The sequence below is a fragment of the Anthonomus grandis genome, chromosome 10 (assembly GCF_022605725.1).
Source record: "Anthonomus grandis grandis chromosome 10, icAntGran1.3, whole genome shotgun sequence".
Taxonomy (NCBI): domain Eukaryota; kingdom Metazoa; phylum Arthropoda; class Insecta; order Coleoptera; family Curculionidae; genus Anthonomus; species Anthonomus grandis.
This window is the reverse complement of record NC_065555.1, coordinates 28,140,113-28,716,828: the sequence shown is the minus strand read 5'-3', so window position 1 is coordinate 28,716,828 and position 576,716 is coordinate 28,140,113. Positions and strand designations below refer to the sequence as shown.

Sequence of the window (576,716 nt, the reverse complement as noted above, 5' to 3'; positions counted from 1 at the left end):
TTTGGGTTTTTTCATTTTTCGGGTATACCCCCCCGTATCGAATTTTTTCACCAAAAATTGATTTTTTTCGAAATCAAACTAAGTATACCAGCGTGTTATTTGGGTCACCTAGATTACGAAAACTCCGGGTTATAACAGGATTTGAGCAGAACTAAGGGAATGAGAGCACTTTGAAAATCCTGAAAAAGTCGTTTTCGACGTCCGTTTTTGAGGCCAAAAATGGGCATCAAAAATGCCATATCTCGGCTATCGTAAGAGCTACGACCTTGCGGATAGTCTCGTTGGATTCAGAATGACGAAAGTAAGACAAAACCGTTGGAATATGCTCGATATCTCCCATAGAAGCCGAGATATCGACCTTCAAAGTTTGGGTTTTTTCATTTTTCGGGTATACCCCCCCGTATCGAATTTTTTCACCAAAAATTGATTTTTTTTTAAATCAAACTAAGTATACCAGCGTGTTATTTAGGTCACCTAGATTACGAAAACACCGGGTTATAACAGGATCCGAGCAGAACTAAGGGAATGAGAGCACTTTGAAAATCCTGAAAAAGTCGTTTTCGACGTCCGTTTTTGAGGCCAAAAATGGGCATCAAAAATGCCATATCTCGGCTATCGTAAGAGCTACGACCTTGCGGATGGTCTCGTTGGATTCAGAATGACGAAAGTAAGACAAAACCGTTGGAATTTTCCCGATAGCTCCTATAGAAGCCGAGATATCGACCTTCAAAGTTTGGGTTTTTTCATTTTTCGGGTATACCCCCCCGTATCGAATTTTTTCACCAAAAATTGATTTTTTTCGAAATCAAACTAAGTATACCAGCGTGTTATTTGGGTCACCTAGATTACGAAAACACCGGGTTATAACAGGATCCGAGCAGAACTAAGGGAATGAGAGCACTTTAAAAAATCCTGAAAAAGCCGTTTTCGATGTCCGTTTTTGAGGCCAAAAATGGGCATCAAAAATGCCATATCTCGGCTATCGTAAGAGCTACGACCTTGCGGATGGTCTCGTTGGATTCAGAATGACGAAACTAAGACAAAACCGTTGGAATATGCTCGATAGCCCCATAGAAGCCGAGATATCGACCTTCAAAGTTTGGGTTTTTTCATTTTTCGGGTATACCCCCCCGTATCGAATTTTTTCACCAAAAATTGATTTTTTTTTAAATCAAACTAAGTATACCAGCGTGTTATTTGGGTCACCTAGATTACGAAAACACCGGGTTATAACAGGATCCGAGCAGAACTAAGGGAATGAGAGCACTTTGAAAATCCTGAAAAAGTCGTTTTCGACGTCCGTTTTTGAGGCCAAAAATGGGCATCAAAAATGCCATATCTCGGCTATCGTAAGAGCTACGACCTTGCGGATGGTCTCGTTGGATTCAGAATGACGAAACTAAGACAAAACCGTTGGAATATGCTCGATAGCTCCCATAGAAGCCGAGATATCGACCTTCAAAGTTTGGGTTTTTTCATTTTTCGGGTATACCCCCCCGTATCGAATTTTTTCACCAAAAATTGATTTTTTTCGAAATCAAACTAAGTATACCAGCGTGTTATTTGGGTCACCTAGATTACGAAAACACCGGGTTATAACAGGATCCGAGCAGAACTAAGGGAATGAGAGCACTTTAAAAAATCCTGAAAAAGCCGTTTTCGATGTCCGTTTTTGAGGCCAAAAATGGGCATCAAAAATGCCATATCTCGGCTATCGTAAGAGCTACGACCTTGCGGATGGTCTCGTTGGATTCAGAATGACGAAACTAAGACAAAACCGTTGGAATATGCTCGATAGCTCCCATAGAAGCCGAGATATCGACCTTCAAAGTTTGGGTTTTTTCATTTTTCGGGTATACCCCCCCGTATCGAATTTTTTCACCAAAAATTGATTTTTTTTTAAATCAAACTAAGTATACCAGCGTGTTATTTGGGTCACCTAGATTACGAAAACACCGGGTTATAACAGGATCCGAGCAGAACTAAGGGAATGAGAGCACTTTGAAAATCCTGAAAAAGTCGTTTTCGACGTCCGTTTTTGAGGCCAAAAATGGGCATCAAAAATGCCATATCTCGGCTATCGTAAGAGCTACGACCTTGCGGATGGTCTCGTTGGATTCAGAATGACGAAACTAAGACAAAACCGTTGGAATATGCTCGATATCTCCCATAGAAGCCGAGATATCGACCTTCAAAGTTTGGGTTTTTTCATTTTTCGGGTATACCCCCCCGTATCGAATTTTTTCACCAAAAATTGATTTTTTTTTAAATCAAACTAAGTATACCAGCGTGTTATTTAGGTCACCTAGATTACGAAAACACCGGGTTATAACAGGATCCGAGCAGAACTAAGGGAATGAGAGCACTTTGAAAATCCTGAAAAAGTCGTTTTCGACGTCCGTTTTTGAGGCCAAAAATGGGCATCAAAAATGCCATATCTCGGCTATCGTAAGAGCTACGACCTTGCGGATGGTCTCGTTGGATTCAGAATGACCAAAGTAAGACAAAACCGCTGGAATTTTCCCGATAGCTCCCATAGAAGCCGAGATATCGACCTTCAAAGTTTGGGTTTTTTTATTTTTCGGGTATACCCCCCCGTATCGAATTTTTTCACCAAAAATTGATTTTTTTCGAAATCAAACTAAGTATACCAGCGTGTTATATGGGTCACCTAGATTACGAAAACACCGGGTTATAACAGGATCCGAGCAGAACTAAGGGAATGAGAGCACTTTGAAAATCCTGAAAAAGTCGTTTTCGACGTCCGTTTTTGAGGCCAAAAATGGGCATCAAAAATGCCATATCTCGGCTATCGTAAGAGCTACGACCTTGCGGATGGTCTCGTTGGATTCAGAATGACGAAAGTAAGACAAAACCGTTGGAATTTTCCCGATAGCTCCTATAGAAGCCGAGATATCGACCTTCAAAGTTTGGGTTTTTTCATTTTTCGATACGGGGGGGATCGAATTTTTTCACCAAAAATTGATTTTTTTCGAAATCAAACTAAGTATACCAGCGTGTTATTTGGGTCACCTAGATTACGAAAACTCCGGGTTATAACAGGATTTGAGCAGAACTAAGGGAATGAGAGCACTTTGAAAATCCTGAAAAAGTCGTTTTCGACGTCCGTTTTTGAGGCCAAAAATGGGCATCAAAAATGCCATATCTCGGCTATCGTAAGAGCTACGACCTTGCGGATAGTCTCGTTGGATTCAGAATGACGAAAGTAAGACAAAACCGTTGGAATATGCTCGATATCTCCCATAGAAGCCGAGATATCGACCTTCAAAGTTTGGGTTTTTTCATTTTTCGGGTATACCCCCCCGTATCGAATTTTTTCACCAAAAATTGATTTTTTTTTAAATCAAACTAAGTATACCAGCGTGTTATTTGGGTCACCTAGATTACGAAAACACCGGGTTATAACAGGATCCGAGCAGAACTAAGGGAATGAGAGCACTTTGAAAATCCTGAAAAAGTCGTTTTCGACGTCCGTTTTTGAGGCCAAAAATGGGCATCAAAAATGCCATATCTCGGCTATCGTAAGAGCTACGACCTTGCGGATGGTCTCGTTGGATTCAGAATGACGAAACTAAGACAAAACCGTTGGAATATGCTCAATAGCTCCCATAGAAGCCGAGATATCGATCTTCAAAGTTTGGGTTTTTTCATTTTTCGGGTATACCCCCCCGTATCGAATTTTTTCACCAAAAATTGATTTTTTTCGAAATCAAACTAAGTATACCAGCGTGTTATTTGGGTCACCTAGATTACGAAAACACCGGGTTATAACAGGATCCGAGCAGAACTAAGGGAATGAGAGCACTTTGAAAATCCTGAAAAAGTCGTTTTCGACGTCCGTTTTTGAGGCCAAAAATGGGCATCAAAAATGCCATATCTCGGCTATCGTAAGAGCTACGACCTTGCGGATGGTCTCGTTGGATTCAGAATGACGAAAGTAAGACAAAACCGCTGGAATTTTCCCGATAGCTCCCATAGAAGCCGAGATATCGACCTTCAAAGTTTGGGTTTTTTTATTTTTCGGGTATACCCCCCCGTATCGAATTTTTTCACCAAAAATTGATTTTTTTCGAAATCAAACTAAGTATACCAGCGTGTTATTTGGGTCACCTAGATTACGAAAACTCCGGGTTATAACAGGATTTGAGCAGAACTAAGGGAATGAGAGCACTTTGAAAATCCTGAAAAAGTCGTTTTCGACGTCCGTTTTTGAGGCCAAAAATGGGCATCAAAAATGCCATATCTCGGCTATCGTAAGAGCTACGACCTTGCGGATGGTCTCGTTGGATTCAGAATGACGAAACTAAGACAAAACCGTTGGAATATGCTCGATAGCTCCCATAGAAGCCGAGATATCGACCTTCAAAGTTTGGGTTTTTTCATTTTTCGGGTATACCCCCCCGTATCGAATTTTTTCACCAAAAATTGATTTTTTTTTAAATCAAACTAAGTATACCAGCGTGTTATTTGGGTCACCTAGATTACGAAAACACCGGGTTATAACAGGATCCGAGCAGAACTAAGGGAATGAGAGCACTTTGAAAATCCTGAAAAAGTCGTTTTCGACGTCCGTTTTTGAGGCCAAAAATGGGCATCAAAAATGCCATATCTCGGCTATCGTAAGAGCTACGACCTTGCGGATGGTCTCGTTGGATTCAGAATGACGAAAGTAAGACAAAACCGTTGGAATATGCTCGATATCTCCCATAGAAGCCGAGATATCGACCTTCAAAGTTTGGGTTTTTTCATTTTTCGGGTATACCCCCCCGTATCGAATTTTTTCACCAAAAATTGATTTTTTTTTAAATCAAACTAAGTATACCAGCGTGTTATTTGGGTCACCTAGATTACGAAAACACCGGGTTATAACAGGATCCGAGCAGAACTAAGGGAATGAGAGCACTTTGAAAATCCTGAAAAAGTCGTTTTCGACGTCCGTTTTTGAGGCCAAAAATGGGCATCAAAAATGCCATATCTCGGCTATCGTAAGAGCTACGACCTTGCGGATGGTCTCGTTGGATTCAGAATGACGAAAGTAAGACAAAACCGTTGGAATTTTCCCGATAGCTCCTATAGAAGCCGAGATATCGACCTTCAAAGTTTGGGTTTTTTCATTTTTCGGGTATACCCCCCCGTATCGAATTTTTTCACCAAAAATTGATTTTTTTCGAAATCAAACTAAGTATACCAGCGTGTTATTTGGGTCACCTAGATTACGAAAACACCGGGTTATAACAGGATCCGAGCAGAACTAAGGGAATGAGAGCACTTTGAAAATCCTGAAAAAGTCGTTTTCGACGTCCGTTTTTGAGGCCAAAAATGGGCATCAAAAATGCCATATCTCGGCTATCGTAAGAGCTACGACCTTGCGGATGGTCTCGTTGGATTCAGAATGACGAAAGTAAGACAAAACCGTTGGAATTTTCCCGATAGCTCCCATAGAAGCCGAGATATCGACCTTCAAAGTTTGGGTTTTTTCATTTTTCGGGTATACCCCCCCGTATCGAATTTTTTCACCAAAAATTGATTTTTTTCAAAATCAAACTAAGTATACCAGCGTGTTATTTGGGTCACCTAGATTACGAAAACACCGGGTTATAACAGGATTTGAGCAGAACTAAGGGAATGAGAGCACTTTGAAAATCCTGAAAAAGTCGTTTTCGACGTCCGTTTTTGAGGCCAAAAATGGGCATCAAAAATGCCATATCTCGGCTATCGTAAGAGCTACGACCTTGCGGATGGTCTCGTTGGATTCAGAATGACGAAAGTAAGACAAAACCGTTGGAATATGCTCGATATCTCCCATAGAAGCCGAGATATCGACCTTCAAAGTTTGGGTTTTTTCATTTTTCGGGTATACCCCCCCGTATCGAATTTTTTCACCAAAAATTGATTTTTTTTTAAATCAAACTAAGTATACCAGCGTGTTATTTGGGTCACCTAGATTACGAAAACACCGGGTTATAACAGGATCCGAGCAGAACTAAGGAAATGAGAGCACTTTGAAAATCCTGAAAAAGTCGTTTTCGACGTCCGTTTTTGAGGCCAAAAATGGGCATCAAAAATGCCATATCTCGGCTATCGTAAGAGCTACGACCTTGCGGATGGTCTCGTTGGATTCAGAATGACGAAACTAAGACAAAACCGTTGGAATATGCTCGATAGCTCCCATAGAAGCCGAGATATCGACCTTCAAAATTTGGGTTTTTTCATTTTTCAGGTATACCCCCCCGTATCGAATTTTTTCACCAAAAATTGATTTTTTTCGAAATCAAACTAAGTATACCAGCGTGTTATTTGGGTCACCTAAATTACGAAAACTCCGGGTTATAACAGGATTTGAGCAGAACTAAGGGAATGAGAGCACTTTGAAAATCCTGAAAAAGTCGTTTTCGACGTCCGTTTTTGAGGCCAAAAATGGGCATCAAAAATGCCATATCTCGGCTATCGTAAGAGCTACGACCTTGCGGATGGTCTCGTTGGATTCAGAATGACGAAAGTAAGACAAAACCGTTGGAATATGCTCGATATCTCCCATAGAAGCCGAGATATCGACCTTCAAAGTTTGGGTTTTTTCATTTTTCGGGTATACCCCCCCGTATCGAATTTTTTCACCAAAAATTGATTTTTTTCGAAATCAAAATAAGTATACCAGCGTGTTATTTGGGTCACCTAAATTACGAAAACTCCGGGTTATAACAGGATTTGAGCAGAACTAAGGGAATGAGAGCACTTTGAAAATCCTGAAAAAGTCGTTTTCGACGTCCGTTTTTGAGGCCAAAAATGGGCATCAAAAATGCCATATCTCGGCTATCGTAAGAGCTACGACCTTGCGGATGGTCTCGTTGGATTCAGAATGACGAAAGTAAGACAAAACCGTTGGAATATGCTCGATATCTCCCATAGAAGCCGAGATATCGACCTTCAAAGTTTGGGTTTTTTCATTTTTCGGGTATACCCCCCCGTATCGAATTTTTTCACCAAAAATTGATTTTTTTCGAAATCAAACTAAGTATACCAGCGTGTTATTTGGGTCACCTAGATTACGAAAACACCGGGTTATAACAGGATCCGAGCAGAACTAAGGGAATGAGAGCACTTTGAAAATCCTGAAAAAGTCGTTTTCGACGTCCGTTTTTGAGGCCAAAAATGGGCATCAAAAATGCCATATCTCGGCTATCGTAAGAGCTACGACCTTGCGGATGGTCTCGTTGGATTCAGAATGACGAAACTAAGACAAAACCGTTGGAATATGCTCGATAGCTCCCATAGAAGCCGAGATATCGACCTTCAAAGTTTGGGTTTATTCATTTTTCGGGTATACCCCCCCGTATCGAATTTTTTCACCAAAAATTGATTTTTTTTTAAATCAAACTAAGTATACCAGCGTGTTATTTGGGTCACCTAGATTACGAAAACACCGGGTTATAACAGGATCCGAGCAGAACTAAGGGAATGAGAGCACTTTGAAAATCCTGAAAAAGTCGTTTTCGACGTCCGTTTTTGAGGCCAAAAATGGGCATCAAAGATGCCATATCTCGGCTATCGTAAGAGCTACGACCTTGCGGATGGTCTCGTTGGATTCAGAATGATGAAACTAAGACAACACCGTTGGAATATGCTCGATAGCTCCCATAGAAGCCGAGATATCGACCTTTAAAGTTTGGGTTTTTTCATTTTTCGGGTATACCCCCCCGTATCGAATTTTTTCACCAAAAATTGATTTTTTTCGAAATCAAACTAAGTATACCAGCGTGTTATTTGGGTCACCTAGATTACGAAAACACCGGGTTATAACAGGATTTGAGCAGAACTAAGGGAATGAGAGCACTTTGAAAATCCTGAAAAAGTCGTTTTCGACGTCCGTTTTTGAGGCCAAAAATGGGCATCAAAAATGCCACATCTCGGCTATCGTAAGAGCTACGACCTTGCGGATGGTCTCGTTGGATTCAGAATGACGAAAGTAAGACAAAACCGTTGGAATTTTCCCGATAGCTCCCATAGAAGCCGAGATATCGACCTTCAAAGTTTGGGTTTTTTTTTTATTTTTCGGGTATACCCCCCCGTATCGAATTTTTTCACCAAAAATTGATTTTTTTCGAAATCAAACTAAGTATACCAGCGTGTTATTTGGGTCACCTAGATTACGAAAACACCGGGTTATAACAGGATTTGAGCAGAACTAAGGGAATGAGAGCACTTTGAAAATCCTGAAAAAGTCGTTTTCGACGTCCGTTTTTGAGGCCAAAAATGGGCATCAAAAATGCCACATCTCGGCTATCGTAAGAGCTACGACCTTGCGGATGGTCTCGTTGGATTCAGAATGACGAAACTAAGACAAAACCGTTGGAATATGCTCGATAGCTCCCATAGAAGCCGAGATATCGACCTTCAAAGTTTGGGTTTTTTCATTTTTCGGGTATACCCCCCCGTATCGAATTTTTTCACTAAAAATTGATTTTTTTCGAAATCAAACTAAGTATACCAGCGTGTTATTTGGGTCACCTAGATTACGAAAACACCGGGTTATAACAGGATCCGAGCAGAACTAAGGGAATGAGAGCACTTTGAAAATCCTGAAAAAGTCGTTTTCGACGTCCGTTTTTGAGGCCAAAAATGGGCATCAAAAATGCCATATCTCGGCTATCGTAAGAGCTACGACCTTGCGGATGGTCTCGTTGGATTCAGAATGACGAAACTAAGACAAAACCGTTGGAATATGCTCGATAGCTCCCATAGAAGCCGAGATATCGACCTTCAAAGTTTGGGTTTTTTCATTTTTCGGGTATACCCCCCGTATCGAATTTTTTCACCAAAAATTGATTTTTTTTGAAATCAAACTAAGTATACCAGCGTGTTATTTGGGTCACCTAGATTACGAAAACACCGGGTTATAACAGGATTTGAGCAGAACTAAGGGAATGAGAGCACTTTGAAAATCCTGAAAAAGTCGTTTTCGACGTCCGTTTTTGAGGCCAAAAATGGGCATCAAAAATGCCATATCTCGGCTATCGTAAGAGCTACGACCTTGCGGATGGTCTCGTTGGATTCAGAATGACGAAACTAAGACAAAACCGTTGGAATATGCTCGATAGCTCCCATAGAAGCCGAGATATCGACCTTCAAAGTTTGGGTTTTTTCATTTTTCGGGTATACCCCCCCGTATCGAATTTTTTCACCAAAAATTGATTTTTTTCGAAATCAAACTAAGTATACCGGCGTGTTATTTGGGTCACCTAGATTACGAAAACACCTGGTTATAACAGGATCCGAGCAGAACTAAGGGAATGAGAGCACTTTGAAAATCCTGAAAAAGTCGTTTTCGACGTCCGTTTTTGAGGCCAAACATGGGCATCAAAAATGCCATATCTCGGCTATCGTAAAAGCTACAATTTTGCGGATGGTCTCGTTGGATTCAGAACGACGAAACTAAGACAAAATCGTGGGAATTTTCCTGATAGCTCCCATAGAAGCCGCGATATCGAACTTCAAAATTTGGAATTTTTCATTTTTCGGGTATACCCCCGTATCGAATTTTTTCACCAAAAATTGATTTTTTTCGAAATCAAACTAAGTATACCAGCGTCTTATTTGGGTCACCTAGATTACGAAAACACCGGGTTATAACAGGATCCGAGCAGAACTAAGGGAATGAGAGCACTTTGAATATCGTGAAAAAGTCGTTTTCGACGTCCGTTAGGCCAAAAATGAGCATCGAAAATGCCATATCTCGGCTATCGTAAAAGCTACGACTTTGCGGATGGTCTCGTTAGATTCAGAACAACGAAACTAAGACAAAACCGTCGGAATTTTCCCGATAGCTCCCATGGAAGCCGAGATATCGACCTTCAAAGTTTGGAATTTTTCATTTTTCGGGTATACCCCCCCGTATCGAATTTTTTCACCAAAAATTGATTTTTTTCGAAATCAAACTAAGTATACCAGCTGAATAAATTTGAATTCTTCAAATAGAACTCCTTAGTACCCAAGTGTACTTTCTCCTTGTAGACCTAGTAGTGGACTGTATATTTTTTTAACCGTTACCAAACACCGTGAAATAAAACACTCCCGGTGAATTGTTCAACACAGTTTATTAACCCTTAAAACTCGTATTAAACAATCACAACTGCGAACAGGAACTTACGAAACTAGAAATTTAACATTAACAAAAACATTTAGAATTAGCCACACGCAATTTTTATTAGAGCCCGAGCGCTATTACATGTACTTAATATCGGCGAGTCAACAGACAGACTGACTATTTTTTAATAATACATCTTTTTATTTTGGCGGTCTGCGGGCGGGATGGCGCACGGATGAAGATGAGATACGGATCGGCAAGCTTCAAACGACGCGGCTTTTTTAATACGAACTACGCAGTGAGTAAACATGCCAACTTTGTTGATTCGAAGAACGCTCAATTCAAAAAAAAATGAAATAGGTAAAATTAATGGGCGCTCTAACATTCTCCCCCCCGTTGAAGCCCCTGGTTCAACCATATTTATTATTACTTATCAAATGGCAAAGGACATAACTTTGTTATGGGACGTATGAACTCTCCCTCTTTGGTTCTTATTTTTACAATTCGAACCTTACTATCGGAACCTGGAACCGCTTCACTCACCCGTGCCAATATCCATTGCAAATGAGGTAAGTTTTCATCTTTTACGAGAACAACCATATCCCTATCTAAATTTCTTCTTGACACATACCATTTCGGTCGATTCTGAAGTCTAGTCAAGCACTCAACTGACCATCGAGTCCAGAAATTTGGACGAATTTTTGAACATAGTCGCTATAAATTTTACAAGGACAACCACGTCTAGCTATAAATCTTTTCGACGTATATATAAAACATTCAGTGCTGAAATTAGTGACTAATTCAATATGAATCGCCTTCGTTTGCATACACACAAATAACGCAATATATGCCTTTGTAGTCGTATAACTTCTAAGTCTTGACTGTTTGAGATATATCGGCCCTCCAAAGTCAAGTCAGGTATTTAAAAATGGACGTCCAATTGAAATTCTATCCAAAGGAAGAGAACGCATAAGCTGTGCAGAAGTTTGCGCTTTAAGCCTATAACATTTGACACATTTCCCAATTACAGACTTTACTTCGCTAAGACCATGGATTGGCCAATACCTTAACCTTAAGTTTGCCCACACAAAGCCTGTGGTCCAGCGTAAAATAATTTCAAATGTTCTGCCCAAATAATTAACTTTACCACGTGATGCCTCGATGGCAATACGATTGGAAATTTTTGATTGTAGTCAATATCCGCCTTGGATAATCGACCATTAACCCTCATTATACCATTAGTGTCTAAAAATGGATTTAAACACTTTAAAGAACTAGTCTTAAAAATTTCAGAATTATTGTCACCATCATGACAATTTAAATACTTAATTTCTTTTGAAAATGTCTCAGCCGGTACGAGTTTTAAAATTGTATTTAATGAACGTTTAATTTCGTCAACTGTCAGTGGCCCAGATTCCCTTTTATCAAAAAATCGAAAACAATACGCAACAGCCCTTTACAACCTATTAAAATTCGAAAACCTTAACCAATCGACGACCCTTTGATTTAACTCTACCTGAGTTAAAGCTATTTTTCGTTGCTCTGGCAGACCTTCAGTAATTGAACATTTCTCAGGTAAAAAATCAATTTGTGAATCATAAAGAAATTCAGGGCCCTTCCACTAAATTTTGTGTTTTAAAAGTTGCCCCGACATTAAACCCCTTGACAGGCAGTCTGCCAGGTTGTCCTGAGACGAAATATGTTTCCACTGACAATTTAAAGTCAATTCCTGCACTTCAGAAACCCCATTGGCCACAAAGGTGGTCCATCTAATTGCAGTGGCGAAGCGTGAACTTTTTTTTCGGGTAGACAAACAATAAAAATCGTTAATTAGAAAAAAATGTGTATTCAATATTATTCACTTTAATGAAATAAAGAATGAAAGCGCATAAAATATTAACTCAACGAGAAAAATTATGTAGTGATATAAAAAAAAATAAATAATTACTACTAGCATAAAAAGATAGATAGATAAAAATAAGTACTACTTACAAAAAAACAATTGCCAATTTCGAACAGTCATTCATAAATAACCACTAAAAAAACCTTTTCTATACACCCAAAAATAAAAATACTAATTATTAAATTACTAAAGCACGCGCCCCCACCAAATGCCATTCATCAAAACAAAACAAAACTGAAGATGTATTGCGGCCGACCAGATCAAGCGTGTCCATAAACAATAACCCTCAACAGCATAATAAAATAGCTGGTCGACTTCGATAGACAAAAGCTCGAATGTCTTCCCCGCGAGTAAATTTTGCATACGTAATAGGCTGAAAGCTGATGCGGCCGGACCTCTGTAGCCTGCTTGATGCGTATTTGGTTCGATTAGATGCTCCAAATTTCGGAAGACAAATATCAATGTGTCTTCCTGGGGCTCGTATACATTAATTGGGTGTCAGCCCTGTATTTTTATCTTAATCGGTGCGGCAGGCGGGGCGCGCCTTCGGATTAATCATGTTTAGATACTATATAATAATAGTAAGGATAGCGACTACGTTCTGTGTTATTTTTTTTTTAATTTTAATTCAAAAATTACATGAAATAATTACGTGATAAATTAATGACAAATAACTGGATAATTTTGGGTAGACAGTATCTACCTTGTCTACTCGTACGCTTCGCCACTGTCTAATTGGTGACCTATTTAACCAAGCTAGTACAACGTTGGAATCCGTCCATAAAACAACCTTAGATATTTTAGGATTTAAAATTCCCAAAATTTTAGAAGTAAGGCGAGATACTAGAAGTGCTCCACAAAGTTTAAGCCGTGGCAATGACACTGTTTTTAAGGGAGCTATTCGTGATTTCGAGCAGAGTAAATTACAGGAAACATTTTTGTTTTTATAAATAGCCCTTACATATAAACAGGCCCCGTATGCTTTCGTGGAAGCATCCGCAAATCCATGTATCTGAATTTCAGCAATATCCGAATTATTAAACAGACAACGAGAAATTTGTAATTCAACTAAACATTTAATATCTGCCGAAAACGATTTCCACTTATCTAAACTTGTTGATAAGAGTTCCTCATCCCAATCAACTTTACTTGCCCAGATTTCTTGCATTAAAATCTTCGCAACAACAATCACAGGCCCCAACAAACCCAACGGATAGTACATCTGTGCGATTTTTGATAACACCAATCTTTTTGTTATCTTGATTTCAGTTTTATCTATTTCATCTGGAGCAGATATTTTAAAATAATCCTGAGTTGGAAACCATAACACTCCTAAGACCTTATTTCAAAACTCATTATCCAAAGAAATGCATTCACCATCCTTGTCACTACCAACGTTCTTTAATAAAGACAAATCATTAGCACACCATTTGTGCAAATTAAAACCTCCAGAGTTTAACAAACCAATCAATTGCTCCTGTCGTTCTAAAATTTCCTTTTTAGAATTTGCGCCGCAAAGAACATCATCCACGTAACATTGTTGTAAAATTGCCCTTGAAGTCGCCGGAAAATTACACATCTCATCTGTTGCCAATTTATTTAAGCAACGAGTTGCCAAAAAGGGAGCCGAGTTGGTACCGTATGTCACGGTTTGCAACTTTATATTTTTAACTGGTTCATCTGGCTTTTCCCTCCATAGAATATTCTGGAATTTTCTATGATCCGGGTTTACCTTAATCATACGATACATTTTTTGGATATCAGTCACTAAAACATATAAAAACGTTCTGAACCTACAAAGTATATCAAAAAGTTCCGGCTGAATGGAAAACCCTTTTAACATAACGTCATTTAGTGAATATCCTGTTGTCGTCTTACTTGACGCATCAAAGACAACTCTGAGTTTAGTTGACACAGCATCCTCTCTTATGACACAGTGATGCGCCAAGAATACCCTTTCTTGTTCTCCGAATGAATCAGAATTTACTGAGTCCTCTTTTATGTATTTTCCATGCCCTAAAGTTACATATTCATTTATGAACTCCTTATACTCAAAAAATAACTTTAAGTGCGTATGTAACCTTTTTTCCAAGTTTTGAAACCTTTTCAATGCTAAATCATACGAATTACTTAACTTTAAATATCCATTTTGTTCCCTAAATGGTAAGTCCACCTGAAAAGAACCATCATCCAATCTCTTACAGGATTTAATAAATTTTTCCTCACACAATTTTTCTTCTGAGGATAAAAACCGTTGACCTGATATCTCTTCCATTTGCCAAAATTTTGGAATTAACTCATTAATGTCCTGGCCCTTAGAATGACTAAACAAATTTACACTTAAATTATTGTTTGTGCTATTTTTAGTACTATTTTTCTGAACTGACTTTACCGGCGCATTTCCACAAATTAACCATCCCAATTGAGAGTTTTGTAGAACTGGCAGACCTGACCCTAACCTAATTAAATCAGGCAGCACTAAATCAAAGTAAAACTCTGCTGAAATTAAAATATCTATATCCGATGGCTTGAAGTAATAAGGATCAGCCAATAAAATACCTGGTGGAATTTTCACCATATTTGTTTCTATAGAAACATGAGGCAACTTACAGGTAATCTGATTTAAAACTGCAAATGACACATCTACCTTATAGTTAGTAACCTGAGACTCGAGAACCAAATTAACAACCTCATTAATTTCTGTGACCTTATTTCCTATACCACATATTTTAAATTCAGTTAACTTACAATTAACATTTGTTAATTTATTAAACAAGTTCCTTGTTATGAAACAGCTCTGGGACCCAGAGTCCAACAGTGCCCTAGCCTCCAATTTATTGCCATCCGGACAAATCAAATTTACAATTGCTGTGGCCAGTATAACTTGAACATTAGAATGAGCCACAGCAGCCTGTTGTATTACAGGCTCCTCTAGAATACCCATATCAACCCCATGACTCACTCCAACAAACTCTTTCCCAAAGTAATCCTCATCTGAACCAAACTCCAACTCTGATTCTTGAATTTTATTCAAATTCCCAAAAACCCCTAACAAGGCATTTGAATTAATTTTATTTTTAACATCAGGTTCATCTCTTTTTACTTCTTCACCTTGACCTTGACCTCCATTTTGTTTACTATTAAAACCTTCCCTATTACCATCCCAAGAATAATCATGCAATAGTAAATTGTGTCTTTTTTTACACACTTGACAAGGTTGTTTGGTACAGCGTGAAACTGAATGTGAATTATCTAAACAAAGGTAACATAAATTATTATTTTGAACTATCAACCTTTTTTCCTTTAATGACAAGTCAGCAAATTTAAAACATTTAATAAGTGTATGCCCAACACGATTACAAAATATACACTTATTTTGAACATCATCCCTATGACTTTGTCCTTGAGATAGCAGTGTATGTCTTGTCAGTTGCTTAGAGTATTTATCCCCCTTTGAATGTCCAATACTATTCACTTTATAAATTTCCCGAGAACTTTCTCCTTCAATAGTTTCTAAGGCAACACAACGCCTTTCCAGGAAATTAATAAATTCTTCACATGTTGGCAACACTGAATTTGAAAAAGAGGCATTTCTTTCTAACTCATATGCCTTATGAGTTTGGTAGTCTAATTTTTGAGTAAAAAGAAAAACAAGCAGTACATCCCACTCCTTAACAGGCAAACCCAAAGCTGTCAAAGAATTCATATGTTGTCGAACATGAGTTAAAAAGTTTCTTATTTGTTTACCTGAACCCTTTGCAAGATTAGGTGTATCCAACATACCCCTTAGGTGAGCATTAATAACCACCAGTTTATTTTCATACCTACTCTTAAGCAAATTTAAAGCATGTTTATAATTGTCATTTGTAAACGTGAGGTCATTTATTAGTTTTAATGCTTCTCTAGATAAAGCACCCTTTAAATATAAAAATTTTTGAACCTCATCTACATCAGCTGTATCAATAATTGCATTAAAAAGATCAATAAATGATTGCCACTCTTCAATCTTGAGCATCTCCCTATAAGTTCCTTGCCTCTCTGTCGAAAAAAGATATAATAAAGTCAATTCAATGTTCCCGTACGAAAGCAACGGGCTTAGTAACTGAGAAATTAGGACCATTTGCTCAAATGTTTCTTAATAATATTTTAAAACAATCTTTCTTTAGCATCATTAACGATGACACCACGGATGTTTAAAAAAATGCTTAGTAATTATTGTTAGGTATTTTTATGAAAAAGAAAAAATAGTAGTAAATTATTTTTTTGGTTTAATAGAATTAGAGCAAGCTAATGCCGAAGCAATATTTAATGCAGTAATTTTAAATATTACAAAACATGAAATTCCAATAAAAACTATAATCGGATTTGCTTCAGTCATGATGGGCCACCTTAATGGAGTAAAAGCAAAATTTCTTGAAATAATACCAAATATTTTTGTTATGGGTTGTTTATTACATTCATCACATTTATGTGTTTCCAAGGCCTGCGCATTGTTACCAAATCATGTAGAGGATTTTGCCAGAAGAGTTTATAATTATTTTGCACACAGTGCTAAAAGGCAACATGACTTCAAGGAATTTCAGCGGTTTGTACAGGCAGAGCCACATAAATTATTGCGCCCTGCTCAAACGAGGTGGTTATTCTTAGAAGCAGCTGTGAAGCGTATTTTGGAGCAATGTGATGCTTTAATTTTATATTTTTATTGTGAATTACTTGAAGATATATACGGAGCAAACTAAATTTTAACCGCACTAAACAATAAAGAAATTAAACTATATTTTTATTTTTTATCACATATACTAAAAATTGTATGTAAAACGAATTTGAAATTCCAAAGTGAACGTCCTAGAATTAATGCATTGATCCCTACAATAATTGCTAATTATAAGATGATTTTGAAATTTTACATGAAGGACGAATAGTATTAATATATCCCGTATAAGTCCAAAAAACCCAGATTATTTTAAAAATATTGAACATATTTACTGGTGCAGGATTTGAACTTACCTTGGAAGAAAGCACAAATTAATCTATTAAAAATTGAAATACATCAAATTCGTCTTAACTGTCTTAATTTTTATATTAACTTGTGTTTTGAAATAAGAATTACAAGGGTAGATTTTTTTAACAAAATTCTTGACCAAATATCAAACGTTTTAAATATAATTTATATTGATTTATGAGTTTCCCAACATAATTAAAGAAGAATCCCTTGAAGACCTAAACCTAGAATGGAGGCTTTTAAATGAATATAAAATTAATGAGGAAATTGATAATATTGAGGAGGTCATTTTGCATATAGAAAAATTTAAAAATTACTCGGAGGAATTCGTATTTCCTAACTTAATAGTTTTGTTCAAAGCAATTGTCAGCTTACCCCATGAAAGCGCTACTGCTGAAAGAGTGTTTTCAATGTTAAGTATAATTAAAATTGAATATAGAAACAAACTAAAAACAAAAACTGTAGAGGCGCTATTATTTAGCAAATAATCTTTAAAGGGAAATACTTGTTTTTCATGGGAACCCGACAAAGCGTTAATTGACTTTAAGGTGCATAAGTACTTGTAGTTAGGCTAATTAAGATAAGGATAAAATCTGCAGTACTATTTAGGATAATAATTCCTTTATGTTAGAATAATATTTGTATTAAATTTTTGTTAAAAATAAATGTGTCTTTTTTTATTCTCTTAGTTTTATAGCATTTTTAACAGATTATTTAACCATATTTTTATTATATTTTTCCTGAATTCAGTACATTTAAAAAAAAATCAGTACATTTTAAAATTTCGCTGCGACAACACTGTTCGTTTTCCAGTACGTCGTAAGTACTCTGTGCGACTCATTTTAATATATTTTTAAAAAAAATTTTGACTATAATATTTGCAAACAAGAAAAACAACCACGGTCTCTTTACACAATTGTGTTAAAATATGATGCGTATTTTGCTCTAATAGAGCGAAACACGTGTTGTCGATAATAAATGTTTGTGAGACCGTGACTCGGTTGTTTTTCTTCGTTTGTTTATGTTGTACCTGGTCTCTTTGAAAAAATGGATGAGGCCTTTTTGTTGTATTATTTGCAATAAAAGTTCAGGCATTTTTAAAATATTTTTCTGATACGTACATCAGTGTATAACCCATAGAGAAAGTAGAAGGAAAAAAAGAAAAAAAAAGACTTTCTACTATGGTACAACCTATATGGAATCGTAATCCTAAAATGTTTATGTCAGAATAGATTTAATTCAGCAGTAATAATTGCTCCATCTATTAGCTCGTAATAAGTATCTTAAGATATATTATATAACCATAGATGACGGTACTGATAGCAAAGCTGTATAATTTTTAGGGTTTTTCTTATTGGGACTATGTTACCAGTTTCAGTGACTTTTTAGTTTCATGTTTTTTTTCCTTGTACTTTGAGTCGATGATATTTGTTTGTTAAAGCGGTTTAAAACCGGATCGTCCACTTATTTAAATCAATTTAACCTAAACCGGCTTACGATCGCTAACGCGATTTACGGGTGTTTATACATGAGAATTATGTTAATATTATTATTTTTTTCTTTTTTTTTGTGGTAAACACAAGCACAAGAGGAAAGTCCTATGTCACTCTTGGAGTGGTGCTTGCGCGAAGATATTTGTGGGCATTTATCTTGAATTGCTGTAGGTTGTATGCGTCGGGAAATATGTGAGGTGGAAGCCCGTTCCACAAAGAAGATGTTCTCCAGATGAATGAGTCCCGATACAGCGACGTCCTTGGGGTAGGCAGGTGGACTCGATGTTGATGAGCCGCAACTGCTAGACGCGTCCTTCTTGTCGGAACAGCCCTGGGTGGAATCAGGCCTGCCAGCTCAAAGGAGCACTTACCGTGATAATAACGGTAGAATAAACAGAGATCAGCCACCTTTCTCCTGTGCTCCAGACTATCCAGACTCTTTGTCAGTTCTGGTTTGTCGATAAGACGAATAGCTCTCTTCTGTATAGAATCCAGCAGGTTTAAACTATGCTTGGGTGCAGAGCTCCAGACATGCGAGCAATACTCGAGGGAAGGGCGTATTTGAGCCTTATAAAAAATCAGCAGCTGTTCTGGTTTATACAGTTTTTTCGTTTTGAAAAGCACTCAGAGTTTTTTGGAAGCCGCCCTGGCAACCTCGCCAACGTGGTCATGCCAGAACACACTGTTGGTGACTTCGACTCCTAGAAGATGTAAAGATGATTTCATTGGCAATGTTTTCCCTGCCATAACCAGCTTCGGGCCACCAAGGTTAGTCTTCATCGTAAATACTGCAGCCTGCTTTTTTTTAGTGTTAAAATTTACCAGATTGTTACCGCCCCACTCCAAGATTGCTCTAATATCGTTGTTGGTTGAAGCTACTTGTTGCTGCCTAAGATTCTGAGAACTTGCGGCTGTCGTTGGTTTGGCGGACTTAAATGTGGAAATAAGTGTGGTATTGTCCGCAAAGCTATAGATTGGATTGACAGTGGTTCCTAGCAAATCGTTGATATATATCAAGAAATGGGTGGGGGATAGAATGCAGCCTTGAGGGACTCCAGCGTTAATGTTAAATTTGTCGGAGAGGTATCCATCGACGGCTACTTGGATTGTTGAAGAAAACTTTTGATCCAATTCAATAATGAGTTTTGTATGCCGATTGAGGAAAGCTTGGTTAGTAGTCTCTCATGCCACACTCTGTCAAATGCCTTGGAAATATCAAGAGCGACTGAGCGGGACTCGCCGTGCTTCTCCATGGCCTCCGTCCACAAGTGTGTAACGTAAGCCAGAAGATCGCCGGTGGATCTAAGCTTTCGGAAGCCGTATTGATGATCGCTGATGAGTCCAGATAATTCCAGATATCCTAACAGTTGTTGGTTGACTGCTTTCTCCTTATCTTCGATATTACTGGAACTAGTAGAATCGGGCGGTAATTGGAGGGCATCGTCTTCTTACCCTTTTTGGGTACAGCTTGCACTCGAGCAGTTTTCCAACTTGTTGGAAATTGGCCCTGCTTATACGATGCCGTGAACAGTCTACATAAGGGACGAGTCAATTCGTCTACACAACGCTTTAGTATTAGGGCTGGAATTCCATCGGGTCCAGACGCTTTGTTGGTGTCTACGCTTTTACGAATTTTATTTATAATTCGTTGGGGAAACGAAATTTCTCCCATCGATGAATTCACCCTTGGCAAATATGGCGGTGTTTTGCCTTGCGAGTGCAGAGTAGAATTGGACGCGAAGAGTTTACCCAGTAAGTTGGCTTTTTCCCTTACGCTGTTACCGCGATAGAACCATCATCTGCTGTTAGGGGTGGCAAGGCCGACTTAGCAAATCCATGACTAACGGCTTTCGATACCGACCAGAAAGATCTTGTTCCAGTTGGGCAGTTTAGCAGTTTGTTTTTGATCCTGTTGTTGTGACTCTCTTTGCATCCATCAATAATTCGCTTGCAGCTATTTCTGGAGGCTAAAAAGTTCCTCCGATTTTCGATGGAAGGATGTTGACGCCATTGCTGCGTTTTTAGTGTTTACTGCCTTTTTGCAATTCAGGTTGAACCATTGCTTGTTGTTTGATCCGCATTTAGAAGAAAAAGGGATATAAGCTTCCATTCCTGCCAAGATCGTTTCTGTAATTTGGTTTGCACATTCTGAGATGTTATTGGTTCTAAAGCAGACTTCTTTTCAAGGGAATGAGCGTTAAAATTCCCGAAGATGGTTCCATTCTGCTGATTTATAGTGCCATACCTTCCGCGGCATCGGAGGATCCTGCGTTTTAACCTCCAACTGGCAAGAGACTGTTATCAATTTGTGGTCCGATGTTCCTAGGGGGGCATGTACTGATACAGTGTACGAGTCAGGGTCTGAAGCCAAGACCAGATCTAGGAGACTCGCGAACTCGCCGTCTCGATCGGGGATTCTGGTAGGTTCCTCCACAAGCTGCGTAAGCCCGCATATGGTGGCAAATAGCTCAGCTTCTCGTCCTTCGTCGTCGTTATTGTTGCAGAAGCGCAGCCAGTTGATATTTTGAACGTTAAAATCACCCATGACGATGATTTCTGCGCTTGGGTAGTCAATTTGTTATATATGTTGTACGTTATATTATTGTTATGTTATAATTATGCGATTTCCACTAAATCACTTTAAGGTGCTCGTATAAACTTGGTATAAGGAACAAAGCTGGTCTACGTACTGGTAAGATAAGTAAATATCAATTTAACATACGTTTCGTACAAAATGCCATACTGTGCATATACTGTGTATATGAAATGTTTCTAGGAAAAAGTCTTATTTTGACTCTAATATTACGCTCTGAAAATATGTGCACCGAATTTTGTATAATAACCATAACATATGTTAGATCAAAAAAGCGTATCTGTCAAAAGCATGATTTTTCTACTCTGTAGTGTACTACCTTTTGTAAGATAAAAACAAATTCCATTTTAATAGTATTCGTTGAATAAATTGTATCTTGTTTTTACAAAACCAAGGTGGCTTGGAAAAAACAAAAAAAAATCATTCTTTCTCGGGTTTAAGAATCAAGCAGTACAGCCATTAGAATTACCAGGGCAGTATAAATAAAAAGGAATACCAATAAAAAAGACAAAAATCAGATCATTTTTCTAACCTTTAATGAAAATACTTAAAATAACAATAAAAACTTCTAAATGATGCAAAAGCAGGTTTCTTCACAATCACATAATAAAAAAATATATACACGATTGGCCAATGTCCTTCTTGGGTGCCAAAATACCTAAGTGTAAACGGTAGTGCTTCACCGATTACTTAAAGTGGCCACAGACTGACGAATATGGCTGTCATACATGTATGACATACACGCTCGTGCTCGCTAGTGTGTGGGCAAACTGTAACATGCATGTGCGTCGCAGAAGTTTTCTGTTTTTAGTTGAATTCATCGACGCGCATGAATCAATGAAATCTACTGACGCGTATATGGTATTACGATTTACTTTGTTTCGCAAAGATCAAGAAGTTCCTCGAACATCAGTCAACAATATTAATGATTGGGAAAGTGAACAGAAAAGTGACCAAGGAAACGAGGATGAAGGAGAGGTAAGTAAAAGTTAAATTCATCTTCTAGTTTATTACATTTAAACATATTTCTAAATAGTCCTATGGTTGGAACCTTTGGTGTGATCCTAAAATTACGAGACAGTTTTACCACTAACAACGTTAGCATCTTCGAGAGAAGATTAAAACTGTTTTAATCTTATAAAATTTGTTTTAATACAATAATTTTTAATCAATCCACCATTGCAGAGCGAAGTCATACTATTATAGATCATGTTTTGTCAGAGGGCAGCTCGAATTTAATCGAAAACCTAAATGTTAGTTCTTGTTCTTTTTCTGATCATAAGAAATTGTTATTTTATATAAATTATGCCACCAAAGAATATAAACCAAAGATAAAATATATGATTAGCAGCATTGATTATAAAAAATTTGTGTATAAATTTAAACAAAATATTCAAAATGTAAGCATATCATCATTTCAGGAACTGACCGATTTGATCCAGAAATCAAAAAATGAAGCTCAACGCATTAAATCACTTAGGATAAGAGAAAATAATACATGGATCAATGAGGAGGTGCTAGAAATGATGAAAAAACGCGACTTTATATACAAACGAAAAATAAAAAACCCTGGTAGTGCGTTATATGATCAAGAATTTCGTACAATTAAAAACAAAATAACAAATAAAATAAAAGCATTAAAAAATCAGTATTTTCGCAAAGAATGGGAACATGCAGGCGGCAGTCAAAAAAAACAGTGGCAATTTATAAACAAGTTTTTTAAAAATAAATCAAACACTACTCAAATAAATTCTCTTACCTTAAATGGAACAATTATAAAAGAAAAAAAAGATATTGTTAATTGTTTAAACAAACATTTTTCCCAAGTCGGAGAGAGTATTGTTAATAAACTTGTAAACCAGACTCAACATATTGATGACGAAAATATATTTGATGAAGTTAACTGTGATAGTATGTTGAATGTTTCACCAACAAATTGTGATGAGGTTTGTGAAATCATCATGGGATTAAGGCGGAATTGTTCTCCAGGCGAGGATGGCATAACAGTGTTGGACATAATTAATTTAAAAGATTATGTTATAAATATATTAGCGAAACTAATAAATAATGTCTTTAACACTGGTGTGTATCCCAATGAATTAAAAAAAAATAAAATTACTCCCATATTTAAATCTGGCGATAAGGATCAAATGAATAACTATAGACCCATTACTGTTGTTAATACTTTATCAAAAATAATAGAAAAAATTATTAAAAAAAGAGTAATGTCTTTTGTACATAAAAAAAAAAACATTGCTGGATAGTCATCAGTATGGTTTTATTCAAAATAGCAGTACTCTTTCGGCAACATTTGACTTTATTAGTTGTATTTCAAAGTCCCTAGATAGCAAAAAAATTGTAGTTGTGGTATTCATTGATTTACAGAAAGCCTTTGATGTAGTAAGTTTTGATATTTTATTAAAAAAGCTTAGGCTAATGGGATTTGGAAAACTCTTTTTGAAACTGATTCAAACCTACTTACAAGATAGAAGTCAATATGTTTACTGGGAGGGAGTAGCTAGTGAATTGTTTTCGAATAAATATGGAGTGCCTCAAGGCTCTGTATTGGGACCCTTATTATATCTTTTATACGTATTAAGTCTAAAATTTGCCAGGTTACGTGCTCGATATTTTACTTTTGCAGATGATACGGCCCTTGTATATGAAGGTGAAAATGAAGAGGAGTTAGCGCAATTTATCAATGCTGATCTGAGCTTGTACTTTAAATGGCTAGTTTACAACAGGTTAAAAATAAATGTCGACAAAACCAAATATATGCTGTTTAAACAAAAAAACAAACAAGTAAATAATATTCAACTAAACATAAATGGAATTAGCCTAGAGAAAGTTGCCTCCATTAAATATCTTGGTTTAAATATTGATCAAGCATTGACTTGGCAAACTCACATAAACAAAATTACATCCAAAATAAATTCTATGATACCCTGTATATATAAAAGCCGAAGCTACCTAACAAATAATACAAAAATGAATATCTATAATGCTTTCTTTTTGTCCCACTTTAGATATTTGATGCCTATATGGGGAACATGTTCTAAAACAAAATTTGACAATATCCAAATTTTACAAAATAAGGTCCTTAAAATATTGTTTCAATATAATATACTTACAAATACAGATTTTCTATATAGGGAGCTTAAAGTTTTTAAATTGAATCAGTTAATGGAGTTCGAAAAATGTAAACTCATATATAAAATTATAAACAAAAAAATTAAATGCAATATAAATTTTACATTCTCAAACGACGTTCATAGACGCAATACCAGAGGTCAATTAAATTTATATATTAGTTACAATAGAACAATGATTGGAATGAATAGCCCAATGTATTCTGCATCTAAAGCATTTAATAGGCTACCTAATGATTTAAGAAATATTCAAATATTTAAAACATTTGTTACAAAACTCAACGAATATTTTTCTATTTAATCAGTCAAGTTGTAAAATTAGTATAAATTAGTTATGTAATGAGATACCTTATTTATAATTTACTTTAAATTATAATTAATTAATATAACCTACCTATGATTATTGTGTACACTAGTTTCATATGTGAATTTTTGTATTAATCTCGAGGCCAGAGCTACAAGCACTGTTTAGAGACTTATTATAAATAGAATAATATGTATATTATTGAGTAATATAAAATTGTTTTCAAAAAAAAATTTGTTGTTTACATTCTAGGGCACCTTCATTATTAAAGTAATTCATAAACAGCTCCCTTACATTTTTTGCTTCATTGTATGGACATCGGTTATGGCCCTGTCGTAAATCATTCATATGAGTTGATTGTATGTCCAATTCAATAGACCTATAGTCAATATTTTCTTTGTACAAATTACATTCTGGCGAATATACCGTAGCATATCACCGCCTTAAAAAATTGTACAGTACAAATGTATTGTACAGGTTGCCATAACTATTTTGTCAATTGCATCTAAGTTAACAGAAATCTTTGTGTGAAAAATTCTAAATCGATCTGATAAAATTCCAAAAGCATTTTCCACCTTACATCTTGCTCGCGATAGTCGATAGTTAAAATTGTTTTTTTCGTTATTTACTTCTTTTTGACTGAATGGTTTTTAAAAGTCCGAGCGAAGTGTAAACGCTTTATCCGCAATAAAAACAAAAGGCAGCAATGTATTACTATTTCGTGGTTTCGTTGGTGGCGGTAAACGCAACTGGCCATTTTTAAGTTTGTTATAGAAACGGTTGTATTCAATAACTCCTTTATCAGATATGAGACCATTTATTTCCGAATTTATTATCACACATAATAAATTCCAAATTAGCATTGACTACTGCCAGTAATACTAAGCTATGCGCCCCCTTATAGTTATAAAAATATGACCCACTTCCAGCAGGCGGAATAATATTCACGTGTTTTCCATCAACTACTCCTGTACAACTAACAAGATTACATTTTTTTTCAAAGTCACTTGCAATTTGTAACCATTCATGCCCTGTCGAAGGAAACTGAAAAAAAACAACCACTATTATTACGATTGCAGGAAACTCAAGACGATGATGAGTCAAATCAAACTTCATCTCCAAGGCCAATATCGCATGCATCTACAACTTCTCGCACAACAATACATGATAGAGACTTTACACCTACATCAACTGCCAGTAAAAGTTCACGTAAACAATAAAAAGGGAAAAGTGATCAGAAAGAGGATGTCGTAATAACTATGGTTGGAAATAGGCTACGTACTAGTGCAACTAATATGGATAATCCATGTAATATTTTTGGAAAAAATGTTGGAGCAAAATTAAGAACGTTATCAAAAGAAACTAGGCTTTATACAGAAAAGCTTATAAACGATTTATTGTTTAAAGCTGAAATGGACAATATTGATAAATATACCAGGATTATTAAATCGGCAACTGATGGCTCAAGAAATCAAATTTATTCCCAGTTAGCTACCACAAGTAACAGGAATTCCGTTATTAATCAATCCAATCAATGCCATACTTACGTGCAAGATAAATACCAGTTACCACATTCCATAACTTATTCATTATGGACCTTCACTGCGTGAAATGCAACCTAGTTTAAATATTTGACAATCAAATAACAATACAACTTCAGCACAAGTTTTATCTCAGCCCCATTTAGAAAATATAATTAAATCATTTTTTGGAAATTATCAACCAAATAAAGAGGACTAATCAGTCATGTAGAAGGTTCTTTATATTGACAATCTGTTTGTGACCATACTCATCTATAATATAATAGGCAGGAAAATACTTTATTGATTTATTTTGTTTTTTCTTCACGGAATATACTCAAATTACGAGACAGTTTTACCACTAACCAAAACTCTTTATTTAAATCTCGACACGTGTTTCGCTAACGATGTTAGCATCTTCGGGAGAAGATTAAAACTAAACTAAAACTACTTACAAATCTCCTTATATACTAATGATGTAACTAATAGAGTGGAATCTTAAAACACTAACTAAACTATATAATTGACTATAAGGGATTGGACCTTTATCCCTGCTAAGAATGTTTTTTTATTTTTAATATTGCTAAACTTTCGTATGCATCTAGTTTTCTATTGTTATTAACTGGTTTAAGTAATTTTAAGTTGTCTATTCCTACAAAGTGACCAGTGTTCAAAACATGTTCAGCCACACTTCACTTTTCAACTCCGTCATATTTCACATAAGCTACATGTTCTTTAAATCTAACATTGATTGATCTTCTGGTTTGTCCTATATACTTTTTATTACAATCAATTTATACAGTCTTTACTTTATCTTTTGGGTTTTCTAAAAGATTTCGTAACTTTGATAGACCATTCTTAGACCTAAGTCTTTGAAAACCCTATCAAAGCCTCTCGTCAAGATAGGATCATATGGTATTGCAACAAAAGTTTGCTTATTTTCATCTTTTTGAAATTTGGTATAGTTTTTAAGATTTAAAAAGAACTTTAAGATGTCTTCTAATCAGCTTATCAATAATCTTATCGTAATAACCATTGACCCTAGAAATGATTTTAATTTTTGCTTTTTCTTTATCAAATCTGCTATTACTTAAAGGAAATGAGACCAAACGATGTACCAAGAAATGCATGCTAGCCATTTTATGTTGAAAACAATGGTTAGAGTCACTAGTTATGTATCTAAAAGTATTTGTTTCTTTTCTACAAATATCAAATTCTAACTTATTATTATTTTTGATGACATGAGTATCTAAGAATGGAAGTTGGTTATTTGTTTCTTGTTCGAAGGTAAATTTAATAGATGGAAAACAGTTATTTATGTTGTTCTACAAAATGATCAATGTTGCATTTGCTTTTGTCGAACACAGCAAACACATCATCAACATATCTTAACCAAACTTGTGGGAAGCAATGGAATGTATTTTTTGCATTTAACTCAAAATGGTCCATTAAAATCTTTGCTAGGAAGGGAGAGAAGCAATTACCCATAGCTGTACCTTCCACTTATTTATTGTATGAGTTGTTATATTGAAAAATATTTTGTGACATACAAAGTTTTGTTAATTTAATTATTTCTTGGATATTACCGAAACCATTACTTTCCAGACGTTCAATCAGATATTCCAAAGTTTCTGGTATAGGAGTGCCTGGGAACAAAGAAGATACATCGAAAGAAACAAGAATTTTATTTTCATTTAGAATTCAATTATTGACTTTTGAAATAAACTGTTGGCTGTTTTTGACTGAAAAACATTAATAAGGTAATTTTAATATCTCAAACTGCTTTACTAAAAACTTTAAAAAGTTGGAGATCCTATAGTGGAGACAATTGGTCTCGTTTTATTGCCAGGTTTATGAATCTTTGGTAAACAATATAATTTTAGAATTGTTGGGTTCGAAAGTTGTAACTTGCATTTTTCTGAAGAGAAAACAAGGTTTTTGCAGTCAGTTAACGCTGTCTTAACCTGCGAAATCATTTTTGATAAAGGGCTTTTTAGAAATTTTTTTATATGGGCCATATTCAATAAGATCATCAACTCATTAAAAATATTTTGGTTTGTTTAAAATAACAACTTTGTTTCCCTTGTCAGCTTTTAAATAGAAACAATCTTTTTCTCTTAGTCGTTAAACAATATTAGAACCCGATGTGTTTTTTTGATTTGGTAAGATTCTTTGTAATTTGGTTGCGAATCGTTTTTCTAGCAAAACCTTTCGAAGGTTCTGGCAAGTACTGAATTGATGATTCAACACTTACTACAATCTCCTTTAGGTTGTTTTTGCAATTTCAAACTGGTGCAAAATGTAAACCCTTATTGAGAACATCAAGTTCTTTCTCATTAACCCGTTTTTTCTCAGAGTTCCGATATTGGAAATGTCATTATTGTCCCGGTGTTCCAAAATCGGAATGACCACGTTGTCCCCCTCTCTTTTCTGAGAAGCGTGCTCTTAACTATCTTTCCGTCGCGCGGTCGTGTTAGTGTCGTTCTGGCTAGCATAAGAGAAGGTTTGATGTGCGTTTTTGAAAATTTTCCGCATTTAGTGTGTTAATTACTGATTTTTTTTTATGTTTACAATATTGCGTTAAAAAAGTAAGTATAATTTTTATAGTTTTGATAATTAAATTGTTCTACTGCAAAGAATTTATTATAAGTGATGTAATTCAAGATATTTTATATACCCAATACGAATATTATTGAAAGTTACTAAATGATTTGATCATTTTAGGTTGTTCCTATATTGGAACACTGGGAACAAACGGAGACATAATTTTTTATTTTTATTGTAGGTATTACACGACCCAAGAACTAATTGATTTAGTTGAAGATGAGCAGTTTTGGGCTGCAGATGTTTTTATCACAACTCCAAACGATGGAAGGGATTCTGAAGAGGATTCTGATGATGATGAAGTTCCTTCAGCTAATGTAAATCACCTTAGTGGTCGTCAAATGCAGTCAGAAGCTTGTGCTAAAATAAAGAACATTAATGGAGTAGTTTACATTGGAAATAATGATCAGGATAAAAAAATATTGAGGAAATCTTCGCAATCGATTCGCAACTAGGAACCTCAGGCCATTCTATCCTAAACGATAACTCCTGAATTATCTGATGATAATGCAAGCGACGATAGTGATAATATACCTTTAGCTCGCTTGGTAACCCAAGCTAATATAAACAGAACAAATTTAGAAAGAAGCTGAAAAAAAGTGAAATTGAATAACTCCTTCCCACAATTTGTTTCTCCGAAAGAGCCTGGCGCAAATGTCGACATATTTCCACATGCTTTGCGTGCTTTGAATCATTTTTTGATATGGAAATATGTAATTATTCAGTAGAAATGTTTAATTTGTTCTCTTAGACAAAAAGGCAATCATAATTTTAGTACTGATGAAGGAGAACTAAAATGCTTTATTGGTATTTTATATTTATCCGGGCATTTACAAGTTCCAAGATGGCGTATGCTTTGGGAGGTGGATACTGATACATACAATCCATTAGTAGCAAACGCAATGCAAAAAAATCGGTTTGAATTGTTAAAAAAATTTGCGCATTGTGCTGATAATAATGATTTAGAACAAGACAATAAATTTGCGAAGTTGCAACCACTTTTCAACATGATGAATGAGCGATTTTTGTCTTATGCTCCGCTTAACGAAAAACTGTCTATTGATGAAAGTATGGTACCATATTTCGGAAGGCATGGAGCGAAGCAGTACATAAAAGGTAAACCTATTAGATACGGCTATAAAATATGGTCCTTGTGTGAAAAATCTGGGTACCTAATACAATTTAATCCCTATCAAGGTAAACAAGCAAATAGGCGCTACATGGACCTAGGATTAGGAGGATCTGTAGTGATGACCCTTTTGGAGAATCTCCCAAAAAATGTCCCATTTAAAATTTATGGCGACAGATATTTTTCCTCCCTAAAATTAGTCAATTCGCTCCAGAAGATCGGAGTAGGATATTCAGGTACAGTCAACGGGAATAGATTAGAGAATTGTCCTTTGCGCAATAAAATGCAAGAAAAAAAGGGTACAAGAGGCAGCTTTGATTATTCTACAGACGCTAATTCTCAAATAACAGTTACCTTATGGAATGATAACCGTCCTGTTCTAATTGTAAGTAGTTGCGATGCGGTGAATCCTGTTGGTCACGTTAGTCGGTGGATTTCCAGTGAGAAAAAAATGCCTGGTTCCTCAGCCTTTTGTAGTCGGGCAATACAATAAATATATGGGTGGAGTGGACCGGATGTAATGGATCAAAATATACACAACTATAGAATTGGGGTTCGTTCCAAGAAATCCTGGTGGAGTCTTTTCGCATTTCGCTTGGACTCGTGCCCGGCGCCCTAAAACATCAAAGCCGTTAGAGGCTCGAAACCATAATGAAATTAGGTACGATGGTTTGAATCATTGGATTATTCCAGCCACAAAACAGAATAGGTGCGCACTATGTCACAAAAACTCGACTAAGATGTGTGAGAAATGTAACCACAATTTACATGAGGTTTGTTTTAAAGACTATCATGTGTCCACTTAATAATTATTTTATGATTTTTTAAATTAAACTTGACTTTTGTTCTTAAAGATTAAAGTTGGTTTTAATGCACCCATGTGTTCCCAGTTTTCCAAAAATGGAACATCAATTTAAGAAAAAAAAAGTATTTAGAAACAAAAAAACAAATTTCCACAGAAAAATATAATTAGTTAATTTGATTTTTTTCTAAAAATATAATTTTCAAAAGTTTTTTGCAAAACTCGGGCATAACAGGTAATTTTAATTTATTTAAACTTGGGAAAAAACGGGTTAAATGACTGAGAGGATTGATTTTCAACGATATTAATGAGTTTTTCCTTTTGTGGTTTATCCTTCGCACTGACTAACTTTTTTAGTTTTTTGTTTAGTGAAGAAAATTTGCTAATAAATTTGTGGTTAATAACCTCAAACATATTTCTTTGAAAATTGCCCCATGCTTGATACTCTAAATCAGTTTGTCTAAAAGTAAATTTTTTAAAAAGTACTCGTATGTATGCTTCTATGTTTACTATATAAATGTTTGATTTCTGAATCTAGCCATTTTTGCTTAGCAAAAACTTCAGCCTTTTTGGCAAATTGAGATTTACTTGCCAAAGATACATCAATAAACTTTAGAAAAACTGAAAGACGTTTGCAAGATTTTAGAAACCAAACATCTGCATTAATTAATCCAATTTAAGTACTTATCTTAAAATACGAGTTCTGTTCCGTTGACCGTGATGACACGACTAAAGGAATATTCTATTTAATTTTGTAAAACATAAATTTAAATTATATTTATTTTCTTACCTTCATATAGTCATATAGTTTCTTAAAACTTGAAATATGGCATAGCAGGCCGCTGGAATTATTTTGCCTAACGACTCAGGAGAAACTATTGTTGAAAACTTTAAATCTTCGAAATTCCTCCTAGTAGCTAGATAGCAGAGTGTGGCAGTTAATCGTTCATGAGGTAATATAGCAGACCTCAGCATTGTGTCCTCCTTCTCAATCAGCAGCGTTACTAAGTAACGCTTACTTAATAACTTACTTAAGCAACATCACGTAGCTAGCTTCATCCATCTTCAGATAGTTTCTCCAAACATCAGGTTGTAGGCGTAATTCTTCCAGTAAATTTATATGTATAAAATCTTGTCGCTTTAAAAGCCATTGCTTCGCCCACTTGGTACGTGCTTGATGCTGTTTTTTAACTGATAAAAACATGAACTCGTCTTCATCACTCATCGTTTACAATGAAACTACTTGTTTACTACACCCAAGTAACATTGTCTAGGGACAACAGTGCAACGCCGTACATATATGACATACCGTCAAAGTGGGTGACTTATAATCAGAGGGTGAAGTGAAAAAATTTACGCGGTCGGACGGATATTTAAGTTATTACCTAAATGCACATAAGAACTGCCGCGCATTTGACCTTGGTACCGCATTTGACCGCGCATTTGACCTTTGTTTACTTTTAGGCTAAAACTTGTCGCGCCATTCTGAATTAGTGTGCCGAGCCGTAGGTCAAAGTATCTAATTAAAATTGTTGATTTTGTAAACTTCTAGAACTTTTACTTCTGAGCCATAGTTGGAATTCAGACAAAGGTATGAATTTTTAATATTAGATGGAAAAAATAGTTTTTTTTGAAGTGGTCATCACAGTTTTGCTTTAAAAAATTGTTTCACTTTTTTTTTAAATTTGTTTAACTTTTGGTTATATGTTTAGGGTGACTTGAAAAATCATGCCACAGAAATATAAGAACAAAATTGGCGGACGGCGATATGTGAATTATACAATTGACAACCTAGAAAGTGCTCTAGCCGCAATTAGAGATGGGATGTCCTATTCCGAGGCTTCTCAAATATATAACATTCCTTTGGTGACCCTATGGAGGAAGATTAAGAATAAAGAAAGAAAAAGTTTGGAGGACAACCTGTTTTAAGTAAAAGAGAAGAAAATGCCATTGTAGCAGCTGTTGTTACGGCGGCAGTATGGGACTATCCATATAAGAAGGAGGATATAAAATTATTAGTTAAAAACTACTTGGATCGAGCCGGCAAACAGGTGACCAAGTTTTCTAATAACATACCTGGAAAAGATTGGTGCACGGACTTTCTTACAAGGCATAAAGATGTATTAAAGGTGCGTTTGGCTGAAAATATAAAAAGATCTAGGGCAGGTGTCTCAGGAAAAGTTTTATATGAATATTTTGATAAATTGGGAGTTTCTCTCAAAGACGTACCACCAGAGAATTTAATAAACTATGACGAAACAAATTTTGTTGATGATCCCGGAAGGCCTAAAGTTGTTATACGAAGAACCATGAAGCACGCAGAGAAAGTTTGTGATTCCACCAAGTCTGCCCACTCAGTCATGTTCTCTGTAACAGCGGCTGGACTTTTGTTAACTCAATACGTTGTCTACAAATCTGAAAATTTGTGGTCCACTTGGACTCAAAGTGGTCCTGAAGGTTGTATTTACAACCGCAGCAAGTCTGGGTGGTTCGATCAAAGTTTGTTTGAGGATTGGTTCTTCAAGATCATTGTTCCTTATTATAGACGTCTAGATTGCCCAAAAGCTATCATTGGGGACAATCTAGCAAGTCATTTGTCAGAGGCTGTAATAAAAAAATGCAAGGAAGAAAATATTAGATTCATTTTCTTACCAGCAAACAGTACCCATTTGACACAACCCCTTGACGTGTCCTGTTTCAGACCAAACAAGATGCCTGGCGAGAGCAGCTAAAAAAATGGAAAATGTCAAATCCAGGTGTGCTACAGAAAGATCATTTTCCCCGAGTTCTGAACAGGACAATCAAATCGATTGCTCTCACAGTTGGTAAAAAATATCAAATCTGGATTTGAGGCTACAGGTTTATATCCGCTTAACCGAGAAAAGGTCCTTGTTAAAGTCCCAGACGACAATGAGACTGACGCCAATAATGGTGTTACATCATTAGTTGCAGAGTCAGTTACATCTCTTTTTAAGGAATCCAGATTTAAAGAACCGCGAGTCAAACAAATCAACCGTAAGAAATTGGTAGTGGCGCCCGGAGAAAGCGTTACAGATCAAAAGATTTCAAGTTCTTCGGAATCGGAAAAAGAAACTATAATCGAGCCAGAAGAAGATATATTGTCAAATAAAGGATCAGAGGAACTTGAAGATATTGAGCTGCCCTGCTTTGTAAACCCAGTGCAAGAAAAAAATTACATTAACTCGGAAAACTTACAAAAAGTCGAGAAAGCGCAAATCGCTCTAGACAACTTGGTAGAAGGGGACTTCATCTTGGTAGAGTTTACTATACATTAAAGAAAAAGCAACAAAGATATCTGGCAAAAGTAATGGAAGTAGACCAAAGATTTATACATTGCTCATTTCTTAGGCCTTCTGAAAAAAATCAAAGATGCCTTTGTTTTTCCCCTTAAGCCAGATATTAGTGACATTACTATGGAGCATGTGATCAGGAAGTTTGAGCGTCCTAAAGAGTTAAGCACTAAATTTTTTTTTTTTAAACAATGTTAAATTAGAATAGTGTTTAAGCTATATTTAGTTTATATTTTTTATATAAAATAATGTTTTATAATTGGTACAACCAAAGAAATTAATTTTAATTAACTAATTTTGTTTCGATACACCCTTTAGAGCGGGTGACTTTCATTTTAAACAACTTTAAATCCCATTTTTCAAGACACCCGTATTGCGGGTGACTTAAAATTTTCGGTTTATTATTATTTTTTTTTTTTTAAACTAAACGAAATTTAAAAGTTTTTTTCCGATGTATATATTCCCCAAACTTATGTGCAAGTTTTCCATATTTTTTTGCAAACCAATAATTTTTTATTCTGTCTCGTAGAGGGATGAACATGTCAAAATTGTTATCAAGTCACCCGCATTGACGGTACATGTATTAACATTCGTGTATGACACATATATACACCAGTCTGTGGCCACCTTTACGCGGCCTGATGAAAGGAAAAATGTATTTTTGACAAAACTCGCACAAAATACTTTTAATTGGGGTCAAACTTTAGTTATTAGAAAGAAAGTAGGGCAAACACTATCGTCCTCATTTAAACTTGGACTTGTTCTTACAAGTTAATACATTAATTTCCGCACCCAAGACCTGAATTGACCAGACAGACCCTTATAACTTACTAATACTCTAAAAATCTCTCCTTAATTAATATTTTAGTATGATTATTAAAGCTTAATTCATACAAATAAAGTTCAAACACCTCACACAGTTTCGTTAAATAGTCAAATCCAGCTGCTTGATCGAGCTGGCTGGGGTAAAAGAAAGCGTGAGCTAAATCAGGAATGCTCTCTGTGGTAAAATGCGGCCAAAGCTTGTCAATAAGCCTTGCATCTATCCGATGTTTAAAAAAAGCTGTAAAAGCTTCCTGGATTTTTGAGTAAGGTATAAATATATAAATTTTATAATTTGTTTTATGATTTATGTTCCTCTCCAATATTTCTTTGGCTGTAATTATAGTTTTTAATTCTTCAACCACAGGGTCAAACTCTTGAAATCCCATTTCATACAGAAAAACTCTCTTCTTTACCGCATATTTTACTTTATTGTTAGAAAACACTTTGTCCGGAGACTTTTGCAACAAAAATGAATGTGGCATCGAGTACATATAACTAGTTAGTATATGAAATTCGGTATTTCTTGATGCGAATTTCATATCTTTATGTAAGTAGTTTAGCGCTTCGTATACGCCGCCTTGATGCAGGAACCCGAGAACGCCCAATAATATAAAGTTGAAAAACAAATACATCTTAAACGCTTTAGAAGTTTTTTTAACAACGGTATGTTTGCGCTTTTCCTCGATTGATCCTCTAGGCACCTGCACCAAGATATTGTCTGGCTCCGGTAAAATACTTTCACTATGTAAGTAAACCAAAGGAAGTAAAATCGGGATCAAAAATCTCGATTCTTGATGCGGAAATATTGATAGTATGAAAACTGGGACTATAAAAGATGTTGTCATAAGAAGTTTTATGCTTCGTATTGATGGCAGCATTTGAAATTTTTTTTGACAGATCCTAAAAAAATATTTAAACATTAATATTGACATGGATTTTACATCAAAATTTTTTCAAGAAATTTCTGGTATCGAGCCGATTAGGACTTAGACTTTTTACTGATATTTTGCTATTGTACTTTATTCAGTAATGGCATTAGCATTATTTACATTATTGGCATTAGCATTACTATCAACGTAGATAGCGCTTGGCAGCTAGACACATTTGTGTTGCTCTGGCCTCAATTTTAGTTTGTTTTTACGTGTAAAGCTTTATATTTGTAGCTCTACTTGTGATACAACTATGAGCATAAAAATCCTTAAGTTTAGTGTATTAAGTATCTTGTGCACAATTCTCATTCGAAACATGGTGCTGAGCCGTTCGAATCTCGAAGCTATTCGATAGATTTTTGCCGAGGAAGCAAGCAGCGGTGAATTCTATGAAAGGTTGGTTGATGGTGTTTTTAAGAAAATAGAGGAAAAGTTTGCTAAAAAGCTAACCATTATGGAAAACGAACTTTCTTCAGCCAAGGGGGAGATATCAGATCTGCGCAACAAAAACAAAGACTTGCTGCGCATGATGGATGCCCAGGAACAGCACTCTAGGCGCCTGAACATTTTTGGCATTTTTGGCCTACAATGTCCCAGAGATGAAAACGATTCTAAATTACAGCATTCGGTATCAAATTTTCTGCGATCCAAAATGCAAGTTATAGGTACTTAAAAGGGGATTATGGTAAAAGAGGGCTTGACTAAAATGATACAAACGGTGTTTAAAACTGCATTGGGTCGGTTTTCTAAACAAAATGTGTGGATTTAATATGGCAATGTTTATATAAAAAATCGGGGTGTACAAAATGAGGACGATTTGAATTCTATTTAAAGGTACTTTAACATCCTCACTAATTTTAAGTTCTTTGCATTTGGGATTATTGCTAGCTTTCAAAAGAATCTATTCGTAAGTCGGGCGATAAAACCAGTGCTACCAACTATCGTCCTGTTACTATACTCAGTGCAGTTCCCAAAGTTTTTGAAAGCTTATTATGTGACATCATCACCCCCTTCTTGAACCTCTACTAACTGATCAGCAGTTTGGATTTAGACCACGCAAATCCACGCATCTTCTTACTCAGGTGGACTTTTTGTTGGATGCCTCGAAGAAGTGATATCAAGTGGATACAATATACACAGATTTCTTAAAGGCATTTGACAAGGTACCTCACAATATTTTGTTGCATAAACTAAAAATGATTGGTATTGATGAACCTTTATTATAATGGTTCAAGAGCTATTTATCTGATCGTAGACTGATTGTTAAAATATGCAATTTTCTTTCTAAAACTATTCAGGTTCCATCTGGAGTGCCTTAAGGTTCTCATCTCAGGCCACTTCTTTTTAATATTGTAACGAAATTCGGGAACACACTTTTATTGTCAACGTCAAAAACACTAACCTAACTGGCCTTGACTGTCGTTTAATTGTCTCCAAGGTAAAAACTGATTAAACAATTAAAACTGAATGAAATGTCACGAAGCGCGTCCTTTTTAAAACCCGATGGAACAGTTTCGAAATATTTAGAATTATCTTTATTGTTTTTGCCGAAAGAGACCAATAATTTTAGGAGAATACTGACAGGTAAAGCAAGCAAGTATACAAATTCTAGAAAATTAAAACTACGAGGATTTACAATAATATAACCTAAATTGGGGCCAAAATAGGGCTCTCGAACAAGATGAACTACTTAAAAACTAAACGCTATAGATAAAAATAATAAACCAAACGTAAGTAAAACCCTAAATAAATCCTACGAATCAACTTTAACTACAGAATACTAATAAAATAGTACAAAAACTAGGAGAATAGTTAACGTATTTACATTTTCATAATAATATTTTTAATCAACGATATAGATGAATGTTGCACTAGCTGCCTATTTTTGTTGTTTGCCGATGATCTGAAATCGATTTTTATAATCAAGTCCCCTGATGATGCAACAAATGACAATATGATCTAAATAATTTGGTAGTTTAGTGTGAAGGAAATGGCATCGAACTTAATCCAGCTAAATGTAAAATAATGACCCTTTGTCGTTCTAGAAATACTATTAATTTCGACTACAAGATCGGTCGCTATACCCTTGAAAGAGCTCTTCTTTTTAAGGATTTGGGTGTCACTTTCGATATAAGCTTAGAATTTTCTCATCACTTAGATAGTGTTATCAACTTTTCGGATGCTTGGTTTTGTTAGGAGATGTACTCAAAACTTTACAAATATTGCCGCTTTGAAAATACTCTACTGTGCCCTGGTCCGTTCTAATCTGGAGTATGCCTCCTGTGAGTGGTCTCCTTTCTATGGGGTACATATTGATGCTCTTTAACTAGTTGAACACAAATTTTTAAAACAAATTGCGTATAAATTGAATATCTTGGATAATTACAATGATGCAGATATAGTTGATATGCTACATATGGCTCCCATCACTATCCGCCATAAGAGGAGGGATCTTATTACTTTTTACTAAATTCTACATGAGAAATCTGGAGCTTCAGAGCTACCTCAAAAAATCAATATTCATGCTCCACTAAGAACAGCTAGGGCCACTGATAGCTTTAATTACCCAATCCACCGTACTAACTATTGGGGCTGGCAAAAACCCGCCAAAATCGAAACCGGTAAACCGGTTTTTAAAAAAAAACGGTTGTCGCAGTACCTGGTTAAAAAAACCGGTTTATTAGAAAACTTCGTTTTAAAACCGAAAAAACAAATACGGTTTTTAAAAACCGAGAACGGTTATTCGAAACCAGAAACGGTTTTTCAAAACCGAAAAACCGAAACCGTTTTTAAAACCGAAAACGTTTTTTAAAGTCGAAAAACCAAAAAAAAACTCATCAGCCTAAAAATAAAAATGTATAGTTAATTATTCGGAAAAGATATTATGGATTAATCGGTTTTTGATTGCTATCAATTTGACAACGGATTTTACTACGAGTGAGGTGTGAAATGTGTTTTACACATGGTGAACTAGAAAAACTACAGTTAAGAGAATAACATTTTCTTTATAAGTCTTTAATTAAATAAAACTACTTTCGGGAACTGTGACGTAACCCCAAGTGAGGGCTAAACAATGTACATATATTACACATTACACAACAAAACACCAAGATAAAAATAAATATATATATATCAAACTGTTTTTTCCTATGTACCTATTTCTTTCATCAAAAAAATTAAAATTAAAATTCCACCCGCAATATTTATAGCATAGTATATTAGCGTTAGCGACATCTGTTGAGTGTGTATACACATTCCAGTTATGAAATAAAACCCAAATACGGAGTTCTGTATAATATAATTTGTTTGGTAATTCCCAAACGCGACTTCGACTTCCCTCTGTTTCTCTGCTCAACGCAAATAAAATAAAAAATATATGTATTAATTTAATAAATTTACGGAGTTTTATTTAAGTTATCTAAAGTCAATTTCCAATAAATATTCTAGAATCCTGCAACCCAAACTGCTCACTGCTTACCAAAATTCGACTTAACAAAGCTGTTTTTTCTTTTTGATTTGATTGGTTTACCTTTAAAATCACGGTCATAGTCAACTAACAATCCATTAACCACCTAATCAGTTTTTGGTTTTGGTCAAAAGTTCAAAAACGTCGGTTAACCGAAAATTGATTATTCGGTATTAAATTTACTCGAAAACCGATTTGCTTTATATTCGGTTTTAATTAACCAAAACCGTGGTTAACCGAAAACCGGTTAATCGGTTAACCGAAAAATCGATTTCGGTTGCCAGCACTACTAACTATGGTCTTAAGAACTTCCTCACTAAAACAATGAGATTAGCAAACCAACATCATGATATTGACCTTTTTGAAACTTATTACACGTATAATTCCTACGTCAAGTTTTAGTGAGCTTAGGTTAGATATTATTAATTGTTATTACTTAATGATTTACTTAATGATCTTCAGAATTGTAATTGGGCTTTGCCTGTTTATAAATAAAAATAAAATAAAAAAATAAATAAAAATAAAAGCTCTATTTGTTTCTGTTGTATTGTTTTCATGTACCTTACACTGTACTTTAACCACACTTGCGGGATTAGTCATGCGTACTAGCAAAATGTCAGTACAAAGTTTCACTATATTTTAGCACGGTAGAAGATATTTCTTGAAATCTCGCTGTCAAAAACATGGATGTACAAACAATTATACTTACCAATATATGTATTTTAATAAAGTAAACAGTGCAATAACTCCTATGATATTAAAAAGCAAAGGAATATTTACCAATAAATGTAAAAACCTTGGATGTAGCCCATGTCTTGCCAAATTTGATGTTTGTGAATTATATCTTATAAAATTAAGGGGGGTGACCACAAAATTGTCCATTGAAACTTCAAGCATGCCGATTTCACCCCACGTTAAGTACCCATAAAAAAAGGAATCTATAATTATATTAAAAATTATAGAAGGAATGCTGCAAATCGCTAGAAATAGAATTCTAGTGTGAAATTGTATTACAGATACTCTTTTGTGGGCTGTCCCACGATATATCCAAAAGAAAACTGGCATTACCGCATATATTAAAAAAGTTGGTCTATTAAATGCTCCAAATATGGTTATATTTGCAATTATTACGCAGTTTCTATAATTATCTGGTACTAGGTACAATTTAAGTTTATGGAATTTCGCTTTCTCTACAATAGAATTACTTTTATCATATCTATACTTAATATATTCTTCTTTACGAAGTAGTTCATTTGAAAACGTTTGACTCTCACAAACAAAATATAATAAGACAGAAAATAAGATCAGCTCAGTGGTATTTGAAAAGGTTCTCGTACCATACAAAAGCATAATATAGGACGTTCCCAAGATTATTAAACGAGATTCGAATTTTTCATTGTTATTTATGCAGATTTTCATTAAACAGTAATCAACGATAAATGAAAACACTGTTACAAGCAGTCTGGGCACAACCAACAGAAAATAGGGAGTAACTACATTTACAGATAAATATTCTAATGCTAGATTTCTTATGTCCCTGAGAAAGATGTAGCTCAGTCCTGTGGTGAAATAGGGTATTGTTATGCCCCGAATGGGCTGAGTAGTGTTAAATTCCCACGGAGGACTGTATTCGACATCAAACACTTTTCCTAAAAAAAAAAGAAAATCAAATTATTGATTTTTATTTGAATTGAATAAAATTAAATCGATTTCATTGCTTTGAATGTGATAATTAACGTCAATTTGAAAAAAGCTATAGTAATTATTTTTTATATTATCTATTTTTTCCTTTTTATATCCAAATATTTCCTAAAAATTGTTTCCATTTCTTTTACACAAAAATTCACATAATCTCTTAATACTTTTTATGAATATGTTTTGTGAGAAGAAGAAAGGATTGTTAGGTAGTCTTATAATGCATCAATTAAAAGTTGGTCACTTAAATGTGCGTTCTCTTTCGACGGGCTGCAATGAATTACGAAATATGGTTAGCGGAAATAAATTCGATATTTTTGCAGTGACGGAAACTTGGCTAAATGGAAATATTCCCACTGCAATGGTTTCTTTACCCAATTATAAATTTTATAAGCTGGATCGTGAGGGAAGGGGTGATGGTGCGGGTGTATATCGTCGCATGGATTTACAGGTAAAGGTGGTTCTTAGCGATTATCCCAGCATCAAGGAGGTCGAATTGATTTTTCTGGAATTACAGGTGGGTAGGCTAAAACTTTGTTGTGGTTGTTTTTATAGGGTGCCTTCGGGAAACCTGCAGGTGTTTGTGGAATACTGAGATAGTCTATTGTCATATGTAACTACTCTATGTGGTCCAGTAGTTTTTCTTGGCGATAGCAATATAGACCACAATGTAACAAATATTTTTTATGACTGTTTTATATCTTACGATTTTAGAAAGTTTAATGGTGATCCTTTTTCTGAGGATCTGGGAAGAGTGTGTTGGGATCGGATATTCTATATGCCTGATATCGAACAAAAAATTATTTAAACTATCAAATATTGCAATTATTTGATCGGCACGCTCCCCTTAGGACCTCAAGAATTACAAAAAAGAGTTGTCCTTGGTTAACGGATACAATAAAGGCAGTTATGAAATATAGAGACAAATTTCTAAAAAAATATAAAAAGGATAAAAATCTAATTGACTTTAACACGTACAAACAACTGCGTAATGCAGTTGTATCGCTATTAAGGCGTGAAAAAAATGCATTTTTGGAATATTGTGAGACTAACAAAGATATAAAACAGCTTTGCAAAACTCTTAAAAGTATGGATATTCAAATTAAAGATAAAAATGAAATTCCTATCAATTAAAAAAAACCTAATGATATAAATCAATATCTCTCCTCGGTCTTTAATAACTCACTAACTGTACAGAGCATGCCTCGTTTTTTAGGACTAATAAATTAAATGAAAATTGTACTTTTCACTTTCAACTTACGTCGTTTGACGAAATTGTTAAAATAGTTAGCAATCTTAAAAGTAACGCTGTTGATTGTGTCAACATAAACGCAAAAATGCTTAAATACTGTCTTCCTGCTATATATAAGTGTGTGTGAATGGTGGAAAATCTCGCATATAACTCCTTTACCTAAGATCAATAATCCCGAAGCATATTCGGATTTAAGACCCATTAATATACTTCCTACAATTTCCAAAATACTAGAAAGGGTAGTATACATTCAGCTTTATGAATATGCCTTCAAAAATATTCTAAGTCCTCTGCAGTCTGGCTTTCGAAAAGGACATAGTACAACGTTCGTATTATTAAATGTAATGGACGATATTTATAGGTCTCGCGATGTAAACAAAGCTACAGTCTTAATTCTTTTGGATTTTTCGAAGGCTTTCGACACTCTGGATTATGATTTGCTTTGTGCCAAGCTCGAATACTATGGCTTTGATTTTTTTGGCTATCCGACTTCCATCAAGTTTTTTATTAATTATTTGAGCGACCGGTATCAGAGAGTCGTGATTGGGGATATGGTGTCGGATTTGGTGCGCATTACTTCGGGAGTGCCACAAGGATCCATACTTGGACCGCTATTATTTTTGGTATACACTTCAGACATTTTTGGTTGATTATACAGGGTGAGTTTTTTAAAGTGTTACAATGCGATATGTCAAAAACGGCTGCAAATTTTTTTTTTGACATTTTGGTGACATTTCAAGTATACCGGGGGGCACTTTTTGTGATATTTTTGACATTTGTCCCTTCACCCCCCTAAGAGGGGGGGAGGGTCACTTCCTTATTTTAAATGGAATGACGTGTTTTTTATTCTTAAATACGAATCAACATAAAATATGAAGTCTGTTTACAAAAAATTTTTAAAATTGCTCTGCTGGTTACGGAATTATGATCAAAAATGTTTTGTCTAAATTTAAAAATAATTCGAATATTCTACTACAATAAAAACAAATTATTTCCTACTTTTTAACTATTTATCGTCTATGTATTATGCCTAAGGAGCTGTTCGAAGTGACCGCCTTCGACTTCCAAACACTTTCTTATCCTTTCTTGACATGAGTTTCGTACTCGCTGTAACATTGCTTCATGTCCTCTGGAGTTGTAGGTGCACTAGCCATTACTTTGTCTTTTATAAATCCCCATAAAAAAAAGTCAAGGGGGGTCAAATCTGGCAAACGAGCAGGCCAGTTGACAGGACCATCTCGACCAATCCACCTGTTTACAAAAATCTCATTTATTCTCAGTACGGGCCTGTATGGCATAATGGGGTGGAGCTCCGTCCTGCTGAAACCATACGTTAGGATTTAAATTTTGGTTTAGTAGGCGAGGTAACTGATTTCTTAAAAAATCTGTGTAGACCTGTCCATTTAAATGACCTTGGAAAAACTCTATCCTCGGAAATACCACACCATACGTTCACAGACCAGGGATGTTGATTTGGTACAGTTCTCATCCAGTGAGGATTATTTGCTGCCCAGTAATGCATGTTGTGCCTGTTTACCTTTTAGAAAAACAAACAACCAAAACTTGAATATGTTCTAATTTAAATAAGTTAAATCTTACCTGCCCGCAATTATTAAAAGAAGCCTCATCAGAAAAAATAACGTTTCTCAAAAAATGGTTATTTTCAGGCATTTTTTTTGAAATCCAAGTGCAAAAATTAATGCGATTCTCAAAATCATGTCCGTAAAGCTCTTGATGAAGTGTAATGTGGTAAGGATGAAACTTGTACCGGTGCAGAATTGTTATAATTGATGATTGACTAATTCCAGCATCTAAAGCAAGCCGCCTGGTACTGATATGAGGATCAATAGCTACTGCTCCTAATACAGCAACTGCCTTATTTTCATCTGTTTGCGTTATAATCCGATTTCGTCGTTTACTTTTTAGACTACCAGTCATACGACTTCTGGTCTCCAGTCTCTTAAAGGCCATATGAGATTTTAGAATATCCGGAAACCTCTCGGCCCACACTACTGCAGCCTCCCTATAATTTTTTCTGCACTCCCCCAAAATTAACAACATATTTACTTCTACACTGAAATTCGCTTCCATTTTTTTCTTTTTAAACACAATTTACTTGTTAATAACACGTCAAAATTTTTATGTGACACTGCTTGTTATGTTGCCATGGAAATCCTACTGTTACTATGATTTTCATTTCCATCCATACTAGTAAAATAAACAGTAGGATTTCCATGGCAACCGGCTGTTATTATGGTAAAATATTCGAATTATTTTTATTCTAATTATTTTCAGCAGAGCAATTTTAAAAATTTGTTGTAAACAGACTTCATATTTTATGTAGATTCGTATTTAAGAATAAAAAACACGTCATTCCATTTAAAATAAGGAAGTGACTCTCCCCCCCTCTTAGGGGGGTGAAGGGACAAATGTCAAAAATATCACAAAAAGTGCCCCCCGGTATACTTGAAATGTCACCAAAATATCAAAAAAAAATTTGCAGCATTTTTTCAGCAAATTTGCAGTTTTTGACATATCGCATTGTAACAGTTTAAAAAACTCACCCTGTATATTGCAGTATGTATTGTTTTGCTGATGATACCCAAATGCGATATTCATTCGACCTTTCATCCATTGCCGAGGCTTTTTATAGAATAGATAAAGATCTTGAACAAATATATCAATATTCAAAGAGAAATAACCTTGTGCTTAATGCAAAAAAATGCTAAGCTTTTTGTCATTCAAATCACCGAGAAATGATAGAGAGCATTACTAATCTAAACATAAATTCTGAAAAGCTTCCATATGTGAGCAGTGCTAGAAATCTTGGGCTTATGGTTGATAATAACCTAGATTTCCGTGAACATGTCTCTTTTGTTACTAAAAGATGCTATGCCATTTTAAGACCACTATATAGTAACATTCACATAATTAATCATAAGTTAAGAGAAAAGCTCTGCGAAAGTCTCTCCCCTCATCATTGATTACTGCTATTCAGTATATTATGCCTCTTATATTATTATTATTATTATGCCTAGATTTACTTACTAAAAACAGATTGCAGAAAATTAAAAATACTTGTTGTAGATTCATTTGCGGAATAAGAAAGTACGATCATGTTTCTGAAAAAGTGGTTGAGTTAGAATGGCTTAAAGTTGATAAATTGCATATATATGCCTATTCAATTTTTATATACTGACTAATTCTTTCCACATCACCCCAATAACTCCATGATAAACTTGAATATCGCTATAATGCCCACAACGTTGCCTTAAGATACAGTCATAGATTTAGTATACCTAGTTTTCGTCACGCATTTTTTAAGAATAGTTTCTCATACATCGCTCCGTCTACCTATAACTCGCTAAATGACAACTTTAAGAATATGAGCCTAGTGAAGCTCAAGAAATCGATTAAATCCTTTCTTCTATCTAGTGAATAGTTACTACCTGCTATGTGTGTTGTGTTTCTTATAATTGGTTGTTTTAGATATGTGGCTCACGAATATCGGTCACGTTTAGCTAAAAATATTTTTTACCTGCTTAATAAAGTTTTATTTTATAAGTATTGTTGCATGTTAGATTTAATTTAATTTTAATCTTTAGCTTTTTTTATCATGTTTCTCTATGTTAGACTTAGTTAATGGTTAAGTAGAGTAGCTATGTAAAGCTAAACTTCGCCTTTTTTTGTCAACCATATATGTTTACAAGAATAAAGACATTTATTATTATTATTATTCATTTTTGCGGAAACGATTCCTCTAAAAATGGTAGATTAATATTAAAATTATGCCTTGATGCACTTGATATACTTTGATGCTTTTGATGCACTGAATCTTATTGAAAATATATATTGTTTAAATTTGCCAAAGGAACATTTTCTAAAAACTCATGAATGATTTCTTGTAGTATGTTTAATTGCCGGTCCACTGTTAGCACCCCTTCAAACTTATTCGCTACTTATTTGCTAGATTGAAGGATCCTTCCATTTTGAAATCTCTCAGGTTCTTCCTTTCCTCCATGACTAACCTTCAAGTACATGTTTTAAAGGCCACACGAACACCAGCATGAAATTAATGTTAGCATCAGGAACTTACTAGCAACCTGGACTCATTGCGAAAATTATACTATCGCTTCCATAATGCCTATGGTATTGGTTCCGGTGAAGTTGAAGCAGATCTCTCTGCCTTCAGGTCATTCTTTACATGAAAGACTCATACAAGTCCAGAAAATTAGGGAAAGTCAAAGTAGCTACTTTTCAAGTAGTTCACTAACAAAAACCAAAAATTTTTAGATTATTTGACGCGATCAGAGGGTCAAGCACCCTCTGAAAAATCTGACGTTAGCAAGCTTAGTGTATTTCTCTTAAATGTCCAGTCCTTAAGACATAAAACAAATTAATTATTTATCTTATTAGAAGAGCTAAATTTTCCAGAAATTGTCACTATAACTGAACATAGGCTAAATATAAATGAGCCCGTGTGTGTTCAAAATTATAGTATAATAACTAGTTTTAATAGAAGTAATTTATCTCATGGGGGTACTATGAAACTGTCTACCAACAAGGACTTCTCGGCGATAACCATTTCTGATGACTCATTGTCAAAATTGAAAAAATATTTGATTTTTGTATTGTCTACTATAAGTATTATTACCTTTATATTGTTTATATTTACAGAACACCTGATGCTGATGTACCTGAATTCTATCAAAAATTCCTGAGCTGGCTAAAATCTCTTCAGTGTATTTTTTTTTCCTCTCTGATGATGTTGAACTAAGTCATTGTCTAGCCTTATTTTTCACTCCTTTCCTCTTCGGCCTTTCAAAATCAAACATCATAAGCCCTGGTCCTACATTTCTAATCATTACATTTTTCCACAAAAGGACACAATGCGATAAAATAGACAGGGTTTATTGATGAATCTTTTTATAGTGGGTTAGGAAGGGTGGCAAGACTTTTCTCCACAAATGAAAATGCCAATCTTTTAATCAAGAGTAATGCATTTCAATGACTTTAAAATTTAAACAAAGCCTTCAGCGACTGACAATGTTATCTCTTTTTCTTCTAACCATCCTTTTAACCAAAAACTGTTAGCAATTTAATTAACTATATTTCAACTTTTTAAAAACAAAGATATCCTGACAATGTCATTAATAAAATGTATTTTGAACACCTCAATAAATCAGTAAACTTTTTGCATTGTAAAAAATGTGTAATACTAGGGGCATTAATGTTGTGTACAGGTTCTAGACAAGATTCTATAATCCTCTAGTGTATACTTTTGTAATACCCAAAAAAAAAAAGAAATAAATATTCTATTCCGTCCTGATATTAGGGATGGGGGATCAATAAATTTCTCAAAGATACCAATTAATCAAAATAGTATCTTTATGGAACCCGTTACAAAAAATGAAGTCATTAGAATAATAAAATCTCTAAAAAATTAAAAATCAGTTGGATATGATAACATTCCTGTGTCTATTCTGAGGGAGGTGGCAGACATAATAAGCCATAATAAGCCGCTAACCCATATATTGAATTTAATGCTTGAAAAAGGGGTATTTCCAGACTTACTGAAAAAAGCTCTTATTAAGCCAATTAAAATGTGAGGGTGATAAGTTTGACGTCCTGTATCACTCCTTTCGAATATAAGTAAAATCTTTGAAAGAGTAATATGTTCAAGGATGATTGGATTTTTTGATCATTACAATATAATCTCTAATAAACAAAATGGTTTTCGGAAAAAGAAATCAACTGTTCGGGCTATTTATCAGGCTTTGGAGCAAATGCTAGTGTCTTTAAATAATGGCAAGGAGACTACAGCCATGCTTCTAGATCTGTCCAAGGCTTTGACAGTGTGGACCATGGCGTACTTTGCTCAAAACTTGAACAAAGTGGTATCAGGGGGGTGGCATTGGACTTGATTGTGTCATACCTCCGGGGACGGGAGCAATGGGTCATGGAAACAAATAGCGCTGGGGTGACATTTGCATCAGAAATGAAGTGTTTAAGAGGGGTGTTCCTCACGGGTCTATCCTGGGACCACTCCTTTTTTTAATATATACAAATGATCTTGTGTGCGCCACTGATGTCGATGTGGTGCAGTATGCTGATGAGACCTCCTTGAACTTCAGTGAGAACAATCGGGAAGCATGTATTGCTAGAATGAAAGAGGCCTTGGATGGACTGGGAGGTTTGGAGGCTGGTTTATTGAAAATAACCTTATTTTAAATGCTGCAAAGGCACAGATTGTTCATTTTTCACAACAGGAAACAGACTTTGCACTCGCATGCAGGAACATAGTGATAAGAGCGGCTGAAAGTATGTCTTTTCTCAGGGTAGTTTTAGAGCAAAAGCTGAACTGGAAAGCTCATGTGCAGAAGGTCACAATGGGGGTCAGTAAATACAGCTATGCTCTCCCGGTAATACATGGCAATGTAGGTTGGCAAGCGGCACTTACAGTGTACCATGCCTATGTCCAGTCACAAATTGCATATGGAATAATATTCTGGGGCAACTCTGTGGATTCGAACAGAATTTTTATTTTGCAAAAGAGGTGCATCCATATTGTGTTTGGTATGGACTATCGTAATAGCTATAGAGGAGTATTTAAAGATACTGGAATTCTTACAGTATTTATATTCTGGAATCTATTAAGTTTCTAATTAATAACATTTCATTTTTTTCTGATAGAAAAAGACAACATCAATATAAAACCAGGTTTAAGGACAATCTAATAATTGAGAAACCAAACTTTACATTTGTACAAAAAAACATTGTCTTTAAGATTCTAAAGATCTGGAATGTACTCCCTCTTTCCTTTAGGCAGTTACCTCCCAGTAAGCTTGTTTGTAGGCTCAAGGCATTTTTGGGGGACAGGGCATACTATGGTATTGATGAGTTCTTTCAGGATGGTGACATGCATGAAGCACCAAGTAAAGATCTAAAATAGGCTTACTTTAGATTCAGTTTCAGTTTTTATTCTGTTCTGTTTTTGGTTGTATTGCTGTCAATGATGTTTTGAAATTGTAATTGTCATTATCTATTTTATTTATTTAAATGTATTTTTTTTTGCAAAGTTTTAAATTTTTCTAAGCTATTATAGCTAATATTTTGGGACACGGTCCATATCCCATCTGGGGTCTTGTAATATTATGATTATTGTATGTAACATTGTAATATTATGTTTTTGGGCTGAATAAAGAATAATTATAAAAAAATTATTTCTAATTATTATTCTATTTCTCATGGTAATTTTAAAAAATACATCTATAATGGCACTTTCTACATTTATAGGACAAGATTTGTATTGTTTTGTAATAAAGATTATTTAATTTATAAAAAAAAAATTATAAATTAAAATTAAAAATTATAACTTCATGATTTAAGTACTGCAAAAATTGTATAATGTAGACATATTTATGTAAAAATTACTAATATTAATATTTTTAATGGATGAAGATTCAGGTATAGCATAGTTTTTGGTTGAATAAACCATTTTAAAGTAATCATTAAAGAGATCAGGTAGGTCAGGACTAAGAAGGCAATTTAAAATTTATTCATTATAGAAAGCTTCTGAAGGTAAATAATTTCATATTCTTCTAGAGAGAGTCTTATTATAGATAGATAGAGATGTATCTGCATATCTATTGCTTTCTTGGCTTTATTTTAAAATGGCAAGCTGCTACACAGCACCATTGATAATCCATATTTGTTTTAAATAGCAAAGGTAATATTTTAGGTACCTTTTCCTATAAAAACAATAAAATGTTTTATCAGATGCTTACCTGCTAAAACTTCTAAGGATTGGAAGTACTCATCAGGATGCACATAGCCAGTCTGTGGCACCAAAACCAAAAAAATTCTTAATAATCCTAAACCGTAAATCCATTTACTTATTGACTTTTGTTCTTTTTGAAGATTTTTGTGCTTGGCCATTTTTATTAGTATTTAGGGGTTCCTGAATGTGAAAAATAATAGGGTTAACAGTTCTACATTTATTAAACTCAGACTGACTGAAAATTATCATATATGTGATAAAGATAACATCGTATATGGATTAGGAAGTAAATAAAATTTACTTCTTACGAGTCGATCAATTTAATTTTCATCACTGTAAACACCAAAAACATTAAAGAAAACAAACAAATTGATTTAAATTTTGACATTACGTCAAACGAGTTTTGTAAGGTTATCTCACACTTCCTCAATCAACCAGTGAAACTTATAGCGAAATCTATTGGGCAAAAATGTAGCACGAGTGCGGAACCGCGGCAAAATGTATAAGCCATTGAAATAATTAATGAATGCATAATAATGTTTGTGTAATCCATTGGGGCACCAAGGTGGCACTTTTTAAACGCCTATTATTATGATATACCTAATATCTTGCTCAAGGGCATTCGTAGTAACATTGATCCCTTACACTATCTTCAACAAGTGTCGGTTCAGCATTCATTTTTCTTTCATCCTGTCGATCTTACCGAAGTAAAAAATGAAATCAAACGCCTAAAAAACCATAAATCATCTGGAGCTGATGGGATATCTTCGAGGTTGTTACTCTTTTTGCCTGATTCTTTGGCATTTTTCCTTCATGTTTAAAAGAGGCAGTGGTTATCCCTCTTCATAAGGGTGGAGATTTGGATCAGCCTTGCAATTTCCGTCCCATTTCTATTTTGTATACCTTCTCTAAGATAGTTGAAAAACTTGCAAAAAGCAGAATTTTGTCCTTTTTACATCATAATGGCATTTTGTCTGCAAATCAGTTTGGATTTCAAGCCGGTAAAGGGACTCATGATGCTGTTTTTATCTTTTTGGAGAGCGTCTATGTGTCCTTGAATTCTGGAAAGTCATCGGCGGCAGTGTTTTGTGATCTATCCAAAGCATTTGACTGTGTGGATCATGGAATACTGTTATCTGGTTTTAGGGGCGTAGCGTTGCGATGGCTTGAGTCCTATCTATCAGCTTCTAGATCCCTAAAATACGGCATTCCCCAGGGTTCAGTGTTGGGACCACTGTTATTTTTACTGTATGTGGATGACTTGAGTTAATTGAAACTGCAGGGCAAGGTGGTTCAGTTTGCTGATGATACCACCATACTATGGAGCCATAAATATTCTGATTATATTAAGACTTGTATCCTTGAAGACCTTCAGATTTTGTCAAGGTGGTGTGCTTCCAACAGGCTCCTGTTTAATGTAAGAAAGTCGTCTATTATGGGGTTTAAGTGCGATGTTCAGGGTCTGATGTTTGACGAAAATTCCCTCTTGCAGAATAAAGAGTGCTGCAAGTTCCTAGGAATTACCATTGATGGTCGCCTTCGGTTTGAAGATCATATTTTACATTTAATTGGGAAATTATCTTTTGGATGTTTTGCAGTAAGAATGGCAAAACAAGAGCTGGGAGGGGTGGTTGCACGTTCAGTGTACTTTTCACTTATTGAATCTCATATTCGGTATGGCTTGCCTTTTTGGGGTTTAACCAACAAGGAGCTACTTAACATTGTCTTTGTTATTCAAAAAAAAGCAGTTAGATACCTGTGTTCTGCTAAGTTAAGAGATTCTTGCAAACCCCTCTTTATTTCTGAAAAAATCCTAACTCTTTTTTCACTCTTTGTCTTAGAAACAGCTGCTCTTATTCACAAAATTCCCAAACTACCCTCTGACACTGGCCATTTGACTAGTCGTGTAAATGATGTTCCACTACCTATTCCTACGTCTTCCCTTACCAAAAACTCATTAATTTACATAAGTAAAAAAATTTAAAATCATGTTCCTCTATGTGTTAGACATATATCGGATGTTAAGAAATTTAAAAGAGAATTAAAAACGTTTTTATTGGCTAAGGCATATTATAACCTGGATGACTTTTTTAATGATAGGTTTTAACCTTGGACATGTTGGAAAGTTTTTTTTCCTTTTTTCTTCTCTAGTTTTGTCAACAAGTTTACCTTTATTTAGTAATTGATTGTTTTATTTAGTTATCTTTAATTCAAGTATGTTCAAAAAGTTTTGTCTTCTTGTGTTTAATTTTGTTTATTGTTTTGTCAATTTTTGAAATTGTATTTTTGTTTTGTTTTTTTTTTAGCTTGTAGGATGCTTGTACACAAGATTATTCTTACGTAATATAACACATTTTCTTTCTTTCTTTCTTTTTGCCCTGAGTGCACCCTGTTTAGCACGAGCTATAGAAGGTCGCGCAGCTCTAGTTCCTATACCGTAAGTAGAAAACATGGCGGTTATTATTTAGGGAATTTGATAAATAATTGCATATAAGCAAAACAAAATTTTAAGGGAAGGTAACGTAAAACATAACCTCAACTAACAACAGTCAATTTTTTAATTTTCCCTTTAAGGCTAAATCCAAAAACCATTGGCAATAGCCGGCCACACACATGCAGAGTTCTCTGCATACTTTATCTGGAACGGTCAAAGTCTCGAGACAAATACGTAGGTTAGTGTGCGAGCGCCGCGCCGATCTTGATCCTGCACAGACTTGTCTGCAGACTTTGCAAAACATAAATTTATTTCAGAACCACAAACGTACATAGTTTTCTTAACGACTTACACTGGTATTCATAATCCATCTCCGAGAGAGCCGCTGAGATATCTCTCGCCGGCAAATATTTCGGCGGGCGAATAGGTGGCGAATCACTCGGTACTGCATCCGTTTTTCGAGGACTTGTTCCCGTGTCGCAGGTAGAAGCGCACGTAAAAGGCCAGTTTTTTATTTCCGAAATTTGTGAAGCAGGAAGTGGCCAATATGGTTTATAATTTATAGTCCTTAATCTTGTTCCTTTAGGGAACTGTTTATTTCGTAATTCTGGTGCAGGATGCCCGAGATTTTGATGGATGGATAATGAAACTTAGCAAGGTGAGTGTGTCACATTTTGAACGCCATTCATTTTTATCGACAGTGAATACAATGGCAACCGTTGTTTTAGGGTTTTACTTTTCCGTTTTCCTCTTTATTCTTCTTCAATTGTTGATGGCTACAGGCTGTTGATTTCCCCGGGAAATTGCTGAAAGCGGTGGAGTTGGAGCCAGAACTAGAGCTAGTATTAGATATTCCCAGTCCGGATAGCTAAGCTACAAATGGCATACATTCACAGCCTCGATTTTGAAGGCCAGCCGTTCATTTCTTGGAGGAATATACAGGCCAGTTTATTCCATTTATTTAAATATTACTAACCATAGATTTGTCTCATTTATTTAAATTTTTATTTAATATACCTTTTATTTCAATTTAACCTTACAAATATTTAATTAATGTCATAATTTAATATGTCAATTTCCTATCTATAATTTTAGTTATTTTTTGTTCAGTATTTTTCAGTACCTTTTTTGGTAGTTAAGTAGATATAACTCGGTTAAGGCTGATATGCCTTAGGTAAAAAGGTTCATGAACTTTCCCCTGCGTAATACAAATATATACTAAAAACTTTGATAATTGCAATTTATTTTTCAAGTGCTGAAATCTACCTAGTAGTGAAATCATAATTTAAATGTTACTTTTGTCAAACTTATTTTAATCACATCAACATTATTCATATTTTAATTTATAATAAATTATTAACATTTAACAGATTAGAACATGAGGTGTTGTTCTGTTCTTGTAGTCATCTCAATTTCACTTTATTGATTAGTTTAATACTTAGTTTGATTTAGTTTAGTTCTATAAGTTATATTCTTAAGTGCATTCAAAGTATCGCTTCTTGCTGCTAATATTTTTTTTGTTTTACATAATGAATGTCGAGATTTGCCTTGTTTCCTCGCCTCTCCCTATAATATTTCCTTACTTGCTATTCTTTACTTTTACTACAAACCTGGTACATACCCAAATAATACGTCACACGCAAGTACCGAAAAGACTAACGCGGGGAATCGAGGTGAAAACACTCGGTACTAGATCGTCTTACTGTTAATAACCATTTTACGACCAGTATTCGCGCGGCCTTCCGCAAAAACCTCTTGTGTTATCCTGATCCTGACTGACCCCTAGGTAAGTCTTTTTACTGTTAATTTAATTCAATCACTTTTATATTTTTCGTGCTAAGTCAGCAGGCTGTGGTATAAAACCGTCCAAAGGTACATGAACCATCGCAACCTATAAATTTTACAGTCTATAGGGCCTCAATTGATTAGAAACCTTTTCTAATCAATGGCACCCTTCTAAACATGGTCCTTCGAGCCGGATAGTGCCCCTTTCTAAATTGCTTGTATTAATTTCAAAAAAAAAAAAAAACTTTGGACGATTTTCTGTACTTCAGTTTGCTCACCATATATACTTTGAGTGCTACTTCATGAATACGATTTAGTTTTACTATTAATTTGCATAATTTGAAATACGATTTTGCCTAAAACTTTTGAAAGTTATACGATAAAATTATTATAACCTTTATTTTTACATTTTTACATAATTGCTACTACTGTTATTAGAATACTGTTTCCACTAATCGGGAAATCTATATTTGCTTTTATTTGGTTGCATAACCAGTCCAGCTCTACTCTACTATACTTATACTGTACTATACTGTATACAAATATAATATATATATAAAGTACTTCTTTCGGCCGCTCCGAGATCAGTTAAATTTAGTTGGGTTTTGTTGCATTCCGTTGCTAAGATAACGTTTGCATTGTATACGCCAAGGCCGGTTTTTTTTTCTTTTGGTGATGAATTTTATTATTTGTGTTTCTTTACCGGGGATTTTCGGAAAGTGATACTTTTAAGTGATCTGTTTTTTTTGCTCTTCGTTAAGGTGGAGCCTCTTTTTTATTTTCCATTTATTTCATTCTACGCGTATAGCACAGGGATTCATAAAAGGGGTAACATTTTTACTCTGAGATTTTTGGATTTGGAGTGATTTTGGGGTTTACAAAAATAAAAAAAACCTTACCATGACTTCTTCAGCAAATGATAAGATTTTAAAATCAAAAGCCTTAAGGCAAAGTGCAATATCCCAACTCTTTTTGGTGAAAGAGGCTGCGGCATTAGCTCTTGTTGATTCATCGGAATTACTTTCATTTAAAATATCTTACAGAAGCTTGACAAAAATTAAGAAGGATTTCGAGAAACACCATAATTCCATACTCACTTTACTTGTGGCTTCTCCAGACGAGATTAAGGTTGAGGAAAAAACAGGTTTAGATTTTGTTAAACGTTGCCATGAAATTGATACAATTTTTTATCAACTTTTTGAATTGCCGCTGGAGGAAAATGGTGTCCTGGATACTTCTATCCGCCCTGTTGGTCCTACTTTACAATACTCTCACGAGATTGATCATTTGCCTCGGCTCGATATACCTACTTTTAATGGAGATATAACTACATTTCCCACATTTCATCAAAGCTTTGCTATTATGGTCCATTCCAAACGCAATTTAAGTAATATCGCGAAGTTTAATTTTTTATTAGGTGCCCTAAAGGGACAACCTCGTGATCTCATTGCTGATATTTTAATCACTAATGAAAATTATCCTATTGCATACAACACCATAATAGAAAGATACAGTAATAGACGCCTTCAGGCCTTTACTTATTGGAAATTAATTGAAGAATGCCCGCGCATGTCTTCTGATAGTGCATTTTCTTTAAGAAATTTATTAGATACTTTTAACAAAAATTTATGTGCTCTTAAAAATTTAAAATTTGAAATTGATCAATGGGATTTTGTTCTTGTTTATATGCTGCTTAATAGATTAGATCCTTTAACAAGAAAAGCCTTTGAACAGTTTCACGCGTCTAATGACGTACCGAAATATGAGGCAGTCAAGCATTTTTTGCAAAAGCAATGCATTGCACTTGAGTCAATTTTATACGAATCTAACTCTCAAGAAAATTCTAAACCCTCGATTTCTAGACAAAATTTCTCAAATAATAATGTTCGTAATTCACAAAACTCCTTTAATGTAAATAAACCAAAATACCGTTCTGCTTTATTCACAAACAGCCAGAAATCAAATTTTAATTCTATATGTTTTCTTTGCAAAGGCTCTCACATAATTTATAGATGCCCGTCATTCCTTTCTAAAACAACAAGGGATCGATTTGATTTCATAAAAACCCAAAAAGCTTGTGTAAATTGTCTTGCAAGTGCTCACACTGTAAGTCGGTGCACATCTGAAAAACGGTGTCGCAATTGCAATCAAGAGCATCATACCTTACTGTGTTTTAAATCAAACAATGAAAAGTTTAACATTAATAAGAATTCAAATTCAAATTTGCCGGTCGAGGCAACTAGGAATCTTGAAAGTCCAATGCCATCTACTTCTAAAGCTTCTACTGTGGGTGTACTAATAAATGATCAGGAAGTTTTGCTTGCTACTGTGTTAGTAAAAATTAAAGATGCCTTTGATCAATGGCATACCTTTAGAGCCGTTCTTGACGGTGGAGCTCAGTCCAGTTTTATTTCTAAAAATTGTGCTAATAAATTACATTTATCCAAATTTAATATATCTATGTCCCTGCATGGTCTTAATTCTATGTATGCTACTGCCAAAAGGGGCGTGCATTGTATAATTTCATCAATTTACAATTCAAGTCATACCCTTTCACTTGATGCCGTTATTTTGGATAAAATATGCGACGATTTACCTTCTGTTTCCTTTTCAAAAGAAAACTTTACTTTTCCTTCGGATTTGCAATTGGCGGACCCTTACTTTTATAAAAAATCTCAAATCGATCTTTTGCTTGGAAATGATATTTTTCCATATATTTTACAAGATGGTAAAATTGATGACGGTCCAGATAAACCAGTATGCATTAAAACTTACTTTGGGTGGACTATAACTGGCAAAACTTCCTATGAAAAACCAAATAAAACGATAAATACGTTTTTTACCACATGTAGTACTAATAATTTAAATCAAACACTACAAAATTTTTGGCAAATTGAAGAAGTACCAGAGATTCATGCCCAATCTAAGGATGATGAATATTGTGAAAACTACTTTTTAAACACAACTTACAGAACCGAATCGGGACGTTACGTAGTTTCTTTGCCTTTTAAAATAACAGCCCCTGATTTTGGTGATACTTACAGTGTGGCTTTACGTAGATTTTTATCTCTTGAAAAACGGTTCTTACAAGACAAAGACTTTCATGCTTCTTACTCAGACGTAATTAAAGATTATTTAGATAATAATCATTTACAAGAAGTTACTAAACCCTTTTGTTCCGAAATTTCTAATTATTTTTATATAAGTCACCATGCAGTTTTTAAAAAGGATTCGACAAGTACACCCCTGCGTGTAGTTTTCGACGCTAGCAGTTGTGCCAGCAATAAATTATCTTTGAATAAAGCTTTGCATACGGGACCAAAATTGCAACAAGATTTACTTAGTCTTTTGCTTAATTTTAGATTGCATAGATATACCTTTACTTGTGATTTAAAACAAATGTTCAGAAACATTTTACTGAATCCGAAGGATCGTAATTACCAGAGAATTCTTTGGCGTTTTTCTCCCAATGAGCCTATTTTACACTACCAATTGGATACTGTTACTTTTGGAGTAGTTTGCAGCCCATTTTTAGCCATCCGCACCCTTCTTATGTTAGCAGATGATTATAAAGATCTTCCTTTAGCGTCAGACATTCTTAAGTCATCAAGTTACGTGGATGATTTAAACGGGGGTGGAAGTAGCCCTGAGGAATTAATTGCTATAAAAAATCAATTGGTTGAACTTTTGTCTAGGGGTGGGTTCGAGGCACGAAAATGGGCCAGTAACTGTCCTTTGCTACTCAAAACTTTACCTAAAACACATGTTGCCCAAGACATTTCGTTCGATCAGGAAGAAAATATAACTTTAAAAATTTTGGGTCTAAAATGGAATCCTATTCGAGATTCATTTTTCTATAAAGTCATTATTGATGATACGGGATGTACAAAACGTACTCTACTCAGTCACTGTGCTAGGGTGTTTGACCCTTGTGGCTATCTTACCCCTATTACAATTTCTATTAAATTACTAATAAAATCTCTTTGGATTGCTGGTATTGATTGGGACGAAAGACCACCCTCTGACATTATTACTAAATGGAATAAGTTTAAGACGGAATTAAATAATTTGCATTTGATTGAAATTCCACGTCAAGTAGATGTTACTGAGTCTAAATCACACGAATTGTTTGGTTTTTGCGATGCGTCAGAACGTGCTTATTGTGCTGTCGTATATATTCGTGTATTTTTCTCCCGAGAATTTCTTTATAAAACCTACCTTGTCTGTGCCAAATCTAAAGTAAGCCCTCTAAAGGTAGTAACTTTAGCGCGACTTGAGTTACTTGGCGCTGTTTTGCTTAGCAAATTAATGCATTATGTTTTGAATATTTTCTCACATAAAATTAAATTTACCAACATATTTTCATTTACTGATAGTTCCGTTGCCTTAACATGGATTAAAAGTTCGCCTCACCATTGGCAAACGTTTGTAAGCAACCGCGTTTCTTATATTCAAGAAAAATTGCCACCCGAATGTTGGCACCATGTTCCCTCTGAACTGAATCCAGCCGACTGTGGAAGTAGAGGTTTATGTGTCTCTGAGCTCGCAGATTTTTCTCTTTGGTGGAACGGGCCCAGTTTTTTATTACAAAACAGAGAGGAATGGTCATTTACAAAATTTGAAATTCCTAGTATCGATTCTTTTAATTTTGAGAAGAGAAAGACTGTTTTAAATACTTTAATAACACAGCAATCTCCTCATTTTATTGAATCTTTAATTGATAAATATAATTCCTTGCCAAAGATTAAAAGAATTGTAGCTTATATTTTGCGGGGTTCTAAGAATTTCCAGTCCTTTAAAATTAAAGCGACAGTTTTAAATACTTCTTATCTTACTTTATCAGAATTAAATAATGCTCTTTACTTACTTATAAAATTCATCCAAAATCTCTATTTTGCTGAAGAGATTACATTGGTTAGACATAATAAACGTATTTCGAAAAGTCTTCAGAAATTAAGACCTTTTTTAGATAAAGAGGGCTACTTGAGGGTTGGTGGTAGACTCCATAACTCCGATTTGTCGTACGATAAAAGATTTCCCTTGCTTTTACCAGGTAATTGTAAATTTACGTCCTTACTTATAAATGAATTACATCTTAATTACTTACATTGTGGTATACAAACCACATTAAATTTGCTATTTCAAAACTACTGGATAATCTCAGCAAAGAGAATAGTTCGTAAAGTAATCCATAAATGTCATATTTGTTGGAAGGTTAACCCGAAACCATATCAACCCCCTATGGGTAATTTACCTAAGTTCAGGGTATCCGCAAATTCCAAAGCTTTTATTAACTGCGGCCTGGACTTGTGTGGACCGTTTCCAATTACTATTGGCCGATTAAGGGGTGCTAAAGTGCATAAAGCATACGTATGCTTATTTATTTGCACTAGTACAAAAGGTGTTCATTTGGAGTTGCTATCGGACCTTAGTGCAGAGGCTTTTTTGGCGGGACTTCGCAGATTTGTTGCACGGCGCGGAAAAGTACTTAACTTATATTCAGATTGCGGTACAAATTTTATTGCTAGTGAAAAATACTTACGTCAAATATTTTTAAAATCTGCCGAAGTTGAACCAATTACGTGGCATTTTAATCCCCCCTCTGCCCCCCATATGGGTGGTATATGGGAAGCAAATATTAAGTCCATTAAAACTCACTTAGTACGGGTAGTAGGAACTCAGATACTCACATATGAAGAGTTTAATACGGTAATTATACAAATCGAAGCGGTACTTAATTCAAGACCACTTTCCCCTATAAGTTCAGACCCATCAGACTTATTGCCACTTACTCCTGGACATTTTTTGACCCTACAACCCTTAACTGTTCTTCCCGATCCGGACTTTACTAACACAAATATTAATCGCCTTACGCGTTGGCAGCTTTTACTTAGACTGCATCGTGATTTTTGGAGGCGGTGGCATTGTGAATATCTACATACTTTGCAACAAAGAGCCAAATGGCATAATGCGATAGGTAGAGTAGAGCCGGGTACTATGGTAGCTATTAAAGATGATAATTCGGCGCCTTTACACTGGATTCTTGGTCGAATCGCGGAAGTTACTTTGGGCAAGGACGGGGTTCCTAGAGTGGCAACAGTACGGACAGCCAAAGGTATACTTAAAAGACCTTTGGTAAAATTGTGCCCACTTCCAAACCAATAATTTATTTATTGTTTCATGAAAACCCCTTGGTTTTCATGGGCGCGGGAATGTTCTGTTCTTGTAGTCATCTCAATTTCACTTTATTGATTAGTTTAATACTTAGTTTGATTTAGTTTAGTTCTATAAGTTATATTCTTAAGTGCATTCAAAGTATCGCTTCTTGCTGCTAATATTTTTTTTGTTTTACATAATGAATGTCGAGATTTGCCTTGTTTCCTCGCCTCTCCCTATAATATTTCCTTACTTGCTATTCTTTACTTTTACTACAAACCTGGTACATACCCAAATAATACGTCACACGCAAGTACCGAAAAGACTAACGCGGGGAATCGAGGTGAAAACACTCGGTACTAGATCGTCTTACTGTTAATAACCATTTTACGACCAGTATTCGCGCGGCCTTCCGCAAAAACCTCTTGTGTTATCCTGATCCTGACTGACCCCTAGGTAAGTCTTTTTACTGTTAATTTAATTCAATCACTTTTATATTTTTCGTGCTAAGTCAGCAGGCTGTGGTATAAAACCGTCCAAAGGTACATGAACCATCGCAACCTATAAATTTTACAATTGATTAGAAAGCCTCAATTGATTAGAAACCTTTTCTAATCAATGGCACCCTTCTAAACAGGTGTAGTATACATATCTTTGATGTAAATATAATTTGGTTGTATTGTTAAGATATTTTTTTTTGCCTCTTTAAATCTACTTTATCCAGGGTCATTTAATTGTTAATTGAAACCTATATACCAAATCTTTTTTCTTAGTTTTCTTTCATTCATAAAAAAAAAACTAAGTGGCGCCCTCTTATTTTATAGTTATAATCAAGTATAGATTCTTTAATAGCCAGTCATAAGTGAACCTTCGAACAATCCCAAGCCTCCAATAATTCTGAGCTACCGTCTGCAAACTCTTGGCAAAATAGTAACACTGTAAAGTTAACGCCACACTATATTTCTAGTTCTCATTTGTCTGGTGTTATATCGGTTTTCAGCATCATTTTGTGGATGTAATAATGGAGTCTTAAGATAAGGTAAACAGGGATATCCCCTATCACCTAATAGATATCCATGTAAGTGACCAGCTTCAAATCTGGCTTTTAAAACACTATTATTAAATATCATACTATCGTGTTCTCGACCTGGCCATCTAGCCACAAGGTCCATAATTTTTAAATTTGGGCCTGCAACCGCTTGTACATTTATGCTGAATGTACGTTTTCTGTTCCGATATATTTCAGCAAATGGTCCTCCGGGATTTTTTATAGGAATATACGTGCAATCAATGCATCCAATAACTTCAGGAAAGCGAGAGATTCGGTAAAATGCCTAATAAGTTCGCTGTTCCTCTGCAGGTGTGATAGGCATATTAATTTGATTTCGAGCTTGGTGAGCTATAACTACGAAAACTTTTTTTATTATTCTGGACACTGTCGGCTGCGACAAACCTCTTAAATCACCACAAGTTAACTAAAAAGTAAAAATTATTTCAGTTAATTTTTGAAGATTGTATAGGTTAATAATAGTAAATAACGAGATATTTTAAAATGTAGAATTACATACCTGGAAACTTCCTGTTGCGTAGAATCTTAAAGCACATAATAAAGCAATTAGAGGAGGCACCGGTAAACCACGCATATTCACTTTCTGCAAATGCGGTTGTATTATCGCTGTCAAATGATGAAGAACTACATTTTTACTAAATCTATATCGCCTCCTAAACTGCAAATCATTATAAAAATCAAGTGGATTGTCAAGGTCCCTTATATATCTTCGACGAAGTACAGGCCCATGTAATATATTATTTATGTCATTGATTTCATCTTCTTCTGCATTTAATCTCACAATATCGTAGGCGTCTTCCATTATTATCGTTTACCAACGTGTTTACTTTTTGGTCCGTCGCGGAAGTACCTATCTACAAAATCCGATCGCCACGCTGAAATCTGGAGCAATATTCAAATTGCGAAAGTATTAACCCGGCGGGAGATGTCTGTGAAACACTGCTCCCGAGTTTTATCAAATCGCCCGCCGGCGAAAGATCACCTTGTTTTCAGTTGATATTACACATGCGACATTCGGCGGGCGATCGACTATGAAACGAATTTGACAAAATCTCCGAAAATTTCTTCTGGCGAGCAGCTGGAGACGGACTATGAATACCAGTGTTAGTCTCTTGCAATTTAATAAAATACAAACATGAGTGAAAATATTGATACACGGTTTATGGGAAAAGAATTTCTGTCAGGATTTATCGAAATATATAAAAGTCATCCGGCATTATGGATAACAAAATCTAACGAATACTCAAACAAAAATTTAAAGAACAGAGGTTATGAAAATTTGGTGGAATATTTGAAAAAAGTCTATCCTAAGGCAGATCGTGATTTTGTTTACAAAAAAATTCAAAATTTGCGTGGATGCTTTCGAAAGGAACTGAAAAAAGTATTCAATTCACAAAGGACAGGGGCAGCAAGCGATGATATTTACGAGCCCCGTTTTTGCCGTACTTTGATCTTCTGCTCTTCACAAGTGATCACGAAGTACCGGTACAAAGCACTGAAAGTGAAGATTTGGAGATACAGAGTCAGTCACAAGAAAGTGAAATTGAAACAGAGCATTCAGAAATAACTGAAGATGACGAAAATACACATAACTCAGTGGAGGTAAGTAAATCTGTTTCAAATAATAAAATACATAGAGAATAATTGTTCACAACATTTATTTCATATTATCAATTAAATATCTATTTTGTAACTAACAAGAAGAAAATATTTACTATGCTTTACCAGCTTCGATCATTTTATCTTGCCAATCAAGTTTTCCTTTATTATTAAAATATTCGCAGTATTTATCTCTATTATTCTTAGCTTCTATGGATGGTTTAACATGTTTCCTTTTTGAGAGGGAAACCAGTTCCACATCTTTTGACCGCCATTCCCCTTTTTCAGTTATATGTGTAGTAAGATTTTCTTTGTCGGCAGCTGTTGCATAAGACGGACTACTTCTTATTAAAAAATTATGTAAAGTGCAAGCTGCTAGGACTATTTTAATTATGTTTTTTTGATCCATTGCCAAACTGGTGTGGAAAATCCGAAAACGGGCGGCAAGTAAACCAAACGCATTTTCTACCACATTTCGTGCCCTAGACAATCTATAATTGAATATATTTCTTTCATAGGTTAAATCTTTATCTGGAGAAGGTTTTAATAAATTATTTTGTAGAGGGAATGCCGAATCACCAATAATAACAAAGTTTAGATTTTCTTTAGTTTCACTGTTGTCTGGAAAACCTAAATTGCCTGTAAGCAGTTTTTTATAAAATGAAGTCCATTCGAAAGCGGCACTGTCTGACATTCTGCCTTGCTTTCCAACAAGTCCACATAAACAACGTCCACATAAATAAACTCGCAATTCGCTTTCACTAACGCCATCAGAATAACGCTATAAAATTTTTTATAGTTATAATACAGAGCACCTGTTCTTGGTGGTGGTACTATTCGGATGTGCTTTCCGTCTAGGGCTCCTGCACAGTTAGGAAAATTCCATCGGGATTCAAAACCGGATGCGATACTTTTCCAGTCTTCTTTGCATGTTGGAAACTGAAAACAAAAGTTTATTTAAGAATATAATAAAAATTTTCTAATCTACCTCTAGTTATTTCAAATTGAAGTCAAATACATTTTTTTTTGTTTCAGATATCTTTCCGCAAACCGTCGTGTCACAAAAAAAAGTCAGTAATAGAGAAACCGCTGGTAATTAAAAAAAAGAAACTATCATTTCAAGAAAGTCAAGTGGACTTCATGAGAACATGTACTCAAGTTTTGAAACAAAATACTGATACGCCGCCGCCGAATGAATTTGAAGCTATCAGAATTAATGTCACATCTAAGTAAAAAAAATAGACTCCATGCAACAAATTTTAGCAGAAACACTAATCAATAAAATACTAACAAAAGGATTGTTAAAAGAACTATCTCGGTCAGTAGATATAGTAGATACTTCCATCATAAACAATACTTGGCCGACAAATGAAATTTCAAGCAACTTAGGATATTCATACCATTCCAGTACTCCTGTAACTACACCATCTCCTCAACCAAGCCCTCAGTCATCTATTATTAGCAACGATTTAGCTGCATATTACGCTGAGAGTGCTCGAAGTATCTCAAGTCCCCAAGATATTTAGATAATAATTTGAATATTTTGTTTGTATTAATGAACAGATTAGAATGTTGTATATTATTATATTTTTAGATTTTCTAATATGTAATGAAAGTAAATTTCTATATTTCGATACATACAGAGGATTAAACATATTTTTTTTGTTTATTGAATTCTAATAATAAAATTACTTACCTTTAAATATTCTTGCTTTAATTCCTCAAAAATTACAGTACATGTTTCCGGTATAAGGTATCCTAATGCTTGTGCGGATATTCCTACAGAATATTTTAGATCTTCATAAGATCTCCCTGTTGCTAGAAATCGAAGTGTGGCTGTAAGACGTTGTTCTGGAGAAATTGGCTCTCTCATAGCAGTGTGCTGTTTTGTTAATCCATTTTTTACCATGGACAATAATTTACTAAAAGTTGCACTATCCATTCTTAAATAATTTTTGAAATCCATAGGTTCGTTTTGTTTTATTTCTCTTAATAATGGTACGTGGCTTAGAGACTCTCTTTCCAACAACCATTTTTTGACCCATTTGCTACGTTTTCTAATAGTACGATGTTTAGTTGCCATAAGAATCATACCAGACCTAGCTAAACACAGTGCAATCTTTTTCTTATTGCTAGGCATCTTCCCTGTTCACACATACCTATAAACACAAAAATTAGTAGCCTAATTTACGATCGCGTTCTCTGAAAACTTTTGCCGAGGCCACAAACTTATTTTCAGGCATAGTCTGCAGATAATTGTACAGATTATATCCACTAACATACGGTTTTGTCTACAACATATTAAGTCTGTCAGATTTGTTCATAAATATGTCTTTACGTTAGTGGTAATTTTTTACGGTGGTTAATTTTTAAAGTTTTACCTCTGACATACCAAGTCCGCCAAAAACATACGACTTGAACCGCGACGGATTAAATCTCGAGAGAAGTCTCTGCGTGTGTGGCCGGTTAATGCAACAGTGCGGTTTTTGCGGTTAACTGAACCGAACCAGTGTCGGTGCCGCCCTAGTGTCACAATTTTTTCTCCAATGGATTTCGGTATTAGACCAAATTACGATTCCTTAAAATTACCACTAGCAGGACTTAGTGCCGTTTGTGTGAATTACAGTGGTTTGCACCAACTTATTCTTATGAGATCCTTAAACTAATTGTCTCTTAAAGCACCGTCATGTACCGAATGGACATTTATGTATCTCTTAAAGCGCTTTTAGTTAAATTGCCAAATTTGGTCACTGAAAGTTTTCTTAACGGTCTTTTAAGATTTTGTTAACCATTTTGGAATAAGTAAAAAGTTGAAATTGAAAAAAAAATACTAACCATCTATTTAGGATAAAAAATAGTGAACATAATTTAAAGAAATTTGTTATATTTGCTTTATTTTTTTTTAATATCAATGTACTGTGCATTTACGATAAAAGGAACAAGTTAATTTAAAATTTAACTATATTTTTCTTCTTTTATGTTTCGGACTCGTCGATTAGCATCATCACTTTCACCTTTTTTGCAATAAAAATTTTCTATACAGGGTACCTTAAGTAGAAACTATGGCGTCAACATTAATTTTTTAAATTGGAACACCCTGTATATCATGACATTTTACAATTCTATGATATATTCTAAATACTTTTTGTATACTATACCATATGTTTAAAGTCAGCGGTTTGTCAAATTGATGTAATAGAATAATGAAACATACGACATTAGAAAATAACAATTTATACAATATTTATTGCTATAACTGATGTTCAATACACTTCAATTAATTTTTGAAGTCGGTAAAAACGTTCAATTGCACATTTTCAATCACTTGCAAATCGATTAGTCTAATTTCTTTAACATTATTTGGTATATTTACATACACTTGGAAATAGCCCCGCAAAAAAACATCTAATGAAAATATTCCACTCTTAATTGGTGGACAATTCCTCTTCGTCCAATTCATCTGTTAGTAAATGTTGCATTATCTTAAAAGATTTATTTCGAACGGCGAAGGTAAAGTGAAGCGATTCCTTATCTTGTTGAAACCAGTGGCGAAGCGTATGAGTAGACAAGGTAGACACTGTCTACCCAAAATTATCCAGTTATTTGTCATTAATTTATCACGTAATTATTTCATGTAATTGAGTAATTGTTGAATTAAAATTTTAAAAAAATAACACAGAACGTAGTCGCTATCCTTACTATTATTAGTATAGTATCTAAACATAATTAATCCGAAGGCGCGCCCCGCTTGCCGCACCGATTAAGGAAAAATACAGGGCTGACACCCAATTAATGTATACGAGCCCCAGGAAGACACATTGATATTTGTCTTCCGAAATTTGGAGCATATCGAACCAAATACGCATCAAGCAGGCTACAGAGGTCCGGCCGCATTCAGCCTATTAACTCGCGGGGAAGACATTCGAGCTTTTGTCTATCGAAGTCGACCAGCTATTTTATTATGCTGTTGAGGGTTATTGTTTATGGACACGCTTGATCTGGTCGGCCGCAATACATCTTCAGTTTTGTCTGCATTTGGTGGGGGCGCGTGCTATAGTAATTTAATAATTAGTATTTTTATTTTTGGGTGTATAGAAAAGGTTTTTTAGTGGTTATTTATGAACGACTGTTCGATATTGGCAATTGTATTTTAGTTGTGTTTTTTTGTAAGTAGTATTTATTTTTATCTATCTATCTTTTTATGCTAGTAGTAATTATTTATTTCTTTTTTATATCACTACATAATTTTTCTTTTTGAGTTAATATTTCATGCGCTTTCATTCTGTATTTCATTAAAGTGAATAATATTGAATACACATTTTTTTCCAATTAATGATTTTTATTGTTTGTCTACCCGAAAAAAAAGTCACGCTTCGCCACTGGTTGAAACCATATCACCCTACTTTATGTCAGCCTCTAGTGATGCGAAGAGTCCGGATTAATCGTCCGTTCAATCCGAATATCAAATTATTCCGAATCAATCCGGATATCTAAATCGTCCGGATACACGCCTCCCGTCCTCCGTTAGCCCGACGATGAAATAATTGTATGAGCTTACAAGAGGCTCACGAAGTTCCACGTTCCACCGGCTAAGAGAATCCGAATTAAATCGTCCGGACAAATAACCCGGCAACAAAGCATTTTCGTATTGATATTTTGCATCGTTTAAAATACACTTGATTTATTACATACATAATTAGCTATTTTAGTTTTAACATCATGTAGAAATCCGTAAAAATGAAATGTCTAATGGGTTGCATAATGCATACCTTATATTCGAAAAACAGGTATAAAAAACGTTTATCGGACGGTCGAGCATCGAGCCCGAAACATAGCATAATTTGCCGAACGGGCAAGGCATCGAGCGGATGAATTAATCCGGATGAAAAAAACGAATTTTCAATTCATCCGAATCAGTACTGTCCGGATATTGAATTAATTCGGATTTTTACAACACTATCAGCCTCTAGTGAATCAGGGAATAATAGCTATTTATGTATCAAGGGTATTGTAAGGACGATAATGCCCGGAAGGTGGAAATAGTAGGTTTCCGCCTGATTGGCATTAGAGTCTAACAATGCCCGTGGTACATACAATGCTTTATGTTTTACCTAAAAATTGATTTTTACAAACAAAAATAATTTTAATATTAATTAAAAAATAGGGTCTACCTGTACAGGTATACGTACACACCTACCTACAGAAATTTATCAAGTGACTTGCAGTGATTATTTAAGTTTGACTTTGATGTTTCTGTCAGTTAGTCAGTTGGCATTTTTTGTTTAAATATTTGCTTAAAATGGAAGAAATTCCACAAAATATAAGAGAAAAGGCCATAAAAGCGACCGAAAATCTTTTGCCAGTTAAATCAAGGCAACAGTATGATCGGGAGTATGGCATATTTGGTATTTGGAAAGATGCCAACGCAATTGTTCAAATAACCGAAACCGGGGTCCGTTAAAGTTAAAGGGACGTCTAAAAAACGATTTTTTTTTGAAAATTTTTACATAGAATGTTGAGTTTGAACATTTTATTGATAAAAAAGTGAGGATGAAATAAAAAAATGCAAAATTTTAAAAATTATAAAGGATTTTCTACTTACGTATGATTCACAATTACACCCGGCTTAACTACACTCTATTTGCGACTAGGCATCACGTTGACCATTATATATGCTATTAATTTAAATTTAAAGCCTTAAGTAACAAAGAAGATTATAGAAGGATTTACATCACTTCTTTAGGTGATAAACACAAATTTCCACACGCAAATCAGGAATATCAAATATGCAAATACGGATTTATTCATAAATAAAAAAACTGTCAAAATGTCACATATTTATTGGGAGTGGCTACTGTACTAGTACAATTATCGTAATTTTCTGTCCTGTCTCATTATAGGTAGGTATTTGACATTTGTTTATTTATATAATCATAAAATATGCACACGGGGCGGTAGCCCCGTGTGCGCATACAAGGCGGGCGCACATGGGGCGGCAGCCCCGTGTGCACACATGGGACTGTGTGGTTGGCGCACATGTGGAGTTGGCATTGCAAAAAGGGATTGGAACCTTGGGTTGGCGCTAAATAGTGGGTTGGGTAGTCGTTTGAGCCCTACTTAGGGAATGGGATAATAGTTAGAAAATGGGAATTATAGGCACAAACACGCGGGGCGGGAGCCCCGCGTGTTTGTGCCTATAATTCCTATGCCTTATGCCTATAATGAATTTAAAGATATTTATTGTTTTGACTATAAGTTAATGTACATTAAACCTCATCGTTATTATTTACTTATTAATAATTAAATATCTTAAATTATGTTTTTTTTTTCAAAATGTTTATTTATTATATATAAAATTACATAAAATATCAAATAATTTAAATAAATAATACCTATTTCTTAACACCTGATAAATGTATTTTGTTCATGTAATGTAAAATCTAACTAGGTATATTATGCCTTTGTTATCTAAAATTGAGTCCACAGCCAACCCATCCAACTAAAAAGTGTTCCAGGCAAAACCAAAAAATGCTACTGGGGACGTAGTGAAGCCACTCCCATTTTCGTCAATAAGGTTATTGTTTTATATTTCGTGTGTGTAAATTACAAAATATGTAATTATAGTGGTACAAAGTGATAAAGAATTCTATAAATTTACAATTTTAGCACCCAAAAAGTTCCAAAATTGCCCCAATATATATATTTTTCAATTATAGCAAAATCAAGAGCTAAAAAACCTTGTGCAAGCCGGCAATAGTTACGTATTTAACGTATGTAAAAAAACCTTCATAATTTCCAAAATTTTGTATTTTTTCCAATCATCCTCACTTTTTTATCAATATTTTGACCACACTCAACATTCTATGTAAAAATTTTCAAAAAAAAATCGGTTTTTAGACGTCCCTTTAACTTTACCGGACCCTAATGGTCTATAAAAATGTAGACATCTCGCAATACCATCGTCTCATATCTTTTTTAAAAGTTATGTCGAAAGGATATGTCCCGAAGAAGTCTAAAGTTTTGGAAGGAGAATAAATAATAAAATTTATTAAGAAGGCTCCTGATGATATCTACTTTGTACACAAAGTCATATTGGTAATGGGTGTTTTTGGAGGTTTAAGACGAGATGAGTTGGTCAAAATGACCATTGATGATATTGAAGATAGAGGAACGGTTATGAAGGTACCAGAAACTAAAACTTCAACTTCAAAAAGTTTTACTATCATTGAAGAAGATTTAGGCGCTTTAAATTTAATAAAAAAGTACGCAGCATTAAGACCAGCTGGAATAAAGGAGCGAATATTCTTTCTTACCTATAGAAAGAGTCGCTGTACAGTACAACCTGTTGGAAAAAATATCATAGGAAGCGTCCCAACATTGATCGCAAAATTTTTAAAACTGGATAATGCAGAAGCTTATACCGGCCACTGTTTGCGTCGCATATCGTCAACTTTACTTGTTGAGGCAGGTGCTTCACGTTTGAAATACTAAAACAACATGGGAAATGGAAAAGCTCTTCAGTAGCTGAAGGATATATAGAAGAAAGTATTTTATCCAAAAATAAAGTAGCCAAAATGATTGCCAATACAGTTAATTCCGAGGTTAATTCCGTATCGACTATTGAAAATTCTTTAATGGACAATTTACAAACTATACAAAATAGCGTTAGTGCTGCCACCTCTACCATCACAAAAAACACCGACCATTCTATAGTGGCATCAGCTACATTTTCCGGGATATTTCAAAATTGTAATTTTTATTTTGGAAATAAAGTGTAATTTTTAGTATTTAAAGAAACATTATTTTTTGTATAAAATGGATGTTTATTCTTTATTATGAGAGAAATAAAATTGGATAAGCAATAAAATTTCCGGGCATTATCATAATGCCCGCTTATAATGTCCTAGGTGTGATAGCAGGTATTATTGCTACCATAACATTCCGTTTCTAAGGTATTATAAATCAATAATAGATAGGTAAATCATAAAACAATTAAAACAGGGTTATCCTTGCTTACGAACTTATGTTTAAACTGTAGAAAGTCCAAGTTGCGCTCTCAGTCAAATGTATTTTCGAAACAAAATGTTTATTATTATTAATTGTTAGCCTCAAGAATCTGCACACAAAACTGCAATCGGAGGTCAAAATCGTCTTCTAACAATTCATGTATCAGTTGTACTTTATACGGATGATAATAATTTACTACTGGATGAAAATACTTTTACTCGAAGTATTTTCGCCTACTGATAAATTCCAATTTCTGGAAATTGTACTAATCGCGACATGGGGATTATTCTCCGTTTTTAATACACTCAGCATATCATCCTCAGATACTTTTGGAGATTTTTCTTTAGATAAATTTCTTATATGGCCATGTTTCCTAAATTTTGCTAACGGTAGATCTAGTGATTACAGCACGATCAGAATGACTTGCATTAAATAAATTACAGACTTCTTGTTGTGTATGCAACCGGTCTCCAAAACCAATCAGCATAAATATTTTAATTCGTTCTTTTTCAGATAAATGTATTTTAATAAAAATGATGCGTGTGTAGGTTATAGTTTATTTAGTTCGGAGAATTAAAGGGTCTCTTGCTTGTTATGCACTGTATTTCTTCCGAGCTAGCAACATATGGCTCTTGCCGGTCTTTGGAGGTCGTACTGTCGAGATTTGGCGCCATCTTTTTATAATTTTGGGTCGCATCTAGGTGCTTGGATTTTTGACTGCTCGGAACATAGGAATCGACTGAACGGGATAAGGTTTCGGTTTGGTTGCTTGTATTTATAAGGTCTGGGTGTTATTGAACGCGAGCCTATGGAGCAGGCCACGCTCCCTCAGTATGCGGAACTTTCGGTCTTTTAGGTTGTTTTTAGAATTTGTTTTTGGTTATTTGGCGTGTGATTTGGGTTTTATGTGGGATTTGTATTTGGAGTAGTTAGTAAGGATTATGACTATAGGATTTGGGTTTGGAACACACTAAGAAAGAAGAAGAAATGGACCCTGATAATGATCGCCCTTGCAGTTGTGCGCCCCCGGCAACGCGGCTTTGCGTTGCAATTGCTCATGACGTGTCCATACTCTTGGCATCGATGGCACTGCCCAATTTCCGTCATATTATCAATAGGATCCTTAAACGTTCGACACGGACCCTAATGTTCAAAAGGTTTTCTATCATGAATACAGCCCCTTGATCTTTCGGGACGAGGAACCTGATGAGGTCCGTAGGCCTTCTGCGGCCTGAGCCGATTTTAAACCAACCCATTTCCTCAGGCCCGAACCCCATCATTCTAAGCTCCTTCTCAACTTCTTCCAATTTAAAGTTTTGGTCAAGTCCTCTCAGGATCACATTTAATTTTCTGTCCTCTTCAAGGAGGAAGGAATGGAATTCCATTCCCTCTTCCTTGACGAGTCTTGTGAGCTCTCGATGGTCTTTGGATGTTTTGGGGAAAAGCGCTAATCTATCCCAATCTATCCTTCTTTACTTTTGAAATGTTTTTTTATTTTCGCAAAATAATTTAAATTTTGTAGCGCAGTTTGACGTGTCTCTTAGCACTACCTTTGGGACTTTAGATATATTGGGATGAACGCTTTTTTTCTTTCCCGCTAAGGCGAGATTATTTAGGGGCGTGTATAATGGGTTTTTCGGATTTTGGATGGGATTTACAGTTGGGTTTGGGTCTGAATCTGACGATGTTAAGGGGGCAGGCTCCCTGTTTGCTGTTTTTACAGGGTGAACCAGTTCAAATGCCAGCTCGCCTCCATCCTGTGAAGAAGGAGACAGGCTCGCATCGTCCCTGGTTCTTTTCCTCTTTTGTTCTTGAGAATTAATCATGTCTTTCGCCTGACTCCCCAGCATCGTCAGATGCCTTTCGAGTTTGGCATTTTTATTAATTAGGGCGTTGTTGTAGTTCAACACCTCCTTGAGTTTTTTATTCAAGTCAGAGATCTGCGTCTTGAAAGAATGGTTTTCAGAGGTCATCGAGTTTATCTTGTACTCTAGGAGTTTGATTTTCTCGTGAGTTGAGAATTTTTGGACTTGATCTCGTAGATCTCTATGTCTCTTCTCTCAATTCGCAGATCTCTTTCCTGAATTTCTTCCTCGAATTTCCTTTTACGTTCCTCACTGAGCCTCAGATCCGCACTCTGAGGTAGCGTTTTGCCAGGTTTGGAAGGCTTTTTAGCCCTTTGGAAAGTCTAGGATCGAGATGGGATTGTGATGAGGGTTTTTTGAATTTTGAGAAGTCATCCGAAGTTTTACCCCTCTCTCTCTTGTCTGCTTTTTCATCTGTTGCTATCTTCACTTTTCGTTGACCTATCGGTTAGATAGCCGTCAGATAGGTCCATTTTTTTGTCTTTCCTCGAACTTCTTGCGGCGTTGGTTAAGCCCCCCACTGATAATGGGGGGCGAGTCGACGCTTTTCTCCGCCGTTTGTTTTGGTGTCTTGGCTGGTTGACGAAATAGATGTGATTCACGCTGTGGATACTGCTGTGCTGCAAACTGCTCACAATTGTCCAACTGCTAACTGCAAACTGAATAGTGAGTGAAATAATTAAAAGGCCGTTACACTTTACTGATTAATTTGATTGTCGTCTATGGCACTGGAGAGAGGGAAACGGGCGAAAGATGTTACAATTAAAAACGCGCGAAGGCTGTTCCTATACACTACTAACCCATTTATCTAATAATACCGGTTAGATAGAGACAACGCTAAAACATAAAAGCCATGTAGATATTTTGTCACCTGATTGGTGGAGAGGCATATTTTAATAAAGAAGAACTTATACTAGATAGTTTTGGTGTGTTTTAGGTTTTAAAGAAGAAAAACTGATTAGCATACAATAAAGATGTTTGACCTTGTCCTATAAAATCGATAGAAAATAAATGTGTATATTAATATTATGGTTTTTGGTATACAGTTATGTGTACGACGATACATAACTGTATTGAAAGAAGTCGTCCATACTCTCAAAGAGACCCTGATATAAATAAATCAAAGGAGAACAACACAAAGTCTCAATCTCAAAAATTCTTTAATTTGTTAGAATGGTGACACGTGTTTCGCTCCTAAAAGCATCATCAGACCTAAAAAATAATGTAAACAAAACCAAATAATATTACAAAAAGACCTTAAAGTAAAACAAAAAAGTATACCTCAAGAAGGTTAAAAACATTTAATCTTATAAAACATATAATCTATTTTGATTTCCCTGGACGCAAAAAATCTCTTTCCCAGCATACCCGCCTCAGAATGTGTAACGTTAGTTGAAGAATTGCTTAACTCCACCAACCTCCCTAAGTTAGTTATAGACAACCTCGTATATCTCTTATCGCTGGTTTTGGAACAAAACTTTTTTAAATTTAATGGAAAATTTTTTAAGCAATCAGCAGGACTCGCTATGGGCTCATGCCTTTCACCTTTCTTAAGCGAAGTATTTATGAGCCATTAAGAAAATCAAATTATGTTTAGTAAGTTTTTAAAATTTATAATTACATACAAAAGGTATGTCGATGACATTTTTCTAAAGTCGAAATTATACCCATTTGTAATGACGTCATTTTTTTTTATCTTTGTTTAGCATATTCCAAACAGCGGCGATAACAAACTTTTGAAAAATATTGGTGTCTGATAATTATTCATCTTTTATATACTAGGTTATGTGAAATATCCGTCACTGCCAATCAAAAATATTGGTTTGTCAACTTGTTCTTGAAAGTTATTTCGAAAAGTGTTAGATAATGCCTAAAAAAAGATATAATAGGTATAATGAACAATCGCAGCTGATGATTTTAAATATATTGGCTTTATCTCAACTGGAAAAGGAACAAGTCCGAAACGGAATTGCACTTCAAATTGAGAATGTGATACAGCGAGCCGCAAATGCAACAAAATTGAGCACAACAACGATCGCAAAGATAGAGAAGAATGGGACAAAATCAGATCAGGATTACGCAGCCCGTATATCTTCCAAGCAAAAGACAGCAAAAACCAAAATTACAACATATTTGAAACATAGAATTCGGGACACAATTTATTATATGTACGCCAGAAAAGAATATGTAATATTGGCAACAATAAGAGAAAAGTTCAGGGAAGAAATTGAATATTTTGAGTTTTCCATTGACTCAAGTGGAAAAGTATAGGCTTCAAGTGGAAAAAATCAAATAACAGAAAATATTTGATGGACTTACCAAATATTGTTCATAAAAGAATCAATTTTTTTAGGGAGTATATCAAAAATAGAAATGTAGATCCGAAGGTTTTACTCTAGTTTTCATTGATGAGACGTGGATTTTTAGCAAGGGATCATTTCGTAGTAGCTGGCAAGATGACACTAAGCACACGGATTCAAGGAAAAACAGTGAAGGTAAAAATTATCTGGTTATCTTTTTAGATTTTTTTTTTGAATAAAAACTATTGCCCTTGTAAGGGCCCTCTAACTTCATAATTTCATCTGTTTCATAGTTTCATATAATTTCTCTCTAAGACAATATGAGGGAATTTAACTCCCTCCATACACTATTCGTATGTGCATGGAACATTACTTATTAATTATTTTAAATTTATGTTCTGGAAGAATGATTTCTAAAAGAAGAGAATTGAATTATCTTTTATTTTTAAGGTCATCGTTATATCGTGGTCCACGCCGGAACCAAAGATGGCTTCATCAAGGGTGCAAATTTAATATTCAAGAGTGGATTAAAGACGGGAGATTATCATGACAATATGAACAGGAAAAACTTCGAAAACTGGTTCCAAATCTTCCCCCAAAGTCATTTATAATCATGGACAATGCAAGTTACCATTCTGGTTTATTAGAAGAAATCCCGAAAACATCTTGGACAAAGCAGAGACTGACCGAATGGTTGAAGAAAAAGAATATTGGCTTTCCAGAAAAAGCCATGAAAGATAAAATATGGAGTACTGCACGCAGAAACTGCCCTAGTGAAAAAAAGAACTGATGAATATGTTAAACCTTTAGGACACAAAATTTTGCGACTGTCACCATATCATTGCCAGTTTAATGGAATTGAAATGGTATGGTCGGAATGTAAACGAAAATATGATCAATATATTTCCAATTTTAAGGGGTCACCTTCAGAAGTTCTGACTACATGGGAAAGGGTAATAAACGAAATTTGCAAAATCATTGGCAGAAATATGTTTTTCATACAGAAAAGGTAATTGAAAAGGCTTGGGAGGCAATACAAGTGTGTGATGCCTATGACATTCTGCCACTTGTGATTACGACTGACGATGACAAAGACGATATCTCTGATTTTAGTTCTGACTCTGACAATACTGACGAGATTGATTAAGCTTTTTTTGTTCTAGCAAATTTTATTTTATGATCATCGTTTAAGTATTCAATCATATCGTTGCAATTTCATTAACTTGGTAATGCAATATGGCGTGTTTTTTTTGAGTTTGTATGTTTTATTTTTTGAAATGGTATTTTCATTTTAATATGCTAACATATTCCTTCAAGTAGCATTTTTTTTCATGAACAAGTAAATTAAATTGTCAGTATTTAAATTTTTCCCAGTGAGTTAAAATAATTTTATACCATTATTCACAATTTTTGTAAGCTCGGTTTTGTTACGTCTACTGCTCGTGCCGAATTCTACTTTTCAAATATGTTGTAGATTTGGTTTTTGCGGTCTTTTACTTGGAAAATATATGAGCAGCGTAATCCTGATCTGATTTTATCCCATTCTTCTTTATATTTGCGATCGTTGTTGTGCTCAATTTTGTTGCATCTGCGGCTTGCTCTATCACATTCTCAATTTGAAGTGCAATTCCGTTTCGGACTTGTTGTTTATGTCCCATTATTTATGATTAATTATAATAATATTTGTTAATTGTTAAGTTTGTTAATAATACAATAAATACTACAAGATTTTTTAAAATTTTTTGGGAAGGAAAGTATATACACGAATATAAAAATATAATAATATGCTGCTAAAATAAATCATTTATTAATTTATGAACGTATAAAAATACATAGCAGACTATTAATTTCTGAAGGCGATGGTAAAGTTTCTAATCTAATATTGATTGGCAAAAATATCTACGCCATACGTTTTTTCTCACCTGGAAGACGTAACTACAAATGGGTATAATTTCGACTTTAGTCTGGAGAGAAAACGACGATGATTTAGCGGGATTTTTGAATTTCGTAAATTCTCTTCATAGTAACATAATTTTTACTTTGGAAAAAGACGTTAATAAGACCTTACCATTTTTGGATTTACTTCTGACTAGGTACAACAATGACATAACTTTTGAAGTGTACAGAAAACCATCCGCTACGGATAATATTATCCAATTTAATTCCCTTTCTCCTGGCCAACACAAGTTTACTACTCTTAACTCATTCTTCTATAGATTATTTAATTTACCTCTCTCCAATGTAGCCTTTAAAAAAGAGTACAAGATAATACAATCTATTGCAATCAATAACCTAGCTCCCTCTATCAAGTTTCAAAAAACAATATTTTAAGTTTTTTAATAAGTACAAACTTTCGTACCACATTGTACACCAGGAGGAAAGGGAACGTAATAATAAAAATTTTAGATGTTTAACTTACTTTGGAGGTATTTCCCAGGGGGTGGCGAAATTCTTTAAACCTTTTAACATCTCAATCGCTTTTAAGACTTCTAATTCCGTAAAGCGAAATCTGGTTAAACCATTGGATAAGCCAGATCCGCTTTTGAAATCGGGAGTTTATAGTTTGCATTGTGCCGATTGCCCTACGAGTTATGTGGGACAGTCCGGGAGGAAAATTTCAACAAGGGTACAAGAACATCTAGGTCTGGTGAACAAGTCTAAACCCACCGATATTGTCGAGACCAAGTCAGCGTTTGCCAATCATTTATTGTCAACAGGACATAATTTTTCCCACCCCAATAATGTGGCAGTGGTTCATGACTGTCAGAAGGGTAAAAAGCTGGATCTTCTAGAGAAGCTAGAGATTATAAGAGCGAAGAAGAGTCCAGTTTTAACTTGCGTTAACGACGTGTTCAATTTTGAGCCGGGACTCATTTTTAATAACATCTTGTAGTCCCCTCCTTTCTTTCCAAGCTATCGCATGAACGGTGTGGTCTAGCGGTCAACGCAGCAAACAGTAACAGTCTTGTTGCAAGGTTGTAGGTTCAAATCTCGATAGTCCCTTTTTACTTTTTTTGTTATTTTCTTGTACTCAAGTTCTATGTTATTGTTTTTTATATATTTGTGACGTCAGTTTTTTAACTTATATTTTACCGTTCAGTGTGTGTGTATATTTGTCCCAGTCGGGCGTGTTTGTAACCTTCTTGAGGTATACTTTTTTGTTTTACTTTAAGGTCTTTTTGTAATATTATTTGGTTTTCTTTACATTATTTTTTAGGTCTGATGATGCTCTTAGGAGCGAAACACGTGTCACCATTCTAACAAATTAAAGAATTTTTGAGACCGAGACTTTGTGTTGTTCTCCTTTGATTTACATAACTGTATACCAAATAATTCACGTAAAACGACAAGTAATATGACAATTAGTATCACAAATGCATGACGCAATGTTATCAAGTAGGCTCTAAAATTGAAAACTCTTCGGAAATAATAAGGTCTACTTACTTTCTAAGAAATCACATAATAAATTAATGTTGGCGTCATAGTTCCTATTTGAGACACCCTGTATCCAAAATTTATATTGCAAAGTACGCATTGGATCAAATAAGTAATAAATTAAACATTGGTTCCAATTTATAATAAATTTTTATGTTTTAATTTTATGTGTCAATAGTCTGTTACGTAATATTTGACAAACCATTGACTGTAGGCATATGGTTTAAACAGTGTAGTGACTTTAACTGGAATAAATTCAGTTAAAACTAATCAAAATTTATCTCGCAAAATTTCTGAGACCCTTCGATTTTTGTTTATTTTTTTTCATGTTTCAAGATAGTTTTTGTATTTTTTCACCTACAGGGGGTCCAAATTAACCCCAACTTTTTTTTTTCAAATGGAAAGCCACTTTTTTTAAGCTCTCATTGAAAAGAGCCCTTTTTCTTGATTAAATTGCCCTACTTACTTTTGTGATTATCTAAAGAAATACGAAAAAAAAATGAAAACCATTGAATTATTAAAAGTTGCGTTTAATGTATAAGATGCTCAAAATGAGCACCATTTACTTGTTGGCAAAGCCCAAGACGATAATAAAATTCGTTTCTGACATTTTCTAACACTGGAGATATTTGTCGGATTTCTTGCCTAATACGTTCTTTGAGTTTGTCTAGGTTTCCTGGTTTGCTCATATAAATTTGACTTTTCAAATGTCCCCTCAGAAAAAAATCAAGTGGGATGAGATCGGGAGAACGTGCCGGCCACTCGATTGCACCCCTTCTACCAATCCATCTGTTTGGAAAATTGTCATCTAAATACTGGCGTACATTACGGGCATAATGTGGGGGAGCACCATCTTGTTGCATCCAGATTCTTTCATCATACAAATCTCTCGAAAAAAAAAAAAAAAAGATCGAACTGACTCGGATATAAGGAACGTAAGACTGGAACTAGTTCATGTTCAAGAAATTCTAGATATCTTTTCCCAGTTAAAGTATCATTGACGAATATGGGCCCTATAACTTGCCTGCAAATTATGCCAGCCCAAACATTAGTTTTCTGGGGATATTGTGTATTAGTTTCCCTTATCCAGTGTGGGTTCTCGTCAGCCAAGTAGCGACAGTTCTGCTTATTAACATGGCCATTTAGGGTGAATGTAGCCTCATCAGAAAAAAGGATCCACTCCGAAGATATGCGATTTTCGTCAATGGCGTTCATCATTAATTTACAGAACTGAACTCTGCGATCCGGATCGTCTTCCAATAACTCTTGAACGGGTTGCATTTTATAAGGTCGTTTGTTTGCACTTTTTAAAATTTTTAGCACAAATTTATGATGAATAGAGTTTTCGCGAGCTACTCTTCTGCCTGCTGTTACCGGATTTTCTTCCATCGCTAACAATACATTTAATTGGGTGTTTTCATCGATTTTAGAAGACATTTGTCTTGAAACATCCCTCACGTGCCCAACTTCTCGAATTCTGCTTTCGATTTTACTAACCGTACCTTGGTTAATAGGTGGCAAATCTGGATATTTCTGCCTGAATAAGTGGACAACCTCTAGCTGAGTACGACTCCTGTCCCCATAACCAATCATCATTAAGATTTCAATCTTGTGGGATTCGGATAAATAAGGCATTTTTTCAATATAAGTTAACTTATTTAACAACTGGTTGAAATTCACTTTAACAGTGACACTACAACAATGTCAGGAAATGTCTCGATACCAATAAAATAAACAAACACGCGAAAAATTTACCAACACAAAATATTTCGAGACTTTTAATAATTTAATGGTTTTTATTTTTTTTTCGTATTTCTCCTTTAGATAATCACAAAAGTAAGTAGGGCAATTTATTCAGGAAAAAGGGCTCTTTTCAATGAGTGTTTAAAAAAAGTGACTTTCCATTTGAAAAAAAAAGTTTGGGTTAATTTGGACCCCCCCCCTGTAGGTGAAAAAATACAAAAACTATCTTGAAATGTGAAAAAAATAAACAAAAATCGACGGGTCTCAGGAATTTGCGAGATAAAATTTGATTAGTTTTAACTGAATTTATTCCAGTTAATCACACTGTATATCATAGAATTGTTAAACGTGATAATATTTACAGGGTGTTCTATTAGAAAAAATTAATGTTGACGCCATAGTTTCTTGTTGAGGCACCCCGTTGGGGTGACAATATTGATGTGTCCAAAAATTAATTTAAAAAAAGTAACCTGAATTTGTTCCTTTCATCATTACTGGTATGATTCGAATCTCAATAAAGATTCGAATGGCTCAACTCTAGTGTGAACTCTTTCTCTTCAAATCTCTATTGATAAATCCCTTGGATGTAAACCTGCTTTAGCTGTTGAGGGCCAAAGACAAAAAAAGAAGAAGAATTGCTTTTCCTATGACTTAACCTAACCTCAATAATTCTGGTTGTTATTGTTTACACTAAATAGAAAGAAAACAAACCTGAAATATGTACATTTCTCATTAAATACTTTAATTAATCTTAATTGTTAGTAGTTTAAAGTTATTTATCCGCAAGTGAAAAGCTTATAATACAAACCTTATAAATGCCTTCCGAGTTTGAGGAAATAAAGCGGCTTTTTAATAATAATCAGCTGCTGCCTTTATCAGATGAGTGGTTAGAGGGCTGTATAGAATGGTGCAAAGAAAATCTACCTCTAAATTATTCTTTAAATGATCTTTATAAAGTGGTTTTGGAGCAGTGGTTGGTATTAGGTAGGTCCTGTTCGAGTACTTTTTATACTAAGTAAAGAATTTCTTTAATATACCTAAATTTGTTTGTGTCTAATGATATAGCCGATATAGGAGTATTTTCTGGGGTGCCTGAAGGATCGAATGTGGAGCCATAACTTTTCATTTGTAAGTGTCATGGCCATTTTTGATAATGTTAAATTGTACAAAACTTTGTCAGAATCTGATACATTACTTCTGTGGGACCTTGATAATATTAGTTTAGGATGCATTAATGCTTATTTTTCAGTATCACATTTAGTAGGGTATTAAATATATTGCAGTGTAAGTAGATATCAGTGGCGAATACGAATGGCGTGTAGTGATATAAAAAAGAAAAAAATAATTACCACTAGCATAAAAAGTTAGATAGATTAAAATAAATACTACTTACAAAACAAACACAACTAAAATATAATTGCCGATATCTAACAGTCGTTTATAAATAACCACTAAAATTTCCACTAAAAAAACTTTTTCTATACACCCAAAAATTAAAATACTAATTATTAAATTACTATCGCACGCGCCCGCACCAAATACCAAATGCCGAAATGCAGAAAACAAACTGAAGATGTATTGCGGCCGACCAGATCAAGCGTGTCCATAAACAATAACCCCCAACAGCATAATAAAATAGCTGGTCGACTTCGATAGACAAAAGCTCGAATGTCTTTCCCGCGAGTAAATTTTGCATATGTAGAGGCTGAATGCTGATGTGGCCGGACCTCTGTAGCCTGCTTGATGCGTATTTGGTTCGATTAGATGCTCCAAATTTCGGAAGACAAATATCAATGTGTCTTCCTGGGGCTCGTATACATTAATTGGGTGTCAGCCCTGTATTTTTATTTTAATCGTTGCGGCAGGCGGGGCGCGCCTTCGGATTAATCATGTTTAGATACTATATAATAATAGTAAGGACAGCGACTTCGTTTTGTGTTAATTTTTTTTAAATTTTAATTCAACAATTATATAAAATAATTACATCATAAATTAATGACAAATAACTGAATAATTTTGGGTAGACAGTGTCTACCTTGTCTACTCGTACGCTTCGCCACTGGTAGATATCAATAATTAAAGTAACTAAGTGTGGAATAAGTAAAACTTTAACAGATTTAAACTTTAAGTATCATGCTGTAAAAATTACAATGGAAATGCAATAGAAAAGCAATAAAAACAGATTAAACAGAACTAAAAACCTAACTATCTAAAATCTAAAGAGGCAAGAAGATTGGATTTGTAGGCTTATTGAATACGGTTTTATTTTTCTAATAAATTCGATGTTTTCTTTTTCAAAATCTTTAGAGATTGTTCCCATCATATTGTTCGAAGGAGTTCACTATAAAAAACAGCACTCACATATGAGCCGTTCAGCGGAAAAGTGGTCTAACTCCCTTAAAGTAGAAATTTAGAAAATTGATATTTTGCATCTGAATGAATTAAAAAATCACAGTAACATATTCTTTATTAAAATTTCATATGGTAAACATTTTTACTGATTGCTCTTATTAATTACATTTTTGCCGCCCAATGTCATTCTTTCAGTAAGTTTTAATTGGAGAGTTATATCATTTTTCCTCGTAAAAATTAACCAAATTTCACAAAACTGATGAACCAAAGAAAAATAATAGCTGTAGTATGTTTACTATGATATCTATTACTGATAAAAGTGTTCAAAAAATATAGAGTTTGAAGAGCAAAACACTACTACTACTTATCTTACAAACTAAACTTACAGTGAATTGACGAAACAGTGGGCTGCCAAGGCAGTTGTGCATATAGGTCTCCTGATGGACCCATCATGCCCCACCGGGGGTTACCAGAGCCCAACGGCCTTAGAGAAACCTATAAGGCTCTCTGGTCTGAAGGACTTAAAGTCGCTCGGTACACTGAAAGTGTTACCCAAGTATTTGACCCTGGCGCGCGTGAGTGCTGGGCACTCCCCGACTACATGGTCAACGGTTTCATCCTCCTCACAGCACCATCGGCATTCCGGGTTGTCCGCAATACCGATAGTATGGAGATGGCTTCTTAAGTGCCAGTGACCGGTTAAAAGACCTGTCACTAGCCGAATTTCGCGTCTTTTTAGGCGTAGTAGATTTTTGATAAGACAGGCAGAGGGCCCACCTATGTGCGCTTTGGCCTGTCTCATACCAGGGGACTCAGTCCATCTTCGGTGGGTCCACTTGTCCAGCAGACCCTTCATTGATGCGACCGCAACGCATTTGGCGATACCAACTATGGGTTCCGGCCCCATCGGCACATTCGCGGATCCCAGTCTGGCAAGAGAGTCCGCATGTTCATTACCTGCATGGCCAGGTATCCAGACGAGCTGGACCCTGCATCCAACCTGTACCAGTTTTTTCAGGACTTTTATGCACTCTAGTACAAGCTTGGAGCTTACCTTTGCGGCCGTGATAGCCTTAATGGCAGCTCTGCTGTCCGAGCATATTGATACGACTGTATTGCGGTGTCCGCAGCTTATGATTTACTGTCCGCATTTTAATACAGCGAATACTTCGGCCTGGAAGACAGTGGCGTGCTCCCCCAGCGAGTATGCCCTACTGGTATGTGGGATCCCACCAATAAGCCCTGATCCAGCTCTGTTATTCATTCTGGAGCCATCTGTGTACCAGATGGTCCCCCTATTTAGCAATGCAGGTCTGTTGGAATGCTGCCACTCCTCTCTGCCTGCAATATGCGTCTCGAATCCCTCGCAGTCCACAGTCACTGGAGCCATGCAGTCACTGCCCATCAAAAGGAGAGGACATTCCTGTATGGCCCGTGACCAAATTTTTGCGTGACCGGTTTCGCCAACACGTAGTTCGCCGAGGACGTATAGCCTGTACGCAGTCCTCATTGCCTCGAATTGCACAACGAGGTCCAGAGGCGGAAGGCTCAGCAGAGTCTCAAGCGCTCTAGTTGGCGCCGTCCGCATGGAACCCGTTATGCTGAGACATGCAAGACGTTGGACTCTGTCCAGTTGTGCACGAATTTTCGCTTTCTCAGTACATGGCCACCAAACGATAGCCCCGTATGTGAGAAGAGGTCTCACAATGCGCGAGTAGATCCAGTGGAGGATCTTAGGAAAGCCCGCCTGCAGGCTCATAGCGCGCAGGAGGCCTTCTTCATTCTGGTGTCTGCATGATCGTGCCAGGAGAGTTTGGGATCCAACTTGATTCCCAGAAATCGAACTGTCCTGGAGTAATGCAGCTGCACGCCACCTAGAGATATAACAGGGGGCGTGCCAAAGTTACGTCTCCTCGTAAATAGTAGGAGCTCTGCTTTTTTGGGGTTAATCCTGAGACCTCCCGAGAGGCACCATGTGTCCACCATACGCAGGGCTCTCATCATAGGGCCCCGCATTGAGACGGCGTCTTTCCCTGGGCAAAAGATTACCAGATCATCAGCGTAGGCCTGTGTGTATAGGCCGGCATTGTTTAAAAGATTTATTAGGCTGTCAACCACAAGGCACCACAAGGTAGGGGACAATACTCCTCCCTGCGGGCAGCCCCTAGCCGCCAACGTTTCGACAATCTCGTTGTTGAGCTGGGCAGATACATGACGTTTCGAGAGCATGGCCTCTATCCAGCTAACCAAACAGGGTTCTGAGCCGCGGCTCTCGAGTGCTTGGCAGATTAATGCAAAAGAGGTGTTGTCGAACGCCCCTTCAATGTCTAAAAACGCACCCAGACAGGCCTTGCCACTACCCAGAGCACCCTCCACCTTCCTAACGAGGTGGTGTAGGGCCAGATGCGTGAAACTTACAGTAAGGAGAGTAAGAACAAGTTATTAAACAAATTAATCTTCATCAGAATCGGATAATGGACCATCGTCAACAGCATCTTCTTTTGTCGGTAAGTCTAGAAAGAACTGATGTTGAATCGGGGGAATCCACTGAAGAAGTTCTAACATATCTTTTTTCTTAGCTACAGTAACTGATCTACACACTACGTACCATAACACTAAAAAAACCTGACTAAACAAGAAAAAACGAGTTTAATAGGACCTGGCGCGACATCGGAACAGCGTGGTGCCTTGACTTATACCACTATTCCAGCGAGTAAATCCATTATGTTGAGAGGAATAACGTTAGGAAGCTCTTATCTTAGCTAAGTTAAAATTTTGACTTATACCAGTTTTCGACTGAATATATTAGACCAGTAGAAACATAATTAATGGTATAACTCAAAAATTAAAAAATACTGACATATACCACTTTTCCTCTGAGCGGCTCATATGATGGACCACATTTGTTAAAGAAAGCCTATGCCCTGAAATATTTAAGTCTAATGGTCTTGTAATATGCTGATGAAGAGTTAACAAGTGACTAAATGATGAAAGATTTTTTAAAAAGGAACAAAATACATTCAAAAATTTATATACCTGGAAATGTTAATAACTTTATATTTCTAAACCTTCCTCTACACAAGTCTATTGCTTTAATACCTCACATAATGTGCAGTACTTTCTTCTTATCACAAATACTTCAGACTATCTCACAGTTCCACCCAAGAACATAACTCCATACTGCAAGATAGAGATATAAGATTGCCATCAATTCAATACTTGAAAAAAACAAGCAGAGTTAAGCTTTTTGCAAACTTGATCTATCTGTATTTCCCAACCTAACTAACAATCAATGTTAATCCCAGAAAATGTACTGATTTAGAGAGCTTTACATTCTGGGACAAAACAGAGATAGTCTCTGGGTATTCATCTTGAGATTGGATGGTTCTAAAATATAGGAACACTAATTTGTCACAATTTAAAAATTGTTTGTTGCATTAAACGACCCCTGACCCATTGTGTTATCTGCTTTTTGAGTTTCTGATGTTTTATCTGAAACCAGGCTGTTTGGGTCATCTACAAAATTAATTAGGTTGGATGAGTGACTAATCCTCAGGCAGGTCATTAATATAAATCAGAAAAAGAAAGAGACCAATTACACTTCTCTGTGGTAACCCTAGATCAACATTTATTGATTCAGAAAATGTTTTGATATCCTCCATGTTTTGGGATCTTCTTAAAAGATAAATGTACTGACTTGTTGAAAGCAAATCTAATAGAGGTTAAAATGGCTTAAAATAGGAAAAAACCTTAGGGTTCGATTTTGGGAGCATTACTTTAACACAAACTCAAAAATTGTTTTATTGTCAATATAAACATAGAACTTGTAGACAAAGCCAACACATTGCAATTCACAAATAGTACAATAAGTTATAACAAGTTATAAAAAAACTTGATTAAAATATAAATAATAAAGAATACTTAAATGCTAATCATTAAAAAATTATCTTAAAATATAGTAAGCTTTACTGGCAAGAAATTCCTTGGTTTTTATACATAGGTTCTTTTTGGTTTTAAGTTTTCTTATTTCTAGTAAAAGAATTATTAAATAACTTTTTACCTCCATATACAATAGAGCCACATATAAGTTCAGAGTAAGGAATCTGTACCCTCAGCAGGTAATTTTGCCGAGTGTTGTACTGATTACCTAATTCTAGTTCATGTTAATATATTTTTTTAAACTAAACAAATTGTTTCAAGAATAAAAAGACAATACAGAGTTAAAATATTATTAGTGAAGAAATAGTCCATAGTCGTAGGTTAAGGTAAAATGAAAATCCTTCAGTCTCCCTTCACTTATTTATTAAACATTTACTTAGCTTAAAATTCCCTACATGTTTCGGACATAGTGGTATCATTTACATTAGAGAATGTAAACAAATAAAAAATTAAAATTGAAAACAATAGTAATAAATAGAGGGTTTTTGATATGTTTTCAAACCCTGAGGCGTGTGCCTCTTACCAATTTTAAACCTTTTACCCCCTGATAATGGACACCACTGTGTCCAAAACATGTAGGGAATTTTAAGCTAACTAAATGTTTCATAAATAAGTGGAGGGAGACTGAAGGATTTTCATTTTACCTTAAAATATTATTGTTTCTCCTTTACTCAAATTATTTCTCTCTTCAATTGAATTCTACAACTACAGTTTAATATGCAGATAATACCACATTTTATGCATCCCATATGGACTCTGAAATCTCTTTGAGTATGTTGACAGAACCATTAAATTCATTCTTATTAAATATAGAACAAACCTTTAATATTCAATTCTCCTTACAACCTCATAATTACATTTCTCAAAATGCTATTAAATTTCTTAGTATCTACCTTAATAAGAATTAGGTAGGTTTAGGAAAATTTTAAACAACACATAGAAAAACTAATCTTGCTAAACTCTTCAAAGGTTGTATGTATGCATTTTTTAATCAGAAAATTATCAACATATTCTAGACAAGAAATTATTAGAACAGCATACCTGGGGATGTTTCACAGCCAATATGAGATTTGGTTTTAGGTAACTTCTATGGATACTTAATAAATGTTTTTAAACAATAAGAAGCGGTAATTATGGTAATTGTGAAAAGCTGTCGTACAGTGAATTATGTGAAATTCACTTTAAGAATCTCCAGTCATTGACAGTGCCTGCACTTTATTTTTGAATGTTTTTTATATGCGAAAAACAACCTATCTAAATTTATTACTCATGAAAGTCTTTAATAATTTTACCTCAACATTGCTTAAATAAAACACACAATAGCTTTATAATTACTTCTTTTAAATTATATAATCATCTTTCAGACAGTATCAAGCTTATGCAGTTAATAAATTTTAAAATAAAGATAAAGATCCTATTAATTTATCTACATCCTTACACATTACAAGAATTTTTTTACAAACCACTGAAAATTGAATAATTTTGAAATGAATTGCTTTGTGAAGCTTAATTGAAGCTGCTGACTGGCAGGAGGTGTTTGCCTCTTTTGATCCTAATGTATCTTGCGACAGCTTTTACAGTACACTTAATGAAATATTTCATAGAGCAGTTCCGCTTAAAATCGTTAAAAAATATAAATTTCCAGTCTGGTTTAATTCTGATATCATAAAAAATATCAAACTAAAGAATTTAATTCGAAAAAACTCAAGAAATACAGAACTCATTATTATGAAAGTCAGTTTAAAATAGTTCGAAGCAATATTAAAGAACAAATTAGGATTGCTTTTTTAGAATTTTCTCGAACAGCTGAAAATCGAATTAATGTAGACTCCTCCGATTTTTGGAACTATGTGCAGAACAAGAAAGGAATTTCGCGTATTCCCGGAGTAATGCTGTTTCAGGATCGTACAATAAAATATCCACAGCATATTGTTGATGCATTTGGAACTTTCTTTCAAAGCGTATATAAGTCGGACCCATCTAGTATTAATGTTAGTATTGAATCGAGCCAGACTATTAACAACTCTCTAAATTGCTCTTATAATTTTTCGGAAGATGAAATTGTCACCGCCTCTAATAAACTAAAAAGTAAGTTGACCTCCGGTACCGATGGAGTACCAAGTCTTGTCGTTAAAGATTGTATTCGCGCTTTATCAGGGCCTATTGCCCACATATTTAATCTTATCTTGTCTTCAACAGTATTTCCCGATAAATGGAAGACTGCAAGAATATCCCCGATACTCAAAAAGGGACCGAAGAACGACATTCAAAATTACAGAACTATATCGATCTTATGTAATTTCTCCAAACTTTTTGAAATAGTTCTTTATAATAGAATATATGCCCATGTCAAATTAGACATAGCACCTAATCAATTTGGTTTCATCAAAAATCGCTCCTGTACAGTAAACCTGGCTTGCCTAAATGAGTATCTGTGTCAGCATTTGGATAATAGAGGTCAGGTTGATGTAATATACCTTGATTTCTGCAAAGCTTTTGACCACTTTGTACTTCTTCATAAGCTAAAATTTTTTGGTTTTTCTACGGATTTAGTTGCTTTGATAAAATCTTACTTACGAGGTCGTAAACAGTTTGTTGAATATGAAGGCTTTAAGTCTCCTATATATGAAGTGTGCTCGGGAGTTCCGCAAGGATCTAACTTGGGCCCGCTTCTCTTTTTATTATTTATAAACGATCTTGCCAATTTACTGTCTTGCCAGTTTACTGTTTGCGGATGATATAAAATTGTTCACAAAAATAGATACTGAAGACGATTGCGAATTCCTTCAGGTAAATCTTAACAAAGTAGAGAATTGGTGCTGTATAGACTGTATTTAAATGTTAATAAAAATGCTCTATTCTCTCATTTTCTAGAAAACTGTTGCCAATCAATTTTGACTATAGAGCAAATAATGTTGTGTTGGCCAGAGTGGATGAGGCGATTGATCTGGGAATTACTTATGATCCAAAATTAAGTTTTGCTAAGCATATAGCAAAAATAGTTTCTGCCAAATTGTTGGGTTTTGTTTATCGAAACTGTCGGCACTTAATATTAATACTTTAAAACTACTTTTTTTCACTTACATACGCTCAAAAATAGAATACGGATCTCTAATTTGGTACCCAATTTATAGCTACCTGATAGATGATATTGAGCGCATTCAGCGCACGTTTATGAAGTATCTCTGGTTTAGAGAGGAAGGTGTCTTTCCAGCCAGAGGTTTGGATAGTCAATTATACTTAAATAAATGTAATATTATACCCTTAGCAAAAAGAAGAGAAATTCTTTCCATAAAATTCTTATATAACCTTATTCATAACAAGATTGACTGTCCCACCCTTTTGGCTGAATTAAATTTTCGGGTACCAAGAATAAACTCTAGGCATTTTAGATTATTTTATGTAAATCCCGCTAGGACTAATATTTTGTTTAAATCCCCTATTAATATAATGTGTCAGAATTATATTAATAATAATTTACATGAACGGTTCGATATTAATGGTGACAGTTTAATGTCCATTATAGAAGGTATTAAGTAAATAGGTGATGCAGAGTCTTTCTAGTATGTATATAGATAGTCTGTTTAAGTGCATAGAATGTTAAGCATTTTTAATTTTCATTTTTATACTTATGTTGCTAATTTTTTTTTTGCCTTTTATTCTTTCGGCCATTTCAAGCATGTGGACGGGACAAATCACAAAATAGGATATGCGAAAAAAAATGTTGCCAATTTGTTAGGTAATATTTCTTTACCAAAATTAGCAAATATATTCTTTATTAATTAGACAATATTTTAAAAAATATAAATGCAAGCAACATGTTTTTATAGTAGAGATAAGAGCAATAAACGACCGTTGTGGACGGGTCCTCATTTATGTTACATAAAAAAACAACCAAAATTTCTGAAATGGTTGTTTTAAGAAAAAAGATATCGTTTTTATTTTCAACAAAATATTAGTAAATCACATTAAATGATTAAGAAAGAATTTTTCTTTAAGAATTCATAACTAAAAAATGATATTTATTGGACCGAAAAAAAACCTTAAGAACTTTAGAATATTTTTTTATAATTTATTTTAGTATAAATAACAATATACTATGTAATACAACTAAATTAAAGGGAATGATAACGACGAATTAGTTCAACAATAAATAATTAATGATTATAATGTTTTGTTACTATATAATAATCTTTCTTATATTGTTTTGATGGGTCTGACCAATTTCCAATATTTTTTCGGCCTAAAAAAGTGGCATGATTGGAGCCCTGCAATGGGCAGGACACTTTCCTATCGAGCGGTTAACATGTTTTTGTTATCTTGAATCTTTTGGCTTGAAACGTAGATAAGATTTATATTGGGTTTACCATTAAGTGCATTAAAAAAGTCTTTGGAATTATTAATAAGTAGTTTTCTACTTTTCACCATTTCCCAGGCTACTCTTTTAAGCTTCCCTCCTACTCCGTCTACAGCCCCCTTCCCGTGAGAAGTGGCAAAGAAATTCCAAAAGCCAGATATATCGAAATCTTCATGAAAATGACATAAGTTCGATAGAGTAAACTTATTTTTAAACTCTGCTGCACAGCCATCAGAAAATATCGATACAGTTCTCAAAGTACTATAGGCATTTCTTAACCAATGAACTATTTCTTTTAGAAATGCCCAGACTGCAAATTTATCATGTGATAACTCATCACTGATGATAGCAAACGAATGATGGGTATTTTTAGTCCAGGCTACTGCCGTAAATATTGTGACCTGTCTGTGGCTCCAGTGCGCACTTTGTATCTCGTCCTGACTTATACATGAGTAATTTTCTGCGAAGTCTACTTGCAGGACAACTTTTTCTTCATATATATTATTTTTTTCTTTCTCAAAATTGCATTCTTGTATGGTTTTTACAAAGCAATGAACTTTAAATTTCTCCATAGATTCTTGCAGTTGATCCAAAGCAGCTTTTAAAGCAGCAGATACTTCTAATACTTGGGGTTTATGAAGATTGACTTGCCACCTTTTCCATTTTATTTTGGTCTCCAAATCGGTATTTAAAGGCACCAAAGCAAATTGAATATCGGTATCACAGTTTGGGCATAAATTATTCATACAGTCGAAATTATCTGTATCGCAACATATGGTTGAAAGTAATTCCTTGGAAGATTTTGGAAATTCATGTACATTTTTGCTCATAGTTGCTCAAAGTTCGTTTATTGTTAAAGTTCAATTATAAACAACTGATAAGCTTCCTTTACAGTAACAGTCATGTGCCGCTTTTGCTTTTTTTCTTTGATTCCTGATTCATTTTTTAAAGCGATAACGTCTCTTTTCCCTGGCGCCTGTCTACTTATCATATCCCTGGTGTAAAACCGTTCAACACTTTCCTTAAGTTGGCTTTCCAGTTTGTTCCAAGGTGTTACTTTTTCTGCACAGACTAAACTTGTTTCTTTTGGAAGTTCGGCATAAAAAAAATTCTTTAAAACCTCCTTTTTTTTGCTCAGCCACACTTCGGCAATACAGACTTAATTTTCTTTACCACCTTTCCATTCATCGATTGTGGCGTTTTAAATGAGCTGATATTATCTGATGATTGGATTTTCTTAACTTGCAACTCTTCGCTTTTTCTCTGACGATACAGCCGTTTTCTTAATGTTTCCTGTCTTTTCTTTGCATTTATCATATCTTTCGTAAAAAAACCTTCCTGAATCAATCTCTTATGCTTCTTTCTGCTGTCTCTTTTTCTTTTGGCATCCTTCTCTTTAAAAACGCATGTGCTTCTCAACATTCTCTTTGAGCTTTCTTCTAAAATCTATAGATTTTTCTTTATTTGTCTTAGGTGCCATATTTTCTGTAAAAAAATATGGACTCATAAGTTGGGATAAGATTGACCGAGAAAAATTATCTTAAAATTAAATAATAATAATAAATTTCATTTAAAAAAATGGTTTTTTTTTTGGCTTCGTGGAGTATCAGCCCTCAGCGAATCGGTTGCGATATACATATAGATCACCAAAAATAAAAAAAAACTTACTTAAAATAAGTACTTTGCAGCCCGTTTTAAATTAAAAATTAAATATTTTCGATATATATATTAAGGATCTTATTTTTATATATTTTTTAATGTATGGGTTGCGGACGGGACAATTTATTTATAAAATTTTCTTGCAAAATAGTAACATGATACAAAAAAAATCTTTTACTATAATATTGCGCTAAATGCAAGTCAAGAAAAAATAAAATTGAAAGTTTAAACTTTTTATTATTTAGTGGGATATGCTTACTTTTCTAAGAATTTGGTTGTGGACGGGACAAAAAACCCTTATTATTACACTAAATGAAAAAATATATCTACTTACTTTGATTACGAAATTAATATTCACCACAAAAAACTTGAAACCACTGACATTTACTCTGCCATGACAGCGTCTCAATGTATCACTTGTTTTAATCCATGGCGGACTATACAAAGTTAACTATTTTTTTTCTAAAACAGCCTGCTAATACAAACCTGAAAGTAATGAGTGTCCCATTTTTTTCGGATGTTATTTTTTATATATTTTTATAAGTTTCTATGACAATTAAATGACATTCAATATATGGTTTAAAAATATACTTTAATGCATTTTCGTATTTTATAAAAAAAATCCAAATCGCTTGAAATGGCCGCTTTCCTGTAATTGGGTAACAAACCTGTTGGAAATAAATGCCTCTTTTTTTTTTGTGTGTGCACATATGCCGCAATGTTCATTAAACAAAAGTTTTTCATTTGATAGGACTCATTTTAAACAAAATATACACCTATACCATACAGTTGCAGTTTATTTAAAAGAAGGATGTAGACTGTCAAAAGCTTTAGATAGGTCTAGTAAAGTTCCTTTACAAAAGAATACATGCTGTGAGGCACTGAAAATGCTCTTTGATTCTTATAGGCTTATTGGTTGATAGGCTTGTATTTTTGAGACATCCCTTTTTTATGCAGGGTTATATGCCTCTGGAAAGTATCCCTGTTTAAATGATTTAAACCAGAATTATATTTATTTTTAAGATTTTTAATGAAATCAAATCAAGTCAAGTGTTAGAAAACAAATGATGTGGTTCTGCATAGTTTTCTTTAACTATTTTATTTCTTTTTAGATTTAAGAGACATTGAAACGCCTTCTTTGCCTCCGCAAATATCAGCGAAAACTAAATACACCCTTACAGGCGTTTTCTGTGTGCAAGTAATGCAAGTGATGGACATTTCCAAACCAAAACTCTGGCAAATTCAAAGGATTAGAAATAATGTGGCCAAAAATACTGATGCTGAATCAGACTTTGGTAAAAGGGTAGGAACAGTTAAAATTTTGCTTTTTATTTAATGAGTAAATATTTCGATGTAGGTCCTTCAATTGACTTTAAGCGATGGTGTTCAAGAAGTTGAAGCTATGGAGTTTAAACCAATCCCGTGTATCAGCATTAATCTGACTCCTGGTACCAAGCTAAAGCTTATGGGTCCCATAATGGTCAGAAAAGGGAGAATTATGTTAGAAGAACGAAATATTAAGGTAGGTTGTTATGTCAAAAATAATAGTCCGGCAAGACTAACTGGTTTACAGGGACTATTTCTAGGGAGTGGAGTTTGTTTGAGAGTCTTGATTTTAAAGTTTTAAAAACAAGACCAACTCCCTAGATCTGATAGGTTCCAGAAACCCTGTTAAATTAAATGAAAAAAAAATCAGGCCGGCTTTGAGGGTTCTCTGTATTCAGTTGTCTCAGTCACACTCACTCACACAGTAGTAAAACACATTAAATCAATTTAAAATGTGTTTATTGAAGTTAATGTTAATTGACAAGAGACAATGAATTAATGAAAGTTGTAAGGCAAAAAAAAGTAAATATATGTATGTGATGTTAATTAAAATTTAAGCAAAAATAAAGAAAATATATATACAGGCTGATTTATTAAGAATGGGCAATCTTTGAACTGGAGATACTACACACCAAAATATGGCAATTGAGCTTAACATGTCTTATACAAATGTTGCAGGTTTACGAGATACAGGGTATTTAAAGTTCGAATTTTAATTTTAAATTTCTCACTTATTTTGCGATTTTAAGCAGTATCGTCTTAAAAATCGGAGACTTTATGTGTTTTGACATGAAATCTATGAATTTTGTGGTAAATTTAACACTATTTATACAGGGCGTTAGTTACACCCTGTTACTTAGGTAAAATACAACATATCTTTTTTGGCTAATCAGTTATGGCTAAAACGACTAGAAAATCTAAAAGGCAGTTCTAAAAGGCCATTTTAAATAAAAAAGTACTCTTGTTTATTTCATGTAACTCTATCAGTTTTTAAGTTATTTGCATTTTAAACATTCAGTAGAGAATCCCAAGTCACCATCATTACATTGACTTTTTTTCAAGTAGGCTTGTGTCAGCACTTATCAGTTTTTCGTGTAAAGAAATTATATGACAATTTTACTGTCACTAAGTAAGAGTGTATTATTTGTAGTAAAAATTCTAAAATACGAAAATGCCACGTCATAATGAATATTCCAACAGTGAAATGCGTGATATGATTTGCGTTTTTGCTCAGGCAAATTATAGTGGACTTGGTGCAGCCAGAAGGTACTTTGAATTATCCCCAAATCGAAGACAACCCAATCACAAACTGTTCAGACGTATTTATACCCGCCAAGGCGAAACAGGGTGTTTTCGTCCTAAAACCTTAAATGGTGCCCCAAAAAAATATCAACATCGATGATGAAGAAGAGGTTTTAGCTCGTATTTCGGAAAATCCAGATCTCAGTACTCGTCGGTTAAGTACGGCTACAGGATTAATCCTGTTGCCAATCGTCTATCTGGAGAATTTTAAGGAAAGAGAATCTCAGTCCATATCACTATAGTACTGTCCAAAATTTGTTACCTCAAAGATTTACCAGTTCGCCTACAGGTTGCTCAATTTATGCTAGATAAACAATCCGAAAACCAGGAATTTCTAATGACCTTTCCACCAATGAGGCGACGTTTACTAGACGGGGCGTTTTAATTGGAAAAACAATCATTTGTGGGACTCCGAAAATCCACATGCTCTAAAGAAACGACGTTTTCAGCATGAATTCAAGGTAAATATTTGGTGTGGTGTGATATCTCGTTTTTTTATTGGTCCTTTTGAACTTCCTCCTAATCTGAACGGGCCCCTCTACAACCCCTTCAAGGAGAACAACTCCCTGGAGTTGTTCTCCTTGAACAAGTCCCTGGAGCTGTTCTCCTTGAACAACAGTTAAACCCACTAATAGAAGATGTACCACTGAGAAAAGAAATGCATTTAGTAAAGTATCCATTTTGAGGAGAGACTAGGTATTTTATAATAGGTATATTCTAAATGGAAGAAAGAGGAAAAGGTTAAAAAGGAAAGAATATCGAAATGGTATGAGAGTATTTTCTTTTAACGATTGTAATGAGGTTTCTTATTTTAATGATCTTTAACAGGATCAAATAATACATTTTATTTATTTATCAACGGCCACCGCAAATTACAAGATATGTAAACTTAACGATCAAATATCTTTAAAATAAATGTATCATAACAGTGTAATAATCGAGATATTATAGTACTTTTCCCGTGAGACCTCTCCTGCAATAGTGGCAAGTCAGAGTTTCGTCCTTTTCTTTTCATTGGATATTTTACCGTTTATTTTTTTACATTCATTACATGCGGTAAGCAGCCATAAGGAAGAAGGGGACACTTTTGAACATATTTACTAATATTCAAGTGCTGAAAAAATGTAAATTCCAATATAAAAGTGAGGAACAGCTTTACCAGATGTAGAATATGTTTACTTTAAGCTCGGACTGAAAAAACTATTGAAATTTTAGTGTGTTTTGTTTGACACGCAAATAAACAATAAATGTCATACTGTTCAAATGTACCCCAGCTGTGGGGTATATTTGAACAGGCAAAGGGGCACAAATAAACAGTACATATATATTGGAAGTTTTATTGATTTTTATTACAAAAAATCTATCGTAAATTAAATTTATTAAATTGCAGCTTAAACTCCAGTAATGAAGATGTCCTTTTAGTACCTTTTTGATGCGGAACAGGTAATTTCTTAATTACATCCATAGACGCTACTGTGCTTATATCTTCGACTGCGGGATAATAACATTTCCGTCCTTTTTTCCTTAAAAATTTAATGATATATTCATTTTATTTTATTTTTATTTTATTTTATTTTATTTACGCCATTCAACAGAAATACATCCAATTTCGAATGGGAAAAAAATACATTTATAATCAATAACAATAAGGAAATGCTTAAAAAGAAAAACAATGAGAAAAGTAAAGAAAAAAAAACAAAGTTTTACTAAGAATAGTGTACTTTTTTGATATCTGCTATGCTACAGTTAAATAAGTCACATTGACCCTGAACATAATTATATGTGTTACAGGCTCTGCGTAGTGGAGAAAATTTGTTAATGTTAGTCCTTGGTCTAGGTAGGTAAAATGTTTGTGAGTTTCTGGCTGATATGCGAGGTATGTGAAAGTTCAGTTCTTGTAATAATTCTGGCAAGTCGATTAAGTTGTTCACTAATTTATATAGAAACTGCAAATCAGCAGATTTTCTTCTATCTTTTAAAGAATGAAAGAAAAATCTTTCCAGTAACCGTGCATGTGGAAAACCGATTTCTGGGTACACTCCATCGCATTTATAGCAAAGAAATTTTAGAAATTTTCTCTGTATACCCTCAATCTCATTTATATGGTTTTGGTAATAAGGGGACCAAACTTGAGAAGCATACTCAAGTATGGATCTGACATATGAGAAGAATAAGATTTTTAGGCTGAGGATATTATTAAAATTATGAGAGTTACGTATTACAAAACCTAGCATTCTGTAGCTACGTTTGACAATATCTGTAATATGTGGCTGAAAAGAAAGAGAGCTATCAAATGTTACACCTTAGTCATTCAAAACTGTTGATCTAGGGACTGTGACATTGTCTGTGGTATAGTCATAAATAATTATTTTTTTCTTTAAACTGAAAGAAACAACATTACATTTAGAGGCAGGTTATTATTTTTACACCATGCATTAAGTTTGTTTAAGTCACTTTGAAGTAAAATACAGTCCAAAATGCTGTTAATTCGATGAAAAACTTTTTTATCGTCCGCGTATAATAGACTATTTACAGTAAAGTTCATCAGATATTTTATTAATAAATGAGTTGAAAAAAAGCGGTCCCAAAATTGAGCCCTGCGGGACTCCAGAGGCGGCAACAATCTTTGCCGAGCTTCGACCATAGCATTCTACGTACTGGGGGCGGTCACTCAAGTAGGATCTAAAAAGATTCGTTAGGCCGGAAGAAAATCCATAAATTCGATCGAAGTTGTTAACGAGAATGCCATGGTCGAGTCGGTCAAAGGCCTTAGAAAAGTCCGTATATATGACGTCGACTTGAGAGTTGTTATTATTGATTCAGTTATAAATTCAGTAAGAGAAACTAGATTTGTTGTGGTAGACCTGCCCTTCATAAAACCGTGTTGTCTACTGTCAATCACATGTTTCATTGATGGATATAAAGCAGTATGCAGAACACGTTCAAAACATTTAGAAAAGTTATTAATTATTGTTATAGGGCGATATTTTTCTATAAGATTTTTGTCAATCTTTTTGTGTACAGGGATAATTTTAAATATTTTCCAAACATCAGGAAAGCTTTCTTGTTTTAACGCTAAATTAAAAAGGAAAGTTAATGGTTTAACAAAAGCTATGGCACAATCATAGAGAAGGAAAGCAGGAATTTTGTCGGGTCCAACAGTTGCTTTTGGTTTAATCGTTTTAAGAGCTCGTAATACTTCATCTTCCGTCAATCTGGATATAATGCTTAGAACATTGAAAGGCTAGAATTAGTAAACAACAACTTTGTTTGAGTCCAACATGTGCACAGGGGCAAGAGGGGTGTTTTGTTTACAAACATATTTGCCGATTCTCTGTTGTCAAGTCGACGCAAATTTCCAACGGAGGAAATTTTTAGCTATATTTTCACAACCATTATAACGTTAATTTAACTTATTTGTGTTGTATTTTATAGGAAAATTTAAAATAAAAAGTATAAATACTACAATTAACCTATTTTAAGAATAAATATAATATCCTTAAGCAAAAAAAAAACAAAATTACTAACATTGTTATCCCTAAAACTGCTTCTAAAAAATTTGAAGCGACAACACCGGAGCTTAAGCGTCTAAGCCATACGCGTAGTGTCATCTGTCAAACGGCTTTTTGTTTATTTTCGGGATTCGTGTATTTTCTTTAATTTTCGGTTTCAAAAGGAAAAAGGCCACATTTTTGTGTTTTTTTAAATTGCTAGGATGGGAAAAACTTGTGTCGTTTGTGTCGCATCATGATAAAAAGGTGATTCAAGCCGATCTTTTCACAAGTAAGTACCGATACTTTCATAACATCACATCATGGGGTAACCATCATCATAAACGTAGAATAGGGGATCTTATAGATAAACCTAATAAAAACTTGAATGTGAAAGTGTGCGTAAAATACCAAAATATTTATATTTTTAAATCTAAATATTTTTTTGAACATATTCATCTATCAATAGGCTATAAAAATATAAAACTAGAATTTTGTCCCTGGTTTTATTACAGGATTTTAGTTTTTTTGTTGTTGTTTTGGCAGAAAGAAGGAAGGCTACGTTATAACCATGTACCTATCTATGTATAGTTATGTTTTTTTAATATAGACATTAGGTAGATAGACGAAATTACTAATTTTTTATTGCCGTTAAAGAATTTTGAAAATTATTTAGATATTGATATCTATGTATAAAGTTAATTTTGTCTTTCCCTAAAATTTGGTCAATATTTTTTTTGTTTTACCATATTGCAACTTACAATAATATATATAGAAATTGGCACCACTTATTAATTCATTACTGTAATTTTTTTTGCTTTTTGATTAAATATCAAATACTTATTATAGATTGCCTAATATATGCCCAAAGGGAACAATGGATTTCATTAATGGAAATCAACACAATTAAATATAACATATTTGTTTGTTCAGATCCCATCCTTAGAAGTGATTTCTTATATAAGGAAGATAATATTATCAGTAGCCAGACTTAAACAGATTAAAAAAATCAGCTCTACCTCAAAGGTAATTTTTTTTTATATTTTTTTCTAGTATAAAAAAATTTTCACAAAAAGGATTAGTGTTACTCATATAAGCTTTATTTATACCTAATACTTATTAAATTCGGTTTTTGTTTTTCGGTATGTATGTAAAACTATTTTTTTACTAGGATTTCTGATGCACTGGTTAAAAACACAGCAGCTGATAATTCAGTTAATTTACCAAGTGATTTACCCTTCAAAGCTGCAGGGGTAGCTTTCCTGAAGAGTGCAAAAACTTCTTTAGCTTCCAAAATGGTATATAGTACAAACAGTGAAGCTGATATAGACGAGTATGAATAATTAAAATAGATTAATATTCTAGATACACCAAATTTTGTATAATTATAGATCTGATCATTCATCATCAACAATAACTGAGATTAATAGTTCTACAGTAACCGTGGGGTGTAGGTCAACAATTACTATTTCTCATCCAAGCCGTTTTTGTTTAACTGCTACATATTCCCTGACTCTGCCAAGGAAAAGGTAAAAATACACTCAAAATAGACTACTAGTTTTATGCCATGTATCATCCTATTCTATATATCTTATTTAAAAGTGTTATAGTATTTTATTGTGTTATATTTGTTTAATTAAATGCAATTAATTGGTAATACTATATTTTTATGTATATTATTCTAGGGTAAAATCAAAATGATATCCTGAGGACCTAAGCACTGATGATTCCACCGTTTCAAAAGCTAAATCTAAGCTTGCGCCTAGTGGGTTTAAATGGACAGTATTATACTTTCGCAGATGACACAGTGCTTCTTTATACTGGAAAAACATCAGAAGAAACCGCAAATTTGGCCAATAATGATTTAAAAATTTATCATGAGTGGTTGCTACAAAATAACCTAAAAATTAATACAAACAAAACAAAATATATATTGTTTAAACAAAAAAATAAAGTAATAACAGATATAGATATAAAAATTAATAATGAAAGTTTAGAAAAAGTTGATAGCATAAAATATTTAGGACTCTTTTTGGATGAGCAACTAAGTTGGAATGAACATATTAAACACATTAATAGCAAAATAATATCATTGATCGGAGCACTTAATAAATGTAAATATTTCTTAACTGACAATGCTAGGTATAAAATTTATTATGCGTTCTTTCTTTCAGTGGTCAGATATCAAATACCAGTATGGGGAACATGTTATAACACAAATTTGATTAAAATAGAAACTCTGCAAAGAAAAACCTTAAAAATTTTATTTAATATTGATTATTTGACTCCAACAAAGATTCTTTATCAATCCTTATCTGTTCAACCAATAGTATATTTATTAAATTTGGAACAATGTAAATTAATATATAAGATAATAAATCTTAAATATAAATCTAATACAGAAATAAAGTATGTTAATGAAATTCATAACCATAATTTGAGGAATTGTTCAAATATACGTTTGGACAATGCTAGAACAGATAAGGCACTGAAAAGCCCACTGGCTGCAGCTACACAGGTTTATAACAGATTACCATCAGAACTAAAGAATTTAAAATCGTACAATTTGTTTGTAAAAAGATTAAAATTATTCCGTGTTAATTGGGACTATGTATAACTATTTTTAAACATTTAAATTGTGTTGGATAGGGTTTTTTTTTGTTTTTTTTTTTAAGCTTAAGAGAGTATATGTTTTGTTATTTTTATTTTTGATTGAAATTATGGGCGTCATCTCCGGTACCAATACTATAAGTATTGCTTAGGAGATTACCTTAATTCGGATTTTATATTATAGTTTACTGTATATTGTTACCTATTATAACTTGTTAATTGTTTTGATTTCTGAATAAAGGATTTACAGAAATATATTTTCTTTTTTAAGATGATTAATTTTCACAATTTGTTTCAGTGTAAAAAACTATATTGGTGGTTGGACTGAATGGGCTGAAAAAACCAAGAAGTGAAATATTCGAATAGGCCAACATATTTTAATTGTTAGAAGTTATCTTTAATTGTTACAAAAAATAAACACAAATTTATTATAAAAAAAAAAAAAAAAAATCACTTGTTACCAAATTATGGATAAAAAATAAAGAGCAAAAAATTAAAATTCGAAGATTGCAATAAACAAATTTGCCCCAAAGAAATTGAATTAGATGTCTCAAGTCACTATTAAAATACTTAAGAAATAATAACATGATTCTTCGAAAAAGCCCAACATACTACATATTTTATTTGACTTGTAAAAGTACTTGTTTGTATATTTTTACTAATAAAATATTTAATCTAATCTATTGTACACAGTCTTTATTCTTAGGTAAGCTTTGTTTTTTAGTATAAATTAATATGATATAATATTTGGTATTAGGTATTATATAGGTCACTGGTAAATGTCTCAAAACCATTGTACAGGCTAAATACTCATAATAAAAATCTTATAACCTATAAAAAACCTGCAACTCCTTCACAATTTAAACCTCCTTGTAGTTTTAACTCTTTCCGCTGAATCAATACTGTCCCTTTGAAAAAGTCAGCACCATAGAAGTATATATTATGTGATATAAAGTAAGTGATGTAAACCTGAGTTTTGTCCAATATAATAATAACAATAAAATTTTGCAAAATATTAATAATTTGTGTCTTCAAACATGATTTATTAAGAAATCTATAATATTATATTAATAAAATATTTAATTTCCATAAAAATGCTTTGACAAAAATGGTGCCTTTTATTAGTATCTTCCTCTAACGAAGTCCGTTAAAAAAAACACATAAATAGCTCATAAATGGTAATATTACTTATACTCAAACTCTATAATAATTAATAAAAATTTATCAGGTAAATATTTGTTGACGACGTCACTGGTAGAGAGTGCTTGTATGGGTGGCATAAACAATGGGATCGAGCGGCGTTGCGATGCCATTACCATTTTCTCGTTTCTTCATACTTTATTTTCATTTATTTAAAGTTAATATTGACTTCGATATAGAGTATTTTATCAAATTTATTTTAAAAAAATGCTTGATATTTTATTAAAGGGGAGCAGTAGTATTGTTTTGAGCCTTCGGAAACAACTGAAAATTTTTATGATGTTATAAAGTGATTTTTGCCATTTATCTGGTATTACAGTATTTCATCTTTCATCAACGAGAGCGCACGTAAAATTTTTGCTCCGGCATTAAACTTAAATATCGCGAGTAAATTAAGTCCATTTTCGGCGATATTTTGCCAATAGCAGGTAGCGAGACCTTTACATAGAATTACATGATCGAGAAGATTGTGTCTATGATATAAACCCAGTTAAGGGATTAATTAAGATTTAATCGTATATGAGTGTTGTGAAAAAAAAAAGTTATCAGTTTACATACCAATAAATTGCACTTCCTTATGCTTAGAGAGACCTAGCATTCCGTCTGCCGGTAAGGTGTTTTCGTATAACATAACGTTATGGGACCCAAAAATAAGACCGGGAAAACAATTATTTGTCCTCATTGCGCTAAAAGCATAGCAAAAACGCATTACAGCATCCGTTGTAATGGAGAATGTAGGAAATATTATCATAAAAGCTGCAGTGGATTGAGTACTGAGGAGTTCGGTGCCTATGAAACTAAAGCAACAGATGAAAAATGGATTTGTAACAAGTGCAACGAAGATCCATCCGATAAAAGCTCCGAGAACGATGAACCAGAGCATAATACAGCAGCTAATATTAAGCAAATAATGACATTAGCAAATCCCTCTATAAAGGATGTTTTGAGTTTTTTTGCCAGAAAATTCGAAGAACTTGAAGAGTCCCTTAATTATAAATGGAAATATCTAGAAGATTTAAACAAGAAAGTTGAGCAAATTACAACGGAAAATAAGGCACTAAAAGAGGAAAATAAAACTCTAAAATATAAAGTGGAAAAAATAGAAAAGAATCTGGATCATCTACAGGATCATCTTAAGAAAGAAGAGGTGCACGAACGAAGCAAAAATGTTATAGTTATGGGACTTCCCAATGATGGAGAGGCAAAGGATAATCTCATGAAAGTTTTTGAGAAATTGAACGTACCTCTGAAACCGGATGAATATAGAACTGAGACCTTGCCACATAAAGGGCCACACAGTATTATTAAAGTTGTGCTACAGAATGTACACCAAAGGAATGAGATAATAGAAAAAAGAAAAACAATACGCTCTTTAAAAACTACGGATTGTAAAATTGCCGGGGAACCCCATATCATTTTCATTAACGAAGACCTTTCAAAGGATGTTCGAAATCTCTTTCTGGAAGCAAAAAAACTGAAAAATAAAGGTTTTAGTTTTGTGTGGTGTAAGAGTGGAAAAGTGTTTGCGCGAAAGTCCGAAACCTCTAATATAATAAAAATTCAAGCTGTGGATCAAATTCAAAATATTGTAAATACCATGTAAGTTTAGATATTTGTTCGATAATAATTATAAGTGATTTAATTGGTTGTTTTATATGAATTTAAAAATGAATGAGATTTATATGAATAATTCTCTAAATAACCTGGATCATAATGATCTTCTTGATGACTATCAAGTTATTGAAACTAAGACCTGCAATCATATTGGGGATATAAATACCCCAACTAATTCTAACTGCCTTAATTTAATACATTTTAACATCTCAAGCATTAATGCTCATTATGATGATCTGGTGGCATACCTTGAGTCAACTGATAAAAAATTTGATATTATAGTGCTCTCAGAGACACATAAGATAAATAATTTAAATGATTTTCGATTGGATCAGTTTGAAGTTTTTTATAATGAAAGTCAAATAAACAAAAATGATGGCACCATAGTATATGTTAGAACCTCGCTATTACCTAAATCCGAAATTATAACTGTAAATTTCTCTAAATTTTTAAGAGTAACTTTGATTAAAAATAATGTAAAAATAGGGCTAATCGCATTATATAACTCTCCTAGTTTAAACAAAACAGAATTTATCAATAATGTAAGGCTTTTATTCGAAATAAACTTTCGGAGATGTCCAGTCGAGGTTTTTTGTGGAGATATAAATATTGATATTATAGAGAATAAAGTCACTCAATGCTCTACAGAATATCTCAACTATCTAAATCACATGGGATACATTAGTCAAATAAATGGTTTTACTCGGGTAGCAGGAAATGCAAAAACCTGCATAGACCACATCTTTCTAAAAACTACCATCAACGATATAATTGTCAGTTCTTATATTATAATGAGTGGTTTGACGGACCATTTCCCAACACTATTGAGCATGCAGTTTTTAAACAAAAGTAATAACCCGGAAAAGGTACAAATTAATACTAAAAAAATTGTTAACTTTCAAAAAATAGCAGACAGTCTGATAAATTTTGATTGGGGCGATATATTGCAATATAATGACCCAAATATTTGCATGAATAATTTTGCTAAAACCATGAGAACTATAATTGAAAATTGTACCACCTTTAAAACTATAAAATACACTCGTAAAAAAAAAGGATGGATTACCTCTGGGATCATTAATTCCATTAAAAATCGCGATAAACTAAGGAGGCTGACCCTGAAACATCCTTTAAATTTTCAAACACAAAAAACTTACAGACTCTACAGAAATGTCCTCACTAAATTAATTAAAAGAGCTAAGTATTTATTTTTTAAAAACAAATTAAATACAAACATAAACGATACAAAAAGAATATGGGAAACCATCAGGGAAGTAACCAACGAAACCGTAAATAAAAATGTAATTATAAACTCTATAATTGAAAATGGTAATGAAGTAACTGAAAAGGACAAAATATCTCGAAAATTTCTGAACTATTACTGTAATATCGGGAAAAACCTTAGTGAAAAAATACCTAAAAATAAATATGTGTTTAGTAAGCCTACTCCTTGTAATCCAGCGAGTTTCTCGGAAATCACGGTAAATGAATTGATAATGGAAATAAATTCTCTTAAAAGCAAGGTTTCATGTACAAACGATGGTATTTCTGCATTGATAATTAAAGACAATCATATAGCGTTAATGAAGCCCTTACTACACATGATAAATCTAGTACTAAAAACAGGCATTTACCCAAATATTCTGAAAAACTCCATAATAACTCCCATATTTAAGTCTGGTGACAGCCAGTGCATTGAAAACTATCGGCCTATTGCAATAACGAGTACCCTGAATAAATTACTTGAAAAGTGCATTAAAATTAAATTGGAAAAACATTTAGAAAATAATAAATTATTATCAGATTCTCAATTTGGCTTTCGAAGTAAAATGAGTACTGAAGATGCAATTCAACAATTAACAGAGCGAATATTGAATGGTTTTAATGAGGGTTATAAGACCTTAGGCATTTTTATTGATCTCGCAAGAGCCTTTGACACTGTGGCACATCACATTCTCTTGCAAATACTGGGTGACGTAGGTTTAAGAGGTACTGAGTTAGCACTCTTTGAATCATATCTTAGTGATCGAACACAACAAGTAAAAATTAATAATCTTGTTGGAGAGATGGGTACAGTTAAATGTGGTGTGCCACAGGGTACAGTCCTGGGGCCACTCTTATTTTTGATCTATATAAACAACCTTACAAGAATTTTACCTGAAATAAATTGTTCTATTATTTGTTACGCTGATGATACAGTAATTCTAGTAAAAGCAAAATCATGGTCAGAAGTGCAAAAGCTAGCTGAAAAATATATCACATTAATTAAACTTTGGACGGATCAGCATCTTCTAACTCTAAATAGTAATAAAACCCACTTTATAAATTTCTCGATTTATAACACTAATCAACAAGAAGAACCTGTGGAACTAACTATACATACTTATCCTTGTTTTGCAAATCAGATGGAAAATTGTACTTGCGACTCTAGGATTTCTTCAGTTTCGTACACAAAATACCTCGGCGTCTATATTGATAGAAATTTAAGATACAATATGCACATTGATTACATAACTAAAAAGATAAGGAAAACAATTTATAAGTTATATCAACTACGCGAATTTATGCCTCGTGAGTTATTGGAGATGGTCTATCAGGCTCTGGTTGAATCCATTCTAAATTATGGTATAAGAATTTGGGGTAGTGCGTGTAGCACAATGTTAACAAACCTGGTTATCACTCAAAAATATATACTAAAAATAATAAATAAAAAACCAAAAAGATACCCAACAGTTAATTTGTTTTTGGAAAGTGGTGCTCTTACTGTAAGAGAACTTTACCTGAAGAGCACCCTTAACTTTATGAAGAATAAAAACATTTATAAGATTCTACCCCAACGCCTTAATATTACTAGATCTGTCACGAGAGAACATGTTTATTTGACTAAAGTAGATTTTACAATTTGTCAACGTCATATATCTTATGTGGGGCCAAGAATCTTTAATTTCATACCACACGCTTTTAAGGCTATAAGAAAAAAACTATTTAATATACGCATAACCGAATGGATCAGGTGTAACTATGAAAATATTTTATTAAAGCTACCTTTTCTAATGTAAAAAAATGTTATAATTACAGGTATATTTGCAAATATTATTTAATGATAGAATAAAAGAATGAATTAATTTAAATATTACTTTTACAAATTTAATCTAAGTTAATTTAATTTGGTTTTTATAACAAGCTCTCAAATTTATTATTAAATTATTATTGTATTCTGAAATACTGTGTCCCGACAAGTCACTTGTGACTTAGGGCACAAACACTAACTTTGTAACAATACTGTACAATTTTAAGTAATATATTTGAATTTGAATTTGAATTTGAATTTGAATCTATAAGCATTTGGCATCATTGCATCAGAGATGTTGCAAGCAAACAAACCTGTCCATAGTTCCACGGCATGCTACTTCTAGCCTTTCAATGTTCTAAGATATAATGATGGTATCTGCAAATATGTTTTGAGCACACAACCTGGCAACAATGGTTGTGTAGCAGTGGAAGAAATATATGCACTTTTAAAGAAATCTGCGAATAATCATTCCCTGTTGGTCAGTCATATTTTGAGGTAACAAATTGTTATTTTGTGAGCTTTGAATTAGCTTCCAAAAATTGTTTGGTTGGGAAAATAAATTATTTTCAAGATTAACATAGTATTGTCTGTGTGACAGTTCAATATCTTTTTTGATTTTTGATCGCAGCTCTCTAAATTTAGTTAAATCATATTGTTGATGAAAATGCTATATATTTCCTCCACGAGCTATGTTTATTTCTAATTGATTCAATAATTTCAGAGGTAAACCAGGGTGGATAAGATCGTTTGCGCCTGGCAGTTTTAGGGACACAGCTATCAAGACAATTATAAATTTTATTATAGAAAAGTTCAACGGCAGAATTGATATTATCCACAGATTCCAATATATTCCAGTTAATGTTAAGAAAGCTCTGATATAAAATTCTTAGGTCAGCTTTTTTAAAATTATAAAAAATATTTTCAACTTTTCCGCTATTTATTTTTTTGTCAAGGTTATATCTAAACTTAATTAACAAGGCTGGATGAATATCTTCTTCTTTAACTAAGAAATCATGGCATCTCTGTACTTCACAAAGATCTGATCGAGATGTAATAACAAGATCCAGAAGCCGTCCCTGGATATTTTCAATAAAATTTATTTGTTTCCAATCAAAAAATTCTAACAAATTATTAAGTTGGTTAACTCCAAATGACGGATTAGCTCCTTTCGAATACAAAATGTACTCCGGAATATTAAAGTATCCTAGAAACATAATTTTTGAATTGTAAAGGTACGTTAGGGTTGAAATGTAATCAAAAACATTTTCAAAAACCTCTGAAAAACGTCCGGGTGGGATGTAAGTTAAAATAATAAAAAGATTGGTGTGATTAATAATTATTTTTAGGCCAATGATTTCTATGATGCTACGCAAATCGTTAGGAAGAACCAATTTTAGGTTTACGACAGAAAAAGTTTGTCTAACCGCCAATATAACACCACCCCCCTTATCCTCACTCATCTCGGCGTAGTTTCTGTCACAGCGATATACTGTGTATTCGTTCGGAAAAAGTTCTCAATCAAAAAAACTATCATTCAGCCCAGACTCTGTAATAGCGATAATATCATATGTACACGTTAGTACAGAATTGAAAAAAGATTTTGTTTTCGAGCGAAGGCCATTGGTATTCTGATAATAGATGCAAAGGTCGTCAGTACGCTGCTGCTGCCGGGTCTCGATCGACTGAGAGCCACTGCAGCCATAAGAGTTAAGTTGAAGCGAGAGATTGTCGTAAAGCGAGAAGGAAGAGCGGTGTGAACCTGATGATTGCTACAGAGTGGACCCAAATATTTCAGATTTATACTTTGCATTAATTTGCTTATATGAATAACAATTTTTGTAATTCCAAGAAGCGTGTTTGGTGTCTATGTCTAACTTAAATCTATCTTTTACAAAGCTACACTTACTACTAATCTTCTGAGACATTGCAAATCTTAAATTCGTGTGAGCCTGAGCATAGAGGACAAACAATTTTATTCTTTTTGCCCGATAATTTTTCCTACGAATTGAACCAATGTTTTCTTAGTGCAAAATCGGACTACAACATAATCGTCAATTTCTACATCCGACGACAAATTTGGCGAATCTTCATTTTCATCAGATGACCTTGACAGCTCGAACTCATTTTCAGAATCATCTTGTAGGGATATGGCATCATCACATGATGAGTCACTATCTGCCAATATTGCTCTCTTCACTATTAGCTTCTTGGCTACCGTTTGTACTCTTTTCTTAGCTTCCCGAGCAACTGCTTCGGCTTCAATGGCATCTTTAATCGGTGTATCTGTAAGAAACAGAGACTTTTTTGTTTTGCGACTTTGGCGACGCTTTTTGGAAGTCGAACAAATATCGGGAAATGGTCTAACCACCTCAGGACATATTACTTCAGGTTCAATTAATAAGGTCGTGGAAGCTGATGCTACAGAAGTGATCGGAGCTGCAGATGAAGTAGACGGTAGAGAGTCATTTTGTTCCTTTGGTATTTCAGCAACATCATTAGTAGATGCTTTTCCTGCTGCAACAAAGTCACTATCTGAAAAAATATTTCTATTTAACGGCCAGATCCCTGTTTTTTGAAAACCAGATATTATATTTTTTGGAGTGAATGATGCTTGAATAGCTATATTTGCCAGCCCAGCCAGGTCATGAAATGTTATGGCTTTTCCGGGATTCGAAATTAAATAATCATGTTGCGCTATTTTTAATTTAGCCTTAAAAGGAGCCATTATTGAAAGGTCCAGTGACTGAAGGCGATGACTACAATGAGGCGGTAAAGTGACCACCTCCACGCCATTTTCTTTTGCAAATTTAATGGCATTTAGCGAGCAGTGGGATTCGTGGTTGTCCATAACTATTAAAAAAATTTTATTTTGGGTACATTTTGTAAAAGATTTTATATGTTCTAGAACTTTTATAAATAACGTTTTTGTCATCCAACCGCTAGGAGGATTGTTTATTAGTCCTATGCTTTCAGCTGGAGCACCTGTGAGTAAACTGTCGTGAGATCTAGCTCGTGGGAATATAAAAACTGCTGGTAAATTATTTCCATCTGCACTCACGATGGCACACATAGTTACAAGAGTGCCCCTTTCCGCGGAAGTAACTTGGCCCACTTGCTTAGTTCCCTTTTCAGCAATAATGTTTGGCGTTAATCTATAACAGTCGTTATACCCGTTTCATCCAAGTTAAAAATTTTATGTGCAGGAAAATTGTATTTTTCGTAACAGCGCACAAGATTATCTTAAAACTTTGTTAATGCAGTTTGGTTAAATGCCGTAACACGTGACATACTCATGTTTTCAGGCCTTCGGAGACTAAGATTTTGATGGCGTTTCATAAACCCTTGAACCCAATCTAACCCTGCCATTTTGTTAGTATCCCAACTTGGTGGATATTTTATAGACATAGCTTTTGCATAATCAAATGCCAATACCCTCTGATTTTTATACGATAAGCCATATTGTAGTTTAGAACATGTTAAAATATATTTTACCAACAAGTTCTTAATCATTATTAAACACTTGTCTGAATGTATGCTTAGAGGAAAACACCTGCTCCCTGGGTTGTTTTTTCAAGCGGTAAAACAAAGCAATATGTTTTACGCCGTAAACTTCTGCAGTTTTTCTTAAAGACATTTCTTTTTCTTTTATAGCCGCTATCGCCTTCTCCATGTCTTCCTCAATAAACCCAGTTTCCTTCTTCCTCTTATATTGTCTTACCATCGTGATTTGCAAATCTGGAAAAACAATGCTACTTAGAAACAGTTTTTACTACTAATAGGGTACTTTTAAATTCAACAGTGCCCCATTTTAAAGTTCAAAGACACCCCTTGTGCTTACACTCGAATTCAACCACGTTTGCTAAAACTATCCTAACCTTAAAAGTCACATATTTTCACAAAACGATCTACATACCTAGTCTAGTTGACGACCTACTGCAGATTAAATGTCCTCTTTATAGTTTAGTGTTGAGCCTAATTTGTTTAAGTAGGAAATATTACAAGAAAAAAGTTGAAAAACAAGGTTTATTCGTATTTGCGATACAACAAGTCGTGGAAGCCGCTGAATACAGTTGCCTTCTTGCACTAGTTACTTCAACCACGTGCCGTTTTTAAATGATTATTGCGCCAGAGGCAGGAAAATTTGAAGTTCAAATGTGCCTCATGTTCAAACGTGCCCCCTTCTCCCCTACTAATCATTCAGAATAAATATGAACCGACTTCTCCTGAATTAAATACAGTCCACTTCAATGTTGTACCCAAAGATTATTTACTTATTTCCCTTAATAAAATTCGGAAATTCGGATACACAACAATATGTATAGAACCAAAGAAGTCAATGTTAGAATGTTGAATATCCATTCTGGTGGTTTTAGAGATAAATTTATTCGAGCCATCTTTATTACGGCGAATTGAATGGTGGAAATTAATATTAAATTATAATATACTTATTAATTATTAATAGTATATTATAATTTCAATATTATACCTCTTGTAGGTCTTATACAGGGTACTCAAATAAGTGAGGTAACCGGCTGTATCTCAGAACCTGTACATGTGGCAATAATGGACTTTTTATTATTATAAAAGTGGCCATAAGAAATGTCTGGAAATTATTTTTATTTTTAAGTTTCGTATTTCACCGCTAGAGAGTGTAACTAAAAATGAAATAAGAAAAACGTCTTTTATTTCCGAAAACTTGTATATTAACCTATGATTTTGATAATAGTTTAAATAGGCAAAAAAACACTAAGTATCGGTCTCAAAAGTCATATACTATTAGTAACAGTAATAAATTTAACAATCAAAAAAGTTACATGTTTCGCTTAAAGAGTTAAGCATCGTCAGACGTAAAAGCCTAAAGTAAACATTATTGCACGATAAATCATAAATAGAAATTAAAAGATGTTTAAAAGCTTTTAAAAGTGAATGGCGGAAGGCTAATAATAACCCAACCCAACCAGCTATATGATAACACTGGAAGTAAAATAGCCTAACCAAAACAACATACTTTTTACAAAAAAAAAACATATGATCACTTTCAATAAGCTCCTGAATTAAATGAATTTTATATGGATGCCATTTATTCCTATGCAAATATTTTAAAACACATGATTTACTAACCGACGGATCTGCAGCAACTCGTCGAGTTGATTTATGTGGATTCTCTTTTAAATCGAGCAAAATATCTAATTGTCTATTTTCTGGGAGCGGGGGACGGTCCAGGTCATATTTGTCTCTAACATGACAAAAATCTCTAAACTTTTTTTCAATTTTGCTTACTACCGAACGTGTAATAAAGTCGAAATTATACCCATTTGTAGTTACGTCATCCAGGTGAGAAAAAACGTATGGCGTAGATATTTTTGCCAATCAATATTAGGTTAGCAACTTTACCATCGCCTTCAGAAATTAATACTCTGCTATGTATTTTTATACGTTCAGAAATTAACAAATGATTTATTTTAGCAGCATATTATTATATTTTTATATTCGTGTATATACTTTAATTCCCAAATAATTTTAAAAAATCTTGTAGTATTTATTGTATTATTAACAAACTTAACAATTAACAAATATTATTATAATTAATCATAAATAATGGGACATAAACAACAAGGCCGAAACGGAATTGCACTTCAAATTGAGAATGTGATAGAGCGAGCCGCAGATGCAACAAAATTAAGCACAACAACGATCGCAAATATAAAGAAGAATGGGATAAAATCAGATCAGGATTACGCTGGTCATATATTTTCGAAGCAAAAGACCGCAAAAACCAAATCTACAACATATTTGAAAAGTAGGATTCGGCACGAGCAGTAGACGTAACAAAACCGAGCTTACACAAATTGTCAATAATGGTATAAAATTATTTTAACTCACTGGGAAAAATTTAAATACTGACAATTTAATTTACTTGTTCATGAAAAAAATGCTGCTTGAAGGAATATATTAACACATTAAAATGAAAATACCATTCCAAAAAATAAAACATACAAACTCAAAAAAAAACCCACCATATTGCATTACCAAGTTAATGAAATTGCAACGATATGATTGAATACTTAAACGACGATCATAAAATAAAATTTGCTAGAACAAAAAAAGCTTAATCAATCTCGTCAATATTGTCAAAGTCAGAACTGAAATCACAGAATTTTGTGTCCTAAAGGTTTAACATATTCATCAAGGAAGTACTTTTTTTCACTAGGGCAGTTTCTGCGTGCAATACTCCATATTTTATCTTTCATGGCTTTTTCTGGAAAGCCAATATTCTTTTTCTTCAACCATTCGGTCAGTCTCTGCTTTGTCCAAGATTTTCTCGGGATTTCTTCTAATAAACCAGAATGGTAACTTGCATTGTCCATGATTATAAATGACTTTGGGGGAAGATTTGGAACCAGTTTTCGAAGTTTTTCCTGTTCATATTGTCATGATAATCTCCCGTCTTTAATCCACTCTTGAATATTAAATTTGCACCCTTGATAAAGCCATCTTTGGTTCCGGCGTGGACCACGATATAACGATGACCTTAAAAATAAAAGATAATTCAATTCTCTTGTTTTAGAAATCATTATTCCAGAACATAAATTTAATATAATTAATAAGTAATGTTCCATGCACATACGAGTAGTGTATGGAGTTAAATTCCCTCATATTGTCTTAGAGAGAAATTATATGAAACTATGAAACAGATGAAATTATGAAGTTAGAGGGCCCTTACAAGGGCAATAGTTTTTATTCAAAAAAATCTAAAAAGATAACCAGATAATTTTTACCTTCACTGTTTTTCCTTGAATCCCTGTGCTTGGTGTCATCTTGCCAGCTACTACGAAATGATCCCTTGCTAAAAATCCACGTCTCGTCAATGAAAACTGGAGTAAAACCTTCCGGACCTACATTTCTATTTTTGATATACTCCCTTAAAAAATTGATTCTTTTATGAACAATATTTGGCAAGTCCATCAAATATTTTCTGTTATTTGATTTTTTCCACTTGAAGCCTATACTATTGATCCATCTTCTTAAGGAGTCAATGGAAAACTCAAAATATTCAATTTCTTCCCGGAACTTTTCTCTTATTGTTGCCAATATTACATATTCTTTTCTGGCGTACATAGAATAAATTGTGTCCCGAATTCTATGTTTCAAATATGTTGTAATTTTGGTTTTTGCTGTCTTTTGCTTGGAAGATATACGGGCTGCGTAATCCTGATCTGATTTTATCCCATTCTACTTTATATTTGCGATCGTTGTTGTGCTCAATTTTGTTGCATCTGCGGTTCGCTGTATCACATTCTCAATTTGAAGTGCAATTCCGTATCGGACTTGTTCCTTTTCCAGTTAAAAAAAAGCCAATATATTTAAAATCATCAGCTGCCATTGTTCATTATACCTATTATATCTTTTTTTAGGCATTGTCTAACACTTTTCGAAATAACTTTCAAGAACAAGTTGACAAACCAATATTTTTGATTGACAGTGACGGATATTTCACATAACCTAGTATATAAAAGATGAATAATCATCAGACACCAATTTTTTTCAAAAGTTTGTTGTCGCCGCTGTTTGGAATATGCTAAACAAAGATAAACAAAAATTACGTCATTACAAATGGGTATAATTTCGACTATGCCTCTCCGGGTACCTATTGTTAAACAGATCGCAAACTTCGGCCTGTGTTGGAGTCTTGTCGCCATATCCTACCATCATCAAAATTTCAATTCTTTGTTTTACAGTTAAACGCGCCATACTTTTAAACTTTGACACTTACTGACATTTACGTAAAGTAATACATACTGTTTCCATGAAACTAAATGGTGACAAGGTGTCAACAATCAAATATACCTGTTAAAAAACTATGAAAGAACATATTTCAATATACTCAAATGACCTAAACAGGTGCAAATTTATTAATAATGTTAGTATATAAGACATGGTATACAAAATATACTTAAAATTCTATGCAAAATTCAAAAATTAAATAAAAAATAGGTGTTTCCATTTAAAAAATTAAAATTTATGGTCTTTGCTTATGTTGTGGTTCACCCTGTATGAATTCATCATCAAAAAAATCGACGGGTCCGAGCGTTTTTTTTTTTTCGAACACACCCTTGAATTTTAAATGAATTTGTTCCATTTTGCGCGTCCTCACTATATAAATAATAATAATTAACATTATAAGTAAAAACTAATTCTATATCACAATGAATAAAATATGTACAGGGTGGCCAAATAAGAATGCGAGGTACTGTATCTGGGAAACTATTCATCGTAGAAGCTTGCGATAAAAAAAATTTATTACTAAAATGGCCAAGAGAATGACCTGGAAAATATTTTCAAGTTTCTAAAATGTCCGCTAGGGGGCGCAACTGCAATCTTGAATCTAGAAAACTGATGTTTCTGTAAATTTTGCCGAATTAACCTAACAAAAAAATAGCTGATTATTAAAGTAGAGACTAATCCGAACCTTTTTTATTTGAATAGTTTTGCTGTATCTCTAAAAATAAAGTGGTGGGGGTTGGCTTAAAACACACACTGTATACTAAAAACGGCTTAGCCGATTTTATCAAACTTGGGCTAGTTGAAAAGAGCTATTATTAAGCTACGAATATTATTATATTTCATGTTTTTTAGTTTTAAATCTCGCCGCTAGAGGGCTTTTTTCGGCTTTCTGACACAAATGACTAATTTTCTCAAAAAACTTAAATTCGTTGATATGATTTTTTTTTCATAGAAAAATAACTAAATGATGTCTAAATAATCTTGCGAAACCGCAACTCGATATCTTGTTCCTAACCTAAAATATAGGCCAAAGAATATTTTATACCCTTAAATTTTAATTTTTTTATATTAATTATTTTGGAATTTTTTAAAATTCACTACTTTTAAAAACAAAATTTACCATTTTTGAAAATATTACCTAATATCACTAAAAGGTAAGTATTAATAATGCTTATATCAAAAATCAGACCTATTTTATGTTATATATTCACTATGGATATAATACGAAAAAAATAATTATTAGAAAGCAGGCCATGGAATGCAACAAAACAAATGTCTACTCAAATTATAAACATTCCTCAAATTGTCAATAGTAAGTTGTCAAAAGTTTTACGTTACTTGAGCATTTTTTGTTTTTGCAAAATGCGTTTTACGAACGATGAAGCCTGTTGATATGCTTGCGGTTTATTTTGAATGTCTTCAAAATGCTACAGTAGCAAAAAGAGTTTATGCTGCTCGATATCCAAATCGAAGTCCTTGCGATATTAGATTTTTTCCCCGATTAGTGGCGAACTTACGAGCCAATGGTAGTTTTCGGCCTAGGTTTCAATGGCCAAGAATTAGAAGAAATGTGGACAATATTAACAGCGTACTGGGATATATTGAAGGAAATCCTCATGTTAGCACAAGAGCATTATCCCTTGAATTAGGCATATCAAGAACAACGATTCAAATATTTTGAAGGACAATAGGTAAATTCTAATAGCCATCGCCATATATGGATTTATTTAAGTTCAGCTTTTTTTTTAATATATTTATAGAATGCACCCATATCATGTTAATTTACATCAGGCATTGGAAGAAGCAGACTTTGACCGTAGGTTGGACTATTGCCATTGGATATTAGGCATGATACGCGAGGACAGAGATTTTTTATTTAAAATTCTTTGGACCGATGAAGCCACATTTAATAGTGACGGTAGAGTCAACCTGCATAACATGCATTATTCGTCTGCAGAAAATCCGCACTGGTTGCACCTTGAAGTTCAGCACCAAGGGCGCTGGAGTTTAAATGGTGTGGTATACTTGGAGGCAACATTATTGGACCATATTTTTTTGAGCAATCTCTAAATGGCAATGCTTTTTTCGACTTTTTGGCAAATCAATTACCGTTGTTGCTGGAAGATGTGCCACTGGAATTCCGGCAAAATTTGTTTTTGCAGTTGGATGGTTGTCCAGCACCTTTTGCTAGGAATGTGCGAGAGCATATTAATAACATTTTTCAACAGCGGTGGATTGGAAGAGGAAGCCTGTTTCCATGGCCTCCGCGATCCCCAGACTTAACCTGTCTTGATTTCTATTTATGGGGGCGGTTAAAGGACATTGTATTTCAGACTCAGCCTACGACTAGAGAAGATATGAAAAACCGCATTCGTACTGCAATACATACCATACCGAGAGCCGAAATTGAAGCTGCAGTTCTATCTACCCATGAGAGGCTTCAGCAATGCATAGAGCGTGATGGAGAATTTCGAGCATTTACGGGGGCATTAAAACCCTTTCTTTTTAAAATCGGTCCTTTATAGGGCCACAACTTACATTATAAAAGAAATTCGAAATAAATTATTTTGTAGTTTTTATAAATATTAAGGGATTTCCATATAAAATTTTCTTTGGCCTAAATTTTAGGTTAGGATGAATATATTAAGATGCGGTTTTCGCAAGCATATTTAGGCGTCATTAAGCTATTTTTTTGTATAAAAAAATTTATACCATTGCATTTAAGTTTTTTGAGAAAATTAGTCATTTGTGTCAGAAAGCCGAAAAAAGCCCTCTAGCGGCGAGATGTAAAACTAAAAAAACATGAAATATAATAATATTCGTAGCTTAATAATAGATCTTTTCAACTAGCCCAAGTTTGATAAAATCGGCTAAGGCGTTTTTAGTATACAGGGTGTGTTTTAAGCCAACTTTTGAACACCCCCCACCACTTTATTTTTAGAGATACAGCAAAACTATTCAAATAAAAAAGGTTCGGATTAGTCTCTACTTTAATAATCAGCTATTTTTTTGTTAGGTTAATTCAGCAAAATTTACAGAAACATCAGTTTTCTAGATTCAAGATTGCAGTTGCGCCTCCTAGCGGCCATTTTAGAAACTTGAAAATATTTTCCAGATCATTCTCTTGGCCATTTTAGTAATAAATTTTTTATCGCAAGCTTCTACGATGAATAGTTTCCCAGATACAGTACCTCGCATTCTTATTTGGCCACCCTGTAGAATTAACAAAGAACGTAATATGCTCGTCACACTGCATCTGATGTATTAAACAAAACGTAAATTATAATAAGTTCTGTACCTAGGAAAACTAAACCATTTTATTGCTTATTTCTAGTCCAGATATTTTAAATATCAAGCCCATTTATTTTAATAATGAAAAATGAATCTTAGACTATAGAGACAAAAAAAAATTTAAATAATAAAAACCAAACATTTATTTTAGGTGATTTAATCAAATATACTATGTAATATTATCCAACCCTTTCCTATTTTTTCAGAAAACATACGAAGAAGAAAAAGATACAAAAAATACTTATACACTTGGTTTAGCTTACTGTAATAATTTTTAACTTCCTCTCTAATCCAAGTTCTTTTAGCGACATTCAAAGCTGTGTATGAAGGTTCTGTCTGCATAGAGCATCTCAAATTCACAAACTTTAGTGTTTTCCCTAGCGTAAGACTGCTTTGAAGGAATAAAATCTTTGGCGACAAATTTTTCTTGCAATCAAGTTCGTTCTGTAAAGGCGGACGAGTTTGGTTTGATTAGCATTTTCAAATTGAAAGAATTCGTCCATTTCGCTCAAAGAGACTCCAATATGATCTTAAATAAGCGAAAAAACACGTTTGGTTTTTGACGTATCTAATATACAGGGTGTCCCGGATCATGTGGGAAATCTCTCGGATCCAGGTAGAACATCGAAAACTAATACCGAACGTTCCTATAAAAAAAATTCCTACAGGCCTTCTTTACGAAGATACAGCCTCCTAAAGGATGCTGCTGGAAATTGGTTTTTCATAAATTACTTTTAAACTACCCGGTAGAATTTAATAAAAATTGTAGGTGATGAACACAATTGGGGACCTCTTAAAATGACATCCTTAAAATACAATACCTTGTTTACTTTACCAGGGGCGGACTAGGTTGTACACTTTAATGCGTATATGTTTAACACCCTGTATGTTAAAGTCTAAAAAAATTAATTTGGATACCTTGAACCCTAGGCTAAAAAAAGGTACTCTTGTTTATTATCGATAAAATGAACCGTTTTGGAGAAAAAAAAAAAACGAGCCAATGTTTTTTTTTAATTTTTTTTAAATGAGATAAGTACGCCAGTTATTCAAAGACCAGAAAATTTCGATGTAAGTCATTTAATTTAAAAAAAATACAGTGGTGTCCTAAAAAATACTTTTACAAAATATTTCCTATTTATTATACGTTTATTTCTTTTTTGTTATTCTTAAGATAAAAACTAAACATAAAAAAAACTTAAAAAATAATGTAAACCAATTAGTTATGTTTTCTGTCACGTTAATAACGTTTTAAAAAACTTTTATTTTGACAAGCCGCGATACAGTGTACTCTAAGCAAGAACGAAGATTACCTTAACTTAATATTACAAGTGATTATATAGACTAAATAATGCAAATAAAGCATGAAATACAATATAACTGAGTAAGCATATACATAAGCAAATATTATATATAGGGTGGCATAATTGTGTACATAACTCCTCCCGCCTAAGTCGAAAACAACAGGGATGGTGTGTTGTTTTTCGAGGTACCAGGGGTAGCATCTTTTTCTTCAGCTTCTTCTTTGTCTTGAAGTTCTAGTTCCTCTTCGGTAGACCTTTTCTTTTGGATAAGTGTGTAGATAGCGAAGACTATACAGCATATGGCTAGTATGGTTCCAAGAGTTATACTAAAGCTCCAGGCTGCAGGGTGAATTCTTTCTTCTTCCTCTGGAAGGGGTTTCAAGATATTGGAGCGTTCTGCTAACGATCTGATGTGGTTGAAGTCGATTGAATCTAGTTGGATTGTTTCTTCTGGCAGCTGCATTTCCAAGTCATTAAATGTTACATCCGGTAGATGAAAAGGGTTGGATCTCAGGATATCCTCTTGATTCCAGAATTGTGATCCTAGTAAGCTTATACCGCATTTATATGGTATTTCTATTAAACTAGGTGTATCAATAAAGAATATTTGCTTGTTTTGGCACGTTTGTTGTGCTTTTATTTTGGTGCTAGCAGGAATAGCTAGAACATATTGCTGATTTATGGGATGGATAATAGGGGTAGTGACGTTAACTTTAAGCAGCTTGCAGTTTAGATTTTCTGCTTTTCTTATGAGGGACGTAGTACAGTCATCCACTTGGGGTCCTAGGGCATTTTGACAGACGTATAGGTCTTCAATCAATGGGCAGGCCTCTTCTTGATATTGGTGTAGATCAGTGCCAATTATAAGGTAAGGAAGTTTGGGAATTATAATGGTTTGGTTTGTTGGAATAGCAAACAGGTGGAAAAGTTCGAAAGTTTCTTTTATAAATATAGGAAAATGAATAGCAAAAATTATTTTATCATTTGAAAAACTTACTTGAAGTCCTGTTAATTGATAATAATAATTTAAGTCGCTAAATGATATTAGTCTTTCCTCACCATAAAGGGTAGTTAGATTCAAAATTATTTGTTCTAATTGGATAGCTGAAACTACGGTACTATGTAAGGTATTGAGTTTAGCAAACATTATCGCATCCTCTAAATTGTCTAGGAAAGTAATAAAACTTTGACAATTTATAATTAATTGACTTATAGTATTTTGAAGTTTTAAATATATAGAAAGATCATTAATTGTTTTATTTATTTGCTTTTTGAAAAGGTCAACATGATTTTTTAAAGAGTTCTGGTTTTTACTTAAAGTATGTATGGTGTTATTGTAACTGTTAATTAAATCCTTTGTTAATGACATTTGCATATTTATTTCTTTTTTATATGTATTTTGACTATAGCGTAATTCTTCAATTGCTTTGTCATATCTTTCTCCATCATCGGAGTCTAATGTACCAAAAAGCCATTTTGACGTTTTACCTAATATATTTACTAAGCCTCGTTTTTCACGGCTATGTGGTTTAATGTTATTAAGTTTAGTTTTAATTTCATTAATAAAGTAGCTAGCATGTTTAAGCATATCTAATGTGTTAATATGATGTAAAAGCAAAGCGTTAATAATATTTGTTTCATTACAAGCAGCAATTAAAATTCTAAAATTATCTTCTAGTTTAGTAAGCTCTATAACTAATGGTTTAATTTCTACATAATGGAGGAAAGTATGTTTACTTTCAATAATTCTCGCATTTCCTAAGTGAAATGGAAATAAAGGGGATTTGATTGGGGTTATGATAGGATTAGTCGCTATCACTGTTGTCGATAATACTTGTAGGAGAACTGCGAAGCTCTTCTGAAGTGTCAGGAGGTTCATTATTTCTAGGGAAAAGAAAGTGTTTTTTAGGTTTTTGTATCATAGATTTATGTACAACTTTCTTGTTTTTAGTAATGATTTTATTACCGATATCTTCTTGAACGTATTCTATTTTCTTACGCGCTTTATCTTTAGTTCTCGAAGCGGATTTATCTGTTACATAGATTTTTGATCCTGATGGAATATCTATAGGGGCTTCTCTATTTTTATTCTGTTTTTCATTTAAACGTAATTTAGTATTAAGAGATTGATTATAGATTTCGTCATAGATAATTTTCAATCGGTCTTTACGATCATTAACATATTTATTTAATATGATCTCATCTGTAAGGTCAAAAGGGTCTAAAGCGTTTGGACGTCCATTTAAGACATCAAAGGGTTTTTGTTTAGTAACACTATGTACAGAGAGGTTGTAACCTGTAATCGCGTAAATCATTAGTTGTTTCATTGTCGCATTTGGGAATTTAAGTTTTAAAACTCTAATGTGATCAATTAAGGTTGAATGGACTCTTTCAATAGGACTATTGCTATTTGAATTTCCAGTAGTAGTGAAATGAATTTTTATTTTGTGAAGTTTACAAAAATCAATTAATAGGGAAGTTTTAAATTCTGTGCCATTATCACAGGTAATCTGATGAGGTAGTCCATGATGACTTATAAAAATTGCTAAATTATCTAGAACTGTAATTGCGTTGCAACTAGGTTCTAAGGGGTAAGCTTGGGCGTAACGTGAAAAAACATCTATTATAGTTAGGAATTTTACGTTAGAAATTTGGAAAGTGTCCATATGGATGGATTCTAGAGGTTCTCGAGGTGTAGGTGTTAATGAAAATTCTATTTTTGGAGGATGGCGGTCATACTTGGCTTGTTGACATATGTCGCAATTGTTTATATACTGGGTGAGGTCTAATTTCATATTGGGCCAGTAATATAATTTTTTCAGTGACATCATACATTCATTAATACCTCGGTGGCAAGTTTTCTCGTGATGGTTCTTTATTAAATTCGTTTGCATTTCTACATTTACTATATCGTTTAAGAATGTATTGGAGATTACTAATTTGTAAGAGTTATGTTTAAATGTTTTGGATAAGATTACTCCTATTTTATTTCCTAAATTGTCAATTTCAGATTGTTGAATATACATGCAGTGTACAACTTTAGGATCGATATATTCTCGGAAAAAGTATACGATTTCGTTTACATAGTTGCTAGTCAAAGTTAAGTGATATCTAATTTTGTTCTCAAAATGTTTTGTTTTAAAGGCACAATATTGTTTATTTGTATTGTGGGTAATTAGAACTTGATGATTGTAAGTATTTAAACAATTTTCTGTTATAGGTATATTTAATATTGGGTCATCTATTGCTGAGTGAATTGTATCTCCATTTTGTGGACGTTGGTCACGAGGGGGTAATATTTGTATATCAGAAAGAATTTTGATTTTATTCGATTTTGGTTCTAGATCTAAAGCAGGGTTAAATAGATCTGGTAATTGGTCTAAATCATCTAAAGTAGCGTTTTCATTTGCAATGTATTGATCAATTTCTTCAGTGATGTCTCCAGGGCTTCCAAGTATAGAATCATTTTCTATCATGTTAATCTCTATTCTGGATAGAGCATCAGCATTTGTATTCTGTGTTCCTTTTTTGTATTGGACTTCATAGTCGAATTCTTCCAATTTTAGTCTCCATCGTACCAATCTAGAGTTTGGCTCTTTTAGGTTGAAGAGGTATTGCAGGGGTTTATGGTCTGTGACGATTATAAATTTTCTGCCAAATAGATAAGGTCTGAAATGTTTTGTAGCCCATACTATGGCTAAAAGTTCCTTTTCTATGGTCGAATAATTACATTCAGCTTGGTTTAACGTTCTGGATGCGTATGCAATTGGAAGATCCTGTCCTATTTTTCCTTGACTTAATATGGCTCCTATTGCTATATTTGAGGCATCTGTGGTTAAAACGAAGGGTTTTCTAAAGTCTGGGTATTGTAGTATAGGATCGTTACATAGCAAATTTTTACATGTTTCAAAGGCTTGTATGTATTCAGGGGTGTGTTTTATCACTGCTCCTTTCTTTAGGCATTTCGTGAATGGTTTTGTTAATTTCGCAAATCCGTTTATAAAGCGTCTGTAGTAACCTAAGAGTCCTAGGAATGATTTTATTTCCTTTGGTGTTCTCGGGATCGGGAATTTCTGGATCGCTTCTATTTTTCTAGGGTTCGGCTTAACTCCGTCTTTTGTTATCACATGTCCCAGGAATTCAACTTCTGTTCTTAGGAATTCAGATTTATCAAGTTGAATTTTCAATCTTGCTGTTCGTAATCTTTGGAAAACATGGTGTAAGTTTTTTATGTGCTCTTCTAGGCTTGCTGAAAAGACAATAATGTCATCCATGTAGACTAAACAGGTTTTTCCTTGAATATCTTTCAGTACATTGTCCATGATTCTCTGAAAGGTGGCTGGTGCGTTTTTTAATCCGAATGGCATTCTTACGTATTCATAATGGCCATTTTCCACTGTGAACGCTGTTTTCTCAATAGAGTTTGGTGCCATTTCTATTTGGTGGAATCCTGATGATAAATCAATTGTGGAAAAGTATGTACACCTTCCTAGTTTGTCTAGTATATCATTGATGTTTGGCAGAGGGTATCTGTCGTCAATTGTTTTAGAGTTGACTCCTCTGTAGTCATTGACAATTCGCCATTTTTGTTTTCCACTTGCGTCAGGTTTTTTACTTACTATCCATATTGGACTACTCCATGGACTTTGGCTGGGTCTTATAATTCCATCTTTCAGCATTTTGTTGATTTGCTTTTGGACTTCTTCCTTGTGTATGAAAGGGTATCTGTATGATTTTGAGTGTATTGGGATTTCATCATGTGTTTTAATTTCGTGTTTGATTTTGTTTGTAAATGATAGTTTTTCAGTTTCTTTATGAAAAATGTCTGAGAATTCTCTGATTAATTTAAAAACTTTTGATTTTTCCTCTTTATTAAGATGGTCATGTCTTATAAATTGGGTAATATCAAGATTCTTATTAGATGTAGTGTAATTATTATGGGATATTTCTGGGTGTGAATTAATTAAATTGTCTAGGTGAAAAAATTCAAAATTATCTTTATGATAATCTGGTAAAATCTTACAGTCAATTGGACTCGTTAATTCAACAGTAATATTTTCATCTGTGTTATTCTGAATATCAACACGTGCAAAACCATTTTCTGCTGTGCAGAGCGTTTCTGGTATATATAAAGAGTCATTTATTGTTCCTTCAGGTATAATTATGTCAATAGTATCATATGTTGTCACGGGTACCTTTGTGCTTAGAATTTCGTGGGCGTTGACCGTGATTTTAAATGTTGAGTCAGGCTCGCGATATCTGAATGACAAGGTCGTAATACCGTCTGACTTTATCAGCCTTTTATGATATAGGTCAATGTTAAACATAAATTTAGTTAATTCTCGAAGGCCTAAAATACCGTCATAATAGTTATGAAAATCATAGAGTATAAAATCAATCGAATCGTTTGTTTGCAATTCTGCAAAAGCTGGAATATTGGCTTTGTAGAGAACTTCTTTTTCTCCAACTCCGGTTTTTAATATCGATGAAAATTGATAGATTTTGTCAGGAAAATATTTTTCAGCTATGGAGGGTCGTAATATTGATGGATAACAGCCAGTATCTATTAACAGTTTAATTGGTGGGTTTTGAATTTCAATATAAGGGAGGCTATTTGTGACTTGTGTATTTACTTCGTATGTTATGTTAGGGTTTTCGAAGGGTTGGTAATAGGAAAATTTTCATTTTCTATTTGTTGTTCTGGAATAGGGAATGCATTCTCATCGTAAGAATATTCTGGTTCATATTCAAAATCGTTGTAATCTGTTGATGTACAGGGGTCATTTCTATTTGTTTGGTAAGAATTTAACTCATAAGGATTTTCAGTATTATTTCCATAATAATCATCATTATCTTCACTGGGGTGGTAATTGGTTGTGACATTTTCTTCTAGATTTTTATTTTCCATTTGGAAAAGTTCTTGCGAAATGAAATTTCTTGGGCCAGATGGCTTAAAATGATTATTGGGGTGAATGTTAGAATTTGTTGGCATTGTATAAGATGTTCTGGTTGACATTGGCTCAGGTTTATCAAGGGGTGTTCGACCTGTGGGTTTGAAAACATTCTTTGGGGTACCGAAAACTTGTCGATTGGTTGGAAGAGGTCTCTGAGGCATTGGCCTAGGTTGTATTGGAACTGGACCTCGTGGGAAATTTGAATTTTGATTGAAATTCTGATAACTAGGTGGAATAAAATTCTGTCTATAGTTATGTTGTTGATAAAAATTATTATTTGGGGTTCTAAAATTATTTTGATTTGGATATTGTATATTATTATTATGATTTTTGTGTTGCGAGTTATTCTGTGAATATGCTGGTGGTTTTTGCATTAATGTTGGTTGTTTGTTATGGTTTATTGGTATAAATGGTTTGTATAAATTTTGTGTATAATGGAAGTTTTCTTCCTCTGATATCATTGTCATTGCGGTTTCTATGCAATCTGGGTTTTTTAATCGGATAATACTTTGTAAGGGGTTGTTTAATCCTCTTATAAATGTTCTTAAACATATAGTATCGTATTGTCTAAGATGAATAAGTTTTGTTTCAGCTGTCATAATATTATCATCAAAACTATTAATTTTTTGAGCTAAAGCACTACGCAATACTTGTAGTCTTTTTGCAAAATCTAACGGTTGTTCATTTTTATTTGGGATAGCTACAAACAAATCTTGTTCAAGGCATTCTATACTACGCTTATCGCCAAAACAATCTAATAAAGCAGTTCTAATATGTGCCCAGGATAATAATTCCATGCGGCAACCTACTAATATTAGTGCACGGTCAATTAATTTCATTCTAATAGTTCTAATAAGGTAATTTTTTAAAATAGGATCTTCTTGGTTATCATATGTTTCGAATAGAAAATCTGCGGCAGAAATGAAATTGTTAAGGGTATTAGAATCACCATTGTAAGGGTGAATTGTATCAACATACATTTTTAAAAGAGTGTAATTTATAGAATTTGATCTTGTAGTAGTCATTGTGTTAGATAACTCGGATTGTTCAGTGATTGTTTCTAAATGCGAATTTTGTTGTTGTAATTTGAGAGTTCTGAAAAATTCTTCAGCTAATGCGTCAACGTTTGGTTCACTCATAGAGTAAAAATAAAAATAATGTTATTAATTAAATAACATAAACTTAATTCTAAAATTAATTTTACTACTAAATTATTTGAATCTTTCTTCCTTTACGATAAAGAGAGAGTATATTCCAATAGGATTTGCTCAAAAGAAAGTTCAATGGTAATTTCAATAATATTCAATTGATAAAGATAAATTCAAAATAAGTTTTTCAAATATGTGTTTCAATAAAAATTTTAAAAATAACAATAATCTTAAAACTAACTTTCCACTCGCTCAATCCAAAGTAAGGGAAAGGGGTAACTTAAGACTAACTTTCCACTCGCTCAATCCAAAGTAAGGGAAAGGGTTTGAAAGGAAATTGGCACTTACCTTTTTCCAATCAGATGAATCCCCGCGTTGCTAAGGTGCTGTGGTCGTGCTGCCAAATGGTGTGTCCACTGATCTCTCGTCTCAGAGCGATTCTGATAAGGTTTGATCTCAGCTTCCACGTTCGTATCAGGACCGAAGAGTTAAAACTCACGTTTTTACGATTGATCGTCTCGATGACGTGCAAATCTCAATCGAAAACTGCCCTGATCCTACCCGACTGCGCCAGTTATGTTTTCTGTCACGTTAATAACGTTTTAAAAAACTTTTATTTTGACAAGCCGCGATACAGTGTACTCTAAGCAAGAACGAAGATTACCTTAACTTAATATTACAAGTGATTATATAGACTAAATAATGCAAATAAAGCATGAAATACAATATAACTGAGTAAGCATATACATAAGCAAATATTATATATAGGGTGGCATAATTGTGTACATAACTAATTGTATTGTACCTGACTTATTTATCGGAATTTTTGCATTTTTGAACGCTCTATTGTTACAAACGTTGCTATACTCCAAATTTAGCAAATACCTATCATTTAACCCTAATCTTTGTCAACATATTCATCCTTTATTTGATAATATTTTTTTAATTTTTGTATTTTTTGGTAACTTTTAATTTAAATTACGTCAAAATATGGAGTTTACTTTTATTGAGTATGCAGATATGCATCTTATGTATGGTCTGGCGTCTTGCAATGCATTGGAAGCAAAAAGATTGTACGAAGAAAGATTTCCCAATCGCATTATTCCGGATCAGAAAATATTTCAACGTATTGATCAACGTCTAAGGGAAACTGGTAGGTTTCTGTTTTCCACTTAATAAGGTAATACTATTATTTCCTTAATGCAATTTTAGGATTTTTTGAAAAAAAAAAAGAATAATGGTGGTCGGAGGAGAACAGCACGTACAGTCCAATTGGAAGAAAATATTTTAGACGCTGTAGCTGACACTCCTACAACGAGTACTCGAAAATTAGACGCTCAGCTTCATTCGTCCAAAACAATTGTACATATGGTACTTCAAGAACAACTGTTGTACCCATATCACTTACAAAAAGTACATGAACCAGAGATTTTGCTCCTAGAATACACTTCGCAAACTGGCTGTTAGATCAGCAGTGAAATAACCCTAACTTTATCAGCACGATTCTTTTTACGGATGAAGCAGGGTTTACCAAAAATGGAATTGAAAACTTACATAACTCGCATGTATGGGCTGATGAAAATCCCCGTGATACTATTATTTCTCATCATCAACATCAATTCCCATCAATAAATATCTGGGCAGGAATTATTGACAATTTTTTGATTGGGCCATTTGAACTGCCACGTTTAAACGGAGAACTTTATTTGGAGTTTCTCCAGAACAATCTTCCAGATTTATTAGAAGATTTGCCCCTTGCAACCCGCCGAGATATGTATTTTATGCATGATGGAGCCCCACCCCATTTTAGCCTTGCTGTAAGACATCACTTAAATAATACTTTTGAAAACCGTTGGATAGGTAGAGGAGGACCTGTTGCTTGGCCTCCTCGGTCTCCCGATCTAACGCCATTAGATTTTTATCGGGTCACCTCAAAACCTTGGTGTATTCCACCCCAGTCGATACTCGGGAAGAACTGCTCCAAAGAATTACATTTCATTGTGATAATATAAAAAACAATCTTGGGTTATTGTGGCGAGTGCAGCAGTCCTCGATTCGTCGTGCCCGCGAATGTGTTAGGGTTCACGGAGCCCACGTCGAACCTACTTATGAAGTTTTTAATAATTAATTGTTTATTGCTCGTATTGAAGAATTTAACTTTTGTTTACATATTTGGTTTTTGGTATTTTTTTGTAAGTTGTTTTTTCTAATTTAAAAACATACACTCATCATAGGTTTTTTTAAATTATTTTGTAAAAGTATTTTTTAGGACACCACTATATTTTTAGGAACATGTATTATTTTAAATTAAATGACTTACATCGAAATTTCTCTGTTATTTAAATAACTAGCGTACTTATCTCATTAAAAAAAAACATTGGCTCGTTTATTATTTTTTTTCTCCAAAACGGTTCATTTTATCGATAATGAACAAGAGTACCTTTTTTTTAGCCTAGGGTTCAAGGTATCCAAATTTATTTTTTTTAGACTTTAACATACAGGGTGTTAAAAATATACGCATTAAAGTGTACAACATAGTCCGCCCCTGGTAAAGTAAACAAGGTAAATGTATTTTAAGGATGTCATTTTAAGAGGTCCCTAATAGTGTTCATCACCTAAAATTTTTATTAAATTCTACCGGGTAGTTTAAAAGTAATTTATGAAAAACCAATTTCCAGCAGCGTCCTTTAGGAGGCTGTATCTTCGTAAAGAAGGCCTGTAGGATTTTTTTTTATAGGAACGTTCGGTATTATTTTTCGATGTTCTACCTGAATCCGAGAGATTTCCCACATGAACCGGGACACCCTGTATAACTAGTGCCTTTTTCTAATTTTTTTTTAAATTTTTTCAGTGTCTTGGTGGGTCTGTTGATGATTTAGTGATAAAAAACGCAGCAGAAAACGTCTTGGCAAGGGCATTGGGCCTGGAGGAAAATCCCAATCCGTTCAGAATAGACGAAGCAGCTCTGGAGGTGCAAACCGAAAGTAAATATTTATTTATTATTAAAATAACATTTTTACATCCAATGATTTGCTGTTTAAGTCCGTTATAAGTACCTATTTGATTTTTTTATGAACAGCAATTACTTTTGTTTAAACAAATAGAGCATATTTTGACTTTGACTGATTTGCTTAAAGTTTGATCATTGGGTTTTTGAAAAGAAAGGTACTTTGGTCGCTGCAACTCGTTTTTACTTTTTAATTTAAACAATTTATCGAAGAGAGAAATCAAGGCCTGTTGACACATTGTGTTGGTTCTGTCACTGCCCGTGATTTGCAGCCGATCCAACGTTGCCACGTTTAACAACTAAATCTAATACTAACTAAACGTATAAATAAAACCAAATTCTAACTAGATAATAAAAGTATTAAACTAACATCTAAAAGAACATCTTTCATCCCTTCAAGCTTTAAAATTATTAATCAAGAAAGTAATCATTAAGGTACGCCAGGTTTTTACGTTAAGTCTCTTAGCTCGGGATGGGGAAACACTAGAAGAAATGTCGGAAGGTCTATTAAGAGAGAAACTTGGAACCTGCGTCTCATTCAAGGTTTTACTAAAAAAACTTTTATCACCACTGTTAGAATTTAGATTCAATTCAGAATCTAAATTCTTCACTTGTACACTTGTTTGTAGTTCACTTTTATTCGAAGGCACAGATCTATTACTAATTTGACATTGATCCTTAATATTATGGTTAGTGGGAGTTGCCCATGTCGGAGTAAATATGGGTTCAAAATAATAAGGTACAGGAATTAAATGAAACCTATTTTTGATAATAATATCACTCCTGAATTATTAGTCTGTATTAAATATGAACGAGGTTCGTTTAATAATTCAATAACTTTCCCATACGTACGTAAATCTATTAGCCAGACATAGTCTCCAACTGCAAAATCACTTGGAGAAAATTCACATTCAAGAGGAGTAGTGCGATAAAACCTAAATCCCAGACCTAAATCCCCTCGATTTTTGTTACTGGGGTTGCATAAAAGAAAAGGTTTATCCAAGACCAATAAATAATATTGTTGAAATACGGCAGCGAATAAATGACGCAGCCCAAGATCTTAAAGCTGCCAGGAATGCAAGATGGATCAAAAGGTCTATAATTAAAAGATGCCACTCCTGCATTTGGGGGCTAGACTGTTCGAACATACTATTTAATTTTTAAAAATTTAAATAAAGTTAAATAAAAAATATTTTTTGAACATAACATAATTTGTTTTAATTTTTTCATAAGGTAGATTATATTTCTCTTTCACTCTATCACAATAACAGTAAACCGCTTTTTAAAACATATTGGGTAATTTTAAAAGTAGAAAAATTAATTAATTTTCAATTTCCAATTTTTAAGTATTATCGTTGACTTTCAGTATTATCGTTGAGCCAAATGGTCCGGGAGCCCACTGCAAAAAAATCTAATCAAGAATATATACGGCCAAATTTTATCTAAAAAGATCAGTTGTACATTGTACAACAATAAACCATTGGCAGCCAAACTCGTATCCGTGACGTTGTAGGCGATAAAAATTGTTTAAAAAATTGAAAATTTTTAAATTTGAATCAACAATATATACGCCCAAATTTCACACCGTTCGATCGGTCTGGATGTCCTGTTTTCAAAAATACCTTGCCGCCTTGCCTAGGCCGTGGCAAACGCCCGTGGCTGCAAAGAAGATTCGACTCGACTCGTGAGAGTCGGCTCGAGAGCGCGCGTCGCGAATGATAATGTTATGATACAGTGAAGCACTGTTGTGCTGCAAACGTCGTCAATACATTTTTGTGTCCATGTGTTTTTCAATTTTGTATATGTTAATCATTTTTCACTTAAATTTCATGCGATGAAGATGAAAGAACATTTATTCAGCTATTTTGGACTTTTTAACTTGGTTGCATTTAATACAAATTTGCGAATCGACAGAAATGTAAAAGGTGATAAATGTAAGTGACGGTTTCAAACACACAAATGTTTAGTCTTGTTTTTCATACTTAATCCTATGAATTTAGAACAAGTTTATTTGAATAGAGCTTTATTCTACTTCTTCGCGTTGCTGGCATTACAGTAGTAGCCGAACTATGTAGAATGTAATATGACAGCCACGGAGTTGCGATTAAAAAGCCTTCTGTTGTTATAATAAAAATAAGTCTGTCCTTTTCCACATACATCATCAGAATGTTTATTAAGGCATAAAAGTGACTGTAAAATAAAAATAATAGTTTTTGATACCTTGTCCAGTTTTTCCAATCCATTATACCAGAATTATACGTAAATCAAAAACAAAAGCACTCTTTTTCAGATAATCAATTCGACCCCAACAATAATGTATAAGCTCTGTATTGTTGATATGTGCTTTATAGAGAAAGTAAATAATCATACTTTTGTTTCATTTCAAAGCAGTTTATGAAACGAACTTTAGCACTTCCCTGAACGTTCACAACTTATACCTCACCGTAGTCTCAATTTTTAACGACAAGAACTATGAAAGTTCAATAATGTTTCACATTGCATTATAATATTAAGGTATAATTGATGTTTTCACATTTTTTCTATTGTTGGAGAATATTTAAGAACAAAGTTCAAGTATTTTACGTTATGATTGGTAGATGTATAATATACATGCATTTTACATATTCTTTGATCATATAATATCTACACCAATATGCTTTACAGTCAACACTGTAAAAAAAACCCAAATAACAAACCTCTATGTTGAGACCCCAAAAATATAGCTGATTGCTGAAATGCTAGAAGCTGCTAAAACTTCATGGTAGTTCGCTAATATGTTCATGCAATAAAATAATTTCATAATTAGAACAACAATAATAAAAACTATGGTGATGATGATAGAAATGATGAAAAAAAAAAAGAATATCGAGCTATTAAAAGAGAAAAATTCCGAATCCAATAATGTCTGTTGTGGACAAGAAACGAGTGCAATACCCTGTCCTACTCCACGGTGCGCGCTCTCGAGCCGACTCTCGCGAGTCGAGTCGAATTTTCTTTGCAGCCACGGGATTTGCCACGACCTAGGCAAGGCGGCAAGGGATTTTTGAAAATAGGACATCCAGACCGATCGAACGGTGTGAAATTTGGGCGTATATATTGTTGATTCAAATTTAAAAATTTTCAATTTGTTAAACAATTTTTATCGCCTACAACGCCACGGATACGAGTTTGGCTGCCAATGGTTTATTGTTGTACAATGTACAACTGATCTTTTTAGATAAAATTTGGCCGTATATATTCTTGATTAGATTTTTTGCAGTGGGCTCCCAGACTAAAATGAATGTCTTTATTTTTTTAATCACATTTTTTGCTATCTTAACAGCAGCTTCGATGCAGCCATTTGATTGTGCAAAGTAAGGGCTACTAGTTATATGACAAAAATCATATTCACAAGCACATTTTTTAAAATTCTGTCTGGAATTGAGGACTGTCATCAGAGACTATACGGTCTCACTGATACTAAACACTGACTTTAAATTAAACAATTTATCGAAGAGAGAAATCAAGGCCTGTTGGCACATTGCATTGTTCTGTTACTGCCCGTCATTTAGAGCCGATCCAACGTTGCCACGTCTAACAACTAAATCTAATACTAACTAAACATATAAATAAAATCAAATTTTAACTAGATAATAAAAGTATTAAACTAACTAACAGAACACTTAACTACTTCTAATTGAAACACCATACAATATTTAAGCGTAATCAGATTACCCCTTTCTATCAACATTATAATTAGTTATTAGTAAAATGTAATTTTGTTTTAGACAATACTACTCGACAAGCAACTCAGCTCATACAAAACATTAACCCAAGTATTCGCAATAGCGTTACAAATCCACCACACCGAACTCAAATACCCACAATAAATGAAGATATTCCTCCGGAATTTATGGTGGATGATGATCTGTTAAGAGAACTCGAAACCCATTTTGAGGAAGAATCCGTAGCAAACCAGAATATTCAATCTCGCAATATAAAAAACAAAAGTAGCATTGCCAACCACAACAGTTTGGGCACACGATGTTTATCTCCAGATATTTTTGACGTAAACGAAGATGATGATGAGTTATTAAATCAGCATTTAGACCTTATAGAAAATAACACAATTAACCGAGTGACACAACCCAAACCAGGTGAAATTATAACTCTAGATGACTCTTTTGATAATATAGATATAGACTCTCATTTAGACAACATCGATGAGGAAATGGCTAATATGCCCTGCAGTACTCAGAAAATTGAAACTTTCAAAAGAAATATTAAAAGCCCCACATTAGTTAAGACGCCAAAGTTAAGTCTTTCAAAACCTTTACCTCAAAAAAAGATGACCCAAAGCAAATTAAATTTCGGATGTAATAAATTACCTAAATTTGACAAAGAACATGACGATGATGATTTTGAAACTCCATTTTCTGGGGTTAGTACTACTAATCATAAAGGTACAGATCTGTTTAAAAAACCATGTAATAGTAAAAATACAACTGAAATAAAGTCAAAGATTCTTAATAGCTCAGTTTGTTTAAGTTCCTTGCATAAACAAACAGTTGGAAGATCTTCGATTCCGGTGCAGCCAACCTCAACGGAACAAAGTCGAAAATTAAATATAATTACCATAGAAAAATTGAACTCTTTGATACCTAACATGAGCAAAGGTAATTTTAAGCTTAAGGTTAAGTTTATGTCGTCAGCAGAAAGGCTTAAATTGACCACGCAGGGATTTTACTTGATAATGAAAGTTGAGGATAGCACGGGAGTTTTGGCGGTTGAATTAGATCCGGGTCTTGCGGAAAATTTGGCGGGCATGAGCGCTGAGAGGCTTAAACAGTTAAGAATGGATGCGTATCATCAAGACATTGCAGCTAGGAATGAGATTAGACAGGTGAGTTTGACTGTCTTGCTGTTTTCTTTACTTAGTATATCACGTTCACTGCCACCACGGTCTATAAGACCAAGAAAAAAGTGTTCCAACTAAAAAAAAATTGGTCTTATAGACCAAGATAGAATGTTACGCATAGGTCACCTCGGTCTATAAGACCGAGCTCGTTCAAACGCTCTCAAGCGCCGCCGGCCTTTTCTCCTATGGAAGTAGGCATGAAAATAGACCGAGCCGGCCTGTAGGAAAGGTTCGCAACAAACATATATTCTCTAAGAGACCAACATACAAAATTGACGAAAAAACAGAGAAAAACACAAAGTCACTTCAGGCCTTTAGGCCTGATGATGCTCTAACTAAACGTGTAGCCCGTTTAATTACATGTTGTGAGACCGTGACTTTGTGTTTTTTTTTGTTTTCTCGTCAAGAAGGAACAAGTTAAAAAGATCAAAATGGAAAAATATCGAAACTGAAAAAAATCATATTCTCTAGAAATTCGAAAGCGTTAAAGAAAAATGTTACAACAGATTAAAGACTGACTAAATGCTGTGAACTACGTTAAGGCATTCTAAACATAAATTTGGTTCATTAGGACAAGATTGGCAATAGATTCTCACTTTTTTTTAGGTTTCTTGCGAGCTTCGATCCACTTTCTGAATTTACCTTATCGTTACATTTGGTACATGGTCGCTTCTTGTTGTACGGAAGAGTTCTAATTTCATGTCGTTTTCGGATTCTTTGTGTGTCAGGTTCAACATTATTATCAGGAAAGGATTCAAATAATTTGTAGGTTATCCGTTTGCGAAAGTCAACAATTGGCATATTTTCTTTTGTCACCTGTTTGTATATTATCCAATTGTTTACTAAAGCAGTATTCAAAATTATTTCAAAGGCTTTGCGGCACCACTTCAACGATTTCCTTAGTGGTGATTGATATGCTGTCATTTGATCAGACAAGTCAACGGCAGATTTTCCAGCGTTGTATTCTACAACCATTTGTGGCTTATGTTTGAAATTGAATTGTCGAAACAGTGGGCTGCCAAGGCAGTTATGCATATAGTTCTCCTAATGGATCCGTCATGCCCCACCGGGGGTTACCAGAGCCCAACGGCCTTAGAGAAACCGATAAGGCTCTCTGGTCTGAAGGACTTAAAGTCACTCGGTACACTGAAAGTGTTACCCAAGTATTTGAACCTGGCGCGCGTCAGTGCTGGGCACTCCCCGACTACATGGTCAACGGTTTCATCCTCCTCACAGCACCATCGGCATTCCGGGTTGTCCGCAATACCGATAGTATGGAGATGGCTTCTTAAGTGCCAGTGACCGGTTAAAAGACCTGTCACTAGCCGAATTTCGCATCTTTTTAGGCGTAGTAGATTTTTGGTGAGACAGGCGCTGAGACATCGCGCTTGTCACGCCATTTTAGAACAGATATGCCTTGTGCATTTTCTCTAATGACATGTTCACCAATCTTCAGTTTTTTGTCAACGACTTCCTTAGGTAAACCCTTACGGTTTTTTCTGAGTGTACCTAGAAGGTGTGTTTGCTTCTCTAATAGTTTAGAAGACAGCTCCACATTAGTGTACCAGTTGTCGGTGACAACAGTTCGGCCGCAGTTTAAAATTGGCTGACATAGGTTCATTACCACATTTGTAGGTGTAGTTTTGGTTAGTTCAAAATTTTTCCCTGCATATATTTGCATGATTTATTATTTGAAACCGCCATTTCTACATAACTTGAACAACTTGATTTCGTATCGGTGGCGCTTGTTTTTTATATACTGCTTTATTACAAGTCTTCCTCAAAATGGAATTAAAGATTCATCTATACAAACAGTTTCTGAAGGGTTGTATAAACTCTATATTTGTTGTTGTATAACTCGAATATTTTTCTGTACCTTGTTCAATACTGGTTGTACTTTATGTAACTGATCGTTATTACTGTTATCTTCATTGCTTGAAAAATTAACCATACGGAGAAGAAGTTCAAAACGATTACGGCTTATGCATTCTGTGGGCATTGCAATTTTGAACATTTTTTCTTTGCTCCAGTAACATGAAATACTTGGCATTTTCACAATACCCATGTAGGAAACAAGACCAAAGAATCGTTTGATTTCAAACTTATCTGTTGGCGTCCAGTCATGTAATCGTGATTGCCTGGATGTATCATTTCTTATACATATTGTTTGGATCGCATACAAATTTGTTTCATCCGCTACATATGCGAAAAAATCGTCATCGATCAGTCAGAAATAAAAGTCTTCTGGATTTGATTGATGCATCAAGGCAGCAAATTCAGGAATTACACCTTCATTCTCAGCAAACCGGATAAGATTGGGGTGGTTCCCCATTGGCAATGTCCATATATCATCACCAATCTTATCTGGCATAGATACATCGTGTTGTGTTAGGGATTCGGCATCTGATTGGTATCCCCCTCCATCAAATTCTAATTCAGCGGAAGATGTTGATTGTAACGCTCCATTCGTGTGTGTCGTGGGTTGAAAACTTGATGCCTGAGCCCCAGTCTCTAGTTCAGCGTGAATGAATGACGGCAAACTTCCGATTGGACGCAGGTTTGCTTTCGAAGAATCGACGTAAATTTCTTCTTCAGATTCAGAATCGCAAGTACAAGCATTACTGTCAAAATCAGGATCATTTATCGAATCATCTGCAAGAAAAAGCTGTTCTAGTAACTCTAAAATATGAAAAAAAAAACAATTTTACCTAAATCAAAATCCGATTCTTCAGCAGACAAGTCAATATTTGTAGCTATAGCCTCTAACTCAGCATTAGTTAGTGATCTCTTTCTTTTATAAGACATTATTCTTACCAATCCACGAACAATAAAAAATACAAACAAGTCAGCGCAAGTCAAGACGGACCGCGGTATCGGACCGAACATCCCAAATAGAAGTCGAGTTTCCTTTGCGCCGATTCGGTCTATGGGACCGTGAGAGAAAACAACAACTTTTGAAGGCTCTATGGGATATTTTTTTACATTTTCGCTAGAATTTCTTTAGTTATGCAGTACTATATTTAATGGCAACATTGGCCTGTAGGACAAAATCTCAAAAAATCCATAAGGCCTGCTAGGCAAAACAAGTACATATAGCTCCGGCAGTGAACGTGTTAAAAGTTCATTTGAAAATACAGGGTGTTGTGTTAATAAAATTTTATCTATAGCTAGATCTTGATAAATAAATAAATTTTAGCTTATAATTCGGAAGTCTGTATCTTCTCGGTTCTTCTGTACAGGGTGTCACTAAGTCGAATGTGACTATTGAGATGTCGGAAACCGTATAAGATTCAAGGTCGGGTAAATTACGGCTGTTTTTTCTGGCGTTATTTAAAGCCACCAGTTAAACCACCTAATGATAATTTTAATTTGTTTATAGATATAATCACATGCCTCTTGGAATTTGACGACAAAAATTTGCAACAGGTTCAGGCATATCATTTTTAATTATGATTTTAATATAATGTTCATTACTAATAATCATAGAAAAACGGCCTTTATCGTGGGAGCACAACTTACATCAACAAATCTTTAAAAATACCAATAAAGACTAGAATACCCCAAACACACTATTTTTGGTTGCGCATTTTTTTCAACAAAAATTTTGTATACAGGGTATCTCATGTAGCCGTGGTCAATACCGACTTTCTTATTTTAAATGGAACATCCTGTCAATTCAATTTATCAAGTCATTATTTTCCAAACAACACCCTGTATATTACGGAACCACAATAGATCATTAATCAATATTTTCAATTTTATTTTAGGCCTTATCGAATATAATGGATAAAATTAAACGACTGAACAATGTTGTGGAAGTACAAGTTATAAGAGGGGAGAAATATCCAATTTTAACAAAGATTTTAGATGTAACGTGAGTGTTTAATTAATTTATAGTAATTAAAACAAAACTGTTAAACTATTTTGTATTTATTTTATTTAATCGTTACAGGTTGACTATTAAAATTATTGTGATTTATTTAAAGTGTATATTCATTTTTGAATTATTTAAATCAAAAAATTATCTTTACAAAAATATTTATGAAACGTTTTATGAAGATTGATCATATCTCATGTGCACGATCAATGCACTCGATTTGGTTTCCACAAATATTCCGATGAGAAAATAAAACGCCAAAAAGAGGCTAGCCTCAACAAAGACCCTGGGAAAAGAAATAGAAAAATTTTGCTGGGCTGTATTTTATATAGAAAGACATCTGTAAAGGATTGGTGCAGGAACCCTCTCCTATCGCCGACACCCTAATAAAAAAATGGATCTGCCGATTTGGTGTACCTTTGAAGCTATCTTCAGACCAAGGTCAAAATTTTGAATCCAGCTTGTTCGAGAACATCTGTAAGCCGCTTTGAATCAATAAAAGGAGAATTACTGTATTACATCCGCAGTTAGATAGCATGGTGAAAGGAATTAATAGGACCAGTAATCGGTATTTCGTCAAAGTAGATTCCAGCCAACAAAGAGACTGGGATATGTTTCTGCTGGCTTATCGATCCGCCATCCATGAAAGCACAAGAGAGTTTCCGATTCGAATAGTGATGGGAGGAGAACTCCGTCTCCTATGCGATCTGAAGTTTGGTTGTTTGTCAGGAACCGATGTTGCCGGGGATTACGTCAGTGAGCTGCGTAGGAGAATGGATCTCATTCATAATAAAGTGCACATTTGCATTCAAGATGCCAGCGATCGAATGAAATACGCATATAATGGCAATGCCAAAGACCAGAGGTGTAACAACAACGGTGATTTAGGTGATCTAAGATCCTAAGGGACGGAAGGGTCTGTCACCGAAACTTCAACCATCCTGGGATGGTCCATACAAAGTACTGAAAGAAATCAACGGTGCTCTTTACACAATACAAAAGCTGCCGAAGGGTAAATCTCGAGTCATTTACTTTAATTGACTGGCTCCTTATTATGGAAACCAGGAAAACGCTGAGCTAGGACAAATCCAACAAGAGGATTTGAAATTCGATAAATACATAAACAGTCGGTACGGCGTGACCTGTGAAGTGCAGCAAGAACTACTTCAGCTGAGTATGCTCTGACACACATCAATCAAATCAAATCAAACTTCTTTATTTGCCCAATATATACATATACAAATTATACACAATCAATTTTACAACTATATACTATATAACCCGAGGACAAAAAGGACTACAGCGCGACCATAGTGGCCGATGACACAAAATACACAAATTATGTGAATTTGTGCGCGGTAACACTGTATCACCTAAACTATACATAAATAAATACATAAATAAGTAAATAAGTCAATAAGATTTTCAATGGAACAGCAAATGGCAGAAAAAAAGGACGAAAGGCGTGCGCGAGACAAAACAAGGGCAGCTAACAGTAAATATATTAATTTTACAGGATATCCTATCTTATTTTATTTTTGCGGGAAAATCTGACAACAGCACAGCATGCATGGTTTGGAAGAAATGTAGGTTATTTTTGCTCATTAATAAGAAATTGCTTAGCGTATTTTAGGAATCTTTTATAAGTAAATTCCTTTACTTCATCTGGTAATTCATTCCACAATTTAATCCCTATAAATGTAAAAGATTTCTGAAAAGCTGCAGTGCGATGTTGAGGTACCCTGTATTTATTAACAAATCTTGTATGATGCTGATGTAAAAATGGATTAAATAACGCTGCAAGGTATGAGGGTTGTCCAGTTTTTAAGATTCTATGTAAAACAGTATAAAAATTAAGTTTTCTACGGTAACTCATATTAAGGATATTTTTATTATTTAAAATGAGGTTTAATATGTTCTCTAAATGGAATATTGTAAGAAAAACGCATACAGCTGTTTTGTATTTGGTGTGCTAATTGCATCGTCAAAGATGAACCATAAACCACATCACCGTAGTCGAATAGCGATAATATTAAACTGTCACATAATTGATACTTTAGTTTGGATGGTAGCCATTTTTTAAAATAATTAAATTTTTTTAATCTTATATAAGCAATTTTTAATTTATTATGAATATGTGCTTGAAATGTTAGCGAATCATCAAAAAGTATACCCACATTTTTCACCTCTGAAACTGAGGCCAAAGGCATATTATCTATTTGTGGAACAAATAATTGCCTAATTCTCTCAATCTGATATTTACCATTAAAAAATAGCGTACAGGATTTAGAGGAGTTTAGTTTTAAATTATGATCATCGGAGAATTTTTTTAAATTATTCAAGTCCGTGTTAAATTTGTCAATATTTTCGTTTACATAATCTAAAGAAAATGAAGTGTATATTTGAGAATCATCAGCGTATTGTTGAATTTTCGAATTTTCAATAGAATTGCTCATATCCGCATCATATATGGAAAATAACAGAGGGCCCAAAATTGAGCCTTGAGGCACACCTGTGTCGCTTTCGAAAATCTCTCACAATTTCCACACAAAAGGATCTATTTATTAAATATTGTTCGAAAAATTTTATAGAATTATCAGAAAGTCCATAGTAATGAAGCTTGGCTAATAGCATATTGTGGCTAATCGTATCGAATGCTTTGCTGAAATCGAGAAATGCCAGGCAAGTTATTAGTTTCTTATCTTCACTGTGACGAATATCATTTAAAAGATTAACTAAACAAGTACAGGTGCTGTAACCAGATCGGAATTCTGACTGACACGATGGGATAAAACTTGACGTGTTTAGAAAGTCGAACAATTGTTTATTAATATGTTTTTCAAGAAGTGTAGAAACAACCGAAAGAATACTGATCGGTCTAAGATCCTTTAGTCCTTTAGGATTCGTATTTTTAGCTAGCGGTTTCACGATTGCTTTTTTCCATGAAAATGGAAAATAACTTTGTAAAATACAGGAATTTATTATATTTAATAAGGGTGGAATGCAGTATGGCAAGCAAAGTTTAATATCCCTCACTGATATACCATCATCGCCAATTGCCCCAGTGGATATACGATTCAGAATCTTTAACAGGGAATTCTCGTCTATAAGCGTAAAATTTAGTTTGATATTAACATTGGGATGGACATTTGAACGATAAAAAAGGATTTTGTCATCTGACGCAAAGTTAGGAGCTTGAAAAGTAGATGAAAAAAAGTTGCAAATCTGTTCTGGATCACATAATTCATTGGGAATTTCAGCTGTCTTATTGGATGATATATTTAATTTTTTAGCATTGTCCCATAAATCTTTTCCTTTTTTTGAAGAAAATTGGTTAAAATAAGTAGTTTTCTCCCGTGTAATAGCATGTTTTGTAAAATTTCTTAACTGTCTATAATATTCTAAGTTACCCAAAGTTTTGTTTTTTAAATATTTCTTGTGTGCCTTATCCCTTAAACGCATTAAAAGTCTTATGTTATCAGTTATCCAGGGCATAAAATTTTTCTCTTTAACTAATTTTTGTTGAAGTGGAGCGTGTTTATTTATTAAATTTAATATATTTGTATTAAAAATATCTAATTTTGGTAATTACGGTATTTTAAATGTTTTACTTTGTTTTGTATTTTTGGAAAATTTAATATGGCGTATACTAAATTATGGTCGGTTAGGCTTCTTGACACAAGTGTAGAAACCGCTTTTATCACTTCAAGTTCTTGACTTAAAATAATCACATCAATAAGACTTGACCTATTTGTCAATAAATTATGGTGTGTAGGTTCAGTTATTAATTGTTTTAAGTTGAAGACATGCAGCTAAGGATTTACAAATGGCTGAAGAAATAGCTTAACTTTTTCGTTGAAAGTTCGGGAAAATTCACGAATGATGAAGAGGCTAGTAGGAAAACTTTCTACCAAAGAGGCCAACCTATAAGGATATTTGGGAAGCTTTGTGTTCTCTAAAGGAGGAATTGCTTGCCGAAGATTTGAGAAGTTTAAGCGGGATTTACACTGTATCTTGGATGTATGTACATCCAAAGTGAAATCTTCCAGATTAATCATCCCAGCCCAACATCCGCATACCGGTCTTGAAAAAATTTCTCACTGTGCAATAAAAAGCTACACCAGTGCAGCAGGAGAAGTACGAACTTACTATGCTGAATGATTTGTTACAACAGATTTAGAAAATGATTTAGCAACCTTGATGCTAGCAGCATGTTATATTATAATAATGTATGTAATTATAGTGATTAGCAATAAAAAATACAAATAAATAAACATTTTTGGTTTGTCAATCATTATTAGCATATAAAAACTTTAGTACTTGATTTTAAGAAAAAAAATGTGTGTATTAAATGAACTTGGCTTTGAAGTGCAACCGTTGCGTAGGAACACATCTTTTGCATCTTTAAACCAAAATAGTCGGGACTCATAAACATCATGAAGACCAGCGCCACTTCTTTCTGAATTTCTGATCTTGGAAAGTTCTGCTCCATAACGTATTCGAATAGTTTTTATTTTCGCTTTTACATCTGCTACAGTTAACTTGGGCAAATTTAAATCAGTGACCATTAAGGAGTACGCTTTTTTCCGCGCATTTGATTTGCTATAATCGCTACATTTGTTATTCCACAAGCACTAGTATTGCCGGTATGTTTCAAGAAAGATTCCATGTGATTCCACCTTGCCACTTAAATGACATTCTTTGAATAACTTGCACGAAAATTGTTTAAAGCTATGAATTTAAAATAAAAAAAAACTTGAATAACGACAGCTATTCGACTGTCGATTGTCATCTAAATAGCGAATTGGACAGCGCTAATGAACCGATCGTTTATTTACATTTTTTACCAAACTTTCACAATCATCGATTTGATAAACGACTGTTTGATCAAAAGTTGGTCGGAGATCAATGTTTCATTATTCATCTTTAGTGTACACTTTGGATGAAACAGAAATGAACAGCAATTTATACTTTTCACTTTGGATGATTCTGCCGGAATAAACATCCAAAGTCTAAATGAGCCTTTAGCAATTCCCAAACTCACATGCGGATTCGATAACCTGAACTGGAGGATGATTCGCAGCGTGTTAAAAGTGGTATTCAGGTCTACAGGCGTGCAAGTTCTAGTGTGCTGTTATACTACCCAACGTCGTTCTCTGACTGGAGAAAACCGTTGATTGTTATTTCTACAAGAGAGGAACCTTCTGTCGACATCGACATCCACTATCTATGGAATCATTTCGGGACGAAATGAGCTTAGGGAGAGGGCAGTGTAACATTGAGAAACCAACTAATTCTCCGTCATTCTAAAATGACACAAGTGGTACACCGCCTGACGTCTCGAAGGTCAGCGAATCTTCCGGAATGGTCAGCGGAGTATATAAAAAGCCGCGTCGCCGCAAGTACTCGAATACTTTTACTCGTATTTGGGTTACGGATAAAAAATACTACTCGTGACTTTTACTTACGAGTATTTTTATTTAAAAATACTCGTACTTGTACTTTTAAGTACGTAGAATACAAGTATTTTATACGAGTATTTCGTTTATGTTTACCGCCGAATATCGCGCGGCGCCCGTCAAAGAAATTTGCCGCTATAGTGGCGATGCGCTTTGACTCTTTAGCGGCCGTGCCGACTTATTTATTTGAGTAGAGGGGACGGTGGCAATTCTGGAGATGGATTCAGTCTTTAATTGCGCGTTCTATGATTCTGTTTTTATCGGTTCAATTTTTTCGTTTTTTTTTTTAATATTATGTATACTTACATACAGTACATAATATTAGCTTTGTACCTGGTGGCATAGGATATTGTTTTGTGCCTAGCTATTATCATAAAATTCGTATCATACCTATTTAGCACTGCACTTGTAACGAAGAAGGTTGGTTGTTTTTGTTTTATTGTTTTGAAAAAAATTTAAATAAAAAGTACTTACCTTTTTAGGTATTATATTAGATTAGGTTTAAGTACAAAAATAGAAAGTGGTAGTAGTGCCGACCACAGTAGCTCTGATAGTGAGAGTGTTGTAATTGTAACACGCGTAACACCTAGTACATCGACAAAAAACGCAAGCGTGAAAATATGGCTGAGGCTGAGAATATTACTGAAACTCCCAATATCACCGATGGTGACGATGATGAGAATCTGCAAAACATCCGAAAAAGAATTGCAAAAAATTCCATTCTGGAGGGGAAATTTTTTGAGGTCAGAACTACTTTTATTTCTGAGCTTTATGATTTTAAATAAAAATTATTCTCTAAGTCAAACAAATTATAGATTTTAACCATATTCTGACGATTTGTAAAAGTTGCCAACCAAAAATTAAAGAAATAAAGGGTTCCGTAATAACCACAACTACTACTGCGGCAGCAAACTACTTTGCAAAAATATTTTGCAAGACAACAAGGGCCAAAAACAATAAATAAAACAGAATTCGAAAATAGACTGATTAGATTTGTAATTAACACCATGAGTCCATTATCAATAGTAGAAAATCCAAGTTTTAGACAGTTATTTGATGGATTTAATCTTGAATTGGTTAGCAGAAACACTTTGACTCGACGTATCTCAGAACTATTTAAAGAAAGGCAAGCAAAATTAAAATCCGAATTATTAAAGATTCAATATGTTTGTACAACGGCTGGCATATGGTAGGGAAAAAAAAGAAGTTTTATTGGGGTTACCTGCCATTGGATAAATGAAGACTTTAGCCGTCAATCGGTGACCCTGGCCTGTCAGAGATTTAAAGGTACTCATTCATACGATCAAATCGCTAGTATTTTAGAAGATATACAAATGAGATCCGGATTAGACACAAATAAAATCGTTGCAACTGTCACCAATAACGGGTCAAATTTTGTTAAGTCTTTTAAAGAATTTGGAGTTACACTACCTGGTATGCTTAATACTGATATGCAAGATAGTTTTTTTGATATTACCGAAATTAATGAAGTTAGTGGGAGTGGGTCCGATGAAGAGAATTTTGATGATTAAGACGCTGAGGAAATAACATTTGAAATCATTGGGGATGACGGTGAAGTTATTGATCAACAACATAGACTAGCCCATCATTTACGCTGTGCAAGTCACACTATTAATTTAATTTGCACTACTGACTGCAATAAAGCTATAAATGGCAACTCTGTTTTAAAATTAAGACACTCGCAGGCATTGACCAAATGCAATTCATTATTGTAGAAAGCGACAATTCCGAAATCTTCAGAGGTTATTTTAGAAATTCTGGGGCATACACTTTCTTTTCCTGGAGCCACACGTTGGAATTCGTATTATGATTCCATTAAAAAAATTGTAAACGACAAAAACAAAATGATTGATTTGTTTAAACGGTTCAATTTAAAGAATTGTTTTTTTGAAAACGAACTTTTATATTTGGAAGAATATTGTCAAGTGATGGAACCATTAGCAGCTGCTTAAGATGTGTTGCAAGGCGAAAGTAATACGTTTTATGATATTTTGCTCCCATGTTTAGCTTCACTAAAAAATAAACTAGACAAGCTATCAAAAAACAATTTTAAATTCGCATCGCCGTTAGTTAAAACATGCCTCGATGGATTGCAAAGTAGGTTTAAACTTTTTTTTACAATAGACGAATAAGTACATAGCGCTATAATAGCTTCGGTTGTACACCCTCAATTTAAGTTACGCTGGTATAATGTTATTAGTAAAACCTACCCTTCGTCTCCAAGTTTAACATCAATAGAAAAAATTGTGGTAAACCAAGCAAATAATTTTATTGATATTAAAAAAAATATAGATGAAAATTCTAATAGGATTGCTTGTGAGTCTGTACATAAATTTTTTGATTTTGATGATTCTGCAGCACCTGATGCTGATGAGAACGTTCCGGGGACAAGTTATCCTCAGAATGAATCCAGTTTTTCGGAAAAAGCAAATTTAACAAAAAACCAAGCCGAATTAGAGTATTTAAGGTATATTAGTGATTCGTGAACAAATTTAAATATGCTTGAAGATTACTTGACAATAAAAAAAATATTTTTAAAATTTAATACTCCACTTACCTCATCCGCACCCGTTGAGAGACTATTTTCGTTTGCCACAATAATTAATAGTCCAAGGAGGCATGCTTTATCTGATGGCAATTTTGAAAAACTTGTCGTTTTAAAGAACTATGTTTAGCTTGGATTTTATGTTCAATTAAGATTTTATGTTTGGTTTTTAGTTTTTTAGGTAGTTGTATTGCCAAAAAGCGTTTTGATATATTTTTTTAAATTTTATAAAGGAACTAAAAAGTTTAGTTTTAAGAATAACTTGTTTGTGCAATCCATTATACAAAAGTGTGCTTATTTTCTAGGAATGTTTAATTTTAAGAATTTATATTTAGTTTTCAAGTTCCTAACTTTCCCAAGAAGTTGTGATATTTTTGTTATTTAAGAAATAAAAGTATTCATACTCTTTACTAGTACTCGTATCCGTAGACTGCGTGTGTAAAGTTACTTACGAGTAAAATACTTACAAATACATTTTTTTGAGTACTCGTACTCGTAGATTATACGAATTCATTTTTTTTACTCGTGCCCAGCACTGGGAGCCGTTCGGTGAAGTAAAGTTCGGAATATTGACGCGAGTTTTAAATCACACATTAATAGTTGTAAATAATTGCAGTAAAAATAAGTTAAATTAGTTGACTATATTTGATTGCTTTAATTTACATCTAATAAATGGTAAAAATGCTACAATACTACTATTAATATCATTATTTACACTCTCATTCTTACGAATCTTAGGGACTTTTAAGGACATTTGACCTAAGGAAGATGAATATAGTGTAATTCTTTTAATTAACCAATTAATTTTAATATACATAATAAAGTAGTATAATAAAGCTATTTTCAATAGTAATTTGTAGAAAAACCTGTTCATAATATACATACTTATATACAGTTTTTATTTTAGTCACATGTTCATTGCATTTAAAAAAAATATCTGAATAAATAAGGCACTAACAAAATATTTTTTTAAATTCTTATCCAAACCAGTGGTCGCCCATACACTCTCTGGTCCACTCGGTCTGACAAACCCAACACCAGTGGAACTGGCAACCTGATCTGGTACAAACCATATGCATGCATCCTCCGTCCCGTTCAGTTGGGGTACGACATCGCGGACAAGGTTTTGTTATAACCTTAAAAAAAGACGAGAAAAACCAAACTTAAAAATTATGAATATTAATAAAATATGCAAGCAAATATTCTCTTATGTAAAGGGTAGAGTAACGGTGCTATCGATCTAGAAGATTAGATACACATGCTATTTTTAAGATACATAATATGTTTTATAAGATACAGGATGTATCGCACAGGTGGCTTATGTTGTGTTTTTCCTCCAAAACCAGGGGTATTTAAGCTAATTACGCCCATTAGTTGTTCGCTCCTGTTGGCGATTCCTTATCTATTTTTTTTTCCTAACTTTTCCTTTGGTTTTCTAGTTGCCTTATCCCGAAAGAGCCAATAAGCAGAAAGTTCGGAATTACTGTTCTGACAGATATTGCTAATGAAAAACAGTAACAAAATCATCTATAGATGCAGAAACAATAAACTCTCTTGACTTTACTTAAATTGTAAAACGTAGTCTGAAGGATAACATCATTTGTTTAATTTTGTTCGTCATTGAAAACCATATCACAGTATGATTTTTGTTCTGTTCTGAGAACTTTAAGAAAAAAAAATTTAGAACCAAACAGTCTCTCGATCTGTATTGGATATTTTATAGATTAGTATCAATTTATTGCTAAATAAATAGGAAGTGTAACACCCATAGTAGGCACGACACTCCGGCCTGATTCCGCACATAAGCCGCGACAAAGACTATAGAAAAACAAGAGTACAGAGAGGGAGAACCGACGAGTCAACGGTGGCAATCGCGACGCGACAATCGATACGTTTGTTTTTAGTTTAAACTTAAGCCATATTTTAGCGATTAAGCGCCTTACTCGGTTGTCTTACGATGTCTTAAGCGTTACGTCATAATATTTTTTCGCTCGAATGACGTCATGTCTAACAGCTGTCAGAGTCTAAACTGTTGCTCCGTTTTCGTTGGTATTGAATTTGTTTGAAAACAGAATTAAACCATGAAAACACTCATTTGTCTCAGTTTTCAAAACATTTTGAGGTTAAATCCAACCTTATATCCATAAATTTTTTAAGGTCGGATCTAGATCCTAACGAGATTCAAATTAGTTTGCCTCATTCCGACTATTTTTCAAAATGCATAAACAATTGCAATAAATACCTGGGAAAATTAGTCACTGATTTTTCAACCGAAACTACACAAAATATATCTTTTACCTACTTTCTTTAATTCACTTTTAGTACTACTTTTACTAAGGGAAAAACAATAATCGCAGTAATTAATAATTACCCCAAATTTCTCATTCTCAATAAGCTTTTCAACGCAAATAAACTTTATAACACAGAGAAACTAAATAAACTAAAGAATGTAATGTTTTTCAACTCAAAAAAATATTGAAAACATCAATTTATTGTTTACTTTTGTTTGTATATCTTTCCTTCTGACATATCGAGTTTATTAGCGGTCTCGGGAGACCGCTAACAAACGCTTAAAGCGCCTTTTACGGTGACGTCATGACTTGATCGCCCGAATGAGATGTCTTAAAGACGCTTATAGCCGCTTACTCGCTAAAATATGCCTATAGTTTTTAAGACCGGCATCTGTATTTTCCCGCAGAAAAGAATTAAATGATTTTTGTAAGAGGAAGTAGTTTTATTTCCTTCTTATAAGTGGCGCACCAATTGCCTGTGTTGTGAGAAACAGTTGTTGGTTGAAAAACAAGGGACTTAAACGTTTAAGAGTATCGAGTTACACGAAAACATAAAGGACAACTACAGAGTGAACATTTTCTATCATCATACAAAAATTCAGATTGCAAGCCTGTGTGATTTTAAGTGTTTTTTGGACGCTCGGTGTAGACATCTCAACATTTATTGTGCGGTACGTTTTGTGCAAATGTGCCAAAACAAAAATATTGGATTACTACAGGGTGGATAAAATTAGATGGTTTTACTATACATTATACTTGAAATAAGAAAATATACATATTTAAGTATATTCAGATTATTAAGGTAAGCTGCATGAACCATTTAAATAAAGAAAAGTCTACAGACGAAAGCTCGCTTCCAACTAGCAGTTTAACAGACAGGTTAAAAATGACTGACTCTGGAGAAAAGCTAGTAACATTGGCCGAAGCTCAGTTTGAGGCTCTGCTTTCAAGAATAGGCAAAGTAAACTTACAACCGGAAAGAAATTTTGCTTCTTGCCCCTCTAGATTATCTGGTTGTAAGGATAGTAATGTTAATGCGTTTATAGATGCTATACAAACGTATAAACAGTGTTCGAATGTATCTGACGCAAACGCTATACGTGGACTGTCCATGCTATTAGACGGTTTTGCTGCTACCTGGTGGCAGGGTGTTAAAGAAACTGTTGTTACATGGAACGAAACAATAGATTTATTGCGCACAGCTTTTGGACCTAAGAAACCTGCGTATAAAGTGTATAGAGAACTTTTTTCAAAAGAACAAGATGTAAAAACACCTAGTGACATTTTTATTTGTCAAGCTCGTGTTATTTTGTCTCAGCTTGATAAAAACACTTTAACTGAACAAACACAAATCGACATGACTTACGGATTTCTTAACAAACGTGTTCGTGAAAGAGTGCCGCGTGATAAGGTCACAAAATATAAGGTCACACTTTGCTGACTTATTACATGCGTGCCGCCTTGTCGAAGAGACATTTAGTGACCGTTTTCAGATTAAAAAGTCTTCTAAAGACACAGATACTTCTAAGCCGCGTATTAAGTGTAGCTTTTGTAAATATCCAGGCCATACTGAAGCTGAATGTCGCAAAAAGAAAAATCTACAAAATCCACAAGTTGCTAAACAATACCCTCAAAGTTTTGCAGGCGCAGGTCCCCTGAATAATTCAAACATGTCCTTGTCAAGTTCGACTTCTAGTGTCACAGCGTACTCTGAGCCCTCAAATTTCTTGTTATGGGTGTAAACGTCCAGGTTATTTAAGGTCTAACTGTCCTTCTTGTACCAGCAGTAGGTACCTCCTCAGTGGATTTTTGTTCTGTTGATAGCGTTGAAATTCCAAAAATCTCACCAAGACCCAGACCTCTGCTTAACATTGGCATTTTGGGACTAAAAGGTATCGGCATACTTGATACAGCTGCAAAGTGTAGCCAGCTCCTCACTATACAAAGGCTTACAATAAAAGGGTGTAAAGTTTTATGACTGCGAAACATCCATAAAATTGGCTGATGGTACAAAAAAAAGAACTGATGCCAAGCTTGCTCGTGTAACCGTTGAAATTGAAGGTCGAAGCATCTTAACAACATTGATAGCGCTACCAAACACAGACAAAATCTTGTTAAGAATAGATTTTGTCTCTGATGCACAGTTATTTTTAGATTTTAGCCTACAGACATCACTATGGCTATTGAGATTTTGTCTTTAAACTTGTTATGTGCAGATGAAGGTACAATGCTGGCCAAGGAACAAAAGCAACAATTATCCAAGTTACTCAATGACTATGAACATATCTTTGCTCTAGGGGGAGAGCCAACCCCTATGCAGAGCATTGCATAGATACAGGTAACCATACACCAATTGCTGTTTCTCCATACCGAATGACCCCAGCAAATCGAGAAACGCTTCGTCAAGAGATAGATAAGCTTCTTCAGGAAGGGATTATAGAAGAATGTGAATCAGCGTGGTCTGCGCCTGTAGTTCTTGTGCCAAAAAAGGATGGAGGTACCCGCCTCTGTATTGACTTTCGAGCATTAAATGCCATTACTGCCCCCGTATCTTATGCCTTACCAAGGATAGATGACCTATTGCATTTTACTAGGAAAACATACTTTATGTCGATCCTGGATTTGAGATCTGGTTATCACCAGGTAAAAGTACGGTCTGAAGATCGCGATAAAACATCGTTTGTTACGCCATTTGGAACCTACCGGTACCTAGTAATGACGTTTGGACTGCGGAACGCTCCTGCGAAGTTCCAAAGGCTAATGGATCGGTTCAGAAACGGACTTCCTGATGTGCTGTTATTGGCGTATCTCGACGATATTTTTATTTTACCAGAGACCTTTGATAGACATTTAAGTGATCTACAATGTGTGTTTGACCTCCTAGTGATGTTTAAACTACGTGCCAAGCGTGAAAAATGTACTTTTGCCAGTACACATGTAAAGTACCTTGGGCATTATATTCCTTCAGATGGAATACAGGTTGATCCTGAGAAAACAGCCGCCATTAATAACATGCCACCACCCCAGAATGTGAAGCAAGTTCAATCCTTTTTACAGAATTGTTCTTGGTACCGCAGGTTTATTGATAAATTTGCTGAGTTATCTATACCATTGAGCAATCTCCTTAAAAAGCAGGCGACATGGACTTGAGGACCGGAGCAACAAAACGCATTGAAGCACTTAAAGATGCCCTCACCAATGCCCCCGTACTACAACAAAACGATGTTACAAAATCCTACATATTACGAACTGATGCATCATCATACGCCGTGGGAGCTGTCTTGCTTCAAGGTGAAGGCACAGAAGAACATCCTATAGAATATGCCAACAGATTGTTAACGTCAGCCGAGAGAAACTATTCAACTACGGAGCGTGAGGCCTTAGCGGTAGTTTGGAGCCTGACTAAATTTTGTGGATACCTGGATACTTCTTCTGTTATTATAGCAACTGATCATCAGCCATTAAAATGGTTATTAACTGTCAAAACACCAACGGGACGTTTAGCCAGATGGGCACTTTTAATCCAAAGCTATAGCCTTAAAATTGAGTATATGCCTGGAAAGCAAAATGTTTTGGCAGATATGCTGTCAAGACCAAATTGTGAGCATAATATTACTATAGACACTACTTGCGACATATGTTATGTTAACGTGGATATACCTAAACGCCAACCTAACGAAATTAGAATGGAGCAGCAAAAAGATCCCGAGTTAAAAAAAATAATGGACAGCTTTGAAGTTGTTGATAGTGATGATTATGTACGCTGGACCTCTAGAGGATACATTATGAGTAGTGGCGTACTCTATAAATATGCTGATGATGAAGCCGAAGATGCTCAATTAGTGGTACCATCCCATGAGCGGTCCAGGATTTTACAAGAGCAACACTGCTGCGCATTATGGCGCTGAGCGCACATATCAACGGATCTCTCGATGTTATTAGTTTGTTGGTATGCGTGAGTTCATTAAAGATTATGTCAAAAATTGCCCAGAATGTCAGCGTTATAAGGCTTCAAATCAGAAACCAGCCGGCTTAGTGCAGCGCCAGCATATAATCAAAGATTTGAGGTTTTATCCTTAGACTTGTTTCGTCCTTTACCGGAAAATTCTTTGAGGCAACAGTGGATTTTTATTTTGGAAGATACTTCGACAAAGTGGCTTGAGTTATTTCCATTAATAAGGCAACCTCTGAGGAATGTGCAAGGACTCTCATCAATGAAATTTTTCCAAGATTTGGACTTCCCCGAAGACTGGTCTCTGACAATGGTGTCCAATTTGTATTACATGTCACATCATATCAACAGGTTTGGGATCTTTTGGGAATCAAGCAAAACCTCACACCACTCTATCATCCTGAAGCCAATATGTGTGAAAGGAAAAACCGCGATCTTAAACCAAGGTTAGCAATACTAGTAGGAGAGAATCATACTGCGTGGGCTGAGAAACTTCCAAGTATACGATTTGCCATGAATAGTGCTAAGTGTCAATCAACGGGTTATAGTGCGTCGTACTTGAACTTTGCTCGCGAAATGAGAACCTTGGATGAGGTTACTTGTGATATGCGTTCTATTCCTGAAAATGTACGCTGACTGAAGCCAAGAGTATTAATGAAAATTGCCAAGACAGGCAAAAGAGGTATACAGACCTAAGAACAAATCCGACACCCAATTTCGAAGGTAGTTGTTACTATGCATACCAAAAGCAACGTGGAGAAGCACACCTCCTCAAAATTTGACCCCAAAAGAGGTGGACCATATGTGATTATTAAGAAAATATCTGCCACTTCTTACCAGATCGCAACCGTGGACACATCAGAGCAACCGTTAGGTACATACCATTGTAGTGCCCTTGTTAAGTTCCAGGGAACCGAAGATGTTACGCCTGTAGTCCCTATACGTAAAAGAGGCAAGAAAATAATAAATGCTGCTGGTTCCTCGACATCTTCACGTCTTCGAAACCAGAGGGGGAGTATGTAACACCCATAGTAGGCCCGACACATAAGCCGCGACAAAGGCTATAGAAAAACAAGAGTACAGAGAGGGAGTGCCGACGAGTCAACGGTGGCAATCGCGACGCGACAATCAATAAGTTTTTTTTTTATTTTGAACTTAGTTTTTAAGACCGGCGTCTGTATTTTCCCGCAGAAAAGAATTAAATAATTTTTGTAAGAGGAAGTAGTTTTATTTCCTTCTTATAGAAGTCTTTTATTATTAGGTTGCCTTCAGATTTCCTATCGTCAGAAATTAAAGTAAACTGGTATTTAGGTTAGTTTGCATGTTTTGGTATACAAATGTATACATGGTAATTGATGCTCATTATCTAGTTACCTAAGTAAGTAACTAGATAATGAGGTGAACTAGGGAGGAGAGTCTAGTCGTAAGTCGACGATGGTTGTATAGTGTTTTGAATAAACCAACTAAAACGTTTTTTACGTTTATTATACCTTTCCTTCAATGCGTAGAACTGGTACTTAAAATATCCAAAACCCATGATATTACAGATCCAAATAATTTTTATCATCTATATTAGATACTACTATTAGATACCAGAGCATTCCATATTTCAAAAAGCGATCTGCATATTAAAAATAAATTGTACTCAGTTCGTTAAGAAAATAAGGATAATATTTAACTCGCCAACAACCGTTTGCGCCGAAATGGCTACACATTACTTTTTATATTAGTACGAAACTTCTTGACTATTGCAAAAACCGCCTTACTTAGAGAAGCCAGCATGCAACTCCTATTACACTTTTCGATTAAATAAAAGGAATTAGATTTTTGCAAAACTCAAACTACACTATCTACAAACCAAAAAACTACAAACAAGGTTTGAGCTGCAAGTTTGAACTGCATTCTGCAGCTGAAATATAAATATGTTTTGCTTACCTTTATAGTAGTTCTTGAGGCCTCTTCCCCATTATTCTTTGGTTCACAGGAAACTTCATCACAGACTCCACTTGTCGAGTCACCTTGCAATTCGGGTGGTTCGCATTCTCCAATGTGATATCCTTGAAGACAGTTTCGGCAAAATACGAATTTGCAGTGCTGGCACGTTATTCTTGTACAGTCTGCGTCAGCTGTCAAAAATTAAAACAATATCATCATAAAACAGTGTGTCTTTAATGTTAATCCGACATATAGGATAAAATTAGATTACAATTTTGACTTTTTTTTGGTTTATTTAAAGCAAATAAATATTAAAGGTACTTTTTATTTTTAGTTGTTCCATGAGTGGATGGATAATATTGATGATGATTGGCAATGATACAATATTGATTTTATCTTTGTTACTACAAATTAACCTGACTATATGTTAATTTATTATAATAGATTTCTGAACAATTAACGATTAATTTATTAAAATTAATACTATTTAATGCGGACATCATGTACATACATACATTAAAGCGGTAAAAATTTATACAGGGGGGATTTTGGTGATGCTGATTAAGATTCCGTTGTCATTTTTTCTAAAAAATGCTCTAATATGTTTTTCTAAAATTTGAGCATCTTCGAAGTCCGATAATTAGCGATAAGTACGACCTTGGAACTAATTTGGCATATGCCCCAAATGTGTTTGGCAAGCCCTATCAATTTTTTTTAAAAATCGGTTAGAAACAAAAATTTAGGATGGCCACACTATATAGGAAAAAGAATATAAAAAAAATACCAACCTAAAATTCCCATTCCGCAACCAGGCTGAGGGCATAAAAGACCGCCAGACTGAAGAACGTATTCTTCCGTAGCAAATCGTTGATATCTACAAAATTAATTTTTAATATTTAAGATTTTTTATATTTACTTTTTTCTCTCTTTTACAAAAGTGTTCCTAATTAGAACTAAAAAGAAAAACAAAACTAAAATAAAAATGATAAGGGTAATAATCACTGTATAATAACAAACCAGCAGGTTGAATTAACGTATAGTGGGTACACAATAGCCTATACAGGTTGGCGAATAGAAGACTACACATAGGCATTATAAATGGCAACACCGCTTCTCGCTTACTTTCTGGTTGATAAGCGGCGCGGCGGATTCCGATCGTCTGATTTGCTATTTTCGGCACTGCACAATCAGTAGACCTCATTTTGCTGTGTGATTGCATATACTCCACTGTTGAGTCTTAAAGCGCTATTTTAACCCATTTACGCCTACCGTCCTTTTAAAAGGATTTCAAAAAGAAACCTGCATTTTTCTGATTCAGGTCCATTGGGATTTAACTAAACGCCTTTTTAAGTATATTGCAATAAAATAATAATCCAAAATTTAAACAAATATAATCTGGTTAGCTTCAACCCTTTTTCCTATATAAAAATAATTTTAAAGATTTTGCTTATTTATATATCAATATGGCAACATCGCCTTAGGTCAGTGAATAGGCAGTAAACAAGTTTCATTTGTTATGAAGTTTTTGCATTGTATGTTTTGAAAAAATGTGCAGAAGATTTTGTGTTTTTCGGTTTTTTTTGACCTTTATCTTGTTCAAAAACATCCTGTAGCTGCTTTTGGTATTTAAGTATGTAGTAATAACGTGGTCAAAGTTCCAAAGATCGTATTAAAGGACACGACAAATTGGGTGCAAAAGCACAAACTCATCATGGATAAAAAAAAATCCAGTTGAAAGAAGTGAGAAAGGAAAGAATGGGCTTGGCTCTGTTCCCTAAGACACCTCAGAACTATAGGGATCTTACTAAGCTTCTAAGAGAAAATAACCAAGAGTACCATTCGTTCTTTTTGAAGGATGATCGTAAGCTTAATTTAATATTGAAAGGATTCGATGGACGAAATAAAAGCGCTGGGTTTCACCCCCTGCGAACTGGGCTAGTTTAAGACTGGTCCAGGGCGAAGGAGGAAAACCGACTTGATCAGGTTCCTTTTGCCTAAAGATCAACACATTTACGAAGTGAGCTCACTCCTAAATATAAGGGTCATAATCGAGAACCTCAGTCAAAAACCCGAGAAGATACCAGCCAAATTGGACAGTGCCACCGCTGTCAGGAGTTCGGTCACTCACTCAGCAATTGCGCCAAGAAGCCATAAGTGCAAGGAGAACATTTCTATAAGAATTGCGATAAGGAAAAGGATAAACCGGCTGAATGTTGCAATTGCGGGGGGACCACCCTGCAAACTATTGGCAATGCCCAAAAAACTCAAACTTTGTCAATAGTCAGAAAAGAAAGGCTACGGCAGTGTCATACTTGGAAAAACTCGACCTGTCACTGGCGTTCAGGAGACGGAACCAAAGGGGAGGGAGGGGGGTGGCTACGTCACCAACCATTGATAGCGCGGGAATAATCCACTTTTCTATTTATTGAGTCTCCTTCTTAAGACCGCGCACTAAACTCAAAATGCAAAACTACAAAGTTTATAGAAACGAGAGGCCGAACGTAGTAGGCGGGGGCACAGCAATACTAATCAAAAAAAACATTACCAACCAAGAAATACCGCAACGTAATACAGACCCAGCAATAGAAAACACAGCAATTAAAGCATTCTTAGGAAATAAAGATGTTCTCATCATTTCAATATATAAGCCACCATCTCAATACTTAACAACATTAGACACTTTTTTTTAGAGAAAACACCCCCACCATAGCGGCGGGGGATTGGAATGCAAAAAATAGAAGTTGGGGATGTAGAGCAGAGACAGCAGCCGGGCGCACACTGGAAAGATACATAAGTGACAATATCATATAGGTGGTAGCACCGAAAGACCCTACACACTATCACCATAACATTTATGATTATTCTAGATATAGCTGACATAAACAAACAAAAGGCATAACATTGTGGTTGAAAATATGGACTCCCTTAGTTCCTCTGATCATACCCAATCCTAATCAGTGTAGCTCAAACCTCTATGCAGGACCCCTATCCCGAAAAACTTATCACCAACTGGGAAATGTTTAAAAATATACTTTTAAAATTATCCAATCCCAACTCCAAGCTTTATTGCGGAAATAGATTCCTTAATTAAACAATTAACAAATTCCATTAAAGAATCGTTTAATTTAGCAAGTATTAAAATCCCAATCCCAAACACCCACTCCATAGTCTTCCCAATGAGAATTAAAAGGTTAATAAGAACAAGAAACAGGCTAGACTGCAAAAAGACCCAAAAGCAAAAAGAATTGCGAATAATCTTACGAAAAGAATAAAAAACGAAGTCTTCGATTTCAGAAATAAGGAATAATCAGGAATAAAAAAAAGATGGGGCAATTTTTTAGAACTTAATGATGGCGATGAAGACAAATCAAAATTCTGGAAGGTCTCAGAAATACTGAGAGGTAGAACAAAAACAGAGTTCCCACCCATAGAAAACCAACACGGTCTTCTCGTATACTCGAACTGGGATAAGGCGGAAACTTTTAAGAGATCATTAAAAGAACAATTTGACTAGAGCGGTGACTAGAGATTTTGAAATAGAGCTATATCAAACGTACAAACGAAAACCTACCACTAAACGCATTACCAAACTACAAAAGTAATAAGAACTACAAGAAATAAGAGATGTAATTAAAGACTAAATGAATAGGAAAGCACCAGGCCATGATGAAATAAACAACAAAATGCTGAAAACATTACCTGACAATACACTCTTGGACATAAAAACCACTTATCACAAATACATCAGCCTGTGCTACTTTCCGGTAGAATGGAAAAAAGCAATTGTGGTAATACCTAAACAGGGTAAAAACATAAAAAAAAACGGAAAGTTACCGACCCATTAGTCTGCTGCCATCACTGGGAAAAAAAACGTTTAAAAAGCCGGTACTAAGCAGATTATGATGAACTCAAAATAATCTCGGAAGAGCAGTGCGGATTTACAAGAGGATTCTCAACTGAATTACATCTTGCACGGATACAACAGAGTCTGGTGGATTCTTTTAATGCGAAGGGCTCTACCGCCGTGATCACAATCGACATCGAAAAGGCCTTCGATAGAGTGTGGCATGACGGTTTAATCTATAAGTTGCAGAACTTTGGAGTGTCTGCAAGGTTCACTAAATTTACCAAAAATTTCCTGAAAGACAGGGTATTTACTGTTAAAATAAATGGAACTATCACCTCCTATAACAAGATGAGAGCGGGAGTTCCCCAAGGCTCTCCGCTGGCATTAGTTTTATTTAACATATACCCAGCGGACATTCCAAAGAGCACACACTATTCGCGAGTCGCATTATTCGCGGACGACACATGTGTTTTTGCGAGCTGTAAAAATTTAGTGCAGATATACCTAACCGTACATGCAGAGTCATCTAGATAAAAATTATAGAGCGGGCAAAAAACTGGAAAATCAAAATAAATAGTAAGAAAACAAAGGCCATTCTAATAACAAAAAAGCATGACCGTCATCTGGAAAGATGAGGTAAAGTACATAGGAGTATATTTTAACAAAAAGAATAACTTCAAAACGCACATCATGAAACAAATGCGCTCTACTCCTTTCTCTGCAGGAGCAGTAACCTCTCTTTGAGTAATAAATTAATGGTCTACAAACAGGTTTTACTTCCTAAGCTGCTTTACGCCTCAAACATTTTCTGGAATACCACGAAGACAAACATCAGAAAGCATCAGAATTTTGTGTTTCAGAATAAGTTGATCTGCACTCTGACTGCAAACTTGATACTATTCAAGAATACATAGTTAAAAAACATTCGAAGTTCAAGGAAAAAAGTAAGAAGTGTGGACAACGCCCTAATAGGAGGATTTCTCCTTAGATCAAGGGAAAACCGGCCATGGAAAGGGTTAATATGATAGTAGCAGCCGAATTCAAATATACTCACTAAAATAGTTCTTTTAGTATCTAAGTTGAAACCAAAGGACTGAGATCGCTCAGACCGGTAAGAGCAATAACAGCTAGTCCGGAAGAAACCAGTGTAACAAAGGAAGTATGTAGAGTCCATAAAATGAGAGAATATGCCGGTGACGTAAAATGCGCACAAACCCACTTTAAACCAAAAAATCAATAAAGGGGAGGCCCCATATTTCCCTGATTAGGTTAATTGACCGTGAATACATGCATCTCTCTCTTTCACAAGGAAAAAGATAAAGTCGTTATAATAGTTATACCTCTCCGCTTTATTCATCACAGTACCCTTGGAAGTTCGATGGTGTTTCGCAATAAGTCAGTGTCGTCGCACTTGGGAACGCGTTGAGAGTGTAGAGTGTGCGTGTAAATTCAGTTTAATTTGTGTTTACCTACTTTTTTCTTCCAATTTTGGTGTGTTTTAATTTAAAGTCTATTATTTTGTGTGTGTTTGTTACTACTAACGTATTAAAGGTAAGAAAATGTAGTAGTTTTTTTAAAAGGTATCTTACAGTGCAAATTAATAAACCAAAAGTGCAACTCCAAAGAAACAAAGAATTTACATTAACTTTATTTTTGAAGTTTTTTGATTTTATTCATATTGTCTGTTTTTTTTTTTCAAAACATGTAAAAATAAGAACGAATGGTTATTCAAATCATTTAGTTAGTTTATAGATCTATGTAAAATATTTAACTGTTTTGTAGATGTCGCCAAAGAAATTAGGTACGAAAGGGCAAATAATACATAACCAGGGAAGAGAAATTATTGCCAATGTAGCAGAGTTTATGCATAAAGAGGCAGAAGAAGGATTAACTATTCCTTTAAAACGCTTTAGGTAAGTTATCCAACGGTTAAAAAATCACAGATAATTAATTATTATTAAAATAATGTAACATTTAAATAAAATATTATTTACTTATAATTAACATAATAAATTATTAATATAACAATATAGATATTTTTGTGGCTGTTTAAAATATGAAATATAAATCAAAATTAGGTATACAAAACAGCTACATTACTGTTTTTTATGATATAGTTTTTATTTCTTTGGTAAAATTAATATACAGTGCTTTTCTTTGAAGTCCCCCCCCCCATTTATTTTTTGACCCGTTCAAAAAATAAATGGAGGGGGACTTCAAAGAAAAGAACTGTATACATACATATGTATATAAATAAATTTTATGTTACGTCTTAGAGATTTTCCGTTTAAAAATCACAATATTAATATTCATATAATTTATACATCCTATATTATTTCCAGAGAACGTACGTTGGCTGCTACAAAAATATCGAAAGATACCTACCAAAAAATATTGAAGGAGTCGGCCAATATAAAAAATAACCTCTCTTGTTCATTCAGCAGTCCAAGAAAAAAGAGGCCCAGGAAATCACGTATACTTGACATTACTTCGACGCAACTTAAAGAAATTAGGAGCATAGTTAATGATTTTTATATAGTGGAAAAAAAAAGGCCTACTCTCAAGTGTACGTATTTACCTTTATTGTGCTTTTTTAATTTTAATCCTATTTTTTATTAGCAGTAATCCTACAAAAGATCATTGACCGATCTGTTATTCATGAGCCTATGAGTATACCATCCTTAGCAAAACTACTAAAGAGCATTGGATTTAGGTATGTATGGTTCAACTATATTTATATTTTGCATTCGTCTGTAATATTACAATTTTTATCTAGTCTTAGCGTTCATTGAAAAAATACTAAAAAGAACACTGAAAAGATATGCATATGATATTTTCATTCATATAAACTTAAAACATAGAAAATTAAAAAAATATTTAAATTAAGTTCAAATTCTAAATTGCGCTACCCATAATATAGCTATTGCAATTTCCTGACTACCTGTTACAAACCCTTTTTTAATTTTATTTATTTATAAATACACACCTGTAGGATGCATAAGCATGTTACCTGTAAGATAAAAAAAGGTATGACCCTGGTTAATCCACTCTTTCCTCTTAATTGGACATATTATTATATTCTTCTCCTTAATGTTCTACCTAACTAGAATATCATTTTTAAAATTTTACCTGTGTCTCTTTATTTATCTTGAATTTTATTTTTAGGGTTATGAGTTTTTTAAAATTATATGTACCTGTTAGATGTTAATATGTATATAAATTTCTAACTTCTAAACATTGTTTTTTAGATGGAAGAAGACAGATGATAATAGAAAGGCCTTGATGGAATCATATGACATACGTTTTAAGAGAATAAAATACTTAAAACAAATTACCGAATTTAAAAATCAAGGTAGAAATATAGTGTATACTGACGAAACCTATATACACAGTAGTCATACTTCTGACAAAGGTTGGTTTGACGAAAGCCTAAGCGGTATACGAAAACCCATTTCAAAAACACAGCGATTAATCATCGTTCATGCTGGAGGAAATAATGGTTTTGTTAAAGACGGTCTACTTATATTCCGCTCAGGTAAGATATAAAAAATATATATTCTGTGCTTATTAATTTCTTACTTATAACATTTCAGGTTCTAAAAGTGGCGATTACCATGACGACATGAATCATGAAAATTTAATGAAATGGGTGGAAACCCAATTACTTCCGAATTTGCCACCAAATTCGGTCTTAGTTTTGGACAATGCATCATACCATAATGTACAAGTAAAAAAGAATATTACCTCAGGAAGTAAGAAACAACTCATAATTGATTGGCTTAAGGAGCATAATTTAGAACATGACGAGAAAATGACAAAAACGGAACTTTATGAAATAGTTCTTCAAAATAAAAGATTTTATCCGATAAAGTGCAAACTTGACGAACTAATGGAAAGTCACGGAAACTCAACTTTGCGATTGCCTCCATACCACCCAGAATTGAACCCCATTGAAAAAATCTGGGCCACTGTTAAAAACTGGGTAGCAAGCAGGAACACAACTTTTAAGTTAGCAGATGTAGAAGCTTTGACGAGGCAAAAATTTGCAGAAGTATCTGTCGATGATTGGAGAAGCATTTGTGACCATGTCGACAAAATTGAAGACAAATATATAAAAGATCATAATCTTTTTGATGAAACTTTAGATTCCCTAAAATTTACGGTAAACACTGGCTCATCAGATGAAGATTTGGAAACGAGTTCCGACGAATCAATTATCAGCAATGTGGACATTTTGTCAGATAGTGACTTATTTAATAATATGAATATGTATTATATACCGTAATAATATTATGTAGTGTTTTTATGAGCAGTAAAATTTATATACTCTTATGTGGAGTTTTATTTTTAATATCTTTAATAGCTGAAGAAAGAAAAGAAATAGATGTTTTAAAACATATTTTAAAAATTAATTTTTGTTTTAAATATTTTTTTTTTATATTTTAAGATTTCAACTGATTTTTAAACAAAAGTATTTCAAAGGACATAATCTTAAATGATGATTACATTAATGAATATCAAATAATGTTCATATCATAATGAGTATAAAAAAAAAACATATGTATTTCTTTAACACGTATCGTAAACGTTATTTTGAGTATCTAAAGTAATATATGTATGTAAAGCTAACACTTATATCCACATACGCATAAATAAAGCAAAGAAAAGTTTAAATTTATTTAACAGTATTTTAAACCCCATTTATTTAATAATATCTTAACACAATACACCCCCGGCACTGATTGTTTAGTCATAAACTATCTGCTAGAATTCTACGCTTAACGATAGCCAGCTTAGATGCGCGAAGTCTGACGTCACCGGCATGTTCTCTCATTTTATGGACTCTAGTACAGAAGATGTTTATTTTTTTTTTGGTTAACTTACCCCACCCAGCACCCCTATTCACTCCGTAAACCTTCTAGGGTAAAAAAAAACCAGAAAAAACACTTTACCGAATTTTAACAAATACTTTTCCTAACCGCCTTATTAGTGGGACTGGCAATATTAATGGCATCGGGAGATCTTGGATTACTATCTTAAGGAGACTATTTATGAACAATATAACAATTGGCCAACAAATTTAAAGAGGTTGAGAAACAAAATTGGTTAATCTGACAATTCCATTGTATCTCAAACTCTTTTGGAAGTAAGAAACAGCTTTTACGATAGGTTAGCCTTTCGTTTAGCTAAATAAGGAGGCCTTTTTAACTTTTATTTAAAGAATTATTTGTTAGGTTTATTATTTAAAGTTTTATTTTCTAATTTTTTATAATGTTTAAATTCTATTTTTATTAGAGTTTATATTTTATTTAAATAAGAACAACGCATAGTTTAACTTTAATTTTCAATATGCAATTCACAGCATAAAAAAAATTTAATTACGAATCTATGCGGGTTTTACACATGTAACTCCTGCATTAAAAAAAGTATTATACCAATGCCGCGTAATATTTTTTTAAATTTTGCTGCAAGAGATATAGCCCCCACCGACGTCAGACGCTTAATAAAATTAAATTTAAAATAATCGAGCTCGAACCTCGAATACCAGGCGGCGTTGCGACATCTCACCTGTTAGGATCTCTATATGTGTAGTGATCCATTCGCCAATCTGTATACATGTTTGGCTCAAAATGTTCGAAATTACGTCAGCTTTCAATTAAAGGATTACAACCTCCGGACACCCGTATAAATATGTAAAATACTGTACATCGCTTTTTACCTTGGTTAACTTTAACCTATTAATATTTTTTTGAAGAAATCTTTTATATGTTTTCTTCTTATGTTAGATATTTATCTACTATACTGGTGGGTTATTACACTGTGATTACGATAATGTTAATTATTGCTGGAACGTAATTAAAAACTAGATAATATTATACAATACCTGTCATAGTTATCATTATCTAACAGCCTAAAGTGATGAATTTCTTTAATAAATGAATCGGCGCACCCACTTGGGCAGGCAAGAGTATATCCAAACCTAATTTAAAAAAATATCGTATACATTTTACAAATATCGCAAAATAGTTAGTCAAAAATGAATTGGGAGTTTGACGTTTCTCAATTAGAGAGAATGAGGCATTTGAAAATTATTGAAAAGTGCTGTGATGTCGAATTAAAAAAATCTCTTACTCTGGATGCTGCCAAAACTGCCTTTCAGTCAACCTAGACATACAGTACTGTCTAAAGCAGTCTAAACACGTAACATGGTCATTCTGACAAGGAAAAGTAAATATAGTTTCAGGTATTTCCAAACACGCGATACAACTAATTTGCTTCAAATTTGGCCTAATTAAATCAAGAGGAACTGCTTGATCTGTCTCTCCTAAATTCATTAATAATTTAATAGTCATGCAAAATTTCTTAAATTTTTCTTACCCAACGACGGATGTTCGGAGCATTTAAAATAAAACTCTGCAAACGTCGGTTCTTTGTTTTGCAAAAGTTCTTCACAAAACTCTGGTTCATTTTCACACGTGCCAGTTATTTGCTTGGCCTGTAACACGTGCGCCCAACTTTGAGGGTCTGAATGTACGGTAAAAGCTCCACTCTTGCAAAAATTACACCTTACTCTAAGCTTCCCTAAAATAGAAATTGTAACTATTACGTCATATCCGTTTGGCAACGATCTCACCATACTAACCTTGTTTAAGTTCCTTACATGTAGCGCAGTAAACAAAGAAATGTATTCTTTTAACTTTTGGCTTTTCAAGATTAACGATTTCAAAATCTTCTAACTCTTTAGAAGCTTCTATAGAACTTTCTTGTGTGTCTAGTGAAACTGAATTGTTTCTACTGTTAGAACTTGTGGAAAACATGCTATCATCCAGGGTTTCACAAAGAGGTAATAAATTGGATTTTGAACCTCTTGGAGTACTTGTTTTTGGATCTAACGCTATACCTTGTGTATTTTTGGTACTGGCTTTTATTTTAACTATGTGAAGTATACTTTGCTGTCCTAAATCACATTCTTCTAAAAATATGGGTAACCGGTTATAGGCTGTATGGTTAGGTAACTTACTGTGCTATTCAAAAAAATAGTGGGTGACTATGACCTTTACTCATTAATTGCAAATGACAAAATCATATCTTGACTAAATACATTATTTTTGGCTAATTTACTTCACAAAACACAATCCACTCCAACCTTCTTATGCTTCAAATTTAAAAGGAAAATAAAAAAATGTTTAAAACCCTATTCGTACTATGCAACTTTTTTAAATAACGAATATCAATCTCTGACTATCACAGTTTTCAAATCAAAATACATGATTAAATTATTTTGTTACTTACCTATAATAATATCATCTCCCAATTCTTTTCCGGCAAAAATGACTTTTACTTCGTCAGGCTGTAGTCCGATTTGCGGAGCAACAATTTTCTTAATATGGGAAATGTCACATTTCGGATCTATATCGATGCACAAAGTATTACCACTTGTAGTCTTGATATAAATGCTTAATAAGTTATGGATAACATGTTTCTTCGATACCAAAAGTTGCAGCATCTTCTCAAATATATTTTGAAAAATAGACAGCAAAAATCTTATCATTATTCTGAAAAAATATAGTTCTAGCAATATAATTAAAAATGAAAGTTAGCATTAATTTTTAAATTTATAACACTTGATCTGATTGAACATCTGAGGGTTTCTTAGATGTAAGTGCAATGCTCTAACTAATATTTGTTATCGAAACAATATTTGGATCAACTCCTTTATTATAATCCTAAGAATTACACTTGAAATGTCTATAAACCAGTTATTTCTATTTTATATCAATATACCATTTAGTAAGCTCAATATCCAAGAAATTATTTTCACTAATATTTAGGCCATCAGCATACGCAATAACCATTTTATAAATGTAGGAAATTCACAGAAGTTCAAAAATGTAAAGCGGAGCTTTAGAACTTTTTACTTTTTACAGATGATAGTTCTACTACTGCAAGTAAATTTTGCTGTTTTATTGTCTGGTGTGTTGGTTTGCGATATATTGATGGCCTTAGGCGTCCATTTTGTTCTTTACAAGACTAAGAAGGACAGTGTTGACTCAGTTTCCAACTCCATCATGAACTTGATGCTTGTTCTAATGTTTTTGATGTGCTTCAGAAAGCTTGTTAGCTCTGGATCGCTTTTGTCCCACATAATAAATGTGTCATCGACATATATCGAAGCCACACCTTGGGTTTGGATTGAGCTGTCCTTATGATTGAGTGTGCTCCTTGAGCAACTCCATGTATAACATTAGGGCAAGCATCAAGTTCACAATAGAATTGGAATCCGAGTCAGCACTGCTCTCCTTAGATGTTCTTCTAAAGAACAATAGTGGACGCGTAAGGATATCAGTATATCGCAAATGCAATACACACAGAACAATACCTATATTACAAGTCCAATCATCCTGTCTGTTTTTGAAGGTGGTAGACAATGGTACAGTGAAAACATCTTGTCGGACTTGCATTGTCTTATTTATTTAATGTAACACGACGTTTTGGTTGGTAAGTATCTCCAACCGCTATCAAGTGTAAACTGACGGTGTCAGTTATCAAGTGTAAACTGACACAGTCAGTTTACACTTAATAACGGTTAGAGATACTTACCAACCGAAACGTCGTGTTACATTAAATAAATAAGACAATGCAAGTCCGACAAGATGTCTCCAATCATCCTGGTTCAATAAAGGTGACAGCATGGAGGAATTTTTAATAATTCCGTACATCAAAGGAACTTTGAGAACTTGAAAATAGCCCGACAATTCAACATGAAGACAGCATTTAGTTCGAAGGCAACTATACGAGGTTTAGTAGCTGGACACCAAGAACTGCGTATACCAAATCTCCTGGGAATATAGTGAGTTGTACAGGGTGGGCCAATTTAGACGTTTTCTTATGGGAAGTCATGTCCCTGTTAGAGATAAAAAAATGTTGACCTCCATTCTCCGGGCTCAAATTTTAAAAGAAGTTTATTGAAGCAAATGAAATTTTGCTATGGCAAACAGTTTGGCCGCTAGAGGGCGTTTCTAAAATTTGGTCATTTTCGTTTTTCGGCTATGGCTGCTGTGTTTTTAAAGATAAATGATTTCTGTAAAGACTTTCTTATAGCACTCTTAAGCGCTTAACATGCTCATGATATTTAAATTTATACAGGGTGCTTCATTATTAATTTTTTTTTTTAAATGGAATGCATATTATTTATTTGCATTTTCTTGTAGCCCTTAAAATTCCCTTTTCAAATATATATAACACTTATAATCTAAATTCATTAGTTTAGGAGATATAAATAGATTTCTTAAGTATCAATAAATTATAATGCCGTGCCATTTAAAACGCCTAAAAAACAGAGTAGGCGGGTGAAACAATTGCGTAAAGGGTTAAGTAGGCGGTTGTCAAACTGCTTTGAGTAATACGTCATTTTGACATAAACAAGCTTATTTTCATAATCTGTTTTACTTTGTATTTCTTTTATGTGATAATCACAATGTATCAAAACTATGAAAAATTCGATATGATTAAATGTTTTATTGAATGTAATGAAAATGCAAGAGAGGCCTGTAATTTATATCAACGACGATATCCAGAACGGGGGCAGCCACATAGTACGCTGTTTGAGAAATTAAAAAGAAACCTTATTAATTTTGGTTCTTTTGCTAAACTGCGAAGAAATGCTAATAATAATATAAATGACGATCAAGAACTATTGGATATAACAGTTTTGGGCGCAATTGAAAATAACTCTAATCTATCCACCCGGAAATTGGAAGTAGAAACTGGTGTGCCAAGGACCTCTGCAAGACGGATTTTAAAAAATATAGGTATAAAGCTTATCGAACCCGAAAAGTTCATCATCTCTTTCCTGCGGATCGTGATAGAAGATTGGAATTCTGTCGGTGGTATTTGCAAAAGTGTGGTCAAGATACAACATTTGGCTACAATTGTATTTGGACGGATGAAGCATCGATTAGTAGTGCAGGCATTTTTAATAGGTATAATAGGTATACCTGGGCTCGAGCAAATCCTCACGCAGTTTTAGTGTATGGGTAGGCATATTTCGTGGTAGATTTATTGGTCCCTATATTTATGATGGACAGTTAAATTCAGAGCGATATTTACAAATTCTGCAAACGCAAGTTGAGCGCTTCCTAGAGGAATTGCCTCTAGCCCAGCAGAGGCATCCTATATTTTTCCAGCAGGATGGTGCGCCACCGCACAATTCTAGAGTGGTCAGTAATTATTTAAATGAGCAGTTTAGTGAGCAGTGGATAGGAAATCAAGGTCCAATACGTTGGCCGCCTAGATCCCCCGACTTAACACCCTTAGATTTTTATCTTTGGGGAAGAATAAAAGACTTGGTATACCAACAGCCAATTACTTCAAGAGTAATGTTGGAAGAAGCTTTACATAATGCATTTGCAACAATAACAAATATTGAATTAACAAACCCTGTTGATAATGTTGAAAAACGTATCCGCTGGTGCATTGATCAGGAAGGAGCTCAGTTTGAACACTTGTTATAAGTACGTAATATATAGAGTTGCAGTTTTAGTTAAAATATCAATAAAAAATAAAATCTGGTTTTTACTTTTTGTTTGTTAGTTCATATTCTAAGTTTAAAATAAATAAATAAATAAATACTTTTATTTTTTTTAATTTTTTTACAGTATTATTTTGTTTTTATAACTGTATTTGTCCATTAATATAATTAATATTTATTAAAACAGGAGCTATTGTTTAATTTACTTTTGATTTTTAAAAGCGCTTACTGAAGTATCACAAATAAAAAATACAGAACCTATAACGTCCTTTTTTAATCTTTGAGTGTCTTAAATAACTGCACTTATTTTTAATAAGGACGTTGATATCGCAGGCCCTTAAATTCTCATTATATTTGATAAAACATCTAATCATATGGAATTTTTTGAAAAATTGATACGTTTTTGGATTCTAATATCAAAATATAAATACAAAGGAAAACATAGATTATAAAAACATAGATTATAAAGTTTGTTTATGTAAATATTAAGCTTCACTTAGCAGTTTAAAACACGCCTACTCTTCCGTTTACGCGATTAAAATGGCGGGTCATTACCTATGTGTTTTTAATATTTAAGAAATTTATTTATATATCGTAAGCTATTAAATTTAGATTATTAGTGTTATATATATTTGAAAAGGGAATTTTAAGGGCTACAAGAAAATGCAAAAAAATAATATGCATTCCATTTAAAAAAAAAAAAAAAATTATTTTTAATAATGAAGCACCCTGTATAAATTTAAATATCATGAGCATGTTAAGCGCTTAAAAGTGCTATAAGAAAGTCTTTACAGAAATCATTTATCTTTAAAAACACAACAGCCATAGCCGAAAAACGAAAATGACCAAATTTCAGAAACGCCCTCTAGCGGCCAAACTGTTTGCCATAGCAAAATTTCATTTGCTTCAATAAACTTCTTTTAAAATTTGAGCCCGGAGAATGGAGGTCAAAATTTTTTTATCTCTAACAGGGACATGACTTCCCATAAGAAAACGTCTAAATTGGCCCACCCTGTACATAGGCGAGATTAGCGACACTGTTAGTCCAATGGCCGCATCATACATTGGACAGAACCAAAGATGTCGTACAAGGAGCAACATTGGAAAAAAATAAGATTTCTGAAAGCAACTTATATCAAGCAAAATCAAGGAATCTTCAGCCAGCGCAGTGTTGATATTTTCAACATCTGGAGACCTCTACACACACACACTTCTAATATATAAGCCTTTAGAATAGTTGTTGTTGTTGTTAGTTTACACTTGAAAACGGTTGGAGATACTTCCCAACCGAAATGTCGTACTTAATTTAAAATAAAGATCACGGAATTACGTCAGTGGATTACGTCCTCTATTCAAGGTGTTTGCCTGTAAAAGAGGAAAATGATACAAGACATTCAATAATTTAAATAGGAGCTATCTCAGTTTAATCTTCTCAATTGTAAGCTTAGAATTTTGAATTACGAATATTTCTTTACATTTATATGCTTGCTGAAGTTATTTTATATTAAATTCTGGACTTATTATTTAATACAATTTAACATAAACGCTACACAACACCAAATGCTGTAAATATTTAATTCTATCACTAGGAACAAGTATAAACAGATTAAAAAGTAATGGCCCCCGGTGCGACCCTTGAGGGGCGCCAGAAAACATCCCTATTTCATTAACGATATTTATTTCATTAATGATATTTATATCATTAATGATATGATTAGATGTAAATCCAGTCACATGAACCAACTGAGTAAGACCTGTCAAAACACTGCGACAGAATTCAAGCAGAACATTCCCAAGTCTCATTGCTGTAAGCTTACTGATTAGATGCCCATGACAAATCCTACCAAAACCCTTGGAGATGTTTCAATTTGGACAGACATGTCTCAAAGGCACCCAGCAAATAGTGCTGGTAGGTGAGTCAATTAGTGACTAGATGTGATCACTCATCAGTTCAGTTCATCATCAGATGTTGATCCCTAAGAATTCCTCACAATACCAAGAAAACTTTATTAAGTGGTTTGGAAATTGCTGTACACTGTATAAGGTGTCCAAATTTGGACACTTTTGTAGGTTATCTTGGTTGCTATAGGAGATATAGAGAGCTTTGCGGTTGCATTACTGTACTACAAAATATGCCATTATCAAAAATTTGATAGCTGTCATAGTTTTAAATCTACAGTGTGATTTTAAAAATTTTGGGACCCATCTTGTATCTCAGTTATTATTTAACATATTTAAAACGTGAAAATGGTTTTGATAGAGGTTTTTCCTCTAGGATTTTGAGCTAAAAAATAATTTTATGTTTTTTTAAATGGAACACTCTGTATAATTTTAAATAGAAAAATCTGCTTTATTTTTTCCTTTTTAAAAATATGTATATAACCCTATGCACTTCTTCAAAAATGACCAAATAAGAGACAATTTTTGTAAAATTCGTACCTATTATTTTAATTTTAATAGTAGGCTATGAGCATGCATTTCTATGGAAACAATGCCATATTGTTTTTAAGAAGGCCATGACAGACTGATAGATTCTTATAGAACTGTCAGTATTAAAAAACTAATTATTTTTAATATTTTTTATTATTTATTTTTCCTTTGTAAAAATTGTATCCAAATATTTTATAAAAATTGTTCAAAATTGTTTACATTTTCTTTTTACACAAATTTCGAATTTTCACACGAATTTAAAAGTATAATGGGACCTGCATGCAAATTCTGTATAGCTGTTATTCATGATTGCTAATTGTTCAGAATTTGTATGCACCATTTATAAACTCTATGTATTAGATAGCCTCATAAAAAACGTTCAAAATGGAAAGATCTTATTTATTAGATTTAGAATGCTTTATTGCTCCCTTGCTAGACAAATTTTGGAATATGGGTCTGTTGTTTGGTCCCCTATCTTACAATAGTTAGATTGAGCAGCTCAAAAAAGCCCAGATTAAATTTTTGAGAATTGCTGCATTGTTTAGAAGTGAATATCAAAGGAATAAATATAACTATTAATGGGTGAGGAATAGTCTAGATTTGCCTATACTAGAGTCAAGAATAGTACTTGATTTATGTTTTCCACATAAAGTACCAAATGCTGCTGTAGGCAGTTCTCACTTCTCTCTAGTGATCTGCTGAGACAAATAAATCTTACCCTAAATTTAATACTTTTAAAGGAAAAAACCAGTTTTGTAAACTATTTTTCCTTCAATTGTTGTCCTGTTAGTAATTTGTGGGTGTGTGTTAAATGATTTACTTTACTTACAATGATTTTGTTATATAAATGGATTCCATAGACAAATAAATAATGAAACTGATATTATGTTTTAGTTTTCTCTCTCGTTTCCGTTTTTCCTGCTACTCTGTTTTTATAATATAGAGATATATAAATTAATGATATATCATTATATTATAAGAAAACTTAATTGAAACTGACGTTATTATAGCTACATAAGTTCCACATTATATACTGTAATGTTATAACAATTATTATAAGTTATTTACTCCTATACTTATGATTATTCAACATATATTTCTATTGTTAGTTACTTTTTTATCCTAATACATTCTGTTGAACATTTGAATATTAAAACTGAGTCTCCTGGAAGTTCTCATTTTCAAAGAGAATCTTTTTAAGTTTAATTCAAAAATAATAACAGAAATTATAAAGGTTGATGTGTAATTTTTTTTTATAAAGGATGTCAGTAAAATTATACAATATGAAAATAGATTCCTACAAACAACACTTTACCCAAACCTTGTAAAACTTTGTAAAACTTACCATATGAATTTACTGAAGTATTAACGTCCAAATGTTGCTTTTTTATCAAATACGAAATTCTACAAAATAGGGAATACCTCTTTAATTTCATAAAATTGAATCAAAATATTCACTACTAAAAATAATAGAATGCAATATAATTAAATGTAAATAATAACAAACCCTCAGCTGATTCTGACGTATCACAAAAGTTCAAAGAAGAAGAAACGTCCGCAGATGTGCAGTGTTGCCAGATATACGATAATTATGGAATTGAATCATTGATTTTCGTAAGTAAAAGATGATATTCGTATACATTGCGTATGATAGAAAGAGTATTTTCCATAATACTTGGTTTAACTGTAGAGCATTTATGGCATTCTTGTAAGGTATTCAGGTATTCGTTAGTTCACCGTTTCTAGTGTAAACTCTTGAACTCGAGTAGTAGACTCCAAAGTGAGAAAATGGCTTGGCGGTAAAGGTTGCAAGTCCTTGGCATCGCTACTAAGAGCGCAAAGAGGTCTACTGTCTAAGATTGAAGCTCTAATCCGCGTAAAAAAGTATAGAATTCTTCGAACGAGAAGGTTTGAAATCCTATAACTTGAAGTGTCCTTTAAGTGAGCCAGCTTCAGCGAGACCATCCATAATTGATCTACTAGGAAGAACAAAATTCCATGTTATACGAAAGGCAGCTATAAAAGCCTCAGTGGTTAAGTCAGTACCTTTTAACCGTTGTGCATCCTCTCGTCGCACCTTTGTGCTTAGGCATAGTCAGGAAAAAAGGACCAGCGAAATCTACTAGTACACATACATGAGAGAATGACTTGAGCTGGTAAACTATGAAATTTGGCAGGTCTCCCATGTACAGATTATAGGATTTAGGTTTAAATTTAAAACAACGAAGGCATTTTGAAAGGTCAAACTGGGCGAAAGAATCCAGAAATTCTGGAGCAACAAATTACCTCTTCGACTAATAAGTGTGTAAATCCAGGAGACTCGGAAAGCAGTAAAGGATGCTTGGCTTCGTAACGAAGATCAAGGGAATGACAAACTCTACCACCCACCCAGATAGTCTTTTCGTCGGCGGTTGGTTGAACCAGATTTGGGGCCCGTTGATTTCAATGACTATTTTTCTAATATTGCTGAGAAGTTACTGGAATTTTATGGATTTAGGGGAGTGGCTTTGAGGTTGTTAAAGTCATACATACAAGTCATATTGTGTGGTCGGACCCAGAGGATGGTTGCATCTGGATTTTCTTTAGAGATAGCACACCTTAAATGTGGTGTACCTCGAGGGTCAGTGTTAGGTCCTATTTTATTTTTATTATACGTTCATTTTATTATTTTTTTTATTTTTATTGTCCAAGAAAAGAAGGAACGTAACAAAAACTTTAGATGTTTTACATACTTTGGAGGTATCTCACATCAGCTGGCTAAGTTCTTTAAGCCCCTCGACATATATGTTACGTTTAAAACTTCAAATTTGTTAAAATGAAATTTGGTAAGACCAGTAGATGAACAAGACCCTCTATCTAAATCTGGGGTTTATGGCTTACAACGTGCCGATTGTCCCGATATTTATGTAGGTCAGTCAGGCAGGAGAATTTCCACTAGAATACAGGAACATTTGAGTCTGGTGAATAAGTTTAGAGACGCTGATACTACTGAAACCAAGTCGACCTTTGCTACACATTTATTGTCCTCCGGCCACAGTTTTACTGTTCCTGGTAATGTATCATGTATCAGTTGTGCATGAATGCTAAAAAAGCAGAAAACTGGACCTTCTGGAAAAATTAGAAATCACCAAAGCCAAGAAAAGCCCAATCCTAGACTGTGTTAACGACGTTTTTAATTTTGAACCCGGACTCATTTTTAACAATATTGCCTGACATACTCCACTTCTACTAGAAATGTCTCCAAGGACCTGGTAGCGCAGTGGTTGAATTGAATTAAATTGTCGAAACAGGTCTCCTGATGGACCCGTCATGCCCCACCGGGGGTTACCAGAGCCCAACGGCCTTAGAGAAACCGATAAGGTCTGAAGCTCTCGGGTCTGAAGGACTTAAAGTCACTCGGTACACTGAAAGTGTTACCCAAGTATTTAAAGTGGCGCGCGTGAGTGCTGGGCACTCCCCGACTACATGGTCAACGGTTTCATCCTCCTCACAGCACCATCGGCATTCCGGGTTGTTCGCAATACCGATAGTATGGAGATGGCTTCTTAAGTGCCAGTGACCGGTTAAAAGACCCATCACTAGCCGAATTTTGCGTTTTTTTAGGCGTAGTAGATTTTTGGTGAGACAGGCAAAGGGCCCACCTATGTGCGCTTTGGCCTGTCTCATACCAGGGGACTCAATTCATCTTTGGTGGGTCATTGACGCGACCGCAACGCATTTGGCGATACCAACTATGGGTTCCGGCCCCATCGGCACATTCACGGATCCCAGTCTGGCAAGAGAGTCCGCTTCCTCATTACCTGCATGGCCAGGTATCCAGACGAGCTGGACCCTGCAGCCAACCTGCACCAGTGGTTTACATTGCTTAACTGACGTGTTTTGACTGAGACTAACAGTAGGTTGGAATCTCACTTAGGACAATAATTTTATATTTTCGTATTTCATCAATTTTAATTTAGTTGGTTTAGTTTTTACAAACTTGTGGCGTATCACATTCCTAAGAATTTATTTTATTTAGTGTGTGTATGTATAATGTGACAGTAAACATGCACTGTTTGTAGTCGATTTTTAAGGTACCAATTTTATCTAACTTTAAGGTTGTTATTGTATTTAGGTCCTTTGTTTTTAATTTTTAGATCTGATGATGCTCTTAATATGAGCAAAACACGTGTAACCTACTGTTAGAATTAATAAATACTTTTAAGACCGAGACTTTGTGTAGTTCCCTTTAGATTATTGAATCTAGGTCTCTTTGAGAAAATGGACTATTTTCAATTAACATTCTGTGTTGGCTAAATTGTTTAAATTAAAATTGCCATAGATATTGACTCGGTTTATATTATTAAGTAATAAGTGGATTAATTATTTCTAACAACAGGGCATCATCGAAGTCGCTGTCAGACCTGGAGGATTCTAGGGCTGAAAAATCCTCAATAACGCTATCTAATTAAATTAGATATAATATATAATATAGATCAAATATTAAATATCTATAGTTTGATTAATATCAAATAAAATGAGCTTAGAAAATCTAAGGGGTAACAATCACAAAGAAAACGAATTTCCTGAAAGTAACGCTTTTTGCTATCGTTAGATTAGCGGTAAACATGTCATCTATTTCGAAGACACCTTTTGGACAGCTGTCAAACAGCGGCTAAGATAACGTTTATAATAATAAGAAGCCTTGCCGACCCCGGTAGCACCGTGGGCAAAGTGTTCACGCAATCACGTGTGGTCTCGGGTTCGAATCCTGGCATGCGCATGGTGTTTGTCTTATAAAAATTAAACACTTGTAGTTCGCAACCCATGTTAAAGTGTAGGTCCATAAACAACAAGATTGGGCGGCCGTCAAAATACGACGCGAGTCCATTGTATTTGAGGAAGAAGAAGAATAATAAGCCTTATTTCCAACAGGTTACAAATACCCAGTTACAGGAAAATTAAATTTAAAAATTAAATATATAAATGTACAAAGTACAAATGCATGAACTGTATGGATCTAATGCAACTAAACTATAAAAGAATTGCTATATAATTAAAAATTTAGTGAGTTTAAGAAAATAAATAATAAAAAATTAACACTAAATTAGGATAAGAATCAAGAATTAATTTAAATCAAAAGAGCAGAAAAAAAATGAGTGAATAAGTTAATTCAAACTAAGAACTAAATATCCTATAATCCTAGCCTCCCCCACCGACGCAGGTGACTCAAAATAAGTGCCAGATTGTCATGGTGAATATCACAAGAATCAGCTATAGTGTTAAAGTTTTGACACATAAAGTGAATAGGACTCTGGTACAGAATGTTGGACCTGGCTGTGTCCAAGTTAAAAGCTGGACACTGTCTAGATCCTGGGCGTGGTATATGAAAGCAAAAGGGATGGACAGCCAATTTTATGGTTAAGTAAATTAAACAAGAATTTCACCTAATGCATTTCTCTCCTCTTCGCAAGTGAACGGTCACTTATATATTACACACAGGTTTATCTAGAGAGCAGCAGGTTATGGTCAAAACCCCTAGGAGGATAGACTCCATCATCCTTAAATGCCAAACATTTAAGGAATCGCCGTTGAACTGATTCCAGTAGGTGAATGTGCTGGTTGTAAATGGGAGACCAAATGAGCGAGCTGTAGTCCAGTCTGGATCTAACAAATGCATAGTAGAGAGTTTTGGCAGTGGCAGGGTTCAAAAAAAGTTTGCAATTTCTAATAAAAAAGCCCAGCATCCGAGTAGCTCTAGATACAGTATCTTCGATGTGAGGGATAAAAAAAAATTTTTGGTCAAAGGTGACTCAAAGAACCTTAGAACAGGTAGGCCTTGCCAGAGACTCTCCATTGACTGAGTAATTAAAGACAACTGTACTTTTGATTCGAAAATAGCTAGCCACATTACACTTGGAAACATTAAGGTTAAGCCTGTTCAAAGTGCACCTATCATTGACTGTTAAGCCAACACATTCCTCATGGTACCATTTAAGACATTTGCTGCACTGCCTCATATCGGCCTGCCTGTCTTCCTCACATCCATGGCAATACCATTCGGTACTTAACTTTTCCCTGGAGCTTTCAATATATTTATTCAATTTGGCATGACTTTTGTTCTCCTCGGTAAAAAGATCTCTAGTAACTGGAGTTCCTTTGTAGTTAAGAGCTTTTTTTCGATTTTTTTTTTAGGTTTTTCTGGTGTGGGCAAAAGCTCATTAAAAGAAGTGACTTTTGTTGTTCGTCTCTTTAATTCAGCAAGAGGGATATGGTCATCAGTCGAATCCGAGTCAGAAGAGTAAACATTGGAATAGGAAAATTTGCCAGACTTGTTGGATGCCATTCCAGACGGACCAGGTTGAGGAGATTCAGGTGGACGCCTATTTTCTTTGATGGTATCATCCGGTGCCGGTACGTCTGAGAGAATTGAAGGAGCAAATGCTGTTCCTGGAATTGCCTCGGGATTTAATGGAAACAGACCAGTAGCCTTAAAACCGTTTATAATGTTACTACGTGTCATGCATTTAGACCAAACATTTGAAAGTATGATGTTAAAACATGATTTTTGTTAGGATTCTGATCCAAGAATAATAATACCTCATTATCCCAATGATGCTCAAATAAACGATATACAGATTTGTCGAGGGGTTGAAGCTCATGTGTTGTATTCGATGGCAAACAGTAGAGATATGTATCAAGTGGGTCTCCAACATCAACAATTGACAAATCAAGATGACAAGCTGCACCATCAAAAACTAAGAGGCACCTTCCTGGCCTTTTGTATCGGGCTAAGTGCTTAAGGAATTCTTTAAAAAGTTCGTTAGTCATGTAGCCTTTACTTGATTTTTCCACTATAGTTCCTGGTGGCAAATTATCATGTAATTCTGGCTTTAGCCTCTTTCCTTTAAAAATAATCATAGAACGTATTGGTATTCCAAGGGCATTGACACATCCTGCAATTGTCACACTCTCTGCATGTTCTGACGACTGAAAGTGAACACGTTTTACCCCTTTCTTAGCTAAAACGGTTGGCTGGTGGTGAATAGTCAAGCGGCATCCTTTTTCATCCATATTATAAAGTCTTTCAGGGTGATTAATTATATCAAGATCATCATACATTTTCCCTATTTTTGAAAAATGATCATCAATTATAATTTTATTAAGTTTTTGAGCCCTAGCTGGATTCATAAACAAATTACAGGATTTCTCTTCATAAAAGCCTTTAGCCAGTCTTTACCAGCAAGTTTTGAAGTTGTATTAAATTGATGAGCAATTTTATTATCTTCGCAGAATCTGAATACCAATCGACGAAGGATCCGTGGAGTCACAGGTAGACCTATTTCACTAAATCTTATTATTCTTTTAACGAGATCAGCTTCTTGTTCTTCCTTTAAAATAGATTTACGACCTAGTCTTTTTATTAGGATTTCATTCTGAACATGATTTCTAATGGTTCTTCTGGGAATATTAAGCCTTGCCGCAGCCCCATATGTACTCAGAGTACCGCGTTGAACAGATCGAACTGCTGATATTAAATCCTCCTCGCACCAAGGTGCCCTTTTAGGAGGCATGATGTTAAAAATCACTGAAAATAAAACGAAAATAGTTTAGAAGTTTAATAATATTTTAATAAAAACATTAATTTGTCATGAGGATAATAAGGCCTATAGCTTATTTTTATAGGCCTTTTTACCCATCCATGACGAAATATTATGTAAATTTATTTAAATTATGTCGGCTAAATTTAATCTAATAAACTACTGAAATCACAAAATATAAAGTCTAACCAAAATATCTGCAGTTATAAATTAAAAATACAATTATTAATACTAAAAATACTTACGTTTTTGTTGGTTGTATCCTTATAATATCACACGCGGCGACCCGTCGACATAAGTTGTTGGAACTTACTGACATAGATAAAAGAGGTTTACTGACGCCCGAAAGAGAGGAACGCGGGTAGTCCGTTCGAATGTCGTTTGTAAATGGACCAATAGGAGACGCGGACCCAACGCAATCGAATTGCGATTAATTTAAAGCGGGTTTTTTTTATCATAGGCCTTATTACCCGACAGGCCTTATTACCTGCAGATACCTTAGTTCAGGAAATCAAAAAAATTACTTAGAAGTTGACGTTTACTATTGGGAGATACCGAATGTTCAATATAAGTGGGGACATTAAAGTCTCCCAAAATAATCACATGTTCAGAATAGATTGCATTAACCATGTCTATGTTAAGCGTTAAAACATATATGCATCTTCGAAAACTGTCTGTTGTAAATTATAATTCACTCAAAGATATTAACACGATATTTTTGACATGACTGTATAAAAAGTGTTTGTCCTATTTTTATCTACAGATGCTACTGGTAAAGTAGGACAGCCTGTATTATTAAACAATAAAATGTGTAATATCATAAAACAATCGGCAATCATAAAAGTGACCTTTATTTCATTTTGAATAGTATATATGCAAAGTATTGTTAGTGGTTCCCCTTAAATAAACTGCAGCAATTAAAATATATATTTTACTACCTTTCTAATATGCGGTATATAATAAATCATTGTTTTTCTTTAAACAATAGAAGCTGAAATCAATCCACTTCTATTGCTTGTTAAAAATTCGAGCCAATTGCTTTTTTATGCCAATTTCTAAACTAAATAAAATAATCATTGCCAGAAAAAAATTAGACCTTATTACCATTCTTTTATTTAATAATCGGGCCAACAAACCAGTTTAAGTCAGATGTACTTTATGATAAACATACTAATATGTTTCAGTTAGGCAATGAGACGCTAAAATATAGAATCTTGCCAACGTTTTACCGGACCTTGATAAATAAAACTACGTTGTTTTAAGATAACATTTAATTTGTCAATACTTATTCAAAAAAATTAACAAATATCTTTTACTTGTCTGTAGACAGAAATGTACCTTTTGTTTTAATTAAAATGGTACACGGTTACAAAACCACGTCGCCGTATTTTAATTCATAGAATATCGTTGAGATAAACGCGAGTGCACCTGCTATCATATATTTACTTTGAGTCTGCCATAAATTTTAACAATCAAATAGTATAAATTGGTAATAAATTTATACGACAAAAATACTTTTTCACACAATATTAAGCGTTCATAAGAGGGAATTTCTGTATTAACATCTAGGTAGTAAAAAGTGAAATATAGGTACTTCTTAAGCCTTTTTAACAACAAGAAAGATATATAAGCCAAAACATTACGAGTATAATAATTTACAAAGGGATTTTTATTAAATAGTCAATAAATACTTAATATTAAAGAAATTCATATGACAATGGAAATATACACAAACCTAAAATTAAATTACTGACAAAATAATGGGACAAGAAATTATTTGAGTTTGAGAGCACATTTATTTGGTTTTGCTCAGTTAAAAGAAGAATAGAACGTCGAATTTTGCATGTAGTGCTGTGTAGGTTAATGGAATAAATGCTTTTAAAGTGCCACTTAAACTATTACAAGATATCCAAAAAATAGAGTAAATTTATTTTCTTTCTTAACTAATATTACTTGTGATATTGGTCATGAAGCAAATAGGGTAATTACACTGGTTATTTTTCTATTTAAACCCATATACAGTATATGTGCCGTAACGTGAACTTACGAACACCAATATTTTATATGCTAGTTCTAAGGTGAATAAAAAATATTTCAATAATGTAAATTTTAATAAATTTTAGCCTATGTAGGCTTGTCTAAGCATTTGGTCGGGGAAGTATTCCTGAGACGGCTTACTGGGTGAGATGAAATAGCAAGCGTTTTTCTTACTTTTTTTTAAAACATTTGGCATCGCTGTAGGCTACTTAGGGAAATAAACGTGTGATTTCCCTCATTTGGAATAAGTGACACAAGAGAAATTTAATTTTTTTTTGTTTAAATAGTCTAATAATATCAACTAAATAATCTAAAAATATCAATAGTTTTTGCTAGAAAAGTGACACAAATGTTGCTTTAAATATTACCGAAGAGATGGCGTTTGTGTCATTGCGCGTCAAATCTCAACAGCTACGCCTTGTGAAGATTATCATATCGCTGCTTTGCTTTGATTGACGCCACCTATGAAAAATCAGTTTCCGAGTTTTTTCTAAAAAATAAATCTCCATATTTTCAATATTTATGAAACTGGCTTATTTTTACTGTTACTAGTATTCTGCTAAATGTAACGTGTGTGGCTATCAAATTACCGATCACAATTCAGTGACAGCAGTGAGCAGCATATTTTCAGTTGTTTACGAGCCTTCAAAGTGAAACGACGTTGTTTATTCTTTTAAACCGGCACATTTCTAGTTACAACAATTTTTTTGTCATTTTTGTTCGTTGATATCGGTATATTTTGAATTGTGCCATTATTTACAGTAAGTTTAATTACTTTTCTTTAATATATTTTTTTAAGTGTGATATTTTGCAATGTGCCACTGAAAATATTTAAACAGAGGTGTTTTTTAATTTATTTGGGGTTGTGCCCATATTCAAGAAATATTTTGTGTCCATTTTTTACTCATTTTTTCTTTTATTTTTCAGTAGTCAAATTATGGAACCCTCCAACTCAAGAACACAGTTAATATTAAAACTCAGCAGGGTACAAAATGAGAATGCAGCTGAATGAAGTGAATATAAGGTTGTTGAATATAGGAAAAGTGTATGATATGATAATCTTACTTTCTAGGGATGTAAGATTACCATCTAGTATGATATAAGTAGGGTAAGCAGGGGTAATTGCGCTCAGGGGGTAATGCCGCTCACCCTATTTACTTGACACATACGTTGCATAGAAACACAGCACATGGGCTGAGACGCGAGGGGGTGATGTCGGTGCCGCCCAGCGCCATAATAGCAGTTTGCTTCCGTAGCCGTAAGAGTGAAGTGCGTTTGTTTCTTTTCGGCAGCTTTCATCTAATTTTTAGCTCCGAATTTTTAGCGGTAAGTCAAGATTTTCAACACTTTTAATCACATGTATTATTATCTAAAGTACTAAGACATTCTGTTTTGTGATAATGTAAACATTGTTGTGCAATTGTATTTGTATATATTTTATATTTTAAATCAAATATAAAACGGTCATTTGGGGTTATGGCGCTCAAGTGAGCGTCATTACCCCATTAGTAAAGGTTTTTTTTTCAGAATATGCCCAGAAAACGTGAAAGGACCACTGCCAAAGCGGCTTGGACCGAAGAAGACCTACTGCATGCCAGAACTGCGATTGAAAGGGGGATGTCGAAAAGACTAGCAGCAAGAACATATAAAATTCCATTTACTACATTAAGAGATAGGCTAAAGAATCAAAACATAGGCCGTCCACGACTGGGTCGTAAACCAGTTTTTAATCAACAACAAGAAAGTGAAATAGCTGAACAGGTTAAGCTGCTGGGATCAATATACTATGGATTAAGCGTTACAGATTTGCGTAAATCCGTTTACAAGTATGCAGAGATTAACAGTATCAAAAATAATTTTGATAAGAACAGCAAAATGGCTGGGTTAGATTGGGTACAAGGTTTTATGCGACGCAACCCTTCTGTTGCTGTACGTAAAGCTGAAGCAACAAGTTTAAATAGGGTTTCTGCTTTTAACAAAGAAGAGATTACTCACTTCTACCAAATGCTTGGTGACCTAATGGAAAAGTATAGGTTTCCTCCTAATAATATATACAATGCTGACGAAACAGGGATCACAACCGTCACAGATCCGGGAAAAGTGCTTGCAGAAAAAGGGCAACGAAGAGTAGGCGCAGTTACGAGCGGCGAACGCGGCAGAAATATATCAGTCTTGTGTGCCATGAGTGCGGCTGGGAACTTCGTACCACCAATGTTTATTTTTCCCAGGCAGAGGATGACACCGTTACTAGAAAAGGATGCCGCCTGGTGCATTTTACACCCACTCCAAGAATGGCTGGATAAATGAGGAATTGTTTGTAGAGTGGCTTAAACATTTTGCAGCATATGTCAAGCGTACAGAAGATTCTCCTGTACTCGTAATACTCGATAACCATAGCAGCCACATCTCCCTTCCAGCTTTTAAAAAAGCTGCTTTTAAAAGCTGCTTATAAACACGAATGCAACATGCATATGAAGACACACTTAATGGCTAAAATAACTCCATATGACGTCGCCTGTTTATTTAACAAGGCATATGCACAAGTTGCAAACATAAGCAAAGGAGAAGCAGGATTCCGAGCCACTGGAATCTACCCTTTAAATCCAAATGTTTTTACTGAACGAACAAGACTTCTTGGCAGCATCTCTGATGGCTCAAAACTCAGAACAACCCACTCAAAACGAAAATGAAACTGGCGATAATCTTGGAGCTGCGCAAACTCATCACATGACGATCAATCAAGCACCTGCATCTCCAGTTACTGGTTCATCACTTGATATGTCAAACCACCAAGATCATGAATCTCCTGCTCCTGATCCACTGATGGAAGCGCGAAATCAAAATCTTGAAGCTTCTGTACATGCTGCATCTAAGTCCCAGTCTATCAAAAATAAATCACCCAATTCTGGTCCATCTAACCAGGCACTTTTGGGTGAACAAAAACAAACTTATGTTTCTTTTTCTAAGATAGCAACAACACCACCAACTATTGCGTCAACTTCAAAGCCAGCTCAAAGGAAGAGAAAACAACATTCTACCATATTAACATCGACTCCAATGAAAAATATATTAGAAGAGAAAGAAACGAACAAGAAAAAAAAACTCAATAAGACCGGAAGAAAAGATCAAACAAGAAGTAAAGTCACAGGAAATAATAGAAATAAAAATAAAAGTGGAACATCTTGCAAACGCAAAGTTTTGCAAGACAGTTCATCAGATGACGATGAACAAATTGAAAATGTCTGTGACGATGACAGTGATGATGAATTGAGTGTGGAAGGAAATGAATATAATAAATGCAATATTTGCGAAGAATTTAGAAGAAATAATGAAATGTGGTATCGCTGTACCATATGTGGGTTCTGGACTCATGCCATGTGCACCGGATGGGATTCTCCAGATGGATACATCTGTGATTTCTGTAACTAAAACTACAATGATGATGTTTAGTGATGCTCAACTATGACTAAATACTTTATTTTAGTTATTTAAGGTTGTTTTTTTTATTTGTTCATAAAAAAATATGTGTATACGGTTATTTTTTAAAAAAGCAGATTTGAGCGTCATTACCCCTATGGCTGAGCGGTATTACCCATAGCCAGGGGCATTGACGCTCAACCCTGATTTTTTTTTGAAGTTTTCCTACTGTTTTTAGGTAAACTATAATTACGTTTTATGTTAACATATTGACACACAAAGAGGTAAACTTTTGTCATTTGTTCTTATTTTTAATAAAAACCAAAGTTTTATAAAAATATTGCGTTTTTTCCTTAACTGAGCGGCATTCCCCCTGCTTCCCCTAATTCCAGTAACTGATCCTATTATAAATACTTCCAGTTCGCCCTCTATACCAACACAAAATGAACTCGAAAATTTTAGCTTCCGAATAGAAGAATTTCTGGAAGCTTCTAATCTCGAAAAAATTCCCATTGACAGCTGCGACTCTTCTAGCACAAAAGTACAGGAAGTTAAATTAAAATATTGTAAGTTGTACCTATTAGTCTTTAGTAACGTGTTAGTTAATACTGATTTATTTTTCCTTTTAATTTACAGCAAACTTAATAGCAGAGGTTGAATCTCAAAAAAAAAAAAAAACCACATCTCAAACAAGAATTTCAGAGATATTTAAGAGTTGACATCTGATTTTGATGAGAGTTCCGATGACACTGATGCAGACCCCACGTATGACGCCTCTGACAATAGTACCGATGGTAGCTCGTCAGAGATTAATAGGTCTGAGGTTCAAAGAAGTGATATTATCCTCTTAACAGAAAAGCCGATCGTGACTAAAAGAGGAAGAAAAAAATTCAAAAAATGTGAATGAATAAGGCTAACCTGTTCTGCTAAGAGGCTCAGAAATACGGATAAGCCATACATTTTCTACAAAAGCAAAAAACAAGTTAGAGACAGAGAAATGGGATGCAGTGAAAAGTGTAGGCTTACATGTTCGCAAAAATTTACAGAAGACAGGGGAAAAGTTATATTTAATAACTGCTGGCAGATGGGGGATTTACACAGACAGGGAGACTTCGTTGCTGCAATATGGTAAAAGTTGATTCTAAGTATCGCTATGTCAGAGAAGGAAGTAGCAGAAAAGCAAACAACGCTTTTTATATTGAAAAATGGAAAACGCCTAAAGGTAAAGTCTTTTTCATCCACACAACATTGAATATAAATCACAGAGTTATTCGCACTATTTTGGAAAAGAAACTTGATCTTTCAACTAGTATTGCTTCAGAGGACCTTCGTGAAAAGCACAATAAACATAAACAGATAGATCAACAACTTAAAGATAGGATTAGAAACCATATAAACTTCATTCCTAAAATGCCAAGTCATTATTGCCGTGCAGACTCAACCCGGCACTACATAGAGGGTACCAAATCCATATCGCAGATTTACAGAGACTATGTACATAACTGTTTGAAGAGAAATGAACAGCACGTTAACTACGTTGTTTTATAGAATTTTCACTGATGAATTTAATTTGAAATTTTTTATGCCAATGCGAGCAGTGTGTGGCGTACCAGAATGCACCTGATGCGGAAAAAGAAACACTTAAAGAAAAGTATGACTTTGGCACTGCGAGCTAAAAAAGTAGACAAAGAAGAAAGTAGCAATAATATCATAGTAGTGAGTTTTGACTTGCAAGCAGTTTTTCAGAGTCCAAGGGGAGATATATATGTATTTTACTATAAAAGTAAACTTAACGTTTTTAATCTCACTTTTTACGAGCGAAAAACACAACCTGTTTTGTTTGGCATGAAGGAGAAGCGGATTGGAGTGTAAATGAGATGGCTAGCTGTGTATTGAAATACTTGAAATGAAAAAGGCCCTATCAACAAGAGACAAAATAATCGAGTTTATTTTTTATACCTACAATTGCAGTGGTTTACAAAAAAGTAAATAAATATAGGGTAAAGGGAGGTTAGATGGACCAAGAGGATAGTCGGGTCATCGGTAATAATTACCAAACAACGGCATCACCGCTCGCCTGACCGGTGTGTGTGATGCTTCTGCTTGTCGATTAGTTTGTCTTGAGATATTGGACAGATCACAGTTTCACGCGATTTTGTGGATGACTTAAAAAAAAATAATTTTATGTTGGTGAAAATTATATTTCAATTTACTCATATATTTGTGTTTTTAAGGCACCTATGTAAGTTTTTCATCCTTTTTAGTTATTTAAGGTGCAAGTATGTGCATTAGTGCCTTGTAGGACTTGAAGTGCGAAAGCCAAGTTTAACTGTTCAATTGTTACCAAGTGGTCTATCCTCCCATTTGAGGATAGATGGACCACGACGAGGGAGGTGAGATGGACCAATTTTTTTTATTTCAGTATTTATAATGCCTAACAAGTGCATACGTAAAACAAAAGTTTCTGAGCGAGGAAATTGGACCTCTCAGGCATTAAACGATGCAGTAAATGCATATAGAAGCGGGGAAATGAGCGTAAACGAGGCCTCTAAAGCATATGGAATACCCAAAACATCCTTCAAAAAAAAGTTGGTTAAAATCAAATAACCTAGAAAAAAGGGGATTCAAATGGTGAACAAAAATTAGTACATCATATTGTTCGGTTGAAAATACTTCGATTGAAAAGACTTGACAACAGTGTAAGCGGCAACCGTGCTCCGCTATAGACAATTTCTGGGAAGTACACCGGTCCGTCTCCTTGGGCTTTGTCAACAACTCTGTGGTCAGAGGGTAAAACTGCTTAAAACAGTTTTTTGAGAAAATGGGATTATGTCATGGTTATATACCAATTTTTTTTTTCAAAGGGTTAAAGTTCCTAAGTCGTTTATTTACAAACACATGATTTATTTAACTTGAACATAACATATTAACTCCTATTGGTTTTGAGTAAAATGTCATAAAAATACTTAAGAACAAAAATACACAGGAAAAATATTCGTGTAAATACTCCTAAGTATTCTTATAATGCATTTCGCACTAAAAAGTACGTTTTATGTGGGGAAATAACAACCTATTTTGACTTAAGCAGTTTTACTCCAGATAAACACATGGATATTTGAGCCTTTGTCGACTAAAGCAGTTATAGCCATCAGTGGCGAAGCGTGAACTTTTTTTTCGGGTAGACAAACAATAAAAATCGTTAATTAAAAAAAAATGTGTATTCAATATTATGCACTTTAATGAAATACAGAATGAAAGCGCATGAAATATTAACTCAAAGAGGAAAATTATGTAGTGATATAAAAAAGAAATAAATAATTACTACTAGCATAAAAAGATAGATAGATAAAAATAAATACTACTTACAAAAAAACACAACTAAAATACAATTGCCATATCGAACAGTCGTTCATAAATAACCACTAAAAAAAACCTTTTCTATATACCCAAAAATAAAAATACTAATTATTAAATTACTATAGCACGCGCCCCCACCAAATGCAGACAAAACTGAAGATGTATTGCGGCCGACCAGATCAAGCGTGTCCATAAACAATAACCCTCAATAGCATAATAAAATAGCTGGTCGACTTCGATAGACAAAAGTTCAAATGTCTTCCCCGCGAGTAAATTTTGCATACGTAATAGGCTGAATGCGGCCGGACCTCTGTAGCCTGATTGATGCGTATTTGGTTCGATATGCTCCAAATTTCGGAAGACAAATATCAATGTGTGTCTTCCTGGGGCTCGTATACATCAATTGGGTGTCAGCCCTGTATTTTTATCTTAATCGGTGCGGCAGGCGGGGCGCGCCTTCGGATTAATCATGTTTAGATACTATATAATAATAGTAAGGATAGCGACTACGACTACGTTCTGTGTTATTTTTTTAAATTTTAATTCAACAATTACATGAAATAATTACGTGATAAATTAATGACAAATAACTTGATAATTTTGGGTAGACAGTGTCTACCTTGTCTACTCGTACGCTTCGCCACTGATAGCCATTTATAAAGTGCACCGCGTGTAAGTGCGTATGCAGAATTAAGCTGTTTTGAGAGATAAAAAAACGCGATTTTAGTTGAGCAGAGTGAAACGTTGTGTTTCAAGCAATTTGTTTATTGGCTGTTTATACGTATTGTTAGCTTTTTTTGTGTTAATTATGTGTACGAGAGGCAAGAAAATAGTTGCTATGACTTTAAACGTCGAGAAGAGAGACAAGGATCACGGAAAAGGTAAGGAATAATATTAAGATAATAATTACCGTAAAATTTTTAGGTTAAGTTTGCATAGTTTTATTTTTTTATTGAAACATTTTTACTGTAGTTGGCGCAATTTAAATTAAAGATTCGTGAAAATATTTTTATTTTAAATGCGGATTAGGTCGTGTTCTAATATTTAAACAAAAACAATGTTTCTATTGTTTTTTCTATAACTGCGGTTTATCTGACTGAATTTACTTTACATGAAAATATCTTACACACATTAAAAAACAAGAAACTGCAATAAAATTGTATTATTTTAAATAGATATGACTTTGCTTGAAGCTGCAGAGACCACAATACCTAAGGTAATAGCTGTTGAAAAGTTGTTTGACATTCCAAATGGATCAGGCAACGATTATATTGAATTTGAGTCTTTAAGAAGCGATGGTATGTCCAATTATTATTTTTAATGGTTAAAATAAGCAGATTATTCCAATTTTAGAACCAGTAACAGAAGAGACTGTTTTAGAAGAAATTACCCTTGATATGCCAATTATCATTACTGAAGTAAAAACTATGAACAAAAATAAATCTGATCTGACTCATGGGGTATCAGAATTTCAAGATTATTATGGTGAGAGTATTTTGTATTTTGTTAGTAAAATACTGACATGTATATAGCTGGCGTCGTTGGTTTTCTATTTTGTACCACCTGGAAAAGATCTATTTTACCAATAGTAATGGAGTCACCTGCTTCTTGGATTAATTGTATTGCAGGCTATTGCACAAGTGGCATAAAATAAAATACCCATGGCTTTTTGACCTTAACTTTGTTGCCTTTTTTTACCTACATCAATATAATTTTTTCCAGAAAACAGAATCTTTGTTGAACAGCCTGAAGCAGAAAGAGTCGCAACAGTAGACAACAATATACATATTGAAAGTCTGCCAATTACTATTATTGATGCAACAATGGTGACCAGTAACAAAACTGACCTTCCCTATTAGGCCACAGATTTTCAAAATATATATGGTAAGTGTATATTTTATATTCCCTTTTACTTACCTTAGAATTTTTAAGCGTGCATTAAAATTGTTTATAGAAAGTTGTGAATTGGTTATACAGCCCGAGACCGAACCAATATCATCAAGAGAACAGAACGATCCGCAACTTCATTTAAATCTACTCCACCGTAATTCTCGTAAGAAACTTTTCTTTTAACAGAGTTTTACAACAATTAAATTTTTTTTTTTAGAAATGACTCCAGTCTGTCAATTTCTTGATCATTCTGACGCTGAAGAAGACCCTTTTAACGGTAATGATCAACTCAATGATCCTGATTTTATACCTCCAATAGAAACGGATTCAGATCGCGATTCAGAAGAGCATATCATACCTCCGAAAAAAACTAAAATAAATAATCAGAACTCCGCAGGCGATAATCATCCGCAGCCTTTTGCTGTATTAGGTAAACGATGCCGAAAGATTAGAAAAGAGAGAAAGGATAAAAGAAACTCAGGTCAGTCGTACGTAACTGAAACTGGGAAAATGATATCTGAGAAAAGATGTATAGAAGAGCTTCCGGATTGTCGGCGAAAGTGTAAGAATCGGTTTAATTACAATTTAAGAAAAGGATTGTTTAACTCATTTTGGTCAATGAATAGTAGAAACAGAAGATCTGATTACCTCAGCGGCTTGATAACATCTGGCCCTAAAGCAACTCAGAGATTGCGACATCAGAACGGACCTCTAAGAAATCGTACTCTAAGTAACGTGTATAATTTAAAAGTCAACGGCGATTTGCAACCCATTTGCAAAACTTGTTTTCAAAAGACATTTGATGTCACCGACGGATTTATAAAGTATATGTTAGCTTCAAGATCAGTAAATGAAGCAGGAATAGCAGAAATGGACCGAAGGGGTATTAATCCGCCAATTTCAAAAACATCAGATGAACGAAGAAGTCAAGTCATTGATCATATAAACTCTTTTCCCCGCTACGAAAGTCATTACAGTCGTCGTCATACCCAGAAGCAATATCTGGCAGCAAATTTAAATGTTCGTTTGATGTATTCTTTATACAACAGAGCAAACTACTACTCGTGTATCGTATGATATCTACAGACAGATTTTTAACGATATGAATTTGTCTTTTAAGTTGCCACACAATGATACGTGCAATACATGTGACACTTATTGTTTAAAACTAAAAATAGCTACCAGTAATGAAGATCGGGAGGTCATTCAAACTGAATGGAATAAACATAAGGATATAGCTGATAAGCATTATCTAGCTAAATCCCAAGACAAAGGGGAAGCGAAAATAAACAAATCCACAAAGATGATATCGTTTGATCTTCAGCAAGTGCTAGCAACTCCCCACATTCAAACAAGTATTATGTTCTACAAACGTCAGTTATCCGTTTATAATTTGACAATTTACGAAGGGACAGAAAGTATTGCACACAATTTTTTGTGGGACGAAACCATAGCTGGCCGAGGGGCAAATCAGATAGGTTCCTGTTTATATAAATATTTTATGACTTTGCCTGAACATATTTCCCATGTTGTCATGTATTCAGATACATGTACAGGGCAAAACCGAAATTCGCACATAGCTGCTATGTGTTTCTCAGTTCTGCAGCAGCACCCCTCTCTTAAAGTAATTGACCATAAATTTATGCTAAGTGGACACTCCCATATGGAATGTGACACCGCACATGCTATGATTGAAAAGAAAAAAAAAAGGACGGATATGAGAATTCACCATCCACGTGATTGGGCTCAGCTAATCCGTTCTGTCGGGAAGAAGGGAACATTTTTAGTCACTGAGATGCTGCAAGCAGATTTTTATGATTTTAAGGCCCTTTACAATCAAAAGCTTCAAGTTAAAACCCGAAATTCTGAAAACGAAAAGTTTATATGGCACGATGTTCAGTGGTTGAGATTGACAAAAGATCAGATTGGCGTAATGCAATATAAAACCTCTGTTGACATAGATGAACCTTTTAAAAGTATTTCTTATCTACGAAGGCGGCAAAATAACCCGGATTTAGTACCTCAACCCCAATACACAGCATTTTTACCAATATCTGAAGAGAAAAAGAAAAATTTGCTAAGTGTCTTACATTTGATAGATCCTGTATTTCATGATTATTACAAAAACCTACCCACCTCTTCAGCACAAAAAAATGGGTCTGATGGTTATGAAGAAGATGAGTAGTGTATTGGTCAATTTTCATATATTTCATCTTAATATTGCGTCGCAGAATATATTATTAGGAGGTTTTAGGATGTTAGGAGAACTCTTTACGTTATTTTGATATGTTTAAAAAAAAAACTTTAAATAAAGTTTAAAAGTTGATATAAGTCTTTTAATTTAGTTTATGAGCAAAAGTGCTTAAGTTTAAAAAATACTCCGGACATTAGCACTTAAGTCAGTCAAAAACCACTTTTAACATAACTTTTACAGAATTTTTATTATTAAGTATGTAGAGAGTAATATTTTAAGTTATCTGAGAAAATTATGTGCTTATTCTTACACAAATGATAAAAAAATTGATGATAAAAATGTTGCCAAATTCAAAATTGCAAATATCTCAGTTAAGTGAATTAAGACTTAAGCTCTTTTACCCTATGAGCACAGAACTACGAGACTACGAGTTAGTATTCCGAGAGAAATCCATATAAATGGCCGACAGAATGGGAATTTCAAACAGATTTAATAAAATGAAGGTAAATTATACTTACATAAATTATTAAAAACCTAATTAACTTCTAGGTACTGTTTTTTAGGTAAAGCTGGCAAAAAATGGTTGGAGCTATTTTTGCGCCGAAGACCAAAAATTTCGATCCGTAAATCAGAAAATATCTCTATTGCAAGATCAATCGGAATGTCGAGAGAAATTATTGAAACCCATTTCGCGGATCTTAAAGCAGTATGAGAGAACACAGTCTTTTTGACAAACCTGGATATACAGGGTGGCCATTTGAAAACGAAACAGATCCTATTTTGGGTCCCTCAGAACATTTGCGAAAAATCCTCGGACCCGTCAATTTTTGATTCAAGGGGGAACCATTTTTTTGCTAGTTTCGCCATAGCCTTTATAAAGCCCTAGCGGGGGTGACAAGGGCCCCCAAAATTTTAAATGGAACGGGGGGTCGAGTGATACCTTATTTTGAAGGTATTTTTATGTGGATTATAACCCTAAAGTTTTAAATCGTTACTAGTTGCCTAGTCGATACAGGGGCTAATAAAAGTTACAAAAAAATGTTAAAAAGTATAATTTTAAATAAAGGACTTAAAAATAAAATCAATCAAGTAAATGTTCAAAATGTTGGCCTTCGACTTCCATGCAATAATACAGGTTTTGTTCAAATCTTTCCCGTACATTTTGCAAAAATGGTTGACTGATTTTTTCTGCGTTTAAATCAACAGGAATTCTCCCTTACAATCTCCCTTAGCCATACCCGATTACGGATTTTTGACCAAAACCCTGTTTGCACCATAAATGAGCCAATACCAAATGAAACAGCGCAACCAAGGCCTGAATCTTCCCAACCAAGTACCTCAGGTCTACAAAATCAACAAACCACTCCTGACAGATTATTAGCTACTAAAACAATTACTCCCGGTAAAGCTTTGGATAAATTTCCCCCGTACCCATCGTACAAAAGGCTATAAAAAGAGTTCGACATAAAATATTAGGAGTTATTACTTTACCCGAGTCTATTAAGTAAAACAAGGAGAACAGTGCAAAAACAAAGCCTTCGCGCTCCAATTTGACAGTAAGTGCGTTGGCTGCAGTGAAGATGATCGTTTAACAAAAAAAAGATGAATGGTTAAAATGCCTTATGTGTACGAGAGTTGTACAAGTTACGTTAACTTATGCCAGAAGTGTGTTATCGTACCTTCTAAAAAAAAAGGGAAAGTAGCGACGTCTATTTTTTCTATAATTTACTATGGTACATCTTTTCTACCTGCTATGGTCCATCTCACCTCCATAAGATAGGATAGATGGACCTTTAAGAAGTTTTAGAATTTAATTTGTTTTAGTTTAAATATTAAATATTTTTCCTTTGTAACTATTTCAAATTGAGCACTAAAGTTTACTTATATTATGTACCAATTGGCAAATGTGTACTTTGACTGGTCATCTAAGGTGGTCCATCTAACCTCCCTTTACCCTATTAATAAGTTTCCCAATATTACCTCAATTACTCATAAGTTTTTAATCAAGGGGCACACGCAAAATGAGGGCGATAGTGCTCACTCTATGATAGAAAGAAAAGTAAAGCGAGTACTAAAAAATGGTCCTTTGGACCTGACCATAGAAGTAGTTATAGAAATGACCCATAAAGATTTTGGAACATGAAGAGGTATTAAAAAATACAGAGAAAGAGAATGTAAGAGTGACATTAAAATTATTAAAGTAATACAATAATTACAATCTTCATATTTTTACAAGACTGCGTATCTAAAAACTGAATTTAAAAGGGTTGACACCCATTTAAATAAAACAAGCAAATCAATTAGCGAAAAAAACCTCAGCGAAAAAAGTCGGATTTACTAAACCTAATTTCCAAAATTTTATAGACCGTTTTATACCAATCTTTATTTATATTTGTATATTACCTTGTATTTTACCTTTGTAATTAAGGAATTAACAATTAAGTTGTACGTTAAATAAAACAGTTGTAGTTAGTTTTTCATGAATAAAGGCATATGTTTAAAAATAGAATGAGTATCGTGAGTTTTCTCGCATCTGTTTATTCAACTAAATTATCTACCATCTTTTCTACGAATTAGCCAAACTTAAACCAATTCTTCCATACCAAAAAAAAATCATAAATTTTACATTCCGAAAGTTTTTTAAACGCTCTTATTTTAAAATTGTGACTTTTTGAGTTATGGCTTTATCAAAGCAAAGCAACGATATGTTAAAAGTTACCATATTTGACATTTTTTGCTTCATTGATATTTTGTTAATTAGAGATATATTTTTAAGTTTTTGTATGGTTTAAGTATGGTCGATATTACTCGAATAGGTAGGGTAATATCGATCATTTTCATTTTGTTCTGTCATTCATGTTTTTAAAATAATTTGTTTAATATTCAACCTTCCGCCATCTAAGGTACTGTTGGGTAATAAGACCGGGCAGGTAATAAAGCCAAAGTTATCCCAACGGATACCTTAATATTCTGTGGTCCTAGTGGCACCATCTAGGTGTAGACAGATCTAACACAAAACAGTTGGCGCTTTGCGAGCTAGTATAGATTCCTCCATTTACCTACATGCACGTGTTTAAAAATTTGGAAGTGTTTTCGTGCCCGTGTTGTAAAAAATACCTGCAAAAGGTGAGTAACATTTTTTGGTAGTTTGATTAGAGTATTGTTTGCATTATATTTTCCAAATTGTGTTGGTATATAGATTAACTTAACATAGTTGTTTCGTTTTATTTACTCTTTTTTTGTTACATCTAACCGCAAAAAGAAAATGGATGCCAGACTTGTAACAAGGCCGCGGCCTTATTACCTGCCTTACCATTAAATTTGTTTGCAGATAATAAAGCCGGCTACAAAATAATGCGTAATTTTTTGTAAATTTATCTTAATTGTTTACGCTGGCAAAAGTCTTAAAAAAATAATCCCATTACTTATATATTTTTTACTTACTTATATATTTTTTTAAAGAAATTTCCCACCTTATCTCAATGCAATGAGCTCCCGGCCTTATTGCCTGCCGAAATGGTTACCTTTAAGTTTCTAGCCAGGTAATAAGGCCTATTACAAGATGGTCTAAAAGTTGTTTTTCCATGTAGGATTCCTGCGGAAGTCTTAGAAAATAGTTTTTTATACCAACGTGTCAGCAACAGTTACAGCGCGGAGCAGTTTTCTAGCTTAGGTAAGTATTATAGCTGTAGCTATAATGTTCCGGCCATATTATCTGTCTCCTACATACGCAGTAGAAAATACTTTTTTTATTTTTCAGTTATGGGGAAAAAAAATCGAGGAATACGAGCAAATTGGACCGAAGAAATGATGGAAGAGGCCCTTCAGCTATTAAGGAGTGGTCGGTCTCAAGAATGGGTGGAACAGCAATCTGGGATTCCGCGTCGTACCTTAAGGAATCACCTTAAATCCGGTTCCTCAAACAGGTCATTGGGAGCAAAACCAGTATTAAATATGGAACAGGAAACGGACTTAGAAAGGAAAATATTGAGATTTTCTAGCAGAGGCTTTCCGTTAACTTCGAAAGTTTTACGCCGAAGTGTTTTCAATTATTGTGAGAAAATGAGCGTTAAACATAAATTTAACCGGGAAAAAAAATTGGCGGGTAAAGAATGGTACCGTGCCTTTCTAAGACGTCATCCACAAATAGCTCAACGCAAAGCACAGCAATTAAATCCTGCCCGAGCTCAGAAATTGAATCATTTCATTGTAAATGATTATTTTGATAAATTGGATGCTCTGCTGTGTAGAACCGGATTAAAACATAGCCCCGAAAAAATTTACAACATGGATGAGAAGGGTTGCAGATTAACCCTTCATCACCAGCAGCTAGTACTAGCCCAAAAAGGTGCCAAAAGAGTGCACTTAGTGGCGCCTGAACATGCGGAAAACGTCACAGTAGTCGCTTGTGCAAATGCCCTAGGCCATGTCATACCACCTATGATTTTATTCAAAGGGCAACGTGGAAAACCTTGCTATTCTGATGGTTTACCAGCAGGCTCAGCTGTACACATGACCGCAAAGGGCAGCATGACGACTGAGATATTTATCAAATGGCTGGAGCACTTCTCACAATTTATGTCTTCCCCTCCAACAATTTTAATTTTTGATGGAGCGTCAAGTCACCTAGATGAGTCCATTGCTGAAAAGGCAGAAACTTTAGGAATTGAGCTTTTATGCCTACCCAGTAATACGACTCACGAGCTCCAGCCAATGGACAAATCCGTTTTCCGGTCTTTTGAATCCCACTGGGATCAACAGCTTCTTGAATATTGGAGTCAACATCCTGATAGAAGGTTGAGTAAAGAGAGATTTTCTGATGTATTTACGCCAGTCTGGGGAAAGTGCATGACTATTAATAACATCTGCAATGGTTTTAGATCAACTGGTATCTACCCGTTCAGTAGAAACGCCATTCCTGAACATGCATTCGCCCCAAGTCTTCCAACTCATCGTGGTCAAAATATTGAAAATAGTGAGGAAAGTGCCATAGTAAGGGAAGAACTTTGGGATTCGGAAGATGATATTCCATTAGCAACATTATTTAAGACAACTAAGGATAATTCAACAGTACATTCCAGTACCAGCCCTGCAGATCAGTCTCAGTCTCAATCAACTCAGTCAGAAGATTTAGCTGAAAAAGGAGAAACTTCACATCAAAACTCTTTCTCTGAAGTTTTAGTTACACCTGATATGGCACCAATAAAAACCTCCAATCGAAGAAAGGCTTTGAATTATCGTGCTCAAGAGGTCAAAAGGCACATATTTAAGGATCGTAGTTCTGGTAAAAAGGTTACCAATATCTCAAAAAAGGGTTCTGTTGTGAAGAGGAAGTCCGCCAATACGCCAACTACGAGCCTTTCAGCTGTATGGATGTGTTCTGTTTGCCTGCTTGACTTTGTAGCCGATATGAGAGCATGTTCATCTTGTGGTACTTGGGTTCACGAAGAATGTGTTGGACTAACAGTTGAAGATAAAGAAGCATTTATTTGCCCTGAATGCATGCCCTGAGGAAATTTTAAAAATCGGCCTTATTACCTGCTACAAATTTTACTCCGTGGCCATATTACCTGCCTATGCTGGTAATAAGGCCAAAAGAGTTGTTTTTATTTTTTTGCATTATGAATGTTTAAAAATTCTTGTTTTCATTTTTTAGTTATGTTTTTTAAAAGAATACATGTTGATTTATCTTTTGTATCTTACTTTGTAATAAAAATATTTTTTATTTGGTTATAACAAAAATATTTTTCTTAACCCGGCCTTATTACCCAACAGTACCTTATAATTTATTTAACTTTGTTAAATTTTGCACAAAATAAGTTTTAAATTCCAGCTAGTTTAATATATAATAATTATTTCCCTTAAGTGGTCGGTATTCTCCATATTTCTCCTATTCATGCTTTCGGTAGCAAAATAATCCCGACTATTAATCTTAGAATGCAAATTTCTCAAAAAGAGCAGCTATCAGCTAAGTGGTAAACATAACAAAAAATTTATAAATTAGGGAGCTCTAGTATAGAAAAAAAATTGCCATGTTTAGTGCTTCCTGTAAAACTTAGTATTTTAAAAATTATGGTTTTTTTCCTTACTCCATGACCAATATGTAATTCTCACAAAAATGATTAGTTCTTAACTCTATCATTTGGATTTTATGCATATTCTCCAAACATAATAGTTTATAAGTGAATTCTGGCTATCTCAAATTGTAATTCAAAATAAACTATTATTTACAATTATTAATCACATATTGACAGATGAACTCTGATTTATTATATCATGCACATATCAAGTAAATTGTATTTAATAGATAAACTGATAAAGAAAAAACCCCAATTGAAAAGGAAATGTAAATATGATCATTTGAACTACGCTAATTTTCCGATAAAATAAAAATGAGCCATAAGAAAAAAAAAACAATGTACACTAAATAAAGCAGAATTTTATATTACGGGCCTCACAATATAATTAATTTAAAACTTAAATTTGTTGTATCATCACAAATATTTTTTGATTTATTATTGTTTTTTTCTGTAATGATACTTAAATGCAAGCCAGTTTTTCAAAACCATTAATCTAAATTTCTTTTTTTTCCTGCTAAGACAATTTAGAACACATTTTAAATGGAATATGTATAGCTTTGCTTCTCAGCCAGATCTTTGGATCTTAAATTTTAAAAAAAACTTTTAACGAAGCAAAACCTGCTAGCTTCCTGACTAAACAGGAAGGAATATATACATTATTACAAATTATCACAGAACCCATGCTTAAACCTAAGAGTTTCTTTCAATTATAATTGAAATTCTAACAATAAAAGAAGAAGAAAAAACTGGGAATACTAGGAAGGAATTATAGCTTTTCAGCGTACTAAAAATTAACTAAAAAAATTAAAAAAATCGCCTAAAGTCCATTTTCATCATGTCATATGTATACCTAGCAAACGACTAGAGTACTCGTAAGTCACATAGCTTATACTAACGGCTGGAATTGCTTTAATAAAATTTGGGGTTATGCCTCTGTATAAACCGACAATTCCTTCCTTTTCAAGAATCGTTTTAATAACTCCAGACATTGTTGCCGTAGATGGATTAATAGAAGCATGTATTACCTGGGCTTGCAGTCTAGTCCTCACTAAAGCCAACGGATATGAGCACATCTGTCCTAAAGTACTGCTGGCGCTTCCGCATGCCAGGAGCATCCAAAAACCCGGCTGCTCCGTGGTAGAATGGGTCTTTAGGTACTTTTTCTTAAGAGTTTCGTATACAGCCAAATCAATGCCGGCATAAGGGATTATGCCCAATATATTTGGAATGTAACCTCTGTAAAATGCTCTAAGTCCCTCCCCTATATAAATCTTATAAGCTGCATCTGCTATGCTACTGTACTGGCCAGTTTTTCTTAACGCTAACCTTGTCTTCAGAACTTCTAATGGGTAGATTATGGTTTGACTAACTCCGCCTGCCGCTGCACCCGCAAAGAACCGCTCATATATAGTCAAAGCTTCTTTAGAATCGCCTTTAATTAGCCTTTTTACTTGTTCATAGGCAGCAAATTTTATGGCTGTTTCCGGGGCTATTTTTAACACGTTCATGCCGTTTCCTGCAACAAAAACACAAAACATCGTTTTTAATTATTTACTTTTTTATTTTAGATAAGTTTTTTTTTTAGATAAATTAAATTATATTTTTAAATAATCGTATTGTGGACTTATATACAGGGCGATTCATTAAGAATGGGCAATCTCTGAAATGGAGATACTACACACTAAAATATAGCGATTGAGCTTAACATGTCTTATACAAATGTTGCATTGCAGGTTTATGAGATACAGGGTATTTAAAGTTGAAATTTTAATTTGAAATTTCTTAATAATTTTGTGATTTTAAGCAGCATCGTCTTGAAAACTGGCGACTTTATGTGTTTTGACATGAAAATTACGAATTTTGTGGTGAATTTAGCATAATTTATACAGGGCGTTAGTTACACCCTGTTACTTAGGTAAATTACAACATATCTTTTTTGCCTAATCAGTTATGGCTAAAACAACTAGAAAATCTAAAAGGCAGTTCAATTTTTAATAAAAAAGGTACTCTTGTTTATTTCATGTAACTCTAACAGTTTTTAAGTGATTTGCATTTTAAACATTCAGAGTAAAAAATCCTAAGCCACCGTTATTACATTGACTTAATAGGAATTTATTCTTTTAAATTACTACTATGCTGGGTAAAAACAGTAAAGACAACAAATAACAATCAGCAACAATATTAAAAGAAAACTCAAGATTCTATTTTGCACAAAAAGATGCCAACAAGTTACACGACATCTCACTCCAAAAAGGGCTCTAATTGCTCTTTTTTGCAGAACAAATACTGTATTAAACAGATAGTGGGCACATGATCCCCAGAAACAAATCCCATAGCGAAGATATGACTCCACAAGGACATAAAAAGCATTTTTTGCCATGTAAACATCTAATTTCTTAGAAATTATTCTAAGGGCATAGCAACCTGATGATACCCTACTGCACACTTTAATTATGTGTTCCTGGAATTTGAGTCTACAATCAATTGTCACTCCCAAAGACTTGAAACACTGTGGAGCTGAAATCTAAGGAGCCGATTTCAGCTCCACAGTGTTAATAGTGACAGAATTCATTGAACATTTGAAACGTAACAGACTTGTTTTCGACGTGTTAAAACAGAGTTGATTTACATCGCACCATTCCCTAATCATAAGCATCCAGAAACATTTTCAATTGGTCAATGTGTTTTCCATGCCAAATGATAGTGGGGTGAGCTGCAAACATAGTAACCCTACCCTTTATGGGGAGCAAAGGAAGGCCGTTAACATAAAGAAGAAACAATAACGGCCTCAGGATAGAACCTTGGGGAATCTTAGTAGGTTCTGTCCTACTAAGGTTTAGGAGGAAGAAGGAAGTAGTCTATAGTTCTTCAGAGCAATGACCACCAAAATTAACCTTTTGAACACGACCCGATAAGTAGCTAAACCAACTCAAAGAATACCCTCTAAAACCATATCTCTCTAATTTCCACAACAGTATTCTGTGATCCACACAGTCAATAGCCTTGGATATGTCCCAAAACACTGCTGCAGCAACTTCACCGGAATTAAAAGTGCTATAAAGAAATTGAAGAAGATCAAAAATAGCATCACCAAAAGCCTCTTCAAACCCAAACTGTGCCCCGCTTAGAATGTTAAATCTCTCCAAAAAAGATATCATTCTCACCTTCAACAATCTTAGATATGATTAGATATGAGCTATTGGTCTAAAATTAGAAGGACTGCTGCAGTCTCCTCTTTATGAACCGGATCAATAATGGCTTGTTTGAGGTAATCGGGAAATGTATTTGAAGTGAAAGATTCATTTAATAAATCTACAAATGCCTAAAGGGCATTGGGTGGTAAAGCCGAGAGTATCCTTAAAGAGTCATGATCGCAACCTGCTTATGTTTTATTTTTAATTTTTCTCATAACATCTCTAATCTTCAAAATATTAGTAGGATTAAAGACAAATGTCTCCTCTACATTTACATATCTTACTTTTATACTGTATATCTACTAAAAACATCCTTGGTGAGTTCAAAAGTAATGTTACAGTAGTAAGGTTCAGTATGTCTGCATGTAAATTGGAATCCAATTTGAGAGTTCTGGGGCTTTTCCCCATCAACTCATTACCAATATGCCATGATTCTTTTGATTTATTTAGCGACTCATCAATTCTTCTACGATAATACAAAGCTTTAGAAAGAGCAATAGTGTTCCTGTAAATCCTCCTATAATTATTGAAATAGACCAGAAATGAATCATTGTCGTAATTATTTGTCGTAAATGTCGTTTTAATTGTTTTATTAACAATTGGGAAGGCTTCATTGTATTTATTCAAGATAGAAAAGTGAACATTTTTTAGTTTATTGTCTGCATCCAAAAATCCACTAAATATTCTTCTTGGGCAACCGGACCTCCCAGTCTAGATTGAGAGGGAGGCCATGGCGGCGCATAAGAGGATGAAGGATAGCGGAGGGGGGCGCAATGTTCACTTAGGACAAGGCCATATGAGAATTGCTCTCAGGATGCACTACAGAAAGTGACAAACTAAGGTTAAAGAAGGGGCTTCAAGTCGAAATCCCGACAAGGGAAGAATGGTCGGAGAACCAAATTAAAGAGCCAAATGGTTTCCAGGCCTGGTACACAGATGGATCATGGATGAAAAGCACCAATTCGGCCGGATCCGAGGTGTACAGGATGGAAACGAACACAGGGGAATCCTTGGAAACACACCACAGTTTTCCAAGCACAGGTGTTTGCTATACTCGAAGTAGCAAACAAACGAGAGGCATTGGAAGGTAATGGGGGGATTTGCATCCGCTCCGAGAGTCAAGCTGCCCTCAAGGCGATTCAGAAATCCAGGGCCAGCTCAACGCTAGTCCAGGAATGCAGAGACGCATTGGAAAGACTTGCAGCACACAGGGAAATGAGACTGAGATGGGTCCCGGGACACCAAGGTGTCGAGGGCAATGAGCGGGCTGACGGCAAGACAAGGTTCCGTTAACCCCTTCGTAGGCCCCGAAACAAGGAGGAATTGGAGAAGGACAGAAGGATGTAGGCAGGCCAAGGAAATGATACCAGACCATGACGGCTCTAAAGCAAGGCGACTGCTAACAAAGACCCGACAGAGTATCAAAGACTTGGTGGGAATTCTGACTGGACACAACAGTCTAAACAGGCATCTACATCTTCTTGGTAAGAGAGAAAACCCACTCTGTCCGAATTGCGGTACAGGGAGGAAACTTTATATCACATACTAGGTATCTGTGATAGGTGGAGTCGCCTGAGAAGGAAAACTTTCGGAGCAACGACACTCCAATGGGAAGATCTTAAAGATCTGGACTGGGACAACGTGCAAGCCTTTATTAAAAGGACGGGCCGACTCAGTGAAGACCGCGCATTGTTGCGGTGATTCTGGGGTTGGCGAAAAGGGACTGTTCAGGCCTACTTGCCGAGCTCTAACTCCCCCACCGTTACTACTACTACTGCATCCAAAACTGAATTCCTTGGTTCTTTGGCAAAGAGACCCAAACTCTTCAAAATTACTCCTAGTATAAAGGCTGCCACATTTGTTTTTTGTTTGATCTTGAGCTTTAAATATTGATGTATAAAATGAGACAGCTTCATGGTCAAAGAGTCCTGCATTTGTACAGTGACAAATATTACCAATGCCCAAATTTGAGCAAACATAATCGAGTAGAGAGGATGAATGACCTGTAATGCGTGTAGGTTGATCAACATGTATGCTCAAATTAAAAGACTGCAAAAGATTGCACAATGGTGTGATTACTGTACTGAATCAGAAAGTCTACGTTAAAATCACCAGAAACAACAATATTAGCATTGACTGATACATGTGACAATAAAAATTCTCATTTTTCTAAAAAAAGATCACAACTTTCAGAGGAGAATCTGTAAATTGCCAAAATGAACAAATTAATTTTTTTTCAATAGCTATTAAAAATTCAAACCCTTTTTCTTTAAGAAGGAAATCAAAATTTACTATTGGAAGAAAAGAATAACTAGAAATGAAATCATTATGTATCAATATCATAGTGCCACCATGGCTGAACTTCCCTCAAGAGAATTTTAATTAGAGTAATCTGCCAACCCCAGAGACTCTTCAACTTGCTTCAACCAATGTTCAGTAAGGATTACAATATTTGAGAATCTCAGAGAATCCATAAATAACTCTAAATCATTTACCTTATTTCTAACACACTTAATATTCAATAAACTTACTGATTGAACCTCCTTTGGTCCTCCATCTAAAAAATTGCCACTCTCACAATTAGCTACATTGCTGAGGGAATCGTTCTATATATTTACAGGGTCGTCAATTACATGAGCATCAAAATTAAAATTGGTTGGTACTGATTTTATCACAATCCTCTTGGAGACAATATTATTACACTTCACATAAAAGGACAACAATTTACAGAGTGAATACATAGAGTGGCGAACTTGATCATTATGTTTAGTTATTGTAATAACTCTTATACTGCAAACATTCTTATTCATGAACTGGCTAATATAATTATTAATAATTTTATAATATGAAAAGACATATTGAAAAATCACACCACAGGGTAAAAACTAAATTAGGAAATTTACTTATAGACATAAACTTTTCTAATTGAGAGTGTTGGCTCCTTGTGTGAAATAAATTTAATGAAATTAAAAAGCTATCATTTTCTCCATGACCAATAGTCCAATTAAAAACACATCCTGTTATTGATTAAGAGCTATCAATAATTTAAGTTAGAGCACTGGAACTGTTTCAGGCACTGCAGGTACCATATATTTTTTTTTGTTCGTCAATCAGAAGATTAGCTTGCTGGTCAACTTCACTCTTTCTTGGCTTCTCAGTTATTGCTATGTGCTGCACAATCCGATAAATAGAAATTGGTGATAATGACTTGTTATAGGCCACCATCTGGTAACTTTTACCAAATTATAGAGAGACTAGAAAATGCATTGCAGATTTTGGACACTCTTAAATATGACCTTATACTAAATGGCAATTTTAATATTAACTTTTTTCTAAGAGATAATAACTCCTTGATTTAGTTGAAGCTTATGGCATTTCTCAAAAGATCTTCTGCCGAACTCATGATTACTCATGCATTGACAACATTTTTGCGAATATTCCTTTTTCAGAAGAGTTTGTGTTAATTGATTTAACAATAATTTAAAGGAACAAAGAGAGCTTTTAAATTTTGTGCCTGAGTTGGCTAAGCAAAGAGACTGCAATTTTATTACTGACCTAAAAAAAGAACTAAGGTATACTTATCACAATAACTTAAAGAAAGCTATATCTCAAGCATATGACAATTACCTAAAAAGTACAGCACAAAATCCATCCGAGATGTAGTTCATACCAATTTGGCTTAAAAGGTAAATAGAACTCAGTAAATGACTTTTCACCTGATCATTTCAATAACTTCTTCTCTAATATAGCCTCTAAAATCATAAACAGTTAACCACCTTCCCAGGGCATGGCAGAAGATTATGTTAAGAAATACACAGCTGATCTACACTTTCCAGGTAACAAATTCACATTTACTGAAATATCTATCATTGAGCTGCGTGACCTAATCAAATCATTAAAAAACAAAAAGTCGTGATTTTTATGTAATGAATATTAAGTTGATTAACTATATTGTGAATATCAGTATACCGGGTGGTGCGTCGCTGAGCGGAACATAGGAAAACCCATGTAAATTTTAAGGGGGTCAATTATTGGCTTCCCTGTACATTATACAGAAAAAATGTAAGATAACTTTTTGAAGAGGCCAATCAAGAGACCAATCTGGCAAACCATCTTGCAAAGTTTAAAAAAATGTTAATAAGTGAATCTTGAATTATTCAATTAAATGTAATTGCAAAATTAGCAAATTTTCGGTTCAAATAAAACCAGCCACCAGCAAACAATTGGTTATAAGACTTTGTCAAATCTGACGTACAGCCGAATACAAGAAATGTTTTTTTTTTCGTTTTATCAATCTCACAACCATACATATAAAGTAAGACCGTTTCCCGCATAATGCCACTTAGTTATGGCTATTTTTTCGTCGATTGAATAATTCATACTTGTTTTCAAATATCGACTGTCACTGATTTATTCACACATTTATTCATTTTGCAATTAGCAAATTTTTAGTCCCTTTTTTCTCAAAAATCTTTGAAAAAGCCCTAAAATCTAGAATTACTTTTTTTTTTAATCCAATGGTTTTTTTATTAATAAACAGTTTGATTTTAGAAGTTAGAATTAAAATTTTATCTATCTGGTAGATCTCAAGAAGTTAATTTGAATGGCTCACAATCTGATTTTGCAGAATTAAAATTTCGGGTTTCTCAAAGAGTACTAGTGATCTGCTTTTTTTGATATACATTAATGATCTCGAGTGGTGCAGTGATCCTAGTGCTGATCTTATTCACTTTGTCGACGACACAACCTTAATAAAAAAGGCATATGCACTTGGTGATTTACCCATGAATCTACAGGAGAAACAATCGAAGGATTCAGATTGGTTTTATCTGAACCAATTATATAAATATAATTTGTACATATCTACTCGCAATTTAGATTTGGCTAATGTTGGAAATGCATTGGTTATCTTTCTTGGGATAAAAATTGATTCCAAACTTCTATGGGATGCACATGTTGATTACATATGTCCTGGAATCGCATCTGGCGTTCTTGCACTTCGGAGCTTGATGCAGAGTGTCTCTTAAAGTTGCAATGTTTGCTTACTTTGCGTGTATCCATTCAAGAATCTCCTATGGGATTCTAGTTTGGGCATGCAACCAATGTGGGCGGTATTTTCTCCCTTCAGAGAAAGGCCATTAGAATCCTTGAAAACCTGGACCATAGGGCAGAATGTAAAATGCATTTCTCAAGACTCAATATTTTAACTGTGCCCTGTTTATATATCTACTATTGTGTATCGCATATCAGGGCCAATATCAATAACTATGAATACTTTTTTTCATATAGAATTTCATAAAATTCATTGCATAAAAACCGGGGGTCTTTTTATGGCCCAATGTTTTATAATAAGTTGCCACTTCAAATTAGAATATTACCTCTCAATAAGTTTAAAGTAGTGTTAAAAAAATATCTTGTGGCTAAGAGTTTTTTTAGTATCAAGGAATATATCAATAATAACTTCACTGATGTTACAAACTATGTATGTAATTCATTGACTTGTGTAAGCTTTTCTGTTAGCACCAATAAAGTTCTTTGTCTTTGTCTATTAGGAGTTGTTTTACTAGGGTGTTTCATAGCAAACTGGTTGCTGTGAACTAAATTTTGAATTATCTTATTTAAGCTGACAAATTTCATCACAATGCAGTTTATTGTCAGTTTCCAGAAGATAAATGATTCAAATTCAAATTCAAATTTATTAATCATTTTGGTTATATTATAACAAATTTTTTATTTTTTTTTAACTTAATTATATTCAATAATAATAGTTAACAGTCATTGTTTTTAACATACACCTAGATGTTGTAACATCTGTTTGTGTATGCTGAGAAATCACAAAATTTTAGTAATAATATAAAATATAACTAACCATAACCATATCTAACAACTAAACAAAAATTCTCCAATAAAGTTTCCCTTCCCAAAACTATTTAAAAAAATTAAATTTATCTATATTTGAATAAATAAATTTTCTACAGACCTTACTAAACTTTTTAATATTATTTATATTTTTTAAGCTGTTTGGTAAGATGTTATAAAATTTCGGGGACAAGTATCCTAAAAATCGTTGCCCTATAGTTTTTTTTATGTTTGGTATTTTTAGGTGTCTGTTTATATTATTTCGGGTTGTGTAGGAATGACTAACATAATTCTTGATTTTTTCTGATTTATGTGTATAAATGCATGTTGACAATATGTAAATTGAGCGTATATTAAAAATTTCTTCAGAATATAATTGTTGTGTAGGAAATCTTTTTTGTTTTTTGTATATAACTTTTAAAATAAAGTTTTGTACTACATTAAGTTGTTTTAAACAATTCTTGTATAGACCTCCCCAGACAATCACCCCATACCTTAACAAGGACTCAACCAAGGATTTATAAATTAAAATTAGTAGTTTTTCATTTAAGATATTTCTCAAAATATGAAATCGATAAATAAGTTTACGGATGTTTTGTGTTAATTTTAGAATGTGTTGGTCCCATTTTAAATGTTTATCCACAATGATACCCAGATATTTAGTAAATGAAACTTCCTTGATATCAATTAATTCAAGTTTAATTTGTTGAAAGCTGGGGCGATTAGCAGCTGTTATAGAAAATGCAATATAGTTTGTTTTTTGACTATTGAGACTTAATTTAAAAGAATCCAGCCAGTTCTTGACTGTTGCTAGACCAAGTTCTGCAGTTTTTTTTGTGTCTCCCCAAGAAATTCCGTGAAACACCGCAACCGTGTCATCTGCATATGATATCAGTGACCCGTCATGAATTTTAAGATTGGTAAGACCGTTAATATAAGTTATAAAAAGTATAGGTCCAATAACTGTTCCTTGTGGAATTCCAATTTTTATATAAGATGGTTCACTAATCTCATTATTTATTTTTAAAGACTGTTTTCTGTCCCCCAAGTAACTTTCAAAGACCCTTGACACTGGACCTCTAATACCACAAGATCTTAAAGTATCTAGCAAAAGCCCATGCGGTACAGTGACAAAGGCCCTTGCTAGGTCCAGAAACACTGCCAAACACTTTCTATCACCATCAAAAGCCTGATTCACTCGCTTTGTTAATTCGCAGACAGCATCGGATGCGCTGAGCCCCCCAATGAAACCAAACTGATTTTGTGTTAATACGTTATTTTTTTGTAAATAGTCAATAAGTCTATCTTTCAAACATTTCTCGAAGAGCTTGGAAAAATTATTGATCACACTTATAGGACGATAGTTACCTATTTCACATTTATCACCTGATTTATATATTGGAGTGATTATTGATACTTTAAATTGAGTAGGTACTGTTCCTGTTTTAAATATTAGGTTGATAATGTGAACCAATGGTTCAATAAGGTAAATATGAAATTTTTTTATAAATTTTGAGCTAATAGTATCTATCCCAGGCGCGGAATTGTTTTTTAACGAAAAAATATGTTTAATTATTTCATTCCTATTAGTTGGTTTTAGAAACATTGAAGATACACTGTTATGATTAATTTTGAATTGTTTTTTTGGTTTTTTTATTTGGTTTTGCATATTTACTCCTACGTTTATAAAATACTGATTACAAAAGTTTGCCATGTCTTTGTTATTTGAAAATTCTTTGTTATTATTTTTTATTTTTATTATGTCATTTCCTTTAGTAGTAATTTGATTTGTAACCTCATTTATAACTTTATACATTTTGCTCATATTATTCTTAGATTCCTCAATTTTTGTTTTGTAATAGTCATTTTTACATTTATTTATTATTTTACCCAATGAGTTTCTTTCTGTATGTTTTATATTGTTGTTCTTTTTCCAAACTATAATTTTTATTCAATTTTCTTTTCATTTTGTCCCTATTTTTTATTGAACATATAATAGCAGCAGTTATCCAAGGTTTTATTTTTTGTTTTAATATTTTTGTCTCTTCACAGCTTTGTATAATATGTTCGACAACATTATAAAAAATTTTGGTTGCAATTTCGACATGATTAATATTTAAGATAGTGTTTTCCCAATTTTGTTTTATAAGTAAATCTTTTGCCTTCTCATTGTTTAATATTTTTATAGTTTTAATTTTTATATTATTGGAAACATTACCTGCCCGAACCTCGTCTCTAGCAAAATTAAGCAACACAGGATAGTGATCGGTGACGTCAGTTTCCAAAATAAAAGAAAGATGTTTATTTTTGTTTTCCAAAAATTTTTTTTTAAGGAAAATGTGGTCAATTTAGGTCCTTGATGTTAATGTGACCCGTGTAGGACCAGTTATAAGGGAGAAGAATCCGTAAGACATCAAGAGAGCTAGGTAGTTATTTGTATCAGCTGAATTTTCAGATAGAGTATTTATGTTTATATCTCCCAGAAGTATTTCTGTTTGCTGATTACATTCACGTAATAAATAATTTTCCAGGTCATCGAGAAAAGACGATACTACCGTCGAGGGAGGTCTATATATACACGTTATGCCATATTGTATATCAGTTAAAGCTAAAGTTATCCTAATCAAAGTAATTCCCGACCTAATTAGTTTTATATTTTCTATTTTGTTTATGTTTAAATTATTTTTTTAAGATTTAAGATTTAGATAAGATTAAGATCATAGATCTATTTGTACCCATTAAATCAGTGATTGTCTTTTGCAGATCCTGAATAGTTTTAGTCTGGTTAACAATCTCCTTCTCCATGGAAGCTCTTTCAATTTCCAAATCAGACATGTTCTGCCTAACTGCTTCTACCTACTTGGCCTTCTTCTCTAAAGTCTCTATCAACTTTTTTTCTGCAGCTATGATTTCTTCCTCAAAATCTTCTGTTTTCTCACTGTTTTTTGAACAAGGACTTAAGATTTGCAACCATCAAGCTCATCATTAGTACTCAACAACAAGTACTCTTGTAGAGCATCTATTTGTATATCCTTTTCAGCCAGTAATTTATCATACTTTTCTATATTGATTTTTAAATCATAGTTTGATTCAAAAATACGTTGTGGTAGTTTCTCCTATTCTTTCTTTTAAAACAACCTCCAACTGCTTATCAGGATCATTGTTGAAAATGTTACAGTTTTTGGAATAGCATTTGGTATCCAAACTTTATATGCAATTTCAAATTTCTTTCCAGGCAGTTTTGATGTAATAGCTTATTATATCCAATACAAACGAAATTGCTATACTTTTTTGTTGCACAACATTTAAAGCTGAATCTATCTATTACTAATTCATTCATTGATATCTGCTACAATTCCCTACTTGAGCTTGAACCTAACACGCATAAAAACATACACACTAGCACGTCCTATGGTTAAAGTTCAATAATTTTAAGTTAAGGTCAATGTGGGTAAAACAAGTCTAGTTTAGTTAAAACAGGAACATTGACATAAGCAGAATATAACATGTTGATGTGGTGACAAAATCAAAACAAATCAAAACTGAGTACCGGGATAGCCTCTTACTAACATAAAACATATGGTATGATTCATTTTCATGGTATAATCAATAATGATTCTTTAATAGCTCTTTCAAATTTGAGAAATTATTACTCTCATTCCACTTTTTATAGCAACATAGCTGAAAGACTGTTCATATGAAGCAGTTTTATACAATGGAACAGCAAAAAAATTTTTTGTTTGCTAAGTGACCAAATCTGTCTGGATTCTAGGTCTTTTTTCTTAAGTGTGATGGTTGACCTCTATTCATAATGTTATATGTGACTCTGCAGAAAGAAACCCACCTAAGATTCCAAAAATCCAATTTTTTATTTTAAATTCATTCTTATAGATTTTAAGGTGATTTGTAATGTTGTGCAATCAGAAAATTTTTGTTATTTTTATTTGTCTCGTGGAGATAAATAAAAATAATAAAAATTTAATAGTAACTTTTTTAAGAGCTTTAAATATAATATTTCCTTTAAAAATACAACACAAAAAAAGTTGATCTTGGATTTCAAATGTAATAAAAGTCTCTTCAAAAACAAAAAGATTGCTATTTAAAAAGAAAAATAGGTCTGAACTTGACTTAATAAAATATAAAAAATATATTTGTGTTTACAAAATGGTTTTGGTACAGGGTACAGGCAAAAAGAAATTATTTTAATAACTATATAACACATTCAAAAAATCCCTCTAAAGCTATTTGGGATGTTGTAAAAAAATGCACAGGGCAGGTAGCAAAAAACAAAATGTCTGTTATTGAAAATATTAAGAGAAGTAACACTAAAAGTAATTTAGAGATTTTAGATGAAATAAACAATCATTACATAATAAGTTGCTCAGACCTTCAAATAAATCAGGATGAGGCTTTAAAATATGAAAAAATTGCACAAAAGTCCTTATTTTTTCATCCAACTTGTCCAAATGAAATAATGTCAATAATATTTGACCTAAAAAGTAAAAAATCAGTTGGAAGAGACGAAATTCCTGTGCATTTGATAAAATCAGTTGCCACAAAAATTGCACACCCACTCAGCTTTTTAGTAAATCTCAGCATAGAAACCAGGACTTTTCCAACCGATCTTAAAATTGCAAAAATAATACTAATTTACAAGAAAGGGGATGAAAAAGAAATAAAAAACTATAGACCCATTGCTTTGTTAAACAATTTTAGTAAAGTATTTCAAAAAGTTATATATGAGCAATTACTAAATTTCTTGGAAACAGAACTTGACCTATCAAAGGTATTTGACTTGCTGATTCAGGCTATAGGTTGGGGGTGGAGGGGGTATGTCGGTAAGTACCACAGGAGTCCATACTTGGTCCTCTATATTATTTACAGTATTTACACCAATGAGTTACCAGAGGTTGTGAGTGTTATGTGTGAATTATAGTGAATGTTACTTTGTCCACTGAGAATAAAGAAAATATGTCCCAAAAAATCTTCAGCACCTTATTACTACTTGAAAATTGGTTTAATAATAATAACCTACTTAATGTGGATAAATCACAATTTATTAAAGTCAACTATAAAAAAAATGCTTATTCATCTACCTATAAAGCAGATCTCAAACAGATTGAAACTCTGGATTATGTAACTTTTCTGGGGATCAGGTTAGACCATAGCTTGGACTGGACACATCACATTGGCTCTCTTGCAAACAAAATAGCCTCTTACTGTTATGCATTAAAAATAATTTCCATGCATGTAAGTGAAGAAACATCAAAAATAGCATACCATGCCTATGTACACTCTTGTCTAAAATATGGAGTCATATTCTGGGGTGACAGCTCGGAGGCAGGTAGGATCTTTGTTCTTCAGAAATGCTGAATCAGAAACATATGTGGCCGTAGTGAACTGTATTGAAAATGGAGACTTGCAGGAAAAAATTTAAATCTTAACACTCCCAGGCACTTACATTTTGGAAGCAGCATTGTTTGTTAAAGATAATCCAGACCTCTTCTTAAAAACAAATAGGGAACATAAAACAAGGCATAAATACAATTTAAAAAATGCAAAATGTAACTTTAGTTTTATTCAGAAAAATGTTCAATATAATCTTATAAAAATTTTCAATAAAATACCTATTGAGATAAGAGCACTTGAAAGCAAAAAATTGAAAATATTTTTAAAATTAACTCTTTAATTAATGCTATTATGTCATTTGATGAATTCCTAAATGATACAACTTTCCAGAGTCTGAGCTGATAGAAAACATAACACTACTTTTTATTTAAATTTTACTTAAACCCATAAATACCCACATTGATATTATACTTAGTTCCTCAATTGCCATTGTGTCATATGTGTGTGTGCCTTTTTAATTGTATTGTATTTAAAATTAGTGTTATGCTAATTTTAATTTAGTTTATAATCTTAATTTAATTTTCTTTCTTTTGATACATCCTACACCTATTATCGGTTATTGTTCTTTTGGATTAATAAAGATTTGAATTGAATTCTTGTGCGTGTACAAAAAATTCAAGCAATTATGTGACCTTTTCATGGCCATCCAGTATAACTTTTCTAATGATGCTTAGTTTGGTTTCTCCAGGCGGGATCACATATGTATATAGAATTATACACACACTGTTGGTTAAGATTGGTATTATGCTATTCATAAAAGAAATATTGTATGAAAATCTCATGCAGATGTTTTGCATTTTTTTCTATAGATTTGTTTGGGACCCAAGACAATGAATTGCCATGAATAACATGACAATACCAAAGTGTTGCACAAAAAATATTTTTGTTTTCATAAATATTTAGGTAGGCTAAAGGTAATAAAAATAAGCTTTTTTGTTTTCTGAAATATTGGAATTTCATTGTTATTCATAGAGATACATAATAATTCTTTAATTTCTATTCCTAATTTTTTATCTTTTTCAATTATAAGAATTTGTGACTTTAAGGTATTAATGTCAAAATTGTGATTTCTAGCATAAGCTAATATTTGTTTAATATTTGAGTTAAGCCTTTCTTTAAATTTGATTATATTTTACCTATTTACAGTATTTACAGATTATAAGTTAAGAAACCTCTGTAAACTGTTTAATTTTACAGAATTATAAGCAGTTATAGATATCTGCTACATAAATGGCAAAAAGAAATGGTGAAAGTTTAATAAATTTGAGTTTTTTACATAAAATGATAAATGCATCTATAGTTGTCTGCTTTCAACCTCAAAGTGTCTAAAAAAAGGCAGTCAAAGACTTTTGTTAAATCATTTACATGGTTGTTTTGAAGTGGTAATAGGTTTCCAAGACAGATACATATTGTTTTCCAGTTTTAAAACTCAATTAAGAAATATTATGTAGACTTAATCCTCACTGCATTAGTTTCTTTACTCCTTATTAGCATTTCTGTTATATGTAATATGTTTAACATATTTATTTTCTAAATAAACTATACTGTTACAACTACCTTGTTGTAAATGGATTCCATTAATAAATTAATAAAAAAAGTTGAAATGTACAGTTCTATATATCAATAAATAAATTTACCTCTCCATAATCCCCTTATTCCTCCCTCCTTTACCATATTACTTAAACAGTGTGATATTTTCTGCTTAGAAGGTTGCACTTGTAAAAATACTTTTAGTCTATCTAATGGAGCTGTACAGGTTCTTGAAACAGCACCGGCAACTCCACCAGCTAACAGATGTCTCCACCACATTCCAGTTTGCATTTCATTTGGAGTGAAATCATCTGGGACATTCATATCCTCACCAATGTCCAAATATGTAGAATGTCTCCAGTAAGTTATTAAGTCTTGGATGTTACTGCTCGGAGCCAAAAGCAAAAAATCTCTCCACTCATCGTAACTTATGTTCAAACTCCCATCTTGATCCATTCTAAGTAGTAAATTGGTGGCCTCTTGACGTTCCAGGGGAATGCCCAGCTCATGAAAAGCCTTGATAAGTTCCTCCAAATCAATCCTTCCATCTCGATTCTTGTCTAAGCTGGCAAAGTGCAACCTCAAATTCTTTTCGTGCTCTCTCACATAATAAATAAAATCAGCAAGTGACAGTTCACCACTCTTATTTATCCTATTTCTTAAAAAACCCTTTGCATAGTTTTGATTTACCCCATGCTCGTGTAGGGCTGCAGACAGGTCTTGAATATCAATCCTTCCATTACGGTTTTTGTCAAGTTTTATGAATAGCTTTTCTAGTCTTTCTTCGTCCTCCTGAGGTAGTTCGTGGAAATAGTGAGGAGGGATCTTTGGCAAGTCTTTGGAACGCTGCATTTTCGAGGAGAATCACTGCAGTCACACTGCAGGAAAGCCCGACCAATGCTCTCCATACATTCTAGCTACTGATTTTACCAAATTTCTCAGACAGCTCACAGCTGAGGGTGACACATTGCAAAGAAAGTGGGGTTATGACCGTTATATAAGAATGACGTAAGTGACGTTTCAAACGCTTTTCTTAAGCGCCTTTCACGCGAACATGGATAAAGAAAGCAGAACCGATTTCTGGTTGGTCGGTTCATTTAAAATGCGCAACCGTTGCTGTGTTACTTGGAATATGTGTTGATTGCTATTCGTAATGTTATTACGGCTGTGCGTTTGTAGAAATACTGTAAGACTAATTGTGTAATAGCGGACACATAAGAACCTTATTATTGGAGTTGTATACAGGCTGTTCTTAAAGTTGAGTCATTTATCTTAGTTGATCTTTTATTATTCAAGATTGTGCACAATGTTTCACAGCTGACAGCTCCCTTACTTTTTTGAAAACACTTCATATATTAAAGCAATTATCTGGTTACAAAATTGATTTTTTTTACATTTTTTTCTTAATACATATTTATAATATTGCCTATTTCATAAACTTAATAAACACACAAGTCCAATATATGAATACACTTCAAAGCAATGCTTATATTAGCATTGGTACCGAAGTTACATTTAAAAGAAATATGTTATTGTAACAATGTGGCCATAGAATTACATATTAGTAACTTTGTTATTAGTGTAAGGATTGCTTAACCATTCTAATAAATTTATAATAAGAAACTTCTTGTTTTATTTCATAAGACAGATCATTATAGGTTTGTGTCGCTGCGTTGATTGGGTTTCTAAGGGCAATGTTTGTTCTAGCACTACTTAGTCGAATATTGTTGTTTCTTAGATTATGTGCATGTATTTCACTAGAATAAACAATAGTGTAATTTGATTTTTGTAGCTTATTAATTATTTTAAATATTAATTTTGCTTGTTCTATTTTAAGTATGTGACTAATTGAGTGGATTTTCAATATTTCAAATATGTCCCCCGCATGCATAAAATAATCAAGATTAAATAAAATCTTGAGTACTTTACTCTGTAAAATTTCAACTCTTTGAAAATTGTACTTACAACAGGTTCCCCACACTGGAATTAGGTACCGCAAGTTTGAAAGAAAGTAAGCATTATATATTTTATATTTAGCTGCGTTACTTAAGAAGTGCTTACATTTATAAAATGCTCCTGTAAAGGGAATTATCTTACTTTTTAAGTAGTCAATATGAGCGTTCCAATTAAGATTCTCATCCAGTGTAAGTCCCAAATATTTTATATTATTTACATTTTCTAAAGTCGCACCATTTAGACATATTCTAACTTGATTTATTGTCTTATTTGTCTGTTTAAATAGGATTTATTTGGTTTTGTCCAAATTTATTTTAAGATTATTTTGTAGTAACCATTGACTATATTTAGTTAGATCATCATTTACCCTATTAACCAATCTATCACAATCATTATCCGAATACAATAATACAGTATCGTCAGCAAATGTATAATATTGGGCGTCTAACCCTGCTACCCGTAAACTCAGAACATACAGTGAGTACAGTAATGGTCCCAACACTGACCCCTGAGGGACACCACAGTTAAATGTTAAGATATTACTTTCTTTATTATTTACATGTACATATTGTCTTCTATTAAGTAAGTATGACCCAATCAAGGACAGTGCAGATCCCCGAAAACCCATTTCTTCCAGCTTGTTTAATAATATGTCATGATTAACTACGTCAAATGCCTTTCTTAAATCGACAAAAACTGCTATGACAATTTTGCCTTGATCTAAATTAGCTGACACATAGTTAAGGAGATCTATAGTAGCACTTAAAGTGCTGCTGTTTTTAAGAAACCCATATTGGTATAAATCGTATGAGATATATTTTTCTATAAATGACATCATCCGCCTCTTAATCACTGTTTCGATAATTTTTGAAAAGACACTTGTTATAGATATAGGCCTGTAGTTATTTAATTGGGTTTTAGGACCAGATTTATGAATTGGACATACTTTAGATATTTTGAGGTCAGGAGGAAATTCGCCTATGCTGAATGCATTATTTATAAGTATGACTAGTATATTTAATATGTACTCTTTTATATTAGTTAGATCAAGTATTGTAATTTTATCATATTTAATCTTGCTATAAGTAAGATTATATATAACTTCCAATTTTCCAGATTTTTGAAAGATTTCTAAAATTACGCCAATACATAAGATCGGTGCAATACACAATATTAAAAATTATAGACTTGTCTCCATACAGTCCAATTTCTCGAAGGCTTTGAAAGTTGTATCTGTAACAGCTTTTTCATCAACTAAACAATCATATTTCTTTAAAACAACATGATTTCTTCACTAGAAGGTCGACCGTCACGAATCTCACGTGTTTTCTAAAAAAAGTATACAAAGCTGTGGGACATAGGAGACAATTGGATGTTCTATATTCAGATTTTTCAAAGGCCTTCGATAGGTTCGACCATAGTTTTATTATTAAAAAAAATTATATTTATAGATTTCCATTATGGTCTTGTAAAACTCTTTTTCTCCTATGTGAGAGATAGTTCCCAGTTTGTTGAATTCAATGGCTTTAAGTCAGATTATTATCCCACACTGAGTGGTGGCCTCCAAGGAAGCAATTTTGCCCCAGTAATAATAATAATAATAATAATAATAATAATAATAATAATAATAATAATAATAATAATAATAATAATAATAATAATAATAATAATAATAATAATAATAATAATAATAATAATAATAATAATAATAATAATAATAATAATAATAATAATAATATAATAATAATCCCCGTGGGGGGCCGGGGTAGAATAGCCTCCTGGTACGTTCTGCCTGTCGTAAAAGGCGACTAAAAGAACAACCTGGACCACCAGGGTTAAATGGTGGTACACCCATGGAAATGGAGACACGAAGCGGAAGATGCCTCGGAGAAAGGTCGCTGCCTGGGGATCGCCAGGGCATGTCTGGAGCCGGCGCTAGACATGACAGTATGCGGACCGTCGGTGGCAGGGAGTTAAGGAGGCGGCAACCTGTCATTCAAGAAACTACACCTCCTCCTCTTCAACAACAAAACGACCAGGAGGGCCCAACACCATCACGAGCCCCCCTCGCTGAAGGTGCTGCGCAGGAAATTCAGCCAGCGCTCACCCAGGCGGGACTACAAAGACAGCGCATGAAATGGACATCTGCGATGAATGAAACCGTCATGCGCAGCTTTTATAAAGTGACCAACCTGGGACGAGAAATGATCGGCTACAGACAACCTTTACATGCCGAATTTAGGAAAATCTATCCACATCTCCAAGTTACCGAACAGAGAGTAGCAGACCAGTATCGGGTAATAATGCGTAATCACCTAATTCCAGAGACAAGACTCAATACCATTAAAAAAGAAATACAAGCGCAAACTAATAACGAACAAGACCCCGCTAACAATGAACCAGCTGAGGAACAACCTGTAATAGAAAACGTATTAAATAACACACAGGAACTTAACACTACCGAAAACACCCAAGAGGACAATTCTGAGCTATATCACGAACTATCTGCAGAAATGGCACGTGCGATGCTAGAATTTGAGGGAACCAACCCACTGATAAGACCCAAACTTCCAAAAGTAAACTCTTCAAAAAAACTAGGTCAAATTATGGAACTTTTAAACACCAAAATTCTTCCACCTTATCTTTTAAATATTAATAACATGCAATCTCTTCACCTTTTAGTTTATAGCGCAGCAACTACCGTTGCTAAAACCATGAAGATAAGGATCCACAATGACTCTGCAAGAACCGAGCTCCCGATACCGCCATGGGAGACCAGACTTCAACGAAAAATTCAGAGGTTTCGAAAAGATATCGGCCAACTAACAGAATATCTGAGGGGTACACGAACAAATAGACTAAAACAGAAAGTTGATGAAATTTTGCAGAGAAACAACATCCACACTCGGCATAAACCAGAAAATAATACAGCTCAACAATGCCTGGATACTCTAAAACAGAAACTTTCCTTATTTTCAGGGCGCCTACGAAGATACAAGACCAGTAATAACCGAAAACGTGACAATCTTCGTTTTGAAAAGGCCGAAAAACAATTTTATAGAGAGCTAAATTCAAAATCAGATCAACCAGATAAGCAATACCCCACGAAAGAACAAATTCAAGATTTTTGGGCCAAACAACTTGCAACTCAAACAACATGCAATATCAACGCAAGCTGGGTTACTGAAGAGAAACAAAATAGTAATAAATATAACCAGATGGAACATCGACCATTCACTATCGAGGAAGTCAACCAGATTATCCAAAAACTGCATAATTGGAAATCACCTGGCCCAGATGGAGTTCATAACTTTCGGCTAAAGAAACTACGGAGTGTGCATCCTAAACTCTCAGAATTAATTAACCACGTTATTCTTAACCCACAGGAAATGCCAGCGTTCCTAACGCAAGGAATAACCTATCTACTGCCTAAAGACCAGAACAACACACAAGATCCGTCTAAGTACCGACCGGTAACGTGCCTACCTACTTTGTATAAAATTATCACTTCATGTTTAACACAGCGCATTTATCAACACTGTGAGAAAAACAACATCATATCCGCACAACAAAAAGGATGCGCTAAAGGGTCTATGGGCTGTAAAGAACAACTTATTATCGACTCTGTCATCAACAACCAGGCATATCACAACAAGAGAAATATTTTTACTGCCTACGTCGACTATAAGAAAGCCTTCGACTCAGTACCACACGAATGGCTTATAAACATATTAAAAGTGTATAAAGTTGATGGTAATACTTTGTCTTTTCTAGAGAGCGCTATGACAAGTTGGAGAACAACGATCCAGCTCGAAGTACAGGGTAAAAGCACAGTAAGTACAAACAACATTCCAATTCGAACAGGAATCTTCCAAGGGGACTCACTGAGCCCATTATGGTTCTGCCTTGCTATGAATCCTCTTTCGAACCGTCTTAACTCTACCAACTATGGGTTTAGCATCCGAGATAATAACACCGAGATTGCAAAGTTAAATCACTTACTGTATATGGATGATTTAAAAATAATGGCTGCAACTAGGAACCAACTAAACCAAATGCTGCATATAGTAGAAGAGTTCTCCAATGACATCGGCATGCAATTTGGACTAGATAAATGCCGTACTCTCAATATAATCCGAGAAAAAATTCAGCCAGGAGAATATCAGATGCAGAATGTCCAGACCATCGAGGCCATGGGCGAACACGAAATTTACAAATACTTGGGGATGAAACAATCACAAACGATTGAACAACAAACAATGAAATGCGAACTGACTAACGAGTTTGTGAAAAGGGTAAGACAAGTTTTGAGAACCAATCTCAACAGCAAAAATATGTTTAAGGCACTTAACTCCTACGCATGTTCAGCTCTTAGTTATTCTTTTGGGGTAATTAATTGGAGTAGAACAGACATAGAAAGGCTACAAAGAAAAGTGAGGACCCTACTTACTAAAACGCACAACCACCACCCTCGAAGTGCCACTGAAAGAACAATGCTTCCCCGCCACCTTGGAGGAAGAGGATTAATAGATCTGGGTAAACAACTTGAAAAACAAATCACTAACTTAAGATCCTATTTTTACAGGCAAGGAGAAAATTCCACGCTGCATCGCGCAATAAATCAAATAGACGATTCCACTCCTCTACAACTTAAGAGCGAGGAAGCGTGCAGCTACCATCATACGGACCAGGAAAAACTCCGCATCTGGATGGAGAAGCCCCTTCATGGGCGGCATCCTAATGAGATCAGCCAAAATCATGTCGACACTGCTTCATCGAACTATTGGTTGGTATCAGGCAAGATGTTTCCAGAAAGCGAGGGCTTTCTACTCGCCATCCAAGATCAGGTTATACCAACAAGAAATTATCTCAAGCACATCGTCAGAGATCCGTCCGTACAAAACGACAAATGCCGGTATGGATGCCAAACATCAGAGACAATCCAGCACATAATAGGAGGATGTCAGGCCTTTGCAGCGACAGAATACAAAGAACGGCACGACTCAGTTGGGAAAATTTTACATCAAGAGTTGGCAATGAAGTTGGAACTTATTACAACAGAGAAGGTTCCGTATTATAAATATACTCCAGAACCCGTAGTGGAAAATGACCGATATAAGTTATATTGGGACCGCAGTGTACTTACCGATCAACATGTAAGGCATAATAGACCAGATCTTATTTTAATAGATAAAATTTCCAGGAAAACAACTCTAATTGACGTAGCCATACCGAACAACAATAATCTGCAAGAGAAACACACTGAGAAAATCGCCAAATACAGAGATCTAGAAATTCAAATCGGAAGGCAATGGAGAATGGATAATGTTCAGACCATCCCAATTGTTATATCGACAACGGGTGTAATACCGAAGAGTCTACTGGAATACCTTAAACAATTAGGAACTGGCGAAGATCTATATAAGCGCATGCAAAAGGCAGTACTACTGCAGTACTACCCGGAAATTTCTAGGAGATAACTCTACATTTCAGGTCACTTAAGGACACCGAAAAGGCCCCCACAGACCACAGAGGTTAATCCTTTTGATATCGCAGGTATCTGGGATAAGTAAATGATCCTCCCCCCCCCCCCCTTAGAGGGAGTGCGAGCCTTAACTGGCTGTAAATAATTATTATTAAATAATATTAAATAATTAATTAATTAATTATAATTATTAAATAATAATAATAATAATAATAATAATAATAATAATAATAATAATAATAATAATAATAATAATAATAATAATAATAATAATAATAATAATAATAATAATAATAATAATAATATCCTTTATTTGCCAATAAAATCGTATACAGGACGACAAAGAAAGCAATGTCATACAAAGGAGGATCTAGCTCCCATAGAATACATTAATTTTGCTTATCTAGAATTTATAGAGGCAATAGCCTTATATAAACAAAATAACAAAATTCAAAATAAATATTCTAAATATCTAACATAAGTTACAATTATTATCTAAAAGTAAAATTATGAAAACATTTAATCTGCAACCAGTGGTAAATATCTTTTTTAATTTGGACTGTAGATTCAATGCTTCTAATATCAGCAGGTAGCCTTCTATAAGCCCTGATGGCCATATAATGAGAACCCCTTTCACAGTAAGCTGAATTATGCAATGGAATGCGGAGATCGCTTCTATGTCGTGTAATCATAGTCACATCCTCAGCGTACATTGCCCTATTCTCAACAAACAAATGATTGTGTTTTTTCACGAATAACACCAAGGAAGAAAAGTATAAGGAGGGAAGGGTGAGTATTTTTAGTTTGCTGAAGTAAGGTCTACAGGAAGTTCTGTAGGTCAGGCCCAATAAACAACGAATAATACGCTTTTGCATTCTAAATATATCTAGATCTCCTCTTGCTGATCCCCAGAAACAAATACCATATTGTAAGATCGACTGTACCTGTCCGAAATAAAATAGGCGAAGAGATACCTTAGACACTACATCCCTTAATCTTCTAATCAATCCGCACAAGCTAGCTAATCTGGAATAAAGGTTTTTAGTATGTTTCTCCCAATAAATTAAATTGGGGTCAATGTGTATTCCTAAGAATTTAATACTATTGGCTACAGGAAATGACTGCCCACCAGACCACACAAGTAGAGATTCTGAGACAACAGTGGTATTCGAAAAATTAATTAACCACGTTTTACTCGAGTTCAAAGACAACTTACTGTCCAGACACCAGGTCCTCATGCGCTCCACTGCGGTTGTGCAGCCCCGTGAAAGATCTGCCACTGTCCTCCTGGCAACTGTAACTGATATGTCGTCGCTGAATTGACAAATCAGGTCAGAAGGGAACAGCTCAGGCAAACCATATAGGAAGAGCACAGGTCCCAAGATTGAACCCTGAGGCACACCTCTCTCTATAATTTGAGGGCGAGAAAACGTTGGTGAGCCGGAATGTATCACACAAACTATCTGTTCTCTTTGCTCTAGATATGAACTGAGTAATTTAGATGCTGCACCCCTGATGCCATACCGTTCCAGAATGTCCAGCAGTAAAGAATGGTCGCATAATAGAATCTAAAAAGGAATGTAATCTATCGCAAAGAGACATTAATGCTTTAACACCACGCTGGAAAAACAGCTTGACTTGAAATTGAGGCAAACATTTTAGAAATAGTCGAAAATTACCCAACAATGAGTACTAGATCTATAGCAGCTCGAGTTAAAGTTTCTCATAGTAAAGTTTCGAAGACAATACGACAAGAACAATATTAGCCTTATTATTATCGATGATTACAAATGTTAGAGCCTGAAGATAATCCTAGAAGAATTGTACCTTACCAGTGGCCTTTAGAACAGTTCGTCAGAAATGAAGATTTTACGAAATTAATTTTGTGTACAGAGGAGGCCACATTTAACTGAAATAGAGTGCAAAATTTCCACAACAATCATGTTTTAGTAATAGCAAAATCCGCATGCTGTAAAAAGATCTATCTTTCCACATAGATTTTCATTAAATATTTGGGCCGGCATGGTAAATGGTATGCTTATTATACCCTACTTTTTCCACCTCGACTGATGGCGAAATTTATTTAGATTTTCTTCAGCACAATTTGCCACAATAATAAAAAGATATGAGGCAGTGTGGTTCCTACATGATGGGACATCACCACATTTTGGACTATCTAAATAATGAGTTTCCTATCCATATAGGGCGCAATAGACTCATTTCTTCGCTTCATCGCTCTCCAGATTTAACGCCTTGCGATTTTCATGATGGAGAATACTCCAAAAGAACTTCAAGAAAGCATTGAAAATTCTTGTGATTTGACGAATTTACATGGACCCTAAGATTTTATTTTCAAAGCTTGTAAAGAGCCGTGGATTCGCTGAGCAAGATTGTGTGTTAATCAAATAAGTGGAGACAATTTTCAACATTGTTTGTAACGGTGACCATTTAACTTTATAAATGTTTTTTTTTTTAATAATTTTCAATAATATGTAGTAACTCTCTTAATATACACCTTTGATATGTGTAATTTTTGGCATATTAACTTCTTCTCACGGGTTCTGCAAAGTTAAAATACATGAATCAACTTTAAAAACATCCTGTATATTCCGCCTCCTACGTAAATAATAATTATATTACCGTTTGTACTACAATAGAAAATAGGATTGCCAAGAATGAAAATAATAGCGTAGCATTAATACTAGGAAATTTTAATCAACCGAATTCAAAGTTATAATAAAAATGAACTGCTTCTAGTTTTTGTTATTGATATTGTTGTATTTTTGTAATCGTTTCCAGTAAATAAAATACAAATGATAGTAAGTGACCCATACCTGTATCGAAGTTCACAGTGACTTTTCTATAATCGACACTTTTTAAAATTTTCATTTCAAAGGACTTTACAGTAACAGAGAAATGTGTAATATACGTTTTGTGTACGGTGTTGCGAACGGCAATGGCTACGAAGCAAGGCGTATTCCCGAATCGTGCTATTCCACATAGTGAAATGTTTATTCGCCTCCATCAACTACTGGGTGAAAATGGCAGTTTCAAGAAATCGACCGCTAGCGATAAACGACCTCGTACAATTGTAACTGTGGAAGCAGAAGAGGCAGTGTTAAACCAAATTGAGGAGGACCGTACTACAAGTACAAGAAAAATTGTTACAACACTAAATGTTAGTCAATAGACAGTCTCCAGAATAGTGAAGAGGGTACGCTTATCCGTACCATTTACAGCGAATGCAAGCACTTTTACCAGGTGATTTTCCTCAAAGATTCGCATTTTCTCGATGGCTACAACAAGAAATAGGAGAAAATCCTCAGATCGTGGTAAGAATAGTATTGCCAAATAAAGAAAATTTCTTAAAAAACGCAATTATGAATTTTCACATATAGTCACATATGGGCTTACGAAAATCAGTATAGAATTATTGAAAGTAGACACAAGCAACAATTTTCAGATAATGTATCGGTGAGATCATTATTGTTGCATTTTTTTGCTATAACGATTAACGGGAGATGTTTATCGGTATTTTCTCGATGAGGAACTACCTGCATTATTAAGAGTCCCCCTTGAGCTACGATATCAAATGTATTTTATACACGATGGCGCTCCAGCTTGAGAACATTTAGATAGAGAATATCCCAATCGCTGAATAGGCCGCGGACGTCTATCCGCCATCTCCCAATTTAAACTCATTAGAGTTACCTACAAAAATTAGTTTATAGTTTATACTATTCCAATTGAAAATGTTAAAGAGTAGGATAGTGGAAAGTTGCGCAACAATTCGAAACACAACAGGCATTTTTGAACGAGTGCGGCAATCAGTGGCTTGTAGGGTAGGTGCTTGCATTGAAGTTGTAGGACAACACTTTCAATAAGTTTTATAACCTTGTTCAGTTTGTGTTTTACGTCATGTTAATAACTTTTCCCTTTTGTATAAACCTTTGATTTTATAAGAATTAAATTAAATAAATAAAATGGTTGTTTTCATTGTTGTATTTAAAACCTCAAAATTAATATGTGGCGCCCTCTATTAGTCGCATCAAAACTATCAAAAAATTTAAATTAAGCACCTTACAAAACCTCCCTATGCTTACTTTGATATGGCTATTTTCATTTACTTTCAAATTATTTAGAAAAATACTCCCTTAGATTCTCGTGCAATATTAATGACTCACCCTGTGTATTTGTACATACCGTGTGATAAAAAAGTTCCGAACCTCCTTAATAACTCTTGAACGCGTCATTTTATCAAGAACTGTCCCAAATAAAAATTATAGGTCTTTTTCAGATCCACATAAGGAAGATAATATTGCATATACAGGAGGCATCACAATAGTAATAGAGACCAGATACCTTTTTTTAATTAAATTATATATTTTTTAAGCAAGTCTAGAAATACTACAACATTTTGTTGAACATCCAAATTTATCTTTACGCCAAATTGCCAACCAGTCAGACGCTTGTTTTATATCGTTTATCGAAATATCCTTAAATGCTATAAATTTCATCCTTATATATTCAATCACCTTAGGACAGGAATCATTTGAAGATGATTTTAACCGCCACGCGAAAATCGGGGAAAAGCCGGCCATAAATAGTAGTAGTGCTGATATGAACCACAAACATATTTAATCATAAGAAAATGTTAAAACTAAGATAACACGTTCATTTTAAACATTTTTTTAAATCCCCCCCGCCCCCCTTCGGTTCATTTATTGCATTACATAGGCGCTGCGTAAGTACGCATTTCCTTAAAAAAAATTCAGAATGTTATTATTTCAACAATTTTTTAGTTAAGAGTTTAAAATTCATAATACGGAAAATTTTTGAAATAAAATTCAAAATGTTGAGACTTTTGATAATATAAGTACCTGAGTTTAATAAAATTTCTTATTATAAATTACTAAATAAAGTTGTGATTTGTTTGTTTTTGTGCTATTTAATTTTATAAGTAACCTTTGCTTTGTGTGTAAAAATAAGCAATTAAAATACATGTTAAGAGTAATATATTTAAGTATGTAAAGTATATACAGAGCTTACTTAACAATAACTTTGTAATAATAGTAAAGCCTAACCTATTTTAATAATAATTAAAATCAATCAATATCTTCACTATCACTTTCATCAGCAGAAATTGTTGGTTCATTAAAAAATGCCAAAACTTCTAAAGGGTACTGTTTAAGCTTTTTAGCAGATGATTTTTTCATATTGGAGATTAAAGGATCAGAAGATATTAAGAGATTACAAAATATATCTTCCATGTTTTGTTTTCTTGAAAACTTCCGTGCATGAAATTCTTTGAATCTTTTAATATCTTTATTTCTTGATTCTTCGCCAAGTTGCCCAATTGGAACCAAAAAATATGATATTATATCAGAACTGTGCATTAAGATTTTATGCACGGAAGTTGGCATATTGTACCACGGATACAATTCTACAAATTTTCTGGCCGTATCATGACAGTAATCCTTAAAACTATCGATTTTAATATGAAAACCACTAGAAATTGTTAATAAAATTACTCTGAATCTAAATATCAAATCTTGATTAATGCCTGTAATTTCCGAAGCTTTAGCAGCATTCTCAAAAAAACGGCGAGCAGTGTTGCCGTCATTAGTACTTCCAAAACCAGGTTTTGGTCGGTCAACTAATAGTAATAAACCCATTTCTTTAAAAAAATAAGTCTTAGATTCGTTTTTTGGCATTTGCAAGTTTTTCTTTGTTTTCCTGGCCTCGCGCTTGCCATTGCTTAAATTCCATCTTATAAGATAGATGCAGCAAACACTCAAAAAAACGACCAAATTGAAATCTAGATTCGTCAGCAATTTTCTCTTTTAAAACCTTATCGATATTGTTAAAATCTTTGGATGTTAGATTACACAAATAGCATCTCTGAGTTGAAGTATTTTCAGTAACAGCATTACACAATTTGCCATCTATCATTGTAAAATATAAAATGTGTTTTAAAAATACATTGTTTCCTTGAATATTAAGCTTTGTTGGTTGCAAATCTGAAATTTGTTGGTCAAAATACTGCTTTTCTCTCACTGATAACTCTGTTGTTTCATGCCTAAACTGGACTCTAAGAGGTCTACAGAATCGTGTGGAGGAAGTTCTGGGATTTTCTCAGATTACAAACTTATCTTTTGATTTCGGATCACCGTTAATGAGCTGAATTGGTACCATTGATGTTAAAAAGATATTAGCATCTGAAATATTGGACTCTGCAAACTGCTGTTTGTATTGACTTATCCCAGAACTCCCGTCACACCCCCATTTGCAAATTAAATTTAAATTATTATATTTTTCTTGGTTTAAAGAATTTAAAACTTCTTTTAGGGACTCAAATAACCTTAAAGATGTATGATTTAGCAAACTTTGAAGAGGCACTTCAGCAACATCCTTAGAAATGTTTAGGTTTTCTGGGTAGCACCTTTTTTTTGTGGCAGTTATTGACTCATAATTAGGATAAAGAGTTGACCTATGGCTTTTTGCCGAATTTCTTAAAAGATTTTATTGAAATTTTGTCAATTTAGCCTCTACAAAAAGCGATAAGGCTTCGTCCGCTGAAAATGGAATTTCACATTCTTTTTCAAGAGATTTTTTATATTTTGATGCACGGGTTGGTGATGAGAATGCAACATTTTTTAACACATCTGCTTCATCCAGTTTACCTTCGGACCTAAACTTCATTTGAGCAGCAAATGTTAGTTCTTCAGGGCTTCGATCTGCACGCATCTGTTCAGTTCTTCTTCTTTTTGATCGGTCACTTAAATATAAAAATCCAGTGAATGGCCTCCCTCTACTCGATAGAGTTGTATCCTGCATTTCGGCTGGTTGAGCTTCATTCATTACAGAAGAAAATTCCAACTCAAAATTTAACCAATCTCGATTTTTATTTTCAAATGCAGTTTTATTTCTTGATGCTGATGACCATTTTGTGTCATATTTCTCGATGAATTTATATATGACTTTTGAAGACTCTTCTGACAAGCGTTCAACTCGCATGGTAGAGGTCACTTTTTCTGCTAAATAACGGCACTGCTCCATTCTTTTCTGGGACTGACAAATTCCTAACCAACTGACAAGTTGGCTTCTTTTAAACCAAGCAGATTTTGTTGCTGTCCCTGAAATAATAAGTAATTTTGTTAATTATTTTTCATAAGATTTTGCCATTTAAAATTGGTTGCTATATTGAATTTTAAACCCATATGGCAATTTTTTTATTTCTATATTAAATTTTCTATTAAATGATGGTTTATTTTATAAAAATTAATTTATTCTTTAAGTTAGTAGCAGAAAATTATTTCTTGCGTTTTGGACCTACAATAGCATTTTATACGAATTTGGACCCGGACTACAAATCTTTAAAAATATTTTTTCGTCAAGATCGCAAATTATCGCAGCAACTTAAGATTGGATCTTACAAAGGACTTATTAAGCAATAATTTAAAACTAATTTAAATTCGGGAAATTACGCGAAATCATACTTTTAGTTTAGCAGAAGATCAGAAATTTAAATTTTTTAAAAAAATTAACTGTTAACTTTTCAAAAAAAAGTAAAGAAATATTTTTAATTAATATAATTTTTAATATTCTACTTACCACTAGCAATAGGCTCCATTGCTGCTTTACAAAATTTTCACCCACACTTTGCCGAAAAACTAAATTTAAATTAATACTTTTTACAGGCGCTTTTGAATCACAATGAAATAGTCTCCACGAACATCAACTTTCAACTAAAATATTTCTGCAAGTGACAAGACGAAAAACAAAAGGGTAATTGTTTACTATACCCAGGTAACTAGATAATTGAATTATACTCAGAATAGGCCTTAATTCGGAAGTTGGTATTTCCGATTTATGGCCGGCTTTTCCCCGAATTTCGCCTGTGTGCGCCGGTTAGAATTTTGTGATATCATGATGCAAAAATGTAAAGAAAAAAATGCAAAAATGTCATCAGCAAAAAGTAGCATAACTATAGGTGTTCTGTTTTTGTTTCAGGGATCTGTTTTAGGGCCTGATTAACATAAATAATCTGGAACTTGCCTGATAGTCATTTACTGAACCATCAGACAATTCTATTCTATTTGCTGCTGACACCACTGTTGCATGTGCCGAGGATTCTCTTGAGGCTGTAAAGCAGAAAATGAAGACTTGGCAGGAAAAAATCCTGGGGTGGTTTAGCATCAATCGGTTGAATCTCAACAAAGTAATTTTTACCCTGAGACCAGCTGACATATTAAGGGATGTGACTGTTAAGTTTCCGGGAGTCTCTCTGCATCCTCTGCTTCAGTTGCATTTTCACATCGATATTGTTGCCGGAAAGCTAAGAGGGTCTATATATGCCCTTCGTCTAGCTGGGTGTTTTTCTGACTATTTTATGATATCATGATGCAAAAATGTGAAGAAAATCGATTTTTAAAAAACATTGTTTTTTTTTATGAATCGACATTTATGCTGAATGGCATTGTGATTTGACCTAATAGCAGATATTGGTCAGATGAAAATCCGCACTGGATATGTGAATCACATACCCAGTATCCTACAAGGTAAATATTTGGGCAGTTATATTTGGTAATAGGATAATAGGTTCATTTTTTATTAAGAATAATTTAAATGCTAACCGATATCTGCATTTGCTGGAAAATCAAATAGTACCAGAAATAAAAAGATGCTAAGGCTAATTTTCATCAAATATGGTTTCAACAAGATGGTGCCTCTCCTCATTTTGTAGTTAATGTAAGAAGATCCATAAATACCTTCTTTCCAAATCGTTGGATTGGCAGAAGAGGTGAAATTGAATGGCCAGCAAGAAGCCCTGATCTTACACCCCTAGAAAGATTCTATGGGGGAATTGAAATAATAAAGTTTATGCGACAAAGTCGGAAAATATTGACGTATTACAAGATAGAATTAGAGCAGAATGTTGATAACTCCTGTTATGTTAGAAAACGTAGCAATAGGTTTTTACTACACTTTGGCACATTGTCAAACCGGTCATGGGAGCCATTTTCAACATTTAATTAAATATATTTATTGTTTAAATACTTTTTTGTTTCGTTTCCTTTTTTATAGGTTAGTATTTGCATGTTTTATTTATAATAAATTTTACATAACAATTATTGCGTAATAATTTTTGCATTCCATTTAAAAAAGGTAACTTTGGTCTACTATTCTGCCGTGCTAAGAAAGAAGAGCATAAGTACCATTTTGCTACTTTTGAGAAAAACGCATTTAAAGTTTTATTTTTGTATTTTATTAAAAGTCTTTCGTTTTATGGCAAATTCTACGGTTTTTTTTTGCCTACTGAATTCCTTGCATGTGTTTAACTATATCTTTAAAATATTATCTCTAAATATGTAAAAGTTCTTTCAAAAATAAGAAAAAACAAAAGCATAAGGGTATCTAATTTTTATTTTATGCCAACATCCCTAGAAAGAAAAGCATATATCGCCTAATCGGTACATATGCTTTTCTTGGTAAGTATTATAAACCCATACAGATTACAACGTACATAGTAAAATAGGCTTAAGCTCTATTTGATTTTAATTGCATTGTATGATTTGAAAGAAGCCTAAATAATAAAAAAAGTATATTTTTTTACTAATTTATAAGGAAAAATACATATAGAGATTAGTACAGTAAATTTATTACTTAAAAACATAATATTTATTCTCTTAAAATATTTGCTTAACTTAATTTTAAATTAAAATGCCTTAGAGTCTAATTAAATGTTAAAATTTGGGTTTTATTTGGAACAGCTTTTATTCATCATTTTCGTCATTATCAACAGGAATATTTTGATTATTTTGGTTAACTGGCAGTTCCTTCCAAAAATTTTGTTTATGTTCTGGCAATAATTTAAGTAATTTATTATTAATAGTATTTTTTCTATCAACAGATATGCCTTTATTTTGATCCAAAGGTTCTGGTTTTTTTAGTTGAGAATTTCCTTTTAAAAATTTTTTTGGTAAAAACTCAAAAATGTCTTGTGTCCCATTTATTTCTTATTTAAAATATAAGCTTTTTGATCCACGTTTAACTGATATTTCTTTAAAATCTCGAATCGATACCGACTTGGACTTAATTTGGTAAGTAGAGCTTAGCGATGGCCAGTGACAGAAATCGTCTTTCTTCATCTCTTTTACGATTGGTTTAACAGAACTGCAGTTTTGAACTACATCGCAAAAATCTTGAAAATCATAAACTCGACCTTGCTTTCGAAGCTGCTTTTCCACAAGGTGATGAAAGGAATCAGCTGCCATAAACGTGTGTCCAGGTTCAAAATAACAAAATGTTATAGTATTTGCACATATTTCATTTGAGTTTATAATGTAAATTAAAAAGCTGAACAAGCAATAGTTTTTGTTTTCTGCGGTGCAGTTGTCCGCCCAAAACACTATATTTTCATAGTCCCTCGCATAAGTGGTTAAAAAATTGTGGTATGTGCTAGTGATATCTTCTTTTTTTCTTCCAGTCACTCCCTCATGCCAAATTGCAGCAAATGGTGGTCTTTTTTTGTTAAATTTCCCCAAAGGAACGAAACTTTCATTGAATGCAATTATTCGGGGAGTGAATATAACCTCTTTAAACGCCTCCAAACGAGGCAACATAATAACTTTTTGTAAGTCCACACTTACATGTAAGTCATTAGATGAATTAAGTTTTTCGCCGGCCCTGTATTTTTGTCGAGCATCATTAGCCCTTTTTAAATGGATTTTATGGTTAGAACATTCACCACATTCATCGGTCTCATTTTCCGAATGAGAGACTTCATGAAGTTTGTGAGCTTCACACTTCTCACATTCTTCATGCCCTAGTTTTGTGAATGCTATATTAAGGTCATTCACAACTACTTTACGGTAAGATTCATAGCTGCAGGACGAATGACCATAAGTTTGTAAAAAGTTTGTATGCATACCTGTTATTGTCAAATCACTAGGCAAATATAGCTTTTTGGGGGCATGCTCTCTTCGATAATGCGATATTGTAGGGCAAAATGACATTACATGTAAATTTATATTCTCTGTATTTACTTTTTTTAATTGGTTATTATGTTTTCCCCTTTTGTCTTTTGGAGGTGTTATATTTTTTAATAGAGAACCATTATTTTTTTTATAGCCAAGTGTACCAGCAAAAAATTCTTTACATACTTTAACTCGTTCATTATTTGATGTCTTTAAAAAGTAATAAATGGTTTTATTTCTTTTAAAGGTACTGTGGTTTTTTGTTTTACGTATTTTAACTAAACTTTCTTCGCACATATTTGATATAAATGTTTTTCTTGACTCATAATTTAAAGCCCAAAATTTTTTATTTATTTCCAATCTTCTTTCGCTTATAATTTTTTCCTTACACTTGTTTTGGCAATTGCAAGGTGGCCGTACAACGTAAGATTGAAGTTTTTTCGCTTTTCTAATCTTGTTACGTTCTTCTTTGGAATGAACATATCTTTTTCTTTTTCTCATACCAGCAACCACAGCAAAGTAATCTTCTTCTGACGATACCTCACTTTCAGATAAATCGATATTATTCTCGACATTTTCCTCTGGGGTTCTAACATTGTCTTTATTACTTATAATATTGGGATCGGCGTTTTCGATATTTTCGTTTAAGTCTGATCTTTCAAAAACAGATAAATTAATGTCTTGTACACTCACATTCAGTACATCCGATGTCAAGAACTCATTAAAGCTGTTATCACTGTCATCAGTGGTGTTGGTGTGGACAATATTTGGGCTTGAAGTTTTCAAAGCCAGCGCCATAATTTTTTGCGATCGCATACTGGATTTTGATGGAATATTCTGCAACAAAATTTTCACAAATGATAATATGTGGTACTTACGTACTATCGGAGACTTAAGTCATGTACCTACACATCACCTTACAGGTTATATGGATAACTGCAAAACACGACAACTTAGCGCTTAGGAAAATTGTCAAATGAAAATGTCAATATGGAAAGGACCATTCCTGTTGATAGTATTAAGGCATGCTTAGCAAGAATGCCAACTGTAAGATACAGCATAGGGACATGACTTTTAAGTCTCCTATAGTACATGTTTTACATAACAAGGAGTTATGAAATTCAAGTAGGTATCTCTTAGAATAAAGTCTATACAAAATAAAATCCATTTAGTCAAATGTCGTGTTTTTCCCGGAAATCTCGGATATTAGTTTCGAATACTTATAAATCCAGGATATATTTTAGGTATTCGGGATTTTATTACTTTTTAAAACGTTAGGTATTTTCGTCCAAAACGCACAATTTTGCCTCCATTTAATCGGCCCTGTAACTCTTGCGGTTTTTGAGATCCCGTATGTAAACACCCTCCCCGAATTTGAGACACCCTGTATAGTTAAAATTAGTAGCTGCACTAAAAATTTTTCGGTAAAACATGATAAGAACCTATGTCTTAATACCAACTTTTAGTCCCATAATTATGATAAAAGCATGAAATATTTTTAATTGCAATCATTTGATTTGTAATCACTTAAAAAAAAAAAATAAAAACATTAATACTACTTACCATTTTACGTTCCATCACAATTGCATAAACAACAAAAAAACACCAACAAAATGAGAAACCAGAGCAAAACAAATTAAAGCCACCTACACGAACGTCCGTCGTCTCTTACCAATTATCAATTTGCGACTAACGCTTATTCAACAAATTATGTGGGCCTGTAAATACATATAAAGAAAAGCATATGCGGCTATAGCTGGCACAAGAAGCACACACGTTCAAATGGTTTGAGCTAATTCCATAAAAAGAACAGCATAAGTGCCCATGTTCATGGTTACTTTTGCCATTCTTTTTATGTATTAGGAACAAAGTTGGTCTTTATGCTTTTCTTTTTATGTTTTTGAATAAAAATATTTAATGGAGTATGCACTTGTGCTTTTTTTAATTAAAAAAAATCGTTTAAAAAATTTTTTTTTGGCAATTTTTTTTTTTTATATGATCAGTCAATCCCAAAAGATTCCAAAAATGCAAAAAACAGAAATTTAAAAAAAATCGACTTATGCTCTTCTTTCTTAGCACGGCAGTATTGTTGTGAAGTTTTCTGTATATGCAAAATTATCTTCCTAATGTAGATCTAAAAGATCTATAATTTTTATTTAAGATACTTTTAATAAAAGTCATAATTATAATTCAATAAGTTCACGAGGATCCGGGACTTTTTTAACACACAGTATATATAAGATATGGATCCATTTTTTGTCAGTACACACCTATATTTGTGTTCTGTGCTACACACTTTCTTGTTGCCCGGTACAAACTACGATGGCTACTGATCTATTTAGCGAATTTTGGTTTAGGGGCCTATGGTTTATAATCTGGGGCGAAAATGGCATTATGTTATGGCAACATTGCTTTATTTGAATTTAGCGCTACCTAACCTAAAAAAAATGAGATAATAACAATAATAATATCACTGAGCAGGAATTCAACTCTTGCAATATCTGTTTTTAAACTGTGATATCAATTTGGTAGTATTCTCAGTGTTATCATATATTAGGCTTTTGTTTTAAACGTATTCAACTTTTGTTGGGCAGCAACTTCTTTTTTAATGCCCTATACCAGCAACTAGTGGACCTAATCCAGTAATCCATTTATTTGGTAGGTTTATTTAATATTTATACAAAATACAAATAGAAAAAGATTTTATTTGTCAGTTTTGTAATTAAGTTACTATTTTGTGTTCCCTTGTTTTAATATGACAAATAGGAATGTCTTTCGATTAAAACAACCATTTGCCTGCACCATCAGTAAACTGTAGTACAGGTGAGACAACCCTTTTAAAAACCTTAAGCAACTATTTAAATACCTGTTGCAATAAATGTTAAATATTTAATGATCCTAAAATTAAAAAAACCTATACTTGAATAGGAATGCAAAAACATTAAAACATAAAGAGAAAATTAAGAAGAATATTTAAAAAAACATGCATACATATGAAGTTATATACGTTCAATGGGGATACCAGCTTAGATAAGGGGGCAGTGCAAGAAAGCAAGAAAGACAACCGGCATGCAGAGAAATACAGATAAATAGGCAAAATTAATCAGAGACATGTAAGAAGTTTTTTTTTGCAAGTATGTACATATAAAACAAAAAAAATCAATTATTATTTTGATCCAACAATATTTTTTAATTGACTTGCTTAAAAAACCTTTGGAGTTGTAATTCCTTTAGTTCTTGGGAGACACTGTTCCATATCTGAACAGCAAAAAATTTAAAAGAATGTCTAAAAGCTGCTGATACAACAAAATCATTATTTCGAGTTACATGAGAATGGAGAAATTCTTGATGCTGGTGTCTCAAATATGCTGGTTGTTCTCTTTTTGTGACTCTGTATACAAACATGTGCAGCAGTCTTCTATTATTTGATTAGTGTTAAGATATGGTGTTATGTGATGTCTATATGGAATGTTATATGCCAATCTCATGCAGGAATTTTGAACTTTTTGAATGGCCTTTTAGTACTTACATACAATAAGGAATCTCTGTAAAATACATCCCCATAATCGAACAAAGACAAAACCAGACTTTCACAAAGTAAATATTTCTATTTTGGGGTTAGAAATGTTTTTATTTTACAAAGCCTTTTTAAGCTGCCTTAATCTTAGATATGCAGCTTTAATTTTGTTTTTAACATGAGATTCAAAACCCATGGATTGGTCAAAAATTATACCCGAGTTTTTTGCTTCTGATTCTATTGGAATTTGTGTATTATTCATTTGAATAGAAATGGTATTTTTTATATTTTCCCTTAATGTATTATTTGACAACATTATTAATTTTTGATTTAGTGGTGTTCAACTTAAGGTTATGATTTTCTGCCCAAGCATTTAGGTTTAATAAGTTTTTCTTGCACTGTATTTAAATTTTCGCAGCTTACAAGTATGTACATTTGGGAGTCATCAGCATATTGTTGTCATCTCAAGTACTTTATTGTTTCCTGCATGTCTGCCACATATATTGAAAAAAAGCAGGGGTGAGAGTATCAACCCTTGGGGTACCCCTTGATTACAGGGCATAAATGTGGAAACTTTGTCTTCAGAGATCTGATTAAAGATTCGTTAAAAAATGGATACCGTCACGTTACACACCAAAAAATTGTACTTTTGTTTATAATAATTTGTGATTTATGGTATCGAAGGCTTTACTGAAGTCCGATAATACCATACAAGTAGGATGGTTTTGTTTCTCGTTAATTCTTGTCGTACTAAAGCCGTCGAATTGTAAAATTTTTCCTAAATCCAGATTGGCAAACCCGAATAATAGATAGAAAGAAAGAAAGAAATTGTGCTATATTACGTAAGACAAAACAAAATCTTGTGTACAAGCATCCTAAAAACTAAAAAATTCCAAATTCACTTCAAATTTCAAACATAACATCTAAAATATTTTACCATAAAATTTACACTCATTACCAAAATTAATTATAACAAATCAGATTGAAAAAATAAAAAAAAGCATCTTTTTGATAAATTTGATTAAAAAATAAGTAAAGCTGTCAATAAAACAGAATTTAGAGGAAGTAAATTAAAATATTTAATAGGAAACAAAACTAAAACACTAAAAAGATGTCAGAGCAGAGGTAGGTCACAAGGTATCATTAAAAAAATCGTCAGGGCTATATTATTCCCTGGATAATAAAAGTGATTTTAATTTCTTTTTGAATTTCTTAACTTCTAAAATTTGTCTGATACATAGAGGAACATGGTTGTAAATTTTTTTGCAAAGGTATATAAGTGAGTTCTTGGTGAGGGAGGATGTAGGGATTGGTAAGGGAAAATCGTTAACCTGGCGAGTCATATGACCAGTGTTAGAGGGAGGTTTAGGACATTTATGAATAAGAGTAGCTGTTTCTAAGATAAAAAGAGAAAAAAGAGTTAGGATTTTTTGAGATATAAAGAGAGGTTTACAAGAATCTCTTAACCCAGCGGAACATAGGTATTTAACTGCCTTTTTTTGAATTACAAAAATTATGTTTAATAATCCCTTGTTGCTTAAACCCCAAAAGGCAAGCCATAACGAAGGTGGGACTCAATAAGAGAAAAGTACATTGAACGTGCAACTACCCCTCCCAGCTCATGCCCCTCCATTCTTACTGCAAAGCATCCAGAGGATAATTTTGATGCAAGATTTAGGATATGATCTTCGAAGCGAAGGCGACTATCAATGGTAATACCAAGGAACTTACAGCTTTCTTTGTTTTGCAAGGGGGAGTTTTCACTAAACATAAGGCCCTGAACGTCACACTTAAATCCCATAATAAAGGTTTTGCCCACATTAAATGCAAGCCTGTTTGCAGCACACCACTCCGATAAAATCTTAAGATCCTTAAAATCCTGGGCTCTAACATTATCAGAATCTCTATGTCATTTTATCTCCATAAAATGGTGGTATCATCAGCAATCTGAACCACTTTGCCCGTTTTATATTGCCACTTTGCAGTTTTAATGAACCCAAATCATTTACATAGAGCAAAAATAATAGTGGTCCTAACACTGAACCCTGAGGTACTCCAGTTTTAAGGGATCTGGAATCGGATAAACATCCAGATACTCTAACTCTTTGGGTACGATTAGACAGACAGAATTCCAGCCATTGCAATGACACACCTCTAAAGCCATAATTATTGAGCTTAGACAGCAGTATTCCATGATCTACACAATCGAATGCCTTGGATAAATCGCAAAACACTGCCGCCGCGGACTCTCCAGAATTTAAGGACACATAGACACAAACACACACACACAAGCCGAAAACAGCGTCATGAGTCCCTTTTCCCGTTTGAAATCCAAACAGATTTGCAGATAAAATGCAATAATTATGTTGCAAAAAAGACAAAATTCTGATTTTTGCAAGTTTTTCAATTATCTTGGAGAGGGTTGACAATATAGAAATTGGACGGAAATTACAAGGCTCACTCAAATCTCCACCCTTATAAAGAGGGATAACTACTGCCTCTTTCAAACATGCTGGAAAGATGCCATTATTAAAGGAATTGTTTATGGCACAAGCTAAGGCTTTCAACGCTGAGTCAAAAGGAGTAGTCATTTTGATGATATCCTATCAGCTCCAGCTGATTTATGGTTTTTTAAGCTTTTAATTGCATCTCTAACGTCAGTAAGGCTAACAGGATAAAAGAAAAAAGAATTTTGAGCTGACACTTGTTGAATATAATGTGGAATATTACAGTAATAATTATTTAAATTATTTGGTCTTACTTCTGGTTCTGAAACTTTCTTGTGAGAATGCCTGAAGTCATTTATAATTGACCAACATTCTCTCTGCCTATTTGAGGACACATTCAAGCGGTCACTATAATATTTAACCTTTGCTGCTTTTATCGTCTTTCTGTATAGACTACGATATTTCTAATGATAAAGAATAATGTTTGCATTAGTTGTATACTTGCACAACTTAGCCAAAAAATGGAAGTTTTTAGTTGAATTTCTGAGGCCTGCCATGGTTTTCTATTTTTCATTTTAAGCCCTTTTTTAGGAAAACACTGATTGATCTTGTCACATAGCACATGAAATATTAAAAACGGGTCAGGAGCCATTTCAACTGCATTCCAATTAACCAAAGCTGTAGTAGAAGAAAAAACATTGAAATTCGCTCTGCTGAAAATTCTTCCTATATAATGAGATGAAGGAAATACAGTATTGCATGGAATCCTAGCGAGAATGGCTTCATGGTCAGAAATACCAGATGAGAGTACTCTACATGACATATCATTTAAATTTGTACACAAATAATCAATAACAGTTGCAGATGAGGATGTTATACGTGTGGGTGAAAGAACATGCTTCTTCAAGTCATAAGATTCCAATATACTTAAAAGGGATGTATGATATGATGGCAAGCTTACATCAGTGAAGTTAATATTAAAGTCACCAGCTATGGAGTGTAGAGACAATTGGGATAATAGCGAATCAAGTTTGTCCAGGAACATACCAATATCTCCTGTGGGTGGTCTATAAACACAAAGAACATATAAATTAAATCGCTTACAAAAACAATGGGAGAATTCAAAAACCTCGAACAGAAAGCTATCATGCTTATTAATTTTACAGAAAAAAGCTTCAATTGTTTGTTTCACTAAAATAGCTGTTCCTCCATGTATGGAGCGTTGCCGACAAAAAATTAATATAGGAATATAATCAGATATTAAGAAACATTCGTTAGGCTTTAACCAGTGCTCAGTTAGTAATACAATATCAGGAAAATCGCATGAATCAAGTAAAAGATGAAGCTCGTCCATTTTATTTCTTAGAGACTGTATATTTAAAATAAAACTACTGAAACTTTTCGCATACTTATTTTCAATGTTATTTATAGAATGTGAGTGAGCTTCATCTTCTGTGTATTTATCTATAAAAAAGAATCCCTATCACAGTCAGTATCTAGAAGTCCAGGTTGATTACTTGGTTTTATTGTGGACACATTTTTTGATGAAATGCTACTTTTGAAATGTTTTAAAATATGGGTATACAATAATGATGCCAAATCTGATCCAAAGTTGCTGGCATGATTAGACTCTAACATTCTATTTAGATTAATATTATTTGCGTAAAATATTCTATAGAGAGTCTTATTGCTATTATAAATTACATTGTGGTTTGGATACATGTAAGGGCTTGTCATCACTAAACTATTGCTATGTAAATGTATAAAATTTTTTGAAATATCGATTGATGAGCAAATACCATTTAACATTCAAATCAACATATCATTTTCTGTAAATTCCTTAACCCATAGATGATGTAGTATAAGTCAGTTCATTGTTTGTACTTCCTGGCTTCAGCAAACATTGGACTTTGTAGTTAGCTTCAATATTTAAATATTCGGCAAAACTAAATATCCGGTTATAAATGTTTCTCAGTGACCCTCTCAGATATAGCTGGCAGTATACTTATTGGTCTTAAATCTGAAATTTCCTTTGGCTCTACTATTTTAGCTATAGGTTTTATGATTGGCTCTTTCCATATTGATGGATATTTTTGTTGTAAAATGCATTCGTTAATAATATTGACCAATGGATTCAAGCAAAACTGCAGATATATTTTCATATCTTTAATCGACAACCGGTCTATTACTTTTGCGCTGGTTTTAATAGTTGAAATAATCTTAAATAAGTTATCTTTATCTACTATTTGCAACTTTGTTTGTTGTTAGAATTATTATTTTTATAATATTCAATGATGCCTTGGTTGGTTGTATGTGGTAAATTACTAACATTCTGGAAATAGTTTTGAATATCATGGGGATTACATAAATTAAAAGGGAAGATTCGGATATGTTTTTTTTCTTATTACAATTTTACAAATTTTCACAAATTTATGCCTGTCTAAGGAAGAAGCCACTAAAAAAAACTATTTTTTTTCTCCTTTTGACAGATCTTATATAATTTCGTAAGGCACCTACATAAATTTTATATCACACACACATACAGTGGTGGCAACAAATTAGAAACGATTTTAAAAGAATATTTTATTCAATGTTTCAGTTCTTTAAAATAAATTAAAACCAACTTGTTGTAAAATTTTGATTGTTCATCACAACAGCAATATATAATTTATTTATAGACATTCCACTAAGAAATTTGTAAGGAATGCAGAATATAAACAAAATTTATAGATAACACAGTTGGCCATCTACTTAGAAACGACGAAAATAAACGCGCGTATAGTTCATTTCAAACCTTTGTACTGGTAACAATTTGTGTTTTTTGTATCTACAAGCCTTGCCTTTGCGTCTTCCACAGTTTAAAATGGGTAGAAAAAAAATTGTGATCCGTCAATGCGTAAAATAATTTTTACGCTAAGGGAAAGAGGTTGGACTTATAGTAAAATAGCTGACCACCTAAAATGTTCAAAAAAAATGGTTTTCTATGCACTCAAACACATAAAAGAACATAAAACGTACGAAAATATTCCACGCAAGAGAAGATCTAAAAAACCAGCCAACGAACTGATGAAACTATTGTTCGAATGGCTAAAATGAATCCATTTTTAACCTCCAACCAAAATTAAAGAAGAACTTTCTCCAGCTATCGCGATATCATCACGAACTATAAGACGACGACTTAATGAGGCCAACCTATTTGGACGAGTATCCCGCAAGAAACCACTGCTAAAGAAGAAAGATCGCCAGGCTAGATTAAAATTCGCTAAGGACCATATTAATTGGACCATAAAAGAGTGGAAAAAAGTATTATGGTCTGATGAGACAAATATATAATAATAAATCGCATTGGTAGTGATGGTAGAATATCTGTGAGAAGACCAAGGGGTGCGGAAAATAATCCGAAGTATACAACCAGCACAGTCAAACATGGAGGTGGAAATATAAAATTATGGGGATGTTTTTCGTGGCGTGGTGTTGGTCCATTAGTGAACATTGACGGTATTCTTGACCAAGAAAAATATAAAGATATTATGGAGAACCACATGTTGCCGTTTGCTGATGAAACTTTGCCGGTGTCTTGGGTTTTGCAACAAGACAATGATCCCAAGCACACGGCTAAGTCTGTAAAAAAAATGGTTTGACGATAACCATGTTGATGTAGTTGATTGGCCCTCATGTAGTCCGGATCTCAATCCCATTGAGAATATTTGGAGAGACCTGAAAAAACTTTTAGAACATAATAATATTAAAAACCTTAAAGATCTGGCGGAAGAAGCAGAGCAGGCGTGGAAATCGATACCACTAGCGAGATGTCAACATCTGGTAGAGTCATTGAAACTGTCATTGAAAATAAGGGGTTTGCTACAAAATATTGATTTATTTAGGGTTTAGAGTTCTTATTTTGTTTTTTTAAATTGATAATTCTTTGGTTTCCAATTAGTTGTCCAATTCAATATTTCTATAAAAAATTAACTTTTTTTTGAAAGTATATATGTGAAGACAAATCCACTAAATTTATGGTAATATTAAAGGTAAATGTTAGTTACGACAGGGCGAGAAATTTAAGAATAAACAATTTTACTTACAAAAGATTTATGATTTTTATTAATTTATTCACACTGTTTCTAATTAGTTGGCCACCACTGTATATGTCTTGGCATAGATTAAATAATATATTTACAAATAAAAAGCTACAAAATACCTACACCCCAGATCTCATTTTAGTAACTCAAAGCTGCTCTATTATGTAAAGATATGCTAGTTATATCACTAACATGAGACTAAACTTAAGTGGAAAAGAGTTTCTTTCTCTGTATCATTTAGTTTAACTGTAGTGTACATTTCAAATAAATAAATTATTATTACTTATTAAGAGCTTCTAGTTGCTTATTTATCCAAGGCATTTCACACAGTTTTATGTTGAAGGATTGGAAGATATTCAGTGTCTGTCTGATTTCTGAATCTGGAAACGCTAAATAGAGGGTTGTTGTTTTTCAGAAAAAGCAAAAAAGCTCATTAATTTATTCTGATATTAGCTAGCCAATGGACAACTTTGTTTTTTTTTTGCTTTAAAAGTTTTTGTGAAGAGAAGACAATGTGTGGTCTTTTATTAATTTAATCATACTTGACTAAAAAAAAACCAACCAGTCAGTCAAGGTCTCATTAAACATATGTATATATAATTTCTTAAAAAGCTACGCGTGTTTCGCTCCTATCGGAGGCCTAGACTACACCTACATAGATCACATTACAACATTACAACTCCTTGTAGTAGTTGTAATGTGATCTGTGTAGGTGTATGTCTAGTCCTGATGAGACCCTGACTTGGAGTTTTTTTTGTGTGGTCTCTTGGAGAAAGAATGGATGATATATTTCAATACTTGACTAACCTCATCAAAGATCTTTTGAAATTTCACATCTTTGAATCCTGCTTTTCAGTATATGTATAAATAACATTGAATCTGTCTTGGAAATTCTTGTTTATGATGTTGATCAGAAACTATATAAATAGATTTTGTTTTCTTTTTTCTTCAGATTTCCGTTCCTCTTTTGACAAATCATTAAAAATATTTTAAAAAATCTAGCAGTACAACCAAGCTTAGTTACTTTACATAAGGTTATTCCAGATTACCTAAAATGTTTATAAAAACGTTGAAAATAAATAAATAAATTAGATAATTTCTTCTATGATGCCATTAGCATCTTCTTTGGAGTCCCACAAGTTGCCGAGCTTTACTTTTTATTTTCTGTTATTATCTTTTATTGCCTGTTAAGAACTGTTGCAATTATCTCGGGGTTTAAACTGAGATTCACCTTTCTTTATATTTTACAAGAAGGATTTTATATGTTATTCCTCACAATGAGTATCGTATCGTCTTTATCTCTCCATCATATTGTTCTCTGAACTCTGAGGTCGTCAAAAGCATTTCTCATAAAGGATCATAAGTCTTTCATTCATGGTTGTCCTCCTTATTCAATTAACTTCATGCTTTACCATTATATACGACATGTGACAAATTCTCGAATAATTATGAATTTGTGGCAAATATTGTGACTTTGGGAGAAAATTAATTAAAACCATAGCCGTAATGTCTTTTACTAATTCAGCTCGACTTGAGAACCAATTTAAACACTTAACATATTTATACCAAAACCTTGTCATGATATAACGGAATATTTTCTATGTTTCAGATTGACCTTCAGTAGTAAAAATGGAGAAAGATAAAAGCAGAGGTCTCAAGCACATAAAGGACAAGAGAAAATACAAAGGCAACTCTGTAAAAAACCCTAAGTATGTACCAACAAAAACTCAACCTAACTTAGGATCTAACTGGGAGAGATATGAACATTCCGATGAAGACGAGAAGGGTTTAACTAATAGTACCGACTTCAAGCTGTTGTCTAATGTCCCTATAACCACAGGAAGTCATTTTCAATTTAGGCATGATCAACTTTACGAAGGTCGTGATGAAAATGACTTGTTTTCCTTAAATTTGCAAGCGCTTCATAGGAGTATGTCGACTATACCATTTTATGAACGAGTTGGCATTCCCAAAGAGTATTTTCCCGAAGAAGAAATAATAAAAATGGAAAAAAATGCCCAGACGGCATTAAAATCTTATGAACAATTTCTTAAGCATAATAAAGATCTTGCTACCGAGCTTTCAGAAAAGTATAAAAAAATATTGCTGAGTAAATCGTCAGATGATGAGCCAGACCTTGTCTCTGACGATATTAGCAAACACGACTCTAATGTTCAGGGAAGCAACGCATTATTAGAAATGATTGACGATAATTATGAGGCAACCACTGACTCCAAACTTGAACCGTCTGTAACGAAGAATTCAGAAGAAGAAGATTTAGAAGATTGGCTTGAGGATATTTTAGATAAGGAGTAGCAGTAAGATTTTTTTTTAATTATTAGAGCGGGAATTGAGAGAAATCATAACACACTATGGTTAACTTTTATATTCTTGAAGATACGAGGATGGTTGAATTGACAAAGTTGAGGCATTGTAGAAAGATCCGTCTGCTTTAGTTTTGGGACGCCTTATATACTATTATGTCAATCGATAGCGAATCATTTTCTAAATTTTTGTTTTTGTTAACGAATTTATTTCTGACCTCTAATTAGCATTAATTGGGTTGATACCGAGGCCTAACAAAATACAAAATATATTCTAACAAATTTAAGTGTAGATATATAAAACAATCTTAAATATTTGATTTGTCTGAAGCACTCTTATAAAACTATTTTAGTTACCCTTTGATATATTAACTCCACTGCAAGTATGGACTACTTCTTCAACGTCAAATTTTATTTTAATTATTATTTCCAAAACTATTGGTTTTAGAAACTTATTTTTAATTACAAAGTTTTATAATTTTTTGTGCTTTATAAAACTTCACCTTAAATTTTTTTTTGACATTTGTTATCTTGGCAACGGCTATTAAGTTCGTTTTTTTTTAAATACGGACCTGCATTTTTTATTTCCCTTAAAATGATGTGTCTCATTCATATGTTTCTCAACGTATTAATAATACAACGTCATCAGGAATCTCTCCTTAGTGCGGATCTGACTTTTTTAATTGCTCAAAACTTTTAAATGTTTATTCTTTTCCTCATGATTTAAAATTTAATTAACTAAATTATGCTTATTAAACTAGTGGTTATTTGTATTAGACCCGATGAATCATAATCTAAATATTTAAAAAATTTTATATTAAATTATGCTACTTATTGATATTATCCATTCAATTTTGTTGGCTGTGACAGTAGTTGAAGTCTGCGTTGTCATGTTTACCAAACAAAAATGATATTTTTAACCGAGTTCATAAAGCTTTCGCGTCAGCTTTTATTCATGTTAACATTGTCCGAATTACTAAAATAGTTTATATTTTTTTCTTTTTTGCTTGTTACTTTTTTTATTTATTTCCTTTGGTTTATTTTTGTATCAAAATGAAATTTTCAAATGAAGAACGGCTAGATTTATTGACAAGAGCATGTTTTTTTAATTAAATTTACGGGAATCCCCATTTTACAAAATGTACAAAATAGATTATTACATAATAGATAACTTAACCTAGTGAGTTGATACCATGTAAGTGAACTACTACATAAATCAATGTTATGAGCGTTTAAGACACTCAGAGATCTATCGATAGGAGAATGACGCCATATTCAGTTCTGTGCATAGGAACATGATAAAGGTCAAAACTGCGTAGAGTTCTATTTGGAACATTGAGACCCACTTTAGAAAGAAGGTCAGGAGCATTAATTATGCCATTAACCAGCTTAAAGACAAAACAAAGATCAGCGTTCACACGCCTTTTGGCCAATGTATCCAGGTTAAGTCTTACTCTCACGTCCTCACGATGGTATTCGTTAAAGCTAATGCCCATTCTAAATGCAGCACACCATAAAAATCCATCTTGCACTCTCTCAATCATATCTATTGAATTCTGATATAGAGGAGACCACAATACTGAAGAGAATTCAAGATTAGATCTAACCAGTGAGACATAAAGGAGTTTATAGGCTTGCAGAGAGATGTGAACTATACCTGTTTACAGCACCCAACACTCTTAGTCCCTTTAAAGTTATTTTAGAGATGTGATGAACAAATCTCAGATGCTCATCGAACCACACGCCCAAATCCTTGACTACATTCACATACTGCAAGGAATCTCTTCGAACCACTATGAAATGATATGTAGCAACATTTGGAAATATTGAGCCTCAATCCGTTCATCACTGACCACTCACACAAAGCATCAAGGTCTTCCTGAAGTTTGGCTATATCATTCGCCTGCTTAATCTGCATGTTGAGCTTCAGGTCATCAGCAAACATACTTACAGAACTATGATTGATCACATTAACAATATCATTCACAAATAGATTGAAGAGCAGAGGGGCACAGTGAGATCCCTAAGGAACCCCTGAGACTACATTAGTAGGTGCAGAAGTACAGCCATGAACTTTCACACTCTGAGTTCTTCCTATCAGAAAACTCTTTAGCCATTTTAAGAGGGAGTCATGACAACCAGCACTTTCCAACTTGGCCAGCAAGAGACCAAAGTTCACCCTGTCGGAGGCCTTGGAGAAGTCGGTATAGACCGCAACAGTCTGAACCCTCCTCTCCAAAGCCCCCAACAGATCACACTCGTATTGAACCAAACTGCTGGTTGTGGATTTCCCAGAAGAGAATCCTGACTGTTTTTCACTAATGATTCCTTTGCATTGCCATGTTAGCTGACCGCAAACCAAACTATCAAACAATTTGGCCAATGAGTTTTGAATACATACTCCACGATAATTGGCAATATCCCCCCTATTGCCAGCCTTAAATATCGGCATGATGAAACTGTGCTTCCAAGCTTCTGGGAAGGTAGAGTCCTGTAAAGACATATTAAAGATCATCTGGAGAGGCCTACTAATTGTATAAATACAGTTATTTAAAAAGACATTGGGTATATTACCTGGCCCACAGATAAACTTATTAGGTAATTTCTGGATCTTAGAAAATACCTCCGAGAAAGTGAAGCGTCCAACAATAATATTCTGGGAACCAAATTCAAGAGAATCAGGAATGGGATAAGTAGAGTTGTAAACTGTAGCAAAAAAACTTTGAAAACAAATCAGTAATTGCTTTCCTAGATTCTGCCATTTCCTGGCCCAAAAACATCGAATTGGGAAATGCATTGCCCTTTCTTTTGTCATTGACAAACCTCCAAAAGTAACGACTATCATCCACCACTGACCTCTCCACTTTACCAATATATTCACTAAAGCAACGATCGTGTTCTACTTTACATCGAGATCTAAGGGTCGAAAAATGAGCATAAGAGTCAGGTGAGGGAGTAGACGTATATTTCCTGTATGCAGCCTTCTTTTTACAAATTAAGTCTTTAAGTAAAAGACTAAACCATTTAGGAAAAGATGAAGACCTTAGTCTCTTTTTAGGAACATACAAATCAAGGCAATCCTGTAAAATATCATTTAACTTACCCGCAGCACCATCAACATTCAACCCATCAAAATTCATACTCCAATCAATAGCCCCCAAATTAAAGTTAATGGCCCCAAAGTCGGCATTCCGAAAATCGAAATAAAATTCATCAAGCATTAGTGAAGATGAGTCAGTTTGAATATTAATATGATAAGAAACGTGGTGCAAACTATTACTAAAAATGCAGTAAACAGCAGCTGAAATATTAACATTATGCAAATCAGAAAATACTGAATCTAAAAATGTGTTATTTGGTACGTTATTGCATTGAAACATATTATGATAAGAAAACATTTCAGCTAATACTCGGGCTGGATAGTGTTCATTGCAAGCTACACAAACCCCATCAACATCATTTGACCAAATCGCCTCAGGTAGGTTATAATCACCGAACACCAGCACCGATGATTGTTGGTAGCTTTCACAGATTTCATGAACTGACATCCCATGTAACTCGTACTTATCGCGTGTAGCATTTGGTGGTATATACACTCCACCAAATCAAATGACTTCTTGCAAATATTTACTTCTACATATACTTGCTCCACTGAGATGTAAGGAGTAGCAATTTTTCTAGAACTAAATTTATTACCAACTGCTATAAGCACCCCACCACCTCTAATCTTTGTACTTGATTACAGGCTATGGTCAGTGCGGTAGATGGTATACCCAGGCACAAGGATTTCACTGTCAGAGATATCCTCATTCAACAAAGTCTCAACTAGGATTATGACAGAATAGTCAGACAGCTCCATGATGAAATTGTTCAATTTTAGTGCGCATACCAGCAACATTTTGGCAGTAGAGGCTTAATCGTTTTTTGAGTTGTTATCACCATCTTGAGACACATTTTTCAACGGCACGATCTTGAGCACTTCGATTTTGTTCTCCATTATTAAGGCGAATCGAAAGAGTAAGCCTTAGTTCCTTAAACTGCTTTCTCTGGAGAAAAGTCTGATCAGGACCTAATTCAACACCAGTGTCAATATACACTCTGCTCCTCAAAATCTTCAATGCCACTTGCTCATTAGCAAGAACAGCCTTGATAGGTCTCACTCCTGTACCCCTCTTCCCAACACGAAAAACTTTACTAATTTGATCCTCTGGTCTGTCCTCCACCACGTTCTGAAGCAACCTTCTAACTTTGTTCGTATCAAACGCCACTCTCTCTCTCTAGCATCCTCAGATGTCGACTCAGTCACATTGTACAGCATGATGTTCCTAGATCGCCTCTTTCGCTCTTCAAATTTCTCAAAAAAATCGCCACCTGTATCTGAGGCAATGAGTGCTCTGTTTTCACCTTCACTCTGAGAATAAGATCTAGAAAAGGCTACTTGAAGGTCACTTACCGCCTGTTTCAAGGTAGATACTTCCTGTTCCAGACTTTCAATACGCTCTGATTTTTCTTTAGTCAGGTTGCGTATTTCCTGCAAAGTCTCATGCAATTCAGTTCTCTGATCAAGCATAATATTGAGCATATTTGAAAATAATGCAATAACATCTTTGGTGTTCACATTCTGTTTATTCAAAAGAGATGACATCTGGTCCTTAACTCCATCAAAGGGAGAGGTCAGGGAACCGCCGACCGGGGCTTTGAGGGAATTGCTATTGTTGCGTCTTGTCCCATTGGTGACAGTCATGTTGCCGCTGTTTGAATTAGATCTCAATGGTTTAGTAGAAACCTTGGGTTTAACACCCTGCGAGCCACTTGTACTAGGTCCGCAAGCACCCATGGAGACTCCTGACTTCAGTTCTGACTTCAATACTTTACATTCCCAATCATGTGCACCCGTTTTTTCGAATGTCGAAAATATCAAGTCAAATTGCGCATAACTCAATTCCGTACATCCCTTGTAAATCCATGTGCAGCACTTTTTGCACTCAACAGCATGTTGATTTCGTCTGATATCACGTTCACAAATCGAGCATACATATCGATCCGCCATCCTGTGGTTAACCCACGATTGAGAAACTGGGCCCAAGTGTAACCCTACTCACAAGTGTAAACCCAGCTTTAGATGCTCGTCTGACATGTGACCTCGTGAAGTGAGGCCCAGTTTAAAGAGAGAGTGAGAGAGAGAGAGATTGACTGGAATATTTGACTTAACAATCAAAAAAACTAAAGTCCAATGAATCAATAAAAAACTTGCTGGAAAAAATTAATAGGAAAACAGCAATTTTCACCTTAATCAGTGTCGGAAACTTAACACATTTATTCACAGCGGACAAACACACCTTCAACTTCACTTTTCAATAGTTCTCAGGATAATCAAACTTTGTTTGAAATAAAAGCGATTCAAATTTATCTTAATCGGATTTTTATTTCGTTAAAAACACAGACTGTACATCACTGGTTCAATTAACATTTATCACGGTATTAAAACACATAAAAAAGTAAATTCTGCTGATATAAAATATCGTTACAATCCACGACGGCCACGGACTTAAACTTATGTCATCGTAACGAATAGTAATCGAAAACCAAACTAAACTAAATAACCAAATACGTACAAAATATTATTTTTCAAGCCGGGAAGAAGATACTCGGAAAACCGTCTGGCTCTTTTCGCAAGAAGAAGGAGTTTTCGTGCGGTCAAAAATATATTGTACTTGTTTGTATCTGAGCCACTCGATTTGATACGAACTGATTAAACTGATTTGCCGGTGACCTAATCCAACTTAACACCACAGTTGAATCACACCATAAAATCATTTCATCAAAATGTAGCACCTTTGATTCTAAAACTTCCTGAACCAGTTTTGAGAGTAATAATGCAGCTGACAGTTCCAATTTTGGTATAGTTAAAGCTTTTATTGGTGCCACTCTACTTTTAGCACATAGCAATTTAACCTGCAAACAACCTAAACTGTTAACGGTTCTGATATAGACGCAAGCCCCAAATGCATTTTGACTTGCATCAGAAAACCCATGCAATTCCATCCTTTTTGGGTTTTCACATGACACAAATCTGGGAATTAAAAGACTATTAAATTCCAACATTTCACTTTTAAACCTTAACCACTCATTCCTTAACTCTATTGGAATTTCATCATCCCACGACAATTTAAGCAACCACAGTTTCTGTACGATGATTTTAGGAATTATGATACTGGCACTTAGCAAATCCAACGGGTCAAATATCCGAGCGATGTCAGAGAGTATTTTTCTTTTACTTATCACATCATTATTCAACGAAGATTCAATTTTATACGTTTAAACGTCCAAAGAACAGTTCCAAAATAATCCTAATGTTTTGGTTTTTCCACCTTCACCTAGATCCAACACACCATTATGCCCTTCTATATCTGGATTATCTGGATCCATCTGACTCAAAAAAGGGGAGCCTGTTAAGAGTTAACCTGTCCTTGTTATTGGAGCAAAACTTTCTTAACTCGAAACCTGCTGATATTAAAATACTAGAAGTCTTTTTACACACCTCTATTGCCTCTTCTAGAGATGAAGAACCGGAAATGAGATCATCCACGTAAAACTCATCATTAATCATTCTAAAAGCATTCGGATTCGGACGCCTGGTAGTCCAACGCAAGCTGCTTTAGACACCTGACGGCTAAAAAAGGGCTAGATGTTAAACTAAAAACTTAATAACTTATAAGTTAACTAATCGTAACGAATAGTAATCGAAAACCAAACTAAACTAAATAACCAAATACGTACAAAATACTACAAAATATTATTTTTCAAGCCGGGAAGAAGATCGGAAAACCGTCTGGCTCTTTTCGCAAGATGAAGGAGTTTTCGTGCGGTCAAAAATGTATTGTACTTTAATATTATTTAAAGTAGCGAATTTTCTTAATAAACTTAATAAACTCACAAAAACAGGTAAAACAGCGGGACAATGTTAACGTTCTTGCACCATAATTCCTAAACCATAATTTTCTAATGCAAATGTTGCACTTCAAATGTACACAAATTCGTATCTAGAAAGACGGCTCCCAAGTTTTACAATATTCGAGATCGGCGTTGTACAAGGTCTCTGAACAATTATAAATCACATCGTTGAATTGGCAATAACGGTCCTATAAATTGGCCCGCAAGATCGCCTGATATAACACCCATGGATTTTTCCATATAAAATTCAAACTACGCCTCAAAATTTAGAAGACCTAAGTTTAAAAATAAGAGAATCGTGCAATAAAGTTTCCGCAAATATTAAGGAACATTCAAAGAAAAATTGTAACCAATGCGCTTAAATGTTCGCCATTTCGAACATTTAGATTAATAACAATTTATTTCAAAATTATGTATTGATTTATTTTCGTTTATTATCATATTGTTCATTAAAAATAAGTTTATTATAAAGTTATTCAGATCATTGTTTTAATATTTATTTTTTAAATACCTTCTTTAAATATTGATGTTTAACATTTAGTAGCAATAATGTTATTTAGCAGATGATTATTTAATAAATAAATGAGACAACTAAACAAATTGTACAAAAAGGTTATTTAAAAAATCAAGTAATTTTGTGCCTAAAATGGCATTATTATCAATATTACCAATTTTATATTATTTTAGCGTTTATAAATAACAACCAAAGAGATAAACTTTTTACTGCATTAATAAGAAATTAATCTACAATTAAAAAAAAAAAAATTAGGCTCGCATTAAGGAAAAATTCCCGATGGTTATTAATACGTCGAAACGTTGATAAACGTATGAATGAGATACATCATTTTAGAGGGAATAAAAAATGCTTTCAAAATAAGTTTTAAAAAATGCATGCCCGTATTTAAAAAAAAGAAGTTGATAGCCGTTGCCAAGATACCAAACGTCATAAAAAAAATTAAAGGTGAAGTTTTGTAGAGCACAAAAAATTAGAAAACTTTGTAGTTAAAAGTAAGTTCCTAAAGTCAATAGTTTTGGAAATTAAAATTAAAATAAAATTTGGCGTTTTTTATAAATTACCCTGTAATTCTCGAATTTAACCGCCCTCGTATCTTCTCCATGGCAAACAGGACTCCCTGTATATGCAGAGGAAAGTCGCCTAATATGGGAAGGTTTTTTTTGAAAATAGTAAAAAAATTGCATATGTTCACAATTGGAAAAATCTCGTAGTGATATTATTTTACGCCAGGACAGATGATATATGTACAAAAACACTCAAATTTAATTAAATAGGATCACTACTATTATGTAAAAAAAATGCATCTCCCCAAATTACGAACCTGTGGGCACCTAAATTGGGGAGGTCGAATTTTCATATACACACACCTTTGCAGAATCGAGTGATCGATTCAATGGGTTGCAAAGTGTATTTAAAAAAATATGGATGTTGTTTTTAAGAAAATAACTATAACATCTACTAAGATACATTTATTAAAAAACAAATTTCTTATAAAAAAAAATTAATTCAAAAGACACGATAAATGGTTAAGTCCTCAAAACATAATTTTTCTTTTTTTGCTGCTGCAAGTAGGGCATTTTAACACCACTACGGCCTTAGGACCAAGATCCGCGCATAGTGTGTGGGCCCACTTGTAACACACAGTGCAGCGAACCCAATCTTCACCTTCGTGGTCATCTGAATAAAGACCACTGCAGTAAATGCACTCCGCATCTTCATCAGACATTGGGTCGTCTGCAGAGTCATCCATATATTGGGCTTCGCCTTCTTCATCAGATGATTCTCCTGAAGAGTCAACTTTTTTCCCCTTTTTGGGCTTACTTGGTTTTACAGGAGCTACAGCTTTCTTTTTTTTGAGCTGTGGGTTTTGTTTAGTTTTCTTGTTTTGTGACTCTTTCAAATACGTTTTATATGGCGTCCCCGTAATATGTTCTGCTAATCCGGAACGGGCACTTTGTTTGCCTGGATTTAAGACTGGCACAGGGCTTACTTCGCTAGGAATAACAAACTTCTGTTGTTTGGGAGTTGCCGGTATTGCGGGACTGTCTAACTGATTTTGACCAGAACAAGAGTTCTGACATTGTAGGCCGGATGGACCAGGTTTAGATATGTCCTCTGTAGAACTGGTTGACACTATTGGATGATTTCCTAAATTCTCATCAGGAATGGGATCATTTTGTAGAGCTTCCATATGTGGATTTGGAACTGTTTGATCAACAATTGTGTTAAGAAACTCGTGTGATCCAAACTTATGGCGATTACAGGGAAACAAGCCCGCCTTTTCAAAACCTTTTGCAGCGATTTAATCAGTCGCCGCTTTTTGGTAAGCATTTCCAAAAAGCTGCCCAATCTGGTAAACTGTTACCACTCCCCTATCAGCATGATTTCGAAGCCACATGTCGATTTCTTGTGCATAGTGAGTTTTAAATGGTGACATAAAAGAAAGATCTAGCGGCTGCATCTTGTGCGAACTGTGGGGAGGGAGGCACACTATGTAAACGTGATTACTGCGAGCTAGGTTAATCACCTCAATATTTCTGGTATGTGTAAAATGACCATCAAGTACCAGGACAGCTGGATTATCTGCTGTGGGCTCTACATGCTTTAAAAAATGTTTAAACCAATCGGTAAATAATTCCCACTGGATCCATCCTGAAGGGTGACGGGTAAAATGGACCCTAGGGGTGTTCCGTCCATAAGTTCTTGCTTCATATTTTTACGCGGAAATATCACTAGTAGAGGAATGAAGTGACCCGCGGGGTTCATGCATGTAACTATAGTGATAAGTGAACCTCGTTCGGCAGCTTGCAAAGCACCTATTTGCTTTTTACCCCTCAACCCAACAACTTTTGTATGTTTGTGTTGAACCACAGTAATCCCCGTTTCATCGCAATTATACACACGTGATGGGGAATGCTTGATCTTTTCCATAATGGGTTCATAAATATCAAAGAACCTCGAAAAAGCTTCGCGTGTAAACCCTTTTGCTCTTGCGTAGGAAACGTTTTGGGGAGTTCGGACGGAAAGCTTTTTATGTCGTCTCATAAAATTTCAGAGCCATTTTTACCAGCTTGCTCCTTTTCTTTAGAGAATGGATTCTTTAAATTGTTCAGTTTTGCCAGCTGGTAAGCCAAGCATCGCACATCTCTTCGCGAAAGACCAAAACATTTTTCTTCCATTTCAAGGCAATATGCAACCAGTTCCTATTCTAATTCTTGCGGTAAAATCGGATTTCTACCCATTTTGGTTTTAATTACATCATCAGGAGAAGTGCCTTTATTTATAGCATAATGTTCTAAGGTTGTCTGTGGAACATTAAAGACCCGAGATGCTTTATACCTACCCATTTCTTTATTTCGCATAGCTTGTACCGCCGCCTTCATTTGAACAGGGTCCCATGTCTTTCGTTTTGGCATCTGCAAATAAAAACATGACATACTTAGTTGCAATACATTACTTAATGGTTCCTAATATGGGGAGCCCCAAATTAGGACTCCCTTAACTCCCCGTTATAGGAGACCCAGTCCTCTAAGGTTTATAACCTCAAAAAATAAATACTAACTTTTTATTATTTAAAATAAACGTAAAGCATCAATATTTTATCTACAAAGCTTCATTCAATAAAAAAACAAATCCTTAATCACTTACCTTGCCGTAGTTATTAATAATAATAATAATAATAATAATTTCTTTATTGCTTTCAAGATCTAATTTAAATAGACAATAGCAACGTCACAAAACGAACAAAATTAAAATTTGATAACATCTACACAGTACATACTGCTAATAAAAATAGTAAGAACAAAAAGATAATGTTGGACATAATATTGGGTGCATTACCTTACCACATATATCTCAAGTATGATACATTATGAAAATAAATAAATTAATAAACAAACCCTTAATATTAATCATAATACACATTTAAAATTGTAAATCGAAACTATAGATACACTTGCCCAACAGATACCTTGCAGTGTCTTTTCTAAACTTCATGATATTTTTCTCTTGCCTTAGGGCGAAGGTAATCTATTATATGTTTTAATAGCAGCAAAGGCAGGAGATCTTTGAAAAAAGGCAGAGTGATGAGTTGGGACACTCAGTTCAGCTCTCCCCCTTGTCACAATAGACATACCCTCAGCATAATGATCTTCATTAGTTTGAAAAAGATGCAGGTGTTTCTTTGCAAAAATAGCTAACATAAGAATGTAGAGAGCTGGAACAGTGAGTAGACCAAGCTTAGTAAAATAAGTCCTACAAGACGTTTGTGGTGTGAGTCTGAGCATGCACCTTATGATCCGTTTTTGTGCTATAAAGACTGACACGGCGTCAGTTGAAGATCCCCAAAACATCACACTATAAGTGATTACAGATTGGACCGATGCATAGTAAATTTGCTTCAGACAATTTAGGGAAAGCTCTTCTCGTAGACGCCTTATTAACGCGCAGAAACTATTTAGTTTTTTGCCAAGAGTGTCTATGTGTGGGACCCATGTGAGACAGGAGTCAATTTGTATACCAAGGAATTTTAAGGAGGCTATCTCTTGAAGAGACTTTTTTTCAAACTTTACAAGTAGGGAATTTTGAGGTAAAGTTTTGGAGAATGTCACTAGCCCGGTTTTATCAGCATTTAGCTTCAGAGCATGATTGTCACACCACTCCTGCATCCTCTCTACCACCTGAGAAGCTCTGACAGATAGTTCTTCAATCAGATGTTCTGACAAGATTATGGAAGTGTCATCAGCATATTGGTTGATAAAACACCCTGGAAAACACTCACTGAGACCATTTACATATAATATGAATAGTACTGGGCCTAGGATTGAACCCTGAGGCACTCCCTGTACCACCAAGGATGACGCTGAGTAAACATATGTACCATTACCAGAGCCAAGGCAAACTGTTTGTTCCCTCTGATCTAAATAAGAGGCTATAAGTCTGGCACAGTTTCCCCTCAGTCCACAATTTTCAAGGATTGACAGCAGTAGACCATGGTTGATTGTGTCGAATGCTTTCGATAAATCGAAAAAGAGTCCGGCAACTTTTTCTTTTTTGTCAACATTTTCAATCACAAAGGATATAAGCTTGTAAACTGCCAACTGGGTTGAATGATTGGGCCTAAAACCAAACTGGCTATCTGAAAGAATAGTTTGCCTTTTTAAAAAGTTCATAATACGGATATAAATGACTCGCTCAAAGATTTTTGATATTGAAGAAAGGAGAGATATTGGTCGATAGTTTTCTACATCCTCCTCATCACCCTTATTTTTAAAAATTGGAAGAACTTTCGCCTTTTTTAGTTTAGATGGAAAGATTCCCATGTGCAGACAGGCATTGATTATGTGAGCTAGAGGCACATCTATATGGTGACTAACTTTTTTGAGTATGTTTATTGGTATTTCATCAAGACCAGCAGAGTATTTATTTGGCAAGGCTGATAGAATATGCTGAACTTCCTTTGAATCTGTGGGAAAGAGGAAAATAGTGGGGATGTGGCTTCCTTTAGGCAATTGACCAGAAATTGAAGGAGTAAGAGATGAAGCATTAAATTTCTTCAAAAATATGTTGGCTATCTCATCCAAATTTTCAATAATTTCATTATTGCTAGAATTTAGGGTGACAGGTTTAGATGACTTTGACTTATTTGAGCATTGATTGAAAATAGTCCAAGCAGTTTTAGTTTTGTTATTTGAACAGATAATTTTGTTTTCATTTAAAGAAGTTTTATAGTTATAAATAAATTTTTTATATTCTTTTTTTTCTTTTTTATATTGATTATAAACTGCCTCACTATTTGTTTCCTTGTACCATACATACAGATCTTTAATATGACTAGAATAATTTTTAATTTCAGAGTTTATCCATTTTTTATCAGGATCCTTTATTCTGTGGCTACTTAGAGGAAATGTTACATTAAAATAGCAATAGAAAATATTATAAAAGCAATCATATTTTAGATCGACTTCAGTGCAGTTATATACATCTTCCCAGGATTCATGTGTTAAAAGATCATTAAACTTCTTAATGTTGTTTTCTGTGTATGAACGTTTCTTTATAAATACTGGCTTTTTACTCTCTTTAGGCATTTCTATATGGAGTTTCTGACCATAATGATCTGATATATCTGAGAATAATGTATTACTTGTTACCTGACATTTAGCCAAGTTGCTGAAAATATTATCAATTTGAGAGCCAAATTGTCCTACCACCCTAGTTTTACCCTTTATGTGTGGTGCTAAACCATAGCTAGCTAATAATTGTTTGGTAACAGAGGAGTTCTGATCGTTTACTAAAAAATTAATGTTAAAATCTCCACAGACTACCAGATACCTGTTGGCCATGTATATAGTGTGTAGCAACTCATCTAAAATAGACAAGAAAGTACTAACATTACCCGAGGGTGATCTGTACAGGCAAACAAAATAATAAGACCTATTTAAAATAAGACACTGACAAACGCAAAATTCACACTGTTTTTCAACACAAGTTGTTTTAACAATTAAGGGATGGAAAACTGTATTTGTTTTTGCAAGGCTGGTAGTTCCTCCTCCTCTAAACTCAGTTCGAGATGAATAACAAATTGGTCGATAGTCCATTGTAAATAATCATAATCCATAATGAAAATGTAAATAAAATAAATAATAAAATAATGAAAATGGATAACACGAATAAACTTTATAAATATTTAGGTTCAGATAACGTGGGATCACGCTTTCATGTTTTGAATAAAACAGGTGTTCATTGCTGCAGTGTAGGCATCCAGACATACTCTACAAAATAGAGTGCGTGCGATTAGTCGTATACCCTCACCGTCTAAAATTTTAGATCTCCCCAAATTAGGAAACCTCCCCATATTAGGCGACTCTCCTCTACTTTCTTTATTTATTTTAATTAAAATAAACTAAAATATGATTGAAAATTAACCTGAGCCTCCCATCTATTTAGTTATTATGTATTTGTTCTTTTTTTTTTCTATAAATATAGTACATAAAGTACGAAATGTTTTGATGATTTGATTTTTTTTTAAATTTTTTGTTGTCTTTACGAACTCCATATCTGTAAAATACTTTATTGTTAATGAAACCAACAAAGTAAATTTTTCTCTCTCTTTTAGCCTTGATAAAGACAAAAAATAAACAACGTCGAAACGTCGGCCAATTAAAAACTGGAGGTTTGATTTGTTGTCCTTAATCCCGCTATTTATATTTAATAATACATTCTGAATCGTCCTAGAATTTGGTTTGTTTTCGTACCTATTGGGAGTTGTAAATAAATAAATAGGATTTAGTGAAAACAACGCATAGGTGAACTACACTTCGAAATTTCCTGCAAAGGTAAATTATTATTTCTTTTTATATTTCTTTGTAAATGATTTTAGGAAATGAAGTCGTTCAATCTTCGCAAAAGATTTTACACTAAAATATAAATAAAACAACTCCTAACATATAAACTCTGTATTCTATTCAATTATAAAAAAACAGCAGTTTTTAACAAATATTTGTAGAAATATGATGTAATTACGCAATCTACAAAGTCATAAATTGTATTGTATAAACTAAATTTGTAAAATTAACGAAATTAGTCTCGAAAAAAGTATAAGTATACCAAAATAAGTACGAGTCACAGCAAAGAAGAAAAAAGAAATTAATATTATTGCGTAGGTGTAACATTTTGATAAATATAGTTCTATTAAAATATAAATCAAACAATCTAAAAAGTGCTAATTAAAACAGACAAATATAACATTTTCGAAAAAATAATACTTATTTAAGGAATGATAACAAGTGTAACGATTTTCTTAATCGCTTTAGAAAATGCATTAAGTTTATTACTTTAAATGCCATCAGGAATTACTTGCCGCTCCACTCACTGATCCTTCCGTTATCAAACACCAAGTTTCTCCTTGGCATCGGTACCAATTTACCCCGTTTCATTATCTCCATGTTTTCAACAGGCAGATACTGACATTGCGAAATAAAATCTAAAAGGGCTGCGCCGAGTTTCTTAGTCGAATTCATTAATTGTTCTAAACTGTGGGGAAAAAATGTTCTCATTTAACAACAATTAAAATCTTAGAACATTGAAAGACTAGACTTAGTAAACAAGTATAGTCGCTTCGCTCCTATACTTTTGATCCGTGGGGCCCAGTTTGGAACCTCTAGGTCCTGTCAGTGATGGGCCTTTGAGGATTTCTTTAAAAAATCACAAATTATCAGGTTAAGTCTGGTCAATCGGGGGAGCCAACGTTCATATGCCAAGGAAAGAGAGGACCAGTTTTTGGGGTATCATGCTTCAAAGAATCATAATGTGTTATATAGTCGCGTTGTATGTCAATATAATGTGTTAAATGTCAAAGATCTGTCAAAATTTAATTGTATTCTTAATAAACTCCAAATACCAAATTTCAACCCAATCGGATCAATGGCAAAAGAGTTACGGTGTCACGTGACCTGGACCTCAAATGTCAACTATCTGTCAAAATGTATTATTTGCACCCTAAATAAACTCCAAATACGAAATTTCATCCCAATCGGATCAATAGCAAGAAAGCTACGGTGTCGATTTAATAAAAATCGACATAGATACTTATTGTTAATTACATAAAAAAGTTTAATTCAAATCCTTTGGGAGTTTTGAAAGTCATAGCCCTTTACATTTTTGTACATCTAACAATTCAATAATTTTTTACCAAAAAACTTTTGTTTCTAGAGGTTTGCAACCATCTAAAATCGATTTAGATATTTATTATCTATTATAGAAAAAAGTTTTATCCAAATCTGCTGGCAACCGACATATGCTGCGTTCTCGATTTGGGTTGCTGCAAACGATCGGACGTTGCTTCATGCACATGCATACCCTATGTTATGTATTTCATCACTTTTATTATTCGAATTATCACGAGTCTTTACAATTATTCCATACCGATTTCAGGAAATTCTGAGCTAATTTAAGCATTTTATCAACGAAAATAAGAGGCAAGTCCGATCCGATTCATCCACGTTGACCTCATTGCTATCAAAACTGCTGTAAAAGTCGGCATTAAAATCGCCCGTAGACGTCAAAATCGACCATTTTCAGACCATATTTTAGGGTATAAAAAAAGGTTTTTACCTTATGATTTGTACATGGAAAAATAGTATAAAGCCTTAGAAACAGATTAACATCAATTCTGGACAGTGGCGGCTCGTGGGAAAAAAAATAGGTGAAGATCTGCATGGCCCAGAAAACAGTATTATAGTTAGAGCTGACTTACCTAGTTTTTATAAATCAAGTCGATCCTTCGGTCCTTTAGGGAAGCGAATCGGTTAATAATATCCTCGTAAAACCGATGTTGCATTTGCATAAGTTCTTTTAATAGTTCTTTATGTACTGAAATAATAGCCAAACTGGAAAGTCTTTCTTGTGAAATAGTATTTCTTGTAAATGTTTTTAGCCTTTTTAAACATGAAAAACTCCTTTCTACGGACACGCTTATCGATGGAATTGTGAGAATTAGACAAAATAAATTATAAGCTTTCGTAAAAATGTCTTTATTTGGTTTTAATTTTATTATTAGTTCTTGCAAATTCACATTTTTATAATTTTCATCGGCATACAGAAGGGAAAGTTAATTTTTTAGTTTTTGTTAATTTGTGAACTTTGTGCCATAAAATTCCAGTAAATTTTGAAAAGCGTCCGAAGGAAATGTTAAACTGTACGTTTATTTTCAATTTTAATTTCTCACAATCTTGAAAACCTACATCCATTTCTGATAAAACATGGTCATATATTTCAAAATATAAAGCTCTATATTGTTTGATAATTTCTATTTTGTTCAATCCAGCTTCAAATCTTTTCAATGTATTTATGGTAGTCAGACTGCTGGCTTTATCAAAAATTGTATTAAAAACTTCTTCATTTCTTTTATTGCTTAACAATTGACGCGTTCCTTTTATTTGATTTATATCCAGGGATTTTTTTTGAAGAACATCATATAAAATATCTGTTAAATTAAAAATATCACTAAACACTGTTGCTAAAAATGTAAACTCAAAGTCATTATTAAATTCTCTTAAAAAGCCTTTAGCCAACTGAACTGATTTACGATCTGACTCTTCAGAATTCATAATATTGTCAAAAGTCTGTTTCAGTTTTTGCCAGTCATCAATAATTACGTTGATTAATTTTGAATTAAAAGTCCATCGTGTCTCTGTAATTGTTGGCATACGTCTAGCTGATGTAGATGCCAGACCGTAGGATCGTTTTGGTGAACTATGGAAAAATGATGGAATTCCTGCAATAGTTGCAAAAAAAATGCGGCATGTTGAAATCTTCCTAAAGCTCTGTTGTAAAACAAGATTAAGTCGGTGTGCTAGACAATGCACAAAAATTGCTTGTGGGGCATGTTCTTTTATTTTTTGCTGAAGTCCATTCAAATGCCCTGACATCACACTCGCTCCATCATAACACTGTCCTATTAACTTATCTTTGTATTCTAAAGGTTCTAAAACTGTTGCAGCCATAGTGAACAAATGATCAGCGGTTTTCATTCCAGCACTAACATCATAAAATCCGTAAAACCTTTCTACTAATATCCCTTGAGAATTAACAAATCTTAATATTATTGATGACTGTGAGGTCTGAGTTATGTCGTGTCATCAATTTGGAGGGAAAAAATTAGTATCCTTAATTTCAGATCTAATGTAGTCACTAATGTAATTTGAAATACATTCAATTATCTCATTTTAAATTGTTTTTGACTCTCCACTAAAAACATTTTTAATTTTGTTGTAGTGGTTTTTGGTTTCGACAGGGCTTACATCCGTTAACAAATTTAATAACTCTTTAAAATTTCCCCGGTTTATTGAGTCAATTTTCTTGTCATGTCCGCGAAACGGCAACTCTTTGTTTACTGAGATACAAAACTGCGTCGATAACTGTTTTCATACAAATTCTATTTAATCTAACATTTTCATTAAATTTTAATTTATATAGTCGAGCATTTTCTTTTAAGGCGTCGGCAATGGTGTTTTGATTATTTTCAAAGTTTCTGAACATTAATTGGCATTTTAAATGCTCTCCAGAATCTGCATGTTTATGCAAGGACCTATTAATATATCTGTAAAGCCATCCCTATTCCATACAGATTGTTTGTTTGAAAATAGTAAACGGGGCCAGCAATAATATTGCTGGCCCCGTGCTGCCACACAGCCAATTAAATTCGGTAAACCAAGAAGGCTTAAAATTAATATTATAAGACTTGCCTCTTTTCTTTGCTTCCGTTTTTAATTCTATGCTTAGAATATTGGTTGGTCGACCATATAACAGCACATCCCTTTTATCTTCATCCATCCAATGCCTGAAGGGAAATTCCAGTATGTTGCACACTACGTCATTAATCGGGTTCATTTTTATTTAGTTTATTATAAATATTGTCTAAAAAAAATTTAAACACGAACCAATCTTCAAATTCAATCTCCACAACCGCAAAAAATCCGTACAGCATTCCACTGGCCCATTTTTGGAACTTTTCATAGAAAATGGCATTTTTTTGGAAAATGGTGATATTTGAAACAAAACGGTATTTAGTGGATTATAGCCAGATAAATTTCGCGTATTTAAGGGAAAAAATTGTCTTCGTACATCGCATAGGTATGCCAGTATTAAGCGTCAAAGTTAAAAAACGTGTAGACCAAAAACTATCCTACGTAGATGACTGTAGAGTATATCAAAAAATAGGTTCTAAAAAGTATTACAAATGTTGAAAGTTTGAAATCTCCAAGTGCCATCCCTAAAAAGTTATTAAATAAAATGTGATTTTATATTTTCAATTTTTCGGACCTTCATGGGGAAAATTTATTATTACTTGACCTGTATGGTTCACAAAAACTTCGGTTATATAACGTTTGAAAGACAAAAGATAAAGCTATTTTTTCATAATTTTTTTCCTAAAGTAAGTACCGTTTGGCGACAAATTCCAAAAAACTAAAAATGCCAGAACTGCTTATGCCGTTTGTGCCACACATCAGTACCTTTACTCTAATGAAATACGTTCAAAACGCATAAAGAGTTCATAACCGGTAATATTGTTTATAATTTAAAGCATAATCTATAAATAATAAATATTTATCACATAAAATCAACAATGCGATCGAGCGGCGTTGCGATGTTGTTGCCTTTTTCAATTAACTTTTTAACTTTGAATGTTGACTTCTTTATAGAGTATATTACATTTTATGAAAAAAATAATGCTTCATGTTTTATTAAAGAGAAGTAGTATTGTTTTGCGCCTGTCAAAATAAGTGACAAATTTTTATGATATTATAAAGTGGTTTTTTGCCATTTCTACATAAGCATTTGGCATCATCCCATCACAGATGTTGCAAGCAACAAACTGTCCATAGTTCCACGGCAATGCTAATTCTAATCTTTCAATGTTCTAAGATTATAAAACAATAACAGTAATTTTTTTTTTGGGTTTCTTAATTATTAGAAAACAATCAATTTACCTTTCAGTTTCGGCTAGCCCTCCCGAGACGATTGCATCGCATATTTTTGTATTAGCGTCTGGGTCAAAGAGGGGTATGCCAAAGTGACAGTCTAGAATCGTCCAGTTTTGTAACTAAAATCAATTTTCCAGCTTTAAAAATATGTTTAAATTATTGCGGAAAATAAATACACAGGATGTTAATTAAAGTCATACATATATTTCACGGGGTGATAGTGACCCGTCAAAATAATAAAAAATACGCAAATTATTTAATATTTGAAATGCAGTAATTAAGGGAGAAAGAATCAAACACGCGGTTCAGTTAAGCATCATGAAACGACAAACTCGTTTATTGATATTGACAGTCTGACAAAGAAACTAGAGTGTAGTATAGGCAACATGATAGGCTAACTTTTTACTGATGTATAATATCTGTGCCTCCCAGAATTGGGAACATCTTGGGTATCTACTGATGTCAATATTGTCACTGAGGCTCTTTATTCTACACTTCATGAAATTTTTGATAAATCAGTATCTAAGTCACGTCAAAAAAATAGAAAATACCCAGTGTGGTTTACCATTTAGATTATCAAACTTATTAAGCTTAAGTATAAACTTTATCTTAAATCAAGAAAATCCAGATCTCTCTATTGGAGATCCAGATACGACTCCACAAGAGCTTCGGTTAAATCTTAAGTTAAAGCTGCCTACACCAACTACCTAAGAGACGAGGAATCTGCATTACGAACAAATCCCAGAATGTTTTGGTCCTTTGTGAAATCCTTGAGAGATTCGGCGGATAAAAAGACATTTGAAGGCAGGATTTATTCAGGTTCTCAAGAGGTTGCAGTTGGGTTCGCGAATTTTTTTAAGTCTGCCTATATTAATGACCACGATTTATCATGCTTGCCTTTTAAACCCATGTCCTTTTTTTGTAGTCCTCTGGTCTTTGAAGATAAGATTCTACAGGCCATCAACAAAATTAAAGGGAACAAGGCTATTGGTCCAGATGGCATTCCACCTTATGTGTTAAAGGGTTGCCGTGACCATTTGTTGAAGCCACTAGGACTTCTTTTTAATATTATTCTCCAAACTTCTAGTTCTCCAGATAGGTGGAAAATTAACAAAATAATTCATACATACAAATCTGGCTCTATTTAGTGAAATTGCTGGTCACTTTATGTCAAAATGGCTTCTTGCCCAAAAAATCAACTTTCACTAATCTTGTTTCATTCTGTCAATATGTCCATGAAGCTATCAATGGAAAATCCCAGGTTGATGTTAACTGTACAGATATGGAGAAAGCGTTTGATAGAGTAAGACACTGTACAATCCTGAAATTTTTATCAGACTTAGATATGTCTCCTTCTATTACGTGCCTAATTCAGTCATACCTCAATTGTAGGTTTCAATATATTGAAATGAAAGGTTCCAAGTCATGTATCTTTAAAAGTACTTCTGGTATTCCACAGGGCTCCAATCTTAGACCACTCTTGTTTTTGGCTGCTATCAACGGTCCGACTTGCAATATTAAAAATGCAAAGGGATTATTGCAAGTGATTCCTTCAGATTCAATCTGTGAATGATTGTCAGGCTTTGCAAGATGAATTTTGGGATGTTGCGAGCTGGTGCGAATTAAATAGCTTTAGCTTAAATGTCAGTAAGTGTGCTTGTATGTCATTCACCTTAAATAGTAGTCCTATAATTTTTAATAACACCTTTAATGGTGAACAACTTCAAAGAGTATCCCAGCAGAAGGATCTAGAAGACTTTTTGACCCGACTCTTTCATTTTCTAAACACATCTTATCAAAAGTAGAAAATGCCCAAAACATTTATGGATTTATTGTTAGAACCATCAAGGAGCTAAGTGTTGAAGCGAGTCTCCACCTTTTCGATAGCTTAATTTTTGCCAATCTTGGAATATTTGGTCCCCCCAGTACAGTATCTGGGTAGCTATGGTTGAAGGCGTTCAGAGAAAGTTCTTGAAGTGCACGTATTTTAGTAAATTTGGTATATATCCCCAGAGGCTGTGATAATAATCATTTGTTGCAGGTTTTTGATAGACTGTCTCTAAATAAGAGAAGAATTAGAATATTTTTGTGCATTCTTTTCAAAATACAAACACTCGCCATTCATTAGTTTTTTATCGGGCTTATCCACGAACCAACCTTTATAAGAATTCTTCCATTTATAAACTTTGTGAATATTTTAACTTATATGCTGCCGATATTGACATTGATTCAACTAGTCTGAATCAGTTTAAAAAAATAATACTAAATAAACTAAAACAGAACTGAACTGGTCAGTGATTTGTTAGGTGTTTGTTATTGTATTATTATTTATTACAGTACTTTTTATGCTATATTAAGTTATTATTATTTATTTAGGTACATATGTTAAGTTAGTATCTGTAAGTGGCCTTGTAGCTGTTGATACTTGTAAAATAAATAAATACAAATAAAATAAATGATACATAGCATAATAACATTAATATGTTTAGATACTTAATATCAACACTCCTATTTAACTATATCATATTAATCAATCACCTAAGCCTAATTCCATTGTAAATTTAGCATGCTTTACAAAACATAATGCTTTGTTAGAACATCCGCCAACATCTCATCTATAGACAAATACTTTAGTTCTATAAATCCATTGGCAATTCCCTCTCGGACAAAGTGACGGCGAACATCTATATGTTTAAAACGCTTATGACATATAGGGTTAACAGCTAATTTCTCTGCACTTTGATTATCGTTGTGGACACTTACACGCAAACATTCCTTATAACAAATTCCTAAAATAGATCTTGCCCTTTTAACCAACGTCCGGTTTAGTCGTTCAGAGAGCCCATTCTGCTTTGGTGTATATGGGTTTGTAGTTTGGTGAAGTATTCCCTGTCTTTTGAGATACCTCTCAAATTCTCCACCAATGTATTCACCACCATCGTCAGTGCGCAACATCTTCACCTTCCTGTCTAGCTGCTTCTCGACTAAAGACTGAAATTCCTTGAACTTCTCAAAGTTTCAAGAAATATACAAAGGAAATTCGGCTGTAATCATCCTGCATAGTTAAGAAATACCTTGAGCCTCCAATAGGATGGTGTATCCATTGCCCTGCGAAATCACTATGGATAACGTCTAGTGCTCCTGTAGTTCTTGTACCTTTGTGATTAAAGGGTTGTCTAGGCCGATTTCCCTCACAGCACCCACACAGTTCTGCCTTTCAATCTCCACCTGACCAGAATAGTCAATCCCATCAACCAGACCATCTCTCATTTTATTCAAATATGTTGAATTGATGTGCCGCAGCTTCCTGTGCCAGACTGTACCGCTTGTGGCTGGCCCAATAAAACCAGCGCCTCAGTGACAATTTTATAAACACCATTGCTTATAAAAGCCTTTGCCACAAGAATCTTTCTACTGTTGTAAATTCTGCGAGAATCCTGCCCAAAATCAACAGAATTTACCCTTTTTATTAACTGGCTAACAGAAAGTAAGTTTGTGGTTAAGCCTGGTACATAGTATACAGAGGGTCCCATTTTGGGTACTTTTGCGGGATATCTCCGTTATTTTTAGAGATTTTTCCGTTATTTTTCGCGACACTGTGCTACTTTTTCGTAAAACTAAAGATCCTGGTAACAACATTTTCATAGCCCTTTTTAGTTTTTAAGATACAAAGCATTTTTGCATTTTGGGACCCCCGTTGTATCTCCGTTATTTTTAAAGCTTTTGTAATAGTAAAAATTCATTCTTATAGATTTTTTTCCATAGAATCCAGTGGTGTAGATATAGTTTTTTTTTGATGAATATTATAGTTTCTGAGTTATAACCCAAACTTATGTTTTTTTTTATAGAACACCCTGTATATTTATAGTTCATAATATTGGCCTTTTTTTACCTTTTTAAAAATATATAACAGTATGGACTTATTCTCAAAAATACGCAAAAAAATTACAATTTACTAAATTTAAATGATCAAATTCATAATTTAATGGGAGGCCATGGCTATTCATAACAAGAAACAAAAAAATTACAAATAAATTGTTTTTTATTAAATTTTATGGTATTACATATACAGTGCTTTCATTTCAAAACGATCCACCCTTAATAACTTTAAAAAAAAAAAAAAAAAAAAAAATTAAAAAAAAAACACGTCAAATTAGATATACAGGGGGACGTTTAATTATGCATTTACTGAAGTTCTGTCAATCACCTCCTCACCTCCAGTTAACCTCACTTTAATATGTCAAATGGGAATCTCCATCGTGTGATACATCATAGTAAGGAGCGTAAAATTCTCTATTGAACGGTACCAAAAAAAAAATGAAATCGGTAAATGTGTAAGCAAATAGTTAGCGAAAATTTCTAGAAATAATGAATATTTTATTTACGCCAAACTTTGGTATGTCAAATGGCTACCCCATGGTGTGATACATTATTTTAAAAGGCATTCATGATGCTATCAATGGTTGTAAAAAAAAATAAAATTGATTAACCAAGAAGCAATTAAAGTGTAAATCGGTAGGGTGGAAAAACAAATTTAATTAGTTTAACAAATTTATTTTATTAAATGTTCAAAATGCGCGCCATTATTAGCAAGACAATAAAAAAGCCTATTTTCAAACTCCTTACGAACATTGGCAACGGTCTGCCCGCTAATTTCTCTGCATTCTTGAAATATTCTATTTTTTAAATTCTCAATACTCTCAGGTGGGGTTTTATAAACTTTGCTTTTTAAGTAGCCCCAAAGAAAAAAGTCAAGTGGGGTTAGGTCCGGAGACCGCGCAGGCCATTCGATTGCACCACGTCTGCCAATCCACTTTTTTCGAAAATTTTCATCAAGCCACTCTCGAACTGCCAAAGTGTAGTGCGCGGGAGCTCCACCCTGCTGAAAATGTATATTATTTTCATTCAATAATATAGCACCATGTTGATCTACTTGATTTTCCATAGATTGGATGATGGAAGGGTATATTGCATTTTCTAAAAGGTTTAAATAAATTTCGTCAGTCAAATTTTCTTCCAAAAAAATGGCCCGATTATTTCATTCCCATAAATTCCTGCCCAAACATTAATTTTTTGGGGATATTGGGTATGGCCTTCCCGAAAAACATGCGGATTTTCATTATCCCAGTATCTACAGTTATGTCTGTTCACCAGGCCATTTAAAAAAAGGTCGATTCGTCACTGAAGCAAATGTTCTTCAATAAATGGGGATTGTCGTCAATTCGCTGACACATCACTTCACAAAATTGAATTTTCCTATCAAAATCATCTTCTCCGAGTTCATGAAGAATAATAGAAATATTTGTTAGTTTTGCGGCCTTTGGTATAGACAAAGTTGGATCCATAGTAAATCGATTTAGTACTTCAACTTGGCATGCTTCATCGACAACTCTATTTTCATATATTTTCTTATTGCAAATCGATCTCGTCTCTTCAAATTTTCGTATCAATTCTAATACGTATTTATGGCTCACGTTTTTATCTTGATACCTTTCATTAAATGCTCTCGCGGTTCCTCGAGCACACCGATCTTGAGCTCCATAAAGGAAAATTATTCCTATTCTTTCGGCTAGCGTATATACCATTTTATTAACTCACTGTTTTAACTAAAATTGAAAAATTGCACGCGTCAAACTGACAGTTTTAACAATAATAAATCGCCTGCTTTTTAAACGCCTTAAAAATGTAAGGTATTGCAGTGTTTTTTTGTACCTATTAGGTAGTTTCGCAAAAAATATAAGTGAAATAAATACACATACAAAGTTATAAGACTGCAAAGATTTTTGCAAAACATTTGAAGACACTCTTTTTTCTCGCAAATAACGGTACACATTCTTTACTTAAAAAAATAAATAATTTGCTTGAACTAAATGTACTGTTTGTTACCACACATTTTAACTTCTAAATTGCTTGTATTTTTTTTTTGATGATCTATTATAAAAAATGTAAGAATTTTAAAATGATGTAGGTACCACACTAAAAGTACTCATTTAAAATACCAAAGTTTGGCGTAAATAAAATATTCATTATTTCTAGACATTTTCGCTAACTATTTGCTTACACATTTACCGATTTTACGCTGTTTAATCAATTAAATCTGTATATCTAATTTGACGTGGTTTTTTTTTTTTTTTTTTTTTTTTTAAGAAAGTTATTAAGGGTGGATTCTTTTTAAATGAAAGCACTGTATGGTAAATTTTATTTTACTTTAAATTAATTGTTAACATTGATTTATGTTTTACTATTATCAAGCTTAAGCTGAATTAATATTGGTATCTTTTGTATTATTTTATTTTTGTAAAATTGGTGGATACCGTTAATAAATAAATAAATAAATAATTTTATGGGGGTATATACAAGATCAAGTGTATAAAAGACAATGCAATAATCTCATATAACTTCAAGACGCAATTCATTTAGCATTTCAAAATCTGAGGAGACAAGTTATTATTTTGAATGCTATTCAAAGGGTTACAAAAATGTGCCAATTTTGAATCGGAGAAGATGGTGGTCATTTTGAACATCTCTTGTAAAAATGTTGTTTTGTTACATTGTTGTTTTATTATATAGTTGTTTTCTTATAGTGTTTATTAAATTTATATATTTGTTTTTTATATTCCTTTATTAAAAAAAAATAAGAATGATGCAATTCCCCATTCGTCGTTATTAATTTGTCTATTATTGTTATTCATGGCCTACTATTAAATTATGAATTTAATTTAGAAAATTCTTAGTTATTTGCGTATTTTTGAAAATAAGCCCATACTATTAAATATTTTTGAAAAGGTAAAAAAATGTCGAATTTTATGAACTATAAATATATAGGGTGTTCCATTTAAAAAAACATAAGTTTGGGCTATAACTCAAACACTATTAATCAAAAAAAATATATATCTATACCACTAGATTCTACGGAAAAAAATCTATAAGAATGAGTTTTTTCTTTTACAAAAACTGTAAAAGTAACGGAGATACGACGGAGGTCCCAAATTGCAAAAATTTCAAAAATGTCCCGTATCTTAAAAAGTAAAAGGGCTATGAAAATTTTATTAACAGCATCTTTAGTTTTACGAAAAAGTAGCACAGTGTCGCGAAAACCGCAACTCTCTATCTCTAAAAATAACGGAGATATCCCGCAAAAGTACCTAAAATGGGACACCCTGTACATCTCTTACCTCAATTTCAAAGGTTTGTTTTTCCACTTTAGTAAGAATGTTCATCTCACCACAACTGTGTACTGGGAGCTTGGTATTATTAGCCACAACAATTACCTTTAGGCTTGACTCTTTTTTATTCACTACCCAATTTTCCCTGCATCTTAAATGAATGCTTGCATCCAAATCACAGAAAATCCCCTTTTAGAAAAGAAAGTTAAATGAGAGGAGCGTGTCGGGTTGTTTTGAGATTGTCCGATCGATTGAAAAATGGCGCGGAACGTAATTTTGCGATTTAGCTTACGTCATACGTCATTTCGATTTCAATATTTTCCCTAAAGACATTTAATTGAGAGACTAAAGTAATAAACAATATAAACTTATTATCCCCAATAATATCTAGTGTCCAGTGCCTGTCAAACAAGATTAGTGCTCTTCACGAAATAGGAATTAGCTACCTATTTATAAATCCAATAATCTCGGGTACGGTGTGTTGTGTTGTGTTACCTAAAATGTTACTTTTTACTTTGGTTGTTAACTTTTTATTATTAACATTGGATTGGTATTAAAACAATTTCACAAAATGTCTGTTTATGGGTGACATAAAGGCAAAACATTAATACTATGTCCCAGACTGCACAGACCTATATTCTAGCCGCTTCTTTTTTCCAAGAGGAATGCCAAATATAGACAGCAATGGATAATTAATATTAAAAATCCTTGCTTCAAAACCACTGGTGAAATAATTCAAACAGAACACTTTGTCTGTGTCAATGATTTTGCCCCAGAATTCATTCTACCCACAATCGTCAAACTAAAACACTAAGTATCAAAGCACTAAGAAGGGCTAGGTTGTCCCAGGTGATTCATTAAGGTTGTGACGGGGTAGAATATTTCAGAATTTGTAAAATATGTACCATAAATGTACATGGATGTAGCCATATTTTCTAATTATTATTCATTTGTAGTACTGCACATAATTAATTTTATGTCTAAAAAGAATATTGGTGTTTTTTCTAAATACATTATTAAATTAATAAAATGCCTTTGAATTACCACACCTACGATACCTTAGGAAGTTTCATTAATCCAATAAAAAAAAATATTCACATTGTGTTAAATCAATATGCTACACAAACAGTACCGAGTTAGCTCTTTAACTTTAAGCAAAATAAGTTTAGTTTTTGCTATAGTATTAAAAAAAAAACTCAAAATTAAATCAGAGCAAAAATAAACACATGTCTACAATTTGAGCTTAGGTGTAACTGAATACATTTAATAAACGTCCGTTGAATAAACCGTTAAGGTTGGGACACACATATCCGGACCGTGCCAGGACCGAGACACGGCCGGGTGTCGGACGTCACCCGCTTCTGAATTAAAACAATTAAAATATATGGAAATGTTCACACATGATCGTGACGTATCCGGGTCACGTCGCCGATTCGTGTGCGGACCGGGCGGAATATCGTTAGTTTAATTTTTGACGTCCGGTGTATCGGAACGGAGCTCGAGTGCATTAATTTAAAGCTGTGTTTAATATGGACATAGAGAGGTTAATAGAAGAAGTACGAAAATTTCCTGTACTTTACGATCAAAAACATGGGAAATATAGGAATACTGAATATAAGGAACGAGTTTGGAAACAAATTGCAACAGACTTGCAAGTTAAAGGTAGGTAAACAAATTGCTTTTGAGATGACAAAAATATACAGGATGTTTCTTAATAATATGCTAATATTTAAGGGGGTAATTCTTGAAAACATTGGTTGGTGTATGGCGTTTATGTATGAAAGAGCATTTCTTGACCAAATACATTTTTCGAAAGCATGTTAAATATTATTAAAAAATATAGCCAATTCACTTTTATTATATAAGTAGGTAGATATCCTAGTTTTACTTAATACTACTTAATTTTTAATTTTACAAAAAAAAAAAAAACAAAGTACGGTTGTGTAATTAAAGTCTCAACGCTACCTCCTCTTGCCATTCTACACTCCCTTCTGGTGAATTCAAAAAGGTTTTCAGTTGCTCTCGCACCTGTACAATCATTGTCTAGTCCTACATACTTTGAATTTTAGGCAAAATGCGGAAAAATATGTCACCACTACTAACGAGCCTTTTTTAAAAGTTTTTTGCTATAATAATATAATTTGTTTATTAAATATGCCCGTCTTTTAATTAACTAGCAATATGAAAAACAAATACATACCCTTAAATTAATTTTACTTACCTTAAAAATACAGCCAGGCGTTGTGTGGGAGAAATTGATGGTCTCCAAAAAGTATCATTTTTTTTCAATTCTGCTTCAAGTTTGTTTAGTAGTTGATGGAATGTAAACTGTGTCATCCTGAAATACTCATAAAATTTTGTCTCATCATCGATGAGAAGAGGGGATAGCGTTCGAAACTCCCCTTGTAGAGATCTTGTTTTCCATGCACTGTGAACCCATATATTTCTGTTACTTGGCTTTCTCATTCTTGTTTCATTCTCTTCCTCCTCTAAAGCAAGGGCTATCATGCCCAAGTCACTATTTCGAAAACTACTAAACATTTAAACTATTAAAAAAAAAAAATAAGACGACAGATATTTCAATGTCACAGCAATGGAAACGAACGGAACACTGGCGAGACCCGGAAGAGTGTGGCTTGAAGACAAACGTACCGAGGGACGAGCGCCACCCGGCCGTGTCTCGGTCCTGGCACGGTCCGGATATGTGTGTCCCAACCTTAATAGTCCGTTTAATAAACGTCCATGAATGTCCGTTTATTGAGTTTCAGGTGCAAGGTCAGAAAACGAGCTTAATAAAAGGTTTGTTATGTTGTCAAAACTTATTCATACGATACGATTTGAACTACATATATGAAATTAGCAAAAATAAGCCAATATTTACCGTAGTATTATCCTCTTTGCTAATTATAGTCTCGTCACCATCAGGAATATCTTCTTCAATTCTGCTGAAAATTCCGACATTTTCTTCGCTAGGACTTAAGAGTTGTTCGGTGGAAGAATGATTAACATTTGGCTCCACAGATTCGTCTTCTTGAATTCCTATTCGGTCTAGTTCTTCTTGCAGTAGGGCAGTACAGTCTTGACTAAATATTTAAAACCGTATTACATAATCGAATAACTGAATTAAAATAAAACTTAAAAATACACTGCCTATAAAAAATACTAGAAATTTTGTATGCACCAAAATAAACATTTTTGTTTAGTTAGACATACGAGGTCTGGCTATTAAATAACGAGACTGGTTACGAAAAAGGATTTTATTATAAAAATTATTATACATTCGAATGCTCCCCTTCAATATAGTCCTCTCCCCTTGCCACACATCTTTCCATACGTTTTTTCCATTGATCGAAGCAGTGCTGGAAGTCTTCTTTGATGAGGGCCTTTAGGACCTCTGCCGTTTTTTGCTTTGCCGCTTCCATCGACTCAAATCGGGTCCCTTTCAAAGCAGATTTTATCTTCGGAAACAAAAAATAGTCGCACGGGGCCTAATCTGGCGAATACGGCGCGTGTTCGAGCACTGGAGTGCGCTTACCGGCCAAATACTGATTCACAGATAGCGCGTTATGGGCAGGTGCGTTGTCCTGGTGCAAAATCCACGAGTTGTTTTTCCACAACTCGGGCCGTTTCTTACGAACTCGTTCTCGCAGTGTTGCCAAAACTGACAAATAGTAAGTCTGGTTGACAGTCTGACCCTCTGGAACCCATTCAGTCATCACGATACCATTAAAGTCGAAAAAAACGATCAACATTGCCTTAAATTTTGATTTGGACATCCTTGCTTTTTTTATTCTGGGCGATTCAGGCGTCTTCCAATGCATCGATTGCCGCTTGGTTTCAACATCGTATTGAAAAATCCAGGTTTCGTCGCAAGTAATAATGTTTTTAATCAGTCCGGGATCTTTTTCTAACCTTTCAAGGAAATTTGAGCAGACCTGTTGACGCAAGAGCTTTTGGTCAGGAGTCAGGTTTTTTGGCACCAACTTCGCACAGACTTTTCACATGTGTAATTCCCCGTGTAAAATTTTTCTAACCGTTTCTTTATCGGCGTTTACAGCCTCGCCAATCATCCGGGTGCTCATTCGACGATCTGCAGGCACAATTTGGTTGATTTTGGTCACTGTTTCCGGAGTTGAAACAGTGACAGGGCGACCTGAGCGCTGGTCATCTTCAGTGCTCTCTCGGCCCTCACTAAAGCGCTTACACCACTCAAAAACACGCGCATGAGAGAGAGAATTTTCCCCATAGGCCTTTTGCAACAATTTATAGCACTCAGTCGGAGTTTTATTCAATTTAACGAGAAATTTAAGATTGATGCGTTGCTCTTGTTTTTCGTCACACATGGTTTTCGGCACGAGAAAAAAACACGTTCGTTTCAAACCTCTACTGCACGAATACTATAATAGTGACGAAAACGTGTTTTGGTACGTGCATAGACAAGATATCTAGATACCCAACGCACTACTCGTGTTTTCCCCACCCGTCTAGGGCGCCCTGTAGGCACGCAGTCTCGTTATTTTATTAAATATTATTATATAAAAAAATGGCTATTGCCAGACCTCGTACACCGTGGGATCAAAAAGTAGTAGGACTGAATATTTAAGTGTAATATGTCAATGTAACAGTAGGATATTTTACTACCTTAAAATTTGAATGTTTTCATTATTTGCAAAATGTTAATAAATGTGACGTGGTGTTCCAACTTTATTTACATATGATTTTTTTCGTCCCCGTATATGATATGAAAAAAAAATTAAGATATAAAGTGTTTGTTTGAAAATACTAATTTTGTTAACAGTATTAGTAAATGTACAAAGTGTCTCAAAAACAAAGTTTCCATTGTCAAGTAAGTTTTTTTAAATGGAATGCCCTAGAGATTTTACCGAATTTTTACTCTTCATTTAATTCTACATAAAAGCTGGATAATATACTATACGTCAAATATTTATTGTTTTTGAGATAATTGCTTATTATGATGATATTATTTAATTTTTATTCAATCTACTATTAAAACAGTTAAAACGATTTTAAAAACTAAAATAATTTCAAAAACTTATAATAAATGTTCTCGGTTTGACAGAGTTCGTCCCTTTTTATTAGGTTAATGGTACAGCCGCTAATTACTCTTCCGGAATTACTCTACGAGTACCTGTAATTCTGTTTTAAAAATCCTCCAAGTTTCTTAGCTCTTCAGTGTAAACTAGTCCCTTTAAATATCCCCACAAGAAAAAATCTAGCGGTATTAAGTCAGGTGACCCGGCTGATCAACTGACAGGATTTCTACTTCCGATCCCAGTATCTTCCAAATCTATTGTCAAGGAAATTTGATACAATCTAAGAGTTATGAGGTGGAACACCATCTTGTTGAAGCCACATATTACGTCGTTCTACTAGACTAACTTCTTCCAGTAGCGTTGGAATTTGATACATAATTTAATCAATACTTGACGTATAGTGTAAGAGTAAACATTTGGTAAAATATGCAAGGCGTCCCATTTAAAAAACTTCGTAGAAAAACCCTGTAGATCGTTATGAAAAAGTAAATAAGTTAATTCTTCTCATAGTTCTTGTACTGTTTTGTACTCTTATTTAGGGTTCTTCTTATGTTTAGTACCTCTTAGTTTAAGATTTATTTTGTAAATCACAACCCTCAACTTAATTTGTTTAGTTATATATTTTGAATTGTGAACTTTAAATTAGCTTCTTTTGTCCACCAATGAGAAAGTAAAAAAGGTGCTGACTAATTAAATGAATTTAGATTGGACTGGGATCCCTAAATTAAAAGATTTTAAACATTGACACCAAAACATACCACTACATTTCTATTCGTATAAAATTCAATTGGTGCAGTTTTTAAACCCTACAGACTACAAAAACAGAAACAATTATTGTGTGACAATAATGAATTTCTTCTGGGACGAAGGAGGCACAATTTGGGTGCCATGTTGTCTACTAGAATAATTAAACCTTAGTTTTTTGGGATGCCCATGGGCGCTCTGTAACTGTAACAACTTAACGATACACTGCAATGCTTCACCAGTTTTTGCTTCCAGCCCTTCAAAACTTTCTTGGCTATAACCCCAATTGGATCTGGCTTCAACAGGATGGGGCGACGACACACACAGCAGCAGAATCAACTGGAATCAACAAGGACACTGTACGTAAATTGCTTCCAAAAACATTTCGAACATTTGTGGACATCCCTTATGCGCCAAGATCACCAGATCTTACGCCCCTAGATTTTTTTTGTGGGGATAATTAAAGAGTATGGTCTACACTGATGACCAAGCTACTACGGAGCAGTTAAAACGCAACATTCGAGAGGACATTGCTAACATACCTATTGAAATGTGGCAGCGGGTCTTCCAACATTTAAGAGCATCTCATAAAAAAATCATGCCAAGCTCACGAACAACCATATTGCCCAAAAGCTGAATGCTGCCGTTAGCATTTCTACCTCTTTATTTTTTATTTATTTCTTTACTTCAACAACAAACACGAAATTTAAAATATAGTAGGTTACAGTGGATTCAACAAGATCCACTTTTTGGAGAGGAACACTTTATGCCAGCGTTACTCAAAGTGTGCTCCGCGAAACCTCCAGTAGGGCTCCGCCAGCAGTCATAATAAATGAATGCATGTATTAAAGTGGACCCTATAGGAATAAAGTTACCTAAGATAAAAATAAACAACGAAAACGAAACGTCTACTTATAGGTGTTACTGGTACATATACGAAAATTTAATATATGTATTATTAATTAAATGCCCGACCTATTACATCGAAATAGGTCGGTGTTACAGCGTTACTAGTACGCCACCATTCGCCCCCGGACTATAAGCAATCGAATGACCTCGGTTCGTCGCGCTGTTTTTCGTGCTCGTGCGTCGACGCGTACTTCGGAGAAAATCGTCTGGCTCTCCGAAGTTTCTGAGGAATTCGAGATGCTTCGATGGTGGCTGGTATAATATAAAGGAGGATTGTTTGACGCGGAGAATTTATTAATCAAGCAACGTACCGCAAAATGTACTCACACCGCGCTCAGTATTTTATATTCGCTTGTCTTGTTGTTGTTCGTAGCGGTTGTAAAATCTTGTATTTCGTTGCTTCAAGAGGTAATATTTGTCATAAAATTGACCAAATCAAATTAGTGTTCAAGAAGAATGGAGCGCTGACTTAAAGGTGTTGCAAAAATGTGGTTCGCTCGATGACGAAGGCATCGTATTTGGTTAGTATACGATGATGGCCCAAACAGGAGAAACGTACAATATCGCTGAAAAGCTAATAAAACCATGTGTGGTAGACATAACAAAATGTATGCTCGACGAAACATCTGTAAAGCATATTTCTACAGTGCCGCTTTCGAACGATACAGTACGCGCCGAATTAGGGATATCGCAGCAAATATAAAACAAGAACTGGTTTCACGGCTTCAAAATAACAAAATCGTCTTGCAAATGAATGAGTCGACTGAAGTCGAATGAGTCGAATGACTGGCCAATCTTGTTAGTAATTGTGCGATATTCATATAAACATTCACTCGAAGAAGACTTGCTTAATTGCTCATCGCTGCCTACTAACACAACCGGAGAAAACATTTTTAACACGATTAACATATTTTTTAAAGAAAACCAACTCGATGGGAATGATTGCATTGATATTTGTACCGATGGAGCCAAGGCAATGACAGGTAGAACAGCAGGAGCAATATCACGAATAAAAATGAAAGCGCCAAATTGTAGTTCCAGCCACTGCATTCTGCATAGACAATCACTCGCGGTTAAGAAAATGCCACCAAATCTAAAATTGGTTCTTGATGAGTCAGTAAAAATAATTAATTTTGTCAAGTCACGTCCACTACAATCCCAATTGTTCTCAATATTATGTGACGATTATGGTAGCGATCATAAAACAATATTGCTCCATACTGAAATGAGATGGTTGTCTCGGGGTAAAACTTTGACAAGGCTTTTTGAACTAAGAACAGAATTAGAAGCTTTTCTTACAGATGTTCCTTTTAATTTAAAAGACCGTTTGTCCGATAAAAGCTGGTTATTTAGACTAGCATTTTTAGCAGACATGTTTGGAAAACTTAACGAATTAAACCTATCACTACAAGGAAAACAGACAACCGTTTTCAATGCTAACAACAAAATAACTACCTTTAAAAGAAAATTAGATTTTTGGATTACTTGTTTTGATAAGAGAGAAATCGAAAGCTTTTCATTGCTAAGTGAGTTCCTTAGTCACCATAGTTTTAGTGATACAGAATTAGTGCAATATGTCAATGATCTGCAAGGGACTTTTGAATCTTACTTTCCTGAAGAACAGAATACAAAACTGAAAATAAACTCATGGATTCAAAATCCTTTTTTATCTAAATTGCAGAAGCCTGAAAATATGTCAAATCAGATCTATGAATCATTTCTAGAAATACATCGGATACAAGCATGGAATCATTGTTCAAAACAATTTCACTAAATGATTTTTGGTGCAGGGTTAGTGATGAATATCCACTTGCCACAGAAGCTTTGAATGTTCTTCTGCCATTCCCAACAACGTATTTGTGTGAAACGGGATTTTCAGCATATACAGCTACAAAAACAAAATACCGCAATAGACTGGATGCCGAACCAGACATAAGAATTCAACTTTCTTCTATCAAGCCTGACATTACCCAGTTGATGAGGAATAAAAAACAATTACATATCTCGCATTAAATGAACTTAGTGTTATCATTTGCTTACTAACTCACTACTTACTGTATCTATCTTTTTTTGTATGATTATTAATAAACAATTCACATATGACTGCTTTTACTTTTAGTTTTTTAAAAGGGTTCCGTCACGAAAAAAGTTTGAGTAACACTGCTCTACACACCATAAAACTCTTACCAGTATAGTCAGAAAAAACCAATGGAAATGAAAATATTGTATTTTCAGATAAATCTTCTTTTCCATTGGGAAACACAATCCTTCCATTGTCCGATATTGGTCTCGGGAAAATGAGCACAGTTTTCAATTTCGTACTCAGTATCCTCAAAAATTAAATGTTTGGGCCATTTTTTTAATGATGCTACCTTAAACGCCCAAAAATACCTTGAATAGTTTCAAAACCAAGTTCTATTTTTGGAATTAGCTTAAGGAGACCATTTACAAAAAAGAGTTTAATAAACCAACAAATTTAGAGGAGTTGCGAAAGAAACTTCTCGTGCAAATTCACCAGAAACTCTTTTGGAAGTACGCAATGGTTTTTATGATAGGTTCACGTATTGTTTAGCCAAAGAAGGAGAGCTGGTTGAGCCTTTTATTTAAAGAATAAATTTTTGTTTTAAGACTTTTAACTTGATGTTTGTATAGGGTTTAAGTTTTTCTACTTTTATCAGAGTTTATATTTTATTTTAATGACGCTTTAATTTTCATTATACAACACACATCATAATAAATATTTTCAGATGACGTTTCTACGTGGGTTGTACAGGGTGTCCCATTTTGGATACTTTTGCGTGGTATCTCCGTTATTTTTAACGTTAACGGGATGGAGTTTTTGAGGCAGTGTGCTTCTTTTCTTGTGTTTTTTTTTGTTCCACCTTTGTACAATAGTGGTTGGTAAAAGTGTATCAAAGTTGGTTGCCACCGAAACGCACCTGCTATCATTCCATTTGACTACAAGAATTTTTTGGCTACTGTCAAAGTACCAGTCATAGGCCCCTCTCGGTTCCTTCTCGAGATCTTTGGATGACTTGGTGGGATACTTGGATGATCGATTTTCCCTTATGGTTCCTGTGGCGCGGAAGCCTTTTTCTTTTAGGCTACACAAGAGGTTGTAACTCGTAAAAAAGTTGTCAAAGAAAATAATGTGTCTTTCGGGATTTTTTACAGTTTCCAGCATACTTGTTACGACTCTTGTCCCTAGAGGAATCTTGGGCTCTGCTGTTGATTTATTATCCTTGCCACAGTACAAAGCAAAGTTGTAGCAATACCCATTATCACTACAAAGCGCCCATAATTTGTATCCAAACCGTATAAGCTTTTCTTTGATAAATTGCTTTAGGCCATGGTGTCCAAAATATTTTACAATCATCTTATCAATCGATAGAAATGTATGGAAAACTCCCCATTGCTGAAATTTAGTATTTATTGCCCCAAATAATGGCCCTATTTTGAATGACTCATCGTCTTTGTTATCATTTGCAAGGGAATTGTCAGCAAAGTAAAGACAAGATTTTATTTCTTTGTAGGCATTTCTGGAAAACGCATTTTTCACTAGAGGAACACCCAAATCTTCTCTTTCAGACCAATAGTCTCTTTCACTTGATAAGGCATGATAGCCAGAAAAAATCAAAAACCCGATAAAAATTTTGAGGTCCTCCGAAGTTACAAAAAAATCATGTTTATTTTTCTGTTGGGCGTATCTCAGGGTCTCTGTTTGAAGAAGATTATAAAGATCGTCATCAAAAAACTTCTCAAATATTTGTAGTGGTGTTAATTCCTGTAATTCTTCTTTTATTTTGTCGAGAGCTTCGGCACAACCTTCTTCTTCAATATTTTCCTACATAGGTTCTTCCTTATCCCATTTTTGTGTCCAGGATTTAGTGCTGCATGCAACCTTTTTACTTTTTATGAAATTTGACAGCGGTAGATCATCTTCCGATTCCCAATCATTTTGTTCTTCTACCTGTATCTCCACAACCCCTGGGACGTCCTGGACATCAACCGCCCCTAAGTCACCCTCGTCGATATCGTCTACGTCCGTCAATTCATTCACCTCGGGAGATAATAGCGCAATATCAGCATCTATTTGGTTAGAATAGAGATATTCCACCGCATCGTCTAAGTTCTTAAAACTATGTCTATTCATTTTTTGCCAGTCTAAGAATAATAAAAAAAAAATGTAATAACCCAGTGTCCTCATTTGAGGACACAGAGATTTAGGTTAGGTTTTCGGCTAAAAAAATTCAACTAGAAATATCATAATATTTTTACAATATTTCTACATCTCTTTGGTTGTAAAACACACTAAAGAAAGTATCTTACCCCTACTACTAAAGGAAATATGACCTATGGGCCTATAGCAGGTCTTTCTAGTCAAAATCTTTAAGAAACAACGTAATTCTCGCCGGACGAGTAAACTTTGTTTTAACACTAGTAAATACCACCTGCAGAATATTGCTTAGGCATTGTTCTAATGCGTTAGACAGCCGTCGACAATCGCCAACCTACTCGGGCGCTCTCATCCCCACCAATTTCTGGCGTCATCAAATGATGAAGCTGGGTGCTAATGGGTTAACGTACAATTAAGCGAAATTCTGCTGGCCGTCGGTGCAACTGTAGACAGACGCATTTAAATGTTATTGATCACATATTGTTTTTGAACGTTAACCAAACTTGTGTTATAAATAAAAAAGAATTTATTAATCCTGAAATTATACCATTGCCATCGATCTTGATACGTGTGCAAGGTTTCAAGTTGATCAGACTTTTAGAAACCAGTGAAAATTAAGCTCAAAGATTAAGAAACAAATTACTTCTATAATACATCCTTATATACAATTTGAAATAAAATACACTTACCCTGAATTAACAGGATTTTCAATTAGGTGACGCAGGTGAAGAAGATTGAAACGATATAAAGTTGAACATAAAATTTCAAAAATAGTAAATATTTAATAAACATAAGTTACACCGCTGTATTCTACGAAATAAAACCTGTAAGAATAAAATATGTAAGTTATTTTACCTTTTCGATAAGTTGAAGGATAACGGAGATATGAGAGAGGTCCCAAAATGCCACATTTTCAAAAATGCCCGGTATCTTGAAAACTAAAAGAGCTATAAAAATTTTGTTAACGGCATTTTTAGTTTCACGAAAAAGTAGCACACTGTCGCTAAAACCGCATCCCGTTAACGTTAAAAATAACGGAGATACCCCGCAAAAGTCTACAAAATGGGACAATCTATACACTGATGTATGTAAAGCCTGCATCAGAAAAATATTTCAGAAATGTCTGAAATTTCGAGTAATAATTTGCGAAACTTTAGTGCAAGTAATAGAGTTACCGCCATTAAAATCAGACGCTTACTAACGTGCTACTGAAAAATAACGACGTAGCAGAACAAAGAAATGCATGCGTGCGCGTTGCCATATTTCACCTTTAAGTACCCTTCTATGCATAATGATCGATTCCCCAACCTGTATATACTTATATAAAGGTTAAAATACAATTAAAATTACCTGATAAAGCCGTTGATCGGAGAAGATCTTTGACTAACATTTTCAATCGGAGTGATTGCAAAATGGGATTCGACGGGGGATCGTAACTTTAAGACATCACCTTCTTTTTTCTCAAATTGAAAGTTTTCGTTAGAAATGCTAGTGGGGCCGCTTAAAGCCGCCTTCACACTGTCAGTGTTTGTTTTACTGCCTAAAAACCACTTTTTATATATGTATTGTGTTAAGGTTGATTTTAGAAAAATGTACCTTTTAATCGCACCTGAGTCGTTTCACCTTGCGGTCGCCCAAAATCCAGTACTCCGACGTTTGCAAAAGTAACATATCCGCATGTATGATCAAAATCTAATAAGTCGTGTAGACTCATGAGCGCCGGGTGTTTTAAAAGGGGCGATTCCACTTCCTGGAAAGGTTTTCTAAAAACGAGGTTAGACAGAAATAAAGCATAAACTAACAAAATTAGCTATTACCCCATCGTTTTGGATGCTTTTAAATTAGTTTTAAAAGGAAATGCAACAATCTTCGTTTCTGCTGTGTCATTTACACCATAACCTTGAATTAATACTGGGGCAAACTGTAGGGTGGCGTTAACATAAAGTATGTTGCTTATAGGAATTACAGCTGGCTCATGCAGCCAAGAAGTCACCTACAGGTAAAAAGTAATAAAATGTTTTGTTAAAACTGGTATTCAGGAAATAACATTAAAAATGTGGGATAAAAAAATTAAATCTTAGTATCGTATTTTTATTTGCGCTCTTTTTTGCTCAAAAAAAATTACACAATGTGTCTCAAAAATAGGATATGACGTCATCGACGATTCTTTCAAATAGCAAGCCTAATTTTTTATTGCGTATTTTTAAAGAGCAGATTTACAGAAAATCATATTATACTAGTAGACATCTGTCATATAAAGAGCGTCAAGTTGAAAAGTTCCAACAGTTTTATGTATCACAACTTATCCTCAGCTTCCCAAGTAATCTCGACTTCCATTAGTAACAATTCTTGCAAACGCCGATATGCATATTCTTTTATTAAATATACAATTAATAAGATATAAAACAAATGATCTAGAGCTTGTTCTGGACGATCTTGGGTGTTCATCATTATTATTAATTACAGAATAATGGTTAAAAGCTAATGAACCAATACATCTGTCAAATTATACTGTATCTTCTAAGTACTGTAGAAATAATTCTTCACATGGCGGTACCATGATATTTGTCAAAAATGATTTACCAAAAAAAAACTAAATTTCATGGAAGTAAATAAGTATAAATATCTTTGTGAGGAGCTACATTTTGAATGTTCTGTGATAGATTCTGAATAATTGAACTTATTTGTTATTTGTATACCGGGTATCTTAGGAAAGTGGTTCGCCCCTATGAAATTGTCGAAACAGTGGGCTGCCAAAGCAGTAGTGCATATAGGTCTCCTGATGGACCCGCCATGCCCCACCGGAGGTTACCAGAGCCCAACGGCCTTAGAGAAACCGATAAGCTCTCTGGTCTGAAGGACTTAAAGTCACTCGGTACATTGAGTCTTACCCAAGTATTTGAACCTGGCGCGCGTCAGTGCTGGGCACTCCCCGACTACATGGTCAACGGTTTCATCCTCCTCACAGCACCATCGGCATTCCGGGTTGTCCGCAATACCGATAGTATGGAGATGGCTTCTTAAGTGCCAGTGATGAGTAATATATTTTGGTTGGGTTTTTACACATCGCATCCGCCTTTGCTATGCCAAAACATATTGCGATTCAGAACAAGAAATTTAAATCACTTACGTTAATAGGTACATAATACGCTAAATCGTACCTACCATTAGAGGAACTATATAAATGTTGAAATTTATTTAGCGGATAGGATTTTGAGATGGAATGTCTCAAAATTATGTAGTTTATTTTTTCAGGTTCTCCTTTATTAAGTACCTACTCGTATATTTATGAACAAAAAAACCTTGTAACGTAAAACAAAATAAAATTTAAAATATACATAAAAAATAAACACTCTTGGTTAATGTTTTTTGGTATTAGGCCTATTCAGACAAACATTTTGAGACAAGTTATGGTAAATTTTTGGATTCTTTATGGTTTGGTTTTTGGAGACTTTTCGGTTTTAGCTGGTCGGCCACTTTGAATCCTGGATGATTCATTTCAAATTCCTCGTTTCTTTCTACGTGCCATAGAGGTTGGTTGGATTTTGATGATTTTGGATCTGTCGCAGTGAATTTTTTCTAAAGCGAAGCTTTTCACCCAAAAAAATAAATTAAAAGGTTTCTCCTTAAAACGCAAACTAAAAAATTATATTTTACCTGAGATATAGTTTTCGTTTTGTTTAGTGTTTTCACAAGTCTTGCTAAAGTCAAGGTATTGTGTGGTGAAAAATTTTGTTAAAAAATATCGCATGTGCGCATAAATTCACTGCGTAGCTCAGTAATATATTCATTGCGACGTTGACGACTTTCCTCTTCATTTATTTTTATTATTTGTGGGCCGAGCTCCTAAGATTGTTGTATACTATTGGTTGCGAAACTTTCACCTTGAGATGTGCAGGGTTGAGGTTCTTGCAGATAATATTCATTACTAAGAGACATATTATCAGATTTTTCAATAGCTGGTTCTGCATAGAAATGCTCTGGTATATCATCGCCCAATGCGATTTTGGCAAACTCAATCCTATCTTTCATAGTAATATGGGGGGACGTCTTAAAGGTCATGTTTACCTTTTTTTCAAAAACACATAGATGCTTACAGTACTTGCCACTTTTACCAGCGGGACAATCGCAGCATGCTATATCTACTAACACTGTATCAAAAACCTGATCATTTTGGGTAGATTTAACTTTATATTCATTGTCGGATATCTGGTAAAACTCTTCAATAACAGAAGATTTTTCTAAAAATTTTGACTACTGAAGGGCATTACTCCTACGCGTATTTGCAAATTCTAGTAAGCGCAATTTGTGATAATTTTCAAATTTACCGCATATAAATTCTACTAAGGCGCAACTATTAAAAACTTTTGATCTCTGCAAAACGAGATCTTTAAACACACGAATTGATGCTTCCATATAATTGTTGGTATTATTGCCTCTTTTTAATACATGCGATACACCATTCTTGGCGCCGATGCAATAACCTTTTCATGTAAGACTGCAATGAAAAATTAGAAGTAACTGCACATGATTTTTTCGTAATACTGTTCAGCTTGCTCTTGATTTTCTGCAAATAATATACTTTGAAATCCTTTCATGACGTCTCGCCTATCAAATTTGGATACCTTATTTCCTGTTTGCCATAACCAGCGCCACATTGCTTGACAAATGTAAAAAGTACATAGTAAAAGTGTTGAGTTAGGAAAAATACAACGTAATGCGTTTCTTTCGGCCGAGCAATCGTCCGTCATTATAACTAAAGGTACACATTTTTTTTCAGCTCCTTCTTCTAAAGCCTCTTTTGCCGCTAAAAATGATACTGTGAAGTTGGCTTCAGTTTCTTCTGTATGTAGAATTCAAGCTAATGATGCAGCACCAATCTTATGAGATGTAAAAATAAATGTAACTTGTGTACTGGTTTGATCGCATGATCCACTTGAATCCACATATATCATTTCATCACCTGAGCCATTTAAAAATAGTCGCCTCATTATGGGCGTAATAATTACCACGATTGTTGAATTTTTTTTTATAATAAGTGTGCAACCTTTTTTAGATAGAATGTTTGCTTTTTCTTTAAGTATAGATATAACATTGCTTTCATCGCGATTACCATAGTTATCTTTCCGCCACAGGTCATAAATACATATATCTTATTTGCCGCATGGTAGGATTGATTTGAGCGTTGGCAAGATTTATTGCAGACTCTGGTCCTTCTAATTCAATCATATTCAGCTCGTGAAATTGTTTGGCCACTGCTGGTGTCATACCTTGTTCAAAATATTGTATAAATGTATTTTTTGTTTCATAATCACATCGTAATAAACTAAACGCAGAAGCAACCTTAATTCTATGACTATGCTGAAAAGTTAAATTGATTATAACGTTATAATCAATTTAATCCGTTATAATCAATTTTATCCGGCTTATTACATCATAAGCCAAGTTTTACTAATTTAGCGTTTTTTATAGTGTTTTTGTTTATTTTCTTTACTTTAAAATCGATGCTGGCGCAGCATTTCATATCTCTAATTTTTTCACTATTTTCTTCTGCGTGTTTTTTATGACTCTTATGTAATGAAGCATGCTGACAGATATATAACTTACGATATTCAAGTTGTTGAGCAGGTGGTCTTGACTGGACTAAATTAACGAAAAACAAATAAAAACACAAAGTCACGGTCTCACAATACGTGACTTTGTGTTTTTATTTGTTTTTCGTTAATTTTGTATGTTGGTCTCTTAGAGAAGAATGGATGAGTTTTTTTAAATTTGACTGGACTATCCAATTAGTAGTATAAATGTTAGCCATATGACTTCTAAATTTCACAAACTTTTTATCAACAAATCAAGAAGAATTTGAAAAATAATAATATATTCCCTTTTTCCCTTTTTTTTCTCCCTTTCCTGTACTTACTTACCTTAATTGTTTAACAAAAAATTTTCTATTTTGCTTTAAAATAATGTTTTCATGTGCACACATTAACGCAAGGTCCATCTTAAATAATTTTAATATTTTTCAAGTACATGTAGATAGTTATCAATATGATTTGATTGGGGTTTCAGAGACATGGTTACATACAGGGGTTACCAACGAAGTCATAGAATTGCAAAATTATAGTCTCATACGGCAAGATCGATTAAGCAGGGGAGGTGGTATAGCTGTTTATGTAAAATCATGTATCGACTATCGTGAAGTTCTTAAAGAAACATGCGATTATCTTGAGCATGTCTGGATCGAATTAAAAGTAAATAATCAAAAAGTTTTAATTGGTAATATATATCGTCCTCCCAAGAGCGACATACATCTATTCTATTCCCGTCTTGAAAATATTATGACCGACTTTTATGTTAACTATGAGTCTATTTTACTTTTGGGTGACTTTAATATAAATTTTTTAGATTTGAATTTAAAGGTATCATTAAGCGAAATTACTGAATTATATGGTTTGCAACAGCTTATAACTGACCCTACCAGAATATCCAACACCACTATGTCTTTAATTGATTTACTTTTCTCAAATTTAGAGTCGGTGGAGAATTGTGGAATAAGGGATATTGAAATATCGGATCATATGCTAATTTACTGCAACATAAACTTTGATATACCTAAGCCTCAAATTTATAATTTCACTTATAGAGATTTACAAAATATCAACACTTGTTTATTTCAGTCTGATATTGAATCGATTCCCTGGCATAATATGTACAATATGGCCGATTTAAATAATAAAGTTTTTTTTTTTACTCAATCTTTATTAGAATTAATTAACTTACATGCTCCTATAAAAAACGTAAAGGGTAAAACTAGACCATATTGCCCCTGGATTACTCCTAATATTAGATTTATGCAAAGACTTCCCAACTCGGCTTTACGTAAATTTAGAAACACCAAAAGTCGCGAGGATTGGAAAAATTATAAGCAGTACAGAAATCTTGCAACTAGTTCAATTAGGGCGGAAAAAAAGGCATACCTGGCTCACAGATTTAGAGTATGTAATAACAAAGAAACATGGCAAGAACTTAATAAACTAAATATTTCTAATAAATCAAATATACAGCTTCCTCCTCTTATGCAAAATGTAGATAAACTTAATTTTTTTTTTCTAATATTAACAAAAACAATAATAACCCTGACGAAGAATTTGTTGGGTATTTTAAAAAACATAGGTTAAATTATTTGGCTGAATTTAAATTTAATTTGGTGACACAAGATATAATAATAAATTACTTAAAATCTATTAAATCTAAAGCATTTGGCGTTGATCAATTAAACATTACCCTGATTTTGCTTTGTTGTCCTGCCATAATTAAACCACTCACTCATATTATAAACGTATGTTTAGAACAAAACTGCTTTCCCGATCAATGGAAAGAAGCCAATGTTATTCCTTTGCCCAAAATAAAAAATCCTGTTGAATTTAATGATGTTCGCTCAATATCTGTACTTCCTATACTATCAAAAATATTAGAAAAAGTTATGGAGTATCAAATAGTTCAATATTTAAATGTAAATAATTTAATTCCTAAATACCAGTCTGGGTTTCGTAAGGGGTATAGTTGTGCAACCGCTTTATCTAAAGTGACTGATGATATTTTTAAAGAACTTGATAAAAATAAAGCTACGGTGTTGATTCTCTTAGATTTTTCTAAAGCCTTTGACATGGTAAATCACAGAATATTACTGGCTATATTAGAATATATGGGTTTTGCTGAGTCTGCGTTGGCATTGGTGTCTTCTTTCTTGTTTAATCGAAAACAAAGAGTAGTGCTTAATAACAATAAATCAAATGCACTGGATGTTACCTCTGGGGTACCCCAAGGTAGCATTCTTGGTCCTTTGTTTTATACTCTTTATGCTTCACAAATTACTAAAAAAATTTTACACTGTAAGCACCATTGCTATGCAGATGACACCCAGCTATTTTATTTATTTCATCACACTAATGTTGTCCAAGCTAATCAATATATAAATGAGGATTTAAATACCTTAAATATAGAAACTCAAAAATTACTTCTAAAGATTAACCCCACCAAATCAGCAGCTATTCTTTTTTGTAGTGACAATCATCGAACAAATATTTTAAATAATTTAAATGTACACCTTAATAACAATATAATAAGTTTTAAAAACTCTGCAAAAAATCTTGGACTAGTAATGGACTATAAACTTAGATTCAAAGAACATGTTACCCTTAAACTAAAAAATGGATATTCTGCCTTAAAAACAATATATCGTCAAAGACATTTTTTAAGCTCAAGTATCAAAAAACTGCTCTGTGATGCTTTAGTACTATCACCGTTAAATTTTTGCGACACAATTTATGGACCATGTCTCGATAACTCCGACTCAGGTAGAATTCAAAAACTTCAAAACTCTTGCTTAAGACTTATATTTGGTATAAGAAGACGGCAACATATTTCTTATAAATTAAAAGAAGTAGGTTGGCTAAATATGCACAATAGACGAATATTACATATTTTATGTTTTTCTTACAAAATTCTTAAATCAAAAACTCCGCCTTATTTACTTGAAAAGCTTACCTATCGTACTGATGTGCATAATCTTAATATAAGACGTAAAAATCTTTTAACAATTCCTAGCCATAGCAAAGAACTTTTTAAGCGATCCTTTTCTTATGTCGTACCAAATTTGATTAATAAGTTCAAAATAATTAATTTGACTGTCACTGAAAAAACTTTTAAATTAAAAACCAAGCTTCTTCTTTTAAACCAAACTTAATTTTTCTTGAATGCCTTTCTTTATTAAAATACTACGCACATGCTAACTAACTGAATGCAACGTAAAATATTCTATTAACATTTATTATTCAAAAATTAACTGTTTAAAAAAAAAAGAAGAAAAAAGAAGAATTTTTTCATTCCGTTTTATCCATTTTTCCCCCTACTGCTTTTTCCCCTCATAAGTATATGCCTACCTATTTGTGTTTTTTTTTTAGTTTGTCTATAAGATTTGTTTTTTTTTTCTCTCACTTCTTCTATTATAAGCCTTAACAGAATCCAGGAAGTTGTTTCCTTCTTTTCTGGAAGTCTGAATGCATGGCTTTTTAGTTGCCTTACTTGTGTTAACTAAATTCTTTATATAACCTATTGTTTTTAATATGCTCTCTTTGTTTAATATTCTAATATTCAATTCCATGTATATAATCATATTACCTTCTGTAATTATGCTTTTTTTTGTATTGGTGGCTAATAAACGTCTTATTATTATTATTATTATTATATCAATAAACACGCCGATACTCGAGACCGCCCAATAGGTATAACTTTTTGGTACGCACTGAAACGCAACGATGATGCAATATTTATATTTTGACAATTTTTCAAGCGACACCACGTGCAGTTATTACGAAGCTTCAGAGCTCCGACCATTTGACGCAGCGCTGGATGCGTATATGTTTTGTATATGTTATTGTCGCGCGACGGTTGCCAAACCATATTACGACTCAGAGCTAAATGTTTGATATGAGTTTATCTCTGAAACGTTATATTGTTTGGCAATACGCCACCCGGCAAACACAATTTACCTGTGGATATGGTTTCTCAAATTAAATACCTGCGAGTTACTCTAGATCGAGCAGTTAAATTTCTCATCGCATGTCAATTATCTCTGTAAAAGTATTGAGAAAAATATTGGGTTTTTCAGTAGAATTTCTAATCTTGTTTCATACTGGACTAGAATATTGATTAACAAAACAATAATCTTACCTCGTGTTACATATTGTACTTCATTGTTAATAACTTGTATTAAGGAAGATGTGCAAAAATTTGAAATTTTGCATAATAAAATCATATAATATATCGTATAATACTGAAATGTAGTAAATATACATCAATTACGAATACGTTGGATTCATTAAATTAACTAAATGTTGACCAAAATATTAAAAGAGCAAATCTCATTCTTATACAGAATGACTCAGATTTATCCAGCAATATTTAAAATTTAACTTCTACTCACCAAAATGAACAAGTTGTGATTTGATTTCGTGTGGTATTGAGTGCTTTTGAAATTAAAATTTTTGAAAACGCAATGCCTTTAATGTACTCTAACGAAGAATATGCTGATATGAATTTTTATTATAGGCTTGCTCGGGGAAACGGAAAATGGATTTCTTGTGGAAATGATTGACTTAAAATTAATTATCTGTTCTTGAATATTAATAGCTGTTTTTTATTATAGTTAAAAAAACAGCTACTAATATTATAGTTATTTTGTACTGATTCATTTGTTCTACCCCTAATAGGATGTCAAACGCTTACTAACATTGTACTGAAAAATAAGGACGTAGCAAGCGAGTCGCGGAGCGCACGAAATGCATGTATGCATGCGTGCGCATTGCTATATTTCACCTACAAACACCTCTCGATACGTGATGCTCAATTCTCTTACCTGTATAAGGTAAATGCAATGTATTTTATTTTCGTGGCATAAAGCGTGAGCAAATTATTTAAAAAATTAAAATATTTTTTTGACTAATCTATTGCACTATTAAAAATAATATGATAAAACTTACCAAAAGTCTGGAAAAACCCAGGAACATCCTGGGTAGTTTCTTTATTTCAGTTCCTTTCGCTAAAAGTAAACTCGGTGGCCCATAACCAGTTGTGAAATATAAAAACAACCTGAACCAAAGACTATTTACCTCCGGATGACATGGACCCAACAATGGAGGAGGCATTGAAGATAATGGTGAAATTCTAACCTATACAAATTCAAGTATCAGTTATCAATGTTTAAAATACATGGGCTAAAGTCATACATCTCTTCCGATTGGTGACATCGCAATCAAAAGCCGATACTTTTTTTTTAGCAGCCGCTGGCAGGTCGCCTCGTCTAACGAATTAAGGCTTTCCAAACGTATTAGATCTAGACCGGGTCCTGGAAGTTTCCTTAGTGCCAATATCGTTGATCTAAAATAAGAAATTAAAAAAAAGATATTTAATATATCTCCAGGTTTAACCTTAAAATAACGGCATGGTCAAAAAATCTCCTCGCTTCGCCTTCACCGTCCGCGTCTATAGCGGAAACCTTTTCCAGTTCAGCGAGAAAACTGTCCAAACTTTCAGACTGCAGTTTGCCCACCTCAAACATTGTCACCGCGTGGCGTTTCAGTCCGGGTGACAAGTTGCCCATCATTAAAAAGGCCGTAAGGGCGGAATCGAATAGAAATGCCACCCTTAAACCGCCTGGATTATTGCGTGTCGAAGATCCGTTGGGACTGTCCGATAAAGGGTTATTTTCTGTTACCGGAGTGGAGGGTGGTGAAGATAAATCCGGCGTCAATAGCGGTAAAGTCAAAGGAGTCACATCTACGGAGAGTCTAAAATGCGGTTTGAATTTAAAATGAATAAAGTGTTTCAAGTTTTTTAAGAAATTTTAATAAATATTTTGCAACTTGAACTGGAATAATATGCTAAATTGTGGTGATTCAAACATTTGTATGAATATTTTCCTAAGTAATATAGCAGCTATAATTAAAAATGTTACTACCATAAAAATAGCTGAAATTAGTAGCAAAAAAACAATAATAAACTATCCTCGAAATTATAATTTTTGGATTATTTCTTACGATTTCAGTTTGTAAGCTTAATTTTTTTTTTGTTGGATAAAGGTAAAAATAACTACCATCTAGATACAAGATGATTAAAAAATTAAAAACATCAGACCACAAAAATCCTATAAATCTTTGTACTTATTATGGTTTTACAATAATTATTACGATCTATGACATACAGGGTGTTAGTAAATAAGTGTGACAAACTTCATCAGGGGGTGATTCTGCATTGAAAAATAATGACAGTTTGTTCTGATCATAATTTAATATATTGCAAGTTTGCTTTTAAAAAACCTAAAGAAATTCCACAAAAAAAAAGATTCGCAACATAAAAAATATTAATTTGCAGAACTTAACTCGAGATTTGGACCTTCTTCCTTGGGATGAAATATATAATCTAAACGCAGTTGATGAAAAAGTTATACACCTAAATAACCTTATTATTTCTCATATTAATATACAGGGTGTCTAGGCCATTTTTGAAAATTCGACATTTTGGGACCCTTCTTGTATTTCGGTTATTCTTTAACTTATCGAATATGCAGGGTGTCCCAGCGAAAACGAAACAGAGGTATTCTTGGTATGAAAAAAAATTTTTTTTACAAAAATCTCGAACACGTCGATTTTATTTTCGAGGGGGACAACTTTTCCTTACCAAGGCACCCTCATACCAGTAACCCTCTTCGAGGGGGTGGGATCACCCCTAAAATCTTAAATAGAAAGAGGGGTCGTGTGATACCTTATTTTAAAGGTCTTTTAATTCTGAATATAACTGCCAAATTTGAAGTGGCTTAAATTTTTTATCCGGATATGACAGCTTGTTAAAATTGTAGAAACAGCGAAAATGAAAAAGGTATTTTGAACTCTGTTTTGGATAATATTTTTAAAAGAATAAGGAAGTCCTAATTTCAAAGGGGTCACTTATTAATTAAGAGGCCACCCTAATACCTGGAACCCTTTACGAGGGGTTGAAAGCACCCCTTAAATCTTAAATAGAAAAAGGGGTCGTGTCATTCCTTATTTTGAAGGCCTTTTTACTCTGAATTTAAATGGTGACTTCTGAGTGACTGATGGATATCTTGTGGATATAAAAATAGCAAGAAATACAATCTTTACTGCCAGTAAAAGTGGAGAGATAAGAAATACCTACCCTTTTTCTTTTGTGTCTTTTAAATAAAACAAGTTTATTTAAATTACGTCAATTTATTAAATGTTCAAATTGTGCCCCGCCTACTTCCATGCAGGAATACAGGTTTTGCTCAAAACGATGCCTGACGTTTTGTAGAACTTCAGGTGTTATCATCTGACACTCATTTATAATTCTCTGGCGTAAGTCTTCTAGGGTGTCTGGTTGGGTAGCGTAAACTTTTGTTTTTAAATGCCCCCATAAAAAAAATCTAATGGGGTTAAATCGGGTGACCTAGCTGGCCATTCCATAAAAGGTCCTCTCCTTCCAATCCAACGATCAGGAAATATCTCATCAAGATATTGCCTCACACCAGCAGCATAATGTGGAGGCACTCCGTTTTGTTAGAAAACGACTTGATCATCATCAGAATGATTTCCGCCTTCCATTATTTCTACTATTCTTGGATATACGGCATTTTCCAAGAGATCTCGATACATTTCTCCATTCAAATTTCCGGGCAGAAAAAACGGACCAACAATGGAGCCGCCCAAGATTCCCGCCCAAACATTTAACTTCTCAGGGAACTGGGTATGAACTTCACGAAACTGGCCCGGATTTGCATTTGACCAGTAGTGGCAATTATGACGATTTACGTTGCCATTAAGAAAAAAAGTACATTCATCTGAAAAGCAAATGTTGTAAATAAGACGCGGATTAACAGTTATCATATCACTAAGCGATTCACAAAATTGCACTCGTCTGTCAAAATCGTCCTCATTCAGTTCTTGCACCAGATGAATTTTGTAAGCATGGAATTTATTATGCTTAAGTATCCTATGAACACTTCTTTTGCTTACTCCTGTACCCGTCGACAATTTTCTGACACTTATTCCTGGCTCGGCATGAAGTTGACCTAGGACAGTTATTTGCATTGCTTCATTGACAACAACAGCATTTTGAACCTCACGCTTTTTATTCAAGACACTGCCAGATTCCCTAAATTTAGCAACTATTTCTAGAAAGTATTTTCTGTTGACTCGTTTTTCTGGATGAAGTTCATTAAATTCTTGTACCGTCCTATTGGCACAATTGTTATGCCGAAAGAAAAACTCTATCATCTCAACCCTCTCTGCAGTAGAATAAACCATTGTTAACAGTGTTTCAACACGTAAAAGACTGGGTAATAATTTAAAACTATTTAAATAAATGCTGCCTTATGAAAAAAGTACCAATAATATTTAGGAAGCTAAATAAATTCTTCAGATACTTGTGTTTGCATTTTATTTGGTATTTTGTTTTTATTTATGATATGCTGATAAGGCGTATAATATTAACAATACTAATAAATTTTTAATCATGTTTTAATGATCCAATAAAAAAAATGTAAGAAAGGGTTTCAGGCATAAAGGTTTATTTAAAGCATTTTTTCCAGAATTTTATTTGGCTTTCATATCCAGAAGAAATCCATCAGTCACTCAGAAGTCACCATTTAAATTTAAAGTGAAAACGCTTTCAACATAAGGTATAACACGATCCCTCTTTCTGTTTAAGATTTAAGGGGTGCTTTCAACCCCTCGTAAAGGATTCCAGGTATTAGGTGGCCTCTTAATTAATAAGTGACCCCTTCGAAAATAGGATTTCCTTGTTCTTTTAAAAATATTATCTAAAAAAGAGTCCATAATACCTTTTTCATTTTCGCTGTTTCCGCAATTTTGACAAGCTGTTTTATCCAGAGAAATAATTTTAGCCACTTCAAATTTGGCAGTTATATTCAGAATTAAATGACCTTTAAAATAAGGTATCATACGACCCCTCTTTCCATTTAGGATTTTAGCTTTTGAATTTGAAATTGTTTTTGCGTTTTTCTGGTATACGAAGTATACCCTGTATACGAAGAGACTAATATAAGAAGTAATAATGTATATTTATTTAGCAAAAGTATGCTACATATATAAATAAAATATGATATTGTCTAAAAATACATTATATAATTAAATTGTTATTCGTTGCGTTCCACTTCATTTTCGAAATATCAACAATCGATGTTACTGCTGATGTTGCATCACAAGGTCGGTTCGTATTTATTTTTCGAGCATTTCACGACCCATGTTTTCTAGGTCGACCCATGCTAAACAGGGCATCTCGGTTTCCTGGCAGACATCAGATATCGTAATCCATGGCCAATCACCGCCTCCGGTTTTCCAGAAATACCCCGCCAAGTCATCAGGTTACAGCCCAAAGGTGGAGCAAGTTGAATAACAATAAATGAGACTAACTATAATACTTTACATAAAATTAAGAAAGAATATCACCTAAAACCTTAAAAAACTGACTACACTGATTAATTAGGTAAAAACTTTCTCAAGAGCCCTTTAAACCGATTCAAATTGTCACAGTTTTTAATATTTGTAGGCAAATTATTATATTCAATCAAGCCTCTGTTAAGAATTGAGTGGAGCATTTGAACCGTATTACATCTGGTGCCTAGGATGAAGTCTGTACGATTTCCTATTGTATAATAATTATGTACATCTGAAAAAATTTTCAACTCTTTACATATGTATTACGGCAGCATTTGATGTTTCAATTTAAAAATAAACAGATAGACATTATACTTAATTTTTTGGCTTACAGACATCATATGTCCATTGTACATATTATTAGTTAGTGCCATTGTACCATTAATACATTTCCCAACAAGATACTGCAACACAACAGCAACTATGACTGATTTTTCCTCCTTACTAACTAAAGAACCCTGGAATAACATTCTTCGCCATACCAGCACAAATGACATGTTTACATCATTTTTTGATATCTTTATCCATTACTTTTACTTAGCTTTTCCAAAAAAAAAACAAAAAATTTAATAAAAAATACCAAAAAAAAAGGTAGATTGATGAGAAATTGCAGCTTTCTGAACAAATAAAAGATCTTCATTGGTTAAAAAAAATGCAAATAATGCTGAAATAAACAAAAAATATATTGAAAAAAGAAAGGAGTATAAGGTGCAAATAATAAGAAATTTTTGTATGACTCTCAAATCAAAAATTCTAAAAATAAAAGCAAATGTGTATGGAATATTTAAAAAAAAGAAAGTGGCAAAGCTAATAAATCATCCTCCTTGGAAATAAACATAAGTGGCCAACAAATCATTGACGCTAATGAGCTATGTAAGTTGTTTAATGGAAATTTTTGTGATCTTCCTACACCAGAAAAAATTCACAAAAAACAAACAAAATTTTGTCATAGAACCAGTAGATGTCTATGAAGTTTACAATATAATTAATAGGACTTGTTCCAAGAAATCGTCAGGAATTAATGAGATACTATACAACATTTTAAAGAAAGTTGCTCCCGCAATTTTTCTACCAATCTGTATCTTAATTATTCAGTCTTTTCAAGAAGAAATATTTCCATCTATACTAAAAAAAACTAGGGTTGTGACAATATATAAAAAAGGAGATAGAAATAATATGAGTAATTATAGACTAGTAGCTGTTTCATCGGTATTTTCCAAGATCTTTGAAAGAGCATTCCATGATAGACTTCTTAATTATCTAAATGAACTCTCATTTTTTAGTACAACGCAACATGGTTTCCTAAATAATAGGTCGACTGAAACTGCGCTGCTTAGTCATATAAATGCACTGACTGAGGCCTTGGACGCAGGTATGTACTTTGGGAATATATTTTGACTTAAGCAACGCCTTCAATATGATGGATCATGGCCGTGTTATCAATGTTCTGATTTCTGCGGGAATAAAGGGCAAAGAAATTAATTGGATTAAGTCATTTTTGAGCCACTGGCCTCAGTCAGTTGAGATTAAGGGTGACAAGAACGATATTGTTAATTATACATTCCAATCGCGTTTTATAGACGTAGATACCGGTGCTCCACAGGGCTCACTTTTGTCCCCACTTTTCTTTACTGTGTTTTGCAACAGCTTAAATGATGACATTGGCGGACCATATACAGTACTAGCTCAGTTTGCCGATGATAAATCATGAATATCCCACAAAAACTGTCAAATAGCCTTAGATCTTGCAAACTCTACAGCCTTACAGATGGAAAAGTGGTGTGAGCAAAATCAGTTAGTCCTTAATTCAAGCAAAACAAAATTCATTCATTTTCAAAACAAAAGGCAGACTTTGAAAATAATTGATAATGACATATCATTATCAATTATTATCAATTATTCCCCTAAACATCGATGAGATTATTGTATATGAATCGGACGAAACTAAGTTTTTGGGTCTAACTTTACACAAAAATTTAGATTGGCAAAGCCATGTTGATGAAATATGTAAAAAGATAACGTTGACAAACTTCGCTATTTACAACTTAAAAAACATTGTTAGTAGGGAATCAATAATTCAGTTTTATTATGCATATGTACATTCACGTATAGCCTATGTCATAATAAAAGATGATAAAAAGAACATTTGTTCTTCAAAAAAGAATTGTACGGGCAATGTGTGGATCCGCTTTTCGAGAGCATTGGCCCCCTTTTGTTTAAAAAATTAGGAATTATGACAATATATTCTCTTTACTTGTACATGGTATGCTGTTTTGCCTCCAAACAGAAACATCTCTTTCAAAAAAATTGTGATGTAAATATTAACAGTAATAAGACAAGAAATAGATTCGATTTTGCAGTGCCTAGACATAAAATAACCATGTATGAAATGAGTCCCTATTATATGTGTGTCAAAATATATAATACATTACCCAATGAAATTAAAATGATAGAGGGGTACAGGCAGTTCAAGCCAGTAGCAAGGACGTTTTTTGTTCAGCACCCTTTTTATTCAGTGGGTGAATACATAACTCATTCAGATAAGCTTAATATATTTGGTTTTAACTGTCCATATTGCTAGCATTTTTTTTATATACATGTACCTAGTTTGATAAGTCTGTGTTTGCTGGTGAAATTAGTGTTAAGTAGTGTGTGTTTTAACTTTTTATTTTACTTAGCTCTAACTATTTTAATTTTAAACTTTTTAACTTAATCTTAATTCTGGTACTATCCTTAAATCGACGACCTTATATTACTTATGTAATCAAAAGAGCAATAAATAAATTTGAATATCTAAAACACGTAACATGGATAAAACAGGTGTATATCGATTACAACTTAAGGTCAGTCTCATTGCCCTATTCTGTATTTTTTCAAGTCGATCCATTTTATAACGTAGCGTTTTATTTTTCTACTCCTTATGTTCACTAACGCTCCATTGATATTTCATTAATTTCAATAATTACATTAATAATTTCAGTCAACTTCTTTTATTGATATTTCTTTAAATTCACACTGTCGATGACACATTACTACTGTAACGGATCACTCTCCTGGTTTAATTATTCATGCTTTCTGTTGACGGTCCGTCACTTTTCTGATTGGTCTTAATTAATGTTTTCTCTGATTGGTTGATATTAACAGCTCAGGCGAGAGGTGGGGTCGTTACTGATTTAGTCGGTACTGCATCCATTTTTCGAGGACTTGTTCCCGTGTCGCTGGTAGGAGCACACGTAAAAGGCCAGTTTTTTATTTCCGAAGTTTGTGAAGCAGGAAGTGGCCAATATGGTTTGTAATTTATAGTCCTTAATCTTGTTCCTTTAGGGAACCGTTTAATTCATAATTCTGGTGCAGGATGCCCAAGATTTTCATGGATAGAGAATGAAACTTAGCAAGATGAGTGTGTCACATGTTTAACGCCATTCATTTTTTATGGACAGTAAATACAATGGCAACCGTTGTTTTAGGGTTTTACTTTTCCGTTTTCCTCTTTATTCTTCTTTAATTGTTGATGGCTGCAGGCTTTTGATTTCCCCGGGAAATTTCTGAAAGCGGTGGAGCTGGAGCTAGAGCTAGTATTAGAGATTCCCAGTCCGGATAGCTAAGCTACAAATGGCATACATTCACAGCCTCGGTTTTGAAGGCTAGCCGTTCATTTCTTAGAGTACACAGGTCAGTTTATTCCATTTATTTAAATATAACTAACAATAGATTTGTCTCACTTATTTAAATTTTTATTAATATACCTTTTATTTCAATTTATTGCTATAAATATTTAATCAATATCATAATTTAATACGTCAATTTCTTATATATAATTTTAGTTATTTTTTTGTTCAGTAGTTTACTTTTTGGTAGTTAAGTAGATATCAATCAAAAAAAAAATCAAATCTTTATTATCCAAAATTGACACAATACAGTGTATGGAATTTGTCTATGTTCAAAAAAGCTAAAATTTCTAACATTATATACCTACTTGAAACTACACTATCACTAAACCTAGTTTACATACTCTAAGAAATTATTAAGCATATAAAACAGTAACAGAAACAAATATATACGTTACAGCTAGTTATTACTCCGAAAGGTAGGTCTTAATATCATAGTAACACTTCAAAACTAAAAAAAACTTTCAATTTCTTTTTAAATATTGATAAACTATTTTTTATGTCATTTGGCAATTTATTAAATACTTTTGGACATATTTTCAGGATAAAATTTTTTGAAAGAGTTAATCTAGTACGCAACAAAGATAAAATGATTTATAGTCATAGTCTAGTTGAATAATTATAAAAAAAAACCATTTGTCACAAATACATTAAGATTCTTAACAACAAATAAACACACTTGAAATATATACATACACGGAACAGTTAAAATCTCAAAGTGATTAAAAAGCGATCTACAGGAAGTTTTAGGGGGTACTCCCGCCATACATCTAATAACTTGTTTTTGACCAATAAATACACGACACGCATACGCTGAAAAACCCCAGAATTGGATCCCATACAGAATCCTAGAGTGGATTATGGCATAGTATACACAAACTAACTGGTTTTTATTCATTAAGGACCTAATATTTCTTATGGCATAACAAAGGCTACCTAATTTTAATTACAAATCATTGCAATGTGCCTCCCATGAAAGAGTGTCATCTAGTGTCAAGCCAAGAAACTTTATTGTTTGTTGACGTTGCAAGAAACTACCATTATTGCTCAAATGCATGTCAAGATCAAGATTTAATTGACCCCGATGAGTGCAAAAAACCATATAATTTGTTTTCTTGGTATTAAGAAAAAGTTCATTTAGAGTAAACCAGTTATTTAGCTCGTGCAATGCCTTTCCCGCAGTAATGTGCATATTTTATGTACTCTGTTGCCGAACAAGGGCTGATGTATCGTCCGCGTACATAGTAACGTGACTATACAGTAAATCTGTAGGCAATGAATTCACAAATATAAGACACAACACAGGCCCGAGCACCGAACCTTGAGGTACTCCCAAATCAGTGTGAAGATTGTTTGAACAATATGGACCTAATTTATTCCTTATTTCCACGTATTGTGTCCGAAATGCTAGAAAGGAGGAGAATCAATTTAAGACGACACTCCTAATGCCGTATGACTCCATCTTCTACCACAAAACATCATGGCTGACACAGTCAAACGCCCTGTTTAGGTCGCAAAAGATCCCCACAGGGCGCTCACCTGCCTCAAGTGCATCGATAACCTCAGATAAAAACGGCAAAATGGCAGACGAGGTAGATCTACCCAACAGAAAACCATGTTGTCTTTCCGAAAATATTTTGTTTTTTATTAGATAAGCTAAAAGCCTATCAATCATTGCATATTCAAATATTTTTGAGAAACAGGAAGTTAAAGCTATTGGCCTATAATTCTAAACCAAATTAGAATCCCCTTTTTTAAAAACAGGAATAACCTTACAATTTTTTAATGAGTTTGGAAATATTCCCTTTTCGAGTGACATATTAATGAGATATGTTAATGGTCTGATGCAAGCCTCCGCAGTATTCTTAAATACAGATAATGGAATTTCATCAGGTCCTCCAGACTTTTTATTTTTCATTTTATTTTTTATAATGTTTAGGGCTTCACCCTCACTGAAAGGCACAATGCTCATACTATGCAAAAAACATGCAAACGAAATATTCTGGATATTAGATGAAATATCTTTATTTTGTTTTAAAGTGCTTAAAATATTTTTAGGTTCTTCAATAAAAGAGTTATTAAAATAATTAGCTACTTCTATAGGATTTGTAATTAATAAGCCATTATTCTTTATATTAAATTCAAATTTTTTTTTTATTTTTTTTTATTGTTATTTAGCTCAGATACGATAGACCACATTGTCTTGCTAAGATTTTCAGAGTTTGTTATTTTAAGGTGATAAAATTGTTTTTTACTATGATTAATTAATAATTTATGCCTGGCACTTTCACTTCTATATGTCGTCTCCAACTCCGGGATCACACGCCGTCGTCGGTGTAAATATTTTAAATTTTTGCTAGATTTTCTAATTTCATTCGTTACCCATGATTTTTTATTTTTATTTCGATGTGAAAATTTTAACGGAAAACTTAAATTAAAATACCATAAATATGTTGAATAAAATAAGTCAAATTGGACATTAAAATTATTTTCCTTATAGACCTCTGCCCATTTTTCACACTCAACGACAGATTCAAAAGCAATTATATTAGTAAAACAAAAATTCCTTTTAAGCTGGCCACTCTGATTGACCTCGTCGGAACATTTGTTAAAAATTCCAGAATTAAAAAATACAGTTTCATGATCTGATATAGTATTGCTTTCTACCACAGCATCCTTACATTCAGATATATTAGTAAAAATTAAGTCCAAAACGTTAGAACTGGTAGAGCCAATTCGAGTGGGCAAAAAAACTTTATTTTTTAAATTAAAGGTAGACAATATATTAAAGAAACACTGATTGTTTAAAGAACTCAGGGAAGGCGTGTTAAAATCGCCAGTAAAAATTATTTCGCTACTAGGCTTACAGTATTTTCCCAACAATAAGTGTAAGTTAATTATAAAAATATCGAAATCTCCATTTGGTGGCTTATAACACACAAAAATAGATACATTTTTATTTAAAGCATAATAGTATGAAATTCCACATAATTCAATATTTTTCTCTGAACAAAATTTACGTATATTAATAACTTCACAATTCACAACATTTTTAGCCCATATAGCTGCACCACATAACTCGGTTAAGGCTGATATGCCTTAAGTAAAAAGGTTCATGAACTTTTCCCTGCGTAATACAAATATATACTAAAAACTTTAATAATTGCAATTTATTTTTCAAGTGCTGAAATCTACTTAGTAGTGAAATCATAATTTAAATGTTACTTTTATCAACCTTATTTTAATCATATCAACATTATTCATATTTTAATTCATAATAAATTATTAACATTTAACAGATTAGAACATGAGGTGTGTACATATCTTTGATGTGAATATAATTTGCTTGTATTGTTAAGATATTTTTTTTGCCTCTTTAAATCTACTTTATCCAGGGTCATTTAATTGTTAATTGAAACCTATATACCAAGTCTTTTTCTTAGTTTTCTCTCATTTATAAAAAAAAACTAAGTGGCGCCTTCTTATTTAATAGTTATAATCAAGATTATATTCTTTAATAGCCAGTCATAAGTGAACCTTCGAACAATCCCAAGCCTCAAATAATTCTGAGCTACCGTCTGCAAACTCTTGGCAAAATAGTAACACTGTAAAGTTAACGCCACAGCAAGTTATACAATAAAGTGGAGCAGTACTATAGATGGGGAAGAGCAATGACATTATAAAGCAATAATTTTGTGCGCAGCGATAAATTTTTACCAATTCTTGTAAAAAGTGAATTATCTCTAAAGATCTAAATACTCTCTATGACAAAAAATGTGCCTCATTTAAATTACCTTTCATTCAATGTGGGTCTGCTAAACCAAGAGGGATGCCTTCTGGCTTTTTCATGTTCGGTTTCTGGATCGATTTTTTTGGCAAACTGAAGGCGACAATACAAGGATACCGCCTGTTTTACCAGTTCCGTATCCACCTCCAACACTGTTGCAAGCTAAAAGATACAATCAACATTAAATGGAACGCACTAAAATGTGTATAAATGTATTTATCAAAGAGAATTTATTGGAAGTATGAATAAAAATGATAGGTTCTTTGTATACATAATATCACTTTTAATTTTATTAAACGTGATTAAAAATACTTTATGAGTGTAGGTTGCAAAACATTTGTCTGATTATTTCAAAAACGAAGGCTCCTATCGAAATAAGACAAGACCACCTTTTTCAATTAGAAATATTGATTCTTTTTCGATTTTATTACCAGAATTATTAGAAAGTAGCTAAAAAAAAGTTTCAACATTTTTAACCTTGCTGGACACTATACTCTATTTCAGAAGTGTGTAGAGCAATAAAACCTCATTAGGTATGCAAAAGTGGTACCTGGTGATCCACCAATATTTTATGCCACTACCTTAGTTGGGTATTAGTTTCAATGTAAAATTCTTTCTTTTCGTTGATTGCAGGTAGTGCCACCCGGTTTTGGGTCAATTTATGAGTTTTGCCCATTGTTACCCACTGATAAACATTGAAAACGGTTCGCCAAAGGCGTGCAACTGGGACTTGTTTTTTATCTTATAATTAATGTACTTAAATGCTATTTTATTTTAGAAAGTTACTTTTGTTTAAATGGAATAATATATTTTTTCCACAAATTTATTGAACATAATATGTAGAGTAAAACAGTTGAAAATGGCACTTTTGGATCTGGCACTTTTTGAACAGTGTATAACAATTTTAAATTATAATAGATTGTAGTCTTCTTCGTCATCTGACGAACTGTCATCACCTCTTGACATTATAATTAAAGGATCGACTGTCTGATCGATGAGGTTGTCAAGATCCCACATTTTGTCCTGCTGGACTGCTTTTCGCCAATTCTCTGGTGTCGCTTCCGTAATGGCTTGATCAAACAGTAGCTTAACATCTTTCATTTTAAAAGTCGTGTTTTGTCTTGCTACAAATCCTTTTACCTGCGCCCATATCAGTTCTATAGGATTTAGTTCGCAATGATATGGCGGTAAGCGCAGTACAGTTATATTTTTCGGCTATATCTTCCACGGCGTATTTCATGAAACGAGTTTTGTGTAAGTTTGCTATTGCCAGCAGTCCTTTTTTTATCAAATTTGCTTCAAACGCAATACCTTTTGCAGTCAGCCAATCGATAATTTCTTGCTTTCTCCAACTTGAAGTTGGCGTCTTCTCTATTCGCCGTGAATGATAGCTTGCGTTATCCATAACCACCACCGAATTAGCCGGAAGAAATTTTATCATTTCACCAAAATAGTCCTCGAAAACGTCTGAGTTCATGTCTTCATGGTAATCTCCTGTGCGAGTCGGCTCAAAGGTTAGCAGACCTTCTTTTAAAAATCTCTCTTCGCTTCCAATATGTGTGATTATAAGTCTTTGTCTTTTTCCCGAAGGTACTTTAATACCCGTAGACAGGCCTTCTATGAAAGCTTGGCGAGCACTGGTTATATTTTTGTCTTGCCACATTTTTTGGACTATATAACCTTCGTTAATCCACGTCTCATCAAGATAAAAAACTTTCTTTTGCTCCCTGCGGTACTGCTTGATACTTCTCAAGTATTGTCGTCTCCAACAAACAATTTCGTCGCTCTCCAGTAAAAGTGCTTTGCGGTTATGCTTTTCCCAGGCAAAATCCATATTTTTTAAAGTTTTCCATAAAAGTTTTCTACTTATCAACGGAATACTGTCATCTCGGCCAAGCTCCATTAAAATTTTGTCTAGGGTGGGTATTTCCTTTTTAAAATAAAAAGAGTGAACTTTTCTTCGAATTATACATTTAGCATTTTCATCAAGAACTTTTGTAGGTCGTCCTGGCTTTTGCTTGGGAGATTCCACTTGACCTGCTACTTTTCTTTCCCGCAACAATTTGAAAATGGTGGTCTTTCCAATTCCACTCATTCGAGAACATTTTTTAACAATTTCTTGCACAGTAAAACTAGGGTAATCGTGTTTTATGCAATCATGTACATTTAAAATAATAACTTTTTCACTCAGCGATAGTGGAGAATTTTTAGTACATCTTTTCGTTGGACTGAATACCTCCATTTTTTAAATATTGGGATAATAATATTGTGATTACACTACAGCGTAGCAGTGACTACTAACGTTTAAAATATTATTTAAAAGTATTTATAGTCTGTATATATTACCTGACCCCATTTTTGCATGTTATAAAGCGTTAAAAGATAGGTACCTATACAAAAGGATTAAAAGTATTTATTTAGTATTTAATCTCTTTCAAAATAAAGGCATTTAATCCGTGAAAATTAAATTCATAAATATTATAAGTACCTGCGCCTATGAACTACCACGAAATGTAGCCAAACAGAACGGAATTCCCCAGTTTATTGCTCTATACACTTCTGAAATAGAGTATAATTTTAATAGACCCTATATACATTTTAGCATAAAATGTTATAAAATCAGTTAGTAGCAATAACAGAAGTAAACGATAAAAATTTCGAAAAATAACGACCAGGCGTTTCAAAAATATTAACAAAAAACCATCTTCAATAGTAATTATAAAACACCCTGTAACATGAAAACGATTTACTTTTCAAGATTCCTGTAGATGAAGTTTTTGAAGGTTTATTTAAATTCTAAGTATGATAATATAATTTTTTTAATAATCGATATTATAACTGTTATTGGTTTAACTTTTATTTTGAATGTATGGTTGTGACATTGATAAAACGAAAAACAAAACATTTCTTGTATTCGGCTGTACGTCAGATTTGACAAAGCCTTATAACAAATTGTTTGCTGGTGGCTGGTGTCTGGTTTTACCTGAACCGAAAATTTGGTAATTTTGCAAGTACATTTAATTTAATAGCTTATTAAAATCTCGAACATAGGAAATTGCTGGGATTTCTAATGTTCCGCTCGGCGACGCACCACCCGGTATGTCTGAAACATGTAGGATGAATAAGTTTTAAATAAATTTAATGGAGGATGACCGAAGCATTTTTAGTTACCCATTGACTTTTCGATAATGCTATCAAAATTATACTATACTATTTAAATTTATGTGGAAAAATCAAATTAATGCTTTTTAATTCAAATGACGCCTCCTACCAATCTTACTAAAAGCTTTCGCGTACTACTTTATACAATATTTAAAAGTCCTTATATTTTACTTTTAAGCAAACCCAAACTAAACAAAATGAGATAAGTCTTTTAAAAGTTATATACATTTACACAATTATACTTTCACTACCTTCCCCTACTTTCTGAGGATCGTACGCCAATGAGTCTTTGACCAATATGATTTCTAATTATGGTTAAAAACAAGCTACCCTAAGCTGACATTTTCCGGAGAAAATTAGAATAGAATTATTGACCTTTTAATTACGAACCCTAGTGGCTAAATTTCGAACCTAAGAATAATTTCCAGCAATTTCTCCTGGCCACTTTTATAATGTAAAAAAAAAAAATTAATTTTTAAACAATTTTTAATGATGTCAGATTGACAGTTCCCGAGATATAGCAGCAATCCAAGCTTACTGAAACATCCTTTATATTGTGTAATTGCGTTTTTAATTGTTGGAAATAAACGATTTATTATTAGCATAAAAAGGGTAATTTGGTTGCATAAATCTCTTTAAAATGCCAAACGAATGAAAAATAAATTTGCCGAAGCAATTTCAGCTTTTTTTCAGATATTGCCGAAAGTATTCGTTCACCTTCTAAACTGCATCAGTTTCGGCACTAAAATTCGAAATTTTGCCTCCAATTAATCTAATAACCAATTAACCTTTCTTTTCTAAGACGAGATCCCAATTTTCTATTTTACAAAATAATATAATGTTTATACATACTTCTCCTACAGTTGTGTGTTCATCAATGGACACAAAAATTTTATACAATAGTGTCTCAAAATAATCTCCAAGAATTCTGTTCATAACGAACCCTTGCAGGGGCGGCACTTGCACTTTATCTACTGCTGTTATTGGCACGTCCAAGTAAATTAAACCCTTCCTAAAAACATATAAATCATGAATGTTTGATTAAAGCTCATAATTATTTTAAATTTACTTGTATAAACTTAAAACGATATCATAATCCAAATCTCCTGCGTTTTGCGAGCCGTAATCTATTAATTTATCGATTACTTCCAGTTCTTCTTCATTTACCATCTAAAAATAATCAAAATTAGGAGAAGTTAATTAAAGTCTAACATTATTATTAATGAAATTATTGGGAGCCTCATAAATATTTTAATATTTTTTAACGTTTATTATACAATTAATGCAGCTAAAGCACAAATTTTAAATATTTACATTTAGATATGGATACCAAATAAAGCCATTTTGCTATATTTAAAAATCATCTTTGTATCTACCTATCAGAATATTGCTATATAATAGAATAAAAATATATACAGTGCTCCGTAAGGACAGAATTGGCCAAAGGGGAGGAGGAGTCCTTATTGCACTCAAGAAGGAACTGCCTTATGAAATTGTAAATGCCGACTGTGATATTGACTGTCTGATACTTAAAGTAAATTTTAAAAATATATCTGTTTATTTGTCTGTTGTTTATTATATACCAAATTCCACCGTTTTAATGTATGAAAAATATTTTAACCTTTTGGAGGAAATTTTACTCTTAGAAAACGTAAATGTGATATTGCCAGATTTTAATTTGCCTTATTTTAATAATTGCAATTATACAGATTGTGATAAAAATGTCCTGATGCAACAATGTATTAATATGTATAATCTATGCCAGTATGCTAAGTAAATAATATTCCTAATTTTATGAACAGATCTTTAGATCTTTCACTAACTAATATGGAAAAATGCACAGTATCGAGACCAAGTGACCCTTTATTACCTGAAGATGCTACCACCCTGCTCTTAATTTACAATTTAATCTGAGGATTGTACAAAATAAAACAATTAATAAGAAGACTTATACATACAACTATGCAAAAAGTAACTTCTTTACACTTTATAGATCACTTTCTGATTGCGACTGGTCTATGGTATTTAAATGCTATGATGTTTGTCTGGGGTTTAATACATTTTATAAACTAATATACCAATTTCTGGACATTTCAATTCCAAAAACAAAAATAAAATCCAACACTGCAGGAAAATTTCCAATATGGTTCTCTCTTGACTTAAAACATAAAATTAAAAAGAAAAATAAGCTTTACTGTCAGTTGAGTAAGCAAGTGAGCCCGGAATGCGTTGAATATCAGCACCTTAGAGCTGATATAATTAATCAAACAAAATATGAATATAATTTGTACAAAACTTCAATTGAAAAAAATTTAGCTGCTGATTCATGCGCATTTTGTGCTTTCTTTAAATCTAAAGCTAGGAGTGCAGGTATACCAGTGGCCATGACCTTAAATAATGTCAATTTCGATAAACCCCTTGATATTGCAAATGCTTTTGCCCAATATTTTGAGTCTGTGTATAGCACAGCTGGCTGTTCCGATCATCACATAAATAATAAAGAATGGGGCACTTTTGTTTTCAAAAAAATCTATGAGAGTGATGTAATAAATGCTATTAAGAAACTTAAACCTAAAAAATCTACCGGCCCAGATGAAATTCCTTCTTATATCTATAAAGGTTGTGCTGAGCTTTTAACAAAACCCCTAGTGTATTTTTTCAACATGTCAATTGGACAGGAATCCTTTCCAGATATTTTAAAGATCATCAATGATCTCATCAATTCATAAAAAAGACAAGAAAAATGATATATCAAATTATAGGCCTATTCATCTCTTTAATTGTTTATCTAAAATTTTTGAAAGTATTCTCTATGATAATTTATATAAACATGTTAAACATAAAATTAACAACTGTCAGCATGGTTTTGTTAATGATAAATCCACAGTGACAAATCTGTGTATCCTCTCAGAATAAATCTCTAAGGCAATTGAGTCTAAGGAGCAGTTAGATGCACCGATTGTGAGAAGGCATTTGACAAGGTAGATCACTGTGTGCTTTTAAATAAATTGGTTGGCTTTGGTTTTTCTAAAAAAGCTTGTAATTTCATGAAATCTTATTTATCTGGGAGAAATAACGTGGTTAAGATTGGTAATTGTCTATCAGATCAATATTTGTCAACCTCAGGTGTTCCCCAGGGTAGCAAGCTTGGTCCCTTGCTTTTTGTTCTTTTTATTAATGACCTGCCTGATTGTGTCTCCTCATCTGTAAGTCTGATGTATGCTGATGATTTTAAACTATTTAAAACTATTGCTGTCAAGGAAGATGCTGTAAAATTAAAAAATGACCTAAGTTCTGTGGTTGATTGGTTTAAAATTTATAAGATGTCCCTTAATGTTCAAAAATGTGCTGTGGTCACTTTCACTCGTAAAGTTAACTATTTTCTTGAAGACTACTACTATATTGATAATACTAACATTCTTAGAAAAAACTTTATTAGATTTGGGAGTAACTTTTCAGATCAATATGAAATTTAATTGTCAATATAGTGAAATTGTTAATAAGGCTTACCATTCTTTGGGTTTTGTAACAAGAAGCAGTAGAAATTTTAAAGTCAGCACTATCATTAGACTTTATAATGCACTTGTTAGGCCACATATGGAGTATGCCTCTACTATCTGGTCACTTGAAGCATTTCTGTATGTCAGAAAGAACAAAGAATATCCATATATGGTGTCATACAGGGAAATGTTAGAAACGTTTGACTTCCAGATGCTCTGTACCAGAAGGCAGAATCAGGCAGTCATTTTTATATATTTCATTGTAAATAATGTTAAATACTTGAGCTGTGATCTAATTGAATACTTGAATCGAATTGAATAATTGATTCTTTTAAGATACCAAAGACTAGATTAAGAATAACTAATAAGGAGCTTTTTTGTATAAATAATTTTAACACTACATCTCCAATCAATAATATGTTGAGGATTTGTAACAATGTCTTAAATGGCTTTGAAAATGTAGATATATTTAATATCAGGGTTAAGGAAATTAGGAGGTTGCTTGAGCATCGGGACATAGTTTAGGACTCATGTTTTACTTTTTTCTTCTTATCTTTTTTTTTTCTCTTAGGTTTAGTGTTATTGTTGTGAAACTATTTTAATATGTTTTTTGTTTGTTTTTTTTTCTCCTGTTATAGGCTTTACATGTAATTACTATTACCCGATATATAGTGTTTGTAAAGTTTTTTGAATAAATAAATAAATAAATATAAATCTTCAAAAATAAACAATGTATCTTTCTTCTTACCTTTATATCTTCTTCAAGAACCAGTCCCACCTCAACTCTCCACCAGGGCTCAATATGAATGTTAACTGGCACTTTAGGCAATAACCCTCTGACATTTTTCTTTCCGAATAACCTACTTCTATTCGATCTTGACTTGTTAATCAAATCTATATATTCATTCCTTCCTATGCCCAACAACCTTAAGCCTATAAAAATAAGTTAATTAAAATTAATTATTTTGATTAAAAAAAGTTAGAACTTACAATCTGCAGCAGTAAAGTTAGGTAATGTATCATAGCTTTTCTCAGCTTGCATCAGCCTTTCGAGAACAGATATATAGTAATTAAATGGGGTTATCCTTAGGCCTTTAACGATCATGTCAGCCAAGTGATAGGGAAAGAGCATAAGCCTCTCTCGGCTAAAGCACACCACCCTTTCATAGTATCTTTTTTCATCTCTTAGCACTTGTTTCACTAAAAATATGTTTAAGATATAATAATAATAATAATAATAATAAGTTTAAAATGAAAATGTCTGAATAAACAAATAACCCACTAAATGTTAACCTTGTCAGGGATTTATGAATACACAGAGTAATAATTTAAACAAGGTAGTTTTTTAATAGAAAAAAAATTTAAAAAAATGTTAATTTAGTACTATGAAACCTATTACATTAATAATGATAAAAAGTACTTAAATACATTCAACATAGTGCTAAAATACATTCAAATAACAACTTGCAAGTTAATAACATTATACAATAAACAACTGATCAAGACTTGGAAGTATAACAACCAAGTTGGGAGCGATATGTTTCTCTATAGAGAAACCGAAGAAAAAAGTACGTTTTTGCTTAATTTTAATAATTGCGACGTTTTTGATTATCCTCAATAACCATTTTTCCACAATCTCTAGTGAGTGGTACTTCCAAACTTGTAACACCACCAATTTCCTAACACACTGAAACCTATTTCATAAGTAGCTTCCTAATAGTTTTAAAGAAATATCTAGATAGTTTTCCGACATTTTTTACTTATATTACTTATAGAAATTGGCTTATAATTCATGACTTCACATTCTGACTCACTTTTATGAAGCGGTCTAATTAGTGCTTTTTTAAGAACCTGTGGAAAGTTGCTGTTCAGAAAAGGATTTGTTTATTAAATATGTAAGGAATTTAGCAAGAAACTATGAAAATTGTTCGAAAGTATCAGCTTTTTAAGTCATCCAGACCAGGCGCTTTTCCACTCTTCAAGGAGGTAATAATTTCAATAACTTCTCCCTCGGGAGTTGGCTCAAGAAATAGGAAATTTGGATTTTTTTATTTTTTTGTATCTTAGGTCTTTATACGGTTGTATTTTATTCGCCATCTCTTTTCCAATATTTGTAAAGTGTATTTTTAATCATAACAGCAATTATTTTCTTCAAGTAAAGATTGACATTTCTTTTGATCGCTGGATTGACACATAACTACATTTCATATCTTTATATTCATGGAATTACAAAATACTGCCTATTTTTATTATTTGCCGATGATATGAAACTATACTTATACATTTTAAATTTAACTGATATAAAATCCAAGAGGATCTTAATTCACTGTACAAGTGGTCACTATCTAATGGCTTGCATCTCAATAAAAATAAATGTTTTGTTATCTCTACTACCGAACTCAAAACTGTTATTGCTTTTGACTATCATATTAATACAACAGTTCTTTCGAGGGTGACAGAAATTAGGGATTTGGGTGTACTGTTTGACAACTCTTTGAAACTTATTCCCCACATTTATAATCTGTTAAATAAAGCCTCTCTCGCGTTCTTGGTTTTATTACAAGGAATTCTCGTGATTTTTCTGTCTCTGCATTTAGGGTTCTGTATATTACTCTTGCTTGCAGTATTTTATCTTACTCTTCTGTAGTATGGTCCCCCTATTATTTAAACCACATTCATAGCCTTGAAAGAGTTCAAAATAGGTTTCTTACAACCTGTGCTTGGAGGCTAATTTGCCAAATTTATCTATAACAGACGTTAGGTCGAGGCTAAAGTTAATTTCACTTGAGAATTATAGGACCAGATTTGATTTACTTTTTTTCTATAAACTTCTTAATGGTAGTATTAATTGTCCTGAATTATTAAGACATGTAAATTTTAGATGCAATACCAGATATCTTAGAGGGATGCCACTATTTTTAATTAAACAACACCATTTGAATTATGGTAAATATTCTCCTATTAATAGATTTCACATGCTGCGAAACGAGTTTAATTGTCATTTTGATATAATTGACAAGCGTCTGGATTTAAGTGATGTTTGACTGACTTTATTGAAAATCGATAACTATATATGTACATAGTTTGAAATGTTTTGTAATTGGATGAAATTTATTCTCAATATATTGGTTATATTGTCTATAGAATCACAAAATTTATTAATTTCTTATTTATTTTCATAACTATGTTGTTTTACAAATTGGGCAAATTTTGTTTAATTACTTAAGGCATATTGTTTACTATTTTTTTTTATTGTTATGGCACTGTCATGAACCATTTTCTGCACATTCAAACGAGGTCAGTCAAGAGGGATTCTCTGACTATCAGCAACCAGAACAGGTGATCCATAAATATAAGAACCTTAATTTATTGCATCAAAATATACAATGTGTGCGTAATAAATGTAATTAAATCGAATTATTTTTAAATACTTTAGTTGAGGAACAGCATATATTATGTCTAGCAGAGCATTGGTTAAGACCAAGTGAGGTAGATTTCTTAAAAATTGATAAGTTTAACTTAGTATCTAGCTATCTATGTGAAAAAAAAGAGCATGGAGGGACATGCATATTAGTAAATGAAAAAATCACAGGATTTAAAGACATTAAAAAAATCAGAGAGTGTAGCATTGAAGGTCAAGGTGAATTTTGCGCTTTTATAGGTAAAGAAAAAAATTTAATTATTATTTGCATATATCGCACATGCCTGGGTGATTTTAAGATTTTTTTTTTGGAAAATTTACAAAGTAAGTAGTGTTGCAAATTTTACATAGGCAATTCAAGAATTTTAATGTTGTATGCTGTGGTGATTTTAATGTAGATGTTTTAAATGATAATCTGGAAAAAAGTAGGCTTGGGCTAACTCCTTTGAAATATGTACATCCCGAGGGTATTAAGTAAAACCCTTAAGTCATAGGTTTCACTGATTGAATTCGAATTTAACCGTTAATCTAAACCTCTCACCTGCTGATTTGTAAACGTAAAGACGGAGTAACTTAATAAATAAAGTAACTTACCCTGAAAAGTAACTTACCCTGAAAAATACGCGCGTAAAACAGTGTCGACACTTATCGATCAATCCGGTTTTCAGTCAATGCCAAAATTGCTGCTACTCAATTCACAGCTATTCACCTTTTCTCCCACTCTTTGCGCAATCGTATTTAATATAAGGAAAGATATGTATAATTCAGGAAGATACAAAAGGTGGGAAAAGGAAAAGATGTAAGGCAAATTATGTAAAGTTAAATAAGTTATTAGCAAAACGCGTATTTTTAATGCATAATTATTAAATACAAGTAAAGATTTAATTTAAATTTAAAGTATTACTAAGTATTGACTAAGAGAAAACTAAAGTTAATAATTATAATTACTACAATGTGATGACGAAACAAGGCTTATTGACCTTTTGAATTCTTTTAATTTTGAACAATCAATATTTGAACCCACTAGGGTTACAAAAAAGAGTGCTTCTGATCATTATGCCCAGAGTATTTCTATAGGTCAACTAGAAACTGAAGCCAGGGAAGACAGTTACATTTCTGTAAGATCTTTTTCAAAGGCTAGAATACAACAGTTCTCGCAGGAACTACAGGGTGTGGACTGGCATGGTGTGCTGGATGCGACTGATGTTAACCTGGCATACGGTAAATTTAACCACATCTTAACTGAAAAACTAAATTTAACCTGTCCAAATAGGACTATTAAAAAACCGATGAAATATTTTATTGAAGCCTCAGAAAATAACTCAAAAGCTACTTGGACCTTAGTAAAAATATAACTCGTCCTAATTGTAAAAAACAAAGTCTGTTTAATCATTTTCCAGAAAAATGTGAAACGGATATTTTAAATGCTATAAACGATTTTTTTATTAATATATGTCCTGATATTAAGGATCGATAAATTTCTCAAAGATACCAATTAATCAAAATAGTATCGTTATGGAACCCGTTACAAAAAATGAAGTCATTAGAATAATAAAATCTCTAAAAATTAAGAAATCTTTTACCCTTATCTTTTACCCTTGCAGTGACTCGGGCTAGGAGTGGTGAGATTATTGGGAAGGGTTTTTATAGAGACTTTAGCTCAGTGGATTTTAATTTGGTTTCAACCTTTCTTTCAAGCACAAAATTGAACTCTGATTATGTTAAGTTTTGTAATATTAGGGCTAGATGTAAATCCTTAAAAAGACAGTGTTATGATGATTATATTTATGCTACAGAGGTTTCCCTGAATAGCAGCTTGAGAAACTTTTGGAAGTTTGTGCGCTCCAGAAAGGGCAGCTCTGCAATTCCCAGTGTGATTTCTTACAATGGTACTACCTGCTCTTCAGGTGAGGGCATTGTGAACTTATTTGCAGAATATTTTTCAGAAATGTACACTGACAAACAGTGCATTATTCCTCAAAATTTGACTTCTAACCATTTTCAACTCTCTAGTCTTAAAATATCAATTTCAGATATCTACACCGAACTGTCCAGACTGGATGTGACTAAGGGTCCTGGACCTGATGGTTTACCACCGGTTTTTCTAAGGCAGTGTAGTTTTTTATTGGCGAGACCTCTATTTATTATTTTCAACTTGTCTTTAACTTTAACTTGGCCGGTATTTTTCCAGACTACTGGAAGACCAGTTTTATCACACCTATCCCTAAAGCTGGAGACAGCTCGCAGGTTCAGAATTATAGACCAATCAGTATTCTTAGTACAATTCCTAAATTGTTTGAGAAGTTTGTTTGTGTTGTCCTTACGTCTTTTCTTCAGGGCCAATTATTAGATGAACAATTTGGTTTTATTGCAGGACGTTCTACGGAACTGAATATTCTATCCTTTACTGATTTTGGAGTGCTTGGAGTGCACTCTTTGTATACCGACTTCTCCAAGGCTTTCGACAGAGTTAATCACAGGCTTTTGATCTTTAAGTTGAAAAGATCAGGGATTGGGGGTCCACTGCTGAAATGGCTTGAGTCCTACCTGGTGGGTCGACACAGCTCGTTAGAGTTCTGGGCTTTGAGTCTTGCGAGATTTTGGTGCTGTCTGGTGTCCCACAAGGATCCCACTTAGGGCCTTTGTTATTTAACCTCTACATTAATGATATATCAACACGCTTTCAGTACAGCTTCTTTTTTCTTTTTGCAGATGATTTAAAATTCTTCCTTAGAGTCTCATCTCTGGAGAACTGTTTCAGACTCCAATCGGATTTGGATAGGCTTGTTGATTGGTGTACAACAAATTGTATGGATCTAAATGCTGGAAAGTGTTACTCAATGTCCTTTAAAAGAAATAGAGACCCTGTAAACCACTCCTATTTTGTTGGTAACACCATATTGAAATCTGTCTCTCATATTAAGGATTTGGGTGTGACACTGGATAGCCCTTTAAGTTATATTCCGCATATTTCGGGGGCAGTTACCAAGTCTCTGCAGATGCTTGGATTTATCAAGAGGTGCTCAAGGGACTTTTATAATATTTCATCTATTTGTTTGCTCTATTGTGCACTTGTGCGTCCTCATCTAGAATTCAGTTCCTGTGTTTGGTCTCCATACTATAATAATCATATTCATAAGATTGAAAGTGTACAACATAAATTCTTAAGATATATTGCCTTTAAGCAAAATGGAGTACCTATAAATTATCAGGATGAGTTTGACTACCAGCAAATGGAAGCCTCATTGAATTTGAGAAGTCTTGAAACTCGTCGTAGACATAAAGATTTGAAAGTATTTTACAACATCCTTCACTCTCAAAGCTTTTGTCCTGCACTTCTTAATAAAATAGGTCTTTATGTTCCACCTAGGTCAACAAGGCAAGTTACTTCTTTTTACAGCCAAACACACCACACAAATTATGGTCACAATTCTTTTCTGGCAAGGACTGTTAGGCTGGCTAATCAGTATTCTGATGTAATTGATTGCTTTGAGGGGCGCACAGGGTTCATTAAGAAATTAAATCTTATTAATTGATAATGCTGTCTTAAACTAGAACTATAAGGTGTTGTAAATTGTGATGGTAATTGTCCTTTGTGTTAACTATAAGTGTTGTCTTTTTTTTTTTTCTCTGAACTGATTGTTCCAAGTTATAGGTAATCTTTATATTCTAAGCTTTAATTGTATGTTAGGTTAGGTTAGTTTAATCATCCAATTATTATTCTTATATTTTTTGTAATATTGGGCCAAAGCCCGTTGATATATTAAATAAATAAATAAATAATAAATAAATAAATCAGTTGGACATAATAACATTCCTGTGTCTATTCTGAGGGAGGTGGCAGACATAATAAGCCTACCACTAACCCATATACTGAATTTAATGCTTTAAAAAGGGGTATTTCCAGACTTCCTGAAAAAAGCTCTTATTAAGCCAATTTATAAAAAAGGGTGAGCATGACAAGTTTGACAACTATCGTCCTGTATCACTCCTTTCGAATATAAGTAAAATCTTTGAAAGACTTATATGTTCAAGGATGATTGGATTTTTTGATCATTACAATATAATCTCTGATAAACAAAATGGTTTTCGGAAAAAGAAATCAACTGTTCAGGCTATTTATCAGGCTTTGGAGCAAATGCTAGTGTCTTTAATAATGGCAAGGTGACTACAACCATGCTTCTAGATCTATCCAAGGCTTTTGACAGTGTGGACCATGGCATACTTTGCTCAAAACTTGAATGATGTGGTATCAGGGGGGTGACATTGGACTTGATTGTGTCATACCTCCGGGCACGGGAGCAACGGGTCTATCCTGGGTAGTGTTGTGAGCAATGGAACGTTCCCGTTTATTCTCGACTTTTTTCGTGACGTTTATTCTCAAGAGCACGAATGAGCATGAATCCGAACGTTCCCCAAAAATGTGAACGTTCCCATAGCGTTAAAGAGTCAAAGTATAAGGTCAAATACCGGCCAGCCAAACACCTCTACGCAACCGGGAATTGCGAAGGTCGCAACCGGGGTCAGTAAATACAGCTATGCTCTCCGGGTAATACATGGCAGTGTAGGTTGGCAAGCGGCGCTTACAGCATACTATGCCTATGTCCAGTCACAAATTGCATATGAAATAATATTCTGGGGCAACTCTGTGGATTCGAACAGAATTTTTATTTTGCAAAAGAGGTGCATCCGTATTGTGTTTGGTATGAACTATCGTGATAGCTGTAGAGGAGTATTTAAAGATACTGGCATTCTTACAATGTACAGTCTTTATATTCTGGAATCTATTAAGTTTCTAATTAATTACATTTCATTTTTTTCTGATAGAAAAAGACAACATCGATATGAAACCAGGTTTAAGGACAATCTAATAATTGAGAAACCAAACTTTACATTTGTACAAAAAAACATTGTCTTTAACATTCTAAAGATCTGGAATGTACTCCCTCTTTCCTTTAGGCAGTTTCCTCCCAGTAAGCTTATTTGTAGGCTCAGGGCATTTTTGGGGGACAGGGCATACTACGGTATTGATGAGTTCTTTCAAAATGGTGATATGCATGAAGGCTATTAATTTTTGTTGCAATTTATTTCATTAATGGGGACATCCCGTATGTAAATAAATAAAAAAATTATAAATAAATAAAACTGTTGATTTTTCTTCATACTGCCCAATAAAAAATAAAATTATGTCGATCAAAATAAAAATTTATCTAATCTTTTCAAATATATTCAAAGATTTTGTAAATGGCCAAATGAAAATAGGGCGATTCTTGATAAGACTTGGTTTGTGCAGACCCACCCTTTAAGAGCAGTTATAAACACTTTTTCTCAATTCAGCAGTTACTGCTAGTTTTAGTCATCGGTAAAATTTAAGGGAAATTAGATAGGTGCTTTCTTGCTATTTGTCAATCATGTGCCATGACATATCACACTAATATATAAAAGACAAAGTTTTTGCCATTTTACTGTACTGTATTATTTTCTATATTTTACTGTACATTTAAAACAGAACTTACCTAAGTTACCACGATACCTCAACTGATTCTGTATACTAAAATTAATGATGGCCCTCTCATAATTCTTCACAGAATTGTGTAAAATCTGAAATCAAAACATAAATAATCTAAGACGTTATAAAAAAACTTTTGAAATTTTTTTAAGGGTTGGTGGGTAAGCAAGTCTTAAGTAAATAGTATTAAAAAATCAAAAACTTATTAGAAAAACTTTAAATACTCATTTATATTGGCCCTATAAGTTATTTCTTAGGCATGATGTGTGATTTCATCAGTATTTTGTTTATTGATTTTCTGTAAATATAAGAAGCTTTCTCCATATTTATAATTTAGCACAGATACCTGTGCTAAATTTCCTAATTGGTTTTCTCATGATTTAAAACGTAAAATTAAAAGGAAACACAAAATTCATTCCCAAATAAGTAAAAAACGTAGTAAAGAATATCGCCTTCTTAGAACTGAAATAAAAAATCAAACAATAATTGAATGCAATTCATAAAAAACCTTGATAGAGAAAAATTTAATTGCTGATCCAAGTGTTTTCTATTCTTTCTTAAGTATTTTGCATGTCTGTGGAATGGGGGCACTTTTGTTTTTAAAGAAATCAATAAAATTGATGTAATTAATGCTATTAGGAAACTAAAACCTAAAAAATCTACTGGCTCACATGAAAATCCATCTTTTATTTATAAAGGTTGTGCTGAATTTTTATTTAAACCCCTAACTTATCTGTTTAACATATTAAAGTTATTAACCATTTCACCAATTCATGAATCTAACAGGAAAAATTATATTTGAAATTATAGGTCAATTAGTCTGCTAAATAGTTTACCCAAAATTTTAAAAAATATTTGAAAATATCCTCTATGATGATTTATATGAACATGTAAAACATAAAATTAACAAGTGTCAGCATGGTTTTATCAATGATAAATCCACAGTTACAAATTACAAGTTTTAAATACAATAATTTACTTGAGGTATAATAGATTTTTTATATACCTAGGAGCTGAGGTTTAATCTATCAGTCTCTGATTTTTGCTATAAGTGATGTAATACCCAATAAAATAAGTAACTCATTATGAATTTGTCACAACAATACAGATTTTACTTAAAGTAAATCATTGGATACTATTGAATGAACTGGTTAGTTTTGGTTTGTCAAAAAAGACTTTTAATTTAATTAACAGGGAGAACCAACAAAATTAAGGTTGGAAATTGTTTTTCAAAACAATATATCTCAACTTCAGGGCACCCTCAGGGTAGCAAAATTGGTCCCTTGCTGTTCCTATTATTTATTAATGACTTACCTGATTATATCTCTTCATCTGCAAGTTTATAATATCCTGATGATTTTAAACTATACAGGGTGTCCGGAAGCTAGATGCAATCCTTTAAGGGGGTGATAGCTGACTTAATTTCAAACATTTTAAGCTAAATATGTGTATGTCGAAATTTGTTTATAAAATTTTTATGGCAATTTTTGCATTTTTCTCAAGAAATACCAAAATTTCACACTTAAACGGTAATAGAGCGCAAGTTACAATTAGTATCGGAGTTTCAAAGTTTATTTTGTTGTGTCTAATGTGTATTAATAAAAATACGATCAATTCCAAGCTTTTGTGTAAACTTATAGAAAAAAATAGAGACATTGAAACACCCTTTATTTTTAGATATCACTCATGCCAATGCCTGGCCAATTCTCAAAATTATGGCCTCTTTTGTGCGGCAGGTCATGTAAACAAAAATTATTAGACTGAGACCTCTCATAAGCCTACTAACCATTAGAGCCCCGATTGTGGGGTTATTTTAGGTTTTAATGTTAAATAAAACACAATTTTGTTTAAACTTTTTATTGTTCATGTTCAAAATGCAATCCATTATTTCTAATACAGGCACGAGCCCTTTTTGTTACTTCGGTGGTGGTTACTCTTATGGTCATATCTTCTTTCATATTGTCAAATGCTTCATTTATTTTGCGAATCAACTCTTCTCTTGTTCTTATTTCGGTGGTGTATACAAGCTCCTTTGCCCGGCCCCATATGAAAAAATCCAACGGAGTTAGGTCAGGCGATCGAGGAGGCCAAGGAAAAGTTCCGCCTCTACCGATCCAACCGTCCGGAAAACAGTCGTCTAAGTGATTCCTGACAGCCAAGGACCAATGCGCTGGACAACCATCTTGCTGAAAGATTATTGGTCTTTCTCGTTCCAATAATCCAGCTTCGTCTAGAAGAACGGGGATATCATTTTGTAGAAAATCTAAATAGTTGGCACCATTTAAATTCTCTGGTAGAAAATGTGGCCCAATAATAGTCCTGCCTATTACTCCGGCCCACACATTGACCGAAAATCTGTTCTGAAATGATTTTTGTTTTTTCCAGTGCGGATTTGCATCTTTGGCAGCCGATTCGTGGAGGTTATGGAAGTTGGTAATACCCTCCCTGGAAAAATTGGACTTGTCTGTCCACAAGATACTTCTTAAGAATAACGGGTCCTCGATGTCCATGTTCAATAAAAAGCGGCAGAACTGAATTCGTCTTGCAGGGTCTTCTTCTTGTAAGCCCTGCACCCCCGTACCATGAAAGGGATACTGTCCATCTTTCTTCATGGTCGTCCACACCTTCCATCTAGAAAGGCCAAGGTCTTCAGCTACTTTTCTGACGCTTGCAGTAGGGTCTGCGGTAAAAGCTTTCAGTATTTGCTCCTCAATCTCTACATTATTATGGCCAGGGTTGACTCCACGTGCCGGATTATTCCCAATGCCAACTTCAGTAAGACGGCGAAAGGTGTTTTGAAAAACCTTGACTGAAGTTTGGTAACCTCCAATCTGGATAACGTTCCTGGTACAAGCGTCGTGCCAAAGCTCCATTACCGTTAGCGCGTCCATATGTGAATACAATGTCAGCGTACTCTTGGTTGGTAAATTCCATTTTACAATACTGTTTAATAAAACGGGCAGAAACTCGATTTAAAAAACAGTGGATGCAGTCAGTATGAAGTTGATAATCTTACAAAATTAGAGGCGAGAGTGAAACTAAACAACAAGAGGCTAAAATCACACGTTTTTATTTATTAAGCGAGTACCTAACTTGTAACTCTCACCCCAAAGTACCTACTAGGTACCCCTTACCCTACAGTATCTACTATTAGGTACCTCTGTTTAATTTTGTTTTTATTACTTTTTATTTACCTGAATACTCGTATTTACCTGAACTGTCCCATAATAGAAAACCAATCCAGTAAGTTTTGTTTGTTTACATGACCTGGCGCACAAAAGAGGCCATAATTCTGAGAATTGGCCAGGCATCGGCATGAGTGATATCTTAAAATAAAGGGCAGAAGCTAGGCATATTTTTAGAGAGGTTTGAACGACGAAAGCATTTTCATAATTATTATTTAAACATAAAACAAAGCATTTTTATTTTGACTCCAAATTTATTTTTTACGTTTCAATATCTCTATTTTTTCTAATCAGTTTACACAGAAGCTTGAAATTCCTATTAATATAAATCGTATTTTTATTAATACACATTAGACAAAAAAAAATAAACTTTGAAACTCCGATACTAATTATAACTTGCGCTCTATTACCGTTTAAGTGTGAAATTTTGGTATTTCTTGAAAAAAATGCAAAAATTGCCATAAAATTTATAAACAAATTTCGACATACACATATTTAGATTAAAATGTTTGAAATTAAGTCAGCTAACCCTTAAAGGATTGCATCTAGCTTCCGGACACCCTGTATAAAACCATATCTGTCAGGAAGTAAACTGTCAAATTGAAAAGTGACCTATTCTCTATTGGTGATTGGTTTAAAAGTAATAGGATGTCCCTTAATGTAAAAAACTGTGCAGTGGTTACTTATACTTGCAAAGCAAACTATTTTATTGCAAATTATTATACTGGTAATTCCAAAATTGAACTAAAAAAATACTATCAAAGATTTGTGAGTAATATTTCAGAGCACTTTTAGTTCTTACTGTCACTACACTGAAATAGTTAATAAGGCTTACTGTGCCTTGAGTTTTGTAACACGAAAAAGTAGAAATTTCAAAATTAGCACTATAATAAATTGTGAGGCCATATAAGGAGTTTGCCTCAAATATCTAGTCACCTACAGCAACCTCACACTCAGACACGATTGAAAATGTATAGAAATGTTTTTTGAGATTTTTGTTGTCAGGAAAAATAGGAAGTATCAAGTATCCATAAAATATAATGTAATACAGGGCAATGTTGGAGACTTTAGAATTCGAAATGCCTTGCACTAGAAGATAGAATCAGGTGGTATGATTCATATATTTTATTGTGAACAGTACTAAATAAAAGAATTGTGAATTAATTAAGTATATTCTCTTAAGGTACCAAAGACTAGATTTAGAATAACTGAAAAAGATTTATTTGCCAATTAGGGGCAAATTTACTATCTTTGTGGATGATACAACATTACTTTGGCATGACACTGACACCAAGAGATTAAGGAATATCTTTGATGAAGATTTAATTCTTGTAAAGTCATGGTGTGAATCTGATAGATTAACTTTTAATATTTCTAAAACTAATATTTTAACTTTTAAATGTAACCTTGGAATTGTCACTTTGCAAAATGAAACAATAAGTCCTTCTGAAACATGCAAATTTTTGGGCCTGACGATTGATAAGCAATTAAAATTTGAAAATCATATCTCCTCTTTATTAGGGAAGTTATCATCCAACTGTTATGCTATTAAAGTAATGACACATTCTCTGGGACTTGATGTGGCCAAAATTGCCTATTATGCTCTTATTGAGTCTTATCTGAGATACGGTATTGTGTTTTGGGGTGTGTGCTCTCATTATTTGTTCAGCTCTCTATTTATTTTGCAAAAGAGAGCCATACGCTATAAGTGTGCAGCTCCCTTTCGTAGCCCCTGTAGGCCATTATTTTTAAAACACTCTGTCCTGACATTGCCATGCCTTTTTATTTTAGAGACTGTTTGTCTTATCCACAAAAAATATCGCCATCAGCTTGGCCCCTCCTCCTCGGGTTACAATCTCCGAACAACCTTCTCTTTACCTCTGCCTATTCCAAAAAGTGAGCAGATTAAGTCCTCTTTTGTGTACGGGGGCAGAAGGCTTTTTAACCACCTACCCCTTTATATAAGGCTAATAAATTGTGAAAAACGTTTTAGGAAAAATATAAAGAAACTCTTGCTTGCTAAAGCATTTTATTCTGTAGACGAGTTTTTAAATACAATTTTTTGACAGTGAAGAGTTTTGTGCAGCGTAATGTGAATTCTTACTACCCTTTCTTTGGGTGTGTTCTATATTCTATGTATGTAAGAATTTTTATATTTTTGTAAAAGATTATGTTGTCAACTATCTTTAAGATTTTATATAATACTTTGTTAACAACAGATGATGTTACGTAACAATAAAGCTATTTTTGACTTTGACTTATTTTATATAAATAATTGTAATATGTTTCCAATAAATAATACATATTATTGGAGACATTATCGATTTGTTAAGGATTTGTAATAATGTCTTGGAAGATGTTTACCTATTTAATATTAAGGCCAAAGGAATTGGGAAATAAAAAATGCATCAGGACATGGTTTAAAGTGCAATATAAATAAAAAAGACAGCTTTATTTTATATAGTGCTTAGTTTTGTTTTATATCCTGTTTTTGTCTTTTTTTTTAAATTCTTGTTTACCTAACACATAATTACTCATATATCATAGAGTTTTAATTGAAAGCAACTGCTGAAAGATGTTGAACTTTAAGGTGGGTCATAAACTCTTACTGCTTACCGTACAGAATTTATGAACCAGGTTTTACTCTTTGCCAAATGAATTTGAAATTGTAGTGGGAGATATATACCATGTATTTTTCTTAAGTTGACATTGTATTCTTACAAAACTACTAACCTTTGACTAATCATACACAAATTGGAGATACTTAGACTGTGATACATTTTATAAGGTAAACATAAAGTTACAGAGGTAAAGGCATACACAAATTATATATACCTATTACATAAAGTAAATCTAGCAATAAGGAACTTAAGGTGGACCCATTACCCCATTCAATCAAAACTATTTTAAATTAATACTAAAGTATAAGGGTGATAAATATATACAATGTTAATAGTAAATACATGTTACATATCATGTATACCTGTTTTGCATGACTGGGAAGCTTCGCCCACGGTACATTTTTACGTATTTGGTCCTCTACTTCTTGATTCATAATTTGGAATATCAATAAAACTATTTACAATAAGTTAAAATGTTCATTTTTAGAAAAACATGAAGAACATTTGACCAGTTTCTAATGAAAACATAGGATGGTTAGGACACTAATGGATACCTAAAAAAATAATCACAAAACACAGATGTTTGACAGTTGACTTTGATTTGTAAAGTGACAAGAAGTTTAGTCAATATAAAGCTCGCTACAGACGATGCGCAGTTCGCGATTCGTTATGCGAGATTCGTTCATTCGCGCATAGTGTGTAGGGGTTTGGTTCGTTAAAAATCGATTCGTGAGTTCGCTCGGTTCGTAGTCATTCGCCCTTGAGAGCGGTAAATCGACGAAATCAAAGGCTGCGAATCACCACAAACTGCTGATTCGTTAAACTTCAGAGGCCGCTACAAGAGGCCCGACAGATAAAGAGACGAAAAATAGAAATAAAAAAAGTGACGCCTTTAAATCTAATATAGCGGAAAAATTTATAAAAAAATTTAAAAATTAGGTATTTTTTTTCTACCTGCTTAACGAAGTGATGGATTTTAATAAAATTTTTTACTTGTATTTAAAAACAGTATCTCGTAAACTCCTAACGCAACTCAATGTTAAGGTATGAACATATCGCCATGAATCTAATTTAATAAGTTTAAATGATGATACACTCCACCATCTGCGTTTTTTTTCGTTTATTTAATTTGTTTATTATTTTGCGCTAGGATTATACAGAGCGTTAGTAAATAAGTGCAACAAACTTCAGGGGGTGATTATGCATAGAAAAATAATGACAGTTTGCTATATAAACGTATGTCCGCAAATGTTAAAGTTTTTCTTAAAAATTGACGACTTATTTATTGCTCTGAAGCCGGTCGAGATATGCAAATGAAATTTGGAAATTTCATGAAAAAAAATTTCATGAATCTGTTGCAGCAGTATGTGGAGATGTGTTCGACTAGTCATGAGATAAATAACAAACAATTAAGATTGAAACCATGGATCACAGGTGGACTCTTAACATCTATTCGTAGAAGAGACAAACTAAAAAAAATATGTACATTAAATCCAAATAACGCTGAAGCATTAAATACCTACCGACAGTACAGAAATAGTTTATGCAAATTAATTAAAAAATCTAAGTATAATTATTACAAAACAAAAATAAACAAAAATGTAAAAGACTCAAAAAAAATCTGGAAAATAATAAAAGAAGGCGCAAATGATTTCATTATTAAATCTGATATAAAAGCAATTTGTAACGATGATGGCATTAAAATTACTGAAAAGAATTTGATGACAAATAAATTTAATATATACTTCAGCAATGTTGGTAAAAAGTTAGTAGAAAAAATTAATCCTCCATCCTGTGAACCAGGGTTTCAACAAAAAGTAAATAACAGTGAATCGTTTTTTCTATCTCCAATTGAAGAGCATGAAATTGTAGAGCAAATAAAAAATCTTAAGAGTGATGTCTCTTGTGGAGAAGATGGCATTACATCAGAAGTAATAAAAGATAATCATATTTTTTTATTTAAACCTCTGAAACACATTATTAACATCATTTTTAGTTCGGGAGTATATCCAACTGTTCTTAAAAAAGCTGAAATTATTCCTCTTTATAAGCAGGGTGATAGAAGGTTAATGAAAAATTATAGACCAATTGCAATAATAAGTACTGTTAGTAAAATAATAGAAAAATGCCTTAAACATAAATTAATGATATTCTTGAATAAACATAAATTATTATCCGAAAGTCAGTTTGCTTTTAAAGATAATGTTAATACAGAAAATGCATTGTGGAAAGTGACAGAACAAATTATAAAATCTTTAGATAGCAAAGAGAAAGTAGTGGCAATATTCCTGGACTTGGCCAAGGCCTTTGACACTGTGGCACATCACATTTTATTAAACAGATTATATGATATGGGGATAAGAGGAATAGCAAATAATCTATTCAGTTCATACTTGAGTAACAGAACTCAGAAAGTAAAATTAACAGCGGAGAAAAGTGATCCTGTAAAAGTGGGAGTTGGTGTGCCACAGGGTACAATGCTAGGGCCAGTCTTGTTTAACATCTATATGAATGGGATTTTTTCTGTGTTGAATGAGGGAAGGGTTCTCTGTTTTGCGGATGACAGTGTCATTATAGTAAATGGCAATCAGCTATTAGAAAAGCAGAATTAGCAATAACATACATAAAGAGATGGTTGGATTTTAGTTTGTTATCACTTAATATTGATAAGACCCATTTTATGATGTTTGCATTGACTCAGGCAAGCCTTCCTAAAGTTCAAGAGCTCAAGGTACATGATTATCTTTGCGATATACAATCTTTGCACTGCAAATGTCAATCTACCGTTAAAAGAAAATGTAATATTAAGTATCTAGGTGTATTCATGGATGAAAATTTAACTTGGAAATCACACAAAGAATTTGTAACTGCTAAAATAAGGAAGTTGATTTATAAGTTTTATGAGCTACGTAACATCCTACCAATTAAAATTCTTAAAACTATATATTTATCTTTAATTGAATCAATTCTAAACTATGGTATTATTGTCTGGGGAAATGCTCGAAAAACTTTTATGTCAGCTTTAAATGTAGCACAAAAGTATATAATTAAAATAATATATTTGAAAAACAGAGGATAGCCATCTGAATTGCTATTTCATGAATGCAAATTATTGACATTAGAACAACTCTACATAGTGGCAGCACTTAGATTTATGTTAAAAACAGATTGTTATAAACAGGAAATATCTCATCAATTAAATACTAGAAATTCATCTCGGCAAAATGTTAGTATACCTTTAGTAAATAGTTCAACCATACAGAGACATATCTATTTTCTTGGTCCCAAACTGTACAATTTCCTGCCTCTTTCACTAAGAACAGGAAACTATCGTCAAATTAAACATAGATTTAAAAAATGGCTTATTGATAGTGAGGTAGCTATTAATAATTTTGGCTAGATTAACTTGTTAATTCCTTCTCACTAGATTTCGTTTTCCACTAAATTAGCTTAGTCTCCTTCCATAAATTAACATTATATAACCTCATTATTATTATTATTGTTTATTGTTCATTTACTTAAGTATTCCTTAAAAATGTAAGTATTAACTACTGCACACACAGATTTATAGTCCATTGTGCAGTTTAAAGTAAATTGTATAAAAAACAAATGTATTAAGTTTGAATAAATTGAAAAATAAATTTAAAAAAAAATAAAATTGAAATTTGGAGGGCTTTAAAAGGTAGTTATCGCGTATTTTTTGACATGCAATTAAGAATTTTATGTTCACCATTAGCACAGCCATAGAATAGCCACAGCATACGGGTAATGATCTCAATTTTTTTAAAGAATAAAATAGTACGCCACTAAGATATTTCAAATTAAAAAAAAATTGAATTCCTCGTTCAATTTGTGACAAAAAACCTCTCCTATCTTTTTTTCGTATGTGTCGTTTCGTAAAATCTTGACGCGTATTTTTCATTTCTTTAATACATTATTAAGAACTATCTAATACAACAACATTAAACCAGAACAATAATAGAAAACAACAATACTAACATTTTAAATAGACCCAAAGTTACAACAAGTGTTTAAAATGACCTCCCTCAGACGTTACACATGACTCAACTCTTTGCCTCATTGATTCTCGTATTCGCGCAAATATTATTAATGGATTTCTTAATATCTCACAGCCGGCTATAATTCGATTCCTCAGGTCATCAATATTTTCAACGGGAGTGGAATAAACGAATGACTTAAGAAAATCCCAAATGCAAAAATCTGGCGATCAAGCATACCAGTGTTCTGTACCTCTCCCTACCTATCCAACGATTTGGAAATACTGTATCTAAGTGATTACGTACATTGATACTAAAATGGGCTGGTGCACCATCATGCATGAACCATAAGTGTTGCCTCAGCTGTAGAGGAATTTCTTCAAAAAAAAAAAGGTAACTCTTCCTGTAGGAAATGAAAGTATGATTCTCCTGTTAGGTGTTGTGGACGGAAATATGGGCCGATTAAATGATCGTCAATTAATCCAAGCCATACATTTACTGAAAACTGATGTTGAAAATGAGCATCAAAGATTCCATTTGTATTCTCCTCAGCCCATAAGTGATTGGTATGGAAATTTCCTATGAAATATAAAAGTAGCCTCGTCAGTAAGCAAAATATCAAATTTAAAAAATTAGGAATTTCAGCGATTTGAGGAAGAATCCATTGGATTTGCATTTGCGGACATACGTTTATTGCGTTTATTTACAGAGTTTATTGCGTTCCTTCCGACTCACCCTGCATTTACATATATTTTTGCATTGTTATTCTCGGGTTTTTCTAATCTTTTTATTGATATTATGGTTGTATAAATGATTTAAAAAAATATCTGTTCTTCCCATTCCAACAGCCGTGTAAAGATTTAAATGAATATTCCAATATGACGTCACCCTAAATGCGCATTGGCAATCCGTTCTTCTAAATGTAGTGGCTCTGTTCATTTCTTTATTATTTTTATCAATGCTCCGAACCCAAATGACGTTTCGTTGACCAGATTGACCTTTATTTCACCTTGTAGAGGTTAAAGATGTCAAACCAAGTTTGTTCGTTACAGTGAATCACGTCCTAAATTTAAATCGATTTGTTAATGCACGTGATATGTGTAACAGAGATCTATATAATATCACGTGACAATATGGAAAATGTTATTTGCCATTGAGAGTTGGTGTAGTTGAACAGTTGGTCTGATTCGGTTATTAAATTTTTTGCACTTGAGGTGTGTGTGCCGGGTGCGAGAAACTATAGAAAAATATTTGATTTGGGAAGATTTCCAGGGGAACTTTATTTGCTGAATCAACCATTCATTCTTCAGTAAAGTTTTTCGACTATTTTTGTCGTAATTCCCAGTTTTCTACAAGTAAGTCTTGACTAGTTAGTGTTTGCTTGCCAGATCATTCCATCTACCCATACTATTTTTATCTCTTTACAGGAATAAATTTAAGGACTTTCAGCTCCTCACATAACAGTTTTTTAATTCACTTAAGGTTAATTCGTATGTTAAAATCTAATTTATATTTCTCAAGAGTAAATGCAACTACCTAATTATGAGTAAAACCTATTATTGTTTCTTTTTAATAGTATCTTGGAAGTCAAACTCGCTGAAATTTAATCTTGGCTTATATTAAGATTTTCAATCTTTTCATAGTAATAAAAGGTGGAAAATTTACAAGTGATAATTCTTCTAAAGCATATCCACTAATGGATGTTTGCAATAAGATTTTCCCTTGCCTCTCTGTTCCTTGCAGCATGTATCGGCAACTGCACATCATGTATTTCTTTGATAGTTAACATTAATAAGTGATAATTAGTGTTAGAATATTTAATGCAGAATATAACATCTTGTAACATTAATGGAAAAATCAGTTTAGGATATCATCAAAATTAATATTTCTTTAACATCTACTAATGAATGTGCTGGTCACAGTTACTCTTTGTGGTGACAAAACAATTTGTCACTAACTTTATTTCAATACCTATTGCTTTCCAATTTAATTATTTTCTAGTTATTTTGTCTAAAAAATGTGTGAATGTATTAAGAACACTTAATTGTCAAGTTTATTAATAATGTAATTTTTAATTAGACATTTCATAATAAGTGCTAAATAAAACTTTCTAAATGGTTAGTATAAGCAATGCAAATTCATTCCCTTGATTTACTTTCATTTTACAAATTGTTTTTTTCTGACTTAATTTTTCAGAGGTTTTTTAAGTTTAAGTTTTTTAGTTTATAACATATTTATGTAGTTTCTTAAAGACCTAATAATTGGTATAATTGTACATAATGGGTCAATGTTTATAATAATAATAATAATGTTTATTTCAAAAAAACCATAATACAAAGTAACTAAGAATACAGTTGGAAACACAATTAACTACTAAGTTTGTGTGTGTTCCCATTCAAAATATATAAACTATCGGACAAAAGTAGAACAACAAAGTTCACTTTTATTCATGTTCTAATAAAAAAAATTATTGGGTTGTGATTTTTCGCTAAGCTTAATGTCACACTATCCTTACACTGAAAGTAATATTTCAGTACATTTTGGTGTACTTTTAATCATTTTAAGAACGGTAAATATTAATGATTATAAAAATTGATAAGAATGGGGGCAAAAAAAGTAGAGCAACAGTCAATATTAAAATATTCACACAAAAATACTTTCGAAAAAAAAAAATATAAACCAGACAATAACACTTCTAAATAAAAAGTCACCTACAGCGGCAGCAGGAGCTCTATATAAACATATAACGTACAGATCAATAGAGCTACTATATATAATTGACAATTCAAATACCCTGTCATCAGATAAATAATCAAACTTACTTACTTTTACAAAACTAATTTCCTTAACCAATTCAAAATGCAAAAAACTTAATGACCCTCCATGCAACATATTGGAACGACAGTACTTATCAATATTTTTTTTTTATTTATTTATTTTACGGGATCAACAGTAAAATTAAATACAAAATCAATTGAACCTAACCATACTTAACAGTAAAATACTAACTATTAAGCAGTAATAAAGCCTACTTATAAATGTAAAATACCGAAAATAGTTTTATAACTTAAATCAATATAACAGAATTCTAAAAATACTAAAAACATACCCTACTAAAGTATAATATTCAGTATTGCACTAAAAAAAAAAATTAAACAATTTCTCTTATTTGACTCTTAAATCTAGATAAGGAAATGCCCAAAATTTCAACCTCCCTAGTATTGACAATTCTTAGAGTTCTTTCAATAGGAGCATGTAATGCATAATTGGCGCTATGAAATGGTAATGAAAAGACACAATACTGCCTTAAATTCCTAGATGGAATATTAAATTGTATTGTCATCAGAAGCTCTGGACAAATTATCTGACCATTCAATAATTTATACAAAAAAATTAAATCTGCATATATCTGTCTTTGTCTCAGTGTCTTCATATCAAGCATTTCTAAAACAATATCATAAACATGATCATCCGGAATTCTTATTCGAAGTTTATAGAGACAAAACCTAATAAATTTGTTCTGAACTCTTTCCAAGGACAAGCAATTATTCATGTAAAAGGGCGACCATATCACTGGAGCCATATTCCAGCAATGAAACAACCAATGACATGTATAACCTCTTACAGGTCTCTATAGAAAATTCTTTACAGTTCCTTAGTACAAAACCCAGATTCTTAGAGGATTTGAGAACAATATTGTTTATGTGTGCATTAAAGTTTAAATGAACATCAAATGAGATACCAAGATCTTTAACTATGCTGCAATATTGAAGTGTACTTACTTCCTTGAATGTTATATGAAGTGACAACCTTTTTAGTTCGCTTGAGAAAACTTATATAATTGCATTTGCTTACATTCAAAAACAAATTGTTGTTAACACACCACTCAATCTATCCACTTTGCAACAAAATCTGATCAAGTATTGATAAAATCTCTCTAAAAAACTTCAAATCATCAGCAAATAAAAGTCACTGTTCTCAAAACAGGCACCAATATCATTCACAAAAATATTAAAGAGCAAAGGTGAACAGTGCCCACCTTGTGGAACACCTGAAGTGACATTAATATAGCTTGATCTTGCATTACCTATTCGTGCCTGCTGGGTCCTCCCTGATAGGGAATTTACAAACCAATTCACCATAAGATTAGAAAATCCAAAAATATCCAACTTTTTTGCCAAAATACTATGGTCAACTCTGTCGAACGCCTTGGAGAAGTCGGTGTAGATTACATTCATCTGACATCCCCTCTCCAAGGCATTCAACAGATTCTGCTGAAACACTAACAAATTAGTCACAGTAGACTTTCCAGAAATAAATCCATGTTATTCGCTAAGTAACAACTCTTTACAATAAAAATATAATTGATCATAGATAAGACTGTCCAGGAGCTTCGGAATGGCTGATTGTATACAAACACTTCTGTAATTCTCGATTTTGCTATTGTCGCCAGATTTAAAAATTGGCATCACAAAATTATGTTTCCACAAGGTTGGAAAAATTGCAGAATCTAAAGATCTTTTAAAAATTATAAAAAGAGGGTATGAAATAGTACATACACACTTTATTAGAAATAAACTGAACTAACTTTGGGTGGCAACTTGGTAATTTTATCAAAAATCAACCCAGCGGAAAGGGTGGGATTAGGAATGGTCATATTTAACTTTGCTTGCTGATTGATAAAAGCACCATTATTGTTTATATTATTAATAGAACTATAGACTGTTGAAAAAAACTGGGCAAAACCTTCAGCTATCTGTTCACAGCCAACGAACTCATTATCATTATAATACATTAAATTAGGAAGTTTATTAATTGATCTTTTATTGTTTATGTTATACCAAAAACTTTTAGGGTTAGTGTAGAGTAGTTGGTCTAAGTTTGAAATATAATTATCATAACAAATATCAGTCAAAGTTTTACATCTAGCCCTAATGTTTGAAAAAGTAATATAATCTGCCACATTATGACTGACCCTGTAGCATTTGTGTGCAATTTTCTTTTGCCTAACTAAATATCTTAATTCAGCTGAAAACCAACCAAGAGACCAACTAAAGAGATACAAAACCAAGTTTTGTATCTCTTTAGGGGAACAAAAAGTGCTATAGCCATATCCAGTATATGATAAAAATGTGAGACTGCTATATTAATGTCTGCTGAGCTTAAAACCAAGTCCCAATTAATTCCACATAAGTAATTATTAATACCAATATAATCACCCATTTTAAAATCATAATAAAACTCTACATAGTTTAAATTCAACTGAGTTTCACAACTAAAATCAATTTCAAAATTATACCCTTTGTGATTTAATGACCCCTCAAAAAGACAATGAACTGCTTCCATTACAGCAAGAGTTTGCTTGCTTGAAAAAATTAGATCTAAATAAACAAGCCTATCATTTGGAATTGTAATATTCTGATAAAAACTCAAACAAGCATAATGCTGACCTAAAACTAGACCCGCTGAGTTTAAAGGACAAGTCACCACCACACCATTGTCGTCATTCCACCAACTTGAATCAGGTACATTAAAATCACCAAAAATATAAAAATCACAGCTTGAATATTCTTGCCTGAGAATGTCAACAGTATGGCAGTGACTTTCATATAAGTTAATTGCAGAATTTGGGGGAATATAAACTCCCCCAATTATAAAGCTAATACTACCAATTCTACATAATATATATAATTGTTCGACTGAATCATACACCAACGTAAGCTTCCTTGAATCAATAACATCTCTGATATATATCAAAATTCCTCCTCCGCGACTTTTGCTGCTAGAAGAAGGTGAACGATCACATCTGAACAGACTAAATGACTTTACAGACAGTTCAGCATCAGAGTAGTCATCAATATCAACATAATTCTCTAAATTTACAAATTCATCAGGTTTTATCCAGTGTTCACATATTAAAACAAAACCTGGATGTTTAAGCCCTTCCAAGAGTATCAGAAGTTCATCCATTTTTTTTCTTATAGATTGGATATTAAGATGTACCAAAGAATATCTAGTTAGGGGGTGGTGGATGGCTTGAGGATTCCTGATTTACTAAATTAGACAACAAACGAGAGACAATATAATTTTTTAACTTTTTACCTAAACTATCGCAAATGTTAGCAAACAGTACACAATTTTCTGTATATCTATTTACAGTATTTAAAAAGTCATAAAGTCTTTGATTATAATTTAGAGCTCTTTTAAGATTAATTTTATCAATGTAAGGTCCTCCTTTTGCCGATAAAAATATAATATTTGGCTGTAAACATCCTTTTATTTTTTTATTAATAAGTCCCATTTTGGGATATTTACTGTTAGTCAAATCATTTGTACTGCTTCCCACTATCACAAAGTCTGTTGCTGACAAGTCCTTGGTTAAGCCACTAAAATTTTCTAGCACCTGCTCCTGTGTTGCATTAGGTTTTACAAACAATTGTATGTTAAAAACCCTGCCAATACCAGTTTTTGTCAAGGATCTGTTTAAACTCATTACCCTTTCATCCCCCAATATGAAAATTCTGCAAAGCTTGGAAGGACTTTCAGATAAACAGTTTTTTTGAGGAGGAGAATTCCCTGAAAATACAGAATCCTTGGTGGACATAGAGTTGAGTGGTGGGCAAAAATTGGTGATATTGATCACTTTATTCATATCACTAATTTTTATGGAATGGTTCTTATTTTCTTCTTCTATTTCTATTTAACAGTATTTTATTTTACTTTAGTTCAACAAAAAATATTTAACAACAAAAACAATTGAAAGTGATCCATTAGTAATTGATAGAATATCCATTATTATTAATTACTTGCTGACAATGGCACGGCATTGAAGCAATCAACTTCTGAATGACATTTTCGGGAAGACTTGTCCAAACTTCACTAATTTTATATATTAAGGATTGTTTATTTGGAAACATTTGGGTACGAATACGATACTTCTTCCCAGAGATTCTCAATGGGGTTAAGATCTGGGGATTGTGCTGGCCACTGTAAAACATAAACATTTTTTTCCCGAAACCACTGTTGAACAACTTGTGAAGAATGTTTTGGAAAAATAAAATGCAATAGCATTTCCCATTCTACATAAGGAAGCATAACAGTTTGCATGATATCCCTGTAAACAAATCGGTCCATCCTATCATTAATAAAGTGCATAGGGCCTACCCCATTCCATGAAAAACAACCCCATAAAAATACACTACCTTTACCATGCTTAATTGTAGGTGTTACGTATTTAGGATTAAACCTTGTATTGATTGGTCGCCTCACACGCCTCATTTCATCAGAATTTAATATTTTGTAGCGCGTTTCATCACTGAATAGAACTTTTTTCCAGTCATTAACGGTCCAGTTTAAATGCCGGCGTGCAAATGCCAACCTTGCTTCTCTATTTCTTATTGAAACTAACGGCTTTTTAGCTGGACGTCTACTAAATAACTTTGCGTCTACTAACCTTCTTTGTACTGTTCGTATACCAACCGTAATTTCTGGAATTTCGGCAATAATTCGAGGTGTGGACTTCCAAGGATCATTTTGGGAAATCCTTTTGATGCATCTGTCAGTCATTACTGATGTTTTCCTTGGCCTTCCCGATTTTGGCAACTTCTCTAAATGTCCCCTCTCATTATACGATGATATTATTTTGGACACAGTGTACCGGGGCAACTCAAACTGTCTTGAAATATTGGCTTGTTTGTTACCTTCCATGAATCCATTCACAACTCTTTGCTTCAAGTCTTTTGAAATTGGAATTCCTCTCGGCATGATTTTAATCTTACACAGAAATGTTCAAAAAAACATAAAAATCACCTTACACAATTATTTTATCCCTTTACTTTTGCTAAAACCCTTCTTTTGAAAAAATTATTTGAATGTTGCTTTATTTTTGACACATTACTATGAAGCATTTAAACTTAAACGTCAAAATAAAATCATTTGTTTTGATTGCGAAAATTTTTGTTGACATTGATAATCATAGCCTACTTTGTAGTTTTAAAACTTAGTGGATTTGTATACATTATCATACATTTATAATTTTAAAATCGGTATTTGCAAATATTTCTGGAAGTGTTGCTCTACTTTTGTCTGATAGTGTAGATATATCAAGTTCAGACAAAATAAAATCTTATATGAACAGTATAGTGATTACAAGCTAGCAACAATTAACATTAACCAAACAATTGCTCAATATTAATATGAATGATCCAAGTTTTTATTCTATACTTGATCCTGTCATAAGGTTTATTTCTCAAATCAAGAGGCATCATATTGTAAATTTTTGGAGCTGTATAAATTAACGATCTTTTAATAAAAGTAAAATTTATTTTAGGAAAGAATAGAGGATTGTTACTTTGAAACCTGGTTGCCAAAGGCAACACTGGTCTACTTTTAGCTATTTTATTATTACAAAGAAATCTTGTAACTGAATTTACATAAATGTGATGCAGCTAAACAAATCAGTTGATCGGTACAAATTATTTTTAAATAAACAAACTTTCAGCAATGCTTTTTAAGCAATAACAAGAGGATCAAGAACAGACTTATAAGAAGCACCTCATACACTTATATATACCATAACCATGTACAAGAGTTTCAAGACTCCGCTAGAGTTTTATACAATGACAAGATTGTCTTCTTTAACAAAGAATGCCTTAATATGTAAAACTTATACAACAACTTACGTATTTTACCAATTATGTAATCAATATGTACATTCCATTTTAGTAAGTTGTCAAAAAATACTCCCAAATATTTTACACTATTGACACAATCAATTTTAGTGTTACACTGGCAAAAATTGTAATTTTGGCAATCAAAGTTATGAATTCTTAATGTACTGTAACCTGGCAGACTAGAATTATTTTTGGCATAACACATAAACTTTGTTTTGTCAGTATTTAAAGTTAGCAGACTGAAATCAAACCAATTTTTTAACCTTGATATTAATGACTCCTTTATTTTTGACTCCCAACCCAACTGCTATCTTCAATTATTTAGCAGATGTCATCAGCAAAACATACTACACTATCTTTTGGGATAACTGAAAAAAGACCATTGATGTACAGTGTAAATAAAAGAGGCCCAAGCACAGTACCCTCTGGCACACCATACTCCGCCACACATCCAAAACTCACTGTTTCATTAATTTTTACCTGCTGTTGCCTATTTTCTAAAAACGATTTTAATAATTGATATGGTAACCCAATTATACCCAGATCACCTAGACGTTTCAGCAAAATATGGTGGGACACAGTGTCAAAGGCTTTGGCTAAATCAATAAAAATGGTCATGCATTTCATACCCAAGTTTAAACCAGAGACAATGTGGTTGGTTACCTTTATAAGTGCATCCTCTGTACTGCAATTTTCCCTAAAGCCATACTGCTTATTAGATAACAAATGATACTTATTTATAAATTGAGTAAGTCATAATTTTACGCATTTTTCAATTAATTTACTAACTGAACTAGTAAGAGCAATTGGTCTATAATTAGTATATTCACAATGTCATGTTTATATTTATTTTTACATATATTAACAGCTATGAATCCACTTACTTAAGATACCATAAAATGTGCTTATAAAAGTAAAAGAGTAGTAGTAAAAGAAATTTCCTACACAACTAAATATGATAGTGAAAGTCAAAATATACTTTATTTGCTATAAGTTTACAAACTTGTGCTAAAAGCTTCATAATACTAGTAGTTATTTGGTTATACAGGATATAGGATAAAAACAGGATACAGAATCGATTTTGATTGTACATAGGAACATATTTTATATAAAATAAAATAAGATAAAATATCTTTTATTAACAAAAATGTCGAAAGGTAATAGATCTGCAGAGTGGTTTTTAATAATTACCAATAAAGATTTAGCCATTAGGCAATAACGAATAGAATATCCACTTTCAAATATACTGACAAATTTTAAATTATTTAATTATTAAATTATTTTATATCCTCTTTTAATTAACATTATTTAAAAGCTTTGAGCACAGTATAAAAATTTAAAAAAAATTACTGACTGAATAATCACATCTTACCACTCCTGATCAAATCTTTTAGTTTTTTTTTAAAACAGGGACTGCTTAATGTTTTAAGATTCTCAGGTATTTTGTTCTATAAACTAGCTGCTTGATATATGAAACACAACTTGAAAAGCTCTGTATTATGCCTGGGAATATTCAAACTATTTTTTCCCCTGATATTTACTTCATGGCATTCACCATTAAAAAATTCTGCTAAATAATTTGGTTTAACTGAGATAGTGATTTAATGCAGGTGAGCTGTTTTGAATTTTTTGTAATTTAAATTGATTATATTCTGTGAGATAAGGATCATAGACAGTGTCTAGGTAATAAGGAATTGAAAGAATTAGAGATTCTGTAAGTCTTTTTTTGGTTTCTTCAAGGAGGATGTATTTGTAGTCGTGAATTGATTTTAATTTAAAATAGGCCTGTCTACATACAATATTAATATGAAAATCAAATTTCAATGGTTGGTCCATGTATAACCAAAGATTTTTTCCTTTTTCCTGCCAGTCAACCACGCTCCCATTAACATGTATAATAAGATTATCAGTTTCTATATTGATTTTAGAAAATAAAATTGCTTGTGTTTTTTGAGAGTTAATCAACAAAGAGTTATGCTCCGCCCAACTAGAAATGTTGGTCAAGTCATCATTGATTTTTGTAATTGCTCTGATCAGATCTTTAGGTTAACTTAAAGGGAGATATATCTGAATATCATCAGCATACATATGGTACAGGCAATTATTTATAACATTTTCAATATCAGAGGTGAAAACTGAAAACAAAAAAAGTCCAAGAATGGAGCCCTGAGGTAGTAACGACATTTTAAATTACTTATGTAATTTCTCCAAACTTTTTGAAATAGTTCTTTATAATAGAATATATGCCTATGTCAAATTGGACATAGCACCTAATCAATTTGGTTTCGTCAAAAATCGCTCCTGTACAGTAAACCTGGCTTGCCTAAATGAGTATTTGTGTCAGCATTTGGATAATAGAGGTCAGGTTGATGTAATATACTTTGATTTCTGCAAAGCTTTTAACCAAATTGACCACTTTGTGCTTCTTCATAAGCTAACATTTTTTGGTTTTTCTAAGGATTTAGTTGCTTTAATAAAATCTTACTTACGAGGTCATAAACAGTTTGTAGAATATGAAGGCGTAAGTCTCCTATATATGAAGTGGCCTCGGGAGTTCCCCAAGGATCTAATTTGGGCCCGCTTCTCTGTTTATTATTTATAAACGATCTTGCCAAATTACTGTCTTGTCAGAGTTTACTGTTTGCAGATGATCTAAAATTGTTCACAAAAATACATACCTAGACGATTGTGAATTCCTTCAGGTAAATCTTAATAAACTAGAGAATCGGTGCAATGTCAATAGACTATATTTAAATGTTAATAAATGCTCTATTCTCTCATTTTCTAGAAAACTGTTGCCAATCAATTTTGACTATAGAGCAAATAATGTTATGTTAGCCAGAGTGGATGAGGCGATTGATCTGAAATTAAGTTTCGCCAAGCATGTAGTAAAAATAGTTTCTGACTCTGCCAAATTGTTGGGTTTTATTAATCGAAATCACTTTGAAAATATTAATACTTTAAAACTACTTTTCTTCTCTTACATACGCTCAAAAATAGAATACGGATCTCTAATTTGGTACCCAATTTATGCTACATGATAGATGATATTGAGCGCATTCAGCGCAAGTTTATGAAGTATCTCTGGTTTAGAGAGGAAGGTGTCTTTCTAGCCAGAGGTTTGGATAGTCAATTATACTTTAATAAATTTAATATTATACCCTTAGCAAAAAGAAGAGAAATTCTTTCCATAAAATTCTTATACAGGGTGTCTCACGACGAATAGACGCGATCGATATCTCGGAAACTAATTTTTCAAAAATTTTGAAAATTTGGCAACATCGCAGTCGATGGGGGCTACACAACTAAAATATTTTGACAGTTGTGACGTTTCCGGTTATACCGGAAGTAGGTGTCAACTTCGTTATTTTAAATAGAACACCATGTAGATTTTTACATTTTTGGCTTCCACATGAAATTCTAGGTATATTTTATGTATAATGCCCTATACCTACAGTAGCGGCCAAATGTAGAGAAACTTTTAATTTTTTAAAAAATTAATTAATAGGTTAAATAAAAAGTTTTAATTTCATCACTAAATCATTGGGTACCTTAAGTTACTTATAATGATATAAAAATAAACACATTCTTTAACACATGACGAAAATACCAAAATATTTTTCATTTTTTTGCGGCCATAAGTAGAGAAACTTTTTTTCCGATCATTCCTAAACAAACAGTTTTTGAATAAAGAGAATAATATTTTAGTCGTGTGTTAGTATTAGTCGAGTAAGATGCCACGAGGTATTCATTTGTCAGTTCAGTTAAAAGAACTAATTATAAAAAAATATCAAGATGGATTGAAACAAAATCAAATTGCAATTGATTTAAAGCTTAATAAAAGTGTTATATCTAAACAAATCAAGATGTACAAAGAACGTGGAGGTTCTTTAATTAAACCTAAGACCGGAAGGCCGCGAAAGACTACTCCTTCAGATGATAAAGTAATAAGAAGATGTTCCCAAAACAATCCTTTCTTTACTGCCGTGGATATTAAGAAAGGAAACCCTTCCATTTCACTATCCATCCGTTCCATAAGAAGACGCTTAGGCGAAGGAAACCTCCAAGCCAGACGACCGGCAAAGAAACCATTCATTTCCAAGAAAAATCGGCATGCTCGTTTAAAATTTGCTAGAGAACATTCCACTTGGACTTATAACCAATGGAAAAACATACTTTGGTCCGATGAAAGTAAATTTAATTTATTTGGGTCGGATGGAATAAAGTATGTAAGGCGTCCCCCACATCAAAGATTCAATCCTAAATACACTAGGCCAACCATAAAACATGGTGGAGGTAATGTCATGGTATGGGGTTCTTTTTCTGGGCATGGACTAGGTCCGCTAATAAAAGTTGAGGGTATTATGGACAGATATCAATATTTACAGATCCTCAAGAATCATATGATACCTTACGCCGAAGAAAACCTTCCACTAATTTGGAAATTTCAACAGGATAATGATCCTAAACATACAGCTAAAATTGTTAAAGATTTTTTTGCGGAGGAACAGCTCAACGTTTTAGCCTGGCCTCCACAAAGCCCCGACTTAAATCCCATTGAAAACCTATGGGAACAATTGGAGTTAGATGTTAGGCGTAAATATCCCGAAAAATTTAAAAACAAAGAAGAACTGTTTTGCGCATTATCGCAGGCCTGGCAGGAAATACCAGAAGAAAAAATTGTAAAATTGTTGGAGTCGATGCCCAGAAGATGTGCAGAAGTTATTAAAAACAAAGGTTTTGCTACCAAATATTAGGTTTATTTTAAGTATTTGTAATATTTTGCTTAAGTTTCTCTACTTTTGACCGCTTAAAAAATAAAAAAAAAATTTTTTGTGGGTTTATAAATAATTTTCTTATACACTAGTTATTTATTTTTTATGTTGTATTTGTGTTCCACCTAAAACAATAAAATATATTTTTAAAAAGTAATCTATCAATATTTTTTTAAAAATAATCAAAAGTTTCTCTACTTTTGGCCGCTACTGTAAGTGTAGCCGTTTTTGACATATTTTTAATTGCATGCGAAAAACTATGTTTATAAGCCCTAACATAATTACCGATTACTCCCTTTTAGTAGCCTTTATTTATTGGTTAGTTTTGGTTTTATTTTAAAGAAAGGACCATTTTAAAAGACTATTTTAATATTTGGCCAAAAAAAGATACAGAAAGGTCAAAAACTAGCATTAAAAATTGAAATGAACAAATCATTAAAAGTCAATTTGTTAAAATGGAAACCCCCTATTTTTAAATTTTTTTCATAAAGATAATTAAAAATAAGGTCAATTTTATATAAAGTTATCTAGTCCAAAAATTGATAGTTTCCGGAATATTGGCAGTTTAAATTTGGCTTAATATTAAAAGCCGTATAACACGGCTCATGGATTGTTGATTAGCTGGCCATGACGGTTGCCATAGTAACCGCTAGAAGCGACAGTAAGACAATAGATTATAAGAGAAATGTCATTGCTTGTAATTTTGTAATTTTTTAAAAACTAATATGCCGGGGCGATTAAATTATACAAACGAAGGTTATTTAAATTTGTTTATTATCTATGGAGAATGTAACAAAGTTTTATCGAGAACATGCCAAATATTTGCAGATAGATTCCCAGAAAAATAGAAACCATCATGTTGCGCTGTTAGGCGAATAATAGAAAATTATTTTTATACATAGTTTGGTAATTTTTTTTTTATTCTTTCCTGTAATTGGGTAACAAACCTGTTGGAAATAAATGCCTTGAAGCAGTTGAGGACCCATATCTACTTCAAAAATTTCGAAAAGTGATCTCAACTGCCTGAAAGAATTGTTGTGTTTTCTTTTGGTACGAAGTTAAATCGACTCCTCAGGGAGTGATATTGTAATAGTTAAATGACTTTTATGACTTTGTAATATTCAACACTTTTCTTCTAGTTGCAAAAATGCCCATCAAAAGTATTGTTGCCCGTACCATCTTTGACTCCAGAGGTAACCCAACGGTTGAGGTTGACCTGGTAACTGATTTGGGTCTATTCAGGGCTGCAGTACCATCTGGAGCCAGTACAGGTGATATTTCAATTTATTTATTTTAACAAATGTAATATAAGCTGTATCTTATTAAATCTTAGTACATATTTATACAAACTATAATATTCATTTAAAAAAATGCTCTCTTGTAGGAGTCCATGAAGCTCTTGAGCTGAGGGACAACGACAAGTCCCGTTACCATGGCAAGAGTGTTCAGAAGGCTATCGATAATGTCAACAAGATCATTGCCCCGGAACTTCTAAAAGCAGGACTTGAAGTTACTCAACAAACTGAGATTGATGAGTTTATGATCAAGTTGGATGGAACTGAAAACAAATCAAAGTTGGGAGCTAATGCTATTTTGGGTAAGAAGAGTATTTTATTATACCAATTAGTTTTGTGAATGTTGAATGCTGGGTTTATTTGAAGCTACAGTTATAAGTATAGTTAAATTTCTTCAAATAGGCTCATTGCAAATTATGTTCAATTTTATAAATTAAACCTAATTTGCCTTCTTAACAGAGTCTTTGACATTTAGCTAATTTAATCTATTTAATTTGGGTATATCTTTTGTTGTCTGGTTAATTTGCATGATCTTATTTTGTTTAAAAAAATAAAAACTATTTTACATCCCTAAAAATCTGATGCGGTGTGAAAATGTTTATTCGTGATTGCAAGCAAATTAAGGTATCAGATTTGCCGGCAGCGCGATTTGTATGTGCCTGCCTAGCAGTCGTGTGGCCCTGGGTTTTAAGTCCCAGATTTGGCATGATGTGATGATGTTTTACACTGACTACTCCGGCGTAGCATCGATGGCTCTTGCCGGTTTCTTGATGCTATTTGTTTACGTTTATGGCGCCTATCTTTTTTTTTCTTGGTCGCATCGAGGTGCTCTAGCTTGTGATGGCACGGAACGTGGGAATTGACTGAATGGGATGTGGAATGTGGAAGCGTTGGTCGTATTTATAAACTGGGTGGGCGGCTGGGATTGGTTGGATTCACAGGTCTAGGATACGCCCACCCAGCTCGTCGGTTTTTGGCCGGTGTTGTTTACTTTATTTTTTTAAAAGAGGAAAAAAAAGTGTTGTGATTTTTATGGTAATAACAATTTAACAGCCGGATTTGATGTTAGTTTATTCAATTTAGAGATTAAGTTATCTATCTTTAAGTTTATTTCATCCTCCGGCAAGGATAAAAGAGTTAATAAATTATTATTTTCTATAGGTATGTTCATCCGTTTTGCCTCCAAACCGGGATCTCTTGCAGTCTCAGTCCCCCTGAACATCGGGCCCGAAGTGGGCTCTCTTTTTAACGCATCGGCGTATTTTTTATTACTTTTAATAAAATTGGGGTTTTTGGGACAGCGCCAGTAACTGGCCGGATGGTCGCCGCCGCAATTGCAACACTGGGCCGGTACTGCACGTTCTTTTTCGCATTCTGAATAATGATGTTTCCTTTACACTTATGGCAACGCGGCCCCGCGTTGCAATTGCTCGCGGCGTGTCCAAATTCCTGACAGCGATGGCACTGTCCCACCTGCCAAATGTTGTTTATTTGGAAAGTTTTGAGGCGCTCCACTCGGACCCTAATGTTCATGAGGTGTTCTTTTCTGATCAGGAATCGGATGAGATCCGTTTGCCTTTTTCGACCTGGGCCGGTGTTAAACCAGCCCATTTCTTCTGGCTCGAATCCCATCCGGTTCAGTTCACTCTCTATGTCTCTCAAATTAAAGTTTCTGTCGAAACCTCTCAGGATCAGATTGAGCTTTCTGTCCTCCTCCAGGAAGAAGGAGTGGAATTCCATCTGCCTCTCCCTGAGGAGTGCAGTCAGGTTCCTGTAGTCCTGTGCTGTTTTTGGGAAGAGTGCCAAACCTAGTCTCTCCTTTTGTACCTTTAATATATTAATTTTATTTTCCATTATCATTTGGTACTTATTTGCCCAATTTGAGGTGTCTCTGATAACAACCTTGGGTATCTTAGGACTGCTAGGTTCAACACTCCTCCCTTTTCCTGCAATAGATAGACCATTGAGAGGCATAAAGAGTGGGTTTTTTTGTGATAATGTGTCCCCCTTCCCCAGTTTGCTGTTTATTGCAGCATCTGGGAGCGCTGAGGGACCAGGTTCTTCCGTATCGGTGTTTGATTCCGAATCTTCAGATTGCAGCATCTCCTCCTCTCGCGGGGAGGAGATGTTTGCATCTTTTCTAGATCTTTTTCTTGCATTTTCTTTTTTTTTGGTTGTCGTTTAACTGGTCTCTCAACGCCCCCAGCTGCCCGGCAAAGTTTTTATTTTCATTTTCAAGTTTTTCATTGATTTTTAGTATTTTCTCCATGTTATCATTTATCTCCTGCAGTTGAGTATTGAATATACAGTTTTGTTCTTTGAGGAGATCGACCTCTTCCTCAGTGTCTTTTAACTTTATTTTGAGTTTTTCATTTTCGCTCTCCAGCATTTTATATTTTTTGTTTTCTGTTTCAATACTCGACCGCAGGATATCAATCTCGGTTTGGAGGCTTTCATAGATGGTTTCATACATATCGGCTCTATTGTATGTTCCCGCTTCCATGGTCTGGACAGGATTCAAGGATGGGGATTGGGTTTTTAAATATCTCCGTTCAAGGAGAGGTTTTTGGGAGGGGTAAGGACTGCCAGCTAGAGACTTACCCCGCTCTAGTTCTTCTCGTTTTTCTGATGTCTTCGTGGATTTGCTGTTGGAAGGCTCATTTTCGGTGGTGTTTTGACGTCTCGGTCGGTGGGATGGCCCCCCGCTGACTATGGGGGGCGAGTTTACGCTATTGTCCGCCGTTTCTGAGTGGTTTGTGGTGTTCTGCTTAGTAAGACTGCCGTTTTTGACTGCTCGTTTCAACTGCAACTCAACTAACTGCCAACTGGCCCAACTGCAACTGCCAACTCCCAACTGCGATTTGGCATGGTCGGTTGTGAGTGTCCGATTTATACTTGGGTTACCGAACAGATGGAGTGGTCACGTGATCGTTCTGCGCCGGAGGTGTGGCCTAGAGCCTCGATAGGGTTCATGACTTGGGGTTTTATTTAATTTTATTAGTCGAGAGGCTTTAGATCGTTTTGGTGGAATTTTTTGCTATTCGAATATTTGAATCTTTGCAAATATATACTTATATTCAATCTATAAATTTAAATCTCACAGGCCTACCAGCGCAGCCCCTAACTTGTTATTCCTCCTTTCATTTTAAAACACATATTTAAAAAAAGATAAAAGCTACTTAAGTAATTCTCAAAACCAGATTATGATCATAAAATTATATTTTATAATGGCCGGGTTCATCAGAAAAAAGCGCTCCCTGAGCGCTCGATTGTTGCTCAGGTATGACAATTTTTATTGGCCCTTACTATTATAGGCAAAACTTCCAGCGCTCAGGTAGCGCTCGGTTCTGATGAACCTGGCTAATTACACCCTAAATGTTTGACCTGGCACGATTACTTAACAGGATTACCTTACCCCTTTCCGGTAAACCCCAATATATTAACATAACTTTGCATAACAAAATACTTAAAAGGGATTATTATATCATTACCTGGCACAACCTCAAAATCGGTTTGGACCCATTTTACAGGCGACCGTATTATATTTTAAAAAAAGCTGGTTACAAAGCAAAGCTGTACGGTAAAATAATTTAAAATAAGTAGGCATAATTCTCCTCGTCTAAATCTGCCAAGGTTGCATCGATGGGCGGGCCTATATTTCGCGCACATCATTTACTCCATCTGTTCGGTAATCCGACTTTAGTTTTTACAAAATTATAGAGGTTGTTCCAATTTGAACTCGTGACTAAATGTGCCCAGCAGAAGGTCAATAAAAAAAAAACAGGTATCAGATTTATTACAAGAAGTATGAAAAGTAGAAAAAATTAAATAATTTGAGAAATACTCATGTTTTTAACGTGTTTAACAAGTAAATGGGAGTAAAAAAGTGCCGTAACGAGAGTCGGCTATGCATGTTTCTTATTGCTCATTGCTATGGACAACGAGCTGTGAATGTCAAATTGTTAAAAACTATCACAGCGCGTCATTTATTTGATTTTTAACTATTTATTGTAGCTATTTCGTTTCCCCTATATTTTTCTGAATATCAATAATGGCAAATTATACCAATGAAGAAATGGCAGCAATGCATTTTGTATAATGGCCTCTCCGATGGTAATGCAACAGAATCCAGACGTATTTATCAGGAAAGGTGTCCTACCAGATCTTTTCAGATATTCATCGTCGACTTACGGAAACTGATTGTTTCAAGAAAGGTACTCCGAAAGGTAGAGCTCAAACTGTCGGAACCCCTGAAATTTAGAACGCGGTGCTACAAGCAATCGAAGAACACCCTCAGACGAGTACGAGGAAGATCGCTAGAACTCTGCATGCATATCTGCAGCAACAAAAGAGAAGAGGTTATTAAGTTGCGATCTGAGATTGATAAGTTAATGCTGAATGAAGAGCTTTTGAAAATTTCTATTTCTGATCAGAAGGAAAAAATATCTTTACTCCAGAAAGATCTAGAAGAAGCTAATTCGATATGCAAAAAAATGATTACTTCAATTAGACTTCTTGAAGCTGAAAATCAATCATACTCTTGTGAAATAGCTTCTCTCAAAAATGACATGGAGGTATTTAAAGCCTCTAACTCACGCGAGGAAGTTATCGAGGATTCTTCGGATATCGAATTTGCCACTCATTGTACACTTAGTACAGAACTTGACAATCCTTCTAGTACCAAGAATTTAACAGTACCTGATGTTAAAGAGTTTTTTGTGACAAGTAATCCTGATGTCAATGTATGCAGAAAGCAGGTCCTGGTGTTTGGTGATCAGACTGCAAGAGTTGGAGCCTCTGGGATGACACATTCTTTGGACTCTAAGATCTATTCTATTCATGGTGAAGTTCACTCCAACTATACTTTATCCCAGATGGCAAACCGTATATTTGAATTAACCACTGACTATGTTAGTACGGATAATATTATTGTTTGCTTAGATTTAGGATCAACTTATTTTGACTGTCACTCCTTTTATGGTTTACTTTGTTTGGGTAAATTCACTAATTTAACTTTAAGCTTAACTTACGACGATACAAATAAGTTTAATTATTTTCATGTGGTATCTATTTGTAAGAGATTTCTTAAGTCCCAAAGGGCTTCAGTAAGAATTTTCAGCAATAACTCTCAAAATAATAAATTTAGAATTAGTAAGAGTGCTCTTTGTGTTCGTCTGGTTTTGTTTGTTACTGTTAGTTATGCGTTAAAAAGAAATTTTGTACTCTCCCCCGTTCCATTATCTAATATTAATTTTGATAAGCATTCCAGTGGCTCTAACTCTGATAGTTCTCCTCTTACTCTTAACTCTACTTCAGCTGATACCTTGGTTAATTCTTCTTTTTTAGGGTAGGCAACTTTGACGCATGCATTTCTATTATGCTTTTGAATATTCAATCACTGCGCGGTAAATCTGATGATTTGTATATACTTTTAGACAGTTTAAATTTTCCAAACATTGTCTTACTTACTGAGCACTGGTTGAGAAATGAGGAACCAATTTCCCTTCCTGGCTACTCTGTAGCTTCCAAATTCTGTAGGGCTGGCCTTGGATATGGTGGCACTGTGGCTCTTGTGCATCAATGTTTTTGCGACGGCTTTGTTGGTTTTGGCGATTTTGATGATCTTAGTGTCGAAAAGGAGTTTGAATTCTCAATTGTTTATTCTGGTAAAGCCAATTATTATATTGTGTGTATGTATCGTTCCCCAAATAGTAGTATAAGTACTTTTTTAGATAGGCTTGAACAATTCCTTTTAAAATTTTCTCCTAAAAATACTATAATTCTTGCTGGAGATCTTAATATAGCTTTTGAAGATGGGGAGAATAGGGCTACATTGGATTTAATTAATTTGCTTTCCTCTTTTAATATTTCTATGCATGTTAACAGCCCTACGCGTGTAACAGGTACCACATCAACAACCATTGACTATGTTGCCTCCAATATACAGGGGAATGTAATTTGTAATGTATTTGACCCAGCTTTGTCTGATCATAATGCCATCCTGGCTCAGGTGCCATTCAGAAAAAGATACAAATCCAGAGGTTTGGGTAGAATTTACAGCACAAGGAACTTCCGGTCTTTTGACGCAGGATGTCGATCTTTTAATTGGGACTCAATATTTTGTGAGCAGGATGCTCTTGCTTCATTTCACGCATCTCTTTCAAAGTTAGTTGATAGATACTTTCCCGTTCACCCATTAAAAAATCGATTTAGGGACCGGAAAAGATGGTTAACTCCTGGTATTCGCATTTCCGGTCGTAATCTTAGATTTTTTGGTATTTTAAAAAAGTTCTACCCGATAAATAATTTTGTATTGTCGCTATTCTCGAGATATCGAAAAGTCTACCGGAAAGTTGTGTGTGAAGCGAAAAGACTCTATTATTCCAAACGTTTGAAATATTCCTCCAATGAGCAACGCGAAGCGTGGTCAATTGTTAATGAGGTTGTGTCCAAGAGTAATGGCTCTCAAGAAGTGCGGATTGATTCTGACATATTAAATAGGTACTTTTGTTCGGTTGCTGATATCCTCACAAAGGGTCTCTCTTCCATTTATGACCCTCTCAAATTTTTACCTACCACTAGTGGAAACTCATTTTACCTCAGCCCCACTACTCCCAGGGAGATTTTTTGCACTATAGGATCGATGAAAAAGAAAAGGGCATCTAGTGACGATGGTATTTCAGTGAATTTATTGGGAAAACTTCCTTTGAGTGCTATTCAGGCTCTTTCTGATGCTATTAATATTTCATTTCAGTTGGGCACATTTCCTCTTTGCCTAAAATTAGCAAAAATTTTGCCTCTTTATAAGGGTGGTGATCGTTCTAGTCCATCCAACTATAGACCGATTTCAATTTTGTCTACTTTATCTAAGTTAATTGAAAGACTTATGAAGGATCGTCTTTTAAAGTTTCTTCTGGGGGAAGGGGTTCTTCGAGATGAACAATTTGGTTTTCTATCAGGGAAAAGCACCTCTGACGCTATGTTTGATTTCTTGTCCAAACTTCTCCAGGGTGTTAATGGAAGAGAGGCGACTGCGGCGGTGTTCTGTGACTTGTCCAAGGCTTTTGATTGTGTGAGCCATAGGATACTGCTTCAGAAGCTTTCTGCTTATGGAGTTAGGGGTGTTGCACTGAAGTGGTTTGAGTGCTATTTGTCTGGTCGCGAGCAGTCTGTGTACCTTAATGGTGACTTTTCTGGTGGGGAGTCTGTGGATTGTGGTGTTCCACAGGGGTCAGTTCTTGGTCCCCTTCTATTTCTTGTATACATTAATGATCTTATTACTCTTAGCATATGTGGACATTTTACATTGTTTGCTGACGACACAACGGTTTTATGGTCAAATAAAGATCCCAAGCAGCTTGTCAGAGATGTTGCAGCCGATCTCCTGAAATTAAAGCAATGGTGTGATTCCAATCAACTTTGCTTAAATATGTCAAAGTCCCACATTATTGGTTTCAATTTTCAAGCTGAGAGTCTTGATTTTGGTGAGAACGCATTGGACATGGTAGACAATTCTTTCTGACCATATAATAAAGTTAAATAAAAAACTTGCTTCTGGCTGCTTCTCTGTTAGGGCAACCGTTCATGAACTGGGGAGAGATGTTGCTCGTGATGTGTACTTTGCTTTGTTCGAGTCGCATTTAAGGTATGCTCTTCCATTTTGGGGTGCATGTTCAAATTATCTGTTTCAGTCTGTTTTTGTGCTGCAAAAGAGGGCTGTCAGAAGTTTATTTAGGGCCCATTCTAGAATGCATTGTGGTAATCTTTTCAAAGAGAGCCGTATTTTGACCCTACCATCATTATTTATTTTGGAAACTGCATGTTTAATATTCAAAAATAAGAACAGTTTTCCAATCCGACATCACAGTTATCCTACCAGACAGATTAATAATATTCCCCTTCCTATTCCTCATTTTACATCTATCAAAGATTCATTTATATATCGCGGTTTAATGATTTATAATCACATTAGCGTGGAATTAAGAAGTGTTCAGTCTTTGCGCCAGTTTCGTTGTAAACTGAAGTCATATTTGCTTCTAAAAGCCTTTTATTCGATTGAAGACTTTTTTAAGGCTGAGGATGTTGTGTAGTAGATGCTAAGCTTTTAATCTGTTAATTTTAATTTTGAACATACCTTTATATGTCCCTTTATCTCTGCTACCTTTGTCTACATGCATGTATTTTATTTTATAAAGATTTGTTTGTAACATTTTTTTATATTTGTTTTGTAAAATCTGATTTGATTGTATTTATTTTCTGAAGCTTTGTCAATAAAATTCGTGTACATGTACCAAATTTTCGACAATAAAGTACTTGAAAAGAAAAATCACAAATTGGATTTTGGTTGATTGTTTATTATACCCATACCATATTTTAAGAGTACAGGCATTACTTCCCGGATATTTTCCGCAGCGAGTGAACTTCTGTCAGTGGTATGTCCAGAATATTATACTAAATCCGGAGTTTGAGTCACAGATTTTGTTCACAGACGAAGCAAATTTTTCTCGGAACGCTATTCATTTTTACAACAATCATTTGTGGGCAGAAGAAAACTCCTATGCCATAACGGAAAGCCATTTTCAACACCAATTTTCTGTTAATGTTTGGGCAGGCATTATTGGTGATTACCTAATAGGCCCATTTTTTCTACCAGGGCGCCTTGATGGTCGGTCATATTTACAGTTTCTCGAAGAACTACCTGGGCTTCTTGAAGATGTGTCACTTCTGTTAAGATACGAATATGGTACATGCACGATGGTGCCCCTGTTTATTTTAGTTTAATTGTCCGAAACCATACCGTTTATCTGAATCGATAAATCGGTCGCGATCACAACAATGGCCAGCAAGATCCCCCGATTTCAATAGCTTAGATTTTTTTTTATTTGGGCAGCTTAAAACTCTAGCTTATAAAACTCCCGTAAATGCTTTAGAAGATTTAACAGATTGAATAGTTGCCTCATGTGAAAGTACGGAATATTTGAACGTGTGCGTAATTCTATGCGTAGGGAGCGGAAGCATGCCTACTTAATGAAGGTGGCCATTTTCAACAATTTTTGTAATCAGTGTAATTAAGATAAAATACATGAGCCGTTCATTTAAGCTTAGTTTCATAATATTAAATAAAACTTGTTTTTTGCACTTAAAACCCTGTTGTTTTCAAAGTAAAATTCGAAGAGTTTTGAGAAGCAGAAGAAATTTGGACAGGTCTCTGAAGGTTTTTATTGACAATGATTTAACCTCTCAACAGCGTCAATACCTAAACAATTTAAAAAATGAATTAAAGACCCGACAACAAAATGGTGAACAAAATCTGACCATTAAATATGTTAATGGTGTACCCAAAATTACATAAAAAAATTAGCTGGATCTTCCGATGATTTTCTGGTTTATTTTCAAAATGTTAGGGGCCTCAGAACCAAATTGGACTCTCTCCTGATGAATGCTTCTTACTCCCAATATGGTATAATTGTATTGAATGAGACCTGGTTAACCAACAACTTCTCTGACGAGTTGCATTTATATGATTACAATATTTATAGAAAGGACAGATCTACTGAGACTAGTGTTTACTCAAGAGGTGGTGGCGTACTTATAGGTGTCCATAAAACTATCAGGAGTTCATTGCTTGAGTCTGACCCTCATATGGAACATCTGTTTGTCTTGGTTGGCTCAGGGGAGCAACAAGTTATTGTGGGCACTGGATATTTTCCTCCCAGGGCAGCTCTAGAGTGTTATGGTGCATTTAGTGAATCTCTGGACAAGCTATGTGATGATCTTCCCCATTGTAGGCTATGCATTCTTGGTGATTTTAACTTGACTCATGCTGCCTGGTCTGTCGAAGGACTCAGTTCTATTGGCACTGCTGTGCAACCTGCATCACCCAACAAAGTGGAAGCCATTGAAGCCGTCTCAGTTATGTGCTCTTATCACAACTTATACCAGGTCAATACTATTAGAAATGTAACCAACTGTATGCTGGACCTGATCATCAGTGAGGACCAGAATCTAGACATTTCCTTGGCTGAGGCAGCTATCGTAATACCTGACAGGTACCACCACCCTTATCTTTTACTCTTGCAGTGACTCGGGCTAGGAGTGGTGAGATTATTGGGAAGGGTTTTTATAGAGGCTTTAGCTCAGTGGATTTTAATTTGGTTTCAACCTTTCTTTTAAGCTTTAATTGGGACATTTTATTCTTAAACAGATCTGTTAATGAAATGATTAATATTTTTTATGAAATAATTTATTTGTGCATTGATCTTTATGTTCCTTTGAAAAAATATTCAACTAAAAAATTTCCGATTTGGTTTTCAACAGAACTTAAAACTATGATTGTTGAAAAGAAAAAATTGCATAAGCAATATATGAACACAAAATTTAACTCTGATTATGTTAGGTTTTGTAATATTAGGGCTAGATGTAAATCCTTAAAAAGACAGTGTTATGATGATTATATTTATGCTACAGAGCTTTCCCTGAATAGCAGCTTGAGAAACTTTTGGAAGTTTGTGCGCTCCAGAAAGGGCAGCTCTGCAATTCCCAGTGTGATTTCTTACAATGGTACTACCTGCTCTTCAGGTGAGGGCATTGTGAACTTATTTGCAGAATATTTTTCAGAGATGTACACTGACAAACAGTGCATTATTCCTCAAGATTTGACTTCTAACCATTTTCAACTCTCTAGTCTTAAAATATCAATTTCAGATATCTACACTGAACTGTCCAGACTGGATGTGACTAAGGGTCCTGGACCTGATGGTTTACCACCGGTTTTTCTAAGGCAGTGTAGTTTTTTATTGGCGAGACCTCTATTTATTATTTTATACTATTTATTATTTTTTACTACTGGAAGACCAGTTTTATCACACCTATCCCTAAAGCTGGAGACAGCTCGCAGATTCAGAATTATAGACCAATCAGTATTATTAGTACAATTCCTAAATTGTTAGAGAAGTTTGTTTGTGTTGTCCTTACATCTTTTCTTCAGGGCCAATTATTAGATGAACAATTTGGTTTTATTGCAGGACGTTCTACGGAACTGAATATTCTATCCTTTACTGATTTTCTGTCTGAGTCCTTGGAGAGGGGGTATCAAGTGCACTTTTTGTATACCGATTTCTCCAAGGCTTTCGACAGGGTTAATCACAGGCTTTTGATCTTTAAGTTGAAAAGATCAGGGATTGGGGATCCACTGCTGAAATGGCTTGAGTCCTACCTGGTGGGTCGAATGCACCTCGTTAGAGTTCTGGGCTTTGAGTCTCGGGAGATTTTGGTGCTGTCTGGTGTCCCACAAGGATCCCACTTAGGGCCTTTGTTATTTAACCTTGCTTTCAGTACAGCTTCTTTTTTCTTTTTGCAGATGATTTAAAATTCTTCCTTAGAGTCTCATCTCTGGAGGACTGTTTCAGACTCCAATCGGATTTGGATGGGCTTGTTGATTGGTGTACAACAAATGGTATGGATCCAAATGCTGGAAAGTGTTACTCAATGTCCTTTAAAAGAAATAGAGACCCCGTAAACCACTCCTATTTTGTTGGTAACACCATATTGAAATCTGTCTCTCATATTAAGGATTTAGGTGTGACACTGGATAGCCCTTTAAGTTATATTCCGCACATTTCGGGGGCAGTTACCAAGTCTCTGCAGATGCTTGGATTTATCAAGAGGTGCTCAAGGGACTTTTATAATATTTCATCTATTTGTTTGCTCTATTGTGCACTTGTGCGTCCTCATCTAGAATTCAGTTCCTGTGTTTGGTCTCCATACTATAATAATCATATTCATAAGATTGAAAGTGTACAACATAAATTCTTAAGATATATTGCCTTTAAGCAAAATGGAGTACCTATAAATTATCAGGATGAGTTGGACTATCAGCAAATGGAAGCCTCATTGAATTTGAGAAGTCTTGAAACTCGTCGTAGACATAAAGATTTGAAAGTATTTTACAACATCCTTCACTCTCAAAGCTTTTGTCCTGCACTTCTTAATAAAATAGGTCTTTATGTTCCACCTAGGTCAACAAGGCAAGTTACTTCTTTTTACAGCCAAACACACCGCACAAATTATGGTCACAATTCTTTTCTGGCAAGGCTGGCTAATCAGTATTCTGATGTAATTGATTGCTTTGAGGGGCGCACAGGGTTCATTAAGAAATTAAATCTTATTAATTGATAATGCTGTCTTAAACTAGAACTATAAGGTGTTGTGAATTGTGATGGTAATTGTTCCTTTGTGTTAACTATAAGTATTGTCTTTTTCTTTTTTTTTTTCTCTGAACTGATTGTTCCAAGTTAAAGGTAATCTTTATATTCTAAGCTTTAATTGTATGTTGGGTTAGGTTAGTTTAATCATCCAATTATTATTCTTATATTTTTTTTATAATATTGGGCCAAATATTAAATAAATAAAAATAAAATAAATAAAAATTAGGTAGGTATTTCTGAACTAATTGCCAATTGATATTAATCATTCTCAATAGCTCAAAGGAGAATACAAAACATTTAATGGTATTTAAAACTAACAACTTACTTTTTAAGACAACAGCTATTGCCATCATCGATGTTTATGTATAAAAACGTCATTTATTCATGCCTAACTAGATAAAGAAAAATTTGAAATTTAAAATCTCAGCTCGTTGCCTATATACCAACGAGCAATAAGAAACATGCATAGGCCACTCCGCGACTTTATTTGCGTTAAATAAATACGCGTTACGGCACTTTTTTACTTACTTTTTAAACGCGTTAAAAACATGAGTATTTAGGGAAGTAAAATTGCTTTTATTTTTTTAAGCGAAAACCATGCGTCGGACGAAAAAAAACAAGATATCAAATTTGCTAAAAAGTGATTGAGGATTTTAAAAATAATTTTTATTTTAAGAAAAAACAGTGGCGTAGTATTTTTTTTTTCACTAAAGATATTCAATAGAACACAGACAGAGAAAATATTTTTTTGCACATGAAAAAATGCGCCTTGATGCATAGAATACATGTACCAAATTTCATAAAAATGTCTACAATATTGTTTAAGTTATTATTAAAAAACTGATTTTTTTTGAAAACTTTAACACCCTGTATCTCAAAAGTTAAGACATTTAGGACTTATGTTCATAGAAACTTTTTTTCTTAAAATGGGTCCAGGAATTACCCCCTTAAATATTAGCACGTCTTTAAGAAACACCCTGCATAATTGGTTGATAAATTATAGGCTCTTATTATGCTCTCCGCTGCCTTATTATCTTTTCTCAAAATTTTTCAAAAATTCTTATAAAAAAAGACTTGCCTATTTCATTATGCCAAAATATATCAAGATTATATCATTATACAAAGGATGTAATCTCCATTTATACCCCTATTTTAAACCATTTTGATTGAAAATTGAAATTTGCTGGTATTTTCTTTGATTTTACTAAAGCATTTGATGGATATGATTCAAGCTGAAAGCAAATGGTCAAATGACATTTTCTGACAACGTAGAGGTTGAAACTAGTTTTTCACAAGTGTCCCTGGTCCTATTCTGTTTCTGATTTACCTTTTTTATTTGATGACAGTTATCTCATCTTATTTGCTGATGATACATTGGCAATTGCCTCAGATCATGACTGTATTTGTGTCTGTACTGAGACCTACATGTCTCTTCATATGTGAGCTAGCAAATGCATATCCGCATCCTCACTGAAATCAACAAAATGGTCTTTGTCTTAACAGTTTAAAAACCAGTTTTATCCTTTTCACACCTGTTCAAGTTAGATAGAAGCTCAGAGAGGGTTTAAGTACCATAATTAAACAAAACTCATTTACATTTTTGGGCATTATCGTTGCAAAGCATTTGTCCTGGAATGATCAGGTGGACTTCGTATTCGGCAAATTAGCTTGTAGTAACTATGCAATCTTCAAGCTTAGAGATTTTGTAGATACTTACACACTTAAGACCTTTTATTATACTGCAGTACATTCTACTTTAGCCTATGGTTTGTTGCTTGGGTAACTCCTACAGTATTGAAAGGACATTAATCTGTTAAAATCCTACTATCATAAGCACAATGATGACTCAAAATTCAGACAAGTTATACAAGATAGCCATATAATAATAATAATTTCTTTATTGCTTTCAAGATCTAATTAAAATAAACAATAAAGTCACAAAACAAACAAAATTAAAATTTGATAACATCTACACAGTACATACTGCTAATAAAAATAGTAAGAACAAAAGGAACAAAACAAAATGTTGGACATCATAATGGGTGCATTACCTTACCACTTATATCTCAAGTATCATACATTATGAAATATATTAGTAAACAAACCCTTAATATTAATCATAATACACATTTAAAATTGTAAATCGAAACTATAGATACACTTGCCCAACAGATACCCTGCAGTGTCTTTCCTAAACTTCATGATATTTTTCTCTTGCCTTAGGGCGAGAGGTAATCTATTATATGTTTTAATAGCAGCAAAGGCAGGAGATCTTTGAAAAAACGCAGAGTGATGAGTTGGGACACTCAGTTCAGCTCTCCCTCTTGTCACAATAGACATACCCTCAGCATAATGATCTTCATTAGTTTGAAAAAGATGCAGGTGTTTCTTTGCAAAAATAGCTAACATAAGAATGTACAGAGCTGGAACAGTGAGTAGACCAAGCTTAGTAAAATAAGTCCTACAAGACGTTTGTGGTGTGAGTCTGAGCATGCATCTTATGATGCGTTTTTGTGCTATAAAGACCGACACGGCGTCAGTTGAAGATCCCCAAAACATCACACTATAAGTGATTAGAGATTGGACCGATGCATAGTAAAGTTGCTCCAGTCAATTTAGGGAAAGCTCTTCTCGTAGACGCCTTATTTACGCGCATAAACTATTTAGTTTTTTGCCAAGAGTGTCTATGTGTGGGACCCATGTGTAGTGATGTAACCAAAAAAAAACAGAACGGTTTTTTTAAAAAAAAACCGTTTTTTATTGTAAAAAAAACGAAGCCTTCGGTTTTTTTTGTTTTAATTGTTTTTTTTTTTTAATCTGGGTTTTTATGTCGGAACTGTTTACTTATTGCCAAAAATATTATAAAAGGTAGGTATAATATCAAATATTTATATATCAAAGTTAGTCTTATTTAGTTTCTTTGTTTCTTAAATAATTTATTTAAAAAAACAACCTATTATTAATTAAAAACATTTATTTTTATTCAAAGCCTTTAAATGAATCATCACTGGATTCGCTATCCATATCTTCAAGCTCTGAAGGTTCACCCTCTTCATTATTTATTTCTGAATCCGACTCTGCCTCAGAACTGGATATGATCATTGCTTCTGGTTCAGAAACTACTGCAGGATTGATTGTTAAGCTAGAGCCAGCAGTAGGCTCTGAACTGGATGATTCCTCAAGTTGACTCATTAATTTTAGGTTATGCGCTACATATACGATTTTTGAGGCTCTGTTGTTGGTGAGCCTATTTCTCTTATTTGTGTGTATTCCTGAGTAGGAAGAGAATGACCTTTCACACGCTGCCGAGGTTGCTGGCAATTCTAAGAATCGTATGGCCAATCTGGAAAGTGTGGTGTTCGAGCATAGACCAGTCCACCAGGCCGTGGGGCTAATAGCTTCTATCGTATCATTGTTCCAGAGAAAGGCCTTTTTAAAAGGCCCTTCTCTCGAAACATAATTGGCAACGTCGGCTAGGATTGCTGCTTCGTCAATGTCCAGCATGCTTTGTGCCACTTTATAAATAACTTCTGTTGCATCAGTCTACAGTAAAAAATATATATATATATAAGTCTAAAATAACTATAACCTAAAATAAATACCTCCTCATCCGAGGTAAGTTCGCTGTCACAATATTTAGGATCTAAAAGGTTAGCTACATAGTGAATACTATAAAGAGCAAACTTCTCTCTATTTTTAAAAATTGCTCTTACATCTGCTTCCTCTTTGGTTAATAATGGACTTTTGGACAGAGATTCCAATGAGGTGCTAACCATTTTTTTAAATAGATACAGACATTTTGAAATGGTTGGTTTGTCACCTTCTATAGAGGTAATTGTGTCAGCAATTGGTTCCAGTAACATAATATATCCCTGAACCCGGTCCCAAAATATATCGCTTAAAGCACTTTTTTTTAGGAATGAGTGTTTGCTTACAGCCTTTTCAATTGTTTCATCAGTAGCCAACATTTTTATTATTTGTTTGTTGGCAAGCAAGGATTTAAAACAATGAACTAATGATCCCCATCTGGTAGGCACTGGGAGTTTAAGACTGCAACTTATTTTTAATTCCTGTTGTTTTTCCTTGACCCAGGCTGATAAAATATGGCTTTGTCGGATGGCCTTTGTGAGGGCAACACTCTGCAGTAAACGATTTTAGACTTGTTAAATTTTTTAAATCGGTAAATATTAAATTAAGGGAATGAGCAAAGCATCCATATGTAAAAATTTTATTATCAAACTCGTTTTCTATCAAATCCCAAGCAGCCTTCATATTTGCTGCATTGTCTGTTACTATGCCAAACACCTTTTGAGGACCAATTTCTCGTATTACTGTGCCAAGAGTTTTTGCCATATATTCTGCGGTGTGAGGTGCAGTTCCCGTTGGCATAATTTTAAAAAGAAATGGCTTTGGAGTTGTGACGACAAAGTTTAGGATAGATTCGTTCCTGATATTGGACCATCCATCCACCATAAGTCCAACAGAATGTGCTCCAGCTTAAAATAATAAAATAATAATTGTCATTTTTACCTAATTACCATACTGTAGGGTAATTTGTTACTTATTTTGTGTGTATTTTAATAATGGTGAAATCACACATTACTTTCATGTTATTATAATAGACAGGTTATCTGGTAACTTGACCCGTCATTTGACAGGATTCTCTAATTTAATTAACTATTAATTACCTTCTTTTAGGTTTTGCTACACAAATTAACAATGGAAAATTAAACTATGCATTACAAAAAATATTGTTAAAATAGTTTTTATTTTTTTACTGGAAAACCGTGCATCGTACGAAAAGAAGATATGGGTGAAAATTGCTTCAAATTAAGTAAGGAATTTAATAATAATTTTTGTGTTAAAAATAAAACCAGTGGCGAACAATTTTTTTAAGGTCAATCTATAAAAATCCCATACGGACGCCACTGATAAAAAAGTAAAAAATCTTTTATATTGGAAAATGGAAAAGTCATTTTATTTTTTTAGATCTGTACACAAAATTTCAGATAAATATCTTGTGTAATAAAAAACTTATGATCAAAAAACATTTTTTTTCTTAAAAGTTTAACACCCTGTATTTGGAAAACTAAGCATGTCCCAGTATATGTTTATATAGCAAACTAGGGTTGTTTTAATCACAGGAATACGCTGGTGAAGTTTGGTCCATGCAATTCGGGACACCCTGTATATTTTCTTTATTATAATTTATATTCTTTCTTGAGTTTTCAGAGTTTTAATACTAACTAAGTAACTAATACATACCTTTTGCCTCGATTTTTTCTTGTATTGTTTGTAATGGTCCAATTTTTTGGTGCTTTCCGTCAGTCAGTCCATATTTTAATTTAATTTCTTCTGGGCATTTTTGGCACTTTTTAATGTGCCCTACCATACGTGTCCCATTTTTAGACAATTGAAGAGCACAAAACATGCACTCTACTTGAGGAGTTTTGCTCTGAGTTTTTATCATTTTAAAGAGGGAATACACTTTACAATTTTTCCTTCCCCGGGAATCACGCGAAGAACTCGAAGACATTGTAAATATTTAATGTTTGTCAATATACAGCAGGTATCAAATAATTAAATAACATAAACGCAGGAAAAATGCTTTTGATTGTAAACCTATTTACTAAATCAGACTTACTTAAATAAGCACGAAACGCAAACAATTTTGCAGTAAGACTGGTAAATCACAAAATAAAACCAGAACACCTGCAAAAGCAGATCGGTAATTCCCCCGGTTTTTAATTTTTCAACGAAATTGGGATGATAGGATGTCATTTTTTGGTGAAACACCGGTTTTTTAGTAACCGGTTATTTTATTATGAAATAAAACTATCCGGTTATAACTGACATAAAACACCGGTTATTGCAAATATCCGGTTCTTAAAAAAAATATTATTTTCTCTATGGTTTACTTGGTAATATATATGGTGATTTTTCTTTTTTTTTCTCTTCTGCTCTTTTTTGTTGTGGATTAATGGCCATTTCCATCAGGCACATTGTATACTTAAGTTAAGTGTGACTTAAGCTAAGCCGAGCTTAAAGATAGAAAATTTACATTGCATTCGATACTTAACTTTTAAGTAAACTTAAAATCTGTTTGGTGGAAATGGCCAAAGGTTACGTTCAGACAGAGGCGAATGCGATTTTTTTTAGCAATTTTTTTTTAATTGGTCGGATTTGAATGGATTATAATGGAAATAATGATATCTCGGGTCTATAACCGTATACCCGGTTATAAACAAAGTGAAAAAATAACCGGTTATAATCGGAGTTAAAAAATAATCGGTTTTAACCTTTATTATTTATTTTATTGACATCCCTTTTGGTAAGGCAGTAAAAGTTTTATTTTTAAATTTTTGCTAAAAACTACGTAAAACTGCTAGTTTTTTAATATTTTGTCAAAATAATATTGGAATGGGCGTTTTTAACCATAAACAATTTCAAAATATTAATCCTCTGCATATTACTAACGGAAGCTAATAAAAAACAATAAAAAACAAAAAAAACGCGTTTTTAATTGGTTTTTTTTAACGGTTTTTTTTAATTTAAAAAAAACGTGTTTTTTTACATCACTACCCATGTGAGACAGGAGTCAATTTGTATACCAAGGAATTTTAAGGAAGCTACCTCTCGAAGAGACTTTTTCAAACTTTACTAGTAGGGAATTTTGAGGTAAAGTTTTGGAGAATGTCAGTAGCCTGGTTTTATCAGCATTTAGCTTCAGAGCATGATTGTCACACCACTCCTGCATCCTCTCTACCACCTGAGAAGCTCTGATAGATAGTTCTTCCATCAGATGTTCTGACAAGATTATGGAAGTGTCATCAGCATATTGGTTGATAAAACACCCTGGAAAACACTCACTGAGACCATTTACATATAATATGAATAGTACTGGGCCTAGAATTGAACCCTGAGGCACTCCCTGTACCACCAAGGATGACGCTGAGTAAACATATGTACCATTACCAGAGCCAAGGCAAATTGTTTGTTCCCTCTGATCTAAATAAGAGGCTGTAAGTCTGGCACAGTTTCCCCTCAGTTCACAATTTTTAAGGATTGACAGCAGTAGACCATGGTTGATTGTGTCGAATGCTTTCGATAAATCGAAAAAGAGTCCGGCAACTTTTTCTTTCTACATTTTCAATCACACTATATTTTGCTGCATAAATTAACTCAGTATGGTTTTTCAGGGAGATTATTTAATTTATTTCATTCCTACTTGATTGGTAGATCTCAATATGTCGAATATGAGGGCTTTAAATCGAAACTTTTTAACGTAACGTCGGGTGTGCCACAGGGCTCGAACCTGGGTCCGCTCCTGTTTAGTTTTTTTATAAATGACTTGATTGAGTCACTCACTTGTCATAGGCTGGCTTTTGCCGATGATTTGAAGCTATATTTAAATGTATATGGCTTGGAGGATTGTGTTTTTCTTCAGAACTGTCTAAATACATTGGAGGTATGGTGCGCTGTTAACAGGTTAGGCTTGAATGCGGCTAAGTGTAGTGTGGTCAGTTACTCTAGATCAAAAACACCCTTAAATTTTAATTACTTTATTAATGATACTATTTTGAGTAGATTAGAGCAAATTACTGATCTTGGTATAACCTTTGACTCTGAATTTACATTCGTTCCACACTTCAATAACATAGTCAAGTCAGCCCTGAGAAGGCTTGGGTTCATAATTAGAAGTTCTCAGAGTTTTACTTTGGAGTCTACATTAAAACTGCTTTTCTGTTGCTTTGTGAGATCAAAACTGGAGTTTGGCTGCGTTATATGGAACCCGCTCTATCAGAATCATGTTGGTCTCCTTGAATCTGTTCAGCGTAGATTTGCTAAGTTTTTGGCCTTCAGGCAGGATGGCATATATCCGGTAAGAGGGTTTGATCATCGGCAACTATTGGAACGCTTCAATCTACATCCATTACAACTCAGAAGAATGATCTTCTCTGTAAAATTCCTGCATGGGTTACTGAATGGATTCATTGATAGTCCTGTACTTCTTTCCGGTGTACGTTTCATGGTGCCTAGGCTTAATGCTAGACATCCCCTAACATTCTTTCTGCCAAGGCCTCATACTAACATCCTGTTGAAATCGCCACTATATACAATATGCGCTATATTTAATCGGATCTGTCACATGTGCGATATAAATTTCTCTCCGGTTCATGTGATTGTCGATATCTTGGTGGATCATTACTCTTGGGATTAAGACCCATGTGTTTAAGTTATAGTTAGTAGGTATATTGCAGTTAATTTAATTTAATTTAATTTTGTTGAATATGTGATTATCTTGTTAAACTTTTATAATTGGGTTTTTATATCATATTAATAGTTATTTGTTCTAATTCTTTGGATAACTTTTGAGAATGTGACTTTACTTTACTCTTTTTCTTTTCTTTTCATTCTTTTAGGTTTGTTTGTGTGTGTTTTTTTTTTTAACTATATTTTTCATTGTTTTGCAACTGTTTCCTGTTATTGGGCAAGTTGCCTGTTGGAAATAAAGGCTTATTATTATTATTATTATTATTATCACAAAGGATATTAAGCTTGAAAACTGCCAACTGGGTTGAATGATTGGGCCTAAAACCAGACTGGCTATTTGAAAGAATAGTTTGCCCTTTTACAAAGTTCATAATACGGATATAAATGAGTCGCTCAAAGATTTTTGATATTGAAGAAAAGAGAGATATTAGTCGATAGTTTTCTACATCCTGCTCATCACCCTTATTTTTAAAAATTGGAAGAACTTTCGCCTTTTTTAGTTTAGATGGAAAGATTCCCATGTGCAGACAGGCATTTATTATGTGAGCTAGAGGCACATCTATATGGCGACTAGCTTTTTTGAGTATGTTTATTGGTATTTCCTCAAGACCAGCAGAGTATTTATTTGGCAAGGCCGATAGAATATGCCGAACTTCCTTTGAATCTGTGGGAAAGAGGAAAATAGTGGGGATGTGACTTCCTTTAAGCAATCGACCAGAAAATGAAGGAGTAAGAGATGAAGCATTAATTTTCTTCAAAAATATGTTGGCTATCTCAACCAAATTTTCAATAATTTCATTATTGCTAGAATTTAGGGTGACAGGTTTAGATGACTTATTTGAGCATTGATTGAAAATAGTCCAGGCAGTTTTAGTTTTATTATTTGAACAGATAATCTTTCATTTAAAGAAGTTTTATAGTTAGAAATAAATTTTTTATATTCTTTTTTTTCTTTTTTTATATTGATTATAAGCTGCCTCACTATTTGTTCCCTTGTACCATACATACAGATCTTTAATATGACTAGAATAATTTTTAATTTTAGAGTTTACCCATTTTTTATCAGGATCCTTTATTCTGTGGCTACTTAGAGGAAATGTTACATTAAAATAGTAATAGAAAATATTATAAAAGCAATCATATTTTAGATCGACTTCAGTGCAGTTATATACATCTTCCCAGGATTCATGTGTTAAAAGATCATTAAACTTAATGTTGTTTTCTGTGTATGAACGTTTCTTTATAAATAATAAAATTTAAACTTTCTTTTTACTCTCTTTAGGTATTTCTATATGGAGTTTCTGACCATAATGATCTGATATATCTGAGAATAATGAGTAATTAATATTATTAATTATTTGTTACCTGACATTTAGCCAAATTGCTGAAAATATTATGAATTTGAGAGCCAAATTGTCCTACCACCCTAGTTTTACCCTTTATGTGTGGTGCTAAACCATAGCTAGCTAATAATTGTTTGGTAAGAGAGGAGTTCTGATCATTTACTAAAAAGTTAATGTTAAATGATTGATTACCTCTCTGCGGGTTTTTAATGTACCGTTAAATGAACAAAAAATTTTTCAATTTTAAAAGGTCATTGCTAGCTGACCATCCGTTCCACTCAGTGACTGTTATTGTGATTTTAAGATTTCTTAATTGAATTATGTCTATGGAAATAAATAAATCAAAAAAAATATTATGGCCTGTATTTTTGTAAATTAAAATTAAAATTAGGAAACTGTTTATTTTATTTGGAATTTATTTGCAGGTGTGTCACTAGCCATTGCTAAAGCTGGTGCTGCTAAGAAGGGTGTACCTCTCTACAAACATTTGGCAGATTTGGCGGGAAATTCAAACATCATTCTGCCAGTGCCCGCTTTTAATGTTATCAATGGAGGTTCTCATGCCGGCAACAAACTTGCTATGCAGGTAAGACCAGTATTTATTTAAATTTATTAAATCATTGTTATTTATTTATTTATTTGCCAATGGGTACTAATCCCAATATACAATCAAATTAAAGTAAAATATTTATATAAGTTGTAAAAAAAGTCAATATCTTTACAGTGGTTTATTGGCTAGTCTACACAGTCTAGTTAATAGACTATTTATAATATTTTCTGTGGTATTTAACTGAGAACAATTTTGAATCACGAGGACAAATCAAGTATTACGCGACGATCTTTCAAAAAATTTAGATTTAAGAGATTTTCCATACAATTGTTATCAATGTCTTCTATAGATATGCCAATTTTAAAAGCAACAAGTCTAATTTAATGTTTATTTTTTTTTGTTATATTGATTTTTCTTTAAAACTTATCATTAAAATCCTTTAAAGTTCGATTAATAAAAAACCCAATAGCTTCATAGCTTTACTCGTAATAGAATTTATATGGTAATCAAACCTAAGACCACTATCAATATACACAGCCAGATCTTTAATTTCATTAACATTATCCAAGATATTGTTATTAATGCGATAGTCAAATAAATAATTATTTTCTTTTTGGAAACTGTGAAAATTTTGCTTTTTTTACATTTAAGCTCAATCCGTTGCCCGAACTCCATTCATAAATCTAAATCATCTTGCAATTTTAAGCAATCATTAATATTTATAAAAAGTTTTATATCATCCGTATAGAGAGACCATTCACAGTATTTTTTTTTTGTTAGTTAATCAATAAATAAATCAAACAATAAAGCAGCTAAATGGATCTCCTGTGGAACACCAAGAGTCGATCGAAATTTCTTTTGAGAGGGTGTTTTCTATCTTTACAATTTGTATTTATTGCTCAAATAATTTTTGAACCAAAGAAGCAAAGTATACAAAGTACCATATGAATTCCAAATGACTGCAACTTATTAATAAGATGATTGTGCTGAACCCAGTCAAACGCTTTTGAAAAACGCGTTGCCGGTTTTCCAAAGCGCTAGCGCGTCGATCAAAAAGGACAAAATTCTGCTTTTTGCAAGTTTTTCAACTATCTTAGAGAGGGTAGACAAAATAGAAATGGGACGAAAATTACAAGGCTGATCCAAATCTCCACCCTTATGAAGAGGGATAACCACTGCCTCTTTTAAACATGAAGGAAAAATGCCAATATGTAAAGAATTGTTTATGGCAGAAACTAAAGCATTTAAGGCTGAATCAGGCAAAAAGAGTAACAACCTCAAAGATATCCCATCAGCTCCAGATGATTTATGGTTTTTTAGGCGTTTGATTTCATTTTTTACTTCGGTAAGATCGACAGGATGAAAGAAAAATGAATGCTCAACTGACACTTGTTGAAGACAGTGTAAGGGATCAATGTTACTACGAATGCCCTTGAGCAAGATATTAGGTATATCACATTAATAGTCGTTTAAAATGTCAGGTCTTAACTCCGGTTCAGATACTTTTCTATGGCAATGTCTAAAATCATTAATAATCGACCAACACTCTCTGTTCAGTTCAGTTTGTGGTTGACGAGCACTATTTTTTTTATATACTTTGTCCTTAGTGCGGGCCTGTGCTGTGCGTGACGCAAGAAACAAAATATCGGTTCCCGCCCGCCATGTTTTTAGCACTTGCTTCTTGACTTTAGAATCGCCCGTAACTCTATGTCGGGGCTTTTTGTAATTTGTCGTTTTTAAGTTGTTCATGACAATTAAATTATTAAAGTTACCAGTATTTCATTCTATACAGTCCACTCACACGGAAACATGGTCCTTCGAGCCGGATAATAAACAATTTTGAACAATAAGTCATGAAGTAAATATTCCTAATTTCTACAAGTAAAATTCGGTAGCCATATTAGGCACGACGAAAATAAAGTAAAGCAGTAGTTCAGTCAATTATTGCATCAGTGAATCGAGGTTTTCGCGGCGGCTTGAGCTGGACAATTGTATCGCCGCGAGTGTTGATGGATGCAGAGACCTTGAAGCGATGATGTATTACATTTGCATTGTTTATTTGAAGCGAATATTATTTTAATCCCGTTACCCATACTCATTGATTTTTCCGATATTAAATGCACTGTCTTGGTTGGGTGGTGCGTTTGGGAGTCATAATTTAATAGCAAATGTTTAATTTTAATCCAGATATTTATTGATTTTTGGTACCTAGTACTTATTCAGTTACTCAGTTATTATTGGCCTAGTCCACATTCAGGAATAAAAAATAAATATCTAGTTAAAATGCAGGTTTAAGTAGGTATATAATAGCACAGTTTATACCCATAGCATTACGTTATTCATTGCAGGCATAGACGTTTGTTGTTAAGAAGTAAAATCATATTCAGATGCGTACTTGGTAAAATTTTATATAATAAAAAATAAAAAGGAAATCATTATATAAAATGACTGATTCAGGGGATAATAGTGAAGTAAAACATTTAATTAAAAAGCGAGGTACCCTCAAAACTAAATTAACCCTTTTTGAAAAGTTTGTTGATGCATTTGAGATCTTACATTTAAATAGATCTACCACACCAGTGGAGCATTGTAAAATTCTAGAACTTGAAAATCGAATTAATGACATTGAAACGTTAATTAATAGTTTTGAGGAACTCCAAAATGACATTGATTGTCTTATTGATGAACAGGCAGCACAATTAGTGGAGAGGGAAGAATTTTCGAATAGGTATTTTACAACTATTTCATGGGCAAAGGCGTTTCAAGCTGAATACGATTCAAATAATGCGGATCCAAGTGGATCAAGCTCTGTCAGATCGGGTTCCGTTATCGGCCGCATAAATACAGTTTCAGAAGGCGTTAAGTTGCCAGAAATTAAATTGCCAAAGTTTGACGGTACCTATGAGACATGGATGGAGTTTAGGGACATGTTCGAATCGTTAATTCATTCCAATATAAATATTAGTAATATTCAGAAATTGCATTATTTGCGGGCATCCTTAACTGGATCTGCACCTGTCGTTATACGAGCGTTGGATTTTAGCGCTAATAATTATGACATAGCTTGGAACACATTGTGTGAAAGATTCAATAATAAAAATGTATTGATACAGAATCATTTAAAAGCAATATTTAACATGGAAAGCATTCTCATGGTTACTGCTGCTAGGGTTCGTTACATATATGAAAATTTGTACAAGCATTTAAATAGTCTTAAGCAACTAGGCGAACCTATTGAATCTTGGACACGTTACTTATTTACATTGTTTCGAGTAAGCTCGACAAAAGTACGGCCCAAGAATGGGAAAAATACAAGTCAAATTGCGATGCGATTAATTTAAATTACTTTAAAGAATTTCTGAAAAGGCGCGCTAATCTGTTAGAAACCATTGAAACCACAGAGCAAAATAAGCGAGTCAACGAAAAACATAGCAATATTCGAGAAATTTCTAACAATACAGGTAATTACTCAAAAGGCAAAACATACAATTATTCCCGAGGATTAACCAGTGCGAATAAACCCTCTGATTCAAACAAAACAAAATTTGCGTGCTATAATTGCAAAAGGGATCATAGTCTTTTTTACTGCCCAGACTTCTTAAAACTAGGGACTTTTGATCGCGTAAACAAAATCAAGGAATTAAGTCTTTGTTTAAATTGCTTGAAGCGCAACCATCTGACAAAGGATTGCAATTGGTCTGGTTGTAAGATCTGCGGAGCAAAACACAATACAATTTTACATGATCATGGTAGGGATGATAGGGAAAAGGCTGGAACAATGTCGCATTTGTGTAAAGAAAGCGGCATAAGCGAAAATGAAACCTCAGAAATTACCAATGCAAGCTTTACTAATTGCGGTATAGCAACAACTCAGCAAGCAGTATTATCCACAGCCAACATGTTTCCGTGTGAGTGGACTGTATAGAATGAAATACTGGTAACTTTAATAATTTAATTGTCATGAACAACTTAAAAACGACAAATTACAAAAGCCCCGACATAGAGTTACGGGCGATTCTAAAGTCAAGAAGCAAGTGCTAAAAACATGGCGGGCGGGAACCGATATTTTGTTTCTTGCGTCACGCACAGCACAGGCCCGCACTAAGGACAAAGTATATAAAAAAAATAGTGCTCGTCAACCACAAACTGAACTGAACATGCCCCCGGCCTTGAAAGTCCTGGGTTAACTTTCAGTGGGCAAAGTCTAGTTACCGCACGAGAAAGTTCACTGTCTGCCGTCTTCACAAAAGCAACACGGTTAATACCATCCTTGCCTGGTATTAACTTAAGAACTCGTCCCAAGCGCCATCTGGTAGGCGGTAGATTTTCATCCCTTATTAAGACCAGCTGTCCAATGTCAACGTTTCCTGATGACCTTTTCCATTTGTGCCTTTGCTGCAACTCATGGATGTATTCGCGACTCCATCTGCTCCAAAAGTGCTCGTACAATTTTTGCAGAAGTTGATATTGACTGAGTCTGTTTTATTTAATGTCGCTGATTGGTAATTCGGGTATGGTTTCCATTGGTCTTCCAATTAAAAAGTGGGAGGGATAGAGACAGGTTAAATCGTCGGGATCAGTGGTTAATGGAGTAAGGGGTCTAGAATTGAGCACTGCCTCGATCCTAATAAGTAGTGTTTGAAAATCATAAAAAAACAACTTATGCTCGCCTATTGTACGCTTAACATGATATTTTAAGCTCTTTACCCCCGCTTCCCAAATACCCCCAAAGTGTGGCGAATTATCCGGGATGAAATGCCAATCAATATCTAAATGGGAAGCCTTTTCGATGATATCCAGGCTATGAGTCTTAAAAAAAACACTCAATTCTAACATTTCGCGATTAGCTCTGACAAAGTTGGTTCCGTTATCGGAGAATACCTGGGCCGGCTTACCACGACGGCTTATAAAACGATAAAAGGATTGCATAAAGTCATCGGTACTAAGAGACAAGACAATTTCTAAGTGTATAGCCCGGGTCGTGAAGCAAATAAAAAGGGCTACCCAACATCTAATTGGTCTGCAACCGCGACCTCGCCTATCTTTCATCCAGAAAGGTCCGGGATAGTCAACTCCTATAACGCTAAATGGGCCTGAAGGCCGAACTCTTACCGCTGGTAAATCACCCATAAGCGGCTGAATTTTGGCACCCCTAAATCTGGCACACGTTACGCATTCTTTCACAAATTTTCGCGCATAACTACGACCTGATATGGGCCAAAAGGTGTTTCTTATTGAAGACAGTAAGTACTGAGGCCCTGCATGAAATAATCTTTTATGGCTGCTTTCAAAAATTAATTTAGTAATATAATGTTTAGTGCAAAGTAACAAAGGATGCTTTTTTGAGTATGAAAAGTCTGAATTGGACAATCTGCCGCCTACCCTTATCAAACCGTTCTTATCAATGAATGGGTGCAAGCTTAAAACACGGCTATTAGAAGGCAAATCGTTACCTTTGGTGAGAGTAAGATATTCCTCCGGAAAGGACTCCCTTTGAGCTATCCTAATTATAAAGTAAAGACTATTTTCAAGTTCATCCAATGTCAAGTACGGAAGTAATATTCGATTTTTGGGCTTATTTTTACAATTTTAAAAAAATCTTAGATCCCAAGCAAAAGACCTTTTTAATTTTAAAAAATCAGAAAAACGCTCGAATGAGTAGGATTTCGCTTACTGAGGAAGTTAATGTAGTACGAATTTCTGGTAAATCGATTACTGAGGTCTGTTTATTAGGCCAATGAATCATATCTTTGTCTAGCCAATCGGGGCCATCAAACCACATACGAGAAGAGCACAGCTGTTGAGGAGGTAATCCTCTCGAAACTATGTCGGCTGCATTATCCAAAGATGGTACATGTCTCCACTTAATGTTAGCCGTTAACTTCTGAATTTCCGCCACGCGATTGGCTACAAACGGTTTTAATAAATGTGGGGATGCGCGCAACCATCCCATCACTATAGTGGAGTCAGACCAACAAAATGTTTGGTCAATTTTAATATTTAGCGATTTTGACACCTTTTCTAATAACTGAGCCAGTGTTAGTGCCGCACATAGCTCTAACCGTGGCATTGTTAGATGTTTAACTGGAGCTACCTTTGATCTGGCGCATAGTAAATTAGAAAAACGCTCTCCTAAATTATTTTTAGATATAACGTATACGCACGCACCGTAACTAGTCTGACAAGCATCAGCAAAACCGTGTAAACTGATTTTAACTGGATTTTCACAAACAACCTTTCGTTCGATATTTAAACTATTTATGGCTTCAAGATTCGAGTGCCATTCTAACCAACAATTACTTATATGATCAGGAACCGGTTGATCCCAGCCTAAATTTTCACACGATAGTTTCTGTAAAAGCACCTTGGCTATAATAATACAAGGGCTGACTAGACCTAAGGGATCGAAGGTAGTAGCGATACTGGAAAGAATAACACGCTTGGTTATTAGTTTTTTCGAAAGGCTGGGTTGTTTAATGTTGTATTTTAAAAAATCAAGTGAGCTCTGTTCCAAGTTAAGCCTAAAACTGAATTTTCCTGCGCCTTATTGGAATAAAACTCTACCAACCTATTTTCGGATTCTAAGTTACGGATAACATACTGATCATTTGAATTCCACTTTCTTAATTCAAATCCATGCTTAAGTAAAATTCTATTAATATTATTAGATATATACTCAGCCTCGTCTCTATTATCTACAGTTGTCAATAAATCATCAACGTACATATCATTACGAATTATATTAGCAATTAAGGGGAAATCGCGTTCGCATTCATTTGCAACCTCAAAAAGGCAACGTATGGCTAAAAAACTAGCGGCAGTAGTACCATAGGTAACCGTATTTAATTCAAATATTTTAACATCCTCATTGGGATCGGAACGCCAAAATATTTTCTGTAAATGACGTTGCTCGGGATTGATTAGTATCTGGCGGTACATCATCTTTATATCACTTGATAGGACAATATTTCGTGTACGAAACCGTAAAATAATGGATAATAAATCCTGTTAGATAGTTGGACCAGCCATCTGAATGTCATTCAAAGATAGTCCTGTGGTGCTTGGACTAGACGCGTTAAAAACAACACGTAATTTGGTAGTATCACTCGAATTTTTTAATACACCATGATGAGGCATAAAATAACCATGTTCAGTTCAGTTTGTGGTTGACGAGCACTATTTTTTTATATACTTTGTCCTTAGTGCGGGCCTGTGCTGTGCGTGACGCAAGAAACAAAATATCGGTTCCCGCCCGCCATGTTTTTAGCACTTGCTTCTTGACTTTAGAATCGCCCGTAACTCTATGTCGGGGCTTTTTGTAATTTGTCGTTTTTAAGTTATTCATGACAATTAAATTATTAAAGTTACCAGTATTTCATTCTATACAGTCCACTCACACGGAAACACTCTCTTTGCCTATTTGATGACATATTTAAGTGATCCCTATAATAGTTAGATTTGGCTGCTTTAATTGTCTTTCTGTACAGACTACGGTATTTCTGATGATATACAAGGATATTTTCGTTTGTGGTATATTTGCACAATTTAGTCGAAAAACGGAGGTTTTTAGCTGAAATTCTAAGGCCTCTTGTAACCCATGGTTTTCGTTTCTTAGTTTTAAGCCTCATTTTAGGAAAGCACTGATTGATCTTATCACACAGAACTTGAAAAAATTAAGTAAGTGGGTCAGAAGCCGTTTCAAGTGCATTCCAATTTACCGAAGCTGTAGCAGCAGAAAAAGCATTAAAATTTCTCCTGCTGAAGATTCTTCCCATATAATGAGATGAAGATAATACAGTATTATATGGCATTTATAGCAGGAATAGCTTCATGGTCGGAAATACCAGATGGGAGTACTGTGCATAAAAGTCATCAAAATTTGTACAGAAATAGTCAATTGTAGTTGCAGATGAAGAAGTTATTCGTGTGGGAGAAAGAACGTGCATTTTTAAGTCGTAATAATTTAAAATACTTAAAAGAGAAGTACGTGGCAAGGTTTTATCAGTGTAGTTGATATTAAAGTCACCAGCCAATATAACCTTAGAGTGTAGGGACAACTGGGATAAAAGAGAATCAAGTTTGTCCAAAAACATAGCAATATCTCCTGTAGGTGGCCTATAAACACAAAGAATATATAAATTAAAACGCTTACAAAAAGAAAGAGAGAATTCAAAAACATTCTCTAACAGAAGATTATCATACTTATCAATATTACAAAAAGTCGTTTCAATTGTTTGCCTAGCCAAGATCATGGTTCCTCCATGTATAGATTGTTGACAAAAATTTGATATAGGAACATAATCAGATATTAAAAAACATTCACTAGGCCTCAATATACTTAATAATTAATATTGAATTAATTACTGGTTTTTCAGTAATCTTAATTATGCAGTCATTATAGATTGTAAACTAATTAATTATTTTGTCTAGATATAACACAAATTTAGTAATATATGGTAGCGAATTTATATGTGTTAATTCCAGGAATTCATGATTCTTCCAACTGGTGCTGAAAGCTTCACTGAAGCCATGCGTATGGGCAGCGAAGTTTATCATCATTTGAAGAAAGTTATTCACAATAAATTTGGTTTGGATGCCACCGCTGTAGGAGACGAAGGTAAATAATTATTCACATTTTTTTAGGTATATTATACAGGGTGATACATGGTTTAGATATATTATACAGCATAAAGTTGATGTAATTTATTTGAATTTTGGCCATAAATTTAGTACTTATTTCTCGTTTTTAACAAAATTTGGACAATTGGTTTTTTTTTATATGGCAAATCTTTAAATTAATCTTTTTTAAAAATTACGTCCTAGAGGGCCCCACCAGCAACATTTAAAAATTTTTTAAACATGTTTTATTAATAATTTGTCAATTATCATAATTTAATTTTTTATTTAAAATATACAGTGTGTAAACGGTTTAAACAGTTTTGCTAAAAAAGGTACCCTTTAAAAATCTTGCTATGATTAACCCTTTTCGAGATATTTACATTTAAAGTTTTCAATGCGCTTAAGATAAAATTTTATTTGTCTATTTCAGGTTAAAATGTTTGTTAATTAGGCTGTGCCTGAGAAGATGAATTATTTGAAATGTCACTGTCGGGATTTATGTTCTTGTTAGTTACTTTGATGAGTGGTTATAAAAGTTCAAACACACACATTTAGTAATGTTATAGGTAGAAAAGTTTATAAAGAACCGGCTGCTCAATATGTGCACAAACCCATTTTTCAACACAAAATCGATAGAAAATCCGGTGGCAGAGAGAAAAGAGGACCGCAATATATTTTCTCTCGCTTCTTATTAAAGAAACCGCAAGAACAAAGCACCCGCCGTACTTCGTTTCTTTGTACCTGCCGGGGATTTAAAGCCTATGACGTAGCCTGAAGGCCTACTCAGTGTCGTCTCGTACGGGTCAGTTAATCGTGTTATAAGGCATTTAAAATCTGTTGTGTGTGTGTTTTTTTTTAAGTATAATAGTGAAATAGACTATAGTTTTTTTAGTTAGACTATCCGATTTTTATTGTAAAAGGTAAGTAAAATTGGTTTAAATTATTCAACTGTCTAATAATTTAAAAAAATAAATGAAAATTAATTACTGTTAAAAATTATATTATTTAAAATATACTTTGATTTTAAGTGACAAAATAATAGGTATTTAACTTGTAGGTATATATGTACAGCCTAGAGTGTGCATGTGTATATCAATTTTTTTAATTCCCTCCTAGTATTAGACAATGCAGCTTATCACAATGTGCATGTAGTCAAGAATGTTACATCTGGAAGTAAAAAGCAGGAAATAGTTGACTGGTTCAAGGAACGTAATTTTACATTTGATGCAAAGACACACTCACCAAGACAGAGTTATATGAAATAGTCTCTAAAAATAAAAAAACCTGTATCCTGTAAAAACCAAGTTGGACGATCTAATGGAAAAGCATGGACACATTGTGTTACGTTTGCCTCCATACCACCCAGAGCTTAATCCGATACAAAAAATTTGGGCAACTGTTAAGAATTGGGTGGCAAGCAGAAATTCCACTTTTAAATTGGCGGATGTCGAAACTTTGACAAGGCAAAAATTTGCGGAAATTTCGAATGATGAGTGGAAATATTTGCAACTATATACAACATAGAAAAACAATATTTCGAAAGTCATCACCTTTTTGATGAAGCATTGGATTCTTTAAAATTTACAGTAAATACAGGCTCATCTGATGAAGAGATCGAATGGTCTTCATCGGATAAATCTGATTTAGGTTGTAATACACTATCTGATAGTGAATAAAAATATATAATATGTAAAATAATGAAATAAAACTTTAAGCTTATACCAATTTGTTTTTTTACACAAGTCGTTTAAAATACCTAATCCTTAAAAAAAATGCGAATAAAGAATAATTTTCAGCTACCTATTTGAAGTCCTGTTTTAAAAATAATTAGCGAACTGCATCCTCCTGTAAGTAAAACTATTTTTTATTAGTTTTTTTATGGGCACATCACAATGCTAAAAAATATAATTTTAATTTATTTACATTTTTTTAAACGAATCTCGGAGCAATTAAATTCAAATATATGCATTCTTAGTTAGTATTTCAACTAAATCACACGCACTTATAATATCGCTAGCTATACCTACTAAAAATCTAGGGCTATTTAAACTCAAGTACAAATAAATATTAATAATTTCAACAAGTGTGCCGCCTCCACTGTCTTCAGACCTCGACATAGTCATCTGACCCGATCGATAGAATAACGAGATGCGCGGATTTTGCCGCCTGTTGATGTTACCGGTTCTTTATAAACTTTTGTAACTATATCTATTACCTTTTATTACATTCTTATTGTTAGTTCTGTTAGTTATTGTTACTTATAGCGTATGTCGTGAGAGTCGCCTTACGACAGGCCTTAGCCCGCACGAAGTCCAGACTTAAGCCCTAGCGGGGGTGACAAGGGCCCCCAAAATTTTAAATGGAACGGGGGGTCGAGTGATACCTTATTTTGAAGGTATTTTTATGTGGATTATAACCCTAAAGTTTTAAATCGTTACTATTTGCCTAGTCCATACAGGGGCTAATAAAAGTTACAAAAAAATGTTAAAAAGTATAATATTAAATAAAGGGCTTAAAGATAAAATCAATCAAGTAAATGTTCAAAATGTTGGCATTCGACTTCCATACAATAATACAGGTTTTGTTCAAACCTTTCCCGTACATTTTGCAAAATTTCTGGGGTGATTTGACGACATTCATCAATTATTCTTTGTCGCAAATGGACTAGCATAAATTTTAGTTTTTAAATGGCCCCATAAAAAAAATCTAATGGGCTTAAGTCCGGGGAACGAGGAGGCCATTCAATAGCTCCTCTTCTTCCAATCCATTGTCCTGGAAACGTTTGGTCCAAATATTGACGAACCCTTGCAGCATAGTGGGGTGGCGCCCCATCTTGCTGAAATACTAGACGATTTTCCAAGTACTCGTTATTTTCTAGTATCTCCACTAATGCTGGATGAATTGTATTTTCTAATAACTTCAGGTACACCTCTCCTGTTAAATAGCCAGGTAAAAAAAAGGGGCCTACGATATTTTTACCAAAAATGCCAGCCCAAACATTTAATTTTTCAGGATGTTGTGTACGCACCTCACGAAATATTCTGGGATTTGAATCAGCCCAATAGCGACAGTTGTGACGATTCACAGTACCGTTTAGGAAAAAGGAGCATTCGTCAGAAAAACATACATTAAGTAGAAAGTGTGGATCATTGGCGGCTTGTTCAGATATAGTTTCACAAAATTGTACTCGCCTATCAAAATCGTCTTCGTTTAGTTCTTGTACGAGATGTATTTTCTTCGGATGAAACTTGTTTTTTTTTAATATCTTCTGAATGCTGCTTCTCTTAATACCAGACACGGTTGATAACTTCCTTGTGCTCAGTGTAGGATCTTGCACAGTATGGCCTAAAATAGCTACTTCTGAAGCTTCATTCACCACTGGATTATCCATTTCGCGCTTTTTATTAGCCACAGACCCAGTTTCCCTAAATTTTTGAACCAATTCCAAAATGTACTTGCGATGGACCTGTCATATAGGGTGTTGTAGTGTGTTAAAGAGCTGGGCAGTTCTATAAGCATTTTCATTGTTCACAAAGAAAAGAGAAATTATTTCAACTCTTTCAGCAAGTGAATAAACCATTATCACACTCAATGTTGTAACTACCTAACTTTATAGAGCTATTTGTTTGACACACTATGATCTGACAGCAGTAATTGACAACCACTATTAAACTTCAAAATGTTGCTATAATAACAGTCTCAACAATAACCAAGAGTTCCCTTGCAGAATTGGCATAGGTATCTATGCCAATTCTCGGGTATTAAAAAAAAAACAACAGAAAGTACGGTTCACAATGTAGGAGAACAAAATTTTTTGTATTTTTTTAACTGCTAAATTTACAAGCATTTTTTTTAATAAAAAATGTTGACATGTTTTTTGTAACTTTTATTAGCCCCTGTGTCGACTAGGCAAATAGTAACGATTTAAAACTTTAGGGTTATAATCCACATAAAAATACCTTCAAAATAAGGTATCACTCGACCCCCCGTTCCATTTAAAATTTTGGGGGCCCTTGTCACCCCCGCTAGGGCTTTGCCCTCAGGGGGGCGAAACTAGCAAAAAAATGGTTCCCCATGTGGGTCCGAGGATTTTTTCGCAAATGTTCTGAGGGACCCAAAATAGGCTCTGTTTCGTTTTCAAATGGCCACCCTGTATGCAATTAATGGTAAAAATATTAACTGCTATCGAGTCATTTCGAAACGAGCAATTATTTTTTAAAATTCGGCGATCTTTCAATAAAAGAATTTTAAAATGTATTGAGACAAAATATGTCAATCATTTATTGACAAATATTCATAATTTTTGATTTTAAATTTATCTTTTGTATTTTATTATTCATTCGAAGAAGCAATTTAAATAGTTTATAAATCTTTTTTTTTGAGTGCATTGAAAACTTTAAACCCAAATATTTCGAAAAAGATTAATCATAGTAAGATTTTTGAAGTGTTTCTTTTTTAAGCAAAACTGTTAGCACAAAGCATGTTTTAAATAGATAATTAAATTATGCCAAGCCTAAAAAAGTTACGGGGTTTAAAAAAATCTAAATGTTGCTTGTAGCGTCCTCTGACATAATTTTTTAAAAGGCTAATTTCAAGATCTCCATTATAAAAAAATTTTTGTCAAAATTTTGTTAAAAACGAAAAATAAATGCTAAATTTATGGCTTAAATTCAAAAAAATTACATTAAGTTTATCACCCTGTATCTTGGTTGCCTTTGACTTTTGGACTAGGAAAATTTAACTTAACCTTATTCTGTTTTTAAAAGGAATCTGCTGTTAAATTATTTACCATCATTTATGAAACACCATGTATATTTCGTGATATATTGCTCGCTAGTCTTTAACGTATTATCTTATTACTTTTTTTTTATCTTATTTTAGGTGGTTTTGCTCCTAACATCCTTAACAACAAGGACGCTTTGGACTTAATTAATGAGGCCATTTCAAAGGCCGGCTACACGGGAAAAATTGAAATTGGTATGGATGTTGCAGCTTCCGAATTTTACAAAGATGGTAAGTTTGGAAAATTAGTTTAGTTTCCCTGGTTCAGTAGGGTAGCTTAAAATGTGAAGTACAGTCCTGTCCAAAATTTATATTGAAAATAAGTCATAATTATTTAATAATTTTTTCTAGGTCAGTACGATTTAGACTTCAAAAACCCCAACTCCGACAAGAGCAAATGGATTTCTGGGGAAAAATTGCAAGCTTTGTACCAAGAATTCATCAAAGATTTCCCCATTGTGTCCATTGAGGATCCCTTTGACCAAGATGACTGGAACGCCTGGTCTTCGATTACTGGCGCAACCTCTATCCAGGTAAGGGTTTTGTGACCAACATAATTACAATCTCATATTCGTTTTAACTCAGCGCAGTTAATAAATTTGAACGTACAAAGGCGGATAAAAAAGAATAAATATAGGAGTCAGTTTAAGTCTAAGAGTTGTGTGATTTCAAATGACAGAATTATTTGCAATAAATTGACTTAACAAAACGTGCATAATTCTAATTTTTGTTTTGCTACCAAGTTTTGTTATTGACTAAACATGTAATAAACGACCTAGACTTGCTCTCTAACTACAATTTTAATTTTTTCCTAAAAAAGTGTTCGCTATTCATACTTTTTATGTCAATAGGTAAAATATACAATTTTGGTGTCGGATAATAAAAGCTACGTTGCCTACTTGTTTTAGCAAGTGTGGACACGAAAATTTGTGGCACGTTATTTTGCGTTTCTCTGGCGTTTAGTTTTATCTTTTTTAGAAAAACGTTGTTTTTTAAGAACTGCAAAATAAAAGAGTTGCCTAACATCAAAGAGTTTACACTCGTCAAAAAGTTGGTCTTTTTTATAACATATTTTTGAGTCTTTTCAAGTTGCACAAGATGGTTGTTGGAAATTCAACGGGTAATTTTTTGGTTTATTTGGTGAACGTATATGTTTTTTGTAATGTTCTGTATCTGATGATGGCTGTTTACACAGCCGAAATGCATAATACATTTACCTAAGTGTCCTACATGCATTTTTCTTGGAGATAAAGACTTCCCCTATTTGTAATCTTTTTGAATTTTCCTAATACCCAACATATCTACTCTGTGACACAAGAAATATGAACATCCCAATGCAAGTGTGAATCAAGGATACACTCCAAGATATTTAATTTTATTTACCATCTGTATTCGAATACCACCACAATCGCATTTTTTCCGTATTAAGTCCATAGCAATGAGCAATAAGAAACATGCATAGGCGACTCTCGTTACGGCACTTTTTTACTCCCATTTACTTTTTAAACACGTTAAAAACATGAGTATTTTAAATTATTTAAATTTTTTAACTTTTCATACTTCTTGTAATAAATCTGATCCCTTAATTTGCTTGCCATCGACGAACAAACATTTTCACACCGCATCAGGTTTTTAGGGAAGTAAAATTGTTTTTATTTTTTTAAGCGAAAACCATGCGTCGGACGAAAAAAAACCAAGAGATCAAATTTTTTTAGTGTGATTTGCTAGCTCAAGTGATTGAAAATTTTAAAAATAATTTTTATTTTAAGAAAAAGCAGTGGCGTATTTTTTTCACTAAAAATATTCAAAAGACTTGTAGGGGCGCCACTGGCAGAGAAAATATTTTTTTGCACATCAAAAATGCGTCTTGATACATAGAATACATGTACCAAATTTCATAAATATCTCTAGAATATTGTTTAAGTTATTATTAAAAAAATGTTTTTTTTTTAAAAACTTTAACTCCCTGCAAAAGTTCATTCTCAAAGACGTTTAGGACATATGTTCATAGAAACTTTTTTTCTTAAAATAAGTCTAGGAATCACCCCCTTAAATATTAGCACGTCTTTAAGGAACACCCTGTATATTAGAAAATAAAAATAGCAAAACTAGAAATAAATACACAAGTTAATTGTCTGAACGAACCTATTAACGCCCGCGAGAAGCGGCCAATATTGTAAATTTATTTAAATAGTTTACCACATTACTGTTAATTTATCGTTTTTTAAAATGTTGTGTTAGTCGTGTTTAATCCTAGATGGCTCTATTCGTACTAGTATTAAATATCGGTGTATAATATAGTACCCATATGGAATTTTTAAAAACCAAAATCCGTTGTTTTTTAGATTAATGTATTGTAATGTTATGTGTGTGCCGTTGTTTTTAACCTTTTTATGGACATTTTCTGATAATATCATGTAAGTTTTATTATGTTTTTAATTAATTTATTAGTTTAATAACACCCTTTTATATTTTTACTTACATAGTTTTCCCTTGACAATTTTTGAAATAAAGATTATGAAGTAAACAGGACCCTTCGCCTATTATTTTGCTTTGCGTAATGGTACTTCACCCTGGAGAAATTTATGGTAATCGTAACAGAGAGAGTCGTAGAGTTCTGTATCTTAGTTTGAAGTTTAGATTTTTATTTTTGAAAAATTTTTTAAGTTTAAGGAATGTTGCTCTTGATTGTTCTATTCTAGCTCTAATCTCTTGTTGTGGGTCCCGATTTTGGTTCAACATATATCCCAGATACTTAAATTGCGTCGCTTGCTTAGTATTATTCTCATTTATATTTCCTGAAGAATTTCATAAAGTTTTATAGGGTGTATTCGCCTAATATTTAAATATTTGTATTCAACAAAAATAAAAAAAGGTTGCGCACTTTCAGAATGAAATCTATTTTCTTGTTTCTATGTATTTATTCTTTATATTCTATCAGATACAACTTTTTCATTTAATTGAGAATCTTCCATATTCACATGATTATTACCACTAGAAAGATTAACGTTTGTTGATCCGCCGGGTAACCCACCACCACCCGGTATATGCCCATCGGTGTCTGACATAATAATATTGCTATTATCAGTAAAAAAAACTAAACCTTAATCCTAACAATTATCCCCCAAAATAGTATAATACAAAATCTGGATTGTAGTCACCAAATTGATGTAAAGATCGATAAAAAAGAGTCATAAAATTATAGATTTTGGACATAAAATTTTCCACTTTTCCAATGTCAAAAATAGAAGACATTTAAAAATATACCATGACCTTCAAAATTAGCTTCAAGGGCAAATACAATGGCAGAAAAAAGTGACTCCCATCTCTATGAATAATAAAAAAGGATAGGTTTATCAGGATACTCCGTAAGACGGGAAGCAGAACAAGTAAAGATGGTACCTGCCGACACATATTTCTGCTTTCTGGCTTCTTCAGGGCAGGGCAACCAGAGAACCAAAGGAAAAAAACATAAGGGATCACGAACAGGAGCAAACAACCAATTTGTAATCAGCTCCATTAACTCCGGTTTTGGAGCCAAAAAACCCAGCATCCACACCAAGAAAGCATAAGCTACCTGTGTGATGTTCTCCTTCCCGTCTTACGTGAGTATCCCGATAACCCTATTCTTTTGGTATTTAACTCTCCATATCATTAAAGAACTTTTGGATCCTTGTATGAAATAATAATTATTGTTACAAACATGAACTGTACTACTTTAATTCAAGAATATTTTTTGTATGAATTATTTACGTCATACATTACTTACTCAGGTGTGAATTTAAGTTTATCAACCAGGTATTTCTAATTTTCTGGACACATCCGGTGGGAGTTATATAGTGAAACAACTCATTTTTTTAAAGGTTTTAACAACAGTTTTATTTGTTAAGTTCTAAACCTGCGACACTTTCTTTTCATTTCACTTAGTGTGAAATGAAAAGAAAGTGTCGCACGTTACACTTTATTAATGGTTATGAACTTTATGCTAAGAAACAGCTTCTAAACCATTGAATTTCTGGATCCTTGTATGCAATAATAATTATTGTTAGAAATAGTAAAGAACTGTACTACTTTAACTTAAGAATAATTTCTGTATTAATTTGAGTTTCTTATCCTGGTCTTTCTAATTAACTGGATACATCTGTGTGGTACTTATGTAGGGAAACAACCGATTTTTTTAAAGGTTTTAACAAGATTTTTTGTTATTAGATTGTTGGTGATGATTTGACCGTGACCAACCCAAAACGTATTCAAATGGCCGTGGATAAGAAGGCTTGCAACTGCCTTTTGCTGAAGGTTAACCAAATTGGTAGCGTTACCGAATCCATCAGAGCTCACCTTTTGGCTAAACAGAACGGTTGGGGAACGATGGTATCGCACAGGTAAATGACGTACCGAGTCTTGTATTACTTACTAGTATATTTTTCCTAATAATTTTAACAACAAACACACTTTTTCATTTCAAAACTTATTATAAAACGAATATTATGTTAGTTTGTCGTTGACTATTGCCAACTATTGAAAATTTGAGGTTTAAGAACACAATTGTGTTCTTCATCTTAAACCGTTAATTCTTAACCGTAATCTTAATCTTACAAATTTTGTTTCCTGGCGGAAAAAATTGTTTTTAGTAGTTTAAAAGCCAAAATGTTGCGTAATTCATAAAATGTATGTACAGGGTGTCCCAAAAGTATGGGAACAGTAGATTCCTTACCTAAAAATAATATGCTTGAGGTCAACTTGCCTTATCCTAACTTTAACAGTAACTGAAATGCAGGATGTCAAAGTATTATTTGATTTATCGTTTTTTTTTCTCATAGGTCCTGAACCAAATGACATACTGACATGAAATTTAAAACATATGAGTCTTTTAAAAAATAAAAATAAAATTTTGTATACAGTTTTCGGTAGAGGGCGCTCGTTGCGTTAGTTTTTACTTTTTTAGAACTCCTAACTTTTTTCAGCCCCGTATATCGGTTTAAAAAGTATAAAATAAATTTCTTTTTTAATTTTACATAAAAAACGTATACCTTATTAAAGTCGCTAGGAGCAACCATTTTCGACATAATCACCATTTTTCAAAAAAAAAATTAAAAATAATATTTATTTATTACTTTATTTAAATTGCATCTATGGCAGTTGGCATTGGATACAAGTGTTTGTATTATTTATGTTAAACTTTTAAAACGAGTAAAAAAGTTTTTCTCTTAAGTTTAATCATTTTAAGTAATGCCTAGGCATAATTTGTTTACCAATTTGGAGATGGAAATATTTTCAGATAGACAACAACCAAACCATAAATTATTCCAAAGAATTTATAGCCGACTAGGAGAAACTGGATCATTTCGGCCAAAAATGCCTGTTTTAGAAGTAGCAGAAAATCTCGGGTTAAGTACTAGGCGAATAGCGGCAGCTGCGGGTGTAAACAATAAGTGTTGGTAAATTATTTCAGAAAGAAGGCCTCTATCCATACCACTTTACACTAGTTCAGTGTTTGATCCCACCAGATTTGCCAGCCAGAATGCAGTTTTGTCGTCAGCTTAAAAATATGCGAAACGCAGATCCAATCCTTATTAGCAGAGTGTTATTCACAGACGAGGGTCTACATTTACTAGACGCGGCGTATTTAACTTTAGAAATGCTCATATATGGGATTCTGAAAACCTCCAGTCAGTTGTCAGTCGTCATTTCTGGCATGAATTTAAAGTTAACATTTGGTGTGGTATTATTGGAAACCATATAAGAGACCTCCGTGAACTACCACCTAATTTGAACGGAGCTCGTACTTAAATTTCTTACGAAATGATCTTGGAGGTCTTTTAGAAGATATACCATTAAATGTTAGGCAGAATATGTATTATATGCGCCTGCGCATTTTTCTTGACAGGTACGTAATTACCTTGACGAACAATATCTCGAACGTTAGATTGGCCCTGGAGGACCTTTGCTTTGGCCTGCGCGTAGTCCAGACTTAAACCTCATGGACTTCTGTATTTGGGGATATTTAAAATCAATTGTTTATGATAGTCCTATAAATAATCTAAATGAACTAAATGTAAAAATTGTAAATTCTGTAAATATGTTAAAAGATAATGAGGATCTTCTTTTTTAAAATAAGGCAGTCATTTGTTAAACGTAATTTGTATGTTTCTTTGTTTATTATGGTTTTTGGTATATTTGTTGGAAAATAAAATAAAAAAAATAAATAAATATCATTTACTTTGGTTATTGTATAAGAATTAATAAAAATAATATTTTTTTAAAATTTAATACTGAGTCAAATTTTCCCAAGTGGGCCACTCAAAAGTGAGTTTTGTATTTCCATGTACCTTTCGATTTCAAATGATATTTTAAGGGACGAAAAATGATGCCTTAAAGTAGTTTTGCAAAATATACATTTTTTTATTAGTTATAAGCAATTGAAAAATTTTATTTTGATAATATCTTGGTTGACACTTGAAAAACGTGAGTAATCTTACATTCTTCACGTTCTAAAATGTTTTGCGCATCAAGTGAATCACAGGCTTTGTAAATTTAATTGTTTATTCATCACAAAAATTAATTTTACAAACAAATACAAAATTTTACATGTTCTCATATGTTTACGGAAAAAATGAAAAAAGAACATTGTTCAGATATTCATAATGAACATTTAAGCAGAAGAACATTTTTGCTAAGTATGAATAAGCAAATACGCCGAGCGTTTGTTTATTGACATTCGAGCGCTCGAATCCCCTTATGTACAGACGCATTACGTGTTGCGGTCTAGACTAACGCAAGTTATTCTTAATTCCAAGATTCTGCACACAATCTGAATACTCAAATACAGTTTTACACTTTGCTTTGCTGAATATCACTTTTTGTGCAAAGTGAGAAAATTTTATATTTTATTTTCTTTTCATTTACCGGTTGATAACAATGATGCTGTTGTGTTTGCTTTATCGTTTTCGTTTCAGCAAATCGAGATTCCAATTTTTTTTTCAGTGTGTCTCATTCTCCACTTTCGTACAAAAATCGAAGTTGATTTTCTTAAAATATCCTCGTGCCCAATCATAAAGTTCTTTGGTCATCGTAATTCTTTCGATGTTTTTTTTTCTGTAAACTAGCACGATATGCGCACCTTTTCACGGTGCCGCCAATACCATCGCACGCCCTTTTGACGTGTGCATATTGTACTGATAAAATTGTATTTGTTTTTATAGTGGGACTTCGCACCATCGGAAAAATAATAAATTTTCTTAACACCAATTCGAATTTCTCTTCCAAAAATGTGATAAACTTAGTGTTATATAAGTGAACTGCAGCAAAACGAAAACGATAAAGCAAACACGACAGTATCATTGTTATCAACCTGTAAATTAAAAAAAAATAAAATGTAAAATTTTCTCACTTTGCACAAAAATTGATATTCAGCAAATCAAAGTGTAAAAGTGTATTAAGTATTATTCAGATTTTGTACAGAATCTTGGAATTAAGTGACTTGCGTTAGTCTAGACCGCAACACGTAATGCGTCTGTACATAAGGGGATTCGAGCGCTCGAATGTCGATAAACAAACGCTCGGAGTATTTGCTTATTCATACTTAGCAAAAATTTTCTTCTGTTTAAATGTTCATTATGAATATCTGAACAATTTTCTTTTTTCATTTTTTCCGTAAACATATGAGAACATGTAAAATTTTGTATTTGTTTATTGTAAAATTAATTTCTTTGATGAATAAACAATTAAATTTACAAAGCCTATGATAAAATAAAAAAACTTTGTTAAAAAATTTCAATTGCTTATAACTAATAAAAAAATGTATATACACATCAAAATGTTCTAAGGAACACTTAGAAAAATAGTTTTTTTCGCCTTATAAATTTTTATATATTTATATTTTTATACGGAATAGATACTACCTTTAATATTAAGATACCAACGAAGTAAAATAAATTTTTGGGTACAAAAAGTCATGCCAGAACAGCGTTTTTTGCTACTTGCACATTTTGTCGAAATAACGCAGATTATAATTTTTAAATTCTAACGCAATATCGCATTTTCTGTGGTTCCAACCGAACAATTGGGATTTAGTTTTTATTCAATAAAAATGGAAAGACGACATTTAACTCGAGAGGAAATGCTAAGAGCAGTCGGAATGCTTGAGGCAGAAACAAGTCAAAGAGACGTTGCAAGAGCTTTGGATACATCTCCCAGTGTAATTAACCGTTTGTGGACAAGATATAGAGAGACAAATGATGTTAGAGAACGGCATCAAGGCCCTTCGCGAGTTACCACACCTGCCCAAGACCGTTTTATAACTTTGCAAGCTCAAAGAAATCCCACGGTAACAGCCTCTGTTTTGGTTCAGCAGCTCTCACAAGTGCATAACGTCGAGGTTTCAGGTCAAACTATTAGAAACCGTTTGCATGAGAGGACTTCATGCCAGAAGACCCCTAAGGGTTCCTCGGTTAACTTTAGGAAATCGAGGTGCAAGATTAACGTGGTGCCAAGAACATGTTAATTGGAATCAAGAAAGATGGGCCACAGTTCTTTTTACGGATTAGTCTCGATTTTCGTGTTATCCTGATTCTGGTAGAATTCGTGTCTGGAGAGAGGAAGGAAATGAAAGTCGTTTGCGTCATGCCCGGGAAGTAGTAAGGCAACGTGGTGGATCACTAATGTTTTGGGGTGGCATTAGACTTGACGGAAAAACGAGCCTCATTTTTGTGGAAAATACAATGACTGGAATAAGTTATAGGGATAATATACTACTGCCTGTAATTGTTCCATATTTACGCGAAATGGGCCCAAATTCGTTGTTGCAACAAGATAATGCCCCACCACATCGAGCACGGCTTGTACGAATCGCTCTTCAAACATACAAATCTTCTAGCCTGGCCCTCTACCTCACCGGACCTTAATCCAATTGAGCATGTTTGGGATTGGTAAAAAAGGCAACTTCTTCAACGATTTGACTTTTTTCAAAGCGCTCTGGAGCTTCGTCTTGCTGTGACACATGTTTGGGAGGAGTTGCCCCAAGAATTAATTAATAATTTAATTTTAAGTATGCCTAGGCGATGCCAAAGTGTTATTAATAATAAAGGTGGACCATCTGGCTACTAGTTTAATTTGTATTTGGTAAATTTTTATTTTTATAATTTTTTTTAATAAACGGTAATAAATGGGATTTTGTTCTTTATTTTTATTTGGGCCCTAAATTATGAGTTAATTATAATCTACAAAAAAAAGTTAATAATTATATTGTTATTTTATTCGAATAATGTAAAAAAATTGCAATAATTAACTTTTTTCCAATCTTTTCAAAAATATAAACATATTTGTATGTGTTCCCTAGACCATTTTGATGTGTGTATTTTGCAACTTTAAGGCATCATTTTTCGTCCCTTGAACTATCATTTGAAATTGAAAGGTACATGGAAATCCAAAACTCACTTTTGAGTGGCCCACTTGGGAAAATTTGACTCAACTATTCTAATTTTACATAAAATAAAATTAGGTATTACTTTTATTTTATTTAGGATTGCATTGCTAAAAATTTAGTAAATTTAAGTCTTTCACATACTATGAAAACCTAAAAGTGCGATTATTTCGAAAATTATTACTCCTAGCGACCTTAATAAGGTATACATTTTTTATGTAATATTAAAAAAGGAAATTATTTTGTTACGATAAGGCAAGTTGACCTCAATCATATTATTTTGAAGTAAGGAATCTACTGTTGTTCTATGTCCCAATACTTTCGGGACACCCTGTATAACTTTGTTTATTTTTGTAGTGCCATACTCCAAATGTTTGGTTCATTTTAAGCATTCGCCTATGTAGATACCTAAATATTTTATATACTTCACTCTTTCTGCACAATCACAAACACCCACTTCAGGATAATATCATCAAACGAAATGACATGATAGAATCGTTTCTAAACTCTACTAAGAGAGGAGATAAATTATATTAAAACTCATCGTAAATTTAAATTCCAGATCCGGCGAAACTGAAGATACCTTTATTGCCGACCTGGTAGTTGGTCTATCCACTGGTCAAATCAAAACTGGCGCACCCTGCAGATCTGAACGTCTTGCAAAATACAACCAAATCCTTCGCATCGAGGAAGAACTGGGATCGGCCGCCAAATACGCTGGAAAATCTTTCAGGAAACCACAATAAAACCAAAGTGCGAGTCATTTCTATATTTGAGAACGTGGTCATGTGTGTTAAAAACCACTTTAAATCCAATATGTTAGTGTTTACGAGAATTACGCTCTGGCAAAACATTTTAAATGTTTTGAAGCAGATTTTAAATGGATACCACCGGCAACTGATTTTATTGGCCGGTTGGATTTTTAGTGTTTCATTGCAATTTATGTGAATGTGACTAAATGTAGCTGTAAAAATTGTTTAAGACCAAACAATTATTATTTATTCCATACTTTAAATTTATTATATATTTATTAAAATTCGATGCGAGCATTATATTATTATAAAATAAAGTGGTTGCTCCTATTTTTTTTATGGTTTTATTTAATTTTTTATTGCATTCCTTAATACGGTTATATACATGTTTCTGCAGAACACGACTATGAAATTATACAGGGCGAGTCTTCAAAAACCACATCGATCGACTGTGGGAAAGCTATAAACCTATCTGCCTGAGACTGCATTCTTAGGAGTTATGGTTGATACTGATTTGAGTTATAAATCTTTCAATGAAGGTATCATCCGGATGTTTCTCTGTTAGAATTACAGCCATTGAGTTAGGATGTGTAATGGCAAAATCTGTACTATGCCTTAATAGAGTCAAGGTTGAGATATGGTCTTTGTTTTGGGGGTTTTCTGGTCATGCCTCATGGAGTCACTTTTGGTGTTGCAGAAAAGAGCTATACGATACATTTGCGGCGCAGCCAGTATGGAACACTGTAAGCCCTAGTTTAAAAACCAAGGCATTTTAACTTTATATGGATTAATTGTTCTCGAAACCGCGACAATCATCCATAAATATTATTACAAAAATTTAAATACGTTAATTATTCTCCTAGTTTTTGTACAATTTTATTAGTATTCTGTAGTTAAAGTTGATTCGTAGGGTTTCTTTAGGGTTCTACTTACGTTTGGTTTATTATTTTTATCTATAGTGTTTAGTTTTTAAGTAGTTCATCTTGTTCGAGAGCCCCATTTTGGCCCCAATTTAGGTTATGTTATTGTAAATCCCTGTAGTTTTAATTTTCTAGAATTTGTATACTTGCTTGCTTTGACTGTCAGTATTCTCCTAAAATTATTGGTCTCTTTCAGCAAAAACAATGAAGATAATTCTAAATATTTCGAAACTGTTCCATCGGGTTTTAAAAATGACGCGCTTCGTGATATTTCATTCAGTTTTAATTGTTTAGTCAGTTTTTACCTTGGAGACAATTAAACGACAGTCCAGGCGAGTTAGGTTAGTGTTTTTGACGTTGACAATAAAAGTGTGTTCCCGAATTTCGTGACAATATCGACACAATATTCTTTTAAAATTATAGAAGACATTTTCTACTTTAAGATGATGGTGAAATTGTTTGTTAGAAGTGGTTTTAAATTGTATAAGAAGTGAGGGATGAAAGATATCCTTCATTAACAAAAAACTGTGGCATTTTTCAATGGAACAAAACTCAAGAGTTGGAGAAATAACGAAATCTAGTAACCGCCCGTGAAAATTATATATCGAATTCAGCTGCTGCCAGTCAAAAAATTCTAAAAAGATATTAGTTAAAGCATCTTTTCTATTTAAGTTTTTCGAGTTAATATACTCAGATAAGATAAAATCACCAAACAATGAGTCGTATGAATAAAGTGTAGCAAATGCTTTTACTCTACCTCCGTCTCTTTTTGCTGCATTAAAGCTGGATGTGTTTATCTAAAAAAAAGCATAACAACTTTTAGATACTATTATTTTGATAATTAATTGAATCGCTGTTTGCGTCAGAACATTGAAAGGCTAAAATGTATTGCCGTGGAATATTTTGACAGGCACAAAACAATACTACTGTTCCTAATAAAATATAAAGCATTTTCTTTAATGACATATCATAATAACTATAAAGGAGTCAATATTCAAAGTAAAATGAATGCAGATTACATATATTTGAGAATATCGCAACGCCGTTCGAACGCACAGTTGAATACACTATAACTTATATTATAGAAATCTTTATCAGTGACGTCGTCAAAAAGTAATTAGATGACAAATATTTATTAATAATAGATTATGCTTTAAATTTTAAACAATATTATCGTTTATAAACTCTTTATACGTTTTTCTATCGTACCTTATTAGAGTAGTAAGAGTATATAGGTATTCTATCTAATAAAAAGCATGTTATGTAAATTAAATATTTTATAATTATTATAATTATAATTTCTTAGAAAGTTTTTATTATTCTACATTTATGATGGCGTTTCTCCCTTGATATGATGTTATGACAGTATTGGTATTTACTTGTGAAAAGGTTGACTTAAATCGCCTTTTTTCCTTGGTGCGGCACAAACGGTTTTACCACAAGTTTTTACCATCGTAACAGTTCACAAAAAAACTCAAATGCGTTCTTTTTCAACCAAAAACTAAAGAAAAAACAGAACTTCACAAATGTTGAACGTAAACACAAAGCCGTTTGACGAGATAACATCAGCTTTTGCTTGCGGTGTTGCCATTCGAAATTTTTTGGAAGTGGTTTTAGGAATAAGAATGTTAATAATTTTTGTTTGTTTAGAAGATGTTATTTTCGCGCTTAAAATAAGATATACCTATTTCTAATTTTTATTTTTAATCCAAAATCTAATACCAATAAGTTAAATTAACATTATTAGCATGGGGGCATTAGAATGGGGGCTGCTCCGGACATGGGTTCCTAATCAAAATACTTACCTATGGCGTCCCTACCTACCCTACAATTTTTGCAAAAGTTACCGTGGTCACCCTGTATAGCTGAAAATTTCCTCTTTTCAACATTTTTGTAACAACAGAGAATCGCTGAACATGTTTGTAAACAAAATACCCCCCTTGGTTGCCCCTGATGTGCACATGTTGAACTCAAAAAAAGTTGTAGTTTACTATTGCAAGTCTTTCAATGTTCTAAGCTGTTTGCAGCTCAGTTTAAGAATTATTTCGTTTATTAACAAATTAATTATTGTTGCTCAAAATACCGACCATTTGCTTTAATGCAAAGATTGCACCGTTGGGTCATTGAGGAGCAAACTCTTTGGAACATTTCGGGAATAGCTTCTACATGGGTATAGCCAGCCATTATCCTTAGGTAGCAGATCTTAAGAATCATTAAGAATAGATGTTTTGTATGCCAAACTTTTCAGAGAACCCCAAAGAATAAAATTCAGGGCTGGGATTCTAAAATCACGACTCGATCTCGATACGATCACGACTTCGAATTCGATCGCGACCCAGTCGTGACGACAAGGGTGATTCTAAATTTCAATCGTCGGCTAAACTCGTTTTATTCGATTTGATTTAGGTTTCTTGGGATATATTTGTTATTTTCCCTAATATTTGACAGATGGAAGCGTCAATTATCTTTTCTATTGATAAACACAAGAGTTTTCATTTATTTTGTTAATTTTTTTCGCCTTCGTGTTTTTTTATTTAAATATATTATTTCTTTAAAATAAAAAATTGTCGTTTAAAACCATCACTATCCATTGGAAAATCATAATTAAATTCATGGAAAACCACAAAAACTTGTTGTGTTCATCCACTTTTGGTATGTTTAAACGTTTTAATATGGCAACATGTGTGCAATCAATAGGACCTAGAACACCAGGGAAGTTGGATCTCTCTATAAATGTTAATTTAATAATTTCTCTAATCTCTTATATTTGAAAAATTAATGAATCGGTCAGCAAGGTGATTGTCAATAATTTCAGTAATTTTATGGATCCAATGACTTGTAGTAGTTTCGCTAATTTAAAATCTTGTCCAATGCTTCTTTGGTAACAATATGTGGCATAAAATCTTGATATATGTACTAAAACTGCCCATTCAATGCTAACTCTATTTCCTCTGCCTCTATTATTAACAGAAGGTTGTGGACAATAGGGTCGAATTAAATCTATTTGTTGTTGTGTTTAAGAAAGCTTCTTGATATACTAATGAAAACCTGGTATCATAGATAATATGTATAATAACTAAAAATGCCTGGTATGACTATTGGTAAACAATTAATGAAACAAATACGTTTAAAAAAGGATGCTGTTACATTATGCACGTATTAAAAAAGGAAGAAGCTATATCGTCTGGTGTATACGATATACCCAAGCGTGTCGTCGACAAATCGTTAAAAACTAGGCAATCCGCAAGACACTCACGATTGAAAATTTTATTTAGAATCAGTCATATCGAGTAATCGTGTCGAATCGTGATTTTAGAATCCCAGCCCAGGATTCAGGGCTGGGATTCTAAAATCACGACTCGATCTTGATACGATCACGACTTCGAATTCGATCGCGACTCGGTCGTGACGACAAGGGTGATTCTAAATTTCAATCGTCGGCTAAACTCGTTTTATTTGATTTGATTTAGGTTTCTTGGTATATATTTGTTATTTTCCCTAATATTTGACAGATGGAAACGTCAATTGTCTTTTCTATTGGTAAACACTAAGAATTTATATTTATTTTGTTAATTTTTTTGCCTCCGTGTGTTTTTATTTAAATATATGCCATATTATTTCTATAAAATAAAAAAATTGTCGTTTAAAACCACTACTATCCATTGGAAAATCATAATTGAATTCATGGAAAATCACAAAAACTTGTTGTGTTCATCCACTTTTGGTTTTAATATGGCAACATGTGTGCAATCAATAGGACCTAGAACACCAGGGAAATTGGATCTCTCTATAAATGTTAATTTAATAATTTCACTAATCTCTTATATTTGAAAAAATAATGAATGTACAAAAACTGAATGTACACAAACTGCCTCTATTATTAACAGAAGGTTGTGGAAAATAGGGTCGAATTAAATTTATTAGTTGTTGTGTTTAAGAAAGCTTCTTGATATACTAATGAAAACCTGGTATCATAGATAATATGCCTGGTATGACTATTGGTGAACAATAAATGAAACAAATACGTTTAAAAAGGGATGCTGTTACATTATGCACGTATTAAAAAAGGAAGAAGCTATATCGTCTGGTGTAGACGATATACCCAAGCGTGTCGTCGACAAATCGTTAAAAACTAGGCAATCCGCAAGACACTCACGATTGAAAATTTTATTTAGAATCAGTCATATCGAGTAATCGTGTCGAGTCGTGATTTTAGAATCCCAGCCCAGATCAGGAGAACGTGCGAGCCAGGCAACGGGCCCTCTTCCAATTTATTGTTGGGGAAATCGCTGATTTAAATAGCAACACACGTTTGCAGCCAAAATGTGGAGGTGCCTCGTCATGTTGAAACAGCATGTGATTTGTAAGGTTTGTAGGGATCTTTCGCAATAATCGATGCAAAGTACTTTCTAGAATGGCGGCAAATATCTGCATTCAAACCGAGATGTTTACCCAAAAATTGTCGTTGGTGTCTCTTAGGGGCTACAGCGTGTGAATTTTCATCATGCCAAATATGCCTGTTTCTGGTATTGAGGTAACCATCGCGCATAAAACATGCCTGATCTGAAAACAATATTTAAAAAAATCAGGCTTGTTACTTTTCAAAAGCCATTGGCAAAAAGTCAACCGGTGTGCAATGCCGGAACCTGTCGATTTTAATATAGGCGTTAAGGTTTTTCTCCGCGAAAATTAAATATACAAGGTGACTAAAAAAAAAGATATAACGGCATCAATATGTTTTTTAAATAGAAACCACCATTTTTCAATGCAGAATCAGAAAGAACGCATTTTTCTATAAAGGATATGGTACAAATGAATAGTGGTTACATAAGCAAATTTGAACGAAAAATTATGATAAAATGTAAAATTAAAGAAATACCTATCTAAATTAAATGTTGGTATTTTGGTTTTTTAGTTGTTACTGTCAGTGTCAAAAAGTGAATGTATTTTGGTGCAACTATTTGGAGTATTTTTACATTTGCATGTGGTGTTTATTCTTTTTGAGAGGCGAAAGCATCCTGCGCTTTATTAGTAACTACACTTGATGACCGCCTGTTATTGTATGAAATCTGAGAAAAGTAACCGAACGTGAAAGAATCGAAATCTAGTGCATGACCGGTTTCGGAGATATGTTGCGTACTCAAAAGAAGGTGGTTCAGTTGTTTAATGCAAGTCACCCTGATCGGTCGCCTATTAGCCAAAGCATGGTAAGCGGAGTTGAAGCAAAGTTTCATGAATTTGGGCATCTTTGGGATACTCAAAAAGCTGGTCGGGGTTCAATAGTTATTCCAAATCGTTGGATAGGTAGACGAGGGTTCATTGAATTGTCACCCAGATCGCCAGATTTAACTCCCCTCGATTACTTTTTATCGGGATACTTAAAAAGTAAAGTGTATGTCACTAAACCGGCGAGTTTAGAAGATTTAAAAGAACAAATACGCCAGGAAATTAGAAATATTACTCCAGATGTCATTGACAACGTTCAAAAAGAATTTTTAAATCGCCTTGATTATTGTCAGGTTGTTAACGGTACTCAATTCGAACGTTTAATTTAGATAGGTATTTCTTTAATTTTACATTTTATTATCATTTTTCGTTCAAAATTGCTTATGTAACCACTATTCATTTGTACCATATCCTTTGTAAAAAATGCATTCTTTCTGATTCTGTATTAACAAATGGTGGTTTCGATTTAAAAAAATATATATTGATGACGTCGAAAAACGTAGAAAAAACCTAAACCAAATATTAAAATCGACGGGTTCGGGCATTTTTTCAGAAACGATCCATTTCATATTTATTGAATTTATCCGCTACTTTACGGATGCACTATAAATTATCCTTATAAGTCGTCTTATGATTTTTTTTAATCGCAAATAATATTAATGTAGAATATTATTATTTCAATATTAGGATAGTAGAACCAAGAAGTGTTTGTATAACGAAAGCGAGTAATATAACTTTTAATCATATTATTAACTTACATATATATTTTCTTAAGAAGTATAAGTTTTAAAACTTAAAGCTAATTTTTATGTTTAAAAATAATACTAAATTTTAATATTTTACAAACTTATAATAATCTATAATCTTTTTAATTAAATAATATGTTTGTGTTTTTTAAACCTATACATAACAAAAACATGTAAGAAATGACAGTGATTTCATTATTTAAATGCTAATTTATTGTATCCTGTAATCATATCATCAACAAGAGAATAAAAGAAAAACTTAAGGCCGATTTAAATCATCGTCGTTTGTTCACTTATCAACCGTTTTAATTCTAAAGTAACTCAAGTTTATTTATATCGCCTTTGTCTGGCATCTGTAACACATCCCCATAGTTCAATGATCAGTTCGTCAGTGAATTCAAAAGCTGCCAAATCCGAGTCGTCAATTGCATCCGCAAACTCCATCGAGTTCTTTTTGCCTTCGCTTAGCTCCCAAATTTGAGTTGCGAGCTCCGCGTCGTTGATTCCCATAAAGGATTCTAATACGCTGTTGATTTTGTCGATTCCGAGGTCCATCGAGTCGTCCTGTAAATAAAAGATAAATTAATATATCTTGTATTACTTAAATAAATATGTAGCAGTCAGGAATATATAAAACATTTTATAATCTAGGGCAGTGTTCAAACTTTTTTCGTGACGGAACCCTTTTAAAAAACTAAATTTTTAACGGAACCCTAAACTCTAAACTAAAAGCAAAAGCAGCAAGCATATGTGAATTGTTTATTGATAATCATACAAAAAAAGATAGATACAGTAAGTAATGAGTTAGTAAGCAAATGATAACACTAAGTTCATTTAATGCGAGGCATGTAATTGTTTTTTATTCCTCATCAACTGGGTAATGTAAGGCTTGATAGAAGAAAGTTGAATTCTCATGTCTGGTTCGGCATCCAGTCTATTGCGGTATTTTGTTTTTGTAGCTGTATATGCTGAAAATCCCGTTTCACACAAATACGTTGTTGGGAACGGCAGAGGAATATTCAAAGCTTCTGTGGCAAATTGTGGATATTCATCACGAACCCTGCACCAAAAATTATTTAGTGAAATTGTTTTGAATAATGATTCCATGCTTGTATCCGATGTATTTCTAGAAATGATTCATAGATCTGATTTGACATATTTTCAGGCTTCTACAATTTAGATAAAAAAGGATTTTGAATCCATGAGTTTATTTTCAGCGTTGTATTATGTTCTTCAGGAAAGTAAGATTCAAAAGTCCCTTGCAGATCATTGACATATTGCACCAATTCTGTATCACTCAGACTATGGTGACTAAGGAACTGACGTAGCAATGAAAAGCTTTCGATTTCTCTCTTACCAAAACAAGTAGTCCAAAAATCTAATTTTCTTTTAAAGGCAGTTATTTTGTTGTTAGCATTGAAAACTGTTGCTTAAACTGAACTGCTCTTAAACTTGAACTGCTCTTATCGGACAAACGGTCTTTTAAATTAAAAGGAATATCTGTAAGAAAAGCTTCTAATTCTGTTCTTAGTTCAAAAAGCCTTGTCAAAGTTTTACCCCGAGACAACCATCTCACTTCAGTATGGAGCAAAAGTGTTTTATGATCGCTACCATAATCTTAATATAATATTGAGAACAATCGGAATTGTAGCGGACGAGACTTGACAAAATTAATTATTTTTACTGACTCATCAAAAACCAATTTTAGATTTGGTGGCATTTTCTTAACGCGAGTGATTGTCTATGCAGGATGCAGTGGCTGGAACTATAATTTGGCGCTTTCATTTTTATTCATGATATTGCTCCTGCTGTTCTACCTATCATTGTCTTGGCTCCATCGGTACAAATATCAATGCAATCATTCCAATCGAGTTGGTTTTCTTCAAAAAATATGTTAATCGTGTTAAAAATTTCTTCTCCGGTTGTGTTAGTAGGCAGCGATGAGCACATAAGCAAGTCTTCTTCGAGTGAATGTTTATATGGATATCGCACAATTACTAGCAAGGTGGCCAGTCCAACAACATCAGTCGACTCATCCATTTGAAAGACGAATTTGGTATTTTGAAGCCGTGAAACCAGTTCTTGTTTTATGTTTGCTGCGATATCCCCAATTCGGCGCGTAACTGTATCGTTCGAAAGCGGCACTGTAGAAAGATGTTTTACAGATTTTTCGTCGAGCATACATTTTGTTATGTCTACCACACATGGTTTTATTAGCTTTTCAGCGATAGTGTGCACTTCTCCTGCTTGGGCAATGCGGTAACTAACCAAATACTATGCCTCCGTGGCCTTTTCATTCACAGTCTGGGTCGCATACCTCATAATTTTTTGGCTTCCTAATAATTGTCCTTTTTTTCGTAGAAAAAAATTCTTTACTTTTGTTTTTGAAGTCGGGATGTACAGTTTCTAAATGTCGGCTCATCTTAGCAAGTATCATCGAACTATTAGAAAGGAGTTTGCTGCACAACATACAAAGAGGCGAGCCGTTGGAATCAACAAACCCGAGATTAATGTATGATTCGTCATACTTTCGTTTTTTCACCTTCAGTGTGTCATTAGATGTTTTACTACTTGACACCGTCATATCAACTTGATTTGAATTTGACGCATCATCCAAGCGAACCACATTTTTTTGCAACACCTTTAGGCCAGCGCTCCATTCTTCTTTAACACTAATTTGATTTGGTCAATTTTATGACAAATAGTATCTCTTGACGCACGAAATACAAGATTTTACAACCACTACGAACAACAACAAGGCAAGCGAACATAAAATACTGAGTGCGGTGTGAGTAAGTGTTTGCGGTACGTTGCTTGATTAATAAATTCTCCGCGCCAAACAATACTCCTTTATATTACACCAGCAATCATCGAATCATCTCGAATTCCTCAGAAACTTCGGAGAGCCAGACGGTTTTCTCCGAAGTACGCGTCGACGCACGAGCACGAGAAACAGCGCGACGAACCGAGGTCATTCGATTGCTTGTAGTCCGGGGGCGAATGGTGGTGTACTAGTAACGCTGTAACATTTCGATGTAATAGGTCGGGCATTTACTTAATAATACATATATTAAATTTTCGTATACAGTGCATTTTTTTTTATCTCGGGTCATAGGGTTTTACGTGTAATATTTTCAACCCCATGTCAGAACCTGTTCTATTTAATCGATAGGATTGAAACTTGGAACAAGTGAAGTTTAAGTTAACAGACTTTAAAAAATCCCATTATTTTGCAAAAAAATTTGCGAGAAACCTATTTAAAATACGTTTTTCTGATGAAAAAGTTTGCTTTTTCTGCACCTCGTAACCTTCATTACCTTTACACTTCAAAGCAGGTAGACAAATATCTGACAGTGACACAAAATAATTTCCTCAAAATCTCAAAAATATATTTTCAAAAATCAAAAATAAACAAATAAAACCTTTCAAATAAATTGTTCAAAGTGACCTCCAAATTGAGCCAAACAGAAGCCCAGACAGTTGTAGAAATGTCTTTTAACATTTAGGAGCTGCCGGGGAGTAATGGTACGCGAAGCCTCGATAATTCTATTATGAAGTTCTTCGATATTGTTGGGTCTGCCTCTAACAATATCAAACACTTTCGATGATAGATAGCCCCAATAAAAGTTATCTAAAGGCGAAAGATCGGGGCTTCGCGCCGGCCATTTAGATGGCCCAAAACGTCCAATCCAGCGTCCTGGAAACGTGGCATTCAAAAACTCGGTAATAGTCGCTGTACTATGAGCGGAGGCTCCATCATGTTGAAAAATTATCCTGCCATTTTGAACAGCGTTTCCTAATGCGAGAATGACCTGCACCTCAAGTAATTCTAAATATTTTGCAGTATTAAGGCTACCCTCTATGAAAAATGGTTCAATTATTCGATCTCCAAGAATTCCTGCCCACACGTTAAGTTTCTGTCTTGTTTGGGTATGCGTTTCCTGGATGACGTGAGGATTTTCTCGCGCCCATATTCGAGTATTTTGTTTGTTGACTGTACCATTTGTACAGAAAGTACTTGCGTCTGAAAATAGTATTTTGTTTGTAATTGTGGGGTCGTTGTTAATTCGTTTCATCCACTGTTCACAAAACTGCATTCTAAAAAAATAATCATTAGGCAAGAGTTCTTGAACATTTCTAACTTTAAAAGATTTGTATTTTTCTTTTCTGATTGCCTTATAGCAACTACTCCTACTTTTTCCGGTAACTTCAGCAAACTGAGTAAGACTATTTGTTGGATTTTCTTCAACGGCCAAGCATACCTCCATTTTAAATTCTTCGTCTACTACAGTTTTAGTTCTTTTTCGTTTTAAGTGAGAACTGGCGATGTATCCAATCGTAATAAATTTTTCATGAAACCGTTGTACAGTTGATCTAGACGGGACGGGACGGTTAGGATAAGACACGGCAAAATTATCTACCACTTCTTGCGCCGACATTCCTCTAATGTAGTTTGATACCATCTCAATACGTTCCTCCGTAGTGTAAATAGACATTTTAAAGAGTTTTTGAACAATTTCAATGGAGCAATTTAAAAATTATTTTGAAGTCACTGTCAGATATTTGTCTACCTGCTTTGAAGTGTAAAGGTAATAAAGGTTACGAGGTGCAGAAAAAGCAAACTTTTTCATCAGAAAAACGTATTTTAAATAGGTTTCTCGCAAATTTTTTTGCAAAATAATGGGATTTCTTAAAGTCTGTTAACTTAAACTTCACTTGTTCCAAGTTTCAATCCTATCGGTTCTAACATGGGGTTGAAAATATTACACGTAAAAGCCTATGACCCGAGATAAAAAAAAATGCACTGTATGTACCATATACCTACACCTAACACCTATAAGTAGGCGTTTCGTTTTGGTTGTTTATTTTTATCTTAGGTAACTTTATTCTTATAGGGTCCACTTTAATACATGCATTCATTTATTATGACTGCTGGCGGAGCCTTACCGGAGGTTTCGCGGAGCACCGGGGCTCGCCGGAGCACATTTTGAGTAACGCTGGTCTAGTGTATTGAGTGACTGCATAGTATTATGGAATAGGGCCATGAATACAAAGAGAGTGTTTGTGATTCAAAATATATGTATTGCTTTGTATAGTGATTGTGACGTGTCCAAACTATGTTTCTAGTATCTAAGACAATCAATGATTTAAACTTTTTTGACTTTTGATGTACTCCAGTAGGAATGATGTTCTCAACTTTTCACCTGAAATATTGCAAATATCGATCGGAACGGAGTTTCATCCTTATTTGACTTTGAACAACTGAAGATCCATAATAGAAAAGAAATCGCTTCCATTAGGATCGATATTCACGATAACTCAGCTGAAAACCTTAGAAGTCACTTACATCAATGCAACATATCTGAAGGGCGTCTACTTGCTGATCTAATTTTTGAAAGTTATGTGAAAAAGTGGGATGTAGTACTGACTTTAGCACAATAAAGAAATTTTTCGTAACCTATAGTAATTTTTTTTTAGTAGCACGACCTCTAAAAATACGTGAAAGGTTAGCGAATCTTCCGCAACAATGGTCTAGCTAATATAAGAAGCCTTCGCCACTAGGAGGCCAGTTCAAATACAAACTTTTGAATCAAAATAAATACACCGTAAATAAATAAATATAGTAGTTTAAACGTTTGTAATAAATCAGTTGACTATTTTTGTGCATCGCATATTTTAATTCACACTTAAACGAACGATAAAAACTCTACAGCATTAAAATACCTGATCTTGTAACTCTGCCTGTCCGCCCGCTTTGAACCTTAACGTTTGGTATCCAGTACCATATCCTGCCTTTTTAGGTACACCACGCGTGCTTCCTTTCGGCGCTATTTGACCAAAACCACTTGACATCGGTTCCACGAGTCTTATAGTAAACGTTGCGCCTACCGGAATGTTCTTTAACGCCGAAGCCACTTCGTAATGTCGTTTTCCTACCATGTTATGCCCGTCGAGTCGTTCAATGTGATCTCCAACCTAAAATTTAAAAGTCTTATTAGTATATTACCTAAAAATGTCATATTAACAATAGTAAGTACGAGTTGCTGGAAGTCTCATTTAGCCTCTTTCAATCCAGGGCCAGTTCATGTAAAATTATCTGAAACAGCGCATAAGATTAGATGGGGAGAGCTCTTATAGTCACACTTGTTCCTAAGATAGGTTTTACGATAGCAGCATTTTTTTAAACAATGTTGCTCTTCCTCTCATAGAATACTTTCTAAGCTAGACTATTAGACATGCTTAGCTTAGCAACTAATGTACGTAACAATGTATCTCATCGAATTGTCTTGGGGTAACATCCTAAATAGAACATCTCCCTCTTAACAATCGAGCTCTTTCGGATGCAGATGATCGGCCAGATGGAGGAGCAGTCTAAAAATAATGATCTTTACCATAAAAATGGACGTTTTCGTTAGACGGATCAGTTCATGGATAGTTTGCTGAACTGTTATTCTCAAAGAAAAGACTGTATGACAAAGATGCATGCACTGCTGTGCGAGAAACATCCTGATCAGATTATGTAAGGACACCACTAAGCTAAACAGAAGTTGGCTTAGTCGAAGGTCAGATTCTACCGGTTAGAGCTATTCCAAACCCAGCGGGTTAGTTAAATGAAATCTAGAATTAACATCAAACAGGAGGACATCTCCAATCTGAATCCAGCTCTCGCAGGGAAATTTTTGGAGACAACTAACATGATAAACCTGCGATCCCTAACTATGCTACGAGCGACTTAATAAAAGTAGTAATTACTTACTTTAATATGAGGAATGTTTGAAATAACTGAACCTTCTTTGATCCTTTTGATAAATGCGTATCCCGCACCATTATCAGTTATTGTAAGCCCTAGCGAATCTTCACTTTTCACTAGTTCTACTTCTTTAGGCGTACCTGAAAAAATTCTTTATTTTAATACAAAGCATTCTCAGATCAAATTTAATAGTGGTTGATTTAATTATCTTAAATTTTAAAAAGGGTTTGATACGAAGTTTCAGCAGTACAATAGTTATGAAGCGTAAACTAAAAAGTTGTAAATTCAAGTGAAGCGTGAATTTGGTCGTCATATTTTGCAGCAACTTGCTTCTAAGAATTGCCTTTTCTCCAGTGTTGTTCGCTGCAGAGAATATTGGCTTCAGTCCAATGAATATTGTACCTCTTTGACCAAGCATGCTGTCTTACGCCTAATTTATAGACTTCTTCTGTTCAATCTAACCTAGTTCCTATACTCTTTCGTTTTTACTCCAAATGGCATTTTTCTTTAATACCTCTGATCTTTTCCGATGTTCCTTTTACCTATGGGATTGTAAGAAGTCTGTTGGATTATACAGACTCACTGTAAACCGATGATCTTATGGTTCTATTATAGTTTTGGAAGGGCGGGCTTGAATCTCTTACGGTCTCCATCGTGAATGTAATGTAGAGTCTGATATTGATGTGGTGTAACAGTGTTTGTTCAGAATATCTTGGCTTGTGTCCTAAATGATGATGAAAATAATGTCCGCATACCGAAAGCCGTAAGTTGGGTTTACCTTGAGAGAAGCTGATTGCATGTTCCTGTAGTTTTATGTAGTTATTTGATGCCATAGAAGACAAAGATTGAAAATCTTCATCTTGAGCATAAAATCTATCTTTTACTTGAAAGCAGGACTCACGGAAACATATTTCTGTCAGCTCCATTATCTTTCAAGATTTCTTTATAGGTAAGTGGTGTACATACTTTTCATATTGAAGTTGACAACTATGTTATTGGGACAGAATTCTGGACGAGGGATTTTCAATTCCTCTGCACCGGTTTAATAATATTTAAAAGAAATTTGCACAACTTGTTATAGGTTGAAAGGGCATCTGAACCTTATGAATTCGTAATTCGGTAATTCGTAGAGGTGCTATTAGTTTGACTATATGTGCTATACGCATGACATTAAATAGAATAGTGCAATATCTTTCAAGACCTTCATAAACATTGTCCTCTATGGTGGCTGTTGGATCTTTGGACAATAGCATGTAGTTTCCGCTCGCTAATCTTTCTGTAGCCTAACTCTCAGAAGTTTTGAGGTCCATCATCCATTTTATTGCCACTTCTAAGATCTTTTAATTCAGACTCTTCTTTTCTGCAGATATCTCTCTTATTTTATTCTGTTTTAAGTTGGTCTAAGATACCTCTAACTTCATATATTGTGATCTTTAGATATTTATTTTAACCCTAGAGTAGGGTTTCCTTGAGGATCTCTTTATGTTTCTAAATCACTGGCTTTCAGAACGATAGGTTCATTACCATTGAGGACACTGAATTAAGTAAATACCTTTTTACTTCATGAGTGCCTTAAGGGTCACTGCTCGTTTCTCTCTTAATCAATACGTGAGTGTTAACCTTACTGGTACTTTTCTGTGCTGATTCCTCTTAGAGAACCCAAATAATGTACGAATAGTTTCAAGATCTAGTCATATAAAACTGGCTCGTAAATAATTAAAATTTTTATAAGCCCAAGTCATTTTCCGAACTAAGAGTCAACCACTTTTCACCCAATTGACCTAATAACCAAACCTTTTAGCTTTGTCTCTAGACTAAGCCATAACAGAGATTCTCTTTTTAATAAGCTTGGTCTAAAAATTACTATGTTATGTATTGTATTAAGGATTAGTAAGCATGATTTCAATATTTCTTATCGGTTTTTAGAAAAGAATATTTTATTTTAAACCTACCTTTTTTATGAGCAAAAATGAAATCTTCTAATCCTATTTGGCCACCAAGAAGCTTCTTCATATCAGGTTTGTATGTGTTTAATGTGCAAAAGATGATCTGTAAGAAATATAGCATAATATAAATGAAATGAATAAAATAATTCAACATTTAAACGTTCAGAATATACACGCGCTGTCAGTGAAGATCTTGGGTGCGAAAATCCATGCAGTAACTTGCAATAATAAGTCTAAGTCACAAGTTACGAAAAGAACGATAACGTTTCTCCTACTTCTCTTCTATTAAATATCGTACGATATTTAATGAAAATCATGAAAATCGTTTTTCTAGATTCACAATTTATAGGTCCGCTTATTCTGCATTATTTGCTGCAAGAATCAGTCAAGTCCAACGTATAATAACGAAAATAAATAGGATGTGGAGTTGGCTGAGGTACCTTTTGGTTGCAAGAATCGGTCAAGTCCTGCAGTTGACTGATTCTTGCTCCGAAAAATTTGGCAGCATTGTTGATCACAAAAACCGTTGTGAACCGATCGCGCGCGTCACCGCGAGTGCGATGAGTAGTTGACTTACCCCGGCTCCACACTTGCGTATACAAATATTCGCTAATTAGACGAATATTTGGAAACGAATAATTATGTATGAATGTTCACTTTTCTGTCCATCCACACATGTGTCTTTTGACCGAATAATTGCATTTTAGGTTTAAAATACGGAAAATATTCGCTTTGTACCGTCGCATGCTATTTAAGATGGATGATTATTCAATAGCTGCAGCTGCCTACTTTTTTATGTGTTACTATAATAATTTAAGGAAAAAGAAAAAAAACCTAGGAAAAGAAGATGGTGGATGGTTTCCCTTCATCATAGTAGAAAAAGGTAGGACCTAATGCATTTTTGATTAGGGTGTCCTAAATACCAAGTGCCACTATTGCTATCTCCGAAAGGGTAAGTGCCACGGCATAGGTTAAATTAGAGAAAAGTTGACATTTTTTATGCTCATTGAAGATCTTTTTGCAGTTTTGCAAAATTTTTATTAGTTTCTGACTTACAGAGTGATTTATGAAAAACGCCAAAATTAATTTCGTTGAATATTTCAAAAACTATTGGTTTTTAAAGGCCCAATTTCAATTAAAATTTTTAAAAAATTTTCCCGCTTTACAACATGGTGTCTGCAAATTTAATTTTTGACGTTTATTTAATTTTGTCGTTTTTCATAAATCACTCTGCAAGTCAGAAAGTAATAGAAATTTTGCAACACTGCAAAAAGATCTTAAAGGGGGAAAAAGGTCAACTGTGGCGCTTACCGTTTCGGAGATAGTAATAGTGGCATATGGTATTTAGGATACCCTGTATAAATTTAAAATAATTAGTATTTTTCAAGTTAGAATATAAAAAATATACTATCGACTTCTTAATTTTTGTCATTTTTATGTCCTGATGAGCACTGTATAATAAAACATAATTAATTTTAGGTATGATGGAATCAACATGCTTGCAGATTTACAACAGGAGCATTCTGATCAATTTGAAAATTTTTGCCGGATGTCTTCATCAGATTTTAACAATTTACTTGACAGAATTGGCCCAAGTATCGCAAGAAGAGATACTAAATGGCGAAAAGCAATTCCAGCAAAAATTCGTTTAGCTGTGACTCTTCGGTTTTTGGCGACTGGAGATAGCTATCAAAGTCTTCATTATCTCTTCAAAATATCTCCCCAAGTAATTTCTGAAATTGTGCCGGAGGTGTGCAGTGCAATAATTGAAGCATTAAAAGACAATATAAAGGTAAACAAATTTTAATAGTTTAGTCACTAAAAAAAAAAGAAAATCAGATTTTTAATACCTACTGTTAGTAGTATTATGAAACAAGTTTTTAAATATTATCTACATTAAAGGTTTCATAATAATTACCAATATTTTGAAAAATTTGAGAATTTTGCGTATTTGTATAAGATAGTGATGACGATGATTCTGTAGTAAGGTCAGTATAATTGCTGAAAGCATCAGGAGATGGTGTTGGAACTGGTGTAGTCGGCACAGATTTGTTTCTCTTTCTTTTGAGCAACATAGTGTCAATTTCTCATCTCTGTCAATCTTTCATCTTCATTATACCGACGAAGTTTTTTTGCCAGTAGTTGCCCATATAGTTCACAATCGTCTTTTTGAGGATCCGGCCGTTTTTCTGAAATATTTGTAAGAATGTTAAAGGCTTCATCCATACGCTTTTCGCGAACAGTTTCTGTATCAGAACAAATCGACTTTGCATTCCTTTTAGGTCCTACTGGCTTGCGTGCATTAGGTATGATTTCATCTAGGCGAAAAATATTATTTTAGGTATATTAAAACAATTTTAAACACAGAAATACTATAGAAAAAGGTAATATTAATAAACTAAATAATGTTTTATTACCTTGCACTATTTTTTCAACTGCTTTTTCTGTCTGGCTATTAGCGTTATTATCATCATTACCAATATCCTGTGACTCTTCTGTATCTGTAGCAACTGTTTGACTAACTGGTCTTTATTTACTGTTGAAAGGATCTACAATTAATGATGACTATGTTGTAGAAAAATACTAAATATTTTCCTCTTTCTGTTTTAGATTCCCAAGGAAAAGCAAGAATGGTTAGCAATAGCTTCTAACTTTGAAACTAGATGGCAGTTTCCCCACTTTTTAGGGGTCATGGATGGGAAGCATATTGTACAATGCCCATTTAATACTAATTCAGAATATTACAACTACAAGGGCAGCTTTAGCATTGTTCTCATGGCATTGGTTGACAGCAATTACAATTTTATATATGCAGATGTAGGTTGCCAGGGAAGAATTAGCGACGGTGGTGTTTTTCGAAACAGCACATTATATGAAAACATTTATGGACCAAATGCAACCATTCCACAGTCGGTACCAATTGCAGGATATAAAAATGAAGATTTACCCTATGTCTTTCTTGCTGACGATGCTTTTGAACTAACCACAAAAATTTTAAAACCTTATCCTGGCATTCATAAGAAAGGGTCTTTTCAACGGATTTTCAATTATCGCCTCTCCCGTGCGCGCATTATAGTTGAAAATGTATTTGGCATAATGGCCTCTGTATTTAGAGTTCTTAGAAAACCGATGTTATTGCAACCAAGTAGGGCAACTTTAATAACTTTGACATGTGTCTATCTGCATAATTATTTACGTAAAAGTAGAACTTCACGGCCTATGTACACGCCACAAGGCTCTTTTGATTCATTTACGGAAGATAAGGACTACCGACCCGGCTCATGGAGAAACGATTCAGAAAATATTTCCTCACTGCTACCACTACAAAAAATTCCACGTAAATCACCGCAAAGTGCTCAAAACGTGAGAGATGAATATGCGAATCATTTTATGACTTCCGGAAGGGTAGAGTGGCAAGAAAAATATAATTAGTTCAGGGTTAATTAATTACTACTTATTTAAAGAATGTACCTAGCTGTCATCTAATATACCTATGTACAGGGTGATTCATTATAAATGTTTACCCCCCTTAACTTTCTTTTCTGGTACACCCTGGGAGGGGTAAACATTTATAATGAATCACCCTGTACCTTAATTAGTATTTATTAATTAAATATAATCCACGTTAAACTTCTGATTTTGAGTAATAATAAATATAAAAATTAAAATTTACACGGTTTTCATATTAAAAACTTGTTTTGAATACCTAATCAAGTACTCTACCTACCATTTAAATATACCGAATAGCTAAATGACATAATTATGTATTTACCCCCTATAGGTATATTGTTAATTTATTTACCTCTGTATCAGTCGTTGGTACGCAATGGTAAACTGGGGCAAGGAACTTCTCCATGGTATCAAAAGCGAACCAACTGGGCTTAAAAATCTCGTCACTACCCATGCCAGATTTAAGGGATTTCTTTTTCTTATTAAGTAACATCCTAAATGATGCCATTAACGAGTCCTTCTTTTTTTAAAAATCGTTTAATGTGCAGGTAAAATTTAAGTTTTCCTGCAATTTTTGCCAGGCATCAGCTACTTTATTTCTGTTTCTGAGGTCGGGATGCTGGGGATCCCAAAGACACGGTTCTGTTTGATACCCTTCCAAAAACGTCATAACTGCCTGGTTTGTCCACTCCATATTGCCTATTCCGCACCAAAAACTATTATATAGGCACTCAAATTAGCACATCAACAATATTTGCGGCAATTCTCTTCTACATAACCTTAAAAACTTATTTACATCGAAGGCGCAAGTGTGGACGATAATACGAACATAAGCGTACGAATATTCGGACCCTTTGATGTCTATTTAATTTACCGACTCAAGACGGAAAACATTCGTGTTCGGGCGAACATGCTAAATATTCACCAACGAACACGAATATTTTATCCACACATGCAGTATTTTTTCCGAATACCGATTATTCGTGGGCGAATAACGCAAGTGTGGAGCCGGGGTAAAGAGATTATTACATTACTAGGGTTCAGTTTGGTTTTGGCATCGTAGGAAAACGTGTTGCGTATCAAAGTAAACACTTGACTTGTATAGATTTTTATTGATTTAATAATGAGCAGTGATCCAAGCAGTGAAGAGGATCCGTTTGCAAGTTCGGGTAGTGAGTGGGAGCCGTCAGATCCTAATGTTCCGGGCCCGAGCCATCGACGACAAAAAAAAAAGAAAACAATTAAATTGGCCTCTATAAACAGCTTAAAGCCAAATGAGGCAGTTGTTGAAAAGAAAGGCAAGAAACGAATAAAATACGAGCATTTGTGGAAAAAAAATTACATAAAACACAAAAAAGCTAGGGGAGAGGAGCATGTTAATTGGATGAAAAAGGTTATCCAAAAAAAAAACGACTGGATCTAGCTGTTTATGTAAGCAAAATTGTTTTGAAAAGCTTAATCAAAACGAAAAAGACCTTATTATAAAGCAGTTTTATGATATTGGAGATAAAAACAAGCAGGATATTTATTTGGGTGGCCTAATAAGTGTATCGAATGTACAACGAAAAAGACCAACAACAGGAGAAGGAAAAGAACATTTTTATTCTTTCCAGTTCAAGGTAATATCATTGTTTATTGTTTTTTTTATTTATTTTGCATATATATTTAGTTTAGTCAGATATAAACAAAAAAACAAAATTATTTTTTATTGTTTCAGATTCGCATGGGAACTACACCGGGTGGCTAAGAATCTAACTGAGGGTCATATTATGTCTCCCAGTGATAAACGTGGTCAGCATCCTAATAGACCAAATAGGATTCCTGAAGAAGTTTTGGTTCAAATAGATGAACATATTTCCAGTTTTCCTCGAAGAAAATCACACTACAGTAGACAAGATAATGAAAAAAAGTATTTTCTATCCCCAAAGTTAAACATTACAAAAATGTATAAACTCTATTTGGAAAAATATGAGCCAGAACAATGGAAGCAACTGGAAGAAGGCAAAGATTTCAAGGATATTAAACCAAAGGTTTCCTATGATTTTTATAGCAGAAAATTTAATTTAGATCATAATTTTAGCTTTGGCCATCGCTGATCGGATACATGTCAAACATGTGATAAGCTTATGAACTTAATTCTGGCAGAAAATGGTCCAGGAAAAAAAATCTCAATTGGAATGTTAAAAAAAGATACATTTGCAGAAGTCAGGAGTTTTCTACTCAAAATTAAAGGAGGTTACAAAACATGCCCAAGAAGATAATTCTGTTGAAGTTTTATGCTTTGATTTTCAGAAAAATTTACCATTGCCACATATTCCTGCAGGTGATGTGTTTTATAAGCGCCAGCTATGGCAGTATAACTTTTGGGTTCATTCGACTAAGAAACAACAAGCAACATTCTTTATGTACGACGAACTAACTGCTAAGAAGGGGTGTAATGAAGTTATAAGTTTTTTGCATTTTTATCTTAATAACTACATCTCAGATACTATTACCACCATTTATTTATTTTCAAATAATTCTTCATACTTTAGTTCAATACATTCACACCTTTCTCAACACTTCAAAAACTAATGTCAATTTAATATTTCATTATTTTCCGGAGCCCAGTTACAGTTTCTTACCTTGTGACAGAAGTTTTGGTCTAATCGAAAAAGAAAAACGAAAAAAAGAAATAGTTTATCTCCCATCAGAATGGCAGAACCTAGTTAAAAAGACGTCAAAAAATTTAATATTATTGAAGTTACTCAAAATATTCAAAATATGATTCTTGATTTTGCCACCTATTTTAAAAATATAAAAAAAAAACTGTATCCAACCAGCAAAAGCAAAAATTCACAATATCGAAGTATCGTCTATTTAAATATGGAAGAAATAATATTATACAATGCAGCGAAACAAGTGGTTTTCCAATATTTGCATCTTTTAATATAAAAAAAACCTAATATTGCGTTATCTCTACCTTCTAATAAGTTGTATACTACATTTCCACTTCCTATAAACCCAAAAAAAATTGAAAATGTTATGTCTTTAGCTGATAAGTATGTTCCTCGGGTCCATATGTGGTATTATGAACAAGTCCGAAACGCAAATATTGAACCGCCTCAGCCTCGACAAAACGAGTCCGATGAAAATGACTCTGATGTCGAATTTGAATATTTTCTTTAATTATTTAGTTACATCTATACTTGTGTTAAATGTTTCTCTTTTCATAAGCATCGTTTTGTGTTAATAAATGTCCCTTGGTTTGCAATATTTTTGTTTTATTGTATAGGTATAAATGTTCGGGGCAAAAAACAGCCAACTCCTCAACTTTCAAATTTTTTCCAAATTATTGTTACGGAAAATAACATATATTTCTTATTTAGAAAAATGCATTAATCGTGTTTGTACTAAAATTAAATTTAAAAGACAAAAAAAAAATAATTTACAAAATTCGGAAAGTTTTTTTAATTTCCCACAAGTTTTACAAAATGGAGTTGACTGGTTTTTGCACTGAGCCCTTCAATTGCCCTTGAGAGGCATTTTTCCACTCAAACACAAGCAGGGAATCGTTAACTAAACGCTTTGTCTCTGAATTTCTGTTGCATGTTAATGCATGGGGATTTCGGCACCCAAGAACTAAGTCTGCCAGGTGTGTATTTAATACAATCGTTAGTTGTTTTAGTTAGGGTACAACGATCAACACTCTCAAGGCTTTTATCTTGACCTTAAAATAAAAAAAAAGTATATTCGTTTAGTACTTTAGTTAGTAGATCAAAATTACTTTATGCTGCAGTCATATTCCAATTTTGATCTATCAAGGCAACAAAGTGTGGCTGTTGTCTGTTTGGCTGAATTTGCTTATGAATGATTGTCTGTTGTATATTTTGGAACCCAAGAAAAAAGTCGTGTATAAGGTAGTTCTTTTTTTCATTCATATCGTAGATCATCATCGATAAGAATTTATTTCTGCTTCTAGACATAAGCCGATTTTCAGCGTTGAATTAGTGAGCACCGTGGATACTCTTTTGGTTGATAACTTTGACAGGTAAGTGTGACGTATTGTTCACCCACCACTTAAAATTCTGATTTAAAGAAACAGTCGCTGAAATGAACTGGTTATTAGGAATTAAAGAGTTTATGTTTTTTGTTTTCTGTTTGATTAAAAAATGAAGTCGAATTTGTTGATTTTTCAGAGCCTTAGCCACTCTTTTCTCTCGAATAAAAGAATGCTTTTATTGGATCTAAAATAAATTATGTATAATGGTCATGTAAATTTGCATGGATAAAGCCATAAATACCTTATTGCCGGAATTGTTTTTAAATTTTCTCACCTCTAATTTTTAACTTTTTTTTTACTAACTAGCGTATTCCTACTTGTTCTCTCCTTGATAATTTAAAACTAATTGGTATTTATTTTTCTTAATTTATAAAGGGCGCACATCATATCGCAATAATTCTCAATCAATTTTTTACAATCTAAGCATAGCCTTCTTCTAGACTGTATAACCGAAAGTATGCCACACTTGGCATAAAGTATTTGGACTTGGGTTAACCAAAACCAGGTAATAATTGGTAAATACCAAACGCCAAACAGCTGAACCGTGACGTCACGTTTTCCCCTATTTTGGTTAAAACCAGAATTGCAGAAACGCATTGGTAAATACCAACTAAGAACCATTCCACGCTGAAAATCGGCTATAAAGATAGGAAAATATAGATCTTTTTCTAGAATCTACATTCAAGGATTTTCTTGAAAGTCAAAGCATTATATTATATTAACGAATATAGCCTAATCAACAAACTTACATGGTGAACTTATTCTTGGTTCAGACAGTGTATAATTTTTCCTTATTTTACTGCCTGATTAAATTCTTCAAAAATCTCCTTATTTATCACTCGACACGTGTTTCACAAACACATTATCACTAATCGCTATCACTCACATCCTAAGAACTCTCCCGAAGATTTGATTAAAAAATGCTAAATTCGAAAGGTGTGCCAAATGGTAAATAAAATATTGTTATAAAACGGTAGAACCTGTTTTCCAAACACGAACAAATATTACATTTGAACTTTATATTCAGTCTTATCTTTCACTGCCTTTTTAATTTCCTACGTTAATCCAAAGATTATTTCTGCGAGAATTAACTTTAATCCGTGCTCATATTTCACGTCAGTGTGCAGCTATCTAAAGAATCAACATGCCTTGAAAACGTAAATCATATCCGATTTAAAAACTTTATTGGCTTCTTATTATGGTCAGACGGGTAACGGATAATTAAGATTTTAAGAAAATGTCTTTTAAAGGCAGATAATTTTGCAGTTTGACTGTATGGAGATTGAAAGGTGGCCTGTGTGGAAAAAATGGGTTTCGAAATAATTGTAACACTGTGTATGCTATAATATTCTTTAGTGGTTCTGTCTGCAATCTTTTTAGGAGGAAAAACTTTTGCCTGGGCATATTCCTTGATTTAAGTAATGCCTCCAACTCTTTTGAATCTCGCTTTTTTCTCAACCTATTATGATTTTTACTATGAGGTTAAAAATTCTCTTTAACCCATTACGGGCGTTAATTCCCTCTTTTTATCTGAAGACTTTGAAGTTAACAATAGGATATTAAGTTACTGACCCATCAGTGATAGGATGGGGAAACAACTAGATCAAATTAATTCCCTTATTCTCCTGAGACCCAATCTTAATCACGAACAATTAACTCCCAAGTTGCACGAAACTATTCGACTGATCAGTAAACCTCAATATCAATAAAATTACATACAAAACGAACTATTGCGATAAAGTGCTCAAAACCCTTAATGCCCTATACAAACCTTGCTATGACAGCCATGCTCTGTATGTAGTAAGAGACAAAAGAATGACAGCGTACACCCTGTTCAAAATACCATATTATATTTTAAATTCAGTTAATATCACAGATGAATATAATGATATTTCAAGTAAAGTATGTTGCTACAATATTTATGTGTTGAAGTAAGAAAGAAAATTTAGTACTTATAAGTAAGATATGAATGACAATATGAATGAGGAACCGTCAATAAAAATTTATAACATTTAAGGCCGCTATATAATGTACAAATAGTCAATTAAAGCGCAATTCACTATGAGTGTATGACGTAATAATCCCCCAATATCACATTTACGCATGAAATGTAATAAAGACAATATGTCAAATTTTATAATGGAATTAATATATGGAGATAACATGAGTAATTATTAAAGAAAAGTTAAATTATGATACCAGTAGATCTACACCATCAATTTCGTCAGTACAGTCAGAGCCACCCCTCTGTCGGTGTAACCACATCAGTGAAGCGGGACTCGGTATGGCCAGTGGTCGATCGGTTGAACCCCACTGACGTATGGTAGCAGAACTCAGTATGGCTAGTGGTTGATGGGTTGGACCACCTTGGAGGCGTACAGCAGTGAAGTATAAGCCACTGGGAGTCAAGGAACTCTACGGAGGGTTTCTTTTCTCCTGAGCTAAGCAGCACCAACTACATGCGCAGATCTTTTAAGCCATAATACAAAAACAAAAGAAATTCAATCAATGAGCATGGATGCAAATTCTCAAATGAGCATGGATTTCCCCTCAAGACCAACTCAAATCAAATGGGAAATACCACTAGTGGCAGCGCCGGTGAGAGTCTCCTTAACTGGGAGCCAACCTCTTGGCAAAAAAAAAAATAACCGGACGCTGCTCAAGCACTTTCTAGCACCACTAACTCAACTGAACTAAGATGGCCGAGTCGAAACTCGCAATTTATAGAGGCGACAAAACTACCGGAAATATAGTCCTATCACTTTTCCTCATCAAAACAAAATTATAATAAAAAAACAACCAATTTACTTTTCCACCAAGAGCGACAAGCATTGACAACAACTCCAGATCAGCCCTGTTACCAAGCATTGACGGCGGAAACACCTCACACAGGTGAAAGGTGTCATACTGGGTCAACACAAGCAAATGCTCGCAAGACAAACTCCGAAATTCACAAAGATCTGGCATTAACGCCCTACCGGAAATGATGGTCACGGTTCCGTTGCCAACAATTTTTACGGAGACCACGACGGTGGCGTTTGTTGGCAGAAATTGTGTATTTATTTGAATCAGCCCTAAAAATATACACATCAAGGGATAGCCAAAACCTCGCACATTTCACTGAACCAACATCTCTGAGAAATCTATCGGGATCGCCACTAACCGGTGATAAAGAATCGGTTTCACACATGGCAACACAAGACATCTCCACCCCTAAGACTTCAGAGCAACACTTGGCAACGTTGCTGTACTGCGCTCACATGGCCTAGTCGACAAAACCCAGTCACGTGATCCAATTACGCTCGATAAATGCCGTAGTCTCATGACCACGACTCACCGTGAGGTCGGAGCTACTCCGATACTCAAGCGAACAGAGCAACAGGCGTTGAAATGTTAAGACGAAACGTCAAAGATAAAATCAAAAGTCAAAACATTGGACACACGAACTTAATAAATATACCTGGACTGCTAATGCATATGGTACCCATGATACCCAAAAATGACCACTGCCTGGTGGCCGCCATTTTTTTAGTGGTTGTGTCCTTTTGATGTTGGTCACTCTGAACATTTTAACTTGCTTGCTATTATTGCTTGGGTATATCGTCTGCAACAGGCGATATAGCTTCCTCCTTATTTAATACGTGGATAATGTATCACCATCCTTATTTAAACGTATTTACTTACGTATTACGTATTTACTGTTTCTCAAAACTGAATTATTGTGACTTGCCTGTCTGTGTTTATGATAAAATAATATATAGAGTTGTTTATTTTTACTATATAAACCCTTGCTAATTACAAACCCTCATAAAATCATCTATATTTTGATTTTTATAGATGGTTGTACCTATTATCGTATATATTATAAGATGAAAAGACTGTACATAGAAGGAAAGTAAAAGTCGTAACAGTAAAAATAAAAAGAAAATAAAAGTGTTTTTAACTGAATTTGTTAAGGAATTACAATCAAAAATTTTAATAAAGATCATCATTTTCATGGTATTAGGATTTATAAGATTCAGGTTTAAGTTGCATAACATGCTAACATGCATTTATCCCAATTTAATTGAAACTTTGTCTCATTTTAGGTGAGTATTACTTTTTTTCATAAATTTTAATTCTTAAAGAAGTACAAGAAAAATTATAGATCTAACGCAACTATCTTAAATTCTTAACTAAATGTAACTTCTTGTTGTTCTTGTTTTGTTCAATTGATGGCTCTGCTACGAAGCAATTTGCCAGCACGATTTGGAGATTCGGGAAAACCGTCGGGTATATCAGGATAGGAAAGGACGAGAACAACCACGTGTTGACTGGGTGAAGGATGTCGCGGAAGTGTAAATGTAACTTTCTATTTTGTATTTGTAAACATAACCTCTCAAAAACTTTTGTTTTTTCCTGCAATTGGCACAACTGAAATTTGTCAGAGTGGCCAACATCGAAAGGACACAATCACGCAAAATGGCGGCCCCCTAGTAGTGGTCATTTACTTTTCATTGAATTGGCAGTCCAGGTATATTTATTAAGTTCGTGATTGGACTACAAAAGAAAATATAAACTTTAGAGATTAAATCCTATAAAACAAAGTAAAGGAAGAATGCTAAGGGGTAAACAAACAGTCCTAATAACATTATACCTCATAAAATCGGCATAGGATGACAATGAAATCTCCCTTTTAGAAAGCAAGCAGGGTATCGCGACCCGACAACAGCCCGTTTTACATCCGATAACCAGTGATACCATAATATGATGAATCAGCACAACAGATTGGACTCAAACCAAGATTACACAGTACCAGAACCCAACAGACGGAATACGTTACAGGGTGCAAGGCCAGGTAGAAGGGATTTATAAAGGACAAGTCTGGGAAATACATAGTCTTGGGGCAAGATATTGTATTTAATATTATAGTCAATAAATATTCAATGATGTTATTACAAAAGTCTATTTTTATGGCCTCAATTCTAAAAATCTAAAGAATTGACCCGTTACATTACTTTAAAACACTCAAAAGATATGAGCAAACCTCATAGGAGTAAATTTTTGGGAATACATTATAAATACATTATAATACATATACCACAGCGCATCCGTAAAGTAGCGGATAAATTCAATAAAAATGAAATGGACCGTTTCTGAAAAAATGTCCGACACATATACACTTACAATACATTAACTTTTTGACACTGACAACAACGACAACAACCAAAATACCAACATTTAATTTAGATAGTTTATTAGATAGTTAATTTAGATATTTCTTTATTGTTACATTTTATCATAATTTTTCGTTCAAAATTGTTTATGTAACCACTATTTGTATCATAGCCTATTTAAAAAATGCGAAGACATATTGAAAACGTCATATTTTTTTTGAGCCACCCTGTATATTTAATTTCCACGTAGAAAAAACCTAAACCAAATATTTAAATCGACGGGTTGGAGCATTTTTTCAGAAACGGTCCATTTAATTTTACATTTCCAGGTGGATCGTGTGCGCATTGTCGAATTTTCGGTTAGTGTGTATCGACTTCTTGTATATTTTCTGTTCACACAACTTGAATATTTGACCCACAGGACTTGCAACGGCTAGTTATAGGGATGATTAAAACTTGTTTAAACAGCCTGGGTACCTCACTATTAGTACATATTTTATATGACTCTTGCTTAGAATCTGGGTCTAATACATCAAGATGTGTTACTGTGGATCAAGGTCATCACTACTGTACTTTGGAGATTTGAAGACCAAAAACCTGAATAAAAATTATAATTCTTAATGGCATAGGCTCGTAGATATTAAATGAAATAAATAAAATTGTGGTTGACATTTATTTTCCCAATATAGTTATTTAGACCTTACTTCAACAATTCCACTCCGAAAATTGCCACTGAATCCCAAAAATACAGAAGAAATTAAAAATAATATGAAAAATCAGAAAATATTCTGCCTAATTAAATCGTTAGTTAATCGTTCATATATGCTACATATTGTTGAATCTGTGTGCCATATGGGTAACAACGCTTCCAACCTTGTTGAAAGGGAACCATGGTTGACCGCCCTCAGCAGCACCTGCATAATATTAGTGTGGAAGTATATTATAATTCAAAAAATCTTTGTGTATATATACATATGTGTTCGTTTTTTATCGTAAAATGTGAGTGAATGCTTTTGTATTAACTGTATAACGCTGGTCGTTTGCTAGGTTTAGGTTTAAAAAGAAATATTATTTTCATTATATAAGTATCTAAAAAGGTACAGTCCTTGGACACGAAAGCTTTTAACATAGAAAACTGTAGCCTAGCGCAAATAATTTGTATTACTGATTCAGCTGATGATTATCTTATTTACTCAAATCTATGCAGAAAATCCAAATAATATAGTGACCTGTCTTATGCTGAATTTATGTTAAACATAAACACACTGTTCCAACTAATATCAAGTAATTTTGGATATACATAACCAAACGCCTAACGTCTGTTTTAACCTGCAAAGACTGGTCCTTTAATCATTCTTTCTAGGCTACCGCAAGGACCAGTCTGGAATAAAAGGAAGGCAATGGCGGTGCATAAGAGGATGAAAGATATCGACGCAATGTTCACTTAGGACAAGGCCATATGATGATCGCCCCCAAGATATGTAAGAACATACCAATTCTGGCATCCAAATATACTACAGCGAGCGGCAAACTAAGGATAAAGAAAGGCCTTCGGGAGGAAATCCCGAGAAGGGAAGAATGGTCAACGAACCAAATCATTAGAGCAAAACTGTTTCCAGGCCTGGTACACAGATGGGTTATGGATGGAAACACCCAACAGTTTTCCAAGCAAAGGTGTTTGATATACTACAACTAGTGAAATACTGAAAACGGGAAGTATTGGAAGGTAACGAAAGGATTTGTATCTAATCTGATAGTCAAGCTGCTCTCAAGGCGATTTAAAAACTCGAGGCCAGCTCTGCGCTAGTCCAGGAGTGCAGAGACACATTGGAAAGACTGGCAGCATACCGATGGCCTAATTCTAATAGCCCATATCTGAAAAAACGTAGTTTTATAAAAAATTGAAAAAATTGTCTAATTTTTATGTTTTGAAGTGTGTTTCATGTTTTATTGTTTTATTCAATTTTTTAAATTTTATGTAACTTATCTAATATAGAGTAATCAATATTTTAAGCTTTTGTTAATATTTACAGCAGACAGCAGATACGGGATATTGATGCAGTTAAGTTCTTAAAAAATGCAGATACGAGCTTTTAATTTTGGAAAATTTAGAACGATCTAAATAAAATACCTGGATCAAAGAAAGACTTTAATGGAAAAAAATATTAAATATTGAACACATCGTAGTTAATAGTCTTTACCAAATAAGTTACAGTTATACACTGTAAAATTGTGGACGGTTAGTTTTTTCTTATAATAATATTGCGCTGGCGTTGATTAGTGGGCAGTTTTTCACAACCTGTAAATCCATGGTAAATGTATAATTTTTTAAGCGGCAGGCATCTTTTTTGTCTTTTGATTTTTCTTCGCGAACAATATTTTTCTGCTCTATATGATTGACATAATCTTGTTTATTTTATATTTCCAACCTCGTATGAAGCACAAGTGTCACAGAAATCTTTCTTTGGTTTGTAAAGGCCTAAATTCATATCACAAAATTTATTATCAAAAATCGTAGAAGACACTTTTGCTTTATTATTAGTATCACTTACAAATTCCCTATAAAGTTGCGCCTTTCACTGAATTGTGGTTTCTAAATATAACTTACTACTGTCTTTGCGACAATAGTGAGTTGGCATTCTGGGAAAGCGTTAGAACCATGAATTGAATCGGTGAGTTCGAAAACCATACAACCACCCACAAAATCCGCGTTTCGAGAAAATCAATAAAAACCTTTTAAAGCTAAAACTACTTAGCATAGACTATCGGCATGGAAAAGTTGGAGATCTCATGGTTGGCAATGTGTTTTTAAGGGTAGTTTTTCAGAAAAAAAAATTTACTACCAATGACAGATCAAAAGGGGTGGTCCGTCCACATTTAGTTTGTGAACGTCCAAATAGTTTAGATTTTTTCTTTTTGTAATATTTATTTGTTTTGCTCTCCAAATTAAAACTACCATTTCAATTAATTTAATTTTCTCCTTTATTACCAAGTTAATTAATATTTTCTAAGTCTTAACAACAACAAATCTACGCGTGTACGATAGCCTTTAAATTTCTGAATTCCTTTGGTTTGTGCTGAACAGAGACCAGAGAGAAGACGACTTCCTTGTTAGCACTTGATCATCGCGCATTGATTCCAGTGTCGTGATCTATACATTTTTTCCGCAACTGTTGTCTTAATCTTACCGCATCACAGATCGTGATTTACTTATCAAACCCGCAACCACTCTTAGTGATTAAACCCGAATTAGAAGACCCAAGAAGTCCAGAGCAGGCCTGCTGAAGCCGGATACAGACACCTTAATGTAAGGATCTTTAAAGGCTGGTTTTTCGACCTTTCCACATTTACTTTTATTCACACAAATACAGTCCCCTTTAAATCTCTCACTGAATTGTCTAAGTCCACCTTGTGCTTAAATAAAAAATATAAGTCACAATTTTAATTAAAAAAAAAAAAAAAATTGGTTTTCTAAACGACCACAAGGGGGGACGGACTTGTACGGTTTTTGAACTCAATTCTGTATATAAAAAGATATAGGTAAACATTTATCGATTTTTTATATATTTATTCAATACAGAGGAAAGATACAACTTGAGAAGATACAAACTTGCTTCACCTTGGGTATAAGTCTTCTTGATGTCCAGAATTTTTTTTGTATTAATCAGAACAGGTTCTTTATAGGCCTTATTATTGGGCAGAGGTGGGCTGTTCTTATGTTCTTTGAGCAATTTAAAAGTTTGGGAGTGTAAACCATCTATATATTCCCACGTTTTAACATATCCTGGATTTGAACTTTCATACAGGAACTACCTATAGTTTGACACAGCAAACGTTTCCTTCTTAGCACCGGTAGCTCGAGTACTACATGTTTCTTTATAGTAATCAGGCCACCAGTTCTTAAAATTAATAATATCAGTGTATCGGATCTGCTTCACAGTAAATGGCTGCTTGTTCCTGGAGGTCAATATTAAGTCCTCATATTCTTCTGGAGTGTAAATTCGATCATGTTTTTTAAAATTCTGTTTTGCACAGCCAAAATCCCGGTCACACGGCAAAAACGAATGGCCTCTTACTGGAAAATAATGATAAATTTTGTTAAATCTCTTGGTTGCCTGTAATGCTCAGAGGAAACGAACCATTGTTTGGTTTTGGTTCTGCCCTGCACATCAATTGGAAAATAAATGCAGTTCAGTGATTTCAGGGGGCATATGTTTCATTAGGTAATCATTAAGAAATGTACACACTTCATTAGGTCCCTTTTGACCTTGACCTTCATGGTAAGTATAAAAATGGACAGTATTATCCTTAAGGTTGTGTATTTGGAATGCGAATACCCAGAGTTGCCTAAAATAAAATATTTCCTGGACCGGAATATGCGGAAGTGGCATGTTTTGCATATAATCAAAGGCTAGTCCCATCACTTCTGGTTGTTCAGTACAAAGGGTTTGCACTTCTTTAATTTTGTTATAAAACTTTTTCGCCCGCCTTTTATGAACTATTAGTTCAGCTGCAACCACTCTCTTTGCGTTATCGTTGAGGTTAACATCTTTAAGCCTCGTTCCATGTCTTTCGCATTCCGATCATACATCAACCTGGGGTCTTCCGAACTTCAAATTGACGTTTTCGTTGAAATACTTTAAATAGAATTCGTATTTAACTAAGTTTTCCAACTCTGGATATTTTTCGACAAAAAGGCTATGCATTTTCTTTACAGTCAAAGATGCATCTAAATAACGTACGGTTTTGGAATAATGTAAAACTTTGACCAAAAACGCCTGAATATGCTCTTTAATTTTTTAAGTCCATTCATCGCATAATATACGAGGTCTATTATTATGCCTACCTCTAAGATCGTTTGGTGATTTACCTGCTAAAAGTAAGTAATTGTAAATAAGTATCTTGTTCATTTTTTGTCGTACGGCTGAGTAGATTAGTTAACACACTTTTTCTTTCTTCCTCCGTAAACTGTTCCATGCATTTTTTTGTACAACTAAAAAATAAAACAGATATTTTGATTTAAACCCAACTTGTTGCTAAAATTTACTAGCCTGACTTATCCCTGACTAGCAGTACTTTGGGCGTAAGCGCATTATAAGTACATTGAGTGTACTTATTATGCGCTAAAAAAACTAACCATACTAACCCAAATTTCTATACAAAAATATTTATTTGTTAAAAAAAAAATAAAAAAATAAAAATAAATAAATAAATTAAGATAAAAAAAAAAAGTCCACTAGGTTATCAAACGATATATGTATAATGCGTTCCTCCGAATTGCTGCTAGTCAAAGTGTTAAACTTATTAACTTACCTACACGCAGGGCCTACAGTCTTTGCATTGACATGTTTAACCGTCTTAGAAACATATGCCTGAACTTGCAAACGTGCTGTTTTTATTGCATTATATTTCCAACTATCAACATTCCTTTTCCTTTTTCTGCTGGCACTACTAGTTTCACTAACTTCTTCATTATCACTGAATGACATAATTTTACTTTAAATTGCTAATAAAACGCTGCTACTAAGCTATTTTTTATGATAAACATACACACGAAGTGAACGCTGTGCGTGCAAATAAGCAACTGGCCACTATTTTGTTGTTGAGATGAAAAACCGTACGACATGGACATGTACGGTTTTTCTCTTCACTAGCAGCCGTGCTACGTTAACGACGAAGTATCTAGTACGGTTTTTAAGGTCAATCGATGAAAAGACAAATTTTAAACAAAATGGCTATCTTACTTACAAATGTCAAATTTTGGACTTGTACGGTTATCGAACTCACCGATTCAATTAAGAGTGGCCCTTTTTTTGTTATCTTCATGCTTTACTGTTGCTTCACATATTTTAGTTGTGGTATTTAGACCATGTTCTGTTTTTTTAAACCACCCATAAACCATGTCTTCATTTAGCCCAAAGGTATTCAAATTCAAATTCAAAAGACTTTTATTACCACTTAAACATTGTACATAGAAAATTACATTTTTTTATTACAAGAATTTACACAATGCTAAGAGTAATGCGGACTGAACTGCGATTATAAAAACAACCGATAACACATACACGAGCTAGCGCGCATGTGCTGCTCAGACCGTTAAAACATACTAACCTAATTACAACTAAAAGAAGAATAAAGACTTTCCCCAATTATAATTATTAGGAAAATAAGTCATTAAACCCTAAAAACATATAAAAGCTAAAAACAAAACAAAATATAGTGTAATAATTTACTATATCATATACATTAATATAGGTACCATCTGTGCAATAGACAGAGAGGAGGAAGGGCGGCAAAAAACACGAGCCGAGGCTGGAAAACCAGGGCAACACGACGCAAAAATGAATAGATATTCCAAAATGAACCATTTAAAATTTTATTTTTATGCCTGCAAGATCAACAAGACCAGTGTTGATTTAAAAAGTAAGAACTCAGAAATAATATGGTTGCAATTAAATAAAAATAATTAAATTATATTTTTAATAAAAATTTGGTGGTGTGAATTTGTTCTATGTTAGTTGAGAATTAAGAAGAATTTCTTTAACATATGCAATAAATTTCTTTGGTGAACATATGAATGCCTACATACTGGAATGATTTTTTAAAACCTGATGTTCGATGAAATGGAATTCTAATTAAGTTTGGATTTCTTATATTGTGTATATAATCATGGTGAAAAAATAAGTCTCTTAAATATGGCGGCTGACCTGATTTAATTATTTTGTAAATTAAATTATACATATGACACTTCCTTCTATTTCTCATATTTAATATAAAATGTGAATTTAGATAAGGAGTAATGTAGTCTCTATACGATATATTAAAGGAAAAACGCATACAACTATTTTGCAGTTTTTGCACCGTCCTTGACAGAGATACGGTTAGTGAGTCGCCATACACAATGTCCGCATAATCAACCAAAGACAGTACAAGCGAATTGCAAAGCAAATATTTGGTGTTTGATGGTAACTGATTTTTGTATTGATATAAGTTTTTTAAACGACCGTAAGCAATTTTAATTTTGTTCTTAATGTGGGAGGCAAAGCTGAGATTTGAATCGAATATAATCCCTAGATTACGTTTTTCCGCAACGGTTGGTATAGCTGTTCCATTAATATTAATTTTAAAATTTTCCATGCAATCTAGAAGATGACTTTTATTTTATGAAAAAAACATTGCACATGACTTTGAAGCATTTATTTTGAGGTTATGGTTTTCAGCAAACAAAGCAATCTGATTTAAGTCGGCGTTAATTTTATTCTGTGCCACCTGAACGTCTGATAATTTAAAAGAATTATAAATTTGCGAGTCGTCAGCAAATTGGTGCAGCTTAGAATTTTCGATGCACTGATTCATATCAGCAACATATAAAGAGAAAAGTAAGGGGCCTAATATGGAACCCTGAGGCACCCCTTTTTTAAATGACAAAAACCTTGAAAATTTAAATTCACCATCATTCACCGTTCGGACACAATGTAACCGATCTTTAAGATAAGAGCTAAAAAAATTTATGGCATTTGCCGAAAAACCATAATAGTGCAGTTTTGCCAAAAGCATTTGGTGATCTATGGTATCGAATGCTTTACTTAGATCTAAAAGAGTTAGGCAAGTTATTTCCTTTGAATCCTCTTTAAACCTGATATCATTAACAATACTGATAAGACTTGTTATAGTACTATAAGATTTACGAAATCCTGACTGGCAATCAGGAATAATTTTTAAATTATAAACATAGTCAGCTATTTCGTTATATACGTGACGTTCTAAGATTTTTGAAATGACAGGCAGAATACTTATTGGCCTAATGTCTTTATAATCTGTTGGACAAGGTATTTTTGGTAAGGGAATGAGTATCGCTTTTTTCCAATCATCGGGGAATTGGTTTTCTAAGATGCAGGAATTTAAAATATTGACTAATGGCTTAAGACAAAAAGGAAGACATAGTTTAAGGTCTCTAATGGAAATTCCATCACCATCTATTGCATTTGACCCTATTTTATTTATAATATCGACAGTTTTATTTTCAGTTATAAGACTTATATTAAATTCCGTCTCAAAGTGACTAAATGTATTTGAATTATAAAAGTTAAGTTTTTCTAATGATGTTAAATTAGTAGGGCCCACGGTGTTCGAAAAAAAATTATTTAAGTCCTCGGGTAAATTGAGATTTTCAGGAATAGGGTCAATCTTTTTTTTAGTAAAATTAAGTTTTTTTGCTTTGTTCCAAAATTCTTTACCCTTTTCTATAGACATTTGCTTGAAAAAAGTATTTTTTTCGCGATTAATTGCGTGTTTAGTATAATTCTTTAATTGCCTGTAATATGACAAATTCACGAGAGTTTTTTGTCGAGTATATTTTTTCCGAGCTTTGTCTCTTAATTTAATTAGATGTTTAATATTACTCGTGATCAACGGCGTAAATGGTCTATCCTTATATAGTCTTGTTTTAAACGGAGCGTATTTATTTATTAAATAGGAAATATTATTGCTAAGTAATGACACTTTTTGATTAATGTCAGAAATATAATAAATATTATGCCACTGTAGCTGCTGGGCCTCCTCCCCAAATGAAGTCATGTTAATACTATTGTAGTCCCTGGACCTAACAACTTTTTTACATAATTTAGATTTTGGTAAGTTTAAAATCGCTTGAACTAGATTATAATCAGATATGGACTCCGATATACAGGTAGATTGAGAGCTAAGACACTCGATGTTACTGCTAGCTACAATGACGTCAATAAGGGTATTAGACCGATTGTTGATTCTAGTAGGGTTATTAATCAGTTGCCGAAGATCGAATACTTCCAAAAGATACTTAAAGTTTTGAGTTGCTGCAGTTGGTCTAAGTAAATCTATTTTTAAGTCCCCCATAAAAATTATACTATCATAGCATGGAACAGATATAGTAAAAATTTCTTCAACAAGTTCAAGAAATGTAGGCATGCTAGAAGAGGGTGGCTTATACATATTTACTAATAAAATATTTCTTTTATTTGCAATAAACCTTATACTTAAATACTCAAACTCATCAGTTATATGGGGAAATGTATAAAGAGAACTTAATGACTTTCTTTGCATAAATACCAAAACATTTAAAAACATTCTTTTACATACCCTCTTTTTCTCATTGATTTCTCAAGTAATACCAGTACGTTCCAGCTCTTCTGGAAGGCTCGTCTCCTTTGGATGATCTTTTTGTTATCGTGTACTCTATATTTCCCGTGATATAAGCTCTTTTCTCTATCCAGTCCATTTTTTCCCAAATGTTTCAAACATTTATCAACCAGGCGGCTTTATCTGCATTCTTCTCCCGTTTACGTGTTTTGGTAACATCTCCATTTTCTTCAGGTTCACTGTCGCTACTCCCGTTCATCGTTCCTTGTTTGCGTGGTGAGAATACGAATTCCATTGACCTTTGTCTTGATCAGTAGAGCCGTGATCATCTCTTGAGTCATTTTCCAAAGTTTCAGTGTCGGTGTCATTAAAGTAAGGATTCAAAACTTTTCTTTGTCTTTTCTTTTTGAAGTGTCTGAAAATCTGTTTTTTTTTTGTTTTCTGCATCTTCTGTTTCACTAAGGATCTCCCTTATAACTTCTGCATTATCTTGAAGAAAATCTGGATCTAAATGAACTTCGTCATTATTATCTATTTCACCAACATTAATATGTACATCTTCTTGCATGCAGTCAATAGTCACAATATTTCTAGCTTTACTTTTTTTCTTGTTGATGTCTTCTAAAACCGCAGGTTCTAATGGAGCAGACCATTTGTGGGCCTCATGCGTAGTATTAAAAACTTTTTATATATCGTTAGTTTCGTAGCATAACGTTAGTTTCGTAGCATTATTTGTAGAAACCGTTATACTGGATTCTAGTACTGGAATGTTTTGACTTCTAAAATTCAGATTTACTGCACTCATTACATTCTGCTAAAGTACCATCGTTATTTTATATAGTAAGTGGTAGCGGTTGTGCTTTCTTCTGGAAATGATCCATTAGAAATTAACAATGGTAAGTTTAACATATTTACATTTCTTCAGAAAATAAGTCTTAGAATACAAAAAGGAACGTGTACATAGTATTTGAAATAATTGGAAGATGTTTATTAATATAGGTATACAAAATATGTGAGGTAAAAAAAATTTAAAATGCAAGCTTATTTTTGCATATATTTTTATTTTTTCAGACAGTTCAAAAGAATTTAATTTGTGGAGCGGTCACCATACAATTGTTGAACGAACGAAGTCGAAATAATTAGCTGAATATTCTACAGATATTATATCAAAAGTTACTCAATACTTAAGGAGTGCAATTTCCAATTTTACTGATAACCCGCTGTCTACTTGGAAAGCAATGTCTGGAATACATCTCATCCTATCAAAATTGGCCCAGAAATACTTATCGATTGTGGCAACCTCCGTACCTTCTGAACGGCTTTTCTCTAAGGCAGAACAAACACTGACACAAACGAGAAATCGTCTGAAGGGAAAAAGACTCTCAAAGTTACTATTTTTAAATAGTGTTAATAAGAAGTTTTGGAATGTGTAATTTAATTTGTTTTTATTTTATGTTGCAGTTCATTTTCTATATGGATTTAGGATTATATGTTTAGTGTAATCTGTAATCTAAAACATAAAAACCACTCATTTTATTTAAGTATTTTCTTAAATAAAATGATTCTCCTTTATAATAGACTTTTTACTTTAATGTTCAATGACTAGTTTTTCCAAAAATAATTTGAATTATGATTATTACTTTACTAATCAAAACTAGCAAAATACGCTGATTCGATACATCGATTTTTTTGAAAATATCGATGTATCGGAAAGAACGATGTTTTCAATATTCGATACATCATTTGATACCAGTATCGATGTTTTTTTCAATTTTGGACATCCCTAGCGCGTGGTGGTAGCCAGCAGCAGATGATTGATGGAGGTCCTCCAGGAACCAAAGGAGCTATTCACAGAAGTACATGGATTACGGCACCAAATTTTAAGAAATTTCTTATATATGGATTTATCTTAGATAAATGCAGAACTAAAAAAGAGAACCTTATTGCCATTTTATTGACTAAGACCCACACTGTTGGGCGCCAATATTAACCCTTTTTTTCCGCAAAAGTTAAATGTTTTATTAAGAAAACATTGGCAATTTCAGAACAAGAGCTTAGTGGCATATAAACATCTTCAGTGAATTCACGGTTACAGATTTTTCACCTATTAATTTAACAATTCTTGCAGACTGTCAATCTGTCAGTAGTTATTCCATAGATCGAGATACTTGAGAGAAATATGTGGCAGAAAAGAAAATGTCCAAAAATTCTACAAATCTTCTATCTATTTTAAAATCTGCAAAAGACAATAAAAGGTTGCAATTTTTTTGTCAAAACACATGTTACGATTGACCAAAGTAGCATTAAGAAGTGCTAATCATCTAAAAGAGGTGCAAATGCAAAAAAAGGTAAATTTCAACAAATATTTTAGAAAAAATGCTAAAAGAAGGATAGCTATTGTAAAATAGGTAGTGATATCAAGTTCAAGTGACGAATAAGTTGAAGACGCCAACCTGCATGAAAAAGTTTTATCAAAATACATATTTGTTTGAATAGTTTACTTTGTCGGCTCCACATACTCTAATTCTTATTTTAAAGAATGACTGTTAGATAGCGCCATAATGTTAAAAGTGAATGCGTTTTATTACTTATTTAAATAGTTTGCCTTTTTTGATCTGGACATTTGAAATCAAGTTTGGACGCATGGTTTTTAGATGGCACCATAGATACTCACTCAATGAGGGCGAGAATTAATACCTATTCTCCCACAGATTACGAAATGAAGCAACAAAACGACTCATAAAAAAAATTAACTTTCAATTTTTATGTTTTCACCTAGTTTTAGAATCATAATGATCCTAACGTTTATAAAAAGTGCGTTTAAGTAATTAACTAAAAGTGAAACCCAATTTTACGAAACAAAGTATTAACAATCCTTTTACTTAATATACAATTCCAAGTGGCAGGCGAACAACGAATGTCTTGTTGATTCAATTAAAATTAATAACAACGACTCGCGCAAAAGTACCGCTTATGTATGACATACATACTTGGACGACCATGGTAAAAAGTAAAAAATGAGAGTAATTTTAGCACCGTTATAAGATTATTTATGCAATTTGTAGAGTAAGTAACGAAGGGCGAAGGCGGGGATTTTTGTTTTTTTTTCAATTAGTTACTGCTTTTGATTTACAGCAAAATTAATGCATCTTTGACGTTTTATTTTCATATCCTAGGGGATGTGAGTGGTCTTAGACCCTGCGAGCTGATTTTTATTCAACTGGGTAGGAACTGCATAACGAAAATCAAATCTTCTTGAATTAAAAAACTATTTCTTGAATTTTTTAAAGTCAAAAGCCTTGATATTTGTTGAAATACAAATAGACAATTTTATTGCAAGGTTTCATTCCTTGACCTTTAAACCGGTCAAAGTCTGGCTTAAGTATATCATAATTTCTGTTTTGATAATCGTAATAGCATTGGTGAGTTTTATAGCGATCTTTCAAAAATGTGCGTGCTCTTCATACCATTAGAAAGTTTACTGATCCTCCAGTAAAGTATGGCATCAATACTTTACTTGAGTAAGAAAGACTTTTTATTGCTTATCGTTCTATATACCGTATAAAGGTAATTATCGACAAGTTGTACAGCCTAAGGAGGATTGTTGAACTTAATTGTTACTTTTGTAGTATCGTTGGAACTGTATAACAAAAACGACGCATTCTTTCTTTTTCCTGTCTACTGATTTGATTGAACTAAAAAGTATTTTCAAACCTATAAAGAACGAAAAGTAATTTTAGTCAGACAGTCGGACATTCCTCGTAAATGCGATTAATACTTCATGGACTGTGGGTATATTTTCGGGTTGTCTGAAGTCTGCTAAGTATGTTTCCATTAATAAGGATGGAAATCTGAGCGATCCCTCCAACTGTGGACCTATCTCTCTTTTGTACACTTTGTTCAATATCATTGAGAAGATGGTTGAGGCTTAATAACATCCTTGCTAGGTTTCAATTTGATTTTCGGGAATCTCTTAATACACAATATATATAATTTTCTTTATGAATTTTATGGCCGATTTAATGGTGGCAAGGTTTCGACGGCAGTCTTTTATGATCTGTCAAAGGCATTGACTGTGTGAGCCATGATATATTGCTCCATGGATTTAGGGGCGTGACACAGTTTGATGATTTTTATTATATTTATATGACCATCGACAGCCTATCATGGGATCAAAATCCTTCGCTGGAAAGTTCTACAGGGGTCTGTTCTGAGACCTCTATGTTTTCTTCTGTATGTCAATGATCTTTCAAATCTTGGCATACCGGCAAAACTAATTTTGTTTGCTGATGATCTCACAGTTCTCTGGCATAGCCCTAACAATGAGTCTTTGCATTCGTCCCTGCATAGGGATTTTCATGTTTCTTTAAACCGCCAAATGTCCACATATTTGTGAAGTATCTACTGAGTATTGTATACCAAAATTAAGGTTTTTCATTTAATTTCTTTTAGGAAAATATTACTAAAAATGTAGTAATAATAATATACTGAATTACAAGTATATTATTATAATCTAGCAAATTTTTTGCTTATTCGAACCCAAAATGCCGCAAAAATAATGTGTGCAAAAATGAAGGTAATATCCGTTCGATATCCTGTAACCAAAAAGTCTAGAACTCAGCAAATGGCGTTTGCCAGCAACATATTTATAGTCCGCGCCCACTGTTATTTAATCAATATACAAGACTTTTGCAAGACTGTGACTTGGACTAAATTCAATAATAAATAATGGTGGGTATTCTTTTTTCGATGCATACTTTTATACTGTTGAGATAACAAGTCAATATTATCATATCTGTTATCAGCAGATGATATACGAAGAATATATTGTGATGTTTGTTTTAAATTACTTGTTAAAATACAGGTCTTGGGTACGTGTGCATCCTTTAAATAGGACAAAAAGTCACAAGTTGAAGAGAGAAAGACAGAGTTTACTTACTAAAGGTCCAACCAAAACGTAGAGAAGGCCTAAAGAGGAGGAAGAGGACTAGCGGGAATGTACGATTGGAGCACCCGAACGATCCCAAATTGCGTGAGTGTGGTGGTCACTACGCGAAAATACATTCTACCTCTCAGCAGTGTTGCCGTTTCGGTACAATTGTACTGAATTCGGTACAAAATGGTTGCTTTCAGTACTTTCAGTACCGCATATAAATATGTTTTTTTTAAAGTGAAAAAAACATAAATACATATCTAATTTAACTTAAAGTTAATTTTAGATTTTTATACAGTATGTGCCGATGTGCCATCAATGCCATCTATCATCAAAGTCTCAAAGCTACAATTTTTGCTATTTGATGCAATGGAAACTGCGATATGCCACGTTTTGCCGGTTTCACAAAATTTACCTTACATTTTCACCGGGTATTCCCCTATTTTCTGTTATAGGTTATGTGAGTTATTTCTTGCCACGAATTACGAAGTACACACTTCCGCGTGATCCTTCACACAGTCAACACGTGGTCGTTATTTTCCTTTCCTATCCTTCGGATTCCTTTCCTAAACCCTTTCCTACCCCTTGCCGTTGGATATAACGTGCCTTTAAGAAGTAAATTTAGTGAAAGTATTAAGCCCACTTCCGCGTCATCCTGCACCCAGTCAACACGTGGTCGTTCTTTCCTTTCCTATCCTTTGGAACCCTTCCTAGACCCTTTCCTGCCCTTGCCCTTTGCTAGTGGTAGTTGAACCTATTCACGCCGGTAGCCAGGCCGGATGATGCCGGATGCATCGTAGGGGAGGCGTCACCGTGCATTTCAGTATTGAAAATTGTAAAAATATCGATTCGAGGAACAGGGTACATGCCCGACAGTTTTCCCGAATCTCCAAATCGTGCTGGCAGATTGCCTCATAGCAGAAGCCATTAAAACTAGCCTAAAGTCCAAGTCCAATTACGAAGTAAGAGTTTTTTTACCAAGAAAGAATTTGATTTATGAAAAATTTACTTGTTATTAAAGTTGGTATAGTGGTTTATATTTAAATAAAATGGACAGGTAAGTAACTAAAGAGGCAAAAATGACTTCTTAAGAAGGCTTTAGCTATTTTGTAATTTGAGAATAACTTTCCAGTCTCTTAATTTATTTGTTTTTTAATTTAATATTTAAAGAATAAAGGCAAAATTACAATAAGAAAGCTAAATTTTTTGTATTAAGAGTACAGGTAGATTTACCATGCAGCTTTTTAATTTAATTTCCTTTTAGATTTGTTATTCGAAATCTCCCTCCTAATAACAGAGTCTTCTCAGCCGTCTACTTCAGGTTTGTCTCAGCCATTTAGTCCAGTTCCAGATATTTCCCAACCATCTACTTCAACACTACCTTCGTACAGTAGATCTCAAGCTATTTCTCAACAAGTAGTTGATAGTAGTGATCATTCAGAAAGTGAGGGACATGAAACGCCTGCCAAAAAGCGAAAATTATATGATGTAAAGTTTCGTGAAAATTGGCAAATGGTAAGTAAGTTTAATTGATAGTATGGCTTTTTATATTAATATTTTCTTTTCAGGATTTTAAATGGCTTACACAAAGGTCTGGAAAGTCCTACTGCATATCATGCCAGAAATCCCTGGTAGGTGGTAAAAAACATCTGAAACGTCAGGAATCTTTAGAGACTCATAAAAAGGCTCTGAAGAGTACCCAAGGCACAAAATGCATTGATGAAACATTACTTAATATCCCTAACAAAATAGCCCAGGATCAAGTTAAGGTAGCAGAATTGAAATTATGCACTCTTGCTGTAGAACATAATTTGCCATTCTTAATTTTTGAGCATCTCCCTAAGTTCCTTGCCTCTCTGCCGGAAAAAAATATAATAAAGTCAATTCAATGTTCCCGTACGAAAGCAACGGGCTTAGTAACTGAGAAATTAGGACCATTTGCTGAAATGTCTCTTGCCAATATTAGATAGATTCTTTTTTTGGTTTAACCCGTTTTTTCCCAAGTTTAAATAAATTAAAATTACCTGCTATGCCCGAGTTTTGCAAAACTTTTGAAAATTATATTTTTTGAAAAAATCAAATTAACTGATTATATTTTTCTGTGAAAATTTGTTTTTTTGTTTCTAAAATTTTTTTTTATTTTTTAAATTGATGTTCCATTTTTGAAACACTGGGAACACATGGGTGCATTAAAACCAACTTTAATTTTTATGAACAAAAGTCAATTTAAAAAATCATAAAATAATTATTAAGTGGACACATGATAGCCTTTAAAACAAGCCTCATATAAATTGAGGTTATATTTCTCACACATCTTAGTCGAGTCTTTGTGACATAGGGCGCACCTATTCTGTTTTGTGGCTGGAATAATCCAATAATTCAAACCATCGTACCTAATTTGATTATGGTTCCGAGCATTTAACGGCTTTGTGCAAATGTTTTAGGGCGTCCTCCAGTTGAAATAGGCCTTCCATATTTTCTTAAATATACCTGCACCACTTCTCTTCGAAACTTTAAAAATCCACTTTTTTGCCATTTGGTTGAAGTCTGTAATACTGCCAGGCGTTATGTATGCACGAGTCCTAGCAAAATGCGAAAAGACTCCACCACCATTTCTTGGAACGAACCCCAATTCTATAGTGTATATTTTGATCCATTCGGTCCACTCCACCTATATATTTATTGTATTGCCCGACTACAAAAGGCTGAGGAACCAGGCATTTTTTTTTCTCACTGGAAATCCACCGACTAACTTGACCAACAGGATTCACCGGAGGACGGTTATCATTCCATAAGGTAACTGTTATTTGAGAATTAGTGTCTTGAGAATAATCAAAGCTGCCTCTTGTACCCTTTTTTTCTTGCATTTTATTGCGCAAAGGACAATTCTCTAATCTATTCTCGTTGATTGTACCTGTATATCCTACTTCGATCTTCTGGAGCGAATTGACGAATTTTAGGGAGGAAAAAATCACTACATATAAGGTCATCACTACAGATCCTCCCAATCCTAGCTCCATGTAGCGTCTATTTGCTTGCTTACCTTGATAGGGATTAAATTGTATTAGGTACCCAGATTTTTCACACATACCTAATAGGTTTATCTTTTATATACTGCTTCGCTCCATGCCTTCTGAAATATGGTACCATACTTTCATCAATAGACAGTTTTTCGTTAAGCGGAGCATAAGACAAAAATCGGTCATTCAACATGTTGAAAAGTGATTGCAACTTCGCAAATTTATTGTCTTGTTCAAAATCATTATTATCAGCACAATGCGCAAATTTTTTTAACAATTCAAACCGATTTCTTCGCATTGCGTTTGCTACTAATGGATTGTATGTATCAGTATCCACCTCCCAAAGCATACGCCATCTTGGAACTTGTAAATGCCCGGATAAATATAAAATACCAATAAAGCATTTTAGTTCTCCTGCATCAGTACTAAAATTATGATTGCCTTTTTGTCTGGCATACAAATTAAACATTTCTACTAAATAATTACATAGTTCCATATCAAAAAATGATTCAAAGCACGCAACAGTATCTGGAAATATGTCGGCGTTTGCGCCAGGCTCTTTCGGAGAAACAAATTGTGGGAAGGAGTTATTCAATTCCACTTTTTTCCAGCTTCTTTCTAAATTTGTTCTGTTTATATTAGCTTGGGTTACCAATCGAGCTAGAGGTATATTATCGCTATCGTCGCTTGCATTACCATCAGATAATTCAGGAGAGTTATCGTTTACGATAGAATGGCCTGAGGTTCCTGGTTGCGAATCGATTGCGAAGATTTCCTCAATATTTTTATCCTGATCATTATCTCCTATATAAACTACTCCATCAATGTTCTTTATTTTAGGAGAAGCTTCTGACTGCATTTGACGAGCACTAAGGTAATTTACATTAGCATTAGCATTACAATAAATTCTTTGCAGTAGAACAATTTAATTATCAAAACTATAAAAATTGTACTTACTTTTTTAACGCCAAATTGTGAACTTTAAAAAAAAATCAGTAATTAGCACAATAAATGCGGAATTTGCAAAAACGCACATTAAACCTTCTCTTATGCTAGCCAGAACGACACTAACACGACACGACCGCGCGACGGAAAGATAGTTAAGAGCACGCTTCTCACAAAAGAGACGGGGACAACGTGGTCGTTCCGATTTTGGAACACCAGGACAATAATGACATTTCCAATATCGGAACTCTGGGAAAAAACGGGTTAATAGAATTAGAGCAAGCTAATGCCGAAGCAATATTTAATGTAGCAATTTTAAGTATTACAAAACATGAAATTCCAAAATTTCTTGAAATAATACCATTTTGTTATGGGTTGTTTATCACATTTATTACATCTAAGTGCTTCCAAGGCCTGCGCATTTTTACCAAATCATGTAGAGAATTTTGCCAGAAGAGTTTATAATTATTTTGCACACAGTGCTAAAAGGCAACATGAGGAATTTCAGCGGTTTGTACAGGCAGAGCCACATAAATGATTGCGCCCTGCTTAAACGAGGTAGTTATCCTTAGAAGCAGCTGTGAAGCGTATTTTGGAGCAATGGGATGCTAAATATGAACTAAACAATAAATAAATTAAACTATATTTCATCACATATACTTAAAATTGTATGTAAAACGAATTTGGAATTCCAAAGTGGAGGTTCTAGAATTACTACATTGATCCCTACAATAACTGCTAATTATAAGATGATTTTGAAATTTTACATGAAGGACGAAATCGTTGATAGTCTTGATATATCCCGTATAAATCAAAAAACCCAGATTATTTTTAAAATATTGAACATATTTACTATGGTGCAGGATTTGAACTTCACAAATCTATCAAAAATTGAAATACATCAAATTCGTCTTAACTGTCTTAATTTTTATATTAACTTGTGTTATGAAATAAGAACAAGGGTATATTTTTCTAACAAAATTCTTAACCAAATATCAAACTTTTTAAATATAACTAATATTTTTAAGCCAAATAAACCTTCAATATCTCTTTTAGCAGCAGAGTTTCCCAACATAATTAAAGAAGAATACCTTAAAGACCTAAACCTAGAATGGAGGCTTTTTAAATAAATATAAAATTAATGAGGAAATTAATAATATTGAGGAGGTCATTTTGCATATAGAAAAATTTAAAAATTACTCTGGGGAATTCGTATTTCCTAACTTAATAGTTTTGTTCAAAGTAATTGTAGCGCTACTGCTGAAAGAGTGTTTTCAATGTTAAGTATAATTAAAACTAAATATAGAAACAAACTAGAAACGAAAACTGTAGAGTAGTGTAGAGGCGCTATTATTTAGCAAATAATCTATAAAGGGAAATACTTGTTTTTCATGGGAACCCGACAAAGCGTTAATTTACTTTAAGGTGCATATAAGTACTTGTAGTTAGGCTAATTAAGATAAGGATAAAATCTGCACTACTATTTAGGATAATAAGTCCTTTATGTTAGAATAATATTTGTATTAAATTTAAAAAACAGATTATTTAACCATGTTTTTAGTATATTTTTCAATTAAGTACATTTTTCCTGAATTCAGTAAATTAAAAAAAAAAAAATCAGTACATTTTAAATTTCCGCTGCGGCAACACTGCCTCTCAGCGGCCAGTTCAACTAGGGAATCGGTGAAGCACTACTGACATAGACTTTGCCTATGAATTTATATTGCGTATTAATGCATGGATTTTCAGGCACTTCTTGAGCGTATCACATGTAAAGCGATCGTGCGAGTTTGTATCACCTCGTAAGGTATCGTAAGTCGTACAATTATGGTTACTCTGACTGACTGTACTTGACTATACACGCAAAAAAAAGACTAAAGAAATACAGCTTAGCACATTTAATACAGCCAATAACTAACTTAGAATAGGGTTATTATATTTCACTTAATTATACTATTTCTTACCTCAGATTCGGGCATATCGAAAGCATCTCCAATCTTCTTATAAAGTTCTTTGACATTTGAGAATCCGGATACAAAAGCTGTCGGACTTCCATGGGCCAGTTGACAGTAAAATTGCAGGGAGTGAATTATTGGAGATTCTGGAGGACTCTTATTTACTACATTATTATTCTCCAGCTCGTGCCCGTTGATTTGTGGGGGCGGTATTGCTTTGGTGCGGTGTTTTCGAAACATTTGTGGATTGCTGTTAAACCTGAAATAAATTCAAAATGTTAGTACTCGAAAATGTTTTATACACTATGTGTAATAGTTTCTATAGAACTAAGTAGGTGAATTATTTGGCTATCGAGATAACCAGACCTACCGGCTCTTAATCGTTTAAGAGTAAATTAGTTATGCATTGATATATGATTATTGCATGATATTATAGTAACTACCCACTAGGTGTTGCTATTTATCTTTGATGACTTCAGAAAATTCTGATCAATAAAAATTAATGATATTAAAATTTGAGATAATAAAAATAACTGAGAGCAATTAGCACTATCACATGTAAACAGATAAGGAAAATTGGTTATATGCATTTGAAAAAAGTAGATAACACTGATTGTAAGGGGTTTGTATACTTGAATTTGACTATTATATTTTGTCTATTATATTGTGACAAAAACCTCAATCAGTCGGTAAAAGTAACAATTTTTAAATCGGAAATGGCCTTTGGGTTTATCGTTGTCGAAGAAGAGATATAATGCCGTTTAGAATTTGCTGCTAAACGAGAAATAATTCCTTCAGTAAGCTTTCTCCTACTTTCGCAGTAGTAGGACTCTTTTATCTACCTTTATAACCTCTCCATTGAATTCCCAAAGATACATGAAATACATCGACTTTCTAGAACTATTTGTTATGCCATACCTTTAGGAGTTAATATTGTAATGATCTTAATTACCGTGAATATACCAGCTGTACTCCAATATTCGGGAGTTTTCGCTTGTTTGGAGTAATATTTTGAGGTAGATATTGAAAAAGTCTAATTTTCGAACTTCGAACTATTTTTAACTGTTATCAAGTATAAACTAACAACAACATTATATAGGCTTATATATACTAAAGACGTGTGACGTGCGGCCATGTGCGAAGTGCATTAGATTTTCCAGTGCCCCGACAGTAGGGATCTCCAGATATTCGGAATATCAACACTGGGCTATCTAAAGATTCCTTGGTTTTGCGTGACGTTGCTTCCAGAAATCTTTTTTTTTTGCACAAAATCTTGCACTTCTCACAAAAAACCGATTTACAGGCCCTGGGGCCAAATATCCTACCTCCAAGCCTTCCTGAAATTTTTCTGGGTTATGGTCACCTTCATGGATGCATATATGTTTGGTTATTTTGATGGATGCATTTTACATTGAACTTATAAAAATTCTGCAGTTAATAAATACACTACCGCTCAAAACTACCATGCTTGCCCACCATGTATTCTTTTTAATATTTTAAATTAGATACAAGAATCTTATATTTATACCTATATTTAGATTGTATATCTTTTGTAAATTGCATATATGCTTAAACAGCATACCTATCAACTATGGTTCGTTGAAAAACACTAAGTATTTAAAAATAGTCTTGCAAATAACAAACAATGTAGTGAAAATATGCACTTCTTCTAAAAAACTAATCTGTTTACAGCTCGTTTCCGATGAAATTTGAAACATTTAAAGGTGCTTAGTCTTCAAGAATTGATTTTGTGTAACATTGGTAAATAATTTCGCTTGCTTATTGACGATTGTCACCGCTTCTTTGCTGGTTTTTTAACATTCTTTAAAATGGCTAAAACAAAAGAGTTATCGGTAGAAACAAAAGGTGTTATCATTGAACTTCATAAGGCTGGAAAGACTAACTGTCAAATTTTGACGGATTATAATGTTAGGAAATTCACCAGAGAAGGGACTATTAGCAACAAACCTCGATCGGGAAGGCCAAAGGCAACAAGTTCAGAGGAGGATTTAAATATTATAATTACAAGCAAACGCAATAGATGCCTTACCACCCTTGAAATCACAGCAAAAATCAACAAGGAGCGTAAAAAAGCGGTCAGTGTTTCGACAGTAAAAGTCAAACGGCGACTTTATAATGCTGGTCTTAAAGGATGTTTAGCTGTATGAAAACCGCTACTGAAGAATGTTAATAAGAAGAAAAGACTTGAGTGGGCCCAATCACACAAAGAATGGACCATTGATGACTGGAAGAAAGTTCTCTGGAGTGACTAGTCGAAATTCGAGGTTTTTGGAACGAAGAGGCGAGTTTTTGTTCGTCGTTATATCAATAAAAGGATTGCTGAGAACTGTACGGTGGCCTCAGTTAAACACGGTGGTGGTTCGGTGATGGCGTGGGGCTGTTTCGGAGGATCTGCAGTGGGCGATCTAATTAGAATAGAGGAAATTCTTCGAAACGAGGGTTACAAAACAATTTTAAGTGACAATGTACTTCCTTCTGGTACTCGAATAATTGGGGAAAACTTCATCTTTCAACATGACAATGACCCCAAGCACACGTCGAAATTGTGCAAAGAATATTTAGGTTAATTACAAAGGCAACATCTTCTGAAAGTTATGGTAGGGCCCCAACAATCACCGGACCTTAATCCTATCGAATTACTGTGAGATGAACTGAATAGACAAGGGCGAAAATCATGCTCCATATCAAAAGAAGACTTTTGGAGGATCATCCAAGAAGAGTGGCACAAGATACCTCAGGAAACTTTGGACAAATTAATTAGAAGACTACCGAAACTCTGTGAAGCTGTTATTAAAAGAGGCGGACATGTAGATGAATACAAAATTTGATTTTCTTAAATTTAATTAATTGAAAAATGTATTGTTTATATTCATTTTGTTATAAATAAACCGCTTTATAAGAATAAATGATGGGTTTATTATTTTTAGTTATAACTTTAAAACAGTCATATTATGTGGGCAAATACTTTTGAGCGGTAGTGTATGTTTTAGGTCATTAGGTTCAGTTGTGGGATTCAGACGTGATACATGTAATGATACCTGTCTAGGGACACCCTATATAGAAGTCTCTTTAGACCCTCCAATAACAAAGTGTCTGTTTCTACGTCCTTTTGTCCTTACCTTATTCCAGCCCTCATCATTAGATTGTTTTATATGTTTTAACTCCTTAGATTTTAGATTGTTTTATGGTTTGAGTTCCAGGTGCTGCAACTCATCCATAATATCTTTTCGGAAGTTTACATCTACCTTCCCACGCAGTTCGTTGACACTGTCAGAATCAGCTGGTAAGGTCATGTCACTAGGAGTATTTAGGTTTTTACTGTTGGATGCACTGGCCCTTCGCTGTAGCGGTGGTTGCCGATCTCTACTTGATTGCGCATTGACGTCAATAATTAGAGGTTGCGCGCGGTTTTTTTGGGTTGACTCCGAATAGGCATTCGGGCTTCGTTCGCGTTAGAGGCTACATTGATTTTTGGAGGCAGTGTTTTTAACTCTTTCCCTCTAATCTCTTATTGTTTGTGTGTACGTTGTTTAACGGTAAGTTGAGCTTATTATACGTTGTATTGGCTTTTCATTGTTTTGGCTTACATCATCTGCTTTTTGGCTAGAATTTTTTCATTTTGTGCATGCTTGTCTTAAATTCTTGCTTTCAGTTAAAGTAATATGAGCGATACAGGGGGAGGGGGCGGCCCCCCCTGCCTAAGGTAAAAAGTTCAAAGGAATGTGTTGTAGGTAATGCTGGTATTCTTCAAGATTCTACAAATACCAAACTTGAAAAAGAACCAATTCTTTATTCTCAAAGTGATAATGGTCCATTTTTAGTTTATCTGGAATCCACTGAAAAAGTGGGCTTCAGTATAGGCAAGTTTAATAACATAAAAATTGCTAGAGATATCTTTAACCTGAACCTTAATGATGTTAAAAAAATTAAAAACAAAGGCCTAAATAGAATTTCCGTAGAATTCATTAATTATCAAGCAGCAAATAACTTTGTAAAAAATAAAACTTTACTCAATAAAGGGTATAAAATTTTCATTCCTTTTAATTTTGTGACATGCAAAGGGTTAGTCAGGCAGATAGATTTAGAAATAGGGGAAGGAGAACTCTTAGAGTGCTGCAAAACAAATAGTGCAGTTGAAATTCTTGAAGTCAGGAGATTGAATCGTAGAATTGTTAAAGATAAAGAAACCGTATATGAACCTACTGGGTCAGTCCTCTTTACTTTTAAGGGTGTTTGTCTTCCTAAATCTATAAATTTATATAGGCTCGAAAGACCAGTATCCATATATATATCTCCAGTAACACAGTGTTTTAGATGTTTGCGCTATGGACATACTCGTACAAATTGCAAAGGCAAAGAGAGGTGTTTTACATGTGCAGAGGAAAAAAATAACAATGAAGAGGAGCACTCCTGTTGTGAAATTAAATGCTTCTATTGCAAAAACCCACACAAGTCAACAGACAAAAGCTGTCCAGAGTACATCAGACAGAAAAATATTAAGGAACTAATGGCTTTCGAAAATATTACCTTTTATGATGCTAGCGAAATCATTAAAAAAAACTACATCTCAAGAGATGAATTTGTATATCGTCCTACAGAATTCCCAAGCTTACAAAATATAACCAGACAAGACCCTTCAGAAAATACAATCCAACCATCACAGAGACGCACACAACATGCAAAAACAGCACCTATAAAAAGATCTTTTCAACAAGTTGTCACTGAAAACAATAGGAAAAAACGCATAATCCATAAGGGTTATGACAAAAAAGCACATAATGAACATTTAATGTTTCCCAATTCAAGACCTCAAAAAGAAACTAGAGCACCCATTTTTCCACAAATTTCAGAAAATAATTTAAATACATCATTGCCTAGTACTAGTGCAGTTCACACTTATAATTTACAAGAACCTCCTTACCCTGATGATGTCAGGCATATTATTAATGCAATCTTAAACACCTCAGAACATAATAAAAGATTAATCCAAAGTATATTGTACAACCAAAACCTTGACATGGATATTGATCCCAGTTTTCAATCCGATTCAACCTAAAAGTCTACCTTGCTTCACACCCTTATGTTAAATAGAAATAAACTAAAAATTATCTGCTGGAATCTGAGAAGTTTAAATTCCAATAGGGACAATTTAATTAGCCTTGTGCATAAAGAAAGTCCCGATATTGTTTTAATAAATGAATCATGGCTAAAAACTAACGACACCTTCAATCTAAATACATATGCTACAATCAGGCAGGACAGACATGACGGTTATGGGGGAGTGGTCACCTGTATTAAAAAAAATCTTATTTTTAAGGAAATCGAAACTTTTTCATCAGACAACACACAATATATAATAGTAGAGATAGGTAATTTACAAGTGGTCAACTTCTATTGTAATTCACATAACAATATATCTATTGAAGTTTTAAGTAAATTGATTTCTTATAATGCTAAAAATATAATAATCATGGGGGATTTTAACTCCCATCATCCCTTATGGGATAAAGCCACACCTAATAAAGGTGGTAGAATTATCAGTGATTTTATTCAAGATAATGGACTTGTGATTTTGAATGATGGCTCACCAACTTTGTTCCAACTAGCCCTTGCAACACCAAGTGCAGTAGATTTAACTTTGGTAAGCGGAAAATTAGCTACACAAGCGACATGGAATGTTATTAAAGACTGTGGTAACAGTGATCATTTTCCCATATGCGTTATTCTTAACGATAACGGTGATGTTAACTTACATAATAATATTGCTAGTCCTTATAATATCAGAAACTTCAAAAGGGCAAATTGGGAAGCCTATCATGATAAACTCTTAATACAGCTCTCAGATCTTAATTATAATCTGGATTATGACCAATTGATGTCTATAATTTTTGAGGTTTCTGAACAAGTAATTCCAATAAAATTGGTTGGAACACCTATGAAGAGGGGTAATCCATGGTGGGATGATGAATGTACATCTTGGGTTAGGGAAAGAAAAAATGCCATAACAAATTTTAATAATGCCCCATCTACAGAAAACTATATTATGGCTAAAAAGACAATTGCAATAACTAGGAAAAAACTAAAACATAAAAAAAAAGAAAAATTCAAACTTTTTTGTGGCACTTTAAATAGGAATTCGAGTATCACATATGTTTGGAACAAAATTAAAAAATTTAATAACAACTCTAAAATAAGTAGATTTAATCACGTAATTTCAGATAATTTTAAGCAATCCATTTTAGACAATATGTCAGTTATAAATATAGACCCCAGTTTCAATCTGGTTCCGGCCAATGGAGATGACAATTTCTTGCTTTTTTCCTTAAATGAGTTAAACCTGGCCTTAAATAAAAAGAAATCATCTGCACCAGGTATGGATGATGTATCCTATCAAATGTTCAAATTTCTGCCCTTTAAAGCTAAACAAATTCTCTTAAATATCTACAATAAAATCCTAATGGGAGGGGAAATACCGATATCCTGGAAAAAATTCAATGTTGTTAGTATTTTGAAACCAAATAAAAACCCAATGGACCCTGACAATTATAGACCAATTGTATTGTCATCATGTGGTGCTAAAGTTTTAGAAATTATGCTCAAGAATCGTCTGGATTGGCAACTGGAACATGATCTGAAATTTTCAAATAGACAGACAGGTTTCCGTAAGGGAAAGGGCATATATGACAATATTGCATTTATCACATCTTATATTAATGATGCATTTCTTTCCTCTGAATCAGTTATAGCAGTCTTTTTAGACATAAAAGCAGCATATGATAATGTAAACATCTATAAAATGTATAATACTCTACAAAACATGGAAGTGCCCAGTCATATGTGTAATGTAATCTACAAACTTTTTACACACCGACTTCTGTATTGTAGGAGCAATAATGGGTCATTCTTGGGTCCAGTGCTGACAACTATGGGTCTTCCACAAGGCTCCCCTTTGAGTACCATCCTATTTAATATTTATATAAAAAACATTTTTGACTTAAACCTGGGGGATGCATTTGTAATAGGATATGCCGATGACTTGACAGTAATAATCAAGGGCAAAAACGTAGCTACAATGATTAATAAAATTAACATTGCCCTGGAACGCATAGATTTATATCTCCGGGAAAACAACCTATCCTTATCGATTAATAAGTGTGAAGCAATGTGGTTCACTAGAGGGAGAAAAAGTGTCACCCCACCTCCCATACAAATTAATAATTCAGTTATCCCCTTTAAACAAAACGTCAAATATTTGGGAATAGTATTGCAAGAGAATCTAAAGTGGCCACCTCACATCTTAAAAATTAAAAATAAAGCAAAAAAGTCACTGAACGTCCTAAGAGCATTGTGTAGAGTATGGTGGGGTGCAGACCCAAACACCCTCTTGACTGCCTTTTTTGCTTTGGTACAATCTCATGTAGATTTCGGTTCAATATTTTTTAAACCATGTGCAGGAACGGCTCTGAATGGATTGGACGTGGTGTTTTACGAGGGCTTACGCATATGTATGGGATGTATGCGCTCTACGCCCAGAGTGGCATTGTTAGCGGAAGCATCTATGATAGACCTAGAATACAGGAGAAAACTACTGGCTTCCAAACTAATTTCGAAATTTTTATTAATTACAAATTACCCTATTATTCAAATCATAAATAATATTAGATCTAAAATAATAAATAGACCTGAGTTTTGGAATAACAATAAAACTCCATATCTAGTGACTGCATTTCAAAGCTACAGACCATACATAACCTTACTCTATAGAGGAGAAAAATTTCCATGTTACGAAATCCCCTTAAACATTCTAAGTGGGTCTCTAAAAATTATAAAATGTAACTTAAAAAAGAGAGATATCATGACAGGAAATAAATTTATAGACGAAACCAACAACTTAAAAATCCGCTATACATTTATTTATTCTGATGCTTCAAAAAAGGGCAACAGGGTGGGATTTGGCATATCTATCCCATCCTTGAACTATAGATTCTCGTCACGTTTGCCGGATAACCATAATATTTATAAGGCCGAAATAATTGCTATTCATGATGCTGTAGAAACCGCTATTAAGCAACAAATCAAGAGAGCAATAATATTTTCAGACTCAAAAGGTGCAATTACAAAGCTCAGTGGCTCTTTTTTTACAGCAAACTCTGAATATTGGGTTCTTAAAACTAAAAGATTAATTGCCATGACTAACAACAATGGCTATGATATTAGACTGTCTTGGATCCCAGGTCATTCAGATATACCAGGCAATGATGAGGCAGATATTCTGGCCAAAGTGGGAACTGATTTAAACATCCCTAGAAGAATGCTCTATGATATTCAGGATATATTCAACATTTTAAAGCAGGAAATAATAAATACATTTAGGGACAAGTGGAAAATTTTAGTGTTAAACCATCATCGCAGATATGCTAGGGTACAACCCACATTTACCAACAAAAAATGGTTTGCTAACTTGAACTATAAAGACAGAAGACATATCACAACAATTATTAGAATGCGTACAGGACATTGCTTGACTAACTCCCACCTTTATCGAATTAACATAAAAGATAACCCTTTGTGTGATTGTGGTTTATGGGACGACTTGGACCATATTTTCTTTGAGTGCCCAATTAATTGCGTTATTAATTTTGACCTATATAAGATCTTTGTATTAAAGAAAGGAGTATCACCATTATCTATGACTGACATCTTATCTGCTCCGGACGATGAAACAATAGAGATAATCATGCGGTTCATAAACATTAACCAGATTAAAATCTAAAGCTCAACTTTCCATTAACCTTGAATTGTCCTATAATCCTGCCTTAATTGCTTGTTTTAGTGCATTGGTGTGGTCATATATTCCCTCTGTTGTATCACTAATATTCCTACTGTTTTACAGCCTTAGATAGAAACAGAATACGCCTAGAGGCCCAATCATAAGTTGTATTTCCTTATCAAAGAGTTACAGTGCAGCAAAGTATCCTGAGACTCCTACATGGTCCAGAGCCAGATAAAGTAGGATCTCACACAAATCGGGCTGGCAATTGCCTTGCAGCAGAGCCATCAAGTCAACAAGACAAGACAAGACAAGACTCCGAATAGGTTATGGGCAGCGGATTGTTTACCTTTTTTTCAGATCTTCCAATTGATCTTCGTAAGTCTTAATAAGTACCTTTTGAAGCTTATTTGAGTATTGCACCTCATGACAAAGTTTCATGCAGATATTAAATTCCCTGCTACTGCACTCTTTTTCATTTCTTAGCAACAAAACAATAGAAGTGTCGGCCATTGATGGTAACGATTTACAACCATCGCAAAGTAAGTGCATATTTGAACTTTCGGCAATAATTTTTATCTATGAATCTTTGATGTGAACACATATCGCGTGAAACTTGTTTTTACACAACTCACAACTTTGAGCTAACAATAAAATTGTCTGAGCGGCCCGAACACACCTCTACTTCGTCCGCCATTTTTTTTCACTTGAAGATCTAAGAAACGAAATGCTGACGCAGTACCACTCAGTAATACCACTTCATGTATATGTTGGAGATAATGGCGAGCCCATCGAGTCCTTCATCCTGGACGTAGTAGTAGTAGTAGTAAGGGTGGAGGAGCTAGAGCTTGGCAAGTAGGCCTGAGCAGTCCCTTTTCGCCAACCCCAGAATCACCCACCCCTACGCCTCCACTCCCAATGCAATTTTTAATAAAGGCTTGCACGTTGTCCTACTCCAGATCTTCCCGTTGGAGTGTCGTTGCTCCAAAAATTTTCCTTCTCAGGCGACTCCACCTATCACAGATACCTAGTATGTTGTATGAAGTTTCCTCCCCTGTACCGCAATTCGGACAGAGTGGGCTTTCTCTTATACCAAGAAGGTGTAGATGCCAGTTTAGACTGTTGTACCCGGTCAGGATTCCCACCAAGTCTTTGATACTTTGTCGGGTCTTTGTTAGCAGTCGCCTTGCTTTAGAGCCGTCATTGTCTGGTATCATTTCCTTGGCCTGTCTACATCCTTCTGTCCTTCTCCAATTCTTCCTTGTTTTTTTCCCAGGCCCAATTATTGAGTGCCTGAGAGATTTGTTTTTTCCTAAGACCGAGACAAGGTTCGGGGCCTACGAAGGGGTTAACGGAACCGTGTCTTGCCAGTTCGTCGGCCCGCTCATTGCCCTCGACACCTTGGTGTCCTGGGACCCACCTCAGTCTCACTTCCCTGTGTGCTGCAAGCCTTTCCAATGCGTCTCTGCATTCATGGACTAGCGCTGAGCTGGCCCTGAGTTTCTGAATCGCCTTGAGGGCAGCTTGACTATCGGAGTAGATGCAAATCCCCCCGTTACCTTCCAATGCTCTCGTTTGTTTGCTACTTCGAGTATAGCAAACAATTCCGCTTGGAAAACTGTGGTTTTTCCAAGGATTCCCCGTGTTCGTTTCCATCCTGTATACTCCTGCTCCGACTGAATTGGCACTTTTCGTCCATGATCCATCTGTGTACCAGGCCTGGAAACCACTTGGCTCTCTAATCTGGTTCGCCGACCATTCTTTCCTTGTCGGGATTTCGAATTGAAACCCCTCATTAGTTTGCCGCTTTATGTAGTGCATCAGGATGTCAGAATTGGTATGTTCTTACACATCCTAAGAGCAATCGTCATATGGCCTTGTCCTAAGTGAACATTGTGCCACCCTCTGCTATCCTTCATCCTCTTATACGCCGCCATAGCCTCCCTCTCATCCTGGACGTAAAACATATATTTGAATTGAAAGTAGGAGTTACGAAGAGAAAATTTCAAAACATGTATCACTCCCCACAGTGGAAGTCCAGTGCGTTCTGCAACTCTGGTTTCTCCGACGCGACTATTTACAGAGTGCTGCAAGATCTAATGTATAAGCCTCGAGAATAGTTGTTATTTACTTACTTTTAACGGTTGGAGATTCGAACTTCCCAACAGAAACGTCATGTTAAATTTAAAATAAATAGGAGCTACGGCCTTGCGGATGGTCTCGTTGGATTCGGAAAGACGAAACCAAGTCAATACCGTTAAAATTTTCTCGATAAAAGCCGAGATATCGACTTCCAAAGTTTGGAACTTATTTGGACAATGAATGTGTGAAAATTAGATTTTATCAATGTCTACCACTTTCAAAAACCGAGATTGAAAAACTGGTACGGACCCGGAAACAACAACCTATTCAGACGCTTAGAAAAATCGAGAATCAAATTGGCAAACAAACAGAGAAGCGCAAGCGAACATGTAAAGATTTTACAAACATTGAAATCCTCGTATGTATCCTTAGTTAGATCAAATCTTAAATATTGGTCATATTCAAAAGAGTACAAGTTTATAGGACACATAATATCATCATACTCATCTCTAAATGATTTATTACAAAGAATAGAATTTTATGACGTATGTTTTGCTTTTAGAGTATTATGCAACAAGAAATCGTGATCTTCTGCATAGTCCACTTTGTCGAACAACGCAGATGATTTACATCTTGTTTGCAGTACTCTGAAAAAAATTGCAAAGTCTGTTTAGGTCAGCTTTATTGCATGTAGGCATTAATAATTTACGGGGTGTAAATAAATAGATGCGAAAAATTCAGGGGTTGATTCTTGGGTAAATTTTAAGAAAAAAACTGTATATGAACGTATGTCCTAAAAGGCGTAAATTTTAAGATATCGGGTGGTAAATATTAAAGAAAAATATGGGGTGTCCCAATAGGAACGCACGTTTTGAATTACGCAGCATTCTTTTTTTATCGCAGTATGTCAAAAAAAAAACTGAAAAGAATAATGTAAACAGTTTGCGATTAGTAGCCATGGAACGATATATGGTCGAACAACGAATTATTATTGTTAAAACACACTACAAATATGGAGAATGTTTTGCGGAAACATTTCCTAAATTACGGGGCATTTTTGGTCGACACGATGCATCAAATCACACGACCGTCCAAAGACTAATTGATAAATTTGAACAAAATGGTTCTGTCGTGGATGTAAAAACACCAGTACGTCACCGTACTAGCCATTCTGTTGAAAATATTGCCGCAGTGCGTACTGCGTGAAAGTGTTGGCGAGAATCCAGGAACATCTATCCGTCATCGTGCACAGCAGTTGCACATTTCGAAGAGCACTACCCACCGAATTCTAACAAAAGATCTTCATTTACATGCCTATAAGATTCAATTGATGAATTAAAGCCAGTGGACCATGCGACGCGCCGTACATTTTCTTCTTGGGTATTGCAAAAACAACAAATGGATGTCGATTTTTCGAAAAAAATTTTGTTTACCGATGAGGCACACTTTCACCTTAATGGCTTTGTTAATAAACAAAATTTCCGAATTTGGGGCGAAGAAAATCCTAGAGTCATTCATGAGAAGAAAATGCATCCATTAACAGTCACTGGTTGGTGCGGACTTTGGACAGGTGGAGTAATTGGACCGTAGTCCTTAGAGGACGAGGCTGAAAATGCAGTTACCGTGAACAGCGAACGCTATCGTAATATACTCACTAAGTTTTTATGGCCTCAATTGGATGGTATGGATACGGGCGGTATGTGGTACCAACAGGATGGTGCGACATGTCACACTACACGTGATTCAATTGTTGCAAAGAAAGTTTCCCGGTCGTGTCATTTCACGGAATGGAGACCAGAACTGGCCCGCAAGATCATGCGATTTAACGCCTTGTGACTTTTTTCTTTGGAGTTTTTTAAAATCCCTCGTATAAGCTAATAACCCAACAACAATTCCACAGTTGAAAAACGAAATTAGACGTATTATTAGCGAAATTGGGCCGCAATTATGTGAAAATCTAATTGAAAATTTCTCAAAACGAATAAGAGTCTGTCACGAAAGTCAAGGCGGCCATTTGCCAGATATTATTTTTCACGTTTAATTGCAGTGTATTAGCTTTACATTAAAATATAAATAACACTCAGTTTAAAATAAATTATGACTTTTATTTACCAATTAAAACGTGCGCTCTTATTGGGACACCCTTTATGTGTTTTTTTATAATACCTGTAGAAGCCTTCTAGATATTTTAATAAAATTTGGTATGCATTTTCTATGCATCAAAAGGCATTTTCTGAGGGTCACTAATTTTTTTTTATTTATACCAAATTTGATGAAAAATATGGTAAGCCACTTTTTTTTTAAATTTTTGTTTGTATTTGTAATTCTCATTTATTTCTGAGCAAATTTGAACTCTTGACTTTCTTTTGTCCGAGGTTGCGTATTCGATTAAAAAATTGGCCGCATTTGTCAACGAATCTGATAAAAAATTCTGGGAGAATTTTGAATTACGGCACAATGAATTAATGAATTTCTCAAGTCATGAATATCCAGTACCGGACACTGAAACAAATTTAAAAAAAATAGCGAGCCTCCGAGAATGCCTTTTGATGCATAGAAAATGCATACCAAAAATTACTAAAATATCTACAGGGGTTTCACAGGTATTGTAAAAAAACATATATTTTTCTTCAATCTTTACCACCCGGTATCTCAAAAGTTAGTACTTTTAGGACATACGTTCATATAAAGTTTTTTTCTTAAAATATATCCAAGCCTGAATTTTTTCGCATCTATTTATTTGCACCCTGTATATACTATGTATGTACTCTTTTAATGTTTTATTTAAACATTGATCAATATATAAAAAAGCATGCTCAGGAAAACCCCATAATGTTGATGTATGGTTTTCTTTTTATTTTGATTTTCAGACTTTATCTTCTGATTACTGAGTACTAAGTTCTAAGTACCTAGAATCGAATTTAATTCTTAATAATCTAATTCAAATAATGTTTTGGGATGTTATAAATATTGATTCATTGTCTTGTCGATATCTCGTTATTCATTTATGACAGATGGAGTTTTGATTTAATTTAAATCTGTATTATTTTAGAAATACAATTGATAATAATTTGCTTTGTTAATGTTACGCTTATAGACTTATCTGAATAGTTTCTTATCACTGGTATATCTGAAATTATCAGGCCTTGGTCAATTATTCTGTCTATGGATTGGATAAATCTAGTTACACCTATAAAAGGACTTAAATATTTATTTATAGGCATTTGTTAAACTTAAATCAACTGCTAGTGTTACAGATTTTGTGAATTAATAATATACAAGAGCGAGAAAGGCATGGCAACCATACTTACTAGGAGCTAGTATTGCCATGGCTATACCGGTATGGAAACGAAATCGCAGACCATATGAAATGACATAGTATGTTGCAATAGTATAAAAACGTGTAACTATAACCTTAGCCTTCAGTTTGTTTACACTTTGTGCTGCATACAAATTTTTAAGTAATTTTTAAGTTCCTAAACCTAATAAATAAAAATTGGTTCCTCTGATGGACTCATCAGTATTCTCTACTAATTGATAATAATTTTTACAAAATATCCAAGGATTGTTAAAATGTTAGTGGATTATGACTTGAGGTTATAATAGTTTATAACTGTATATGTAGTTTGGATCTGAATGAAAAGCAATTGGTAGTATGTGAAAGCTGTAGAAGCAGCTGAAAAGTGTTCTGGTCTATCAACCTCTGAATCAAGAGTGGTTGTTTTACAAAAGCATGTGCTTTTGTACTTTTGCAATTTATGCAGAGATGGCTTTCAAAAGTGTGCTCTTCTTGCAAGAAAAATGACAGCGATGGAGAAAGAAATCAAATTGCTGAACGAAAAACTTGCTACAGTTAAAGATAGTTCTCCCCATCCTTATGGCTCTACTAACTTTTTAACTGCCGACATTTCTTATGGAATTCAACAACGTGTAAAAAGGGCTAATAATTTCATGATGATTGGATGATAAAGCTCCTTTATCTACTGTATGTGAACAACTTCAAATCCAACAGGAGACATTGACCATTCATAAGGTGATTCGCGATGGTAAAGCCATAAATAATAAGCTCAGACCTATTAAAGTTATTTGCAATGCTAAGACGGTGAGACCTGCTTTAAAATCAAGCAATAAATTACGCCAATCAAACAAAAATGCAACAGGATGCCTATAAAGCAGCAAAAAATCCCTTGAAGTGAAAAGGATTGCTGGGGAATGTGAACTCCTCATCAGGTATCATAGAGGATTGCCAGTGGTTGTTGATTCAAAACAAAAAAACTCATAGCAACACCATTAAATGCATATTTCCAAAATATCGGCGGTCTCGGATTTGAAATCGTGGAATAAATAGGATCTATATCATGCTGAATTTAATCTTTTGAGGGAAGTTAAGCTGAATTTAATTCTTGTTGAAAGTAACTTAAACAATAATATATCTGATGATTAACTTATATTTAAGATGTGACAGGAATGTTATGACTAGCAAGAAGTTGGGAACCGGATCTAATTTTTGTTAATAATAACTTGCCCACTTACATTGTCCCATTAATGGAGGAGTGAAGTAGGGGAGACCGGGGCTCGTTGGACACCGGGGAACAGTGGTCACTTCCTTCTAATTATTTTATTTACTTTACTCTAGTGACACCATCTATAGGTTAGACGTCCAACGAACTTACGGAGCGCGATGGCTTGATTAATAGCGACTCGAATGCGACGTCTTGCCATAATTCGATGTATTCGGTTCATGTGCGTGTCAAAAAAATACAGGTGCAAGTTTAAACGAAAATTTGATAGGTATGTAGAATTGATTTTATAACCAATATTTTGTGCTAATAAATTATAAATATTATATCTAATAAAACATTAAATACTCTTTGTTTTTATTAAAATACGATTGAAAAAATATTTTGTAAACATTGGGGCACAGTGGTCCAAGTTTTTTAAAAGGAGTGATCAATGAACCCCATCTCAAATTGTTTCTTTATAAACCATAGTAATACATGCTTGTTTTGTTTTAGAGCTGTAAAATTGTTCGCAATAGAAAAAGAAAGACCGAGATTGGAAAAACGAACCCAAATTCAATGCTTGAGGCTGTTAAAAGTACACAAATTGGAGGTTTATCCATAAAACGAGCATCAATTTTATATGGCATTCCCAGAACTACACTAAAAAGGTACATATATAAATGTAAGGACATATAGATATTAATTGGGACAATGCAACCCTTGCTGATTTACCGCCTATGATTCCCAATTATGCTACGCGGCAAGTATTTGATAAAAGAGAAAAGGCTTTATTAGCAGATTATTTAATAAAATGTGCCCAGCTTTACCATGGCTTAACTCCAAAGGCAGCACGTCAACTTGCATTTGAATTTGCAAAAGTAAACAAGAAAAAAATGCTTCAAAGTTGGGATAAAAATAAGTCAGCCGGAGAAGACTGGTTAACATCTTTTTTAAAGCGAAATCTAGATATCGCTATAAGAACTCCCGAGGCCACTTCAATAAACCTATAGTTACTAAGTTTTTTAGTAGCCTTGAACAGATATATCAGAAATCGACTGCACAAAATGCTGTAAAAGTTCTAGCTCAAAAGGGATGTAAACAGGTTGATCAAGTTACTTCGGCTGAAAGAGGCAAAACTATTACAGTTTGTTGTGCTATTAATGCATATGGCAATTCAATACAATAGCTACCGTTTGCAGCCACTTGATAAGACTGTTTATGGGCCGTTAAAACATTACTACAATGATGCTTGCAGGTAGGTGTTAAAAAACTTTTCTTGCATGTCGCAATGATTTAACTAGCAAATATTATGGTAAAGTAATTTCTAGTAAAGCAATTATTGGATAAGGTGACGATTATAGAACTTAACAGCTATAGAATTTTAAAATTAATTTATATTATTATTTATATTTTTTATTAATTTAGGTATTTTTTTTCATTGTTCTAGATCTTGGTTAATGGAAAATCCAGGGAAAAGAATAACTCCATATGACATAGCGGAACTGTTAGGAAAGGCTTATCCCCTCGCATTTAGCTTTGACAAAAATATATTTCAAGATAGTGATTTTTTCTCAGCCGAAGTAACCGATCTTCCAATGGATCAGCACGTTACAGGTGAAGATGATGAAAGCTTGCAATTACCATCGACTTCAAGAATCACTGAGCTTAGTCACTCTCCGATGAATTGTAGTCATATCAGCGCCTCTAACAATGACACAACACTCAATTTAGACACTCCAATTCATACCTCAAGTTTTTATGGAAACTCCGGAAAAACAGATCGTAACCCCCGACATGATTCGCCCATACCCGAAAGCAAAAAATGAGCCCTTAAAAGCATTTAATAAGTCCAGTTATTTTAGACATTGCCGATATTTCAGCAAATAGTTTTTTGTGGGTTAAATTTGTTACAAAAAAAACGTTAAAGTATTATATAGGGCAAGTTACAGAGATTCATTCGGGTCAATGCAAGTTAACTGTAAATTTTTTTACGCAAGTATGGTAACAATTTTATTTTCCCTATTATAGAAGATCAGTCTAGTATATATTTTGATAATATTGTATTGCATCTTCCTTCTCCAGCTCAGATTGGTGGAACTGCAAAGGCAAATAGCTTAGATCGATTTAATATTGATTTGCAGTCCTATAATATCGGATATAGCATATAATGTAACATTTATAGGTGTTTTAAAGTTAAGCCTTACATATTTAGTGTCATATCCATGGTACCCCTTTGATGTGTATAAGGTGCCCCGGTATGGGGCACTATGGTCATATTTTGAACCTAAATAAAAATGTGTGAAAAAAAAATCTTAAAGTTGTTTTGATGTTTTGTTTTTACGAAAACTTTATTGTCCAAATATGTAGTTTTATTGGTACTTGAAAACGAAAGCTCCAAGTCAAATTTTGTTCTTCTTATAATAGTTTTTATCAAAAAGTGTCCAACGTGCCCCGGTCTCCCCTACCTCTCTGTGCCAAGTTGGTAACTACAAATTTATTGTTGGTGGTGCTTATATTCCATCACATTTTCATTTTATACAACCGTCACTATGAGACATCTTGCAACATTGATGTTGCTTACTTGGTAATTATAACTTACTTGACGCTGCATGATGCAATGATGAGTATGGTGTTTTTATCCAGTGTCCAGAAGAAGATCGAGGAATTCAGGTTCCTTAATCATTTGGTTGTCATTTTTTAGACTTAAATATTTGCTTTTAGGTACTCTCTGTGTACTGAAAGCAAGTGGTCTACTTCTTAACTCATGCATTTAGCACTTTGCCTATGAATGTTACTTTGAATTTTCTAATATTTTAAAGTCAAAAGATCTCGGGTATGATGAGTTGTTCTATGATTTTAGTACCGCTAATTATATTAAACTGAATCATTTCCTTGCTTCTGTTAACTGGCAGGATTGTTTAGCTGATGAAATTTTGATTTTCTATGAAATTTTGCCTATAGGTATAACTTATTATGTTCCATTGAGACAATATACAACATTCAATATTCCTAAATAGTTTTCCTTAGACCTAAAGAAGCTCACTAGAGATAAAAAAAATTGCTCATTTGCTATCTGTTAATGAACCCTGAGATGAAAACTATAGACATTTCTTTCGCCTTGAAGAGGAGTGTAAACATCTTTCATAACTTTGTTATAACAATTATATTAGACTTATTGATGATGCAATAAATAATAATCCAAAATCTTTTTGGAAGTTTATAAATTATAAACATTCTAACCATGGTTTACCCAACTCTATTCATTACATGCTTTCTCTGGTTAAGACATCTTGTTTAAGCAATATTTTCAAACTGTTTATACTCATATGATAATGGGTCTTCCTCCAACATTGTTACGAATGCTTCTGCCGGTGTTAATTTTAATGTTATCTATTTGTCTGTCACTGATATTTACGAAAATATAGTTCAATTGCCTAATAAACTTGCCACAGGGCCTGGTGGTATCCCTAATTATTTCTTAAAAAATTGGATGTGTCCTATTGTACTGCCCCTATTTATACTATTTAATAGCTTTTTACTACTTCTAGTTTCCCATCAATATGGAAACAAAGTGGCCAAAAATGACCAAAATGATAAAATTGAAAACTCTAGAGGTATTTTCCTAAGATATTTGACTATTTGGTTGCAATAGTTACTTTGGCTATGTTTTTTATCCGATTCTTTGCATGATTTTGCCATAGAAAATCCATTGCAACAAATTTGTTATCTTATCACTATGATCTCTTGCTCCTAATGAAAGAACGTACTAGTAAGTAAGTAGATGCCATATTTACTGACTTTTCTAAAGCATTTGATCAGGTTTATTATCAAGTTTTGTTTAAGAAGTTGTTGTCTGTGGCTTTTCATACTCAATTGGCTAAGTGGTATAAAAGTTTATTTAAGGGGCGTGTTCAGAGAGTCAAGATAGACAGCTGTCTCTCCGACCTAATTGCAGTCACCTCAGCTTTTTCACACATATACTTTGCCTTTCAATGTCGCCTTGTTTTAAAAATAGCAAATGTTTGTTATTTGCTGATGACCTAAAATTTTAGAGAGTGGCATTGTTAGTAATCGGAAGCGTTTGCAGAATGACTTCGATAGATTTTTTATTTGGCGCAACATAAGTACGGTTGGTCTAAAAATCAATAAATCAGTCTCACTCGCAAATTGATACAAAGTATAAAAATAACTACGGGCTTAAATATGTCAAATTTAAAAAGCTACAATTAAACAGATTGCAGTAAATAATGGGTTCTCACTAAGTATAATTAATAAAATTTATTTCAAATTTTATAATAAATACAAGCTCTCCTATAATTTAATCCATAACACCAACACTAAAAATTCTAGATTTCATTGCCTCACTTACTTTGGTAGTATCTCCTCTCAATTGGCTAAATTTATTAAAAACTATAATTTACAGATATCATTCAAAACTTCCAACACATTATTTAAAAAGCTCGTAAACATTAAAGATAGAAGAGAACCCTTAACCCAATCGGAAGTCTTCTCACTCGACTGCGGGGACTGTAAGGCCGTTTACATTGGTCAGTCTGGAAGGAAAATAATAACGAGAGTGCAGAAACATTTAAGAGAATACAATAAACACAAGGATACCGAAATCACCGTGACCATTTATTGGCCTCAAAACACTTTCCTTCCATCCCCGAAAATGTAAAAATCCTTCATGAGTGCCCCAAGGGAAAGAAGCTTGACTTATTAGAGAAGATGGAGATCACAAGGGCAAAAAGGAGTCCTGTACTTTCTTGTGTGAATGATGTTTTTACCTTTGAACCGCATTCAATTTTTAACAATATTTATCACGACCAGGATAGCACATAAGTTTAGCGCTTGCCTACGAACCCAATGTTCGCTATATCATTTCTCGATCAAGTCATATTTCACTTTTTATTTTTTGCTTTATTTCCGTTCTCTCGGTTAACTTAACGTCATTCTGCTTTTTTTCTTTTATTTAGTTTTGAAACCGGATTTAATGTGAACGTCAGCATTATTTTATATGTATTTATTTTTTGTTTTAACTTAAATGTTTGTGGTGTTAAACGATAATGCAAATTCAAATTCAAATTCAAATTCAAATTCAAATTCAAATTCAAATTCAAATTCAAATTCAAATTCAAATTCAAATTCAAATTCAAATTCAAATTCAAATTCAAATTCAAATTCAAATTCAAATTCAAATTCAAATTCAAATTCAAATTCAAATTCAAATTCAAATTCAAATTCAAATTCAAATTCAATTAGCTACCGGAATTCTTCAAGATGCCTGTTTTATTGAACCATTATTTCCAGTAATAATTCGATGCTGCACCAAATCAGTACTTCCCAAGTCATTATCGTGCAAAGAAAACACATCTTGATTTTTTTCAATTAGACGTTGCAAATGTAATTATTAATAGCAACGAGTTTTGAAAAATTCACGTTCATCAAATAGACTAGAGTAGACCCCTATTTCAGCATATTTTAAAGGAATGAAATACTATTTTTTGCGTCCTATGTAAATAGTTACAATTTTTTTTCTCTTAATTTATTCTTTTCAAAGTACTTTTTTGCTCAAATTTTAAAATATTGCAAAATCGGAGATATTTAAATTCGAGAAGACCCATGTTTAGTATACTTATATTTATACATTCTTTCCTTTAATTATAAAATTTTACATTTACATAACATGTACGTGCAATTTGAAATTCATTATAATAAATAACTATCCACACAGTTATTACGGGTTACTAATCTCGGCGTACAGAAATCTAGGTTCGTGTGGTAAAACTTTAACGTAGCAAATTGGTATACACATAATATATTTCGTTTCGAGAGCAATAACATAGAATAATGTCACGGGAAAATTATTTCTAAATTAGTAATAATAGCTTGGTTCATTGTATTATTCGTCATCATGTATGTTTTAGGTTATTTTTAGCGGTTTTTAGAAAATAGTCAAGATCAGAAAAACATGTACATATTTAAAACGTAAGAAATTTTTAACTAGAATAAATTTGCTATTAGAAAGAATGTCTCTCTTTTGCCTGAAAAAATGACACTATTTTTTCATGTCATAATAAAATTTTTGGCTTTTTGTAAAATAAAAAAATTTTAAAGAAAAAGGTATAGTCTATACACTTCAAGAGCTTCGGTATCTGTAACTGCAGAGGGTGCAAGCACCGCTGCACTTAGGGCTTAGTACACCCATTGTGCACATCTGTTCAAAGAGTAGCACCTTTCCTTCAGATCGTCATCCAGACTAGCGAATTTACGAAAGCGACAAGGTCACCAGGATCACCCTGGTCCCCTCATTGATCTCGTCAAGGGATGGGTGGGATACGCCTAGAAAGCAGCTACGTATTGACGAGAGAGCAGGGCAATCGCAAAGAATGCGCTCCATTGTCCCGTCTTCAAGGTTGAATGCTCTATACAGTGACCGCCTAAAGTTCTGCATAAATTCGATAAAAATTAAAGACCTGATTCTTTGAGAAAACGCTCGGACCCGTCGATTTTTATTTTAAGTTGAGCATTATTTGACATAAATTTTTGTATACAGAGTGGAACAAAAAAAAGATATGACGTCATTTGTCATTTTTTTTATGGAATGCTATATTTTTTTTTGCATTTATGAAATATAGGCAAAATTCCAAGCAAGTTTCGTATAACACACCTCATATCAAAACTCAACTGTTTCAGAAATATCTACATTTAACCAACAAGAAAGTAAGTAAGTACGTCTATTTACGAACTGTGAAAACTCTTATTAATGTATCAAGTGATCGCCATTTACTTCTTGGCAGAAAGCAAGACGGTTTACAAACTCATGTAAAACACTATCAATTATTTCGGGTAATATACTAAGTCTAATTTCATATCTAATTCTATTTTTCAAATCTTCTACGTTGTTTGGCTTCTCAATATAAACTTTACTTTTCAGGTACCCCCATAGAAAATAGTCGCAGGGATTTAGGTCTGGTGACCTGGCTGGCCTCTCTATTGGCCCTTTTCGTTCTATCCATCTTTCTGGGAACACTGCATCCAAGTAATTACAGACATCTCGAAAGAAATGTGGCGGTGCGCCGTCTTGCTGAAACCATAAATTATCTGTCGGGACAGCAGGGTTTTGTTCGTCTGGGTATAGGGCAGCCAAAGCAGGAATAAGATATTCTTGAAGAAAATTCAAATAGCGTTGTCCTGTTAAGTATGGCCCTATTACTTTATTTTCCACGATACCAGCCACAACATTAATAGATTTACGGTACTGTGTATGAGCCTCAGTTGCCCAGTGTGGATTTGACACTGACCAGTACCGACAATTTTACCGATTTACGACAACGTTTAAACAAAAAGTTGCTTCATCCGAAAACAAAACTCGTAACACAAACTGACGGTTATTATTGCAAACGTTCAATATTGGCTCGCAAAATTGGTTTTTTCGATCAGGATCGTCCTCATTTAATTCGTGTATTAGTCTAATTTTATAAAGGTGGTATTCATTTGCTTTTAAGATGCGTCTTACTGACGTTCCGGCTATATTATTATCAACTGAAATTTGTGAAGTTGCATTGTTTGGATTTTCTTCGACGCAGAGCAGAACGTTTAATTTTGTTTCTTCAGAAATCTTTGGACGACCTTATCTTGGCAAATCCCTAACATGACCTGGGCCCCAATTCTTGAAAACCGGGGAGTAGAACGGCTAATAAAAAGGGGGCGTGGCTCTATTAAAAATACAAAATCCGTATTCTTGAATATCGCTCTACTGAAAATCGATATAAAGGTTGCTCCCTGCAGATCAACATTTCCTCTACTGGTTTTTTTGCGGGGAACGATTTAGGTATCGCATGTAACACAAGCGCACTAATTTCACACTGTATGTCATGTGTCATTTTGGTAAATTTTGTTTTGTTTTTATTATTTTATGAGGTGGTGGTGTTTATAAATGTATATTGTTTATTTTGTCTTTGATTGCGGTTATTTAAAGTAGTTCTTTTTTATCGTATTTCTGCTTTTTTAATTTGCTACCAAGATGAACTTAAACGCAATCTTGGTGTGGGATATTGCTGAGCAAAACCAAGAAGATGCTAATAAATATTGGAGAATTCCGAGAAATAATCTTCCACACAGTGACCCCTTTTTATCATTATTATCAATCAGAAAATCACAGTAATAAACAATAATAAATAACAATAACTTATGTATATAGTTATGCTTACGACTGATTTGTTTTTCTGATCTTTGTGATCTGGTTTTTGTATAAAATGGGCATAGATGGCACACTACATGTTTCATTTATATGGTTGTGAGCTTATGATTATAACTTACAACTAAACACATGTTGTATGAACCGAATATTACAGTTAAGTCTTAAGATAGTTAACCCTTATAGTTCTACATTATTATCTACTCATGGATGCACTGGGCTTAATCTACCAAAATCAAATTAAATTCAGTTTTTATATTAACTATAGTACCTAGCATTGTTGATTATTTGATATGACATTTTTGTCTTAATTTATTATCTTTCTCTACTGCTTTCACTCCTTACATGGACCATCTGGAATTGCATTGGGAATATTGGTTAATTCCATTCAATGCTGTTGCATCTTTTGTTTAGTATAGGTTTGAGTAAATTTCTCAGTAAACATTTCCTCGCGTGTAGATATAAACTCCACCATAATTTTTTTTGTTTCTTCATAATTGGGTTGCTTTTTTGCCCACTTTTATCCACATTTAAGTTGAATAAAAAGAAAAAATACCGAACTAAGTAAACAGCTTTAAACGAAAACACTAAACAAATTAAAAAAACTGGCAGCCCATAAAATTATCCCCACTACTAAAAACAACAAGCTCCCAACAACCACAGATTTACAGAATATTCTGTATTCTGTAAATCTGTGCCACAACATTAAAGGTAAATTACAAAAGGTCAATACCCCTCTATAATTGGTTGGAATATTTGGCAACACGGCTATACTTTCTCTTGAAACTTGCTCTCTCCTTTTCTGTCGAGAATACACACTTGGGCTCCTGAAGTTATGAATTTGTGCTCTATTCTACTAACTGCAGACTGAGAAATAGGATGGTTTGGGTATTTGGTATTAAACAGTTCACTTACTTCTTTTTGGGTGCGCACTCGATCCCCGTACCCTAGGTTCATCAAAATTTCAATTCGTTGGGTTTCCGTTAAATTCCGGAAGCCATAAGTTATTCTGATAAAAACTATTAATTTTCGAACTGACAGTGACATTCGAAAATGGAGATTCTTTACAAGTGCAACCATGGAAATAGAAACAATTGGCAGTGTTTACAACATTATTTTTATCCTCGATTTTACCTTAATTTGTAAATAGACGTACTTATTTGTTTTCTTGCTATTTAAATGTAAATATTTCGGAAACAGTTGAGTTTGGAGATAAGGTGTATTATACGAAACTTGCTTGGAATTTCGTCATATCTTTTTTTTTGTTCCACCCAGTATACAAACATTTATGTGAAATAATTCGCAACTTAAAATAAAAATTGACTAGTCCGAGCGTTTTCTCAAAAAATCATGTCTCTAATTTTTATCGAATTTATGCGGAACTTTAGGCGGTCACTGTATAATGGACTCCTGCTTAGTGTCAAGTCAAGTCAAAAAAAAACTTTATTATCATAAGATTATGGGTTTTCTTGACAAAGCTAATATAAATTATCCTAGTTCAAAAGCTTAATTTTACAGAAATAGCACTACTTACAAACTATAAAAGTGGACTTAACACTCATACATATATTAGTACTTATACTTATAAAATATAATATAAAAAATATAAATATAAGTATATAAACAGTGCACATAACATTATTATCAGACAATTGCAAATAGAACGTACTAAAATGTTTAAAAACTTAAAATAAAGAATAGTAAGAACATTAAAAACTATCACAATAAAATTCATTTAACCCATTTACGCCTGCCGTCCTTTTAAAAGGATTTCCAAAAGAAATCTGTATTTTTCTGATTCAGCTGACGGTTTGAAGATGTTGCCAGTGTCACATTATATTTAGTTAACATCTTAAACAAGGTCAATCGCGATCGTTAGGATTTTGTTAATTTTTGGATCGATAGTGACGAATAAAACACGCTGTGTTTCTAGTGATTTTGCAATGAGTGACTCAAGGTGAGATATGTTAAAACTCGTTTATTTTTTCGTTCTTGTTTTGATTGTTTTTAACAAATAACATAACATACTGACCTTTTTATATACTTGTGGTTATGTTTCACACTTCTTGATCAATCCAGGAGCGTTCAATTAAACGAGTCCTTTTAAAAGGACGGTAGGAATGTGGTTTTTTACAGGTATTGGAAAAAGCCACTAACCATGGCAGAAATCTTAGAGGAATTGGAGAATGACTCTACGTCGGACATTCCTACAGACATTACACTTTTTCCACCCGAAAATGCCAACGAAAACTGCGATACCGATGAAAATTCTGGGGCTGAAGACAATGTAGTACCAAAATAATTTACCCGGAGTGCAACTAAGGGCCCCGGCGCAAATTGAATTTGACGTAGAAGGTGAAGACGACTGGGACAGTGATGACGATCTACCACTCTTCACTTTTGTTGAAAGGCGACCTAAACACATAAAGACGTTTGACTATACTCTCAATAAAGATTTAGACTCTACGTTTATGCAATGGCAATCAGTTCAAACTGCACAAAGCAATCGTTTGCCTGGAAATATTTTCAAGTTGTTCTTTGATGAGAACTTGGTAGGAGAAATTGTCAATTTTACCAATATTTATGCACAGCAAAAAAACCGCCCCGGTAACGTTACTGCAGACGGGATGTACTGCTTCATAGGGGTGTTACTTGTCAGTGGATACACAACTGTTCCAAGGCGACATATGTATTGGCAAAATTACAACGATACCCAGAATAAACTTATATTAGCCGCTATTTCCAGAGATAGATTTCAATTCATAATGAGTAATCTTCATTGCAGTGATAATACTTTCATTGATAAAAAAGACAAGTACTCTAAACTGCGTCCTCTTTTCAAGAGCCTAAATAAAATTTTATTTGATTATGCCCCAGTTGAAGAGAATCACAGCCTTGATGAGGCCATGATACCGTATTTTGGGAGACATAGCGGTAAGCAATTTATTCGAGGCAAGCCTATAAGGTGGGGGTATAAATTTTGGTTAGGTACCCTACGCCTTGCATACATTGTTTATTTTGATCCCTACCAAGGTGCGTCGACAACAATTCCGAACAAATATAAACACCTGGGTTTGGGAGCGTCAGTTGTTCTCCAATATGCAGATGTTTTATAGAAAATGCCTTACCAGCCCTTTCACATGTTTTTTGAAAATTTGTGCACATCTTTGTCACTTCTAAAGCAGCTAAAATTGAGGAACATCAAGGCAACTAGTACTATACGTGAAAACCGAATCCCACAATCTCCATTTAGCAATGCGGCAGTTCTGAAGAAAAAGACACGAGGTACATTTGAATGGGGTGTTGCCGATAATGAAATCGCATTATGCAAATGGAATGACAACAGCGTTGTTACTTTAGCCACCAATGCATGTTCAGTTTTGCCAGTAAATAAGGTCAAACGATTTTCACAGGCTGAAAAAAAGCATGTTTAAATAGATCAGCCTCAATTGATCAAGGCATACAACGAAAATATGGGAGGTGTAGACCGTAGTGACCAAAACATAAGCCAATATAGAGTTTCAGTACGAGGTAAAAAGTGGTATTTTCCGTTATTTTCCCACTGTGTAGACATGGCCTCACAAAACTCATGGCAACTCCATAGGAATAATGGTGGTACTCTTGACCAACTTCAGTTTAGAAGGGACCTAGGGACACAGCTGCTCGAAACGTACAGGAAAACAACTAAGAGAGGACCTTCGAAATTGCCAAAAACTCCATTCCAATTCTCGCGTTACGATAGACTAGATCATTTAGTTACATATCACGAGAGTCAGGGGAAATGTGCTGTGTGCCACAAAAAAGCAAATTTTGTGTGCCAAAAATGTGAAGTTGGTCTTCACCCAAAAAACTGTTTTGTGGATATACAAATTAGTTTTTAAGTTTAAGTTTTAGGTATTTTGCTAAGCATTTTGTAAGATATATAAACATATCTTTACTTATTTTTCTAATAGTAGCCCGTTATCCTACCGTCCTTTTAAAAGGACCGCCGTTTTTTCCAAAACTGGAAATTGAAAAAAAAATAATAATTTTTTCTCGACTCATGCGACCTTCTATTGACCGTTTTTAAGAAAAAAATATACAAATGCGAAAAAATATAGTTTCAGGGTCAAATGGGTTAAACTATAATAGGGTGTACCAGCTAGTAATCTCCTAACTTTTTTTCTAAATATTTTTAGGGAAGGAACGTATAGAAAATATACAGTATAGCAATATTACAACGTCTGCGACTCGTGCAGACAAAAAAGCATATTTAACCTATAAACTTGACATTTGTAGTAATAGAGAAATTTGGAGTCACTTGAAAAAAATCAATATTTCTAAAAGATCTAATGTACAGCTTTCTATATCATTACAAGATGTTAAAAAACTTAATGGTTTTTTTACTAATATAAAGAGTAACAACAATAAGCCTAATACCGATTTTATTTTTTTTTAAGGAGCACAGAATTTTTCCAAATATATACGATTTTAAGTTTAATTTAGTAGACCAGGATTTAGTAGAAAAAATTCTTCAAACTATAAAAAGCAAGGCATTTGGGTCCGATAATTTAAATAATACTATTGTTATGCTTTGCTGTCCCGTGATTATTAACCCTCTTACCCATATTATAAATTGTTGTCTGGAGAAAAGCTATTTTCCGGAAAAATGGAAGGAGGCCAATATTATTCCCTTGCCTAAAATTAAAAATCCCACAGAATTCAACAATCTTCGTTCTATTTCTATACTTTCTGTTCTTTCGAAAATTTTGGAAAAAATTATGGAGCGCCAAATTCTTAATTATTTAAATAGCAATAATCTCATCTCAGAATATCAGTCTGGGTTCCGTAAGGGCTATAGCCGTGTCACTACGTTATTTCAAGTTACAGACGATATATTTTGGGCTTTGGATACAGATCTGGCAACTGTTTTAATTCTCTTAGATTTTACCAAAGCATTTGACATGGAGAATCATGAGATACTCATATCTCTATTACATTATCTAGAATTTTCTCAGTTGGCCTTAACCCTTATGTAATCTTTTCTTTCAAACCTCAAACAAAGAGTTCTGCTAAATGGCAAAATATCGGAGGCACTTGACGTTATTTCTGGTGTACCACAAGGTAGTATTTTGGGTCCATTGCTATATACAATATACAGTGAGACCCAAAAGTCCAGAATAAATTCATTTAAAATTTAGGGGTATGTTCAAAAAAAAAACGCTCGGACACGTCGATTTTTATTTCTAACTGCGGGTTTTCTTACTATAATTTTATGTATACAGGGTGGTCCAAAAATAAGTTACGACCATCAACTTCAATTTTTGAAATGGAAATACCTATTTTTTATTCTGTATTCTTAAAGAACAGAAAATTCTAGACATATTTCATGTACAATGTCCTATACCTATCTTCATTTGTTTTTGAGTTATTGACAGTTGAAGATCGGCATATTTGCACTTTTGACATGTTATAAAATCCAAACGGTTAGACATAGACAAATGCGGTTTGCACTTTTAATCGAAGCTTTTTTAAAACCATCTGTACTGAGAAATTTACGGTTGAATTTCTAAAAAAACCTTCAAAATATTAATGTATTTAATCAAAAGTATTGTATAAACGTTGAACAAAAAGAAACTATTCTAATCTAGACGAAATAAATGTTCAAATTGAGCCCCATTAACTTCTTGACAGTAAGCGAGTCTTGATTCGAATTCTCTCAGAACGTTGCGTATCATTTCTTGAGGTATTCGTTGAATCTCATTTCTTATATTATTTCTCAATTCTTCTAAATTGTTGGGTTTATTTACATACACTCTATGCTTTAAAGAACCCCACAAAAAGAAGTCCAAAGGAGTCAAGTCGGGGGACCTAGCAGGCCACTCCAATTGACCCCTTCGCCCAATCCATCGACCCGGAAATACCTCACTTAAATATTGGCACACGGCTCTGCTGAAGTGTGGCGGCGCGCCATCTTGCTGGAACCAAATTGAAGCTTCTGGAATATTGGGATTATTTGCATTTGGAAACATCAAACATAAAGCGGGAATCAGTTCGTTCCTTAAGAATTCCAAATAACGTTGACCTGTTAAGGTACCTTCGAAGAAAAATGGACCTATGACTCTGTCATTGATATGCCGGCCCAAACATTCACAGATTGAGGATATTCAATCAATGCTTCAATCACCCAATTTGGATTGGAGGAAGACCAGTAACGGCAGTTCTGTCTGTTCACTGTACCATGGCAGAAGGTCGACTCGTCAGAAAAAATTATTCTACGAGTAAAAAGACGGTCGTTATGACAGACATAAGCAGACAGGACTTAAGCTTTTGAAGATCTATGAGAATAGCTTCTTTAAGGCTTAGTTGGTCAGAGCAATGCCATAAAATTGTGGTATCGTCTGCGAATAAAGTGAACTTCCCAATTATATCAAGTGATGTAATATCATTTATAAAAAGTAAAAATAGTATGGGGCCCAAAACTGACTCCTGAGGAACACCCCAATTATTTTCTGATATCATAGATGTAGAAGATTCAATCAAAACCTTCTGGCTATGGCCAGTCAAATACGACTCAAACCAACAATGGAACACCCCTCTAAAGCCATAGTGGTGAAGTTTTTGCATTCAAATGTGATGATTCACACAGTCAAGAGCTTTTGAAAGGTCGCTGCATTCACTCCACCACTATTAATGCCTGAATATAATCCCTCCAAAAACTGAGAAATGGCGTCGTTTGTACAGAGCTGCTTTCGGAATTCAAATTGAAGAGGACTTAGAATATTGTTTGAATTAGGAAAAAGAAATCATCCTAAGTTTAACTAGCCTCTCCATAATTTTGGATAAATTGGCAAGTAAAGAGATGGGTCTATAGTTGGAAGGATCCTCCATGTCTCTACCCTTGTGCAAAGGAATAATCTTAGCCAACTTTAAACATGTGGGAAAAATACCAGACACCCAAGAAATATTAATTGCTTGAACTAATATATTCAAAATGTGGTCAGACAAACCTGTAAACATTTTTATGGATAGGCCATCATCCCCTGAGCTGCGCTTATTTTTTAATGTCCAATATGGCTTGTTTTAGTTCTGTCAAGTCTGTGGGAATCAAGAAAAATGAATTTCTAACTCTTGTAAAATTTGACAGAAGGCTAAGAGGATCAGAAGGTTGGGTTATATTTTTAGTAAGATTTTCAGCTATAGAACAATAGAATTCATTTAATAACTTCGGAGATAATTCACTTTCATTAATGCTTAAGGAAAAATTGTTTTTGTTACGAATATCGTTTATTATTGACCAACTCTCCTTTTGCTTGTTACATGCATTTGTTAGACGGTTTCTATTAAAATAAGTATAAAAGTAGTTGTTATCAGTGAATTTCCTGATGTAGTGAAGAATTCTAAAGTTTTTAAAGGACCACTTTAATCCTTTTGTAAATCATGGTTTTTTATTTCTTATTTTAATTTGATGGTGTGAAATTTCCCTAAAGGATCTGTAGAGTTGTAAACATTAAAACATCTTCCCAAAAAGCATTATTACATCGCTGATAAAACCTATCACAGTTTGTTGTACTAAATATTCTACCATACTTAAATCTTGCTGGTTGTTCTACAGAAGCCATGTCAAATTCACATAGAATAGCATAATGATTCGACAAGGCCTGCATTCATGACAGAACAGTAAACCTTGGAACAAACATAAGAATATACATAATCTATTAATGTAAACGAAAACTGTATTACACAGGTTGGACTTTTAACATGCATTACTAGATTAAAAGTAGAGTGTTTTTTTAGAGGCGGAGAACTTTCATTTGGCAACACTGTTTTTTATGACAGCCGACCTGACAGTTCTGGGTTATTTTTAGATTAGTTTGGTTTGGCAATTCATCATGAACAGACTCACGCCGGAGCAACGTTTCCAAATTGTTCAAATTTATTTTGAGACATGGTTCTATTCGAGAAACTGTTGATCGTTTTCGCAATACTTTTACTCTAGTCGACAATACGCATCCCGTAAGACGCCGTACCAATCATCATCACCGATCCAAATGTGTCAATTCGTCGTCGTTCTCAACAACTGAACTTATGTCCATCCACTTTATGGAAAATTTTGCGCAAAGATCTCGGATTGCGAGCATATAAAATTCAACTTGTCTAGGAGTTGAAACCCCAGGATCATCTTTTGCGCCGTACGTTAGCTGAATGGGCGGAAGGAAAGATTGCTGTTGATCCATGATTTCATATGAAAATTTTGTTCAGTGATGAAGCACACTTTTGGTTAAAGGGCTCTATAAACAAGCAGAATTGCCGAATTTGGGGGGATGAGAATCCACGAGCTATTGGCGAAAAAACGTTACATCCAGAAAAACTAACCGTTTGGTGCGCTTTATGGGCCGGTGGAATCATTGGTCCTTATGTCTTCAGAAATGCTGATGGTCAGAACGTTACAGTAAACGTTGAGCGATCGAGAAACATGATAACCAACTTTTTTGTACCTCAATTGGAAGCCGTTGCAAGCGTTGCAGAAATGTGGTTTCAGCAGGACGGTGCCACGTGCCATACACCAAACAATTAATTTACTGCAAGAGACATTCGAGCGACAAATAATTTCAAGGAATGGACTGAAATGGAAAAAATCTTTTAATATTGACTTCATTATAGAGGTTCTTATCATATTTCAATAAAAAAAATGCGTTGTTTTGCGACTGTCAAAATAAGTGACACATTTTTATGATATTATAAAGTGTTTTTTTTTACCATTTCTACATAACCATTTGGCATCATTGCATAGGAGATGTTGCAAGCAAACAAACTGCTCGTAGTTCCCCGGCAATGCTAATTCTTGGGTATGCAATTTTGCACAGATAACCTATACTTATCACTATATTTACCTTAGAACCTTCTAAGCTTGATTTAAACAGTGATTATTAAATTTTAACACTAATTACGACGACAGTAACGATAACTAATTCAGTTTAAGTAAATGTCCTAGCTAAGCACTCAATTCACTTGTTACTATTCTATTATGATTACAAGAACGGCAAATTTCTTATCTCTAAATGATATACCAATAATCCATGACGACAGCAGGTTTATAATTTTTTATTCGTATATTTACCGAGATAAGAGCTTTTGTAATCTTTATATTTTTAATAATTCTTATTGTATCTAATGAAGATAAGCGTAGAAAATAGGTAATAGATTTTATATTAGTGAAAAATAAAACGGTAATATTACTCTTGGTAATGATAAAATGTTCCGATACGTCTCTACAGACGTATCTTTCTCTGAATTGATAGAATGTCCTTAAATTGATGGTCATTTATAGAAAGCAGGAAGTGTTCATTTAAATATATTTCAACTTAATTACACATTTAGTGCTTTTAAAGTACTACTATAATTAACTATTACTACAAGCCTATTCAATAGTAAGTCAACAAATATCTTAAAAAAATGGTTTTTCCCCTTAAAGGGATGTGAATTTTATCACCATCTATTGTCTTGTCATGCATTTTATAATAACTTATATAAAAAAAAACTGTAAAGTCTAATTTTCGAAATTCCATTATTTTTATTTTAAATGTAACTTGACGTTTCGGTTATTTTTTATCTCCAACCGCTTATTGGGTGTAAACAAACGACAACTATTTTACAGGATTATATACTAGAGGTGTATGACGTTCGGTAATGTGTGAAGTGCATTAGATATTCCAGTGTTGGTGGGTCCCCGCTGTTATTATATTATTAGAATGTTTCATGTTTTTTGTTACCAATTTAATGGATTTCTGAATAATCATGAACCAGCCTATTAAGTATTGCAAAATATTATTATTTTCTTTTTATTTTTTTATGGCTCTGATGCTATATTACACCATACCTCTGATTTTTTTGATTCCCTGATTACTCCTATTTAATTATCCCCTTTCACACAACCTATTATCCCTGCAAGTGTAATGTTCATACACGCGCATGAACCTATTCTGCGTACCTACACGTAAGAGGGTCAAGAAGGTAAGAATATGGATTGGCTGAGAAAGGATTTGGGCAGTGCAGTATATAGATCGAACAGTACCGGTGCCGAGATATTATAGTGCTTTTCCCCTGACACCTCTCCTGCAATAGTGGTAAGTCAGAGTTTCTTCCTTTTCTTTTCATTGAATATTTTACCGTTTATCTCTTTACATTCATTAAATGCGGTAAGGGGGCATACTAATCACTCAGAATAAATATTAAGAACCGGCTTCTCCTGAATTAAATACAGTCCACTTCAAAGTTGTACCCAAAATTATTTAAAGTCTTATTTCCCTCAATAAAATTTGGATACATTAGTGTCCTAAGTAACCTCAAATAGGACCTAGTGTCCTGTGTTGTAATGTTGGGAATATCAAAACTGACTACAATTCCTTGGTTTTACGTGATATACGTTGCTTTCACGAATCTCCTTTTCTTCCAAGGTTGCTTCGTGCACACAATATTTTCTTCTGTCCTTAGAAAATTAAATGCCTAGAATAAGCCTAGCTGCAAACTATAGGCGAGGTTGTTTGAGTTCACCAATGATGTCAAATCGACTTACCAATTTTTCATTCAATATATTATTTTCTTAAACGACTACATATTTTTTTATGTGTTGTATTTTGTAACAGGTACAAACTGTACTCTTTAAAAGTTTCGTTTATTTTTTCATATCTGTGAAGCTAGCGCCCGATCGATATCTAGCAACCAAAAATATAGAACGGAGCATATGTCGTTTGCCAGCAACCTATTTATAGTCCGCGCCCGCTCTTATTTAATCGATATAATGCCCGTATCTCCTGAAATTCCCAAGGAATGTTAATATTTTGTTGGAATGTTAAAGTTTATTTGTGAAAATTACTTAAAAAGTCAAAAAAATGAAAAAGGCTCCCAAAGGATTTGAATTAATCTTTTTTCTATAATAAATATCTAAACGCATTTGTGATGGTTGCAAACCTCTACAAACAAAAGTTTTTTGGTAAAAAATTATTGAATTGTTAGATGTTAAAAAATATAAAGGGCTATGTAACTCCTAAGGCTATAAGGAAAAGTTTTATTATCCATATCCTTTGGCAGTTATATAGCCGTTTATAACATCTAACTCAATAATTTTTAATCAAAAAACTTTCGTTTGTAGAGAGAGGTTTGCAACTATCTCAAATGCGTTTAGATATTTATTATACAGTGCGAACGTAAAGGTTGGAATAAATTCATTTAAAATTCAGGGGTATGTTCAAAAAAAAAACGCTTGGACATGTCGATTTTTATTTTTAACTGCGGGTTTTTTTACTATAATTTTATGTATACAGGGTGGCCCAAAAATAAGTTACGGTCATCAACGTAATTTTTTTAAACGTAAACACCTATTTTTTATTTTAGATTTAGGTTCTACATCAAATTCTAAGTACATTTCATGTACCATGTCCTATACCTAAACTCGACCGTTGACGATTGAACACAATAAAAGGCTATTTTTGGAAGAGTTATTTATATCAAGCAACCTATCAGTTATTGTTTGGTTATTTACATTTGTGGTTGGTGTTTTTGATTGTTAACTTGTCACAATTTGTTGACATCAAATAATTTTGAGTGAATTTAGTTTGATTTAGATGCCTAAGCAAAGTTTTGCTTGTGTTAAGTTTATCAAAAGATAAAATTAAAATTTCAAAAAATGGTACGTCTTAGTGAGCGAGAGCGAATAGAGATTTTGATGATGATTGGTTATGGAAACAGGATGCGCACTCAGATGGAAGTCTGTGAAATTTATCATGCCAAGTATCCTGATAGGCCACGTATATCTCAAAGTACTGTCAGTAAAATAGAACAGAAATATCGGGATTTGGGTCATGTCAGGGATAATTATACGAAAGGTCGGTCAAGTATATCAGAAGAGAAGCAACTAAATGTTTTGCTGGCAGTTGAAGAACATTGCCATAAAACGACTCGCAATATTGCGTTAGAAAATCAGATATCCCAGACATCCGTCGTTAAGTATTTAGGTATAAATAAATGGCACTCTTACAAAGTTCAATTGGTTCATGAACTAAATGAAGATGACCCAGATAGGCGTTTAGAATTTTGTGAGAGACTTATGGACTTGTGCCATGCTAATCCACAATTTTCAAAAAAAATTGTATTTTCTGATGAGGCAACGTTTTGTCTTCATGGAAGTGTAAACCGGCAAAACTGCCGATATTGGGCTACTGAAAATCCGCACTGGATGATGGAGTGCCACAGCCAAGTCCCTCAAAAAGTAAATGTTTGGGCGGGGGTGATTGAAAACAGGGTTATAGGGCCCTTTTTCTTTGAAGGATATTTGAATGGTGAGAGGTATTTAGAGTTTTTAGAAAATGACTTGGTTCCATGCCTTGCCACTTTATACCCCGATCCAGAATTAATCTTTATGTTAATCGGCCAAACAACATTGAAGACTTAAAAATTAGAATAACGGAAGAAATAAGATTGATAGAACCTTCTGTTATCGATAACGTTTTACAAGAATTTCAGCATCGACTGGGATATTGCCAAGAGGTTCGTGGCAGCCATTTTCAACACTTAATAAATTAATTAAAATATTTTTATGTATTCTTGCTTGATATAAATAACTCTTCCAAAAATAGCCTTTTATTGTGTTCAATCGTCAACGGTCGAGTTTAGGTATAGGACATGGTACATGAAATGTACTTAGAATTTGATGTAGAACCTAAATCTAAAATAAAAAATAGGTGTTTACATTTAAAAAAATTACGTTGATGACCGTAACTTATTTTTGGGCCACCCTGTATACATAAAATTATAGTAAGGAAACCCGCAGTTAAAAATAAAAATCGACATGTCCGAGCGTTTTTTTTTTTGAACATACCCGTGAATTTTAAATGAATTTATTCCAACCTTTACGTTCGCACTGTATATTACAGAAAAAAGTTTAATTTAAATCCTTTGGAAGTTAACCTTTTAATTAATTTAGTTTATCGCAGTTTATACCCATTATTTATAAACCCATTTAGTTATCCATTGTTAATATCTAGACAAAAAATTATTAAAACTTTTTTGGAATTTCAGGAGATACGGACATATTGGTTAAATAATAATGGGCGCCGACTATAAATATGTTGCTGGCAACCGACATATTCTGCGTTCTCGATTCTGGTTGCTGGATATCGACCAGACACTACCTTCATTTTTGCACACTTTTATTTCGCGGCATTTCGGGTTCGAATAAGCAATAAATTTGCTAGATTATAATAATATACTTAATTACACATTTTTATTAATATTTTGGTATCCAATTCTTAATAGATACTTCACAAATATGCCGTCTTTTACAATATTATAACCTAGGATTGACACCTAACTCGCCTGTGAAAGGAACAATTTGCATTTCCTTTTTTCGAATATATATGACCCACTTCAGACTTCTTCATCAGTTTTCAGCAAAAAGGGAGTTTTTAGTCTTAATGTTAATTACAAAAACGCACTTAAACCACTTAAAAGATATTTTTAATACTAATACTGTACGAAAGGTGCACCATCCGAAAGTAAACAACAGCGCAGTTGCCAAATACCTTTATCGCAAGAATATTTTTGGGCAAAATCTACAGCGTTAACGCTGGAAAATGTGCAAATTTGGTGATTTGAAGAATCCAAATTAAAAATATTAATTATTATTAGTGTAAATATAGTACAAAATATTTTGATTATTAAACGAGTTTCACCCTTTCTTTTGCTTCATAATAAAGAATGCAACTCAGTTTCTGCTAATTATAATAATTTATTATATCACTTTATTTTCTTCTGTTAAAATTGAGTAATCACTGGCAACATGAAATACGAAGCATGTTTATCAATAAAATATCCCCTCTGCCCCTAGATAGATGTTGCGCTCAATCCAAAGCAGCCAATGTTTATTCTATTCTAGTATATTCATGTTCTAAGCTTCTGTCCAATATATGTTGTGGCCACTGGACCAAGCGTGTTCTGCTATTTCTGATCTGGAAACTTCTCCTGTTCACGTCCACTTTCGATATTCTTTTGTCCTGATTCCCAGTAAAACACAGGCGAGACAAAACGACCGTTGTCTCGCCTGAAAAATAGTAAAATATAGGCAAGACAACGATCGCTTTGTCTTGCCTATATTTTACTCTTCACATTCCCAGGGAATTCAAAAAAATGGGACCTGAACCAACAATTTATTCAGAGGCTTAGAAAAATCAAAAATCAAATTGAGTGAGGAAAACACAGACTTTAACTTTCTACGAGAGGCTAAGGATAATAATGTTATTGATATGATCCGGTAAGTCGATTGAAATCCATGATGTCTGGAACAAGATCAGAGTGCCTTGTAGAACGTGCCATAAAAAAAACTACTACCATCTGAACTTGGATATAATCATTGGAGCTAAAAGTCTACTACCAAACAAAATGATTTTATATTTGTTATATTAAGGACGTATTGAACAATAAAATATTACTTATCTTTAACCAGACTATTCTGTCTTATAAAGAACCTTATTTTATAACAAAGTTTTATAGATTAGTATGGGACAGTTTAATTACATATTTTTATAATGCAATAAGTAATTTGCTATAAAGCATTTATAAAACAATCTTATATAACTATATTGTGTTAAGCAAAAGTTGCTTTTATAATTGTTTTAAAACATACCTATAAAACAGATATAAAATAATGTTATAAAGGTTTTGTAGTAAAATATATTAGATGAACGAAGAATTTATTATAAAACAAATTACTCTTAGTGACTTAATACACTGCGAACCAAAATTAATGCATATTTTTGGAAATTAAATTTTTTTCTCGAATATTTCTTTTGTCCTTTCAGTTGAATTTTTGTCTTTCTAGTTTAATTTATAATAAATATTTAAAATAAAAATACACAATTTGTTCTCAAAATTTTATACCAAAAAATAAATCAAATAATTCTCTTACAAAATATACAGATTGGCGAATGGATCACTACACATATAAAATTCGAGCTCGATTATTTTAGCTGGTAATAAAGATCGATCTGTCAAAGGTGAAGCTATAGAAAAAATAATAAACAGTAAATTTATGTCAAATTTTTGATATTTTTTCAGTTCAGAAGCATTAGATTTTTTACTGTTAGTTTTAGTTAATTTAGTATTAATATACAAAAGACAGTTAAAATATCGTCGATCGATAATAGATTTGCAAAAAATACAGAGAAGATGAGGTTGCACGTATGTTTTTTACATTGATTTTTATCTAGTTTGGGTTTATATCTCTGAAAAAAAACATGAGTGATGTTTATGTCAAGTTTTTTCCTCTTGGGCAAATATCTGTTTTTATCATCGGTTTCATGGCGAAATTAATGTGGGTCTCGTTACGATCTAGATCCGGCCCTAAAAAAGTATGAGGTCGGATTTAGAATCAAAACGTTTTAAAAACTAAGACAATTAAGTGTTTTCAGGATTCAGGTCGGTTTTCAAGACCCATGAAAACGCAGCAAATGTTTACACTATAGGTTTGTTCTCACAGCAGTAAGAAACAAGCTTACGACAATTAAACTTGCGCAATAGAGTAAAATGCGTTCGCACAGAAACTTCTGATCGGTTTCATATCAAAAGTCTGATATTCTTACACAAATTTCTGATTGTCATCTGATAGTCAGACTTGTTTTCGGATTTATTTCAAGTAAAGTGTCAGAGAATTCGTGTAGCCAGTCAACGCCGATCTTCGGAATATAAACATAACCTCTAAATTGTTGTTTGTATTTTGTCGTTTGGTCTTTCCGCCGTTGGATTAGTCTAAAAATACACATAAAGGAACCGAGTGATTTTGAATTGTCGGAAAAATCTGGTCAGAATTTTGCTAATTCCGAGTTATGTTGATTCCGACAGACTTTTAAAGAAGATTTACTTGAAGGACAGATGGATAAGGCTTAAAAATCAAAACTATTTTTATGAAACTGTGTCCCAATTTAATAGAATAGAATTTTTCGACCATTTTAGAGTAAGCCCTGAAGTAGCAAATAATGACGCAATCTTAAACTCTATTAATAATATACAGCTATTTTAAGGTTGTAGTGCAAATTTTTTTTGTTTATGTTTTATTTATTTTCCTATTTCCCAATGGCATACAAAAGTGCGGTTATTTTTCTTCTCCACTCAATCCGTATTTGATGTTCGCACAGACGGTTTCAAATTGATCAGAAGTTGTAATATTTTACGCATGCGCATCGAGAATGGTTTGGAAACAGTTTCAAACTTGTAAGACATTTGCAGTAAGAACAAACCTTCTGACAGCTATTAGACATGACGTCATTCGAGCTCAAAAATATGACGACGTGAATCTTAAGACAACGTAAGGCAACCGATTAATGCACTTACTCGCTAAAATATGCCTTTTAAATTTTATTTTAGTAAGCGTCTGACGTCAGTGGGGGATGTACCTCTTGCAGAAAAATTTAAAAACATATTACGCGCCATTGTTATATTTTCTTAATGCAGGAATAACATGTGCATACATTCCTTAATTACAATTCTTTTATGTTGTGCATTGCATATTGAAAATTAAAAGCGTTGTTCTTATTATAATAAAATATAAACTCTAATTAAAATAGAATGTAAACATTATAAAAGACCAGAAAATAAAACTCTACATAATAAACCTAACAAATAATTATTTAAATAAAAGGCTTAAAGAGACCCTCTTCTTCAGATAAACAAAAGTTTAACCTATCGTAAAACCTGTTTCTTCCAAAAAAGTTTGAGGTAAAATAGAATTGGCAGATTCAATAATTTTGTTTCTCAAATCCTCTAAATTCGTTGGACTACTATTATGATGTTTATAAATAGTCTCTTTAAGATAACCCCACAAATAACAGTTATTTGGTGACAAATCGGGAGATCTTGGAGGCCATTTAGTATTGCCAATCCCATTAATAATGCGATTAGGAAAAGTATTTGTTAAAAACTCTTTTAATCTTACCGCATTATGAGCAAGATAATTTTGTTAAAAATAGACTGATCTTAGGTCTATATGAGGGTACTGAGTACAGAACTAAAAACTTCTGTGCTCGTCTTGCTGAGACCAGTAACGAATAAATGAACAATAGAAGGATTGTATTTACCATGCATCAGAAAAGAGGACTTATCTGAAAACAACATATTTTCTAAGAAATATTAATTTGTATTTGCCTTTTCCATCATGGTTTCACAAAATCCCATTCTTCATCATTGGTCTTCAGGAAATACTTCCTGAGTTTTAGAGGAATATTTAAAACACTTGTATCCATGTTTTTCCAAATTATCATACTTTTAGACTTGGAAGCAACAAGATGTTTCAAAATTTGACACGACATTTAAAGTAGTTTTAGCATAAGGAATCGGTTTATTTTCAAAATTTACTGAGAATAAATCCCTGCATTATATTGCCAAATTGCCTCCATAAAACCATTTAATCAATTGAACTTTTTCGGAAGGGGTATAGAAAGAAAGAAACAAAGAAAGAAAGAAAATGTGCTATATTACGTAAAAATAATCTTGTGTACAAGCATCCTACAAGCTAAAAAAAAACAAAACAAAAATACAATTTCAAAATTTGACAAAACAATAAACAAAATTAAACACAAGAAGACAAAACTTTTTGAACATACTTGAATTAAAGATAACTAAATAAAACAATCAATTACTAAATAAAGGTAAACTTGTTGACAAAACTAGAGAAGAAAAAAGGAAAAAAAAACTTTCCAACATGTCCAAGGTTAAAACCTATCATTAAAAAAGTCATCCAGGTTATAATATGCCTTAGCCAATAAAAGCGACTTTAATTCTCTTTTAAATTTCTTAACATCCGATATATGTCTAACACACAGAGGAACATGATTGTAAATTTTTTTACTTATGTAAATTAATGAGTTTCAAAGAAGCGGTGTTGTATTCGCCAACCTGTATACATAGAGTGGTTCGAGAAGCACGCGTCAAGTACAGCCCAATCCAAACTGAAGGTGTGGCTTTGAAACTCCAATAATAGAGCGGAAAAACATACTTATAAAAATGATAATAACTTTATAACTAAAAAGTAAATTATTTTAATATCGACTAATCCACAGTTGAAAAAAAACATTCTTATTTGCCATTAGTTGAAAATCTTACCTCGTCTTTACCCCTAGTAGACATCGGCATTTTTTTTGGGGGTCTTAAATATTGGGCGATATCCTCCTTGGTTCGTCTATCCACTGCCGCATCTACCGTTCTGGATTAATTGTCTTCATTATTATTATTATTATTTGTTTCCTTTAATTTATTTTATATAAATTAATTATTTTTAAGGGTTATTTCGTCTGTACCAACAGATTAACGGTTTTTATAATCAAATAAATGAATTTGAAATATTAAGTACATCGGATACACATCAAGTTAAAAGGATTAGACGAAAATATGTGTTTCTAAGCGTGTATTATTTATTGGATATTTCTTTGAACATATCTTATCACATTCATATTAAGTTATATTTATGTCTAAATTAACAAACGTGGCATAAGATACTTAATTATTTTATTTTGTTAATGATACAACTATACCAATCGAACTTAAAAACTATAAAAAAAAATCTTTATCGAACCAAACAAGGAAGCGATCGTAATTTGCAAACCTTTATAAAACAATCCTTACGTAAATTCTTTGACAGAATAAAATCACGACTAGTTATGGTCGAAACAAGGCCATTGCATAATTGGATTTTATAAATTCTTTTGTTATTCGTGACACACATAGAAAATTAAAGTAAGAGGAAAAACCGACATGACGAAAAGTACATTTAAAGACGATTTTTTTGAATGGAAAACATACATTTGTTGTCTGCAGATTTAAAACAATGACCCATAATGGTGCGTTCTTTTTAAATTCTGTAGGTCTCTTTTCTTGATTTTCTGGATTTCTGCTTTTTCCTTAATAAATAGGCCGTATTTAGCACTTTCTAACTAGGCAACGGCATTCGTTGCCGCAAGTAGCTTTGTTATAGAGTTTAGTGTAAATGCTTGGGACTAAATAATACACACATTAAAATGGTCTAAAGGATAATAATATTAAAAGACAATGTGCTGCTCCAAAAAACTTTCTAACAGTTCTTGCAACATTAGAATATGCATTGTCGTGCATAATTATAAAATTTTCACCAACACATGGATGATCAGAACGTGATCCCTATATTCGTTTGCTATTAAAAACCCTTCAATTGAAACCAGATTAGTTCGAAAACCTATCGAAACTTCAGGACAAACCATCAAAGTTCCGCCTTGGTACCTGTCGATGTTTTATCTAAAAAATTAAGTTCAGCTTGTTTTGCCATAAGATCAGTTTCCAGGGAATTAAATTTTTCGTCATCAAGAACAGTGTATTATGCCCTTTTTGAGTCCTATCTTCGTAACGCCCTTCCATTCTGGGGCACATGCTGTGTGACTCAGTTTGAGCGCATTTTTAAACTACAAAAGAGAGCGGTTCGCTATTTACTAGGACTTGATAATCGAGCTCACTGCCAAGAAATGTTTAAAAGATTTAAAATATTAACTCTTCCATCTTTATTCATTCTTGAATCTATTTGCTTGGTTCGCAAGCATATATCAGAAATTCCTAATAGACTAAGAGCTAAAAAAATGCACAATCATCTGCCTTTGGAAATTAAATCATTGACATCTTTTCCTCGATTTCGCAATGCTTTGAAATCATATTTACTGGAGAGAGCTTTATATGCAGTAGATGATTTTTTTTTAATATTAATTTTTGAGTATCATACACGCACTGGCTAATTATTAAATTTTTTACGATGTAGAATAGCAATATTTTGTATTGCTAAATTTCTATAAAATTTTTTATGAATTTTTAAACATTTTATTAATGTTTTTGACTATTTTTGTTACTTTTTTTAATTTTATTTCTTGTTACTATTTTTATCTATATACATCTATATCTTACTTTCCTATTTTCTTACTTTTTACATTTAGTATAAGAAATTTGACCAGTTACATTTACGTCTTTTATACCCAGTTTTGTATATATTTATTTAGTACTTGTATTTTGAGTAAAATCTGTATTGTTGTGACGAATTCATAATGAGTTACTTATTATATTGGGTATTACGTCACTTATAGCAAAAATCAATTTAGAAATTTTTATCTCACACGCTCAACAATTGAAAAGAAGAAGAAAATAAACTTATTCACGTATTTAAAAGAAATATGAACTTAAATCTGTAACGATACCGTTCGATATACTTATTTTAATTTAAGTTCAATAAGTTTTAAATACAATAATTTACTTGAGGTATAATAGATTTTTTATATACCTAGGAGCTGAGGTTCAATCTATTAATCTCTGAGCTCGTTTCTTCTTTTCAATATCCTACCTAACTTTGTTATGAATATTATAATTAAAAAACGATAAAAAACAACAAGAAGACCTACTTTTTTTAAAAATACCTAATTTGAACCAACGTTTCGGTAGTTATATCTACTACCGTTATCAAGGTAATTAAAGTAAAATTAAATTAAATTAAAAATAAAATATACTTATCTTTCAAATTTTCAGTAATCCAGTCTCATCAAAATTTCTTCCTAATTCGAAAATACTTTATATACTTTTTTATATGATTTGACGGTTCATTAATAGTTTGACAAACTATTTTGAAAGATAACAAAAATTTCAAAGGTTACTTTTTTAAAAATTAAAGGGGTGTGATCTTAATGTAAATTAATCATAGAAAATACATGAATATCAAATATTTTAAATCATTAATTAATTTTGAGAATACCCTGATCTACTTCTCTCTTTAGCAAAGGAATCCATGTATTATGAAAATCAACCGAACAAGTAGCTAAGCATTTATCTTCATTTAACATTATAAATGCACTTTCCTTTAGCTTACGTAATTTTGAAATTGGTTCCTTTGCTAAAATTGAGGAAGCATTCCAGTCTATTCTGTGGTTATTGTCGAATGCATGTTGTGTAATTTTTGATTTTTGAAAATCATTGTTTTTTATGTAAGATTTATGTTCATTAATTCTTTTTGGTAATGGTCTACAGGTTTCACCTATATAAAATTTACCACAAATACAAGGAATTTTATAGATTACATTTTTATTAAATTCATTTTCATTGAAAGGTTTAGTTTTTGTTAATAAGTATCGTAATGTGTTTTGTGATTTAAAAATAGTTCTTATATTAATTTTTTTAGCAATTCTTTTTATCTTATCAGAAAAACCTGGAATAAATGGTAAAATAAGATTTGTCGTAAAAAGTGGTTGATTCAATTTTATACGTGGATTATCAAACTCTTTAAAGCAATTTTCTAAATATTCTTTGGGATAATTATTTTGAATTAAGATATTTTTAATAAAATCTTTTTCAGTTGTTAAATATTGATTATTACAAATAATATGTGCACGATCATATAAACTTTTTTCCACTCCTTTTTTTAGCATTATTGGATGATTAGAATTAAAATTAAGATATCTATTAGTATGAGTTGGTTTACGGTAAATTCTAGTTTCAAAATTTTGTAAATCCTTTTTAATTAAAATATCAAGAAAAGGAAGCTGACCATCAGCCTCCTTTTCAAGAGTAAATTTTATAGTAGATTCTTTTGAGTTAATGTAATTTAAAAAATTTATAAGATCTATTTCGTTATGGTGATATATTGAAAAAATATCATCAATATATCGCCACCATATTTTAGGTTTTTTATCAAATGTATTAATAATTTCAGATTCAAAATTTTCCATAAATATATTACTTAAAATTGGTGAAAGAGGAGAACCTATAGCCATACCAAAGTTTTGTTGATAAAATTCATTATTGTATTGAAAATAAGTAGTTTTTACACAATAGGTTTTAATTTTTAATTTTTTTACAAATCAAAAATTACACAACATGCATTCGACAATAACCATAGAATAGACTGGAATGCTTCCTGAATTTTAGCAAAGGAACCAATTTCAAAATTACGTAAGCTAAAGGAAAGTGCATTTATAATGTTAAATGAAGATAAATGCCTAGCTACTTGTTCGGTTGATTTTCATAATACATGGATTCCTTTGCTAAAGAGAGAAGTAGATCAGGGTATTCTCAAAATTAATTAATGATTTAAAATATTTGATATTCATGTATTTTCTATGATTAATTTACATTAAGATCACACCCCTTTAATTTTTAAAAAAGTAACCTTTGAAATTTTTGTTATCTTTCAAAATAGTTTGTCAAACTATTAATGAACCGTCAAATCATCTTGTTGTTTTTTATCGTTTTTTAATTATAATATTCATAACAAAGTTAGGTAGGATATTGAAAAGAAGAAACGAGCTCAGAGATTAATAGATTGAACCTCAGCTCCTAGGTATATAAAAAATCTATTATACCTCAAGTAAATTATTGTATTTAAAACTTATTGAACTTAAATTAAAATAAGTATATCGAACGGTATCGTTACAGATTTAAGTTCATATTTCTTTTAAATACGTGAATAAGTCTATTTTCTTCTTCTTTTCAATTGTTGAGCGTGTGAGATAAAAATTTCTAAATTGATTTTTGCTATAAGTGACGTAATACCCAATATAATAAGTAACTCATAACTTGTATTTTGGTTTCTATATTTGTGTGTTTTGCTTTTTATGTATAGCTTTGTCTACAAAATTTCTTAAAAATTTTTTGACAATAAAGCATATTTGATTGATTGATTGACTTATTCTCATTAACTTGTTTACTGAAGATAAAATCGGATTGTTGACTGATTATTGATAGTTAAAAAACAATTTTTTACTCACACATCTAAAATATCCAGTAAAATGTAGAATTCCATTGCTTGGCGATGCGTAGCTCAAATTTAAAAAACAAAGCACTATTGTAAAGAAAATTGAATGCCCCAAAAGATGTATTACAACACACCCCTTCCCATTCAAAAAATAAGGGTGAATGTCGCCCCCGCTAAGGGGTTGAAGAAAAATAGTTTTTCTAAAATCAAAAATCGACGGGTGCGAGCATTTTTGTTTTGTTAATCAAGAACCTCTAAAAACTAGTGCTAAAAGTATTAAATAATGGTATTGTTTCAAAGTCTTTAACAAGCTGTCAAACTGCGAAAACTCAAGTTAGCAATTAAAAACTTGGCAGTTGTAACTAGAATAAAAAGTCCTTTAAAATAAGCTTGACCCCCACTCTTATTTAAAATTTTTGAGGGTCGTTGCAACCCCTACCAAGGAGTTGATGTTGGTTGAAAGTTAAAAAAAAAAATGTTTCCTTACAATCAAAAATTGAAAGGTCCAAGTATTTTTTAAAAAAGGACCCCAAACCTTGCTAGACTGTTTTCGATGGGCCACCTTGTATAGTATTTTTATATTGTTTATATTTTTTACTTGAAACTGCACGTTCTTTCTCCCACACGAATAACTTCTTCATCTGTAACTACAATTGACTATTTCTGTACAACTTTTGATGACGTTTTATGCACAGTACTCCCATCTGGTATTTCCGACCATGAAGCTATTCTTGCTAAAATGCCATATAATACTGTATTATCTTCATCTCATTATATGGGAAGAATTTTCAGCAGGAGAAATTTCAATGCTTTTTCTGCTGCTACAGCTTCGGTAAATTGGAATGCACTTAAAACGGCTTTTGACCCGCTTACTTTATTTTTTCAAGTTCTGTGTGATAAGATCAATCAGTGCTTTCCTAAAATGGGGCTTAAAACTAAAAAACGAAAACCATGGGTTACAAGAGGACTTAGAATTTCAGCTAAAAACCTCCGTTTTTTGACTAAATTGGGCAAATATACCACAAATGAAAATATCCTTGTATATAACATCAGAAATACCGTAGTCTGCACAAAAAGACAATTAAAGCAGCAAAATCTAATTATTATAGGGATCGCTTAAATACGTCATCAAATAGACAAAGAGAGTATTGGTCGATTATTAATGTTTTTAGACATTGCCATAGAAAAGTATCTGAACCGGAGTTAAGACCTGACATGTTAAACGACTATTATTGTGATATACCTAATATCTTACTCAAGGGCATTCGTAGTAACATTGATCCCTTACACTATCTTCAACAAGTGTCGGTTGAGCATTTATTTTTCTTTCATCCTGTCGGTCTTACCGAAGTAAAAAATGAAATCAAACGCCTAAAAAAACATAAATCATCTGGAGCTGATGGGATATCTTCGAGGTTGTTACTTTTTTTGCCTGATTCAGCCTTAAATGATTTAGTTTCTGCCATAAAATTCTTTACATATTGGCATTTTTCCTTCATGTTTAAAAGAGGTAGTGCAGAGGTAGTCAGCCATGTAATTTCCGTCCCATTTCTATTTTGTCTACCCTCTCTAAGATAGTTAAAAAACTTGCAAAAAGCAGAATTTTGTCCTTTTTACATCATAATGGCATTTTGTCTGCAAATCAGTTTGGATTTCAAGCCGGTAAAGGGACTTATGATGCTGTTTTTAGCTTTTTAGAGAGCGTCTATGTGTCCTTGAATTCTGGAGAGTCATCGGCGGCAGTGTTTTGTGATCTATCCAAAGCATTTGACTGTGTGGACCATGGAATACTGTTATCTAAGCTCGATAAATATGGTTTTAGGGGCGTAGCGTTGCGATGGCTTGAGTCCTATCTATCAAATCGTACTCAGAAGGTTACAGTGTCTGGGCGTTTGTCTGCTTCTAGAACCCTAAAATGCAGCGTTCCCCAGGGTTCAGTGTTGGGACCACTGTTATTTTTACTGTATGTGGATGACTTGAGTTCATTGAAACTGTAGGGCAAGGTGGTTCAGTTTGCTGATGATACCACCATACTATGGAGCCATAAAAATTCTGATTATATTAAGACTTGTATCCTTGAAGACCTTATGTATCCAGATTCTATCAGGGTGGTGTGCTTCCAACAGGCTCGTGTTTAATGTAAGAAAGACGTTTATTATGGGGTTTAAGTGCGATGTTCAGGGTCTGATGTTTGAGGAAAATTCACTCTTGCAGAATAAAGAGTGCTGCAAGTTCCTAGGAATTACCATTGATGGTCGCCTTCGGTTTGAAGATCATATTTTACATTTAGCTGGGAAATTATCTTCTGGATGTTTTGCAGTAAGAATGGCAAAACAAGATCTGGGAGGGGTGGTTGCACGTTCAGTGTACTTTTCACTTATTGAATCTCATATTCAGTATGGCTTGCCTTTTTGGGGTTTAACCAATAAGGGGCTACTTAACATTGTCTTTGATATTCAAAAAAAAGCAGTTAGATACCTGTGTTCTGCTAAGTTAAGAGATTCTTGCAAACCCCTCTTCATTTCTGAAAAAATCCTAACTCTTTTTTCACTCTTTATCTTAGAAACAGCTGCTCTTATTCACAAAATTCCCAAACTACCCTCTGACACTGGCCATTTGACTCGTCGTGTAAATGATGTTCCCCTACCTATTCCTACGTCTTCCCTTACCAAAAACTCATTAATTTACATAAGTAAAAAAATTTACAATCATGTTCCTCTATGTGTTAGACATATATCGGATGATAAGAAATTTAAAAAAGAATTAAAACGCTTTTATTGACTAAGGCATATTATAACCTGGATGACTTTTTTAACGATAGGTTTTAACCTTGGACATGTTGGAAAGTTTTTTTTTCCTTTTTTCTTCTCTAGTTTTGTCAACAAGTTTACCTTTATTTAGTAATTGATTGTTTTATTTAGTTATCTTTAATTCAAGTATGTTCAGAAAGTTTTGTCTTCTTGTGTTTTATTTTGTTCATTGTTTTGTCAATTTTTGAAATTGTATTTTTGTTTTGTTTTTTTTAGCTTGTAGGATGCTTGTACACAAGATTATTCTTACGTAATATAGCACATTTTCTTTCTTTCTTTCTTTCTTATTGTTATAATTTTTCTTTCTTTAATTTCGCCAAATGACTTAGATTAAGTTGATCAGGGACGTGCTAGCCAATACCTCATCTGAACTTCACCCTTTTGATTAATACAACAAGTTTTCAATTTGTTATTTTGTTTTGTAATTTTCTTTATGTATTGGTTTTAAATAAAGACATTTATTATTTTTTTATTTAGTTACTATTTTATATTATAATATAGAACATTTAACAAAACCATTTTGAATTTAAATTTTGTTAACATCTATATGAGAATAAGAAATTATTGAAATCCTAAGTTATCTTCAATCCGTTAACTTATTTATTTTTAATCTGGTTTTATTTTCATTGACATCGAGTATTATTTTTTAAATAAACCGCTCCTAAAACCCTTGCGACAAGGTCAGTTCTTTTAAACCAAAGCGCAATATGTAAAAATTACACAATATGTATTATTATACAACAGCATAACGTAAAACTTCACTAAAAACCCACCACCCCCTGAGGACTTACTTCTTCTTTTAAAAAGTTCCAGAACAGCATCTAATTAAAAAATAAAGAAAAATTAAGCACTTGAGTATAAAATTCACAACCACTTCACCACGGTTAAAATATGTTATTTCGAACGATAATAATTTTAATAATCACGTCACCTAAATCGCACTCCACGGTGTAATACAATAAAACACAAGGTGAGCTTTTACAAACACAACGATTTTCTCTCGCTCTTACGTATCGACTGATAAAATAATTTCGTTCCTGCCGTTAACCGACTGACTGAGGTGAGGTTGCATTGCAACGAGCGGTACCGCTGTTTGTTCGATCCTTCGCAGCAGCTATTCATAATAACGACAACGTAATCGGTAAACAGGAAAATTGGCCCTGTTATACTAATATACGGGGGGGACCAGAACGTACACAGGCTTTTAATTGATATACTCAATTGTCATTATTTATTGTGCCTTTTTATAGTTCCTGAACATTTCTTTGACAATTGTGATTGATTTATTAACCCTTTAGAGACCAGAAAAACAACTTACTCTATGTTGGACAATCCGGATTTAGAAATAACCATTCATGCGAGTCGGCCCTACAGTATATTTGTGCGAAGTGGAGAAAAGAAATAAACGATGAAAATGTTGTGCTTAGTGTTTTTATTGACTTAAAACGGGCATTTGAGACTATAGATCGGGATATCCTCTTTAAGAAATTAAAGTTATATGGAGTTAAGAGTATTGTTTTAAAATGGATTAAGGATTTTCTAAGTAACAGGTGTATGAGAACTAAAGTAGGTGATAGATTTTCAAATAAGGTTCCAAGTAAACTGGGTGTGCCACAGGGCAGTGTTCTTGGGCCCTTATTATTTATAATTTACGTAAATGATATAAACACAGTTCTGCGAAATTCATTTATTAACTTGTTTGCGGATGATACTGTAGTATGCGTGGTAGGTAGGAACTTCAAAAATATTACCAGAATAATGAACTCTGAGATGCATATTTTGTATGATTGGTTGTGCAAAAATAAATTAAAATTAAATATAAGGAAAACAAAGTGTATTGTGTTGGGGTCAAAGACAAATTGTAATAAATTTTATGAATCAGGCTGTACAGTAAATATAAACGGAGATCAAGTAGATTTTGTTTCGGAAATTAAATACTTAGGAATAATTATTGATCCACAGTTGAATTTTTCATTGCACATATATTATGTTTGTAGAAAATTAGGTAAAAAAATTTCATTCTTATCTCGTATTTCAAGTTCTCTGTCATTATGGTCTAAAAAGTTAATATTTAACACTATTATATTGCCTCATTTTAATTATTGTTCTGCTTTACTCATATCCTGTACACAAGAAAACATAAATAGGCTTCAATTACAACTAAATAAAGCTATGAGGGTTATTTTGAACTGTAGTAAATATACACCAATTGAATATATGCTTTCTACATTAAATTGGTTATCGGTAGAAAAAAATATTAAAAAGGCAAATTTAACATTAATTTTTAAAATCGAACATGGTCTTTTACCAAACTATTTATCAACGTTTTTGGAAAAAAGAGAAAATTTCTATCAATACAACATTCGGTCAAAGCAGAACTATAATATTCAACATGTTAAAACCAATGCTTTACAAAAATCACTGTTTTTTGAGGGAAGTCGAATGTTTAATAACCTACCAGTAGAGATTCAAGAAGCAACATCACTGAAAATGTTTAATAGAAAGGTGTTTAATTTCTTAAAGAATCAATTATAATTTAATTTTAAGGAATTTATTATATTACACACAAGTATATTAAATGTTTGTTATAGTATTATGTACTAGCCAGGTGCTAAATAAAGGATTATTATTATTATTATTATTATTAGATATCGAAAAAAATCAAATTTTAAGGATTTTTTTGGATGTTATATTCATTGGTAGGTTAAAAAGGGTACATTAATTTTTTTAAATTTTTATTTCCATTTTTGAAAAAAAAACGGACGTTAAAGTACTGTTTGGAATAAACAAATTAAAAGTTAATTTAATTCATGATACTCAGCAAAACAGTTTTTCGTTTGTTTGCAACATAAAAATACCCCACATGCTGAACACTTGCTATAAGGTCTTGATTGTAAAGCACGCGCACTGCACATTTCACATTTACCCCCTTTATTTAAAAAAAAAACACCCAATGGGATCCACTATTTCCTAGACGGACATTATCAGGTACACTGTAATTATATGTTCGTCTTTCAACTATTGGTCCTGATATTCTGGGATTTAAAGCTCTACCTGTGTCCATTGTCATAAACCCCAAAATGATTGATCTTCTAAATTCAAGGGTGGAAATTTTCTCAAAATTCAAGTTGTAAATTATATAGGCATTTACAAATGCTATATCAAGAAATCCCCAAAATAGTCGGGGCCACCATTTTCGTGATGTTCTACGAATCATACTATATATACTTTTCAACTGGTCTGCCCTGCCTCAACTCCTTCCATGTACTTATTGTAATGGATGGGCATTTCACATCTGATCCTGTTCCATTTTTTTGAGTCCTTTTGACAGTGACCTCCTCTGTACCATGAAAATTAGATGCAAAGTGGACAATTTTATTGCCTCTCCACTTAAAAGCCCTGACTTGAGTGTTAGAGATCCGATATATACCCCGTTTCATTTCTTTATTTTTAATCATTGCTGGAAAACCACTTGTTTCGGGCCTGTTTATAATATATGTTTAATTACTTAAATCAAGGTTATTTCGATCTTAATTATTTATCAAGTTATCAAGGCCAGATTGTAAAGAAATTGGGACGCTGCTCCAGTTACACCGAAATAAGGTGATCCTTCTGTTTTCGACGCACACCCTTAGTGATTATGTAATGAGCGAAATAAAATAGAAACAAAATAAGAGGAGACACAATTTGACGTAAAAGGAAAAAGAATGACTCGACTTACCCTAGTAATAGATGAAGTAAAGGATGTTGATATAAGGAACACCCCAATCAGCTTTCATTAAATCGACAAAGACGTGATGCACTTCGGTATTATCTCGCATGAGATTTAGGTACCGATTCAATAATTGCCGTAGTACTACTGCTTCACGGTATCGCACACCTGTTCCGTATTTTGGCGGATGACCTCGGTCAAATAGCTTACTCCTCTCGCTCCGAGGGGACCATAAGGTAAAGTAGGATAAAAGAGCAAGGCTTTATGGAAAGAACATTAGAGTAAGAGAGTAAGGAAATGTAAGATAGGTCGAGTTTAAATATTAACAATTTACTAAAAACGCGCGTGTTATACCGGGTGCAAATAAACCAAAATAAACAAAGTATTACCGAACTAATTATTAAATATCTTAAACTTTAAAGAAAACTTATGTTAACTAAAAATAAGTAAAATTAGCAAAAAGTAATAAAAGAAGAGAGAACGAAACATTCTCCCCAACCCTGAAAATACCCAGTTAAAGGTATTTTAAGAAGATATTGGTAAAGGGCATAATTTGACGAGAGGGCGTTTAAGCAAACCCGTAGGAGTTTTAACTATAGCCACCCTTGGAACCTGATCCTTGCCATAAATAACCTTTTCTATGCGTCCCATTAACCAATCTAATGGTCGGCGATTTTCATCTCGTATAAGCATCAAAGTACCACAATCAACTGGAGCCGACAGCGGATGAGTCCATTTAGACCGTTGTTGCAATGTATGGAGATATTCGCGGCTCCATCGTTTCCAAAAATGGGAATGTAATTGCAATAGAAGATTCCAACGCGATAATCTATTAGCAGGAACCTCTGTGTAGTCGGGATCAGGTAAACAAGTCGGGGGCTGCATATTCAGGAAATGCCCGGGGGTGAGTACAGATAGATCATTAGGATCTGTACTAACAGGACATAGAGGGCGTGAATTAAGCACACTTTCTATTTGTACCGCAAAAGTATTTAATTCTTCGTAGGTAAGAATTTGGTTACCGACGATTCGAGTTAAATGTGATTTAACGGATTTGATATTGGATTCGTATATGCCTCCAAAATGAGGACTTGCACTAGGTAAAAAATGCAAAACAATACCTTCCTTCGCAGCACAATCTTTAAAAATATCTTTCAAATAATTAAAACCGCCCACAAAGTTTGTACCGTTGTCCGAGTAAATATCAGTGACTTTTCCTCGCCGCGCGATAAATCGTCTGAGAGCCGCCAAAAATGCTTCTGTACTCAATTCAGATACTAGTTCAATATGCACAGCTTTAACTGCACAACATATGAACAAGGCTGTTTATGCTTTGGTGGTCTTTGCAGCACGAAGTTTACCCATGATTACAGAAAACGGACCACAAAAATCTATACCAATATGCGAAAACACACGATGTTGGCTCACGCGGTATTTTGGCAAGTCGCCCATAGGGGGTTGATAATGAATAGGTTTGGTTTTCCAGCAAGTAAGGCATTTTGAAAGTACGCTATGAATGGCTTTTCGAGCATTAAGAATCCAAGAATTTTGTAAAAGCAAGTAATGAGTAGTATGTATACCACAATGTAAATTTGACACATGTATATGCTTAATAAGTAAATCGGTGAATTTACTTTTTCTAGGTATCAACAGGGGAAATTTTACATCAAATGCTAGCTCAGCATGACAAATGTGACCTCCCACTCTAAGAAATCCCTGACTATCTAAGAAAGGTTTTAATTTTCTTAAAGATTGTGGTAATGCAACTTCACTTTTCAGTTTAGCTATTTTGGCAGCAAAATGTTCCAGTTGGATACATTTAGTAAGGCAAAGTAGAGCATTTTGTAATTCAGGAATAGTGATATATTCAAATGGCACAATTTCCTTTTTTTGAAATCGGTGACATATTCGAACAACATAAGCAACAATTCTTTGTATTTTAGCTAAAGAGTTACATTTTTCCAGCAACGATTGAAATATACAGATTGTCTCTACCGCCAAAAAAGTTTTACTTTTCGCTTCTGAAAAAACTATGTCATATTCTGGAAGAGAGGCATTAAAAAGATTCAATGTTTCGAACGAGTATTTTAAAAATTCAGGTCCATTCCACCACAAATTGCAATTTAGAAGATCGAATGGGAACATTCCTCGAGTGCCACTAGGCTTATTTATCGAATCACTAGGATTATTTATGCCGGGGATATGATACCAACAATCGGGGGAAATTCTTTTTTGTATATATGAAACACGATTAGCTACAAACTGTTTCCACCATCTGAAACCGGGCTCCATTTTAAGCCAAGGATTTTTAAAAAATTACGGTTTTCAGGGTTAAAAGAAAGCGATTCTGTCTGAATGTGATCTTCTGGTATGCCTTCTAATACTTTAGGGTTATTGGTAGCCCATTTTCGAACTAAAAAACCTGCTTGCATCAAAAGAGTAATAAGTTGATCTTTCATAAGTAGCAAAGTGTCCAAAGAGTCATGGGACCCATGTATATCATCAATATAAGATGAATGAATAATTAAATCACTAGCTAATGGCAAATCAGAATGATCATTAGCTAATTTTAGCAAGGTACGTATTGCAAGAAAGGGTGAGCAAGTTACCCCAAAAACAACAACATTAATCTCATAATCCGAGATTGGTTGGTCCGGGGAAAAACGCCATAAAATTCTTTGGAATTTTCGGTCCAAAGGATTTACTTGTATCATCCTATACATTGCTTTAATGTCGCAAGTAAAGACGTATTTACTAAAACGAAAATTCAATAGTATCTCTATCAAATCCTTTTGCAATTTAGGCCCCGTATAGAGCGCTTTATTTAAAGAAATCTTGTTAGGTGCGCATGCACTAGCATCGTAATCAATTCTTACAGGCATAGTAGAAGATTCCTTAAATATAGCATGATGTGGAATGTAGAAGAAATTATTAATTTCAGTAAATACAGGCTGGGAAACGGCGTTCATATGTCCACAATCTAAATAATCACGCATTATTTCCGAGTATGCACTGTAGAAATGTTTATTTTGTAGCAAACGACGTTCGAGCGCATAAAAACGCTTTAAAGCCATCGTTCATGTGTCTCCAAAATCAGGTGAAATAACTCGAAATGGCAACAAAACTACATAATGACCTTGAAGCGAAAGTGTAGTTGTTTCTTCAAAATATTTATGGCAATATTCTTCCTCCGGGCTAATACAGACAACTTCTGGAACCTTTTCAACTTCCCAGAATTTTTCCAGAGTTAAATCAAGATTAGAACCAGATGTTTTTGTAAAAAATGTTTGTTGCTTCTGCAAAATTGGAGAATTATTAGAAGTTTTCCCAACAATTGTCCAACCAAACAACGTATTTAAACAAACAGGATTATCGAAACCCATGGAAATTTTACCATCTCGCAAAATGTAAGGAACAACGTCGTTACCTAAGAGTAAATGAATTGGTCCGGGCTTATTAAAATCTGGATCAGAAAGAGTAAGATTTTCTATTTGAGGACATTTAGTCAAAGAAATAGTAGTAGTAGAGATTTGATCGCAGATTTTATCCATAATAATAGCATTTACATCGAAAGTTTCAGTAGAATTACAATGAGATCCAATAGTAAGGGAGACTCCTGATTTCGCAGACGTACACATTTTATCTAGCCCCTCGAGAGTCATAGCAATATTAAATGTATGTAAACCAAGTTTGTTAACGCACGCTTTAGAAATAAAAGTATTTTGAGCACCGGTGTCGAGAATAGCTCTGAAAGATTGCCAATTTTGGAAAATATCTTTTATTTTTACTATTACAGTAAAATTTCTTGATTATTAATCATCATTCCGACTTTACTGACTTGTGAATCTGAGGACGTAGAGGCAAGGATGTCAGAAGTAGAAGGTATTTGATTTTCTTCAATTTGATTATTATCTTGAAAATGTAAGAGACTGTGATGACCATGGTTACAATAGCGACACCGTTTTTTAGAAGTACACTGTGTCACAGTGTGGGCGGTTGCTAAGCAATTTATGCAAGCACGCTGCTTCTTAATAATATCATATCGTTCACCAGGAATTTTACTTAAAAATGTCGAACATTGATAAATAATATGCTTGCCTTTGCATAAAAAACAAGTAGGTGAAGACTGACTATGCACATGAAATGTTTTATTTCTGGTATTGGTATTTACATTACGAGGGACTCATACTTGGGAATTTCATTAGTGCCCTGAGACTGCTTATATGCACGTCTAGTGTTAGAATCCAATCTATCAAGCATCATATAACACAAAATGAAATCCCACTCATTAGTTGGCAATTTCATAACCTTTAATGCAGCTATATGTTTAGTAAATGTATCAACCAGATTACGCAGAGTTGCATTTTCTGTGGTAACTTTAGGAGAGTTTTCAATAGCCTTCCAGTGGTTATAAGCTCTTAATCGATGCTTTTGATATCGCTCTATTATAGTAGTGTAGGCATTAAGATAATTTTCATGAAGTATAGGTATATCTGAAATTAAATCATGTGGTGGGCCGCTTAGACAAGTAAATTAAATTTTTCGATAGTAGATACGGCTCTATTATTATGTACCATAGTATTAAAACTTTGTTGAAAAGTAGGAAAATTTGATATATCTCCGGAAAAGATAGGTAATTTCATTTTAGGAATTAATGAATGATCTGACGCAATATTAGTTATAGCAGCAGGAGCAAAAGTGCTATTAAAAGGGGACATCGAGTCTTCTAATGGGGCTTCAAAAATGTCGAAAAACATAATTTCAACCTCTTGAGATTTTACAAAAAAATTAGTTTGAATCTGATTTTCAATAGATAATTGACGTTCGTCTTCAGCTATCAAGGCTAGAAGAGAATTGTGGTGCCTTTCAAAATCTTGATTGATTTTTTTTATATTACGAAAACTAACTTTAAATTGATTTTGGAATGAAGCGTCAGCCTTAGCTTCCAGAGCAATTTGATGTATATGATTTAATTGATTTAAAAAGGTTTGTCTAAGAGCTTTGGCTCTGGCAATTTTTGTATTTGAATTAATCGGAGCCATTTCAACAAAGTAATAAATGAGGTAAAATCCACTTGATTAAACTTCAAAATAAAAAATACATAAAAAAAGCAAGATCTATTAAATATTATTTCGGCAATAGCAGTAAATTAAATTGACTAAATAAGTCAGCAAGTGACTAAAATTAGTAGCAAAGTAAGTAGTAATAAAAAATATAGTAAAGTAGCAGTAAATATAGTAGAAAGATGATTTAAGTAGTAAAATGAGTAAGCAATTTCAACCTAAAATCGCAATTAAAAATTTTGCATATAAAAGTAAAAAATCACTAAAAATGTGAATCTTTCACAAAAAAAATCTCCCCAAATCAGTTGTGCTTTTGCAGAATCCGGCTCGAAGGACCAAATGTTTCGGGCCTGTTTATATGTTTAATTACTTAAATCAAGGTTATTTCGATCTTAATTATTTATCAAGTTATCAAGGCCAGACTGTAAAGAAATAGGGACGCTGCTCCAGTCACACTGAAATAAGGTGATCCTTCTGTTTTCGACGCACACCCTTAGTGATTATGTAATGAGCGAAATAAAATAGAAACAAAATAAGAAGAGACACAATTTAATTTAAAAGGAAAAAAAGGACTCGACTTACCCTAGTAATAAATGAAGTAAAGGATGTTGATATAAAGAACACCCCAATCAGCTTTCATTAAATCGACAAAGACGTGATGCACTTCGGTATTATTTTTTTTAAATATAATGTTTCCAAAAGGTTAATAGACGTAAAATAATTGTCTGCATATATAATTTTGAACTTGTCCCACTCATGCTTACTCAAAGAAAGTACAATCCTTTCTCCAAGACCAAACTCTTTGTACTCTTCTTGGAGTTTGACTTCATTTTTTCCTTGATAGACTTGAAATGTTAAAACAAAGGCATTTTGGTCGGCAACGCACCATAATTTGTAGCCCCTTTCGATTGGCTTCATCGGATTATACTCCTTCAATGAGCTTCGCCCTTTGAAAGGTATCATGCTTTCATCTATACTAATTCGCCTTGTTGTTTCATAGCAATCTTTAAATCGTCTGTTAAGAGTATTTGCTAAAGGCCTAATTTTGTAAATTTTATTCTTGTTATCCTTTGGTATTAAGCTGTTATCATTGCATTGAAGATATTTTAGAATTTCTACAAAGCAATTTCTTGATATACATTTGGAAATAATGGGAAGTAAAGTCCAGTTCAGAGATCCATTAGAATCTTCCATGTGTTGCAGATGCCGCACTAACTAGTCCGTGCGCCTATGTCGTATTTATTGTCGCATGATATACATGTTTAAATGGCAAAATTTTATATTGTTTATCTATGAAATCATTTTAAATATACGTAAAACCCCATGTTTTATACTATTTTTTATTTTTCTTTCGAAGATGTCCATTTTTAGAAAGAAAATAATATCACAAGAATATAATATCAAAAAATTGACCGCGGACTAAAATCCGAGCATCTTACCAAATATTTTGAACATTTCCAGCACTCACAGACTTCTCACCTCTTTTTAACCAGTCTATTAAACAAAGATAAAAGACCTGCGTTTTGGCGATTCCTACTTTAGGCTGTGCAAGTGATTGTGTATCTCTCTCTATCCCACTGATTTTGCAAATTGCAGGGCCGGCCGTACCCAAATAAATTTTTGGGATGTTTTTGTGTATTATTTTCGACGTGTTTTTAAAGAGATCTTTAAGGATGGGTCTATCGCCTTTAAAATAGTTGTTGGATGGGTCTATCACCTTTAATAGTTGGGAGGGGAGCCATGTGAGGTTATTATTATTTGATGGGTTTTGCCGGTTTTGCTTTCTACACGTTTATGAAAGTGGAGAATTTAGAATTTGGCCTGTATACGTCTCATTTTTTTGCAGTTTTTACTATGAGGAAATGTGTTTTTTTATTTGTATTTGTGGATTTGTTTTGGTATTATACCTAGAGACCTTAAATGTTTCGACCCTGGGAAAATAGGCAGGAAAATTTGGCAAATGAAGAGGACAGTGTTTGTGCCGGTTTATGGAGACCGTGAGTGCACAAAAAAGACAATAATATTTGTGGTGAAAACAATAAGAGTGATCTGGACAGTGATTTAGTGATAACATATATAGTTCTGATGGTTCACTTTCTAGTATTGAGAAAGCAAAAAAAAGCAATGGAAGTAGAAGCTACAGGGGAAAATCAAGCACTTTTAAAATGAAATTGTTTAAGTACAGACGCTAAACAAATTTATCTAAATGTGTATAACAATCTAAGGAATGATCCTCATTTCACAAATGATTGTAGTGCTTTGCAAAAAACAGCGTTTTTAACAGGGGTACCCTATAGTACAATATGCCTGTAAAAAAAGGGATTAAAGACAGAAAAAAAGGAAAGATGCCGGACAATCAAAGGGACTTGACACGGATATTGCCAAATTTCTAAGGAAAGGTGTGTATTCTAAATACAAAAACAATGAGATTCTGACCATAGAGATGGTTAAGAACACCTTATCGGCAAGGGACAAACATTTCTCAGTCTCAATCTTGCGGAGATACCTGATAAAACTTGGATTTAAGCTTAAGAGCTACTGTAAAGGAATTATCAGGTGGTTTATAGAATATTTGAAGAAAATTAAACCATTTTAGGAGGAAAAAAGATCCATATATTATTTAGCCGAAACATGGTATGATACATTTATGATTGAAGTATGAATTCCATTCTCTGGAAAAATTTCCTTTTTTGCCATAGTAAGAAAATCATATTTTTATTAATTTTTTTAAACAAGTTTAAAATTTTGTTTTTTACAGCTTACTGCCCCTATTTGTCCTTCAGCGACACAATAAAGTATATATAATGTAATGCTTTAGTATCCATATGCTGATGTGGATACTAAAGCATTACATACATAAAGCATCACTTGAAGAAATCTGGATCTCTGTGCGTCTTGGTGATGGCGAGGATTATTGCATTGGCTGCATTTATGTTCCTCCATCCATGGATCTATCTGTATATGCAGCGCATTGTGCCTCTGTTACCAAAGCTTGCGAGAGCTTTAATAATGTTCTTATTGTTGGTGACTTTAACCTTTCTAATATTTCATGGTTACCTAGTGATGATCATTATGGCTTAACCCCAAATAATGTTACATCTGATAAAGAAAATCTTTTATGTGACACATTCACTTTTCTAGGTTTAATGCAGCTCAATGCAGTGGTTAATGATCATGGAACAATTCTTGACCTTTGCTTTACAACTTTTCATTCCACTTTAACAACTAAATGTAATGGTTTAGTCGGGTCAGATCCTTACCATCCTGCTCTTGAGCTGCAACTACCCAATAGTAAGTCCAATTACCTGGAACTACCTATAACATATTTTTACAACTTTAATCAAGCAGATTTTGTGTCTATAAATAACTACTTTTCTACATACAACTGGATGTCAATAATTGTTAACGATAACTTAAATACCACTGTTGCAAACTTCTATTCTGTTGTTTATGATTGTTTGAATCTGTTTGTGCCAATAAAAAAACACTCTCCCAAGAAACATTATCCACCATGGTTTTCTAGAGAACTAAAAAGTCTAGTTATTCAGAAAAAAATAGCACATAGAAGGTACAGACAGTCAGGATCAAATACTGATTACTTAAGTTTTAGTGTTCTGCGCTCAGAATGCCGTTCATTATCTAGTGAATGCTACAGACATTACATTGAAAGAGCCGAAAATGCAATAGAGAACGATAGCAAGACCTTTTGGAAATTTGTAAGACTTCAGTCCAATCAAAGCGATTCTACCGTTCCAGATGAGATGTTCCTTCATGATCTCAGGGCCGATACTGGTATTTCTATTGCAAATCTCTTTGCCACCCACTTTTTATCTGTATTTAACAAGAATACTAACCCTTCTAATGCCTCTGACGGTCTCGATACCTCATGTAAATTTAACCATATCAACCACGTGTTCCTTAGTGCTACTACAATTGAAACAGCATTAGCTAAACTGGACAGCAGAAAGGGAGCGGGTCCCGATGGAATTCCAAACAGGCTTTTGAAAGAATGCAGCCATTCCCTTTTCCTTAGCCAACTTTTCCAGAGAACTGGAAGCTATCTCATGTATGTCCTATTTATAAATCTGGGAATAAGAGTGACATAACTAACTATCGTCCCATTAGTATCCTCTCTGCAATTCCTAAGCTGTTCGAGCACTGTGTAGAGGTGGTTCTATCTGGCACATTTCAGGAAATAATTGGAGATCAGCAGCATGGATTCACCAGAGGTCGTTCTGTGGATACAAACTTGTTTGTTTTTAGCAACTATATCTTCAAATCTTTTGCCGACGGTAATGAAACACATGCGATATACACGGACTTTAGTAAGGCCTTCGATAGGGTCAACCATAATATTCTTATCTCTCATATTTCAGATCTCGGCATCAGCGGATCTCTTTTACTTTGGATCAAGTCTTATCTGATGGATAGAGAGCAGCGTGTTAAAATTGGTGGCTTTTTGTCCAACCCATTTTTGACAACTTCAGGGGTCCCTCAGGGCTCCCATTTGGGACCATTGTTATTCAGTCTATTTATCAATCACTTCGGCTCCCTACTGGAGTCTGAGTTTTTGCTCTTCGCTGATGATTTGAAAATTTTTCGGCGGATTTCCTCCTCTCAGGATCGGTTGGTGCTTCAGAGAGATATAAACAGAGTGTTTTCCTGGTGTAAGTCGAATGAAATGTCATTGAATGTTGGGAAATGTGGGTTTATGTGGTTTACTCGTTTAAGGGTCTCCCCTCCTTGTCAATATGTTATTGATGGTATTCCCTTGAAGGAGCTTGACTCAGTCAAGGATTTGGGTGTCTTTCTGGACCCGAGTCTTACTTTCTCCCACCACTTCGAAAATACTGTAAATAGAGCTAATAAACTGCTTGGTTTTATCAAAAGATCTTACAAAGACTTTACTAATGTGTCAGCATTGAAGACACTATATATTTGCCTGGTGAGATCTCTTCTCGAATTCTCCAATATTGTTTGGTCACCTCATTTTCTGATTCACATTGAGAGGCTTGAAAATATCCAGCACAAGTTTATCAGGTTTGCCAGATATACTCTTATGAAGTCAGGCCTGGATCTTACCTGTTCAGAGACCATATCCTACCTGAGCATAAACTCCTTATCAAGTAGAAGGCAGTTCTTTGATGTTTGCTTTGCGTTTAAGGTTCTGAATGGTATTGTTAGAAGTCCGGAATGTCTGTGCCTTTTCTCTCTGCATGTATCTTCTTACACAACACGAGGTCAGGCGCTTCTCCACATTCCCTTTTGCAGAACATCCTATCTACTAAACAGTCCTATAAATAGAATAGCTTCTACAGTGAATAGATTTGCAAAAGATCTTGATTTTTTCAGTACATCTTTAAATAAATTTAAGTCGTCAGCTAGGGCAACTATCTTGGGATAGTGCCCTACTCCCACTCTTTGGATTATGTTTAGCACAGTATTGTTTATTAGTATTATAGTTTTTACTTAAGACTACTGTTAATTATTAATAAGTACTTGAAATGTTATATACGTTGATGAATAAATAAATAAATAAATAAATAAAAAATGTGCGAGATAAAGTTGGAATCCATAGCGGCAACAGAGAAACTGTTTCCTTCCTTAATGGAAGAAACTGCTAAAGAACAAAGGAAAAAAAAACGGAATTTAGAAAATTGTATTATCTCTTTGGGTTAGATTCAAAAGAGTAGTTAAATTATTATAAAAGTATTTAGTATCTTCACTGTAGTTTTAGGATCCAGTATACTTAAAATGTAGTGTTTGTATAAGATTTCTAGTTTTTAGTATAAGCATTTATTTTTGTTAATTTTCATCTAATCTCTCCTAATATGCACAATAACTAAATATGAGGCAAACAAATTAATAAATATTACATTCAGGATCTCAAGTGTGTTTTTTTATAAGTAAAACTTGTGTCTTTTACACGCATAACATATAGACAGCTAGATGATTTTTAATACAAAAATTTATTTAAAAAAATATACTTCTACTTTTCTTTCTGACTACATAATTTCTTTTTATCAAAAGAAGTTGGTACTAAATATAGAGATGGGGGTTTTCATGAGTATATTATTATAATAATAGATCATAATATCTTTTAAATAAAAAAAAGAATAATAAAGGACATTGAATATGGCAGCCAAAATCCCTATTAATATTCACAACAAAGTAAAAATAAATCTCAATACCCAAAAAAAGGAAATATATAAAATTTGAAGACAAACCAAAACATTTTACCCTTTTGTGTCATAAAGTAAATATTTAATGCCTTAATCCACAGAATAAATGGACCTAAGTAATTCGTATCACCTATTCTCTCATCCCTTATTATAAACATATTCATTAATATTATCTTACTATCAAGTATCCTGAATTTCTAACTTAATAAAACTAAACCCAAAAATCCCGAATAATAAAGTTTTAAATACAAATAAATTTTAAGGCCGGACCTGTGCAACTTTTCACGCTTGAGTGGCTGTGACTGAGGTCAGATGTCTAACAAAATAGTACGTGGGCGCATGTAGTCAAATTTTACGAATCAAATGTATAAATTCTTAAAAAAATGCTTAAAACATTTATTTATTTAATGGAATGATTAAATATCGTTTAGAATATTACTTTATGACTCTTTCCACATAAAATTTTGCGATTTAAACATGCATGTCATGTGACAATATAAGCAACATCGGCACACGGACTATTCGCGGCACATCAAAGATTCTAATAGATCTCTGAACTGAACTATACCATCGTACCGAAAAAAAACTGGGACATTAAAAGTTAGGTAGGGAATTGTCTCCTAGTCTATTATAGTAAATCGCATTCCTTGGGTATGGTATGCATATTTACGCATTATGAATTTTTGGAGTCTTAATAATTACATATTTAAATACACACATCGGAAAAGTCTAAGGATATATTTATAAAATAATAAAATTATAAAAAAATTTTTTTTTTGGTGATCAATTTACATCAAATTTGAAGATTGGCTCATCCTGTAGATTTCTGTGAGACAAACAGAATCTTAACACTGATAACAAATATTTTAGGAATTTTTTCACAAAACAGAAAAAACCATGGTTTTTATATTGCAATAAATATTCTGGTAGTCTCGATTTCGTCCATGGTACAGAGCTTAGAACATTGAAAGGCCTTTCAATGTTCTAAGGTACAGAAATACTGCTTTGCAGAGTGAATAAAAAAATTGTGTTTTATCATGGAACGACGTCATTTTACTTTGGACGAGATGAATAGAGCTGTAGGACTTCTTCAAGGAGGCATGCGGCAAATTGATGTAGCTGAGCGTCTAGAAGTCTCTCAGAGCGTTATAAGTCGATTGTGTCGGCGTTTTCGTGAAACTGGAAATCCAGCTGAACAACATCCAGGACGTGACTGCACTACGACAGCTGCTCAAGATAGATTTTTAGTTTTAACTGCTAGAAGGCAACCTAACATTACAGCTCCTGAATTGGTTATCAACTTGCAGAGAGCACACAATATTACCGTAGGCCGTGATACTATAAGAAATCGTCTCCATGAAGCCAACCTCCATAATCGAAGGCCACTTAGATGTCCACCTCTTTCCAGAGGCAATCGCGCTGCGAGAGTAGAATGGTGCCAAGAATATCAAAACTGGAATGAACATGATTGGGCTACAGTTTTAATCACCGACGAATCCAGATTTGGATTTCATCCAGATTCACGTCGAGTGAGGGTATGGAGACGATCTGGAAATGCAGAACGGTTAAGACATGTCCAGGAAGTGTATACATACAGAGGGGGTACAATTATGGTATGGGCTGGAATAATGATGGGCGGTAGAACCGACCTCGTTTTTCCAGATCGCTTCCTTACAGCTCAGCAGTACATCGATACCATTCTTCAACCTGTTATTCGTCCCTTTGCTGGCGCTGTTGGCCGAAACTTCCACCTAATGCATGATAATGCGCGTCCACATGTCGCACGCGTAGTGAGAGACTGGTTGGAGAACGAGGGGATTGATGTATTGCCATGGCCAGCACAATCTCCTGACCTTAATCCAATTGAGCATGTATGGGATATGCTCCAACAAAGAATGACTCCACAGATGACAGCCTTTCGTTTCCGGGAGCGACTGATAGCGGAATGGCTAAACTTACCCCAACAAAACATCGATAACGTTATTTTGTCTATGAACAATAGATGTCGAGCCCTCATAAACCAGCGTGGAGGTCACACTTTGTACTAATTTGCGTTTTTTATAAAGATTTTTTTTTGTATCTAATTTAAAAAACATTTTTTTTTTCATTATACAAAACAATAAATTTTTAAAGAAATTGTAGACTTTTTTTTTTTAATTTTAGTTATAGGCAGTTCTTTATTTTTGTAATTTTGGTTATTTTTTTAGTATAGTAAAAGAGTCTTAATTACTATAATTCGGCTATTATTTATTCAGAACAATTCAAACAAAAATAAGGTCAATTTATAAAAATATCCCTAGACTTTTCCGATGTGTGTAATAATATTGATACGAAATATTTTTATTTTTCGATATTTATTTTTATTTGGAACACATTTTATAAATAAACCAAAACTAACTAATAACTTTTTTGATAATATGGAATAAAAAATTATTAATACTGAGTAAGCGCACCGTCGTTCTATCAATTACAGCTTGCAAACGTCGTGGCATACTGAAAATTAAGTTTCTGGTATATTCTTCAGTTATTTGGTCCTATGCGTCATCTATCTTTAGGCGTAATTCATTCTGATTTATATAGGCCTAAAGTTATCTTTATACATATATTTTGCCATTTTACCCCAAATGTTTCTAATTGGGATGATATCAGGGCTTTTCGAGGGCCACGGTAAAACTTGAATTAACTTAAGTAAAACTGAAAAATTCATCTTTCGTCTACATAGTTTTCAACTATACGAGCTGTATGTATAAAGAGCATTATCATGTTGAAAGATAAAATCTTGCACATAGACTACACCAACCGATGGCATCATAACATTGTTCCGGATATTGCAATATCCTAAGGCATTAAGCCTTTCCTGCACTATTTGACAAACGCCTGCTCTAAAACTAATCCAGACTTAAACGTTTGTACTAAAACGTCCACTTTGTGTCCACTCTTATGTGTATATCTTTCATCACATCTGGTTTTAGAAGGCCTGTAAATGCAGAACGTAAAGGTTTTTTCATTTGAAAATATTGCCCATATGTTGTTTTGGTGTGCATATTGATGGGCAAATTCTTATCCCTGTTTGATTGCTTCAGTCAAAAATATTTTATTCAACTTTTAATTTCCGAATTTCTTATCCTACTACGAGCTGTATTAGCAGAACCAGGAAAATGCGTGTCTTCTTTCGCCTTTATTGCTGTTTCAAATGGATTGTTTCTTAGAAATCCCACTAACTCTCTATCTTGAATGTCGTTTAAAATTTTTGGTCGACCAGAACCTGGATTTGTTAAAATAGCTCCGTATTCTGCAATTTTGCCCTAGCTAAGGAAACGGTATTTTCACTAATGCCCAATTCGTCTGCGATTCTTTTTATAGAAACTTCATCCATAAGACGAGTGTATATTATCGCTTTTTATTGAGGCGATAATGCAGGCATTGTGAAAGAGCCATTTTTTTGACGCGGCTGTCATAAAATTAAACTAACTTTGACAACATCAAAATATATTATTCTAATAGACCAAGAGATTTAGGAGATTTTGCTGTCCCAGTTTTTTTCGGCACGATAGTACATATTGATTACATAATTGGTAAAATACGTAAGTTATTGTAAAAGTTTTACATATTAGGCATTCTTTGTTAAAAAAGACAATCTTGTCATTGTATAAAACTCTAGCGGAGTCTGTACTTGGTTATGGTATAAGTGTATAGGGTGCTTCTTATAGCTATGTTCTTGATCCTCTTGTTATTGGCTAAAAAAAGCATTGCTGAAAGTTTGTTTATTTAAAAATAATTTGTACTCATCAACTGATTTGTTTAGTGAGGCAGGAGTTTTTCAGCTGCATCACATTTATGTAAATTCAATTACAAGACTTCTTTGTAATAATAAAATAGCTAAAAGTAGACCAGTACTGGCAAAGGCAAACCAGGTTTCAAATTAACAATCCTCTATCCTTTCCTAAAATAAATTTTACTTTTACTAAAAGATCGTTAATTTATACAGCTCCAAAAATTTACAATATGATGCTTCTTGATTTGAGAAATAAACCTTATGACAGGATCAAGTATAGAATAAAAACTTGGATTATTCATATTAATATTGAGCAGTTGTTTGCTTAATGTTAATTGTTGCCAGCTTGTAATCACTATACTGTTCACATAATATTAGATTTTATTTTGTTTGAACTTGATGTATCTATATTTTGAATGGGAATACGCACAAACTTAGTAGTTAGATGTGGTTCCAACTGTATTCTTAGTTACCTTGTATTATTGTTTTTTCGAAACAAACATTATTATTATTATATTATTATATACAATCGTTCAATATGTCAAAACGTGAGCAATACATTACTCACAAACCGTAGCCAAAATGGTAGCAAAAACATTATCATAAAACGTGAGATTGAGACAGCAATCTCCGATCTAGACCACTTGACGATAACACACTTTGTACTGAGGGGTGTAATGGACACCAAAACGCGAGGGTCCTCTCCAGATACAAAGCCTTGTTAAATAAAACGAGCTGTACAATGATCCCAGACCAGCTCAGTATCTTAACAAGAAACAATCGTCACAACAACACAAGCAAGACAAGACACAATCGGTCATTAAATTATTGCATTAATCACATGTTTAATTAAAAAGGTAAAATATCGATATAATCAATAACACCCTTTCTTGTAGTAAAACACTACACCAAACCAACACAGCTTATTTCACGTCACAACACCCTTTATTATTTTTATTAAATAACTTCATTCTTTAGGGACCAAACTAAAATGAATTTTATAAACCAAATATTTAACCCATAAAATAATTCCCCAGGGGAAACGTGAAAAGTGTAAACCATATTTGGTTACTTACGGTACCGCTGAGCTAGCTTTAGTTTTGTAAATATCCTGGCCCTCTTTTCGGCCAGACCGATAAATTTCATCTTAATGACTAGAAAAATATTTCAACTCTTTAGAAAATAAACAGGGTCTTACATTCGATATTAAGATAGATCTTGAGCAAATAAATATAAAACTATACTCTATTTCAGAAGTGTATAGAGCAATAAACTGGGGAATTCCGTTCTGTTTGGCTACATTTCGTGGTAGTTCATAGGCGCAGGTACTTATAATATTTATGAATTTAATTTTCACGGATTAAATGCCTTTATTTTGAAAGAGATTAAATACTAAATAAATACTTTTAATCCTTTTATATAGGTACCTATCTTTTAACGCTTTGTAACATGCAAAAATGGGGTCAGGTAATATATACAGACTATAAATACTTTTAAATCATATTTTAAACGTTAGTAGTCACTGCTACGCTGTAGTGTAATCACAATATTATTATCCCAATATTTAAAAAATGGAGGTATTCAGTCCAACGAAAAGATGTACTAAAAATTCTCCACTATCGCTGAAAGAAAAAGTTATTATTTTAAATGTACATGATTGCATAAAACACGATTACCCTAGTTTTACTGTGCAAGAAATTGTTGAAAAATGTTCTCAAATGAGTGGAATTGGAAAGTCCACCATTTTCAAATTGTTGCGGGAAAGAAAAGTAGCAGGTCGAGTGGAATCTCCCAAGCAAAAGCCAGGACGACCTACAAAAGTCCTTGATGAAAATGCTAAATGTATAATTCGAAGAAAAGTTCACTCTTTTTATTTTAAAAAGGAAATACCCACCCTAGACAAAATTTTAATGGAGCTTGGCCGAGATGACAGTATTCCGTTGATAAGTAGAAAACTTTTATGGAAAACTTTAAAAAATATGGATTTTGCCTGGGAAAAGCATAACCGCAAAGCACTTTTACTGGAGAGCGACGAAATTGTTTGTTGGAGACGACAATACTTGAGAAGTATCAAGCAGTACCGCAGGGAGCAAAAGAAAGTTTTTTATCTTGATGAAACGTGGATTAACGAAGGTTATATAGTCCAAAAAATGTGGCAAGACAAAAATATAACCAGTGCTCGCCAAGCTTTCATAGAAGGCCTGTCTACGGGTATTAAAGTACCTTCGGGAAAAGGAAAAAGACTTATAATCACACATATTGGAAGCGAAGAGGGATTTTTAAAAGAAGGTCTGCTAACCTTTGAGTCGACTCGCACAGGAGATTACCATGAAGACATGAACTCACGTTTTCGAGGACTATTTTGGTGAAATGATAAAATTTCTTCCGGCTAATTCGGTGGTGGTTATGGATAACGCAAGCTATCATTCACGGCGAATAGAGAAGACGCCAACTTCAAGTTGGAAAAAGCAAGAAATTATCGATTGGCTGACTGCAAAAGGTATTGCGTTTGAAGCAAATTTGATAAAAAAAGAACTGCTGGCAATAGCAAACTTACACAAAACTCGTTTCATGAAATACGCCGTGGAAGATATAGCCGAAAAATATAATATAACTGTACTGCGCTTACCGCCATATCATTGCGAACTAAATCCTATAGAACTGATATGGGCGCAGGTAAAAGGATTTGTAGCAAGACAAAACACGACTTTTAAAATGAAAGATGTTAAGCTACTGTTTGATCAAGCCATTACGGAAGCGACACCAGAGAATTGGCGAAAAGCAGTCCAGCATGTAATTAAGCAAGAGGACAAAATGTGGGATCTTGACAACCTCATCGATCAGACAGTCGATCCTTTAATTATAATGTCAAGAGGTGATGACAGTTCGTCAGATGACGAAGAAGACTACAATCTATTATAATTTAAAATTGTTATACACTGTTCAAAAAGTGCCAGATCCAAAAGTGACATTTTCAACTGTTTTACTCTACATATTATGTTCAATAAATTTGTGAAAAAAATATATTATTCCATTTAAACAAAAGTAACTTTCTAAAGTAAAATAGCATTTAAGTACATTAATTATAAGGTAAAAAACAAGTCCCAGTTGCACGCCTTTGGCGAACAGTTTTCAATGTTTATCAGTGGGTAACAATGGGCAAAACTCATAAATTGACCCAAAACCGGGTGGCACTACCTGCAATCAACGAAAAGAAAGAATTTTACATTGAAACTAATACCCAACTAGGTAGTGGCATAAAATATTGGTGGATCACCAGGTACCACTTTTGCATACCTAATGAGGTTTTATTGCTCTACACACTTCTGAAATAGAGTATAAATAAAAAGTTGCAAGGTGAAACGGTTAATCGGCCCATGCACAGTTCCGTATCATCAGTAACAATAAATTAAAAATTACGACTTTTTTTCTGTGTACCGCTGGATATAAAACCGTTGGCCGCTTCTCGTGAGATGACTCTGACACTATTTGGTAACCGAGGAAAACTCGTTTTTGTTCGACGAAGAATATCAACTATCGCGGCGTTTTATAGAGAAGACCTTTCCAATGTCAGGAAGTCGTTCGACTCGAAATTGATCAAGGCCAATCATCTTTGTGAAATAATGCAAAATAAATTAGTTTGTTTGCTTCTTTAAGTAGCTTATTGAATAATTTATTGTTAAAATATTTAAGTTGAAGATAATTAGATATTAGAATTGAAACTATAGAAGACAGGACAAGTTTAACATCACTGCTAATATCCATGTTCGGATGTTTCTATTATATATACGATTTTTAAATGATATGAACTTAGAAAAGAAGTATAAATTTATGTAAGTCATATAATACCGTAGAAACTGTGTGACAAAAAATGCATTTAGTTATATATTCTCATTCTGTCACTATGAATTTATTTAGCTTAGCTACCCAGTAAATAGTTATTGTTCTGGGGACGTACATGAATGTACGTTTTACGTAAGTTTTATAATACGTATATACAGGGTGTCTACTTTAAAAACCGCCAAACTTTAAGAACTTTAGGAGGAGAGTCATTTGCAACAAAAAAGTCGTATAACATTTTTTCGAAAAGTTTTTAGTTCTTCTGATATTTAACATTGTTTGATTTTATCAAATTTCTTTGTTTTTATTCATATAAACAAGAATATCTCCGTTATTCTTACCACCACATAAAATTTAGATATACCATCTGAAAGAGAATTAAATTTGCTATAAGATGGGTATATTTAAGTTTTTGAGTGTTTTTTATACCGAGTGTCATCAGAAGTTAAATGTAACATTTGGGAAATGTGCAAAATTAGTGGAATCTTCTCCGTTGTCGTTTTTCTAAAATTTGGTAAATAGGGGCATGTTTTTGTTTCAGCAAAAACTACTGCTTTTATTATGTTTTCCAATGATATACTTACTTTTGTGATAGCTATTTGTTATCACGGCAATATCATGGGCAAAAGAAAGAAAACCAGAAAAATTAAAAATTTTCAGATTTTATATTTCTTGATTGACCAAAATTAAAAAATCAAAGTTTCATTAAACAAACCTAAAATTATAATAATTGTTCAAATTATCTTCCCTCTTGTTCAATACATTTGATGCATCTTCTTCTGACACTATCGACAACCCGTTTAAGTTCAACGCATTTTTGTCGCATTTCATTGCAGCACACACTAATTCGATTAACTAGTTCGTCTCGAGTATTAATGTTAATACTATAAGCATTAGATTTTATTGTGCCCCAGACATAAAAGTTAAGGGGCGTAAGGTCAGGGCTTCTGGGCGGCCATCTTACCGAGCCGTATCTTCCGATTCATTTCTCCCCAAAGCATTGATTCAAGGAATTTTGCACAATTTTGCCATTAGGGGATTTCTTCCAGAGTCAATCAACAAGGTCATTATTTAATAAATTTGAAAACTCATTGGAATTGAGCCGATCAGAAAGTATTACAGGCCCGAAAAGGCGACCTCTCATTAATCCTATCCATACGTTGACCCTTATCTCATGCTGAAAATGTGAAACAACAGTCGCATGAGACGTCTACTCAAGGTCAAACCAATGAAGTCATTTTATGGCCCCCTGGAAGCCATTTAAATTTCACATGAAACATTTTCTGGATACATGTTTAGTCTTCGAGATATTACGATGTCTCAAGTTAAATGAACCACCCTGTATACTGTAGGGCCGACTCGCATGAATGGTTATTTCTAAATCCGAATGGTGTAACATAGAGTAAGTTGTTTTTCTCAAAATAGTGTCAATTGCTGACATACAACTGTTTCGATGATCTTATCTGCAACAGGGAGTAGATTAATGGGTCGACATTCTTCTGGGAGGGTTGCTTTTGACACTTTAGGGATGGAAATCATAAGACTTGTCTTCAGTTCATTTGGAACTCTACCAGTTTCTAAAGAGGTATTTATTAGATAGAGTAAAGGATATCCCACCACACAAAATAAGTCTTTGATCAACTTAACACTGAAAAACTCATCACTGGTACTTTTGTTTTTAAGTCTAAATATGATAGATTTTAGTTCCTGAATAGTAAGGTTTTTAAAGTTTGCTATCTCTGAGTTCCTATGTTTACTTACTTTACCGTCCCATTGCCGTTTCTCTATGTTTTCTGAAATTTCCGCGACACATTCTGCATAATATTGGTTAACATTTTCTTCTACGCTGGTATTATATGGACCAAAATTAATATCCCCAAACTCTGTAGGCTGATTTTTGCATCCAATCAAACCCTTTAGAGTTCGCCACATTTTTTTATCACCCTGCACATATCTATGTTTTGTTCATAAAATATTTTTTTCTCCTGTCGTATAAGTGAAGTCACATTATTACGTAACTTTTGATACTTGTTCCAATCAATTTCACTTTTGGTAAGACAAAATCGCTTTTATACGTTCTGTTTGTGCATCATTAACCCATGGATATTTTTTTAGTGTACGTTTTTGTTTGGGACTTTCTTTATTCACTGCGGCTCTTATAATGTCTAAAAAATCAGAATATACAGGGTGACCCGAAATTACATCGCAATATTTTACCAGCCGCATCTTTGTCTAAAAATAAGACAAAAAGTCCATATACAGTATGGTTCAAAAGTGCATTGTTTTTAAGTTACAGGGTGTTTTATGAATCATGTTAAAGATGGTTTTTTGTTAATATATCCGGAACGCCTAGTTGTAATCTTTTGAAATTTTCAACATTTACTATTGGTTTTATTAAAAAGTGATATTGCAACCATTTTTTCCAACATGTATACAGGGTCGTGTAAAATAAGTGGTCGGTAAAGTTAAAAGGTGCTCTTGTCTAATTTCGATAGGAGCTTCCGTTTTCGAAAAAATCAATTATTAATAAATCATGAATTGGTATTTCAAAAAGTAACTACAAATAACATCTTGTAAAATAATAGTTGTTTTGTATAATACTGTGTTTGTTGACAATTAGTTTATTTGTTAAATTTTGTTTAACGTTTTGTTGACGTTTCACATTTTTTTAATTTGCTTTGGCAAAGTAAATTAGTTCTTTTTTGTGATTCATTTTTTAAAAATTATGGGTAGATTTACAAATCAAGAGTTAGCTGACATGCATTTTATTTATGGTTTGTGTAATGGCAGTTCTTTAGCGACTGTCCGTGAGTATCGCCGAAGATTTCCCCTAAGACATGTTTCAGATCGTCAAGTTTTTATAAACACTCACCGAAATTTATGTAATAACGGAAGTTTTCAAAGTGCTCGTGGACAAGGCAGACCACAAGAAGATTATAATTTAGAAAATGTTTTAAATGTTTTTGAAGAAAATCCGGGGGCAAGTATAAGAAATGTGTCAAGAGCCACACATATCCCTGGCTCTATAGTAACTAATTAAAAAAATTACTTATTGTTACGATAGTAATTTAATTTTTATTAGATTGGAAGAATGCTAAGATCCCAAGGGTTACATCCGTTTCATTACCAGCGGGTCCAAGATTTAGAATCAGACGATTTTCCGTTGAGGATCCAATTTTGTCAATGGGTAATTAATAATCCAAACTTAATTCCTTCCATTTTATGAACGGACGAAGCCACTTTCACACGAAATGGGTCATTTAACATGCATTTTTGGGCAGATCAAAATCCAAGAGCCATAAGGCGTAGTAATTTTCAAAGAAGGTTTTCGGTAAATTTGTAGGCGGGATTAATCGGGGACCAACTTATTGGCCCGATAGAATTACCCAATCGGCTAACTTCGGAGAATTATCTTCATATGCTGGAAAATAATCTTGTGGAGCTTCTGGAAGAAGTTCCTCTTATCTTACGCCAAAACATGATTTTTCAACAAGACGGATTTTGGTCGCAATGTGCGTGAGTGGATGAACAACCATTTTCCTGAACGTTGGATTGGTCGAGGTGGTCCTATAAATTGGCCTCCTGGATCTCCAGATCTAACTTCGTTAGATTATTATTTATGGGGACATTTAAATGAGTTGGTATATGCCGTGGAAATAAATACCCGTGAACAACTGATGCAAAGGATTAATTGGGCTGTTAATGAAATAAAGAGAAATCCATTTTTTGTTTTAAGGGCTACTCGCGCAATAACGCGTAAGGCAAGATTGTGTCTTCACCAAAATGGAAACCACTTTGAACATTTGTTGTAATTTGTGCTTTTTTGTTTGGTGTTTTTATGTTTTTTTTTTACGTAATAAATTAATTGTTCCTTTTTTTTACCTATTCAATTACATAAAAAAAAACAATTGAATTCGAAAAACAATTTTTGATCTTAAATAAAGTATTTGTGATAGTCTTAGGTCATGTTTATCCCCAACAGATTTTTAAGATGCTTTTTAATTTTATTAACTGTTACCAAAATAACTTACGCGTTCTCTTTGCATCTAATTTATTCGAAAACGGAAGCTCCTATCGAAATTAGACAAGAGCACCTTTTTTATGTAAAAATGTTTGTTCTTTTCAATTCTAATACCAAAATTACCACGGAGTTGCTAGGAAAAAAGTTTTAACAATTTAAACTTTACCGACCACTTATTTTACACGACCCTGTATACATTTTGGCAAAAATGTTTGCAATATCAATTTTTAATAAAACCAATAGTAAATGTTAAAAATTTCAAAAGATTACAACTAGGCGTTCCGGATATATTAACAAAAAACCATCTTTAACATGATTCATAAAACACCTGTAACTTAAAAACGATGCACTTTTGAACCATACTGTATATGGACTTTTTGTCTTATTTTTAGACAAAGATGTGGCTGGTAAAATATTGCGATGTAATTTCGGGACACCCTGTATAATATTAACTTCAGTAGAGCAGTAGTTCCAGTTAGCACCCACTAGTTCTGTCCTAATTTTTGACATTATTAATATATTTCTTTTTGCTTTGAAAACGTTATTTTTGCGCTTAGAATAACATATCTCTATTTCATGTTTATTTCCAACTTTTTATTTCCAAAATCTAACATCAATAAGTTAAATTAACATTATTATATGTGTTGATATACACCTGAAAATTTTCCCTATTTCAAAATGCGTGTAAACTTGGCAACAGAGAATCAATGAATATGTGCACATGTTAAACTTAAACAAAGTTGTTGTTTACTAATTCTAGCCTTTTAATGTTCTAAGTTGGATAGCATTACAGGGTATGTTCTTGTCGCTAGATACACTAATAAACTGTACCCTAGAGTCCTCCCTCAGCAGTTGGATCATGGGACCTTTATACATCGTAATACTAACTTTCCGCTCTAATTATCAGCATAGACAGCACCTATGCTGTCAGCAGATTGAGATGAAAGTATTATGGGTGATTTATGCTTTCCTAACTCTATAATACTTTAGTTTTTTGTAGATAATGGCATTCATTCCGAGTAAGTAAAGGAGCTAGAGGGGCTCTCTTCTCTCGGTTTTATCTATATAGTTTTTCATTAATCTCTCTGGAGAGTACGAATTCTATACTGTAAACGAACTTTCGTTATTGTCTGTGTTTTAAGTTGTTCCTTAACTAAAACCCGTAACAACTGAATAATTAAAATAAAACAAAAGGAAATTAATTTATTGACATATTCATTAAATTACTATTAAATATACTTTAATATACCTTAAATAATAAATTATTCTATAAATAAATATAAAAATGGACGGACAACGATAAGGCTTGCTATCTTACAAATAGTAGCATTAAAAAAATATACCACACCTACGTATTAACCTAACTAAAAGTTTAATTTAAAGCTATTTTTTCTTAAAACTTTATTCTTTAAAACTAAATAAATCATTTTCAATTATTCCCTAAATTTGGCTTTGACGAAAGCTGGTAGAGGAACCAAATATAAAAACATATTAAATATGATCATTCCTAACGTAAATGCAAACGTTATTCCAATATTTAAGTCAGAATCCAAGATTCCATTGAAGATATTATCTCCTTCTCGAGTATATCTTTCAGAAAGAAAGCTCTGTCCACTTGCATACCTGAAAAAATACAACAAAGATTATTAGCATCCAATCGAAAAAGCCGAGTCATCTAAGCTCTCCCTGCTAAATAGCTCTTGATCCAATAGAACAGAGATACAGGGATACCACAAAATTCAAGATTACTTAGTAAATAAATTTCATCAATTGTAATTGACTATCGGGAAAGTCAACTGAAATAAAAACACTTATTCAGCATAAGAAGCTAGCTTAGCTTCTTCTCTAGAATTACTAAGTAACCAATGTAAGTTTAGAATTTAGTAATTTATGTAAGTATTTAGTAACCAATTAATTAAGTTTAAGCATAGCACCGATAATACTACTAACGGGCTTATAGTTGGAAACATTAGTTCTACCACCTAATTTAAATATTGAGGTAAGCGGAGCTTCAGTCACAACAAGATTATTAGTTGTAAATGAAGGTTGTGTTGTGTTTTTTCTTTCGATCATTCAGAAACTGAAGAATTATACTATTATTACTAATAAAAAGAATTATACAGGGTGATTTATTAAGAATAGGCAATCTCTAAAGTGAAGATACTACACACCAAAATATGGCGATTGAGCTTAACATGTCTTATAAAAATGTTGCAGGTTTACGAGATACAGGGTATTTAAAGTTGGAATTTTAATTTAAAATTTCTTAATAATTTTGTGATTTTAAGCAGTATCGTCTTGAAAATTAGCGACTTTATGTGTTTTGACATGAAAATTACGAATTTTGTGGTTAATTTAGCATTATTTATACAGGGCGTTAGTTACATCCTGTTACTTAGGTAGATTACAGCATATCTTGTTTGCCTAATCAGTTGACGCTAAAATGACTAGAACATCTAAAAGCCAGTTCAATCTTGAATAAAAAAGGTACTACTAAAAAGGTTGTTTATTTTATGTAATTATCAGTTATTAAGTTATTTGCATTTTAAACATTCAGCGTAAAAAATCCTAAGCCACCGTTATTACATTGACTTAATAGGAATTTATTCTTTTAAATTACTACTATGCTGGGTAACAACAGTCAATACAACAAATAACAATCAGTAACAATAATAAAAGAAAACTTCAAAGTAAATGCTCAAAATGCCCGCCTTCCTCTTCAATACAATTTGTAAGGCGTCTCCTTAAAGATCTTTGAATATTAAATAACATTTGTCGATTATTTTTGATAATATTAGCAGCTTCTTGAATTTTCTGTCATAATTCTTCGATGGAATTAATTGTATATTTGTAAACCATGTTCCGCTTATGGCTAGTGGTACATCTTTTAGTAGTGGGTGTAACTGTTGTTCAAGAAAGTTTAAATAGAGGGCCCGTTCAGATTAGGAGGAAGTTCAAAAGGACCAATAAAAAAACCAGATATCACACCACACCAAATATTTATCTTTAATTCATGCTGAAAATGTCGTTCCTTTAGAGCATGTGGATTTTCGAACTCTCACAAATAATTGCTTTTCCAATAAAAAACACCTCGTCTAGTAAACGTCGCATCGCCTCATCGGTGAAAAGAGTCATTTAGAAATTCCTGGTTTTCGATTTGTTTAGCTACCATAAATTGAGCAAACTGTAGGCGAACTGGGAAATCTTGAGGTAGCAAATTTTGGACAGGAGTAGTGGATATATAGAAGTATATGGACGGAGATTCTTTCTTTAAAATTCTCCAGATAGACGATTGGCTTATTCCTGTTGCCGTACTTAACTGACGAGTACTAAGATCTGGATTTTTCGAAATACGAGCTAAAACCTCTTCTTCATTATCGACGTTGATATTTTTTGGAGCACCTTTTAAAGTTTTAGGACGAAAACACCCTGTTTCGCCTAGGCGGGTATAAGTACGTCTGAACAGTTTGTGATTGGGTTGTCTTCGATTTGGGTATAATTCTAAATACCTTCTGGCAAATCATATCACGCATTTTACTGTAGGAATATTCATTATGACGTGGCATTTTCTTATTTGTGAATTTTTACTACAAATAATACACTCTTACTTAGTGACAGTAAAATTTTCATGTGCTGACATGTAATAACGGTGGCTTAAGATTCTTTACGCTGAATGTTTAGAATGCAAATAACTTAAAAACTGATAGAGTTATGTGAAATAAACAAGAGAACCTTTTCTATTCAAAATTGAACTGCCTTTTAGACTTTCTATTCGTTTTAGATAAAACTGATTAGGAAAAAATATATATATATGTCGTAATATATATAAACCCTGTTACCTAAGTAACAGGGTGTAACTAACGCCCTGTATAAATAATCCTAAATTCACTACAAAATTTATAATTTTCATGTCAAAACACATAAAGTTGCCAATTTTCAAAGCGATACTGCTTAAAAACACAAAATTATTAAGAAATTTCAAATTAAAATTCCAACTTTAAATACCCTGTATCTCGTAAACCTGTGCAATATTTGTATAAGACATGTTAAGCTCAATCGCCATATTTTGGTGTGTAGTATTCCCAGTTCAGATATTGTCTATTCTTAATAAATCACCCTGTATAATTCTGGCAAACTTAAATCTTGGGTACAAAAATTAATGAATCAAGTTGCAATAAAAAATGCGTCAACATATAATTTAAAAAGAAAATGATATCATGTTTCTTCTCTCCTTACTAGAAGAGAGACTTTACTACAGTAAAAATACCAACTTCCTGGTTTTCAAGGAGACTACCGATTCGGACTAACCTATACTATGATCTCATGTAATTATCTATAGACACCCGACCAACTCAAATTTTGGTTAAGAGAATCAATGCATTCATTCGCATTAAGAAGTCTTAAGTGATAAGTTAAAAAAAAACGATGGCGTTTTTTCTATTTCCTGTCGACAAAGCACAGTCAACCAAATTAACCTAGAAAAGAACGAGATACGCGTCGTATTGCAATTAACCACTCAGCAGTTAGCGCAAATGGGCAATCGGACAATCGGTGGGTGAAGCATTGTTGTTCTTTCTTTAACTTAATATTTTTCCTTAGATTTCTGTTCCCTGTTAATGCATGGGTATTTCGGCACCTAAGAGAAATTGGCCAGTCATGTATAGGATAATGTTGTATAAGAGTACGCAGGCTTATTTTTAATCCATATCGCCATCTATTAAATTATCTATGCAGTCAGTCATGTTCCAAATAGCATACGACACTGGACACAAAAATAAAAATATAAATTATCGATAAACCTGTTTTAAAAATGACCGAGAAGTGTTTGCATGGGTTGGCGATCTACTTATTGGTTCTTGATAATTAGTATTTTGTGAGGTACCTGCAAACGTTACAGATTAGTACACGTAATTGTATTTTTTTTTCGAATATTGTTGTTGTTTGTGTGACTAAAATTTAGCAAGAAGTACCTAGGTTAATAATGAAGATATTAAGTAAAATCTAAAATAATCAACATATGCACAAGAGTACGCAGTAAGCAATGCATAAGAGTACGCAGTGCGTCCTCTTAGACTTTGCAGTGCGTACTCTTATAAGTAATAAAGCTCTAGTGAATATAGCATAGAAATCAATGTTTTTTTCTTCAGATTAACAAATTTGAAATATGAGCCGTTACAAAAGAAAAAGTGAGCGGAAGCTAGTGTTCACCGAAGGCAATATGGAAGAGATTAGGAAAAAAATTGCAGATGGTTTTAGTAAAAGAAGTATAGCCAGGGAAATGGGAATAAATAAAGTAACACTAAGAAAACGGTTAAAAGCAGGAACGAACCCCAGCTCCTTAGGACGATTCAAAATTGATATACCTTTAGATATGGAGGCTGATTTAGCCCAACAAGTAAGTGACCTGGATTTTAGATTTTATAGGATTACCAAGAAAGATTTGAAAATAGCGGCTTATAAGTTTGCTGAAGCCAACAAACTTCAGCACAGGTTCAGGAATATTAAAGAAATGGCAGGTAAAAGGGTTTTGTCACAGACACAAAATAGTACTTCGGCACCCAGAAAAATGTTCAATGGGACGAATATTGGGTTGGGTTGGGTTGGGTTGGGTTGGGTTGGGTAGTAGTGTACCTGCAAAATTATATCAAACTCTAGGTTTATAAACAAAGAATTATTTTGTCAGCGGTTGCGGCATTTCAAGAGCTACAGCAAACCTAATGCCGAAAATCAGGTACTGTTGATCCTCGACAACCATTTCTCTCACCGTGATCTAGATGCAATAAACTTCTGCAGGGATAACTATATTGATTTATTCTCCCTACCACCTCATGCAAGCCACAGGATGCAACCACTGGATGTTGGTTTCTTTGGCCCATTAAAGCTTAGAGTAGAGAGTGTGTCATAAGTGGATGGTAAGTAACTCTGGAAAGGTAATAACGCAGATGCAAGTTGTCAGACTATTTTACTAAGCTTACACCAGCGTCGCCAATATTGGAAATCAGAAAACTCATTCAGAGCTTCCGGAATATATCCCTATATCCGGATCAGTTTAACGATGATGATTTTGCCCCTTCCTGTGGGATAGATGCACCTTTTAATACTCTAGACGCACCCAATTATACAGAGAATAGCCAGTAGCTCAATGATGAAGTTGTGGTGGAAATAGATGATCCCGAACCTTCCACAAGTATTCTGATACATGCAACACCTCCACCGTTGGATATTGCCAGCCTTGATATAGTCTGTCAAGACGAGGTACTTATATCAAAGAATTCGTCTACTTTTGAGGAAGAAGCTTTAAATCGGTCTAGTACTCCATTCAAGGATGAACTTCAAGAACTTGCCGGAATTAAGAAACAAAAAGAAAAAAAAATTGAAGCAGCAAAGAGAAAACTAGTTGTTACTGGCTCAAAATCTCAAAAAACAAAAAAGGTAAAAAAGAAAATTAGTAAAGGTGTTGAAAAGCAAGAACGTTGCCCAGGATGTGGAGAATTGTACTCAGAATCGTTTGAATATAATGATTGGATTATGTATTCTTGATGTAACAGTTGGTGGCATGAATTTTGCACTACATATGACTGTAATGCGAGACTTTGTTTGTTTTAATTGTTCAGCGTGACGAGTTTAAGCAGATACTACGTTTTTCATTTTCCTTTAAAAAATATTTTTTTATTTTGTATTACTTTCATTAAACTTACCTTTTCTATATGAAATCTTTTCATTTTATAAGTAAACAATCAAGTATAACATGACGTGCAAATATTTTAGAGAAAGATATAGTGCGTACTCTTATACATTAGTATGCGTACTCTAAATGTTTGTGCATAAGAGCACGCATCTGAAGACTTTTCAAAAAATTTGAATATCTCCTTTTTCTCTTACAATGTATAGCATACATGTAGCAAACATGTTTAAAACATGTTTGGCTGTGATTTCTTTATATTATAAAATTTTTCACCTAAAACTGAGAAATTAAGTGCGTACTCTTATACAACATTACCCTATAGGCTTTTGTTCTCTTTTAAATTCGTATGTATACACACTAATACATACATTGCTTCCCTCACCTGAGTTGACTGGTCGTATATATACAAGGTGGCGCAAAAGTAATAACATAATTTAAACCGACAGCCATTTTGTTATAAATTGAACAAAAAAGAGCTCTCTTGTCGAAATAAGTTTATTTGAAAATGTAAGATTGATGACATTAATTGGAAAAAATTATATCGCTCAAGTGGCCATCTCCCGAGTTGATGCATAATTGCGCTATTTTTACGGCATTTTCAGTTGTTACTCGCAAAACATCTGGCTCCAAATTGGCGATCTCTTCTTCAATGTTAAATTTTAAAGCTTGTAAGGTGCGTGGTTTGTTGTGGTAAAAGCGAGATTTTAAAAAGCCTCAAAGAAAGAAGTCTGGTTTTCTCAGTTTAGAAAGGAAGTCTCAGTTTAAATCCCCAAAACGGGAAGTCCTCGACCTGGAAGTTGGTGTCTCAAAATCTCTATCGTTGCTCGAGCTGTGTGAGCGGTTGCTCCGTCTTGTTGAAACCAACAATGATCAAGACCCAATGCCGTAGCTTGCGGGAAAAAAACTGGTTTAGCATAGGCCTGTAACGGTTACCAGTTACGGTGGTGCCATCGGCGTCCTTAAAAAAAAAGAGCCAATCACTTTTTCACTGCAAATGCTGTACAGCATTTGCAGTGAAACAGTCACTTTCAGGGGATGCAATGGCTCTTCATGCATTTGACGTGGATTCTCTGTGCCCCAGAAACGTAAATTTGGTTTGTTAACATAACCACTTAAGTGGAAATGAGCTTCGTTGGACATTATGATTTTTGATATGAAATTATCCTCTTCTTGCAAGTTTAACAGAGTATGGCAATAAGTTGACCTTGTCTGATGGTCACCAGGCAGCAATTGTGTGAACAGATTGCACTTTGTATGGAAAAATGTTTAAATTTTTCGTCGAAAATGACGACGAAATTCACACTGCGTTAAAGCAACTATTGAGTTCAACGTTCATGACCTGTTGCAGTTGATGAATGTCTTTACCCACCACATCTAACGTCCGCAAACAACACCACATTACACCCCCGCACTACCTCCACCATATCGTTGATATACAATAAAGATAGCAAGGGGCCCAAGACCGTTCCCTGCGGCACACCATGCTTTACATTAACACTTTCAGATGAACTATTTTTGTATATGACTCGCTGACCTCTACCACTTAGATAAGAACTTTGAAACCACTTCAATAACTTATGTTCAAGGCCTGACCGTTCTAACTTCGTAATTTAAATTTCTCCACTCACGGTTTCAAATGATCGCTTAAAATCCAAAAACACAGTAAGTACTAGATTATCAGAGTCAAGGGCCCTGAGAAAATTATCAACTATATTAATAATGACAGACTCACATGAATGATTCTCACGGAACCCCGATTGGTTGGGTACAACTATTTTATTTATATTACAATGTCGAGTAGCTGTTCCTTAACACATACTTCAAGGAGCTTCTCGTAAATACGTAAGGTGTTAATTGGCCGAAATTCATTAAATTTGAAAAATTATGAAAATTTCAAATAAGCAGTAACAATAGTTCCGCGTTCTTGAGGTGTGTATCGCTCCATCGTTTGTTGACAACTAATTCCTTACATATCTACATCATAAATTTAATGTCAAAGCACAGTGACATTTGGCGCTATTTGTAAAAATTAAGGAGCATCATGACATTACTTTTGCGCCACCCGTTATAAAGTTTAATAGGTTTCTTGTAACAATATTGGCAATTTTCTTGACAACCAGAGAGTTTGTATTTTTTAATGGCGGTACCTTAATATTTTTTTCAGAACAAGTCAGTTTTTAAATTCAAGGAAAATATTTGTAATTTTTTTGTAATTAAAAAAAAAATCGTAAAGAAAAAAAGATCCGCAAAAGCAGGCTTAAAGGTTGTTTAATTATTAACTGCTTAAGACTCAGCCAGTGCACACAGGCACTCCTAATAGAACGCATAAAATGAACAGAGACTTAATAGGATACCGAGAACTAGAGAAACGAGTAAAGAAAACGATTTAAAAAGATCTAAAATCCATTGAAGTCATTGAAGAAAATGAAAGTCCTCCGATCAAAAAGAACAAAGGGAAAGTCGCTTATATACAAAATTAAAAAACCAACAAATACAAGTCGTGACAAAGAGAAAACAGATCACATTCACTATCCCACATTTTTGTCAGAAACACTACAACCAATCGATATCTATGCCAAACCGTATAGACCAGATAATCCTGAATGTTGGGTTGGGTTGGGACGTAAGAAAGCAATCGAAGGAAGCTTAGTTAAGGGGTTAAGTTAGTAAAAGGGTAGTAGGAGAAACGCTATCGTTCTCTTTTAAACGTGTGTTAATACATTGACTTTCACATCCAAGAGTTGGACGGACGCATATACAGTTCACAACATATTAGTAATAATAGAAAGATAGATACATCTGAAAGTTTTGCTAATTACACTTACCGGCAATAAGGGTTCACGTTTCCATTTAATAAAGATGTTTCTATTAAATTCATATTCGTACAGTTATGCTTTATATCGAATGCTAAAGGTTTGCTCAGCTCCACATTAAGAAACACCTGACGATTCAAAAAGGCTGCAGCGTATCTTGCTTGAGTCGCATATGTAAGGTGAAAAAGCCAATCTTGCAAACCTTTAATTGACCTTGAAAAATACAGAAAATATTCAATTTTACAGTTAAACGGTATTGGCTATGACTATTTAACTTAAGACATAATTGCACGTACCTTATTATTCCACTACTTAGAGTAAGACATACACATACGATGTAGATGTTAAATATAGCGGCAAGTAAATGGTCTTTGACAATCATGAGAGTGGCCATAGTCTGTTGTTCTGCAAACATGTAACAGGCCCATAAGATCAAAGAAAAGTATAGGTATTCCATTGGATTTTCAAATGACCCAATCAATCTAAAATGAAAGAAAAATTATTTAAATTTTTTTGTGAATTTAATTAATTAGGTGTAAATATAGTTGGGAACTAAATTATAAAGTTAAAATATCCCTAGAAATATTTGAAGGATGCACAGAAGTCGCAACGTCGAGGTGACTCAGATGATCAGGATTTCCATGGAGAGTCCGAATCAATTTACCTCGACGTTTGACTGTTGGCTTTGCGACCAAAGTTACGTTCGTTAAGATTTTATGTGAATTTTCTAACTTTAAGTAGCAAGCGTGTATCAATTTGGAGTGTGTGATAAATCCGTCACATAAAACAACGGTAGTCACCTGCACTGTACAAAAATTTCTTCACCATTGGCACCTTTTTACATAATCTATGCTAACCAATTCACCATATTCCATTACCATATCCCAATAACTAAAGACGTTGGATTTCAATTATATTGGGCCACGTCTCGTAAAGAAGAACGAAGAGAATTTAGCTCCCATTCCTACGCCAAACGCCACAAATTCAAAGAAAAGTCAAAAAACGAGCCCATCCCTAGTCACCTATACATCACTCATGTCCATTAGGCATTTAGTATTTACTCATTCTCTATTTTTGTGCCGTACCGTCCGCTACGTTTGTGTTCCTGTGCAAAATATGTTTTTTTATTTAACGCTTTTTACCGGTAATTTTAACTTTTTTGTCACTATATGAGTGATCCTCATAAACGTGATAGAAGTGACGATAGTGCTGATGAAGCGTATCTTTGAAAAAAGTTAAAAAGAATCCAAAAACAATTAGCCAAATAGAGTGACGGGAATGATGTTTATATATCAGATGATATTTCGGAATTTCAAAGTGGGTAATGTGTTTGCCTTTGAAATATTGATTATTTTTTGCCCCTAGTTTTTGGGATTGTTTTGATAACAATCAGATTTGTGTTTATTTTTTGAATACCAAAAAATATTCATATTACTTTGAAAATAATATTTAAAAATGTATTGTGCATTTACTGTGTTTACACCCAATGGCCAGTGTTTTGATAACACTAGTGTTTTATGACACAGGCTTAGTCTTTTTTTTTGTGTGACAAACCTCACATTGTTTTGACAACAATGTTTAAAGTTTGTAGGTGTTTCTATTAGACTTATAGAATTTCTTTTTTCGGTTCTCTTTTAGACCCAGAAATACAGACTGAGGTTGAAGGAAATTTGAATATACAAGATTGTGAATTAAGCCAAGCTGTACTTTCAATTTTGAGCCTTGAAAGTTCAATTAAAAATAAAAAGGTACCCTTATTTCAAAAAGACATTGGTCTGTCTTGGACAGATATTTTAAAGAAATGGTTACCTGAAGAGGAAAGAACAGCAATTCTGGCTAAATATTCACCTCCAAAAAAATGCTTTTATTGGAACCACCAAAACTAAATTTGGAGGTTGGTTCAGCCATTAGAGAGGTGGTAGCTCGTAGAGACAAAAAAAAATTGCTGATTGGTTGTGCCTCGTCAGCACTGGGCCAGTTACTAACTGGTCTTGTGGGAACAGCTAACGATGAGAATATGAATACAATTCAACTTGCAAGTGATGCAACTCGGCTTTTATTGGATTTTCATTTTAAACAATCCACTCCTCGAAGGGAATTGATTTCCCTAGATCTCAAAAAAGAGGCGAAACAGACTTTGTCCAACAGTCATGTTGACGGCTGGCTTTTTGGTGACAAGTTAGGAGAAAGATTAAAAGCTTTTAAGGAAGTAGAACGCTCAGGTTTGGATTTGAAACCTAGCAAACCTAAAACAATTAGGAAGATTGTTGCCTCATTACCACCATATAACAGAAATTTAAACTCTAAAGGTCCATTCCGACTACCCGGGGATTATCAGGGTAGACAAAGACAGTCTTAATTCCCCAAGAATAATATTCAGCATCATATAAGGTAATATGATGCCGTAATAATATAATCAGGTATAAATCAATTTAAAATTAGGTGGCAGAGTGAGGTTCTTTTATAATCAATGGACTAGAGTATATTCAGTGTACTCAGGATAATATTATCCTGAATATACTCAGGATAAAAATATCCTTTCCTGGATATTGGGATTTAAGATCTCGTTTCACTCGATACCAGTACAAATTTTTTTTTCCTAAAGAACCTAGTTGGTCTGTGATTGAAAAAAAGATAATAGCTGACTGTATATCAAAATGAATTGTTTCTGGTGCAATATGCCAGGTTGAGTCTTTAGAAGGACAATTTATCTCTAAGATTTTCACAGTTCAAAAACCTGATGGTTCTTATAGGTTAGTCATACATTTAAAATATCCTAACTCTTTTATCACTGCTATGTCACTCTTGGAGTGGTGCTTGCGCGAAGATATTTGTGGGCATTTATCTTGAATCGCTGTAGGTTGTATGCGTCGGGAAATATGTGAGGTGGAAGCCCGTTCCACAAAGAAGATGTTCTCCAGATGAATGAGTCCAGATACAGCGACGTCCTTGGGGTAGGCAGGTGGACTCGATGTTGATGAACCGCAACTGCTAGACGCGTCCTTCTTGCCGAAACAGCCCTGGCTGGAATCAGGCCTGCCAGCTCAGAGGAGCACTTACCGTGATAATAACGGTAGAATAAACAGAGATCAGCCACCTTTCTCCTGTGCTCCAGACTATCCAGAGTCTTTGTCAGTTCTGGTTTGTCGAGAAGACGAATAGCTCTCTTCTGTATAGAATCCAGCAGGTTTAAATGCTTGGGTGCAGAGCTCCAGACATGCGAGCAATACTCGAGGGAAGGGCGGATTTGAGCCTTATAAAGAGTCAGCAGCTGTTCTGGTGTATACAGTTTTTTTCGTTTTGAAAAGCACTCCGAGTTTTTTGGAAGCCGCCCTGGCGACCTCGGCAACGTGGTCATGCCAGGACACACTGTTGGTGATCTCGACTCCTAGAAGATGTAAAGATGATTTCATTGGCAACGTTTTCCCTGCCATAACTAGCTCCGGGCCACCAAGGTTAGTCTTCATCGTAAATACTGCAGCCTGCGTTTTTTTAGCGTTAAAATTGACCAAATTGTTATTGCCCCACTCCAAGATTGCTCTAATAACGTTGTTGGTCGAAGCTACTTGTTGCTGCCTAAGATTCTGAGAACTTGCGGTTGTCGTTGGTTTGGCGGACTTAAATGTGGAAATAAGTGTGCTATCGTCCGCAAAGTTGTAGATTGGATTGACAGTGGTTCCTAGCAAATCGTTGATATATACCAAGAAAAGGGTGGGGGATAGAATGCATCCTTGAGGGGCTCCAGCGTTAATGTTAAATTTGTCGATAGATTTGAGAGGTATCCATCGACGGCTACTTGGATTGTTCTTTGTTCAAGAAAACTTTTGATCCAATTCAATAATGGGTTTTGTATGCCGATTGAGAAGAGCTTGGTTAGTAGTCCCTCATGCCACACTCTGTCAAATGCCTTGGAAAAGTCAAGAGCGACTGAGCGGGACTCGCCGTGTTTCTCCATGGCCTCCGTCCACAAGTGTGTGACGTAGGCCAGAAGATCGCCGGTGGATCTAAGCTTTCGAAAGCCGTATTGATGATCGCTGATTAGTCCAGATGATTCCAGATATCTTAACAGTTGTTGGTTGACTGCTTTCTCCATAATCTTCGATATTACTGGAACTAGTGCAATCGGGCGGTAATTGGAGGGCATCGTCTTCTTACCCTTTTTGGGTACAGCTTGCACTCGAGCAGTTTTCCAGCTTGTTGGAAATTGGCCCTGCTTATACGATGCCGTGAACAGTCTACATAAGGGAGGAGTCAATTCGTCTGCACAACGTTTTAGTATTAGGGCTGGAATTCCATCGGGTCCAGAAGCTTTGTTGGTGTCTACGCTTTTAAGAATTTTATTTATAATTCGTTGGGGAAACGAAATTTCTCCCATCGATGAATTCACCTTTGGCAAATATGGTGGTGTTTTGCCTTGCGAGTGCAGAGTAGAATTGGATGCGAAGAGTTTACGCAGTATGGCAACATTGGACTTTAAAGATGCTTATTTCTTAATTGCCGTAGACAAAAGAGATGGTGATGAAACCAGTGGTGGGCTTTTTAAGAAGTAAAGGCTATCCATCAGTAATATACCTTGATGATTTTCTTTTATTAGAAAATTCATATGGCAAACGTAAAGAAAATATTGATTTTACTATTTATACTCTTGAGAATCTTGGTTTTATAATTAATTATAAAAAGAGCATGCCTGATCTACCCCAATCTTGCCAATATTAAGTTTTCATATACAATTCTTTTGAGTTTTCCATTTCATTGCCAGAAAAAAGAGAAATTACTTGATAAAATTAACATATAATTTTCTAAACTTAAATCCTGTACTGTAAGGTGTTTGGCCCAACTAGTAGGTAAACTTGTGTCTATTTGGCCTGCAGTACCTTATGGCTGGTCACATGTAAAACCTCTGGAGAGGACACAGTTTTTTGCTCTAGAGCAATCACAAGGTAATTTTAGTAAGAAAATGGTTATTCCCGCAAATTCAGGTAAAGACTTCATTTGGTGGCTAAATAATATACCGACGGCATCAAATACTTTAAGTTCACCAAGTTACCATTTAGAAATGTTATCAGATGCCTCATTACAGATAATATAAATCTTTTTGCAAGTCGGTTAAATAAAAAATTTGTATCTTGACAGCGATCCAGAGGCCTATGGTGTCGATGCCTTTACAATTAATTGGTCGAGATATAATTTTTATGCCTTTCCTGCTTTCTCAATTATACTGAAATGCTTACAAAAGATTATTTCAGACAAGGCTACAGGTATTTTGGTAGTGCTCCAGTGGCCAACACAACCATGGTATCCTGTTTTGCAATCCTTGCTAATTGAAAAATCTATTATTCTAAAACCAAATATCAATCAATTTACTTCTTTCTATTGACAGGTCAGTGCCGCATCCCCTGTGGCCTCAGCTTACCCTGGAGGCAGGTATCTTGTCCGGCAAGCATTGCAGTTAGCTCAGATCCCTGAGTCTGCTTTTGATATATGTCTAGCATCTGTGACTTCATCAACCTTTAAGCAATATGAATCTACATTAAAATTATGGTGGGATTTTTGCCAAACTATTAAACTTAATCTTTTTAATTTGTCGGTTTCAGATGTTTTTCGATTCTTATCTTTACATTTTAAAAAGGGAGCTTCCTATAGCACATTAAACTGGTATCGTTCTGCATTTGCACAGATTTTGGGACCTGAGTTAGGTCAGGATTACAGAATAAAAAGGTTATTTAAAGGAATATACCATTTACGACCAAGTAAACCCAAATATTCGGTTATCTGGGATACAGCAATAGTTCTGAATATTTTGCGAGGTTTAAATAATGAAGATCTTAGTTTAGAATGCAAAGTTTATATGCTCATAGCTTTAGCTACTGGTCAGAGAATTCAGACCATTGCCTCTATAGAATTAATAAATAGTATAGAGTCAGATAAGGGTATTGACAAAATTTCTCAAAGAATTAAAACTTATTTGATTCTTCCATTTTTTGATGCAGACCAATCTATATGTGTTGCAAGAAGTGTTTTATTTTATATTACGAAAACAGAATCCTTAAGAATGAACAGTGCCAAATGTAACAATGTTCTATTCACATTCAAAAAACCTTTTCATAACGCTTCTTCCCAAACAATATCTAGATGGATTAAGAAAATTATACAACTTTTAGGCGTTGATACTTCTCAATTTAGCTCTCATAGTACTCGCCATGCAGCTACATCAGCTGCATTTAGAAAGGGTGTTACATTTGATACAATTCCTTTAGCCGCATATTGGTCATCTACTTCAAAAACTTATGCCATTTTTTACAATCGACCTCTACAAAATGAATGCAATTTTGCTCAGAGTGTCCTTAGCTCTCAAGAGGATAATAATACTTATAAATAAGTTCTTTAAGTTAATAATGTTAATTCTAGTATTTAGATTTATTTGTTAAACTTTATTACATCTATTACCTTATGTTTTCTACCATATTTATATGTTTATTAAGTTACCAGGAAATTTTGTTACATAGAATATTTGTAAATTAATTATTTTTTTTTTGTTAAAACTGAAATTAATATTATACTTATTTCATGTTAGTCTTGGAAGGTGTCTTTTTCATTTCATCCAAAAAAGATCGACTCTTTAAACATCTACATTCTGTTCTTATTCACAAGACGTGGCCCAATATAATTTAAAGATTATATGAACTTACCTAAGTGAAGTGTGATCTTAATTATATTGGGCCCCGTCGAAGTAAATAAGTCCCACTCTTAATCTCAGTTTCTGCTGATCCCTAAATGATCTTTTTTGGATATAGAAGGCTTTAAAAGAATAAGTAAATGGATATGAGTGATGTATAGGTGACTTCATTCATATCGGGATGGGCTCGTTTTTTGACTTTTTCTTTTAATTTGTGGCGGTTGGCATAGGAATGGGGGAACTACATTCTGTTCTTATTTATTTCGACGTGGCCCAATATAATTAAGATCACACTTCACTTAGGTAAGTTCATATGATCTTTAAATTATCAGAAGATGATATACTCATTTAATGGTCCCTAAGCAAAAATGTCAGCTGACCTTTATTATGTTGTTCAGTATCTAAAAGCTTCCCAACGTTGGTATACTTAAACAATCTTTATGCTTTAAGTTTTTAGAGTCGCTTTGCGACAGGCCAACGTTGTATTACATAGATTGTCATCTATACAACATATTGCGGCGTTTAAATTTTTACAAACTATACTCTATATCAGAAGTGTATAGAGCAATAAACTGGGGAATTCCGTTCTGTTTGGCTACATTTCGTGGTAGTTCATAGGCGCAGGTACTTATAATATTTATGAATTTAATTTTCACGGATTAAATGCCTTTATTTTGAAAGAGATTAAATACTAAATAAATACTTTTAATCCTTTTGTATAGGTACCTATCTTTTAACGCTTTGTAACATGCAAAAATGGGGTCAGGTAATATATACAGACTATAAATACTTTTAAATCATATTTTAAACGTTAGTAGTCACTGCTACGCTGTAGTGTAATCACAATATTATTATCCCAATATTTAAAAAATGGAGGTATTCAGTCCAACGAAAAGATGTACTAAAAATTCTCCACTATCGCTGAGTGAAAAAATTATTATTTTAAATGTACATGATTGCATAAAACACGATTACCCTAGTTTTACTGTGCAAGAAATTGTTGAAAAATGTTCTCGAATGAGTGGAATTGGAAAGTCCACCATTTTCAAATTGTTGCGGGAAAGAAAAGTAGCAGGTCAAGTGGAATCTCCCAAGCAAAAGCCAGGACGACCTACAAAAGTCCTTGATGAAAATGCTAAATGTATATTTCGAAGAAAAGTTCACTCTTTTTATTTTAAAAAGGAAATACCCACCCTAGACAAAATTTTAATGGAGCTTGGCCGAGATGACAGTATTCCGTTGATAAGTAGAAAACTTTTATGGAAAACTTTAAAAAATATGGATTTTGCCTGGGAAAAGCATAACCGCAAAGCACTTTTACTGGAGAGCGACGAAATTGTTTGTTGGAGACGACAATACTTGAGAAGTATCAAGCAGTACCGCAAGGAGCAAAAGAAAGTTTTTTATCTTGATGAGACGTGGATTAACGAAGGTTATATAGTCCAAAAAATGTGGCAAGACAAAAATATAACCAGTGCTCGCCAAGCTTTCATAGAAGGCCTGTCTACGGGTATTAAAGTACCTTCGGGAAAAGGAAAAAGACTTATAATCACACTTATTGGAAGCGAAGAGGGATTTTTAAAAGAAGGTCTGCTAACCTTTGAGTCGACTCGCACAGGAGATTACCATGAACATGAACTCAGACGTTTTCGAGGACTATTTTGGTGAAATGATAAAATTTCTTCCGGCTAATTCGGTGGTGGTTATGGATAACGCAAGCTATCATTCACGGCGAATAGAGAAGACGCCAACTTCAAGTTGGAGAAAGCAAGAAATTATCGATTGGCTGACTGCAAAAGGTATTGCGTTTGAAGCAAATTTGATAAAAAAAGAACTGCTGGCAATAGCAAACTTACACAAAACTCGTTTCATGAAATACGCCGTGGAAGATATAGCCGAAAAATATAATATAACTGTACTGCGCTTACCGCCATATCATTGCGAACTAAATCCTATAGGACTGATATGGGCGCAGGTAAAAGGATTTGTAGCAAGACAAAACACGACTTTTAAAATGAAAGATGTTAAGCTACTGTTTGATCAAGCCATTACGGAAGCGACACCAGAGAATTGGCGAAAAGCAGTCCAGCATGTAATTAAGCAAGAGGACAAAATATGGGATCTTGACAACCTCATCGATCAGACAGTCGATCCTTTAATTATAATGTCAAGAGGTGATGACAGTTCGTCAGATGACGAAGAAGACTACAATCTATTACAATTTAAAATTGTTATACACTGTTCAAAAAGTGCCAGATCCAAAAGTGACATTTTCAACTGTTTTACTCTACATATTATGTTCAATAAATTTGTGAAAAAAATATATTATTCCATTTAAACAAAAGTAACTTTCTAAAATAAAATAGCATTTAAGTACATTAATTATAAGGTAAAAAACAAGGCCCAGTTGCACGCCTTTGGCGAACCGTTTTCAATGTTTATCAGTGGGTAACAATGGGCAAAACTCATAAATTGACCCAAAACCGGGTGGCACTACCTGCAATCAACGAAAAGAAAGAATTTTACATTGAAACTAATACCCAACTAAGGTAGTAGCATAAAATATTGGTGGATCACCAGGTACCACTTTTGCATACCTAATGAGGTTTTATTGCTCTACACACTTCTGAAATAGAGTATAGATTCCGAGACCATAAACATAATACTAGCACGAAAATAAACTTACGGGAATACTATTGCACCAGCTGCTAGACTAGATATAAAAGAAAATGGTATCGAAAGCATATTGTATGTCAACAGAAACACTGTTCCTCCATAAAGTCCTTCTTGGGATTCCTGAAAGTATCTTGTCCTAAAAATGGGATCTAAAAAAATTTTTTATTATTGGAGGAGTATTATTTAAAATATATTAATTTTAAAATTTAGTTCAGCTATCAGGTATTTCGCATTACTGCAAAGTATATCTTGAGAGTATGACCAAATGCCAGATGGGTATATCAATATAAATAGTTAATTTTGAAAAGTTAGTAGGAAAAGTCTTAGTTTTTTAACACACACACAATTGTGTGTTAAGTAACTCTAGATTGATGATGGCAAGAACACTTGCCGAAATGCATTACTCTTGAAATTAAAGGATTGGCATTTTATTTGTGCAGAAAAAACTTTCCCTACTTACTTTTCAATATTATATTGACTCCACTTTAGAATGGACTTTTTCCTTAATATAAACAGTTAATGTACAAAAGGTATATGTATTACTTATAGAGCTCTCCTTATAGACAAAGCAGAGATTTTTATATCAGAATGTTGTAACATGAACTAAAAAACTGACAAAACTAAAGTTTGGTTAGATCCTCCTCTCGATTCATCGTATATTTATAACCTAAGGTAATGTAAGAGAAGTTAAATTACTTACATAACAAAACTGTATTAACGATCGCTAAGAAATATACGCCAGCGAGACTATTAAAAATTAGACCGCTTCTAGATATGAAGGTGTGCTGAAAGGTTTCCATCCTGTGGTAAAAAATCCATAAAATAAAGAAGTACAGTGGCAGCAAAAAAAGTCTTAGTCCAGTTTGTTTTACTCCTGATTGCTTAAATGACAACGTAGCTGCTAAGAGTCGTCTGAAACAAAAATGATATTCTGCATATAAACATTCAACATAACAATGGTTTATTAGTTGCTCTGCCTTGAAGAAGCCAAAAAGCCGAAACACGTGTCGATAACTGTGCTTCTTTTGCTTCCTGCCCTCTGTGTCTATCTATTAGGCAATCAACGTTTTATATATACACTGGCCAGCAAAAATTATTTCGAATTATTTTTGGAAATTTCCAAAAAAATGGAAATATATATTTTTATTTTAAACTGCCATATTACAGACATTCATACATAAATTTATACAGGTGTTTATTTTACGCGAAGTAGGCTTGTTTTATTTTTATTTTGTTGGAATTGCAGATAAAATTTGAATTAAAATACTTTTTTTGCTTATAACTTAAACTTTTTTTTGCTTAAGTTTTATTGGTAAAATTTATCATTTGTACTAAAAATTTACATTTGTGAGGTACAGTGAAGTACAGTGTTAATTATGGAACGTAAATCAAGAGATTTGACGGCCGAAGAATGTGCGCAGGCAGTCATTTTACTGGAAGAGGGATGGAGCTTTCGAAGAATTGGAGAGAGATTTGGTGTATCGTATACATCCGTTTTCCGTAGAATTGAGCGTTATAGGGAGATAGTTCAGCATTTAAGAAGACCTGGTCAAGGCAGCCATCGCATAATTACACAAGTTTAAGACCGTTTCATAAGACTCTCTGCTTTAAGACAAAGGTTTGTGACAGGAAGATTTCTGCAGACACAGCTACAGGAAGCAGATAAACTCAAAATTTCAACTGATACTGTTTGTCGAGGCCTAGCTGAATCTAATCTGAGACCAAGAATCTCAGCGCGAGGACCAGGTTTGACCCTAGAGCATCGTAGAGCACGGTTAACTTTTGCTTGGGCCAATGAAGACTGGGAAAGAGTTCTTTAGTCAGATGAAACCAGAATTTGTCTCTACAACTCAGATAGACGTATAAGAGTTTGTCGAAGACCAAATGAAAGATATGCCCAATGTAACTTGTAGAACACCAGATTATTTGGTGGATGATTAGTTATGTTTTTGGGAGGAATCTCTTTAACTACTCATACTGACTTGGTAGCTATTAATAATGGCAGTTTAACAGCTGATAGATACATCCTGCAAAAACATGTGATACCATTTGGCCCATACATTGGTGGGATTTTTTGTTTCAGCAGGATAAAGGTAGATGTTACTCAGATTGTTCAAAATTATTTTAATGATGTTGGAATTGAAACTGTGGATTGGCCAGCAAATAGTCCTTATCTTAATCCAATTGAGAACATGACCATGATCTACCGCTGCCTTTAAGTACTTCTAACCCTCCTAACACTTTATATGGACTCACTGGCGATATTGTCCGAATATGGAATAATTTGGATCAAAACGAGATAAGGCCTATTTTAAGCATGAATAATCGCTGTCGTGCAAGTTTTAGTGGTATGATATAATGTGAGTTTCATCTTTTGTTCATCCACTATTTTAATATCTTGTAGCATTGTTGAGCATTGTACAAATTTATATGCTGTATTGACAAAATAATTTTGTAAAGTTATTGTGAAGAGTTTACTAAATTCCTCATCTCTAAAGAATAAAGCATAAAATTTTTTTTAATTAATATATTCTTTTAAGAATTTTATATTGTTCTCTAGTGGGTTTAATTTTGGGAATGTTACACAAAATCTAGTATTTTGGAAAACTTGTTCCAATCGGCATATTAAATTATTTGCATCTCCTACTGTAATAATTATTTGTCTTTTATATGTATTAATTGCTCTTTCAGTAATCGGTAGATTAAAAATTGGGTTTTCTAATGAAGTATTAACTGTTTCAAGATCATCTGATTCCTGTATTTGTTGTTCAATATTTCTTTTTGGAATAATTATATCAGATATTATGTTTATTTTTGATTTTTGTTCATCAAAAAGTTCATCTATAGTTTCTTGATCTAAATCAGGAAGTTCTTCTGGATGTTGAAGTAATTCATTAATAATTTAATCTACATCACCATAATTATTGTCTGTTGAAGCAGTTTCTAATGCATTTGAATCTACTGAATTTCTTGAAAGAAAGTCAGCAGCAGTATTTGATTTTCTTTTCTTATATTTTATAAAATAATCAAACTCTTCCAATTTAAGACGCCACCGTACTAAGCGACTATTTGGTTCTTTTATCGAAAATATCCATTGAAGAGGCTTATGATTAGTTATTACTGTGAACTTATTACCAAACAAATAGGGTCTAAGGTTATGCCCGGTATTCGGACATAATTTTGCATTCTAAACAACTTTTTTTTATAAACTTTTTTTATATCTTGCCTCGAAATACTACTTTACTTAATCATAAAATTTAAAAAACGAGCTTGATTTAAAAAAAATATGCTAAATTTTATTTTTTAATCAAGCAGGGGTGGATGCCACACAGTCAAATTTCAACCCCAAAATTTTTTGTAATTTTTACGTATAAATTCGTTCATCGTGGGACACACTGTAGGTTCCATATAAAATCTGCTTGTTTATAGAATATACCTGACTAGAATACTTTTTTTCGTAGAATTATTCTTCAAAAAAAATACGGTAGATTGAAAATTACCTGTAAACAGTCCAGGCTACATTGAAACATCCGATTTTTCCCAACAAAAGAGGTATTTTATACTCAGGGGGGTGGGAAGGACCGATGGTGGTTCCCTTACGATAAATATTGCCTTCAATCTTGAACTTCTCTACAAGTTCAGCTATTTGATGATTGCTTTCCAGAAACCGTTCTCTGGAGCGACGATCTACAGTTGACAAGCATACTGAAAGAAATTACAAATGTTGTTTTAAGTACCTTAAAAACATTAGTTCCTTAAGTACTTACAATAATACATCAATGGATTTTCTAGTTGAGGGCAAGGGAATTCAATGGCATCAAAATATTCCAGCATCTGTCTTGTACCTCCTGCATAAACTGTGTCGCCTGAAAACATTTATGGTTCATTAATTATTAATGATGGCCAGACACTTTTCTAATAAAAAAATCGTTTCTTACCTAAACAGAGGTATAAAACTCTATCCAAAAAAGGAAACACATCAGATCTAGGTTTTTCCATAGTAAGTACCACTGCTGAGCCATATTTCTTAGCTGCGTTTGATAGAATCGACACCACTAAGTAGGTGTTTAAGGGATCTAGGTCCCAAGTGGGTTCGTCGAGAAGCAAAATTACTGAATAGATAAATAAATAAATAAATAAATAAATAAATAAATAAATAAATAAATAAATAAACGTTTATTATGCAACAACAAAATATTACATAAAAGTTCCCTGTCGGCAAATTATATTGCAGAAATATTACATCTGCAATATTGCTTCTTGCGGCAATATTGCACATACACTATCGCTCATATGTAGAGCAACTTTTTAGAAACAATAAATAAACATATTTACTGCCAAAATATTTAGGAACTCAGACATAAATAAGATTTAGCATTTAACAAATATCATGATCGAAATGTTTTTGTTTAACTTGTGAGACCACAGGCTTTGATGATAATTTTGTTGATTTTTAAGCAGTCCATACATAGAGCAACTAAATTTTATTTGAAATACTGTTCAGTACCGTTTGTACTCTTCAGATATTCTGTGGTGAATATAATAATAAAAAGACTTAAAATGTCAAGGGGGTACATTTGTCACTGCAAATAAAGGAAACGATCATGGAAGTAATGGAGAAAAGCAGCCTATAACAGCAAAAGACTTAAATTTACATAAATCCATAATATCCAGAACTGTTTCTTATTTTAATGAATTGGGAAGCACTGAGAAAAATGGCCTTACTACAAACTTTAGTTAAAGGTATTCTAGTTGGTATAACCACTTTACACGCAGCCCTAACCAAATTCTCGTGTAACAATAACGAAGCTGGTCTAGTTAAACGTTGTTTATTACTGGTTACACGGTATGTAAGTTAACCCAACCATTTTATTAGAAAATTTATAAAATTAACTAGGTTCCTAGTAATGGTTACAGTAAAGTCATGTTAAGCAATTCTATATGCAAACTTAGTTATAACGCACAAATTACGTAGTAAAACTTACTAAAATATCTAGTAACAGTAACTAAATCCCAATAGTGAGTCCATGCAATCATGCAAATTTTATATTTCCCGCGCAGTCATTGTTGTCAATTGTCATTTCAGAATTCCGCTTCCACCTGTCCGTCCGCCATGATTGATAGAGGATCAAAACGTGGTCGTGTCGGCGTTTTTGTTCTTTCTTTTCCTTATATTTCTCTTCTCGAGGAGTGTGCTGGTGTCGCAATTGTTGTGCGTTGTGAAATGTGATGTTAATTTTATACTTTAATTTGTAATAGATGATAATAAATTTGAAAACCATTTAAAGGCCTGGAGGCTGCAAGATTCTTTCCAAGCTTTTCGAGGTAGGTAACCATTTTTATAGCACCTAGTAATTTATGAAATTATGCTTTCTAATGACCACAACTGAAAGAAATGTGTATGGCTGCCCTAGATAGATAATATATTTAGGTATCTAACTATTTACTAGGAATTCATTAAAAAAAAATGTTATTCCCATAAAATATTACTTTTTCTTCATTTTATAAATTTTAAAGTATTTTCAGCTCTAATTACTTACATTAACAGAGATATTCCAGGTGTTGCTAGTTTGTGATTAATCCAATGAAACCTGTAATCTAAGTAAAAATAAAGAGAGTGGGCTTTGCCAAGCCCACTCTCTTTATTTTTACTAAACCCATAATATTACAAGGGATTGATTAATTTTTTATGGACACCATAAAAAATAGCTTTATAAAATTACTTTAAGATTTTTTCATTCCATTATAACTTTAAGTATGCTAATTATTCTTCATTAATTATAGATCCAGCACTCCAACAAATCACTTTGTTACCATATCTTTTTCGAACTGTAAATGTGAAATATATATAATCGAGAAAAGGTTTGCACTGGAGGTCATCTAGGTCAGAACTCTTAGAAATTTTCTTCTTTACCGTCATGTAATCCCACATGTTAGTTAAACTTTACCATTACTTACCTCAGTGAAATATTCATGCCATTTGCAAAAATGTTCTAAAATGCAATTACGAAAAAAAAACGATTAAAAAATTTCAATATTTCTTATTTATTTTTGGGTCAAATTAAATGACTTATAAGTTGACTAATGAAATTAGTAGGATTTTAGATTTTATTTTTTTTGGGATGGTTCATATGCACTCCATCCCTAAAAGTGAAATCCCTTGGTCAGGGCTCTCTTTTTTTATAATACCAGTGCTTGAGAAAATATTTACAGATAATAGTTAATGAATTATTGATTCCTGTAGATATTAGATGTATAACCTTTTATTAAAAACAGTAATAATTTATGTCGAATCATGGATTTATTTCATTAAAGCAGTTTTATTAGCAGTTTTATTATTTCAGAATTTCAATGAATTAGAGCAATGCATCAAACAAAGGCAAGAAAAACTGAAACGCTATGGAACAATATTACAGCCCGTTGCAGTAGTTGTATGTGGTGCAGGGAAGGAAGATTTTTACATTGTGGTTGAGTTACAAAGTTGATACAGCTCTAAGGACTCTTGAGTTATTATTTTAGCTTTTTAATTCTATGGATATTGACTATCCTGCGGAAAGTGAACATATCTGGATTTTTATATATCAGATACTATTTAATTTAAAATCCGAAAGGAAAAACCCATCTGAGGGTGCTATAGGAAACATAAAATATTACATACAACTATAATGATTGGTACAAACCTAAAGAAGAATAAACTTTTTGGATTCATTAAGTAAAGGTTTTTTTCTAGACTAATTTAACAAATAATAATGCCAGTTTGCTTCATCTCCAGCTCATCTTTTTCAAAACTTAGTGCCATTTTTACCTATTTATCTATTGTTTATAATAAACAAAAAAATTATAGATATTGTAAAGAAAATAGTTGCATTAGACATTTCACAAGCCAAAAAAGTTTTAAGAAACATTTAAAGATTCATGAACCTCAACATTTCAGTTCAATAATGTTTCATTCATAACAAAGTTATATGCAAAAAATTCTTCTTGTCGTAGAGACATTCAAAATACTGTCATTTATGTTACAGTATTACTTAATAACCCTATGAACATCTTTAAAAAATTTGTATTCACAGAACTTTGTGAGAAATATAGCATAAGTGCAAACATTGTTTAGCAAAGTAATATCAGTTAAACTTGTAACTATTCAAAGTAAGTTGTTTCACCAGAATGATATTATTGCAGTTGAGGAATTGAGAGGGATCACATTTAAGAAAATTAAATTTAAATTTCGATTATTGAGCTGGAAGAAATATGTTTTGTTTTTATTAATATAGTTCTTTCAGAATTTCATGAGCATTTGTTTTCTTTTGAAATTAAATTTAGTGAGGAAGAGAGTTGCTGTTGTTTGATCAATTAGCCATTTTTGATGCTTTATGTGCAATTAGCAGGAATAATAAGACTTATTTGACGTACTGATCAGCAAAAACAATTTATTCTTCTTTATATTTTGTAATAATTTGTATTTTGTTGTTATATTTGTTTTAAATGGGTTTCTTAAATAATACATGAAATTAAAGAATTCCAACTTAATAAGTATAGTATATATACTAGTATTTTCTTACCATATCAGGTATATGTAAAAGAATATTTGAATTATTATTTATTTCATGTTTTAACAGTGTATACATTAATTAATAAAAAACAATTAATTAATTTGTTACTGAATAATTAAAAATAAAAAGTTATTTTTTAAATGTGTATTTTAATACTTTTGTTCCCACTATTGTGCTTTATGAACAAGTCGATATTTAAAATAAATTAAAACCTTGTATCTCCAAAAAGAAAGTGTACTTAGTAGAGGTATATGTCATATTTTTTGAAGAATGAAACATTTTTGCATATTTCTTCACCAGAATTCTTCATCAAATCATTGGCATTGAAATTTGGAAAAGATTTTTAGTTTGTATCTGTAGTTTGTATTGTAATGGCTAAGAGTTACTGTGATTATGAAGCCAATTCAACTAAATACTTTATTAAAATTGATTTGATTACAATGTCAGCATACCTAGAAATCTATTATTACCATTATAATAATTATAGTAACCATTACTATATGGCTAGTTAGTACTACTAAAGATTTGGTAACCAGTCCGGTGGTCTGCAGGAAGTGGTAGTAATGATTATTAGATAGCTTAGTTACCTCTACTAATAATCAGGTAACCACGATCAGAATCTCAGACAGGATATATGGCGCTTATTAAAGGTTACCAAATATCTTAGTCAGCCTTACTAAATATCAAGTAATCATAACTAGTAGCCATTAAAGTATATACAATATGTGTTAATGATTCCAAGGAAACCAGTAAGTGTTACTTTTTATTTTTATATCATTAACTAGATCATCAAAGTTAACGGAACTAAAGTTTAAGTTAGCGCCTATTTTACTTAAGTTCCTAGTTATGAGGATCGAGTTTTTATTAATGGTTACTAGAAATTTTTCTCGGTGAGGAGTTTGGAAAAAGGAAGAGAGTTTCAAAAAGTGGCAGGAAAAGAAAAACTGATGATGTAGTGGATAGAAATATAAAGAGTCAGAGCTTCTTGAGTTAAGCAGAAGTTAGGACTTGTTTCAATATCGGTAAGCACTATAAAACGAAAACTTAAGGAAGCTGGTTTACATGGCAGAAAGTCCGCAAATAATCCGTTTATCTCAAAGAAAAACAGAGAGTCTAGAGAGTCTTCGATTCGCAAGAGAGCATCCAACTAACCAAAAATGGAAAACAGTAGTATTTTCAGAGGAGTCGATTTAAACTATTTAGATCCGATGATATTTGCTGGAATAGGAGGCCGGTGAATGAAAGTTTAATCCTAAGTATACTCGACTCACCGTAAAACACGGTGGTGGTGGCATTATGGTTTGGGGTTGGGTTGGGTTGGTTTGTCACTTATTTCATTGACATCTTTCAGATGAGTAGGTATTTCACTATTTTTATTATCCTTTATATTCCAATCTTTTACCTTATGTCAATTTTGTTTGTATCCCTTTTATGTTTGTGAAGTTCAAATGACATAAATGATTTTTTATATGTAAAATATATACATTTCTACATTACTAGATATAGAAAAATATTACCTGGATCTTTAATAAGTTGTATACCAATCATAAGTCTTCGATATTCACTTTTAGTCAGATTTTCGATGCATCTATTAGACACCTGGGAAAGAGCCAAGTCTGCCATCACTTGCTTGACTTTGGAGCGCTTAAGGTAACCCGTTAGCTGAAAATGTACAAACATTTTATAAAAGTGAGATGCAGAAAAATGTTTGAGATCATTATATTATTCAGGACAGAGAGGGACATGAGTTATGTGATGCAACCAGGCCAATAACCTTGATGACTGGACAATCCTGCTTATTCATATAATATTATTTCATTATTATTGTATAATATAATAAGCATTTATAAGTTAATATTAGTTCCCTTGATTAATTTTACTTTTACTTATCTTTTAATTTTTCGAGTAGTAAAGATCGTAGTTAAATAGATAGTCAACCTTTTTTTGTGCAGAATTATTTGAATAAATTTAATTTTTTAAAAGTTAGTATTCATATATAATTCCATCACTGGCGCAGTCGTTGGTGTAAGTGTCTGAGAGGTTCCTGGTTTTGCAAAAACATTGCCGAAGCCCAGAAAATTGTCAATAGCGAACATTTGGAATATTTCAAGCGTAGATAAGTTTTATAATAGATATTATCCGATGAATATCTTAAAGAATTTGTTTTTGCTACAATTTGCTCTAAAATTACCAAAGAAGCAAGCTTTTACTTACTTTGTAGACCAGATTTGACTACCTGGCCCAAAATCAAAGAAGCTTTAAGACAACGCTTTGGTGATCGAATAAATAGACAAGTTCTTGTTCAACAGCTTAATTTTCTGACTCGATCTAGAAGAGAACCCATTTTAGACTTTATCAGAAGAATAAAACTTTTAAAATCCCGTATTTCTTTAAAAATTGCTGCCGATACTACCCTTACTCAAGGCACTAAAGACGCCTTATTAGAACAAACAAAACTAACAGCCGTTACAGTCAACCCCATACCTATTGCAAACAAAACCATTCTTATATTCAATCCCTATATCCTGCTCACGCAAAAAGACTACTGGACCACGAAAGAAGAATGTCCGCAACTAGAAGACCTTTTTATCTGCAAACAAACCACCCTAATGAAAGATGAACGTTGTCTCTTTGAGCTGCTAACAACCTCACATAACAGATGCACATTAACTAGCATTAACTTCCAAAGAAGTACCATCCAACGCCTAAATGGAAATCAAATCCTGGTAATTCCTGTGAACGAGATAGTCGCCCAGGACGAATGTCAACAAGGACTATACAAAGTTCTTGAGCGCAGCATCGTTACCCTATCTATGTGCCCTGTAGAGATAGGTAACCAAACTAACGAAGGTGAAAGCACATCACAGTTCCAATATGAATATGTGCTAGAATTACCCAACTTTTCGTATATACCAAGCAGCAACAACATCTCAAAACTGACCTTGGAAGAAGTAAATTTAGACGAATTGAAGACAGCCCAAAGAATTTTGTCAACAATTCGGTTACAACCTATCGAAACACCCAAAAAATTGCCCCACCTTTGGATCGGTCCAATCTCATCAATTGCCGCCCTTGTATGTGGAATCGTTTTGTACATTGGATAGGAAAAATGGAAGAAGCCTGTTTTATCCCAGAGAAACCTCTTCTACAAGAACTATTCTATAGACCAACCCTTAGAAGTGAGTCGGAAAAACCAGCCCTTGCAGCCCTTATTTTCCGAACTTAAGGAGGGAGGAGTTATCTGATTCAACCGGGCCAATAACGTCGATGACCGGACAATCCTGCTTATTCATATAATATTATTTAATTATTATTGTATCGCAAAATAAGCATTTATAAGTTAATATTAGTTCCCATAATTAGTTTTACTTTCACTTATCTTTTAATTTTCGAGTAGTAAAGATCCTAGTTAAATAGATAGTCAACCTTTTTTTTGTGCAGAATTATTTAAATAAATTCAATTTTTTTAAAGTTAGTATTCATATACATATATAGTTCCATCACTCATGTATCTGTGAAAATTATTTTGACCTTGAGGTCGTTTTTTAAGACCAATTCACTCTCAGAGCAATTTTTATCAATAGGAACCCCTATTTTTTGTTGCGGATTCGTTAACTGGTTAACTGTCCCACAAACTCGCAATATGACCTCTTCAGATTTTTATTTGTGCGTTTATTTGAAGAATGTTGTTTTGATGACCTACGATGAGAGACAACATGTAAGATCGGATTCGTGAAGCATACGATGAGATTCCAAGACAAACTTCGTTATTACCGACATTTAACGTTGTGTCTTCGGGCAAATGGAAGCAATTTCGAATATTTGCTTCGTAGTTAAAATCATGAAAAGGGAACTCACCCTAAAGGAAACAAAACTAACTACGTCCACGTCGTTGTTTCCGAATGAATTAAATCACTCGAACCTGAAAATGACCTTAATAATTCAAAGTCAAAAGTTTATTGAAAAGCAAATTTGCTGTACAATGTATAAAGAATTCCTAAATTTAAAATAAGTGTACTTAGAGGTACAGTAGAAATAAAATAAAATAAACCTAGAAATACATGCACGCAAATAATAAGTCATTAAGGTTCTGCAATATAGGTCAAGAAATTCTGTGAAAGAATAATTAGCAGATCTTAATAAAACTTTTTTAATGACAATAACAAATTTTCGTCTATTCAAGTTGCGAATACTTAAAAGCAATAAATTATACATGAGCTTTCCATTGTGAAAAATTGTATTTCTACTTAAAGTGCTCTGAGACTGAGGTACCTGAAGGTTTTGTCTAGAACGTGTTTGGTAATTATGTATATTAGTCCTTTGTTGGAATTTATTAAAATGACGAATTTATTATTGACGAAATGTTTCAAACAAATTAAGATCATATAGAATTAGTATTTTGTAGTATAGAAACAGAGGCTTACAGTGGTCCCTATAGTCTGTATATAACAGCTCTCTTCTGCAGAAGAAACAGAGAATGTAACTTAATAGCAGTACAGGAACCAAAGAACAGGATGCCATACCTTAGGTGAGATTAATGTGAACATCTTACTTTAAGTTTTGGTCCATCATTAGTCCCAGGAACTTATACTCACCCAATCTCTGAACCAAGCTATTGTGAATTTGTAAGGATATTTTAGGAGAGAGTGTGTTTGAAAAAGCCATAAATTTAGTTTTAGAAGTATTTAAAGCTAAACTGTTTTCATCAAACCAGCATTTTATTTTATGCAAGTCCTGGTTAATAACGCTCTGCAGAAGAGATGGATCGTCGTCTGCAAAAAGAATTAGCTTCCCTTTGAGGTTGAGAGCAGCTAGATCATTAATATATAGTATAAATAGGAGGGAACCCCATTTCTAATGATGTTAAATCCAGAGGACACCTCAGTTCCGCAAGGGCCTCTAACGCACACATACTGCGGCCTGTTCTCCAGATATGAAAAAATTGACCTCAAGGTCAAGATGTTTAAGGTTATTTACACATTTCTGCTTGATCCATCTACTAAAGTATTTTTTAAATGTATAATTAAAACAGAAATATTACTAAACAACTTTTTGTAATTTCGCCTTAATTCGACCTTAAGGTTACAATAACAAAGTTGGAAATATTATATACGCAAAATTTCCCATTTTTTTCGAATCCGCTATAAAAAATAAAGGTTCCCATAAAAAAATATACTCTAAGCTTAAAGTGTACTCTTTCTCTGTCATTCAGTTGAATTAGTCGTCAAAATGATTCGTTGTTTATACAACCAATACATTCTCTAAAGTTCTTGAGTCATAAGTTCGTCTCTTTATCCATCAGTCTCCTTGCATAATAAATAACCTGCAATATTTTATATCTGTCTCTCTTCATGACAGGTCCCATAAATAATAGTTTCTCTTTCCTAAATGTCAGATGTACTTCTGTCTTTTAATCTATATGTTGTATGCAATTGGCGAAAACGGTCACTGCCTGAAATTTATACCCACAACGCGATGTGGATTTTACGAATTTTCCACATCGCGTTACGGATTTATTTTATATACCCAAAAGGCGTTGTGTGTAAATTTCGAAAATCCACGACGCAAAATCACGGTTATCATGAAAGACACGCGACAGTTTTCGTATTGATATTTATTATTACCCATAACACGAAAACCATCGCGTGTCTTCCATGATTATCGTAATTTTGCGTCGTGGATTTTTGAAATTTGCACACAACGCGTTTTGGGTATATAAAATATATCCGTAACGCGATGTGGATAATTAATAAACGCGTTGTGGGTATAAATTTCGGGTAGTGATCGTTTTCGCCAATTGCGTATAACATATACATCTCATCATCTCTGCGTTAGTTATTCATTCTATAGCCACATCTCATGTTTTCAGTCTCTTCTCCCCAGTCTTCTTTAGCGTCTAAGCTCCATCTTTAACTGCTAGTGCTATCAAATTATTCTCAGTAGCAAATAGGGCAAAGCTAGACACAGTACGATGTACTCAATGTTTAAGAATAAAGTGTCCTTTAATCGTAATATATTGAACTAATCGGTACAAATCTTTAGCAGTCTTGGAATTAGCATACTTGGGCTTCGACCCAACAACGCGAGTCCCACTTTTTATTTGGAAGTTGCTTTGCTGCTCCCCTTCAAAGATGTCATCACGGCCTCTAGAGCATCTTTTATAAAGCTGTATTGGTTTTCCTTAAGCTCTTGCCTAAGCGCGGAAGAGGAAGGAAAGACGAAGAGCTACTGTAAGGTGAGGTAATGTACAAATCTTGTGCTTGGCAAAAAATCACCATTGTCATGGTGAAACTTCTAAGAATCGGCTAGCTTCTGCTCTTTCTAGACCAAATTATGCTTAGTTATAGCCGCTTAATAGTGGCAACTTATTATTGCCACTATTAAGCGGCTCATAGCAGTAACCCCGTAGCTATTTTTAACCATCCAAAGATCTCCGTCGGCTTTTCCCGACTTTGACGCAGTATCTGCTGCTCGAGATTTTTCTCCGAGTCTGGATCGACAACACTTCTTAACAGAGGTTTACGGACAAAAAAGTGCTTTCCTTTATGTGCCCGCAGACGACTAGTACAAGTGTCTGGATCCTTAGTACAAATATCCTTTGAAGACTAGGCTACTCATTACCACGGCTAGGTGTTCTTGTTAAGGTAAGTTCAAAATATGTAACACTCTAGACATTTTTTGTAGCAACAGTCAATTTGGCAACTTTGGTGCGTTTAAACGATATTCGCTCTAGGTCAAAATAAAATGAATAAAGTCAGTCGATTCTCAGTGTTTATACGAGCGTGTTTTATTTCGTCCCGGTCCCCGTTTTTTTCCACTGTTAACATTAACAGGTTATGGGTCCAGATCGCCCTTGATTAACCAAGGCTGATGATACTAGAGTTTAGGACTCCGATAGTCTACGCCGTGTTTTTTTTTCGTAAAAAATGGCGATGAATTACCTCAGCGGCGTGCAAAAGCTTGTCGGGCGCGATAACTTCGAAGAGTGATCCTTTGCGCTGGAAAATTATTTTGTGTTGGAAGGATTAGGAAAGGTGGTTGCGAAAGCCAAAGCCAAACTAATTTTGACTGTTGATCGTTCATTGTATTTATACATAAAAAGCGCTACTATATGCCAAGAAGTTTGGGAAATGTTAAGAAAACTTTATGCAGACGCAGGATTTACTGGCTTGCTAAAGTACCTTATTTCCTGTAGGCTTAAAACATGCAGTTCCATGGAAAGCTATGTAAACACTTTGAAGTCTTGAACAGGTCAACATAACAACACAACTACAAACAAATTACACCTGAACAGGTCTAGTAAAGAAAATTAAAATGCGAAAAAAAAGATTTTGAAAGGCTGCCATTTTGCTGTGGGTCGAAGTAATGACATAAACTTCTAGGACCATAAAGCATTCAGTGGGAGCTTTCAAACGATGTATCGCACGACCCCCTTTTCCATTTAATTTTATTGTTAAATATATCAAATAAGTCAAAGCAAAAATTGTAATTCGACACTGTAGAGGCCGCACTTTAGTTATCTAATTTATTACCATCGACCTCTCTTAAATTTGAATGCTGGTAATATAAACACAGACGATGGATATTTTTTTGGCTTTCTTATCTTAAATAGTTAGTTCCTTTAGAACCGCTTTCAATAGAAGATAAAACAATCTGCGTGTTTTATTTCGTACCCATCCTATTATAATTTAATAGGTTATGGGCCCAGATTAACGTGGATCTGTACGTGTAGATAATCGGTATAAAATAGTGCAATAACATTCGTGAATTAATTACCCGCATTTTTTTTTAAGTTTTTTTTAGTGCGGCTAATTAAAATGGTAAATAAAAATTCCAAACGAAATATTTCACAATTTAATGGTGAACGATATAGTGTCTGGAAGTTTCGTGTAAAATCTTTGTTGGCAGAGTTAGAAGTACTTCATGTGATTGATAACGTTACTCCAGAAAATCCTGACCAAGAATAAAACAAGAAAAAGATACCATTATAGACCGACTTGGGAGATTCATTTTTAAGTTTTGCTGAAGAACCTGACACAGCAAAAAAAATTTTTGAGAATTTGGATGCCATATATAAAAGAAAAAGCCTTGCAACACCACTGGCTTTACGTAAACGACTAATGTCTCTTAAACTAGTGGGAGATATGAAATTCTCATCACCAGCTTATTGCTGCAGGAGCTAAGCTGGATGAAATGGATAAAGTTTCACATCTATTACTTACATTGCCCTTATCATATGATGGTGTAATAACGGCCTTAGAAACTTTAAGTAAAGATAATATAACCTTAGCATTTGTAAAAACTCGTCTCCTGGATCATGAAGTCAAACTAATGCAAGAAACATCTTCTACAAGTTTTAAACATGCCACCACCATTACGAAATTTTCACAGTAACCACAAACCAACATTTATGCAAAAGCCGAAAAAGCATTTTAAAAGGTTGGTAAAGAAAAATCAGCTTTAAAATCCTCAAATATGAAATGTGATCATTGTGGTCGGAATATTGACATCAAAAAGGATTGTTCTTATTATAAAAGAACAATCGGCAAAGGTTCAAAGTGTTTGCCCTACAACAAACACGGAGCCGACAGCGACCAGGAGTTTTGCTTTTATGTTTGGCAGTTTCCAAACTAAGCAAACCAAGACCGATGAGCTTAACTTCATTCTAGATTCAGGTGCAACTGATCATATTATCAATACTAATAAATATTTTTCTCCAGTGGAAGATCTTAATCCGCCTTTTCAAGTGGCACTGGTAAAAATCAACACGACCGTAACCGCCGTCAAAAGGGGGACAGTCTCAGTTGCTACAGTCTCAGTTGTTGAAGGCCAGTTAGAAAATGTTCTTTTTATACCTGATGTGCCATATAATCTTTTGTCTGTGCGTCGCATGCAAGAAAAAGTTTTTTCGGTAATCTTTCACTCACATGGTTTGGAAATTAAAAAGGGGGATGATGTTATAATAACAGATAAGCCCTTTAAAGACCTAATACGTATCCATTTTAAAATACCTAATTTAAAATATATTAATTTGATTAATACCTCTCATTATCAACTTTGGCATAAACGGCTTGGTCACATTTCAAAAATTGAAATTACCTGATATGTTAGAGGATATTAATCAAATAAATAATATAAAACCAACAAGTGATTTATGCGAGCCATGTATTTATGGTAAACAAACAAGAATTCCTTTTTTAAAAGCAAAAGTAAAAGAACATATTCAAAGACCATTATTCATTGTTCATTTTGATATTTGCGGACCCATTACTCCACCTACAATTAACAATAAAAACTATTTTAGATGAATATCTCAAAAATAATGAGAATCTCATTACACCGTCACTTATTTATTAACATACAAATCCGATGTGCTAATCGTTTTTAAAGATTATGTTGCAAAATGCGAGGAGCATTTTAATTTAAAAATTACAAATTTGTATTGTGATAACGGTAGAGAATATTTATCTAATGAGTTTAAAGAATTTTGTGTTCAAGAGAATATCACTTTTAATTTAATTTATTCATACATCAATACATAATAATATAAATTACATGAATGTAGGAATGTAGGAACATACTCATAGGCACCTAGGTAACTTAAAACCTGAATGAGCCTGTTAACAAGATTTTTTATATTACAAAATATCAATAAATCCATCTGATGCTAATTTATATTCACTTAAGACCTAAACTACATATTCGGTTACTTAAACCTAACCTATATAAATTCCAATTTATAATTTTAACTGCTGTTAAATAGTTCTTTAACTTTTTTATTATTTGTATAAATATAATGTCTGCAAGATTTCTTAAATTTTTTTTTATTCGCTATTTTTCTTATATCTTTTGGAACTAAATTAAATATTTTTGGTGCAAAATAATTTATAAAACGCTTATTTAAATTTGTATTACTTTTGGGAGTTTTTAAGTGTTCATTCATCTTATTGCGAGTATTAAAGGTATGTGTTACAGCAATATTCAGTTCAGGATTTTTATGAACAAAGCAACAAACTTCCAAAACATAAAGTGATCGGACATCAAATATATCACATGAGTACAATAAATTGGTTGAATATAGTTTATTTTTCCCAAACATGATTTTTAAAATATAATTTTGTACCACATTTAAGGGTTTCAAAGAAGTTTGGTACAGTCCACCCCATGCAACAATACCGTATCTAATCAATGACTCAACCAATGCCCTATAAACTGCAACCAACAATTTCCGGCTTAAGATTTGTTTTAGAATGTAAAATTTGTGTAAGAGTTTTCGAATATTTTTGGTTAGATTTAAAATGTGGTGATTCCATTTTAGATGCTTATCAATAGTAACACCCAAATATTTAGTGAAGTAAACTTCTTTAATAATATTATCCTGTTGTGTATTGTTTTCTATATCAAGAGAATTAAATGATGGGCGGTTTGCTTCAGTTAATGAAAATGCAATATAGTGAGTTTTTGATATGTTAAGTGATAATTTAAAAGTGTCTAGCCAGTTTTTTATCTTACGTATTCCGATTATTGCACTGTCTTTCACATTTTCCCATGTTGTTCCAGAGAAAATTATTGCCGTATCATCTGCATATGATATAACAGCACCATCTTTAATTTTTAATTCTGTTAGTGAGTTAATATATGTAATGAACAGTAAAGGTCCTAACACGGTTCCCTGAGGTATTCCTATTTTTATTTCTAATGGTTCACTTAATGTATCCTCAATTTTTAAATATTGCTGCCTTCCAGTTAAATAACTTTGAAAAACCTCCAATACTGGGCCCCTAACTCCATTTGAAGATAAAACATCCAAGAGAAGATCATAGGGCACAGTATCAAAGGCCTTTGCCAAATCCAGGAATACTGTAATACATTTCTTGTTCTTTTCCAGTTTATCTGTTATTTGTTTAGTAAGTTGATATAGGGCATCTGTTGTACTTGACCCACTAAGAAAACCGTATTGTCGTTTCGATATTAAGTTTTTACTTTGCAAAAATGTCATTAACCTATCTTTCAGGCACTTCTCAAAAACTTTAGCAAAATTATTTATTACACTGATTGGTCGATAATTATTTATATTACTTTTTTCTCCGGATTTAAAAATAGGTGACACAATTGATATTTTAAATTGTTCAGGGACTTTTCCCGTAGTGAATATTAAATTAATAATATGGGCGAGGGGGCGAACTAAAAATAAATGTGTCTTTTTTATTAAAGAAGAGGTAAAGTTATCTATCCCTGGAGAGCTATTGTTCTTAAGATTGTTAATCTGTTTAATTATATCATTATTATCAACTGGACTTAAATAAAATGAACTCAACAAGGCTGTATTTACATCTATTTCATTCTGGCTAGTTTTAATTTTGTTATACATTTCCAGTCCAATGTTAGTAAAGTAATTGTTACAATAATCGGCCAAACTCTTGATATTCGTAAAGGGGATGTTAGTTTTATTATTTACAATGGGAAGTATGTTTTTTTTAATTTTTGACTGACCATTAGTCGCTTCTGTTATTAATTTGTAAACTCTTTTAAGATTACTGCCAGCATTTTCAATTTCCGTTTTATAATATGTGTGTTTAGTTTTATTTATTAGTTTATTTAGGTTATTTCTATAATTTTTGTAAATCAGATTATCATTTTCATTAAAAGTTTGCAAAAGTAGTTTTTTCATTTTGTCTCTTTTCTTTATACTGGTTATTATACCATTGGTTATCCAAGGTTTACGTTTTTCATATTCTTTTATGTGAATCGTCTTTGTGTAACTGGCCTGGTCGCGATAGGTTACTAAAATTTTATAAAAACTATCTGTTGCTCTGGCTGAATCCGTTTCAGATAGGACAGTGTTCCAGCTTTCTTCTTGTAAAAGATTATAGAAAATTTGTTCATTTAGTCTATTTATTTTTTTAATTATATGTTTATTTTTATTGCAATTAAAATTTTTTTTAGATATGTTTAACATAACGGGATAGTGATCTGTCACATCAGCATGTAGTAAATATGAGTTGACCTGCATCGTATTATTATTTTTTTTGTTAAAGAAAATGTGATCAAGACATGTACTTGTTTCTGGGGTAATTCTTGTCGGAGAGTTTACACATGATAAAAAGCCGAAGTGATTTAAAAGGGAAAGATATGAGTTTACGCAGTCATCATCCTTGTTTAAAATATTTATGTTAATATCACCCAAAAAAATATTAAATTCACTTTTTTTACATTCTTGTAAATAAATTCCAAGGTCATTCAAAAAAAGGCGTTTATCTGTATTAGGGGTTCTGTAAGTGCAAATCACGCTGATAGTAGTGGCATCTTTTTTAAGATTGATCTGACTCAGTGTAACATTTGAATTTTTAAGTAAAACGTGATTAATATCAAAAGTTATATCGGATTTTACAAAAATGACAACACCATCATTTCTATTATATTTTGCTCCATTATAAAACATCTTATAGCCGTCAATATTATATTGATTGTCATAACTTTCAAAAGATTCTCCCAAAACAATTATATCGCTAAAATTTAACTCATAAGCTTGCAAGTATGCTACTAGTTCATTAAAATTCTTATGTATAGATCTAATATTAAAATGTAAAATATTAAAAAAAATATTATTGAGATTAATTTTACTTGTAATTGATTCACTGTCGACAGTCTCCTGATGCAATACATTATCCAGAACTTCTAGGTTTTGTAATAGTACTATTTCAGGTTGTTCACATACCATTAAGATTACCCATGATAATCTATTTTCGTTCGCAGAAGATTCAACTGGTACTGATAAGATGGACATTCTGGGTTGTTTGCTTCATGAACTGTGTTGTAATTACTTTTGTATTTCATGTTTGCTGAAATGCAGTTGACGCATTTTTTTTTTAATTTCGGACATTCAGATACATCATGTTTGTTGGAGCAAAATTCACATACAGCTTCATTAGGACAATTTTCAATTTTGTGGTAAAATTGTTGACACTTAAAACATCGCTGTATACTCAAATCCTCGTATACTGGATACCTTTGCCAACCAAAGAAAATTTTCTTTTCATATATCAGTTTACTAAATAAAGTGGGGTCACATTCACCAAAAACTATGGATTTACCTTTGTCATTTCTAGCTTTTTTATTATATGTTATTTTAAGTTTATTTTGCTCGGTGATAAAATTGTTTTGCTTTCTTATAGAGTTCTCTATCTCCTTTTCGCTAAGATTGGTGGTACATCCTATTATTTTGAACCTCGGTAGCCTTAATTTTGTTACTTGTACTTCATAGTTCTTTAATTTGGATTCTGCTTCTTTTTTTAGAATGTCAACATGTTCCTTATTGCAGCATTGAATAAGAATACTACTATCTTTTATTTTTTTAGTATTTTTTACGGCAATTCGAAGATCTTTTGGAACTATAGCTTCCTTTATATCCTTTTCAGTTTTTTCGGCAGTTTGTTTTTGCTTTGGTTTAATAATGATTCCGGGAAGATTTATGTTTATTTTTGGTGATTTTTTTATTTCAGTTTGTGCTATTTGACTATATGATGATGTTGTTATTGGTATACGTGATGATTCGGACTCCGTTAGTTTTTGTTTAAGTAACGTTATTATTTCATCTTTGGATTCAATAATTTTTATTTTGTCTTCTATTGAGTTTTGAAGTAGAGTGTGCGTCTCGAATTGTAGACATTTTTCACAATAAAATCTCAATATTCAATGTTCTTTTAATTCTAGAATCGAAGTTTCAGCCTGTGATAGATGACTGCATTGTTTACAGTATTTTTTCTTGCATATATCACATGAAAAAAGGGGGTTCCTTCTTCCGCCCACCTCCAGGCAAACAGTGCACTCCATCTTACTGCTATTTGTAATATCTCAAATAACCAAATTCGCTAATTGTACAAATCATAGTACAATTCTGTTTCCTGCACAGCCTCGACAACGTATGTATCTGGCCACGTTAGAATCGCAGTTTTTTTTTCCTGCGGAATTCAGTGACTTAGTCCAGCAACACCAGATAAATTATTGTTTATTATAAAGCTTTTATGTTTTTAGCTACGGTATGCCTTCAATGAACAACTAATCCGTCACTTCTCTTAAAACACTTCATTCAATATCCAGTAACACCAATCAAAAATACTTAAGTTTAGTTTGACCACTAAAATTTTAGTGTTTTACGGAGCACAACATTTTACGTGTTTACTGTACCGAAGTCGCTCGAATCACTGATTTAACTGTTCTTTATACCCCCCAACAAAATGGAGTAGCCGAAAAGATAAATCGCACATCTACAGAAAAAGCTCGAACAAGGTTAATTGGTGTAGATTTAGTTAAAATGTTTTGGGCCGAAGCAGTTCTAACTGCTACTTATCTTATGAATTTGTTGCCCACATCGGCAATAAATAAATTTGAAAGTCCATATAAATTGTGGCATAATAAAAAGCCCAAACTACAATTTTTAAGGGTATTTGGTTCTACAGCCTATGTTCACAATAAAGTCAGAAAACATAAATTTAGCGATAAATCATTTAAAGGGATATTAGTTGGCTATGAACCAAATGGGTATAAAATATAGAATGTTGAAATGGAAAAGTTTATAACTGCTCGTGATATCATCTTTGACGAAATAAATAAAAAAAAAAAAACTAGACCAGTAAAAGTCTTGCAACCAGCTAATATAACTGACTTAAACTTAGATAAATTAGCAAAATTTGAACACAATAATTTTTTTTCCAGAAACTGGGGAAATAAACCTCAGAAGTGAGAGAATTAAAAAACTTCCTTCAACCTCCTATAATGAAGATTTACATCACGATATTAATACAATTTTAATATCATCTAAAATCCCTAATAATAAAATTCCTAAAAATTATAGCGAAATTAAAAAATAGAGATGATCGAAATCAGTGGGAGCAATAAAGGAAGACAATAACTCTCTACTGGAAAATAAAACTATATATATGGTTGATTGTAAATGGGTATTTATAATTAAAGTAAATGAAAATGGGCAACCAATAAAGTATAAAGCCAGATTGGTAGCAAGAGGTTTTAGTAAACAATATTTATTTGACTATAATGAAACTTTTGCACCAGTAGCTCGCATAAATACTTTTAGAATTTTATTAGCTTCTGCCAATCAGTTTAATTTATTAGTTCATCATATGCACGTTAAAACTGCATTTTTAAATGGCATATTAAAGGAAGAAATTTAAATGAAAATTCCGGAAAGTTTAGGAGCCGGAAATAATTTAGTTTGTAAATTGCAAAAATCACTATATGGCCTAAAACAATCTTCAAGATGTTGGTTTCAAATGTTTGATAACATAATGAAAGAATGTAATTTTAAAAATTCTAATCTTTGAATTCTAATTGGGAAATTAAGAGTCGCACTGTATAGTAACGATATTGGAAACGTCTAGGAAGCAGCTGATTATCCGTCATTCCGGAATGATACAAGACGCACACCACACGACATCTCAAAGGTCAGCGAATCTTCCGGAATCATGGTCAGCTGACTATATAAGGAGCCGTGTCGCCGCTGCCAGTCCGTTGTCAGATCAATGAGGTAAAGTTCAGAATATATTGGCGCGAGATTTAAATCAGATATAAATAGTTGTAAATAAATATTTCTTGTAATCGTGATTAGTAGTGTACGTGTGTAAATAAATTAGTTGACCATTTTCTATTGTTTTAATTCACATCTAACGAGCGGTAAACAAATGCTACAATATTGTTACGTTCTTCCTTAGCTTCTTTAGCTTTAGTTGGCTTCGATGTTACCCTGAAACTTGCAAGAGTTTTTAGGGTTGCCTGGTTGTCAGATATTATTAGAATCTACTGCTATTGTAGGCTTTCTTATACTTTTCTTTCGTATATTGCAAAGATTTCAATGAAAGAGCGATCCAAGAGTTCTCAACAAATGGAATATTAGGATGTCTTGATTTTTCTCCAAAAATTTCATCTTCATAAGTCTTTAATCCGTCAATACACCATATCAGATCTCCACGAATCCTAGGTTTGGTAACACTACTCTGGTATAGGTGTAGTGTTCGATCTTGGGCGGTAAGCCTTAACTGTGTTCATGCATCTGACTTCAGAGTTACCCCCAAAGAAGAAAACTTTAAAAAGGTTGAGCCGAAAAACTGATGGTACGCCTTTGTACTTCGATCCCATATGCTTTTGTTTAAAATCGACTTTTAGTTTAGTGGAATTTGAAGCCAAAGTGTTAAGACCCCAAGGCTATGAAATTCTAATAATATTTTTACGTATAAAACAAATTACTTAAAAACTTACCTTAGTTGGAGTGTAATAAAGGGTCTGTTCCACAGTAAGACCTTCAATCAGGTCGCATTTATGAGTAACGTATCCACATCTTTGTTGAAATAGACAAACGCTCATCGGCTGATTATTAAGCAGTATCTGGCCCCTGACTGGACCTTGGACTCTTCTAGATATAACATCTAAAAGGGCTTTTTTCCCGCTACCTTAAATATAGAAGCATTTATTATTTAAATTTAAATTATGTTTAGCAAGACTATTCGAGAAAATTAGGCAAGTAATATGAAATAATCTAATATACAGTAAAGCGTCGATTATCCAAAAGCTGGTCATCCGAAACGTCGGTTAACCGAAAGGAAACATGACGGCTTTTTCGGATGTAAAGAAAAAAAAAGTAAAAATGAAATAGAAATGACTCGGAGAGCGACGCAAGGGACCATCATGATTTTGGCATTTTCCGTGTCTTCAAATTAAAACACGACCGGCCGGCAGAAGTACGGATCCGTCTAATCAGTTTGTTTCTCTATGACTGACTTCAGTGTTGTTTTAACGGTCCCTGCTGTTTTTTTTTGTGCTGTGTGACTCCTAGCAATGCCGAAACGTAAACGAGTTGTGCTTAGTCTTTCTTACAAACTTAAAATTTTGGAACGATTAAAAAAAGGTGCAAGTGGATCAAGTTTAGCTCGAGAGATCTATCACAAAGTTTGCTTGCGTGCTGGACAGTGAAGATGGAAGGTTGCATAGAAAAACAATGAATATGGCAGAAAATCAAAACCTTCATACTGCAGTTTACTCGTGGTTGATGCAGATACGTGCTCAAAGTCAGCCACTAAATGGTCCTTTGATTTGCGAAAAGGCATTAGAAATGAACAGAAAGCTTGGGGGTAACAATGATTTTAAAGCATCTACTGGTTGACTCACAAGATTCAAGTCTAGGCAGAGAATTAGAGAGCTAGATATTCAAGAGGAAAAGCTGTCAGCTGACATTGAAGCTGCTGAAAAGTTCAAAGAAAGTTTTAAGAGTTTGCTTGTAAAGCAGTGTTATAAGGACAGTAACGTATACAATGCACGAAAGTGGTATATACTCTATGTGGAAACAATACGTGCACACATAGACTATCTTTGCTGATCATAGAAAAATCTAAGAATCCAAGATGCTTCAAAGGAATAAAAAAACTGCCGCTTATTTACAAAAACCAAAAAAACTCTTGGATGGACACTCAAGTATTTATCGAGTGGTATGACGCTGTATTCATTCCGGAGGTTAAAAAACATCAGATAGAAACTGGAGACACTGGAAATGTTTTATTAGTGATTGATAATGCTCCAAGTCATCCCTCAAACCTTTTACTTGAGAGAGAAGATGGAAAATTTAAGCTGACTTTCTTGCCACCCAATGTTACCTCAGTTCTTCAACCTATGGACCAGGGGGTGATCGAAGCCTTCAAACATTGCTACAGAAAAGCGTTGCTTCGTAGTGTCCTAATCAGCCAAGAGAAAGATAAAACAATTCTTGAAATCGACAAAGGTATTAACTTAAAGGATGCTGTTTACATGGCAGCAGAAGCGTGGGCTAATGTCAAAGCGACTATTCTAAAGAAATCCTGGAATAAGCTTTATCCAGCAGTTGAATCTGAAGCTAGCCCTACATCTAAAGAACCAACAAATGAAAACTTTGTTTTAGAGAAATGGATGAGTTGATGAAAGAGGCTTTAGGATTTGAAGAATGTGACCAAGAAAACGTGCATGAATGGCTAGAATTTGACGAGGATATTCCTGGCTACGAATTGTTGACAGACGATGATATAATAGCACAGGTTCAAGTTCCTGAAGGTGACGACGATGAAGACGAAATTAGTGATGACATCGTCTCAGCATGAAAAATGTCCGTCCAATAAAGAAGCCTTTAAATGCTTTGAGACTGCTATTAAATGGTTGGAACACCAAGGCAAATGGGATTATGTGCAGTTGCTGTTTTTAAAACCCTAAAGAGATATGGCGGCAAAAAAACGAGTCTCAAAACTTAAGTAAACAAATATGTTCGACTTTTTTTTAGATGAGTTTTGTACTATTATCACATCTAAGTCACTTAACTAAAAAATGTTTAGATATATGTATTTATATACCGTATATGCAATCCCTACGTTAATGTGTATGTGTCTACTTATAATATGTACTGTACTCTAGTGTATCATTAAAACCTTAACAAAGAACTGGAATTTCGCAAATGTTCGTTTATCCGAAAAATCAATTATCCAAACACCCTTTGCACCAATTGCTTCGGATAATCGGTGCTCTACTGTATATTGATCAATACTAATAAAATATTAAACATTTATTTGCTTCCTCTTAGTTCTTATTTAATTTTCTCTGATTTGACATTTAAAGACTATTCTACAACTTAACCTCAAACCCTGCAAACCGATGTAATGAGGCGCTTGATTTTTTTATCGAAACATATCTAGCAGTCTTGCTCACCAATAGATAATCCAATAAATTCAACACATCCCAACCCATTCAGATTTGAAAAGCCTCTTGGTGTAATTACCAACCAATTCAGATCACCAACAAATTACTATCATCTCCTCTGATAGTAACTGTGGGCGGATGAAGTCAAAAACGTGAGGTATAAAGGAACCGTTGGAATTTTAAAGAACGAATCTTTAGTTTTCCCGTAATAAAGAGTCACATGCTCTCATCCCACGAATCACGAAAATCCCGAGTTATGTAAATCTCCATCTTTCCCTCTTCCTTCTTAGTCTAAGTCGAACAATCTTTGTTAATACATATCCAGCCTATTTAATCAAAGACTCCCTGCCAGGCTATTTGAGGGCCAATTCTGCTTTCGATCCCACCGCTCCCTCCGATTTGAAAGCACGTTGGCTGACTGTCTTCTTCCCATTGTCGTGAACAATCGCAATATTTGATGCAAAAAATTCGACGCTAGACGTCAAGACAAGGTCATAAAATTCGATCGAATGTCTAATTTAATGCAAAGGAGAAGAAAAAGAAGAAGAAAATAAGGATCCATTGGGTACGTTTGTCGCGATGTCAGCGGATGAGTAGTTGACCTAGCGATTGCGTTCAGCCGGCACCGCTAAGAAATAAGCGCTTCACTCAGCAGATTTCTTCAGCAGAGATTCTTGACGCTTCTCAATCCAGCGCTTAATTGTACATGCGTACTTCATCAATATTCTTTGCAGTTTGTTTGTTGATTGGGTATTAAGTTTTGTTTTGTTGTTACAAATATTTTTTAAATGAAGAACTTAAAGTGAAAGTTTTTAAGTTGTTTTATAGAAAATGGATTTAGGAATATACAGGCTAATATTAAATGCCACAAATCAATGCGTTCAGCCGAATCTCCGCATCGATACTCTAAAGTCACCCAGCAGATTAGCGCTTAGGGTCAGCCGCTAACGTCGGCTAAACGTACTCATTATTTCACACTGCTTAAGAGGTACGATTTTGCAGACGATTTTGCTAAAGTTTTGAAAAACTTTCTACTGGAGGTCTTTTGTCTGTAATTCGTCAAATATCAAAACTAAGTAAAATCTAGATGAACGTTTCTCCGCTTATGCTTCAGTCATGAATTGATCTAAGAAGATTAATCCACGAGGATTGATTGACTATGAGTACGGGATTGTCGGTTTACAGCAGGACAATTGACAAACAGTAACAGACTTAGCCTAGTGTCGTTATAAGGTTTGTTCTCACAGCAATAAGAAACAAGTTTTAGACAAATGCGCAATAGAGTAAAATGCGTTCGCACAGAAACTTCTGATCGGTTTCAAATCAAAAGTTTGAGTTTGATGTTCTTACACAAATTTCTGATTGTCATCTGATAGTCAGACTTGTTTTCGGATTTATTTCAAGCAAAGTGTCAGAGAATTCGTGTAGCCAATCAACGCCGATCTTCGAAATATGAACATAACCACTAAATTGTTGTTTGTGTTTTGTCGTTTCGTATAGTTTCCGATATCCGTTTTGAAAAATTGTATTTTAAGTTGTTGGATTAGTCTAAAAATACACATTAGGGAAATGAGTGATTTTGAATCGTCGGAAGAATTTAATCAGAATTTTGTTGATTCCGACACAGACTTTTAAAGAAGATTTACTTGACGAACGGATAAGACCCAAAAATCAAAACTATTTTGATGAAACCGTGTCCCAATTTAATAGAATAGAATTTCTTGACCATTTTAGACTAAGCCCTGAACTAGCAAATAATCACAAAATGTTAAACTCTATTAATAATATACAGTTATTTTAAAATTGTAGTGTAATTTTTTTTTGTTTATGTTTTATTTATTTTCCCATTTCCCACTGGCATAAAAAAGTGAGGTTATTTTTCTTCTCCACTCAATCCATATTTAATGTTCGCACAGACGGTTTCAAACTGATTAGAAGTTGTAATATTTTACGCATGTGCATCTAGAATGGTTTGGAAACAGTTTCAAACATATAAGAAATTTGCAGTGAGAACAAACCTATAACCGGACATAAAGGCGTGGAAGGCAACGAAGTTGCAAACCAGTTTGCTCATTTAAAGTAAAAGAACTCAAAATATGCGATAAAGACGAAAAGAGTCATGTTGGAAAAATGAACCTGGGACAGAAAAAAAGGAAACAGAGAAAAAGACTCATATCTCACTTGCCTATAGCAAGATTAAAATGATTATTGACATGATATAGCCCTTGGAGGTACCAACTCATAAAAATGGGAAAACTAATGCAAACAATGTAGATTTTGTAGAAATAAAGTAGAAACATCTAGTCTGCTGGTGTCAATCACTAACCTTTCAAAGATTGAGTTACCTTACAAATATTCTTATGCAATCAGAGAGCTTGAAAAAACCGGCACTTATTCTTTTGTTACAAGAGCTATAGGACTTTTCGAGTACCATAGAAGAAGAGTATACTCAAAAGAACAAAACTGGTTGATTTGTTAAATGGCGAAGAGTGCCGATCGTACCCGCTACATATCATACAATGTTATTACCAACAGTAATTACAAAAAAACCTGAAAAGTGGGTAAGATAAAAATATATCAGTCATATTCTTTTAATACGCTTGTCATTTAGGTTTATTCTTAATAGAAAGAGTGCTAGTTATATTCATGTGAACATCAGAATTATTTTGATACGTTAGTATAAAAAGCTGTTGATTTCATTAACTTTTATTCTGTAACCTCAAAAAGCAAGGAAACAGACAACTCTTGAATTAACTTCTTGGAAATTGTTCTGTTCATTAGTAACACCTAACGGCTCTAAATTCTTAGATTTTATTTATTATTTACTTACCTTTGGATCCAAGGACAGCCAAAACTTCTCCAGAATGTACACTCATAGACACATCTTTGAGGATTACGCCAGTTTTGATATTTCCTATTATCCTTTGTAAGCATGATCCTGGTTCGACCTAAGTTGTAAACAAAAGAATTGTTATTTCTTAGGTTCTTAGGTAGGTACTTAGCTATAGTTATTCATCGAAAACACATTTTAATTTTATTTACCAATAACTATTGACATAGATATTTAGTTAATTAACTATTTATACTAATGATATGGTACTCAGGGTATTTCTTCTAAACGATGCCTGTCTTTCCTTTTACTAAAGAGCATCATGATATCTTCCGGGTGGTGCGTCGCCGAGCGGAACATAGGAAAACCCATGTAAATTTTAAGGGGGTCAATTATTGGCTCCCCTGTACATTTTATAGAAAAAATATAAAATAATTTTTTGAAGAGACCAATCTGACAAACCCTTGTGCAAAGTTTCAAAAAAATTTATTAAGCGAATCTTGAATTATTCAATTAAATGTAATTGCAAAATTAGCAAATTTTCGGTTCAGGTAAAACCAAACAGGCACCAGTGAAATGAATATTGTCACTGACGTGAGGAAAAGTGTCAATAAATCAGTGACAGTCGATATTTGAAAACAAGTATGAATTATTCAATCGACGAAAAAATAGCCATAATTAAGTGGCATTATGCGGGAAACAGTTTTAGAGCAGTATCTGAAATGTTTTCAGTTTATTTCCCCACCAAGCCCATTCCGTCCATTTCAACTATTAAACGTATTGTCAATAAGTTCGAGTCCAAAGGTATTGTAATAAATAATTGTAAACATTCAACTCAGGATATCGAAAATAGAGCCGAAGAAAGAGAGAACAGAGATCTTAATATTCTACTGAGTGTGGAGGAAAACAAGATGGTTAGTACGAGGGTTCTTGGGCAAGAGGTATATAAACATTATACAACGGTAATGCGCACTTTAAAAAAACACAAATATTATTCGTATAAATTCGAAAAACATCAAGAGCTGCAGGAAGGAGATGAAGAGCGAAGAATGGCATTTTGTTTTGAAATGATGGAAAGAGCAAATAATGATAGGAATTTTTTAAGAAATATTTGTTTTACCGTTGAATGTACATTTACCATCAACAATAAACCAAGTGTTCAGAATTGCCGGTATTGCAGCCAAGAAAATGAACAACGCTCTGTTCATACTCGGACACAATATCCCCAAAAAACAAATGTATTCGTGGGAATTATTGGACACCATATCATTGGACCCTTTTTTATGGACTATAACCTAACAGCTGAAACCTATTTGGACTTATTTCAAAATCAAATTGGACCCGCTTTGGAAGAAGTTGTTCACGAAGATCAAATAATCTGGTACCAATTGGTTGGTTGCCCGGCCCATAATATCCGTATGGTTAGAGAGTGCTTGGAAAATGCTTTTAAGGGCAATATTATTGGTCCACGGTACCGGATACTTTGGCCAGCCAGGTCACCTGATCTTTCACCGAATGACTTCTTTTTGTGAGGTCATTTAAAAAGTGTCATTTATAAAAGTGTAAAATTTGATAATCTAAACCAGTTACAAAACGTTATTTCGTTAGAATGTAATAAAATTTCCCAATATCAACTTAGTAATGTTAGAAATGAATTTTATGATCGGTTTTGGTGGTGGGTCACGATCTAATGGTCTTAAAAAAGATTATAGAAGATATAATAGCATCAAAATATTTTTCAATAATAGTGGATTCGACTCCAGATTTATCGCAAGTAGATCAGTTATCGATAATTATCCGCTTTTGCTCTAGTGAAAAGGGTGGGCAAGTATATGAGAGATTTTTAGGATTTGTACCCATTTTCAGTCATACTGGTAAATCCCTGTCGGAGGTTGTTATACATTTTTTGACAAAAAATACGCTGGATTTAAAATCTTGTCGTGGACAGTCATACGACAATGCTAGTAATATGTCGGGGCAGTATAATGGCCTTCAAGCATATATAAAAGAAATTACAAAGGTAGCTTTTTACGTGCCATGTTTTGCACACTCTTTAAATTATTTGGAGAATGTGCTGTTGACGATTGCCTTGATGCTACAAAGTTTTTTAATTTTTTGCAAAAATTGTATGCTTTTTTTGGGTCCTCCACACATCAAATATTGGCAAAAACCTTACTGTCAAGTCGTTAAGTACCACTCATTGGAGCTGTAGAGAAGATGCAGCAAAAGCGTTAGTAACAAGCTATGTCCAAATAAACATCTGCTTAAAAATGATGTCGGATGATCCATCAGAAAAAAAGACACCAAGTTAGAAGCCATGGGACTTTCTAAACAAATGATAAAAATAGGGACTCTTGTAATGGCTACCTCTTGGAGCAAAATTTTAAGACTTTTTGGAGAAGCTTCCAAAGCCTGGTCTGGATTTGTTGTTTGGTGAAAACATTTTAAAAGTGCTAATCAGAAGTGTTTCCTGTTTCCGAGACCAATTTGACTTGCTTGAAGAAGAAGCCAAAAGTTTACTACCACAGGAAGAATATGAGTATTCTATGGGCAGGTCAAAGCGGCAAAAAAAATACCCGGACGGTAAAAATGAAATATTATTGAATGAAAGAGAATTATTTCGCACGCAGTCATTTTTAGTAATAGTAGATAAGCTGGTCAATGAATTAGAACGACGGTGTAATGCATATTCAGATCTTGCCCAGTTGTTTGGTTTGATTTTAAAACTTTGCTCTAATGTATGTTTATCTAAATCAAAAATTGAAGAGTTTTGATGACCTAAATATTAATTAAACAGATGAGCTGGTATTTTTCTCGGAACTTCTTAAAACCTCTTCCGAAAAAATATGCAATCCACTTGATCTTTTAAGATATATTTTAGAACACCAATTAATTGACACGTTTCCTAACGTATATACGCTTTTGAAAATTTATCTATCGATACCAATAGCAAATTGTGAGTCTGAACGTTCCTTTTCCAAGCTAGTTTATATAAAAAATAAATATAGAGCCACAATGCAGGAGGAACGTCTGTCTTCTTTAACATTAATGTGTATAGAAAGGGACGTTTTGAAGGATTTAGAGTTTGATGACGTAATAGAAGATTTTGTAAAACTGAAATTACGAAAAAAGGTATTTTAATATTCCTATTTTCAAAAAAACCGTTTCTTTTATATAAGTAATATAGTATATGTAGTGTTATAAATAATATTTTTTGCATTTTATTTATAAGGGGCCCCTTTATTAGCCCCGGGCCCCATAAAACCTTAATCCAGCCATGCCCTTTACTAGTGAATGTACGTTCCACTTTTGTGAATCTCCATCGAGTTTGTATCAATCATTTCCAACAGATGAAGCATCAATGTTTGGGGGTGCAATATTACATGATTTTGTTATTGTTTCAACCTTTTTGAAAATCGTTTAACAGGAAAAGTTTTTCAAAGTTTCTTAAGAGATAATTTTCCGCACTTCCCGACTTTGTAAGGCAATCAGTTGAAGGGTGCACAAGCTCACATTTGTACTGATGTCAGGAAACATATCACACACCAATTTGGTAATAGATGGATTGGAAGGCTAGGTTAGCTATTCACATTAATTTTTGTATACATATTTATTAACTTTATACTGGCCTCCTATATCACCAGAATTAACGCTTCTGGATTTCTTCTTGTGGGGAAGTCTGTATATCTAGGCAAGATATGGTGGAGCGCATACAAGAGTCTTTCAGATAACTACTACGCTTCGTGCAGTTAAAAAAAAATTCGCACGCAAGGCTGATTTGTGTTTAGAGCAAAACGGTAGACATTTTGAGCAATTTGTGTGATAGAACTTATTTATAATCTTTTTAATTAATGTTGTTAATGTTATTGATAAATCTTTGATGTAACTGAATTTGTTGTCTTACTATAATTTTCGGATATTCTCCAACCGACTTAATAAATGCCAATTTGATTTCTTCATTTAAAACTGTTTTTGTTCTAGTTTGTTTTTTATACTCTACGCTTACAGTATACTTTAATATTTCTCAAGTAAAATTAAACGTTGTAATGCCTATGAAATATAAGTGTCACTCTTTTTTTAAGAACAAATTTTAAGAAAACGGTTAAAGATAAACGCAAACTTGTTGGTATAGAATTGAAGATAAAAGAATGCTTCATCAAAATCCGTTACTAAATGTAGGGTCTTACATTTAAAAAAATGGCGCAAAATTTAATTGAAAATATCATTATTTGAGTAACAATTTTGATCACCCTGTATAAAAATAAATAAATTTCGGAATTTCAAAAGATAAAATGAACTTAGCCAAGGACTCTACATAGATTTTTAAAAAGATAAACAACTTCGGTGGTAAATATTAATATTTAAGGGAAACATTGATTTTCGTGAAAATTTCTTTAAATTGTTAATAACAGGGCAACGTCGCATTTTAGGGCAAAACAATTTTAGGGTTAAAGAGAGAGTCAAATGAGACTCCCATTTCAGAAAAAAAATTTAGGTAGTTCTATTTAAAAAAAGTTCAAAGTATGTATCACGCTTGTTTGGGACACCCTGTATCAACCAAACTAATTTAAAAAAGTAGTCCCTCTAACTCAATTAACATTCCCATTATTAAAGTGTTTTCCGTTTCACGGTTTAGCCGCAATCGAGCACCGCGATATTAAATAGACACCCTGTAAATCAAGGAAAAATTGATATCCCAAATTCCACATACATTCATGCAAATTTCGATCATTTTACTAAATAAATTTAATAAAAATTAATAAGCTTACCGGGCCACTGTAAAAAACATTTGATAGCTCCAAAGTGTAGTCACTCCCAATCATCTTGCTTATTACAAAACCACCATCAGCAAAACAAATTTTATAACACCTGTTTCCACATTACAGGTACTACACAAAAATCTTATGAATTTACATGATGAAAAGACCCTTTTGTAACGAAATTCAAGTAAGCTTTACCTGTTTGCGATTTCACCAGGTAGACAATCAACGATGAAGTCAACGCAAAGAAGAGGGGGAGTCAAAAGTCAACCGAATGCGAGCGGAATAAGGATGGAGAGGGTACCACAGATGGTTGATGGCTCCAACCATGACGGCTACCGTAATAATGGAAGTAATGTTTGATGTGCGATGATTTTCTTTTTTGGTAACTGTTTAACAGCGAGTATGTATAGCTGTAATATTTAGAGTCTATTAATTTTTATGTATTTTTTTATTCCCTCCTAGGTTTTCCTCTCAAGTTATTGGAAAATTGTTAGTTCTTTTTGATTTTTTAATTATTGTTAGTAACATACATTTTTTATTATTTCTTAATAATCAAGTTGAGCCAGCGTTAACGCTATTCTTTCAAATGTTCATTTCATCTTATCAGGTAAATAAATAAATAAGTTACTTTACTGTACATTTTTTTTCATTTTTGTAGACGAAGGAAGTAAAATAATATAAAGACATACAAAAATCAAATAAAAAAAGTAACACATAATATACATAAATATATAATAAATAATATTCATATTCAATCTAAATAAAAGACTATTTATGACGTTAAAAATAATAAAAATAGTGGTTTACTGCATACAGGGTGTTCGAAAAATAGACGGAGATATTTCAATGGGTGATTCCTTGTAAAAAAATATGAGCAAAATTTTCTATAAACACGATTCTGGAAATACACAGTTTTCAAGATAAATTTTAGGTGATCATCTTTTTTTTAATATTATTTCTTTATTAATATAAAAAAAAAAAAATTACTCGATTCTTTTGAAATTTGGTAGTATTACTTATCGTATTAAGAGGCTAATTAAGCCCTAATTAGATTAAAATTTATAAGGTCCAGTGGCGTCTCGCAAATATTATTGGCAAAAAAATGTACACCACTGCCTTTTTTTAACTTTAATATATGTTGTTTGATTAAGCATTTAAAAATACAACTTTTTCGCCTCCTGTATTTTTTTCGTATCTCACTTCGTTTTCGATAAAAAAAATAAATACCGTTTTATTGCATTCTCCTAGAAAAATCATTAATATTAATAAACAATTTATATTTTTAAAAAAATGTATCACCCTATATCTTGAAAACTGTGCATTTCCGGCACCGTGTTTATAGAAACTTTTGCTCATATTTTTTTACAAGGAATCACCCATTGAAATATCTCCTTCTATTTTTCAAACACCCTGTATAATGCTCTCTCCAGCAAGTGTGAATTCAAAGCCTTGTGTTGAGCCTTCATATAACTTTTTTCATGGAATATTTTTATGATTCTAAGCTTATTTTTAATGCTGATATTAAATAATGTCATCAGTTTATATGTGTCAGCTCTAGTTTTTGAGTTAAAATGAGGGAGTATTTTTTGGGAATTAAAAATACACTCAACGTACAAACATTTTTAATTACAAGAACTATACACTCAGGAATTTTCTTTTATATGATTTTCTACTAGTTTTGAATGAACTGCTACTCTGAATACTCCAGCAAAAATCGGCCAACATATGTGCATCCCAGCGACCCTGAAATCGTTCCTCCATGGTTCGAAGATCTTGGTGGAATCGTTCACCCTGTTCTTCACTCATGTCACCGAGATTTTCAGGAAAATGGTGTAAATGGCTGTGTAGGAAGTGCACTTTGATGCTCATGTTACATCCAAGTCGCTGGAAATGTGACAACATCTCTTCGACGTGCGCAATGTAATCATCACCCTTCCTATTACCTAAGAAATTTTGGATAACCCAAACAAAGGAATCCCATGCATTCTTCTCAATTTCTGACATTGAGCTGGTGAAATTAGGATCGTTTACCAACTTGCGAATTTGTGGACCATCAAATATACCTGCCTTGAGTTTTTCTGAACTTAGACTTGGAAATTTCCTTGAAATATATTTGAAACATTCACCATCTTTATTTAATGCCTTAACATATTGCTTCATTAAACCTAGTTTAATGTGCAGGGGTGGCAATATGATACGATCTCGTGGCACTAGAGGTTCATTTATAACATTAAGACTACCTGGAAGTAGTGCTTCCCTAGAGGGCCATTCTTTTTTTGACCAATGTTCTGATTTTGCTCTACTATCCCATAAACACATAAAACAAGGATATTTAGTGTAGCCTCCTTGTTGTCCTAAAAGGAAGTTCACCATCTTAAGATTAACGCAAATCACCCATTTATAATCGTTATATTTGATTTTGTTCATGACCAGTGCTATTGTGGGGTATTCTTCCTTAACTTTAGTTGAATGTGCTATTGGTATGGAGCCTAGTTTATTTCCGTTGTGCAATAGTACACACTTCAAACTCCGTTTTGACGAGTCAATAAATAAACGCCAATCGATTGGTTCATATTTCTGCAAGCCCATGGCAGTCATTAAACCAGAAATATTAGTACAAAATACAAAATTATCCTCCTCAGCGAAAAAGGGAAGTAAGTCTTTTTCTCGAGTGCGGTAATAAGAAACTTTAGTTTCTTTAGTTAAAAGATTTCTCTCTTTTAATCTGGAGGCCAATAATTCAGACGAAGTTTTGGATAGTCCAAGGTCTCTAATTAAATCATCAAGTGCACTTTGATCGAATGGTTTTGGTTCAAAGAGATTTTCTGGAACAAACTCGTCATCGCTCATGCTACTCAGTTCATTCAATTCATCAGAACTTTCTGTAGATGTAGATGGTAATGGTAAAGATGTATCTTTTGAGCTCCTTACAGGCCTCACAGCTGATGTTGATGTGGGGTAAATCCATTTGGAGCGGTTCGTCTTGTTGATTCCTTTTATATTAACAACGCAAAAATAGCAGTCATCGTGATGATTTAAAGGTTCACGCCAAATCATTGGGGATTGGAATTTAAAAGAGAGTCTCTTCTTAGTGGCCCATAAACGTAATTCTTCAACACAAATTTTGCACACAATATTGGGCACCCAGCACTTGTTATCTGTTTCCAAAGGAAAACCAAAACACTCTAAATACGCTCGTTTCACAAAGTCTGACATATTCAATCGAAATTTTTGAAAAACATATTCACCACAAATATAACAAAAACAATTCGGATCGTTAATGCAGACCCTTCTTAGCGAAGTCATGATGAAAATTACAATAATTTATCTAAAACGCGACTATAATAGATAAAAAACCAAAAATAAAGATAAATGAGAAGAACGTAGCTATATCTAAACAACTCGAGCTGTTAGAGTAAAACTGACGACAGATTCGAAATCAGATGCCTCGAATTAGTAAACAACAATAAAAATATTTCAGTCAACATAAAATAACCTTCGATTTGTTGTGCAGTGTAATATAATAATATCGGGTAGTTGGAAGATAAAGATAATGCTCTCCGTAAGACGGCCTTTCTAGAGTTGCTGATTGCGTGCGAATTAAGCAATACGATACAAATATGAATAAAGAAGAAAGAATTATTATTTCATATACTAACTGTAAACTAAAAACAACTATTATATAACTACCCACAAACCGCATTGCCGAAGCCAGCGATGCAGCTGAGTTATGGCTATCAGATGAAGACTTGGAAAAATGAAAATTTGGTCAGCAAGACTTGGAAACTGAGTCAGCACTATTTTCTTAGATGTTCTTGTAAAGAAGACTAATGGACGCCAGACCCGGATTTATGAAGAATGCTGCTCTTTTTCTTAGGCGATTTTATCTTGCGAAGTTAAGGTAGGTAAAATCGTATGCAGAGGTTTATTATTTGTTTCTGGTCAATTTGAATATTAGATTGCATATTATCTAAAACTATCATATTGAAATACTAGTAAAATCCTTATTTTAAAAATTAATTTGTATCCAACTAAATATAATTTGCTTTCGTCTTTTTTTTATCACGAAGGGAGGTTAAGACAAAAAAATATACAAAATAACAGGAGAAAAATAGTTTTTATTAAGAATTGAAAGATGTAAAATGTTCTGTCATTTAATACAATTGCAAAATGGAGACGGATTTTTAATTACAGACTTGTTTGATCATGTAGACAATGAAAATATTATTAACTGTTTCGAAAAACGATCTGACGGCTGTAGAAATCTAAAGATGTATATGAGCTGTATGTCGTTTTCATCGAAAGACGCGTCTGACTTCTTGTGTTGCGATCTGTTCGATGATATTTTCGCAATTACTTCATTAAAGCAAATTTTACTCTTAATATTTGACACGTAAACATTCCCCATGGTGATTTATAAGTATAACCGTTGAAAATATTTTCTTTTCTTTCTTGAGATTTGCCGCTCATCAAAATTCTGCCGCCCTGGGCACTTGCCCCGACTGCCCCTAGTGTAAATCCAGGACTGATGGACGCCTAACGACATCAGTCAACGACATCGCAAAACTGACACACACATGATTATACTTACACAACAACTCCAATTATCCACGTTCAACAAAGGTGAGAATCATTAAAAGATTGTGTTGGAGAGCATAATATGCAACAACAATGTTGACCTCAACAGAACAATAGAAACCATCACCAAAGAGCTACAGCAGTTATAGGTATTTAAGCGAACTAATAAAGACAAGTATTAGGGAAGCAACAAAAATAACGAGAAAAGAGTCACAGCAAGTAAAGGGTTTTCTAAAGATTCGTACATCAAGTGAGTTAAGGAGAAAATCAGGAGAATTTCCAGAAAATTCAACGTCAAGACTGCCTTCACTTCAAAGACAACCATACGAGATTCAGTATCGAAGACCAAGTATAAGAATGTTTACTAGACATCAAGAACTGCGTATATTAAACTACTTTATGAATGTCTGTATGAGAATCATACATACAGTGAGGGACAAAAGTATTGGCACATATTGATTTTTATTAAAATTCGTATCTGTTCTCTTAAGCTACTAGACCTATTACATTCAAATATTTTCTAATTTAAAGTGTATACCCAAGAGCATTCGTTTCTTAATATTTAATACAAATTTAATAAATAAAGGCTTTACAAAAGAACCCATATTAAAATTCTATCAAAAATCCCATGGACAAAAGTATTGACACACATGTTTACAAAGTGTTTAAAAATAGGTGCCTTGTATGTGAGAATTTTGGAGCAGTTTTTTTACATTCTTTAACAGAATATTTATATGAAGTAAAATATTTCTTTAGGTTTTGTGCTTATTTTAAGTGCATACATTGCAAATATGGGTCGCAAAGGCCAAGAAACGACGGAATCCGAGCGAAAAATAATTGTACAGCAGCGAAAAGAGAGTAAATCGTATTCAGCGATTGCCCAAATTGTGAAGAAAAGTCGATTTACTGTGCGTAGTGTCTTAAAAAGGTTTGAAACTGAAGAAAATTTCAAAAATAAGCCTAGAACTGGACGTCCGCCAAAGTTAACGGAGAGGCAAGAAAGAAAAATTGTGAATAAAATTAAGCAAAATCCTCGAACTAGCGCTTCTGAAATTGTGGCTATATTGACAGAAGAAGATAGCATCAACATGAGCTCAAAAAAAGTACGAAGAGTTCTTCATAGGGCTGGATATAGTGCCAGAGTAACTCGGAATAAACCATTTATTAATAAGGTTAACCAAAAAAAGCGTCTTGAATTTGCGAATGCACACTTTCATCAAGATAATATATTTTGGGACAAAGTAATATTCTCTGATAAAAGTAAATTCAACATTTTTCATTCAGATGGGAAAGTGACTGTGTGGAGGAAGCCCAATCGTGAACTAGATGCACAAAATCTTCATAAGACTGTGAAACATGGTGGTGGTAGTGTACTAGTGTGGGGCTGTATGTCATCGGGAGGGGTCGGATATCTGATTTTTATAGATGGTATTATGGACAAAAATGTATATTTAAATGTTCTAAAAAAAACTAAAAAAAAACTAAAAACTAAAAAGAGCTAGTGCGGAAAAACTCAATTTGGCAAATGATTATTACTTTCAACAGGACAATGATCCGAAACATACAGCCTATATAGTCAAGCAGTGGATTGCGTTTAATGTCCCTCATACTTTAAATACACCTCCTCAATCTCCAGATGTCAACCCGATCGAAAATCTTTGGAGTGAGCTAGGAAAACGAATAAGGAAGCACCATATTTCCAGTAAGGAAGAGCTTAAACGTGTTTTGCTGCAAGAATGGAATAGTTTTGAGCCTTCTTATACGCAAAAGCTGGTCCATTCAATGAAAAGGAGGCTCACTCATATTATAAAAAGAAAAGGAGGTCCTACAAAATATTAGAACTGGGATTAAATTTTATTTTTATTTGGTGTGCCAATAGTTATGTCCATTTTAAATAGAATGTAATTTTTATTTTTTTGTTATGCTCTCGTTATGCTTAAGGAAATCTGTTTTATTTTTCATTATTATTATTGTACTAAATCTTTTATATGTTTTTAGTTAGATAGTTATTATTGGGTTACATAAATATAGTAAACATTAGTGTAAATGATATTCCCCTACCTATTCCTACGTCTTCCCTTACCAAAAACTCATTAATTTACATAAGTAAAAAAATTTACAATCATGTTCCTCTATGTGTTAGACATATATCGGATGTTAAGAAATTTAAAAGAGAATTAAAGATGCTTTTATTGGCTAAGGCATATTATAACCTGGATGACTTTTTTAATGATAGGTTTTAACCTTGGACATGTTGGAAAGTTTTTTTTTCCTTTTTTCTTCTCTAGTTTTGTCACCAAGTTTACCTTTATTTAGTAATTGATTGTTTTATTTAGTTATCTTTAATTCAAGTATGTTCAAAAAGTTTTGTCTTCTTGTGTTTCATTTTGTTCATTGTTTTGTCAATTTTTGAAATCGTATTTTTGTTTTGTTTTAGCTTGTAGGATGCTTGTACACAAGATTATTCTTACGTAATATAGCACATTTTCTTTCTTAATAAATTACTTTATAAAATTATGGTGTGCCAATACTTTTGTCCCTCACTGTATGCCAAACAAAACGACCACTGAAAGTTAGGACAAAAGAACATCGAAAGTGGACCCCAACAGAAGATGTTGGCAGATATGAAATAACAGAAAACGTTTAGCACAATGGCCACAACATACGTTGATAGAAGCAAACATTTTATGTAAGGAGCAACAGTGGAAGAAAAGAAGATTCCTGGAAACATTACATTCCTACAAACATCTTTAAGCTACGGACAACTCGTGTCTTTCTATTCGTAACGAAAAGAAAGCTTATTTGGAATTTGTGTCACGTTCGCAAAATCAAAAAGTTATTTGGAAAACACTAGATGAAATTAATGTTTGTAATAAGGAAAAAGATAATCTTATAATAAAAAATTATAAATAATTTGGGTCTACCTTTGCAAATGAAGGATAAAGAACAAATTAATAAATATTTTATCAACAGTGTTCGTCAGATTGCCTTGCCGAATAACAGTCGCACCTGGAACGGGGAGGTCAGTGCCTGACCCCCCCTATTTCTTTTACCATTCCTTAGCTGTTTTTAATTTCTATCCAAAAATCTTTTAGGACTTTTAAACTGTGTATTTTTTTAAGCCATAGACATAACATTTGTTGGTAATGGTAAAATGTTTAACCTTCGGCGTACGTTTTTATAATGCATAGTACGATCCACATGCCTACGCCTTTGTAAAAATACCGATGTGCCCGCGTCTGGCCACTTTTTACCAGTAGTATCGTTACAGTTGTTGTGTAGTTCAGTGCTGATACAGTTTTTTTTATAGTTTCTAACTGTTTTATTTTGATATGAGTGGAAGATATTTGACTGATCGCGAATTGGAAGCTCTTTATGCTGATCCAGATTTGCAAAGTTCAGATGAAGAATCCGATGACGATCAAAGTGAACAGCAGAATCGCTTTTGTCAAGAAACGGAAAATAACTCATTATCTAGTAAGTAACATTTATTATAAATAAGTAAATAAATAACTAGTTTCAAAAGATTATAAAAACGTAGCGCGTTGTGGCAAATATTTTACTGCGTTTGTATTCTATATTTTTTTGTATTCTTTTAGCTTCAAATATTCAATCAGAGCAGCATGAATTGAAGAAAGAAGAAATTACATTCTGAAGAAATTATGGATGAGGAATCAGATGAGGAAAGTAGTAGTACGAAAAAAAATAATGGTACTTCTATCTTCAAAATGGTTTATTAGTAGTTTTGATTGTTTTTTTTTCTACATTCTACAGCAAGACGTCATTCACGGCCTAAAGCTGTAATAAATCAAATTAATTCTGACATGATTTCTGCATCAGGTCTGGAAATCTGATCCTATTGCCCGACAAAGGCAAATTGCTGCTAATGTTATGAAAGAAGCGCCAGGTCTCAAAAATGGTGTAAAACCTAAAACGCCACTGAAGCGATTCGACTTTTTTTTGATGACGACACCATTGAATTTATTTCGGAATATATGAACCAGAAACTCGCCCTTGTAAAAGAAAGCACTTCACAATCTTCTTTCGTACAAAAATCTAGGAGTTTTGAAAGAGAAGAAATATTAGGCTACATCGGCTTCTTGATAACAGCAGGTGCTTACAAGCAAAACAAAGATATGCTTATCGACTTAGGGCTATGTTTCACACTACCGTTTCCAACTACTCCAAAAATGTATAAGGTTTGATGATAAAACTACTCGAGATGTTCGTAAAGAATACGACAACTTTGCTGCAGCAAGAGATATATGGGAGCGTGTCGCAGGCAAAAAGATTACAATAGTGGTCCAGAAGCCGTAAAACGTCTTGTAGAATTAGCAAAAATACAGCAAATGCTTTGTTGGAACAAAATCTTACAGTCGTGGGAACAATAATGAGTAACAGAAAAGATGTTCCACCAGAACTAAGACCACAATCGTTGAAGGATGCAACTCCCGGCACTATTTGCTTTGCTTTTCGGTGAAATGAACCGTGAAACACTTGTAAGTTATGTACCCAAAAAGAAGAAGGTCGTCACTGTTCTTTCTACACAACATCATAATATGCAAGTGAAAAATGACAAGCCAGAAATTATTCTGTACTATAACTCTACAAAAGCCGGCGTCGA

The 576,716-nt window shown here is 33.7% G+C and overlaps 12 protein-coding genes and 3 long non-coding RNA genes across 41 annotated transcripts in view; 7 read left to right on the top strand and 8 right to left on the bottom strand.

Annotated features, from left to right (window-relative positions):
* LOC126740860 (uncharacterized) overlaps positions 1–9,706 on the bottom strand; it is a 15,837-nt gene extending 6,131 nt beyond the window's left edge. For 3 of the 23 annotated variants that reach the window (XR_007662019.1, XR_007662030.1, XR_007662017.1), the window contains exons 1-6: positions 8,527–9,706; positions 7,949–8,160; positions 6,944–7,216; positions 6,119–6,211; positions 4,655–5,386; positions 2,556–3,190 (exon numbers count right to left, since the gene is read on the bottom strand). This is a non-coding gene — a long non-coding RNA (uncharacterized LOC126740860). Of the gene's footprint in view, positions 632–1,206; positions 2,097–2,555; positions 3,557–4,015; positions 5,387–6,118; positions 6,212–6,943; positions 7,676–7,948; positions 8,161–8,317; positions 8,461–8,526 lie in introns of those variants that run through there. The other 20 variants (XR_007662028.1, XR_007662029.1, XR_007662036.1 and 17 more) reach the window with 20 other exon arrangements.
* An 11,901-nt stretch (positions 9,707–21,607) lies between these two features.
* Positions 21,608–50,264, bottom strand: LOC126740858 (GPI mannosyltransferase 4). Of its 2 annotated transcripts, none has more exons than XR_007662016.1 (4): positions 49,867–50,264; positions 39,842–40,781; positions 31,392–35,637; positions 21,608–31,330 (listed from the first exon to the last, which is right to left on the bottom strand). XR_007662016.1 is itself a non-coding variant. In XM_050447027.1 (4 exons), the coding sequence occupies exons 2-4, from the start codon at positions 50,015–50,017 to the stop codon at positions 34,743–34,745; spliced, it is 1,986 nt and encodes a 661-aa protein (XP_050302984.1). In that variant the 5' UTR covers positions 50,018–50,039; positions 50,096–50,264; the 3' UTR covers positions 21,608–34,742. The 2 variants fall into 2 exon arrangements, 1 of the variants encoding a protein (XP_050302984.1); XM_050447027.1 differs by having other exon boundaries at positions 21,608–35,637; positions 49,867–50,039; positions 50,096–50,264.
* Positions 50,265–63,017: 12,753 nt separating this feature from the next.
* On the bottom strand, positions 63,018–69,818 carry LOC126741742 (uncharacterized). The gene is given in 3 exon segments (XM_050448287.1): positions 63,018–63,629; positions 63,632–63,841; positions 64,599–69,818. Coding segments are annotated over 3 exon segments (1,266 nt in total). The 5' UTR covers positions 65,043–69,818.
* Positions 69,819–74,603: 4,785 nt separating this feature from the next.
* On the top strand, positions 74,604–76,812 carry LOC126741320 (uncharacterized). The gene is made up of 2 exons (XR_007662162.1): positions 74,604–75,269; positions 75,525–76,812. It is a non-coding gene; the product is annotated as an uncharacterized LOC126741320 (long non-coding RNA).
* Positions 76,813–80,934: 4,122 nt separating this feature from the next.
* LOC126741145 (recQ-mediated genome instability protein 1-like) lies at positions 80,935–138,537 on the top strand. 2 transcript variants are annotated; one of them, XM_050447487.1, is made up of 6 exons: positions 80,935–81,236; positions 93,672–93,862; positions 93,917–94,081; positions 129,506–129,638; positions 133,429–134,543; positions 138,326–138,537. In XM_050447487.1, the coding sequence occupies exons 1-6, from the start codon at positions 81,068–81,070 to the stop codon at positions 138,434–138,436; spliced, it is 1,884 nt and encodes a 627-aa protein (XP_050303444.1). In that variant the 5' UTR covers positions 80,935–81,067; the 3' UTR covers positions 138,437–138,537. The 2 variants fall into 2 exon arrangements, with proteins under 2 accessions (XP_050303444.1, XP_050303445.1); XM_050447488.1 differs by lacking the exon at positions 80,935–81,236 and having other exon boundaries at positions 93,678–93,854.
* On the top strand, positions 99,548–101,541 carry LOC126741157 (uncharacterized). The gene is made up of 4 exons (XR_007662126.1): positions 99,548–99,704; positions 99,850–100,011; positions 100,070–100,207; positions 100,364–101,541. It is a non-coding gene; the product is annotated as an uncharacterized LOC126741157 (long non-coding RNA).
* An 8,706-nt stretch (positions 138,538–147,243) lies between the features above and the next one.
* LOC126741146 (E3 ubiquitin-protein ligase parkin) lies at positions 147,244–172,946 on the bottom strand. Its single transcript, XM_050447489.1, has 9 exons — positions 172,792–172,946; positions 165,779–166,041; positions 165,129–165,458; positions 164,864–165,067; positions 164,618–164,810; positions 164,370–164,465; positions 155,427–155,512; positions 154,639–154,829; positions 147,244–147,596 (listed from the first exon to the last, which is right to left on the bottom strand). Exons 2-9 carry the CDS (start codon positions 166,035–166,037, stop codon positions 147,438–147,440), a joined length of 1,518 nt encoding a protein of 505 aa, XP_050303446.1. The 5' UTR covers positions 166,038–166,041; positions 172,792–172,946; the 3' UTR covers positions 147,244–147,437.
* Positions 159,095–162,817, top strand: LOC126741149 (uncharacterized). The gene is made up of 5 exons (XM_050447491.1): positions 159,095–160,398; positions 160,828–161,051; positions 161,108–161,198; positions 161,734–162,020; positions 162,079–162,817. Exons 1-5 carry the CDS (start codon positions 160,268–160,270, stop codon positions 162,768–162,770), a joined length of 1,425 nt encoding a protein of 474 aa, XP_050303448.1. The 5' UTR covers positions 159,095–160,267; the 3' UTR covers positions 162,771–162,817.
* Positions 172,947–180,279: 7,333 nt separating the features above from the next.
* On the bottom strand, positions 180,280–214,951 carry LOC126741147 (calcium-binding mitochondrial carrier protein SCaMC-2). The gene is made up of 2 exons (XM_050447490.1): positions 214,101–214,951; positions 180,280–199,517 (listed from the first exon to the last, which is right to left on the bottom strand). Exons 1-2 carry the CDS (start codon positions 214,843–214,845, stop codon positions 198,835–198,837), a joined length of 1,428 nt encoding a protein of 475 aa, XP_050303447.1. The 5' UTR covers positions 214,846–214,951; the 3' UTR covers positions 180,280–198,834.
* A 19,884-nt stretch (positions 214,952–234,835) lies between these two features.
* Positions 234,836–259,077, top strand: LOC126741153 (uncharacterized). Its single transcript, XM_050447497.1, has 3 exons — positions 234,836–235,071; positions 244,069–244,777; positions 258,868–259,077. Exon 2 carries the CDS (start codon positions 244,089–244,091, stop codon positions 244,773–244,775), a length of 687 nt encoding a protein of 228 aa, XP_050303454.1. The 5' UTR covers positions 234,836–235,071; positions 244,069–244,088; the 3' UTR covers positions 244,776–244,777; positions 258,868–259,077.
* A 115-nt stretch (positions 259,078–259,192) lies between these two features.
* On the bottom strand, positions 259,193–326,712 carry LOC126741143 (protein FAM91A1). The gene is made up of 16 exons (XM_050447485.1): positions 326,509–326,712; positions 320,348–320,432; positions 312,401–312,610; positions 312,159–312,343; positions 308,980–309,080; positions 308,763–308,922; positions 304,756–304,910; positions 293,271–293,630; positions 293,070–293,220; positions 292,824–293,012; positions 284,103–284,278; positions 283,882–284,048; positions 283,636–283,825; positions 274,283–274,484; positions 264,242–264,354; positions 259,193–259,784 (listed from the first exon to the last, which is right to left on the bottom strand). Exons 1-16 carry the CDS (start codon positions 326,578–326,580, stop codon positions 259,604–259,606), a joined length of 2,697 nt encoding a protein of 898 aa, XP_050303442.1. The 5' UTR covers positions 326,581–326,712; the 3' UTR covers positions 259,193–259,603.
* Positions 326,713–331,332: 4,620 nt separating this feature from the next.
* LOC126741150 (enolase-like) lies at positions 331,333–391,163 on the top strand. Its single transcript, XM_050447492.1, has 9 exons — positions 331,333–331,499; positions 344,731–344,862; positions 344,976–345,188; positions 367,135–367,295; positions 375,744–375,876; positions 380,760–380,891; positions 381,012–381,193; positions 384,870–385,042; positions 390,644–391,163. The coding sequence occupies exons 2-9, from the start codon at positions 344,739–344,741 to the stop codon at positions 390,825–390,827; spliced, it is 1,302 nt and encodes a 433-aa protein (XP_050303449.1). The 5' UTR covers positions 331,333–331,499; positions 344,731–344,738; the 3' UTR covers positions 390,828–391,163.
* Positions 391,164–397,710: 6,547 nt separating this feature from the next.
* Positions 397,711–489,267, bottom strand: LOC126741152 (PDZ domain-containing protein GIPC1). 3 transcript variants are annotated; one of them, XM_050447494.1, is made up of 6 exons: positions 488,994–489,267; positions 439,050–439,299; positions 406,429–406,525; positions 404,483–404,616; positions 403,450–403,701; positions 397,711–398,289 (listed from the first exon to the last, which is right to left on the bottom strand). In XM_050447494.1, exons 2-6 carry the CDS (start codon positions 439,278–439,280, stop codon positions 398,053–398,055), a joined length of 951 nt encoding a protein of 316 aa, XP_050303451.1. In that variant the 5' UTR covers positions 439,281–439,299; positions 488,994–489,267; the 3' UTR covers positions 397,711–398,052. The 3 variants fall into 3 exon arrangements, with proteins under 3 accessions (XP_050303451.1, XP_050303452.1, XP_050303453.1); XM_050447495.1 differs by lacking the exon at positions 488,994–489,267 and adding an exon at positions 471,489–471,644; XM_050447496.1 differs by lacking the exon at positions 488,994–489,267 and adding an exon at positions 439,411–439,513.
* Positions 407,114–410,094, top strand: LOC126741151 (uncharacterized). The gene is made up of 3 exons (XM_050447493.1): positions 407,114–407,305; positions 407,902–408,214; positions 409,033–410,094. The coding sequence occupies exons 1-3, from the start codon at positions 407,277–407,279 to the stop codon at positions 409,852–409,854; spliced, it is 1,164 nt and encodes a 387-aa protein (XP_050303450.1). The 5' UTR covers positions 407,114–407,276; the 3' UTR covers positions 409,855–410,094.
* A 26,705-nt stretch (positions 489,268–515,972) lies between the features above and the next one.
* LOC126741144 (ATP-binding cassette sub-family G member 5) lies at positions 515,973–567,730 on the bottom strand. The gene is made up of 12 exons (XM_050447486.1): positions 567,521–567,730; positions 562,752–562,869; positions 557,468–557,658; positions 542,713–542,857; positions 537,584–537,757; positions 537,413–537,511; positions 537,146–537,350; positions 534,346–534,557; positions 533,656–533,794; positions 524,590–524,775; positions 524,306–524,506; positions 515,973–516,418 (listed from the first exon to the last, which is right to left on the bottom strand). Exons 1-12 carry the CDS (start codon positions 567,572–567,574, stop codon positions 516,229–516,231), a joined length of 1,914 nt encoding a protein of 637 aa, XP_050303443.1. The 5' UTR covers positions 567,575–567,730; the 3' UTR covers positions 515,973–516,228.
* Between the last annotated feature and the right edge of the window lie 8,986 nt (positions 567,731–576,716).

What these genes read in the sequence shown, in the direction of transcription:
- LOC126741150 (XM_050447492.1), top strand. Translation starts at nt 344,739, where the DNA reads ATGCCCATCAAAAGTATTGTTGCCCGTACCATCTTTGACTCCAGAGGT. An exon ending in GGGAGCTAATGCTATTTTGG is followed by an intron (nt 345,189 to 367,134) that starts GTAAGAAGAGTA and finishes ATTTATTTGCAG; the next exon opens with GTGTGTCACTAGCCATTGCT. An exon ending in TTCCGAATTTTACAAAGATG is followed by an intron (nt 380,892 to 381,011) that starts GTAAGTTTGGAA and finishes AATTTTTTCTAG; the next exon opens with GTCAGTACGATTTAGACTTC.
- LOC126741151 (XM_050447493.1), top strand. Translation starts at nt 407,277, where the DNA reads ATGGTTTCCCTTCATCATAGTAGAAAAAG. An exon ending in CTTCATCATAGTAGAAAAAG is followed by an intron (nt 407,306 to 407,901) that starts GTAGGACCTAAT and finishes AATTAATTTTAG; the next exon opens with GTATGATGGAATCAACATGC. An exon ending in CATTAAAAGACAATATAAAG is followed by an intron (nt 408,215 to 409,032) that starts GTAAACAAATTT and finishes TTTCTGTTTTAG; the next exon opens with ATTCCCAAGGAAAAGCAAGA.
- LOC126741143 (XM_050447485.1), bottom strand. Translation starts at nt 326,580, where the DNA reads ATGAATCAAGAAGTAGAGGACCAAATACGTAAAAATGTACCGTGGGCG. An exon ending in CCGATCAACGGCTTTATCAG is followed by an intron (nt 274,485 to 283,635) that starts GTAATTTTAATT and finishes TTAAATATTTAG; the next exon opens with TCAAGACTGTACTGCCCTAC. An exon ending in GGGCTAGCCGAAACTGAAAG is followed by an intron (nt 259,785 to 264,241) that starts GTAAATTGATTG and finishes TTTTCCCCACAG; the next exon opens with TTTAGAACAATTAATGAATT.
- LOC126741153 (XM_050447497.1), top strand. Translation starts at nt 244,089, where the DNA reads ATGGAGAAAGATAAAAGCAGAGGTCTCAAGCACATAAAGGACAAGAGA.
- LOC126741144 (XM_050447486.1), bottom strand. Translation starts at nt 567,574, where the DNA reads ATGATTGGGAGTGACTACACTTTGGAGCTATCAAATGTTTTTTACAGT. An exon ending in TTTATTACACTCCAACTAAG is followed by an intron (nt 542,858 to 557,467) that starts GTAAGTTTTTAA and finishes GTACATTTTCAG; the next exon opens with CTAACGGGTTACCTTAAGCG. An exon ending in CGTTAATACAGTTTTGTTAT is followed by an intron (nt 533,795 to 534,345) that starts GTAAGTAATTTA and finishes AAATTTTTTTAG; the next exon opens with ATCCCATTTTTAGGACAAGA.
- LOC126741147 (XM_050447490.1), bottom strand. Translation starts at nt 214,845, where the DNA reads ATGCAGCGTTCCAAAGACTTGCCAAAGATCCCTCCTCACTATTTCCAC. An exon ending in AATAAGGGGATTATGGAGAG is followed by an intron (nt 199,518 to 214,100) that starts GTAAATTTATTT and finishes TTTTTGTTGCAG; the next exon opens with GAAACGGCATGAACGTGTTA.
- LOC126741152 (XM_050447494.1), bottom strand. Translation starts at nt 439,280, where the DNA reads ATGTTTCGAAAACACCGCACCAAAGCAATACCGCCCCCACAAATCAAC. An exon ending in CATTTTTGCTCATAAAAAAG is followed by an intron (nt 404,617 to 406,428) that starts GTAGGTTTAAAA and finishes GAATTTTTTCAG; the next exon opens with GTACGCCTAAAGAAGTAGAA. An exon ending in CAAACATTCCTCATATTAAA is followed by an intron (nt 403,702 to 404,482) that starts GTAAGTAATTAC and finishes TTTAAATTTTAG; the next exon opens with GTTGGAGATCACATTGAACG.
- LOC126740858 (XM_050447027.1), bottom strand. Translation starts at nt 50,017, where the DNA reads ATGGCCAAGCACAAAAATCTTCAAAAAGAACAAAAGTCAATAAGTAAA. An exon ending in ATCCTTAGAAGTTTTAGCAG is followed by an intron (nt 40,782 to 49,866) that starts GTAAGCATCTGA and finishes TTTTTTTTTTAG; the next exon opens with GAAAAGTGTTTGATGTCGAA. An exon ending in TTATTAAAATACATATATTG is followed by an intron (nt 35,638 to 39,841) that starts GTAAGTATAATT and finishes ATATTTTTTTAG; the next exon opens with GATCTGTCAAAAAAAATTTC.
- LOC126741145 (XM_050447487.1), top strand. Translation starts at nt 81,068, where the DNA reads ATGCCTTCCGAGTTTGAGGAAATAAAGCGGCTTTTTAATAATAATCAG. An exon ending in GGAGCAGTGGTTGGTATTAG is followed by an intron (nt 81,237 to 93,671) that starts GTAGGTCCTGTT and finishes ATTTCTTTTTAG; the next exon opens with ATTTAAGAGACATTGAAACG. An exon ending in TAGAAGAACGAAATATTAAG is followed by an intron (nt 94,082 to 129,505) that starts GTAGGTTGTTAT and finishes AAATTTTTTCAG; the next exon opens with TGTCTTGGTGGGTCTGTTGA.
- LOC126741149 (XM_050447491.1), top strand. Translation starts at nt 160,268, where the DNA reads ATGTCGCCAAAGAAATTAGGTACGAAAGGGCAAATAATACATAACCAG. An exon ending in ATTCCTTTAAAACGCTTTAG is followed by an intron (nt 160,399 to 160,827) that starts GTAAGTTATCCA and finishes TATTATTTCCAG; the next exon opens with AGAACGTACGTTGGCTGCTA. An exon ending in TCTACTTATATTCCGCTCAG is followed by an intron (nt 162,021 to 162,078) that starts GTAAGATATAAA and finishes ATAACATTTCAG; the next exon opens with GTTCTAAAAGTGGCGATTAC.
- LOC126741146 (XM_050447489.1), bottom strand. Translation starts at nt 166,037, where the DNA reads ATGATAAGATTTTTGCTGTCTATTTTTCAAAATATATTTGAGAAGATG. An exon ending in CTCCGAACATCCGTCGTTGG is followed by an intron (nt 164,811 to 164,863) that starts GTAAGAAAAATT and finishes TAATGAATTTAG; the next exon opens with GAGAGACAGATCAAGCAGTT. An exon ending in GATAATGATAACTATGACAG is followed by an intron (nt 155,513 to 164,369) that starts GTATTGTATAAT and finishes TTAATTTTGTAG; the next exon opens with ATATCAACGATTTGCTACGG.